This window comes from Tachysurus fulvidraco, chromosome 6 (genome assembly GCF_022655615.1).
Source record: "Tachysurus fulvidraco isolate hzauxx_2018 chromosome 6, HZAU_PFXX_2.0, whole genome shotgun sequence".
NCBI classification, from domain to species: domain Eukaryota; kingdom Metazoa; phylum Chordata; class Actinopteri; order Siluriformes; family Bagridae; genus Tachysurus; species Tachysurus fulvidraco.
The window spans coordinates 5,343,871-5,844,785 of record NC_062523.1 but is presented as its reverse complement, the minus strand read 5'-3'; the positions used below and the strand labels follow the sequence as shown (position 1 = coordinate 5,844,785).

General features: G+C 38.3%; 4 protein-coding genes and 1 long non-coding RNA gene across 34 annotated transcripts; all 5 read left to right on the top strand.

Annotated features, from left to right (window-relative positions):
• Positions 1-30,765: 30,765 nt before the first annotated feature.
• On the top strand, positions 30,766-75,563 carry sestd1 (SEC14 and spectrin domains 1). Its single transcript, XM_027162607.2, has 19 exons — positions 30,766-30,916; positions 34,577-34,638; positions 35,562-35,647; positions 37,596-37,704; positions 40,112-40,202; positions 42,659-42,772; positions 48,998-49,111; positions 50,281-50,375; positions 52,140-52,195; positions 53,079-53,305; positions 57,959-58,081; positions 64,659-64,853; positions 67,596-67,710; positions 67,797-67,956; positions 69,574-69,655; positions 71,004-71,126; positions 71,506-71,697; positions 73,301-73,419; positions 74,521-75,563. The coding sequence occupies exons 3-19, from the start codon at positions 35,593-35,595 to the stop codon at positions 74,675-74,677; spliced, it is 2,127 nt and encodes a 708-aa protein (XP_027018408.1). The 5' UTR covers positions 30,766-30,916; positions 34,577-34,638; positions 35,562-35,592; the 3' UTR covers positions 74,678-75,563.
• Positions 75,564-76,560: 997 nt separating this feature from the next.
• ccdc141 (coiled-coil domain containing 141) lies at positions 76,561-137,945 on the top strand. 5 transcript variants are annotated; one of them, XM_027162629.2, is made up of 28 exons: positions 76,561-77,139; positions 78,307-78,427; positions 81,004-81,098; positions 83,050-83,230; positions 90,801-90,923; positions 97,175-97,366; positions 98,644-98,752; positions 99,698-99,951; positions 101,226-101,345; positions 102,960-103,148; positions 104,916-105,088; positions 105,465-105,606; positions 106,510-106,629; positions 109,248-109,439; positions 109,703-109,882; positions 110,612-110,791; positions 110,889-111,014; positions 113,392-113,580; positions 114,362-114,523; positions 115,124-115,270; positions 120,079-120,219; positions 122,156-122,347; positions 124,130-124,313; positions 125,594-125,706; positions 126,854-126,919; positions 127,003-127,482; positions 129,500-130,281; positions 132,517-133,103. In XM_027162629.2, the coding sequence occupies exons 4-28, from the start codon at positions 83,129-83,131 to the stop codon at positions 132,788-132,790; spliced, it is 4,932 nt and encodes a 1,643-aa protein (XP_027018430.2). In that variant the 5' UTR covers positions 76,561-77,139; positions 78,307-78,427; positions 81,004-81,098; positions 83,050-83,128; the 3' UTR covers positions 132,791-133,103. The 5 variants fall into 5 exon arrangements, with proteins under 5 accessions (XP_027018430.2, XP_047670585.1, XP_047670586.1 ...); XM_047814629.1 differs by lacking the exons at positions 76,561-77,139; positions 78,307-78,427 and having other exon boundaries at positions 80,856-81,098; XM_047814630.1 differs by lacking the exons at positions 76,561-77,139; positions 78,307-78,427; positions 81,004-81,098 and adding an exon at positions 137,432-137,945 and having other exon boundaries at positions 82,860-83,230; positions 132,517-132,689.
• Positions 137,946-142,437: 4,492 nt separating this feature from the next.
• Positions 142,438-313,322, top strand: ttn.2 (titin, tandem duplicate 2). Of its 17 annotated transcripts, XM_047814451.1 has the most exons (237): positions 142,438-142,660; positions 144,292-144,395; positions 144,660-144,863; positions 147,715-148,002; positions 148,245-148,333; positions 148,418-148,626; positions 149,680-149,941; positions 151,707-151,934; positions 152,028-152,141; positions 152,771-153,007; positions 153,367-153,432; positions 154,496-154,754; positions 154,885-154,930; positions 155,017-155,235; positions 155,321-155,463; positions 155,998-156,170; positions 156,254-156,484; positions 157,007-157,245; positions 157,665-157,906; positions 158,002-158,166; positions 158,247-158,415; positions 158,515-160,211; positions 160,324-160,605; positions 160,753-161,019; positions 161,136-161,408; positions 161,776-162,039; positions 162,335-162,595; positions 162,712-162,972; positions 163,077-163,340; positions 163,430-163,690; positions 163,766-164,026; positions 164,173-164,433; positions 164,527-164,668; positions 164,776-164,944; positions 165,055-165,286; positions 165,573-165,857; positions 166,023-166,148; positions 166,261-166,449; positions 171,836-171,883; positions 181,229-184,933; positions 185,674-185,952; positions 186,092-186,655; positions 186,840-187,121; positions 187,209-187,487; positions 187,611-187,892; positions 188,009-188,287; positions 188,371-188,658; positions 188,794-189,072; positions 189,165-189,446; positions 189,539-189,817; positions 189,924-190,202; positions 190,303-190,581; positions 190,679-190,966; positions 191,080-191,358; positions 192,074-192,355; positions 192,479-192,757; positions 192,856-193,134; positions 193,227-193,505; positions 193,601-193,888; positions 194,016-194,294; positions 194,573-194,854; positions 195,061-195,339; positions 195,445-195,726; positions 195,813-196,091; positions 196,808-197,095; positions 197,265-197,543; positions 197,645-197,923; positions 198,031-198,309; positions 198,542-198,829; positions 198,946-199,233; positions 199,486-199,776; positions 199,944-200,231; positions 200,744-200,863; positions 200,998-201,271; positions 201,363-201,549; positions 202,656-202,742; positions 203,386-203,653; positions 203,851-204,111; positions 204,419-204,628; positions 204,738-204,815; positions 204,918-204,944; positions 205,039-205,095; positions 205,189-205,239; positions 206,405-206,455; positions 206,837-206,908; positions 207,813-207,884; positions 208,089-208,169; positions 208,404-208,454; positions 208,866-209,084; positions 209,258-209,374; positions 209,821-210,723; positions 210,920-211,030; positions 211,336-212,114; positions 212,427-213,222; positions 213,610-213,690; positions 214,145-215,677; positions 216,122-217,456; positions 217,821-217,895; positions 218,041-218,091; positions 218,640-218,705; positions 219,694-219,744; positions 220,102-221,700; positions 222,177-222,221; positions 223,464-223,862; positions 224,271-224,540; positions 224,630-224,905; positions 225,031-225,170; positions 225,265-225,391; positions 225,470-225,736; positions 225,836-226,102; positions 226,240-226,503; positions 226,863-227,002; positions 227,105-227,231; positions 227,340-227,606; positions 227,702-227,968; positions 228,052-228,318; positions 228,413-228,552; positions 230,194-230,320; positions 231,151-231,293; positions 232,398-232,521; positions 232,846-233,112; positions 233,199-233,296; positions 233,478-233,646; positions 233,733-233,999; positions 234,138-234,404; positions 234,495-234,773; positions 234,956-235,364; positions 235,460-235,584; positions 235,674-235,940; positions 236,056-236,325; positions 236,524-236,823; positions 236,918-237,220; positions 237,328-237,515; positions 237,599-237,713; positions 237,805-238,089; positions 238,185-238,336; positions 238,426-238,573; positions 238,654-238,831; positions 238,932-239,053; positions 239,156-239,443; positions 239,589-239,885; positions 239,982-240,168; positions 240,260-240,375; positions 240,486-240,785; positions 240,918-241,217; positions 241,321-241,426; positions 241,521-241,717; positions 241,836-242,147; positions 242,262-242,540; positions 242,638-242,937; positions 243,025-243,327; positions 243,413-243,916; positions 244,036-244,338; positions 244,431-244,730; positions 244,835-245,131; positions 245,236-245,520; positions 245,654-245,947; positions 246,047-246,346; positions 246,455-246,763; positions 246,844-247,043; positions 247,173-247,602; positions 247,748-248,056; positions 248,145-248,326; positions 249,070-249,199; positions 249,313-249,612; positions 249,706-250,023; positions 250,101-250,397; positions 250,530-250,829; positions 251,642-251,956; positions 252,042-252,190; positions 252,349-252,499; positions 252,759-253,040; positions 253,132-253,434; positions 253,538-253,843; positions 253,952-254,233; positions 254,319-254,618; positions 254,708-255,010; positions 255,112-255,420; positions 255,508-255,789; positions 256,297-256,596; positions 256,678-256,971; positions 257,053-260,007; positions 260,109-260,444; positions 260,547-260,831; positions 261,041-261,340; positions 261,433-261,735; positions 261,840-262,115; positions 262,235-262,534; positions 262,926-263,228; positions 263,315-263,614; positions 263,816-264,103; positions 264,992-265,294; positions 265,386-265,688; positions 265,769-266,074; positions 266,164-266,451; positions 266,568-266,858; positions 266,976-267,263; positions 267,354-267,941; positions 268,122-268,226; positions 268,319-268,516; positions 268,603-268,899; positions 269,007-269,594; positions 269,678-269,980; positions 270,073-287,175; positions 287,292-287,588; positions 287,691-288,278; positions 288,427-288,729; positions 288,821-289,405; positions 289,498-289,797; positions 289,890-290,192; positions 290,342-290,647; positions 290,751-292,517; positions 292,610-292,903; positions 293,483-293,761; positions 293,855-294,154; positions 294,239-296,305; positions 296,383-296,685; positions 296,776-297,081; positions 297,162-297,452; positions 297,542-297,841; positions 297,935-298,240; positions 298,346-298,648; positions 299,787-300,068; positions 300,219-300,812; positions 300,929-301,219; positions 301,327-301,626; positions 301,720-302,022; positions 302,113-302,415; positions 302,506-303,090; positions 303,190-303,495; positions 303,586-303,885; positions 303,988-304,563; positions 304,671-304,976; positions 305,081-305,674; positions 305,780-311,473; positions 311,587-311,880; positions 312,004-313,322. In XM_047814451.1, the coding sequence occupies exons 2-237, from the start codon at positions 144,305-144,307 to the stop codon at positions 312,300-312,302; spliced, it is 98,208 nt and encodes a 32,735-aa protein (XP_047670407.1). In that variant the 5' UTR covers positions 142,438-142,660; positions 144,292-144,304; the 3' UTR covers positions 312,303-313,322. The 17 variants fall into 17 exon arrangements, with proteins under 17 accessions (XP_047670407.1, XP_047670391.1, XP_047670393.1 ...); XM_047814435.1 differs by lacking the exons at positions 181,229-184,933; positions 209,258-209,374; positions 209,821-210,723; ... (4 more) ...; positions 214,145-215,677; positions 216,122-217,456; XM_047814437.1 differs by lacking the exons at positions 181,229-184,933; positions 208,866-209,084; positions 209,258-209,374; ... (5 more) ...; positions 214,145-215,677; positions 216,122-217,456 and having other exon boundaries at positions 142,445-142,660.
• A 5,760-nt stretch (positions 313,323-319,082) lies between these two features.
• ttn.1 (titin, tandem duplicate 1) lies at positions 319,083-452,347 on the top strand. Of its 10 annotated transcripts, XM_047814452.1 has the most exons (210): positions 319,083-319,287; positions 321,587-321,690; positions 321,922-322,125; positions 322,216-322,503; positions 322,612-322,691; positions 322,981-323,201; positions 323,327-323,585; positions 326,380-326,445; positions 326,547-326,805; positions 326,914-326,989; positions 327,221-327,439; positions 327,549-327,691; positions 327,792-327,976; positions 328,051-328,281; positions 328,374-328,615; positions 328,850-329,046; positions 329,152-329,316; positions 329,434-329,602; positions 329,699-331,395; positions 331,502-331,783; positions 331,934-332,200; positions 332,304-332,576; positions 332,673-332,936; positions 333,053-333,313; positions 333,450-333,710; positions 333,800-334,063; positions 334,140-334,400; positions 334,491-334,751; positions 335,076-335,336; positions 335,422-335,563; positions 335,662-335,830; positions 335,923-336,154; positions 336,468-336,752; positions 336,866-336,991; positions 338,301-338,786; positions 339,012-339,524; positions 339,799-339,840; positions 344,448-344,726; positions 346,001-346,276; positions 348,355-348,639; positions 350,386-350,676; positions 350,847-351,134; positions 351,900-352,010; positions 352,099-352,372; positions 352,507-352,690; positions 352,797-352,877; positions 352,974-353,241; positions 354,125-354,334; positions 354,421-354,498; positions 354,606-354,632; positions 354,739-354,795; positions 354,891-354,938; positions 355,642-355,713; positions 355,799-355,876; positions 356,191-356,571; positions 356,821-356,916; positions 357,228-357,659; positions 357,800-357,886; positions 358,133-358,375; positions 358,763-358,945; positions 359,216-359,458; positions 359,765-360,214; positions 360,519-360,596; positions 360,873-360,956; positions 361,129-361,212; positions 361,380-361,469; positions 361,606-361,689; positions 361,828-361,914; positions 362,149-362,232; positions 362,396-362,479; positions 363,051-363,089; positions 365,061-365,111; positions 365,223-365,621; positions 365,715-365,984; positions 366,070-366,345; positions 366,444-366,583; positions 366,763-366,889; positions 367,005-367,271; positions 367,445-367,711; positions 367,911-368,174; positions 368,257-368,396; positions 368,513-368,639; positions 368,740-369,006; positions 369,096-369,362; positions 369,453-369,719; positions 369,820-369,959; positions 370,106-370,232; positions 371,390-371,532; positions 372,168-372,291; positions 372,419-372,685; positions 372,808-372,905; positions 373,009-373,177; positions 373,263-373,529; positions 373,667-373,933; positions 374,018-374,296; positions 374,411-374,819; positions 374,937-375,061; positions 375,199-375,465; positions 375,557-375,826; positions 375,967-376,266; positions 376,368-376,670; positions 376,792-376,979; positions 377,063-377,177; positions 377,292-377,576; positions 377,685-377,836; positions 377,951-378,098; positions 378,283-378,460; positions 378,543-378,664; positions 378,752-379,039; positions 379,351-379,647; positions 379,771-379,957; positions 380,050-380,165; positions 380,248-380,547; positions 380,641-380,940; positions 381,045-381,150; positions 381,281-381,477; positions 381,584-381,889; positions 381,986-382,264; positions 382,346-382,645; positions 382,756-383,058; positions 383,135-383,518; positions 383,617-383,919; positions 384,040-384,339; positions 384,711-385,007; positions 385,090-385,374; positions 385,457-385,750; positions 385,850-386,149; positions 386,243-386,551; positions 386,836-387,026; positions 387,136-387,565; positions 387,650-387,958; positions 388,118-388,299; positions 388,397-388,526; positions 388,609-388,908; positions 389,276-389,593; positions 389,826-390,122; positions 390,230-390,529; positions 390,622-390,936; positions 391,165-391,313; positions 391,688-391,838; positions 391,971-392,252; positions 392,373-392,675; positions 392,838-393,140; positions 393,249-393,530; positions 393,658-393,957; positions 394,043-394,345; positions 394,558-394,866; positions 394,962-395,243; positions 395,355-395,654; positions 396,128-396,421; positions 396,723-399,692; positions 399,782-400,102; positions 400,196-400,480; positions 400,563-400,862; positions 400,942-401,349; positions 401,442-401,717; positions 401,868-402,167; positions 402,260-402,562; positions 402,662-402,961; positions 403,048-403,335; positions 403,487-403,789; positions 403,938-404,240; positions 404,323-404,628; positions 404,760-405,047; positions 405,142-405,429; positions 405,542-405,829; positions 405,930-406,520; positions 406,604-406,708; positions 406,829-407,026; positions 407,117-407,413; positions 407,503-408,090; positions 408,175-408,477; positions 408,906-426,068; positions 426,158-426,454; positions 426,540-427,127; positions 427,206-427,508; positions 427,591-427,887; positions 427,986-428,273; positions 428,368-428,667; positions 428,829-429,131; positions 429,225-429,530; positions 429,737-431,503; positions 431,608-431,901; positions 431,986-432,270; positions 432,357-432,656; positions 432,753-434,819; positions 434,952-435,254; positions 435,358-435,663; positions 435,742-436,032; positions 436,137-436,433; positions 436,535-436,840; positions 436,942-437,244; positions 437,326-437,607; positions 438,314-438,907; positions 438,994-439,281; positions 439,366-439,665; positions 439,768-440,070; positions 440,165-440,467; positions 440,557-441,141; positions 441,232-441,534; positions 441,621-441,920; positions 442,002-442,571; positions 442,748-443,053; positions 443,141-443,734; positions 443,825-448,992; positions 449,095-449,251; positions 449,353-449,855; positions 449,991-450,144; positions 450,580-450,864; positions 450,980-452,347. In XM_047814452.1, the coding sequence occupies exons 2-210, from the start codon at positions 321,600-321,602 to the stop codon at positions 451,273-451,275; spliced, it is 81,795 nt and encodes a 27,264-aa protein (XP_047670408.1). In that variant the 5' UTR covers positions 319,083-319,287; positions 321,587-321,599; the 3' UTR covers positions 451,276-452,347. The 10 variants fall into 10 exon arrangements, with proteins under 10 accessions (XP_047670408.1, XP_047670409.1, XP_047670413.1 ...); XM_047814453.1 differs by lacking the exon at positions 450,580-450,864; XM_047814457.1 differs by lacking the exons at positions 338,301-338,786; positions 339,012-339,524.
• A 3,221-nt stretch (positions 452,348-455,568) lies between these two features.
• On the top strand, positions 455,569-456,164 carry LOC125141543. Its single transcript, XR_007140965.1, has 3 exons — positions 455,569-455,698; positions 455,857-455,907; positions 456,122-456,164. It is a non-coding gene; the product is annotated as an uncharacterized LOC125141543 (long non-coding RNA).
• Positions 456,165-500,915: the final 44,751 nt, after the last annotated feature.

The following is a 500,915-nucleotide window of genomic DNA, read 5'->3' as shown; positions in this document are numbered from 1 at the left end:
TGTCATAAATAAAAGCGATAACCTTCAAGTTAACATTGTACTCAGGTGTTGTTAAACAAGTATGGTTGTGTCTTATATAACAATGTTAAGTACATACGCTTACACTTACACTTTTTTTTAGATCCTGACAGCTCTCCTACACCAGTCCCATTGCATTATGGGCTTGCGTAATGTCCACTGTCGCCATACTGCAGAATCTCACTAGAAGCAGTAGATCACCAGAGTATTTCTCACCTACTGGTTAATGAACATTGAGAACTGGGATATACTACTCCGTGGCATTCTGCTTTTTGCCTACTGTATAGTAGAGTAGTTGGGATATTCAGACGCAGCTTTGGTAACCACGATCACGCTGCCTCCTAGGCTGTTTGGCCCCGAATTTGATGATTGATTGAATAGCAGAAAGCTAGAAGTGATCCTGATCTGATTGTAATTGTTAATACTTACTGTACTGTTTATTTGAACCAAGTAGCATTACATAAAATAATAACATGATTAAAGCAAATATCTGGTGTGTGCTTGAGGGGGAAAAAAAATTAAACTAAAATAAGCCTCAGAGACCATAAACATAATCTGTCTACATTTGGCATGAGGGGCCAATTGTGTGGCAGATATTTTTTCTTTTTTTTTTCTTTTTTTAATCTAATTGGCAAATACTCACTTTTCAAGTCTCACTCAGAAGAAAGTGTTATCTACAATCGTCTACATAGGTACATACGTACATACATACATACACACACATACATACATACAGTACATACTGTACATAGAGCAGGTGCAGGCGGTACTGTAGGTATGTGTGTGTGTGTATGTATGTACTGTATGTACCTATGTAGACGATTGTAGATATATACATACATACGTACATACATGCATACAGTATGCATACAGTACATACATACTGTACATAGAGCAGGTGCAGTAGGTACTGTAGGTGCATTATCCTAGTCAGGGTCACGGTGGATCATGAACTTTGAATCATTTTGACATGTCAGTGTCGACAAATCAGCATGATGTGGAGAAAATGATGTCCATTAACGTTATATATAGTATCCCTAGCAAAAAAGTCCAAACTGTTTAAAATTCTTCTGCTCATCTCCTCAACATCTGGAATTTGGGACTTGACTTGAAAAATCTGTAATAATGCCGCTCTTTCCTTTTTGTCTGCTCATCTTCCTCTTCTTCTCTAGATTTCTCCCTACTGGATTGTTCAGCTTCAGAGCGATGAGCAACTCCTCGACTCTGCAGCTCTCTCCTCCTTAAACGTACTCGATCTTCCACACTCACTCAGCTCTTCAACACTCCACTCAAAACTACAGCATTTTTAACTTCACCTTCTGACAGTAACCTGTATCTTCTATCAACTTGAACGTCTCATAACGCTTGGTAAAGTAACCGGATCTACTTTTACAGAAAATTATATATAAGTACACCGTGTAATTATTATTATTACTATTATCGTCCTAACCGTAGCGGTGACGCACGTTCGACTTCGGATATGAGTTGAGAAATAAGACATGAAATATAATTCTTTGAAAAAGCCCAAGCAGCAGATTACTTAATGCAATGCAATTACATGTTTCATTGTGTGTTCATTTCCAGATTCCCAGCATGGAGCTTTAGGAGGAAGAAAAAAAAAAAGGCTGTGCCCCTTGATTGTGAAGTAAGCTGTGTCTGTCAGTCTCTTCAGCATTAACTTCATTTCAGTACACACACGACTTTAGTTTAATGGATGCTAGGAGCACGATATTGAGGCCAGTCTTGAACAATAACCGCATTTTCTATGGTGAATCTTGGCCCTTGGTGTAGGTTTGTCCAGAAAACTTCTGTACTTTAATTCCTGCTCAGCTTCTGATTCTGATCGTTTGCTCTGAACGTTAGCAATCAATCTGCCTGAGTTAACGTTCAAATATGTAGCATTTGGCATGTCGCATAAGGGTTTGGTTCTAATTCAAATGTGACGTGCATTCACCATGTGCCAGTTTCCTCAGGCGCAATAATTTCTTATGGACACGCAAGGCCTCTGTTTATCCTCATGTTGGGCCAAATTCCCCAAGGTCCTAAACTCTTTATGTGATCCAAAGCAACAGATGCTGAAAAATATGGCCTGTAGAAGAGAGACAAAGACTTAGGCAGCCGTTGCTATTTAAATTTATTTAAAACGCTGTTTATTTTTACGCAGTCTTCATACAAGTATCTCCTCATGAGTCATGCTAAATGGAAACTAATATTCATTTAGTGCTTGGACAGTTCATCCTCCACACACAGGGAGCTGGAAGCTTTTTTCCTGAATGTTTCACAGTTTTCTGTATCACCGTAATGTTTCCAGAGGGAATCCTTTAGCTGGCCTTGCAGTTCTAAACCAAAATACATCTAGTGTGCTTGCCATTAAAGTGGCTAAACATGACACGTCGAGAGCTGCAATACAAGAAAATTGTAAACCTGGGGGTGATGGGTTTATTGGTTTAATAGAATAATTCCTCAACATATTGCTGTTCTCTGAGGGGTTGAAGTGCTTATGGCTTCATGCTTGAACTGCATTAGCTTTGCAATCCAGGCTTCTAATATTTGTTAGAAAGCCTGGTACATTTCACCCATAAAGAAAGCAGCTAGAAAAACAAGATGCTAGTTTTGCAGAAATAAGCAGCTTGAAAGACGTGATGATCAATCAAAGGCATGCAAAGCTAATAATGGCTCTTTAAACAAAACTCTGGAACAATTTTGAAGTATGGGATTTTTTTTAGCTTGTAACTACATCTTAGTCAAAAATGCTGTTTGCGTGGCAATGTTTGTTTTGTTGTTTTTTTCTATTGGAAACCACTCATCACTCGTTTTGGATTAATCAAGATCCTGCATGGCATCGAGATCCTGAAGCTTGTGGATAGAAAAGATTTACGACGACACTAACACTGGAAAATATCTTAAATAAAGTCACATACATCCAATATTTGTTATTAGTAGATTATTATATAATAAATATACTGTATTGTTGCCCGACACATTTTTAATAGCAGATTGAATCGCTTCTATTAAATCCCAACTTGAAATTAGCAAAATGTCTAGAAATAATTTATATTTTAGAACCCTAAGATATAAAGGAAATGAGGAAGCCATAGGCAAGCTTCGGACAGCTCAAAAGGATTATTTATATTTCCCTTTATCTTTACGTTTTGTTTTTTTTTTTTTTACTTTATCGCGTAATCCCTCCATTCTCAAACCGGCTCTTGGCCACACCCCATCTTTCACAGATTTGTTTTCTCATAAACTTGTAATAATAATTTGCCGATATTTATAATATTTCTCCTTTGTAAGATGTAATGTTTTGCAGTATCATGTTTTTCAGAGCATCATGGTGTACTTGGTTATCAGAAAACTAAGGCAGGGCTGTCAAGTATCACGCATTGAGAGTGACAGTCACGCATTTTGGTCTTTTCTCACGCTCTCCCGCCACACATCGTATTTCTCACGCAGAAAAACTTTTTGACTATTAATCATTTATTTAATAAGCCGCAGCACCCAAAATGTATCTGTCCGCACCGCTGTCTCTATGGAAGCGGGCAGGAATCAAGCGCGTCTCCCCTGGAGCTCTTAGTCGAGCCTGGCACTTATCAGCCAATCAAAAAAAAGAGGCTACACAATAGCCAATCAGAAAATAGCACTATCTGGGTAAGATTTAATGCAACAACCAATGAAAAAAAAAACATTTGTTAGAGAGGGTATTTTTGGATGGTCGGTTTGAACAAAACCTCAACACGAAACAGCTTGTCTCTGGTCGGGACATTGTCCTCAATCATGATGGTGGAGATTGTCACGCTTGCCTGTCTTCAAAACTCGAGAGCTTTGCTAAGATATTAAACTTACCTTCCTTAATTACTGAAGTTGTGGCCCGAATGGTCCTTTTTAGTGAATTAATTTTAAATAAGTTTAATTCTAAAATCACTCAATTATGTATCTTAAAATGCTAAAACTTAATAGGTACATTACATTAAGAGTAGAATCCTATTTTGTCACATATACATTACAGCAAAGTGAAATTCACATGTCCCAAGTTTGGAGGTTGGTGTCAGAGCACAGGGTCAGTCATGATACAGCACCACTAAGGGTTAAGGGGCCTTTCTCAAGGGCCCAACAGAGGCAGCTTGGCAGTGCAGGGGCTTGAACCCTGATCTTCCAATCAACAACCCAGAGCCTCAACCACTTATCCACAACTGCCCTAGCTTATATTTATCCATTCTAAATGTATAAAATTTGTACATTTGACAGTAGCCTGTGTTTCCACCTCGAACACATCGGTACCTACATTTTTTAAAATTTCTAAAAGTGTAACAAGGTAAAAATAAACATATAAAGAGGAAGAGGTGATGTTGGTTTCTTATTTTCTCCATCTCTTATTTTTGCTCCCACCAACTCACACTCCAGCTGACAGGTGGATTCTGTGGGTCTGTTTTTATTTAAAAATAACTATTACAACCATATTGCAAAAAAAAGAATGAAGTGAGTGAATAAATGAATAAATAAATCAATCAATAATCAGAACATATGACCTCCGATGTTTCCATACTAAAATATCAACATGATCATTTTTAGAAAGATGCTCCAGATCTCCAAACTGAGCTAACTCATCTCACAGCCATCACATGAGAATGACCCTTATTGTTTGCTCTAAGATCAAGCAGAAGAACAGAAATCATTGTCAAAGGAGCGCGGGTATTAGTCATCCGATGCTGAACGCCTTCGAAGCATCTTTGCTCGTTTCTGTGCCTCTAGGTACAAGCAACCAGCCTACACATCTTCAAAATACTCAGATCTGTTTCCAGGAGATCTCTCTGACACACAAACGTGTTATCTAACCACTACGTGTATCAGCATGAAGCACTTTTTAAGCACAGCAGGACTGCTACCCAACGTTTCAGTGGAATAATCTGGGTAATAAAGAGGATGGGAATGTATTAAGCATGTAAAGTCATGGGAAGATGCATGCACTTATTCTGAAAGTCTGGTCTTTAATGATTCAATTGAATTTTATTTGCATAGAGTTTTTAACAATGGACATCATCACAGAGCTGCTTTATAGGAATATTAAAATTCTGAATAAAAATGCTAATATTTAACATTTTAATTTAATTTGTGGGAGCACGGTGGCTTAGTGGTTAGCACGTTCGCCTCACACCTCCAGGGTTGGGGGTTCGATTCCTGCCTCCACCTTGTGTGTGTGGAGTTTGCATGTTCTCCCCGTGCCTCGGGGGTTTCCTCCGGGTACGACCGTTTCCTCCCCCCCATCCAAAGACATGCATGGTAGGTTGATTGGCATCTCTGGAAAATTGTCTGTAGTGTGTGAGTGTGTGTGTAAATGAGAGTGTGTGTGTGCCCTGCGATGGGTTGGCACTCCGTCCAGGGTGTATCCTGCCTTGATGCCCAATGACGCCTTAGATAGGCACAGGCTCCCCGTGACCCGAGGTAGTTCGGATAAGCGGTAGAAAATGAATGAATGAATGAATTTAATTTGTATTTATCCCTAATGAGTAAGCCAAAGGTGAAGGCGGTGAGGACGACATGAGGAATAAACTTTGAGAGTAACCAGACTCAAAAGGGATAGTCAAGTGCAATTGTGTATTCAGGAGCTTTAAGGCAACATCTAAGTATGAGCATCAGTGTCATTTACAGTATGAATTCTTTATAGAAATTCTGTCGCTTTCTGCTGAAGTTTTAATGGCTGATCGGACGCGGTTCGCTATAACTTTATTTTTTCTATACTGCACACATCTTGTTGTTGTACACAGTCAATACACTGAACTCTATGTTTAAAAACAGTCTAAAGATGTCTAAAACTTTTAAGTATGATTGCTGCACACAGTAAATGTCACTTTGACTTTTTCAACTTTGATCGAGTTGTTGGAATGCTATAAATAGCTGTCTAAACGTCCACCGTTCTCCAAAATCGGTAGGTAATTTTCTTCCATTTCACTTATGGGGGTCTGCAGACTTTAATTCCAGAACTTTACTTCTGACTGAGATACACACAAAAGACTGACCGCATTAAAAATCATACTCACTGGTTAGCTAAAATTTGAGCAAATATACAGTTTTGAGAAACTGAAACTCAGAACTATACAATAGCTTTCATGTATGCAAGCCAACTGGGGCATCTGTGGGGAATTTTCCCTGTTTTGTTTTTTAAGTAGGAGACTCACAGGCACATACTGATGAAATCAGTTGTCATACCGGGTTAAATCGAATTACAGTTTCTGGGATTAACAAAAGGATCTCGTTCCAAGAACAAATCCTATATAAATAAATCATATTTACCAAACTGAGGCAGTTTCCAGCATGGCTGCAAACACCGGTGTCCTTTTTAATGTCTGTTTCAATGGACTTATTTGTGTGAATGCACGTTTGCCTGTAAGTGCACTAAGAATGAAATCATTGTGCTTGGGATCAGTGGCATGATCTTTCACTAATATAAGAGCTTATTCTAAATATAAAACAAATGTCAGGAATGGGTGGGATGTGGATTTTGAAATCTTTCCATGTTTTTCCGTCGAATACGAGCTGTGATCTATAAGTAAATGATCTCATAGTTTCCACTAGATCCCGCTTCCTGCCTCTTTACTGCACACTTCTATTCATTTTGTGTGATTCACCTGATCATCTAGTGCTGGTTAATATTATGAACAGCAGCTACGCTAATTCCTTTCCACTGCTTCTCTTTTTCTACCCATCCCGAGGCATTGTTCCAGCTCCAGTTGTGTTTCATGTCATGAAGATTTTGGACCTTTACTGACATGAGGGTGATTCTGTGAGGATCCTGAGGCATACAGAGATGTACCAGCTCCACTCAAATTCTGCTTCATGAAGTATTCGGACATTCTATGAGTAGATGCTAACTACATGAGGACAACAACCTCCACAGCATTACACAATTGTCAGACTGTACCTGACTGTAGAAAGGGCATTATACATAATAACACACTCTGGTGTTTATAACAGCTTATAGTGTCACCCAAATGAGGATGAGGTTCACTTTTGAGTCTGGTTCCTCTCAAGGTTTCTTCCTCTTCCATCTAAGGGAGTTTTTCCTCACCACAGTCACCTCAGTCACCTCAGGCTTGTTCATTGGGGATAAATACAAACACATTTAAATATAAATCGAATATTTATTTTTCGTATTATATTAATCTTTGTATAATATTAAACTTGTATTATGTTTCTTATGTTCTGTAAAGCCGCTTTAAAACAATGTCCATTGTTAAAAGCGATATACATATAAAATTGTAAAAATGAATTGAATTGTATTGTATTATATTGGACTGATTCGTAACGACTATGTCTCTAAAACTATAGGTAACTAAAGGTTAACACCAACACAACACCACCGTTTGTCCTTTGACTTAATGCTTCACAGTGTCACAAGATAACCCTTAATCCTCTGTAGCTCCGTCAGTGCCTCTATTTGCAAACGGGAGCCTAAATCATACCGACTTATTTGCGAAACCGTTCTTATTAAATTTAGGAAATTAGATTTGTTGGAGGAATGCGTCTCATGAGACCCTTAACATCTCTCATTTGGAACGTCATACAGCAGCAAACGCATTTACGGATCAATGAGAAGCATTGATTCCTGCTCTCTTTGTGTGTCATTATTAATTCCTTAACCTTACGCTATGAATGACTTCACAGAAATTCTAACCACTTTGTATTTGTTATTCTGACCGTGACAGAAATTTGTTCAATCGTGCATTCACATTTCTGAATCTTTACTCCTGATAGAACATAACCATGACAACAGCCCCTATTCTGGTATATTGCCTTGCCCTTTTGCACTAAATAATGATTCCGAAGAATCTTTAAGATTTGTGGATTAAAAATGCTTTAAAGTCTGTATAGAAAAGAACTGAGCAACACAGTGCCTTATGAGACGTTACCATAGCAACAATGATAGACTGAATTGTCAGATCATTAAGCTGTACCAATCTAGTACCAGTTAATTGGCAATTAAACATAAAAAGGGTAATCAGGTAGCCATATGGGGCCATATGGGGTAGAATGACAAGAAATCCGGACTAAATAAAATGCAATTCATTTAGGAGTAAAAAAGATGTTGACGAAGTAACGGTGACGCTGTCAAGTTGCAGTGTTTTAAGTTACATAACATTGCTAACTCTTTGTTCCTACTGAAAGGCTGCTTTCACATCTGCTGTTTATTCCTGAGTTCTCAGCAGGTGTTTTACATGTATAACAATATAGTATATAATGACTCTACATAATTTCCCTTCAGTGAAACAAAGAGACTCAAACACTGCTCCAGCATGACAATGCTCCTGTGCACAAAGCACAGAGCTCCATTAAGACATTGTGTGGAAGTTAAAGTTGGAGCTAAAGATCTCAAGTGTCCTGTACAGAGCCCTGACTCTGACTCAACCCCACTGAACACCTTTGGGATGAACTGGAACACAGACTGAACCCCAAATGTCAGTGTCTGATCTCGCTAATGCTCTTGTAGCTGAATGATCACAAATCCCCACAGTGACACTCCAACGTCTAGTGGTAAGCCTTCACAGAAGACATAGAAGCAGATTATGATGGTGAAGATGGAATAAATCTGAATAAATATTGACTATCTATCTATCTATCTATCTATCTATCTATCTATCTATCTATCTATCTATCTATCTATCTATCTATCTATCTATCTATCTAGCATCACTCTAACAGGTAGGGGAGTAAGGAAACACATTATGTTTAACTATGAAGCATCGTTCACTTCCCCTTACAGATTAGCAGCTCTCAAGCCCAAGACATCTCAATGTCACTTTCAAAAGTCACCATTTTCGTTAAACTGCCACTCAGCAGTTTCATAACATGTCTATTAGCTCAAGTATACAGATGAGGATGTTTTTTTTTTTTGGTCTCTCTCTCTCTGGCTCTTGAAGTTAATGTGACAGAAAATTACAGCCTGTTACAGAGAAACCACAACTCCATAAAACGAGAGTTCAACAATTGCGCGTGTTCCTCTCATGTCTCCATTTCACCCTTCAGATTTACAAATTCAACAGTATTAAGTAAGATTATTTCATATTAAACAATAAACAGCTTGCTTTCTGCTGTAATCTCGCTGATGGATGAAGATTAGCGCTGTTTCAAAGCATCACAGCTTTTCTATATCTTTGGTTTTGTTCTCTGGAAACCTGAAACATGGCTCTAACTAGTCTGTCAGCGTGGAACATTGCTTTGTCCACATACTACCATGTAATTTTATTGGGAGGGAAGAGAAAAAAAAGACCCCACATGGTTTGTCCTGCTGTTTAGTGCATTGCTGGTTCACTTCCTCAATTCCATTATTTCTTACCTTCTTTCTTGTTTTTTTGTTTCTTGCAATTTTATATGTCCGCAGTCGTTCTAATATGTTATACATCTGATTCATATGAACCTAGCTATCAGTTGGGGGCAGTCGTCGCCTAATGTCTGACTTGTAACACGAATGTTGTGGGTTCGAGTCTCAGGCCGGTCACGACTGAGGTTCACTGCTGTGTGTGTGCACTTTGGATGGGTTAAATGCAGAGAACAAATTCTGAGTATGGGTCACCGTACTTAACCGTATGTCACGTCACGCCACTAAATCATATGAATGACACCACATAATGCACCACATCATCTGAGATTAAAAATAAACTGCTTAAAAATATTATTTATGAAAATGTGCACTTGTTGATGCAACTGGAGATGTTTTCTATAAAGTGATGTTTACTCAAATTTTTTATAGGGAAGATGTTTGGACACTTTTATCTACACGAACACACAAGTGTTTTATTTCTTCAAAATTGTATAGTTTCTCAATGGAGACACTTTACACAGTTTTATGTATACTAGCTTAGACCAAAAAAAAGGGGGGCTTCCAAAAGAATGCTTTGCATAAAATTTAAAATGATCTCTAATGATCTTGGGTCCTTGAAAGAAATTGCTTTTTTTTTTTTCTCGTTTTTTTTTTCTCTCGAAGAAACAAATCAATTGCAGCACTAAATGCCACTTTTTATCTTTTTTAGTTGTAGAAAATGATATCAAATCCTGCTCATATCATTTCAGGACATTTCTAACTTAGATCTTCTTTAGATATTCTTTGTTCTTGTCACAGTGATTGTTTTTTTTTTTTTTCAAATTTGACAAGCAACCACAAAGCCATCTGCAGTGTCATCACAGGTCACGGTGTTTGACGAGAAGGAGCTGGGTAAGAAGGTTGATTGAGCTGCATGAAGATTTCCCAGCAAGTTGTCATGTGTGTTAAATTCTAGTTTCTCTCATCTGCTGCACAGGGGTCAGGCTGACGTGAGCCTCTATTCCTCAGCCTGCGTGACAGCCTGAAGGGTGACAGACTGTAATTACACATCAGCAAGAGTACTGGGCCGAGACACGCTGTATCTGGCATGTGTTCATCTCCACTGATCAATAGCTAAACCAGAATATTAATTCACCATGACTGATACCTGCTCGTGTAGTGTCTTTAACCTGGGATGAAACAAAAACATATAAAATAGTCATATGGAAAAAATACCTAGCATTACACAGATACATTTTAAATACCAATAAAAGCAAGCTGCATTGCTGCCTCACAGGTTCTGGCTTCATCATGAGCTTTAGCTAGTCTGTGTCTGGATTTTCCAGGTTCTCCCCATGTTCTCAGTGAGTTCCTCAGGAGCTACAGTATTGGTTGCTTAATTCTTAAAACTTAAATATAATCTGTTGTAGAAAGGATATTATTTACATTTACATTGTTATCTGTCCAGTGTCACCCAAATGAGGATACGGTTCACTTCTGAGCCTTGTTCCTCTCAAGGTTTCTTCCTCATGTCAAATCAAGTCAAAAAGCATTTATTGTCATTTCAAACATATATAGCTGAAGCAGTACATAGTAAAAATGAGACAACATTCCTTCAGGACTATGGTACTAAATAAACAACAGACAGCTTCATAGAACAACACAGAGCTAACCGTGCAAGATAAAAGACAGTACAGCCAGACAAAACAAAATACTACAGGACAAAACATACTACAGGTGAATTCTGTATGTTGTACAAAACATTGTGCGAGGCTATAGGGTCATAAACATTGCACAAAAGAGTGTTGTAAATACAGGGTTCTTGCAAACATATATACATTTCTGTTAAAGGAATAAATGTGGTCTGCAAATAAACAATAGTAATGAATGTGCAAAATACTGATTGGTAACAGTTCAGTTCTGGGTGTTGAGAAGCCTGATGCCTTGAAAAAAGAAACTGTTGGACAATCTGGTTGTGAGGGCCTGAATGCCATGGTACCTTTTCCCAGATGGCAGAAGGGTGAAGAGTGTGTGTGTGTGAGGGGTGTGTGGGGTCGTCCACAATGCTGTTTGCTTTTGCAGCTTGTGGTGTAAATGTCTGTAACAGAGGGAAGAGAGAATCTGATGACATTCTCAGCTGTCCTCACTATCCGCTGCAGGGTCTTGCGATCCGAGATGGTGCGGTTCCCAGACCAGACAGTAATGCAGCTGCTCAGAATGCTCTCAATGGTCCCTCTGTAAAATGTAGTCAGGGTGGGGGAGGGAGATGTGCTTTCCTTAGCCTTCACAGGAAGTACAGTCGCTGCTGGGCTTTCTCTGTGATGGAGCTGGTTTTGAATGTGAAGTTCTCTGCCAGATAAACACCAAGAAATTTGGTGCTCTTGACGATCTCTACAGAGGATCCACCGATGCTCAGAGGAGTGTGGTCGCTGTGTGCTCTCCTGAAGTCAACAAACATCTCTTTAGTTTTATCAACATTCAGAGACAGGTTGTTGGCTCTACACCAGGCAGTTAGCTATAGCACCTCCTCTCTGTAAGCTGACTCGTCGTTCTTGCTGATGAGACCCACCATGGTCGTGTCATCTGTGAACTTGATGATGTGATTCGAGCTGTGCATTGCTACACTATTGTGAGTCAGCAGAGTGAACAGCAGTGGACTGAGCACACAGCCCAGAGGGACACCAGGGGCACTCATCATCTCAGGGAGTTTTTTCCTTGCCACTGTCCCCTCAGGCTTGCTCATTAGGTATAGATGTTAGAGATAAAGAGTAATTAAATTTTAAACTTTAAACTCTAAAATTCTTACTTTTTCTTTTTTATACTTATATACAGCTGCTATGTGAATTGTTAAAAGCACTAAACGAATAATTTGAATTGAATTGAAATCTCTCTGCTGGTTTAACGCTATAACTTGCCAAAATAACCGTGCTCTATTACCAGAAAACTTTTAGTCACAGAACCTTAGTACCAAGCTAAACTAGGTTGCTAACTTGGCTTATGTTAGTGCTAAAAATATTGTGTTTCTTCATGGTTACACTATACTTAGACAGATTTAACTGCAGTTAAACACATCAGTGAAAATACAGTACACTATTAAAAAAAAAACTCAGATTCTCAGACACAGCTCAGACAAATCTAATTGCAAGCAAGCGGGTATGATAATAATAATAACTAAATGATAGTAATATCATTGTACAAAAACCTGCAAAACTTTATACAAATTCTCTATCTACAAATTCTTCTAATGAACAGTAAGGTCACAAATCTTGGTATTTAATATAATAACGCATATATTTAACCTTGATAATTTTTATAATTTATTTCGGTTTTAAGTAAACAAAAGAACACTCGAGGATATTCTGTTATAAATAATATTTTTTTAAAAATCAACATTTGGTGTTGTGATGAAGTAGAGTTACCACTTTACCATTCTAAAAGAAGGTATTATTTTCCAATAACAGTATGTACAAGTGTATCGCTTCTCATATAGCACAGCAATTTGCTAATGATTACAATTTCTATTTATTAAAAAAATGATACTTTATCAGTTTTAATTTGCATTTTATGTTGTGGACCGGGGTCACGGTGTCTTAGTGGTTAGCACATTTGCCTCACACATCCAAGCTCGGGGTTCAATTCCTGCCTCCACCTTGTGTGTGTGGAGTTTGCATGTTCTCCCCGTGCCTCGGGGGTTTCCTCCGGGTACTCCGGTTTCCTCCATCGGTCCAAAGACATGCATGGTAGGTTGATTGGCATCTCTGGAAAATTGTCCGTAGTGTGTGAGTGAATGAGAGTGTGTGTGTGCCCTATGACGGGTTGGCACTCCAGGGTGTATCCTGCCTTGATGCCCGATGATGCCTGATGCCTGGCTCCCTGTGACCCGGATAAGCGGTAGAAAATGAATGAATGAATGAATGTTGTGGACCCTCCTATTATTACTTGTGTTATAGCATAAGTGCTAAGCAATCTGTCTAAAAGGCGTTCTGTCTGTTATAAGCTGACTGCTGGAACTGGAGACTCCTGCTATAAATGTTAAACAAATGTCGATGAAACTTCACCACATGTATAATATCAAATAAAATTTTTTTATTATTATTCTTATTATTATTATTATTCTTATTATTGTTATTTTGTAGTTATTATTTTAGTTCTCTTTATTTATATAGTTCTCAAAGGTTAGATACTGTGGATTTTTCTCCATAAATGTCCACAGTGAATGAGCTGTTACTATAGAAACAATAATGTATTCTTATATAGCTGCTGTTTTACCCAATTAATTAAACGCTGATTTTTTTTTTAACAGCATGATATTGTGAACTTGAAAAAAAGAGCAAAAACATATTATAATCATTTAATTTATTGTCTGGATTATTTTAGTTATAACCTGTAAAGATTTTATTATCTATATAAGCAATAGTCATGTCATTTCCTTCATCTTCATCTTGTCATTTCATTCATCCCCATGAGTTGAGTTCTGACAATTGGGTCATTGGTTGTCTTTTTTCAAAAGCAATATAAAATGTACTGAACATCCACATAGAGTGCACTGCACCCTAGAGTAGATTTCTATTTATATAAAGGCCCCTTTGAGATTTCTTTGTTTGTCTAGTTTACATCGAATGGACTCTGATCATTTTTGAATGTATTTTTTCCCTTCTCTGTATATAGGAGGCTATTAGAAATCACCCCATACGCTCATATTGGATGAACAGAGACACCAAGTGGACATCATTGTTACTGCAATGAGCAAATATGATTACCATAGCAACTGAATTTATCCCTGCTTTTTCTATTGTCAGTCTCAGTAAGAACAGAACCCTGTTTCTTCACATGTTTTTCTGCTTGGACGAAATTTAAATTCATTGAGCGATGTTTGTATCGATCCACCTGAGGTGCTTATTAATTCTATTTAACTCTACAAAGACTAGCTAAGTGCTAGATTCTTTCATTTCCTTCTAAATCAAGCTTGCTGCATTACAGATTCTTAATTCTAATGACTAATGAGGTCCAAAAATTATTCATGTTTAGTTCTCTATTAACACCTTTGGGTCATGCAGGGTGGCTAATCTACAAACATGGAGCAAAGAACACTTAATGAACCCAAATGAATTTTAGCAAATTGAATCGAATGAAATTATAATTGGAAATGTTTGCGGTTGTAAATGTTTTACATGCTCAACACCTTATTCGCTCTGTGATTCTGAAGAAATCCTTCAACCAAACCGTGCTAACGATGCTAATGTGGGTGCATGAGCTCATTTGCATAATGCTAACAAGCCCCTCGCATTAGCTTTTTTGTTCATTACTTGCAATAGGGGACCGATTAATTAACTTCTAGAAAGTCAGTGCAAATTATTTGCTGAACAAATGATGCTGCCTGATGAACGTGCTTCTGTAAAATTAAATAGCAGCATGCATACTCGCTCTCGGTGATTGAGCGTTATAGAAGAAGGAGGAATCTAGTCTTATATGATAGGAGTTTTACACATCATAATTCCCCATAAGCTTGTGCTCTAGTACATCTGATCAAATGCACTTTATTATCTTGTTAATATTAAGAACATTAGTTTTCCACATAATTTACACTAATTCCTCTCCACTGCTTCTCTTTTTCTACTCATCCCGAGGCTTCTAGAGATCGTACCAGCTCCAGTTGTGTTCCACGTCATGAAGCTTTTGGAGTTTCATTTAGATGAAGCATCTACTGTAAAGATGTATCACCTCCGGTTGGATTTCGCTTCATGAAGTATTTGAACATTTTAAGAGAAGATGCCAACTCCATGTGGTCTTTGAGGACAACAAATTCCTAATCAAAACACAATTGTCAGACTGTATATTTATAATCACACCCTCCAGTGTCACCCAAATGAGGATGAGGTGCACTTTTGAGTCTGGTTCCTCTCAAGGTTTCTTCCTCCTCCATCTAAGGGAGTTTTTCCTCACCACAGTCACCTCAGTCACCTCAGGCTTGTTCATTGGGGATAAATACAAACACATTTAAATAGAAGTCTAATATTAATTTTTGTATTATATCAATCTTTGTTTAATATTACATTTGGTGTATTATGTTACTATGTTCTGTAAAGCTGCTTTTGTAGTACTTAAACACAAAGATTTTGGTGTGAAATTTTTTAAGGGTTTTTCTTTAAATATTCATAGTGTAATAAGTGTATACATTCAAAAGATGCAGATTTTGAGTCACTGGAAGCAGGTAACTGAACGATATTAGTAAAAGGAATACCTTAAGCCAGGGGTCTTCACTCTAAGTACCAGTGTGGCTGCAGGTTTTCACTCCAACCGAACAGGAGACACAGCTGATTCCACTTCTGTTCATTTCACAGTGTTTTCAGACCTATAGATCTCTGCTTTGCTTTAAAACAGCAAATGTGGGGAAGATGTAGCTCAGTGGTAAAGGGGGTTTTTACACCTGGTCACTTCCTGCGTTTTCTGTGATCAGATAGCTATCCGATGGTTTATAAGACCAGGTCTAAATGCCCTCCGAAACGGTTTCGAGACGGATATAAATCCGATGATTCAAACCACTTCAGGAGGAGGTCTGGGATGCATTTCAGATGAAACTGGACAGGTGTAAATGAAGGTTGTTCAAGCCACATACATCAGCGCTATACTCCTCCCAAACGGACGTACAGTATGTCACTCGCAAGTGACTCACGAGTCGTGCATCGCGCCAGAAACAAATAAATGTAAATGCTGTTTTTTTTTGTAGCGTAACGGTCGTAACAAGTTTTTTCGCCTTCTTTTTGATTGCATTCTGAAAACCGCATACACCAAAGCGTGTCCCATTTCAATTACCCCGGAAATGAGGTAAAATATATTTGTATTTTGGGTGGGAGTAGAAAGATCGGATCAATATCCGATTCGCCGAGACGCATTTATGTGGCCTGATGTAAATGGAACAGTTTTAACAAATCAGATAGCTATCAGATCAGAGAAAACACATGAAGTGACCAGGTGTAAAAAGGCCCTGAGTGTTGGTCTACTTATCTGAACATCATGAGTTTGAATCCCAGGGCCACCAAGCTATCGCTCCTGGGGTCCCTAAGCAAGACCCTTAACCTTCAATTGCTCAGCTCTTGAGCTCTCTCATGTTGTGTGTTATTAGCTAACCAAACACGCTATTTAACACACTACATAATCCAGTTCCCATCATGCATTACTATACAGGTTTGTTTGTAGGTTGGATTTCTTTCTAACCTGACAGAAATGCTTCAGAGTTTGTTTGCACAAAGTTCAGGAGGTCTAGAGGAAGTGGTAACTCACTGGTAAGGTGTTGTACTATTGATTAGAAGGTTTTAAGTTCTAATCCCAATACCACCAAGCTGCCACTGCCAGGCCATTGAGCAAGTACCTTAATCCTCAGCTGCTCAGTTGTATAAATGAGATAAATGGAAGTCACTCTAGCTAAGGACACCTGCCAAATATAATGTAAGTGATTGTTTTAGTGTGATTGATGTAGTCATTTATAACTAATGAATCAAACCAAGGGAGAAAATACACCACGCTCCAAATGAACCAGGTGTGACAATGCACTTAGTCTCCAATCATCAATCAAGTGTGCCTCCTATTTATCTGGTATGAAGCCTTCAACCAAAACATCCCTTTGTGAATAAGACTAAAGACCTCTGCATCAAAGCATCAGAGATTATGCAAAAAGATCACATTTCTAAACATGACTTTGGCAAACCTTCCTGTTTGTGATGGATAGTTTACAACTCACACACATTCGGTAACGGCTTTAGCTGGCATAGGATCCAGAGCTTATCCTGGGAGGTAGTAATACACTCTGGCAGGTGGATGTGGTAGCTTACATTTACACATAAGGCATTTGGTCGGCACCCTTATCCAGAAGGACTTTACTTTTTGCACCTTGCTCATGGCCCCAGAGGTGGCAGCTTGGTGGACTACAAACTCACACTTTCCACGTCCCCACCTTAGCATTTAAGGTGTTGGACTACTGATCGGAAGGTTGAGAAACTACCGCTTCTGAGCCCCTGAGCAAGGCCCTCAACCCTCAATTTCTCAATTTTATAAATTACGATAAGGACTTCTACCAAAGGCTGTAAATGTAATGTAAATGGATACGGCACCAGTCCATCGCAGAAACACGTTCACTATGGGCATTTTATCTTATCTAATTCACCAACTGCCATGTTTGTGGAAGGTACTGTAGGAGGAAGCCAGAAAACCTGAAGGAAATCCACATGGACACTGAGAGAACATGTATAACATATCAAAGATAATTACACGAGCTCAGAATCAGACCCAGGACCCTGAAGCTCTGAGATTCTTAATACAGAAACCCCACTGAGGACATTTTTTTAATTTTGTTTATGTAAATTAATTTTCTTGAGGGGGGCACGGTGGCTTAGTGGTTAGCACGTTCGCCTCACACCTCCAGGGTTGGGGGTTCGATTCCCGCCTCCACCTTGTGTGTGTGGAGTTTGCATGTTCTCCCCGTGCCTCAGGGGTTTCCTCAGGGTACTCCAGTTTCCTCCCCCGGTCCAAAGACATGCATGGTAGGTTGATTGGCATCTCTGGAAAAATTGTCCATAGTGTGTGAGTGAATGAGAGTGTGTGTGTGCCCTGTGATGGGTTGGCACTCCGACCAGGGTGTATCCTGCCTTGATGCCCGATGACGCCTGAGATAGGCACAGGCTCCCCGTGACCCGAGAAGTTCGGATAAAGCGGTAGAAAATGAATGACTGAATGAATGAATGAATGAGTAATCCCTAATCTTTGAAACTCACTCACTCACTCATTTTCTACCACTTTATCCGAACTACTCGGGTCACGGGGAGCCTGTGCCTATCCCAGGCGTCATCGGGCATCAAGGCAGGATACACCCTGGACGGAGTGCCAACCCATCGCAGGGCACACACACACTCTCATTCACACACAACGGACAATTTTCCAGAGATGCCAATCAACCTACCATGCATGTCTTTGGACCGGGGGAGGAAACCGGAGTACCCGGAGGAAACCCCCGAGGCACGGGGAGAACATGCAAACTCCACACACACAAGGCGGAGGCGGGAATCGAACCCCGACCCTGGAGGTGTGAGGCGAACGTGCTACCCACTAAGCCACCGTGCCCCCATCTTTGAAACTGTTTCAGTAATTATTAACAGGCAGTAACTGAATTTGTGGCACGAAGTATATTTCACTTCAATTTCAAGAGTTTTGAGAGAGAGGTTTTGTTTTCATGGTTATTCAATGCACGAAGAACAATTGCTGCATAAGCAAGTTTGCTGAATCAAATTTGATCCAGGTTTGCTATTTGGTATTTGCATCTGAGTTAAACAAAATAACCCCTATTGCTGATTAATTATACACCTGAGGGTATTTGCTTCTTCATAACTCCTTTAGGTCTTACAAACCTGCGAACACTAACTAGCCATTCAAATCAAATTAGATTATAATTAGAAACATTTCATCATCATTTGTGCGAATCCCCATAGATGTTTTACATCCTCACATTTCTCACCGTGTTATTCAAAAGGAATGTTTCAATCAAACCCTTCTAACAGTGTTAATTGGAGTGCATGGTCTCATTTACATGACACTGACATGCTTTCTAACAAACCATGTAAATCATCTGTAGAACAAATGATGCTGTATGATGAACACGGTCATGTGAAATTAATAGCAATATAAGATCGCATTAAGAATCCAGTACAGAAGTTAGTCAGTGTTTACACAGGGTTATGTAAATGATGTGTATTAGGAGATAGACTTTAAGATTTTCTGTGCTCCTTATTGAAATTATGGAAATGAGCTGCTTGAACATACAGTACCTAATAATCTGTTTCTAACATGCTCTGTCTGTGTTAATCTACACATGCTATGCCTGCGATACCAGTGTTTCTGAGTTCTTTCGCTTTCTGGACCTGCCTGATCCACATGAACAGCCTAGAGATTGATACATGGGATTGCTGTGGATGGAAACATTTAGAAACCCATGATGGACTGTAATTGATACAAACAGTTTTGCACTCGTCTCCATCCACGAACAGTTGATGGACAGCTTCAACAAGACAGACGTCAATTATTTTCCTGGTTTCACGATTGCTATTTTTGACCATATAGTAGACAGTTATAGAAGGGGAATGATTTCTAATCCCACTCTCTGGTGTCACCCAGATGATGACGATGGCTTCCCTTTTGATTTTCGAGGTTTCTGTCTCAACTCGTCTCAGGGAGATTTCCTCACCAACATCTCTTGCTTCCTTGTTAGGGATACATTTCTCATTTTAATATGTGTTTCCTTTGTATCCCATGTATATATTTCTACACAATGCAGTGGTTTCCAAAATCTTCTTGCCTGGAATTGTCTAGAGGAGCAAATTTAAACACAAGCAGTTGAGTTTAAACCTGAAAAAAAACTGTGTAATAAAACATAAAATATAATATGATGTAACATAACAGCACCGGATAAATGAATAATATGACACTGATATGAATGACAAGATACAGCTCTGCCTATTAGTGACGTCGTTATAGCTAGACCCGCCGGAATACCCACATGCACTCAGATCACCCTTTATCTTTATTTCCTTCATTTTCATTCATAGACGTAAAGCCAACCGAACACATTTTATTTTTTTGCAGTGCTTCTACACCTAGCTCACAATTTGCCTAGTCTCACAATAATTGACAGAGGACAGAGAATGTATTTATGCTGCTCCCACCCATAAAGCACAACCAATTTTCTTCTCTTGGTTCCCCCTCTATAAATGACTGTGACATTGTTGGGATTCCATCTTGCAATCTTGCAACAATACAGCGAACACTTTTTATTGTGCCACTCAGGAGCTCCCTAAAGTGCACCCTTTTAAAGCACTTTAGGATAAGAGCATACATAATAATCTGTTCTCATTCTGTGTCTAGCTCTGTGTCCACTCCGGTCATGACTCTTCTTCTCGTCCTCCAGTCCTGCCTGATCCGTTTTTTTAATTCTTCTACATTTGTGCTTCACCTTCCACCACCGATTCTCATCTGAATTCTCTCGAGACTCTGACCCCCAGAGACCTATATGTTCTTGCGGATGAAGCCTAAATCTAAACCTTCCCATGTTCATTTTAAGCTTCCTTTTCATAACACGCTGGATGAATACCAAACATCCTGTTGTTTGCTTAACTGTACAATGTTCTGTAATGATCAAAACCCTCACCAAATCCCACTATTCAGCATCACCCAGAGGAAGGTGTACTTTCTTTCGAGTCTGGTTTCTCACCACTGTCTCCTTTGACTTGTTCATTAAGGATCAAGGTGAATGTTCGTAAAAACTGATTTCAGTAACGTCTTTTTTGTTTCTATGATTGTACCTTAAAATGAAGTAAAAAGAGCACTCTAATATGAATGTAACCATTATGGCCACGGGTAACAGATAACCTTATCAGGTATACCCCTTAAATTGATTCATGGTTCCCATAGCAACAAGCACTGTGTGTCTTTGTTTAGGTTTGGGTTCCACCTCGGTGTTCAGTAGTAGGCTCAGGTTCCTGCACATTACGCATTTATTCTTTCAGCAGATGTTTTTATCCAAAGTGACTTACGAATGAGGAAATACGAATGAAGCGATATATATCGAGCAGAAAATAATACTAGTTCTATGATACGTTGAAATATTTTAAGTGCTCAATGGAACAGAGTAGTAGAGAGGTGCTAATATAAATACAGGGCTTTTTTTAAATAGGGGCGATGCTAGACATTACTGGTTCATGGATAAGGTAGGTTTTTATTTGTCTTTTGAAGTTAATGAGAGATTCTGTTATTCAGATTCACCACTAAAGGACAGTTAGTTTAAATGTTTTTAAAAGGGACCTTGTGCATTGCAGCGTAGGCAATACAGGGCTCTACTACTATAGGACGGGACATATACATTACAGCACAGTGGAACTTTTCTTCACAACTGAGGAGGTTGGGGTCAGAGTGCAGGGGCAGCTATGACACAGCACCCCTGGAGCAGAGAGGGTTGAGGGCCTTGCTCAAGGGCCCAGCTTGGCTGTGCTGGGCCTTAAACCCCGATCCTCCAATCAACAACCCAGAGCCTTAACAAGTTGAGCCACCACTGCCCCCTATAGCCACCTTACTGGGCATATATGTGTGTACATGGTGTCCTGCAGTGGTCTAGCATCCTGTTCAGGGTGTGTAATCACCTCACACACATTGATTCTAGGATAGGCTCCGGATTGAGGATGACTTTGATTAGGATAAAGTCTTACAGAAGATGTATGAATGATTGAATGAATGAATAAATGAATGACTCAATCAATAGATCAATGAATCAATCATTGAATTAATGAATCAGTCACTGAATCAATGAATCAATGAGTGGTGACACAAGTGCTTAATGTTTTGGATTGTTGAGCGAAGCATCAGGATTAACCCTCTCTGTTCTAAGGGTGCTGTATCATGGCTGACCCTGTGCTCTGAACCCAACCTCCAAAGTTGAGATGCAGGGCTGTCAAGTGTCATGCATTGAGAGTGACAGTCATGCATTTGGGTCTTTTCTCACGCTCTCCCGCCACACATCATATTTCTCACGCAGAAAAACTTTTTGACTATTTATCATATATTTAATATGCCGCAGCGCCCAAAATGTATCAGTCCGCACCGCTGTCTCTATGGAACCAGGCAGGAATCAAGCGTGTCTCAGTTCTTAGACGAGCCTGACACTTATCAGCCAATCAAACAAAGAGGATACACAATAGCCAATCAGAAAATAGCACTATCTGGGTAAGATTTAACGCAACTACCGATAGAAAAAAACATTAGTGAGGGTATTTTCTCTGGTCGGTTTGAACAAAAGCTCCACACAAAACAGCTTGTCTCTGGACGGGACATTGTCCTCAATCATGACCCTAAAAATGGCTGGGCTTGAGCCGAACTGTTTTATATGGGAGCAACATTACACATGATAAAGGAGTCCAAAAAGGCAACAAACACTTACAATAAACACCACCAGTCATAATCTCTCTCTCTCTCTCTCTCTCTCTCTCTCTCTCTCTCTCTCTCTCTCTCTCACACACACACACACACACACACACACACACACACACACACACACACACACACACACACACACACAAATTAATAAATGGAAACTAAACAAATACTTTGTATTTGGTTAAATTGCGGTCGGTTATCCTTACTCCCCATTTTATTATTTATTTATTTATTTATTTATTTATTTATTTTAGGGTGGGTCTTCAAAATGTGAGACTGTGCTGTAATATATATGTGACAAAATAAAGGCTTCTTCTTCAGTCAGTAAATCAGTTAAGCTCAACGAATTATTCTAGACAATACCATTCACTAAACATTTACATCTTCTCCTTGGATTCAGCAACAGAGATTGAGAAATGGAGATGAAACCAGATACAGAAACAGAGAGCATAGAGGTATATTCAGACCTGGCAGCTAACTGTAGTGAAGATTAGCTGTACTGTTCTGCTTTTCAAAGATTTCAGTTTTTCTAATCTTGTTCCTAAAGTGCTAACTTTAAAAGGATGTCTGTCTTTTTACATTTATCTCATGCTTCTTTCTGATCTGTTAGTAAAGCTCATGAAAGTCACTCTTTATTAACACCCTTTAACATTGCTGTGCCTGGACTGGATTCAGTCTCTCGATCACAAAGACACAGGATAAAAGTGGTGAGGAAACAATAATGTAAATGTAAGAGAAGTGATCCTCCAGCAGGACTTGAGGGAACTGAGTGTAGTTGTAGCTTAAATGAAGCATGAAGACCGAGAGAATGTGGTAAGTAGAGCTTGCTGGTCTCACCACACTCATCATAGAGTGTTTGGAGTAAGATAAAAATGTGTGTGAAAGGGGTTTTCGGTGTGCTCAGAGCTATCACACTGATGCTGTGTCATGCTTACGAGAAACTACGAGGAAGAATTCTCTGGATTCAATTCTCTCATTTCTAAGGTTTAGATGATAAGAAGAAATAGGAAAAATGTATAAAAGTGCTCCATTAAAAGAGGGTTAGTAGCAAAGGAAACAAGGTTCATAGCAAAGTAAAGCTCATTTCATTCATTCATTTATTCTATCAATTAATCATCATTCATTCATTCATTCATTCATTCATTCATTCATTCATTCATCCAACCATCCATTATTCACTTTGTTGTGGTCAGTAGTGTCAGTCAAGCCTTTCAGTGTGTGCGGTTCACACCACTCATCATGTAAAATTCCACTTTCTGGCTTTAAACAGTTGAATTAGAATAAGTGACAGGAATGAACATCCCCTAGATTTCCAGAAATTTATTTATTTATTTATTTATTTATTTATTTATTTATGTATTTTTTTATTCTTTTATTTTTATTTGTTAAAAAAGGTTGTAATTATGTGAGTATAAATTTAGGATAATTAAAATAAACTGGAAATAAAACTTTGTTTGCTCCGATTAATTACGACAGTTAAGTGACGGCGTCAATAGCAATTTTTGGACCACTTTCACAAGTATTTCCATGAAGGAGACGCTCCGAGGTCCGGGGTCGCGGGTCGTCATCAGTCTAATATTGGGGGTTACGGTCTGAAAAGTTTGGGAACCCCTGCCCTAGAGGTCCGGACAGCTGAGTCACTGGCTATTTTCAGGCGACGGTTGAAGACCTACTTATTCAGGAAACACTTCAACAAGCACTTCTTTATTTATCTTTTGCATTAACAAAAAAAAAAAAAACACAACCTTTGACACTTTTTCATTGTAACTTTGAACAAAAGTTTTAAACACATGGTATCTTAAGTATGTAACCTAGTGAGCCAGCATTAATGTATTCAATTTTAGAGATTTAAGCACTTATGTACGTCGCTCTGGATAACGGCGTCTGCCAAATGCTGTAAATGTAAATGTAAAATAAGCTTTTGGCTTAAGATTTGAAAGATGGATAGGATGAAGGGCCACCAATTCTATAAGAGGCACCTTTAACACCAATGTACCGATCAGGCTAGCTGTTAGTGACTTAGCTGCTTGTTTAGCAAATTTTTAAAAAAAAAGAAAAAACCTTTGGGCTAATTGTGTCTGAAATGTCATTATGTATTATTACAGTTATTAGGGGAAGTGGTACCGCAGTGATTAAGGTGTTGGACTACTGTTTAGGAGGTCCAACAAGCTGGAAGGGCTACCAAGCTAACACTCCTTGGCCCCCGAACAAGGCCCCTAACTCTGAATTGCTCAGCTGTATAATTGAGAAAATTGTCAAATGCCCTAAATGTCATTGTATATCATTATGTATTCATGTATTGTTAATAGAAAAGCAATATATCTCGATGTGATTCACACCTACGCCGACTCCCAACCGTGCCGATATTCAGCACAAACTCATTCCTGCTCATGCAGTATTACTGAGATGTGTTGATTTGTAGCGCGATAAGTTTTCAGTTAAAGTCTTGTATTATCTGAGTTGAAAAGTCCATTAACTCCATGAGTCCATTAATTCAAAAGGCCATCATTTCATTACTGTATCAGCTCTTATCTGAGACAGGAGTTAAGGGATCAGCAGGAGAGCATCAATTTATGTAAAGAGTATTTCATTTCCATTCAATTCATTAGTATTAGATACATTCAATGTATTTGTGCAAATGGATAACAACACTATTAGTCAAATCCTTTCATTCTCAAGGGATAAGTGTAGACCAGTAACACATAATGGATGTAAATGGGAAGTCGTGTAAACGTTATTTACAGAAAGGGTCATTATTTTTCATGTAGGAAGCATTTTACTGCAGCAGTTAACCACCTGGTCTTGGACAAAGTACAACAAGCCACAATAAGTGCTAAACTGTCTCAGCCATCTGCTACTATGGACTAAACTAGGTAGGAACTTTACATTTTTAGCAAAATTGCCGTCTACTGTAAACTATCGAAGTTAAGCCAAAATGCTTAGTCTCAAACAGCAAGTGGCAAATAATATAACCGAAACAATTCTCACTTACATTACAGCAGCTATAATATATACCCTCCTTTAAATCCTCGCCTTCGAGCCACTCCTACGCATCGCCGCTGCTGCGATCCAATAAGGGGGCACGGTGGCTTAGTGGTTAGCACATTTGCCTCACACCTCCAGAGTTGGGGGTTTGATTCCCCGCCTCCGCCTTGAGTGTGTAGAGTTTGCATGTTCTCCCCGTGCCTCGGGCGTTTAATCCGGGTACTCCGGTTTCCTCCCCCGGTCCAAAGACATGCATGGTAGGTTGATTGGCATCTCTGGCCTCAGCAAACGCTCTCTGCAACATGCTCGCCGCCGCACGCCGCGCTCGCCCTGCCGCCTCCACTACTGTACAGCTGAGTGGATATACAACATGCTCATTGTCATATCGTGCGGCAGGGACGTATGGTTTAGCAACAAGCTTGTTGCGACCATGCTGCAAGCCAGCCCAGGGCGACGCCGCCTCCTCTGCCGTCTCCACTAGCTTAGTGGACATTAACTCCGTTGTCTATCGCTCGGCAGGAGCGCCTAGCTGCGACTCAGCCACGCACATCACATTGCTCGGCCGGGAGATGCCCCAGAACGCGTTTTGCAGTCCTACGGCACCATGCATCAGTTATGTTGGGGGTCCCCTCTGGCATATGGTTTGTTTTGCGGGTCTATTCATTCCCTAGCGCTGCCTCCGCGCCCCGTCTGTGCATGCGTACGGACAGGCGCGTGGAAAAAATTCTCCCAGAACAGAACCATCCCGCCAACACTAACTGTATACTCACAATAACCTTCATTGACGAAGTGGTTCTGACTGAAATAATCTCTGTACTGAAGACTTTTCCCATGTCAGAAAACTTTTCAGCTTTACCTCTGACCTGCTAACAAATTCTGAAGAGTGAAATATTGTAGATTTAGACAGTATCGATGGGTTATTTCAGTGAGTGAGGAAGAAAGATGAGTAATGTACTGTACATGTAGTGTCTGAGCTGCATGTCGATTAAACATGTTTAATGTTATTCAGTATCTCACTTCTGTGAGATACTGAATAATACAAGCGTATATTCTATATGATGTATATGAATAATGTATATGAATAATACATTATACAAGCGTAAATGTGCTGTCCCCTCAAAATAACTCAACACGGCAATTAATGTCTAAACTACTGGCTACGAAACTGCTAGCCAAAAGTGAGTACACCCCTAAATTGGGACCAATGTGTCCATATTTTGTGTGGCCACCATTATATTACAGCACTGCCTTAAACCACTTGGGCATGGAGTTCACCAGAGTGTCACAGGTCGCCACTGGGTTCCTCTTCCACTCCTCCATTATGACATCAAGGGGCATGTGGAGGTCTTGTGCTCCTCCATCTTCTGTATGAGGATGCCCCACAGATTCTCAATAGGGTTTAGGTCTGAAGACATGCTTGGCCAGTACATCACCTTTACCCTCAGCTTCTTCAGCAAGGCAGTGGTGATCTCTGGTGTGTTTAGGGTTGTTATCATGTTGGAATACTGCCCTGTGGCCCAGTCTCATGCAGCCTCAGATCATGTCTCTCCCACCACCATGCTTGACTGTAGGCAAGACACACTTGTCTTTGTACTCCTCATCTGCTTGGCACCATCTGAACCAAATAAGTTTATCTTGGTCTCACAGGACATGATTCAAGTAATACATTTCCTTAGTCTGCTTGTCTTTAGCAAACTGCTCGCAGGCTTTCTTGTGCATCATCTTTAGAAGAGGCTTCATTTTGGGACGACAGCCATGCAGAACAATTTGATGCAGCATGTGGTCTGAGCACTGACAGGCTGAACCCCCACCCCTTTGACCTCTGCAGCAATGCTGGCAGCATTCATACGTCTATTTCCCAAACACAACCGCTGTATATGACGCCGACGATGTGCACTCAACTTCTTCGGTCAACCATGGCAAGGTGTGTTCTGAGTGGAAGCTGTCCTGTTAAACCGCTGTATGGTCTTAGCCACCGTGCTGCAGATCAGTTTCAGGGTCTTGGCAATCTTCATATAGTCTGCACCATCTTTATGTAGAGAAACATTTCTTTTTTCAGATCTTCAGAGAGTTCTTTGTCATGATATGCCATGTTGAACTTCCAGTGACCAGTATGAGAGAGTAAGAGTGATAACACAAAATTTTAAACACCTGAGACCTTGTAACACTAACAAGTCACATGACACCGGGGAGAGAAAATGGCTAATTGGGCCCAATTTGGACATTTTCACATTAGGGGTGTACACACATTGGTGGCCAGCGGTTTAGACATTAATGGCTGTGTGTTGATTTATTTTGAGGAGACAGCACATTTACACTGTAATACACGTTGTATACTCACTACTTTATATTGTAGCATAGTGTCCTTTATTCAGTGTTGTCAAAGAAAAGATATAATAAAATATTTACAAAAACGTGTACTTACTTCTGTGATACTGTATATCTGTTCTCTAATAGCAGGCATTTGTAGTGATTGCAAATTAACCCAAAAGATAAATGCATACAGTCAGCGTGAAGCAAATAAGTTCCAAAAGGAGATGACTTGCTGAGATCTGTACAGAATGAATAGCAGCAAGTGGAGTGAGATACCACGTCTCAGTGAAAAAGTCTAATTACTTGGTCATTGGTATGTGTGTCTCTGAACAGACTGTATTTTTACTTTTTCTGGAACTATTAGGAACTAATGCTAATGCGAACTAATAAAAGCTTTCAAGCTCAAATATCTGTTGTTGTCCCTCTTTCAGATCCTCCAGTTAGGGGTCCATACGCAGATCATCTGATCTGCATATTTGATTTGGCAAAGGTTTTTACACCAAATGATCTTCCCCATGCAACCCTTCTCTTATTTCTTATCAAGTCTTGGGACCGGCACTGAGAGTGCACTGGCCTTTGCAACCCCCAGTGCACGGGTTGGTTCCCTGCCCAGCATTTGAACCGGGAACACGGTGTTGAGAAAACTGGATCTTTAGCCAAATATCTGTGCTCACAACAAACCACTGTTGGGTGTTTCTGTGAAAATATACTCCATAGTTGAATGGATGGATGGAACTTCATAGTGTAAGAGCTATGGTAAGAGCTATTTGTTGTGTGGTTCAGAAGAACATAAAACCAACCAACTGTGCCATCTCAAGATCTCCTGCAAATAAATCCAGATATATACAGTTGGCTTTTTACAACTTTCTTTTTTCTTTCTTTCTCTTGAAATTAATATGTCAAAGAAAATGCAGCTTGTCGTGGGACTGAAGAACAGAGAATTATAATTTCCATGGTCCTGAAGACTTTTCCACGTCAGAAAAAATTTAAGATTTATCTTCGACTTCTATAAAGCACTGACACCGGAGACTCCTTTCATGAAACATAAACATCAACCACACAGGGATTTTTTTTTACCATATTAACAATTACACATAATTTGTTTAAGAAACAATCACTAAACAGGCCCCAAAGTATTTGACTGAACAACTCAAGTCAATGCTAGTAATGTTTCCCTTACCACTTTGGACATAGGCAGTACTGGGGCTTGAACCCCCAACCATTTTATTAGTAATCCTGAGGGTTATCTGTTGAGCCACCAAATTGTGAGTGTTAAATAATTCAATTGTTTATATTTTTATAGAATAATTGAATATGTGATATTAAAAACAAACCTTTGTGTGAATGCTAAAATGAGCAAATACACCACAAAACCATACAATTTATATTTATTTCTGCTAAACAAATCTGGGGCATAAATACATTCATTCATTCATTCATTCATTCATTTTCTGCCGCTTATCCGAACTACCTCGGGTCACGGGGAGCCTGTGCTCTCAGGCGTCATCGGGCATAAAGGTAGTGCCAACCCATCACAGGGCACACACACACACACACACACTCTCATTCACTCACACACTCACACACTACGGACAATTTTCCAGAGATGCCAATCAACCTGCCATGCATGTCTTTGGACCGGGGGAGGAAACCGGAGGAAACAGGATGTTCTCCATGTGCCCCGAGGCACAGGGAGAACATGCAAACTCCACACACACAAGGCGGAGGCGGGAATCGAACCCCCAACCCAGGAGGTGTGAGGCAAAAATGCTAACGACTAAGCCACCATGCCCCCTGGCATGAATACACTGGTTACTGATTACTATATTAAATGTTTGGAATGATGGAATTAAAGTCTTGGCCTTGAAATTACTTGATGGTCTCCATCAAGGGTTTTTTGGCTTAGCATATTTGCTAGCACCTCGAAGGATGGTGGTTTGATTTGTACCCTTTGATCTTTTCATGTTTTCCTTGTGTTTCTGCGGTTTTCTCCCTTAATCTAAAGAATTGGCCTCTTTTACTAAATTGTCTCTAGAGTGTATGTGTGATTGTGCCCTGTGATGGATTGGCACCTGTTCTAAGGTGTCCCCTGCCATGTACTCTGAGTCTTCTGGGATTGACTACAGGCTCTGTGACCCTGTGTTACTCATCAAACAGACACCTGGCCATCACACTCATATGTTCTCGTCGAACATCCCACTCATCAAAGAAGACTTTCCACTAGATATTGGATCGTTATTGTGGGGATTTGTGTTCTTTCAGCTATAAGAGCTTTAGTGAGATCAGACCTAATGTTGGGTGAAGAGTTCTGGGGTTTAGTCTGTGTTCCAGTTGAGGAGTTCAGTGGGGTTAAGTCAGAGTCAGGGCTCTGTGCAGAACATTCTAGCACTCCAACCTTTAACTTTCAAACCATGTCTTAATGGAGCTTGCTTTGAGCACAGGGGCATTGTCATGCTGGAACAGGTTTGTGTCGCTAGGTTTCTGTGAAAGTTCTCATATATTTACAGTACTTTTGGCCATATAGTGCAAAAGTGGTTGTGCCTCTTTCTATGACACTGAAAAATTTAAGGCTAAAAAAGTGAATATTTTAAGTAGATCACAGATCTAAATGACTATTTCTTGTTATAATGGTATTTTATAAATGTTTATTTTTGTTTTTATTACATTTACTTGTATACGCTTTTTACCTATAAAAATACTGTTCTGTTTAAAATATATTATATATAAACACAAGCTGATAATAATAATATATTATAAAATGATGATGATGATAATAATAATAATAATAATAGCAACATAGTGTCATAATTGTTAGATTAGATACTTTTATTTCCAAAGTTTAAAATATTATTAATAGAAATAATATTATTATTCTAATATATAATATATATATACATATATTTCTAATTTTTAATATTTAATATTTACATATATATTTCTAATATATAATAATATATAATATTATTATTCTTTTTCATCTGTATATTATACATCTGTATATATAGAAATAAAACCAACGTGTAATAAGTATGAACACTTTACATCAGTGATATATGGAGAAAAGAAACTTTATAAATTCTTGGATTATTTTTATTTTCTTTAAATGACGAACCATTCTGTAAATATGCCTTGGGTCGAACTAAAGCATAGCTCCGCCCATCACTTCTAATGGATCCTATTGGTCGGCGTGTTTGATAGGCGTGGGTTTGCGTGCTACGCCCCGCCCCTTTTCCACAAAACACAGTGGCTAAGGTTTTTAGCAGCTGTGTGGTCATTTTATAATAAACAGTTCTCTGGTCCTATCTGTGTACGACATCAGCGCCTGAGGCCAAGGAGAAGGTAATGTGTGAGTGAGAACACGGTGTAAAATGCGAATACATTGCGTTATAACAGGTAAGTGTTATAATGCGTCTTTAAAAAAAAAAAAAAAAAAAGCCGTTAGTGCTGGAGTCATTTAACGTTAACGGATGCTAAGCTAACGCAGCTAAGGGCTATTTCATTCAGCTTCTCACGGATGTTAAGGCTACATACAGAATGCTAACAAGCGCAGCCGTTTGTCTGCGTATATACTGTTGTACGCGACTGCGCAGGTTTTGTCCACACGCGCGCGCGCGCACACACATAAACATATATACCGTTAAAGATTTACGTTTTGACCGTTTTTTTTTTAATGTTCAAATCGAGTGCACGCGCCCCAAACACTTTTAACGGTTATTCCAGGCGGCGTTCCCAATCCGAACTGTGTATGGGAGAAAGTACCCGGATGTAGCCGTGGCGTACTTGTTAAAATGTGAGCGCATAGGAGTCGAGGTGTCGGTTTAAAACACCGCACACTAACGCACTAAACAGTATGTAAACATAGTGCGCATTTACTGCACTGTAGTGTTGTATAAAGGCCACGAAGGTGCATGGATTAAAATAAAATCAATCATACATAAAGTCTGTCAAACTAATATAAATATAAAAGGTAAAAATGGCACCACAAAAAACAACCACCTTATGATAAACTAATCTTAATATTATACTAATATAAGAATACTAATATATTACTAATAATAAACTAATATAAAAGGTTAAATGTCACCACAAAAAACAACAACTTTATAATAAACTAATATTAATATTATACTAATATAATACTAATATTACTAATAATAAAGTAATATTAATATAAAAGGTAAAAGTCACCACAAAAAACAACTTTATAAAAAACTAATATTAATATTATACTAATATTACTAATAATAAACTAATATTAATATTATACTAATAATATAAGAATACTAATATATTACTAATAATAAACTAATATAAATATAAAAGGTAAAATGTCACCACAAAAAAAACAACAGCTTTTTATTTTGAGTCCCTGACATAGTTGACTTACTAATGACAATAATTGTATATTTGTCTGTTTGTAATAGTATTTATTGCATGTTTTTATCAGTTGCATAGTCCAAATTGGAGATAAACACATTTCTCTATTCTGTTTACTTTGATTCGGTTGAACATTGTGCAAAATGAAAGGAAACATGTTCAATGTTGTTATTATACAATGTTGTTGAAGTACTAAGTGCACGTTTTGGTGGGTTTTATTACTTTTCTGCCATCTCAAGCCTTTCACTGAAGTCTGTGTCTAGTGTTGTTTTAGATTCTTCTCCTACGTAGTGGTCATGTTATAGTCCCAGGTCCATGGTTTGTGTGTGCAGAAACATTGTTGATGTTCACACACTCCTTCGCGTTTTATATACATTCGGAAGATTTCTAATCGACATCCAGTAGATGGTTACGTCCAAACCTAAACATTACCCTTCTCTGCTGTTGTTGTGATTGTCGTCATGGGCTGTGTCTTAAATAAGCAAACCCGAGGGGGGTTTCAAAATCAAGCACTATCTCTAACAGGAAAAGCTGGTTACTGTTGGTACCAAGTAGGTAATTTCAGACACAGCAGCAGTTATTATTTTTTTTGGACATGGAAAGATTCTTGCTGAACCGTGTTAATGCATCATGTCAGGGATGTAAAAATGACTCGAATAATGTGTATCATGTATCATGTAAATTTAAGAGTGGTTTGTCTGGATATTGACGTCCTGTAACGTTTCATAATTATGGCTCATAGACCGTGTTTGTGTTTTCAATAATTGAAGGAATTGAAGGAAAAAAAAACAAAACCCCAAAGACCCTTAGTTTTGACAATGCTGCTATCAAGTGTCATTCAGATAATGAGCACTTTTTTTTGTGCATGGAAAAAAATGCTCAGATGCCGATATGCGATTCAACATGATGTAAATCTGGCACACGTCATCATACTAATCAACAGGAAAAGACTACATAAACTTGATAGTTACAAATGTTACATGTAATACCTGTCCATTGTTCACTATAGGCCCTTCTAGCGATAGCTTATACCTGATAGTGTGAAGAAGGTTACAAACCAGGAGCTGTAGCATCTTCAGAGAACCTTTTAAACTCAGCATTGCAAGTTCATTCAGACAAAAAAAGACTATAGACGATAGTAGGTCAGTTGAAATGACTCAACTTACCCAACATGTTGTTCTTGACCATTAGCCAGCAGTCAGTGCCAGTGAGGCATTGTGACACAATGAAGAGTTACTAATGTAGTCAGCTAATGAAAACGAAATCTTAAATCAGCTCACTAATGCAATAAAGAATGACCCTGGTAGCAGTTATGTGCTGTTTATTGTCACCGTGGGAAGGTTTTCCTTTAATTGATTTATATTAATTAGGTTATAGTAAATATAGTAAGTGTGCTCTCACCACTGTTGTCAGGGAACCAACCCAATTCCTGAGGGGTTAAATCTCAGTGCCAGTCCCAAATAGATAAAATAGTAGTGTTGCATCAGGAAGGAAATCCTGTGTAAATGCTGTGCCTAATCAAATATGTTGATAATCTGATCTGCGGTGGCGACCCTGAACAGGGAACAGCCGAAGGACAACCACTCATTATAGTAAGTGTCAGTATGTTTACTGATATTGATGAGTGGGGGGAGGCGGTATCGGTATATTTTCCTTATTTCCTTAGCTCTGTGTTGTTCTATGTAGCATCATGGTCCTGGAGAAATGTGGTCTTATTTCACTGTGTACTGCAACAGCTATATATGGTTGAAAAAACAATAAAAGCTTCTTGACTTGACTGTGAGACATTTGTAATGTTTGTATGCTACATTCATGATATTGTTTTTGTTAGTACAGTTACAGCAGAGCTCAAATATATAGTGATTTTGTGTGTGTGTATGTGAGTGTGTGTGTGGGTGTGTGTGTTGGTGCCAGTACAGGTGGGTCATCAGTTAAGAGACTAGACATGAAATTGAAGATGTGCTTTTGGTCTTTATCATTATCATTTTCTGACCTCAGAAGATTTATTATTTTTTGTCAACACCGCAGTGACACTGAAGCATTTAAAATCTCAGTAACGCTGCTGAACCCGATCGCTCATACCTCATTCATGAGAAGAATAATGCTTTCTGCTGGGCGGTTTGCCTATGGAGTCCCCTTTCCAGTGATTCTGTCTCATAAGCGCTGGTTAATGAGCTGTTTGAGACTTCCATCATTAACCAACAGAGTGCATGGAGATGCAAAACCTTTGATCGTTTTCTGTATCCTTACTCTGTTTTCTAAATTAATTATTTACCCCTCTTCAAAGACCTGGCACTTTGCCTTGCATCCATTTGTTCTGTGCTACATTCATTTTTACCAAAGCCATGTATCACTCCAGTTCAGCTGAATCTCTCGACTCTCTCATTACTAATGAAAATGCACTTCTGGCACCTGATCGGATGTTTATTAGGATTTCACTCTCAGCAGTTCATCAAACAGTTAGCCAGCGATTACAGTGCACACCAATGGCAAGAGCACCAAGCTCAGGCGCACAGGAAAGATTGTTTCTCTCTGCCATCTCTCATCCTTATAAAAACGTGATCAGAGATGGCTCAAGTTTGTTATTCTCAACCGTGGCTTGTTTTTCTCTTCTTCCTACAGGACATGAGCCATGAAGGAAACCTGTGAGAGAATGATCTGAACTGTTCCAGGCCATTTTTGAGGTGAGACGTGGCACGTGCAAGCATCGAGAAGAGTCATGTGTTATTAAACAGATTTAAAAAAAAAAACAAAAAACATGGAGGCAGTTTGGTACATAACATCTTTTCAGCTGTGTAAGCAAAGCACCTCATTCCATGACTCTACAGATTTAAAAGCACGTTACTTGCACAGCCGATGAAGGATTTTTAGCTGGGAGGGCAAAATGCTTAAGATGCATGTCATAACGATGACTGTTCACTTCAAATGTGTTCGTTCCTGTATAATAGTGCCATCCTTTGAAGGTGAGTGAGACCTTAAATTCAAGATCACCTTGATCTCTGTGTCTCAGTGTTTTACACTATTATTAGTGCCTCATATCATTGTTCCTAGTTTCTGTGCACAACGGCATCTTCTCGAGCATTTATGAAAGAACCCCATCCAATTTTCCAACCATAAATGATATTTTGTTGAATTTCTGTGTGCCAATAACACATTTAGACACATTTCCACTGCAAAGTGTATCAGATACTTTGACACCAGGAAACACAAAGACCGCTGTTTCCATTGGTTTTCAGTTCAGCCCCTAATGTTCCTGCTGTTATTTTATTTGGGTACTTGATCATGAGCGTCAACATGACCAAGTGGTACGTGAGAATGTGGTCCGAGTGCAGATCGGAACAACTTGCAACACGCCGATTACAAAGATGCCATTTTTTAAATATGTGGTGAAACATCATAAAATGACATGAAATGAGAAGCGGTGAGATCGCTGATACCGACACGATGATGCGGATTTGTTTACTCTTTTAGCTCGCCACCATTTTCACTTGGCTCTCACTGCGGTCAGATATGAAGTATAACTTTAGAAAGAAAAAAATCTATTTAGTTAAGTTGCACTGACGCTTCTGGACATTAATGTGATGACTTTAAATTCTGTCTCCTGCAGCTGTTTGATTTGAGGAGCGAGTCGTTCCAGCATGGAGGCCTCCACCATTTTGACCGTGCTGAAGAAGAAACTGGCGTTTTTGTCAGGTAACTCATGAAGACCGTTCTATCTAATGCATGTATTAATGTGCTTCTTGTAACACGTTATTGTTTCTATAGTAACAACATTCACACAGACCTGACAACGTTAACACCACATAATCTCAGACTAATTTAAATGTTGATATGAGGAGATGTTTGTTCATCATTTATACAAGGAGACTCCAGTGTCAGCGCTTTTGGAACAGAACGAGATAAAGCTTTAGGTTTTCTGAAGCACGAAAGTCTTCAGGACTGAGGAGGTTACGTAGTAATGTTACAAGCTGGACTTTTGTATTGATTTATTATCTTAGATGCTATAACATAAGTGTTAACAGGAACTTGTGTCGTAGATGTTAAATGTAGCTGTAAATGGGTTTGAAAAAGTATGCAGTGGTTTTAAAATAAAAAAAAAAAGTGTTTATGATTTGCTGGGTGGTCAGGAGCGAAAGCTTGACTTTATCAGAGCAAATTTTTCACACCGTGCTGTTGTTTGCTCGTTGTTGTTTACACATGGGCATGATGCTCAGGGGTCTGCACACTTTGGGCTGTATAATAAATAGCTTAGCGGTGTTGGCTGCGGTATTTCAGACAGCCGCTATGATTTACTGTAATTTTTTAGTTCTAATGAGCTTCAGTTTAACCCACTTCCTCTTCATTAACACTTTATTCGGGTCTTTTGTCCTTTGGTACAAGTGTATCTGAGTCAACGCCAAGCTTCTAAAATGTGAACTGCATCCCGTTATCATCTCGCAGGCCACCTGAGTGCAAAGGAAGGGGATAATTGTGTGAATATGATATGGATAAAGTACTTTGTTTAAACTACAGTTACACTACTGGAATCTTTTAACAAAGGAGTGCTAAGTGTGTTCTCTTGTTGGTGATTAACAATCATTAAGTTTCATGTTAGTAGAATAGCTGAGCTGCATCTTTTCAGCACTGCATTTACAATGATCATAGTCTCTACAAATGTTTTTTTGAACTGTGCGTTTTGGTTCGTGCTGTTTTGCAACTCTGGGCATTTCGAACTATCTTTTCTCTTCCACAGTGACATCTGGAAACAACTTTTGTCTTGCTTAGGAATCTATTGGAGTATAAGCTGATTGAATATGTGGAGCTAAGAAGTGAATGACAGTTTAAACCTCTAATGTGATGTGATTGTCAGGTTTACAGTCAAGCCTGTGTGCGTCTGTGATGTCTTAGGATACAGTGATGTTGAAAGACTGGAGATTTCCCTTATATTTATGTATTTTATGTAGCGGTCTTGGTGTTTTTTTCCAGTGAAGCTCTGAGTACAGAGGGGAAAATGAATTCACTGTTTAAGCACTTAGAGTTCGTGAGTGCTTTATTTAATCTAACACCAGATATTGAATCAATTACAGCACTCTTGCTTCTGCCCGCGTGCCTTGCGTCCGCGCGCAGTTTACCAACAAGAATGCATGTTATACTTTTAATCTGTTTAAAGTTACTGTTAATATTGCAGTATGTCAATGAGACCTGTTAGCTCTCACTTTTGATACTCGTTAACAGTCAAACTTTCCTCTCAAATTTTCTCTTTTTTTGAAGCTAATTACACAGAAATGTCCTGTTAATATCCAGTTGTGAGAAGCATAAAGAAGCAGCTTTACCTCTGCCTATTATACAGCTTTGACACTGAAGTCTCTGTGCAGAAATAATAAACACATGAGTTTCATTATACCAATAATTAGGCTTTTTCCTTTGTTAAGTGAAACATTGGATTTGAATGAGTGCATTAATATAAACTTGGTGCCTGTAGTCCAGCCAAGAATCCCTAATTCTTATAGGATTATGCTAAATTCATTATTTTAGGTTTAGAGAAATTGTGATGTCTTGCACATCTGCTTTATGGATCCGATTTGTAAAATGTTTGTATTGAACAACATCCTGGTCCTGATTTGGTTATTGAGCGCTCTTGATTTTTTTCCGTTCTCTTCAGGAGGTAAAGACAGACGTAGCGGCCTAATCCTGACCATCCCGCTGTGCACGGAGCAGACGAGCATGGAGGAGCTCAGCTCCACACTGGACTACCTGCTCAGCATCCCCAGGTCAGCACACGCCAACCTTATATCTACAGCATGCTGGGTTTTATGCTGATGCTGTGTGCTATAAGACAGAGGGTGCATCTCAATCAGCACTCTAGCTTCCTTGGTCATGAATCAGTATATTGTCTACAAGAGTTAGGGCACTGGTAAGGACTCTGGCTCACTGCACGTTGGAACACTGATGACTCAATTTCCAGAGACATGACTACCTACTTGTGTTGTAAACACTGCCCCTGGCATTCATCTTCAGCAGGCTGGGCCAATATCTTTCAGAGTTTTTTTTTTTGTGTGTCTCACATTATGAAATAGTCATAAATACTCTTATATATCCTTACATCATTTATACCTACTGGATTTTTTAACACCATTAAAACTTAGACGTGAACATCAAAATTGGTTAAAATTCTTAACCTAAGTGACCATTTGAGAACTACAACAACGATAACAAACTGTTTACATTTGTAGATGAAGTTGGCTGAGAGTTTTGTAGGGCGTGAACTCACTGGTGTGATGAAGAAAATGGTTAAATGTTCAACTCACTTATCCGTGCACTGGCTGCTGAAGAGAGCGATGTCTGGCAAATTGAACTCTTTCAAATGCTATAACTTTAGAAAAGCCTTTACAGCTTAGTGTCTTGTCCTCGGTTACATGACGGTGGTGGCCTCGCCTGCAAAGACCGAACATGCAGAATCTTATAGAACTTGGGTGTTTAGGATGGACTGAGATTAAAAGCACAGGAGAGGATTATGCTGTAATGCTTTAAACATTTGTTATTTATTATTCTTGGATTATGTTGAACGTCTGCTGTATCAGTCCCTGTGAAATGAGCTGTTACTATAGAAACTGATACCTATGTGATGTGCACACTGCCGGTGTGAACACAAGGTTATTTCCCAGCAAACCTATACGAGAAAACGGGAAAGATTTGAAGCCTAAGCCGCTTAAACATTCTACAATTCATGTAAATGCTTTGCTCTTGGCTTTGTGGAAGTCAAATTTCAATCCTTAATTTGACCCTCTTGAGCTTACTGTTAATTATTAAACGTGTCACATGTAGGGTTCCCACACCCGGCCCTCTCAGATTGCTCTCTGCTGATATTCTATAAGTGATTTAATGAGTCTGGCGCCTGAACACAGCCCTCCAGACTGATCCAGAGTGCCATTTAAATGCCAGCTGAGCCGTGCTGCAGTCTGACGAGCGTCGCCGTTTCAGATTTGGCGTGTATTTTTGGGATATTTGAGTCACTCTGAGGGCACTGTGTGCAGAATATCACCTTCCTGCCAAACAAATGAGTGTCTTTTTAGTGTGTGTAGGACTGAGACATGATGTGGAAGGTTATAGCTGATTCCCACTCTCTCTTAATTGTACATCATTGTGTGGAGCTTTTGAGAGTCGCTTACCTTTCGGTTCATTCATTCGTTTCTTAATTCTTCTGTAATCCTCTATATGTCTGTTTGTGTCTCTGTTCTGTCATTTTGCTTCATATTTCCTATTTCTGTCCGTCTTCTGTTATGGCAGTGAGACACTTCTAGTGACTTCTATTTTATATAAAGTTAAAGAAAAAAAATGAGGCTAAAAAATAAACAACTCATTTCTTTGCTCTTTTTGTTGATGATAAATACCATAATTTTAATGCTCAAGTCTGCACCCAGATTTTTTTGGGGGTGGCACTTATAATCAATTATAAATCTTTATCAGGTTGAAGTATTCCTTTTGATTTGATTTGCACAATTCCAAACTCGATTCTTTAGGTTCTTGACTGTAAAATGGCAAGCTCTAGATTCAGTTTGCTGTTTTTCAGATTATTTTCCTGTGGCACTGACACTCCAAATTCAAAGACACTTTTTAGATGCACTGCATGTCACCTTGTAGGAATGCTTGCATCTCGGAAGCCTTTTAGACCATCACAAGACCTTTTGTCTTTTCCTCACACCTCGAACCATTTCAGAAGTAAAATTACAGAGCACAAGTCCTCCATCAGTCTAGAACTATAATCACTGTTTTTCCAGAATCACAAAAGCAGGAACATAAAGCAGTAACGTAATTAAATCCAACCTATTCCTCGTCTGCAGACTCGAGCACTGTTAGCTTCCACACCTGATGTAGATCGTGCTGTGGTTTGGTCACCAAGAGCCCCAGAGAGCTGTTCTCAAGAGGGCTAGGGATCAGATTTCAGGATCACAACCGGGCTGGAAAATAGCATTCACACTTCTACAGCTCAGCGCTCACATGGCGCAAGCTTTATTTTTAAAGCTGAGGTTACAGTTTGTTGCTTTCCTTTACATCTTTGTACATACTCATGTGCCATAGATGTGTGTTCTATCTGTCTCATCTCTTTATTGTATATCACCCTATATCACTGCGTCCATGTATTGCTCTCAGTCTCTGTCGTGCTGTGCGTGTTTGCAGTGATAAGTGTAAAGCACGCGGTTTCACCGTCATCGTGGACGGCCGGAGGTCTCAGTGGAACGTGGTGAAGACGGTGGTTCTGATGCTGCAGGTAAGAAGAGATGAGCATGTTCACACTTACACACACTGTACAGCTTATACACAGCGACACACTTGTACACTATAGTCACTATATCAGAGGAAGCCTGTTTCCAACGTTATCAGCTAATAGTTTTTGGCAGGAAGTAGCCGATTGTGTTGTAGACCGAATTGTTTCCCGCCTACGTGTGCTAAGATTTCCTTTACTTTTGTCTGCTATATAATCAGCCCTCAATGATGAAAAGGTTTTAATCTGTTACTTGTGTAGAGCCAGATGATGTCTTCCTCTTACACTTGTATTCAATATATAACCGTTAATATAACCATTATCACATTAGCTTTGAAATGGTTCACAGATTATTTGTAACATGAACCACACTTTGGTGTGTGTGTGTGTGTGTGTGTGTGTGTGTGTGAGTGAGACCAACAAGTGTAGAGAAGTATTTTAATAAAACCCCGTGTGATCTGACCTACTTCAGTCAGCCTGTTGGCTCATGCATGTGCCTCTTCTTTAGGAGAATATATTTTCAGAATCTTCCTTGCTGATCCTCTCTGAGAATGTAAAACCCATTTACACCTTTTGGTACCATTCTGTGTGTTGGGGGCCTCTGTCAGGATCTGGAGTGATCCTGATAACAGCTTAATGCTCTCCTGTATCGTATATGAAGAAATCTCCCACTTGAAATGCAAACTGATCTACTTCGTGTGAGAAGTGATGCGTTTTCTGATGCGATCACATACACTTATGTATACAACTATATTTGAGTCAGTGGTAATAAATACATCCCGGTGTCTGAGCCGAATCACTGGAAGATTTGCATGCTTAAGGCTGATTTATACACTGGTCATCTTTCATGTTGCTTGTGTACGTTCTCAGAAATTAGGGTGACTTCATGTGGTTCAGGGTCACTGTATATAGTGTAGAAAGTATAGCACCATGTGTCACTTGTTGAAAACTGTTATGCATCACAGCACATACTTGTATATTGTGTAATATTGTTCCTATTATATTTAGTGTTTGAATAAAAAAAAAAAACTTACTGGAAGGTCTGTTTCGATTACTAGTCTTTTAAATTTTTAGATTTTTAAAATGTCTATTGAGGGTTTTTGTTTAGAGATGCAACTGGAACGCAGGCTGTGCCCCAATTGTGCAAATCTTTTGTTTACTGATGAGTACTTGCTAGTGGCATCGTGTGCTGTCTTCCTTTCTCCTCTTTTTCTTCATTTAAACAGTCAGCCACCATCCACTTAAGACTCCATTGAACATTTTAAATCTGCTTAAAACAAAATAGAATTATAAACCGAACGGGGTCGGAGTGTGATCTGACCGAGAAGCATTCTTGGATAGAAGGAAGCATTAAGCCTTTCCCACAGAGACATATCTGCTCTTCTCCTGCTTTGTGTTGCACTAGGCTGATCTCCTAGCCCTTGACCTGGATTTCTCAGAGACGCTTGAGTATATTCAGCTTGGCAGATCTCTCCCATATTTCCACAGTCAGCACTGAATAATGGTGTCAAAGCATCTTTCTGCCCAAAATTGGCCTTCTCCTTGTGCCTGAGGGGATCTGGCTGAAAACAGACTTCTCCACGTCTGCTTCTCATTTGGTGACACAGTTCGCTTCATGAGGGGAAAGAAAAAAGATCACTTTCATGTAAAAAAAAAAAGAAAGCAAGAAACGACGAACTTTCAGAAATTGACAAATTGACCGGCACAGTTTGAAGCTCTATTAAGCTCAGTCACTCATGAAGGTATGATTGATGAGCTGACGTGCCAGGACGAGTGGAGATCACAGACGTGCCAAAATCTATGCTTTACTCAAAGACTTTACACTCTTTCATCCCAACCTGAAAATCAGCTGTCAAACCAAACGGCGCAAATTTTGTCCTGGAGGAATTCTGCTTGACTGAAGATGCGTGGAACACGAAAGACACGTTCTCTGTCATACAACAGCTTCAAATCAAGGGTTGAACACTAATTAGCGCTTCATCAAAGTCGCCAGCCACTTCTTTTCAAACCAATGTTTTTCACTTTGTTTTCTTTCTGTAAGCGGTAAAGCCCGGACACTTTTGTTTCATTGTGCTCCCAAGTCTCCATAATTAAATAAACAAGCAAACAAATGACTAAATAAATAAATACTGTTTTCATGTACTGATACTTCTTTCAGTCAGCTCACTGCAGTATAGTCAGCATTAACTTTCCTGTGTGCTGTTAAAAAGCAGGTTATAATGCAGCTTCACGTCACTCTACATCCTGTTATGAACCAAATTCCTACATTTATCGCTGAATGAGTTTGGAGCTCATCGTAGAGGTGTTCATGTGCTTATCAGTGTAATAGCTTTAATTAGAAATTTAACGGCTGTTAATCTGTAAGGATTACTGTAAGGGTGTTTGTTTTTTTTTTTTTTAAACTAAATCTGTGTGTGTGTGTGTGTGTGTGTGTGTGTGTGTGTGTGTGTGTGTGTGTGTAGAATGTGATCCCAGCTGAAGTGTCCTTGGTGTGTGTAGTGAAGCCAGATGAATTCTGGGATAAGAAGGTCACCCATTTCTGCTTTTGGAAGGAGAAGGACAGACTTGGCTTTGAGGTGAGTATTGCACTCCTCTCTCTCTCTCTCACTCCCTCTTTCCCTCCCACTCTTTCTCCCTGTGTTTATCGTTCCTCCTTACTCGGTGCTATTGTAGGAAAGGCTTGTCCTCATGGCATAGGATTTTTGTCTTTCATCTAACCTCATCTGTCAAGTCAGTTATCATGTTATCATTCTTTGGCTTTCATCACAAATGACCCAGCAAATGACTAATTTTCACCCACAAACCATTGCGTAATTTGATGTCGGATGTTTCATGATACATGTTGTACAAATGATCGAGGGTTTGATTTTACTTTCACATTTTTATTTAATATTACATTAATGCTTGAACGGTGTAGGTGTCGGAAGACATGCTTTTTTACTTTAAACAGATTGTGAGCTCGAGATCCTTCTTCTTCACTATGCACATAAAAGGATATCAGTTTTTTTCTGAAACCAATTCCACGCTTCAGATTCAGATTTTCAGAAGTCATGTCTGTGTCAGCAAGAGGACAACTTGTTCATGAAGCGCAAGTCTCCTGAGTGCAGCTGATCAGGTTCATCTCTCAAAACAAGCAATATATTTAGTTTATTTATTTATTTATTGTTTAGTTTAGGATCTGCTCTCGGTGAGTTTTTTTTTCCCCACTACGGCACTGAATGTGCTTGTATAAAATCAGATAGTGTTGCAGGTACAGTCAGATGCACCCTGGGGCTTCCTGCTTTTATAACGAGGTCATTTCCTCCTCTGACTTACTGTAAAAAAAAAAACCTAATGAAAAGGGCTGAGACATAATTATTCCCCATTGCTGTTCACAAACAACTCGTGTAATTGCACCCAGTCTAACGGCTGCCTTGAAAAGTTTTCTTTACACTGTTGTGTGTGTGCGTGTGTGTGGCCTGAGACAGACTCGATCACTCCGCTTTCACTCATTAAGAGATATGATTGTGGTCAACACACAGGTTGTGTGGTTTTGTTTTGCAGGATGTTATTTACCTCTCATTAGTTAATTTCCACTCAAATGACCATCTCTTTCATGAATAACTTTAGATTCAGCAACATTGTCCACTTTAAGTTGAATAACTTTGTTTGCAAGCAGTGATTAGGTGGGAATAAAAGTTTTAGGGTTCAGTCACAGACCTTAAAATATGTAGCTATAAATACGTTAGTTGGCTGAAATCTATAGAGGCTTATTTACGGTCATCTTCAATAACGATGTCAGTAAACAACGTGATATTAACTCTGTCTGTAGTGTAAGCTTTGTTTTGAAACTACAGCATACTGTGTAGTAAGAACTCCTTCAATAAAACATTCGTGACAAACGTGCGTTTGTAATTAGCGATGCACTAAAATGGAGGCAGGGGAGAACGATGAAAAACAACCTTTTTTTGACTTTCAGGCAAATGCGAGGATAAAAGTCTTTAATGATGTGTCAGCTCAAACACTTTTCAAACTAATACGACGGTAATGAAAATGTTTCCTTAAAATTCCTCGTGTTTCTCTTTCCCTGCCTTTTTACCCGTCAGCTCAGTTTTCTCCTAATGAAAGCACTGACTTCATTACGAATTATTCTTTTCCCTCCAATATCCTAGAGTAGACGCCAACATCTACAGAATATTATGTGAATATAGATTTCATATAAAGAGAATTGCACAGATAGAAGAAGCTGTGACAGATCAGACTCCACCTCCTGGGATTTTGTTGTTCAATCCTGTTCAGTAGTGCTGGGTGGTTCTTAAAAAATATACTGTCTCTTTTTTTTTTTCAGAATTTTTGATCTCTTTTTCTTCATCATACATCTTTTATAATTTTTAATGCATTCACTGAAGCGAAGTGTCTTCCAGCTTAAAGACTCTTACGCTACCTGGCTATAATCTTTATACCTTTATTAGCTACTTATGCCATTTTTTGTTTTAAAATAAATTTTGTAGTGAATGTAATTCAAAACAGTTCATTGCCCAGTACTATTGCTCAGGTAGGAGGAGCTGGGTCAAGTCAGACTCCGCCCCCTAGACTTTTGGCTCTATTGCAAGGAATTTTAATTTCATACTTTCTTTGCCCTGATCACAAGTTTGGATTAACTTGTGAGTCACACTGAACGGAACTTTAGTATTGACGATGGGAAAAGTTATCATTACACATGTGGCCGTAGGTGATTTTAAAAAGGAAAGTCTCGTTCTAATCTCAGTTTTGGGGAATTAGAAAAGCCTTTTCTCTGATTAAGGTATCAGACCCGTGCTAATGCCTGCAGCAGTCTAGGAGTCTCTGTGCGTAGTGAGTTTCTGTACTTTTTCTACACTAATAAAATGGACTGAGTGTGGATATGTTCATGATGTTAGAACAGAGAACAATTCCAACACATGTACAGTGTATTGGATTCATCAGTGCTGACACAGAGGAAGCACACACGTGTGTAAACGTGACGTTCAGCTACATGGTAGAACGGGGGATGAGCTCCCTGTCAGCCATGCACACGTCCTTTTTGTCGGCTCTGCTTACGCATAAACAAATAATGTCAGTGTTCTTGCAGGAGAGTCATATATGATAACGTGTGTGTGTGTGTGTGTGTGTGTGTGTGTGTGTGTGTGTGTGTGTGTGTGTGTGTGTGTGTGGCGATTTAATTTGAGCTACACCTGTTTCAGGATATAATATGGGCCAGCGCTCCCCTCTGGGCTTTTTTCCTCCCTACCGCCCATTCTGCTGAAGCAGATGGTGCCGTCTGGCTTAGAATGGAGCTCGCAATACTGATTGCAGTCCGCGAGGTGACCTGAAAGGGGTTAGTTGAGGGAACACTTAGCACCATACCCCTGAGTAACATACACGCTGACTAAAGAGGTTTAACACAGCTGATGACAGACAGACAGCACAAGGACCTTCTTGTATTCAACAATCCCCTAAAAAGCTGACAAATCCTCATTTGCCATCAGTGTGGAAGCATATGGAAAATGAGTCTCTCTCTGTCACTCGGGCCCCAGAAGGCCAGTTATTTTAGCTTTGCACATTTTTTCGTTCTAATTGTATGTTCTTTTCTCCCCCACCAGTTTAGGAAATAGCCCAGTGACTTCCACAACAGCTGGCTCGTACTCTGTGCTGTGCTGAGGCCGGCCTGGTAGTTTTATAGCAGGAGGTGAAGTGCTTTAAGTAGCTTATTTTGCTGCCAAAAGTTAAGAGCCTGTGATTTTCTTAGCTTTCAGGCAGATTAACTTTGCTCACGTGTAAATATAGATATTTGAGTTTTTTCTTGCTGTGAGAAAGAATCTCTTAGAATCTCTTAAGAAATAAGATTTATTCTTTAAGTACGCACATGTACATACATCATCCTGCACCATAGCCAAATGCTGGAGGGGAGTGGGGGGTTAATACTACCCTGTTATGTCATGTTTGACTCCCAGATCTATCTAGAATATAGAGCCAAAAGTATGTGGACGTCTGTCCATCACACGTTCTTCCTGACTGTTGCCAAGAACGTGGTTATATAGAATGTGTCTGCTGTAGCATTACAAGCTTTTCTTTACTGGAACAAAGAGACTGCTGAAATCTTTGGGATGAACTGGAACACCAACTCAAAGACAGACTTATGTCAACAGCTACATTTATTAGCGCCGCATCACATACCAATGGGTTTATGTTTCCGCTTAACGGTGCTTTACAGAGAATTCACACACAGCAACAACTCCAAACCTGATGTCGCTGACCGCTCCAAAGGAGATGGGAATTGAACTCCCTGTGTACTGCTTAGATGCCAAACTTAACTTAGCTTGCCAAGTTTTTTTTTTTTTTTTTTGGTATATTGAAAGGCCAGGACTCCTTTTTTTAAAAAACAGTGATTACTAGCATATGTGCAGTGAAAGCTTAATTGGTAGAGGATTCAAGAAATATATCTTATGGTTAAATTGTCAAGGTCGTTTCAAACCTTGGCTGAAAACGAAATGTCACAATTCAGCAATAACTTGATTTAATGAGATTTTTGCAGTGGACCAGGGAAGAATTTGTTTGCATTTAGTTTCTCCCTCTCACTCTCATTTTCCTCTGGAGCCAAACCATCTACAGGCAGAACAAATTTTCCAGTAGAGCAAAATTACTGCCTTTTCAGTCAGTGGATAGTTAGCTGCTGGGCTGCTAAAATAAAACGCATTAGAGCTTTCAGTTGCACTAGTTAATGGGATTATGGTTCGTTTTCCTCTGCTGGGTTTTAATAAAAGTGCATGATTTGGCAGATCACTTTAATAAATAGTGCTAATTAATCTCGAAAGACATGCAGCTTCACAGAGGTAATTTGACTAAAAGGGCATCGTGTCTTCCAGAAATGCTGAATCAATTATGTAAATTAGGATCGATAAACTTCTATGAAAATCGATAAAGCCCGTTTTTTTTTCAGTGTATGTCAAATGTACGCGACTTGTGCATGGACAAATGACTCCCATTGGAAGCTTGCTCTGAGTCTTGGCTCCTGAGCTATGTTCACGGTCAGTGTATTTGTTGGTATTAACAGGGAAAGTAAAATGAATTGGAGAAGTAGGACATCACAAGAAAATTTTATTAATTTAGTTACTTATTGGGGGGGCACGGTGGCTTAGTGGTTAGCACGTTCTCCTCACACCTCCAGGGTCGGGGTTCGATTCCCGCCTCCGCCTTGTGTGTGTGGAGTTTGCATGTTCTCCTCGTGCCTCGGGGGTTTCCTCTGGGTACTCCGCTTTCCTCCCCAAGTCCAAAGACATGCATGGTAGGTTGATTGGCATCTCTGGAAAATTGTCCGTAGTGTGTGAGTGAATGAGAGTGTGTGTGTGTGCCCTGCGATGGGTTGGCACTCCGTCCAGGGTTTTTCCTGCCTCTATGCCCGATGATGCCCGAGATAGGCACAGGCTCCCCGTGACCCGAGAAGTTCAGATAAGCGGTAGAAAATGAATGAATAGTTACTTATTCAAGCCTGAAGTGAAACACGATGCAGTGACCAAGGGAGAGAAGAGAGCTCAAAAAGGACATCGATCTGTGTTTCTGAGCTACACACACACACTCACTCTAAAGGGTTTGCTTGTCTTATGAGATACTAAGCCTCTTTTGCTTGTCCTCTGATGCCTTTGATATAAATCCGTGCAATAAGACATGCTGTGTCGCTCAATGTCAGAACACTGAGTCCCTGCGAAGGTCTTGTGATGTTTCTGCAGTTCATATGGAATCAAACCTTTCAGGGAACAGTAGCACTGTTGAGTTACTGTTACACAAACATGCCGATTTGCATTCAATAAATGCATCTAACCTTATGTAATGTTACAAACCTTTTACAGTTTACACTAAAACCTCCTTCCAACAATCCTAAATAATTGTCTCCTTTATCTCAGAGAAAACGCCACCATATCAACATTTACACACGTTTTTGTCTGCTCATGTTTAAAAAAATACAATAGGTTAGAATACACAACATGAACAATAACGTTGGGTTCTTCTTGTAACTGGAACTAGTGTTTGAGCTGTTATAGAAAAGTAATCAACAATCAGAATAGAAAATTCAGCTGCGCTGTGGTGTGGCTTAAAACAACATCACGTGTGTATGGATTTTGTCATTAATTTTTCAAATGAAGCCCTGCTTTCAGGTCACGATTGTTGACTCAGCTGAGGATATCTGAAAAGCCATCCAAGTTGTCCTCCCCCTTACTCTCTCTGACACAGACAGCTGCCCAAAGATTTTACGGTGTTTAACACGCGTCATTGTTTGCTCCTTTAACAGCTCTGTGTTTAGTTTGGATCACTTGTAAGCATGTTAAATTAAAAAATGTACAACATGTGCATGTAGCACTTGGGGTCAAAACAGAGTCGATTGCACTCCGGTTTTCCTTCAGCACCTTAGTATGCGACTAATGAAAGTCAATGATCTTTACGGCAGTCGTTTTGATGCTTCCAACCCGACAGACGCCTGTCTACACCTGCTGTCTCTGCCTCCTCCGTCTTTAAATACCAGGTCAATTATTCATGCATGATTAACCTTGCCTGACATTTTGTCAATGTCCTTATTATTTTTCTGCATTAGCGGTGTCTGATCACGACACCGTTCACACACAGCAACCAGTTTTATATCTGTGGCATCTTATGAACGCAAGAGTTAATGACAGTTAATGACATTTCAGATATGATTACAGCCGAGTTTTTCCATTTAATATTAATGTTGTTCCTCTCTGAGCAAAGACCTCCACTAAGTCTGCTAAGTGATTTGTCAATTTCTCTGAATGCCATTTTCGTGTTTGTAGGTGATCCTGGTCTCAGCTAATAAGCTCACACGCTACATCGAGCCTTGTCAGCTGACCGATGAGTTTGGAGGGAGTCTGCAGTATGACCACATGGACTGGCTGAACAAGAGGCTGGTCAGTAACTAGCTCAACTATCATTTTTATACCTGTGCACACATTGTGCCTTAGATTGAGTTACAGGGCAGATTCTTTATGGGAACTGGTTTGTCTTAGCACTTTTTTCATTCATCCCCTCATACAACAGAAAACCATGCAGTCTTGAGAATCCTGATTTAAAGCAGAGCTTAAACTGTTTCATTCTCTTTCCACATGTTCACTTTGTGTAGTGTTACAACATATTCCATACTTGGCTGTAATTACAGCTGCAGCTCCTGTGGGACATGTCTCTCATCAGCTTTGTACATCTGGATCCTGACTATTGCTCAGCCTCTATCAGGTTTGATGGAGAATGTTGGTTAACAGGCATTTCAACACATTCGAGTTCTTCTCTCCTTTAGCTCTGGCATTATGCTGAGTAGCGCCGTGCTGTCAGAAGGTGAACTTTAGCAAGCCATGGTCTCAAACCTTTGCATTCACATTTGCATTTGCTTTGTATTTGACTCCAACCTTGACTAGTTTCTCAGACTTGGCTGATAAAACACATGCACACATGAGGCTACCATCACCAGGTTTCACTGTGGGGATGGCGTTGTTGGGATTCATAAGCAGTGTTTGGTTTCCCGCCAAGACCCTGCCGATACCACCCCCACCCCACACTACCGCAAACTCCTCCATGCGGCCCAGCCCTGTGGCGTGCCTAGATCAGGACATGTATGAGCAGCTTATATCATCCATTGTAAAACAGCAGATTTAATGGTGGTTACTGGGTTATTTATTTTTTTTGTTTATTCATTTTTATAACGTACCAAATCCCACAATAGTTTTATTAGTCTTTTGGTTTTTGTAATGCTGCTTGTTTAGGTTTGTCTTCTGTGTTCTTCCACTACGAAGAGCAGTAGATGCATTTTTTTTTTTTAAGTTATTTATTTATTTATTTATTTTAAGTATTACGTTAATTTGCATAAATATGGACCCCCAAACCACAGGGGCAACTAATTCTTGTACAGTCACATCTTTTGCAAAACCTTTTTAGTGATTAATTTGATGAATATTATTGTTTTTCTCCATACTATTATGAGCTATTTTGTTAAGAATCATGATGCAGGTTCCCGAGCTGCAACACAACAGTTTTCTACAATGACTAATTTTGCACGGCACACTTTTCATAATTCTGTGTTTTCCAGGTGTTTGAAAAATTCACCAAGGAGTCAACGTCCCTGTTGGACGAACTCTCGGTCATTAACGAAAACGAAAAGACCAGCCAGTCTGATAAGTCCAGGTAATCGATGACACCGGTTCAGACTCATGCTCTCTCTCTCTCTCTTTCTCTTTCTTTCTCTGTCTCTCTCTCTCTCTCTCTCTCTTTCTCTCTCTCTCTTTCTTTCTCTGTCTCTCTCTCTCTCTCTCTCTCTCTTTCTTTCTCGTTCTCTCTCTCTTTCTTTTTTTCTTGCTCTCTCTCTCTCTAGCTTTTATTAAGGCATATTAATTATTCATGAAGTCTTCTGCTCTCAGATTACTCGAGTGATTCAGTGCTATCAGCTGGTCCCGCAGCAGGAGCTAGTGATAATGAGAACAAGGAAAAGAGGCACTTCATATAAGGAGCCAGGTTCTATTCTGTTCTATATCCTAATGGACTTGGTGATAGTTCTTGCTCATGTGCCTGCTTGAAATGGTGCTATCGGTGGAGTCATAAAAGCTTTCCTTATGACTAAATGCACTGCTTAGTCTCGTGTCAGATTGTGTTACTACTCTAAAGAATAATGATGTAGCTGTTGCTTTAGCTGATCGATTTTACCGTTTTCGTTGACACCAGTGTAACTCTTTTTCGAATGCCAGTTTAAACTGGTTATTAGTCGGCTATTTAATACGGCGCACTCTGGAACAGAGAACATATTTTGCGGTTTAACACGTGCGCTCGTGAGTGCCTTCCACCCTCTTTCATATGCTTGAGCTGAGTAGTTTTGCTGTAATTGACATGGGTGAGAGCATATGGGCCTCCTACCCAGAGAACAGTTTTACTGGCATGGTTTCAGAATTATTATTATTAGTAGTATTATTTTGAATAAAACACTTTTTTATTCTGCTTACTCAGGCCCAAAATGTGAACTAGGATTCTGTACCAAGTTCTTAGAGAAATTAGTACATTTACATTTATTTATTTATATGCCATTTGGCAGATGGCCTTATCTAAAGCCACTTGCATTTATGTCATTCATACAACTGAGCAGTTGAGCGTTAAGGGCTTTGCTCAGGGGCCCAGCAGTGGCAGCTTGGTCGTACTTGGATTTGACCTCCCAACCTTCTGATCTGTTGTATTTTCTACTATATTTTCCTGGATGTTTGTCATGTGATCAGGCTCCGTTTACAACATGGTGTCCAAGTTGTAGAAGAAGCTGGAGAGAAGTTGAAGGGCAGGAACCTTGGCTTTAATTTCACTTTGGAATTTTACAAAAAACCTAGCAAGTAGAAGCATTCAAACAACCTTTTTGCCCAAGGCAACAGCAGACAAACACAGAGCCTCCGAAAATAACAGGAGAAATGATGGCATGTATTCTCCTCAGTTGAGGATGGTGAAAAATACAGATCTGTCAAATCTGGATTGGAATAAATTCACAGATACATTCATAAATTATGAAATTCCCCCAGGACCACATGCAAATTTAACCTTGTCAAAAAAGGGCTTAAGGCATCCAACATTTAGGTGCTGTGTCCTTCAGCACAGACTTGGTGTGTGTTATTGTACGGAAAATGTGACATTAGTAATTATCTTCCCTTAAAAAAACCTTAAAATATCAGTCATTTGTCCTTGTGGTTAGACGCATCACAGTAGAATTATTGCCCCAGCCACAAGAGTCTTGATTCTGTGTTCTTTTTTTATGCATGCAAAACGATCCTTAGGTAAAATGTAAAAGCATTGCATGTTTATCTGCTTTGCCTTGAACCACACCAGGGATATCAAGACTCTGGACAGACATGGAGCCATTCTGTGGCACCAAATGTTTAAAAAAAGTAATAAAGTTGTTTTTTTTTTCCATCACTACAGGCCTTCGGAGTGTAACGTCCTGCCGTCATTCGACCCAGAAACCGTCCTGCAAACCGGTACGTCTAACTTTCTCTTAATTAATGCACCGCCGAATGATTCTACAGAAACATTAAACTGGGAAAAAGTCGGTGAAGTTATGATAATATAATTTGTGTAAATATTGGATTTATAACCTTCGTCCTGGATAGTTTGAGACTTTTCCACGCATTTGGCACTTTGTCACAATCCTGTCAGAATCTGAATAATAACATTTCTGGTAAGCTTTACCATGCCAGGATGTGCCAAACCCAGACTTTTCAGGGTGGAACAGCGTGTGGTTTCCAGACCTGCAGCAAACACCCGAGGCTGTTTTTCCACATATCGCCGTGTAGACGAGTGGATGGATGAGTGGTAACTCTTCTCGTGTGCCTGAGCTCCAGCCACTGAAAGAAGCACTGTGTCCTCGCCATTACACTGCAGCACACAAACACACGGCTGAACAATGTCTTTGTCAGTTCAGACGACTCGCGCCGAGTGCAGAATTCAGATCCTTCATTTGCTTTGTTTAGAGTCTGTGAGCACAAGTGGATTCGTTATGCTTTCAGTTTGAGTGGCCTTTAAGGATTTTTGTGGTCGCTGTGAAGGAAATGGCGATAGATTGTAGTGTTTTCCGTGTGAATAAATGAAAGCAGCCTTACTCATTCAGCTGAAGTGCTTCTTTTCACTGTATTGAGGATCAGAAATGTTTAATCATCCATGACCTTTCTCTTTCTCTCTAAACGCCTTCACATTCCACCTGTTTCGTATCTCTCGTCGTTTGCTTTCTGTGAAATTTCTCAAATCCCTTTCTTTTATTTCATTCTCTTTTGTCCTGAGGTCTTTGTGTGTTAATCACTTTACCGATTCTCTCTCTCTCTCTCTCTCTCTCTCTCTCTCTCTCTCTCTCCCCCTTTCTCTCAGGTCATGAGTTGCTGTCAGAGTTGCAGCAGAGGAGGTTTAATGGCTCAGAGGGCGGAGGCGGTGGAGGAGGAACGGCCTGGTCTCCGATGGACGATGAGCTCCTGGCTCAGCCACAGGTCATGAAGCTTCTCGACTCTCTGCGTGAACAGTACACCAAGTACCAGGAGGTCTGTCGCCAACGCAGCCGCCGCTCGCAGCTGGACCAGATCCACACCAAGGTCATGCAGGTAATGTTCACTGATCTTCACACACAGACACTGTATATCGGCATTGTTTCTGATGACGGTACACCAGCAGTGTGTTAGGGAAAGGCTGGCAGTATATGTGTGGGTGACTTGTAATTGCATATTTACCTATATTCATGAAATTTTCCTTGTCGGGATCCAACCTTCTACTGGCTTCGAACGTCTGTTTATAAAGACAAGGGGACTTGAATAAGAACATCTGTGCACTTGTTCATTCAGGATCAGTTTTGGTCCAAACACTGTTCCAGCCTGACAGCCTGATCCTGTGCACAAAGCAAGCTCCTTTAAGGCATGGTATGTTATCGTTGGAGTGGAAGAGAGTCCTGCACAGAGCTCTGATTTGGTCACAACTCCACTGAACACCACTGGGATGAACTGGAACACCGACTACACTCCAGACAACATCAGAGTCTGATCTCACTAAAGCTCTTGTTGACAAATGAATGTAAATTCCCAGGAAGACTCCACAGAAGAGTGGATCTTATTATAACAGCAAAATCCTGTTCAACAAGCATACAGAAGCATGTATCTTTACCATCCAAACCTTATAGTTTCTACTTTCGTGCCAATTCTTCAGTCCTCGATTAACATTACTGTGCCTTGACATTGTTTTCTGGAACTTTAATTCCAACTTTTGTTATCTCTTCTAGTACTTTTATGGGTTTGCTGTGTATGATCATAAATCATCCTCCCACAGACGATCAGTTTACTTAAGAGAGAATTGTTGGTGGCTGCTTGAGGAAATAGCCGTATTATCATTTCATCTGAGAGCCAACAAGTGTAATGGAGTGTAGACCACAACAGCTCAAGCCCTAAGACGGACCCAGTCCGAGTGTTGCTCTGTTTTCATCATCTGGTCTGCGTTCAGGGGAATTATACATCTTCAGTGATATTAGAGAAGGGAATTGAACTGCAACTCGGCAAATATTAATACGTCAGCACAGGCTTTTATTCAGCTGCTTTTTTTGGCGTTAGCTAAGGTCGCACTAGTATATAGTCGAATCAGAATAGTCAAATCTCAGTAACACTAGGCATGATATCGTATTAAATGTTCATATTGCTTTGAACAATTGCCTAAGGGATATTGTACGGTAAAATAAAGTGAGCACATGGGAGAATGTGTTGCACGCTTGGGTTTTGATTTAAGTGTTCCGATGGAAATCGTATCTTCACGCAGAGCAGAGTGTTCCAGCAAAGCGTTTCAATAGCTGTCATTTTTATACGACTCTGTCAGCCTGGAGTCAGCCTAGAGGAAATGATTTCATTTGGAGTTTGTTCTTTATTGCTGTTTCAGTTGTTGATACTACAGAAATATGAGAACTAGTAGCACTTGAACATCTCCTTTACCAGACATTAAGTTTAATCCTGTGACCCGGCAAACAATGATAAAGATACATTTCCTAGACCATGAAGTTCTGACTTTGTGGTTTCACAAGTCCATATTAATAAATGCACTTGTTTTGTATACGTTATCGTTTCTACTCCTTCACATGCACTTGTTAGGCGGACGTTCCACCTAAGCTCTGTAATTAATTTCACGAGGATGAAAAGTGTTTAATTTTATTGAGATTTTCTCTAATGGGATATCCAGTATTTTAGGAAGGAGTTCTCAGTGTCCGAGTTTCCAGTGGCAATAGCAACTAGCTGCCTTTTGGATTGTTTAAGTCTTAAATTCAAAAGAAAGAAGCCTCCTGGTGATTCTAATTCGATTTCTGTCCAGGGAGCTAACCCAGCCACTAAAGAGCTAAGTCTCAGCGCAGGGTAAAATGGAAGGGTTATGTCAGGAAGGTAAAAACCTTTGCCAAATCAAATATGTGGACCTGATTTTAAAGAAGTGGTAGCCTAGTGTTTCAGGTGTTCGTCTACCAATCGGAAGGTTGTGAGGTCGAATCCACCAAGCTGCCACTGCTGGGCTCCTGAGCAAGGCCTTTAGCTTCAAGTGACGTATAAAATGAGATAAAAATGTAAGTCTGGATAAAGGCATCTGCTAAATGCTAAAAATGTAATGTGGCGACCCCTCAACAGGGAGCAGTCGAAAGAACAACATTAGATTCAAGACGTAGAAATGTTAATAGCTTCTATAATGTCATCACTTAAGCAGACGTTTACGTTAAACATAGCTATAAATGGATCAAAATTCCTTAATAAATGAGAAAATTGTCTGCAAATAGCTCAACTTTTGATTCACCTTGAGAATTCTTCTAGAACAACTCACCCCCATGTGTTTTTTATTTAGTATCTACTGGGTATTATAAGGTGTCAGAATCCTTGTCTCCGACGATCCTACATACGTGATGCTGACAGAGCGAAATGTTCATTTGAGAGACCTTTTCAAAACACTCTTGTTCTAATTGAATGAAACATCTGCTGCCTTCTGATCAGGTTCTATACGTGTGTGAGGCCAGCTTTAAGAAATTAAAGCTGTAAACCCCCTTCCTAATCCTGTGTGCGGAAACGCCACGTGAGCAGAACCGTGCTGCCCCGAACCACTTGTGCACACATCCATTAACGTCTCTTCACTCTGCAGCTTCTCCGCAGCAGTCTGCTTACTCTAGATGCCCTAATTCATTCAACAGCAAGAGGGAATTAAATTTGTCTACTTGACTGTAATTCTCTTATGAAATCACAGATGTGAGTTACCGTACATGGGGAGGATCTCCTGAGAAATTGCTTTTAATTATAACTTGCCCACGTCAGCACCGAAAAACTGTTTATTTAAAGTTGTTCCTGTTTTCATTCTCAGGCTCCCACTACATATTACATACGAATGCTTCAGAGACTGGAGGCGTGTTAGGATCTTGTTTAAGTGGCAGTTGGGTAGCTAATTTAAATCCCAAATCATGTCAGTCAGAGCCAATCACGCATCCCTTCACTTCTCCCTAACCGAATTGGTTCCTTGTGGAGGTCTGTGCAGGAGGCGAGTGCTGGAGTGACATGCCCGCTGCACAAAAAGCGTTTCAGCGCCTTATTATTTAGTCATGGTCGTACTACTGTTCATTCACAGAGGACTATGATGGCTGTAATTATCCGTTCTCATGAGGAACGCACTTTTTTTTTTTTTACATTTAATTTTACTAGCAGGCAGATATCCATTTAAACTCCCAGATCGTGTTAGTCCGAGCCAGTCTGATCTGACTAAGTTGTGTTGGGGTTCCTGCACTGGGATCTGCTGCCTGTTTGTGTAGAAGTGGCTGATTGTTTTACGAATAGTAATGAATACTATTATGTATACACAAGCTATTTTTTCTTTTAAGTACATGTAGCGGTATATTCAGTCACATTTGGTCACATGTATGTAGAACCCGGTGTGTCTGTCTATTTATTTTTAATAGGATAATAGAAATTTTTAAAGATTTTTTTATTTTATTTATTTATTTATTTATTTTTTAAGCTTTGTTGTTCTCGTGCTGTTAATAAATTGCAGTTAACTCACAAATTACATGTCCGATCGGCATCTCGAATGCCAATCTAAGACACTAATACCTATTATTTAACAACTACCACACCCTGAGAAGGGATAAATCTGGAGAAGTGAGAGATAAAGCAAGTTTAACGTGAATCTGTCTGTCCCCAGGAGAAGTTGGACAATGCTTTTTAAATCGGATGAGCATATTGATGCCGTAATTGGCGAAAACCTTAATCTCCGAAACACCAGATGTTCTGGGGAGAGTGACGTGCCCCAAGAGGCATGAAAACGATTGTCATATTCCATATGTGATGCAGAAGGTGAAGCGTTAAACCCATCCACTTTAAGTGTTTTCATCTACAGAACACTATCTACACATACCCAGGTGATCACAGCCATCGAGAACATCACACTGGCAGCACTTCATTTATTTTCATTACATTCATGTCAGCAATTAAACTGAATGAGCTGTATAAAAGTTGATAATATGATCCGTGTGTAATATTAAAGCCTGGCGGTTATGTGATACGAAGCCGATGAATTGAGGTGCACAATTAGCAAGTCGCCTTGTTTGTAAATCGACACAAACTTTGGAGCGCTCAGAGGAGCTCCAAAACTGTGAAACTGTGTTTTCATGTTTGTCGCATTTCCTTGAGTTCATTATCCACTTTGATATTCATATTGTTTGTTCAAGATTGACTTAATGCTCTAAAGCATGTTAAGGATTAGAATCAGATGTTCGGAATGACAGGACAACTCCATTCAAATCTTGCCTGAGGTGTTCATAACTCGTTAAATGCACATTTTAGCAGGTTGCATGAAGAGCTTTTAGGTTTTACTTGACTCCTTAATGGTGCAGGTCAAGTGATCTGGTTTTATTGGCTAGGAAACAACTGTGGGTAATTCTGTTCCAGTGCATCATGCATTATGGAAGGAATAATACAATGACAGCCTGTTCTTTTGTACGAAAATAATCCACGGCAGGATGGTGTGACGCTTTTCCCCCAATGTACATTATTTTCTGGTGCTCTTTGAGCTCTGTGTTTCCGTCACCAGTCCCGAAGCTTACTCACTGAGACATCACTGCTCCTGTCATTGTTATACATTTAGCTGGTAAAGCGTAGAGTTATTGTGTCACCACATGACGTGAGTCACTGCGAGCTTCTCAGCGGTATTGTGACACTCCTTTTTTTTTTTTATTTGTTGTTATTGTGTGTGCTTGTGTGTAGGTGGTGAACTGGCTGGAGGGTCCTGGCACAGAGCAGCTCCGCACTCAGTGGGGAATCGGAGACTCGATCCGGGCGTCACAGGCCCTACAGCTCAAACACGAGGAGATCGAGAGCCAGCACAGCGTAAGCACACAGCCATTTCCACCTCACGCTAACCCTTAGCTCCTATACAACTCTTTAGCTGATTTCTGTCTCTCTCTCTCACACACACACACAAAGCTTGAATGGCTGTGCCTGCTCTCACATGAGCGGGCTAATAGCCTGATTTTAAAACGCTTGTGGGTCTAAAATACGATGGTTTGAATATATGACAGTTAAAGCGATGACTGGCTGTGCCGCTTTCAGCAGCTTACAGTGCGCCCACCAGTGACCATCATCACATTTTTCATTCTGTATTAATGCTGTAGGACTGAATCCAATAGCGGGGTTACACTCAGGCTTATTAAATACCTTCATCCTTCATGTTCTGTTGCTTAGCTACCAAAGCTTACTGCTATGTTACTGTTTGGCAAAATTATTTTATGTGAATATAATTAATAAACATATTAATAAGCTTATTTAATGCTGGAGGTTTTTTCTCTCACTATATTAAAAACACTATATTCACTGTGTTTATTAACTCTCTGTAGGAGACTACTACTTCCTGCTTTAGCATACTATTACTTCCTGCTTTAGCATACTACTACTTCCTGCTTTAGCATACCACTACAGCTGGCTTTAGCATAGTGCTACTACTAATACAAAATTACAATTGAAACCCGAGATCATTCCTAGTTTGTGAAATTTGCCTCTAAATCTTACTGTTTGCAACCAAACTGAGACTCCACTTTAATCGGATGATCTGCTCTTTCATGCAATTATCCATTCATGCAGTTACAAGACAAGGTACAGTGCATAAAAAAATACAAGACGAGCTACAGTTAATGTTCACATCAAACCTCAGAATGAAGAAAAAGCTAAATGATCTGTGACTTGTCAGGGTTGTTAGTGCCAGATGGACTGATTCAAGAGTTTCAGAAACTTCACACACAACAGTTTACACAAAATGGGGAAAAACAAATAAGTGAGCACAGAACAGTGGGTAGAAACACCTTGTTTATGAGACTTAAGTCACGTCAACTTTCTTTTTAAAGCACATTTAAAAGCCACAAGGTGCTGAAAAAGTGCCGTATAATAGGAAAAAAAAACTTACCAGATAGTAATACAGGGAAAAGACTAAATAGAATCATCTAACACAAATAGACAAGCTCGTAAACACGCAAACAAGAGAAGGGACAAATAAAATTACATGCTTTAAAAATTAACCAGAGCAATTGTAGGATAAAATAAGGGAAATAAAATGTAAATTTGACAGCATTACTTCATAGAATGTTCACACCTCAATGTTAAAAGCTTGAAAAAATGTTATAAAGTTGGATTTCTAAATCTCCAGCGATTATGGAGGTTTTAACCAAATTAGAGAAGGCTGTTCCATAGCCGAGAAACTCAGCTTTGTGCCTCAAACAACATTTAAAGGTAGCTGACCAGAGGACCTTAGCATTCATGAGGAGAACTATGGGCAAACAAGGTCCAAGATATAACTCGGGGCCAGTCATGTAGGGCTTTAAATACAAATATAATCTTCTATTAGAGGGCTGGGGAAATTGCTCTCTGCTTTCCTTGTTGGGTCAAGGGCCTGGCACCAGCATTCTGAACCAGCTGCAATGGAGCAAGAGACGACTTGCATTCGAACTCCCACCTAGAGAGAGTTATAACGCTCATGACATGAAGCCTGTATCAGTTCCTTCAGCTGTTTAAAGGAAATGATCCCTTTGAGTTCATCAATCATTCTGAGCTAGCAGTAACTACTCCCTACTCCGAGATAATTTGCTCGATAAATTTGAATACAGAGTCAATTATAACACCAAGGTTCTGAAAATGACGCCCGAACATTTGACGATAAAGACCCAAGAACGTTAGCTAAAAGACGAGAGAGGGATCAGAGGAGAATAGCCAGGCTCTCATTACAACTTGGGTGTGCTGAAAAGCTTCTCATAATGGAGAAAATGTCCAAATTTAATGCGGAAGGGCTTCAAGAGCAGAAGACCATGTCAGTACTGCAGACTCTAGTAGTCACAGGTCACCGAAACTGGACAGCTGACGACTGAACAAACAACACATGGTCTTTATCCAAACTACTGATGTAACATATTGCCAGTGTAGCCTCCTGTTTCTGTTGGGTATTTCCTGGCAGTAATGTCTGAACTCCTAACACATAATGTTAATATTGATTTTAAACCGCAGATAATGACCTCTGATGTGTTCCATCATCCATGCTGCTTTCAGTCAGTACAAGCCCACTGTTTGGTCTTTTGTTGAGACATTTCTGCTTTCGTCCATTTGGACTATTGTAATTTTCTCTAGGAATAAATGGGCTTGAAATGACCGTTTAGACTCCTACCCAGTACAGACTCATGAATAGCACGGCTTAATGGATTTGTTAGATTTAACAGATATAACATTGACAAAAGCTGCTAGATGCGTCTTTTAACACATTTTACGAAGACGTATTTTGCACAATTTTACGCAGATTGATTTTCACCTCCTGCAATTCATTATGAGCCGCTGATTGCGCACTGTGACCGTGACATCAAAACAGTCCTGACAGACGGCCACAAATAATGTCTGATCATGAATTACAGCATGGCGAGGCTGTCTTCAGTCACACAAGGCCCTTGTTGGTTATTAGTTTGAGTTTGTTTAGAAATTCATCAATTCTGTGAGTGCTTTTGTAATGGGTTTATGATGTTGCTTTCCATGGACACTCGAACAGCAAAGATAATCCGGTGAAATAAGTGGACGTGTGGGATATTATGGGTTGATTATTTAAACACTCAGATTTTAAATATTTAAATAGAGACTTTTTTAAATACGTTTAACAGACTAAGAAGTGGTTTCTAGCATAATATAATAAAGTATAGAGTAATAAAATAAGAATATGTTTATGCCCTCAACAGGGCACCATACTTGCATCACAATTAGTGTTAAACAAGAACTCTCTGTGTCTTTCATTTTATGTTGTTGCAAGATAATGCATTGAGCTAGTAGAGTTGTACGGTGGCTTTGCACTAGAGGTCTTCTCGGGTCTAAAGAAATGTACCCGACCCGAAGTGAAACGAATCACTTTTTACCCGAACCTGACGTGCATATTATTTATTTATTTTTTTTAAAGAAAGACCCAACCAGAGGCAAATCCGAAAAAATTAGACCCGAGTCCGACCCGACCCGTTGGCATTTTTTTTAACCCGACTGGACCCGAATGTTGCATAACTCTACACAAAAGTAACCGCTACAGAGTGGAGTCAAAATTGATTGACAGGTCTGTTTCAAGGGGGGCACGGTGGCTTTTTTGGTTAGCATGTTTGCCTCACCTCCAGGGTTTGGGGTTCGATTCCCGCCTCCGCTTTGTGTGTGTGGAGTTTGCATGTTCTCCCCGTGCCTTGGGGGTTTCCTCCGGGTACTCCGGTTTCCTCCCCCGGTCCAAAGACATGCATGGTAGGTTGATTGGCATCTCTGGAAAATTATCCGTAGTGTGTGATTGCGTGAGTGAATGAGAGTGTGTGTGTGCCCTGCGATGGGTTGGCACTCCGTCCAGGGTGTATCCTGCCTTGATGCCCGATGATGCCTGAGATAGGCACAGGCTTCCCGTTACCCGAAGTAGTTCGGATAAGCGGTAGGGAGTGAGGGAGGTCTGTTTCAACGAAAATTAGCTTACCACCAGCCACACGTCGCCGGCCACATGTCGCAAGTGGTCATGGCAAACAGAGGAGAGGTTGGAAAAGGACTTGAGTTGATGCACACACACGAGATACAGTAGTTCGGCTCTTCTTGGGTCCGTTCGGTAAAAACAGATTTTAAATTACCCGAGACCCGATGCCACTATTATTATACCCGACCCGTATCTGAGGCACACGCGAAAATTTTAGACCCGAACCCGCTCGGGTCTCAGGTCGGGCCTCGGGTTTTCAGATCTAAGTGGACCCGTGAAGACCTCTACTTTGCTCTTCATTTCAGTGTTTTCACCTACCTGTGCTGTGCTCATCCATGTGCGATAATTAACCTGATTTAGTAACAGTCATTATGCCGTTAACAGATCATGTTTAAACCAGGAATATAATCCCCAACACAATACGACACCATTTCGCTTCTTAAGACTGTAATTAATTATTTGACCGTACTTCTGAATCCGGTAGACTATAAAACTATACAATATTTAGCATTTGCTAATTGGTATGTGACTGACTTTGTTCATCTTGGACTGCTTTAAGTCTTTAGAGCTAAAACTTTTAAAACTATAACTTTTACATTAGTTATTTATTTACAAGTTTAATAATGTTAATTAGTTTTTACACCCAGATTGCCATTCCTTCTTTGATCATCTATTTGTAATCAATTCTAACTAATAATAATCTAGTTTATTCGGTTACTAAATAATTATTGAAACCGCTACCTTGTTGTGTAAAAAGAAACACATAATAACACACAACAATATCACTGGCTAGTGATTTGTCCGTCCCAGTTTAGAAAAAAAACAATCAGCACACCATGTAACCGGTCAGAATAAGGAGTAATAAAGCTCTACTTGCTTCTCCATCTAATTTTCAGTGTAAAAATAAAAAAGTTGTACTTTGTTTTGTGTCTTTAATTCAGTCCAAATTTATTTGTATACATATTTATTTTAACAATAGACATAGCCACAAAGCAGCTTGGCAGAAAGCTGTATTATAAATCGCTAAATTATTTTATTTATCATCACTGAGCAAGCCAGAGGTAAGGTTTTTTTAAGGGTCACGAGAAAAAAAAAAAAAACCCTGAGATGACATGGAGATCATGAGATGAACCAGATTCAGAAGAAATCTTCTCAAATTGTGCCAGATAGTGAGAATATAAATCATTTCCCTTCTTTATCTATACACTGTATATGATGTCAAGCGGTGCTGAGTTGGATTTTTATTAACGTCTGTCAAAGGTAAGTATCCAAGGAAGAAGCCATCCTTACACTGTTCACATGGTGGCATCCTGAGGAGCTATCATGTAGTTCTGTGCCAGTCTACACCAGCTGGCTTCAGCTAACCGTCTATACCTTCTTAGCAGAAGCATTTTCAAGCCCAATTAGGGCTCTGGTTTTTTTTTTGTTTGTTTGTTTTTTTTGTTTTTTTCTTTCTTCTTTGTTGACCTGCTGTGAAACCTCATTTGCTTAGTGACGACTTTCCTTTGATTGATTTGCTTACAAATTTCAGACAACTGAAAGTGAGAGTCAGTTTTGTTTTGTTCAGTGTTCAGTGAACCGTGGTTCAGTGTTGTTTTTGACGAGAAGGAAATGAATAAGCCTTTCTCGATCGTTTTCACAGCTGTAGGGCGTCACCGCTTTCACTCACAACAACAATCTCATCATCAGAACAGTACCACAGAGAGAAGGAGAATGTTACTTAGGCACACTTTGGTTCTGCCAAATCTAGCCCCCCTTTTTTTTTTCTTCTTCCCCATTTTATCTTCCTCTCAGAGTAATGAAGGTTGCTTATCATAGTTTGGTTTGCGGTCACACACCACTTGACTGGATCCAGCAGTCTTCCTGTGGTTCACGCCAGGTTGTTTACATCCGAGTGTCTTTTGATGTGGTTTGTGGACAGTCTGAGGGTTGATTTATGCCTCTTGGAGTGATTGTCTGTGGTTAACTGAAGGGTATTATGGGAATCATTCGGTCTGTACTGCTCGAGTGGCGGTTACAGTACCGGTACTGTTCCACAGAGCTGAGCCACTTTGTGGTTTTACGACTCTGGGCTTTTACAACATAATAACTCCATTTGTTTGAAGGAACAGTTAGTGCTGTTCTGTGCATGATTCATTGCATGGGATGTGCCTGGCTTTAAGGTTTTGTACTAAATATATAGCTATGATAAAAGCCTTATGTCATTCTGAAGGTCATGAAGCGACAGCGATGTGGAAACAACACTCGGGTAAAGCAGGACACCTGATGTTCCAGCTTATGGAGTTGTTATTAGTTCTAACATTTACATACAATTTAGTTTTGACAAGTAATAGTAATATTGTGACTCTCACAGGCATAATTTGATCGATAAATCAGAAGCTACGATTGTAGCCAAAGCATATATTTTCCCATTACAATATCAGATTTAGATTGTGTATGAAATCTTTTAGATTACATTTTTGTAATTAGTAAACAATATCCATCACACACTGTCATAACCTGAAGGTTTTAAGGTTTTAGTAAGTGGCAAAATTACAGGAGCTGATATTATTATATCAAATCTAATCTTGAACTGAAAATGCATTCAATGTGAAACTTGCTGGTTTATGAAAATTTGTAACGAAGACTGCATCTATATTATTCTATATTAATTAACATTTACGTAAACACTCGAGCATCAGCGATAAACATCAAATCAGTTCAACTTCAGAGACCTCAATCTGCCCAGTGAGGAAGTAAAAGGAGAAGAAAAAAAGTTAGAAAAACAAAAAAATCAATAAATATTTCACTACAGTACATTTCTACTTATTAAGCAGTATAGTGAAACATGATGTTACATGCTTTATTAATCAACCTAATTATTCAAGACCAAAATCTTAAGGTTTGCTCTGTCTTTATAATAACATGATTAAACTCCCCCACAATAAAATGTGTGCCTGTGTGTGTGTGTAGGAATGGTTTGCTGTGTACGTGGAGCTGAATCAGCAGATGGCGGCGCTGTTGACCGCAGGCGACGAGGAGGACCTGCTGGAGCTGAAGAATCTGCAGCAGCAGCTGAGTGACGTGTGCTACAGACAGGCCAGCCAGCTGGAGTTCAGACAGAACGTCCTGCACTCAGCCCACGAGTTCCACAGCACAGCACAGGATGTATGTGTTTCTCATAAAAAAATATATAAAAAAAAAAAAAAACACTACCAGGAATCAGTGCCTTGTTTCCAATTTGGAAATATAACATCACCCCTTACTGCTGCTAGCCAGTATCACCTTCCAGGTTTAATTCCTTTTTCTACATTTAGACAAAGATCTTTCATGTGGAGTGTAGCCTGTTTAGTTTAGAAATTATTCGGTAAATAAAAAAAAATAATAATAAAATCTAAGTTACACATTTTCCCACTTTTCCAACTCACTCTGCTGTTCCTGCTTTAAATCCTCTCTGTCTTACTCAAACGCTTGTCCATAAATAACCATGGAGGATACAACATCTGTGACATGTGAAGCCAACCGACAGCAATCTTTTGCAAACTGCTGTTCGTGCCAGCTCACAGGGAAAGTGGCATCCTCTATCTTCTGCACACATTATCTCAGATGCCCACCATTGGACATAGGGGCTCTGTGATTGTCAGGGAGAGAGTAAGCCCCTCCCTCCATAGCATGACTCCTGTAGCGTCATCAGAATTCTCATATCTTCTGCACACATTATCTCAGATGCCCGACATAGGGGCTCTGTGATTGTCAGGGAGAGAGTAAGCCCCTCCTTCCATAGCATGACTCCTGTAGCGTCATCAGGATTCTCATATCTTCTGCACACATTATCTCAGATGCCCGACATAGGGGCTCTGTGATTGTCAGGGAGAGAGTAAGCCCCTCCTTCCATAGCATGACTCCTGTAGCGTCATCAGGATTCTCAGATCTCAGGCTTCATATCTCTGAAGCTTGACATTAATCAGACATTAGTGCATGACCCTGGGAAAGCCCTTCACATTGTTACATTCAGACATTTTATATGAACTACAATCTTTCCTGGACTGAAATATAAACAAGAGTTTAATGATCATAACCATTTCTGATCACCATCACTGTGATTATTAACTCTACCCAGATCGATCTTTCTAGTCTCCTGATTAATGGGAGCTTCTTCTCTGCCTCTTCGCTTGACGGATCTCTGTTTGCCTTTTATATCAGTGCTGAAATAACCGCTGATTAATTCACTCCGCGTTCTAACTTTGGCTGAAGTTCAGCATTTCCTTGATTTAGCATTCCGACATAACGACCAAGGCCGAGCTACTATCCATCAGCCCCGGAGCAGAGAGGTTTAAGAGTTAATGCCTCGAAGGTCCAGTAGTAATAACTAGCAGCTTGAACTCATAACCTTCTTATTAGCAGCCCAGTGCTGTAGCCTCTGAGCCACTGCATGCAAAATAAGAAAAGACACCACCTTCTCTTAACAAAATGTGGATTATATAAAGATATCTGCAAAAAGAATGTCTGATGAGGGATTCAAGCTGGTTTTAATATTCACAGATGAAATTTGATGTTGGATTGATGGAATCTGCCAAACACGTTAAAAGATATAATGTCTAGGTTTAATCTTTTTAAACCATTTAACTTTTACACGTTAAACCATTAAAGATGTGTGTAATGTGTGTAATGGTTTATTACATACACTGTGCTTCAACCGTTATTCCAATCTTATCTAAAACACAAGGACTTTGTTCCAGGTATGGGAATGAATTTCATGAGCCTACATCAAAATATTGTGAATATTGAAACATTCAAAGAGAATAATAATAATAATATAATCAATCATTTTTTTTTAAGTTTTTGTTTTTTGTCTGGTTTTGTTTAGGTAGTACCGTATTTTCCGCACCATAAGGCGCACCGGATTATAAGGTGCATTCTCAATTACGGGGTCTATTTCTGTACTATAAGGCGCATGCTTAAACATACGGTCTACAAAAAAAGGTAACGGAAGCAAAGCAGTGAGTTTAGTTGAACTTTATTCTACTATTTAACAATACACACACACTATTTTTTAATCAATCTTCTCCCACAAATCCATCAAAGTCCTCATCTTCTGTGTCTGAATTGAACAGCTGAGCAATTTCGCCATCAAACATGCCGTGTTCCCTCTCATCATTGTCGGAGTCAGTCTTGTTGCCAGGTGGCTGTTCAGCAATGATGCCGGCTTTTGCGATAGCTCGGACAACAGCTAAAGCAGATACCTTAGCCCAGGCATCCACAATCCATTTACATATGGTGGCGTAACTCGGCCGACGCTGCCTCCCAGTGTTAGGTGTGTTCGCCGTCTGTGATCCATCGCCCCCACGCCGCTCACAACTTTACTTTGAACGCCCTGTTTACACACACGTCCAGCGGTTGGAGCCTCGTAAGCATGTCTCTTCACTGGTGCCATTTTCGGGGGTCCTTAGACAAACAAATGTTGTTTTGCAACATACCGGTAGTATACCTACCGGAGGCGTGGTGGAGGTAGGTGTACGTACTGCACGTATTACGTAATGTTCTCTAATTGGTTTATCGCTGCCAGCGTACGTAGTGTATGTATTACGTCCCTGTGTCAGTGGGAAATGGTCCGACAGTCAGTCAAGCGGAGCGCTTACCAAAGTCGCACAACAACATTTTTACAGATTTTGGAACTCTGTGCGCACTGGATTATTAGGCGCACGACCGAGTTTTAAGGAAATTTAAGGCTCTTCGGTGCGCCTTATAGTGTGGAAAATACGGTAATTCCTAGAAAGATCTGTAATGTGCAGCTCTGATCACTCGTCTGTAGAACAGGCTGCAGGCTTCTTTTACTGGGAGACGCACGTTGTGGTTTGATGAAGCAGATGAGATTATTAATGCCCTGTCTCATTTTCATCATTGTTCCAGCTCTCTCAACAGCTGGACGGTCTGCTGGGCATGCTTTGTGCAGACGTCGCCCCCGCCGACGGAGCCGCCATCCAGCAAACGCTCAAACATCTGGAGGAGAAACTGAAGAGCGTCGGTGAGGTCACCATCATCCTCCTTAACCGTGTACCTTCATTTGTCTGCCGATACACATCAGTAACTTTGTGTGTGTGTGTGTTTTAGAGGGAGCTCTGCAGGGCCTGAGGGAGAAGGGTCAGGTGCTGCTGGACCAGATTTCAAACCAGACATCCTGGTTCTATGGGAAAGACATGCAGATCGAGAACAAAGAGAACATTGACCACATCCACAGCGTCATGGAGGACATGCAGCTGCGCAAGCAGAGGTTCAGATCTCTCTGAATTATAAATAAACATTTACAATTCCTGTGATGGGTTAACTTCCGACACAGGACATATTTGGCTATTTTAAAGTTCGGTGTTTAGCTACAATCTGTACAAACACTGATGTTTATTCCATGCATTTATACTTCATGCTAGAGCGATTGGGATTATCGAAGCACCTTGTGAGTTTAATGGGCCTACGTCACATAGGAAGGTCATTATAACTCTTGTTTTGTCTTTCCCTTATTCAAGCCTGCTTACTGTTTGACAGCAATATGTTGCTTTGTAAGTGGCCTTATAAGGAAAAGCAGCAAAGCCGAGCAGTTCTATTCTGGCTGGAGGTAGAGCATATTTGTGGGCCTGAAATGACGAAGCCGACCATATCGTCGAAGACAACCATATGTGGGAAATCTGCCATACAAGTCCCTGTGTATGAGCTGTTACTATAGAAACAATCGCATATTAAAGCAATTATCCCCATTACAGCCAGATTTACTGTATGAGTCGCGCTGTTGTATGAAAATAACCTGATCACTCAGATTTGAGTGTTTAGCTGTGCTGTGGTATACTGATCATCAACCTATATTAACATTAGCAAGCAAGCGGCACCGAACCACAAGCAACGCCGGATTGGTCCAAGGAATCGTCTGAGCCAATTATCTGGATTTATTCAATTGGCTCAGTGACATACTGCTAAGTACGGTGACCCATACTCAGAAATCGTTCTTTGCATTTAACCCATACAAAGTGCACACACAGAGCAGTGATCACACACACAGCAGTGAACGCGCACACAAAGTGAACACACACCCGGAGCAGTGGGCAGCCATTTATGCGGCACCTGGGGAGCATTTGGGGGGGGTTCGGTGCCTTGCTCAAGGGAACCTCAGTCGTGGTATTGCCGGCCTGAGACTCGAACCCACAACCTTAGGGTTGGGAGTGAAACTCTCTAACCATTAGGCCACGACTTCCCCTCACATGAGGTTTACATCATCATAGTTATGTGTATAAAATTGTGAAAACTTCAAATGTCAATTGTTGCTTGTCAGTGTTGCAGACATTTTTGCATTGTGTCACACACACAGCCTCTTTCTCAAAAAAAGGCAAAGCTGATTCTTTTGTTTTTTGCTATGTTCTGATGACATTTCAGTTTGAGACCAAAAGTATCGATGAGTTGATCAGAATTTTCGTTTTCATTTCCAAACAAATCGGCACCCTTGTTTTCAGACCACCCAATGTTTTGTGAGTGTTCATGTTCTCTAGACAAATGAAATCTCTTCTCTCATGTTGATCTTCTGATGTCAAACCCAAATGTCTTGTGTACATTTGAACAAATGAACTGTTCTTGCTGTTCCTCTTGTTTCGGACAGGACCGTGCATCGTCGTTCACTAGTTCGGTTTTAGAAACTCTTTCATCTTTAATCCCTCACACTGTTTTCAGTTTCATTAATGAGTCCAGTCCCATTACACGCTTCTTGCATCCATCATTCATCGTGCTGGACTTTTCAAGCCACTGAAGTGTTTACGGTGTTCTCTTTTACTCGAGCACGAAAAAGAATCCTGAAAACCGATGCAGCATCCGTGGTACTTATCGATGTGCTGACCTCTGTGTGTCACAGGTGCGAGGACATGGTGGATGTGAGGAGGCTGAAGATGCTGCAGATGGTCCAGCTTTTCAAATGTGAAGAGGATGCATCACAGGTGAGCGAGTCTCAATGTGTTTGTCTGAAGCAGTCTTCCCAAATGCAGTTTCAAATTGATTTCATTCACGTTTATTTTTTATTCCATATTTATTTTTAACTGAGAGCTATGCATGTGCCAGGAAGTGCGCTGCAATGTCAAACTCCACGTTACTGTCAAGGGCACTTTGTAATATGGGTCATGCTTTTTATTTTCAATGGAAGCAGATAGATGAAAGCACATTGAGGCAGCAGGGCACCATGGAGCTTTCGAAGTTTGAAACCTTTCAGAAAATCGTTCCTTTGCTTCTCCAGTGTCTGAGGGGAAAACCACCAGGAGTAAAATTGGCCTAAAACATGCTGCTCTGAAACATAACAATTTAGTTTGCTAGCTTTGTTTTTCAGCCCAATTTCATGAGCTAACTAATTTTACATGAACAGAGAAACTAGTTTAAATACACAAAGACACATGGTTTAAAATGCTGCTCACTAAGGGGCTTTTTACACCTGGTCACTTCATGCGTTTTCTGTGATCAGATAGCTATCCGATGGTAAAAAGACCAGGTCTAAATGCCCTCCGAAACGGTTTCGAGACGGATATAAATCCGATCATTCAAACCACTTCAGGAGGTGGTCTGGGACGCGTGAAACTGGACAGGTGTAAATGAATGTGGTTGTTCAAGCCACATACATCAGCGCTATACTCCTCCCAAACGGAAGTACGTCACTCGCAGGTGATCTTTCACCCAGGCGTCTCGTTGGGTCTTAAAATGCGCTGCTGCCGCCAGCGAAAATGCAGCAAACAGTAAATGCTGTTTTTTGTAGCATAACCGACATAAGTTTTTTCATCTTCTTTTTGATCGCATTCTGAAAACCTCATACACCAAAGCGTGTTCCATTCCAATTACCCCGGAAATGAGGTAAAATATATTTGCATTTTGGGCGGGAGCAGAAAGATCGGATTGATATCCGATTCGCCAAGACGCATTTATGTGGCCTAATGTAAATGGAACAGTTTTAACAAATCAGATAGCTATCGGATCAGAGAAAACACATGAAGTGCCCGGGTGTAAAAAGGCCCTGAGTAGACAAATTCAGGGAGACATGTTATGATGCTAGTGCAGTGGAAAAATCTCAGGTTAAAAGGTTTCTGTAAAAAAAAAAAAAAATAATAATCAGCATGTGTTAGTATTACAGGATTACTAACTAGACTGACCAGTGTTACATGATCCATTCAGCACGATGGAATTCCTTGATTACTTCTTTGTAACACATCAATGGTGCTTTTTTTCACTGCAAAGGAACAATGTTTTTACTGCAGTATTATGTATGTAATGTCAATTTTGTTGCTCTCTCTCTCTCTCTCTCAGGCTGTAGAGTGGCTCACTGAGCTGCTGGACGCACTGCTGAAGACCCACATCAGGCTGGGAGATGACACACAGGAAACCAAAGTCCTCCTGGAGAAACACAGGAAGTTTGTGGAAGTTGCTCAGGTAACCAGCCAAAATCCACCAGACAAACAAGAGTTTAAACAAGATCCCATGAAATTCTAGAAATTGTTTGCACTTTTAGCATTTTGGCTCTAGGTATTCTGTCCATTTTTCCAAAATTTATTTTCATGTATGTGAAAATATTGTCTTTGGCATGATCACACGATTAGTTCCTGAACCTTGAGTCTGAATTTATTCTTACTGAGGAAAGTTTTTGCATGTAATCTTACCAGTGTTGCTGTTTAGGAGGTCGCTGTTGTGGTTTGTTAACGTTACCCGATATTGAGTGTTTGTCCGTGTATATTTTTAAGCTAAAATAAATGATGCCGCTAATATTTAGTTTAAGGTGACACGTTAAACTCTGTCATCCATCTGCTCACAGAGTACATATGATTACGGAAGGCAGCTCCTGCAGGCCACAGTAGTGCTGTGCCAGTCTCTGCGCTGTGCCACGCGCTCCTCAGGGGACACCCTACCCCGACTGAACCGAGTGTGGAAGCAGTTCACCATCACCGCTGACGAGCGCCAACACCGTCTGGAGACAGCCAGAGACTTCCATGCTGCTGCTGAGAGGGTGGGTTCATGCTTCCTGCCTGTGGGCTAAACCGTCTACTACGTTCACAAGTTTGTAGCCAGAGCCAGACAGGTTTAGTTTAGAGCCTCCTCACACTGTGTGACGAGAGAAATCTTGTCATCTACTTTTACAAGCTAAAAAAAAAACATCAGAATTAAATGCCTGTGATGGTGGTGGTGATAAATTGTCTGAAATTGTCGGTGTGTGCGTGTCCTTTCCTTGCCAACCTAGTATGGGTTTAGGTCACTTGTCACTGTGAATATGTTTGGTACGAACTAGGCCTCTGATATTTATTTTTGATAGTAGAATCCCATTCGATTCATGGTTCTGGTTTCTCGCTCTCTATCTTCAGAACAATTCTAAATTAAGAAAAATAATACCTGAAAATATTCTCTCTTTTTTTGTGTATACATTTTGTCTGTAGAAATCTAAATCAATAAACAATGGCTATGAACAGAGGTTTAATATTATAAGCAAAATGAACACTTAAATAAATATATTTTACAAATTCTCCTCAAAATTGGACTGATTAACAAGGTCTCTGACCTGGGGAAAAACAGTAATAACGAACCGAAGACGTAACCTGAAGCACTGCACATTAAGCTCTCGGCTGCTGTCATTTGAAAGCTACCGTTTATAACCTGGTCGTACAAACGTTACACGTGCTGTTGGTCGTTGTTCGGCTGTCAGTAACTTCACATACGAGTGATTTGCAGTAATGGTGGGGATGAATATTGTCTCCTCAGTTCAGTAATCTTGCTTGCTTTGGTTTGCTGTAGGAAGACTCCATCATTTTAGTGCCAAATTTGCAGTGCAGATTCATTACTGTTAAACCAAAAAAAAAAAAATCTTGTTAAATAACAAATGATCAGAATTTTCAGCATCTAAGTCTTTCTAGCAAAATATTCCAAGTGCATTTTCCACATAAATTCTCTCCAAAGGAAAGCTGCCTACTGCAAATTTGGCAATGAGAAGTCCTTGGAATCTCCCAACAGCCATTAAACACCAGTCCAGATTTTCGGTTTATTGCAAAATTTTGGGTTTCAGTGTGAAACTTGTTAATGCAGACATGGTTTCTCTTTTGTAAGGGTTTGATGTTGTGTTTTTGTGTAGCTTTCATTCTGTAAACCTCCTACATTACATTCTCTGCAAATTCTGAGAGCAGAAAGAATGAATTTTGTCTCATTTTTGTCCTTAATTTTTTTGGAAACTCTGCCACTTTATGTGCATTTCACATTCTAAATGCCAGTTGATGGATATGGATATGGTAGTGGTGTGATGGAGGAAGATGGTTGTGATTTGGTGATCACACCCTTTGTGTGTGTGTGTGTGTGTGTGTGTGTGTGTGTGTGTGTGTGTGTGTGTGTGTGTGTGTGTGTGTGTGTGTGTGTAAAATTAATGCTGCTCTCAGGGATCTGAGTGCACTCTGGCTTCAGGAGTGAAGCTGAAAGTCCCTGGCACAGCTGTCTGGAGCTCTGTAAAGTTTCACACAATAAACATTCTGTCCGGTTTTCTCTCTCTCTCTCTCTCTCTCTCTCTCTCTCTCTCTCTCTCTCTCTCTCTCTCTCTCTCTCTCTCCCCCCCCCCCCCCCTTTCTGAACAGGTTCTAAGAGACAGTCCGGACCAGGCCGGGATGCTTGATGTGGCAGAATTTGAGGAAGTGGAGGCGGTGGGGAAGACTTTGCTGGACCGCCTCACTGTGCCGGTCATCTTTCCTGATGGGTAAGAGTTCAGAGGTCACATGCAGTTGCACCCAGTCTTCTGCTGTGAGATTTACTGTGGGTTTTTTTTTTTTTTTTATCTCCTCAGCGGTTTTTGATGTCACTGTTTGGCAATAAATGTAAGTGTTTTACGACAGGAAAGATATCAGGACGGACGAGTTTGTGCTTTGTGGTTTCTCAGTAACATAAGCTGCTTTTTGTTTCATCAGCTTAGAGAGAAAAGAAGCTGGAGAGAGAATGATACGTTAACAGTGATCACAGGAACTAACCTTTCAACATTTAATAAAGCAAATGTTATCGTTGGCAAATTATTAGCACTATTAGAGGAGTAGAACTGTTGTCTGAATATGTGCTGTTAGAAATATTCAGCTCTGTCATATCAGGCTGCATCACACCACCCCACTGCCTGCTGAAAACACCAGCTCATTCGGATATACAGATGTTTCCAACACTGCGTAAATCTACTGCTTGTCTAGTTCATCTAGTTGAACTTCAAATCCTGTCCAGTTGTTTTCTGTTGGTTTGGAATTACAGGATCGATCGATTCTTTTTTTTTTTTTTTTTGATGCATATAAAAAGCACGTCTCTCTTGTTTTACCCATCTGGCCAGTGAGAGGCTGTCACATGTGGGTAACACCTATTATGTGGACACCTGAATTTTGCTTCTATAATAATCTCCACTCGTCTGGAAAAGGCTTTCTACTAGATATTGGAAAGTGTCTGGGGATTTGTGTTCACTTAGTTACAAGAGCATTGACACTGATGTCGAGATGGTTAGGAGGTCTGGGGTTCAGTCAGTGTTCCAGTTTATCTCTAAAGTGTTCATTTGCAGTTGAGTCAGGGCTTTTGTGCAGGACACGGGGGTTCTCCAGCTTTGCCAAACCATGTGTTCATGGGGCTCACCTTGCACAGGAGCATTGTCATGCAGGAACGGGTTTGGGCCTCCTTGTTGCACTGGTGTGAAAATATAATGTTACAGCATGCAACGATGTTCTAAACAACTCTGTACATTTAGCTTTATGGCAAGAACATGAACCTTGTGTTTATATGAAACTAAAGGCAGAAAGGAATTTTCAGTGTGAAATAACGTCCTATTTTGCAGGAGCGAGCAGTTTTTCGGCAGCCCCAGCGACATGGCTTCCTCAGCTGAGAACATTCGTGACAAGATGAAGATCGTGGAGGACAAGAGGCTGCAGGAAGAATCCGCAACACATCTTAAGGAGGAAACCACTCTCGAGGAAGAACCTGAGGAGAGTTAATGTAATCTCTAATCACCTCGCAGGCCACTATGTCCTAATATGCCTTTCCAAGCCATGTTAACCTCCAGTGGATCATTTAAAGGTAGTAAATATGTAGACTCCTGTCACATTGCTTACATATACATATACAGCAGAAGACTTAAAAACAAAAAAACAAAAATAACACAAAAGAAGCTTTATCTGACATTTCTCCTGGAGGCGACAACTGAGCTTTTATCGGTGCTACTAAAGTCTATAGAATGTACAGAAGCTACCATCTCTCTGCTCCATGCGTGTACATGGTGCTGTAGATGTTTAAGAAGTAAGCAATGTATTTTTGATTCATTTTGTTGCTTTCCGTATCCACAATCTCGTTTTTTTTATTTTACTTTGTATGCCGACATGATAAAGGTCTTCGATTCAGGCATATTCTGCCTAAGGTACACTTTCATTATCTCATGGCTGCGTGAGGGGGGAGATGGCGGCCGTGTGTTTGTGCGACGTACAGTTACGGTAGAGAGAAAAAACGCACGCCTTTAATTACGGACTTGGTGGCGATTGTACAGCATTTTGCTTTCTCTATTAAAAGGAACACAAATATAGGGCTTTGTCAAAATATGTTTTAAACAAAAAAAAAACAGGCGGGTTGGGAAAAAGGTTCCATGAATAAAATGTGAAACCAAAATAATGTTTCATCTCATACTTGTCTAATGTGTATGCTGCTTGTGTATCCAGGCTTATCATAAAATTAAGTCTATATTTATTGTTTTTTATTTGACTTTTTCTTTAACTTGCCGTTTAAAACTGTATAATGCTTTTGGCAGTTTTTTAAAGTTTTTTAAATCATTACTAGGAAATCTATGAAAATCTGGGTCATATGGAAATAAACGAAGCAAAAGAAAAACTACACAGTAGTTGGGATTCTGCGTCTTTTCCCGTCTTTTTATTCTTCCTGGTTTTTTTTTGTTTTTTTTCTCCATTATGCTTCTGGTGGTTGTACAGCAAGGTCCAAGTGACTAAAATATATTTTTTACGCCCAACAAGACTTTTACACTGGAAAATATTAACATATAACCTACTTTTAGAGGATGTCAGATTGTGTGTGCTTTTATTTAGGATGTGGTATCTCAGTGGTTAAGGCGTTCCACTACTGATCAGATAGTCATTGGTTCGAATCCTAGGTCCACCATGTTGCCTCCGCAGGGCCCCTGAGCAAGGCCTTTAACCCTCAATTGCTCAGGTGTATAAACTGAAATAAAATTGTAAGTCATTCTGGATAAGTGTGTCTGCTAAATGCTGTAAATGTAAATATTATTACAGATAATTTCCTATATTACAGATCATACGGTTTCATATAGACGGTTTATAAGCCCTCTAAGTTTTTCCTTCTCAGTTGGCGGTTATTTATTACTACATTTAACGTAAAACTCTGCAACATTCAACATTTTGTCATCCCATAATGCTGATTAAACCATGAAGTTATTAATGTCTCCATCTCACTGCTGTACTTTTTCAGATTTTTTAAAGTAACACGAGAGACATCTTCATTCATATATCTTCACGTTCTGTCGTATATCGTATATCGAGAAGTTCTTGGGTGCAGTTGATGTTCCAGTTCATCCCAAAGGTGTTCAGTGGGGTTGAGTCAAAGTCAGGGCTCAGTGCAGGACTCTAGAGTTCTTCCACTTCAACCTTAACCTTTAAACCATGTGATTATTGAGCTTGCTTTGTGCACAGGAGCATTGTCATGCTGGAACAGGTTTGATCTTAGTTCCGGTGAAGGGGAAATGTAATGCTACAGCATACAAAGACACTAGACAAATTGTGTGCTTCCAATTTTGTAGCAAGAAACACACACATGGGACTGAAGGTCAGTTTTGCCATATAGTATAACTTATTCCTTTCTCCTAACAGGTTCAAACCGGCAAGAGACATGACTAGATCGTCCTACTTGAAGCTTACCAAGCACACTTTATTGTGTGCTTCACAGAGCAGTCTACCACATTCAAGGGAAAGTGTCACCTCTCCTCTCAGACTCCCATGTCTGGCTAACTCTGATTTCCTGTATAGTGCTAAATTTGCTCTCATCCACGGGTGACTGTGAGACTTGTACACATTTCTGTTGCACCAATTAGGAGCCCTGCTGTGTTTGGGTTCTGTTCGTTTTTCTTTTATATTGACCAGTACTTTTTATTTATTTATTTATTTATTTTTTCAGATTCTAAGCAGAAGTCGGTGCATGTGGTATATACTGCCATGGAAAGCTTAAGCTTACAGTAAAAAAAAATAATGCATAAATGACTAATAAACTAAACTAATAAACTAAAAAAAAATCTAGGATATATTATGTATACTACGTAGAATAGTGTATTCCGTTTCAGATGCAATCCTAAGATGGTGCTAGTTTCTCAAAGCAACACCGCTCTGGGATTTTTTCTTAAGCTCCAATTTTCTACAGTTTCCCAATGAGACCGAATGATCAGGTAAGTGAATGTGTGCAGCCTGAATGACTGATGTACATGTCTGAGACTTGTGTAACACATGCTAAAAGATCCTAAAGTTCAAATCTTACCAGTGCCAAGCTGCTACTGCTGGGCTCTTGAGCAAAGCCCTTAACCCTCAACTGCTCCTGAGTATAAATGAGATTAAATGGTGTTGGTGTTTTCGACTCTGAAGTGATTTACATAAGAATGCTGCATTCGTGGCACCTTATTTAAATTGCAAGCATTAATGACATTGTTACCCATCAAAAAAAGAACATGGATGCTTTCTTGAAAACGTGTCGTGTTTTACCGTATCAGAGCACTTAAAGCTCAAAAAGCTTCTGTAACAGAATTCTTACAGTTACAGGCTTGAGCTGCCACTGGTTCTGTTTTAACTATAGAGAACTTAATTCACGAGAGTGCAGTACAACAATAACAAGTCCCTTAACTAATATATGATGGCAGTATTGACACTGATGATGGCGTTCTGGAATCAGTGGTAAGTTGGTCAGGGTTATAGATTTTAAACAAGCACTGTGTCTGTGACTTACCTAAAGCCTGTCCTGTTGTAAACTGCTCTAAAAGTTGAGGGGCGTGTTAGTTGTGTGCTTAACCAACTACACCGTAGATGTGGTAGCCTAGTCTTTACTGATCGGAAGGTCATGATCACAGGTCCACCAAGCTTCTGGATAAGGGTGTCCGCTAAATGCCATAATGGTTAAGGTGTTGGATTACTGATCAGAAGGTCATGAGTCCGAATAACATTTCCACAAGATGGTCAAAGCTGATCTAGATGAGTGCTTTGTTTGCCTCTGTGAATGCAGCTGTTGATACTGACTGCTCGCTGGATAACCCAATAAAAACAGTTTACTTCGGGTTGTCGGTGCGAACACCTTTATTGGCTAGCTGAAGTCGTCGTCCCGTCGAGAAATGAGCCTTAAACAAAACATCATTTACACAAAACTTAATTCAGGCTTAATGAAATGTGATAGTGGGTGAAGAATTGCGCAGTATTTTTATCACTCAGTTTAGGAAAAGCTTAGTCATGGTGAGCAGGACTCTGTATGACTGATGGTTCTCTCGGTGCCTGGAACTTGTGCTAGGAGCCGTGTGTGTGTGTGACTATTAATAGCCTGAGACACTTTTTGATTTTTTTTTTTTTATCAGGAAGCCTTGACAGATGGCCAGGCTATCTGGGGCCGTCGTTCTGAAGTCCTCAAGCCCTGACACTATTTCAGCTGTCTCCCGAACCCCTCAGCTGCTGTCACTGTTGGTGTTCACGAACAAGGTTCCCTGTTGGATTTAATGCTACCTTTAAAACCAGCATATATTTTAGGCATAGAGGAAGGTGACACACAAAAACTTAAGCTTATTAGCAAGAACGTGTCCAAATTTTTGCTCTCTTCTTTTCTTACATCAAAGCTTTCTGTCCTATTTTACTCATATGCAGTCTGCTCGTTCTTTCCACTTTTTCCTTCTTGCAAATTATTGCCTGTATAAAGCTGCTCAAAATAATAGAATGTCTCGTTTTTCAGCCACTCTTTGCCACCCTTCTTGTCGACTTATAAAAATAATAATAACACTATTATATATCATAAGCATGATTTCAGAACACGCCTGCTTTCTGCATCTTGGTTCGCAGTCAAACAAGGTCATTGTAGGTAAATTTGTATTCACGACTTCAAAAGCACAAGTAGATTCAAGCCGAACGGAAGAAATCATACCCTGTAAAATATATAGTGCACTATATTTAAAGTTTTACCTTTTATGTCTAAAATATCATGCATACAATATAAAATATGCAGATGAAATTTTGTAGCCAGAACATAATACCCATATGCACACGATTTTGGATAGGAAACAGGAAACTAGTGAATTAAAAATTGAGAAAGCATGCAATACTTTGAAGCCCCAGACACAAACCCAGGGATGTGCCTCTGATTAACAACATCATAATGAGACTAATGGCAGTAATCAGGTGCTAATTACAAACAGGATGTGGCAGTGAGGGGAAACAGGAAACTATAAAACAGAAGGTATGCATGGAAAATAAATGAGGTGGGATTTAGATAAGTAAGTAGTATTGCACAGTCGTGGCCTAATGGTTAGAGAGTGACTCGTAAACCGAAGGTTGTGGGTTCGAGTCTCGGACCGACCACGCCTGAGATGCCCTTGAGCAAGGCACCGAACCCCCCAACTGCTCCCCGAGTGCCGCAGAATAAATGGCTACCCATTGCTCCGGGTGTGTGTTCACGGTGTTTGTGTGCACTTTGGATGGGTTAAACGCAGAGAACAAATTCTGAGTATGGGTCACCGTACTTAGCCGTATGTCACGTCATGTCACATTTATTACTGGAGTGTTCAGATACATTTGACTAAATTGTCTCTACATTATACTCTTTCAAAGAATTAAACACTTAGTGTTTATAAATTCCTCTCACTGAGATGAGGCCAACCATGTGAGGGTTCTGAGGCATATAGAGATTTACCAGCTCCAGTTGGACTCTGCTTCATGAAATATTTTTCATTGACATTGACTTTGAGGACAACAACCTCCTCATCAATACACAATCATCAGACTGTACAGTATCTGACTGTAGAAAGGACATTATATAGTACATAATTACACTCTCCGGTGTTTATAACAGTTTATAATCACACCCTCCAGTGTCACCCAAATGAGGATGAGGTTTACTTTTGAGTCTCGTTCCTCTCAAGGTTTCTTCCTCTTCCATCTAAGGGAGTTTTTCCTCACCACAGTCACCTCAGTCACCTCAGGCTTGTTCATTGGGGATAAATACAAAACACATTTAAATAGAAGTATAATATTAATCTTTATATTAACCTTTTGTTTCATGTTTATGTTCTGTAAAGCTGCTTTGAGACAATGTCTATTGTTAAAAGCGCTATACAAATAAAATAAAATTAGAATTTGAATTAAAAGTGGTGTGGTGATGCAGCCTGACATGAAACTGTTATTGTTACCACAGTGTTTTATTACTCTTTTACTACAGCAGTTTGCCAATGTAAACAGTTTCATTTATGCCGTTTTTGTCTTTATATTTAATATTCTTGAATGTATGCAAGGGGCACAGAGGCTTAGTGGTTAGCGCGTTTCCCTCACACCTCCAGGGTTGGTGGTTCGATTCCCGCCTCCGCCTGGAGTGTGTGGAGTTTGCATGTTCTCCACGTGCCTTGGGGGTTTCCTCCGAGTACTCCAGTTTCCTCCCCCGGTCCAAAGACATGCACGGTAGGTTGATTGGCATCTCTGGAAACTTGCCCGTAGTGTGTGAGTGTGTGAGTGAATGAGTGTGTGTGTGACCTGCGATGGGTTGGCACTCCGTCCAGGGTGTATCCTGCCTCGTTGCCCGATGACGCCTGAGATAGGCACAGGCTCCCCATGATCCGAGAAGTTCGGATAAGCGGTAGAAAATTAACGAATGTATGCAAGACAAGTCGGTTCCTGTTATCACTTGCATAATGGCAGCTTTAATCACCCTCTGCTCTCTTTTTTTCCTCTCATGCATTTAATAAGACAAAAATAAGTACACCCGGGCATGACTGATTTTAGAAACACCTTCCGTATAATGTTAAAGAAATATCATAGAAAAGATTTAACATGCTCTTTAATTCAGTTACATGGAGAGTCTAGTGCTGAGGTGTAAGAAACATGGTATCCAGTAATAACTAAATTACACAGTTACTATTGTGAATCATTGAAGGTCAAACCATCAGAAGATCCTTTAAGATATGAGGTCATATCATGAGATTTGGACTCGTACATCATCACTTTCACTCAGTGTTAAACAGATAAGCTGTTATCTCAGTTTTCTGTTTTTGTTCTCACTTTATTTTTCCTGTCAGCTCATTGCATCATTTCCTCCACTGGGCACCGATGATAACAATCCCTGGAGACTGACGACATCCTGAAAAGGAGCCAGGCACGTGACTCTGCCCAGGTTTGATTATATTACTGAGTACAAACATTTAACTCACATTTGATTCTGTTTTCCTGTGCACTCTGATTTATCTATCGCACCAGTGAGCAAAAGCAAAGCCGTAAGCTTTTTTTATCTGGATTAATCAAAGCATCAGGGAGCATGTGATGGGTCTGTGTCAGCAAATCAGAGGAAGCTAGAGATTCAGATGTGTTTCCCTGAACCTCTCATTATCAGCAGTTCTCAATGGTCTTATTTTCCTACCATTGTACTCTGGTTAAGGGATTAAAGTAGAGGTTTATTGGGACAGAGACCATCATGAATCAAAATGAGCCCCAAGAAGAGTTTATAAACCACCTGAAATTTTTTTTATTGGATTTTATTTTAATTACCACAACAATAAATAAGGAATAATGAAACTATTCATTTGAGAAAATCATTTCCAATTAAAATAAATAAATAAATAAATCAAAATTATTTCACACCACAGATCGTTACTACTGTCCTTTTAAGAATAAAAATTTTCATAACTTACACTTATGGATTAAAGCAGATGACAGAAATGCTGATAATACAGTTTATATATCGATACGCAAAGGTTAATTAAAAATCATTTTATAAATAAATTGTGTTTTATAAAAAGAAAAATAATTCTACAAAAATTATTACAAACTATCTTCTCATTTTTTATTTTAAACTTGTTCTTTTTAAATAAACAAGAATTAAAAAACATTAAGCTGTGCTGTTATATTAAAAATAAGTAATGATGCAATGTTAAGAACTCCCACAGTTACAGTTGCCCCTCTAAGCACTTTATTTTCCTCAAATAACATGTCCCATAGTGTTAGTCATCTTACTCTACATCATTTCCTTTAACTGATTAAAGAATGACGCATAAAAATCTGTCTTTAGACGACGTCTAGATTTAACAGCGCTGTACAAATAAAACTGAATTAAATTGAAAATACTAATCCATTTATTAATGGTATGGAACAACGTTCTCGCTTCTTGATGTTATTAAATCTTAAAGTCGGACATCTTAAAGACACATCTTTACCTTTGCCTTTTACATAGCGCCCTGAAATTGGAGACTCCCTCCATTAATGTTAAGTAGAATAAATTCCAGGCCGCTTACAGAAAACCTTTACCATATCAAATATATGTATTTCTAATCTGTGCATGTGGATCTTTTACCTTAGACATGTTGTCACTATAGAAAGATAACATATTGGAACATTATTATAGTAAAAATGAATCAATACTTTCTGACCAATCAGAACGGAGGATTAAAAGAGCACTGTGGTGTACCATCAATTAACAATACATTCACCTACATAGTCAGAAATGTGGCTGGTTTCCAAACAAGTGGTGTTTAAATAGAGGAATTACTAAACACACTGTCTGTTGGCCAGAGGTCCATATTTATGTCCTGCAAAAATTCTTAAGTGAAGCCGTTTGGTGTAGACATAAAGAGACACACGATCTCTTCAACAACGCATTAAACCCCAAGCAAAGTGGGATTAAAGAAGAATCCTGGCAACTTTTATTTTATTTAAAACACATTTAAAATATCTAAATCCCACTGGGTTTGTCTTACTCAAATATTGTGTACAAAATGTCTCAGAAAGAATAAAAGAAAATAAAAATAAATAAAAAAAATAGGTCAGTAAATGGAGAGCAACAGGCAGGCAGACAGAGAGGGAGGAAGGGAGCATGGAGGGGCCCAAAGTCACCAAACGTAGGGGTGTGTCAAATTGCTTTCAGTGCAGCGTGATAAAAGCCGGTGGATATTTCTATTTTTACCTCACTGTGCCTCGGCCCCTTCGGCTTTCTCTGCCGAACTAAAAGCAGCTCCATAACTTCATGCTGGATGAGAGCAGGACAGAGTGCGTGGGACATGAGGACGCTGTTGCTTTAATAGTGCTTTTCCTCCTCCCTGTGTTTGGGTTTGGACATCTGTGGAATATTGCAGAGACAAAACCGAGACACGGAGAGAGCAGAGTTGTGGATTACGGCCTGTTTGGATTTCCAGTGGAGAAGGAAGGAGGAAAATGTCCAGCGAAGGTGACCCAGGAGGACGTGTGTCCACCACAGCACTAAGTACAGTGGCAGTCCAGGCAGGAGACACACAGATTATTGTGGCTGTATTAAAGGTATCAAAGTTGATGCTGATGTTTTGAAATCTGTAGTAATCCCCTGATTACAGAATGTAATGATTTTTTAATAGATTAATATTATTTAATGATTCAAATATTATGAGAAAATTGTTTCTAAGCAACAAGTGTTGTCAAACACCACAGACAGCCTGTAATGCCTAAGAGCTACATATGAAATAAATGAAATTAATTAAATAATCATTTTAATCATTGGAACTTTTTTAATGAAAGCAGCATTTTTATACCAATCGACCAAATTACTGATAAATTACTGTATAAAAATGTATAATAACCTCCTCAAACTATCCTTAAAATACTGAATATTTATTTATGCCGTTTTAATAAAAAAAATGTTGAAACTTGTAGCCTGAAGTCTCACATGAAGGCTTTAGAGTCTTTAATAGCAAGTCTTTATGGCAGCAAAACAAAAATACACAGTAATCTACACCAAATAGTCTTTTTATACCTTTTAGAATGACACATCATGATAAAGTGACATCAATTATCAGCACAAGTTATAACGGCTGCCACCTAAGAAGTAAACACGATGCTGGAAATGACTAGCTGGCTCTTAAAATAATCGAGTAATGATCGTGTTGTGACATGTAAGCTTTGAGGGTGGGAGGTCTGTCAGTCTCGTCACTTACATCTCAATGCTTTTATATTGTCCTGTAATAAAACTCTGTATTTATGTAGAAGTTGTCACTCTGACATGTCACTACTCACTACTGTTCTGAGAGCTAAACAGTTTTTAATTATATTCCACAGTAGTGCCCTGAGTACCGGGGAGAGCCAGGTCAGAAATAATAAATTCTTTCTTAAACATACAAAGCCTGAGTGTATCTACACATGCAGCATAGCAGACGTACAGGAAGAAGCTCCGCTATAAGACTACAAAGACCATTTCCACCTAAACAAAACACAATAACAAGCAGCTAAATGAACAGACAGACAGACATACAGAAAAAAAATGCATACCAGATTCTACAGATTCCAACAGTATACTGTAAGGATGAGCACTCTGTGGCCAAAAAAAAAAAAAAATTAACCACCAATTAATTTATTTGGGGGGCACGGTGGCTTAGTGGTTAGCACGTTCGCCTCACACCTCCAGGGTCGGGGTTCGATTCCTGCCTCCGCACTTGTGTGTGTGGAGTTTGCATGTTCTCCCCGTGCCTCGGGGGTTTCATCCGGGTACTCCGGTTTCCTCCCCGGTCCAAAGACATGCATGGTAGGTTGATTGGCATCTCTGGAAAATTGTCCGTAGCGTGTGATTGTGTGAGTGAATGAGAGTGTGTGTGCCCTGTGATGGGTTGGCACTCTGTCCAGGGTGTATCCTGCCTCGATGCCCGATGACGCCTGAGATAGGCACAATCTCCCCGTGACCCGAGAAGTTCGGATAAGCGGTAGAAAATGAGTAAGAGAGAGTACTTTATTTATTTCTTTTTTTCTGTGTTCCATCTTCCCTTATTCTGACCTGGTAATATATATAATTCTCCTATTTACCAGAATTCCTCAACTACACCTTGTAGTTTTTAAGATATACCCATTTTAAATGGTCGTTTAAAAGCAAGACTCTCAGAAATAGACCCGTTGAACAGGTTAATAATATGGTTGTAGAGAACATGTTAATACTCTCAGCTCATCTGTAGAGGCTACATCTCAAATTTGACCTCTTGTGTATTAATACTTGCAAATGTTTCTATATTTATATCCAGTGAAAAGCTTCTCTAGAAAAGTAGCAGGTATCGTCATTGCACACAATGCAAAGAAATTTAGGTTGTCAACTCTCAGACAACAACAAGGGCATTTAAACAAACAACTATGAAGGAGTTTAAATTAAGAAGTTACAAAAGAAGGATTAAGAATAAATAGTGCGCACTGTATATGGCAGCTCTATATGATTATATATATATATATATACACACACACACACACACACACACAAGATTGCAAATAAGTGAAAAGGCCTGATTTTTTCCATAGTATATATTGTACAGTAAGTCTAAAATGTCTAGAGGTTGATAACGTACTTTGACAGAATAAGAGAAATATTTTATTAGTCGTGTATCTGTAGAATAGTCACACTTCTGTCATCCTGCACCAAATAACACTTTTTTTTAAATAGTGGAAAATGTGAACATAACCTCTTCGGCCGAGAAATGACATGTTTACTTCACTCACTAATGCTCAGGGTCAGGGGATTGTTATGGTCATTCCCAAAAGCTTCAACTTGTGTTTCTTGATGTAGTTTATAGTGGAGGTATATTTCCAGCTTTAGTTTCCTGACTGACTGACTCGTTTCTTCCACAATTTGCTGTTATTTACAGAAACCTGTTTTTCCATGTACACGTGCACTTACCAGTGGCTCCTGCACAACCCCAAAACATAATATATCCACCTTCCTGCTTAACGATTGCCATTTTTGTTTGTTGTTGTTCCCCTTCCATTCTCTTTTTTTTGCCTTTTTTGATCAGGCCACGATACTTGTTTCCAAAATGCCTCGAGGTTATCTAGATATGACGAGGTCACACATGATAAGGTTCCTTTCTGATGACTCTTCCATTCAGATCATGTTTTCCTGTGCCAGCAACACTGCAGAGTAGATCTGTCTGTGTGTACACCACATCTCTTAGAGTCAGCTAAACCTTCCTGCTGTTCTATGCTGTATGTTGCTTTGCTTTTCAGCCAGGCATTCAAACGGATATTTCTAAAAGTTTTCTTGTTCTTCCTTTGCTCTTGCCTTGACTCTTCTTTAATTGTCGTTTCTTAATGACATTTCAGAAAGTGTAACTTTCTTTTTATAGACTTTCTCTGATTTGTAGGCATCATTTAGCCTTATTTTTAGCTTCTCACTCAGCTGCATAGAGGAGCCCATGATTGGTGAGATTTAGCACAAGTCAGAGAATATATTATGCTTTTATAATGCATTTTTCTTTAAAAAAAAAAAATGGCTGTTTTCTGCAAAGAACATCATCATCGTTTCATTTGTTTTTAGCATCTCACATAATTCACTGTGGCCTGTACTCTCTAATACACTTGTAAATGACATTCACAAACTTTGAGCTTAAATTATTCTATTTTCAATTTATTCTTCTTTTCCCCTCTTTTCCCAATTTTAGTTTCTAAATCAATCAAATATTTCAATTCTCCAGGGGTGCTCAAACTTCTTCACACAACAAATTATTCTTAAAAATTAAAACTGTCTATAGTTTATCATATGTAAAGTGGTGAAAATGGGCTACAGGGTAGTTCTATTTCTACTGATATACTGTATTATCTGTAGATTGGTAAAATGGTTCTAATTAATGGTTCATAAATATGTCTATTTATTGCTATAAAAGTTCCACAGAATAATGAAATAGTTCTGTAGAAGGGTTTAATAGTTCTGTGGAGTGGTACAGTAAGTAGTTTCCAGAGTTATAAAGAAGTTTTGTAGAGAACTAGAATCAGTGGTAAAATATATCAGTGGGTTGGACAATAGTTCAACGGGATCTTGCAATAGTTATGTAAAGTGGTAAAATATATCTATAGATTTCTAAAAAAGTTCCTTTGAGTGATTTTGTTTTAGAGTTGTAAAATAATGCATCGAGGGTTTCTACGCATATTTTGAAGGAACATTATTTATTCAGTTGGATAACAGGTAGGCAGGATAGATGGATGGGTGGGTAGGTGGATAAATAGGTGGATGGATGGAAAGATGGATGCATGGATGAAAGGGTTGATGGGTGTGTAGGTGCACAAATAGGTGGATGGATGGATGGATGGATGGATGGATGGATGGATGGATGGATGGATGGATGGATGGATGGATGGATGGAAAGATAAATTGGTGGGTGGATGGATGGGTGGGTGGGTGGGTGGGTAGGTGGATGGATAGATCGATGGATGGATGGAAGGGTTGGTGGGTGTGTAGGTGCATAAATATGTGGATGGATGGATGAATAGGTGGATGTACAGACGGATAAGTGGGTAAGTGGATAAGTAGGTGGATGGATGGAAAGATGGATGCATGGATGGATGGATGGATGGAAGGGTTGGTGGGTGTGTAGGTACATAAATATGTGGATGGATGGATGGATGGATGGATGGATGGATGGATGGATGGATGAATAGGTGAATGGACAGACGGGTAAGTGGATGGATGAATGGAGGGAAGGGTGGGTGTGTTGGTGCAAAAATAGGTGGTTGGATGGATGGATGAGTAGAGGGATAGGTAAATTACAAAGAAAATGTGTAGATAAATATGTCAGTATGTGTATGACAAAGTTATGACAAGTCGGATGTGCATAAGATTAGTATGTGCAAAATGGGAATATGTGCCAGGTGTATAGACAAAGAACAATATTTATATATGTTGTGTAAATGTGTGCATTATGTACATTGTATGTACAAGTGTAACTAAGGTAATACATAGTGTATATACAGATTATATACGTATAGGTTATGTATAGTATAAGTGTGTTCTTTTCCGTGATAATACTCTTACACATCCCATGAAGAAGTTTTCATTTGTGTTTCTATTCAAGGTTGGTAATTAATTCATTCAATTTGCGGTAGATCCGGTTTCTTTTGTCTTCCCCGTGGACTTTCATCACTATTCTGAAGTGACCTTGGTACGCCGGAGCATTGATATGAGCGAGTGTAGAAAGCCTTTCAGCCGTTCAGATCCATCAGCTTCGAGAGGTGATGGTTTCTCTGTTACAGCTTTCAGCAAAGACAAATTTCTCTCGCAAGAGTCCTGCATATCCGGCGGTGACCAAGGTTCAGTGTCATCTATAACAACCTGACGTAAATTCTCCTTCTGGAAAAGTTCCTGACATAATGACTTAATGTTGGTGTTTATCGGCTCCTGTGAGAAGCATTAAGTACTCAGCTTGGGCACTGTGAAAAATCCCGTACAATCTCGTACACAAGCTGTGGATTATTGATCAGGTTGTTAGTCGTTCTGTTTCAGGCTTTGGATGCTGTTTGTTGTGTTATCAGGTGGGTTTCTGATGGGAAAAAAAAACACACACACATGAACACATTTTCCAGAGAACCGGTGCCAGTTAAAGGTATGCGCTTAGCATACATGCCGGGATAATCTTCAGTGCCAACAAGCTTAAAATATACGGCGCAGACAATTAAATAGCCATCTGTCTGTACAGTATATCTGAAGCTGCCGTTCCACTATTTGTGTCAGAATTTAGACAAATCACAGCAGCTGCAAAAGGTCACCAATGAGTTAAAATCTGATTATAATATTTGTGTGATAAGATATTTAACAAGCCATGATTGGGTTAAAAGCTAACTAGCATGCTGTTGTTTATTGGGTCATCCTTTTTCTTTGATATGCATAAAAAATGTCCATTTTCTGCTGAGAGCAACATCGTTGTTTGTGTTTTTAGGATCTTACATATATTTACTATGATCTGTGTTCTCTCAAACACTTGCAAAGAACATTCTCTAATACTTGCTCTGGTTACTCAAGTACAAGTAAATACAACTGAATTGGGTTATTTGTTACAGGTTAAACTAGCAAGCAAATGTTAAAGGTAACCGAGCAATGTGCTGAGCACGCATGAACGTCACCACAAGCTTGTAATTACAAGTGGAAAATCTTTGAGTTCAGAGCAGAGGTCACACATGTGCAAGTCAAAGTCAAGTCGAGTCTTTTTTTTTTCATTTTTGTCAAGCAAGTCTCAAGTCTCAAATTTGCGACTTAAATCTGACCCGAGTCAAGTCGAGTCCCCCCGTCTCTGAATCTTTTAACTCAAGTCCGAGTCAAATCTCAAGTCATGAATGTCAAGTCAAAGTCAAGTCGAGTCTTTTTTTTTATATTTGTCAAGCAAGTCTCAAGTCTCAAATTCGCGACTTAAGTCTGACTCGAGTCAAGTCAGATGACTCGAGTCCCCTATCTCTGGTTCAGAGTTTCTGAGTCGGGGGTTAAACATGGAGAATTCAATGAATGCAGTGTCTGAAGTTGACAATAAATTTGTTGAAAATGAATGTTTACTCTTCTCAAAATTTTCGCATTTTGAATATGCATTCAGTCCTCAAGATACAAGCAAATTGGTTAACATTTACATTTACAGCATTTGGCAGATGCCCTTATCCAGAGTGACTTACATAAGTGCTTAAATCTCTAACATTGAATACATTAATGCTGGTTCACTAGGTTATATACTTAAGATACCATGAGTTTAAAACATCTGTTCAAAGTTACAATGAAAAAGTGTCAAAGGTTTTTTTTTTTGTTTTGTTTTCTTTAATGCAAAAGATAAGGAAAGAAGTGCTAGTTGAAGTGTTATCTGAATAAGTAGGTCTTCAATCGCCGCTTGAAAATAGCCAGTGACTCAGCTGTTCGGACCTCTAGGGGAAGTTCATTCCACCACCTTGGTGCCAGAACAGAGAAGAGTCTTGTAGTATACTTTCCTCTTACCCTGAGAGATGGTGGATTTTATAAGTAGTGTTTAAAAACCTGCATTTTTGTAGTTTATGTAGTTTTTGTAGTTTAACCTTAGTGTGCTGGATGAAAATATTTATTCTTATAATAAGCATTTTTGTAACGATATCATAATAAATTGCCACAATTCACTTAAAGATTTTGCAGGTTTTGTGAGAGATTTTGATTTACAAATACAAATGCTCATTCCAAGAGAAGATGCCACCTCCATGTGGTCTTTGAGAACAACAACCTCCTCATCATTACACGATCATCAGACTGTATCTGACTGTAGAAAGGACATTATACATAATAACACTCTCTGGTGTTTATAACAGTTTATAATCACACCCTCCAGTGTCACCCAAATGAGGATGAGGTTTACTTTTGAGTCTGGTTCCTCTCAAGGTTTCTTCCTCTTCCATCTAAGGGAGTTTTTCCTCACCACAGTCACCTCAGGCTTGTTCATTGGGGATAAATACAAACATATTTAACTATAAGTCTAATATTAATCTAGAACTTTTGTATAATATTAATCTTTCTATAATACACTTTTTGTACTTATGCTCTGTAAAGCTACCATTAAAATCTGTACTGAATTTAAACTATTTTTATGTTCTAAAAAAAATTGTATTGGTGAAGATTTTCTATCTAGATGCTCAAAATGGACTAAGCGTGAACGTTGTACTGTGTATAAACACTTTACTCATCTGACTCAGCACATACACTTAGTAAACCAGCATTAAAATGACATATGAAACAAAACGTGACCACAAACACTTATGCCTGAAATGTCTAAACTGGACGCACATCTCAGCCTCGTCTATAACTTGCCATTTTGTTAACACCCATAGACATAGATATCATAAGCTTTCTGATATTTATTTACAGTTTGAAACATAACATCTATAAATCAGATTAAATATAAAAGCTTGGACCTCCAGGCATGTTAGATACATGATACATAATTACCGTAAATAGAGAGTAACTACACAAGGTGCATTGTGTTGATGGCAGGGAAGTGTTTACAATTCATGGCATTCAGAGGAAGTGCACATGCAGGAGTAGTGTTTCACCTCTATGTAAACATGGCCTTGGTTTTTCATCTCTGTGTGTATTTGTGTGTACGTGTTGTTGCAGTGTGGACAGCTGGTGCATCTGCAGCTGACTGAAGCCCATCCGGACCTCCTGGAGATTGGAAACAATCAGGACGAATCCATGAAACTTCTGGCAGAGCACGATCAGCTGCTCGGCAAACTGAAGGTAAAAAAATATCAGAGTAAATGACGAAAATAATCACGTAACACTGTAGCAGCAGCGAGAAAATCACATTCTTTATGCTTTCCCTACTAAATGTAATACATCATTCATGTCACGACATGTTGCACCATTCTTATGCTTCTTAAAATATACACCAATGCTATGTGGCTAACGTAGATAACATGCAATGGAAGTTTATCTTGTGTAGAAAATCTTTCCTGTACCTATCTGCCTCAAACTATTTCCAGGGATGTGCTTAACGGCGTGGTGTGATTTACTGTTGTCTGTAGACTTTCACTGTGTAGCTGAAAGCTGTGACAATATTGAGGTGGCTATCTCCAGAAACCAGAATTATTCACGTTCTTTCTAAAAATTGGGTTTTGTACTACCTAGGCTTCGACTCCCAAAGCTTAAGGGTGGATGATGATGATAAAGATATAGCTCCACTTCTAGTTATAATTAAATGTGTAAATCTGAACTCTACCTGCTATATTACATCTTTGTTATTTATTTAAAGGAAAAGGATGTATAATTGTTATATAGCTGCCATGAGAAGGAGACCGCTTAAAGGTGGGGTCTCTGATTTTTGAGAAATGCTTCGGGCCGAATAATAAACAAAAATCATAACAAAAATCAAAACAAAAGGGGCGACGGAGAGAGAGTGTTCAGTGCGCATGTGTGACATTAGCAGAAAGCTGTTTTAACATTGACATGGAGGATAAAAACAAAGAAAGAAAGAGAAGAAAGGCTTACGATAAGGCAAGAAGTAGGACGTGTTAATATAGGATCAGCTTTCCAGCGCTGGAGAGAACTGAAGGAGCAGGAAGTTGGCCACATATTCACAGATTGGAGTTTCCCGAGTCAATAACTCCTGAGCTAAACACTGTTACTACACAAATAACATCAGTATTTTGAGTTTCTGTGTGAGTTTTCAGCACAGTAACCTCAGCAGTGTTTAAAATGTTAAAATTCAATTAAAATCACCTCAGATGTATAAAAATAGATGTATAAAAGTCGCTCTGTTAATGGTGTCTGCCAAATAGCATAAATAAAATATAACTACTTGACTGAAATATCTGAACTTAAACAAAACACCACAAGCTCTCTCTGGTCAGGATTCAGTCCCACAGCATTTAAGTGGATTATCATTAATTATACATAGTCATGAGAATTAGACGGACATTAGTCTAAGAAGCCGACGTGGTGGTGCTTTCTTTTTCCATAGGTAGGTTTCTCAAAGTTCTTGTTTACTTATCAACACCACCACTTCTTTAATCTAAACTCTTTTAATATATATAAAGATGGGATTCTGTGACCCCATTTTTCAATGACTAGACTGTATCTGGCTCTAAAGCAATCATTATGGTGTGGTGTTTCCCCACTGAACAGAACAGAATATACAATGTGGTGTGGGGGATGTGGTAGCCTAGTGGTTAAGGTGTTGGTCTACCAATCGGAAGGTTGTGAGTTCGATTCCTACGGCTACCAGTTTCCCACTGCTTGGCCACTGAGCAAGTCCCTTAACCCTCAATTGCTCAACTGTATAAAAATTATATAAAAATTTAAGTCGCTCTGGATAAGCGTGTCTGCTAAATGCTGTAAATGTAAATACAAGGGAGCCAAACACAGAGTTTAATATTCTGAATCTCGAAGCCAGAAAAGTGTTTAAAACACATCAGATACTTTGCATCCCATGAGCTGTTTGGTTTACTGTGATCTTATTGTAAGAAATGGAAAAATTTTATTATATTTAATTTAATTGCTAAGATGCTATTTTAGGGATGTGGTAGCTTAGTGGTCAAGGTGTTGGACTACTGATGGGCCAATAAGCAAGGCCCTTAACACTGACTTGTATAAAATGAGATAAAAAAAAAATTAAGTCTTTCTGGAAAAGGGTGTCTGCAAACTGCCATAAATGACCACCTGGCTTCATGCATGTAGATTCTTAACAATTTACATGTTTAAAAAAATAAATGTTAATGTTAGGCTTTAAGGACTGTCACTATAGTGAGAAAAAACATTTATTACCTGTTAGCTTCTTTGCAAAACAAAAGAAGCACACATCAATTGTTTTGACTGATGAAAAAGGAAGGGAAAAAAGATAAACATGATTGTCTATATATATATATATATATATATATATATATATATATATATATATATATATATATATATATATATATATATATATATATATATATATATATATATATAATTATAAAATTCCAAGAGTAAATCTTTTTTTTTTTGGGAGAAATGTTATCACATCTCCAGAAGGTCTCTATTATCCTTTAGTAATTACTTTTTTTAAAAAAAATCTACAAATGCTGTTTGAATTTGGAGAAAAAAAATTTGCACATTCATTCTTAACCCAGGTAGAACTTTAAAGGTCATGATATGCACAGGACTGAGAAAATTCCACATTACACCATTACTATTAGTGAAGTAGGTGTATTTAGTGTCGTATTAAAGTTCTCTTCATAAAATAGAAGTATACAAGTCTTAATATTGTAATATAATCATCACACACTACTCTCGGATTATGTCCCACATACAGTTTTGCCTCCATTCATGATCTTCTCACCTTGTTTCACTTGCTGTTCTCATTTTTATTTCTTTCACCTGCACAGAATGTCTTCTTCCTCTTGCTAGCAAAGGCTGATTTATATTATTTCCACAGAATGCACTATTTCCCCCCTTAGTCCTCATGCCAGCTCCTGCTCTCCAGTGCGTCTCCTGCCAGATGCTTCACTCTCTGCTTTGTCAGATGTCCAAGTCAAGAATCCTCCATGTGTATTGAACTAGAGCTGCTGTTGTATTGCAGATCAGTTGCTGATGTGAAGCTCTGTTTTGCATTTGCATCAGATGGGCAAGTTACACTGTAAATACAATGACATCTTATAGACCCATGTCTAACAGTCTAAACAGTCTAAAAGCCTCACAGCTTTACAGTACATCATTATCTGGCATTTCTTCTATATTTATCGTCATTGTATTGCTTTGGAGATCAGTTAATTTTATCATTCTTTTTGAATTACCAAGACAAAATTGCATCTTGTCACGTTATTGAGCAACCGCAAAACGTAAAAGTGTCTCAGGCTCGACTTCCCTGTAAGTTTACAACTTTACTCCTGAGTGTTACAAAGCAAGGACACTGGAGTTCTCCTTCCATACACGTTCAATAGAATCCCTTTACAAATTAAATATTTTATGCATTTCAAATCCTTATAAATAATCCATTTAATCATGTATATATCTCAGTGTTGTTAATGTAGTCAAAGTTTTATATAAAGCTGTGATATAGAAAATGAATCAATACTTTCTGACCAATCAGAATGGAGGATTAAAGAGCATTGTGGTGTACCATCAATTAACAATACATTCACCTACATAGACAGAAATGTAGCTGGTTTCTGAATAAGTGGTGTTTATATGGAGAGGAATTACTAAACACACTGTCTGTTGGCCAGAGGTCCACATTTATGTCCTGCAAAAATTCTTCAGTGAAGCCATTTGGTACTGTATTTGGAGCAAACATAAAGAAACACATGATCTCTTCAACAACGCATTAAACCCAGCTTCTCTTTACCATCTTACCTTTTTAATTTTGCTATAAATTTAAAAAACAAAATATAAAAAAATGGGTTGGGGGTTGGGGCACGGTGGCTTAGTGGTTAGCACGTTTGCCTCACACCTCCAGGGTTGGGGGTTCAATTCCCGCCTTCGCCTTGTGTGTGTGGAATTTACATGTTCTCCCCGTGTCTAGGGGGTTTCCTCCGGGTACTCCGGTTTCCTCCCCCGGTCTAAAGACATGCATGATAGGTTGATTGGCATCTCTGGAAAATTGTCCATGGTGTGTGTGTGTGTGAGTGAATGAGAGTCTGTGTGTGCCCTGCGATGGGTTGGCACTCCGTCCAGGGTGTATCCTGCCTTGATGCCCGATGACGCCTGAGATAGGCACAGGCTCCCTGTGACCCAAGAAGTTCGGATAAGCGGTAGAAAATGAATGAATGGAAGAATATAAAAAATGTAGCATTATGTAGCTACTCCTTCCATAAATGTTTACGTTTACGCCATTTTGCAGAAGCCCTTATTCGAAGCAACTTACATATTTAATTAAGGGCCTTGCTCAAGGGTCCTGCAGTGGCACCTTGGTGTTTATGGGATTTGAACTCACAAGCTTCCGATCAGTAGTCCAACACTTGAGCTTTTTCTTAAATTAACAGCTCCTCACAGAAAATTTCACTGTATCAGTGTTTATGTAGAACATTTTCTGTACAAATCCCTGTGTATGAGCTTTCACAACACAAAGACATATTTGAACAAATACATTAATAAAAACCTAAATATAACTGCAGCACCATTGTCCAGGGCTGCGGCTATTCACTCACTCACTCACTCATTTTCTATCACTTATCCGAAGTACCTCGGGTCACGAGGAGCCTGTGCCTATCTCAGGTGTCATCGGGCATCAAGGCAGGATACACCCTGGACGGAGTGCCAACCCATCACAGGGCACACACACACTCTCATTCACTCACACACCACGGATAATTTTCCAGAGATGCCAATCAACCTACCATGCATGTCTTTGGACCGGGGGAGGAAACCAGAGTACCCAGAGGAAACCGCCGAGGCACGGGGAGAACATGCAAACTAAACACACACAAGGCATAGGCGGGAATCGAACCCCGACCCTGGAGGTATGAGGCGAAAGTGCTAACCACTAAGCCTCCGTGCCCCCCTGCGGCTATTCAATTGTCTAGCACATTGTCTAGCACATTGTCTAGCACATTGTCTAGCACATTGTCTCAAAATGGCTTTACAAAAGTATAGAAACAGTATAAATGTGTTAAAGTTTAAAATTAATTTATCATTTATTTCTAACATTTATCCCTAATGATCAAGACAGAGGTGACGGTGGTGAGGAAAAAGTCCTTGAGATGATATAAGGAAGAAACCTCGAGAGGAACCAGACTCAGTAGTGAACACTGGATAGGAAATAATGTAAATTTAAATAATGTCCTTTCTACAACGGTTTGTAGTGGAGTTGAATTAAGCAACCAAGAGTTCCTGAGGAACGAACAGGTCAGCACAAATTTCTGAGTTGGGCTCTGAGACCCAACACTAATTCCTTCCAGCGAAGACTTCAAATGATCACTGCTGAAGACTCGTCCATGAAGCTGACTGACGCAACAGCGGTATAAATCTCCGGGTGGCCCAATTATAAAAAAAGTTATCAACACCATGTAATTACTTCTAACGACTAGTAGACTTTAGGATGTGCTGTAATACTTCAGTGTGGTAACAATAACTCTGTGTCATATGGCAACATCATACCACCCTGTTGTTCATTATTTTTCTTTAACAGCACGTCCACAAGGGTTTTTAATTCCACCGTATAAACAAAGAAATAATAATAAACAAAGAAATGTTTTACGCCTTTGTGACTAGGGATTTTATTTGGCACGAACATTCGACTGCCATTTATTATCTCAAAAGAATTGTTTATAAATTCATATTTTATGCCTTTTGCATTTGTTTGCTGTTGTGAAGTCGGATAGTCTGGGCTTTAAAGTAAAAAATAAAAAATAGAAGCAGGGATCTTCAATCCTAAGTCTGTTTTCATTTCTGAAACTTTTCGGCACTGCCGCAGATTCACATTTACATACCAGCAATACAGTTTCAGCTCAGAAGAGTGAGAGATTTCTGCTCATGGGACTGAACAATGGCTTTTCTGGCACTTTTGAGATTTGTCTCCTCAGCTTCTTGGAATGTTTACACGCTGACAGATCTGCACTAGCATGACAATTTGTTTTCCAGGTAGAGAACAAAGCTGTTTTATAACTGTATGTACATGAAAGCTTCTGCCAAATGTCAGAAATGTAAATGTGTTCAGTATAGTGCAGTGCAGTGGGACTTTGGCCATTAAAATTGTCATGTTTTGTTGTGTGCCGTACATAAGTTGTTGTTTTTTTTTGTTGAAAACTGTTTCAGTGTTGATTTGAATGCACTACACTGACTAAAATGCTTTCAGTTGTTCAAATCCAATCCTCCAAATTAAGCCACTCGTTAAAATCAAGCTTTAACAACAGTACACAAAAGATTTAGACCGCACAAATCATCTGTACAGCTGGTAATTTTTCCAATGATTCATCTTTCATCAGTGTTTCTGTGTTTCATCATATCGAGCAGCGTGAAACGGGTAATCAAAGTCAAATTACTTAACAAAGCGATATGAAATTATGTGGCAGAGAAATGAAGGAGGCGTGCGGGCGCTGTTGGAGGAGGCGGATAAGACTGCGGAGGAGAAGGAAGGTGAGGAGGATGTGTACGAGGCCATGGCTATGTCTCTCAGCGAGGCCTGGAAAATGTTAGTAAGCCACCTGGAGAAACGGCGCTCACTCCTTCAGCTGGCCTGCAACTTCTATGACCACGCGCTGGAGGTGAGAGAGAGACGAGCACGTCACAACCATAACCCTTAGGACCAAATGCATTGTTCTTACTTTAATAAGAAATAAATAATGTGGAAAAAAACGATCTTGTTAAGATTAGAGACATTAAAGTCATTACATTCATGTGATTAAGCTAATCACAGCAAACATGTTAGAGACGCATGTTTGGCACAATGCAGTGAGAGAGAGAGAGAGAGAGAGAGAGAGAGAGAGAGAGAGAGAGAGAGAGAGAGAGAGAGAGAGAGAGAGAGAGAGAGAGAGAGAGAGAGAGAGAGAGAGAGAATGGGTGAAAAACTCAGCGGGAGAGAGGGATAGTGAACTCCAAAAAAAGAGAGAATGGACTGAGTGAGGAGCAAGAGGATGGAGAATGTGTGAGAGAGGGAGAGAGAGAATTAAGAGCCTGAGAGGTAATGGGGATGGAGTGGTGGAGAAAAAGAGAGAAAACACAGTGAGTGTGTGTGTGTGAGAGAGGGAGGGAGAGAGTGAGGGAGAGAGAGAATGTCTGATAAGATTCCAGTACAGCCTTTCATCATCATCCATCTCTACACTTTTGTTCTGTGCCGAGTTTGTGTTGCTGCTTCCACATCTGAACTAACTCTGTGTGTGTGTGTGTGTGTGTGTGTGTGTGTGTGTGTGTGTGTGTGTGTGTGTGTGTGTGTGTGTGTGTATGTATGTTTGCATAATTTACTTTCAAAGTAACAGCTGTTTCCTCTGTTTTTTCTCTCTCCCTTTTTTAAACAAGGGCTTTAATATTAGTTTTGGGAATTCACACTGAGCTAAAATTACACATTAAAGAACAGGACAGAAAAGAAAAGATGAGGTCCGTTGCTGATTGGACTGAGAAAGGAAACAAGTGTATTTGAGCTTGTGTGTATTTTTCTCCAGTCAGGACTGGGTGTGCTCTGGGACAGAAGAGTTGAATAAGCCTCTGATTACTGATGACTGTAATCAGTTCTGTCTGTGATTACTCAAGGCGCTGATTCTTTTTCTAGAACTGAAATTTTGGCAGTTTTAAGACTCGCTGTAATTCAACACACAGCTTTATATTAATGATATACACTTGTTCAAAGGAGTTCTTGTTTCTATAGTAACACTGTAAGTGGATTAGGACTGAACAGGCTCTCACACACACTACAGATACACACGAGTGTGTAAAGATGAGAACTTAATCTTAATACATCACCCATCAGACATGTTAATAAGGTGTAAATAGTGCAGAATTTAATCAGTATGTTGTGTGTGTTTGTGTTCTCTTTGTGCGACTGTAGTTTGCCATTAAGATAGATGAAGCGGAGGAGCTGCAGCGTGTGGGCCACAAACTGAACGGTGATGTTTGTTTAAATGAGCTGAAGCACAAATACAGCAGTGTGAAGAGAAGTGAGTGAGCTGACCACACACACACACACACACACACACACACACACACACACACACACACACACACACACACACACACACACACACATATATCTGACTGTCTGTGTATGACATTATCTATCTATCTATCTATCTATCTTTCTATCTTTCTATCTATCTATCTATCTATCTATCTATCTATCTATCTATCTATCTATCTATCTATCTATCTATCTATCTGTCTGTCTGTCTGTCTGTCTGTCTGTCTGTGGCTAGCTGTTGAACATTCATTCATACCGTCTTTCTCTTTCTTAATACGGAGATTATTCCATTTGATGTCCACTATTCTGTGGGTCAGTTTTTCTGTCTGAATATTACATTATCTAGCTATTTAGCTGTCTGTCTGTCTGCCAGTTTGTCTAATATATTATCTGTTGCACTATCTATCTATCTATCTATCTATCTATCTATCTATCTATCTATCTATCTATCTATCTATCTATCTGTCTGTCTGTCTGTCTGTCTGTCTGTCTGTCTGTCTGTCTGTCTGTCTGTCTGCTCTGCCTTCCTTTTGTCTATCTATCCACCTATTTTGTTGTTTTCTCTTGGACCATTATTGTTCTTCCAGTGTGATCATCAGACCAGGTCATAATGAAGAAAAATGACCACAGCACTATTGGAAGCTTTAAGGAAGTGTTAATGGACTAAATCTAAACCTGTCTGTGTGCAGTACACTCATAACAGTGGAAACATAATATTGCTTTTAACCCTTATAGACGACATGCCTGCCATTTGGCATCAAAAACTCTTTTCCCATTAATATATTTATTGATAAATGATTACTGTAAAAATAAAGAATTATTGGTGCTTTTAAAAAAGTTAATTCATTAATTCCATACAGCACACTTTTACAGTACATTTTTAAAATTGCATCAAATGATTTAATGCCATTGTGTGAACTTTTAGGCCTCCTGGAGAAGTCAATGCTGGCGCTAAATAAAAGTTATGAGTTGTTGGATTTCCTGAAGAGCTTTGAGGCTGAGGAGGCTCTGAGGTATGGATGTGGGGCACGCGGTGCCCGCAACAGCTACAGGAAAGTGGATGGACTGATGGAGCTCCTGCAAGACCGACGCAGGGCAGTTGATCAGTGTATGGTTCAACAAATCCGCAATCAGGAAGTGAATAACAGGATCGCTGAGTGGGAGAGACAGGAACAGGAAGTAAGTGACCTGATAGATGAGTATATTGGAACTAACTAAATAAATATGATTTTTGGAAACTTTTAAAAATGTTTATTTTTAACAGATAAAGTTGAATGGCAATATTTTAAACAGATTTTATACTGTAGGTAGCAGTGTTCTGTCATGGAACAAATATCAGCTAATCAGTGGCTAGCGAGTTGATAAAGCCTGATGAATGACACGGGGAAGTTAATCAAAGTTAAAGTAGCTTTTAACTGAAATGTGTTTGAAACCGTTTATAACCCAGATCAATCTATTATTTTGTAACCCACATATAAAGCATTTCACTCTCCTCCTCCAGAAATCTGCCAGACTGGACTGAACCTCTCTGTCAATGAAAAATTACTGTACTAACTTCAAACCTAGACTTCATGCTGATGAAATAGGAATCATCAGCTATGAACCTATATATTAAGAATAAATATCTGTGCTGTAGCTCACTAGCTAACTAGCTTAGGTGTAAACCAAAGAGGATGTAAACAGGAAGCGTTCCTGTTGATTGAATTTGAGAACCACTTAGTTCCTAATATAAGATGCCTGGCTCCTCACTACTGCAGTGTTGGTTCAACAAGATATAGCTATCTTGTCCTGATGAAAAATCGAAATTTTTCTACAATTTAATTTTTTTCTGACATGCTAAATTTTAAACAGGGCAAAGGGTTGTTGCAATGGTTCACTGACTGGCAATCTGAAGCCTTACATTAGACATCTACAATATGGAATAAAAGCATTTGACATAGATTGCTGCTCAGTATTGAATATTGCTTGTTGTAAGTTCCAATCAATGCAAGATGAGAAAAAAGCTACAATGCAGAACAATATGTTACGTCCTGATGAAAACATTCCTATCATTATACAGTAGCAGGAAAACCGACACTGAGAATTTCTACGTAAATGTTTATTTGTAATTTGAAAATGAAATGATGGTGAGCTGTGTACATTTTTATCAGGACATCATTAGCCGGTAAGTCATAAAAGAAACATTAAGGGTTGTTATTTTTATTTAAAAAGATAAATCCAATGTAAAATGTACATCCTCACATTACAAGAACTGTGTTCCAGGATCACGTTCTGCTCGCAGTGTTAAATCTTTTCTCTTTTTTAATGTTTATTCTTCCTGCAATCTCAAGGCGGTTCTTTCTGCTCTTGGCTCCCTATTGATGATATCCACCTCAAAATCTCTAAAGCTGTTTGCAGTCTCTGTTTATAAAAGCCCTGTTACTGTTTGGCCTCTTATTCTCTTTACCACGCAGGTAACACGCTGGTTTAAGGAAAATGCCGACCCATTCTTAGAAAGGAATCAGCTGGGCTCATCCCTGTCTGAAAGTGAGGAGTTGCTGCAGGAGTATAAAGAATTTGAACTCAAAGCCAAGGTATGGCTTTTTTTTATTTTATAAGGACTTTTACAAGTAATGCAGAAATACAGCTATTTACAATACAGTTGAGAGATATAACTGAAACCCTGATATAGACTGAAACTCTTTACATCCTGGGACTGAAATGGGCATGATTAATATTACATATTATAAACCCTTATAAATGTATTGCATTTATTGGTGCAGGGGAAATAGCTATAAAATAATATGCATTTTAGATTTAAAAGTTTAATAAAAGTTCTCTCCATTGCCGTGAAACCCCTAACTTTGTTCTGTTGTGGAACGTTCTAGAAAATAAATATCAAAATCTATATAAAGTTTTCCAAATATTTCACAGAGCTCCATTAAATCCCTTATTTAAAAAAAAAAATAGAAAGAACAACACACAACTGCAATTCTGTCTAAAATAGTCCGTCCACCAAATGTCAGTTAGCGGATAAAGAGGGATTAGTCTCAGAGGCAACCAAGGGATCAAGGGTAACTCTGAAGGAGCTGGAGAAATCCACAGCTCAGATGGGAGAAGCTGTTCATGCTACAACTCTCCACAAAGCTGCACTTTATGAAAGAGTGGAAAGCTAGTGAAATCCATTGGCAAGTTCATAGTGCAGATGTAAAAAAAAAAAAATCATAAAGACGGCTTTAGGCTTCCGAATACTGGTTGCTATAGTTATAACGTTTATCAGTGGGTGGCATGACTAACAATCCGTGCAAAGAAATCTGTTTTCTTGGAGCTTAAAAATTTGGAAACATTCCAACAGACGTTTTGCTGTTTGTTTATAAAATTTACCAGCATGTCTGAGATGAAGTAGAAGCAGTGTGTGTGCTCTGTGCCACAGATCACATACGGTCTACTGTCATAAATCACATTTACACCAAGTCGTTCCACCGAGTTGCTCCGTATTTGCATCAAGTTAAACTTTTCTCAGTTTTGTCACCAACATCTAGTTGCCAAAGGTAGCTGTTGATCTTGTTGCTGGAAGCCACAAAGAATGATCTTTGTTTTTTTGCTGCTGCGAGTAGCTGTATGTGCTAAATTTAGCATAAGAACATCTGCAGTAAAGCATGGCGGTGGTTGACTTAGCCTCTTGGCTGCTGTTGTGTCTTTTTTACTATGTAAAACTGACCAAGTTCCAATTTAAAAATCGATCGGCTGCAGTTTGGAGATTTGGTATCATTGACTGTGCTGAAATATTAAATCCAGTCTGCCCCTGGTGACTCTCCTTACTAATGTATATGACTGCATATGACGTATCTGACTGTAGAAAGGACATTATTCATAACAGTTTATAATCACACCCTCCACTGTCACCCAAATGAGGATGAGGTTCACTTTTGAGTGTGGTTCCTCTCAAGGTTTCTTCCTCTTCCATCTAAGGGAGGTTTTCTTCACCACAGTCACAACAGTCACCTCAGACTTGTTCAGTGGGGATAAATACAAAAACGTTTAAATACAAGTCTAACATTAATCTCAAACTTTTTTGCAATATTAATCTTTGTGTAATATTGAACTCTTTGTATTATGTTTCTTATGTTCTATAAAGCTGCTTTGAGACAATGTCCGTTGTTAAAAGTGGTGTACAAAAAATAGTGAATTCTATCTTATGTGTGCAGAAATGGACCCTTTTGGTTGAGCGACTTCTCCAGCAGGCATCTGAGCTTCTTTCCTTAAGTGAAAAGTTCATCTCCATCTCACAGAAAAGTCAGAATCTTCTCAAGATAAATGACCAGTTCTGGGATCTGATGATGTGTCGACTGGGACAGTTGCACGAGAGCAACAGCTTCTTCAGCAGCGCTAATAAAGTATGTGATCCAGGCAGTAAAATGCCGTCGTAATTATGTCTGATGGCTCTGATGATTCACCTATTTAAGCTTGTAGTGCAGTATGTTTGTATCATCACAGACAGTAAATTAAAAAGGCCGTAAGTCTCACAGTGAATAAAAATATGCTCACGTTATGCTCTCTCAATTAATTAACTGAATATATCCAATTAATAATGAATTCATTTCATTTAGTAAAATATTATTTCAATTTAGAAATTAATTCCTTAAATTTAAGTAGATTTGATGCTTCATGGTGATCATTATCTCTCCTAATTAATTCTTCATTCGATTCCAGCAAGATGTAAGTATGAGATGTTGTAAACAGAACAAATCTCCCAGGTGTATTGTTCTTTCTCTCTTTTCCTTGTAATTCCTTCCTGTTTTGCCGCTAAAAGGTGTTCAAAAAGTGATTATACTTTTCGGACTTTAATGTTTTCATCTTCGACCGTCTTCTTTTGTTCCTTTTCATTTTTCTCTTTCTAGAGGCTTTAATATAATGTGAATTATATTATGTGAATCAAGGCTTATGAATATAATATATAACGTATAAATACATTTATTAAGCTAAGGGTTGAGGTTATTTATTTTAGGGAACGGATCACAGACTGAGTGAATTACCAGTTTATAAGAGCGGAACCTTTATTGTATGAAACGGAATGAAAAATTGAGGTTATTATAAGTAACTGTCTAATAAGTAAACTGCACTTATTGATAGTCTAGTGAATGTCAGTGGATACAGGAATTATTTCAAGTCATTTAAGTTGTGGAGACCTACACGATTTGGTAATGTCCCTGCTCCAACAGATTCAAATCAAAGGTCATGAGAAAACGTTTAGAAGAGAAATCTGTATATCCTGAATTTACTACACTGAATGATTTGATCTGAGTTATATAGCATGCTAGATCACAATTTGGAGGACACAATCTGACTTCATAAGTAAATTTTCATCTTGTCTTATGATAGAGTTCTTTTGATAGAGCATACTGTCACTACGGTGGCCTAGAAGTGCAAAACACATTAACAAATCCAAAAACACGTTAACAAATCCGAAAACACAACGACAAGCCAGACAACCCGGAAACGGTAGGTATAGTTTGCGAATGGAAACTTACCGATCATCGGACAAGACACCTGTCATTCACCTGTATATCTTTAATGACAGGTGTCTTGTACAATGATCGGTAAGTTTCCATTCACAAACTATACCTACCTTTTCCGGGTTGTCTGAATCGTTGCACGAAGCACATTAACAAATCCGAAAACACAACGACAATTCAGACAACCTGGAAGAGGTTAGTGTAGTTTGTGATTGGAACACGTACCGATCATTGGACAAGACATCTGTCACTCAAGGTATACATGAAGTTCAACAGTATGCTCAGGGAAAAGTTGGAATGGATGGATGGATGGAATGGGTTACTGTGGATTAATTCTGTTATTTTCTTATATTTAAACGGAGAACTTTACACATTACACATAAGATTCCATACCTGTATATCTTGAGTGACAGGTGTCTCGTCCGATGATCGGTAAGTTTCCATTCACAAATGATACCTACCGTTTCCGGGTTGTCTGACTTGTCGTTGTGTTTTCAGATTTGTTAATGTGTTTTGCATTTCTCGGCCACCGTATGTCACACTGCTTTGTTCTTTTTTCTTTTTTTTTTTTTTGTCATGCACTATTATAGACAATATTATTCAAGTACTAAGCATGTTCCATATTTTCTCCCCCTTTGTGGTTTTCAGGCTTTTGAAATCCTGGGAAACATTGAGCGCACTATAAAGGGCTTGCAGACTCAAACCGTGCAGTTGACCGAGCTGGCTAAGAAGCACGAAGAACTGCATCGCAATATTAAAGAAGTGGCCGCTGAACCTCTTCAACGAGGACAGCTCATACTTCAGAAGCTCAGTCCACAGAGGTGAGACATTTACGAGCTGATCTTCAACACTTTAAACCACCTACAACGTGGGTACCACAGAAGAACACCGTTGGAGTGAATACTAAGAAGAATACTATGGCTCTGGCTTTGAACTGCTGTTGCAGTGGTCGGTTTTGTGCTCTGTCATTAAACATCTGATGGCTTCGGCAGGAAGGCATTAGTGTTAAATCTATAATGAGTTCAGAAAGGTTGCTCAAAAGCTCCTGGTTACACAACCACTTGTATATATATATATATATACAGTTGGAGAAAGGACATTATTTTCAATCACACTTTCTGGTGTCACCCAGATGAGGATAGGTTCAATCCACCTGTGAACTTATATATACAGTATATATATATATATTTTTGGCAGTGCCCAAGTCGGAGGTGTGCAAAAAATGCTGGGATACATCAGAGAGCGGGTGGATGGGCTGAGCAAGCAGTGTCAAGCCAATAGGGAACTTGCTGGGAAGAAACAGCAGTTGCTGACCTCCTTCGACAACCTGGAGGAAAAGGTACAGAGGGAAACGATTTCATTTGTAACGGCTAAGCTCTTCTAAATCAAATGCTTATTGATTGGGTCCTGTTTTTAACACTCCACTTACTACCCCAAAGGTGCACAGATGCACATTACCTGTCTTATGAGGACCATAATGTTGTTCTAATGATGTTCTTAAATTAATCGTACTTGAAGATTATATCTAAGTAAGGAATCGGCGAGCCAGAAGTGTGTGTGTTTTCATATTCACTACAAATAACACTGCATGATTTCAACTGTTGTGTGACATTAAGTCCTCTGGGCAACATTCTGTCATATGCCCTTTTATTCTACACTGTTAGTGTGGTTCCCTTTACAACTGGGAGAATACAGAGTACTACTCATAAAAATGGATGATTATTGACCACAACTTATTAAGAGAAATAGTCATGTACCGATACTGCTGTTATAATGATCTGGCCTTATAATTTAGATGTAATATTTTTATCTTTCATATATTTTTTATGTTTGGAAAATGAAAAAGCAATCTAGACAGAATAAAACCAACATGTTTGCCTGGATTTGAAAAGGAAGTTTAGTTTTCAGTTGAAATTGGAGCAAGCTTTTTGATTGATTGAGGGCTGCTGGAAGGAACAGATCTTAGCCCTGGGCTGTGCAGCAAACTGCAATTTGTTGCCAGCCATTTTATGCTCATTCAGTCATTTCTGTTTTCTAAATGAAAACAATTTATTTCACTCTGCTTTCTATGCTACAACTCGGTACACAAAAATGATGGTGCCCAAAATATTTTGTTATATTCCAGATGGTAATTCATATGGCTGTAGCTCCTGCCAATGACCACTTTTTTCCGAATATTAGGAAACAAGTTGATTGTAGCAGAGCTGCACATTTGATCACACTGAAATGTTTTTCTTTCCAGATCTCCAGCTGGATTAAAAGCAGTAATGTTGTCTTATCCAGTTATACAGAGCCTGGTTCCTCACTCTTTGAGGCTGAGGAGGTGCTCAACAAACACCTGGAGTTATCCACACATACACAGGTGAGCTTAACTTCACACAAAAACAAGTGAGACCCATTGGCATTCAATTTCAAATGAAGATTTATATAATAAATAATATGTATATAGGGGGCACGGTGGCTTAGTGGTTAGTACGGTCGCCTCACACCTCCAGGGTTGGGGGTTCGATTCTCACCTCCGCCTTGTGTGTGTGGAGTTTGCATGTTCTCCCCGTGCCTCGGGAGTTTCCTCCGGGTACTCCGGTTTCCTCCCCCGGTCCAAAGACATGCATGGTAGGTTGATTGGCATCTCTGGAAAATTGTCCGTAGTGTGTGAGTGAATGAGAGTGTGTGTGTGTGCCCTGTGATGGGTTGGCACTCCGTCCAGGGTGTATCCTGCCTCGATGCCCTATGATGCCTGAGATAGGCACAGGCTCCCCGTGACCCAAGAAGTTCGGATAAGCGGTAGAAAATGAATGAATGAATGAATATGTATATAAACAAACCAATAGTAACAACTAGCAAACAGACTGGGACAAGCACAGACAGACTGGATTAATGCAACAAGAGAATAGAAGTACAGTACGTATTGAGGTATGCCAAGATTTAAAAGCAGAAATGGAAAGAGCACATTTAATTTCAAGTGTTAACTGGTTCCACAGGCTTGGAACAGCGACTGCTAGGCTCTTTAACCTTTTAGTTGAAGACATTAGATTAGATAAGATTCAACTTTATTGTCATTACACATGTACAAGCACAAGGCAATGAAATGCCGTTTGGCATCTAACCAGAAATGCAATAAGCAGCAAGTGCAAGATGTACAGTATTTACAATATGAGTACTGTATGAAAAGGATCATCTACAGAGGAATATGCTTTGGATATACAGGTATGGATATACAAGATATACAGATTGGGTGCTATAGACATGAAATATACACGGTGTTATATATTATATATTATCTCGATAAATATACAGGTGCTTATGTCATAATATACAGGGGTGGGTGGTCACATTAAGAGCCTTAAAAGCAATCAGCAAGATCTTAAACTTGATTCTAAAGTGGACAGGGAGCCACTGAAGGGACACCAGAACTGGGTTAATGTAATCACGCCTTTTATACAACATCTTTTATATTCACAGATGAATTCTTGATCTGCAAGTGTGATAGTAAGAACCGTGGACAATACCTGGACACAAATATCTTGCTGTAATTGGGACATGATAGATTTGCTGTATGGTTCAGCGTGCCAGTGTGTATGCCGGCATTTTACTATCCACTTGTCTTTCCATTCCTAAGTCTGTTTTAAAGCAACCCTTCGACAACAGCTTCTGTCCGATAGGTTTCCTGTAGACAAACTGGAGTAATTTGTAGGACTCTTGGCATGGTAGAGACCATCGATTAACATGGCCCACCTAATGGTGTTGCCTTTAAGCTTTGCATCAATACTTTTGGATGCTTTATAGATTTGTGGTATTCTGTCAGCTCTTCACTAGTCGCTCCCTATGCCAGATCCTTAACCACTGAGACACCTCATCTCACTTCTTCACTTGCTTTAGAAAATCTAGCATATATCCAAGCTTTAGTTACTTTCATCAAGTATTCAGGTGGCATTCGGCGTGGTAGCAGACCGGTGAATTGTCTTAAAAGGTGTCTAGCTGTGCTGGTTAATTAGTAGATTAGCACGGTAGATAGTAAACCACTAATGTGTCAGAGAGTAAGTTCTTGGAAAGGTGTCTGATTGCTGCAGGGTTTTACAGTTAAACATCGGTTGACCCAACCTATATCACTGCTTCATCATTACATTCACTGAGAACAGAGAATCCACAGACCACCTACTGGGTCTTATCCCAGGGGCTTTTAAGTTCCTGCTAAATTTGGATCGCACGCTAAACTCCCAAGTATGGGCTGCATGATTTGCTGGATAACAGTGTTGAAAGCTTTAATGAGATTGATAATGAAATCCTTGTTTTGTTTCCAGTATTTCTCATGAAGTTCAACAATCATGCATAGTATCATGCATAGTTTTCTTCAGTCTTTCTTAAAGGTCCACTTTATCTCTCTTCTGATCTGATGTAATCTACGAGACACCATGACTCATGCTATTACTTCAGAAAAGGGCAGTGATCTGTTATGGCCTGCATGTTGACAAACTCAACACTAGCATACTGTCCCATATATACATACATCATCTAAACACATATACGATGGATTATATACTTTATTCCTGTAGTAGTGTAACCTATATAAAGCACTACTTGTTAGTTTGCCTTATAAATTGTAGACACTTTAGGTAATTATGACATAATTTTACATTTAAAGGAAGGCAAAAGTGTCAGAAACAACCAGCAATCAACACAAAAGGGATATATGAAATACACAAAGTGTGTAATAAGAAAAAATATCAAAATCCAGTTAAAAACATAGATGAGACATAAAAGTATGATCAAAAATGATTTCACAACGAACTGATTAAAAAACAGTGAATTCAAGAGGAAGTAACAAGTGGCCATTTTTTTTTTTGATGATATGCCCTCTGCACCTTCGGTGGCATGGGCTGGAACTGTTAGACAATTTTTTTTTCCACAGTGTTGAGTCCTTTAAAGTAAAACTATTAATAAATTGTCACTGAGAACCTGAGGTGTGTCATTTTCCTTCAGAGTGTTATGGCAGAGTCAGAAACCACTGAGGGAATGGTTAAGGAACTGAAGAAGCTGGAGTCCTCTGAGGCAGTGGAGCTCTCCAACCGAGCCTCTGTGCTGAGAGAGCAGCTGAACACGCTGCAGAGGAACATCTCCGCACGCCTGGAGAGCCTCAGGAGCTACATTAGCTTTTTATCTACTGCCAATGAGGTGCTTATTCACACTGAGTCAATCTGAGCATGACCTTCTTACAAATGGAGTTAAAAAATGTGTCAGTGTATGTATAAGCAAAAGAAACACCGTGATAACGTTCATAATAGAAATGTTATAGTTTTACTGACTATAATAAAGCATTGTCATGGGGTTCAATCAAATTACGTAAAATGGTATTTGCATTTGGTTTTATTTCCCCATGTGATAATGACATTCATTCATTCATTTTATTTTGTTATGGTGTTAATATCCTTTTCCAGGTTGGAGATCAGATTAAGACGTTGTTGGATTTCTACAAGAAAAGACCAGAGACCGAGGAGGAGAATGAGGAAATTGGCGTTGTTGTGAAGGAGGACATGGATGTAAGATGGCAGTTGTTCTTACAGAAGTTCCTCTCCATGCAGGACCAGGGCAACAACTTTATCAACATCTCTACTATGGTCAGTTACACTGAAAACATTTACATTTCTTCATTTGGAAAACATTAGCCACTAATTTCCGGAATGTCAGGAAATCGAATCCCAGGTCCACCAAGCTGCCACTGATGGGCCCCTGAGCAAGGCCCTTAACCCTCGATTTCTAAGTTGTATAAATTGAAATAAATTGTAAGACACTCTAGATAAGGGCATCTGCTAAATGTTATAAATGTAGAAAATTGAAGAGCAAAACAAATAAACAAGGGGGACACGGTGGCTTAGTGGTTAGCACGTTCGCCTCACACCTTCAGGGTTGGGGGTTCGATTCCAGCCTCCGCCTTGTGTGTGTGGAGTTTGCATGTTCTCCCCGTGCCTCGGGGGTTTCCTCCGGGTACTCTGGTTTCCTCCCCCGGTCCAAAGACATGCATGTTAGGTTGATTGGCATCTCTGGAAAATTGTCTGTAGTGTGTGAGTGTGTGTGTGTGAGTGAATGAGAGTGTGTGTGTGCCCTGTGATGGGTTGGCACTCCGTCCAGGGTGTATCCTGCCGTGATGCCCGATGACGCCTGAGATAGGCACAGGCTCCCCGTGACCCGAGAAGTTCGGATAAGCGGTAGAAAATGAATGAATGAATAAATGAAAACAAATAAACATGAGAGCAACAAGTGATTTTAGTCACCTGGTCTACAGGCTCTATTGCTATCTATGCTGTTAAAGAACTGTCTTTTACTCCATTGCTTGCTGCCGGTTACAGGTAAGTGAGACGTTGAGTCTGAACATCAAAGCAGCAGTTCATGTTGTGGAAAAGACTACAGACAGTCTGAGCAGGAAGAAAGCCGAGCTCACCGACCTGTGGACGTCATGGCAGCTCCATTACAGTCAACTGAAGTCTTTGAAGAAGCAGTGGAAAAAATTTAAAGATCAAGTTAAAAAGGTAAAACACTGAACTTGTTTGATGCAAACTATGAGGACAGGCGGAAATGCACATTAGGAGGCACATTAATAATAGGAAGTGTGATTTGCTGTTACAGGTTGTGAATGAACTGAAGTCTCTGGATGGAATTCTTTCTCCAGCGTCCAAACATGACCTGGGAAGTGATCTTCAGAGTGTGTCTAAGCTGCAAGAGAGATTCATCTCCGCCAAGCCACAGTTTCTGGTATGTACGGTATTTGAGGTCACAATAAAATGTGGTAGACTACTGGTCAAGTTGCTGGACTACCAATCGGAAGGTTGTGAGTTCAATTCCCACGTCCACCAAGCGTCCAGTGCTGGGCCCCCGAGCCAAGGCCCTTAACCCTCAATTGCTCAGTTGTGTAAAGTGTAAGTCCCTCTGGATATGGGCATCTGCTAAATGCTGGAAATGTAAATGTAAATCCGTTCAGTGACTTTTAATGCAACAGATCAGAAAATACAAGCAGCAATGCAAAAACAAAATTTCCATCAACATCACATCCTCAATGCTGATTGGCTACTGCATGTGTCAGTCTGAGAGATGGCAGAAAACAGAGAGATGAGCCTTAAATGACTCTACTGATCCTTTTATTCATGCTTATTTTTATCAAGAGCATTAGTGTGATGTTATTTTAGGCACAGCGTCAACATAGCACAGCATTCACACGAATATCTGAAGCGTAAATGATGTCTAAAGGAAGCCTAAGGGTTGTTCAGACAACAGCTTTGTTTTTTTAATAGGATAATAAACTTTGCATTAAATTATTTCACTAGTCTAACTTGATAACAGACTGAAAAAGTCTTTTAATTTATTTACACACACACACACACACACACACACACACACACACACACACTCTTACTGAAGGAGCAAGTCATGGCCTAATGGTTAGAGAGTCTGACTCGTAATCCTAAGGTTGTGGGTTCGAGTCTCGGGCTGGCCATGACTGAGGTGCCCTTGAGCAAGGCACGAACTGCTCCCTGGGCGCCGCAGCATAAATGGCTGCCCACTGCTCCAGGTGTGTGTTCACTGCTGTGTGTGTGTTCACTGCTGTGTGTGTGTGTTCACTGCTGTGTGTGTTCACTGCTGTGTGTGTATGTGTGTTCACTGGTGTGTGTGTGTGTGTGTTCACTGCTGTGTGTGTGTGTGTGTTCACTGCTGTGTGTGTTCACTGCTGTGTGTGTGCACTTTGGATGGGTTAAATGCAAAAAAAATGCAGAGAACGAATTCTGAGTATGGGTCACACACAATTATACTATATTACAGTTTTCTTATACATATATATATATATACTTATTTTAAAGATTTATTCTAGAAAGAAGCAAACTTCCTCTTAAACTTGTGAACATGCCTTTATATCAGCTTTAATTGTCTTTTATTTTTTTTACAATAGAATCTTATAACGAAGAGTCAGATAACATTTTCTCTGTTGCTTTTTTTTCTATCTCGAATGTATCTTAATTAAAAGGAATTAGGTTCTAGCATTTTCAAATAGGATTATCCCTTAAAAGTGATTTCACTTTGTCTGAAGCATCGGACAATCACAGACATTTTGATGATCGGTATTTGATTAGAAACTGATTTGTTCAGGCTTATTATGTCCATTTCAATACAACATGTAAACCCAGCCAGTTGATCAAGTGTGACATTTAATGTGTGAAATCATATAAAAGTCACACTTGGCTAGCGAGGATTTAGACATCTGTAGAAAGATAGCAAAAATATAGCCAATGGCAAAAATTTTAAAAGTCAATAAAAGCTTTTCCACATCACTTTGTGTGAAAATATTATAAACTCCTAAAGCTTCTTAACATCAGTTCAGACACAGGGACACCTGATGGGTTTTTACAGACCAACATATAAATATGGCCTGCTGCGACTTGTTAATATAAGTAAGATAAAAATAGATTAGATTTCATTGTAATATTTTTTAGTATTGTATATTTTTATATACAGTACAGTGCAAACGTTTTAGGCAGGTGAGAAAAAATGTTGTAAACAAAGAATGCTTTCAGAAATATAAATAATGAGTGTTTATTTCTGTCAATTTACAAAATGCAAAGTGAACAAACAAAAGAAAAATCTAAATCAAATCAATATTTGGTGTTACTGCCTTTTGCCTTCAAACCAGCATGATGGCACGACCCCCACAGAGCACTGATCTCGACATCATCGAGTGTGTCTGGGATTACACGTAGAGACAGAAGGATGTGAGAAAGCCGACATCCACAGAAGATCTGTGGTTAGTTCTCCAAGATGTTTGGAACAACCTACCGGCCGAGTTCCTTCAAAATCTGTGTGCGAGTGTACCTAGAAGAATATTGATTTGATTTAGATTTCTCTTTTGTTCATTCATCGCATTTTGTACATTTATGAAAATAAAAGTTTAACACTTCCATTTTTTGAAAGCATTGTTTGTTTATAGCATTTTTTCACACCTGCCTAAAACTTTTGCACAGTACTGTGTGTGTATATATATATATATACTTTTTAGCATCACTACAGATTCAGTGCAGAATGAATTATATTCTCTCCATTCATGCAAGATAGATTACTTTGTCTTGCTTAACTTTCATCCTAGCAACTGAACGCCGAAGTGGAATTCCTGGTTAAGACGTCTGAGTTGTTGACGCTGAAAGGAATCCCAATGAAAGAGAAAAACGAGAAGGTCAGCGAGCTGCTCCTGGTGCACCAGCGTGTGAGGGATAAAATCCGCGAGTCTGAGACCGTCTTGAGCATGGCCGTCAAATTCCATCAAGTTTATCAAGAGGTAATGTCACGGTTCATCGATCCGATCTCCCACAGTTTTCCATTAGTATCAGCTAAAAGCGGCACTAAGCAGAAAATACTTACGTGCCATCAAGACTATTAAAAAAGGCAGAAAAAAATAAAGATTAGTATTACAGTGTCTTTCAGACTCTTTCAGACAGGTTTATTGATTTCAGGAAAAACCTACGGAGAGAGAAAATACTCCATTGTGTCCGACATCACTGAGAGCTGATAAATCAATCCTAAACGGCGTTTGCTTTCTAAAGTCCGCTTCGACTCAATACTAACTGCAGATGCTTTTTATGAAGGCATTCTAAGAGCATTTTAAGCTAAATCTTTCTCTAAATCTAGGTTGAGTCCAAAGTTTCCTGACTGCTAACTATTTCTATTGTGCACAATAAATTAAATGGTTGATTTTATTCTCCAGGCTAAACTTGCTTTCTAATCAAGTACTTAATGTTTACACTCAAACTATTCAAGCCAGAAAATGAATATCAACATTCCATATCTGTTCTTTATGTGTCTGAATCTCTTCAGGTGAAGCTTTTCAATCATCTAAGCATTTTAAAATAGGTGAAATTCTGCCAAGGTTGAATCGATTGTGTAATTGCTTAACTTTTTTTTATTAATCTTAAATAATCTTAAAGATGATGTAAAATGTGCTTTACGAATACACTTTTAATGACCTTTAGATGTGAGAAAGCTCTGGGTAGTTTTGAGTCATTACTAGTGAGAGTTTTGGTGTGACTATGAAAGTAAAAACGTATTTTTCTAATCTTCAGTTGGACAGCCTGTTGAAGGCCGAGCCGATGAAGGGGTCGAGCGACCCGACTCAGGCCAGGATCCAGCTCAGCCAGCACCAGGAGCGGCAGAACCACGTCCGGCACCTTTACAAACTGGCCATGTCTCTGACCACTGATATCACCAGCACTGTCAAACAACCGGTGAGATGTGGACATGAACTTGTTTGAGGACAGAATTTAATTAGACACATTGATTTATTTAATTCTATTACAATCTGCACTCTGGTTGGTGCTCTATTTTATGTATCTGTCCTGTAGTTTATTGTACTGTTTGCACTGTCTCTCTTGCACTATTTGCACTAAATTGCATACTTTTAAGACCTTAGCTCTATGTTGTATTATGTAGCACCATGGACCTAGAGAAAAGTGGCTTCATTTCACTAATGCGTCAATGCGTAATGCATTCTAATACGTCAGCTATATGTGGTACCAATAACAATAAAAGCTTCTTGACTTGACTTGACTTGACTTGGCTCTTTATAGTCAATCCTTATAAGCTTTCCTTGATTGCCAGTGAAATAAGAATTTATTCCAGTTTTATAATTAGGTGCTTTAAACTTTAATGCTGTATGTTGCACCTTTATGATTGAATAGGTAGATCATGTAAAAATCCATCAATACATTTCTATTTTTTGCAAAAACTAAACTTTCTGTTTGGCACATTATTTATTTATTTATTTATTTTTTTATTTTTTGATTAATGTCTAAATGGATGTTTGTGTCTCGTTTTGGTCTCTGTAGCTTCAGAAAACATTGGGGTCTTCAGTTCAGGAGAAGATGGAGCGCCTCCGTCAGGGCAGTGTGATCTGGGCCACTCAGGCCAGCCAGTGTGAGGAGAACCTGATGAGCAACATGCACTACTGTGTGTATAAAGAAGAGATCAGTGAGGTGAGGAAAATCCTATTCATATAAACCTGTCAGTCCTTACACTGCTTCAATGAAGCTCACTTTCTGGATCAACAAATCAATAACGACATAATAACGATCAAAGTCAAGTCATTGTCATTTCAACCATATATAGCTGTTGCAGTACAGTACATAGTGAAATGAGACCACGTTTTGCCAGGACCATGATGCTACATAAAAAAAAGACAGGGCTAAAGGGCTAAAGACAGGGCTAAAGACTTGTAAGTAGTCTTAGGCACATAAAGTGCAACTGTGCAACCTGGTGCAAGGACGAGACAGACAAGACAGTGCAGGAAAAAAGACAGTGTAGACGAAAAGTTACAAGACAATACAAAAAGTACACAAAAGACAATAAACAGTAACAGAAACAGCGCTGACCGACCAACGATTTTTCGTGCAGTAACATTAGAATGAACACAGTTTCTTAGCAGCAGGTCCTTGGGATAATATATAGAATTTTGCAAAAAAACAGCAAATTACTGAAATATTGTATAGTATGTGCAAAATGGCTGAGATATTGTACAATATGTGCAAAAACGGCTGAAATGTTGGACAGTTTGTGCAAAAACAGCAGAAAAGTGTGCAAAACAGCCATGTAAACAGTTTGATGGATTGTAAGCAGCATGTAAACAGTTTGACGTGTCAGTGTGTGTGTTTTGTGTGGGTCTGTGCAGTCCATACAGCTGATGTGTGTATGTTGTGCTCAGTACAGTTCAGTTCAGTTATTGAGATCGGTGATATCGGTGATGACTGGATCAATTATTCACAGCTTTGAATCCCAAGACTGACCTCCTGGTTGGGTTCTAGATATTTCTCACCATTCGTACATAACCCTTAATGTAGAGACTCGATTGTAGTCTAGACTATTTTTCCCCTGCAAACTGACATACTAATCAGAATAGATCTTAACAAATGAAAAAGCCTAACTCTATTAAAATGTGTCTAGTATTTCATTTTATAAGACTACCATAAACCTGATACAGGATTTCTAGACTTTTTTTTATTATTATTATTATTTGTTTCAAGCCGGTCTCGTTCTTTTGGCTGATTATTTCGCTTCTCTCAAGAAACGAATGTTTGAATTCTACCAAAATTATTTTCCAATAAATAATAAAATGTAAAGCTTGAAATGAGAAAAATGTCTAGAAATACCTTTTATTATGTATAATCAATATTATATTTGATTGGTAATTGTATAATCTGGAGTACTAAATAAATTGATTATATTCACGATTTCTCAGATCATTCGAATGAAAAGTTTAGATTTTTCACAGTCCTGCGTCCTTCCACAGGTCAAACAGTAATTCATTCTTATCCAGTCTGATGCTTCTTACTGCCCAGAGCTGAATGCTAGAACTTCAGGGGCTTATTCCAATGTCCCATTGCCCCTGAGCTATTTATAGAGGGTTTCTATTTAGACTATAGGCTGGGGGGCTTTTTCTGTTCCAGCTCTGGTGCTGCGGTTCTGCCTTTTGTCCTTCAACACTTTAGAGAACAACAAGGACTTCTTTCTTATCAGTCACTTCTTATCAGTTCTCTGAAAATAATCCAGCGCTTAAAGTTCTATTGAAATTCTACTGACAAAATAAATCTTCTCCTGCTCTGAAAAACATATTGGAGTAAAATAATAAATCAGAAATTCCTCATAATTCCTCAATCTTAAGATTAGCTTTTTTTTTAAGATTATGATATGCTATAATGGTGTCAAATAATCAAATAGTACATAATTTTGGCTGTTATATGCTTCCTTATAATAATAATAATAATAATAATAATAATAATAATAATAATAATAATAATAATAATAATAATAATAATAATGTATTATTATTATTAAAGTTTTTTTGTTTTGATAGAATTTCTGTTCTTAAAAGATAAAACGGTGAGGAATAAAAACAAATATTTTGTCTATTATTTTAGGGGTTGAGCAGAAAAGAGCATGTAATTTACATTGTAGACAAATAGGCAGATGTATTAATTTATATTTCACTATTTCATCTTCCCATTTACATTTTGTGTCTTTTTTTTCTCACTCACAGTTACCATATTTTTCCATCTTGGCTCCAGATTTTCCTGAATCAGATTAAAAGCTCTACATTTTCTCACTCAGATATATTCAGTCATATCAGAACTGGTGTATATACACATTTGTGCACGTACTCGTACATTTATAAACGTGTGTATTTGTCTCCCTCATGTGGGGAACGTCTACATTTTTGTAACGTCCTTTATCAGAATTTATGGGAAAGTTTGTCTCAGATGCAAAGATTCACATTTTGACAGGAGGTGTTATTTATTTATTTATTTACTTACTTACTTACTTACTTACTTACTTACTTACTTATACACAGAATAACAGTATCATATCTCTTGAGCTGTCTATGAAGGTGAGAAGTTCCACCTGTGTTACTCTGTCCATATATCTCTTAGCTAAAAACCCATTAATGTCATTTAACTAATTTATTAAAATAACACACACACACACACACACACACACACACACACACACACACACACACACACACACACACACACAATGTTGAGGAAGGAGCAAGAATGTCATTTTGTTGACTAATTTAAATTTAATTGATTAATTGTAATTTGAAATTTGCTTTGAATTTAATATTTTTATAGCCCTCTTTTATACTTTTTGTTTAGTATATTTTATTCGACTTCTTATTTCTAATAACTTTGGCAAGGTCAGAACAATATTAGTAAATTATATATATACATGCCTCATATATATCATTTGTATTAAGATAATATTACAGCAACTTTATTTTTCATTGTATGGCAATAAACTAATACTATGAAACTGCTACTTAGAGCCATGTAATTCTCAGTATAACCACTAGAGGGCAGTGATATCACCGTGTGTGCCCAGGACACGTGACATATTTGGGAATTTAAATGAATCATTCTTTGCATTAGTTTGAGGTCTTTGTAATAAATCCATGAGAAAGGAGTGTATCTGTTTGGCCTCCAGGTCTATTTATATATCTGTATCCAATGTACATGTAGAAGAAGTTATATTTAGAGCAAAGGTTGGGCTTCATTGTACCTCCTGGAATTAAATGAATGATATTTAAATTTACTTTGCTAACTTTTTTTGGTCATTTATTTAACCACAGAGATTTCCTTTCCTACATTAACTCATTTCATCTCATTTAATTTACTCCCGGCATGAGATTCAGCAGAAAGTCATTATTTGGTGGCGTGACAACATGGTTTCTTGTTGTGTCTGTCATGCTAATGTAGCTGACACACGCTCATAAATATGCATGAATAAACAAGCTGAAAATTGTAGGTGTACCATTTGCTCCTGTCAGTCAATGCAGATCTCTCTCTCTCTTACACTCTCTCTCTCTCTGTCTCTCTCGCTCGCTCTCTGACACCCAACACACCACAAACATAAACAGACTCCTTTTTTAAACATATTTGCTATGGTTATAACTGAATAGTTCCAGTTTTTGAATGTTGGGTTAATATTAATGAACTCAGGCTAATTCATTGTTGTTTCCATAGTAACAGCTCACACACACAGACCTAACATTATAGACCCCCTATGTACGGTATTCAGACCCCCTTTTGTTACTCTGCAGCCTGTTAGTAGTGTCATTCCAATTTATTTTTCCTCATTAATCTACACTCAGTACCCAATAATGACAAAACAGTCAATACAGAATTCTAGAAATGTGATATTTCAGATTTCTTTCTTTTTAATAAATTTACAGACATTTCTAGAATTCTGTTTTCCTTTTGTCATTATGGGGTACTGAATGTAGATTAATGAGAAAAAAAATTAACAAGGATCAGGATCAAGCATTTGGTCCTAATTTGCATTTATTTTCTATTTCATATTTACAATTAATTTCTAATTTAAAGCATTTAGTAGATACTATGATTCGGTGCAAATCCTGCTTTGTAAACTATAAAAACATTTCAAAAAACATCATTATGCTAGTAAGAGACAAAAAAAAACCCCTCAAGACCAGAGTTTTGATTTAAAACCTTAAATAAAGCTCTTATTGAGTTTGTACAGAAACGAGGTCAATGTAGTAGCTGTGCATTTCTAACGGTTTAGTTCTTTCTAATGAGTGTTTCAAATAGTGAGTCTATAATCTGTGGAAAAGCTGAATGAGTTTCATTTCAAGTTCATTTAACAGTCTCGTGTCACCACTTTGTAAGGTCAGAGATAAAACTGTTTCACCTCAGGAACATGATGATGATGATGTGAACACTTTTGATCACTTTGTGCGGCAGTTTGAGCGTGTAATTGGGCATTAATTATTAAATTAAATGTCATGTTTCTTGTTAAGTTACTGAACACAGAGTTGAGAAATGAAATGAAACGAAATAAAATGAGGTGTCCATCAGAAAGCTATACTCTACCCCTCCCTCTAAGGAGAGACTTGAGGATGGGAAGCTCTACCAAGGCCTTTCTGCTGGGCTGCAGCTGTCCTTGGATGACACATGAGACATGACACCATTGCTAAAGTCTGATGGGATGAACAGAAATGGCTCTGCTCTATAAATTACCCCCAGCACAAGCAGTTAAATAATCTCCTGTGACAGAACATCACCCCCTTCCTTACTGATGCTTCTGTTCTGCCTGAGCGAGTTTCCCCCTTTACCCCATGTACACACACACACACACACACACACACACACACACACACACACACACACCAAAACTCTTTAATCATATTGGCTGTTTTTCATGCCACAGCTGATTCAAGCCAAATGCGTTTGTCATTCATGCCAAGTGTTTTCTGTTTGTTTCCTTGCAGCTCCGAGAGTCTTTTAAAGACATCAAGAAGAAATTTAACAATTTGAAATTTAACTATATGAAGAAAAATGAGAAGCTAAGAAACATGAAAGCTGTAAAGAATCAGCTCCAACAAATTGACATATACTTAGAAAAGCTGCAGGTAAGGACACCGAGTACACTTTCATAAGCTTTTAAATGCTATATTTAAACAAATTCGTCGATTAAAGGAATATTTAAAAAAAACATGAGCTGATCAGTTTCCTGTTTTACATCAAATTATGTTGACCAGCCAAAACGTACTGGTTTCTGAAGTTTGCTATTGTAGCTAACAAGTTAGAAAAGTTTAGAACTACTACAGTAGTGTAGCACTGTGAAACTGCAAGCCTTATGATGGTTTCACCCTGGCAGTCTAGTCTGAAACAGCTCAGTTCAAATGTGAAATTTGTCATGTGGTACAGGAAGTGACTACCTTTAGGAAGCGGTGTGAGTTCGGGTTGCAGTGGACCTTCACCGCAATTCCTGTAAATGTGAACGTGATTCAAAAGTAAATTAACCTGTGCACCTCTGTGCATGTGTTTTACCTGATGAAGACATCATTGGTCACAAGCAGTAAGCTGCCTTTGCCTGGATATTTGATGAATTATGCCATGCGATACACATAGATGTTGCTGAGAATCGCAGAACCACAATAAATAGAATAATAAAAATTTGCGTTGGGAACCACGTGGGAACAATCACGCTCAGATTTAAGTCGTCAATAAGCTTTTACTGTCCTTTCAACCATATATAGCTGATGCAGTACACAGTGAAATGAGACAAGGTTTTTCCAGGACCATGATGCTACATAGAACAAAGACAAAGACATAGAACAACACAGTAGTTAAATAAGGACTTAAGTAAGTTAGTCCTAGCCACATAAAGTGCATCTGTGCAACCTGGTGCAAACAGTGCAAGACAAAAGACAGTGCAAACAAACAATACAAAACACTACAAGACAATACACAAAAGACAAAACACAAAAGCAGCGCCGACCAGAGTACATACTGTATATTCTATAGAACATGTGCAAAAATACAGGAAAGAACACTTAGTATAATAGAAGCAGTTATATAAGGTAATGAGTTGGACCACAGCAAACATGCCTAGTGTGAAAACCACCTAACTACTTGCCTCAAAAGTCATCATTTGGCTGTGTAATAACATCTGTGTCATAAAATAGCCGAACTATGTCTGCAATAAAATTAAATATAAAAGTAAATTTGAGTTCAAACTCAGCCACACAAGTCCTGCAATATCAGAAACTAAACTATATAAGTTATAACTTATGACTTATTAAATAAGATTTAAATAGATATCTACAACATTTAAATGAAAATCGTTTGTTTTCTGAATTAATATCAACCTTGAACACGTAGTTATATAGTCACCACTGTGTAGTTATTAAGTCTTACTACATTACTGTCCTATTTAAATCCTAATAGTGTTAATTCACATCAATTTCACACAAACTTTTGTTGTCGGCCTACGTTCTTTAAATCTGGGTGATAGTGAACTGAAATCCAAGTTAAAATTGAACATAATTGAATTTATAAGTCTAATAATATACAAGAATACACACACACATACACACACACACACACACACACACACACACACACACACACACACACACACAAACACATATATATTCTACATGTTTTCACATATATAATATACATACACATTGATATGCATTGATAGATCAATCAATCAATCAATCAATCAATCAATCAATCAATCAATCAATAAATTGGGGGCACGGTGGCTTAGTGGTTAGCACGTTCGCCTCACACCTCCATGGTAAGGGTTCGATTCCCGCCTGCGCCTTGTGTGTGCGGAGTTTGCATGTTCTCCCCGTGCCATTTCATTTAAAGTTGAACAATTGGCTGTGATGTGCTTTTATTTTTTAGATTAGTTAGCAACTATTTATCAAGATTATTATTATTATTATTATTATTAATATTAGCTAGGTTATTTATCTAGCTTCATAGCTCCCATATATAAAACAAAAGTCTTAGTTGGTGATCTGCATTCAGTGTTTTTTTGCTCTGTCACAGGCTTTGAAGATGAAGCTGCAGGCCTTCACGTTACCGAGCAGCAGTGAAAAGGTTCTAATCGGCAGCAGCCCCAGAGAGCTTGAGGATTCCATCAACGAGCTGCAGAGACAGGTGGGAGATTTTGACAGGACAATCGAGGACTACAAGCAGAACTTGGAACTCAACATGAAGCTACAGCAAGCCATGGAAGAGGTGAGGGAAAACCCCTGAACACTGCAACACTGCTTTCAACACCAGATCATTTCTAATCGTTATCCTGAGATAACTGTTAAGACAGCTGTGGTGATTACGTATATGTAAACTGATTCCGGTCAACTTGTGTTTATTAGTGCAAAGTGAATAACAAGTCTACTGCTGAATCATCCCTCCAATACAGCTCACACTTATATAATCATGATCCAAATATGGCATTGTTATTGCCACTGCTGCTGCTTCTGCCTGTCTGTTTTGAACAACACAACTAGACAAGAATAGTGTTAGGGGCTTTTTCTTTGTCTTGACTAAAGTCTGTTTGAGAATATACATTACATTTGGATGTTATGGTTTGCCACATTAGGCTTCAGCTAATCAGTATTGCCCCAAGAACCTTTGTTAATAAATAATCCTCAGTGATTTCTTACACGGCATACATCAGAACTGCACAAGACACTGATCCTGGGTTTAGAAGGAATTTATCTATATAAAGAAAAAGCTGCAGAAAAAAACTTACATGTAGTATCTTTCACATGCACAAGACTTTAATTTGTACATGCATAAAAACAGGATGAAGATACTGCAAATGGATCCATTTTGCCCTGAGGTGTGATTTAATGCAGCTTACAAGTCACCTCAGGAACAGAGATTTTATGAGGCAAGAGCGGGTATTAAATATGTGCTTAGATGAGCAGGTGTCATCGTGCCTCTTAATTATGTTGTTAAGTCTGAATCAGAACTAAATTGATCAGAAGGTCTTTCTTCAACACTCGAAAAGGAACCTCATCCTCATTTGGGTGACACTGGAGGGTGTGGTTATAAACTGTTACAAACACCAGATAGTTTTATTATGAATAATGTCTTTTCTTCACTAAGATAGAGTCTGACAATTGTGTATTGATGAGGAGGTTGTTGTCCTCAAAGACCACATGGAATTGAAATCTCCTCTTGAATGTCTGAAATCCTAATGAACCGGAATCCAACTGGAGCTGGTGCATCTCTAGATGCCTCAGGATCCACACAGGCCAGATGCCTCTTCTCACTAATGTTCTGAAATCTTCATGACACGGAACACATTATTATGTGTACGTCTGATTACATAGATAGATCTTTAATCTACATTTAAACTGGGAAAGTGTGTCTGAGCCCCGGACACAATCAGGAAGACTATTCCAAAGTTTGGGAGCCAAATACTGTATGAAAACACTCTACCACCTTTAGTAGACTTTGATATTCTGGGAACTACCAGGATTCCTGAATTTTGTGATCTCAGAGAGTGTGAAGGATTGTAAAGTGTTAGAAGATTAGTTAGATAGATGGGAGCTAAACCATTTAGAGCCTTGTACGTAAGTAGCAGCAAATAGCAGGTTTATAGAAATTAGCTCTTTTTATTATATGTTAATGTTCCTATTGTAACAGCTCATTTATAGGATGATTTCAATGATTTTAAAAGATTTACTGATGTGGCTGCAGCAGTAGCTCCATTTAACAAGTGTTTTATTTCATATGTTTATCATCATCTAATTAAATGTTTAATACAATTAAAAATTCAATAAAAATACACTCCTAAAAGGAAAGATCTACTTCACGACATAAAACAACTGAAATTCGTCATATTCGTGGCTCATGGCTCTAATATAAATTGTAACATGTACCTCTGTAGGTTTCCCAGTTACATGGCATAATATTGTAAAGTAATATTTTGCAAAAAAAAAAAGAAAAGAAAAACTATTTACAAATATTTTTTTTTCCTTCATATGTGCTCTTGGGTTTGGTCTGCAGTATGAATTTTGGAGTGAGGAGGCGAGCTCTACCATTGTGAGAGTGGGCAAATACTCCTCTGAGTGCAAAACGAAGGAAGCCATCAGCTCTCTACGTAAGCAGTTTGAGAAATTTGTCTGGCCCACAATCCCACAGCAGGAGGAGAGAATCAAGCAGATCACCGAGCTGGCAGTACATCTGCATGGTGAGATGGATTAAAACAACAACAGAAACATAGACTGGTGTAGATCATGTCACTTTTAAATTGTTATTAATGAAAAATAACTCATGCATCCAAATGTGCAAATATCCTAAACTGCCTCAATACACTGCTGTTCAGTTAGGAAATGTTGCTACATTAGCCATGTAGCCGCCAGTTCAGCATTGTGCAAACTCCATTCTTTCTTTCTTTCTTTCTTTCTTTCTTTCTTTCTTTCTTTCTTTCTTTCTTTCTTTCTTTCTTTTATTACTTTAACAGCGACCGTTCTTATTAATAAACAGAGAGAAAATCCTAAATAAGCCACCATCAGCCCGATAAGCTAATTGTCTTTTTTTTTTTACAGTAGCAACCTAGGGTTAAAATTAAATCAATTAATTAAAATAAAAATTTTTTTGTATATGTAGATTATATGTATATCATAGCCACATACATTACAGTTGTAAACATACACTATTTACACTAATACACTAATTGTTCCAGACACTAACTGACACACTGGGATCACTTTCTCCCTCAGACCATATATAATGTAATGAAACCACTGAACATCTCCACAAGGCTATTTGAAGAGAAATTAGAAACTTTCTCATAAAGTGTGCATTAGTTAGCTATAAGCTATACTTACCTGTTGTCTTCGTTAGCTTTGTAAAGAACATTTATACCGTGCATAGACGTTATGTGAGCGAACACCAAACATGACTGAACTGGTATGATAACTGATCTGATCTGGTGCATTAGGATTAAATCTGCTTTTTTATATATCTATAACCTGTAGGTTCAATCAGTTTGTTGTTTTGAAAATTGTGACGTGACATACGGCTAAGTACGGTGACCCATACTCAGAATTTGTTCTCTGCCATCCAAAATGCACACACACAGCAGTGAACATACACACACACACACACCGTAAACACACACCTGGAGCAGTGGGCAGGCATTTATGCTGCTGTGCCCGGGGAGCAGTTGGGGGGTTCGGTGCCTTGCTCAAGGGCACCTCAGTCGTGGCCGGCCCGAGACTCGAACCCACAACCTTAGGATTACGAGTCAGACTCTTTAACCATTAGGCCACGACTTGCCTATATAACTGTATAATGCTGATCACAAATCCAAAATGTGATTAGTCAATTAGAGAAAGTGGACATAAAAAGAGTTACACATCAGTTACGTGTCAGGTGAAATAGAGGCAATAAAATACCATTCACAAGATACTTCAAGAGCAGGAATGTCCAGCGTGGCTAACAGTGAGACTGTTGTGTTTCAATCAGGTGCGGAGGAAGGGACAAAATACATGGAGAAAACTGTTAACAAACACAGTGAAATAGTGGAATCAATAAAGGAGATGTCAAGTGGACTTATAGACCTGGAGGTCAAATTACAGGTTTGCAGCTGTTTATAATTATAATTGCATTTATCATACACCGTAAAAGCATCATATAACACCTTTTGGATTGCTGATTTTTTTTTTTATTATTTAGATAAAATTTATTACTTAAAGTATTACTGCTAAATCACAAAAAGTGATCCTCAGTACTTCAGTATTAAAATTATTCACCATTCACTGATAAATGATGGTGGTGATGTTGTGTCGTCTCCACAGCATTGGGTCTATCACATCTGATATATTCATTATAAGAAAATGACTCCCCCTGAAATCATTAGGAACTCAACATGTGGATTAAATTAGTTAGTTAACAGTATTGGTGAATTAAATTGTTGTTGCTGTGGTAATATTGTTCTGCATTTTGACATGATAGGCTGCAAAGCAAATTGATACTTAGGTAGCGAGATCTTTACTTCGACCCTGGGCGATTACACTCTAGCAGTCGACCAGTTAATTCATGTAGCAGGGCAACACAAGTACAGTTTTTCTAAACTACATATTTTGCTTTGAGACTATGTCAACAGCGTTTTGTTAAAATCGTTATACCAATAAAGTTGTAACAAATCGAATATTCATACATTCATACGTTGAATACATGTTTATTGATAAATCCTGGTGTCTTTTAAAGAGCTGTACAGCTGTATTCAATTCAATTCAAGTTTATTTGTATAGCACTTTTAACAATAGACATCGTCTCAAAGCAGCTTTACAGAACGTAAACATAGGGAATAATATAAAGAAAACATAAAAATTTAAGATTATTATTAGGTATCTATAGTTCACAATGTGTATGTATGTATTTATCCCCCAATGAGCAAGTCTGAGGTGACTCAGGCAGCAGTGGTGAGGAAAAACTTCCCTTGAATTGGTGAAGGAAGAAACCTTGAGAGGAACCAGACTCAAAGGGGAACCCATCCTCATATGGGTGACACTGGAGGGTGTGATTATAAATATACAGTCAAACAAATGTTGTATTGGTGTAAGGATCACATGGAATTCAGATCTCCTCTTTAGTATCACAGAGTCCAACTGCATCCAGCATATTTCCCAGCATTAAAAACATCTTAAACAAGAAACTTTAGAAACTTTTGGAGCACATTAATATGAAACATATTGTACTAATTGTGTTCTATTTCCCAAATAGCCACAGGGAAAGTCTTTGAAAGCACAATCTGCTGAAGAAAACAAGACTTATGACACCATAGAAACTGTAAGCATGAATAACAGCAAACTACTGGGAATTATACAAAGGTAGATTTTCCATGGTGTAAATCATTCTTGTGATCTCAACAGCCGGAGGCAAAGGAAACGGGTCACACTCCTGAGATAATGGGACCGGGTGGCACCAAAGACGAACAGGTCACAAAGAAAGCAGAAAGCAAGAAACACGAAAGCAAATCTCAAAGCCAAGACACGCATGGACAGCCATGCCTGGTGTTCTTAGAGACACGCTGTTACACACAGGAGGATTATAAGAGCACCGTGCAGACAATCACCAGCAGGTCCACAGTGGAGAAGAAGGAAAAAACGCACACCTCCTTCTCAAAGACACACACGTTCAGTGTGTCAGGTTCTCCTGTGGAGAAAGACAGGAGGACTTGCACTGTTCAGCAGAGCAAGAGGCCATCTCAGGACACACCTCCACCTGCTCAGGGCGAGTGCCACACAGCATCCAGCTGCTCAGAATTTCAGAGGCCTGAGAAACAGACAGTAGGCCTCCGAACTCACCATGAGAAATTCCAGGGTGTTCACACACAACACGCCGAGGCAAAGGTGTGTATGAATTTAATTTCACCGTATGTCCATAGATTATGCACTACAGTATGTGGCCAAAATACCTTAACATAACACCTATATGTGCTTGATGATGAACATCCATTTACAAAGTAGGTCTCCCATTTAATGCTCTAACAGCCTTCACGCTTCTGGGAAGGATTTTTGCTAGATGTTAGAGCGTAGCTGTGAAGATTTGTGTTCATTCAGGCACAAGAACATTAATGAGATCAGACCCTGATGCTGGGTGAAGAGGTTTGGTGTTCAGTCAGTGTTAGAGTTCATCCTTAAGGTGTTCAGAGGGGTTGTTTTGTTCCACTACAGCATACAGGGACATTCTGTACAATTGTATGCTTCCAGTTTTGTGACCAGGTCAGATGTGTTATAGTCAGGTGTCCACAAAACTTTAGCCATTTAGTGTACTTTCTCTCTTAAATGTAATTTTCTCCTTAAATGTGCCCCACTTACTCTATACGTGAACGAGAATGTGCATGTGAAAGTCGAGTAATACACACACATTTGTTTGAATGAAAAGCTGTCTAAGTACTGTAAAAGCACAGCTTTTCAGTTTACCATGCCTGGTATTCAGACGTGATAAGGCATGATTATATACATAAAACTAAACAGTAAACATGAACATGTTGCCTATCTGTCTTTAAATGAGTGAGTTTGTGTGTAAGTGTAAACATTTTGTGATGCAACCCTATGCTGTATAGATAATATTCAGCAATATTAACAATTACGGATGGGTAGTAGCAGTGGTGTAGTGAGTATACTGTGCCCCCCCCCCTCCCAGCCTCATACGCACCCATCCTAGAGCGACACCACATAGGCACCACCACACTCACTAATGCATAAAATATGCATCTACATGTAATTGAGAGCATTATTATATACTGCTTAAGGGTTATCAACATTCCAATTTATGATAAGCAACAGAAGACAGTCAGCTGATAAAACCTGTGCTCCAGGTCCCATATTCATATAACATTTAAGGCTAAATGTAATCAGACAGTTGGCAGCACCCATTGACTTTCACAGTAGGAAAAAATATAGACTATGAAAGTCAGTGGGTGCTGCCAACTGTCCGATTATCAACATATTTCAAAATATCATCTTTTGTGTTAAACAGAAGAAAGAAACTCATACAGTTTTGGAACAAATTGAGGGTGAGGAAATAACACAATTTTCATTTTTGGGTGAACTTTATACCTTTAGGAGCTACATTTAGCCTTAAATGTTATGTGAATATGGGACCTGGAGCACAGGTTTTATCAGCTTTCAATTTTCAGTGTACATTTAAGAGTGAACAATAAACATTTGTTCAGTTTTATCACCAACACTCTTTCATTGCAGAATATTATGAACTGAATGAACTGGTAGTTTACAAAACTTTCCAAATACATTTGTACTCGGGCTGTGGGTGAAATGTCACCCGAAGCTGCTGTAGCTTTATGCGCAGGCTTCCGAAAACACTCAGAGTGTAGTTTGAGTCTGCTTTCGTTTCAGATCTTCTTTTACATTAGTTAGTTAATTTTAAATTCGCACCACAAAACACCACCAAGCAACTAATTTTCCTCCTTGGTAGGTGACGTCAGATCAGGTCACAGGCCACGGAAGCCCCAATGGTCCAAAAACGTTAGTGATTCGCAATCGCAACCACAGTCTGTGTTCGCAACACAGTGCGGAGTGAATTTATGAATGAAAGTTCTGTCACAAAACGATATTGTTACATATCCTCACGCTTTTTAAGTGGGTATACGGAAATCCTTGGCATTTTCTAGTGGGTATACGGAAATCCTTGGCATTTCCTAGTGGGTATACAGCGTATTCCTGCGTATCACGTAGACTACACCACTGGGTAGTAGTGTTTTTTTTTTTAGCCTTTAATGAATTTCATAAAATAAAGAACCATAGTTTTAGACAGGAAGCACGTCTTGGCTGATTCATTTTACTTTCATTTAATTTAGAACTATGAGTGAGATTTTAACAAATTACTTGTTTGTGTTTCTCAAAGAGTGAAGTGCCGCTTCCAGGGGAGGAGGAACTTTTCTCCAGGGGTGCACCAGACTCTGATTTCCATCCTGATCACATGAGTGAAGAGTCACTGTCTAATGATGAGTATGAGTGCACCTCACCAGATGACATCTCTCTCCCTCCTTTATCTGAAACCCCTGAGTCCAACATGGTCCAGTCTGAGAACGACCTAGATGACGGCTATTGTGTGAGCTCACACAGCCTCCACACGAGCCACTACAGCCAGCAATGTCACTCCAGACATGGAGATCCACTCCATTTCCGTCCTGAGGAAAACTTTCCATCCCCTACCACAGGCCCGGCTAGCCGTTACAGAGCCGAATCTTCCTCATTTGTCCATAGCCCATTTACTGTTCCCACCCCCACGCTGGTCTCTAGCACCATCTCCAGCATCTTAAAGAGCAACAAGCCTGAAGGCCTTACTGAGTGCCAGCAAACCATTTACTCCATGCATGAGAGTCGGATCGAGATGCAGGAGTGTGTGCATGATCCTGCCTCGGCCCGACACTCTTCTGTTGCTCGGGCTGGTAACACGCATGCTTCACTTAAACCATTAACCTCAGAAAAGGAGCCAGAGCTGTGCAGACCCACGGCCATCCGTGAGGAAATAAAGCGCCCGAGCAGCGCCAAAGCCATGGGGAACCTAGCAGCAACGCACAGCCCTAACTTCTCCAAACACTTGTCTAATGCCGTAGTAATGGAGGGCTCTCCGGTGACCTTGGAAGTGGAAGTCACTGGATTCCCTGAACCTGCTTTAACTTGGTGGGTAGCTTATAACAAACTCAACCCCTAGATTGTAATTTTCTCTTCCTGTGTTACGCAGAAATTTGTAATTCTTTTGTATTTCCCATTTGATACTATAGCTAAAGAAAATGATTGAGAAAAATGTTTCAGATATTAGTTAAATCTTCAGGTACTTTAAATAGGCACTGTTGGCCTAGTGGCTGCAGGAGTTGATACGGTCACATATTTAAAATAATGTTTTGTTGATTTTTTTGCATTGCATGAGAGTTATTATTGAGAGTATGTAACCTAACTGAACATGTTTGTTGTTATTACTACACATTAAGCTGCGTTCCATTTTCAGCTCCATTCCTAACCTTTTCTAATTTTCCCCTGCTTTGCTAACTTTATAAAATGTGAACTTTAACCTTTCCTTGCTTTGTTTCCTAATTTGTTATTACTTTACAATCCAATACCATTTTAACTCACCCTTGTCAATTTCTACCCCTGACCGGTTACTGCCAATTACAGCAAAAAAGGAGGGTGGTGGTGGGCCTTTAATTATCAAACAATGTTAAAATGTGTGCAGGTCTTAGGCAAGTGTAAAGTTTCTAGTTAGTAAAAACTAAATCAAATGCATTTTTGACCCTTTTCCTTGATAACTGCTGGTAACAACGTAGTAAATGGTCCCAAGTATCTTGGAGAACTTGCAGACATTAGTTCATTCCTGCTTTGGTCTTTTAATGTTTCAAAATATTTCATTTGATAAAAATGAATGTTTGGAAATTTAAGGTGCTCATTTCTACTGACACACTAATGCAGAAGACAAATAGCATAAGGGCACACTTGACATGTGCACACTCGTAGGTAAATTCTAAAATGCATTCTTTTGCATTGTGTTTTTCCACTGGCACTAAAACTGGGGCTTTATTTTTTCAAAAAGTGTAACTTTACAAAAATGTCGATCTGTGATCAATCACGAGAACTCTAAAATTTTATTATGGCACAACCCACTGCAAATTCTGTTTTAGATGTTTTTAATGTCATACACTACATGGTCAAAAGTTTGTGGACCACTGGCCATTACACCCTGACCTTGAACTTCCCATTCCAGGCAGAGTACACAAGGTTCCAGAGTTTCTGTTCATCCCAAAGGTGTTCAGTTGCACCTTTTACACATGGGGCACTGTCATATTTCAACAGGTTTGAGCCACTTATTGTTCAGTGAAGAGAAGCTATAATTTTACAGCATACGAAGACATTTTAGACAATTCTGTGCTTTCAGCTTTGAGGCAACAGATTGAGAAAGGAACCAAATATGGAAGTAATATTCGGTTGTTCATGTGCTCTATGTCCATAGAATGTATTTGACTGCTTTGACTCAATACATCTTTTGAATGGCAAGCTGATGAACATCCAGAGAATTATTATTGCACTAAGAGGACAGAAATGAGACCTACAACAACCTTGTTTGTGTTAGGGGCAGGACTCACACTGCCCCCATGCTGTCCTACATCTTCATTGGAGGAACAGCAGCATTCAGGACAGTTAATGATCACAGGACAGTTAACGGGTTGGCTTAATTTCTTTATTGTTAAAAAAAACAATCTTGGTGTTGATTTTGAGTAAATAACCATAATGAAATCTACAAAATTTCCACAAAATGGCAAAGTGAAAGTACAGACGGTGTGTCTGATCTACAGAATGATTATTAATGTAAGGTGTATTGCATTGAGCAGGGAAAGAGGGATTATGGAGTGAATATCTGCACATAAAAAATATGCGAAATACTTATTTCCCCATGAAAAGACTTTTCTTTCCCAGGGCTCAAATTTATAAGGGCTACGTTAAGCTGTTTCATATGATTTTTGAGATGTAGTAGGGCTAGAAATTTGGTAACCCAAGTTAATGATATTATCGTAAACTTGAACAAATATATATTTAAGGTAATGAAAACAAGCTGTTTGACTGTATGCTAGATCCATACGAGTGTAAAAAAAACTCCCTAACGTAGCATAAGTCACACACAAAAAAGTTGAGAGGCCAGAATTGCTTGTAACAAATCACAACAACCTGTAGATTCCAGCTTGACCCTTCAGAAAGAGTAACTAAACATCCCTTAATATGGCAGCCGGAAGAAAGAAATGCTGAGGTGAAGTCGACGATGGCCCGCTTTCTAGCTTTAACATAACCACTTTTCTAACTTCACCCCTAACTGTGTCTGATTTTGCTGTGCTGTGTGTGAGTGACGTGACAATTCACTCTGTGCTTCAGGTTCAAGAACGGACAGGAACTGCGCAGTGACGAGCGCATGTCACTGTCCCATAAAGAAGGCAAGCATGTGTTGTACATTGAGCGAGCCGCAGAAAGAGACTCGGGCCAGTATTTGGTTCGCGCCTCAAACACAGCCGGCACAGTTTCCTCCAGCTCCGTGCTGCAGGTCAAAGGTAATGGCTGCTCTGACTTTGATACCCTCAAACTGGACTGGCAAACCTGCTTCGGCACCCTGTGTGTCCTCCTATGGCTCCTCTACCTGCTGGTGTTATAATAAGTACACAGACCCCAAAAACATCACTCCCACTGCCTTCTGCTTATCACTTGCACTTGGTTTATGATTTCATGATTTTTAAGCACAAATCTGACTAAAGGAATATGCATGATGGATTTATTCTGTCACTTTAATAGCACATCACATGCTCACAATCGCTAGTAATTAACCTGACAGTTAATTATACACTGAATATATTATTTGTTTAATATTCTGTAAATTCTAATCAGTATCAGTAGATTTGTCATTCTATGGGTAAAGTGTTTTAAGGCTATCTATTTAATGTTTTATTTTAGAATATATTCATTGTTCTGTTGCTCCCAGACTATTTTAGTTAGCTGATTAGTTTCTTGGTCAAAGGGTTAAAATATAATAATTTAATAAATGTTTTGTCTCTGTTATAAACATAGTGCTGGTCATACAGTTTAAATAAAGTGTTCTATAACTTGGATGGTAAACATCTCACTAGTTTCAAGTCAAGTCAAATCACTTTTATTGTCACATCACCACAGCACATGTGGCTTGGTGAGTGAAATTCTTAGGAGCAAACTTCAGAAATTGCAGAACAGTTATACAGATAAAGATATAGATAATGAGTTGACATGTGAAAATGTGCAATTTGTTCATACATATAGTCAGTACAATATGTGTGTACAATATCGTCACTGTCGGGCGGAATCCTCGTATCTCCAAAACCATTATTTTTCAGGAAATTATAAAAAAACGCTGTATCTTATCTGCAATGCACAGGGTTTAGTCCACGTTGCAGTGGATTGTCTTGCGCTAAATTCCTGTCCTCAGACGAGCACCAGAACTAGCAGGGGTCAAGATTTTTTTTTTCTTTGAGCCCAATGTTTTGAAGACATTTACCTCAGAAGACGTGTTGATATGTTGCAACTCTTAAACTTGAGGAGAAATATGCCGCGAAGCTCTCCCGCAGAGTGAAGAAGAGGTGGGCAGTCGAAGTGTCCAATGGAGTTAAGAGATTTGCGCACAAGCTATTTTCAAGACTTTAGATTGGTTAATAACTTGTAAAAATATCAGACCCATGTGGGGACTGACCAATAGCATCGATATGTGAAAAAATATGAAATTGACAAAATTTGGACATACAAGGTTTCTGCCTGACAGCGACGATATGTACAATTAACAACAAGATAATGGAATTGATGGAATAGTTTTTTCCTGTTTCCGCATAGAAATAGCATCAGATTTATCATATCATTTATCATCAAATAAAATAAAATATAATACTATTTTAAAGCAATTTTTTTGACAAAGGAAGGTAAAATGATACTAGCATCTTAACATGATCTCACCTCAACTGCTCATTCCTCATTTACCTGAGAGGTTGTGATTTTATTATCTTTATTTATAAAATGTAGAAAACTCCATCAGAAAATTCCATCAGAAAATACAACATACTACATACTATATATTAAATACACTGTATGTATGAAATGAAATTTGACAAATTTCAGAAACAGTCTCTAGGGTTAACATGGAGTGATGCAAAATAGTGCAGTTCTTCAGGTGGAAATCATTTGTTATTGAGAGAGATCAGACAAGAATGGCGCATTTTACAGCACCACTCTTTACATCACTGGTGAGCAGAGGATCTCTGAATGTCTATCACTCTGAACCTTGAGGTAGGTCGGCTGCAACAACAGAGGATCACATCAAGTTCCACCCCAGTCAGCAAAGAACAGAAATCTGAGGCTTCTTGAACACAGGATCCCATAAACTGGACAAAAATAACACAACAACTTATTTCAAAACCACCAGTGTCCAGTTTGCTTGTGCAATAAATATCACAGACAGCTGAAAAGAACGTCAGATAAGTCCTGCTGTCGTGAAGGCTAAGGAACTGGCCATGAAGCTCTGAAATTCAAGTGCTGGTGGTAAAGTTTATTAAAATATTAGCAAAGCTTTAAACCTTCTCCGGTGCACCGTGAAATCTATGATGATAAATATGGCACAATACAGACACTACCAAGACCAATTCAAACTGAGTGTTCAGCAAAGAAGTGCAATTGCCAGGGAAATATGCAAGAATCCAAGGGGTTACAGACCTCACTTCTACTTGAAAAAGAAAAGCCAAACTAAATAATATTTTCAGCACTTCCAAGATCATATCCAGAAGGAAGCCACCACAGAAAACGACCATGTAAGAAAATCTGAGAGCTTTTTGAAAAAAAGATTTTCTCATTTGATGAGACTAATATTTAGTCTAAAGCCAACTGAATACAGCACATTATACAGGTAAGATCATTCCTGTGATCAGGCTTGGTGGTGGTAGCATCATGTTCTGAGGTTGCTTTTCAGCAAGAGGAAATGGAAATCTTGTTGCTATCACAGGTGACATGAATGGAGACAAATATTAGCAAATTGTTGGGTGAACATGTTCCAGCCAGCCAGACATCTGCTTTTAGGCCAAAAATAGATCTTTTTCTACAGAGCAATGAGCCAAAACACCAGACAGAAACTATAAATAGTGGCAAGTGGCTTAGAGTAAAACAAGGTTTGTGTTTGAAAGTTGCAGAGTAAAACTCCAGCCTTACGATATACCGAAACATGTGAAAACATGTGGCATAACCTAAAAATTAATTCTCACGGTAATTTAGTGAAAGTTGGAGAAATTTCATCCAAGTGAATTCAAACATACAATTTCAACAAAAGAGCAATTCACATGGAGGGGGTTTATACTATTTATTTATTATTAACAATTCAAACTCATTTTATTTTTGTAGAATCTCACTTATAAAGAAGTAAAAAGAAATCTTTAAAATAATATATAATTATATATATATTATATATATAATATATAAAGAAATGTTGTAATGTTGAATGAAGATGGCTATATAGATTCTCAGTCTTAGCACCATGGGGTAACAAAATAAATAAATGAACAGATATTCGTTACTCACAAATAGCATGGTTTTTAAAGCACTTGGTTTATGGAAGCTTCACCACTAATAATCATCACTTTTCATTTTCAACATTGATTTGCATGCTGTTATCACCTGATGATTTACAGACCTCTGGAAAGTCATTAAAATAGCTAAATTAATATAACAATTGCATCGTTTCTAAATATAAAAAAAAATCAGGTGGATTTAATAAACTAGCACTTCAAACAATTCATTACAACTTGAGCACTGGAAATTGATGATTATTATTCATTATGACTTATTAAATAAAATTTAAATAGATATCTAAAACATTTAAATGAAAATTGTTTGTTTTCTGAATTAATATCAACCTTGAACACGTAGTTATCAATTTCAATTTCATCAATTTCACACAAACTTTGGCTGTCGGCCTTCATTCTTTAAATCTGGGTGATGGTGAACTAAAATCCAAGTTAAAATTGAACACAATTGAAATTATAAATCTAACTTATAATATACAAGAATACACACACACACACACACACACACACATTTATTCCACATGTTTTCACATATATATATAATATACATACACACTGATATGCATTGATTGATTGATTGATTGATAGATAGATAGATAGATAGATAGATAGATAGATAGATAGATAGATAGATAGATAGATAGATAGATAGATAGATAGATAGATAGATAGATAGATAGATAGATAGATAGATAGATAGATAGATAGATAGATAGATAGATAGGGGGCACGGTGGCTTAGTGGTTAGCACGTTTGCCTCACACCTCCAGACTTGGGGGTTCGATTCCCACCTCCGCCTTGTGTGTGCGGAGTTTGCATGTTCTCGCCGTGCATCGGGGGTTTCCTCCGGGTACTCCGGTTTCCTCCTCCGGTCCAAAGACATGCATGGTAGGTTGATTGGCATCTCTGGAAAATTGTCCATAGTGTGTGTGTGTGAGTGAATGAGAGTGTGTGTGTGCCCTGCGATGGGTTGGCACTCCGTCCAGGGTGTATCCTGCCTCGATGCCCGATGATGCCTGAGATAGGCACAGGCTCCCCGTGACCCAAGAAGTTCGGATAAGCGGTAGAAAATGAATGAATGAATGAATGTTTAGTCCACTCAGATCCTGATCAGTATAAAGCAGTAAGAATGAGTAAACAAACACATAAACAAAAATCTAAATAAATACTTATCTGTTGGGTGGCACAGAACAGACACCTCACTGTTATCACCCGGCTCCCCACAGGGAGGATGTCTGAACCATCTGATAGTGTCATCGATAAGCATTTGACTGTAACTGGTAGACTTCTTTATTAGAGGAAGCACATTGTTACAATCTATACATTTCATTAAAAGTAGTAAAAGAAAAAGTGGTTGTTGTAATCAATAATAAAAAAGAATAATCTAAAACTTTTTTTAATATATATTTCTCAAGCTCCTTAGAATGAATAAATGACAATAAAGTGCAATCAGTAGCATGTAGTATAATAAACCCCATCATTATTTTTAGGAAATATTCTTTTATTGGCAACATAAATTGAAAAGTAGTTGTATTTAAATGCACCAGGGCACATTTTTATATTTTACCATTTTTAAATCTAGTCTTTATTTATTTGTTAATGGAGAGTATAATGATCTCTCCAGTGAATCTGTTTGCAGCTAATATTATGAACTATACTTTAGAACAATAAACCAAGCTGTCAGTAATAATGTGACCTGATTTCTTCAGTGTATAGAGGATCTGCTTCTCGCTCCCTTCCTGGGCGAGAGAGACGAAGATGTCTTTATACAAACCTTGAGTGAAGATGGACTCCACATGCTGTACTTAAAGAAAACTCTGGAAAAGTTCAAGAGGGCAAACCAGAGACGCTAAAAATAAGAAATGATTAAGACGATGTGAACCAGGATTGCAAAATAATAATAATTATTATTATTTTTATTTATTTTATTTTTTTCTGCCACAGTGTTATTTAACTTGAGTGAAAAAACAAAGTGACATTTATTATTATCGAAACTGATGATGTCTGAAGCTGTGAAAAAGGTTCATTGTTTCTCACATTATCATTTGTCAGTGTGGATGTGTATACATTTTCTTTTGTTAAACTGTATGAAATCGTTTTCAATAATACTCATTTATCTTTTCCCCTATCTAACTGCCAATTATGGATAATAATAATTATAATAAAAAAAATGTGTTCTCAGAAACTTTTGGTTAAAAGTGTATAGTAACACTGTTCATTTGGATCATTTGAAATCAGTTATTGTTCAACTTCTATTTAAAAGAAATAATAAACACTAATTAAATCAGACTGCCTACTGCTTCTTTTGTCAAAGGAAAAAGTGTAAAAGCAGTTTACATGATCAGAGTTTATTTACATCCAGTTGTCTTTACAGATGACTAGTGGAGAAAAAAGGAAATGACTCACACTTAAGCCTTCCAGTCTCACTCCATAATCATTACATTACATTACATTACATTTACAGCATTTAGCAGACGTTTATCTCATTTTTTATACAACTGAGCAATTGAGGGTTAAGGGCCTTGCTCAGGGGCCCAGCATAATCACAGTAGTACTCTACTGTAGTGCGCTAGAGTCCATGATGTAAATTACCAGGCTTCAGCTAGTGACAGCTGGGAAATACCTAAAAGGCAAATCTTAACGCAATGAGCACATGCTTTAAGATGTGTAATGGATTGTGTAAAAAATGTCCACAAATGAGCTGACAATTTGAAAATGATTATTTTAAGGAACGAACATGTTATGTACATTATATAAAAATTTCATATTTACATGTGTATTAACGATAGAGAAAGTTATAATCCATCATCTGAACATTTTCATCTTTCTTTCTTAATGTGATACAATATAAATATTTTTGATAACATACATGTCCATGCTTTGACTTAATAATAATCTCTTTAACTTGCTTACTTTAATTCCTTAGCTCTGTGTTGTTTTATGTAGCTCTATGGTCCTGGAGAAACAGTGTTTAATTTCACTATGTTCTGTGTCACCTATATACGGTTGAATTGACAATAAAAGCGTCTTGACTTGATTTGACTCGTCGGCTGACAAACCACAAATGACTCCAGTGATACATAGCATGTGCAGCTCTTTCTGTTTTTTATGTAATGACTGTACTGTACTGTACTCATTCTCTTCAGATCCGGAGTATTTTTATTGCCTATACATTACAATTAAATGACCGGTTTCCTATTTAATAAAACTGAGTTTCAGGTCCTGTTGTGAGTTAATAATATGTGGAGTGCAAAACCATCTTATTTACCTTATAACTTTAGGGAGCATTCTTTATAATGTCATCACCATTGTAGACCTTCTATAATAAATAACACTGTTAGTAGTTCACACAAAATAGAAGAAGAGCTTCTGCGCTATAGAGGTATGAGTGCCAGAGGTGTAAATTGTTGCCCATTCTGTGTTTTGTTGTTAATGTCGGGGGTTGATGATTGTAAAACCACATGAAAAAGGGAAATGAGGCAAAAGGCCAACTGGCATTCAAACAGGATCGCAATATCCTCAGACTGAAGAGTGCTAGGTTTCAAGTCTCATTTATCCTTTAAATAAATGGTATTCGTCCAAAATAATTTTGCTGAAAGTGAAATCACAATTTGGGAATTCCAATAATACATAATAATAAAAATAATTATTGCATAATGAGTTTACAAAAATATAGTGGAAGGTTTAGACCCCTGTGGAGCAAGCCAAGTGGTCACGGTGGGGGAAAAACCCTTCATACGATTGCAGGAGGAAGAAATCCTGAGACAAACCAGAGTTAAATGGAATTCATCCTCTTCTGATTGAGACTAGATACTGAGATACTGTGTACATGTGTGAATCCTGGAATGAGCACAGAACAATTCAGTTCAATTCTATTTCTATCAAGTTTTCCACAAAGCAGCTTTACAGAAAATGATAAATGATTCTTTTCTTTTTTTTCCCCATTTTTTGAATGATCAAGCCTGAATGAGGAATAACCTTCTGAGATGAGAGGAACCAGACTCTGGATAGTCTAGTGACACTGAATAGTGGGATTGATTATAAATCGTTTCCTTTTTTAAGTGTATACTATATGGTCAAAAAGTATAACCAGGAAATAAATTCTAGTTTGAACCTAAAGTGCCTTGTTGAAGCCATTTTCATTCTTCATGATTACAGCAACATTTTTTATCTGTAAATGTAAAGCATCCAAATGACATTATTTTTAGAGACGAAAGGAGGAGACTTGGACTTAAACCTTTATGTAGATATTTAAGATATCCAACCATAACAGCAGAAGGTTAGTCACCTTCATCAAGTCCAGAAGCCCCAAAATCTATTTCATGAATAATTAGAAGAATCATAGAACACCCAATATGCAATAAAAATTGTTTGTTTACTTTTAAAATTGTACTTACCTTAAAGCTAAACAAGCTAATTTACTGTGTATTACAACCTCTTTACAAAGAAGATACTGTAGGTATTGTGAGGAATGAGAACTCTACATTGTCTTGAGGTGTGAATGAGTGTGTGAATGTGGACTGGTGTCTCTTTATCATTCAGGGTGTTCCTTGTGACGTGACATATGGCTAAGTATGGTGACTCACTCAGAATTTGTTCTCTGCGTTTAACCCATCCAAATGTTTCCAGGTCCAGTATTAACTACGATAGTTGATAAGGAAGAATGAATGAAGTAAATGGGGAAGAAAAACAAAACAAAAACAAACTTTTTTTTGGAATTTTAGAGTTTTTTATTTATTTTTGTCAGTCTATATCTTTCATTGTTTTAGACAGTATCATGAAGCAACTTTATACTTATATAATAACATCTGGCATCTATGAGGTTTTTTTTTGTAATTAATTTTTAAACTTTTCCTTTAGTGGTTACATGTTGCATTTGTCATCATTTGAAATCCACCTTTGTCATTTTAAATAAATATTCAATCAAATTCAATAAAATTTTATTTGTATAGCACTTTTAACAATGGACGTTGTCTCAAAGCAGCTTGACAGAACATAATAAACATACTTGAAGATTAATATTAGATTTATATTTAAATGTGTTTGTATTTATCCCCAACAAACAAGCCTGAGGTGACTGAGGTGACTGTGGTGAGGAAAAACTCCCTTAGATGGAAGAGGAAGAAACCTTGAGAGGAACCAGACTCAAAAGTGAACCTCATCCTCAATTGGATGACACTGGAGGGTGTGATTATAAACTGTTATAAACACCGGCGTGTGTTATTAGGTATAATGTCCTTTCTACAGTCAGATACAGTCCAACAATTGTGTATTGGCATCTCCTTTTTTAACCTCCTCTGGTACATCTCTTGGTGCCTCCGGATCCTCATAGGGTTGATGCCTCTTCTCAGTGAGGGTCCGAAATCTTCATGAAGCAGAACATAACTGGAGCTGGCACAATCTCTGGAAGCCTCGGGATGGCTGCTGTTCATAATATAAACCAGCACTAGATTATAATGTGCATTTGATCAGACCTACTAGAGCACAAGATTATGGGATGTATTATGTGTACGTCTGGTTAAAGAGATATGTCTTTAATGTACATTTAAACTGGGAGAGTGTGTTTGACCCCCAAACACTGTCAGGAAGGCTAATTAGAATTTTATGAGCTAAATACAAGTAGATTAGTATATTTTTATATTCTGTGAACTACCAAAACTTTTTAATGTAAGTATTATGTCTAGAAGTAATCTTATATTTAGTTCACTGGAGTCTTATAATAGGAAATATCAGATACATCAGAATATATGACTATATGTAATCTGTTTATCAAACACAGAGACCAGTCATAAAGCCTAAATGTGAGCCAGGTGGCTCGATCACCAAATCACCACATCAGCTGGAGAGGAGATCAACTGTGGTGAGAGAATATCAGAGCAGTGAGATTGGGAATGAAGCGACAGGGTGTGGATTTCACCTCAGGAGCTCCATGGGGTTCAGATTAATCATGTGTGTGACAGGCAAAATAACACAACAGTAAAATCTTAAATGCTGTATGACTCTGTGTAAGGATTTTTTTAAGATCACTGCATTTCCATTTCTGTCATAGTTTTAATGTTGCAAATATAACGTACATTTAAATAAATTTGTGTCTCACACACATTTATTGTTAAGCATTAGTCACGTGTTAGTCAGAAATTCTTTCTTGGTGGATCATTGGCTATATTTAACCTCCTTCTAGTCTCTATTTTAGCAATCTGAAAACCGGACTATCGCTATACAGCCATATTAAACACGCTTTAACGGTTTGGCAGTTTTTTTGTTAATTGTTTTAAGTTTTTAAAAAGGAGGTGCTTTTGGAAAAATCGAGTAAAGCAGACAAATGGTGTGTGTGCGGAATTTGTCTCCTGCTTTTTTGTCTCCTACTTTTTTGTAATCTTAGTCAATGTACACTCAAATATTCTTTGTGATATTTGTTAACTGGACAAAGATAAAATATGCGTAGAATATTTTGTGTGTGTGTGTGTGTGTGTGTGTGTGTGTGTGTGTGTGTGTGTGTGTGTGTGTGTGTGTGTGTGTGTTCTCAGAGGGGGTTGGCGAACATCCTGTATTTCAGCCTGGCCAGTGTTAAGTGAGTGACAGGTGTGACTTTGCATAAGATGGCTTCCATCTCCCATGATGCCCCGACTATCCAATAGGCTGTGCAGATGAGGTGATGATGCTGTCAGATCTCGAGGTATATAAAGTAAAAGTAGCGTATTAGCACTTCTGAGCAGTTGGAGCATTCCCAGCCTTGCCTCGGGTGTAGGGATTGCTTGGGAAAAAGCAAAACTACACGGATCCAACCTGTGTAGTTTTGTTTTTTTGGGAATATTCTTGAGGCTCAACCGTTCTCACACTGGATTTTGGAAAACATTTCTGGATAAGGAGTTTGTTTCAGAAGACTAATACCTCTTTGGGCTTTGTCCCCACAGTTTAAGGCACTCTTGTGGATACAAGTAAGTAAGCTTATTGCCCTTCTACTTACATTCTGGACACTTTGTACTTTGTTTAAAATGCATCCTTGGCAATTTGCTGTTTTGTGATCTAATGATTTTGCAACAATAATAATAAAATAACAATTTGAAGAAACACTGGCAGAGACATGCTGTATGCACAGCTATGGCCCTGCTGAGGGTTGGGAAAAAGAAGAATAAGGTAGACCTGTTGTTTCACACAATAATTTATTTTAGATTGCAACTTTTCTTCCCCCAAGGTTATTATATGGTGCGATGGTTTGAGAAAAGCCAAGAATAGCCTGTGATAGCATTAGAGTGGTGTCCCAGCTCGGCCGTGATGACTTTTTAAGGGAATCAGCAGCAGGGCTATCAGTTGCACCTCTAGCTATGTGCCACATGGTGACTGTCAATCAAGCAAAGGGGCTGATTATTTTTAGACTCAGCCTTTTGTGACACTCAGGCATCAATATCTAAGGAAGTTTTTAGTTTTTCACAAAACTTTGTCACTAGTGAATTTACCATGTGACAATTGATGATGTGACTTTACATTATTCTTTAAATATTTTGTACAGATGGTTGATCATATATGTTGCATTCAAACAGTCTTTCAAAACTTTGAAATAATTCATTTGTGCTTGGTTTGGTTGCTACATGTAGGACAGATGCAATCAGTTATTGATTTGATGTTTAATTCATTTGCTAAGTTTTATACGTTATTATTTAAAATTAAATAATTAGACTTAAATATACATACACTGTAATTAGTCCTATGTGCTGAATTAGTCCTATAAGTATGAATTATCGTTTTTGGTTTATTTGACTATATTATTTTGAATCCAATATTTATCTACTTACTTATTTAAGGTCCACTTTATTGGCACAGATGCACAAGCTATTTTAGGTAAAGGTCATGTGCAGCTGTCTGGCCATTTTAAAAGTGCTGGTTACAAACCCCCCTATTCCTATAAAAATGGTATTGCTTCATAAAAGAGTGATAATAACTATTACCATTTTTATGACAAGTTTTTTGATTGATTGTGAAAATATTATTTAAAGAAATATTTAATTTCTTCTAGAAAAGTTGAAATAATTCTGTGATCATGCATGCATTTCAGACACTGCAGCCATAAACAGATTTGATGCGTGTGTATACACTTAAAAATCTCACATTAGTCACCGGGAATGAACTATTCAGTGTCATTTATATATAGCATCATTATATGATTATATGATAACAAGCAGTATAAAGAAACTTGCTAGAAGTTGCTAACGATTAAATTAGGATATCTGTTGCATATATAAGTGCTAGAGGAAGGTGACAGAAGTGAAAAGTCATTGTAAATGAGGTGACAGAAAATCCAAAGGCACCAGTTGTTACTGTCATGTCTGTGAGCTGTCAGTCGATGCGAGATGCAAAGGTTTGGCCTAGCACTCAGACCCCATGGAGCCACTGATCTTTCAAGTGACAAGCTACTCTTCAGTCAGCTGCTGGGGTGTCATTACAATGATTATTCAGTTTAACTACAGCTAAAAATACCCAGCCCATCACTTGTAATTTCTTGCTAATTATGACTGGTTGACTCTTCATGATAAATATGCAGTAATCATTGCTTTGCATTTGTTTCTTTCAGGGTGCCCACCATCATGGCAACACAAGCGCCAACATTTACACAGCCGCTTCAGAGCGTTGTGGCACTTGAGGGTAGTGCTGCAACGTTCGAAGCCCAAATTAGTGGTAAGGAGGCCTTCTGATTTCTTGTTTGTGAGGAAAAGTCATGAAATGTCCTAATGTCCCAAATGCCCTCAATAACATCAATTCTAGATTATTCTTAAATTACCTGTATTACAGAGGAGTCATCTAATTTACTGAAACATTTCTGACTGAAATAAATAAAAGTTTCTTTAGTATCATATTAATTAAAAACTTTGCATTATTTAAAAACTGATTTATTTGCAACCAAAATAACTCTTGCTAATAAGAATCTTATCAATGAATCAGGTAATCCAGTTCCTGAGGTGAGCTGGTTTCGTGATGGCCAGGTTCTTTCTACTGCCGCTCTGCCCGGCGCTCAGATCTCGTTCAGCGAAGGCCGCGCTGTTCTGAAGATCCCCGCCGTGACAGCCGCACACAGTGGAAGATTTTCTGTGAGAGCCACCAATGGAGCTGGACAAGCCACTAGCACTGCTGAACTCCTGGTTACAGGTAGGAGAACATCTCCTAGAATGTTGTCCTTTTTTTTTTTATATTTTATTTCATAATAGCAAAATTACTACACAGATACATGGAAGGTGCACCAAAACTGCCTTCAACAAATTACATTTTTAAAATCAAAACATTGTGATTAAACTCTTTGCTTTTAAATTACATACATGGCACAATAAAATTCTCAGTCGACCAACTGCATTTTAGTAAAATTTAAACCATAGCACAGCTTGATGACCCTGCCCCTCTAGCTACTGCTCTAGTCTGCCCCTAGAGCAGACTGCAAAAAGTGCATAAGTGCCCTGTGTATGTTTTTGTTTTTTAATTGATATCGAGATGTACATAACACAGGCCAGCACAAAGAACACTGCATGACATGAATACTGACAAAGCACAAAATGCCCTTGCTTTTTAACTATCAGACCAATAAGTACTCAACCTTCCACACATCAGAGTATTAAAAGTAAACTATATCTCCCTGAATTTCTCAATGTGAAGACACTATTCACATTATGCAGTTTGAAATAAAGCTCATGTGTTTTTTGGGGCATTCAATAATTTGTTGTCATACTTTTTAACATGCTTTTAATATGTCCCTATTAAATAGATTTTACTTAGTCAGTTATCATAAATATATTTCAATTACATCGACATATATGCCTCAACACATTTCACTGCTGTTTTTGTGTAAACATTCGGGAACTACATGCAAAGGTCATGGTTTTGGGAAATAGAGATCTCTGCCAAATCAAAATTGGATATGCTGCTAAAGACTGTTATGGGTATCATGTCCAAGAGAATTAAGCACAAGTATTTATAGTACAGTGTAAATAAGCTCTAAGGTACAACATGTGATGTGAAGATTTATGTCATGGTTGAAAATCAGAGCATATTTATTTTGAGGTTTGAGTATCTATCTATCTATCTATCTATCTATCTATCTATCTATCTATCTATCTATCTATCTATCTATCTATCTATCTATCTATCTATCTATCTTGAAATACAACAGTAAAGTGGTGATTTTTAAAGCTTTAAAACATCATTTTGTGGTTATCTTATAACAGTGAAAATCATTACATGTTATGTTACATTAATGTTACACATATTGTATATTTGTGATCCGGGACTTATGGTTAATTTAGTGTTTGACTTGTTATTTGATTTTGTTTAATTTAAATCTCAATAAAAACAAGCAATCCTATAAATAATATCAAGACCATAGACCTAATCAGATTTGTGTGTGGAAAGCTCAGAAATAGAAAGTTCCATGGCTCCAAAAATGGGAAGAAACATATTATTGAACTGATTTGAACGTATCAGTTAAATATCATACATATCATCTGGATTATGCTGAGATAAATCTGTGCTAAGAGGATGAGCTAAATTTATTTCTGGATTTTGTTGACTGTTTAGAATGCATTTACATTGCATTTACATTTTTGTGTGTATTGTTTTTAGATTGTGTTTAAATTCTGCTTGAATTTTGTTCTAATTTTTAGATTTGTTTAGACTGCATTTAATTAGTTTTTTAGATTGTGTTTGGATTTTTATATTCTGATTGGATTGTGTTTAAATTGTATTTACAATGTTTTTAAATTATGTTTGGATTATTTTTAGATGTGTTCAGTTTGTATTTGATGTGCATTTAGATTATGCTTGGATTTATTTCAATTTTGTTTCAGAATCAGAATTATGTTTGAGTACCATGGGTTAACATGTACAAAGGGTTTGTCTTTGTCCATAAGTTTAGACTGTATTTAAGTTGTGTGTGGACTGTAATTTTGATTCATTTGCATTGTGCTGATTGTGTTTCAATTCTGCTTGGATTGAGTTTAAATTACTTTTCCATGTCATTATATGAAGGCAGATTAGACAGTGTTTTTACATTGTGTTGCATCGCATATTGTGCCAAGGTTGTGTATAGATTGTGTTTGTTTTTAAGTTGTGTTGAGATTGTGTTTGAATTAGGTGTTTGTTGAGTGAATGCTAGGACAGCAGCTGGTATTCATGCCAAGATCTATTCATAAATTACAGCTACTGTATGTAGTTGTATTATTAGCACCTACTGCAAAGTGGTTTTGGTTTTCAAGGAAATTTGATTCTAAAAGCTACCACTTGCTAGAATTTGACAGGTGCTAATGCTTTGTAGCTTTGAAGATTACAGATAATATTACTTAACACTAGATTTGTAATATTAAGAGTTATGTTTTTTTTATAAGTGAATTCTAGGTAAGCGCTATCTAAAAGCAAAATATTAGCTTTAATAAAAGAAATGAAAGAACAGATTTTGGGATGTGTGGGTGAGGGGGCTTAGGATAAACTAACGTGAATTATGCTTTTTGAATAAACAAATAAATCACAGCTAATATACTCAGTGACTTGCATTAAGCAAATAAGCTAGAAGGCCACCAGTAATTCTCAGAAAAACCAACAAATCTAAATGTCAAAAGCAAATAAAACCATGACAGTTTCATAGAAATGTCTTGTTGTAAATGAAGGTTAGAGACTATGCTATGTAATTTAGGCAGTTTTTGCAGTAATAATTTAAAGCCTATTTAAGTATTTGTATGTGTATCTTATGTATAATGGACAAAAATCATTCTTTAATGTGCAGGCAAATTTAGTAAATTACAGCCTAACATATCAAAGTTATCAGAGCATCATCATTAGATAAGCAAAAGTACTAACACGTATTCTGTGCTAGTGTGCTAGCTAAAGAATTCAGAGGAAATACTACCTGAATCTATAATGTTTTACCTCAGGTCAAAAATTTAGTAAAAACACCACATTTTTTTCTTCATTTTGATAGCTTGTTCTCTGGTAACGCTATGTATGGATTGTCTTTCAGCGGAAACTGCACCGCCCAACTTTATTCAGAGACTACAAAGCATGACTGTGAGACAAGGAAGCAAAGTGAGACTGGATGTCCGTATGACAGGAATCCCTACACCTGTGGTGAAGTTTTTCAGAGAGGGTGCTGAGATTCAGAGCTCAGCTGACTTTCAGATTGTTCAGGATGGAGATCTTTACAGTTTGTTGATTGCCGAGGCTTTTCCTGAAGACTCTGGTACATACTCAGTTAGTGCCTCTAACAGCAGTGGACGTGCGACTTCGACTGCAGAACTACTGGTTCAAGGTAAATTCTTACAATATACCTGTGTATTTGTATCCTGAAGGTTTGGAAATATTAATTATTTGTATGTAATACGAATTTCAACTATGAAAGTGAGTGTTAATAGGTTAGTTTTCAGAGGGTCACAGAAATGAAATTTTTATCTCTTTAGTTAATTATAACATTTGTTATGACTTGAATTTTGATGGATATATCTGGGTGCATACCAAACTCTGTAATACTAACTATAATGACCAACTGTGCAGGTGAAGAGGAAGCTGTGCCTGCTAAGAAAATTAAGACAGTTATTTCAAGCTCTCAGATTTCACAGACCCGCCAAACCAGAATGGAAAAGGTAATCAATATTCCTTACTTGAAGCAGAGTTTACTGTCAACACAGAGCTGCCCTGTTAATATCTGGCTTTTGGGCGATCCATAGAAAATGGAAACCCGCTTTGAGGCCGCGTCCATGCAGATGCAAGTGGAAGGAGGTATTCTGACTCAGATGGCCCACAAAACTCCACCACGTGTGCCACCCAAACCAACCTCCAAGTCTCCTCCATCTCTTGTGACTAAAGTTTCAGTTACTCGACAACAGTCACCTTCTCCTGTGAGGCATGTGAAGGCACCTACACCGACTCCTGTCAGGTAACGACTTCCTGAATATTCTACATCATACTTTGACTTTATCAATTTATGATAATGTGGCATAGTGGTGAAGCATAGTGAAAGGATCTCTGGTTCTATGCTTAACTTGGGTTTCTTTTGGTATTGAGTTTCACATGTTCTCCCAGCATCTGTGTGGGCGATATGGAAGCTTAGTAGTTAAGGTGTTGTGCTACTGATTGGAAGGTTGTGAGTTTGAATCCCAGATCCACCAAGCAACCACTGCTGGGCCCCTGAGCAAGGCCCTTAACCCTTAATTGTATAAAATGAGATCAAATGTAGGTTGCTCTGGATAAGGGCATCTGCCAAAATAGTGTTTCTTCTGAAAAGTTAGTAGATTAGGTGTAGAAGTAAATTCTACAGGCAGTAGATCTCAGGGAACAGGGTTACTTACAGTCTAATTGCAAGCCCTTGATGGACGCTATTCCTATGTGCTGAGCATTCCTATGTTCCTATGTCAAGTGGGGAAATTGCTACACCAGTTACAGTATCAGTATAATGGTCTGGTTTTGCTTTAGAGGTTAAAAATGAAAACAAAATAGGCTTACAATTCAAGAATTCAATGCAGTTCAATGCCAGAGTTATATGACAGCTCTGTTCATTAGCAATCTATGAAATGACAAGCATGATGGCCAAATTAACATAAAAGTTGAAGCACTGGAGCCTTATCACTTTGAGAAGAGTGTACAGAGGAGGAGGTGTGAGACATAGACAGTGCTGCTTGCTGTTGCATATCAAGTTGAAGCAAGAGCTAATTCCCAAAGCATTACTATCAGAAGGCAGATATTCTAAGTGAAAATAGACTAAAATGCCAAAGAAAATGAGTGGAAAAGTCCTAATCATATGATTACAAAAAAAAAGACGTCACTGAAGATTAGATGTAAAATACAAATATTAACATGCAAATCATTCAGGGTGGATTTTGTTTCAGGATACAACAAGGATACACTTAAAATTAAAATTAAAGGAAAAAAAAATGGTCTAAATACTTTTTAATCTAGATTGACCAAAATCTTTCTTCTCTTTTATTTTCAGAACTGTATCCCCCTCCACAAGACTGTCCATATCTCCAATCAGGCCTGTCAAGTCCCCAGTGATGACCCGAAAACAGGTTACTCAGATCACAGAGGTCCTGCCTCCATGGAAACAGGCGGGATATGTATCTGAGTCCAGCTACATTGCCAGCATGGCAGCGAGAGCTGCGAAAGTTCAAACCACTACTCAGGTCCGCATGGAGCAGCGCTGGGAAGGCTCAGTTGCCATGCAGCAACAAGTCAGCGGCGTCGCTGTCAAAGAGGTGGGCAGAATACATGATTTGCATGCATGTAAATGAGAGGAAATCTACTTATCCATAAGGTATAAATTGTGAATGAATAAATGAAAGGTGCTGGTGTCTTAAGCATTTGAAATGATGCATTATTATGTATCTACTTGAAATACTGGCAGAAACATGAACAAACATGTATTTTATGTTGCATCCTAATTTTACTTGCATGTATGAAAGGAACAGCAAAGCATGGATGACAAATCTGTTGCTGTTGCCACTGTGGTGGCAGCAGTGGACCAGGCTCGTAGTCGCAAGCCTTTTGCTGGCTCAGCAGAGCCTCAAGGTGTAGAGAGCACCACTGCTACTGTTCTTCCTGCACTTCCAACCGAGCAGGTAGTTTGGTCATTCAGTGACGTGGTCACTCATCCAACCTTTTAATTCACCTCCATCCTGGTGCATCCATTGACTTCCTTAAACATCATTTTGCCTTTCCAAGCTGTCATGTACATTTTGCTCATTACCCTTTTCAAATTCATATCGCTTGTCACACCACTGAGATTTTTATTTTTACAATTTATATTGCTTTTTATTTTTTCCTGCCATCTCTGGAATCACAGAAACCCTGGAAGACTAATTTTAAGTTGTTTTGTCCACTATGGAAAATATTCATCTACACATTATACTAACAGCAAAACATCATTCACATCAGCTATGAAGAAACTAAGACAACTGTTATTTTTCTTGTTGGCAAAACAGATGAAACATATTTCATCCATGACAATTCTTGAGCAGGATATTGAGCGAGAGGCCATTGGTTCTCTCCCAGATCATACAACAACTATGGAAACAACTTCTAGCCATTACTCTTTTGCCTCCCAGGAGCAGGTACCCATAAGTCATCATCCTTGAGTTTGGCACACATTCATGTCGGTGTGCTGAGAGCACTTTGAATGAAACGTTCTAAAAGTTCACCATTTCAACTAACATGACACTGAATAGTTATGTCATCTCTTGAAAACATATGTGTTCAATTCTCAATATGTAAAAAATCACAATGTACTTTAAGAAGAAAATAGGAAACCCAAAAAAGTTACAATACCCTGGTTGCATACGTTTGTGCACCCTTTTTCATTTAGGGGTTTGTGGTTGTGTTCAGAAAAAATGAATCACATTCAATCTCCAGTCTTTTACCAGTAAAATTTTTCTGATTAATATAAAAAAAGATCAGCTTTTTCTGCAGAATTGTCTTTTTATATTCTTGCTTTCATCCTGTCTCTGAAACCATGGCCCTTGATAAGTTTACAAAGAATGCAGGGTAACGCTTTAGATGTATCCTCCAAAATATATGAACAATAAAGCCAAAAACTTATCAAAGGATAACACAAAGGGAAAAAACACTTCTTTTGTTAATTTTATATACTTTATGAGATACATCTCAGATGGTTTTACTTATGAAAAAGCCTTGGCTGTGTGAATGCAGCCCATATACATTATCCGAGTGGGACAACTGCATAGACATTGAAGTAACTTTTGAACTTTAGTTTCTCAGAATGTCCCTAAGTTTATAGAATGCACATTACTATATGATTTCGTTATGTATAACTTGATTCAGTATTGTGCACCCAACTTACTAACATCACTGCACAGCAAACTCTGTAAAAGTACACATTATTGCGTGCTTTTGGAAATGCTGTAATTTGAATTTACCCACAATGTATAGATTTGAGAGCATCTTTGACAAAGAACATAATGTCTGTCTTTGTATTAGATTACAATTAATACTTATTATTGCCAGGGTCATGAGAAAAGGGCTGGAGCTGTGGCTACAGTGCTTGCTGCGGTGGATCAAGCACGTGTACGAAAGCCTGTGCATGTTGAGGGTGCTTTGGCTGAAGAGGAAACGGACATTAAACAACAGGCTGTGCTAAGTTCTATGCAACAGGCTGCAAGTAAAATGGAGGTGTTGCAAATTCCCACTGATATACCGAGCTCGTCCATCGAGCAGAAAGTTCATGTCAGCCAGGTTAGAAGTATTCTATGACGGGCTACTTTTATTCACTGAAAGGTGGTGGGTTATTTCCAATTCATCAACCTGATTTTTGTTGATTTACATTAGATCCAAAGAACTACTGAGGTTAAGGCCCAGGTGGATTCTGGCCTTGCCCCATCCCCAGTTCCTCATTTCACAGTTTCAAAAGTTACTGTTCCTAAACCTGATCATAGCTATGAGGTAAGCAGCAGTTATATCAGGCAAGCAGAGAATACCCTTATAGTCAAATCATTTGTTCGTAAGATATTCAATTTGACAAGGTAAATAAATAGATAATTGATTTTCAGTCAGTTCCATGTGGTAAATGCTTAATTTATCCTGCTTGCCTGACATGCAACTTTAAGAAAGAAATAATACTACAGTCATTCCATCTAAATAAAAGGTAATCCATCACCCCTAAATAACCTCAGATATAATGACAGAATCAGAGTTCTGTTTCTTTCTCTGTTTCTTTCTCTTCTACTTTTGGCTTTTCCCGTTAGCGGGTCGCTACAACGAGTCATCTATTTCCACCTAACTCTATCCATGGCTTCCTCTACTCTCGCACCAATTAACTTTATGTCCTCTTTTAACACATCCATATAGCTTCTTAGGCCTTTCTCTTGACCTCTTACCTGGCAGCTCTCTGTTTATTTCTAACTTCTGTTAAAATTTGACCCTCATAATCCATTCCATCACATAACAAAACCCAACGGACTCCCTCCTTTTATTCATAATTCCCATTTAAAGTGGCTAATCAAAGAAACAATAACCCATATTGTTATGAATTATGCCCTTTTGATTCATGCTGCTTTCCTTGGGTTGGTCAGGTCTCAATAGCTGGCTCTGCTATTGCCACACTGCAGAAAGAGTTGTCTTCTACTCATACTGCCCAAAAGATCATCAAGCCTGTGAAGCCACCAACACATAAGATTGTGGAGACAAGAGTGACTCCAGAACCTACCCCTCCTCCATTTAGAGATGCCACTGAGAAATATCAGTTGCAATTCGACACAGACTTACAGAGACAGATAGGTGCTTCATATACAGGGGAATGGGAGACACAGGTTTGTAATTTTGGTTGATACTTGCTAAATGAGCTAATGTTTGTCATTAATCTCACAAGTTCCTCATCACAATTGTTTTGGTCATATATCACTCATGTGATCGGATATTAGTTCAGAGTTCACTTCCTTAACTGTGGATTACTCTCCTCTCCTCTCCTCTCCATGCCCCATCTGCCTGCCTTATCAACCTGCCTCATCTACCTGCCTTTTCTAATCACAGTTCTCTCAGAATATTTTATGCACCTTTTTTGATTTTCTTTTTTCCATCATTATTTTATCCCATTTCCCAACCGCTAACTCGGACTGTAACACATGATCCTGTTGGCAAATTGTTTAAAATCATGTTCTGTTTTACTCAGGTTCTTGAAACAGCTGCAGTTCCCTCAGTTGTCAGAGAGCCAAGTATTCCTCCGACTGTTGTTGCTGTAAGTATTTTATTGCATTCCTCTGTTTTTTGGTTTAACACTTTAATACAATATACATTAAAAACATATTCTAGCACTAGGTGTTGCAGAACATTAATTTTAGTAGTTAAATAATCATAAAAAAAATTGTAAACGAGTGTTTTCCAAAGTAAAAGCAAAAACCGATTCAGGACAGTATTCTCATTTAGGTTATTTTATTTGTGTCCTTAAATGCTGATAAACAACCTCATATAAGGCATCAATCTCAAATTAATAGCCATATACAGGCTTATGAATTACTCCATTTCCATTTTTAATGTGTTTAGGCTACACAGTTGTGAAGGTCAGTTCAAGAAATGTAAAAGTGTGTACTATATTACATATTTTAATAACATACCAATTCTTAAAATTAACTTGTTTGGTGGCTCAGCTGAAATCATTGGTTCTAGAACTAATAGCGTGTATCAATGAAGTTCATGTATGTCAGCAGATCAGTCCTTATAACTCAAGAAGACCTTATAACGCTCTTAGGATAGAGGATGCTATGCAGTGCTTTAAAGGATGTCTATAGCAGTATCTGGGAAATTTTTCTTGATTCATAACGACTTAGATTTCAACCAAGGAACCCATTCAACCCCATGATTTAAATCCAAAAACTAATCTGGACCTGTCTCTGTCATCTGTGCGTAGCTCTCAATTCTGTCTTTTGCAAGACACATAAAATGAAGTAATTCACAATGCCATAGAGGATTTTATTCAAATTTTATTTATCTTTACAGGACAATAAACATAACTTTAGGAGTAGGTGGGATTATTGAGTATTCCTTTGGAGGTGATCATGGGATAAAAAAAAAAGGTCCTGAGCCACCATTATCCCGGTGCAGTCTTATTGGTAGAATTCTATTTTTAAGCAATCTACTGCTTTAGTTCTTCAAAGAGTCTGAACTCTTACTTTGCATTTCTTTCTATTTGCCTCACTACTCTTTTGTCCAACTCACCTGACTAGTTGACAGCTTCCCGCAGTGGAGAAAATGTTTGTATTAATAAGTGCTAATGCTAATTTTCTTTGCGTTCTGTTCTTTAGGGCTTAAAGAACCTGACTGTTACCGAAGGAGAGTCCGTGACACTGGAGTGCCAGATCTCAGGTCACCCCACACCAGGCATTATGTGGTTCAGAGAGGACTACAGAATTGAAAGCTCTATTGATTTCCAGATCACATATGAGCAAGGATATGCCCGTTTAGTGATCCGTGAGGCTTTTGCTGAGGATAGTGGTCGTTTCACATGTACTGCTACAAACGAGGCTGGAACAATCAGCACCTCCTGCTACCTGCTTGTTAAAGGTTTCCTTATTCATTTTTATTTTATATAAATATACCTTTAGGAAGTTTTATTTTCTTTCTTACTCTATGAGCTTCATTAAATATTTCTATTCGGTCAAAATAAACATCATACTACAACTTCAAATTTCAGTGTCAGAGGAGATTGAGACCCGAGCCGAGATTACTACGGAGAAACAGTGAGTAATGAAATCCTGATATTCTTCATATAATGATTAACACAACACTTTATAAACCTTTAAAACTGGTAATGCAATTATTTCAGAGCAATTATTGAGACTAAAGAAGTGGTTACGTCAGAAGTTGGAGTTGTCTCTGAGACCGTGGATGCTGGAGCAGCTGTAGCGCCATTCTTTGTGAAGAAGCCACTTTCACAGAAACTTGTGGAAGGTGGCAGTGTTGTGTTTGTTTGCCAGATTGGAGGCAACCCCAAACCTCACATTTACTGGAAGAAAAATGGTGTCCCACTCACATCAGGATACAGGTATATCCAAGTCACAACAGTGAAAACAGTTTTCAGTTTATTTAGAGTAGAAATGCAAATTTATCATTATCTTCCTATTCTTTAGATATCGTGTAAGTTACAATAAGGAAACAGGACAATGCAAGCTGGAAATCTCCATGACATTTGCTGATGATGCTGGAGAGTATACTATCTCTGCCAAGAACCAGCATGGAGAGATATCGACTTCTACAAGACTTCTTGAGGAAGGTCAGTAATAGAAAAAAATAATGATGTAAGAAATGAAACACAATGGGGAGTGATGTCATAGGAAAATATCAAGATAAGCTAGTGCGATGTACAGTATTGATTATTTTACAACTGCAAATCCCACAGCGCTCTTATACCACAGCACCCAAGTATTTTTTTAATTGTTATTATTGTGTTAAACAGTTATGTTTCATCTTATTGAATGTTAGTGAGTTCATTACTGTTATCATTTATGTTAAAGCAGGCATAAATAGTATTTCCCATACCAAGCTGTCTTTGTTTGCTCTGTTTTATTATTAACTGTGTGTCAAATTGTATGTGGACTACAGAAATTATAATGTATTAGAATGAACACATTCATATAAATTAAGCTCGAATCCTATCATTTGAGCCATGCTGTTATAGAACTTTTTGACCTATCAGAATTGAGCACTAGTCACTAGTTCTGTGGTATAAATCGTTAATCATTACCTGTTAATATTGATACCACAGAAAACCATAAGTAAATCCTTATATGAATTTGTCATTTTATAGAGGAATATGAAGCTTATATAAAAACCCTGGATGTGACATACAAAACAGAAGTGACCACAACAGTGGGTCAGGAGCCCAAAGTGGCGGATTTGCCCCCTGTGGTCTTTAGTGAATATGACATGCAGAGAAGGATGGCACAACAAGCCCAAATGACAACATTCATATCAGAGAGGGTAAAGATGATTTATTAAACATAATAATAATTCATTCATCATATCAGCACCAACAAAAACTAATTAGACTGTTTTATTATTAGGAATTCCAGATCTCTGCTCTTGAGGTGAGAATCATTCAAGAGATTGAGTTCAGGATCCTCAAGATTACATATCGTGAACTAGTGATTGAGGATGGAGAAGAAATGCTGCTGAGTGCGGCTGAGCATGAGGCAGTAGGATCCTCTTTCAGCACACATGTCAAAAGCTACAGAATCATGGAGGGAATGGGTGTGACATTCCACTGCAAAATGGCAGGAAATCCCTTGCCAAAGGTACTGACTACTACTACTACTACTACTACTACTACTACTACTACTACTACTACTACTTGTACTAGTTAGAACTGGAGAAAGCCATTCATGCTTTTATTAGGTCATTTCTAGGTTATTGTAATACTCTTGTGTAAACTCTAGAATACCCTCCTCTCTGAGTTATATGCTATTACTGACCTGCCTTTGTTTAAAGGCAAACTAAAAACTCACTTATTTAGAATGTCTTATGATTTAATAATAATTTTCTTGGTTTTGCTATTTTATTGGCATTTTATTGTAACTGCTGTTGTTTTTATCTATTTATTTTTAATGCCGAGAGACACTTTAGTTCAACTTAGGTTGCTGTAAGGTGCTAAATAAATAAATAATTGATTGAATGATAATGATTACACAATCAGTCAAGCTAAAATATTCTAGCTTCCTTACATTATATCAGCCATTATAGCTTTATGTGTTTAAGACATTAAACATTGAATTTAACATTGTGTTCTAAACTATGACATCCACAAACCCCTGTAATAGATTGCATGGTACAAAGATGGCAAGCGCATCAAGCATGGAGGCCGTTATCAGATGGAGGTTCTTCAGGATGGAAGAGCCACTCTGCGTCTTCCTGTGGTGTTGCCAGAAGATGAAGGAGTCTACACAGCATTAGCTAGTAACATGAAGGGTAATGCCGTCAGCTCTGGAAAACTCTATGTGGAGTCCACAGCTGCTGCTCAGCCCTTTTATCCTCAGACAGAAGCAATGAAGAGAGTACAGTAAGTTTTTCTTCTTGTAACATTGGGAATTATGACATGTCACAGAGCTGTTGATCACATTTCACAGGTTTATGTAAATATTCTCATTATTATATGCTACGGTTTCCATAGTAGCATCAGTTTAACTAGGATTTATATAGAATAAGCTGCACATAGTTTAATGAACATATTATAGTTGGTGTATTTACACAAATGTGATAACATGGACTTCTTTCATGGACATTCCAAGATATTAAATGTAACTATAAATAAATAAAATGTATAGTAAAAGAAGAACAAAAAATTGGGATATGGTCTTACATGAAAATATTCTGTGTACATTTATATATGCATATAACCTACTTATATGCTGATTATTTTCTTATAACAGAATGCCAGATTGTAAGTAAAAATAAGATGAATTTGTTATTTTTTTTTAGGTCTGAATCCCCAATGTCTGCACGCTCCATTAGCCTCTCCCCCGGACGTTCCCCTGCACGTTCTGTTAGCCGTTCTCCTGCTCGCAGACTGGATGAGACAGATGAGTCCCAGCTGGAAAGGCTTTACAAACCTGTGTTTGTCATGAAACCATCATCCTTCAGGTGTGCCGAAGGACAGACTGCAAGATTTGATTTGAAAGTTGTTGGAAGACCCATGCCCGAAACTTATTGGTTCCACAATGGTAAGTACAGTTATATATGATTGATGCATGTTTATATATAAATAATTAATCATTCTAATTATGTACCCTAATGATTACGTCTTTCTTTAACAAAGGGCAACAAGTAGTGAATGACTACACCCACAAGATTGTGGTGAAGGAGGATGGAACGCAGTCTATGATTGTGGTGCCTGCTATGCCTAATGACTCTGGAGAATGGACAGTTGTTGCTCAGAATAGGGCTGGAAAAACTACTGTTTCTATGACTCTAACTGTAGAAGGTAATTTTTCACCTTTTTTCCCCATGCTAGCCTATACTATGAAATCATTATGCAAACTAAATTCTATCTTTATTTTATAGCTAAGGAAAACTTGATTAGACCACAGTTCATTGAAAAGCTAAGGAATGTCAGTGTCAAGGAAGGTACCTTGGTTGAGTTGGCGGTCAAAGCCATTGGAAACCCACTCCCTGACATTGTCTGGCTGAAAAACAGTGACATAGTCTCTGCTCATAAGTATCCAAACATTAAGTGAGTATTCTAGATTAAAATGTATTGATGAAAATTTTATTTTTATAGTTTTAAAAAAGAATACTTACAAATATGGAGATGCTGAAATGTGTTTTTCAGAATTGAGGGAACCAAGGGGGAAGCACGTTTCAAAATCCCCCAAACCGCTGGTTCTGACAGTGCATGGTACACCGCTACAGCAATTAATAAAGCTGGACGCGATACCACACGCTGCCGTGTCAATGTTGAGGTGGAGTACGTTGAACCTGAACCAGAAAGAAAACTCATTATTCCTAAGGGAACTTACAAAGCTAAGGAAATTGCTTCACCAGAGTTGGAGCCACTGCACCTCCGTTATGGTCAGGAACAATGGGAGGAGGGTGACCTTTATGACAAGGAGAAACAGCAGAAGCCGCACTTCAAAAAGAAACTGACCTCAGTAAGACTCAAGCGTTTTGGTCCTGTACACTTTGAATGCAGACTCACCCCTATTGGTGATCCAACAATGATTGTTGAGTGGCTACATGATGGCAAGCCCCTTGAAGCTGCTAACAGGTTACGCATGATTAATGAATTTGGCTATTGCAGTCTTGACTATGAGGTTGCATATTCCAGAGACAGTGGAGTTATCACATGCAGAGCTACCAACAAATTTGGTGTTGATCAGACCTCAGCCACCCTGATTGTAAAAGATGAGAAAAGTCTTGTTGAGGAAAGTCAGTTGCCTGAGGGTAGGAGGGGACAGAGAATAGATGAATTAGAGCGCATTGCTCATGATGGAGCTCCTGCTGGTGTTACTATAGATGAAATCGCTGAAAAATCTAAGCCTGACATTGTCCTAGTTCCAGAGCCCATTGCAGTATTGGAGGGGGAAACTGCTAAATTTCGTTGTAGAGTAACTGGATACCCAACCCCTAAAGTAAACTGGTACCTGAATGGAAAGCTTATTCGCAAGAGCAAAAGATTTAGACTACAGTATGATGGCATTCACTACCTTGAGATTGTGGACTGTAAGTCTTATGATTCAGGTGAGGTTAAAGTTGTGGCAGAGAACCCAGAAGGAACTGCAAACAACATTGTGAAGCTAGATATTAAACAGAAGGAGGACTTCAGGGCAATCCTGCGACGTGCTCCTGAAGTTAAGGCTCCAGAAGGTCCTGGCCCTGAGCATGGCAGAGTATCTTTTGATGTTATTAAGGTGGATAAACCTACTGAGACCTCACAAGCCAAAGAGGTTGTCAAACTAAAGAGGGCTGAGAGAGTTGTTCACGAGAAGTCTACCGAAGAGACGGAGGAATTAAGAAGCAAATTCAAACGCAGAACTGAAGAAGGCTACTATGAAGCTATTTCCTCAGTGGAGTTTAAATCTCGCAAGAAGGATGAGTCCTATGAAGACATGTTGAAGAAGAGAAAAGAAGAGCTTCTTCACTGGACTAAGGAGATACCTGAATCTGAGAAGAAGAAGATGGAAGAAGAACGTAAACTTACCATTCCTACAATTAAGCCTGAGAAAATAGCTCTTTCCCCCAGCATGGAGGCACCAAAGATCTTAGAACGCATTCAGAGCCAGACAGTCACCCTGGGTGATGAAGTACGCTTCCGTTGCAGAGTTGTTGGTAAACCAGATCCAGAATGCCAATGGTACAAGAATGGAGTTTTGCTGGAAAAATCAGACCGAATTTATTGGTACTGGCCTGAGGACCATATCTGTGAACTGGTTGTTAGAGATGTTCTAGCTGAAGACTCGGCTAGCATTATGGTAAAAGCCATTAACATTGCAGGAGAGACTTCAAGCCATGCCTTCTTGCTGGTGCATGGTATGTATCATGATTAAGATTTCTGCATTATACTCTCCTATATTGAGACTTTATTTGCAAAATAAATATTGTTTTTTTCTGTCAGTTTGAAAATAATCAAATTTTTCCATAGGCAAGCAAGTTGTAACCTTCACACAGGAAATTGAGGATATATATGCCAAAGAAAAGGACAACCTGGTGACCTTTGAATGTGAAACAAACGAGCCCTTTATCAAGGTTAAATGGTTGAAGAACAATACTGATATTTTCTCTGGGGACAAATACAGGATGCACTCTGACAGAAAAGTGCATTTCCTATCTGTCCTGGTTATTGGCATGGATGATGATGCTGAATACACTTGTGCTGTTGTTGAGGATGATCAAATAAGAACATCAGGCAGACTACATGTTGAAGGTTTGCATAATGACTATGTATTTGTTCTACATTTTTGTGACTCTCTCATATCCTTATTAACATTCACAGAGAATGTTTTGACATGTGATATATTCTGTATGTTGAAAAGAAAACAAATTTTTAACTTAAATACGGTGTATTGTGTAGGTGCACCACTTGAAATTGTGAAGAATTTGGAAAGTGTTGAAGTACCAGAGTCATATGCAGGGGAGTTTGAGTGTGAAATATCTCGTGAGGATGCTGAAGGCACCTGGTACTTCGAGAACAAAGAGATCACTCCAAGCCTGAAGTATGTTATGTCTTCTCGCCGTGGAAGACACAGCCTGTGTGTCAAGGATGTGAAGAAAGAGGACCAAGGCAAATACACTTTCAAAGTGGGTGATCTACAGACAAGTGCTAATCTGAAGATGAAACGTAAGTTCATATATATATCGTGTACCTTATCATTTTTTCTGTGCATACTCATCATGCCTGATATTTTGAAGAAATTATATGAGATGGTCTTTTCTCGTTTTCTCCTCTTCCTACAGTGCGCTCAGTTACACTGATGCAAGGACTTTCCGACTTAACTCTCTGTGAAGGTGATATTGCTCAGCTGGAGGTACGATTCTCTCAGGAGAATGTGGAGGGAACTTGGTTGAAGAACGGTCAACCCATCTCTGCTACTGATAGGATTCACATTGTTATTGACAAACTTGTACACAAGCTCCTGATTGAAAACATAACCAAAGATGATGCTGGAATGTACTCCTTTAATGTTCCTGCTCATGACATTTCCACCGCAGGAAAACTGAATGTTCAAAGTAAGGTTCTGATAGTACACCTTTCAGTTATTATTTTGTCAATTTGTTCATTTTATTTTCCTTACTATGTGCTTCTACATTTTTTTATTTCGCCTCATTGTTTTCTTAAAATAAGGAAGCTAGGAGAACAAACGTATTTTCCAAATGAAAAAAAATGTCATCCACTCGTGACTTATGTGTCATCAATAATATTTCACAGCTGTATTAACTGTTTAACATATAGGCCTATACAGATGTGAAAGATGTACTATTTAGGAAGCAAGGGGGTATCAATTCGATTTTGAGAAGCACCTACTGTATCTTGTAGATTTCAAGGTACAGATTAATTTCACATTTCTTAATGTTTAATCTCCTTTATCAATTTCAGCAATTTCTATTATAACACCTCTAAAGGATGTTAGCACAATTGAAGGCACAAAGGCAGTGCTAGAAGCCAAGATTTCAGCTGCTGATGTGAGCTCAGTGAAATGGTACCATAAAGACAAACTAGTGACTGCTAGTGACAGAATCCAGGTCGTGTCTAAGGGCTCCAAACAACGACTAGTACTGAATAGAACTTATGCTTCTGATGAAGGACAATATAAACTGGTTGTTGGCAAAGTTGATTCATCATGCAAGCTAACTGTTGAGAGTAAGTTATTATTATTATTATTATTATTATTATTATTATTATTATTATTATTATTATTATTATTATTATTTCTAATATTATTATTATTATTATTATTATTATTATTATTATTATTATTATTATTATTATTATATGGTATAAGGTATATACTTGTAAATACCCTAGTTAATTGTACAGTCAATCAATCTTTATAAAATATGGTGCTTTTAAGAAGTCTTCAACAAAAAGACTGATTTTCAGGAACAACCGAAGCAAACTGATGTTGTGCATTTAACTCCGCCACTTCTTCTTTCAGAAATTAGTATCGTAAAGCACATGGAGGACTGTGTTTGCACGGAGACCCAGAATGTCACATTTGAAGTTGAGCTGTCTCATACTGGCATTGATGCTCTCTGGACATTTAAGGGTCAACCTCTGAAGGCTGGTCCCAAGTACAAAATTGATTCTAAGGGCACAAAGTATAGTCTCAGTATTCTGAATGCCATGAAAGATGAGGAGGGCCCTTATGTGTTTGCAGCTGGTGAAAAGACTTCAAGTGCTAAACTCATAGTATCAGGTACAATATTGTTATTCTTCAGTTCAAGCTGACCAACATCTATTTACTCAAAAAATATTTAGAGATTTGTTTTAGAGATTTATTCAATAAAAATATGCTTTATTTCTCTCTACTAGGTGGTGCCATAAACAAACCACTGCAGGATGTAACTGTTGCAGAGTCCCAGACAGCTGTGTTAGAGTGTGAAGTTGCCAGTGCCTCCACTGAGGGAAAGTGGATTAAGGATGGACATCCTGTTGAGTTCAATGATAATGTCAGACGTGAAGAGATCGGTCCTGTAAGACGGCTTGTCATTGAAATCTCAAGACCTCAGGATATTGGAGAGTACACATACCAAGTGGCAAACTCTAAGACCTCAGCTAACTTGAGAGTTGAAGGTATATTTTTTATATTTGATTTATATATTCTAATGTACCGTCTTACAACATGATCAAATATTAAAAAACAACAACATACTAATAGCATTTCTATTTTGTAACAGCTGTAAAGGTCAAGAAGACACTAAAGAACCAAACTGTCATTGAGACACAAGAGGCTGTCTTCAGTATTGAACTTACTCATTTGGACGTGAAAGGGGTCCAATGGATCAAGAACGGAATTGATATTCTTCCAAGTGATAAATATGAAATATCAGTAGATGGCATGGTTCACATGTTGAAGATTAAAGATTGTAACACCCAGGATGAATCAGTTTATGGATTCAAACTTGGAAAACTCACAGCTAATGCAAGACTCAATGTTGAGAGTAAGTTTGAAAACAAATTTGACACACATATTATGTGTACTATGATAGGAACCTGACTTTCTGATCACTGTTTAATTATTTTTTTCTAGCAATAAAAATTGTGAAGAAGCCCAAAGATATGACTATACTGCTAAACTCTACTGCATCCTTTGAGTTAAGCGTATCCCATGATAATGTCCCCGTTAAATGGATGTTCAAGAACCAAGAGCTTCAGCCAAGTGCAAATATCCAAATCCTTTCTGAGAGGAAAGCTCACAAGCTTATCATTGCTAATGTTGAAGAAAACATGGCGGGAGAATACACAGCTGTTGTGGGACATGTGCAGTGCAGTGCAGTTTTACATGTTGAGTGTAAGTATACTAGCTGCATTTGCTTTTAATTCATTGAATCTAAATTCATGGCTAATTTACTGCATTTTTTTCCAGCTTTGAGAGTTACAAAGCCCATGAAAAATATTGAGATCCCAGAGACCCAGGTGGCCACATTCGAATGTGAGGTTTCGCATTTTAATGTCCCATCCACATGGCTGAAAAATGGAGTTGAGATTGAAATGAGTGAGAAGTTCAGAATAGTTGTGCAGGGTAAGCTGCACCAACTGAAGATCATGAACACCAGCAGAGATGATACTGCAGAATATACATTTGTCTGTGGAAATGACAAAGTCTCAGCCACCCTGACAGTTAGCCGTAAGTTTTCTCACATCCTTGAGGTGGAGTTTTGAGTGGAGTTTTCTCACCTGTACCCTTGTCAGGATAAATTCTGAAAAATTATGAGAGAAATGCAAAATAAGTAAGGTGAAATATATGATTTTTGTTCTTGTTTCCTTTTAAAGCTATACTCATCACCTCCATGCTCAAAGACCTCAATGCTCAAGAGAAGGATACCATTACATTCGAAGTGACTGTTAATTATGAAGGCATCACCTACAAATGGCTGAAGAATGGTATAGAGATTAGATCCACTGACAGATGCCAGACTCGTTCAAGACAGTTTTCTCACTCTCTGACCATTCGCAATGTGCACTTTGGGGATACTGCAGAGTACAAGTTTGTGGCAGGATCTGCTCAGACTTCAGCAAAACTGTTTGTTGAAGGTAAGTTCTTACATACTCTAATCTAATCTTTACAGTGATTCATATGTAACTCTACATTGGCACCTAACATGGTCATCGTTTTCTATTCGTTAGCTCGTGTCATTGAGTTTAGAAAGCACATCAAAGATATCAAGGTGACTGAGAAGAAAAAGGCTATCTTTGAATGTGAGCTCTCTGAGCCCAATGTTCAAGTCACATGGATGAAAAATGGGCAGGAACTTGAGCTATCTGAAAGGTGCTGTTGTAATTTTGCTAAGCAGAATTTTACATTCTTTCAAGTAATATTACTGTTTATTTTGTTAATTCAAATGTTCTTATTAAATTTTGTATTAATCCGTATAGGTTCAAGGTTTCTACAGACAAGTATATTCAACGCTTAATGATACAGACTGTTCGCATGTCTGATGCTGGTGAATACTCAGTGGTTGCTGGATCCAGCATGTCCAAAGCTCAGCTCACAGTTGAAGGCAAAGATGTCCGCATCACCGAACCGGTTGAGAAAGAAATAACAGTAAATATTCCTATATACTGACAAATATACTGACATCTTTTGACAGGAATTGTGATGCTGCAAAAAAAAAAAAAAAGAATCATAGCTCACTATTAATGTCTTTGTGTCAGGTGCTTGAGAAGCAGAGAGCTACATTGGAATTTGAGGTCAATGAGGATGACATCGATGGACGCTGGCTCAGAAATGGTGTTGAAATTCAATTCACCATTGATAAGCGTTATAACTATGTGACCATTAGGAAAATTCATCGCTTGACAATCACTGAAACATGGAGGAGTGATGCTGGAGAATACACTTTCATTGCTGGGAAGAACAGGAGTGTGGTGACCCTACATGTCAACAGTAAGTCTTGTTTCTGTGTTGCAACATTTTATTCGATGTGAAAATTGAGTCAATTAACTCTATCTATAACCTGAAATAACAAAAATCATGATTGACAAATATTGATATGAATAGGGAGAACCATTTTTTTATGACTACATACATTTTTTGGTTTTGAAACACTCCAATTAAGCATTAGCAGTATACTTATTGTTGCTGTCCTATTGGAAAACGATGTACATTATGGTTATATTTTAGACTATCTGAGTTTGCTTCTTCTCAATGAACATTATTCTCTCCTTCTTAGTTCCTGAACCTCCTAAGATCATCAAGCATATGGAGCCTTTGTCTGTTGAAGCTGGTAAACCTGCACGCTTCTCTGTGGAAGTGACTGGAATCCCTGAACCACAAGTTTCCTGGTATAAGAACTCTCAGGCATTATCTCCTGGATTCAAGTGCAAGTTTCTGAGAGAGGCAAATGAACACACTCTGCTGCTCATTGAAGTCTTCCCAGAGGATGCAGCTCAGTACAATTGTGAGGCAAGAAATGACTATGGGCAGGCGACCAGCTCTGCTTCACTGAACGTCGAAGGTAAATATTGATAATGATGGAAAATTCCTGGAAATATATGGAATATTATATAATTCCAAATATATAATATCTATTAACAACCTTAAAGCTTAACTGATCATCAAAACTTTAAGTGTTTATTTCTTGCTGTTATTAATATTAATGCATTTCCATGTTTTCACATAGTTCCAGAGGTTGTTTCACCTGACACTGGTGCACCTTTATCCCCACCTGTGATTATATCTCCAATACAACACACCTCTGCCACTGAAGGGGGATCTGCTAGATTTCAGTGCCGGGTGTCTGGAGAAGGTTAGTGTAATATACCGGCAAACTGTCTCACTATATGTACCTCGACTCATGTTGCATGTGCACACAACAGATTATGTCAGTAAAGCATGTATTTTGTTCTTGTGTTCTTTAGATCTGACAATTACGTGGTTCAGCAAAGACAAAGAGATCAAACAGTCAACCTTCTTCAGAATGTCTCAATTTGATGACAGCTGCCAGCTAGAGATAGCCAGAGTTTATCCAGAGGATGAGGGAGAGTACACCTGTGTTGCTCGTAATTCTGCTGGAATGGTTTCTTGCTCCGCAGCACTTAAACTGGAGGGTGAGTTGAACATTTTTCATAATAGCATGTTTATTTATTGCTATCATGCAACTGCTACTGAATGTTATGGGTATTCTTTGTAACAACTGTTTATATTACCAATTATTACTGGTGCACTGGTTTACATTATTTAGTTATGGTCATTTAAATATAACAGACATCGGAACTGTACTGGACACACTCCTCAAGTCCTGAGAAATCTTATTTTTGTAAATTGTTTGGTATGTCTAATGGCTGAAGAAAAATCAATGCCTCCTCACAGGGAAAACACAAATTATTGACATAACATCTCAGCAATCTCAATGGCACGCCTTGTCCAGTCTCTCTTCAAGCATTGCAAGTGTAAAGACGGAGCCAGTTGGTCAGAAGCCTACTTTTATTCGACCTCTTGTAAGCTGCACTGTGCCTCATGGGGAAGTGGCCAGATTTTATGCTTGTGTCTCTGGCATCCCAAAACCAGAGATAATTTGGTTTCATGACCAGGAGCTTGTAAAGCCAAACAAAAATATTGTCTATCATTTTGATGAAATGACAAACACTGCCACATTAATCATAGTTGATGCTTTCTCTGAGCATGCTGGACAGTACACTTGCAAAGCAGCCAATTCTGCTGGAGAGGCTGTTTGTACAGCAACCCTTACAGTATTCACAGAAGGTAATACACATAAGATTAGATTGTCTTCTTTAAATAACTCACCGTGATTAACTATAAGTGCACAGTTTTCCACAAATGAAGCTTGTCACCTATTGTCCACAGTGAAACGATTCAGTCACTATTACTAACTGCACAATATTAAAAATTCTTAATAGGGTAAAGCTTGTGGTTGTCATTAGTAAAGGCTATGTAGCAAATTGACATTTGTGCGGTGTGATCCACTCTTCTTATTTACTATTGTTACAAATAGTATAGTAGTTCCAACAGTTAGCATTACTGTAGTGTTACTGTTTGGCTAACATATTCCTTTGTATTGTTCAGATGAAACCATTAAGGATCATGCTAATAAGAGTATATCAAGGTCTGAAACAGCTCTTACAATAACATCCAGTTTTAAAACACAATGGTTTGATGAATTAAAACCCACCCCACAAGAAGGGCCTGTGGATATCCAACAAGATCTTGTTCTACCAGGTGATAGTTCAATTTCTGCCTCAACCATTCCTGAGAGATCTTCAGTGACATCAAAATCTATTAGCAATGTGGACATCCAGCAACTGACCAGTCCATCTGAAAAGCCCCAGGAAAGAATAACTGGTCCATGTAAAATCACTTTGCCTGACTCTACATTAGTTACCAAAACTGGGAACATAGTTTTAACAAGTAATCAAACACCAGATTTGCAAAACCTTGAAGCTCGAAAGGTATTGAGTAATTTCCTTCTCTGTGAAACCCCACCTGAGAAATCTTCTTTGATATGGACAGAAGAAGAAAGTGTTGAGCAACCCTCTTTTGGAAGGTCAAGTAAGAAGACTGATACTAAAGTCCATAAAGAGTTCATGCCAACTACCCCTACTCCTGGTGATATTACAGACATACAGGCTTTCTCAAGAGACCAACATTTATCAGTGGAATCAAAACAAAACCTGTCACAAGTTTACAAAAAACAGAGTGAGACATTATCAAAATCTTTTAGAAAGTCAAATAAAAGCATTGTTATCAGTAGTCATGAAGAAGTCCCTTCATCTGATCCCACTACAGTCACTAAGACAATGGATATATATTTAAATCAGTCACAGATTTTACTCGATGAAGAACAAGCACAGCAATCTCCCAAGGAGACAGTAATCTCCCAAGAGAGGATCAAACCTCAACTAGACAAAGCTAAACCACAATATGAGGGTGAAGACACAACCAAAAGTTTAAATAAATCTTTTATGAAGTCGTTCACCCAAGGTAAGGGTGAGATTTGTATTGAAACCTCAGTTAACCTTTTTAATGCCGATAAACAAACTCCACGTGAAGAATCACGGGAGGGTCAACAAGATCAAGAGCTACCAAGAGACATTTTGCCATTTAAATCTGAAAGCGTGTCGTCAGAAGCAAAAGTAAGAGGAATTGATATTAAGCAAAAATCACTTTCTTTCAGAAATCCAAGTGAGAGAATTACTGACCCACTTCAAATGACTTTACATGACCCTACTGTATATAAGAACATAGACACACTTTTATCAAAAGACCAAGCTCGTGGTCCAGTGGTAGAGCAAGATCAAAAGCTGTTAAGTGATTCTATAATCTTTGAAACAACACTTGAGAAATCTTCCATTGTAAGAGATTTTAACATTCAGAAACCATTAACTCTGTCTCAGAGGTCAAGTAAAAACATTGCTATTAGCACACATGAAGATGTCCATGCACCAGATATCAGTGCTTGTTATACAGGCATTCTTTCAGCAGAAGATCAAACACAATTGGTTGTTGAGGCTAAACAAGAGCAGGGCCTGCCACATTCTTTTATTGGGGAAGTAAGGGGTGACAAACCTCAAAGAATTATTGTTGGTGCTCATGATGAAGTCATTATTTCTGGTCCCAGCACTACAATAATTCCTTCAGAAAGTATTGCAACTAAACCAGGTTTGGAAAAAACTACCACAATTACAAGTTCTAAAGAGTTATCCTTACAAACAACTCCTGATACTCTTGTCCAAAGAGGAAATACCAAATGTCAAATGACAGAAGGTCAAACAGAAGCACAGGATACGGATAGCACCAAATTCTTGTCAAAAACATCTACATTTAAGCCATATTCTCTTAAGAGTCAAGATAATGTCACAAAGCTCAGCCTGCAAACTCAGAGCTTTAGTGACGATAAACATGTTTTACATGAATATCCACTGGAAAGTCAATATGATCAGAACTTGCAACGTCAAGCTTCCCTCTTTGAATATACGCCTGAGAGATCTTCACTGAGGAGTGTTGAACTCCAGCAGCAATCAATTGTTTCTGAAAAGGCAAATGAGAGACTTATTCACTCTGCTGAAAACACATTACCTGACACACATACTAATGTCACAAATATACTCTTAGCAAGAGACCAACCACAAAGTTTGGAGGCTCAGCAAGATAAAAGTTCTCCAAGTGATCTCTTTAGTTTTCAGACCCCACTTGAGAAATCTGTGACATTACCAACAAAAGTCGATGAGTTGGTGAGAGGTGCTGAAAGTAAGCTTCCTCTGACTATTTCTAGCACTTCAAATGAAATTATTTCTATTGAGGCTCATGAAGACATTAGTTTAACAAATCCCACTGTTCTTTCTGATGTTCCAGTTATATCTTCTGAAAGAGAACAAATACATTTGCTTATAGAGGCAGAACAAGATGCGAATAAGAAGCATATTTGTCCTATCTCAGATTTAACTGTCGGTCAGGTTCCAGAACAAATAACACCTTTAGCAAAGTCAAGTAAGTCTATTGTTTCTTCTCATGAAGAATTCTATTCATCAGATCCTAGTATGTTTACTAAGAATAAAGAAGCATTTTTATCGAGAGACCTAAACCTAGAACACACACAGACTCTTGGCTTGAGCTTCTCTACAAGCTCTATAGACAGAGTATCCTTAATAGCAAGAAATGCTGATGTCCCTGTGCAAAGAGAAAGTACCACATCTCCTGTGGAAGAAAATCCAGATGTGGACACTAAATCTTCTTCAAAACAAATCAGACTTGAAAAAGAAGGTATAATTTTGGAAAGCTCAGAATTTACAAAAAAGCCCAGTCTGCAAACTCAAAGATTTGATTATCATAAACACACAGGGCATGACTACTCACTAAACAAGGAACCAGATCAGAAACTGACAAGTAATATTCCAGTTCTTGAACTTACAAATAAGATACCTTCGGGTACTTCAAAATCAGTTGTAGTAAATGTTGATGTTCAGAAAAAATCATGCCCTTCTGGAAAGCCAAGTGAAAAAAATGACAGCTCTTTTGAGGTCACTTCAGCCAATTCTACTGTTCATACTATGGCCCCGGGCATTTTTCTTTCACAAGACCATCAAGTTTTAGAAAATCTACCAAGTGATTCACTTCTCTCTGAAAAAACAATTGTGCAACCTTCTGCTATATGGTCAAAATCAGTAACTGATGCTAAGATTCATCAACCATCCACATCTTCCCACCACCCAAGCGAGAGCATTATTGACCCTCATAATGTCGGATTGCTCTCAGAGTTAACAAGAAATCAAGCACATGTACCTTTGGAACACAAAGTTCAAATGCTGTCAAATGATGCCCTCAGCAAATCAGCCCCCCCATCACTGGACTACCCAGAAAAATCAGATACATCTTCAAAAACTCTACAAACAACAAACACTGTCCAATGCACAGTAGAATCTCCAGCAATGCTTCTTACATCACCAAATGATGAAGGTGAAGAAACTGCTTTTGAGGAATCCTCTGTGAGCCAATGTGAATGTGTGACCCAGAAATTAAATAATTTGAACGTTAAGACAAATGAAGTTGCCAAATTCTTCTGCTGCATTAAACCTGAGACAATTTTCAGTACTGTGTGGTATCATAATAATAAAAAACTCGCCACTACAGAAAGAATCAAATTTGAACAAAGTGGAAGTATTTTATCACTCTTGATATATGATATCCAACCAGAGGACCAAGGGATTTACAGCTGTGTGGTAACGCATAAAGATAACAAGACCCAGACGTCATCTGCACAGCTCAACATTGAAGGTGGATATCTACCATGTAATCACCTCATCCCAAATCATCATTTGAGAAGTATTCATATCATTTCATGCCATGTTTGTACTTATGTCCTTTCCGGATGATCTTTCTTAGTTGGATTCTCACACCTTTGCATATACTGTACATCTTGACTTTTGTTAAAATCATCTATTGTATTTCAGCCTTACTACTTCATTTCAACTTGTATCCATGTCTCTTCATTCTTTTGCTAAACTGTCACAGTCTTTGAATGATCTTCTTACAAGGTCCAATAGTCCAAAAGAAACAAGCCCAACTCATTATACTGTCCTCATGAGTTTCAGTGAAGCTGAACATGCTATAATCCTACTTTGTTGAGACCACCAATGTTGTAAAATTATCACAATGTTTGCTTCATTTTTTATGTCACAAGGTGGTTTTGTGGGCTGGTTAATCGTTGATATTTTTGTGGTTTATAGCTCCAAATTAGCAGGATGAAGCTTTGCAAATGAAACTTACCTCTTTGTGTCAGCTTAGCAGATGCATGCTCTTTGTCTTCTACATTTTATTCTCATTTTTCACCTCTTGGAAGTCATTTGTTCATTTTTACCAAAAAAACATTGACTATATATTTAGGTTGAAAATCTGCAATGGCAGATTACCTTTTCTAGATTCTCATATGTTGATATTCTTAATTTCTAATATTTCTTTTCCCCAAATTATTGTTTACAGTTACCAAACGTGAGGACATTGAAACAAAAATTGAAGAAGTCGTCAAAGGTAAGAGTTTTCTATATAATCATGATGATTTTTTCCTCCTTTTTGGGGGTAAAATATGGTGTTCAATGTAACATTCAACAGTACTATTCGGTGATGACGGTAAACTGCATGAATGTTTTAATGAGAACACTTTCATATTTTATTTTTCTTACCTTTATGTATGACCCCTTGATATTTTTAAATAGCAAGCAGTTTGACTGATAAAATGCTTGCTCTAGAGCATTTTGGGAAATGTAGGGTTTTGCATCTGTTTAAACTCTTAAACAGCATGGAGAAAAAACAAGGATATGCAGGAAATGTACCTTCTAAGTCTTCCAGACCACAGGAAATAATTCTTTAAAAGATATGGAAGCAGCCACATCTTTTAATAGCTTCTTATGTTTCCTGCATCTGGAACTTTCTACTGCAAATATTTCTTAGACTGGCTTGCAGATAGTGGTATGTGATTAATGTTGTTTGCTTCTTAAATAACATGGTTATACCTGTAAACTATATTAGTTCGAATAAACGCCTTCTAATACAAATATAAACCTGCCTTAACAATTTATTATGTTTTTATGAAATAGAGAACAATTTTCTCTAAATGTTTTCAACCGTCAATCTAAGGATTAGAAAGGGCGTTTATTCATCTTTCTGCAAGTCAGGTAAGGAATATTTTAGGATATATACAGGTCCATTTATGACATAAGCTTATTTCAGAAAATCAGTTATATTTGGATATTTTAATGCTCTGAAAAGAAATTTATGCCTTGAAGAAGGACACAGAAGAAGGAACAAAACACCAGGCCATTTTCGAGTCAGAATCTTTAATAAAGAATCGAGTCTTGCGTTTATTCGAACAAATATGGTGAGTGAATTTGATTTTTATGTCCTTGTGTTCTTGATGCATGCGTTTAATATTTCTATTAATATCATATTATATTTCAATTTACATTTCAGTCGTTTTAGCAAGCTGGGCATTTTTGCTGAAATTTGTCTCCCTTCTCTTACAGAATTGTTTTATAATGAAGGAACCGAAAGCTCTGAAAAAGGAAGACAGCCACATGGTGTTGTATCACATCCTGAAGAAGTTTTAGATGTTAGTTTAGTAGCAGAGAATGAGACTGCAAATATAAAGCCATCTATTGTTAAAAAGCTAAAGTATCGATCAGTTTTGGAGGGGGATGTTACTACTTTTAGATGCAAACTAGTTGCTAGACCACCACCCACAATTTTATGGTTTCATAATAACAAACAAATTCAAAAGGAGCACCGTCGTAAAATACAAACAGTGAGTAAAATGCATGTGCATTTAACAATTTTAACCATCAATAATATTAAAGATAAAGATTCAGGGAGCTACAAAGTAATGGCCTTTAACACAGAGGGATCTGCAGAGTCCACAGCATCACTACTTGTATCTTTAAGGGAGGAGCAAGAGGCAAATACTTTCAGTCTTTCAAGACGTTCTGACAGGTCCTGTTCAAGCTTAGATTCTTTTGTTGATCAAACAAAGGAGAGAAAATTTAGAGTAGATCTAAGATGTGTTGGATCACCATTTGATAAAACAACTAAAGGACAATCAAAGGGGCATCACAGACATAAGAGTTCTTTATTTCGCACAATGTATTTTAGGACTTCATCTCCATCACAAGCCCCTGAAAAAGACAGCAAGCTTGAAACTGCTTCAGAACGTGCTCGTTCTCCAACCCCTATGTTTGAAAGACCTGAGCGATTTAGTGATCGGTACAGTGATATTTACTGTGACAGATTTACTGGTCGTGACAGATATAGTGACAGATTTAGTGATAGATTCAGTGATCGATGCAGTGATCGGTACAGTGACAGATTTAGTGACACAGAGAGTCTTCACGGAGAGGTAAGAGCAAAGCTTAGTCTTTTACAAAAAGCTGTAAAAAAGAAAAAGAGGCTTTCTGTATCAACAATGTCCTCAACTGAATTTGACTTAGAATCAGTTACAAGTGAGACTAGTTATACAGAGTTTGCAGAAAGGCATAGGCTAAAGCCGTCTACATCGACAGACGTCCAGCATGCTCATCAAAGTGAGGTTGAGGGTGCATTTAGTAGACGTTCAGCAGATTTTCAAAATAGGTTGGAGAGAATTACTGGACTTGGGACACAGTCAGTAGAGCCCATACAATCAAGGGTAAAACATTCATTTCAACCCCAGTCCAGATCCAGGGCAATACAAATTATGAGAGGTGAACTCCCCCTAGAGGACATCAGAACTAAGGAATCTAACACGACTAACATATCTGAAATGGAAATGCAGGAGACAGCTATTTCAAAAGAAGACACAACAAAGAAGGTAGAATCTAACATTTCGCGTGGAACTGATAGTATTCTTGGACAATGGGATGAGGAAACAAAGGCAAAAGAACCATTTGTGTTGCAATGGCTTGAGGCAGGTGAAGGATCTCAAAGCATTCCTAAAGAGATAAAGACTTTACATAAGGAGTTGACATTTAAAGAACCATCCAGTAGTAAAACCCTGACCTCAGTGAAAGAACCATTTCTTAATGGTAGTGTTTCACAAAATAACAGTAAACTTGTCCCAATCCAGCAGTTACAACCAAGAGCAATGTCTATAGAGAATGTCTTTGAGAAAAACTTAGAAAGTGAGTGTTTAGAAACTGAAGAGCAGTTTTTGGCTGAACGTATTAGAAAATGGCAAGAGGGGGTACAGTCAGATAAAACAGGAGTAAGTGCAACTAAAACATCTGAAGCAAGGTCTATTCATGAAGTCAAAGATAAAATGCTGAATGAACCACTAACAGCAACTCAAAAAATCCTTCCATTCACTATGGCTTCTCCCAAAGATGAAGACCTAATTGAATGTAAACCACACCAGAAACCATCTGAGTGGAGTGAAAGTGAAGCCCTATTAAATGAGGATGTTATCTTGGCATCAAATCAAGACTATGCAGGGGTTGTTACATCTGAGTGGTCTAAAGAGAACACTCATTTGCATAAATCTGATGAGAAAATCATTCAGAAACAGCCTGTATTACAAAGGGATTTGTCATCTACAAAGTCTTCAAAATCACTAGCCAAAGGACAACTCACAGTTGAGCCAAATGAGTTGATTTCAGATGTAAGATGTAACATTGTAAGGCCATCAGTCAAAGAAAAGCTCAGACCTGAGCAAGTAACACAAACTGAAAGGCATTCATCTCAAATGTCTGAGATGAAAAATATGGTCCTGGTGAGTGAGGGAGAGATTTTAACCCAAGTAGCAATGAAAGAGCAACATGGTGAGGCAGAGGGTGATATGCAACAGTTGTCTGAATATGAAGAACCACGTGGTCATGAATCTAAATGTGAAATTCAGAGAACAGAACCATTAATATTGACAGCATCATTTTTAGGGCTTTCAGCCGAAGAAAAGCCCTCAAGAGAGTATGAAACACAAGACCAAATGACAGTAAAAAATAAGTGTGACCTCTTATTGAGTGGAAAGGAGACCATAGTTTCACCGACAAGGAAATGGAAACATGCAGATACAGAAAAAGCATCTCATTTTCACAGATATGAGGGTCAAACTTACAAGAAAGTGCCTGCAGTGGTTCCTCGGAAGGATTCTTCATTCACAAATGTTTCACCACCAGCAAAAGAAAAGCACATGCATGAATATGGATTACATAGAGAGTCACATTTATCTTGTGAGAGGATAAATGAGTTAGAAAGTAAGAGTGACTATTATGTTAGTGAAGAGGAGGCTTTGACTCAAAGGATAATGAAATGGCAAAATGATGTTTTGAGTGAACAACAGCATGCAGTTCCCTTGGATCCTGATTGGGTGTCTTTTGCAGGGAGTAGTGAGGATAGAAACAAAGATGTTGATCCATCCAAAATTAGTCAGTCGTTGCCAAAAATAACAACAAAGGAAATTTTCAGAACTGATGATTCCAATGAAGGCTATGGGCTGGACGAATCTAAAATGCAAATGAAATTTCAGAGTATTTCTCATGGGGATGGTGAAAAGTTACAAACTGAGAGTGACTATTTTGTCAGTGAAGAGGAGGCTCTAGCTAAACGTATTAAAAAATGGCAGCAAGACATTCTATCCGAGCAGGAACAAGAGGAAACGGTTGAGTTAGAATCTAACTGGGCTATTACTGAACATCTGCAACCTTTGGATCAAAAGACTGATGATGGTTTACAGTCCACTAGTGTGCATGCAGTAGATTCTGCTCATTGTGGAATGACATCAAAGGTGTTGTTTGGAGCGGACAAAACCAGCACTCATGGTTATCATAATGATTTGCCACCGGATAACAATAAGAAGTGGACAGAATTCCAGAAAAAGCCTTCTGAGAAAGTCAGAGGTTATCAAGGTACTACAAAAGATATGGAAGACAAATGCATGACAGAGCATCAAAAGTTCCCTTCAATGCAAGAACCTACCATTGGTCTAGATGAAACAGTGAAATCTGGGGCACCAGTCTTTCTTACAACTTTATTGCCAAATATAAAAGTAAGACGAGGAGAAATGACTGATCTACAGTGCCAGTTTTATGGAGATCCTAAGCCAGTGGTTTGTTGGCTCAAAGATGGACAGGCTATAATAAGAGATCCAGATTTTGATGTGCGAACAAGAGAAAAATCATCAACATTGACAATCTACTATCCAACAAAAGACCATCAAGGCACATTTACTTGTAATATTTCAAACAAACATGGAAAGGCCAGTATCTCTTGCATGCTAGAAATAATTGATGAGGAACAAAAGGACTGGACTGATACTAGTCAAGAAGATAATGTGTCAGAAGAGTTAGTTTTACCTGAAGAACAAAAGATAGTTGAAGAACTTGAGTCATTTATAGATGTTGGTTTGGACGGAAAATTCTCTATGCAAGTACCCCAACCAGGAATCCATGTTTCTTGCCATTCTTCTCCAGTAGAAATTAGGATAACTGCCCCAACACCAGTGCAAGATACAAGTGAGGACAGTTCTGAACCCATTGCTAAGAGCATTGAGTCTCCACCAGATGAGGGCTCTTCTCACACTATGAAGCATAAGTTCACATTTTCTTTTGATGATGCTGGTGAGGCACCACAGATTTTTAAAGAGCTAGAGGACATTAGCTGTTCTGAGGGCCAATTGGCCATGCTTGAATGTAAAATATCTGGTGAACCAGCACCTGATGTCACATGGTTGTATGACAACATTCCCCTTGACCCCAGCACAGGCAAATATGAGTTTGATAAGCAGGAAGAAATGTATAGGCTTTACATTCATAATTGTACATATCTTGATACAGGAACATACAGTTGTACTGCCACTAATAAGTTTGGCCAAGTTCAATGTGCAGCTGATGTGTTTTTGGACTCCAAATCATTGGAGTCTCTTTCTAGATCAGGCATGGTGGAGCAGACAAGATCTGTTGGATTCTCAAGTGACATTACTCCTGCAGTTAGGCCGAAAACATTAATAGGAACCTCCATAGTATCCAAAGAATTGCCTGCCAAAGGTTTGGAAGGGGCTTTTGAGGTTTATAAACCTGTGACAACTGACAAAAATGCAGAGTCACCCAGGACTCATTTTATTCCAGTTACGGATACAACTTCTATACGCCAGAAAGGTGCAGCAAAAGTTAGACAAGCTGCTCAAGCAGGTGGACCTGCTATAACTGGTTGTGGTTTGCAGGCATCATTGGCAGAAGTAAGTGTGTTGAATTTAAAACAAGCATTTGAGACACCAAAATCTCTCATAGAAGAGGCAGATGATATAACAGTAGAATCAAATGTAGAGTCATATTATCCTGTGGAGGACATTCCAGAATTTGCACTGCAAATCCAACAACCTGGAGAAGGAATTATATCCTCAAATATGCCTGGAAATATACTTTCTTCTTTAGTTACAGGCAAGGAATCCCCATTACACTGTACTCCAGATCTGACAGAAAATTTTATTTTACAACGTATAGAACCATCCACTGACGAAATACCAGTGGAAGGCAAGCCAGCTTATAGTGATTTGCCTCATTTTGTCTCTCTTGCACATGTAACTGAGGTCCAGCACTCTCCTACATTAATCAGACCACAGGCAATATTACCTGAAAAAATTAAAAACATTACAGATACTCTTGGTAGTCCTGAAATAAAAAGCGATCAAATAGAGAATGTGATTAAAAAGGGAACAGTAGGGGCCTTTACTAGACCAGGAGGTAGTCACCTTGAGAGAGATAGCAGTGTTTTCTCCACTCAAGAAATCTCTTCATCAATTAAGCCAATTGAAGTTAACCTCACTGTTCAATCAAAAACCGACACAGTTAGCGGAAATTACTCAGGGTGTCAGAAAGGTATTGAACTAGAGAAGTCAGTTAGGTTAAAACCGAAATCTGAGGGTTCCAAAAAAGGATCGGTTCAAGCTTTTGCAACAGAATGTCTACAGGAGCAACAGCAAAAATGTGTCAATCCTGGAGCTATGGGTATTAGGCTTGAAGAGGAAGAGGTAACCTTTAGTGCTGTTTATGACTTTTATAACCCACCTTCTGACTGGGGAAGACCCTTGTCACCAGAGTCAGAGATGTCAATTGAAGTGGGGAGCACATTCAGTGAGGAGATCGCAGAAATTGAGCGCTTCTACACACCTGCTTCATCCACTGAAATCTCTCAGTTTCCCAAATCACCTGAATCTTTCCACACCTCTACTGAGACTCCTAGTGGTGTCCTGACACCCCCAGAGTATTCATTTTCTCCAGTAGAACATAAAAGACCAACAAGTAGCTCCAGCGATGGACTCTACTCTCCAGCTAAGTTTCTTAGGTCCCCAGATGATGAGGGCATTGAAACAACTCCTCCAGTATTTACTATCGATGAGAACATGATTCTTCCAGAAGGTCGTGATATGTTAGGATTAGGTAGCCTTCAAGAAAAAGTACAAGGAATTCCTCCAGCATTTCTTAAACCTCTTACCAAAAGAAGAGTCTTTGAAGGTGACACATTACGATTCTGTGCAGAAGTATTTGGACTACCGTCTCCAGAAGTAAAATGGTTTCGAAACAAGACTAGGCTTTTCCCAGATGACAGAAATAGAATTGAAAGGGATGGGGATAACATATCATTGGAAATTCATAACATCGCAAAAAACGATCAAGGAGAATATATCTGTGAGGCAGTTAATTATGTTGGTGAAGCAAAAAGTGTTGCTCTGGTTGTTGTAAGATCTCAAGAGACAAAGCTAATGCTTGCACCTCCTGCTGTTACTCATCAACATGTAATTGAATTTGATGTTGAAGAAGATGATGATCCATCAAGGTCTCCATCTCCCCAAGAGATTTTATTAGAGGTTGAATTGGATGAGAATGAGGTAAAGGAGTTTGAGAAACATGTCAGAATTGTCACTATACCAGAATACACACCCGACAACAAAAGTATGATCATATCTCTTGATGTTTTACCAAGTACATATGATGAGGGTGCCGTGGATTTTATAGCTCAAGAAAATGATGACTACAAAATAGCATTTGAGGTCACAGAGATGCCACCACGTTTTATCAACCCAATATGTGACATAGAGTCACCTGAAAATGCAACTGTAATGTTTGAATGCTCTTTGATGGGAATCCCTTCTCCTATAGTGTCATGGTTCAAAGGACGTATGAAGATCCCTCATGATAAGAAAAAGTACATTCATAGCTCTGATGGGGACAATCACTTTCTCAAGATCATAAAGGTCAACACTCAGGACAGTGGCATTTATACATGCCGAGCAATTAATGTTGTGGGTGAGACACTTTGTAGGGCATCTCTTATGGTCTTGAACCCACAAATCTGTCCCGGAAAGGCTAGGGGAAGAGAACTGACTGCCGTGTCACTAGGCAGTGCCAAAGTTCAGCCCCAGAAATTTGACCTGGTTGTTGGAAATTCATCATTTGATGGTGAACAACCATCAGAGATCGAGCTTGAGTTTGAGTTTCCGCAGGAAGCTGACGAGTCTCAGAAAGCTATAAGACTGGTAGCTATGACAGATAGTGAAGTCAGTGAGCAGGGAGAAAAATATGTTAGCATCAATTTTGATGTCTTTGCTGAACCCTCAAAAGAAGACAAAATAGAATTCAAAGGCAAATCTTCCAACATGTGTAGTTTTCATTTTGAGGTTACAGAAACACCCCCTAAATGTATAATACCACTGCAAAATATCACTGCAGCAGTAGGAACACCTGTAATGCTTCAGTGTTTAGTGAGTGGAAAACCAAACCCTACAGCAGAATGGTTCAAAGACGGTGCTCCAGTGAAAAACCCTAGGTATATCATTCAGGAGAAAGCATCAGGGCACTTCAATTTACTCATAACAAATGCAGTTCAAAGTGATGCAGGTGAATTCAAATGTATTATTCTAAATAAAGCAGGCAGCACTGAAACAAATGCCTTGCTCAAAGTAGTTTAAGCTACTTGCTTCTTTATGTATTAAAAAAATAGCAACAGCTGTCACTTTTTGGAGTAAATGTACATAATAATCAAATAGGTTATTTTTCACAGTATGCCTTTAAGCCTGTTAATTAACTGCAGACTTTGTTGCTTAAATAAATGCAGTTTATTTATTTTAGCTGTACATGCAAAGTTATTTCCTAAATCTTGGCAAATAGTGCAAATGTGTATTGTGTAAGAGAGGTAGATGCAGCCTTATATTGAATCCAAATTTATTTCAAGAGAGTAGACAAAATACATTGTATTGTATGTATACAACTCAAAATTAAAGGAAATAAATGTCCTAATTGTAGATTATACTGCTTAGCATGTTTGCATTATTACTCTTTTTGCATTTTTATGAATGCATTTTTTGTTGATCTATCAGAATGGATAAACATTATATAATTAAGATTAATATATGTCAATAATATTTAAACTCATTTCATATTTATTACTCTATATTTTAGAAATGCAAGGCAAATTTAGATTTAAAAGTGGTAAATCTATCATGCAATAACATATTTAATGTATATTTATTTGTGTTGTATAGGTTGACCTTTTATAATTGTTATAGTCACATTAAAGTAGTTGTAAATAACAAAAAAAATTGCTAGGTGTAGTGTCAGTGGGAAACTACACAAAATACATTTGGGTGCAATTGTACATTACTCAGTAGAATTCAGGAAGAAAGCAAACTGAAGTGTAAATTAATAAAATGTCGTTATTGTTCTGGTGATTGACTTGCGTGCATGTACGGTAGCTGTGTGTTTACATTGAGTTAAATGAAAATAAAATTATGACAACACAAAAGTGTGGCATTTCTCTTCACCTGTAATGGGGATTTATGTCCACTCTTTGTAATGAAATACTTGAATTTTTAATTTGTGGATATTTTGGTGAATCTTTGCCTCCATTATTTTTATACAGAGTATTCTAGTTTGACTTGGAAGACTGAGGAAGAAGAAGAAAAAGAAGAAACCTTCAGCACTTCTCTACAATTACCCAAAACAGCTAAAACACTTGAACTCACGCCAGAACAAAAACGTTATTCCAGTTCTTTGGAAAAGAAAATACCTACTTTTGTAACCAAGTTAACACCATCTGTAGTTACAGTTGGCAGTTCAGCTAGGTTTACTGTCACTGTATCTGGCTTTCCAAAACCTAAAGTTAATTGGTTTCATAATGGTAAATCCATTACTTCTTCATCCATTTACAGGTTTGTGGAGGAAAGAAATGAATACAGTCTAATTATCAGTGAGGTTAAAAAAGAGTTTGAGGGAGAGTATTCTTGCATTGCCAGTAACAGATTTGGCCAAACTACGTGCACAACAACACTGAAAGTAGAAGTTCGTGATCTATCTACAGCAGAGAAGTGGGTTGAGCGAATGTTTAAAATCCCTGGTGAGCCACCCTGCTTTACCACACAAATCCAACCAGTGCAGTGTGCTGAAGGATGTGAAGCTAAATTTCATTACAAAGTGACAGGGGTACCTCATCCAGAGGTTCAGTGGTTTAAGGGTAGTTACCAAATTAAGCCTAGCCCAAACTGTTGCGTAGTCACAGACCCCGATGGCACTGGATTTCTTATAATGATTGATGCACAACAGAAGGATACTGGTCTATACACATGTAAGGCTTCCAATTGCTTTGGAGAGGCAACATGTAGTGCTGAATTGACGGTGTTTTGCAAAAGTTTCTCAGTATCTCATCAACAGCAGTTAGTTCAGGGACAAAAGTCTTATAAAGTGTCCACAACCGAAGAAGCAACTGAATCTCGATTGTATAGTGTGAGTCTTCCCATTCAAGCCAGAACCGAAGTGCAGGAAGGACGCCAGATGATTTATACCATTGGTACTGAAGATAAGCACATTATAGCCAGTGAGCAAGTAGGTACTTTCTGTGAAATAGATGTTTCAGCTGCAACTATGCACAAGGAGCAGGTTACTCACCAAGCAGCAGTTCTGCAGTCTCACAAAATGCAAGAAAGGGTAACTGTAGCTCCCACCAAGCCACAGTCAGCAGTGGCGACACCTCTGAAACAGCTTCACATGGCTGCAATGACCTCTGCTGTTCAAGAAAACCAAGGTTTTACAGAGCAACATTTAGACCGTATTAAAAGTCCTGAAGTTACTGAGGTTGATATTTCTAAGCAGGAGCCTTCAAAGTGTATGTCTGCTATAACAGAGAGTGTGACTCCGTTAACAATAGTTAAAGCAGAGCCTCTATCAAGGCAAGAGGAAAAGCAGCTCAAAGCTACTCCTGAGCCTAAGCACCAAATGTTAAGTCACCAGGTAGAAACAATCCTTGCAACTGTTAAAGAGCAGTCACATATTATACCACAGACGGAGGCGGAAAAGAGCTACCAAGTTAAAGAGGGCATTAAAATATTGTATTCAGCAGTTTCCACAGAAAATACACAGCTTTCTGAAGGGCATACAGCAGATATCTCTATTTTGGATTCAGCAATTCAATCATCAGTAAAGACAGAATACTCAAAACCAGTTATTCTTTCAGTAAATGAGACCAAGCAAATGTTATCAAAAGAAGAGAAGTTATCTATGCACCAGCCAAATGAGGAAGTTGCATCTCAGGCTAAGGATAGGGTATTTAAGTCAGCTGTTATTTCTGAAGAAAGAAATGAACTTAAAGCTGAAAAAACAAGCATAATCCCAGGTTTGGATAGTGCTGTTTCGGTTCAGTCACAGACTGAAAAGGACCAGCTAATTAATTTGCAGATATTCACAGATCAGGCAGTTCTTCCCTCTGAGGGTCGATTCAGTAGTGAAAGGCCAAGTCCTGAACAAGCAGAAGTTAGAAAATCTCCTACCTTTATGCACACCGTGTCAACAGATGAACAGGCAACTGCTACCTGTGAAGAATCAACTCAGTTTTCTGTTGAAGAGACAGCAATTTCCATAGTACCTCATATAGAGGTTCCTGCCCTCTTGCATCTACAGGCAATTCACCCAGACAACATCCTATCAAAAGAGGGTATACTCTCAGCAGAGAAGCCTGACCAGCAGATGGCAGTTCTGAGACAGGAAATGGCCCGTAAACATGCAGTTACTACAGAGGAGAAAAGGGATCTTACAGCAGACTATTCCAGAGCTCTTGATGTTTCTGTGGCAGGATTTCAATCTGAAATCAGCAAAGAACCAAAGCCTCAAAACATTTTGCAAGTATGTGCAGAACAAATGCAATTGCCAAAAGAAAAACCATTTGATAGTGACATTAAGCAACAACGTGCGTTAGTTCAAAAAGAGGATCACTGGAATGTTTTACAGGCCATGTCTGTATCAGATAAACATGAGCTGGAGGAAGGACATACAGAACATTTAGGTATACTTGAGCAATACACATGCTTGACTAAGATGGAGCCTAAAATGTCAACAGAATTTGTTCATGTTGAGGAAAAGGCGGTCTCCACAGAAAATACTACTTCTCTTGAGGCTGCAGAACAAGACTTTGCTGTTCAGATTCAAGAGGGACAGTCCATTAGACAGTCAATATTATTGGAAGAGAAGCATGTTCTAACACGTGAAACGTCTCAAGATCTTATTAAACCAAAAACTACCGTTGCAGTGGTTAGCCAGCAGCAGATGGGTGCTCTACTAGTGTCAGAGTCCAGAGAAAGTGAGGAACTTCCTAAGGAACTTACATTTGTTATCTCAGCACCAAAAGCACATAGCTTAAATATAAAGCAGCAGTTAAAAAATATGCTTGCATCTGCAGTAGCTAGAGATCAACCATTAATCCTAGCAGATGTGGTTGAGCGTTTAGAAGTTGTTGAAGTGCAAGAAGTAAAAGTACAGAAGGAGCCCAAGTATATTATATTCACATATCTTATTACAACTGCTGGTGCACCCATAGAAATTACAATTGCTTTTGAGGGAGAGTACCCTCAGACTGCTGATCTTAAGAGTGAACTTCAGGCTGCATTTTATTCCATTGTATTTCGTGAGCATCAGGTACTTACCTCTGAACAGCCAGGAACAATGCAAATTGACAGGCCTCAGAGATTACAAGTTAGCAAGGCAACTTCCAAAGAAAGGCTTTCACCAGTAGTAGAGACTGTGCAATTAACTGAAAATGCAGAAGCTTTTTTGGCATCTAAAACTCAATCAGCTTCTCTGAAAACTGAATCAACAACTACTTTCCAATCTGTTAGTTTTCACAAAGAATCTTTTGTGGAAGACTCAGGAAGGAGTGAAATTATGCAGATGTCCACAGAGTCAAAAATGGAGATGAAGCAATCTGTTCATATTGATAAACAGGAAATCAGTTTGGTGACAGCAAAAGGCCAAGCAAGAGATGTAACAAGCAAATTGCAAGAAGAAACAGTTAGGGATGATTACTCAGTTTTTGAAAGTACTTTAAAAGATATTACGATTGAAGAACATTCTAAAGCAACCTTTTCTGTAACTATAAGACATGTTTCAAAGGTCAATTGGCTTTTTAATGGAAAACCAATTAAGTCTGGCAAAGAGTTCAAGTGTTCAAAAGACAGGGACACCTATACACTAGTAATAGACAAAGTTATCAAGAATAAACATGAAGGCGAATTCACGTGTGAGGCCGTGAGTGAAGCTGGCACAACACGGACATCTTCAAGGCTCACAGTAGTCTCAAGAGGTTGGATTATGGGGATTCATTTACCCATATCATATCACCCATGACTAACCCTTACCATTCATCTTGAGTTCTTCAGATTACCCTTAAAGATATATTAATAAACTCAACTAATAGTACAGGGCATGGTATTCAAGGTGAAAACAATGCCTTGATATTTCCTCTTGACAAATCCACACGTCACACATCTGATCATATTATTCACAAACGTGCGCATGACTTCACTTTATAGCCTTCATCACTTCTTAACAGTTGGAGCCCTTTCAACATCATCCCATGCTTATCACCTTTTCATGGTGAGGTCATTCTCACCCATGGCTTATTTGGACTTGAACCTGCAACACTCAAGAAATATGCACAGTATCTCCCTCATGGTCCATTCTTCACTGCGCACTTCTCTTTGCATGCTCTCCAGGGCATAAAGTCTTGGTTTTCTTTTTCATTTATCAACTCTTTCCCATAACATGATCACAAATTTCTTTCCACAGTCACTCCTGGATTTTTTATTTTTTGCATCTCATCATTCATGTATTTTTTTTTTTAAATGTCTTTGAAGTGAATTAAGTTCTGTTTCTGTTTTCTGTTACATATGATGAGTCATAAGGAGATAAAAAAATAGTAAATCTGCAGAACTCAGTTCATTTCAAATGCAAAGCTTTTGCTCAAATCTTCATGTCATGATTTTGTATTATTTGTATAAATTGCACTAATTGTCTTTTCATTTCTTCCTGTGCACGATTTAGTGCCACCTGTTTTCAGGCATAAAATCCATGCTCTGGAGACTAATGTTGGCAGTCCTGCCAAATTTGAATGTGAGATTGAAGATGCTCCAAATGTTACCTTCACATGGTTCAAGTCTGGTTCTGAGATCAGACAGAGTGACAAGTACAGGATCATCAGCTATTCTACCACATCATCGCTGGAGCTTCTGAGTCCAACCATAGCTGATAGTGGAGTGTATATGTGCAAAGCTTTAAACCAACATGGTAGCGACAGTTGCTCTGCTAACCTGACTGTGACAGGTAAGAGACCTTTACCTTTGTTTGTGTTCTTTGACATAGATATTATTGAAATTGTGAAATCTTTGTTATTATTATGATTGATTTTATACAAACCAAATATTTTTTTCTTACTTTCTTTTTTTTTACTTTAATTTTATAGAGGTTTTCCCTCCAGAATTTGTGTCAAAGCCTGAACCGATGACATTATTTGTGGGTAAACAAGCTAAATTTCAGTGTGTCATCACTGGTTCTGCACCACTGAATGTTGTATGGTACAAGGACAACATTGCTATTTTGCCCGATGAGAACCATAAAGTGTCTTTTGAGAAGAACAAGCATTGTCTTGAGATAATGAAACTTGAGCAAAGTAATCAGGGAACTTACCTTTGCAAAGCTTCAAACAGTGTCGGCATGGCTACATGCTGCACTGAAATGAGAGTTATTGACAAACCTAGTTTTGTGAAGACCTTCGAATCAACTTCTGTAGCTGTGGGAAACCCACTGCGACTTGAGTGTCAGGTCGATGAAGATACAGGTGTGACTATTACTTGGACAAGGGATGGCAAGAAACTCCATAACACTATGGATAGCAAAATGTCTTTTGATGAGAAAGTCATCAGCCTTGATATCCCAAAGTCCAAGATAAAAGATACTGGCACTTATGTCTGCACTGCTACAAATGATGCTGGAAGCAGCAGCTGCTCTTCTGTGGTTACGGTGAAAGGTAAGAAAACTTGAGCTTAATTTGATAAAGCGGAAAAGGTTAATCTTGTCTTTGTCATCTCTAGATGATGCAAATGTTTCTCCCTTCCATTTCTTTTCTTTATCATCTTTTGCATGTGTTTTCTTGAAATCTGTGAGCTTTCTTGCAGTGAAGAGCTGATTAACTCTCAACCTAATTTTCTCAGAGCCTCCAGTATTTGTTAAGAAACTGGAGCCAAAAATCCTTTGGAAAAAAGGCATTTCTGCACGCTTATTGTGCACTGTGAAAGGATCTCCTGAGCTCCATGTCAGTTGGTTTTTACATGAGAAACAACTAAGCTCCAGTGAAAGACACAAAATCACCTTCAAAGATGGTCAAGCTACACTTGAGATTATTGACCTTACTGTGTCTGACAGTGGAAATTACACCTGTGAAGTAATGAACGAGGCTGGCTGTGAAAGTTGTAGCACCAACTTGACTGTTAAAGGTTTGTAATAATAGGAAATGCATTTGATTCCAAATGCAAGCTATTATTCATTGTTTAAAACATTTTATGACATATTGTTACTCTTAGAACCCCCTGCTTTCAAAAAGGAGTTAGAAATGGTGGAAGTGGTGAAGGGGCATGCTGCAAAACTCCAGTGTGAAGTTACTGGCACCGCTCCATTTGATGTATCTTGGTTAAAGGACAAGAAACCAGTGATCACTGATAAAAGGCATACAATTGTATCAAAGGACACCATTTTATGTTTGGAAATACAATCATTTGACAGTGCAGATGTTGGGGACTACCAATGTGTTGTTTCGAATGATGTTGGTAAAATAACTTCTAAATCAATAGCCAAACTGAAAGGTTTGTAAAATGACCCATTATAATTGTGTTTATATTATAAGTATTTCCTGTAAGTTATCTTTTTACGAGCTTATGCACATTGTGTGTATAAGAATGAGTTGAAATGTTTCTTCTTTCATGCAGACCCTCCATCTTTTGTAAAGAAGATCGAAAACACAACTGCAGTTTTGGACAGTTCTGTGAAACTGCAGGGTACTCTTAAAGGCTCAGCCCCTATTACTGTCACATGGCTAAAGGATTCTGAGCTACTCAGACATGATGATCCTAATTTTACAATTACTTTTGAAAACAACATTGCCAGTTTGGCGATTGCAAAAATAGCCATGAACCAGGATGGAAAGTACACATGCCTCGCAGAAAATGAGGCTGGCCAGCAAAAATGTGAAGCCAAGTTATCAGTACAAGGTTAGGGAAAAACAATCAAACATATTATTAGAATATTAGAATATTAGCAACAAATACTGGAAATAATTTGATTATTTGAAATATTAATTCCATTTAATTTGTTTTAAATATCTCAGAACCAGCTAGAATTGTTGATAAAGCACCATCCATAAGTGTAACAGCAGGAGATTCTGCAACTTTGGAATGCACTGTGTCAGGAAGTCCGGATCTTAAAGTTAAATGGCTTCGTGATGGCAAGGAAGTGATATCAGGACGAAAATACAAAATCTCTTTTAAAGACAATGTAGCGAGCTTAAAAATCCTTTCGGCAGAGAGGGGAGATAGCTGTGAATACACATTGGAAGTTTCTAATCGGGTTGGAAAAGACCATTGCTCTTGCTCAGTCACAGTTCTTGGTTAGTTTGTTTTTTCTCTCTTCTTCTAACTCTTCTTCGTATTATACACTGTGCATGTTTTTAATTGGTCATTTTTGGCACAGATAAAATTATACCACCAACCTTCACAAAAAATCTTAAAAAGGTTGATGGCAACCTTGGAGGAAATATCCAGATGGATTGTAAAATGTCAGGGTCACAGCCCATGACAATATCTTGGTTCAAAAATGGAAAGGAGATCACAACTGGTATAAAGTACCAAATTGAATTTAAAGAAAGCTCTGCTTTATTGAAAATATCCCAGTTAGAGACTTCTGATGCTGGGGTTTTCACTTGTCATGCAACTAATGCTGCGGGGCACAGTGAGACCAGTGGAACAGTATCTATTAAAGGTTAGAAAACATTCCCTAGCAACTTCTTTACTTTATACATTTTTTTAAATAACTAAGGTGCATTATTCTCAATACTGCATCTCTCTATATATGTAGTGATTTAATTGTGATGTTTTCCCTGACAACTGAAAACAGAGCCTCCAGTCTTCACATTGAAACCTGAATCTCAAGATGTTATACCAGGGTCTAATGTTGTTTTGAAAGCTGCTTTTACTGGAACACCAAGTTTTACTACTAAGTGGTTAAAAGATGAGAAAGAGATATTAACTGGAGGTACTTGTTTTATCAAGAAAGATGCCTCTTCAAGTACCTTGGCATTGCACTCTGTAAAGCCATCACATTCTGGCAAATATACTTGCCAGGTTGCCAACGATGCAGGAAAAGTTTCATGCACCGCAGTCTTATTTGTGAAAGGTGCCTTTCTTAACATCTTCTTCTACTCTTATATTGTTTTACTAATTTTACAAATGATTATCATAAATGTAATGTTCTTCTCTTATTTCTAGAGCCTCCAACGTTTGTGACAAAACTTGATTCAACTATATTAGCAGTAAATGGCAGTGTTGTGGTTTTGGAGTGTAAAGTAACTGGCAGTCCAGAAATTTCTATTAAGTGGTATAAAAATAATACAGAAATCAGCCCAGGTGATAAATATCAAATGACCTTCATTGACTCAGTTGCTACACTGCAGATATCCAATTGTAGTCTTGAAGAGAGCGGGGATTATATTTGTGTAGCATCCAGTGATGCTGGCAGTGACAAGTGCAGTTGCTTGGTTACGGTCAAAGGTATGTTAGACCGTCATTTTAAGTATTTCACTAGCTATTTATTAGCTATAGTATTGGCTCATTTTGGCTCATTTTGTATTCTTTTATCCCAGAACCTCCTACATTCATAAAGTTATTTGAATCCAGAGAAGTTGTCAAAGGTTCTGATGTGTTGCTCGAGGGAACAGTTTCAGGAACACCTCCATTTGAGGCTTCGTGTTTCAAAGATTCAAACCAAATCAGAAATGACCGCCGGCATATCATTAACGTAAAGAATGATGTAGTTACTATTGAGATTCTTAAGTTTGAACCTGGAGATGCTGGCAAATATAAATGCTCACTAGCAAATGAAGTGGGACAGACTTCGTGTGATTGTGAAATTATATTGAAAGGTTAGTAAGACTATGTAACCATTTCGGAGAACATCTTCATTAGCAAAAACTGTGAACTTCCTTTTTACGATTCAAATTATGTGCCCTATTTTTTTTTTATTATTAGAGCCACCATCATTCACACAGAAGCTAGATAACATGGATGCCTTACTAGGCACTGAGCTTACAATGATGTGTGTTCTGAAAGGCTCATTGCCTATAAAAGTGTCATGGACAAAAGGTGACCATGAGGTAAAAGATACCGAGGATGTCCAGATTTCTTTTGAGAACAATACAGCGGTGCTGCATTTCTCGAATGTACAGTTAAAACATTCTGGAAAGTACACTTGTCATGCCCAAAATGAGGCTGGAAGTCAGAAGTGTACAGCAGCTTTGGTGGTCAAAGGTTTGATTTGAATCTAATTTGAAGTTAAAACATTCATAGATTTGATTTGATAACACATTTGTTACTTCATTGGCAAAACAATATTTGTCATCCTTTACAGAGCCAGCAAATATTACAGATCAGGCCAAGTCTATCAGTGTTACAGTAGGAGATCCTGCCACTCTGGAGTGCAGGTTCTCAGGCACTAAACCCCTGAAAGCCAAATGGCTGAAGGATGGGAAAGAACTGATATCCGGTAAAAAATACAAAATACAAAGCACTGATAAAAGCTCCATATTAAAGATCCTTTCTGCAGAGAGGAATGACGAAGGCGAATATACATTTGAGGTTTCAAATGATGTTGGCAGCAGCACTTGTGAGGCCTCTGTAACAGTACTAGGTTAGTTTGTTAACAAGGGCATTTTTTTATTTCAAAATATATACTATATGTCTCAGGTCAATGTACTCATTCAAATTCTATTTTGTTATTGCAACAGATCAAATAATTATGCCGTTATTCACGAGAAAATTAAAAGAACTGGAAAGTATTAAAGGATCCTTTGCACAGATGGAATGTCTGGTTGCAGGATCACTGCCTATCACAATCACTTGGTTTAAGGAGAACAAGGAGATAAAGACATCTGAAAAACATAAGAGTGTTTTCTTTGAGAATGCAGCATCTTTGGAAATCAGTCGTCTTGATAGTTTGGACAGTGGAAATTATACCTGTATTGCTACAAACAAAGCAGGCAGTGCACAGTGTTCTGGTGTCTTAAAAGTTAAAGGTTTGCATTTTCCCATCCTTAATGCCTACATCTTGTTTCAGAAAACTGTAACTTTATGCCAACCTTTCACATCTTTTATTCTACTAAGCTTAATGTACTATCTTTATAAACAGAGCCTCCTGTTATCATTGAGAAACCTGAGTCACAACAGGTCATACCTGGAACCAGAGTGAAATTTGGTGTACTTGTGTCCGGAACTCCTCCACTGACCATTAAGTGGTTCAGAAATAGAAAAGAGGTCTTATCAGGGGCTGACTGCTCCATTCAGAAAGATGACTCTTCAAGCTCATTGGAGCTGTTTTTCACTAAGCCATCAGACTCTGGAGACTACATCTGTGAAATAAGCAATGATGTTGGCTCAGATTCCTGCCAAACAACACTCTTTGTCAAAGGTTTTTACCCCATTTACCCCATAGTTTTCCTTTGGGGATGCATCGTTACCATTACCATTTTTGGTTAGAAATAGATAACAAAATTAATGACTTGTTTTTTTAGCAATCAGTGACATCATGGTACATTTTATTTAGCTCTGTCTTTTTCACTAACTGGCATGTGCTGCAGGTAATAAATGTTGCATTTATAGCATTTATACAGTATCTTTAATAGAAAGCATAAGACTGGCTGTCCTTGTTATGCAGAACTTTATCAGAGAAGTGAAAGAAGCACACGTTGTTGTGCATTAGGCATTAAGTATTCAAGCAAAATGATTCCTCTACATGCTTATGAATACCTTTGTGTGCGTACAGTTTATGGCACCTTGCACTCTTTTTTAAAGATTAACATTGATGATACCGCTTTTTAGTTGCTCTGTTCTTTTAACAATATAAGAACCTCATTATGCATCTCCTCTCTACACAGAGCACAGATTGCAGTCTGCTTTACTTTGATTGCTATTACTAATGTAAAGATTAAAACCAAGTTGTCTGTTAATTAGCTTAACTATCTATTACAAATACCAGTAAATAATCATGGTATCGAATTGATACCAGATAATAGTTTTGGTCTCGATGCATCTCCAATGTTAATACATCATCTCATGTTTGTGATTGAGAACTGAAATGAATCAATAAGTACTGTACCTATTTTCCTAATATTTTTTATGTGCAGAACCCCCCAAATTCCTCCGGAAGCCAGACAAAGTTTCAGTAGTGAAACTTGGCCAGTCTGTAATTTTTGAGTGTGAGGTCACAGGCACACCAGAGATAGACACATACTGGTTTAAAGATGGCAACGACTTAAGTCCAGATGACAAGCATAAAATTACTTTTGTCAACTCATTGGCACGACTTGAGATAACAGGTGCTGATCTTAAAGACAGTGGTATATATTACTGTGAGGCCCGCAATGAGGCAGGTAGTGAGAGCTGTAGTATGGATCTGAAAGTGAAAGGTTAGTGAATACTTTGACATTTACAGTTCAGTAGTTTGAGCATTCAACAGTTTGAGCATTCTTAAATACACGCGTGCCATGGACATAGACTTCATTTTGTGTATCTTTTTTCTTATAATACAGAGCCACCAGTTATCGTAAAACCATTCACTCCTGTAGATGTTGTGAAAGGATTGAATGCCTCTTTTGAGTGTCAAATTAGAGGCACAGCTCCTTTTAATATAACCTGGCAACGAGATTCCAAGGAGATAAAGCCAAGCACAAAACATATGTTCTCTCAGAAAAATGGTTCACTAATGTTAGACATACAGAAATGTGATGACTTGGATGTTGGCGAGTACCAGTGCATTATTTCAAATGAAGTTGGAAGTTGTTCATGTACGACAACACTAAACATAAAAGGTTGAGTCACAGCTTTTTTTGTTATCCTTTACAATTTTACTGCCAATATGAACTCACCTGATAACACAACTAACATTTTTTAAACTCCTCATTACCAGAACCACCATCATTTGTTGAAAAGATCCAGAATGTTACAACAGTGTTGGGAAATGTAGCAGAGTTTAAATGTGTTGTGAAGGGGTCACCTCCTCTTACTATACAATGGCAAAAAGATGAAACATGGATCTTGGAAGATGCTGAGATTGAGAGAACATTTGAGAATAATGTTGCTACATTAAGAATTCCCATGTGCCAGTCTAACCATAGTGGAAGATATACCTGCCAGGCAATGAATGAGGCAGGGCAGGAGAAGTGTTTTTCCACTCTTTTGGTACAAGGTTGGTTATTCATGGCATACTTTTAAGATTTCAATAAGTTCTTAAAAGTTTACTGCAGGTAATTACATTTATATATTCTTTCCGAACTTCAGAGCCTCCACAGATTATTGAAAAAACAGAACTTATTAATGTCACTGTTGGAGATCCAGTCAGTTTTGAGTGCAAAGTTACAGGCACTGCCGAACTGAAAGTGAAATGGAGTAAAGATGGCAAAGAGGTGGTTCCATCCAGACAACATAGCATCAGTTTTCTCAATAACATCTGTAACCTTAAGATTCAGGATGCACAATTAGATGATAGAGGAACTTACCTCTTTGAGGTCTCCAACTACATCAGTACCTGCACATGTAAAGTGACTTTAAATGTCCTAGGTTAGTGTTTTCTTAAATATCTTAGATTACTTACATATTTTAAAACCATGATACATATGCATTTATTTTGTAACCACTCTTTGTCTTGCACATAGAACAAATAATTCCACCTGCCTTCACCAAACCCCTGACTGACATGGAAGAGATTCTAGGTTCCCCAGTAAAACTAACATGCAATATATCTGGCTCACTTCCTATATCTGTGGAGTGGTTTAAAGATGGAACTAAACTAACAGGGAAAGCCAAGCATAAACTGGTACAGGACCACAACTGTGTCTCTTTGGAGATTGAGCCACTAGAGAAGGCAGACACTGGAACTTACACTTGTAAACTTACAAACAAAGCAGGCAGTTGTGAATGCAGTGGAACACTGAGGGTGAAAGGTCAGACGAGATAATGCCATTCTAGTTGTATTCAAATTTTAATCAAATGTACTCTAAAGTTGAATTATGGCTGCCATTTACAGTATGTAACACACTATTGTCTATATTTCTGTTCTGAAAAATTTAGAACTTCCGAGCTTTGTGGTGGTGCCCGAGCCGCAGGCTGTCATACCAAACACCACAGTCCGTTTTAAATGTACCTTTAAAGGAACGCCACCCTTCAAAGTAAAATGGTTCAAAGAAGATACTGAGCTGATTACTGGACCATCCTGCTTTATTGGCATTGAGGGCCTTTCAAGCTTCATAGATCTTTATGCTGTGGGACTTTCGAACACTGGGCCATACTCTTGCCATGTTAGCAATGATGCTGGTACAGAGAAATGTACCACAAGCTTATTGGTGAAAGGTCTGACTTTTTTTTTGCTCCAATGTCACAATCTTAATAATTTTCATCATCTTCCATATTTTTATTTAACAATGCTCTTGTTTTGCTTTTTTGTGTTGTATGTATGCTGCTATCTTTATGTCCGCTGTCATCATCTTGCTAATCTTGCATATTTTTTATTCTTCATGCATATTTCTGGCAGCCATCTTGTGCTCTTCATCTTTGAAACCATTGTCTGTCCTTACTTATCATAATTAAGTGTGTGATTGAGCTAAATTGTGACATTTTTGCCTTTGCAGAACCACCTGAATTTGTACAGAAACTTCCAGCAACAAAATTTCTAAAGATGGGCTTGCCACTCCGGCTTGAATGCAAAGTTACTGGCACGCCACCTTTGAAAATTAGCTGGTTCAAAAATGACAACATGGTCACTGAGAGTAAAAACGTGATGATGGCTTTCGATGGCTCAATGGCAGTGCTTGAGATTCTAAGCACCTCCTGTGATGATGATGGAGTGTACACCTGTGAAGTTCAAAATGATGCAGGAATGAAGAGCTGCAGCACCACTCTCACAGTAAAAGGTTAGCCAGTGTGTGATTTTTCTTACCCAATGAGTTGTACATATTTATATATTTATATATATTACATTCACATAAGACCTGCTTAACCTCTTGTAATGTTTATCGTTGATAAAACACTGTTGTTTCAGAATTAATTTTGGTTCAACTCTTATTTCATGCATGTCAGCTTGACTTGTGTCTAAATTAAATCTAAATATATTTCTTAGAACCACCAACTTTCCAGAAAGTGCCCTCACCAGCTGAGGGGCTGAAAGGCAAAGATGTCAGTCTTAACTGTGAGCTAAAAGGACATGCACCATTTGAGATAACCTGGTTTAAAGACAAAACACAACTAAAGGAAAGTAGAAAGTATAAATTTGTGTCTGAAGGACACACTGCTACGCTACACATTCTTGGACTGGAGGCATCAGATGCTGGTGATTATGAATGCAAAGCCTCAAACAATGTAGGAAGTGATACCTGCCAAGGAATGGTAAAACTCAGAGGTTAGTACACTTGAAACAGTGACAACTGTAACACAAACAGAGCATCCTCTATTTAGGTTGTTATTGATTGATCTGTTATTCATACGATCATTTCCTGCCATTTAGAACCACCGGTTTTCGTCAAGAAACTTACCAATACGACAGCCAAATCTGGCGAGGAGGTTACTCTGGTGGCAACAGTCAAAGGCTCTGAGCCAATCAGTGTGTCTTGGGTACAGGACAAGGACCATATTCTTAGAGATGGTGACAACAGAAAAATTACTTTTGAAAATAAGCAGATAACACTGAGGATCTTTAAAGCGGATTCAACCACTGCTGGGAAGTATACCTGTGAGATTAAAAATGATGCTGGCGTGGCACAATGCATGGCAAACATAACTGTTCTAGGTTTGTATAATTCTTTTATTTGTCCCCTTTTACTATTCTTCTTAAAGTGAATTATCTGAGACCACATGGTTGTTTTGAATTTTCAGAACCTGCAGCCATTTTGGATAAGACAGATTCTGTTAGTGTCACTGCCGGTGACACAGCAGTTTTAGAATGCACTATATCTGGAACCCCAGAGCTTAAACCAAAATGGTATAAAGATGGAAAGGAGCTGTCTTCTGGACATAAATACAAAATCACCTTCTCCAAAAAGATATGCAGTCTTAAGCTGTTGTCCACAAATCAAGGTGATACTGGAGAGTATACTTTTGAAGTCTCAAATGAAGTTGGAAGTGATAGTTGCAAGATGCACCTTGGTGTTCTAGGTCAGTATCCTTTTGTTTTATCATTGGCCACATACTGACAGTTCAGAAAAAATTTACCAGTCAGTGAATGTGGTTGTAAAACTTTATTTCTGTCAGGACCACTTTGTCACAAGAGAATTTATTAAATGATATGCATACAGTTAGTGTTGGCGGTATTGTTCTGTTCTGGGCAAGAATCCACGCGCCCGTCCATGCGCATGCATGGACAGAGCGGGGAGAGCAGCGACTAGAAAATAGAATAGACCCCCCGTATAACAGAACCACTAAGCATGCATAGTATTGATAGCTCGCTTGTGCATTTTTGGAAAGTAATAAATGAATGGATACATAGATAATTAAATAATTAGAGAGGGAGAGAGAGAGAAAAATATGTGGAGATTTATGACGTAAACTGGTACAGCGAACACGGGTTCCGGCATGGTGGAGTCGGGGTTGGAGGAGGGAGTTTAGATCGCGACTGCATCGAAGCACTAGAATGGCTCTATGAATGGGAATTTAAATGGTCGGGGAATATGGATGTCGTAACCTGATTGGTGCGGGTCGTGGACAGCTGATTAACAGACCCCTGCCAGAACTAACGCGATGCTTGATTTTCATTATGATTAACAACCCCCAATGTCTTTATTTATTAAATATTTCGTGAGTGAAGTATACCATTAGATATCTGTATCATGGGCATATTTATAATTTATATTTATGACTTCTTTTTAAAACAGATAAAATTATCCCTCCCGCATTCTCAAGAAAATTGAAGGATATGCACAGTATTGTTGAGAAACCTGCTGAACTGGATTGCAAGGTCTCGGGTTCTGCACCTCTTACAATTTCATGGTATCACAATGGCAAGGAGATTGAAAGTGGGCCAAACTATGAAATTAGTTTTGCTGAGAATACCTGCACGCTCAAACTGCCCATTCTAAAGCTGTCCGATGCAGGTTCATACAAATGTAAAGCAATTAACAGTGCTGGAACTGCTGAGACTACTGCCTTTCTTGATGTTAAAGGTTAGTATTTAGAAAGTTTGAAACTCTTACCGAATGAAAATTCCTTCATGAATGACATGGTCATGAGTTAAGACTCTTGTGTAATTATTTATTCGTCCAAGGTAATGGAGTAACTTTCTCAACTCCGCAAACAATGTTCTTTTTTCTCAAATGTTTTTTTTCTTTGCAGAACCTCCTTCTTTTGTGGTGCCTCCTCAGCCGGTTGAGGCACTTCCTGGATCAAATGTCTCATTCACTGCAACTGTTAGAGGAAGTGCCCCATTAAGGGTAAAATGGTTCAGGGGCAGTAAGGAGATTATATCTAGCGGAGCCTGTTTGATTGCTCTCAAAGGAGACATAGCTACACTGGAACTCCTTCGAATTGACAAATCTCATGCAGGAGAATACACCTGTCAAATTATTAATGATGTTGGGAAGGAAAACTTCCCTGTGAATCTTTTTGTCAAAGGTTAGTTGACATATTGCATGTCTTATCTAAACATGTTGTACAGTTGTGCCTGTGTTATAGTTTGCAGCTTTATTAATAATTTGTTTCATTGTTATAATCAGAAGCTGCACGCTTTGTCAAAAAGCTGAAAAACATCTCTGTTGAAGTGGGCAAGTCAATGATACTTGAATGCACATATGCTGGAAGCCCTAAAATTCTGGTGAAGTGGCACAAAGATGGCCAGGAGATCTTTTCCTCTTATAGATACAATATTACTACTACCGAGAACTCCTGCATCTTGGAGTGCCTCAACAGTGATAAAGAGGCAGGAGGAAAATACTTATGTGAAGTTTCCAATGAAGCTGGCTCTGACACCTGTGAAGCAACAGTGTCCATTTTAGGTTTTTAATATTATTGTTATTTAAAAATAAATATTATATTTTATTAGACTAGAATGAACTATATTTTGCACACTTCTTATTGTTTTTATTCCTGTGTGAATTTTTAGAGCCACCATTCTTTATTGAGACTTTGGAACCAATGGAAGTGACTGCTGGTGATGCAGTCTGTCTGAAATGCCAGATTGGGGGCACTCCTGACATCAAGGTCTCCTGGTTCAAAGGGGATGGCAAAGTTCGATCTTCTCCAAACTGTAGAATTGAGTACTCCAAAGGTGTAGCTTGTTTGAAATTAGCCAAAGCCACCAAAGCTGACATTGGAGAATACACTTGTAAGGCAGAAAACAACATTGGCTCTGCCGCTTCTAGCTGCCACTTAACTGTACAAGGTGAATGCAATGTCTGAAACCTATTTCTTCTTTCTTAAAAGTTTATTTAACGTATTTAACATTTATATCAGGTGTCACTTACATTATGAATTAATTAAACAGTAACTTTAATTATATAGTAACTACCTCCTCCTGAAATTAAACTAAAACTTAAACTAGCACTTTTTCTTGTTTGTTGTATGTGTATATTGTTTTTTTAAAATTGTGTTTTGTTTAACCGCTTTCTTTTCAGAGGCCAAGACACCACCATCTTTCCCTAAGAAAATTACTAGCATTCAGCAAACTGTAGGCCGTAGTGTCCAGTTCGAGTGCCGTGTTGCGGGATCATCTCCACTGGAGATTTCTTGGCTTAAAGATGGAGAAGTTCTAAAGAGCAGCCCAGAGTATACTATGACATTTGATGATAATTCTGCTGTACTGAGAATTGCAGAGGGAGAAATGAGACATTCTGGAGAATACACTTGTGTTGCAACAAATATTGTTGGAACTGCCTCTTGTAGAGCCAAACTCACACTTCAAGGTCTGCTCATTAATGTATTAATGATTTATCATTATAATGTGTACTCTTAACCTAAAGTGGTTACCTCTGCATATGTGTCTGGGGCTTCAGGTTAACTGTACTGTTTAACATTTCAGAGCCAAGATACCCACCTGTGTTTGATAGGAAGCTTTCACCCATGGATGTTTTAGTAGGAAATACTGTGCAGTTGGAATGCCACATGACTGGATCATTGCCTATAAAGGTCACCTGGTCAAAGGATCATAAAGATATCCGCACAGGGGGCAATTATAAAATATCATGTGTGGATAACACTGCCCAACTGACTATACTGAAAGCAGATAAGGCTGACTCTGGCCACTATTCTTGCCATGCTAGCAATGATATGGGGAAGGACTCTTGTTCAACAGAGGTCACTGTGAAAGGTATCTGGTGACTGCTTAAAAATACTGGTGTCTGCTCTTCAGTCATGTTTTATGTAAAAAAAAAAAAAAAAATCTTCTTGTAATATCATGCTTCTGTTGGCTTGTTCTTGTCCCTTCAAAATGATCACTGTAAAAGTGATTCAGCAAAAAACTAAATTTATATTTTATGTTTATGCTAATATGTTTATGCTAATACAATGTTTTGTTAAAAATACATTCTATAAATTGTACATGATTGTCTGTTATTTCTAGAACAAAAGATTCCACCAAGTTTCACCAAAAAACCTTCAGAAACCCTTGAGGAAACTCAGGGCAAGTTGGTGAAGATTGAGGCACGTGTTGCTGGATCACAGCCCATAACTGTCAACTGGTATAAGGATGACAAAGAAATCTTCAGCTCTGACAGATATGACATGACCTTCAAAAGCAACTTGGCTGTGATGGTGATAAAGAGTACCTCCATCTCAGATAGTGGTACTTATACATGCAAAGTCACCAACGATGCCGGTTCTGCTTCTTGCCAGGTTTTGGCTCATATAACAGGTGCATTTTTTTCTAGCACTGTATGCATTTTTGGATGACTTGTAAACACTTCACTTTCTCTTAAATGTTGTGAGAGGTCCATTCTGTGAATTATAATGTCCCTGAAATAATATTAACCTAACTTTTTTATTCTGTCATTATGGTTTTTTTTCACTTTCATGATGCAGAGCGGAAGGTACCCCCAAGCTTTGACTTGACCCTTAAACCTGTGACACTAAATGAGGGTGAGACACTTTCTCTTAGATGCCATGTACGTGGCTCTACACCACTGAAAATTGAATGGATGAAGGACAGAAGGGAATTGACGTCCTCTGCCAACACTAAGATCAGTTTTGAAGATGGCTCAGCTACACTAGAAATGCTCAATGTGTCTAAAACAGATGCAGGAGATTACCTCTGTAAGGCAACCAATGAAGTTGGCAGTGAGTTCTGCAAGTCCAGAGTTACCATCAAAGGTATTTTATTTTCCAATCCATGTTTGTTCTGCAAAATGCAGAATATGTTCATTTATTGTCATTACATACACAAGTGTTTGTTGTAATTGTTTCAAGTTTCATTATCAAGTGCATAAAGAGAGCATCCATATACAGTAAAATTTTTATGCTTCATTTGTACACTCCTACCCAGGCAACCACCAGTTCTATCACTGATTATTAATGATCTATGTAATTGTAAGCCATTGGATTCGTCATTTGTCATTGTAAGGTCACTGATGACCAGAATAAACAGACATATCCCTTATTTACTAATATTAAAGATGCCAATTTACAAGTTTCCTATTCCAGTTTTTAAGCTATTATTGATTTATTTACTCAGTAAAAATATGTGAGCAAAGCTACAGCATAAATAAGTAAAGCTAGAAGGCCTTCTCTCTCTCTCTCTCTCTCTCTCTCTCTCTCTCTCTCTCTCTCTCTCTCTCTCTCTCTCTTTCTAAATCATATTTTTGTTATGTAATCCAAATTAACAGAGAAGCCAAAAGCTCAGGCTCCAGCTCCAGCACCTGCAGTACCTGCAGCTCCTGCACCAGCTAAGAAATTGGACAATTTGTTCTTTATTGAGGAACCCAAGGGTGTCCATATCACTGAGAGTAAGTACACCATTTTTAGGCCAATGATTTAATATCTTAAATGTTATATTAAATTGTCTGCTCACTCCTTCTTTATTCACGAAATGTGCTTTTCTCAATGAATTCAACCTGTCTTATCTTTAATTTATTTACAGAGGGCACTGCAACCTTCATCGCCAAGGTTGGTGGTGATCCCATTCCTAGTGTGAAATGGATGAAGGGCAAATGGAGGCAGATGACCCATGGTGGTCGCATTGCCATTGTGCAGAAGGACCAAGATGCCAAATTGGAAATCAGAGATGTGACTAAATCTGATGCTGGACAGTATAGATGTGTAGCTTCAAACAAACATGGAGAAATCGAATCCAGCACTGATCTGGCTGTTGTTGAGAAAAAAGAAATTACACCTGAAATGGTCACATTGAAGAAGTAAGATGGGGTTCAATGATGCTTTTATGATTTTTTTAAATATGCATGCATGTAGTACTTGAATAGATAAACATCCATTTTTGTTTTTTAGGACACCTTCCAAACAAAAAAGCCCCAAAGAGGAGAAGGAAATTGATATTGTTGAGCTGCTCAGAAATGTGGACCCCAAAGAGTATGAGAAGTATGCACGCATGTACGGTATCACGGACTACCGTGGCCTTCTTCAAGCTATTGAAATGCTAAAGAAGGAGAAAGAAGAACAACAAATTGCAAGACCTGTGAGTGGGCTATTGTAAATTTCATTTGCTATTTTTCCGGCAACTGTCTGGGATATTTTGCATCATGGATTGCATTACTGTTGTTTAGAGAATGATTATAACTTATGCTTCTAAGATGGTATTGGAATGTGCTGCCTGTTGACACCTGTTAATTTACTGTGGCCAGGAAGTGAAAAACAAAATAGCAAGTGCAAAGTAATTTATTTAATTATTAAGATCAGACACTGTAATCAAAGCATTTTAATCCATTGTTAAATATGCTTACAACAAAAACAGATTAATTTTACTCTAGTAAAATTACTCCCAGTTTAGAGATGTAGGAAACTCACAAATTCTCACTTGGCACCAACTCAGAATATAATAATTCAGCATGATTTGTTCTGCCTGACAGGTCCATTTTAAATGCAATGCATCATTTGAACCTTTTTTGTTTTCTTCTTGCATGTCTGCAATTATTCTTATTTGGTTTAAAAATAAGCCAGAGGATGTGTCTCTAAAACCGTCAATGCATCCTGATATAGCAAAACCAAATGGCTATTTGCCATATATACAATGTCGAACAAATCCTGAACGTGTCCTCCGTGCTGTCCCTTATGGATTAAGTTCTTGCAGCAACTGAACAATTTCATTATATTTAACATACAACTTGTGTTTCTGCTGAAGTGCAAACAACATTACCTGGTAGGCAAACAACTCTCCTGGTCCACGCAGCTCTGCTTTTATAGCCTTCCTTACATTGTTTAATTTGGGATAGTTTTGTTTTCGAAACATACCTGTTTTTTGCATGACAATGGAAATTGATATTTTCTTAGATTTAAAGTGAACACAGAAATCCACACATTTACAAGAAATAAAATTAGATAAACAAATTCCTACTGCCAGTATATTTTGAGTGACAGATGTATCGTCCAATCTGCAGTAAGATTTCCATTCGCGAACTATACCTACCTTTTGTCTGAATTGTCGTTGTATTTTCTGATTTGTTATTTTGTTTTGCACTTCCCAGTCACCGTAGTTAATACTAGGAGTAACAGAGGCAAAACCACATAAATGGACAGTGCTGTTGCCATGTTCTCCTTTTTGATGATTTACTGTCTTGGTTTTAGGAACTGGAACATACAAGAAGAGAATCAGAAGAAGAGGATCTATCAAAACTTGTGGCTGATTTACAGAAGAGAATGGAACAAACTGAGGTGACTGTTTATTTATTAGTGAATATTTGATAGTATATTTGGCATACTGTTACAGTTTTTAATGACAGGGTGGTATGATTTCCTATAGTAGCATGTCCTGAAGACTCTTATTTCATCTTAAACCTTAGAAATTACAGTAAAATTTTTAAATTAAAACTAAATAAATAAAAAATTAAAACAGTTTTAAATGTAGAAATGTATTTTACAATCTGTTTAAATTTAAATTCAATGTTGTGGAACATCTGTAAAATGTTTCCACTCGCTTTTCTTCTTCAGACTCTCTTTTCTCTCTCTCAAAAATTCATTTGACTTTCTTGTCTAGGAAAACAGTTTTTACCATTATAAAACACTTTTATACTTTTGTACATTTGTAAATATCTATACCTTTTTAAAATCTGTTTATTATTAGATTTAGGTTATGTGAAACCCCATGAATGAATTACTATAAAAAAAAAAAGGTACATTTAAACCAATATCTTAATATAAACCTGTGATTTGTAGCTCCTTTCAAATCTGCTGTAAGATAATAAAAACAATCAGGTTTGAGAATATAACAGTATTGCGGTGTGTAGTGTGTCTGTGTAAGTGGTATATTTATTTTTACGCATGCATACTTATTCCTTTTCTTGACTTTTACATGCAGCCTGTAACACTGATCAAGGACATCACAGACCAGACTACATTTGTAAACAAAGAGGCCGTGTTTGAATGTGAGATAAAAATCAACTACCCAGAGATAACCTTATCTTGGTACAAAGGCACCCAAAAACTTGATTCAAGTGACAAGTATGAGATTACTGTTGTTGGTGACCGATACATCTTAAAGATCAAGAATTGCCAGACCCGGGATGAGGGCAGTTATCGCATTGTATGTGGACCACATATCTCCAGTTCCAAATTGACAGTGTTGGGTATGTACTGTATCTCACCTGTGGTTATTTCTTGTGGAAAGGTTACCATTGTAGAAAGCTTAGCTATGCAAAAAATGCTTATATTTAGACTTGACAAGAGGCATTAGCTCTAATTTTATTCAACATTGAATATTATTATTTAAAAAAAAATTGATGTTAAGAATGAGATTTTATTGTATTATTCTTTTTTGTTACAGAAGGTGAAGTGGAAAAGCACATGGAGGATGTCACTGGTAAGGAAGGCCAAACTAGTACACTCACATGCCAGTTCTCTATACCAAATGCAAAGGCTCAGTGGTTTAAAAATGGAAAGATTTTAGAGCCACATGGCAGGTACACATATTCTGTGGCCAATTACACTCAAAAGCTATCAATTAAAGATGTTAGGCCTGAAGACCAAGGAGAATATACCTGCAAATATAAAAACCTTGAATCAACTGCAAATCTTTGGGTGGAAGGTGTGTATTGTATCATCAAACTCACAATTTTATTATATAAATAATTAGACCATCTACTAACCTCTTACATCTTCATCTGTGAAAGTCCTTTGTCGGACAAAGCCCTCTTCTCTTGATTGTTTTGAACCATCCTCATCTTCTTTTTCATTCTTTTGTATGGATCTCATGGAAAACTGAAAATGAAGAATTGATCTTTTTTCTTTAAAGCTGACTAAAAAACATGTATGAAAAGTCTTCATGTTTGTGTATTGATTAAATCAAACAAAGCAGGCGTCCTAACCATCAAACTTGCATAATCTCTCTTTAGCAGAGCAAATACATTTCACTAAACGCATCCAGAACATTGTGGTTCGGGAACGACAGTCTGCAACTTTTGAATGTGAAGTGTCCTTTGACAATGCAATTGTAACATGGTATAAGGACATATGGGAGCTAAAAGAAAGCCCCAAGTACATGTTCAGGAGCGAAGGTCGACGACACTTTATGATCATCCGCAATGTAACCTCAGAAGATGAAGGTTTGTCCAGATGAAATCCTGCTGGATTCTTTTTTTCACAGATTTTCATCTTAATATTCTTCTAGTTTCTAAACAGACCCAACTAATCTGATAAAAAAAAATTCTTTAGGCGTTTATTCAGTGATTGTCAGATTGGAACCCAGGGGCGAAGCCAAAAGCACAGCAGAACTTTACCTCTCAGGGAAAGGTTTGTAAAAAAAAAACTGTTAGCACCTGCTAGTATTCAGAGAAAGTGCATATTCTCGTTTATTTTTTTCGTAACACTATTTTACTGTACCTCCTTTCACAGACATTGATGTAGGAAGGGTACCTTATGGTAAGTATTTAAGTTCAAAGAGACCATTATACCATTATATAGTAAATTAATTATAAGAATCCAATATATTCCAAATATATTTAAAACTCTCTAGATATTCCTGATTCATCAATACAAGTCCCCGAAGCACCATCTGCATTTGCAGTTGAAGGTAAGACAGGGACATGAATATAAATTTAGCTCTAAATTGATCTTAAAATCTGATAAACACAACCTCACTAATTTGATACTTTATTTCTGAAAGCTGAATCATCTATTGAATATTATCATTATGAAGAAAAGATGGAAATTCAAGGTATACCATCCACTTTAATGGTCTATATTAACAAATGGTCAACATTAACAAAAGTCACCCTCATCTTCTCATGCACTATATTAATATATAATAATATAAATTATTTCTAATACAGTGATACGTCGAGATATGAGTGTTTTGACATACAAATTTTTTGGGATACGAGCTGTGATTCGACTAAATTTTTGCCGTGAGATACGAAAATTTTTTTGAGATACGAGCATCCGAGCCAACGCCGCCGAAACAAAGATCCCCAACGAGCACGTGTGAGATACGAACATTTTCAATTTATTGAAAAGAAACACCAGAAAAAGTTGCAACTGGTCATGCATCAGCGTTGTTTAATGACACTTGCCTTACACATTTCCAAACATTTTAAAAGGGAGGAAGAAACAAACCTCCTTGGACAGGTTTTTATTAAAATGACCGGCAGATGTTAGTGAGGAAAGAGTGACAAAAAAGGCAAAAACAAAAGAAAATTAAGCAAAATTAATGTAAAGAAAAAAAAATTGTTGCAATTAAGTTCAGTTAAGAGAATTTCAGTTAAGTTAGTTAATTTTGGTGAAGTTTAGTTAAGTTCCATTTAAGTGTAAAGTAGCATTAAGGGTGTACAGAAGCGAGTAAGTGAATGAAAGTGAAAGTGTAATTCCTCCTAACTCCTCCGCCTGTTTACTCCTCCCTCAACCTCCGTGCGCATCTTGCGTTAGCTCAAGTCATCTGATCTCCAAGGTAAATAATACACTTTATAGTAAAACCAGATTATTTTTTTACCATTCTCTTGTAGTACTGTATGTTTTTATATTTAATATTTGTCATTTATAAATACAGGTACTGTACATTTTTCATATTCAAAACAGATAAACAAAACAACTGGAGTGGAATTTTGCGAGCTGGATCAGATTAATGGGATTTCAATTAATTTAAATGGGGAAAATTGCTTTGAGATACGAGCAAATTGAGATACGAGCAAGGTCACGGAACGAATTAAACTCGTATCTCGAGGTATTACTGTATTTGAGAATGTATGTGTGCATTATCTTTGGAGAATTGTTGACAAATATTCAATTAACATCACCAGACTTAAAAACTAAAATTCTTTAAAGAAGTTGACGATTAACCTGGTATAAATCATAAACGTTTACAATGAACTGTCATCCTTCACCAGAGTATGAATACAGAACAGAAGAAAGGATAGTAGAGGAAATCTCTCTTACAGGTATTATTGAGAGCTTTCCATTCCCATCCATTCATTTTAAATCAGAAGCACAAACTAACCCGCTAAGATTTTCACCAAAAAGTGTGTATGTTCCATCAAATTTTATTACTTACAGGATTCACACTTTTGTTTGTCTAATTATTCTCGATGTATGTTTGTCCTTGTTATGTTCCTCTTTATCACTGTTCATGTGACGTGTTTCCTCTTATCTGTGTAACATCATAGAGATGGTCCTCTTGATCTTATGTATGCGTCATTTGTGTTTCATCATCATGTACATGTTTGTCTTATTCTATAGTATCCAAGTTCTTATTTTATCTAAATGTCTTGTCTAAGTCATTAGTGATTGCCATTATTCTAAGTACATTTTTGTCCTAACAGCTCCAAGAATTCCCGTGGAAGAGATTGTTGAGAGGAAGGCACTTGGAGTGAGAGAAGTCGTCCCAACCAAAGGTACTCAGTGATTTGAAATAAATGGCTGCTGTGTGTTGCCAAACATTAGAGATGTACATGGATATCAATCATGGATGTCACAGTAAATTTCAGTTAGCTCTGTTTATGTTAGTTTATGCCTTGTAATGTTAGCAATGAAGTCTTTAAGCATAGTTTATGCCTTGTAATGTTAGGAATGAAGTCTTTAAGCAGAGCTCAGTCCTATTGAGTGTGTTGGTGATTAGAAACGAGCACAATTTGCTATGACTTGATCTTCACTATGCTCTCATTTGCTTCAGTTTTCTGCATGCTCGCTTCACAGCTCCACCCTTGTCAATACCTCTGTGTATACAAATCTTGACAAAAACTATATTTAAAATACTGATCTATTAAAATGCATTCTGAAGGCCATTAGAATGGTCTTTTTAATCAGCTTAATCGTCATTCCTCTTCACATTTTCAGTGTTTGTAGTCTGCTTTGCTTTGATCCTTGAAAAACACCCAAGAATGCTTTAATTTCATGTTGTCTGTTCATTACATATCACACAGTATTATGTGTTGGTATAGAGGAATGTTATGAATATGGGTTAATGAACATGGTATCAGACCAACACCTGATATGCCAGTATCAGTCTTCATGCATTCCTTGCAAACACGCTAATGTCATCTTTTCTGTGTCTTATGTCTACTTAACATCACTTGTATTTCTTTTGTTGGCATATACACTATCCCAGTTGATACATTTTTGGCTTACTGACACTCTTGATGCTGCTCTTTCTTTATGTTATTTGTTCTGTCCGTCTGTAAAACATGAAAGATAAACGACATCGTGGCCTTCTTAAAAATGTATTAACAGTGCTCATGCAAGACTGCTTTTTAACCTGAAGTTTTAAAATTGATTAAATGTATGAATTGTTTTTTTAAGTTCCTGAGATGGTTGAGAAACCACAGGAGAAACCGACACAAGTTGAGGAAAAGATAGAAGCACCAAAAAAAGGTATATTAAACTCTCCATTTTATGTTGTATGCCAAAAAGTTGTAAACAAACATATGAAATGTTACAAGTTTGTGGGTCTTTTTGTCCAGTCTCTTGAGTGGATCTTTTTTATTCTTACCTCTTTCTTTGTTTGTCTTTGGCTATATTAAATGCATAATCCTGAATAACTAATAATAAAAAAATATATCGGCAAACATTTTCAAGTACCCGAAGCTAAGAAACCCAAAGAAGAGAAAGTCATACCATATAAAGTGGAAGAACCAAAAGAGCTTCGCCCTACAGAAGGTAATTTGGTTAATGTAATTTATTCATGTTATAGTTTTGTTGCTGTTTTGTCATTTATTTTGTCATATTTGTTCTTTGCAAGATATGTGTGAAGTACATTTTAGCTCTTTATCTCTTTAATTCTAGTGTTTGTCCTAAGATGTTTGTATGTTTGAAATATGTGTTAACAAAGTTGTTCTTTTCTTAAATTCAATTAATTGTTTCTGTGAATTTTTACCGTTGATGTCTTAAAAGAATACGAAGAGGTCCCTACTCCTCAGCCAGCCCAGCCTTCTCCAAAGAAAGGTATTTCTTCACTCTTTTAACTTCTACTAGTCAAATAGTATATGTTTGTCTTGCATTTCTACTTTTGTTGTACAGTATCTTTGTTTCATGTTTGTTCACAGTCTGCTGTGACATACACAGTGTTGTCTTTTTCTGTATATCAGAACAAAGTCCAATTAATTGATGTATTTGATAATGATATTTATTTTGCTTTTCTGTCCGTTTTCTGCTCTGTATAGTTTTAAGTAATATGTTATATAGTCTTTGATGTTGTGTTGTGATCAGTTTTGTCAGATTTCATGTCGAGTCTCTTACCTGACATATGGAAAAAGTATTTTTTCTGTATGGCTGTCAAAAATATTGTCCATCCTTGTTAAATTATTCTTTACAAAAGTCTTACAGCTTCTTAACATTGTGTGTTGTATAATAAAGTGCCAGAAGCTGTAGTACCTGTGGTTCCAGAACCTAAACCCAAAGAACCTACACCAAAACCTCCATCAATACCTGAAACCAAACCAGAACCTAAGCTGAAGACCAAGCCTGAGCCTACACCTAAAAAGAAGCTAGAGCCAAAGCCTGAACCAAAGCCTGAACTTAAGCCGGAACTAAAGCCTGTACCACCAAAGGAAACTGAGCCACTTCCAGCCAAAGGTAGTTTTGTCAATCAAGCTTACTACTCTGTTTTTGTGTGCTTTAAACCTGTATGATGCTGTATGTTGACTTGATATGTTTGTCTTACTTCCACTTTGGAAGTGAATCTTCTTTGTGAAAGAGTGTCAGATTTTATGAATTAAGAATTAAAATTAAAATAATCTGCTTTTAAGTTCCTCTGGAATTAAAGAAACCAAAGCCAACTGAACCAGAACCACCAAGGACAGTACCCACCAAACCAGAGCCAGCACAAATCACCTTGGTTCCTAAGGATGTTGTCTTACAAAAAGGTATTAGTACATGATAATTATAGGTTGATGTCTTGCTGTTGATTGTATCAGCCACGCTCTTATGGGGGAAAATGTTGGGGTTTTTTTTTCAGTGGCTGCTTGTTGACTTGTTCTTATCCTCTTTTCTTCTAATACAATTTATTCTATACAAATAATAAACACATCAGTGAAGTAAATACAATTGTTAAAATGATGGTCAAAATATACACATTGGATGAAATCATTAAATGCATGTGAAGTCACCAGTTAGCACCATTAGTTTTACACTGTGTCATTTAGAATGTATACTGCAATATTACACAAAGAGGCAATGCCACATATGTGAATTTTGTCAAACACTGTGTAAATATCTTCTCTTCTTTATGATTTTACACTTGTGTTATTCTTAAATTCTTAAAACAGTGCTTTCTTAAAGCATTGTGCTAAACTTAAATGTTCTTTCAAAGTACAAGAACCTTCTAAGAAGCCAGAGATTCCCTCATACATACCTGCAGAGAAAGAGGAAGTAAAAGAAGAAATACCATTGCTCAAGAAAGACATCACACCTATCCCTAAAGTAGAAGAAGTCAAAGAAGAGAGGAAAAAGGAAGCACCTGAGGTTAAGGAGCCCAAAAAACCAAAGATTATGCCTGAGGTTAAACCTGAGATCAAGCCTGAACCTAAACCTGAGGTTAAGCCAGAGCCCAAACCCAAGATTAAACCTGAGCCAAAACCTGAGGTCAAATCAGAACCTAAACCTGAGATCAAACCAGAACCTAAACCTGAGGTTAAGCCAGAGCCCAAACCCAAGATTAAACCTGAGCCAAAACCTGAGGTCAAACCAGAACCTAAACCTGAGATCAAACCAGAACCTAAACCTGAGGTTAAGCCAGAGCCCAAACCCAAGATTAAACCTGAGCCAAAACCTGAAGTCAAACCAGAACCTAAACCTGAGATCAAACCAGAACCTAAACCTGAGGTTAAGCCAGAGCCCAAACCCAAGATTAAACCTGAGCCAAAACCTGAGGTCAAACCAGAACCTAAACCTGAGATCAAACCAGAACCTAAACCTGAGGTTAAGCCAGAGCCCAAACCCAAGATTAAACCTGAGCCAAAACCTGAGGTCAAACCAGAACCTAAACCTGAGATCAAACCAGAACCTAAACCTGAGGTTAAGCCAGAGCCCAAACCCAAGGTTAAGCTTGAACCTAAACCTGAGGTTAAGCCTGAAGCCAAACCTGAGGTTAAGCCTAAAGCCAAACCTGAAGTTAAGCCTGAAGCCAAACCTGAAGTTGAGCCCCTGCCTAAACATGAAGTCAAGCTAGAGAAACCTACACCAGAAAAGAAACCCGAGTCACTTCTACCAAAAGGTAGTTTTTATTTCTTAGTATTTGTCTTAGTTTTTTTATGTCTAATTTTGTCTCAAAGACGTTTAGCGTTTTTACCTACTGTTCGATTCTGTGAGTTTGTCTAGCTTCTGATTTTGAAGCATATCTTTTGTCACTCTACCTGTTTTATGTTTAATCTTTAAGTGTAACATCAAACCACAATGTGTGTTATTTTAAGTTCATGTGGAGGAAGAGAAACCAAAACTATCTCATCCAGAAGCACCACAAGCAGTGCCTACTAAACCAGAACCAGCCACTGTGGTTCCAAAGAAAGTATCTCTTCAAAAAGGTATTAATTCATGACTTAAATCAGTAGATATTCTTCTGTGCATGTGTCTGTGTTGTTTTGTCCTCTTATTAGCCACGCTCTTACAGGAAAAATCAAGTGGCACTTTGTTGAACAATTGTGTTTGTCCTGTTTCCTTGTTCTTGCTTTTGTGTTCTCTTTCAAAAAGTGTTCTCTTTCAAATTCAGATTAAAAAGTTGCTTTACTGGCATGACAAACATTAATATTTGCATTGCCAAACTCTTATAGTACTGAAGAGTGTGATGCCCAATAGAAGAATTCTCTTTAATTTCAATGTTTTTTTTAAGTGCAAGAACCTTTCAAGAAGCCAGAGATTCCTTCAAACATACCTGCACAGAAAGACAAGGAAGAAATGTCATGGTTGATGACAGATATTGTGACTGACTCTAAGCCAGAGGACAAGTATGACAAACAGAAAGATACTGTTTTACCTAAAACGGATATTAAGCACAAGATTTCTCAGAAGAAAGCAAAAATGACAGATGAAGTTCCTCCTAGGCCTATACCAGAAGAAGATAAAATAAGTTCCAATAAGCAAGAAGTCATTTCACTTAAAAAAGAACAACCAGAAATTACAATCATGCCTAAGACAGAAGTAAAACAATATATTCTACATGAAAAGAAGGGATTAGCTTTAGCTACTGAAGAAATAACATTTTCTAATAAACTGGAGGTAGCATCTGTGCCAAAATTAGAAGAAAGGATAGGCGCCACATCTTTAGTGAAAGAATTGGTCCTTGAAGAACTTAAGGAAGAGCTTGTGCCAAAAACAGATAAAAGGGAAGTTACATCACTTAAGAAAAAAGAAATTATCTTAATTTCTGAAGATAAATCAATGGCACTGCAATCAGTGAAGGCAACTTCTGTGCTGAAACCAGAGAAAATAGCAGACATTCCCCCTACAAAGAAGGAATGTGTCTTAACATCTGAAGAAGAAATTGTTCTTCAAGAGCCTAGAGTAGTGTCTGTACCACTTATAAAGAAAAAGGAAGATATTCCATTTAAGAAGGAAATTTTCTTAACTTCTGAGGAAGAAATACTCCTCAAAGAGCCTAAGGTAGTGCCTGTATCCATAATAGAGAAAAAGGAAAGTATTCCACTTACGAAGAAGGGAATTTTCTTAATTTCTGAGGAAGAAAAGATTCTTCACAAACCTAAGGTAGAACCTGTACCAAAACCAGAAATAAATATTCGTCAAGATCCTAAGACACTACCTGTACCAATTATTGAGAAAAAGGAAGGCATTCCACTGAAGAAGAAGGACATTCTCTTAACTTCTGAAGAAAAAATTAGCATTCAGAAACATAAGGAAGAACATGCACCAAAAACAGAAACACATATTTCACATATAAAGAAGGACATTGTCTTAATCTCTGAGGAAGAAATGGTTCTTCAAGAGCATAAGGTAGTGCCTGTACCAGTTATAGAAAAAAGGGATGGTATTCCACTTAAGAAGAAAGAAGTTTTCTTAACTGCTGAGGAAGAAAAGGTCCTTCACAAAACTAAGGTAGAACCTGTATCAAAACCAGAAAAAGGTATTCCACTTATAAAGAAGGAGTTTGTCTTAACCACTGAGGAAAAAACTGAGCCTCATGAACTTGTGCCAAAAATAGAGAAAAGGGACATAACACTTAAGAAGGGGCATATATTAACTTCTGAAGACAAATTGACAACTCAAAAGACAACTCAAAAAGAATCTCCTACACCAAAATTAGAACAAAAGGAAGGTAAAAGTTCTAAAGAACAAGATTTTCCTCTTCATCCGTTAACACCTGAACCAAAAATAGAACAGGGTCTAGTTAAAAAACAAACTGATTTAACTTCTAAAGGAGCAGAATTAACACCTCAAAAACATGGCATAACACCTGATACTGGAAAGAAGATCAAATATCTTATAACCCCAAAGAAAGAAGAAACAGTGCCAGAAACAGAAACTGTATCTGAAAAAACAGATTCTATGAAAATGGATGTTGTTACTTCTGAACAAGAACCTCAGCTTAAAAGAATAGTGATAATTCCTGAAGATAAAACTGAAGTGGAGAAAGATGTTCCACTTACACAGAAATCTGCTACTTCTCTGGAGAAAAAGGAATCTGTGCCTCATAAGAAAGAGGATACTCTTATTCCTGCAAAGGATGACCGAGAAGTTTTCCTAAAAGGTGTTGCTGCAAAAGGTACAATGGCAATTAATGCCATATCTTTCTTATCTTTACATGTTTTTCTTAATATGAACTCTTTACATATGTCTTTTTACTGTTCCATGTTACATGTTGTCTTACTTGTACATACTCTTAATCAGGCATACAAAACCGAGCTCTTTACTGGGAATAAGCCTGTCTCAAAATCCTTTTTATTTATTTATTTATTTATTTATTTATTTATTTATTTATTTGTTTGTTTGTTTGTTTGTTTGTTTGTTTGTTATTATTATTTTTTTTTTACAAAATCTTAAACATGTTTCATTCGCTAGAGTGACCTCTTAAATGTTTCCTGTGTATCTGTATTGGTTTCTTATACTTCTTTCTTGATATTGCACCTAATAGCATTTTAAATCTTTTAAGTTCTTTTGGAGCCAAAAGAAGAGCTGCCAAGAAAGTTGGATTCAATTCTTGTCTCTCCAGAGAAAGTCAAACAAGCCCAAGGTAGAGCATGAGCTCAAAACATCTTTATCTTCATTAACCTCTTGATTTTCATTCTCTGTTCTTTTGCTATAAATTGCATTGTGTGTTTGATTGTACTTTGTTTTTAAGTGACCCATGCAAAAGTGAGAATTCCAGAGACAAAAAGAGAATGTGTAAATTATGTAAAAAAATGTTTTTTTATATATTTTAATCTTTTTATGGTATTTCATACTGTAGAACATGGTCTTTATTTATCTATTAATTTACTTAAAAAGAAACATCATTAATAAAATAACATTGTAAAGGTGTGTGTAATGGTACAAATCTTTGCTGATCTTATAAATTATGTAAGTAATTTATCTTATAATATTTGAATGTCCTGAAAGCTACATATGTCAGCTAGATATTTTTGACAAGTCAGTATATAATATATGTCTCTTAAAAACACTTTATTTTCTTCTGGATAACATCTCAGAACTCCCAGCATCTTTGAATCTCCAGAAAAATGTTCAGTCTCCGGTGTTTACAGAGAACATGCCATTCATGTCACTTATGATGGAGAAATCATCTCATGGAGGAGAACCTCAACAGCCAGAAGAAGTGTCTTTTGAGAGAAAAACTGAAGACAAACGCATTGAAGAGGAGTCATATCCTAATAAAAATAAGTCTGTAGAGAGAGGACGGTTGGATACAGTGGAAGACATTTTCCATGGAAATGTCAATGAAGATCATCAAATTCCTTTCCAAAATCTTACTCATTTAAACTCATCCGATATTCAGAGTGATAATAAGAAAGGAAAACTGGCAGAGGAACATATAGATCACAAATCTTCTATAGTAGAGTCTGTTGGTGACAAAATGAAAAGTATAAAAAAAATTGGAAAAGAGATTATCCAAAAAAGCAAAGGTATAAAGAAAGACATGGATGTTTCGGAGGGAAAGAGCAGCACTAATAAAAGTAATCAATTCCTCCAATTAGAAAACCTTTCAGGTATTACTAGAAGTATGGAAATAAAAGGGAAACTAGAAGGTGGGGAACATAGTATGGAGGTGGATATTCTAAAGAATGTTGATGTACCAGTGAAGGACCATGAAAGAGAGGAGAATAAGTCAAAACAGATATTATACACCTTGGTTGATATTGAAAAACCTGAAAATATAGACTGCAAAAGTCAGGCATCATCTGAGGATAAGATTTACTCTGATTTTAATCTAAAATCAGACATTTTGGTATCAAATGAAGATATGCCACTGGCAAAAAATGTAGCCTCAGCAGAACTAACAGATCAGGCTTTAGTAACTCGTAATGTCCAGCCAATCAGCAGTGTCAAATCTATAGACACCAAACCTGAGACAACTGCTCAGTCTGGTGTGACAGCAGATCTTAAAAGTAAACCCAGTTTGGAAGATGAAAGAAAAGATATTACGCAAAAATATAGCTTCTCTCCCATTCTCAAGGCAGACAGTCAGGCAGATATAGGCATCAGAATAACAGATGATGACAAACCTCTGGACACAACAAAAACAGAAATCCTTAAAAAGATTGAATTTCATCTTCCAAAAGAAACTGAACAAACAGTACTACAAGAGTGTGTGTTATGCACAGAGAGTACATCATCTATCTGTGATGACCCTAAAATCATTAAATCAGGCAGTACTCGTCAGCCATATTTACCCATGGAAGAAACTAAAACATATATTAAAATAATTAGTCATCCTGAGGTTTATAATGAAAAATTAGATGCTATGTCACCTGATAGGGTATTTTTGCCAAAACATGTAGAGGATGAACCTATTGAAGACGTACCTGTTAAAAATGAAGAAAACAATTTAGATTGTAGAAAACAAGGCGACAAGTATGATGCATTTACAAAATTGAAAAACATCACTCCTCTGAGAGAGAGTGTTTCATTAAAGGAGGAATCAGTATCTCCCAACAAGGAGATCATTTTTACTAAAGAGCACAAATCTTTCAATCTGGAGGACAATGTCTTTGGTGGACCACATAGTTCTACAGTAAAAAGTCAGCCTGAAACAGGCACCTTTGATGTTGTTTCAGAAACATTAAACATTCCAAAAGAGATGTACCTAGTGAAGCCTACACAAGACCATTCTGTGCAACCTATCAAAAAAGCTTTGAAAGAAATCAAGAAGACATCACATTTTTCAAAAGAACTGAAAGAGAAAGATGTTCGAGGTGAAGAAGAACCAATACTTTCAGAAACAGACAGCAACACCCAAAAAATCTCCAAAATTGTAAAACATCAAGACATTGAATCTTACGTAGGTGGTATATCTTTGAAAGAAGAAACTTCCCCATTAATGGTTCAAGCTTTCTCAAAAGACCATGTGTCAATGAAGGACAAATCAATATCCCCTAATACAGATATAGCGTTATCTAACGTGCTCAGATCTTCCTATATGGAGGAAGGTGTACATGAAGATCTAGAAGGTTCCATAGCAGAATCTTCTTTCGACAGGATTCACTTGAATGAGGCAAAAAGTCAGCCGGAAATAGACACCTTTGGTGATAATGCTGTCATAAAAGAATTATCTCTTAATAAAGTAAGATATCAAATAATGTCTACACAGGACAAGTCTGTGCAACCTATCAAAGAAGCTGAAAAAGAAATCAAGAAGTTAGCTCATTTTGCAGAAGACATGAAAACGAGAGATTTTCAAGTTGAAGAAATACCAATACTTTCAGAAGCTGATAGCAGAAGCCCAAAAATCTTTCAAAGTTTACAACCTGAAGACTATGAATCTCACAAAGAGAGTATACCTTTGGAAAAAATGCCATCGCCATTAATCAGTCAAACTTTCTCAAAAGAACATGGGCCAGTAAAAGCGGAACCAGTATCTTCGAATAAGGATATTATATTTACAAATGTACCCAAATCTTTTCATCTGGAAGAAGATCCCCATGAGGGATCAGAAAGTTCCACAACAGAAATGTCTTTCAAAAAGACTCATTCTAAAGAGGCAAAAAGTCAGCCTGACTTAGACAGCTTCGGAGGAAGCTTCTTTTCAAAAGAATTTAACATTCCTAAAGAGCAAAATCAGATGAAGCCTACAGAGGACCATGCTGTGCAACCAATGAAACAAGATATAAAAGAAATCAAGAAGTCATCTACTGCAGGGTATTTGAACAAGAGAAGTGTTCCAGGAAAACTAGATTCAATGCTTTTGGAAGGAGAGAGTGAAACCCACAAAGACACAGAGCACCTTGGTAAAGAAGAACCTTTACCATTAAGGATTCCAGCTTTGTCAAACAATGATTGGTCATTTAGATTGAGAGTTTCTGATCAGAAGACTGAGCCCTTGTCACATGATGAGAATAATAAAGATATTAGAAACCTGGAACATAATGTTAGCATTAGTGAAAACATTGAAATGACCAAGAAACCATTCGAGTCTAAAGAGCAAACTGAAAGGGAAAATTCTTACTTAAATAAGAGATATATTCAGGAGGAAAAATCACTTCAGTCAGAGGATGAAATATTAACCTCAAAAGACACCAGCGATGTGCCGAATATTCTGAAATGCCGAGATGATCTTGAAGAAGGTGATTCCACTAAAGCGCCAAAAGCCTTTAAGACACAAATGGTTGATACTGAAGCCATATTTCTTAAAACTGCACAGTTTCCATGCAGTGAAAAACTTACTCAAGACTTTGAGGAACCCTCTTTGAAAGATAAAGAAATCACGTTTAAAGAGAAGTCTATCGGAAAGATGGATATTGTACAACAGCATGAATTTACTCTTCCAGTAGCTGCAAGTTTGAGAGGTATTAGAAATCATCTTGCGTGTTTCTTGTATCAAGAACTCTTATAACCACTCTTGCGCACATTTAACCCTGCAAAGAGGTTTTGTGTTATCAAACAGTCTCACTGTGTCTTCTTAGTGTAAGTGAATGAATCATGGTCCATATGCACTTTTGAATGTGATTGTATCACGCTATACTATTATATTAGTTTAAAAACAAGCCATTTTTGTCAAACAAACGTTTCCCTTCACTTTCCCTTATGTTGTCTGTATTTGTCACTGCACTTGTATGAAATTCTCACTGCTGGATCACTCATTGGCTTCAAACATTAATATTTTAAAAGCAATAATGATGACTAACATTATTTTATATTAATGTTCTTAAGTGCCTGAACCAGAGAAGATGGCTCCTTCAGAAAAGCCAGCCATTCCTCTGAAAAAGGAGGAGATTGCTCCTAAAGGTACAAAATGATTTTAATAGGACAATGTATGCTGTGTTATTTAAAGTGTGTTCTGGCCTCTATTAATTGTTTTTTTTTCTTCTTAAAAATCTGACAATCCATTTTCAAATATATGGCTTGATAACCTGGCCATACTCTTTCGCAGTTGAAAAGAAACCGACTCCAGAGCCTGCAAAGAAAGTATCTCCAGTTGAAGGTACTTTTATATTACTCTTGTTTTCTCTTTAATCTCTTGAAAGTATTTTCCATTTATTATTAACATATATTTTGTGTCTGTTTTGTCATCTTATATATGTGTACATTCTCTAAGAGGCATTAACATGTCTGTGTATACATGTGTTTATAACCTAATTAAATTATAGTGGGGGAATTAAGGTGTGGGAAAGTCCTGGCCTAATGGTTAGAGAGTTTGACTCCTAACCTTAAGGTTGTGGTTTCGAGTCTCGGGCCGGCCATGTCTGAGGTGCCCTTGAGCAAGGCACCAAACCCAACCAAATGCTCCCCGGGCGCTGCAGCATAAATGGCTGCCCACTGCTCTGGGTGTGTGTTCACAGTGTGTGTGTGTTCATTGCTGTGTGTGTTCATTGCTGTGTGTGTGCACTTTGTATGGGTTAAATGCAGAGAACAAATTCTGAGTATGGGTCACCGTACTTAGCTGTATGTCACTTCACTTTAAATTATAAGCAAATTAAACTGTGCTAATAGGATCTTTATTTATCTTTCCGTACTTTTAATGAAATGCAGTTAAAAAAGAAGCACCACCCGAGCCTGCAGCTGTGCTGCAACCAAAGAAAGTTCCTCCTGTTAAAGGTAGTTGGATCTTTATTTCCTAATGCTAAATAATCATTTAGTTATCTTAAATTAATATTTGCATTTATCTGGGATAAGCCTCATCTTATGTACTAAATATTCTGTTTGGCTTCTGTGACTGCATTTGTTTTCTTCATATGACTTTTGCACTTCACAATTTACAAAAGTTTTGTAAACTTGAGCATACCGACAACTGAGAAGGCTGCAACTGCAAAACATCTCCCAAGCCATCAGACAACCTTTCCTCATGAAATTCCATCATTAATCCCCAGCTGTAGAGACATTTTTTCTTCAAAATAAGAATCTTCTTAAATCAATTGAGTGGCACTCGATATTTGCATTTATTTTTTTAGTCACTTTATCCATCTCTTAGCCTCATCAGAGGTTTCAAAAAGTCTTATATGAATTTATATTTATATCATTATAGCTATATGTCTGAAGCATTCTTAAACTTAGCGTACACTATATCTTAAGTTCAAGAGAAGAAGAAGAAGAAGAATGAAGATCTTAAGAGCATGGAAAAGAAGATAACAGACACACAAGGTAGCAGAATTAACAGAAGATATATTCTTGGGACATGTCATTGACATTCTTTTAAAATTATTTTGAATACTTTCGATTACCACCAGAACCCACTGCCAAAGAAAAACAGATACATCTTGAGCAACAATTGACAGGTATAGAAAAGTGGATTATCTTGGAAATCAAACACAGATTTACCAATACTTGTCACCTTCTTATGTGTCAAAATTCTTTTTTTCTTTCTTCCTTTTTTGTGAAAGGTATTAAGCGAACAATTAACAGTGTAAAGCGCTATTATTAACATGTAGTGTGAAACCTCTGAAGACTAAATAGTGACTATTTGTGAAGTGGTCATTATTAATAATATAATATCCTCCCTGCATGCAACTGACATGCATTCATCTCTTTTTCATCTTTATTATAATCCCTGGAATCTAAAAAATATGTGTCCATATTTTTAAATCAGATGGTGAAAAAGAACCAGTTGCTGCACCTGCACCCACACCAGTGAAAAAAGGTAAGTCTGAAAGTGCGTCATAGTTATCAGTGATATTTCTGTCATGTTAAAAAAAGTTGCACTTTTTTTTATTATGCATCTAAATCTCTCAAAAATATACTTTTTGATATGTTTCTCATAGGTTTTGGAAATATGTTTTTTGTTTTCTGTTGTATTGTCATCTATTATATATTATGTTATGTATTGTATTGTGTTTTGTTGGTCCTAATCTATGTGTTTTGTCATGTCCTTTATATATCCAGTTTTATATGTCCAAATGATCTGGATTATATGTTACTGTGTTTGTTGTGTTTGGTTTTGAATATATTTGTTTAGCTTAAGTTCTGTATATAATGTGCCAAATTTTCAAATCCGAAGGGAAAATTCTTATTCCTGAGGAAGAAAAGCTAGAAATGCCACATCTAAAGAAAGTTACAAGGATGTCCAAAGAAAAGCATGAGGAACAAGAAACAGTGAAACTGAAGAAGGTATATAAACCTTCACCAGAAGAACACAAGGAAAGCAAAAAAGTCTATGCTGAAGCTACCACTGATGTTTTAATTACTGAGAGTTTTGAGGCTGAAAAGCATTTTGAAAAATATGAATATCTCAAGAGAACTGAAATAACAAGACCTGAAAAAGACAAAATGACACCAGTGGAGCCTGATAAAGAACCAGAAAAGGCAGAAAAGGAGATTGAAATTGTGGAAAAGCCAGAACCGAAGAAAAAAGCAAAGATTCCAAAACAAGATATGCCAGAAGAGCCTGGGCTGGCTGTGAAGAAAGTAAAGAAATTACCAACTGAAACCAAAGAACAAGAAACAGTCAAATTGAAACCTTTTGAAAAACCTGGAAAACCAATACCTGAACCGACGAAAGACGCTAAAAAGGAACCAACAGAAAAAGAACCTATAGCTTTCCAAAAGGGAAGAGAGCCTATTAGTTTTGAGAAAGGTGAAAAACCCAAAAAGGCTGAAGTGCAAAAAGAAGCTGAGGTCACTCAGAAAAAAACAGAGCCTCTGAAGCCTGATGAGAAGAAGCCAGATGAGGCTGGGCATAAACCCTCTGACAGAGCTAAAAAAGAAGAACAGGCAAAAGAGCCTGATGCACCATTGTGGAAAGGCAAGAGGATCCCAAAACAAGACGAGGAACCGGAAAAGGTTCAGCTAAAGCCTTTCAAAAAGAAGCCTTCAGATGGGTCGCCAGAAGTAAAAGATGTCCCTGAACCCAAGGAACGACATCCACTTGAAATATCACCACCTAGTCATGTACAAAAACCAGAACTCTTAAAGGAACCCAAATTGCCGCAAAAAGAAGTTGAAATTCCGGAAAAAGAAGTTGAGAAGAAGCCACCCGGGGTACCTAAAGAAGAAGAAAAGAAGGAATTTCCTAAAAAAGTAACACCTGTTAAAAAGGAAGTAACTCCAAAGAAGGAAGAGGTGAAGAAACCTCTAGTGATCAAAAAGGGCAGTTTGCCAAAAGAGGCTGAGAAAGAAGAGGGTATTGTTAAACCTGTTGAACCTACCAAGAAGGGATTGGAGCCTAAAAAGTCTCCTTCACCCAAGGTGACACAAGCAGAACTAGCTCCACCGGAAAAGAAGCCGAGTGTGGGTGTGGCTAAGAAACCACTCCCTGAAAAGGTCTCCCCTAAAGAATCAATTGAAAGTGTTATCCTGAAAAAAGTGCCTAAGAAAATTTCACCTGAGGAGAAAAAAATGGAAGAAATTCCTGCAGAAAAGGGACTTGAAGAAACTCCCTTAATAAAAGAGCTATCCCCTGGAGTTGTGGAGTTAAGGAAAATCTCAACACAAATGGAAGAAGAAGCATTTGAAGAGGAGATTGCTGAGATTGGAGATGAGGAGGATGATGAGGCATGGGGATGGGAGCTTTCTCCTCAAGATAGTTATGCTTCTGAAGACACAGAGTATTCAGAAGAAGGCGCTCTTGAGACTGCTGGAATACCAGGAGGTAGACGAGGTGAGAGGGTGACTGTGGCTCCTCACCTGTGAATGTCCCTTTTATCCCAGTCTTTTATACCATTCTCCAGAAATCACTCTTTTTATGTACCCCGAATAATCATGCTTCACATCTTCATATCCATAATGAGAAACATTCTAAATGTTGTCTGTCTTCATCCAAGTCATTCTTTTTTATGGAATGTGTCTTTTAACATCCTCTCATCTTATATCATCGTTAAATGTGTGTTTGTCCATATTGTGAGTTAACCATTGGGTATATCCATTGGTGCCATGTTTTGTTTCATGAATGAAACATTATTTCCTTCATTTGTGGCATGATTTTAATCCGTATGAGCCATACCGCATATTTATTTTCATTTCATCAAGATTCACATTTTGTTGTTTGTGTTACAATTATATATAAATATGCAAATCCATCTGCATCTTCATCTACATATCCATGAAATGTAACTAATTTTTGACAATTTTGTTCAGAGGGAAAACCAAAAGAAGAGGCCGGGAGGGGACGGGGCCTGAAACGTACGTATTTTAGAAGCCTTGTTATCTGTATAGTTTGCATCATTTATTTTCTCAATACATTTGACAAGAAGATGTAGAAATGTGTCATAAAATAAAAAAATACAGAATGGCCGATGTGGTATGTGGAATTTTCAACAAGACAATAGAAGCAGGAGCGGTTCTAGACCTTTTTTAGGGTGGCTCCAGCCCCCCTGTCTGTGATCTCAGCCACCCTAAAACTATATGCTATTTTTACTTTCAAAAATAAAAATTCCGTTAAAATGCAGGACATATTTTTGATGGGAAAACAAATTATTTATCAGTTTGATCCAAGAGCGATTTTTTAATACTTTGCTTTTAAGCATGTGCATTGTAGTCTTTCAAAAGTGAGTCATCAGCTGTCTACTTTATCTGAACGGAGAAGCACATCTATAACGTTAATCAGCGGAAAGCCACAAAGATGGCAACCAAAAGCAGTGAAATTTCACTATTCTTATTACGAGTTGATAGAACAAACAAAATATTAATGCAAACAATCCATTCAATACTAAATAAAAATAACATTTATTGATTTGGTCTTTGTCTTGTGAATATTTTTTTTTATTAATGCATTCCTTGGACACACCGTTTGTAGCGAATGCACGCATACATGAACTGATTTGATTCAAGACTGGCATAATTACATCATGCATAAAATTTTGGTGTTCACTTTTGCCATTTTAAATAATACCATAACTTTTGGCTTACTATGTAGTGATATATAATATAAAACTCTTTTAAATTCTCACTGAGAGCTAAAACCCCCTAAAGATGAAATCCTAGAACCGCCCCTGGGTAGACGTCTTGGTAACTAGCTGATTTTAGCTAGTTAGCATTACAGCAATAAAATACCTTGGGTTTATCATATACTTGTCAAAAATGATGCAGAGTAAGTGAACTGTCACCACTTTTCTATCTTATATTCGTTTAATGCATGCTAAAGATTTAAATACATTTGGTGCCAATGTCAAAAACATGTTTACTGTTGAGCACTGACAGCCTCTTCCTGTAAGTACATTTTACTTCTAATATAAAAACAATACCACTGTCACTATGAACTCAATTCTGATCATCAATACCAGAGGTCATGTACATAGTGTCATAAGTCATTCTTATGTCATACTTATACTATTATGATAATAATAGTTTTTCACTGACAAACAGCACCCATAAGAATAGTTTTATCTTTCAAATGTTTAACAATCCCCTCTATTTGCATTATAGCGAAACAAACTCCTTCTCCTGGAGATGGTGGACGAGGAAGAGGACTGAAACCTGGTGCTGGTGGTGACAAACCTCCAGGACAATCCCCATTCGAATACACGCTTAAAGCTGTTCCTCTGAAGTTTGTAAAGGAGCTTAAAGACATTGTGTTGCAGGAGGCTGAGTCTATTGGTTCTTCTGCTGTGTTTGAGTGTCAGGTTTCTCCTTCTACTGCTATAACTTCATGGATGAAAGATGGAAGTAACCTTAGGGAGAGTCCAAAGCACAAGTTTACTTCTGATGGAAAAGACCGCAAACTTGCAATTATTGATGTCCAGCTGTCTGACACAGGAGAATACACATGTGTTGCCAAGCTTGGAAATAAAGAGAAGACCTCCATTGCTAAATTAATTGTTGAAGGTAATATGTACGAATGTGTTTTTACACATCTAGTGTTTAGTCCCTTTGAGTGAAACACTGGTGATTTATTCCCTCAGTATGGTAGTGTTTACACAGCAATCACTTTCGAATGCAAGCTAAAACAGCTTTTATGAGATTATGAATGATAGAAAAAATAAATAATTAAACATTTGATGCACAAAAACCAGAAGCAAACAAACAAACAAACAAAAAACTTTGATTTAAGTATGTGCAATGTGAAAGCAAACTATACAGGAGTGTTAACTTCTTTCTTACTCAGACTCTACAAACAGACCAATAAATGTGTGAAAGCACTATACACAATTCAAGGACACAATGCATTCTATTTGAAGAGTAAAATATTGAATATAGAGAAGGGTGATCTCACTCAGTATTTCCTTTTTGTAGAGTTGCCTGTGAGATTCACAAAGAACCTGGAAGAGGAAATGTCTGTAATTAAAGGGCAGCCCATGTACTTGACCTGTGAGTTAAGCAAAGACAGGGATGTGCTTTGGAAGAAGGATGGAAAGCCACTTTCAGAAATTGCTGGCAAGGTTGCCATCAGTGTCATTGGACTGCAACGTTCTGTAACAATCCAGGATTCAAATGATGACGATGCTGGAGTTTACACATGCGAGTGTGAAAATCTCAAGACTCAGTCCAATGTTAAAATCATTGGTAAGTACAAAGTAAGCCTATTACAATCACATATCCACTCAAGCTTGACTCTTCTGTGTTTAAACTTTGTAATTTTTTTTTTTTGGCAGAGATCATCAGAGACTGGTTGGTGAAACCACTAAGGGACCAGCATGTGAAACCAAAGGCCACTGCTACTTTCAAATGCGAGCTTGTCAAAGACACTCCCAACTGGAAGTGGATCAAAGGGAATGAAGAGATTCCAAATGAACCCACAGATAAGACTGAAGTCAAAAAGGATGGAAAAGACATCACTCTGACTATTAAGAATGCTCAACCAAATGATGCTGATGAGTATGCTATTGAAGTTGAAGGTCGTAGATACCCGGCAAAACTGACACTTGGAGGTTTGTGACATATCATATATATGACATATCATCATATATATATATATATATATATATATATATATATATATATATATATATATATATATATATATATAACATTTTTTCCATAAATAATAATACAGAACGTGAAGCTGAGATCCTAAAACCCCTTGCAAGCGTCGAAGTGGTTGAAAAAGAAGAGGCCAGTTTTGATACTGAAATCTCTGAGGAGGATGTGCCTGGAGAATGGAAACTTAGAGGGCAGATTTTAACAAGATCGCCGGTAAGACATTTGCAAAAGCAGTTTGATAATTTCACAGTGCACATGGATAAACTGTAATATTGGACAAAATCTCTATTTGTGTTTCTTTTTTAAGACATGTGATATCAGAGCAGAGGGAAAGAAGCGTTTCCTTACTTTGAAAAATGTTCAGCTCGATCAAGCGGGAGAAGTAACATATCAAGCTCTGAATGCAATCACAAGCGCAATGCTTACAGTCAAAGGTATGTTGATTAACAAAAGAGAATTCATTCATTAATATATGTATGACAATACTGGAAAATCTTTATTTAAATTCCCAGAAATTGAAATGGACTTTGTAGTACCACTGAAGGATATTACAGTGCCTGAAAAGAAACAAGCGAAGTTTGAGTGTACCATCACTAAAGATGTGTCTAAAGTGATTTGGTATAGAGGATCTGATATTATATCATCAGACCAGAAATATGATATAATTGATGATGGAAAGAAGCACATGTTGGTTATAAACCACTCTGAGTTTGATGATGAGGGAGATTACAGTATTGAGGTCTTAAGCAAAACATCAACAGCCAAACTGACTGTTGAGGGTAAGTCATGGTTCAAACTGTTGCATAATGTGGGTGCAGGATAATCCAGACCAAGTTTCTTTCATGGTATAACTTAACTCAACTAATTGTTTGTTAAAGGTATTAGACTGAAGTTTATCTCACCAATGTCGGATCAAACTGTGAAGGAAGGTAATACAGCTCGGTTTGAGATTGAGCTTTCTCATGAAAATGTGCCAGTGACATGGTACAAAAATGAAACAAAATTGCATCCGAGCAGAACAGTGCTTACCCATGTTGATGGAAAAAGACATATATTAGAAATCAAAGAAGTCACACTAGATGATACTTGCCAAATAAAGGCAGAGGCTAAAGGAATATCAACTACAGCAAAACTGACCGTCTTAGGTAATATTTTTGAGGGGTGTTGTTCTGATATTTTAATATTTGTAATTACTGGCCTCCTGTGAAGTGAAATATATCTTTTTTGCATTGTGTTATTCAGATTATTTAAGTTTTTCACTTTCTGATATTTCTGTTTTCAGAGAGAGACGCATACTTCACAGTTAAACTTCAAGACTACACTGCAGTTGAGAAAGATGATGTCTCTCTTGACTGTGAGCTGAGCAAAGATGTCCCGGTTAAGTGGTTCCATAATGAGATTGAAATTAAGGCCTCAAAGATGGTTTCCATGAAGGTTGAGGGTAACCGAAGAATTCTCCACATTAAGAAAGTGGAGAACAAAGATAGTGGCCATTATGTCTGTGACTGTGGAACAGACAAAACAATGGCCACTATGAACATTGAAGGTAAGTATTATAGGATACAGCAATGATTCTTAAAATTCAATTAAAATATTTTGTTACATTGGTAACTTTTCATTATTAAGATTTATTATTGATAACCCTCATATTCTCAATACCAGTCTGATTGGGGAATTGAGATGGACCATTCTGAGAATAAGGAATGGATAAAACTCATGATTTTAAGTACAAGATTAAATAAAAAATATTCGAAATATCTGTTATTTGAAAACTAAGCGCATCAGTAAAGACTGTAGTGACATTAAGTAATTTAGAATGTAATCACCATTAAAACAGAAATACTTGTGCCACTATATTGTAAGTATTAAATCTAATGCATATCTACTACGACTATCCTTTTCCAGCCCGTGACATTAAGATTGTTCGTCCAATGTATGGTGTTGAGCTCTATGATGGTGAAACTGCACGTTTTGAAGTGGAACTCTCAGAGGATGATGTCCATGGCCAGTGGAAATTGAAAGGAGAGGTTCTGTCTCAGTCAGCGGTATGATCATTTACCACAAAGATAAACAAAAACATTTTGATCACTGTATTAACTAAATACAAATCTTACCTTTATATTATATATTTATGTTTGTTTCTATAGGATGTTGAAATAATTGAGGATGGAGCTAAGCACACTTTAACTTTGTACAACTGCAAAGTTCCCCAGACAGGTGAAGTTTCATTCCAGGGTGCCAATGCTAAGTGTGCTGCAAATCTGAAAGTGAAAGGTCTGCGTTTAATCTTTCTATTTTTTTATTTTATTTTTTGTCATGTTCATGTTCAATGAGTACAATTTAAAAAAAAAAAAAATCTAATTGATTTTATTTCTTTTGTAGAGCTTCCAATTACTTTCCTCACACCGTTAAGTGATGTGCAGGTATATGAGAAAGATGAAGCAAGGTTTGAGTGTGAAATATCACGAGAACCAAAATCCTTCAGGTGGCTGAAGGGAACCCAGGAATTACAGGCAGATGATAAATTTGACATTCTGTCAGAGGGGAAAAGGCACACTCTTGTTGTCAAATCTGCTGCTTTTGAAGATGAGGCTAAATACATGTTTGAGGCTGAGGACAAGAGAACATCTGCCAAACTTATTATTCAAGGTCATTATTCTCTCAGAAAACACATTTAGCAATTTATTATTTTGAGATGTAAGTGCTGTTATTGAAAGGATCACAATTTGCACTCTATTTTACAGGCATTCGTCTTGAGTTTGTCAAGCCTATCAAGGATGTTACAGTAAAGGAGCGTGAGACAGCAGAATTCAGCATTGAACTTTCACATGACAAAGTTCAAGTAATATGGTACAAAAATGATGTGCGCTTGCACCCAAGTAAAGTGGTACACATGTCTGAAGATGGCAAGATCCACACTCTGTCCATCAAGGAGGTGTCAATTGATGATACTTCTTTGATCAAAGCAGAGGCCCTTGGAAAAAGCTGTGAGGCAATGCTCACGGTGCTTGGTAAGTGCTTGATATATTTTGAGATTTTTGTCCACAGTGGTGGTAAAACACAGCAGATCATATGCTTATGTTTTAATCAACAGAGGGAGAAGCTTATTTCACTACCAAGCTACAGGACTACACAGCAGTTGAGAAAGATGAGGTAGTATTGATGTGTGAACTGAGCAAACCCTCTGCTGAGGTGAAATGGTTCAAGGATGGAAAGGAAATTATCCCCTCCAAAAATATCATCATCAAGGCTGATGGCAAGAAACGTACTCTTACAGTTAAGAGGGCTGATAAGGGAAATATTGGTCAATATACCTGTGATTGTGGCACTGACAAAACAACTGCTAAGCTGAATATTGAAGGTATGTGGTTTTCCTATGAATTTCCAAATAAAAAAACAACTACTAAATGGACCCAGCAAAAGTGTTTATGCTTTCTGTCATATAACCTGTGTAGATCGTGATATAAAGGTTGTCCGGCCACTGTACAGTGTGGAAGTTACAGAGACTGAGACTGCTCGCTTTGAGACAGAGATCTCAGAGGAAGATGTCCATGGAAACTGGAAACTCAAAGGAGAGCCTTTGCACCAGTCACCGGTAAATGCTGTGTTCTGTTTTGTTCATTGTACATTTTACCATTTTATTTAAATTGCCTCATTTTACTTTCTATGAAATGTAAATATAATCATTTAAAAATTGATATAATAATAAAGAAATATCTAACAGAATTGAGAAATATTTTAGATACCAGAAAACTATCCAGGATAACCAGGAAAATAGCACTATGTGTCTTATTTAGCCTTAACACATTTATCCTGCAAATATTCCTGCTTAATAGGAAATTTTAGTTCTCTATATAAAATGTTAATTACGTGTCATTATGTTGGCTTTGTAGATTTCCATTATAAGCTTATTATTATTATTATTATTATTATTATTATTATTATTATTATTATTATTATTATTATTATTATACAAAAATTTATAAAAAAAAATGTGGCCTAGGGCTTTTGAGCCACATGCACCAAATTCGGATGGTCTGAAGTTTGTTGCTACTACTTTTCTAAGCGATCAGAATTTCGGCATTCCAAGTACGGAAGCTCAAAGTGGCCTTTTTTCCCATAGACTTCCATTATTATAAACTTTTGAGGTTTATAACTCGGCAAGTTTTCAAGCGATTTACACCGAACTTGGACAGGTTCTTTAGGACCTTATTCCGGACAAAATTTTTATTCCGGAGTTCCGACGGAATTTTCGGTTTTCCCGTAGTCGACGGTCGAACATCCCATAGACTTGAATGGGGAATTCCGAAAAGTCCTCTAAGCTCTCACACACACAATACATCCAACATTAAGAATTGCATGTACTGTTCTATGCAGTATAATAAGTAGAATACCATAATGACTGCAGTATTGACATGAAATGTCCAAACCCTGAGTAGCCACTTTTTGCCAAAAGTATTGGCACCCCACCGGGTATTCTGGTGACGTCACTCGACACCATGTGACGTCACGGGTAGCCCCGCCCCCAAAACAAGTGAAATCAAAAATTTGCACAACATGGACATGTGACATATCAAAACACTCAGCACAATGAGGGGAACTGCCCCACGGGTATTCTGGTCACATCACGTGACGTCACGTGAAAATTAAAAATTTGCACAACATGGACATGTGACATATCAAAACACTCAGCACAATGAGGCGAACTACCCCACGGGTATTATGGTCATGTAACGTGAAGTCACGTGAAAATGTAAAATTTGCACAACATGGACATGTGACATGTCAAAACACTCAGCACAATGAGGGGAACTACCTCAGGGGTATTCGGATCACATCACATGCTTATGTCCGCTCACCTTCAAAGGTATTGGCACCCTAGCAGTCCAGTAGCTTTCACAATCTTTCTGTCCACTTGCCTCCAAAATGCACCGGCCTTTGCGACTACTTGCAAGCCAACATCAAAGTTTGTCGTGACGAACTTTACAAATCTAGTTCTTATTGCAGTCTGTGGGAATCAAATTATACTGATTATACTGAATATGACTTAAAAACTCCAAACTCCACATGTTAAAAATTGTTTGACAGCCATATATATTATTCTATTATTAGTTATGATTTTATTATTACAGATTTAATTGAATTTTGGATGTTATACACTCAGCTGAGACATTGGGACAGCATGTTTTTCACTTCATTGTGAAATTCTAATGCATTTTTTCCCACTTATCCTTAGGACTGTGAGATTAAAGAAGAAGGCACCAAACACATGCTGATTCTCTACAATGTACGGAAGGACATGGCTGGTGGTGTGGACTTCAGTGCTGCCAATGCTAAATCTAGTGCTCAGCTCAGAGTTAAAGGTGAGAATGATACAGAGAAGGTGTGCATACACAGGGGACACTTTAGATACCAGAGAAGACATATGTTCCAGCAAGGATACTTTATCACTATGCCCACCATGATCAGGAAAATCTACTATCAAGTTCCAAATAAAAGGAAAAAGAAGTGTAAATTATTAAAGAAGAAAATCAAACAATTTACATACTACATAATACATACTACATTATCAGGTTAAAAGATGTCCATGCCATACTAAAGATCCTAAAAGACAAATATTTTATTTCAGTGATAAGATCAATCACATATGCATTTTGATTAATGATATATTTGTGGAATAAAAGTATATAATTCATGGAAGTCATAGAAATTGCATTCTAAAAGCAAAAGCGTCCTTATGACACAAGTTGATGTGTTAGCATAGGGTAACATATACCTTGGCATTCCCCTTTTCCTGGAAAATTCCAAGGGGTTGATTGACGGTAACAGACTGGTCAGTGCTCTTGACAGAGGTGGGCAGGTGGCCAATCAGAGGCATGGCTATTTTAAAAGTCACATACCATATGTAGAGAAGGTCCATTGGTGATTGGCAGAGATTCAACAGATCCACCTTCGACCCCCTTCTTGCCATTTTGTTGATGGCTATAAACATCTTAAGGACACCCAATATGCTAATGAGGTAGCTCCCTCACTGACAAGGCCCACACCAAGCTAACTTGTTCTGGAGGCTATAGAGCTCCAGAGCAGTGGCCTGTTGTCAGCTGGAAAACGCAATGTGGATTTGTGGTTAAAGGATTTAAGGTCTCTCTTGGAACTTGGAGGTGACTAACAATGTCTTCTCCTCAATCCAAAGCACGAGTGATAGGCCTCATACGGCCTCTCAGGGATGTTACAGTTACAGCTGGAGAGACTGCAACCTTTGACTGCGAACTGTCATACGAGGGAATATCTGTGGAGTGGTTCCTTGGGGGTACAAAGCTGGAACCAAGCGACAGAGTAAGTGTGAATCTATAACCTGCTTTATGTTATGCTTGTATAATTAATGCCTTAAATATTATTTACAAAACTGCAGTAACCCACAAATGGCTTAATTGTGATTGAGGAGTATCTGTCTGCTACATGGTGGCGTGGTGATTTGATACAACTGCAAGCACACACAAACACATTGTGTCTTGTCAAGCTTACATTGAATTTGCAAATACAGCATTAATTTTCACATTTTGTACAATATGATACAGTATAATGCTACCTACATGCTTTCTGCATATAAGGACCTGTGGGGATCAGGCTACACTTGACTACTTGATCTGGGTTTTGCGATAAGGCTTAGGGCTATTCTGCCCTGCAAGCGTTCCTCTGGTTATTTTTAACTGCTTCAATGTCCATGTTAAGTGGCAGGTGGCAAGAGGAATATTTGACAGTCGGAAATTAAAGTTAAACATTTTTTTATGATATAAACTTGTTTTGTGAAACCATTTTAGTGATTACATGTGCTGCATGTGCTGTAGGTATCTCAAAGATCAATGTACCTTATTTCTGATTTTATTTAGTTTAGTTTTAACTAAAGATATCGTTTTGTTGCTTGTAATATGTTGTAATATGGTACAACTAATTGTATGGTAGAGTACAGTGAAATCAGCCTATTTTCTGGTAATGACTTGCATCGCTTATTGTCATGAGTAATTATATGGATTGGATTATAAAATTCTTTTACATAATTATTTTATAAATAGTAATATATTATAATATAATATATTAATTTAATACATTTGATTAAAATTTTTTTGTGATTTGTAAGTGAGTCTGAAATTGGTTATAATGAAGTCAAATTGATTAATTGCTGTTAGATTGATTGTTATGTTATGTTTAATTGTGATACAGCTCTTAATACGATGTATTACACAAGATCCATGTACTGTAAGTGGAGTATATTGCTTTACAGCCTCTCAGTCTAGTGTTGTCTCTAGTATTAAAAGCAGAGGTGTGAACCTGAGACTAGTTCTTGCTTCTCAGCTGCTGATGTCTATTGCAGGGGAGCAGTAAATAGTGTATGCTAGGGCAAAGGGAGACTTACATTATCAATTTGTTTGATTTACACAGGTGGTAGCCCGAGCTGAAGGCAGAACCCACACGTTGACCCTAAGAGATGTCAAGCTGACTGAAGCAGGAGAGGTAAAACTCACTGCAAAAGATTTCCAAATCCAGGCCAACCTCATTGTAAAAGGTAGGTTTCATTTTATAAATGACACTCTCTTCTGGCCTTAAATGTTAACAATTATTATACTGTTTATGTTGATAGCTGGATCAAATATAAATGCTCTTGATAAATTAGAAAGATGCCAAACATTTTTGTCAGCTTAACTGCCATGTTTCAAATTGTGATTTTAAAAGTGGGTTTCAAAGTTGAACACATTTTGGTAAATGATCATAATGGTGACTGTTTTTATGCTTTAAAATTAAAGATGATTTCGAATGTTGTCAAATTAAGAAAGTTTTAGAAAGACATTTGTACATGCATTCAATGGACACTGTATGATCTGTTCTAAAGAGCCTCCAGTCGAATTCACCAAGCCACTTGAGGACCAGACTGTAGAGGAAGAAGCTACTGCTATACTAGAGTGTGAAGTCTCCAAAGAAAATGCAGAGGTCACGTGGTTTAGAGATGGACAGGAAATCCGTAAAACAAAGAAATATGAGATGGTTGCTGATGGCCGCAAGAGAAAGCTTATCATCCATGACTGTGCACTTGATGACTCAAAGACATATACCTGTGATGCCAAAGTCTTTAAGACCTCTGCTTTTCTAAATGTTGAACGTAAGTGAATTAAAGTAAAAGCTTATAATTAAAATGCAACCTTTGAGATGTATGGTGCCATTTGAGAAATATGTTATTTGCTTTAGCTCCACATGTTGAGTTCAGTAAACCACTCCATGATGTTGAGGTAATGGAGAAAGAAACTGCCAAGTTTGAGTGTGAGGTTTCCAGAGAAAATGCCAAGGTATTTTGACTCTGACCTTTTTTGCTGCATGACTATTAGTTGCTGATCTATAAATCTTTAATTTGTATAGACATTTAAATGGCAGTAAATTGCCTATATAATATATTTTTACAATCAATAACTGTATTTATACAATTTATTTGGATCCTGTGTTTGATATTTTTTTATATTCTTCCAAAAGGTTCGCTGGTTCAAGGATGGTAATGAAATCAGAAAAGGCAAAAAATATGATATAATTTCCAAAGGTGTTCAACGCATTCTCATCATTAGCAAGTCAGTGTTTGATGATGAAGCTGAATATGAATGTGATGCAAGGACCTCCAAGACCTCAGGAATACTTACTGTTGTTGGTCAGTTTTTGTTGATCTTCACTATGTTTAGTATCGTTATTTAACATCCAAAATCATTTACCTTTGCTTGGTCTCTCTTACTGCAGAGGAGGAGGCTAGATTCACAAAGAACCTGGGTAATGTTGAAGGCACTGAAACTGACAGTATTAAACTGATCTGTGAGGTCTCCAAGTCCACTGCAGAGGTTACCTGGTATAAAGGTGACCAGGAATTGCCTGATGGTGGTAGATATGAACATGTTGCAGATGGCAGAAAGAGAATCCTTATTATCCAGGCACTTCATATGGAAGATGCTGGAGAATACCACTGCAAATTACCCAGCTCCCAAACTACAGGAAACTTGAGAATCAATGGTTAGAGAGTTGGAATTTATATATATATATATATATATATATATATATATATATATATATATATATATATATATATATATATATATATATAAACATATTTTTGTGTAAGGAAAAATGACCAAATGTTCCTTCCTTTAGAACTTGCTGCTGAGTTCATCTCCAGACCTCAAAGCCAGGAAGTGGTTGAAGGTGAAAAAGCTGAGTTTGTGTGCTCTGTGTCCAAAGACTCTTATGAAGTCAAATGGCTCAAGGGTGACAAAGAACTCCAGACAGATGACAAGTATGAAATTATTTGTGATGGCAAGAGACGAGTCCTTATAGTGAAGAAATGTGAGATTGGTGATGAAGGCACTTTCGTGGCTCTCATTGGTGCTACAAGAGCTTCTGCCGATTTGATAGTCCTTGGTATGGATTCTGCATTCACTCCACAATAATTTAATTGCTGCAAATACTGTGTAAAGTTACAGCTTACTTTTGTTTTTCAATTTAATGCAGAGAAACTCAGAGTTATCACACCCCTCAAGGACACAACGGCAAGTGAAGCACAAGAGATTGTTCTCAACTGTGAGGTGAACACAGAAGAAGCCAAGGCCAAATGGATGAAGAATGATGAAACAATATTTGATAGCAGCAAATTTATCATGACCCAGAAATACAATGTGTATTCTTTAAGAATTAAAGATGCTGAAAGGTCAGATGCAGCTACTTACACTATAACGCTGACCAATCAACGTAATGAGTGTGTCAAGAGTTCTGCCAAGATTACTGTACAAGGTTTGTTGCATACATAAATAATCTATTCCTGTATTTCAAGCTATTTTCTCATAAATCAATAATATATATATATATATATATATATATATATATATATATATATATATATATATATATATATATATATATATATATATATATATATACACACATTATGTAATTACTAATATTTCTGTTTACAGAGGAGGATCTGAAAATCATTGTTCCTTTGGACGATGTTGAAACCCAAGAGAAGAAGACCATCAGCTTCTCATGTAAAGTAAACAGACTAAATGTGACTGTGCAGTGGATGAAGGCAGGACAGGAGATTACACTCAGTAAGCGTCTTGTGTATCGCGTTGACAAGGATAAGCACACTTTGACCATTAAAGACTGTAGTCTGGCAGATGAAGGGGAGTACTCGGTCATTGCTGGTGCTGATAAGTCAACTGCTGAATTGATTATCAGTGAAGCACCTACAGATTTTATCACCCAACTCGAAGACCAAACAATTACCGAATTTGAAGATGCTGAATTTACCTGCCAACTCTCTAAAGAAAAGGCTGAAATCAAATGGTACAGAGATGGCAGAGAGATCAGAGAGGGTCCACGGTAATGAACTTCCTGTTCTATTGTAAGCATTGTGTTTTTGTTGTGTGTTTTTGATCATGAAATAGCTAATGAATCTTGTGAACTGCTTTTTTCAGATATCATTTTGAGCGTGATGGAAAGACCTGCACACTACGCATTAAGGAGTGCAGACCTGATGATGAATGTGAATATGCTTGTGGTGTAGATGACAAAAAATCAAGGGCTCGTCTCTTTGTTGAAGGTGCACTAAATTTTGCTGAATGTGTGAATGTATTCTATTTCATTTACCTATGAATTAAATATGTCTAATGCTATTCCACTTTTGTTCAGAAACACCTGTCGAGATTATCAGACCACCCATCGATATATTTGAGCCCCCTGGCTCAGATGTGGTGTACGAGGTTGAGCTCAACAAAGACAGAGTAGAAGTCAAATGGCTAAGGAACAATATGACTATTGTCCAGGGTGACAAATACCAAATGATGAGTGAAGGCAAGATTCACAGACTTCAAGTATGTGAAATTAGACCTCGTGATCAGGGAGAGTACAGAGTTATTGCTAAAGACAAGGATGCAAAAGCCAAGCTTGAGCTTGCAGGTAATGTTTTAATATAATTATGAATTGGTGAATTAAAATAAATGAAATGAAATGCATATAATTGTATTCACCATAATGTCTAAAATTAATTAATCTTTGATTAACCCCTGCATAGCTGTGCCAAAGATTAAGACAATGGACCAGGACCTGGTGACAGATGCTGGGAAACCATTTATCTTGTCAGTTCCATATAATGCCTACCCACATGCTGAGGCTGAATGGTTCTTTGAAAACATTAGCCTGCCTACTGAAAATCTTCATACCACACTGGACAAAGCAGAGTACCGTTTGAAAGACCCTAAGAAGTCAGATGAGGGCCGGTATAAGGTCATCATCAAGAACAAGCATGGGCAGGGGGAGGCTTTCATTAATCTAAAAGTTATTGGTGAGTTTGTATATCAAACAATTCTTTTCACTTATTTTCTAATATAAATCTTATTCATTAATTTATTGAAGTGATATAAGCTATTGTTTTTGGACATATGTGATGCCTAAATGTAATAAAAAATGGAGTCAACAATCCTAATTCATCTGTCATCAAGGGATTTGGGTTTGGTAAATAATGTACTCTCTCTCTCTGCAGATGTTCCTGGCCCTGTGAAGAACCTGCATGTGGTTGATACTGCTGATGGAGAGGTCAGCATTGCATGGGATGAGCCTGAAAGTGATGGTGGAAGCAAGATCTTAGCCTATGTTGTGGAGAGACGTGATGTCAAGCGAAAAACCTGGACTCTGGCGACTGACCGTGCTGATACCACAGAGTACACGGTCACTGGGCTACAGAAAGACTCCAAGTACTTTTTCCGTGTTTGTGCATGCAACAGAGTTGGAAGTGGTCCGAATGTTGAAACACATGAAGCGGTTCAAGCTAAGAATAAGTTTGGTAAGCCAACTTCTTTATTTTTTTAGGGTGCTGTTTCAATTGTAAGAGTAAAATTATTTAACTTTTTTTCCCGTTTCAATTACCTGTATTTCAGATGTTCCTGATGCACCTCAAAACGTCACTGTTGGAAATGTAAATAAGTTTGGTGCCACAGTCTCCTGGGAACCACCTCTGTTTGATGGTGGATCTGAAATCACATCCTACATCATTGAACTCCGTGACAGAACATCTGTAAAATGGTCTCCAGTCATGGTGACTAAAGCACAAGATCGTTCAGCTATAATTAATGATGTTATTGAAAACAAGGAATACATCTTCCGTGTAAGAGCAGAGAACAAGGCTGGTCCTGGCAAGCCAAGTGCTGCCACTAACCCAGTTAAAATCATGGACCCTATAGGTTAGAAATATATTCTTCACCTTTCATTCAATCAATTATTTATTTAGATTATATAAACATTATTTTCAAATTTATTCTAAAATTCTGCATGTGATTAACTTTTTCAGAGAGACCAAGCCCACCCCTGAATCTGACACATTCTGAACAGACCAAGGATTCATGTCTGCTGACATGGGAAACCCCTCTTAGAAATGGAGGCAGTATGATCACTGGCTATATTATTGAGAGATGTGAGGAAGATTCAGACAAGTGGCTGAGATGTAATGCCAGGCTTTGCCAGGACCTCTCATACAGGGTAAACTTCTGACTCCCCAACCATTTTTCTTTGGTTGTCTTGTTATATTTATTTTTATTATATCAATTGTATGTGTTTCCCAGATGTCAGGTCTTAAATTTGGAATGAAATATAAGTACAGAGTAATTGCTGAGAACGCTGCTGGTCAGTCTGACCCATCTAATACTGTTGGACCTGTGCTGGCAGATGACCCACACTGTAAGTATAGAACCATTTCCAAGAAATTTTTTATTTTTTTTACATTAGAGTATTTCAAATGTTGCTACTGTATTAATTCTAATTCATTTAGTTGCACCTACACTGGACTTGAGTGCCTTTAAGGATGGCCTGGAGGTCATTGTTCCTCAGCCTCTTACTATCCGTGTCCCCATCACTGGATACCCAACACCTACTGCTAAGTGGACCTTTGGTGAAAAGGAGCTCACTGCTGGTGACCGTGTGTCCATGGTCACAAAGAGCACATTTACAGAGCTAGTCATTTCTCCAAGTGTGCGGCCTGATAAAGGCACATATTCACTGACACTGGAGAACGATGTAAGCAGTGTCTCTGGAGAGATTGATGTCAATGTCATTGGTATGTTCAATTCATTGTCTCAGTTCATTGTCTAGTCATCAGTTTGGTTGTCTTTTGTCAAGAATAAAACTTACTCTTTATCTCTATTGTTTCAGCATGTCCAAGTGCACCCAAGGACTTTAAGGTTGCAGAAGTAACTAGAAAACATGTGCATCTTATGTGGGAAGCACCAGACCATGATGGAGGCAGTCCACTGACTGGCTATCAGGTTGAGAAGCGTGAAGTGACCAGAAAGACCTGGGTTAAGGTATTCAATTCACAAACCTTTAATTTAGCTTCTGCTCGATTATAAATTTAAAATGTACAAAATTATATATTTAAAAATTTATACTTTAGGTTATTAGTGGTGTGCAAGACCAGGAATACACCATCACAGATGTGATTGAGGGCAAGGAGTACTTGTTTAGGGTTATTGCCTGCAACAAGTGTGGCCCAGGAGAGCCTGCATACATTGACGATCCTGTAAATGTGTCCTCACCAGCCAGTAAGTGATCATGAAAAATTCACAATCACCATATAGATTTGTAGAAAGCACAGAAAAAAAAATCATTCGTTTTTACACAGCTGTTCCAGATCCACCAGAGTATCTTAAATGGAGAGACAAATCATCCAGCAAAATATTCCTTTCCTGGGAACCTCCAAAATGGGATGGTGGTGCTCCAATAAAAGGCTACACTGTTGACAAATGCCAGCGTGGCACTGACAAGTGGGAGCCATGTGGAGAACCAATGCCTGATCTCAAGTAAGTGAACAAAAATAAGTAAATATGTGGTTATTTTACATTTTGTTATGATAAACATACACAAAACATAGACTTTACAATCATTTACATTCTACCCTAGGCTTGAGGTAACTGGTCTGATAGAGGGACAGTGGTATGCGTATCGTGTAAGGGCCTTGAACAGACTAGGCTCAGGTAGACCTACTAAGGCAACTGATGAGATCTTGGCTGTTGATCCTAAAGGTATGTAAAGAAAATGTTTTTTCCTTTTTTTTATCATCTCTGTCTATTATATGTATGTGCAAGATCACCAGGGCCTTTAATCTTCTTTACCACTTGTTACAGAACCTCCAGAAATTCACTTGGATGCAAAAATCCTGGCAGGCTTAACTGCAAAGGCTGGTACAAAGATTGAACTTCCTGCAGACATAACAGGCAAACCAGAACCTAAAGTCAAATGGACCAAGGCTGACCTTATCCTTAAGGAAGATGACAGAATATCTATTGATACCAAGCCTGGTCACTCCACTGTGTCAATTGCTAAGACAAAAAGGGATGACTCAGCAACATACATTATTGAGGCAGTTAACAGCAGTGGTCGTGCAACTGCAACTGTTGATGTCAACATTCTAGGTATTGTAATTATTCTATATAACATATCTGCTAATGGAAGGGGATAATAAAACCACCCTTTAAAAAAATACTATTTCTTCTAAAAGAAAGATAATAAGATAGATACTGTATCATGAATATAATGTATGCATTTACCTTTGTATAGATAAGCCTGGCCCTCCAGCTGCCTTTGATATATCTGAAATCACCAATGATTCCTGTTTACTGGCCTGGAATCCACCCAGAGATGATGGAGGCTCAAAGGTGACGAACTACATTGTTGAAAGAAGGGCTACAGACAGTGAAATCTGGTACAAGCTGTCTTCAACTATAAAGCAGACCAACTACAAAGTGACCAAGCTTGTGACTTTCAAAGAATATATCTTTAGAGTTTATGCTGAGAATCAATTTGGCATCGGCCCACCAGCTGAACATGCTCCAATTATTGCTAGATATTCCTTTGGTATGTAAAATTAATCTTTACAAAATTTTTACAAAACATATAATTGACTCCCACATACATATAATAACAAATATATTTTACTAACATTTTATCTAGATCCACCTGGACCTCCATACAAACTTGAGGCATCAGATATTTCTAAGGATGCTGTAACTCTGACCTGGATTGAGCCTGATGAAGATGGAGGAAGTCCCATCACTGGCTACTGGGTTGAGCGGTTTGAGCCAGATGCTGATAAGTGGATAAAATGCAATAAAATACCAGTCACAGATACTAATTTGAGGTGAGAATTTACAGTACACAAATTAGATACAAGAAGAGGTTTATAGCAAAATGCACAGCTTTCATATTTACATATTTTGTGGTGAATACAGAGTAAAAGGATTGCCCACAAGGAGGAAGTGTAAGTTCCGTGTCTTGGCTGAAAATCTTGCTGGACCAGGCAAACCAAGCAAAGAGACTGACCAGATCATGATCAAGGATCCTATCGGTAAAATATAGCATTTGATATGCTTTGTGTAATGGTCAGATGATCAAACTTTTCGCCATGTAGTATATCTGTGGGAAAGGACGTCTGAGACATGTATACTTTTTTTTTAGATCCTCCATGGCCTCCTGGCAAACCTACTGTTAAGGATGTTGCAAAGACATCTGCTTTCCTTCAATGGACAAAGCCTGAGCATGATGGTGGTGCTAAGATTGAGTCCTACGTTATAGAACTTCTCAAGAGTGGAACTGATGAGTGGGTTCGTGTGGCAGATGGTATACCTTCTCTTGAATATTTTCTAAAGGGATTAATGGAGAAGCAGGAATACTCCTTCCGTGTCAGAGCTGTCAATGCAGCAGGCGAGAGTGAACCTAGTGAACCTAGTAATCCTGTTCTTTGCAAGGAGAGACTCAGTAGGTTTTATTTTTAAATAAAGCAATAAATAAATAAATAAATACATACATAATGCATGCTACCTTCATTGTTACTTTCCAGTTGCTACTTTTTAGTACCGGTTGGCAGTAAACCTTTTTCTTTCTTATCAGATCCTCCATCACCACCAAGATGGCTGGAGGTGGTTAGTATTTCCCGTAACAATGCCGAACTAAAGTGGACAGCCCCAGAAAGAGATGGTGGTTCTCCAGTTACAAATTATATTGTAGAAAAGAGAGATGTGAGACGCAAAGGCTGGCAAGCTGTGGATACGACAGTGAAGGAACTGATATATACTGTCACTCCACTGAATGATGGCTCTCTGTATGTATTCCGTGTGGCAGCTGAGAATGCTGTTGGAACTAGTGAATACTGTGAACTTGTTGACTCAGTTCTGGCAAAAGACACATTCAGTAAGCCCAAAATCTTTTTTTTTTTTTTTAATTTAAAAAATTTTCAAGTAAATCTGATGATTTTGGGGTCTACTCACATTATTTAACCATTCAACTCTTATAGCTACTCCTGGACCACCTTATGCTCTGACTGTCACAGATGTCTCAAAGACACATGTTGATCTTAAATGGGAGGCACCTAAGAATGATGGTGGTAGACCTATCTTGAGGTATGCAAATACTAAACAAATGCCTTGAATAGACTTGTGTTGATCATGGTGCCCCAACAGTGCCTCTGAATCTTGTACATATTAAAACCTTTAGGTATGTCATTGAGAAAAAAGAGAAACTTGGAACTCGCTGGGTTAAATCTGGAAAAACATCAGGCCCTGACTGCAAGTACAGGGTCACTGATGTCATCGAAGGCACTGAGGTACAGTTCCAGGTCCTTGCTGAGAATGAGGCTGGGGTTGGTCACCCAAGCGAACCTACAGACATTGTTGTAGTTGAGGAACCAACAGGTATGTTAAACAGTATATTATTATAAATGTCTGTAGAATTTGCAATAAAGGAATTCTATATGCCAATTCAAGATACATGCCTTTTCATATAAAAAAAAAAAATTCTACGTTTTTCCAGGTCCACCATCTCCACCTCAGGATCTCCATATCACTGAGGCAGCCAGGGACCATATCTCTATTGCATGGAAAGCTCCAGAAAGAAATGGAGGAAGTCCGGTCACTGGATACCACATTGAGCTCTGTGAGGCTGGAACAGAAAAGTGGATGAGAGTTAACTCTCGCCCAGTTAAAGAACTGAAATACAGGGCTGGAGAGGAGGAAGGCATTGTTCCTGAGAAGAACTACATTTTCAGAGTCCGTGCTGTCAATTCTGTTGGTGCCAGTGAACCATCTGATATCTCTGAGAGTGTATATGCTAAAGACTCTGACTGTAAGCGGAATCCTTTACATGTTTCATTGACTATCAGTTGTTGTCATTATTAACAATTTAATTTGAGCCTATTGAATGTGGAAACAATTGACTGGTTTCTAACAATCCTTGTAGGCAAACCGACTATTGATTTCCAGACCAAGGACATTGTTGTTGTGGAGGGGGAAAAGATGCAACTTCCAATTCCATTTAAAGCTGTTCCATCACCTAGGATCACATGGCACAAAGATGGCAAAGAGATGAAAGCTGATGAGAGAATCTTAATGACATCAAATTACATTTCCTGCCAATTGGAAATTCCAAGTTGCCTGCATGCTGATGCTGGCCAATACAAAGTTACCCTGGAAAACAGCTTTGGTGCAATTAGTGGGACTATCAATGTTAAAGTTATTGGTATGATTACACAGTCACACATAAGTACTACTTTGAATCTAATAGTGCATACATTTTTCATTATGCACCATTATTATAACATTTATTTCATCACTAGGTCTTCCTGGGCCATGCAAGGAAATTGTTGCTAGTGATATCACCAAGAACTCTTGCAAAGTAACTTGGGAACCTCCAGACTATGATGGAGGCAGTCCTATCCTTCACTATGTCCTGCAGCGCAGAGAAGCAGGCAGGAGAACGTATGCCAATGTCATGTCTGGTGAGAACAAACTGAGCTGGCCTGTCAAGGACCTCATCCAAAATGGAGAGTACTATTTCCGTGTCAGAGCAGTGAATAAAATTGGTGGTGGAGAGTTCATAGAGCTTCGCAATCCTGTAATTGCTGAGGATCAGAAACGTAAGTTATTTCAGAGAAGATTTATCCTAAAATTGTCAATATGGCAACATAATTGCATACCTTCTGTTTTATCCTATATTTACACAGATCCCCCTGATCCTCCTGTTGATGTTGAGACTCACAACCCTACTTCTAAATCTGTGACTCTAACTTGGAAGCCACCCATGTATGATGGGGGATGCAAGATCATGGGTTACATTCTAGAGAAGATGATGAAAGGAGAAGAAAAATTTGAAAGATGCAATGACTTCCTTGTGCCAGTATTGTCCTACACCGTTAAAGGCTTGAGACCAGAAAAGGAGTATCAGTTCCGTGTTCGTGCAGAGAATGCTGCAGGCATTAGTGAGCCTTCTCGTTCCAGTCCTATGGTCAAAGCCACTGATGCAATTGGTATGTCCAAGAAATTTTCTAATTGTTATATATATATATTTTTTCAATATACCAGTTTGTATAATCTAAATATTCTCAATTTCAGATCGTCCTAAAGTGTTCCTTAGTGGCAGTTTGCAATCAGGATTAAGTGTTAAGAGGGGTGAGGAAATCCGATTAACTGCCTACATTTCTGGTTACCCTTACCCGGAAATAACATGGATGAGAAATAATTCAACCATTAGGCCAGAGGCACTGAAGAAGAGACCAGAAAGGCCTATTAGAAGGAAAAAGGAAAAGAAGGCTGAGGAAGAAAAAATAGAAGACACAGAGAAAAAGGAGGAGAAGACAACAGAAGAACATGACAAGAAGGAGGAAGAAAAGAAAGAGGCAGAGGAGAAAGAGAAACTAAAGGAGCCAGAGGAACCAGAAGAGCCAGAGGAGGAATACCACCCAACACTAAATGAGCGTCTTACAATTGATAATTCAAGGAAGGGTGAATCCTTCGTTCTTGTGAAAGATGCTATCAGAGGCGATCATGGTGTTTTCACTATCAAGGTGGAGAATGATCATGGTGTTGCCTCTGCCACCTGTGAAGTTAATGTTCTTGGTAATTTTAATTCATGGGATTTCTATATAGTTTTACTCTCAATTAAATTGGATTCATTTATATCTTATTAACTTACTGGGGTACAGACTCATTTAGAGGTTTTTATTTACATGTTACAGATACTCCTGGACCTCCAGTCAACTTCAGGTTTGAGGAGGTCAGGAAGGATTCTATCCTCTGCAAGTGGGAACCTCCTCTAGATGATGGTGGCAGTGAGGTCCTAAATTATGTATTGGAGAAGAAGGACAACTCCAAGATTGAAACTGGATGGGTTACTGTGACATCAACTCTGAGGGGTTGCAAGTACCCAGTGACAAAACTGATTGAAGGAAAAGAGTATATTTTCAGAGTTACTGCTGAGAATAGATTTGGTCCTGGAAAACCATGTATCTCCAAACCTGTTATTGCAAGAAACCCATTTGGTAGTCTTCCTTTTCAATACTGTATTTTTGTATTTTTTTGTTTTTAAATATCACTTTTGTAGGTTGATATTTAATATTTTCTATGATTTCAGATCCCCCTGAGGCACCTGAGAAACCAGAAATTATTGACATTACAGCTAACAGCATGGTTGTTACTTGGAATGAGCCCAATGATAATGGAAGCCCCATCCAAGGATACTGGGTAGAAAAACGAGAAATTAACAGTACACACTGGGCAAGAGTTAATCGCAATATCAATGATGGACTGGAAATTAAAGTAGAAGGCCTTTTGGAAGGATTGACATACATTTATAGGGTCTGTGCAGAAAATGTAGCTGGATGTGGAAAATTCAGTCCACCATCTGATCCAAAAACAGCCCAGGCTCCTATCTGTAAGTTAATTACATCACATCTTTCTAATGCATATAAAAAGTAACATAGTTACTTTAACTTTTTGTTGTATAAAGCTAAATTCATTGTTTTTGTTTATTTTCAGTGCCACCAGGTCCACCAATTCCTCATGTTGTTGACACCACAGACCATTCAATAACCGTTGAATGGGAACCTCCAGCAGACAATGGAGGTGCAGAGATTTTTGGTTACCATGTTGACAAGGTAATTGCTGGCACTAAGGACTGGTCACGAGCCACAGAGAGACCATGGAAGACTCGCACATTTACTGTGTATGGTGTCCGAGAAGGAGCTAAGTACATTGTCCGTGTGGTAGCAGTCAACTCTGCTGGTGAAGGTGCTCCTGGTATGACAGATGCTGTCATTGTCAGGAATCCAGCAGGTATAAAACTATAAAACAATGTTTAATATGTAATACATAGGAGACACTATAAGCTGAGATTTTAAGGTTGGGTTGATAACTGTGTTGTTAACTTCCTCAAACAGAGAAACCTGTAATTGAACTTGATATATCTGTGAAGAATGGTCTTGTTGTAAGAGCTGGAGAGATGCTGAAGATCCCTGCACATGTAAGCGGTAAACCAAAACCATCACTTTCATGGACAAAGGATGATGCAGCTCCTGACAAAGAGCGTGTGGAAATAGAAGAAGTAGGACAGAACAGCACAGTCATTATCAAAAGCTCAAAAAGAAGTGACAGTGGCAAATACCAGATAACTGCAGCAAACCCAAGTGCTATAAAATCTGCATGGACCAGGGTTGAAGTTGTTGGTGAGAACTGCTATTTTATACTTATATACTTATAAACTCTTAACTACACACCTCCCTACTGTTTTGGTCACTTTATATAGATTTGTAATTAAATCAGAGACAGCAATTCTTACTCTTAAACTTGTTTATTCAGATGTTCCTGGGCCTGTCCTTGACCTCAAGCCTGTAGTAGTAACCAGAAAGTTAATGATTCTGAACTGGTCTGATCCGGATGATGATGGTGGCAGTGATTTGACTGGCTTCATTGTTGAAAGAAGAGAGCCAAAGATGCACACATGGAGACAGCCAATTGAAACACCTGCATCCAAATGTGAAATTGTAGGTATTATTGAAGGACAGGAATACATTTTCCGAGTTGTGGCCAAGAACAAATATGGCTGTGGACCACCAGTTGATCTTGGACCTATCCGTGCAGTTGATCCACAAGGTAATTTGACTTTTAATTTTTTTTTTAATTTTTTTTTTTTTGTAATTATTTTGAAAAGACTACAATAATCAAATGTGTTTTTTTTTAATTTAATATCAGGTCCACCAACCTCTCCTGAGAAGTTCCACTACACAGAAAGAACTAAGTCATCCATTACCCTTGCATGGAAGCCACCTCGCAATGATGGTGGTAGTCCAATTATTGGATACATCATTGAAAAGAAACGTCAAGATCATCCTACTTTCCAGCCTGTGACCACAGACTTGTGCACTGCACTGACACTGACTGTGGAGAATCTAGATGAGCTACACATGTATGAGTTCCGTGCAAAGGCTGTTAATAGCATTGGAGAAAGTGATCCTTCTATACCCTTGACTGCTGTGATTCAGGATGATGAAGGTTTGTACTTTCTTGGGATGTTTGCTATTCCAAAACAAAACAAAACATATCTTACCTACTTTTTAAATGTATTTTACTATATGTTGTCTTAAATATTTTCTTTTACAGTTGCCCCAACTTTGCACATGTTGAAGCACTTCAAAGGTGACTTGATTAGAGTGAGGAAGAATGAGCCAATTGAGATTCCTGTTGAAATCACAGGTCTCCCAATGCCAAAGGTTGAATGGTTGAAAGATGATGTTGTTATTCCAAAGCCCACTGAAAGAGTCCTGTTTGAGACTAAAGAGATTGACAGAGTCACAGAACACACCAAACTTTCTATCCCAGCTACTACAAGGCTGGAAAAGGGTACATACACTGTCACTGCTTCAAATCGCCTTGGGTCACCCAGCCATTCGATCACAGTTGAGGTGCTCGGTAAGTTAAGCTAGAATAATGTCTTTAATATTTTCATTTAAAGTGAGCAATCACATAATGGTTCTTTAATGTTTTATTAGATCGACCGACGCCACCAAGAAATGTTGCAGTTTCAAATATCCGAGCTGGGTTTTGCCAGTTGACTTGGGATGCACCACTAGATAATGGTGGCAGTGCGCTCACCAACTATATTATTGAAAAGAAAGACCTCAATGTTGAGGATGTCGAGAAAGCTGAATGGGTTCAGGTTAATAACACAATCATAGAGAAAAAATATGGGGTAAGCTAATTAGGATTTTTAGATTTAAAGACTTAAATTGTCATTATTTTAAAGATTAATTAATTAAAGATACCTTTATTATTTTTCAGTGTAACTATTACATTAAGTCTATTACTTTATATCTTGTAGGCATGGGACCTTGTAACAGGTGGAAACTATATGTTCAGAGTTAAAGCTGAAAATAAGTATGGAATAAGTGATGGCTGTGAAACAGAGGAAGTTCAAATAAAGGATCCATTCGCCCTACCTGGACCCCCAGAAAAAGTTGCTATTGCAGAATATTCTAAAACCAATATGCTAGTAACATGGGAACCTCCAATGGATTGTGGTGGATCTAAGATTATTGGCTATTGGATGGAGAAGCGTGAGAAAGGCACCACCTACTGGGCTAAAGTAAATAAGGCCTTGGTCTCAAAACGTGGCTTGAAAGGCTGGGAATTTCAGGTCACACGTCTCTTTGAGGGAACGGAGTATGAATTCCGAGTGATGGCTTGCAATGCTGCAGGAGTTGGGCCCCCAAGTGCTGTCTCTGAATCAGCCTCTGCTATTGACCCCCTCAGTAAGCGGAAATATTTTTTTGTGTAACACATATTTCTTGTATACATGGGTTTTATGTACTTTTTGTATACTTTATGTTTATGTTTAGTATAAGTATTTTTATGTTTGTAAAATACGTTGGTTCTTTTTGTCTTTCTGTACCTTAGCACCACCTGGCATGCCAGCAGCTCCTGTAGTTGCTGATAAAACTAAGCGTAGTGTTACTCTGTCATGGACCCCACCAGCCAAAGATGGTGGCAGCCCAATCAAAGGTTACATAATCGAGATCCAGGATGAGGGAACATCTGATTGGGTGAGGGTGAATGATGCAGACAATCTACATCCAACTACTGAATTTACTGTTCCCAATCTTAAGGAACTCAAGAAATACAGATTTAGAATCATTGCAGTAAATGATATTGGCGAGTCTGAGCCAAGTCCTAGCACCGCAGAGGTTCTCATGGAAGACATTCACAGTAAGATTTCCATGTAAACCTGGATTTTAGTCTGAATTCAAATTCTTTAATTTCATTTTCTAACATGATTGCATTTTTAACTCCACAGCTGAGCCAAAATTATCTCTGGACATCACTGCTGAAGAATTACTATGTATCCGTGCTGGATCTCCAATCAAAATCCCTGTAACTATTACTGGGCGCCCTGTTCCCAAGGTTACTTGGGAATTTGATGGCAAAGCAAAGACAGAGAAGAAAGATCGTCTTCATACCCTGCCAGTTGATTCACAGGTATTAACATGTTATTTAAAAAAAGTAAATAGTTTTACACCTTTAGTAGATTGTATTTTGTAACTTGTATTTTGTATCTAGATTTTAAAGGCAAAGGTCTGATTTATTAGATTAGATTCCATTAGATTAGATTAGATTAGATTAGATTAGATTAGATTAGATTAGATTCAACTTTATTGTCATTACACATGTACAAGAACAAGGCAACGAAATGCAGTTTAGGTCTAAACAGAGAGCAAAAGCAGCAAGTGCAGGATATACAGTTTGTACAAGATTTAAATGAGTTAAATAAAGTGTTAAAAATGAGTTAAATAAAGTAATTTACAGATGTGTGTGTACTATGAACATAATATACAGATGGCTATAATTATAACTGAAATTTACAGAAGGATGTAACAAAATATATGGCTATTACTATAAACAGTAATTTACAGATGTGTATGTACTATGAATATAATATACAGATGAATATATATGTACTATGAATATATTATGCAGACTAATTATATACTCTGGTATATAGACTCTGGTATATAGACTCCGACTATACTGTTGGCTGAGAGTACATACAGTAATAAGCACAGATGAGCTATTAAGTCATTAACCTTCTCTTATGCTGAGGCACTGTATTAAAGCTGACCCTGTGATCTGACCCTAGCCCTCTTACTTGCGATGTATACATATGTATTTATATAAGGATAATACATTTTCTTTGTTTTTTCCTATTTCTTTATTTTGATTAGGTTGAATCTACTGACACTACCTCTGTTGTAACACTTCCTGTGAGCTTAAGAGCTCACTCTGGCAGATACACTGTCACAGCAAAGAACAAAACTGGACAGAAACATATTAATATCAGAGTCATTGTGCTTGGTATGTTTATTCTTTTTATCAAATTCTTTAAGTGGCTTATTATTTGTATAAGACATGTACATTACTAAAATGTGTGTTTTTATTTTTGTTTGTTTTTTTTTGTTTTTTTACAGATGTTCCTGGAGCACCAAAGGATCTCAAAGTTACTGACATTACCAGGTCTACAGTGCGGCTTATCTGGAAACTCCCAGATACTGATGGTGGAGAGAGGATTAAGAGTTACTTCATTGAAAAGAAGACTGTCAGTGGAAAGGCCTGGACAACAGTAAATGCAGCCTGTGCCAGTATGGCCTTTGTGGTGCCTGACCTTCTTGAAGGTCAGGACTACCTGTTCCGAGTTCGTGCTGAGAATCGACTTGGACAGGGACCATTTACTGAGACCACAGAGCCAGCAAGAACAAGGGATCCCATTTGTAAGTTAAAAAAAAATATATATCTCTCTGAAAAAAATATACTGGAACATAAACTAAAGTTACATTTGTAAAATATTCTGTTCTTTTTCTTAGATCCTCCTGATCCTCCAACTAAGGTCAAAATAAACCTGGTCACCAAGAACACAGTAACTCTTACATGGATGCCTCCAAAAAATAATGGTGGTGCACCAGTCACACATTATATTATTGAAAGGCTGAGCTGGGACACCAGTGCTCCACAAAAGGAGACCTGGAAACAATGCAATAAAAGGGATGTTGAAGAGACATCATTTATTGTTGAAGACCTTAAGGAGGGTGGTGAATATGAGTTCCGTGTCAAAGCAGTGAATGAAGCTGGTCCAAGCAGACCCTCTGTGACTGTTGGACCTATAATTATCAAGGACCAGACCTGTGAGTATTTGGTGCTGATTATATAAGAGGATATTCAGCTGTGTTGGACACATATCTCATTATTATTATTGTTTCAGGTGCTCCAACCATCGAACTTAGAGAATCTCTGGAGAGTGCAGAAACACTGGATATTAACATACTTGCCAGGATCCAGGGCTGTCCATTCCCATCACTCGTTTGGCAGAGAGCCACATTGGAAAAGCCTGATGAAAAGTTTGATGTACACTATGATCAGCATATCAATAAACTTGTCTCTGATGACAAATGTAGTCTGGTAATTCAGCAATCGAAGAGAGATGACAGTGGAATTTATACACTCACAGCTACTAACAGCCTTGGCAAGGCTTCCAAGGATATCAAACTTACTATTTTGGGTATGTGCATAGTATGAGCATTTTTTATTTTTTTTAATCAATTATAATACATAGATAGAGAAATCGATTTATAGATCACTTTAACATATATGTAAATATTAAATATGTAAATATTATTGTGTTTTTCTGTAGGACGACCTGGACCACCAGTTGGACCAATCAAAATTGAGGAAGTTTTTGCTGAAAGGATTGGACTCTCCTGGAACCCACCCACAGATGACGGTGGTTCTAAAATCACAAACTATGTCATCGAGAAGCGTGAGGACAACAGGAAGACATGGGTGCATGTATCTAGTGAGCCTAAGCAATGTGCATACACAGTTCAGAGGCTAACAGAAGGGCATGAATATGAGTTCCGTGTTATGGCTCAGAACAAATACGGTGTTGGACCACCACTCTATAGTGAGCCTGAGAAAGCAAGAAACCTATTCAGTAAGTACTCCAGTTTTGGCCTTTTACCTTATTTTTGCTTAAATAGTCTTTTATTAAATGATCACACAAAAAAGTGACAAGTCCAATCAAAAGTAAGAAAAAAGTACCAGTTTTTCACAAGTTTTGCACATCATGTTTGTTTCAAATGTATTTATGTTTGATTTGCATACTAGACTGTACTTTTTACTGTTTTATTAATCTGCTTAAATAAATACAAAGGAAGCTAAATTGGGGGCACGGTGGCTAAGTGGTTAGCACGTTCGCCTCAGACCTCCAGGGTTGGGGGTTTGATTCCCACCTCCGCCTTGTGTGTGTTGAGTTTGCATGCTCTCCCTGTGCCTCGGGGTTTCCACCGGGTACACCGGTTTCCTCCCCCCGTCCAAAGACATGCATGGTAGGTTAATTGGCATCTCTGGAAAATTGTCCATAGCGTGTGATTGCGTGAGTGAATGAGTGTGTGTGTGCCCTGTGATGGGTTGGCATTCAGTCCAGGGTGTATCCTGCCTTGATGCCTGATGACACCTGAGATAGGCACAGGCTCCCCGTGACCCGAGAAGTTAGGATAAGTGGTAGAAAAAGAATGAATGAATGAATGAATGAATGAATGAATGAATGAATGAAGCTAAATTGGGAAAATTTCAGTTCACGCGTTGCTTCTTTTAATGTGCTACATGTGCTATTAATTTGACACTGTCTTCCATGCTGTGTTTATGTACACACCTAGAGTACACAATTTCGTTGCTACGGTGAAGGGAACTTTTTAAAGGCACTTTTGTATGTAATTAAATTTTTAATGTTCTCATCTACAACAGCTGTCCCTGGCCAATGTAACAAGCCAACTGTGTCAGAAGTCACTCTTGAATCTATGACTGTTGAATGGGAGGAGCCAGAATATGATGGTGGATCACCAGTTACTGGCTACTGGTTGGAGAAGAAGGAAACTACATCAAAACGCTGGACTAAAGTGAACCGTGACCCCATAAGGATCAGGCCCCTTGGCGTTTCACATATTGTGACTGGTCTTTTGGAAGGAGCTACCTACCAGTTCCGTGTTATTGCCTTTAATGCTGCTGGATGTGGGCTTCCAAGTCTGCCATCGGATCCTGCAATTTCTAGAGATCCAATTAGTATGTTCAAACTTTTATTTTTTGTAATTGGTTCTGATAATTACCTAGAAAGATTTATTCTTAGGAAATATATTTTTTCTTCCAGCTCCTCCAGGACCCCCTCTGCCAAAGGTAACAGACTGCACCAAGTCAACTGTAGATCTTGAATGGATTCCTCCACTGACTGATGGTGGATCTAAGATAACAGGATACTTTGTTGAATACAAAGAAGAAGGAAAGGAAGAATGGGAGAAGGTACCTAAATGCACATTTCATGCAAATAATATGACTATTATGCTACTATATTATTATATACAATATATAATATCACTACAATAACAAAAAAAAAATACAGTATATTAGCATTTATGCTTCCATTTAGTGAAATTCCATTTGTTTGTTCTTTTTTGTAGGCTAAAGACAAGGAAATTAGAGGCACCAAGTTTGTTGTTCCTGGACTCAAAGAGCTTGGACTTTACAGATTCAGAGTAAGAGCAGTAAATGCTGCAGGAGTTGGTGAACCCGGTGAAGTCACTGAAGTGATTGAGGTCAAGGATAGAACAAGTATGAACTAATTTTTAATGTGTATTCCAGCCATAATACCAAAAAAGTGGTCTTCCATGCTAGTACAGTAATGTCATGTGTCAGATTCTCTACTCCTTAACTAAAATAGACCTAATTGATTTTTATATTATTAACAGTGATTTATAGTTATTACAGCTCCACTCAATATTCTAAATGGGATCTCATTTTAGGACTAAATGCGTTACAATAGACTAACAGCAATTTAATTCCATAAAAAAACATATATTGTTTTCTCTAGTTCCTCCTGAAGTGGACCTAGATGCAACTGTAAAGGAGAAGATCACTGTTCATGCTGGTGGTGTAATCCGTATTATTGCATATGTATCTGGCAAACCTGCCCCAGAAATTATCTGGAACAAAGATGATGGTGATATGCCTAAAGAAGCTCTTGTTGAGACTACTGCTATTAGCTCTTCTCTGGTTATCAAAAATTGCAAAAGACACCAACAAGGTATTTACACCCTGACTGCCAAGAATGAAGGAGGAGAAAGGAAGAAGGCAATAATTGTGGAAGTTCTGGGTGAGTATTCTGGTTATGATGAAAATGGCTTGATGAACAGAACAATGTAGTATTTAGCACAAATTTTTTAAGCCCTTTTATTTTTTAATAGATGTTCCTGGACCTGTTGGGCAACCTTTCTCTGGTATAAATCTAACTACTGACTCCTGCAAACTGACATGGCATTCCCCTGAGGATGATGGTGGCTCTGCCATCACCAATTACATAATAGAAAAAAGAGAGTCTGACCGCAGAGGCTGGACTTCAGTAACATACACTGTGACCAGACATAATGCTGTGGTTCAGGGTCTTATTGATGGTAAAGCGTACTTCTTCAGAATTGCTGCTGAAAATATAATTGGAAGGGGCCCATATGTGGAGACTGCATCACAAGTTCTTATTAAGGATCCTATTTGTAAGCCATTTTATGTCAATGAATATAAGTCCATCAATACTTTACAGTATATTCCACAATTACATTTGTCAGTTCATATATTTTTTTCTATCTTTTTCTACAGCTGTCCCTGAGCGTCCAGAGGATCTGGTGGTAACAGCTGTCACAAAAGATTCAATTAGTTTAGAATGGAGGCCACCAAAGTATGATGGTGGAGCAGAAGTGACAAGCTATGTCCTTGAAGTCCGTCAGTTAGGAAAGGATAACTTTATCCGTGTTGCAACTGACAACAAGCTAATAGACCGTAAATTTGTTCATGAGGGTCTCAAAGTGGGTGCTACATATGAATTCCGTGTCAGTGCTGTAAATCAAATTGGCCAAGGCAAGCCTTCATTCAGCACTAAACCTATTACATGCAAGGATGAGCTTGGTAAGTTACAAAGAAGTTATGTCAATGTGAAATACTGTGACATTACAGCAGTAGAGTAATATGAGATTAACATTATTTCAAAAAAATCTTTGAATTATTCAATTTTAGAGCCACCTACCCTTGATCTGGAATTCCATGACACGGTTTTAGTTCGTGTTGGGCAGCCATGCACTCTCCAAGGTCGTTATACAGGCAAACCAACTCCAACAATCAAATGGTTTAAAAACGATGAGGAACTTAATTCAAATGATGAGATTATGCTCACCACCACTAAGAAGACATTGTGCTTGTCTATTGAAAAGGCTAAGCGTGATCAGAGTGGTAAATACTCTGTGGTTGTGGAGAATTCAACTGGCATACAGAAGGGCATCTGCACTGTTACTGTTGTTGGTGAGTTGTGGCTCTTCAAACTTATTAGCTAGTCTTCCCTTTTTTCTGAACTGTAAATAATATACATGTGCATAAATATCTTCAGATCGCCCTCAACCTCCGGAGGGCCCTGTTATCTTTGAAGAGATCTTTAGGGATCACATGGTCATCTCCTGGAAACCACCACTTGATGACGGTGGATGTGAAGTATCTAATTACATTGTTGAAAAGAGGGATGTTAACAGGGATCTCTGGATGCCTGTTACTGAGTCCTGCACTAGAACTACATGTAGAGTACCCAAACTAATTGAAGGCAGAGAGTACATTATTAGAATATGTGCTCAGAATTTTCATGGCATAAGTGACCCGTTGCTGTCTGCTGAGACAAAAGCAAGAGATGTTTTCAGTAAGTACATGTTTTTCAGGATTTTCACTGCCTTAACTTGATAATTTTACTAAAACAAACATCCAACCCACTGTGTCTACCAAAAACAGAGGTGCCTGATGCTCCTAAGCAACCAGTGGTGAAAGAGGTCTACAAAGACACAGCTTTGATTTCCTGGGAACCACCAGCTGATGGTGGAAAACCAATCACAAACTACATTGTTGAGAAGAGAGAAACAATGTCAAACAGATGGGTTCGTGCTGGAACTGAACGCATCTTCCCTACAACAGAATACTGGGTTCCGGATCTTCTCAAAGGATGTGAATATGAGTTCCGTGTCATGGCAGAGAACATTATTGGTGTTGGTGATCCCAGCCCACCCTCAAAGCCTGTCTTTGCTAAAGATCCCATTGGTATGTGCTCACAAAATTTCTTTTAGCTATAGGGGTTAACATCAGTGACATATTAAATTATAACATATTATATCAATATTTTACTTTTCTTTTCCATACAGTGATTCCAAGCCCACCAGAAAAGCCAATGGCAATTGACAAAACAAAGAATTCAATCACTCTATCTTGGGAGCCCCCAAAGGACTGTGGCAGAGGCAAAATCTTAGGCTACCTGCTTGAGTACCAGAAAGCTGGAGATGATGAATGGATACAGGTTAATCAGACTCCTGAGTCCTGCCCAGACACAACATTCAAAATAGTCAACCTTGAAGATGGAATGTTGTACCGGTTTAGAGTAAAAGCAGTGAATGCAGCCGGGGAATCTGATCCTGCAAATGTTCCTGAGCCTATTCGAGCACAAGACAGATTTGGTTAGTCTGGGTATACAGTATATAAATAAACATAATGAATTGTGTGAAATGTTACATATGCAGTGACATTTATTTTTCTTTGAACAGAGCCTCCAGAGCTTTTGCTAGAAATGGGGATGCCCCGTGAGCTTAAAGCCATGGCAGGAACTCATATAAAAATTGTTGCTGGAATCAAAGGTATGCCTTTTCCCAAGGTCACATGGAAGAAAAATGATATTGATGTACCTCCAAGAGCAGAAATCGAGACTTCTGGAGTAAGATCCACACTTGAAATGCGCTACTGTAACCGAGGGGACTGTGGAGATTACACACTCAGTGTAGAAAACCCAGCTGGATCAAAGACAGCAACATGCACTGTGCTTGTTTTAGGTAAGCATGTCATTAATTACACAAAGGTAAAGCAAAATCCCAGAACCTATCCTTTTAATCCTGTTTATCTACAGATATTTATACGTATTTATTCCTTCTCGAGTTGGTATCTGTCATGACTCAGCCCGGATTTTGGCCTTGTGCATCTCTTTACGTTCTTCATCACGTGTCAGCTGTCTACACACCTGTTTCCTATTGTGATCACCGTGTCTATTTAACTGTGCCGCGTTGCCTTGTGCATCACGGAATCTACTGTTGTCCTGTCCTGTCTTCAGTCCTTTGTTATTAAAACCTCTTTGTTTTGATATCCTGCATTTGGGTCTGCTTCCTTACCCAGTGTCATGACAGTATCAGACATTGTAACATGAAATGAATCAGAAAAAAAATGACTCCTCGGGATCTATTTGATTGAATTAATTTTAGATGAAATTATATTTCACCCCACAGTCCTAATTAATAAGAATATGTATTATCTTCATTTGTTGAACTCTTTTTGAATTCTGCTAGACAAACCTGGTCCAATTCAGAATCTGAGGGTATCTGATGTTAGAAGTGACTCAGCTCAACTCTCCTGGAAAGATCCAGAAGATAATGGTGGTGTACGCATCACCAACTTTGTTGTGGAGAAGAAAGATGTGGCTTCTGCACAATGGGTGCCAGTCTGTGCAACATCCAAAAAACGAAGCCTTATGGCAAAGCATTTGATGGAAGGGACATCATACATGTTCCGGGTGGCTGCCGAAAATCAGTTCGGCAGAAGTGAATATGTTGAGACAACTAAACCTGTGAAAGCAATGAACCCACTGTGTAAGTATGAACAGATAATTTGTGTTACCTAATAAGCTAAAGTGAACTGCAATTAAAAGAATAAACTTTTGTGTCCTTTAGTTCCACCTGGTCCACCAAAGGACCTGCATCATGTAGATGTTGACAAAACTGAGGTGTGGCTTGAGTGGAACTGGCCTGATCGCACAGGAGGAAGTGAGATCACCGGCTTCTTGGTTGAGTATCAGGAGGAAGGAGAAAGAGACTGGATAGTCTTCAAGACTGTAAGCATTCCTGAATGCCATGTAACAGGGCTAGAAGAGGGAAAAACTTATAGATTCCGTGTGAAAGCAGAGAATGCCATTGGCCTTGGAAGACCTGATACAACTGTGCCAGTGCTCTGCCAAGAAAAACTTGGTAATTTTTTTCCTCAGTTTCCTTATAACAATATTAATATTCATTTTACACTTCTAAAATAAATGATTTTTCTATTTGCAGTGCCACCAATTCTTGAGGTTGATGCAAAACTGATTGATGGGATAATTGTAAAGGCTGGAAGCACCATAAGGCTTCCCGCAATCATGAGAGGCATTCCAGTTCCAACTGCAAAATGGGCCATTGATGGTGAAGAAATTAAATGTGAAGGAAATACCAAGATTGACACAGACAACTTTTCGACTGTTCTGAGCATTGCTGACTGCACAAGAAATCACACTGGAAACTATATTCTCACAGTATCTAACCCTGCAGGAAGTAAGACTCTTTCTCTGAATGTCACAGTACTTGATGTTCCTGCTGCACCAATAGGACCAGTTAACATCCTTGAAGTAACTCCAGATTCCATGGTCATTGAGTGGCGTCCTCCCAAAGATGATGGTGGAAGCCCTGTCATAAATTATGTTGTTGAAAAAAGGGAATCTAATAAGGAAACCTGGGGAGGTGTTAGCTCTGGCAGTACTGCAACACGACTTAAGATTTCTCGTTTACAGAGTGGTGTTGAATATGTTGTAAGAATTCGTGCAGAAAACAAGATGGGAATTGGTGCAGCTCTTGAAAGTGCACCAACCGTGGCAAAGCACCAGTTTGAGCCACCTGGCCATCCTGGAAAACCTGTTGTTTCAGATATTTCTGAAGATGCGCTTACTCTTGGCTGGACAATGCCATTGTATGATGGAGGCAGTCCTATTTTTGGCTACATTATTGAGCGTAGACATAAAGGAGGCAAATGGATTCGAGTAAATAAGATTCCATGCAACGACCTCAGATTCAGAGTGCTTGGGCTTTTTGAGGGTAATGAATATGAGTTTAGAGTATTTGCTGAAAATATTGCTGGCTTTAGTGGTCCCTCACCTATCTCAGACACAGCCAAGCCCTGCAGGCCAATTACAGTTCCTGGACCTCCAGTCAATCCTAAAGTTAAAGATTATAGTTGCACTTATGCTGATTTAGTTTGGATAAAGCCTACAAGAGATGGGGGTAGCCCAATCTTGGGATATGTTGTTGAATGGCAGAAAGCTGGCGGTGAATGGGATAAAGTTAACAAAGATGATTTGATAAAACAGTGTGCATATAGAGTCAAGGGTCTAAATGAAGGCACAGAATATAGGTTTCGTATTCGAGCTGTCAACATAATTGGAGATGGTGAGACAAGAGAAATCCCAGAATCAGTTATTGCTCAAGACATTCTAATTCCCCCTGAGATTGAGATGGATGTCACATGTCGTACACATGTGATTGTACGTGTAGGTCACAACATAAATATTACGGGATATGTGAAGGCAAGGCCAGACCCTGAGATTACCTGGACCAGAGGGGAGACCATTTTGGAACGAGATAAACGTGTTACTTTCACAAATAACTTCCCTGTAGTTCATATGCGTATCAAAGAAGCAACCAGAGCAGATCATGGAAAGTATATTCTTAAGGCTGTCAATAATGGTGGAGAAGCTTCAGCTACCATTACTGTAACTGTATTGGACAGGCCTGGACAATGCAGGAATCTTATATTGACATATGTGACAAAAAATTCTTGCATGGTGAACTGGGATGCTCCCGAGGACAATGGAGGCACTGAGATTACAAACTACATTGTTGAGTGTCGTGAACCAAGCAGCAGAGCTTGGTCAATGATCTCTTCTGACTGCACCAACCGCAAAGTGAAGGCAAAACTCCTGGAGAATCATGAGTATTTGTTCCGTGTATCTGCAGAGAACAAGTGTGGTCCTGGTCAAGCAACAGAAACCAAAACACCTATCCTTGCAATAGATCCACTTCAGAAACCTAGTGAACCAGAAAATTTCCATGTAGCTGATGTTGGCAAGAACTATGTTTTCCTGAGATGGCGAAAACCAGATTATGATGGTGGCAGTCCAAACTTAGGCTATATTCTGGAAAAGAAAGCAAAGGATGCTGAAAATTGGGAAAGTTTACATGATGGCATAATCAAAGAGACATTCTTTATGGTAGACAAATGTGTTGAGAACCAAATATATCAGTTTAGAATTAAGGCAACAAATGATGGTGGAGAAAGCAACTGGGTGAAGACATCTGATGTTCTAGTCAAAGAAGTCATTCTGAAACCAGTTCTTGACCTCAAATTTGCTGGTACTATCGTGGTTAAAGCTGGTGAATCGGTCAGGCTTGAGGCAGCTCTCAGAGGAAAGCCACAACCTGAGGTAAAATGGGTGAAGGACAAGACTACAGAAGATAACCCAAGAATCACCGTTGACACTGGAGCAGATTATTCAAAATTCCTCATGACTAAAACCAGACGACCTGACACTGGAAAATATGTAATCACTGCCACAAACTCTGCTGGAAGTTTCACTGCATATGCAAATATAACTGTTTTGGACATACCCGGACCTGTCAGGGATGTCAGGGTCACTGGTGTCTCTGCAGACAAATGTAGAGTTGTGTGGGATCCTCCAGAGGATGATGGTGGTTGTGAAGTAGATAGCTATATTTTAGAAAAATGTGAAACCAGGAGAATGGTTTGGTCTACATATTCTGCTAATGTAGTTACTAACTACTGTAATGTAACTCATCTTGTGGAAGGTAATGAGTACGTCTTTAGGGTCAGAGCAGAAAACAAGATGGGAACAGGTCCAGCAATGGAGAGCAAGCCTGTTATTGCCAAAACACAGTACAGCAGACCCGGTCCACCTGATCCACCAGAGGTCACCAAAATTGGCAAAGATGAAATGACTGTGATATGGGCTCCTCCTGAGAATGATGGTGGAAAATCCATTACTGGCTATATCCTGGAAAGAAAGGAGAAGCGTGCTGTACGATGGGTACCAGTTACAAAAAGCCCCATCTCTGAGAGACGCATGAAAGTAACCAACTTGATTCCTAACCATGAATATCAATATCGTGTTAAAGCTGAAAATGAGGTTGGATTGGGAGAGCCAAGCAAGCCTTCAAGACCAGTTGCTGCTAAGGATCCAATTGGTATTTATATTTTTTATTTATATACTTTACTAACATATGCGATTTTTTTCTAGAATACGTATAATAATGGTCTAATATATATGAATTTATAACAATTTCAGAGCCTCCTGGTCCTCCTGGAGGTCTGAAGGTGGTGGACAGCACAAAGACTTCAGTTACACTTGGCTGGTCAAAGCCAGTGTATGACGGTGGTGCTCCAATCATCGGATATTTGGTTGAAATGAGAGAGAAGATTGAAATGGAAGGTGAACAAGAGCGAGATCCAGATGAAGGCTGGTCAAAATGCAATACTAGTGGGCAGCTTGTTCTCACTGAATTTACAATGCTCAATTTGGATGAGAGAAAACAATATGAATTCCGTGTCTCTGCACAAAATCAAGTTGGAATGGGTCGCCCAGCAAAACTTAAAGATGCTGTGACACCAAAAGAGATTCATGGTAACATACATTCTCATCTTACTCATGTTCATGCAAGATGAGACACTTATTTAATGTATATAACATGTAAATTATACCTTACTTATTCTTTTTTCAATACAGAATTGCCAGAGATTGATCTGGATGCTAGTTTGAGAAAGGGATTTAGTGTAAGAGCAGGTTGTCCCATAAGACTATTTGCTACAATCAGAGGAAGGCCAACACCTAAAGTGACCTGGAAACGCATTGGAATTGACAATGTTGTCAGAAAAGGTCATGTGGACCAGATTGATACAATGTCCTTTCTTGTTATACCTGAGAGCACACGTGAAGACTCTGGAAAATACTCTTTGACAGTCTCAAATCCTTCAGGAGAGAAAGCTATATTTGTTCGTGTTAAGGTCTTGGGTATGTAAAATATCACATAGTTTACATACAATTAGACTAATAAACAAAGATTTATAAAAAAAACTAATAAATAATATTACTAATCATACAATTAGGAGAGAAAGAGAGAAAATGCATGATAAATCATGGATTTCGTCTTTTCTTTATTACATTTATATTCTTCTTTCTTCATGACAGACAAAAATACATTAACCTATTACTTTAAACAGATACTCCTGGACCAGTTGATGAATTGGAAGCAACTGATGTTACAAAGACAACCTGCCAACTCTCCTGGTCACCTCCAGAAAATGATGGTGGCTGTCCAATCCTTAACTACATTGTTGAAAAGCGGGAAGTAGATAGGAAGACATGGACAAATTGCACAAATGAGTTGAAAAAGACCAGCTTTAAAATCACAAACCTAACACCAGGAACTGAATACTACTTCAGAGTCATAGCAGTCAACAAGTATGGTATTGGAGTGCCAAAAGACTCTCCAAAATCATATTTGGCTGTAGATCCCATGAGTAAGTGACTATGCACTGCATACTTTACAATGGATATTATTTCTCTTTATATAATAAATTTAATTAATTGTTTTATTAATTTTTACTTAAAGGTGAACCTGATCCACCAAAAAAGATGGATATCTTGGAGATTTCTAAGAACAGTGCAACTCTTGGATGGCTAAAACCACTGAGAGATGGAGGATCAAAGATTAATGGCTATATAGTTGATTATCAAGAGGCTGGTCAACCTGAGGACAAATGGACAACATACTCAGTTGTAAAAGACTTGAGCATTGCTGTTGTTGGTCTTAAAGAAAACACAAAATATAGATTCAGGGTTGCTGCAAGAAATGCTATAGGATGCAGTCTGCCAAGAGAAGCTGAAGGCATTTTTGAAGTCAAAGAGCAGCTGAGTATGTATTTTAAAATATTAGTAGTTAAACTTTGACTATAACATATTTAATTGTTTAAAATTTTTTTTATATATAACTGTATATTTTTAACATTCTTGTTTCAGTGGGACCAAAGATTATCATGCCTGATATGGTCATGGCAAAAGCAGGAACAAAGCTTAAGGTTGAAGCACTTGTATCTGGAAAACCTACTCCAGTCACAACGTGGAAAAGAGGAAGCGATGACGTGGTTTCATCTGATCGTCTTTTTGTGCAAAAAACATTGTCCTCATCCACATTAATGATTAAGGATGTTTCAAGGAAGGACAGTGGCTATTATAGTCTTTCTGCTGAGAATAGCATTTCTAAGGTCAACCAAATCCTCAGAATTATCATCATGGGTAAGTTATGGGTTAGTTAGTAAAAAAGGACAGTGTATTCACAACAATATACAGTACATTATAAATGTCTTTGTTATATTATCTATTTTATTATTAACATATAAACATCATTCCTTTAGATATCCCTGGTCCCCCAGAGGGCCCCTTGGAAATTCTTGAGGTGGATATTGATGCCTGCACCCTTGCATGGAACTCACCAACTGAAGATGGTGGCAGCAACATAACTAATTATGTTGTTGAAAAATGTGACGTGAGCAGAGGTGACTGGGTTCCTGCTGTAGCCTCTTGCACAAAGACCAGTTGCAGAGTTCCAAAACTTACTCCTGGCAAGGAATATGGTTTCAGAGTGCGTGCTGAAAATCGTTTTGGAATTTCAGAGCCAATCTACTCTGTAAAAATTATTGCCAGATATCCATTTGGTAAGTTTAACATAAGATACTAAGAAACTGTTATGAAAGATGTCTTTTAGTAAGCTTTCACCTATGTAATATTCAGTGTTACTATCAAAGTCTGGCGTGTACCATGTTGGGAGGTCCATTTCAAGGAGATGAAATGCATGATTCAACACTGATTCAGAAGGAAGTGAACTGTGTGCAATACATATTATAGGCTGTTGGCAGGCATTTGTTGACAGTTGCTATTACAATGTATGGAATAGACAAAGAACACAAACATTTGTTTAAATAAATAAATAAATAAATAAAAAAAATTTTTTTATTTGAGAAAGAAAATGTACTCAGTATAAGATCCATTAATAAATATCTTTCTGATTTTTATAAATTTTTAACTTTTTTAAATGTGTTATTTCAGATCCACCCAGTGAACCAAGGAACTGCTGTGTTAATAAAATCAACAAAGACTTTGTTGTTTTGTCTTGGGAAAAACCAGTAAATGATGGTGGTAGTCCTATTATAGGATACTCCATAGAACGTAAAGAGAGAAACAGCCTTTTATGGGTCAAGGCAAATGAGACACTTGTTCGTCAAACTGAATACTACTGCTCTGGCCTTATTGAGGGTCTAGAATACACATTCAGAGTATGTGCAGTGAATAAGGCAGGCCAAGGCAAACCAAGCAAAGCTACTGACATAATTACAGCAAGGAACCCAGTTGGTATGTGATGGATAAGATTTTTATTAAAATATCCTACAGTATTAAGATGTTAAATCTAATGTAATTTTATTAACCTCTCTCTCCAGATCCACCTGGTAAACCAGAGGTTCTTGACATAACAAAACATTCAGTTTCACTTGTTTGGAACCGTCCAAAACATGATGGTGGTAGCAAACTCATTGGCTATTATGTTGAGTATTTGAAGCTTCCAGGTGACAAATGGGTACGTGTGAATTCAAGTAGCCAAAATGTGCCAAAAGAGGACTACGTTGTCACTGGACTTGAAGAGGGAGCCCAATACAAGTTCAGAATTATTGCAAAGACAGCAATTAATATCAGCGAGCCTTCAGAAGAGTCTGATGTAATCACTGTCATTGCAGAGCATGGTAACTTTTTAATTACATACCACTGTAAAACTCTTTTGCTTTACCTATAAAATTTACAGTTAATAATTAACAATAATTAATATTTAAGAATAATTATATAATTATTGTTAGTGTGAATTGAGCAAAATTAAATTACATCAGATACACATTATTGAGAATTCTATAATTAAATCATGTATTTCTTTTTGTGCTTCATGTCAGTTCCACCCAGGGTTGAGATCAGTCTTGAAATGAAGAATCTAATCGTTGTCAAAGCAGGAGCAAATGTTTGCCTTTACGCTGAAGTTTATGGAAAACCAATACCAAAAGTTACATGGAAAAGAGATGGTGTGCCATTGTCAGTTGTTGAAGGCATGAAGATGTCTCAGAAGAGACACCTCTTCCTCTTGGAACTGTTCTCTGTAACACGAAAGGAGACTGGAGAGTATACTATTTTTGCTGAGAACCCTAGTGGCACTAAGTCTAGCAACATTAAACTTAAAGTTCTGGGTAAGTTTCATAGTGTCATTAGCTATGTAATAATGGTTCTACCAGTATTGTAGTCTGTTTTCACCTTGCATTAACATGGATTTTGCTGCTTCGCATTACAATTCAAGTAGAACAATGGAACATCGACTCTATTTAACTGAAGTAGAATATTTAAATTTCAAATGAGTTTGCTTTGTAGTTTGAAGTTTACAAATGTCTATGGACACTCATGTATTAATATTCCCCATTTAATGAGCAACACAAACAAAATGAATTTTTAAAAAATCCAAAAACTTGATCTGAAAGATGCTAATCTTATTAATGGATTATGTCTGAATTTATACAAAATTAATTTTTCAGACATTAATTTTAAGTCAGTTATTGACATCCTAGGGATTTTCAAAAGTGAAGAATTTTTTTTTATTATTATTTACTTATGTATTTGATATTATAGTAAACTTTAAGTAAAAAAATATTATAAAATTGTGAAATACATTAGGGGAGTTATGATCAAACACTGTTCTTTTGGGTAAATTGCTCATAATCATGGCACTGGGGATACATACATACATACATACATACAGACATACATACATACATACAGACAGACGACTTATTCATATCAGAGGAATATCGACCTATTAGAAAAGCACAGCGAGTTTGATGCTCAGTGGTTGAGGTGTTGAACTACTGATCGGAAGGATGTGAGCTCAAATCCCAGGTCCACGAAATTGCCACTGCTGGCCCCCTGAGCAAGGCTCTTAACCCTCAATTGCTTGGTTGTATAAAATGAGATCAAAAACACTGTGCAAGAGAATGATGTGGTAGTGCAGTGGGGTGTAAATATTGTACTGTAGATATAAGCAACAGACTTTCAATAAAAACCTCATTTTAATCTGACTTTTACAGATAAACCAGGACCCCCAGCATCAGCAAAGGTCAGCCATGTCTTTGCCGACCGGGTCAAACTGCGATGGGAGCCACCTCTTTCAGATGGTGGGGCTGAAATAACCAACTACATTATTGATAAACATGAAACAAGCAGAGCTAACTGGGCTCAGGTTACTTCCAACATTAATGGCCAAATAACAAATTGCTCAGTGGAGAAACTCATTGAGGGTCATGAATATGAGTTCCGCATCAGTGCTGAAAATAAGTATGGTGTTGGTGACCCAATTTTCACCAACTCTGTGATTGCTAAGAATCCATATGGTAAGCATCATAAAATTTATTTTATTCTAAATGATCGCAGGTCAAATATATAAACTATTCATTCATGTTCACAATGTTATCCCCAAACCAGATGTTCCTGGACCTTGTGACCCACCTATTATTACCAATATTACCAAAGACCACATGACTGTGAGCTGGAAGGCCCCTGCTGATGATGGCAAATCCCCTATCCTTGGATACATGGTGGAAAAACGTGAAACTCAGGAACTCAGCTGGTCTAAAATAAACAGAAAACCTGTCATTGATAGAACCATTAAAGCAGGCGGTCTCACTGAGGGTTCTGAGTATGAATTCAGAGTTATTGCTCTCAATAAGGCTGGTCTTGGCAAACCAAGTGATCCCACTCAAGCTGCTATTGCAGTGGACCCACTATGTAAGTGAGGTTTCCTATTTGTATTCCAGTTTTCATTTACTTACATTTGACACACTTTTATTTATATTCTTTTACTACAGATCCTCCAGGGCCACCTGCATTCCCCAAAATTGTTGATTCTACACGTAGTTCAATCAGTCTATCATGGACTAAGCCTGCCTATGATGGTGGCTGTGAAATTTTGGGCTACCTGGTTGAGGTCAAGAGGTCAGATTCAGAGGACTGGTTAAAGTGCAATATGCCAAAAAAACTTCAGGACACAAAGTTCCTTGTCACTGGGCTCCTTGATAAAACAGAATATCAGTTCCGTGTGCTTGCTGTAAATAAGATTGGATTTAGTGAGCCAAGTGAAGTTCCTGGGAACCATATGGCACAAGACATATTGAGTATGCAAAATTGCTTCTTTTTTATAATACAACTTTATATATTCTATTTTTAAATGCTTGACTTTTTTTCTATTTTTATTTTCCAATAGTTGTCCCTGAGGCAGACCTTGATGCAGATCTTAGGAAAGCACTTGTATTACGTGCTGGAGTCACACTGAGAATCTATGTGCCATTTAGAGGCCGCCCTGCACCAAAGGTGACATGGAGCAAGGTTAATGCCAACCTGAAAGAGAGGCAAGGTCTTATGATCAACACAACTGAATGGGATACATATGTATACTGTGAAAACATCAACAGATATGATGCTGGCAAATATGTGCTGACCCTTGAAAACAGCAGTGGATCCAAGTCCTATACCATTGTTGTCAAAGTCTTAGGTATTATTCTCATTATGATTTTAAGATATTATCCTTAAAATAGCTTTATCACCAATTATTACTTAGCTATATAAATTGTAATATCCACTCCATATTATTTATTCAATCTTACTTAGATACCCCTGGACCACCACTCAACCTGACTGTAAAAGAAACATCAAGAAGTCACGCCTCCATCACTTGGGATCCTCCGTTAATTGATGGGGGAAGTCCAGTGAAGAGTTATGTTGTGGAAAAACGTTTGGCAGAACGGAAAGCATGGACCTGTGTTGCTTCTGAGTGCCCCAAAACATCCTTCAGAATTACTAACCTTGATGCCGGGAATGCCTACTGTTTCAGAGTCTCAGCTGAAAATGTTTATGGTATTGGTGAAGGCTGTGAGACAGCTGGACCAGTTAAAGCCTCAGGTTAGAGTTTCTATACTTTTGTACTCACTTTAGCTTTAATTAATGATATACTGGGGTTACATAATATTATATAAATGTGCTATTATTAAATAAAATCCTAATAATGTTCTATTGCAGAGCAACCTGGACCAGTTATAGACTTCAAGCCTGCACTGGTCACCAAGGATTCTTGCACTCTTTATTGGAAGAAGCCCATCAGTGATGGCGGAAGCCACATTGTTGCATATGCATTGGAAATCAATGAAGGTGAAGACAAATGGAAACAGCTCATGAAGGCCAAACACCTGCAATACACAGTAAAGGACCTACAAGAAGGCAAAGAATACTCTTTCAGAGTTAAGGCTTTTAATGAGTCTGCTGAAGGACCCATCACTGAACTCACAGTGCTGGCTAAGGATCAAATTGGTATGTGTTTGATTAAAATATTGTAACATTTTTTAAAAGAACATTGTTGGAGTTGTATAGTATATTTATATTTCCTGATTTACCCTTCAGTTCTCCCAGACTGTGACCTTAAGGGGTTGCCAGACTCTTGTTATTTGGCAAAGGAGGGAAGCACGGTTCGCCTCACAATCCCAATTTCTGGCATTCCTGCTCCAACAGTCACGTGGAAGAAAGGTGGTGTTATCTTGGGAGATAGTGGAAGAGTCTCTGTTGAATCCACAGTAGCAAACACAACCTTGCTGATACGTGACTGCCAAAGAGGTGATGCAGAGAAGTACTGTCTCATTTTGAAAAACAGTGCAGGAACCAAGGAATCCACCATAGACATCAAGGTAGTTGGGAAACCTGGAATTTGCACAGCACCCATCAAATTTGATGAAATTACAGCTGACGGAATTACATTGGAATGGGGTCCACCCAAAGATGATGGTGGAGCAGAAGTTTCCAACTACATCTTGGAAAAGAGGCAATCCACAAATAACAAGTGGGTCACTGTTGCTTCAGCCATTCAGAAGAACACATTGAGAGTCACCAGACTCCATGAAGGAACAGAGTACTTATTCAGAGTATGTGCTGAAAACAAATATGGTGTTGGAGACTTCATAAGATCCGATCCGGTGGTGGCTAAACATCCATTCAGTGAGTTAATAAAGTAGTTCAAGACTTTACAGAAATATGTTACACATTATATTAATTCAACTTCAAGTGTGTAATTATTAAACTGATGTATTGAAATACTTTAAATGGGTAGGTTGTAGGTAGGTGATCTGGAGTAATGTACAAATTATGTTAAGGTTTTCTTTTGCTTTTTCTCAAAAGATGCACCAGGTGCTCCAGATGCACCACAGGTCTTGGCTATTCACCATGAGTATGCTATAGTGTCATGGGCAGATCCAAAGGATACTGGAGGCTCTGCTATTACAGGTTATTTTTCCTTCCAACAGTTTATTAATTTATTCATTGTGTGTGCTGTGACCATGCAAGAATATTTACCATGTTTTAAATTTTGATTTCAGGATATTATGTGGAATTCAAAGATAAGAACAGTTTATTATGGAAGAGAGCCAGCAAAACACCTCTGAGAGTGAAGGAGTGTAGAGTGACTGGTTTAATTGAGGGTCTCGAGTATGAATGCAGAGTTATGGCTATAAACATGGCGGGACTAGGAAAACCAAGCAAACCAACAGAAGCATTTGTTGCCCTTGATCCAATTGGTACATGTGTAGTTTTTTTTACACTTCCAATGAAATAACACATAATTATTTGATTGTACCTCTAACTTCCTATTGCTGTTCTTTAGATCCTCCTGGCAAGCCTGACGTAATCAACATTACAAGGAACAGTGTAACACTCATTTGGACTGAGCCTAAATATGATGGAGGTCACAGACTGACAGGCTATATTGTTGAAAAACTAGAGCATCCAGGAAAGGTCTGGAAGAAGGCCAATCATGTCAATATCCAGACTTGTGCTTTTACAGTAACTGATTTGCAAGAAGGCTGCATGCATAATTTTAGAATTAGGGCAAAAAATGCAGCTGGTTCCATCAGTGCTCCCTCAGAACAAACTGAAACCCTTGTCTGCAAAGATGAATATGGTATGTTTTACCAACTGAGTTTGATTTATAGAACTTGTATATTATTTATAGAATTTATAGAACATTTTGAAATACAAAATTATAATCAATATCTTACCTTTTTACAGAGCCACCAACTATTACAATTGACCCTGAAATGAAGGACGGTGTCACTGTCAGGGCTGGAGAAACAATTGTGATTTCTGCTTCAAGTATCCTTGGCAAACCTCCACCTACATCTGTATGGTCTAAGGGAGGAAGAGAAATAAAACCATCGGATGTTGTCCAGATTACAAGCACTGCCATATCTTCAACATTGTCAATTAAATATGCCTCAAGAAAGAACACTGGGGAGTATACAATTACTGCTAGCAACCCATTTGGCATTAAGGAAGAAAAAGTGAAAGTAAAAGTCTTGGATGTACCAGGTCCACCTGGTCCTATTGAGGTCAGCAGTGTCTCTGCTGAAAAATGCACACTGACATGGTTACCACCAGAAGAAGATGGAGGCTGTGCTATCAAATCATACATCATTGAAAAGAGAGAAACTAGTCGCCTACTTTGGACAAAGCTTGCTGAAAATGTCATGGATTGCCGTCATGTGGCCTGCAAGTTGATTAAAGGCAATGAATATATTTTCCGTGTATTAGCAGTCAATCAGTATGGTACAGGTGACGCTATTCAGTCTGGTCCAGTCAAAATGGTTGACAGCTTTGGTAAGTCTAACAACATATGTGAATGTATTAATTTCATTTCATGATGTACTGTGATATTATATGGATCACTTTATTTTTGTCAGGACCTCCTGGGCCACCCTCAAAACCAGAAATTGATAATGTCACCAGAACTGCTGTAACTATTTCCTGGAAGAGACCAGTGGTGGATGGGGGATGTGATATTACAGGGTATAGTGTTGAGAGAAAGGAGAGAAGAGGTATGAGATGGGTTAGAGCTTCAAAGAAGACCGTCTCAGATTTACGATACAAAGTAACAGGCCTTGCAGAAGACGTTGAGTATGAGTTCCGTGTCACTGCTGAGAACAAAGCTGGTTTTGGAGAACCCAGTGAGCCATCTCAATCAGTACTGACAAAGGATATTGCATGTAAGTAAACAAAACATTTATAAAGTAATGTCCAGTAGTTACAAATAAATCTCACCTCTTTATTTACCTTTTAAATATTTTATCATATTTAGATCCACCTGGACCTCCATCCAATCCAAGAATAACTGATACCACCAAAACAACAGCAACATTTAACTGGGGAAGACCATTTTATGATGGTGGCCTTGATGTGACAGGATATATTGTTGAGCACAAAAAGGAAGGAGAAGATGATTGGATTCAGGACACAACTTCTCCATTGAGAATCACTGAGTTTGTTGTTCCGAACTTACAAGCAGGGGGCAAATATCATTTCAGAGTCAGCGCCGTTAATTCAGAAGGATGTGGGGAACCTGCTGAAGTTGAAAAAATTGTGGAACTTGTTGAACGTGAAGAGATTCCAGACTTTGAACTTGATGCAGAACTGAGAAGAACACTTGTTGTTCGAGCAGGTGCCTCCATCCGCATTTTTGTACTAATTAAGGGACGTCCAACTCCTGAAGTTACATGGATAAAAGATAATGTTTCTCTCAAAGGAAGAGCTCATATTGACAATACTGAGTCATACACTCTAGTGGTTGTTCCTGAATGTACTCGATATGATGCTGGAAAATACATTTTGACTTTAGAAAATGTTGCTGGAAAGAAGACAGGATTTGTTAATGTCAGAGTCGTGGACACACCTGGGCCTCCAGTCAATTTGAAACCAAGGGAAATCACCAAAAACAGCATCACGCTTCAGTGGGAAATTCCAATTATTGATGGTGGATCAAAGATTAAAAATTACATAATTGAGAAACGTGATGCAACTAGAAAAGCCTTCACTACAATCACTACAAATTGGCAGAAATGTTCATACAAGGTTAACGATTTGGAAGAGGGTGCTGAATATTACTTCAGAGTCTCAGCTGAAAATGAACAAGGTATTGGCGAAGCTGCAGAGACACCCGAACCTATTAGAGCTTCTCAGGCTCCATCTTCACCAGATAGTTTAGTAGTTACAAATGTGACAAAGGATACAGCAACTCTTGCATGGACAAAACCGGCTTATGATGGTGGTAGCAGAATCACTGGCTATGTTATTGAGGCTCAAAAGAAGGAATCTGATCACTGGGTACATGTCACAACAATAAAGGCTTTGGATTATACTGTCACAGACTTAACAGAAAATGCAGAATATATATTCCATATCTTTGCTGTGAATAGCTCAGGTAGGAGTGAACCCCGTGAAAGCCGGCCAGTTGTAATCAATGAGCAGACTACAGCACCAGGTTTTGACCTCAGATCTGTTTATCAGAAGTTGGTAGTAGCCAAAGCAGGTGATAATGTAAAGGTTGAGATCCCTGTTTTTGGTCGTCCAAGACCATCTATTGTCTGGAAGAAAGAAGATCAGGAACTTAAACAAACACAAAGAATAAACATTGACAACACAACAACCTCAACAATTCTTAACATCCGAGAAATCAAGAGAAAAGATGGAGGACAGTATTCAATGACAGGGAAGAATATACTGGGAACAGTGACAGAAACCATTACTGTACAAGTACATGATATCCCAGGACCTCCAACAGGACCAATTAAAGTGGATGAAGTGTCCTGTGACTATGTAGTTATATCCTGGGATGCACCAGAGAATGATGGAGGAGTTCCTATTAGCAACTACATTGTTGAGATGAGAGAGAAAACTGGCACATCTTGGGCAGAGTTAGCAGCTACTGTCATTCGCACAACATTCAAAGCTGCACGTCTTACAACAGGAATTGAATATCAGCTCCGTGTCAAAGCTCAGAACAGATATGGTGTTGGACCCTACATAACATCTGAACCTGTAGTTGCTGCTTATCCATTTGATGTACCAGGCCAGCCAGGTATTCCACAAGCTGTTGCCTTCACAAAAGATTTTATTACAATTACCTGGAATGAACCTTCCACAGATGGGGGAAGCCCAATTTTGGGATATCATATTGAGAGAAAAGAGAAAAACAGCATCCTGTGGCAGCGTATCAGCAAAGCCCTTATAGTTGGGAACATTTTTAAGTCATCTGGTCTGATAGATGCTATTGCATATGAATTCCGAGTTATTGCTGGAAATATGGCTGGTCTGAGCAAGCCAAGCAAGGCATCTGAGATGATATTTGCACTTGATCCAGTGGAGCCTCCCAGTCAACCATTGGCACTTAATATAACTAGGCATGAGGTTACACTTCAATGGATGAAACCACAGAATGATGGTGGTTTCCCACTAACTGGGTACACTATGGAAAAGAGAGAACTACCAAATGGCCGCTGGCTCAAAGCAAACTTTAGCAATATTCATGAGACAACCTTCACTGTAAGTGGACTGACAGAAAACTCTTCATATGAATTCCGTGTCTTTGCAAGAAATTCAGCTGGATCTGTCAGCAAGCCCTCAAAACCCTCTGAAGTTATAATCTGCAAAGATGATATTGAGGAGCCAAAGCTTGATGTTGATTCAAGCTTTAGCCATATTGTTGTAGTTAAGGCAGGTGAAGTCTTCAAATTAGAAGCAAATGTTACTGGCAGACCAATCCCATCCTTGGTATGGACAAAAGATGGAAAAGAGCTTGAAGACACTGCAAAACTAGAGATCAAAACAGCAGATTTCTATACATGCTTAACCAACAAAGATTCATCAAGAAGAGATGGTGGTGCATTTACTCTAACTGCAAGCAACCCTGGAGGATTTGCCAAGTTTGTTTTCAATGTTAAGGTCCTTGATAGGCCTGGGCCTCCTGAAGGGCCCCTTCATGTTACAGACATGACCACAGAGAAATGTATACTGTCTTGGCTACCACCACTTGAAGATGGAGGAGCAAAGATCGACTATTATATAATTCAAAGACGTGAAACAAGTAGACTTGCATGGACAAATGTAGCCACAGATTTACAAGTCAACCGTTATAAAGTTACCAAATTGTTAAAAGGAAATGAATATGTTTTCAGAGTTATGGCTGTTAATAAATATGGAGATGGTGAGCCACTGGAGTCAGAGCCTGCAGTTGCAACTAACCCATATGTACCCTCAGATCCACCACAAGCCCCAGAAGTAACAACAATTACAAAGGACTCTATGGTGGTTTGCTGGGGACATCCTGAAAACAATGGAGGAAGTTCCATAAATACTTACATAATTGAAAGAAGGGATAAAACTGGCCTCCGGTGGGTCAAATGCAATAAGAGGTCAGTAACGGATTTGCGCTTTAAAGTGTCTGGACTTACACCAGGGCATGAATATGAATTCAGGATCCTTGCTGAAAATGCTGCTGGTTTAAGTGCTCCAAGCCCTTCAAGTCCATTTTATAAGGCATGTGACACAATATTCCAGCCTGGGCCCCCAGGGAATCCAAGAATTTTGGATACAACCAAGTCATCCATTACTGTGGCTTGGAACAAACCGGTATATGATGGTGGTTCAGACATTACAGGATACATTGTAGAAACTTGCCTACCAGAAGAAGATGAATGGACAGTTGTCACTCCAAAGAAGGGTCTTACTGGAACATCATTTACCATAATTAATTTAAAAGAAAACCAAGAATATAAGATCAACATTTCTGCCCTGAACTGTGAAGGTGTTGGAGAACCTGCATCAGTACCTGGTTCACCAAAAGCAGAGGACAGATATATTCCACCTGAAATTGAGCTTGATTCAGATCTTCGAAAAGTGGTTAACATTAGAGCTTGTAGCACACTAAGGCTTTTTGTACCAATTAAAGGGAGACCTGCACCAGAAGCTAAATGGTCAAGGGAGAATGGTGAACCTCTTGATAAAGCATCTATTGAGAGCACAACATCATTCACATCACTTGTTATTGAGAATGTTAACAGGTTTGACAGTGGAAAATATCTTCTAACAGTGGAAAACAGCTCTGGTAGTAAAACAGCATTTGTGAATGTCAGGGTGCTTGACACTCCAGGCGCACCACAAAACCTAACAATCAAAGAAATCACAAAAGATTCTGTTTCACTGATCTGGGACCCTCCAATTATTGATGGGGGATCAAGAGTCAGACATTACCTTGTAGAAAAACGTGAATCCACAAGAAAAGCATATTCCATTGTAAATGCTTCTTGCCCCAAAACAAGCTGGAGAATTGGTGATCTAAAGGAGGGAAGCTTGTATTTCTTCAGAATCTTAGCTGAAAATGAATATGGTGTTGGCCTCCCAGTGGAAACTGCTGAACCACTCAAGGTTTCTGAAAAGCCTTTACCACCTGGCAAGGTGACACTTAAAGAAGTAACTAGCAGCAGTGTAACCCTGTCCTGGGAGAAGCCAGATCATGATGGAGGAAGCAGGATCACAGGATATGTTGTGGAAATGCAAGGAAAAGGCAGTGACAAATGGACCCAGGTCATGACTGTTAAGGTAACAGAGGCAGTTGTTACTGGTCTGATTCAAGGTGAAGAGTACTCATTCCGTATATCAGCAACTAATGAAAAAGGGACAAGTGATCCTCGTCTACTCAGTGTGCCTGTTGTGGCAAAGGATCTTGTCATCACACCTGCATTCAAACTTATGTTTAATACATTCAGTGTGATGGCAGGTGATGACCTCAAGATAGATGTACCTTATGTTGCTCAGCCAAAAGCAGCAGTAACCTGGCTTAAAGATGGCACTATTCTCAAAGAGACAACACGGGTAAATTCTGAAGTTACTGATAATCATCTGTACCTTGCAATCAAGGAAGCAACACGTGATGATGTGGGTAAATATACCATCAAGATTACAAACTCAGCTGGAGAGGCTACAGCTGACATCACTGTTGTTGTACTTGATAAGCCTGGTCCTCCAGCTGGACCTATCAAAATAGATGAGGTAACTGCAGACAGTGTGACGCTCTCCTGGCAACCACCAGAGTATGAAGGTGGTTGTGCAATTAACAATTATATTGTGGAAAAGAGAGACACATCCACCACAAACTGGCAGATTGTGTCAGCTACAATTGCTAGAACAACCACCAAAGCTGCAAGGCTTAAAACTGGCTGTGAGTACCAATTCAGAATTGCAGCTGAAAACAGATATGGTAAGAGCTCATTTCTACTGTCTGAGCATGTAATTGCACAGTATCCATTTGAGGTGCCAAGTGCACCCGGGAATCCCGTCATTCAGTCTGCTACCAAAGAAACTATGCTCATTGTTTGGAACAAGCCTAGCAGCGATGGTGGAAGCAAGATCATTGGTTATCATCTTGAGAGTAAGGAAAGAAATAGCCTCTTGTGGGTGAAACAAAATAAAACCGTCATTCCAGACACAAGATTCAAGGTTAGTGGTCTTGTAGAAGGCATTGAATATGAGTTCAGAGTTTATGCTGAGAATATTGTTGGGCTAAGCAAAGCCAGCAAACTGTCAGAAATACAGTTAGCAAGAGATCCCTGTGACCCACCAGGCAAACCAGAAGCAGTAATTGTTACTAGAAGCTCTGTAACATTACGATGGACAGCACCAGAGTTTGATGGTGGTAGCCGAATAACTGGCTATGCAGTTGAGAGGAAAGAATTGCCTAATGGTCGATGGATGAAGGCTAGTTTCACTAATATCATAGAAACTGAATTTGTTGTCAGTGGCTTGGTGGAAGAACAACAATATGAATTCAGAGTCATTGCAAAAAATGCAGCTGGTGTCATTAGTAAACCATCTGTCAGTACTGGTGCAATAACTGCAAAGGATGAAATAGAACCACCCATGATTGACTTGGATACTAAATATTCTCAAACCATTATTGTTAACGCCGGAGAATCATTTAAGATTGATGCTGGAATACTTGGAAAGCCTATACCATCAGTCCACTGGATAAAAAACTGTGAGGAACTTGTTAATACAGCTAGACTTGAGATTAAAAATACAGACTTCACAGCCTCTTTAAGTGTAAAAGAAGCTATTCGTGTTGATGGAGGTCAGTACACACTGCTACTGAAAAATGTTGGTGGTGAGAAATCCATAAACATCAATGTCAAAGTTCTAGACAGGCCTGGGCCACCAGAAGGGCCTATTTCTATATATGGGGTTACAAGTGAGAAATGTTGCATAGCATGGAAAACACCTTTACATGATGGAGGGGCTGAAGTATCTTATTATATTGTTGAAAGAAGGGAGACTAGCCGATTAGTTTGGACTCTTGTGGAATCTAAGGTGCAAACCCTGAGTCTGAAGATTACCAAGCTTCTTCCTGGAAATGAGTACATTTTCAGAGTGATCCCTGTCAACAAATATGGAATTGGTGAGCCTCTGGAATCTGATCCAGTCATTGCCAGAAATCCATTTGTCACACCTGATCCACCAACTGGGGTGGAGATATCCAATATAACAAAGGACTCCATGGTCGTTACTTGGGAAAGACCAATTAATGATGGAGGTAATGCAATAACAGGATATGTAATTGAAAAGAGGGACAAAGAAGGTGTCAGATGGACCAGATGCAATAAGCGTTCAGTTAGTGAACTTCGCTTTAGAGTGACAGGACTTCTTGAAAACCACAGTTATGAATTCCGTGTCTCTGCTGAGAATTCAGCTGGAGTTGGCAAACCAAGTGACACTACTGAATACTTCAAGGCTTTTGATCCAATTTTCAGGCCAGGTCCACCAAACAACCCTAGAGTTATTGATATATCAAGGTCATCTGTTGTACTGCATTGGAGCAAACCTATTTATGATGGTGGATGTGAGATTCAAGGTTATATTGTTGAAGCGTGCGAAGGCATATCTGATGAGTGGACAATGTGCACGCCTCCCACGGGAATCAAAGAAACAAGATTTGAAGTTCAAAAACTGCTGGAAAAACATGAATACAAATTCAGAATTTGTGCAATAAATAAGGTTGGAGTTGGAGAACATGCGGATATAAAAGAATCCATTATTGTGGAGGACAAACTAGAGGCACCAGATATTGATCTTGATGCTGATCTAAGAAAGATGATCACTGTTAGAGCTGGAGGAGCCCTTAGATTATTTGTTCCAATCAGAGGCCGACCAGCTCCTGAGGTCAAATGGGGAAAAGCTGAAGGTGAAATTAATGAGACAGCACAGATTGACATCACAAGTAGTTATACTTCACTTGTAATTGAAAATATTAACAGATTTGACAGTGGAAAATATACGTTGTCTTTGGAAAATGCAAGTGGTACAAAATCTGCATTTATTAGTGTTCGAGTACTTGACACTCCTGATGCACCTGCCAATTTCCATGTGAAAGAAATAACAAAGAATTCAGTTACCCTAACGTGGGAGCCACCTTTGCTGGATGGTGGAGCTAAAATAAAAAATTATATTGTTGAAAAGCGAGAGAGCACAAGGAAGGTATACTCTTCTGTTGCTTCCTGCAACAAAATGACATATAAAATTGAGCAGCTCCAAGAGGGCAGCAACTACTTCTTCAGAGTTCTTGCTGAAAATGAATATGGAATTGGATTACCTGCTGAAACACAAGAACCACTGAAAATCTCAGAAGTCCCACAACCTCCTGGAAAAATCTCTGTAGTAGATGTTACACGCAAGAGCGTCTCTCTGTCTTGGGAAAAACCAGAACATGATGGGGGTAGCAGAATCACTCACTATGAGGTTGAGTTGCAAGCGAAAGACAGTGAAAAGTGGTCTATGTGTGCACAAGTTAAATCACTTGACACCATTATTACCAATTTAATCCAAGGTGCAGAATATAATTTTAGGGTAATTGCAGTTAATGTCAAAGGAAAGAGTGATCCCAGACATCTAGCACATGCTGTTCTTGTAAAAGACCTCGTAATTGAGCCGTCTGTGAAGACAAAACTTAGCACATACAATGTACAAGTTGGCCATGATTTGAAAATTGAAGCACGTATCACTGGCCATCCAAAGCCAACCATTACATGGACTAAAGACGGTGCAGAGCTGAAACAGACAACAAGAGTTAATGTTGCAGACACTGCCAACCATACAACGTTATCGATTAAAGATGCAACCAGAGACGATGCTGGTATGTACAGGATTACAGTAGCCAATGTACTTGGACAAAAGGAGGCCACTGTTGAAATCATTATACTTGACAAACCTGGTCCACCAAATGGACCAGTGAGGATAGATGAAATAAGTGCAGAAAGTATAACACTGTCATGGGATCCTCCAACCTACACAGGAGGATGCCAAATTTCAAATTACATTGTGCAAAAAAGAGATACTACTACAACTAACTGGGCAGTTGTTTCGGCAACAGTAGCAAGAACTACACTAAAAGTTGGAAATTTGAAGACCGGAGCTGAGTACCAATTCAGAATCTTTGCAGAAAATCGATATGGGAAAAGCTATGCTATTGACTCAGAGCCAGTTTTTGCTCAATATCCTTTCAAAGAGCCAGGGCCCCCTGGAACACCATATGTGTCTGCCTTTACAAAAGAATCTATGGTAGTTGAATGGCACAAACCAGTTTCTGATGGTGGCAGTGCTATTCTTGGATATCATCTGGAAAGAAAAGAAAAGAACAGTATACTATGGACAAAAATAAATAAAATGCTTATTCAAGACACCATATTTAAAACATCTGCTTTGGAGGAAGGCATAGAATATGAGTTCAGAGTTTTTGCTGAAAATATTGTTGGAATTGGGAAATGCAGCAAAGTCTCCGAAGGCTGTGTAGCCCGTGATCCATGTGATCCTCCTGGCACACCTGTTCCAGTAATTGTCACAAGGCATTCAGTAATGCTAAGATGGACACCACCAGAATATGATGGTGGCAGTCTGGTCACTGGATACATTGTGGAAAAACGAGACCTCCCTGAGGGCCGATGGATGAAAGCAAGCTTTACGACCATCCTTGAAACTGAATTTATAGTCACAGGTCTGACAGAAGACTCCAAATATGACTTCAGGGTCATTGCTAAAAATGCTGCTGGATCAGTTAGCAAGCCTTCTGCTTGCACAGGGCCAATCACAGCCAAAGATGAGGTTGAGCCACCAACTTATGAGATTGACTCAAAATACACCCAAATAATGATTGTAAATGCTGGAGATACATTTGTATTAGAAGCGTCTGTATCGGGGAAGCCAGTTCCAACAATGCAGTGGTTCAAAGGTGAAGTGGAAGTTGAAAATTCTGCAAGAGCTGAGACTAAGAACACAGACTTCAAAGCAGTCCTTGTTATCAAAGATGCTATTAGAGTTGATGGAGGACAGTATACTTTGCAGCTTACCAATGTTGGGGGGACTAAATCTGTGTCCTTTAATGTAAAAGTGCTTGATAGACCTGGGTCACCAGCAGGACCTTTGACAGTTTCAAACGTAACAAGTGAGAAGTGCTCCTTGTCATGGCTTCCTCCTGTACATGATGGTGGTAGCAGTATTTCTCATTACATAATTGAAAAAAGGGAAACCAGTCGGCTTGCTTGGACTGTAGTGTCTAGTGACTGTGGAGCAACTATGTTCAAGGTGACTAAGCTGCTAAAAGGAAACGAATACATCTTCCGTGTTATGGCTGTTAACAAATATGGTGTTGGCGAACCTTTAGAGTCTGTACCAGTAATAATGAAAAATCCATTTGTTCCTCCTGGACCACCTAGAGAACTAGAAATAACAAATATTTCAAGAGATTCTATGACTGTGTGCTGGACTCGTCCAGAGACAGATGGTGGAAGTGAAATTGTTGGGTACATTGTAGAAAAGAGAGACAGAGCTGGAGTCAGATGGACAAAATGTAACAAACGTAGAATTACAGACCTTCGCTTCCGAGTTACAGGTCTCACAGAGGACCATGAATATGAATTCAGGTTATCTGCAGAAAATGCCGCAGGAGTTGGTCAACCGAGTCCAATAACTCAATATTACAAAGCATGTGACCCAACATTTAAACCTGCTCCACCAACTAATGCACACCTAACTGACACCACAAAGAATTCAGTCACTATTGAATGGAGTAGACCAATCTATGATGGTGGCTTAGACATCCAGGGCTATATTGTAGAAATCTGCAAAGCTGATGAAGAGGAATGGCTAACATGTACTTCACCTACTGGTTGGAATGATACTAAATTTACAATTACCAAACTCATAGAACATCAAGAATACAAGGTTCGAATATGCGCTCTTAACAATCTAGGTGTTGGTGAGCCAGTCACCATCCCTGGTACAGTAAAGCCTGTTGACAAAATGGAACCTCCTGAAATTGAACTTGATTCCGAGTTAAGAAAGGGCATTGTCGTCCGTGCTGGAGGAAGCATGAGAATTAACATTCCCTTCAAAGGTCGTCCCACTCCAGAGATAAACTGGACTAAGGATGATGGAGATATACCAAGTAAAGCTCAAGTTGAAAAGGGCATAGATTATACCCAGCTCTCAATAGACATATGCGACAGAAACGATGCAGGAAAATATACTCTTACTTTAGAAAACAGCAGTGGAACCAAGTCAGCATTTGTTTCAGTGAAAGTACTGGATACACCAGGTGCTCCACTGAATCTAACTGTTAAAGATATCACAAGAAATTATGTAACTCTTGTTTGGGAGCCTCCACTCATTGATGGTGGGGCAAAGATAAAGAATTATATTGTGGACAAACGTGAATCCACTAGACCTGCCTTCTCTAATATTACTACAAAATGCACAAAGACAAGCTTCCGTGTTGGGGATCTTAATGAAGGTGGCATTTATTACTTCAGAATCATGGCTGAGAATGAGTTCGGAGTTGGTCTGCCTGTAGAAACAGAAGAATCCGTGAAGACAGCAGATCCTCCTCTACCTGTAGGAAAGGTCACATTGACTGATGTGACTAAAACTTCTGTATCGCTGTCATGGGAGAAACCAGACCATGATGGTGGCAGTAGGATTCTAGGATATGATATTGAAATGCAGCCAAAAGGATCAGAAGACTGGGTAGTAGCAACTACTACTAAAATCTGTGAGGGAACAGTCACTGGACTTAGTGCTGGTCAAGAGTACCTCTTTAGAGTGTTGGCCTACAATGATAAAGGAAAGAGTGACCCAAGGCCACTAGCAGCTCCAGTTATAGCTAATGATATAACAATTAAACCAAACCTCAAACTGGCTTTCAACACATATAGTGTGCAATGTGGTGGAGAACTGAAAGTAGAAATTCCAGTAACAGGTCGTCCAACACCAAAGGTCACATGGACTAAAGATGGAAACTCATTAAAAGAGACAACTAGACTAAATGTATCAAGCACTGCAACAGCAACAGTTCTTAGCATCAAAAATGCCATTAGAGAGGATTCTGGCAAATATATAATAACAGCTATAAGCAATGTAGGCTCAGTCTCAGAGGAAATTGGTGTAATTATCTTAGACAAGCCTGGTCCGCCTGTTGGCCCTATTAAAATTGATGAAGTAAGTGCCAACTATGTAATAATTTCATGGGAACCACCAGTGTATATTGGTGGTTGTCAGATAAACAATTACATTGTGGAAAAAAGAGACACAACTACTACAGCCTGGCAGACTGTATCAGCAACCATTGCACGCACAACAATCAAAATCTCTAATCTGAAAACTGGTTCAGAATATCAGTTTAGAGTGTTTGCTGAGAACAGATATGGAAAGAGTTCATCTTTAGACTCTGTACCGGTTATCGTTAGATATCCTTTCAGTGAACCTGCAGCACCTGGTACACCATTTGTGTCCTCTGTGACAAAGGATCACATGACAGTTGAATGGAAGCCACCTAATAATAATGGAGGCAGTCCTATTCTTGGATATCATATTGAGCGGAAAGAGAAGAACAGCATTCTCTGGACAAAACTTAACAAGCTTCTTGTCACTGATACTCGATTCAAAACAAATGGTCTTGAGGAGGGCATTGAGTATGAATATAAAGTATTTGCTGAAAATATTGCAGGAATAAGTCCATCTAGCAAAGTTTCTGAAAGCATTGTGGCACGTGATCCATGTGATCCACCTGGAAATCCGGAGGCCATTGTTATCACTAGAAACCTTGTCACACTTCAATGGACGAAGCCTCAATATGATGGAGGCAGTGTAATTACAGGTTATATTGTTGAGAGGAAAAAGCTACCTGATGGTCGTTGGATGAAGGCTAGCTTTACGAATATAATTGACACTCAATATACAATTGCAGAATTGACAGAAGGAGACCGTTATGAATTCAGAGTAATAGCAAGAAATGCTGCAGGTATTTTAAGTGAACCTTCTGAAAGCACTGGACCAATTACTGCACAGGATGAAATTGAAGCCCCTTCAGTTTCCATGGACTCAAAATTCAAGGATATCATTATCGTGAATGCTGGTGAGACATTTACTATTGATGCTGATATTGCAGGCAAACCCCTCCCAGATATAAAGTGGCTAAAGGATGGAAAAGAAATTGACAGTGCTACTCCAAGAATGGAAATTAAATCCACTATTACACATACTGTTTTAATTGTTAAAGATTGCATAAGAGTAGATGGTGGACATTTTGTCCTAAGCCTCAGCAATGTGGGTGGAACAAAACTGGTACCTGTAAATGTCAAGGTTTTAGATAGACCTGGTCCACCAGATGGACCTCTGAAGGTAACAGGCGTCAAAGCAGAGAAATGTTATCTACACTGGAGCCATCCAACACATGATGGTGGAGCAGGTGTTTCACATTACATTATTGAAAAGAGGGAAACAAGCAGACTGTCTTGGACTACGGTAGAACCCAAAATTCAAGCTATCAGTTATAAAGTCACCAAACTCTTGCCAGGTAATGAGTACATCTTTAGAGTCATGGCAGTAAACAAGTATGGAATCGGAGAACCACTTGAATCTGAACCAGTTATTGCACAAAATCCCTTTAAGACTCCAGGCCCACCTTCAACTCCAGAAGCAACTGCAATCACTAGAGATTCAATGGTGCTCACATGGGACCGTCCAGAAGATGATGGCGGTTCAATAATTGAGGGTTATATACTGGAGAAGCGTGATAAAGAAGGTGTCCGATGGACAAAGTGCAACAGGAAAAGACTATCTGATCTGCGTTTCAGAGTCACAGGATTAACAGAAGGACACTCTTATGAATTCAGAGTGTCTGCTGAAAATGCTGCAGGTGTCGGCACACCAAGTGGAGAATCTGAATATTATAAAGCATGTGATGCAACCTATCCTCCTGGCCCTCCAAACAATCCCAAAGTGACAGACCATTCAAGTACAACTGTTTCCCTTACATGGAGTAGGCCTATATATGATGGTGGTGCACCGGTCTCTGGATATATTGTTGAGATGAAAGAAGCCTTGGATGATGAATGGACATCATGTACACCATCCACTGGTGTACAAACAACTCACTTTACAGTGAAAAACCTGAAGGAAAATGCAGAATACAACTTCCGTGTTTGTGCCATTAATATTGAAGGTGCTGGAGATCATGTTGATGTTCCAGGCTCAGTAATTGCTGCAGAGACACTTGAAGCCCCAGAAGTAGAGTTAGAAGCTGATCTGAGGAAAATGGTGACTGTTCGTGCAAGTGCAACACTACGTTTGTTTGTTACCATCAGGGGAAGGCCTGATCCAGAAGTAAAATGGACAAAGGCTGAGGGTCCCTTAACAGAACGTGCCCAAGTTGAAGTCACAAGCTCTTACACCATGCTTGTTATTGACAATGTTGACAGATTTGACAGTGGTAAATATATTTTAACTCTTGAAAACAACAATGGCAACAAATCTGCATTCATAAATGTCAGAGTCCTGGACTCCCCAAGCAGTCCTATGAACTTTGTTGTTAAAGATATCAAAAGAGACTCAGTCCAGCTGCAGTGGGACCCTCCACATATTGATGGTGGTGCCAAGATTACCCATTACATTGTGGAGAAACGTGAATCTAAAAGAATGGCATTTACAACTGTGACTAATAACTGTGTCAGGAATTCTTTCAGGGTTGATGGTCTCCAAGAGGGAGGTGTTTATCACTTCCGTGTACTTGCAGTGAACGAGCTTGGTGTTGGCCTGCCAGCAACCACCACAGAACCAGTCAAAGTGTCCCAAGCACCTCTGCCACCGGGTAAGGTTACACTTGTTGATGTAACTCGGCACAGTGTGAGTCTTTCTTGGGAAAAGCCAGACCATGATGGTGGTAGCAAGATAACAGGTTACACCGTTGAGATGTTGACTAAAGGATCAGATAAATGGACTGTATGCACAACAGTAAGAATGCCTGAAGCTACAATTGAAGGTCTTACAACAGGGGAGGAATATTCATTCAGAATTTCTGCCATAAACGACAAAGGAAAGAGTGATTCTAAACCACTGGGAACACCTGTGGTTGCCAAAGATATAACTATTGAACCTGTTATTGACTTGCTATTTAATACATACAGTGTTAAATCTGGAGAAGATCTCAAAATCGATGTTCCATTTAGAGGTAGACCTCACCCAGAAGTGGCATGGAAGAAGGATGGCCATACCCTGAAGCAAACAACCAGAGTTAATGTTCTTCCATCCAAAGTTTCTTCAAAGATTATCATCAAAGATGCAACAAGGGAAGATGCTGGAAAATACGAAATCACACTAACTAATTCGGTTGGTGTGAAATCAGCTGAAATAACAGTTATCATTCTAGACAAACCAGGTCCACTAACTGCGATTAGAGTAGATGAAGTAAGTGCAGATTACATTTCATTATCGTGGGATCCTCCAGTTTATGATGGTGGGTGTCAAATCAACAATTATGTTGTTGAGAAGAGAGATACAACCACTACAACATGGCAAATTGTTTCAGCTACAGTGGCAAGGACATCGATAAAAATATCCCATTTGTCACAGGGAACTGAATATCAATTCCGTATTGCTGCTGAAAATCGTTATGGCAAAAGTCATGCTATTGACTCTGCACCAATTGTTGCACAATATCCCTTCACACCACCTGGCCCTCCAAGCGACCTTCAAATCGTTCATGCAACAAAGTCAAGCATGTTGGTTACATGGAAAAAACCAGCCAGTGATGGTGGAAGTCCAGTCATTGGATATCATTTGGAATGCAAGGGACAAAGCAGCATCCTCTGGACTAAGGTCACCAGGGGTCTTGTTTCTGACTTACAGTTTAAAGTAACTGGTCTTGAAGAGGGACTTCTCTATCAGTACAGAGTATATGCAGAAAATATTGCAGGAACTGGACCTTGCACAAAAGCCTGTGAACCTGTTGCTGCAAGAGATCCTTGTGATCCCCCAGGTCAGCCAGTTGTTACTAACATAACAAGAACTTCTGTGTCTCTGTCCTGGGCAAAACCTGAAAATGATGGTGGTGCCAAAGTAACTGGTTACATTGTAGAGCGAAGAGAACTACCAGATGGCCGTTGGTTGAAATCCAACTTCACCAATCTTCAAGAAACATTCTTTGATGTTACTGGCCTGATTGAAGATCAGAGATATGATTTCCATGTAATTGCTAAAAATGCAGCTGGTATACTCAGTCAGCCATCAGAGTGTACAGGACCTGTTACAGTGAAAGATGATGTCGATCCTCCACGTATTACAATTGAGGACAAACTCAGACAACTAGTTGTAGTCAAAGCTGGAGATATAATAAGAATTGATGCTGAAATTTCCGGCAGACCAGCTCCTGTGATTTCATGGGCGAAGGATGGAAAAGAAATAGATTCTAAAGCAAGAGTTGAAATTTCTTCAACATTCACAACCACAACACTTATTGTTAGAGAGACCATCAGAAGAGACTCTGGACAGTATGTTCTCACATTGCAGAATGTTGCTGGTACCAGATCTTTAGCAGTGAACTGTAAAGTCCTTGATAGACCTGGTCCATCATCTGGCCCATTGGAAGTAACAGGTTTGACAGCAGAAAAATGCACATTAACTTGGGGACCACCCCAAGAAAATGGTGGTGCTGAAGTTCAACACTACATTGTTGAGAAGCGTGAAACAAGTCGTATTGCATGGACATTAGTCTATGCAGACATGAAGGCCACAACATGCAAAGTTACAAAACTGCTTAAAGGCAATGAATATGTTTTCAGAGTCCAGGGAGTAAATAAATATGGAACAGGAGAATCTCTGGAGAGTGAGCCCATTAAAGCCCTAGATCCATTTACAGTACCTGCTGCACCAACAAATGTTGAAGTCACAAGTGTTACAAGCGAAGCTATGACAATCTGCTGGGAAAGGCCTGTTTCTGATGGTGGCAATAGTATTTGGGGCTATGTAATTGAAAAACGTGAAAAGTCAGGTCTTCGCTGGGTTCGAGTCAACAAAAAGCCTGTTTATGACTTGAGGGTTAAAGCCTCCAATCTCCGTGAAGGATGTGAATATGAATACCGTGTGTATGCAGAAAATTCTGCAGGTTTGAGTGCACCAAGTCTTCCTTGCCCATTGACAAAAGCAGAGGATCCATTATTTTTGCCATCTCCACCACTGAAACCAAAAGTAAATGATTCTACTAAGTCCACAGTAACACTCTCCTGGAACAAGCCATTGTTTGATGGTGGTTCTCCAGTAACAGGATACTCAGTCGAATATAGGAAAACCAATGAAGAGGACTGGATTGTTGGGGTGCAGCACACTAATAACACTGAGTTTACAGTTGTAGGGCTGACATCAGGAGCAGAATATGTCTTTGTGGTTAGGTCAGTTAATAAAATTGGTTCAAGTGAGCCAAGCCCTGAGACTGACCCACAGGTAGCAAAGGACAGAGAAGATGAGCCTGTTTTCCTCATTAGTAATGAAATGCGAAAATCATTGATTGTCAAAGATGGAAGCTCATTTACCCTAAGAGTCCCTTTCAAGGGGAAGCCTGTGCCAAATGTAATGTGGAACAAGCCTGATGTTGATCTTAGAGTTCGGGCAACAATTGATACCACAGATAATTGTACATCTGTAACAATTGAGCAAGCTACAAGAAATGACTCGGGCAAGTACACTGTGACTCTACAAAACGTTGCTGGAACGGCCACACTAACCTTGAATGTGAAAGTTCTCGATTCACCTGGGCCACCTGGCAGTCTCTCAGTTAAGGAAGTGACCAAACATTCTGCAACAGTAACATGGGACATGCCAGAAAATGAAGGTGGTGCTCCTGTTAAGAACTATCTTGTTGATCTGCGTGAGGCAAGCAAAAAAGGATGGACAAGAGTAACACAATGTTGTCCCAGACTTGCCTTTAAAGTAACTGACCTTCAGGAGGGTGGTGTTTATTTTTTCAGAGTCACAGGTGAAAATGAATATGGTATTGGAGTACCAATTGAAAGTACAGAAGGAACTAAGATTACAGGTATGTTGAGATAATTTCCTAATGAATAAACTACTAGTTAAAATAATTGCGATTTATTTTGACTTTGATATATTTAAGTCTGATGTAATTAACTCTTGCATAAACATTAATTTCAGAAAAACCAAGTCCACCAGAAAAGCTTGGAGTAATTGATGTTTCAAAAGATACTGTCTCATTAGCTTGGATTAAACCTGAGCATGATGGAGGTAGTAGAATTACCAATTACCGGGTGGATGCTCTGGAGAAAGGAGAACAGAAGTGGATAAAATGTGGTGACACTAAATCAACTCATTTTGTTGTCTATGGGTTAAGAGAAAATGCTGAATACTTCTTTAGAGTCCGTGCTGAAAATCATGCTGGACTTAGTGACCCTAAAGACTTGGTTCTGCCTGTTCTTGTTAAAGATCAACTAGGTACGTAATTTTACCTGTTTATATTTAGTATTTTAATGAAAAATTTACATGTTGAATGTTGATTCATTGTGATAATTTACCTTTGTTTTCTTCTATTAACAGAGGCTCCTGAAATTAACATGAAGAACTTTCAACACAATACTGTCCATGTAAAAGCAGGTTCAAATCTTAAAGTAGAAATCCCACTTACCGGTAAACCTTTACCAAATGTGTCACTCTCAAAGGATAATCATAGTCTGAAATCAACCATGAGGTTCAATTCTGAAGTAACACCTGACTGCCTCATCATCACCCTCCGTGATAGTGTTGCTCATGATGCAGGCAGATATGACATTACAGCCTCAAACTCAAGTGGAACCACAAAGTCATTTGTTAATATTGTTGTTCTGGACAGACCAAGTCCACCTGTTGGTCCAGTTGAGTTGTGTGATATCACAGATGACAGCGTAAGTCTGAAATGGCTCCCTCCTACTTATGATGGTGGCAGTCCAATCACCAACTATATTGTGCTAAAACGTGAAACAACAACAGCAAACTGGGTTGAAGTTTCATCTGCAGTTGCAAGATGCACAATTAAGATTTTGAAACTAAATACTGGAGTTGAGTATCAGTTCAGAATTAAGGCTGAAAATCGCTTTGGCATCAGTGATCACATCGATTCTCCAACTGTAACAGTCAGTCTTCCATACAGTAAGTTACATACCTAGATTATTATTTGTTTTTTATTTATTTATTTATTTTTGGGAGGGGGGTGTCATTTTAATTGGATTAAATGACTAAGCGGTAGAAAATGTATGGATGGACTAATATTAACAACATTGCTTTCAATCTGTTTCAGCAATTCCCGAGGCACCTTCAACACCATGGGTATCTTATGTCACTAAAGAAAGTATTGCCGTCAATTGGAAAGAACCTTCTTCTGATGGCGGAAGTCATATATTTGGATATCACCTTCAAATGAAAGATAAAAATAGTATTTTGTGGACAAAAGTCAACAAAACTGTTATCCGTGCTACACATTTCAAAGTGACAAACATCAGTCCAGGCCTAATCTATGAGTTCAAGGTTGCAGCAGAAAATGCTGCTGGCATTGGTGCTGTCAGCAAAATTTCAGATGCTGTACTAGCAATTGATGCTTGTGGTAAGAATATTACAAAGTGTGAATTGTTTTGGGGAAAAAGGTAAAGTCTGCTATAGGTTATTCTGATTTTAATTATGGTACTGTTTTCCAGAACCACCAACTGATGTCCGTGTCACAGATATCACAAAGAGTTCAATAAGCCTTGCATGGAGTAAACCGTCTTATGATGGTGGAAGCAAAGTGACAGGGTACATAATTGAGAAGAAAGATGGTCCAAATGGCAAATGGTTCAAAACTAATTTATCAAAGGTTTCTGACACCAGGTTCACTGTATCAGGCCTCATTCAAGATGAATCTTATGAATTTCGGGTCTTGGCCAAGAATGCAGTTGGCTCTGTCAGTAACCCATCTGCTACTGTTGGGCCAGTTACATGTGTGGATACCTTTGGTGCTCCTGAACTTGAACTTTCTCAGGAATACCTGGATGTTGTAAAATACAAAGCAGGAGAAACCATGCAGCTTAGAGTTGGTATGATTGCTAAACCTCAGCCAACAATTGAATGGTACAAAGATGGAAAAGAGCTGGAATCAGGAGCTGAGTACATGATTTCAAACACCGCTGATTCTACATACATTTCAGTAAAGAATGCTACACGCATAAACAGTGGAACATATGAACTCAAGATCAAGAACTCTTTGGGCTCAGCATACGCTGCTATCAGAGTACTTATTCAAGGTATGCTACTAATTATTGATACTGCTAATAAATGGAATTTAATATATTTTGTCTAAATTATCTATTGTAATAATTACTTTTTTATCTGTTAGACAAACCTGGACCCCCTTCGGGAGAGATTCAGTTTAAGAAGATCACAGCAGATAGTATAACTATCATGTGGGATCCTCCAGCTGATGAGGGAGGTGCAATGGTTACCCATTACATTGTGGAGAAACGTGAGAGCAGCAGAATCATGTGGTCTATAATATCTGAGAAACTGGAAGACTGCATAATATCTGTTTCAAGGCTGATCAAAGGAAATGAGTACATCTTCCGTGTTCGTGGGGTGAACAAATATGGAGTTGGAGATCCTTTAGAATCTGAGCCTGTCATTGCACAGAATTCATTTGGTAAAGATTTTTTTCAATCATCATTTAACTGTGTTCATATATTCAGTCTCATAATTAAAGCAAACTAACTGTTGCTATTTTGGCTTATGCAGTACCTCCGAGCCAACCTTCCAAACCTCAGGTAACTTTGATTACTAAATCAACAATGACTGTCATATGGGAAAGACCAAATCTAGATGGTGGCAGTGATATTGATGGATATTATCTGGAAAAGCGAGAAAAGAAGAGTTTACAATGGTTCAAGGTCTCCAAAGATCCAATTCGTGATACAAGGCAAAAAGTCAGCAATCTCACAGAGGGAAATGAGTATCAGTATCGCGTTTGTGCAATCAATAAAGCTGGTGCAGGTCAATACACTGATGGATCCATCTTCTATAAAGCATATGATCCCATTGGTAAGATTATGTTGACTAGCTTTATATTATCTATTATATTCTTGAATCATATATGCAACATGTCCATATTCATGGCATGTTAAATATAATGTCCAGCAAAACGTGTTTTATACATAAATGGTTACGCAATCTATTTAATGCATTTTCAGATCCGCCAAGTGAGCCAACAAAACTTAAAGTTGTTGATTCAACCAAGACTTCAATTATACTTGGATGGGTGAAGCCTGTGTATGATGGTGGCAGTGAAATCACAAGCTATGTAGTTGAGCAAATGACAGCTGAAGAAAAGGAGTGGGTCACTATAAGCTCTAAGGGTGAAGTAAGAACCACAGAGTATGTGGTCTCCCATTTAAAACCTGGAGTGTTCTATTATTTCCGCATTTCTGCTGTTAACTGTGCTGGAGTTGGACGCCCAATTGAATTGATTCAGCCAGTACAAGCTAAGGATATTCTAGGTTTGTCTTTATTTTTCTGTGCCTAAGCTGATTTTCCATAGAATATTTTCATGTTTGCATGTTTATATCTAATCTGTGATGTATTTTACTTTTATCCCAACAGAGGAAGCTGATGTTGATCTTGATATTTCAATGTCAACTCAATATACAGCAAAGGCTGGAAGAGATGTAGAAATCATGATTCCTCTAAAAGGCAGACCTGTACCGAATGTTACATGGCGAAGAGGAGATAGGAATATTGGTGGAGATGCAAAATACACAATTAATAACACAGAGTATTCAACAACACTCATTATTCCAAAGGTCACTCGGGATGATTCAGGCAAATATCTCCTTCAGATAGAGAATGGAGTTGGTGAACCAAAGAATATTACTGTGTCTGTTAAGGTATTAGACTCACCATCTGCTTGCAGTAAGTTGGTAGTGAAAAATGTTACCCGTGGTAAACTCACTCTGAGCTGGGATCCTCCAATTATTGATGGTGGAGCTCCAATAACAAATTACATTGTTGAGAAGAAGGATGCTAAACTCAAGGCTTACTCCATAGTTACAACTGAATGTTCCAATACATCATACAAGATTGAAGGCCTTTCAGAAGAGATTGCCTATTTCTTCCGTGTGTCTGCTGAAAATGAAAATGGCACTGGTGATACTTGTGAGACTTCAGAACCAGTTAGAGCAACAGAGACTCCTGGTCCTGTAAAGAACCTTGTAATGACTGACTCAACCAATACATCTGTAACATTGGCATGGACAAAACCTGATCATGATGGTGGCAGCCATATTTCTGAGTACATCATTGAAATTAAGGAAGACGATGCTGTGAAATGGAGCCTTGGTGGTACATGTAGATGTTGCAAGTATGAGTTAACAAATCTTAAAGAGCTCTCAGAGGTTTTCCTCAGAGTGTATGCCAAGAATGAGAAAGGTTGCAGTGACTTCTCTCAAATTGGACCCATTACTGTGAAGGAATTCTTAATTCCACCAGAAGCTAAACTTACTGACTATCCTAATGGTGAAATAAATGTCAGAATTGGACAAAATGTGAACATTGAATTGCCATACAAGGGCAAGCCCAAACCTGTAATTCAGTGGATGAAAGATGATTTTCCATTGAAGGAAAGTGAACAGGTTCGCTTCAGACAAACAGAAAATAAAGCTAGTCTCATTGTGAGAAATGCAAGAAAGGAGAATGCAGGAAAATACACTCTGGTACTTGATAATAAACTTGTGAAGAATTTCTTTGACATTAAGGTCATCACTCTTGGGCCACCCTCTGCCCCAGTGGGACCCATCCGATTTGATGAAATCAAAGCACAGAGCATTATTATCTCATGGAATGAGCCACAGGATGATGGTGGTGGAGAAATCACCTGCTACAGTGTGGAAAAAAGGGAGACTTCTCAAGCATCTTGGAAAATTGTTTGTTCAAGTGTGGTCAGGACAACATTCAAGATAACCAATCTGGTTAAGGACACTGAATACCAATTCAGAGTACGTGCAGAGAACAAATATGGAGTAAGTGATCCTCTCAACTCAGTGGATGTTGTTGCCAAACATCAGTATAAGCCACCAGGTCCACCAGGAAAACCTGTTGTAAGTAATGTCACAAGTGATGGCATGACTGTTTCATGGGATGCACCCAGCTTCGATGGTGGTTCTCCTATTACTGGCTACCATCTTGAGAAGAAAGACAGAAACAGCCTTCTGTGGATGAAAGTGAATTCCAATGTGATCTCTGGCAGAGAGTATAGGGCCATTGGGCTCATTGAAGGTCTGGAATATTCATTTAGAGTGTATGCTCAGAATAATGCTGGCATGAGTTCAGTAAGTGAGCAAAGCAAGCACAAACTTGCCATTTCTCCTGTTGGTGAGTCTCATTTTTCATGTTCACACCTTCCATAAATACATGAGATTATTTCAATATTAATAAACAATTTCATATCTATTTTATACATTTAGATCCTCCTGGCACACCCAACTGCATTGATGTCACAAGAGATTCTGTCACACTTCAGTGGGAGCCCCCTAAACGTGATGGAGGCAGTAGGATTGTGGGATACAGTGTTGAGAGGCGCCAAGGAAGAGCACGCTGGCTGAGATGCAATTTTATTGATATCAGTGAATGTCAGTTTACAGTGACAGAACTTGCTTGTGGTGACCGGTTTGAATTTAGAGTGATTGCCAGAAATGCCGTTGGAACAGTCAGTCCACCATCACAATCATCTGGCTATATCATGACCAAAGATGAATGTGGTATGTGTATTATTTACAGGGCATTATTGCCACACAGTGATAAGCTCAGAAATATATGCATTAGGAAAGTTCTTTTGTGCATGGCTTCGAAGGAGCTTTGTTCAGTGGTGTTTTTTTTTAAACCTCAAATTCTTTTTTTATTAAGGTTCCATTTAAATGTTTTCAAATTCTTTATATTTATAGTGCAGGTCAACAATAGTTATCCTCTTATGGGGTAAAATCTCTTTTGTTAATCAACAACAAAGGGTTTTTACATCTCTGCAATGTAATATTTTGTCAGGAACAACAATATAATTGGAGAAAAGCAAAAACAGAACAATTAAAATGGATTACTATAAATATTGTTTTATATTTTTTGTAGAAGAACAGTTTTAAAGTTATTATTATTTTTGGTAAAGGAAAGTAGTTCAGCTATTTGTGGAAATAAATGTTTACATTTTGAAATAAGTATAGAAAGTTAATCTTTATTTCTCATTCTAAAGAAAGGAGCCAATATAGATACACATATATACACATATTAATTAGTTTGTTTTGCAATGTACTCAATTTGACTGTGCAATATTCTGTGTTATATTTCAGTTATCCCTCAGATTCAGTTTGCTGCTGAAAAGACTCTGACAATTAAGGCTGGAGAAAACATCAAACTAAGTTGCACTATTAGTGGCCGTCCTGTGCCTCAGATTACATGGTTTAAGGATGGGAAACAGCTTGACAAAATGCTTGTTGATATCACAACCAATATTGGATCCAGCTCCCTGTTCATTAGAGATGCTGATCGTAATGACCGTGGAATCTATACTGTTGAAGCCAAAAACAGCTCTGGAACAACAAAGGAGGATGTTCTTGTCAGAGTACATGGTTTGTTAGAAAATTATACATTTTTTATAAGATTTTACATGAGTAGACTGTGTTCAAAGTACTTTGCATTAAAGCTATCTATGTGTGATTCAGATACTCCTGGACCACCTGAAGGCCCACTTCGCTTCACAAGTATCTCTGCTGAGAAGGCAACGCTGTGGTGGAGTCCCCCAGACAATGATGGCTGTGCAGCAATCACTCATTATGTAATTGAAAAGCGTGAGACCTCTCGTATTTCTTGGGCACTTGTTGCATCTAAATGTGAAGCCTGCTCTTTCAATGCCACCAAGTTGATCAAGGGCAATGAGTATCAGTTCCGTGTTTCTGCTGTCAACGCTTTTGGTGTTGGCAAATCACTGGAATCAGATCCAGTTGTTGCTAAAATGCAATACAGTAAGTAATATTTAACTTTTTATCCAATCATGTCCACAAAATGCAGAACTATAATCTCAGTTGTGTTTTATTTATAACTTATAGCTGTACCAGATGCTCCTGGAACACCTGACTGCAGTCATGTGACAGGAAACAGTCTTACACTCTGCTGGACAAGACCAAGACATGACGGTGGAAATGAGATAAAGAACTATATCCTTGAAAGAAGAGAGAAGAAAAGTTTACAATGGGTAAAGGTTTCAGCAAAAAGACCAATCACAGAGCTCAGACACAGAGTTACAAACTTGACTGAAGGAAATGAATATGAATTCCGTGTTATGGCTGAAAATGGGGCTGGTATAGGACCACCAAGTGAAGTATCAAGACTATTTAAGTGCAGAGAACCTACAAGTGCACCTAGCGCACCAACAGTAGTAAAAGTCATTGACTCAACAAAGACCTCTGTGACCCTGGAATGGACCAAACCAGTCTTTGATGGTGGTATGGAAATTATAGGCTATATTATTGAGATGTGTAAAGCCAGTCTTGAAGAATGGCACAGAGTCAATAACCAGACTTGTATCCATACCACATACACAGTTTCAGATTTAGAACCAGGTGAAGAGTACAAATTCCGTGTGTATGCTGTTAATGGTGCTGGAAAGGGAGAGGCATCTGAGATTGCAAATGCAGTACAGGCAGTTGACCGACTGACATCACCAGAGATTGACATTGATGCAGATTTCAAACAGACACATGTTGTGAAAAGTGGAGGAACAATTATTCTTAAAATCCCTTTTCGTGGTAAACCTACACCCCTGGCTACATGGACAAAAGCAGGTGAAGAACTTGGTGTGATGGTAGATATTAATACTACAGATACATTGAGCACATTAACAATTGAAAACTGTACAAGATATGATGCTGGCAAATACACACTTTCTCTTGAGAACAACAGCGGTCATAAATCCATTACATTAACAGTAAAAGTATTGGACACACCAGGGCCACCAGGTCCAATCTCATTCAAGGATGTAACCAGAGGAGCTATGACTCTCATGTGGGATGCTCCATCAACTGATGGAGGTGCTCGTGTTCATCATTATATTATTGAAAAACGTGAGGCAAGTCGCCTGAGCTGGCAGGAGGTCAATTTCAAGTGTACACGCCAAATTCTCAGAGTAACCAATCTTGAATTTGGTATAGCATATTTCTTCAGGGTCACAGCTGAAAATCAGTATGGTATAGGTGAGCCTTATGAAATGTCGGAACCTATTATTGCCACTGAGGAGCCTGCACCACCCAAGAGGCTGGACATTATTGATACTACATCTACAACAGCCAGCTTAGTATGGATGAAACCTGAGCATGATGGTGGAAGTCGTATCACAGGATACATTGTTGAGACCAGAAAGAAAGGCTCTGATCACTGGGTTGTTGGTGGCCAAACAAAATCTTTGAAGATGGTCTTGGAGGGCTTGGTTGAGAATACAGAATATGAATTCCGTGTCAAAGCAAAAAATGATACTGGTCTCAGTTATCCAAGGGATGCACTTACCTCAGTTATCATCAAAGAACCTCGCATTGAGCCAACTGCAGACCTTAGTGGTATCAGCAATCAGCTTATTACCTGTAAGACTGGCAATTCCTTTGCCATTGATATCCCCATAAGTGGCAGGCCAGCTCCAAAAGTAACCTGGAAGCTTGAGGAAATAAAACTAAAGGAAACAGATAGAGTCTCTATCAAAACATCTAATGTGAAAACCACCCTACTGGTTAAGGATGCCAAGAGAGGGGACAGTGGAAAATATTACCTTACTCTAGAGAATGCAGCTGGAGCAAAGACATTCAGTATCACTGTAAATGTCTTTGGCAGACCAAGCCCAGTAACTGGCCCAATTGAAATTTCAGGAATCACATCAGAATCCTGTGTATTGACATGGGCTGATCCTACAGATGATGGTGGATCAGATATAACTAACTATATAGTTGAGAAACGTGAATCTGGTCAAACTTCATGGCAGGTTGTGAACTCAAGTGTGAAACGACCAACAATTAAAATCACCCATTTGACAAAATACATGGAGTACACATTCCGTGTATGTGCAGAGAACAAGTTTGGTGTTAGCAAACCAATTGAATCTCAAGCTATTGTGGCAGAACATCCATTTGGTAAGTACAATTATTTTTGTTGATTTCTTATGCTTCTTTATTATTCAATAAATAATAATCATTGTTCAATTTTTTAGTGCCACCAAGCCCACCTACACGTCCAGAGGTGGTTTTAATATCTGCTAATGCCATTTCTATTAAATGGGATGTCCCATATCATGATGGTGGAAGCAAGGTGACTGGATACTGGATTGAGAAGAAAGAGCGCAACACCATTTTATGGACACGGGAAAATAAAATCCCATGCATTGATTGCAATTATAAGGTCTCCAATCTTATTGAAGGGCTTGAATATCAGTTCCGTGTATATGCCATGAACATTGCAGGTCTAAGCAAAGCCAGTGAAGCTTCAAGACCAGTGCTAGCTTTAAATCCAGTTGGTGTGTATTAGGTTAACATTTTCAATATAATTTTTCAATATGTTGTTTAATAGTGACATAGTACTTACATGGTGATAATTTTTCTTTCAGATCCACCTGGCAAACCAGAAGTATATGACATTACAAGATCTTCAGTTTCTATAAAATGGTCTGTTCCGTTGAGTGATGGTGGCAGCAAACTTGTTGGATATATAGTTGAACGCAAGGCATCCACTGATGCTGATGAAACTCGTTGGCTTAAATGCAACTACACTACAATCACAGACAATTCATTCACTGTAGCATCACTTGAAGAAGGAGCAGTTTATGAATTCCGTGTCATTGCTAAAAATTGTGCAGGAGTTCACAGTATGCCATCAGAATCAACAGGCCCTGTCACATGCAAGGACGAATACAGTAAGATAATTTCTTGATAAATATTTTGTTGTGTATGTTAAGTTGGTAATAATCTAATATTTGCTATTTATTTTTTTCAGCACCACCAAAGGCTGAGTTGGACAGCAAACTTGTTGGTGAGACAGTAACTATTAGGGCTGGATCAGACCTTGTTCTTGATGCTGCAATAGGTGGCAAACCTGAACCCAGAGTATGCTGGTCTAAGGGTGATATGGAGTTGGAGCTTGGTGATAAGTACTCATTGACATACACTAGTACGAGAGCTATGGCAATCATCAAATCCTGTAACAGGAATGATACAGGAAAATATATATTGTCTGTCAAGAATGCCAGTGGAATCAAAACAGCAGCCGTCAATGTTAAAGTTCTTGGTAAGAAAATGATCAAATTAACACATTTCATACTCACATCAAAATAATAAACAACTAGCTGATGATGTGTAACACCTTTTACATTCCAGATACTCCTGGTCCTCCAGATGGTAAGATAACAATCAGCAGGGTCACAGAAGAAAAATGCACAGTTTCTTGGAAGATACCTCTTGAAGATGGAGGAGATTTTATTTCTCACTACATTGTTGACAGACGTGAGACCAGTAGGCTCAATTGGGTTGTTATGGAGTCTGAATGCAAGACACTTTCTTGTGTCAGTACAAAACTAATCAAGAACAATGAATATATATTCCGTGTCAGAGCTGTTAACAAATATGGAGCTGGAGTACCGCTGGAATCTGAACCAATTATTGCAAGAAATGCATATAGTAAGTCCTTTGTATAATTTGCAGAAATTTACAGATTCAAAGAGCTTCAGAAGCAAACATTATTCTTAAGTATTCTTGTCTTGTGTATTACAGTTGTTCCAACATCTCCTGGAACACCAGAAATTACAGCTGTTGGAAAGCAACATGTCATTATTGAGTGGCTGAAACCAGGGAATGATGGTGGTAGTGAAATAAAAAATTACCTTGTGGATAAACGTGAAAAGAGCAGTGTGAGATGGACCAGAGTAAACAAGACATTCACCATCTATGACACAAGACTCAAGATAACAGGTCTTTATGAGGGAAGTGAATACCAATTCCGTGTTGCAGCTGTTAATTCTGCTGGCACAAGCATACCAAGCGAAGCCTCTGAATATGCTCTTTGCAGAGATCCAACATGTGAGTAACTATAACTTCTGTTGCCTAACCTCATCATAATGCTAAATATATTTCATTATTATCATTCTCATTTGGTTTTTTTTGTTTTTTACATATATATTAAAGATACCCCGGCTCCTCCATCAACTCCCCGCATAATTGATACTACCAAACACAGCATTACAATGACATGGACCAGGCCTATGTATGATGGTGGTTCAGATGTCATTGGCTATATTGTTGAGATTCTAGAAGAGGGAACTGAACAGTGGTATAGAGCCAGCCTGAAGATCCTGACTACTTCTGAATATACTGCAGCTGGTTTAACAAGCAACAAGAAGTACAGTTTCAGAGTGGCAGCAGTGAACTCCATGGGCACTGGAGAGTTCAGTGAAGGCAGTGTGGAGACTGCACCCACAGAAAGAGTTGGTAAGTTTTTCTATATTCTACCATACATGCAATGACAAATGTTAAGGGTGTAATTAGACTCAAGTAGCACAATCAGTATTCAGTATATTGTATACAGACCTAAGCATTATTAGGAAACTACATGGGAGTTATACAAAAACGGTGAAGTATGACCGGAGTATGATAAACAAAGACATGTCTCAGTTGCATGGAGTTCTGACATTGGACTTTAGCCTAATTATCTTGCATGCTATTGGCTCAAACAAATAGAAATACCAAAAACAAAAGATTAACTGAAATAGATCATACTTAAATGTATGTTTTAGCCTGTAAATGCAATAAAATAAAATAAAAAAAAATATGAAGTGATATATAAATACACAAATAAGACAAAATTAATTTTTAGTAAGCATTACTATCATTTTATATTTATATATATATATAATATAATATATATTTATATATATATAATATAATATATATTTATTACTATCATTTTATATTATATTATATTATATATATATATATATATATATATATATATATATATATATATATATATATATATATATATATATATATATATGCAGCTTAATCGCTTAATTAAATGCATAGTTGCTGTTATATTTTGTGAACTGTAAATGTAGCAAATGAAAGCTTGGTCAGCATTAAACTTTAAATAGATTTTTGTTGGAGAACACACTAAATTACCAAAAACAATGATATTAATTATTTTATTAATTCATTTCAGAATAGCATTGATATAATACTGTATGACTACAGTAAGTAGTGCTCACAAGTAGCTAAACTACTATTGAGCAAAGATTTAAGGAGGGGTAGATTTCTAAAAAGAAATTACTTCTTAAGTGTACATTTTCTATTTTTAAACTTTTTCCGGCTTAAAGAAAAGTGCTTACGTTTAAAAGAGGTAATCTATACACTATTGGAAACATTAACAGAGGTGTAAATGACATGCAGCTATAATCTGAATGGTGCACTCAATTTGAAAATCAAATTAAGCATGTGCTTAACCCATCTGAATATGCCTAACTTTCCCCACATAAATAATAATGCAACTTTTAGATTTAAGTCACTGAATTAAGCAATCAACTCTGAATATGGCCTTTAATACAACTTCACTAAAATGTGCTCTTCCTAGAAATTCCTGATATTGAATTACCTGAAGAACTGAGGAAAACAGTTTGTCTGAGAGCTGGTAGCAATTTACGTCTCAGTGCAAATATACTTGGAAGACCACCTCCAGTTGTTACCTGGAAAAAGACTGGCATAGACCTTCAGTCACGGGGCTACATTGACACAACAGAAAGCACTACAACTTTATTAGTGGAGAAGGTTCACCGTTATGATGCTGGAAAATACACAATCGAGGCTGAAAATCCATCTGGCAAGAAAACAATTACTATTCTTGTCAAGATATATGGTAAGAAAAAACAGTACTGTATATATATATATATATGTGCGTGTGTGCGTGTGTGTGTGTGTGTGTGTGTGTGTGTGTGTGTGTGTGTTTACAATACTATTAGTTATTTATTTCTTTATTTAAATGTAAAAATACTTGTCTAAATTTCAGATTCCCCTGGTCCTTGTGGTGCAGTCAAGGTCAAGGATTACACTAAAGAGTCAGTTGTCATTACATGGGATGTCCCTACTATTGATGGAGGGGCTCCTATCAACAACTACATAATTGAACACCGTGAAGCATCAATGAAATCTTATAAAACAGTGACAATGGAATGCAAGAAGACATTGTACAGAATCACTGGGTTAGAGGAAGGAACACGATACTTCTTTAGAGTACTGCCTGAAAACATATATGGTATTGGAGAACCTTGTGAAACCACTGATTCTGTGCTGGTATGTGAAATTCCTTCTGTTCCTCAAGATTTGCAAGTCATTGACATTACAAAATCGACTGTCATTCTTGCTTGGGAGAAACCATTTTATGATGGTGGCAGCAAACTTACAGGTTATGTTATTGAAGCCTGTAAGGAAGGAACTGACCGATGGATGAATGTTGCTAATGTAAAAGCATCAGTTTTTCAGCACACGATAGATTCTCTGAATGAGAATGAGCAATACTTATTTAGAATCAAAGCTGAGAACAGCAGGGGGGTCAGTGAGCCCAGAGACCTGATGACACCTATAACTATTCAAGAACAGAGAGGTATAATTTTATTTACTTGTATATATATACAATTGTTCCATATATATATGAGAATTTATTCAAAATTAATAATTACAAATTCTCAATAATATAAACATTTTGTATTTGTTTTACAGTGATGCCAAAGATTGATCTGGCTGGCATACCTCAAAAGATTGTAAATGTTCATGCCGGCAAGCCAATTGTGCTCAACATTCCCATCACTGGAAGGCCTACACCAACTTGTTCGTGGTTCTTTGGTGGCATTAAGATGAAAGACAAGCTTGACCGTATTAAAATTGAGACAACTGCTAAATACACTAAATTAATGGTTCGTGAAACTACGCTTTATGATACTGGTGACTATACTCTTGAAGTAAAGAATATAACAGGAGTAGCTAAAGAAATTATCCAAGTCATCATTCTTGGTGAGTAAAATATTTTTCCTTATCCTAAATTTTTGTCTGTCATTAAGGATTTTTTTACAACATGTTTCCCATACAACTGAAACTAACCTAATATACCTAATTTTTAGACAAACCTGGCATTCCAGTTGGGCCTATGAGAATTGATGAAGTTGATGCCAATTCTGTAACATGCAGTTGGGAACCACCAGAGAAAGATGGCGGTGCCAATATTAGTGGTTATGTGGTTGAACAACGAGATGCCCATCGCCCTGGTTGGCTTACTATTTCTGAATCTGTCACAAGACCCACATTCAAATACACTAGACTTACTGAGGGAACAGAATATGTGTTCCGTGTGGCTGCAACAACTCGTTTTGGCATTGGTGCATTCCTTCAGTCTGAAGTTGTTGAATGCAAGAGTATCAAGTGTAAGTTCACATTAAAAAAAAAACACATATTTTTATAAGTAATAGAGAACATCAGACAGGATAAAAACGAATCTGTTTTGTTACCCTCTATAGCTGTTCCTGGTGCACCAAGCACACCTGAAATATTCGACGTGACCCATGATGGTATGACACTCACGTGGAAACCACCAGAGGTTGATGGTGGTTCCACACTGGCTGGCTACATCATTGAGCGTAAAGAAACTAGATCTGACAGATGGGTGCGCATCAATAAGAATGCAGTGACTATGACAAGATACAGATCAACCGGACTAGTTGAAGGTTTTGAATATGAGTACAGAGTGACAGCTATGAACTCTAGAGGCATTGGTAAACCTAGTCTCAGCTCAAAACCTGTGATTGCAATGGATCCTATCGGTATGTGCAAAGGAAAACCATACATAGTCTTTGTCAATGACACAAACATTTAAAAAGAAAATGAAACATTTACTATTTCTTCTCACACAGAAACTCCAGGCATTCCTTTGAACCCAAGAGTCACAGATACAACCAGGACATCTGTCTCAATGGCATGGTCTCCCCCAGAGGAACAGGGAGGTGCAAACATCACCGGTTACCTAATAGAGATGCAGAAAGTTGACCAGATTGAATGGACCAAATGTAATACAACTCCAACAAAGATTTGTGAATACACACTCACGCATATGCCCCAAGGTGCTGAGTATAGGTTCCGTGTGATGGCATGTAATGCTGGTGGACCTGGAGAACCAGCTGAGATTCCAGGAGTAGTTAAAGTTACAGAGATGCTTGGTAAGTATTAAAAATGGCATGTGAAACTGCATTTGTTCAACATGACTTTTAGTGCAAAAAATGCTAAAACAATCTGCATTAATTTTACAGAGTATCCTGATTATGAACTGGATACAAAATACCAGGAGGGTTATGTCGTCAGACAAGGTGGAGTTGTCAGGCTCTCTGTGCCAATTAAGGGAAAACCATATCCAACCTGCAAGTGGACAAAGGAAGGCCGTGATATTTCTCACAGAGCTATGGTTGCTACCAGTGAAGAACGCACAGAGCTGGTCATCAAAGAAGCTCACAGGGATGACACTGGTACCTATGATCTGGTGTTGGAGAACAAATGTGGAAAGAAAGCAGCATATATCAAGGTTAAAGTTATTGGCCGCCCAGATCCACCTGAAGGCCCTCTTGAATTTGATGATATTCAAGCTCGTTCTGTAAGAGTGAGCTGGAGACCTCCCTCAGATGATGGTGGCTCTGATGTTCTTGGGTACATTGTGGAAAGACGTGAGGTACCAAAGGCAGCATGGTACACAGTGGACTCTCGAGTGGTTGAAACTTCGTTGGTGGTCAAAGGACTGAAAGAAAATGTTGAGTACCACTTCAGAGTTTCAGCAGAGAACCAGTTTGGAATAAGTAGATCTCTGAAATCTGATGAATCAGTTATACCAAAGACACCGCTATGTAAGTATTTCTGACATTTAAATAACTTAATCACTCTTATTATTGTGCATATATTTATTAACCTGGTAATTCATATTGCTTTTGTGATCTTTAAAAAAGCTCCACCAGAGCCTCCCAGCTTTCCTCCAGAAATTATGGATGTCACAAAAACCACTATTGGATTGTCTTGGTCAAGACCAAAGGATGATGGTGGCTCTCGTGTCACTGGGTACTATATTGAAAGAAGAGAGTTGTCAACTGAAAAATGGGTGCGTCACAACAAGACTCACATCACAACCACAATGTATACTCTCACTGGCCTTATCCCTGATGCAGAGTATCAGTTCCGTGTGATTGCTCAAAATGACATTGGTCAAAGTGAGCCTGGACCTGTATCTGAAGCAGTTGTGTGCAAAGATCCATTTGGTGAGTAACATGCACACCACCTTTGAAAGAAAATATACTACTAAAATCATGTTGGTATCTAAGCTCTAATTACTTAATTCTCTTTAACAGATAAACCAAGCCAGCCAGGTGACATTGACATAATCTCAGTTACCAAGGATTGCATCACTATTCATTGGCTGCGCCCAGAATTTCTTGGTGGCAAAGAAATTCTTGGATATTGGATTGAATTTAGACAAGCAGGTGAAAGTGCCTGGAAAAAATGCAACAAAGTGCGTTCAAAAGACAGGCAGTTTACCATGGGTGGTCTCATGGAGGCAACAGAATATGAATTTAGAGTTTTTGCTGAAAATGAAACCGGATTGAGCAGACCCCGTAGAACTGCCATGGGCATTAAAACCAAACTGAGTGGTATGTTGAAAGGATGAGCATTGTATATTATCTTATTCTAGCTTTGTAGTGCATAAATGTGATTATGCAATTTTTAATTTCTTTTGTTTCATTTTTTAAAAGTTGGAGAAGCACCAAGTCTAAAAGAAGAAATTAAAGATAGTACCACAAATTTGGGAGAATCTGGAACACTGACTTGCCAAATTATTGGAAGACCTCTTCCAGAAATCAAGTGGTATAGATATGGAAAGGAACTGATTCAGAGTCGCAAATACAAAATGAGCTCTGATGGAAGAAGTCATTCTCTCACAGTTGTAACAGATGAACAAGAGGATGAAGGTCAGTACACTTGCCGAGCCATCAATGATGCAGGTGAAATTGAAACCAGTGGCAAGCTTTATTTGCAGGCTGCACCTCAGTTCCATCCTGGATTCCCTTTGAAGGAGAAATACTATGCAGGCTGTGGAACAAGCTTACGTCTCCATGTTGTCTATATTGGACGTCCAATTCCACAAATCATGTGGTTTTATGGCAAGAAACCTCTAAATCCATCAGAGAATGTTATTATTGAAAACACAGAGCATTACACTCACTTGGTCGTCAGAAATGTTCAGCGCAAGACAAATGCTGGCAGGTACAAGGTGCAACTAAGCAACAAATTTGGTGCAATTGATACAGTGCTACGTGTTGAAATCCAAGGTAAGTTAAAAAACCAATTTGGGTTAAGGGGTATATTTTTTATTTAACAAAACTAAAATTGGACAGCTGAGGTATATGTTTGTTCAACACTATTACTCTCATTCCAGATAAGCCTTTGATTCCTGAAGGGCCAATTATTGTTGAATCCCTCTTGAAGAACTCTGTAATCATAAGTTGGAAACCACCTAAGGACGATGGTGGTTCATTGATCACAAACTATATTGTAGAAAAACGTGAAGCAAAGGAGGGAGAGCAATGGAATCTTGTGTCATCATTTGTCTCAGGAACCATATGTCGGGTTCCAAATGTAACTGAGAATGCTGGATATTATTTCCGTGTTTCTGCTCAGAATCAGTATGGTGTTAGTGAGTCATTAGAGATTCCTGCTGTTGTTATCATCAAGAGTCCATATGGTAAGTGAAATCAATTGCTGACAACTTCCACTGTATGTCTATTCAAGAAAACTACAAAACAAATACTAATATGCAATCTAAATACTCACAATTTTGTTTTTCAGAAAAACCTGGAATCCCCCAGCAGCCAACGGTTTCTTCTGTTACAAAAGATTCCTGTGTTGTTACATGGAAACCCCCAACCAGCGATGGTGGTGCCAAAATTAAGAATTACTACCTGGATAAAAGAGAGAAGAAGCAGAACAAATGGATTACAGTTACAACTGAAGAAATTCATGAGACAAGCTATACTGTTACTGGCCTTATTGAAGGCTTTGAGTATGAATTCCGTGTCAAATGTGAGAACATTGGCGGAGAGAGTGACTGGAGTGAGATTTCAGTACCTGTCGTTCCAAAGTCTGACATAGCTCCTCGTGCTCCCTTCTTTAAAGAGGAACTGAGAGATATATGTGTAAAATATAAAGCCAATGCGACATTTGTGACTAAGGTCATTGGATACCCACAGCCAATAGTAAAATGGTACAAGAATGGCAAAGAAATTTTACCAGATGGTGAGAAAATCAAGATCCAAGAATTCAAAGGAGGCTACCACCAACTTGCTATCTGTAATTCAGATGAGAATGATGTAGCTGTTTACCAGATAAGAGCCACAAATCAGGAAGGATCAATCTCTACAACTGTAACACTTGATGTTGAAGGTATGTCTGCTCTGTGTTTTCATGTGCATCTTTATAATACAATTTATAATTCATTTGTACATTTCTAACACTGTCAGTATATTCATATTATATTCTCGTTTCTAGTTCCTGCCAAGGTTCACTTGCCATTACATCTACAAGGTATGGGAGCTGTTCATGCTCTCCGTGGTGAGGTGGTCACCATCAAGATTCCAATCAGTGGTAAACCTGAACCTGCAGTGACATGGCAGAAGGGACAAGAAATACTGAATAACACAGCATATCATCAAGTGATAGTAACAAGATCGTTCACATCCCTTGTGTTCCAAAAGGGAGTACAAAAGAAAGATTCTGGCTACTATATAATTTGTGCCAAGAACAGATTTGGTGTTGATAAACAGACAATTGAACTCGATGTTGCTGATGTACCTGAACCACCGAAGGATGTTAAAGTAAGTGATATTGGAAGAGATACCATCACACTTACATGGACTCCTCCAAATGATGGTGGAAGTGATATTATCAGCTACATAGTAGAGAAGTGCCCAACATCTGGTGATAGGTGGATTCGCGTTGCCCAGACATCTGAACCACATTATACGGTATTGAGCCTATTTGGTAAGACAAAATATCAGTTCCGTGTTATTGCAGAAAACAGATTTGGTCTGAGTAACCCATCTATGCCAACTGAACCTGTAACAGCAAGAGAAGACAAGTTAGCTATTAGAAATTATGATGAAGAAGTAGATGAAGAAAGAGAAGTTACTAAAGTAGAAGCACCTCATTCCAAAGTTAAGAATGTGTCATCTCTTTACAAGATCAGTGAAGAACTGGCACGATGTGGACACTTTGGTATTGTTCATCGTTGTGTTGAAATTAGCTCTAAGAAGACTTTCCTGGCTAAACTCATTAAGGTGAAAGGAGCTGATAGAGAGCTAGTGGCAAGAGAGATCGAAACACTCAATATTGCAAGGCACAAGAACTTACTGTATCTTCATGAGTCCTTTGATAGCTTGGAGGAATACATTCTGATCTATGAATTCATATCAGGAATGGACATCTTTGAACGTCTTGGAACAAATTTTGACCTCACTGAGAGGGAAATTGTTATGTACCTAAGACAAATTTGCCAGGCTCTCAAGTTCCTGCATGGCCTCAATTATGGCCATTTTGACATCAGACCCGAAAACATTGTTTACAGTACAAGAAATAGCAGAACTATCAAGATCATTGAAATGGGCCAAGCCAGGCTGCTGACACCTGGAGAAAACATCAGAATTCAGTTCTCAACGCCTGAATATTATGCACCTGAGGTCCACAATAGTGATTATGTTACAACTGCTACAGACATGTGGTCAGTTGGAGTTCTTGCATATGTTCTCCTTAGTGGCCTCAACCCTTTTGCTGCTGAATCAACTCATAAAATGATTGAGCGGATTTCCAATGCTGAATATATGTTTGATAGTGAGGCCTTCAAATACACCAGTCTTGAAGGCATGGACTTCGTTGACAGACTCCTTACTAAAGAACGCAAACATCGTATGACTGCATCTGAGGCTCTGGAACATCCTTGGCTCAAGATGAAAATAGAAAACATTAGTTCTAAAGTCATTAAGACCTTAAGACACAGACGATACTACCAGTCAATAACCAAGAAGGAGTGGAACACTGTTATTTCAGTAGCTCGTGTTGCATATGGAGGTGGTTACCGAAACCAGAGAAATGTTTGTATTGGCAGAGTGAAAATTGGACATCCAGAACAAGGCATAAGAGCAGGTCCAGTCATGCATGGCTCTGCTGAAATCGGTGGTCATGTTCGTTTTATGTGCTCCATTGAAAGCTATGACAAAACCACAGAGGTGACATGGTACTTTGGCTCTCAGAAACTGACGGCAAGTCATAAGTATGAAATCAGCTATTCCAATGGAGTTGCAAGCATATACGTGAAAGACATCGAAGAATGCGATGATGGACTATACAGATGCAAAGTTGTTAGTGAGGACAGGGAAGACAATGCCTATGCAGAGCTGTTTGTTGAGAGTGTAAGATCCTATCGAGAATACTTCCTGGGACGTTCACTCAAGAAACCCAAGCGTAGAATTGATAAAACCAAACTTCTACAAAGACCACCAGAGTTTACTCTACCATTGTACAATCGAACAGCATATATTGGAGAGGATGTACGCTTTGGTGTAACAATAACTGTTCATCCAGAGCCACAGGTTACTTGGCTGAAGGCTGGACACAGAATCAAACCTGATCCTACAAAATATACATTTACAACTGACAAGGGTCTTTATCAGTTAATTATTCACAATGTTGAGCCTAGTGATGATGGTGAGTATACCGTTGTTGCACATAACAAGTTTGGTGAAGACAGCTGTAAGGCACGCTTAACAGTAACACATCATCCTGTTGTTGAAGACACAATGAGGCCAATGTTCAGACGCCTCTTGGCAAATATTGATTGCGTTGAGGGAGAGAGTGTCCGTTTTGAATTGAGAGTGTCAGGAACACCGCCACCAAGTCTGAAATGGGTAAAAGATGGCAAGCCTCTTGAATTTAGACCACAAGTTGAAGTTGTTCAAGAAGATATTGGTTATTATGTCCTCCATATTAGAGAAACACTAATTGAGGATTCAGGTATCTACAGCGTTACTGCAACAAACTCTGCTGGTTCAGCAAGTTGCCAAGCCACACTCAAGGTTGAACGATTAACTTACATTAGGAGGGAGTTCAAGAGTGAGGAGGACAAGCAGGTATATATACAAAATCAAATAAAAAAGACCCTAAAAATGGCACAGGAGTTCTCAACAGCAGATGTGACTGCACTTAATCCTGCAGCTCAAGAGGCACTGAAAGAAGCTGCTGAACTGTACAAACCTGCAGTGAGTACCAAAAATGTTCAAGGTGAGTTTGATATCTCTGACAAAGAAGATAAGGAAATTAAGAGAATTAAAGAAGAGAGTAGGAAGATCAGAATGCCTTATGAAATTCCAGAAGCTCGTGTACATGATCCAACTGCTCTTGAGGAAGATATGAATATTAAACATTTTGTGCCTTTATCTGACATGAAGTGGTACAAGAAACTTCGCGATCAATATGAAATTTCTGAACGCATGGAGAGAGTTGTACAAAAGAGACAGAAACGCATCCGACTATCCAGGTGGGAACAGTTCTATGTCATGCCACTTCCTAGAATCACTGATCAATACAGGCCAAGATGGCGCATTCCAAAGCTTACGCTAGATGATTTGGAAACTGTAAGACCAGCCAGGCGCTCCCCATCTCCTGACTCAGACATCTTCAGACAGAGAAGGCGTTCCCTGGGTGATCTTTCAGATGAAGACCAACCTGTAGAAGATTATCAGACAAAGAGAAGAATTGAAGAAGAGAAGCAACAGCTTGAGGAGGAACTTGAACTTGGCTTCTCTGCCTCTCCTCCAAGTGGTAGCCCTGTTCATTTTCAACTGCATGCACTACGTTTTGCATCACCCAGGATTATACACAAAGCTGAAGTGAAACACACAGAGGTAACAAAACTTGCACTGTCACCCAAGAAACCTTCTGTGTCTCCACCCCCCATTTCTCATTTCTTGAGAAGGAGGAGATCTCTGTCTCCAACATATATTGAACTGATGCGTCCTGTCTCTGAACTAATAAGACCAACCCGGGCACAAGTGGAATATGAATCTGAGGCAGTTGAAAAGAGATCACCCACTCCTGAGAGAACAAGACCACGCTCCCCTAGTCCTGTGTCTCCTGAAAGAAGATCGTCAAGATCTTCCTCTAGGTTTGAAAGATCTGCAAGGTTTGACATCATGTCTAGATATGAGGCAAGAAAAGCTGCTCTGAAATCTGAGCGCAAGTATCAAGTTGTAACACAACAACCATTTAGCCTTGATCATGCACCACGAATAACAGTTAGAATGCGCTCACACCGCGTACCATGTGGTCAAGACACTAAATTCACATTGAATGTCCAATCAAGGCCAGAAGCTGAAATTCAGTGGTTCCATAATGGACAACAGATTCAAGAGAGCAGCAAATACCAGTTTATAAACATGAGTGGTGTCTTAACCCTCCAGATTACTGATTGCCAGGCAATGGATAGTGGCACATACCGTGCTGTCTGTACCAACTCAAAGGGAGACACATCTGACTATGCAACTCTCGATGTATCAGCAGGGGCATTTACTACATATTCCTCAAGACGCAAAGATGAGGAGGCTCCAACAGCATTTGTACCTGACGTGCTAAAGACAGACCATTACCATACATCATCAATCAGGGCATCTTCTGCCTCCAGGACACACGTAGAGATCAAAGAAACCAAGTCAAAGTTTACTGAACGACAAGAGGTTTCTGGGATTGAAAAATATGAGACTGAAAGACTTGCATCATCCCCTATCAGATATGCATCTACTGAATACCTGTCCTCTGCTTCATATTCATTCTCAGAACGATATGCATCATCTGAATATAAGGCAAAGTCTGTTGAGTCCTCAGCAACAGCAAGCATAACTGCTAAGAAAGTCAAATCCACTCTATCAGCAAAAATACTCACCAAACCACGCTCTCTAACAGTAGCACTGGGGGAGTCTGCAAGATTTACCTGTGATATTGATGGTGAGCCAGCACCAAATGTCACATGGATGCATGGACAAAATGCTGTTGTCATTTCCCATCGTGTACATGTGACAACAACACAATACAAGTCTACATTTGAAATATCTTCTGTAGAGTACTCTGATGAAGGCAGTTACACAGTAGTGGTAGAAAATTCAGAGGGAAGAGAAGAGGCAACGTTTACCTTAAGCATCTACAAGCAACCAACAAAAGAGGAGGCTATTACACCATCCTATCCAGTTAAATCTCTTGAGCCAGCAGCAAAGTCACCTTCAGTGAAAAGTTCTACAGCACCTGTCATATCTCCAGTGCAATTGGTAAAGTCTCCAGAGCCATCTGTAAAGTCTCCAGAGCCATCTGTAAAGTCTCCAGAGCCATCTGTAAAGTCTCCAGAGCCATCAGTTAAGTCTCCAGAGCCTATGGTGAAACCACCAGAACCCACTGGAGTCAAGTCCCCTGAACCACGAATTAAGTCACCTGAGGGTGTCAAATCACCACTAAGAGTCAAGTCTCCAGAGCCTGCCACTGCTGCTCCAAGAGTTAAGTCTCCTGTCCCTGCAAAGCCCTCAGAAGCAACTCCATCACCTCTTAGGATTAAATCTCCCACAGCTGTAAAGTCTCCTGAACCAGTAGCATCTCCTCCAAGAGTGAAATCTCCACCTCCAGTTAAGTCTCCAGAAGCAATAACCTCACCACAAAGAGTCAAATCTCCTACAGGAATTAAGTCGCCAGAGCCAACCAGCTCTACTCAAAGAGTAAAATCTCCACCAACAGCCAAGTCTCCAGAGCCAATAATTTCACCAAAAAGGGTTAAATCACCACTCACTGTGAAATCACCAACTCCATCAAAGGAAGTACCCCCAAAGATTCTCCAGCAACTTAAAGCTGAGGCATTTGAAGACAAGGTGAAGATGACCTGTGTTGCTGAAAGTTCTGTAAGGGATGTTGTGTGGTACAAAGATAGCAGGAGACTCAGTGAGAGTAGCCATTATCAGATCCATACTTCTGCTGATGGCACCTGTTGTCTCTATATATCGGATGTGTCTGAGAAGGATCAGGGGGAATATTCCTGTGAAATATTTGCAGCGAGTGGAGCAGTCTCAAAAACATCATTCTCCTTCTTTGGTCAAGTGTTTCAGTCCATCTTCACAAAAATAACCATGTTTGTGTCTGCACACATGGCTGCTAAAGGTAAATTTAATTTCACAATTCATAATAATTCAGTATTTTCTTAATACTAACACATTCTATATAGCCATGTACCACTAATTAACACATTAATTTAATGTTCGCTTATTTTCTAGAATCTGTGTCCCTTAAGACTCATCAGGGGGTTGAAATGGTTAAGAAAGAGAGTGCTACTCTCAGCAGTCTGCAAGAGAGTTTCTCTTCAAAATCCGTCCACATGGAGAGCACAATGCAAGAGTCATCATACAGCAGTTCTGCAATGGCTGAGATGAAATTGGAAACAATGTCACTGTCCAGCATGTCCTCCATGACTTCTGAATCACTGTATGCTATGAGCTCAAGCAGTATTATGTCAAGTCACTCACATGCTGAGGGATCCTCAATAAGAGCCACTCTACTCAGTGGTCAAGGTGAACACATAAAAGCCACTCTACTCAGTGGTCAAAAGCATTTCTAAATTTTTATACAGCCTACTGATGTACTTATGTCCTTAATACTCAAACTTATGTCCTTAAACCTTTTTTTCCTTAAAGGTTCAGCACCAAAAATAGAAGCCCTTCCAGAAGACATCAGCATTGAGCCTGGGAAGGTTTTGACCATAACATGTGCATTCTCTGGAGAGCCTTCTCCACAAATTGAGTGGTCTCGTGGTGGTAAAACACTTTCAACTGCAGAAGAGAGTAAAAGGTTCCACATTGAGACTACCGAGGACCTAACCACACTCATAATCACTAGTGTAAAATCTAGTGATGCTGGGGTGTACACCCTCAAACTTTCCAATGAGCATGGGTCTGACATGGCAGCTGTCACCATTAATGTTCGTTCACTTTAAAACTAATAATGATACTATCTTCCCCTTTCTCACATTATATGCCTTTTTATTTATTGAATAAGGAAAAAAAAGATATTTACTTGATAAATACCTGGATATCTATTCCTGTAAATATGAAATATTTTTATATCAAACTTGACATTAATTTATGCCGAACTAGACTAAAGTCTAAAATTGTTATAAAAATGTGCCATTTTGGATAATTATGACTAGAATTTTTGGTCAATTTTTTTGTGACGTGTACATAATGTATATAGCCGAATTTACCGGTTATGGAGAATGTATGAATTGTTATTTAAGACAATATAAACTAAAACAAATGGAACTAATTGTTTATCAGGAGAAAGTTTCTCATGGAACGAATACCCTGTTAAACCTGGAACTAAACTTAGTGCCTCAACAAAAAGTTGAAGTCTTAAGATTGCCTCAACAGGTAGAGAGGCTCCCTGTTGAAGTTTAACTAAATTTACGAGACAAAGCTATACACTGTATGTGTACAAGTGATATTATTATTGTCACATGAATTTATAACTTGACCATAAGACCTTGAATGCTGCTTGCAATTACCCTCATGTAAGCAGTATGACTAGGTCTTGTGTTCAAACTGATTATGTCATACCACCATTTTTAAGACATGCTCAAAGTGCAAGCGGCCTGCACTTCCTGAGCTAAAGTTTTTAATGTGCTCTGTTTCTGGTAAGGGATTGCTTGAATGGACTTTAAAAATTAACATCACCTGGCCAAAAATCAAAGTCTATCTTGTACTTCCTTGCAGAAGCAGAGCCTCCTCTTGGAGGATTGCTTTGTTGCATTGTGTGTGTACTAGTTTTAGAACTCATCTTCACAGTTGCTGGGCAAACAAGCATACCACAGGGAAAAAATCTTCTGTGGAAATAAACATCTCAAACCAGGAACTATATGCCCTATATTTTGGATTGATTTTATGTAGAATTGTAGTATTACTAATTAATGCAACCTCCTTGAGCCTTATAATTGATTCAATAAAGCATGTTTTCAGCACAAAAACCCTTCTTGTTGTTTTTTTTTTTCTGTAGATGTTCAGTAATGTAGTGTTATAAAAGACACAACTAATTACATTTCTACATTCTCTAATGTGTGTAAAATTAGTTATATACTTAATATATCATAAGAATTACCAAACAGCCATGGACAAATCATTGGAGCTTTGGGCAAGCAAATATGTTATCCAGGCTATTAGTATTTTATTTTACCTGACAGGCAAGTATGTTTAACAGCCATAAAAAGATAAAAAATCCTACTGCTTACTCACAAAGTAAAATTTTGGTATATAGCTACGAATATAAGTATTTAAATATAGAGCAAGCTACTGTTTCTGAATAAAGAACATTGATACATTACATGCTCTGGCATGAATGCATTAACTCTTCTAAACCAGCAACACAACGACATGTGGAAACATGGACCAGCAAAGCTATATCCATGTCTTCTTTAAAAATAACAAATTTGGGTAATTATGCAATACACCAATCACATAGCAGTAGAACTATGCATAAAATCATGTAGTTCCAGGTCAAGGACCTCAGCTAATGCTCACATAAAATATCATAATTTGGAGAAAGAAACACGATCTCAGTGAATGTAAACGTGTCATGTTTGGTGTCAGACTGACAGACAGACTGAGAACTGTTGATAAAGTTTAAAGAGTAAATTTTAACAGAATGGTTTGTAAAACAAAAACACATCCAAATACCTTGTTGAGGTAACCTTGTGCCAGGCTAGAGTTGACAGGAAGGTACAGTAACTCAAATAAACACAATCTGAGCAGAAATGTATTAAGGAGAGAACAGCACATCAAACCTTGAAGCAGATGAGCAAAAGACCACATCAGGTTCCACGCCTGTCAGAAAAGTACAGGAATCTGAGGCTACAGTCAGCCGAGATGGAACAGGAACCCAAAACAGAATAAAGAAATTGGTTACTTGGTTATTTTACTCTTTCAGTATAAGTCTATAAGTATATGTTTGTTTAAAGAGCTAAACACTGACAAATAGAATAAAATAGGACCTTAAATGGACCTTTATTTTTATTTTAGAAGGCCATAGCAGTGTCAGCTCTGGAATTTGTATTCACAACCTGTCAATCAAAGGTCCAGCATCTTAAACACTGGGCTGTACCAACAGTGTATAAATAAGATGGATAATAATCTTTTGCCAATCTTTTGTATATCTCACATCACCACTGGGGGACAGTATCTATATCTGTAATCTGAAGTAAAAGATGTCCCTACAACCTCTTCCTTATAAGTAATTTTTAAAAATGGGTGTATTATTCATATATGTATATGTATTTTCATATAAATTTGTTAAATTATAATCAGAAGCCTGCAGTTCCCTCTATAGATTTTAATACCACAGGTCTGCTGATTGCTCAAATTTAATTAGCGGGAAAGGTTTTATTATTTTACAATAACAACAGATACAGTAGAAAAAAGAGTAAGTGCTTTGAGAGTAGTTATGGTAACATTTTTTTTCTAAGGAGACACTTATTTGACCTTTATGGCAGGGGAGCAGTACCCATTACTTAGCAAACTCAGAATATGAGTTTATAAATGTATATAGGTTAGTTTTGCTACCTCCGGAGACACCATTCAAATATATGCATGTAAACATGCTGACATCCACTGAGCTGCAGTTGCTGATGCCTGTCAAATGATAAGCAGTGCTGTTCTGATGTAAGAATATTATAAGAGAATGGGTGCATGTGTACAAAAGTACAAAATAATTTTGACATTTGAGTAATTATTTATTTATTAACTTGATTTTCTTTCTCTGTAGCTTGGTCATTGGTCAAAACTTACTTTGTTTTATTGCCCTAAACTGAGCGACTGTTGGTTAACACGTCAAGATGACCAGCTTAAGCCAGCTGGCCAACTCTACAGTAACCTAATTGTGCATAAGGATCTGGCAGCTTTTTCACCTTCATGTTTTTCTTTCTATAAGCTAAACCGGCATTTGTAAGAATGCCCACAAGCTCTTTCTTAGGAGAAAGTTAGTCAGACAGTTATACACTTTCCAAACTTGGAATGAGAAGGCTGCAGCTGTCCTGAAGTGATACATGAGATGTTGTCCTAGAGACTCTACACCAGTGTAGAACGCTGGTGAACTGAACTGAAATGGCTGCTGTGTAAATCACATGTGATCTCCAGGACCAAGCCACCAAAATAACTCTCTCCATGTGCTTGTGCAAGAGAAAAATTAAAGATGGCTGAGACCAGAGATCAGTACTTACTGACTAAAAGCACCACAAAATCAAAATGTTTTATTACATGTTGTTTTCTTTTTATCTGGGTAAATTATGTAGCATTGGTGTAGAACAATGTAAAATCTATAAATATTAACAAGTGTGGACAATGAGTTTATATGTGGATTTATTTATTTACATGTAAACTAAATTGTCAGTCAACCAGAGAAAAGCGTAAATGATAGGTGCCACTGACTTTCTCAAATAAATATTATTTTGAATTTTTATATAACCAAAATCTGTTGTCACCTACATGAATGAAAATGAATTTATAGTAAACAGAAAAACAGCACAATTGTTTAATATACTCATTTCACAAATTTGTTCTCTAATGTTTATATGGATGACATTTTGTTATTATGCTGCTAAAATGTTTGAACTCATCTGCAGTGACCAGCACTGGTTAATCAATCAATATTCATATTATGTGTAAAGTATTAGTTTAAAGTTTAGTGTAAAGTTTCACTGCAGGGGGTATTTTACACAACCCCAGGGTATCATTCTAATCCATGCATTTAACCCAGAGTCACTTTAGAAGCAGGATCAGCACTGCTGGTTACCCAGGTGTTAACAAACCCAGCTCCAAAGCAGGGTTAGAACCGCTTTTACAATGTATATAGTAATTATTTTGCAATGCAAAATATAATTTTGCCAAACATATACAGTGTGAAACAAAGTGGTGTTAGCTAGATGTTTATCAACCCAATCAGAAACTGAAAAGCACATGACTCATACCACTAATATGTCTCATATCCTGGACTTAGGAGCATTTAACAATAACGGCTTGGTGGCATCAGGTGATAGATCATCATTGAATCGGGCACCATAGCGAGGAGAAAATACCAAAGTTCCCCAAATGTTGTAATAATGTGTAGCATGCCATAATTTAAACAGGTTGCATTCTGTATTTATCCAGTCATGGACAGCATTAGAACCTTAACCCAGGGTTTAGGAATTTACACTGTGAAACGTCAGATTATGAATACCCAGACTTAATTGTTAACTCTTAGTAAAGTACAAGCAGTGTGAAAAGTAAAAACTCAGGATTCCAAAGTTAACTGTTTCAGCTGTGAAAAGCCCTACTGTAGACCTATTTAATCTTTTTATAAGAAATAGATGAGAAATTTTCTCTTACAGTTGAAAGTCCTGTTTATGACCATTTTAGAATATACATTTCTAGTGGCATCCCGAAAAAAATCTAGTTAATAGTTTGATAACATTTAACAACTGTATACACACCACTTTGGTAGCAGACTGAGGAAGAGGGTCGGTATCCCAATTAGTGGTATTTATTATCGGAGAGTTCAGAGCACCTGTCAATCATTCCAGATTCGAATGACTATTGGCTCATTAGCAGCTTTATTAGGAAAAGTAAATTACTTAACTATTAATCTATTTACATTGTATACGAACGTTATTTTAACATAGCTAAACAAACAGGTTAAATATTAGCCTTCTGTGTAGTATATTGCTTTGTGTATCTTTGTAAAAATATAATTTTCTGAGGAAAACAAATATTAATAAATTGTATTACTGTTTCAACCTTCTGTTTGTTGTCTGATCCAGAAGTACAGCAGAAATACCAGTTACAGGCTGATTGCAGGGTTGCCAAGTCCCCGAAATCGTAGAATGGTTTAGCTTAAATTCCACTGCTCACCAATATACAGATTTATTTTATATGTTTTATGTCACCCAACTAATTAATTATTAGGCTTATCATTTATCCAATTTAATTGTATCCAGTGAGCTTCTAGTTTTTGAACTTTTTGAACATGTAAGAACCAAGCTGACATTATTGATAATTTCTTATTTAAGAATATATTCTTTAGCTTCTATTTCTTCCTCTTCAGCTTCTTCTTCTTATAATAACAATAATAATAATAATAATAATAATAATAATAATAATTATTATTATTATTATTATTTTTATTATTATTATTATTATTGTTGTTGTTGTTGTTGTTATTAGAAATAGATAAATAAATAAAATAACAATTAAACAACTCAATATTTTTTTATAATGGTGGGTGTGATTTTCCATAATCATAGTTTATATTTATAAACAAATATAGGCAGTAATGGGTCAAGTGTTTAAGGCTCTAGGTTGTTGAACAGAGGCCCTTAACCCCTTAACCACCAGGGGTGATTTATCATAGCTTCCCATGCAATCTGATGCCAATCTCCTCAGTTGGGATAGGAAATGTATTCAAACGTGCTGTAATGTATATGTGGTGATAATAAAGGCTTCCATAATAAAGGCTATTGTAAAATAACGAGAATCGGCAGAAATTATTGTACATCGTTGATAAATATTAATTATTTAGCATTATCATAAAAAATAGACCTCTAATTGTATTAATGTGTTAGTGAGTTGATCTAACTAGTTTCATTTATATTCTTTATATATGCAGTACAATATGTCTTGTTTTTAATACTTAAAATATATCATAGTTATAAAAGATATCAAGTTAAATTTATTATAGCAAATATATTTATTCATATAAATTATTATGACAATATATTTGATAGTATTTGGTAGTTAAAAATTTGGTGTTCAAAATTTGATTTGTTTGATTAGCTATAGGTTTATTGGTTTTGGTGGACCTGGCAACCCTGCAATCTAACAAAGTAAACTCGTAGCTTGTGCTAAATTCTACTTAGTTGTGGAGATTCAGTGCCAGTATGTAATACTATAGAATTCTACATATAAAGGTTAATGCACATAAATATCTAACAATAATGAATAAATCCACATTTAAAACCCAAGAACTTATTATCAGCATTAGGAAACAAGCTGTACTAATTTTTACCCTGGATGATTAGACAGCAGGTAAGCTATCATTTTGATGGCAGCAGAGCATTGTGATGTCACTTCACTTTCCAGACTAGACTAACAATGCAATGTCAGCTAATATTAACTTAGTATTAAACTGTGTGGTGTAACTAGTGTAATATTATTTGTAAGTATTTATACAATTACTAAGTTTGTTAACATCTTTTAAATAATTAACTATTTAAACAAACAAATAAATAAATGGAATCTAAACAAAAAAGTGAGGTTAGTAGGCATTCTGTACTCTTTACAGCAGACCCTTCCTGTGGGGGTTGCCTTTTGTTTGAGTGGCAGGGACAGACACTTGCTCCTTTTGGTCATGGACAGGTTAATGCTTGCCATGAGGGCCTGGCTAAACAGCATTGCCTTTTTTTTTTTTAAAAATGGGTCATAAACATAACAGGTAACAGTAGCAAATCACTAAAATGAATGTTTGGATTATTCTAAGAAGGCATAGGGAGTAACGTGCTCTTATGAACTTCTGTAGACAAAGGGTGGGGGACACTGAGATGCATATGAAGGGCTATATAAAATGCATCAATCTCCCATGACCCCATGGCTGACGAGGATGAATGGGGAGTGGCTGAGAAGTGACAGTGCAGGCTAGGCTAGAGGTATATAAAGTAAATTTAGCGTATTAGCACTTCTGAGCAGTTGGAGCATTCCCAGCCTTGCCTCGGGTGTAGGGATTGCAAGGGAAAAGCAAAACTACACAGTCTTTACCCCTGTGTAGTTTTGTTTTGGGGTCGTTTCGAGGTTCAACTGTTCTCACCTTGGATATTCTGGAAACATACTGGATAAAAGGATTGTTGCTGAGGCAGTAGCCTTCTGGGCACAGTCCCATCAGTTACAGGCACCATTATAATCCAAGTAAGTTGCATTTGCTACATGGACAGATATTTATTTACTGTCTTTTACTTTTGATCATGCATGTTTTCTTCATTCATAATATATTACAGAATTGCCTTTAGTCTTGTTCTGTCTGTAATGTTAGAGAGGCTTAACCAGATGCTGCCATTATTATTAATCTTTTTTTATAAAGTGTTTCAGCAAAGAATTACTTGATTTTAAAAGTTCAAGGTTATTATATGGTGCGATGGTTTGAGAAAAGCCAAGAATAGCCTGTGATAGCATTAGAGTGGTGTCCCAGCTCGGCCGTGATGACTTTTTAAGGGAATCAGCAGCAGGGCTATCAGTTGCACCTCCAGCTATGTGCCACATGGTGACTGTCAATCAAGCAAAGGGGCTGATTATTTTTGGAGATTGCCATTTCTGTCTAATAGGATCACTCATCATATATACCACCTACCTTACAGTTTACTGTGAACGTTATGTTTGTGTTTGTTAAAATTAGTTTGTGTTAGTTTATTCTGTACAATTTCTTATCTTATGTTGGAATATGAGCTTGGACTTCACCTGCTCACCCAAATCAAATCTGGCTTATAAATAGTACATTTCAAGGAAATAACTAAATTCTTTTAAATATTAGGAATGAAATTGTTGCTGTTTATTTTATAATGACATTGATATTTGGTGAGAGTGCATTGTTAGTGGTATTGTGTTAAGGGAAATAAATTACTAAAGATTTAATGATAATTTAATTTAAAACTAAGATGATGGCTTTGAGAATAAATTTGCATCCACCATGTCCGCCAACCTAATTCATTAATTTGGTTATCAATTTAATAATTTCCTTTTATTAACATGGAGGTTTTCAGATATTTATACAAAATAAATGTTGGTGTTCAATTAAGTTTGTTCTGCCCCTGCCATAAGAAATGGTGGACAGAACATGTAGCATGATTGTTGAATGTTCAGTGTAATTGAACACCTTTTACTTTTATTACTTTTATTTGTTTTTACTGGAGTGATATGTTTTACATCAGCTACATAAACAATTATCTGGGCTGAAAAGGTAATACATTGGTTAATTAGTATGTGATTTTATTTGTTGGTTTGTTTGTTTGTTTGTTTTTGCTAACTATATCACTTACTATTTGGAACTCATCTGATCGTATAAGTATTGTGGAAATTGTTCTATAATGCTGAGAAACTGACGAAGGAAACAAGTAAAATGGCAATTCCTTTTAAAATGGACAGATCTATGGAAGTGATCCATTTGAACTGTTTATAAATGTACATGTAAAGATATTGTATTACTCCTAATATAGAACAGGGTATATTTGCAGCCTGGTGACCTTGCTTAAATTTGGTGTTGGTCTTATTTGCTGGGAATTTAAAAGTTGTTGGGGGGTGGTAATGAGCATTAATGCTTCTCTTGTTCTCAATTCACATTTTAAATTTCAAAAACAAAATTTTGTGTTAATTGTATGCTGAGACTTAAATAAATATTTGCAACATGTATGTTTTGGAGTCTTAAATACATATTTTTTGCATTTCCATATTCAGAGAGTGCAAATATATACTGACCAGATTTTAGTTAAGTGAGTTTTGATGTTAACAAAGGTTAACAGGGGTTCACACAACAACTGTCATTTCCAGGATTGTAGCCTGTTTACTTTAACGGTAGCCCCCACTGACATTCTGTCCTTTATTAAGACTGTAACAAAAACAGAGCATTTGAGTATGCCATTGTTGTGTAATCATTAATATATTATATGCATTAATTACATTTGGGAGATTAACTCTTAGGTCACTATCATATTTGCAAAAAGTCGGATGATTCAATTCTATACTGGCTCATTAGTTGGTTGTTTTGTATGTAAGCATGAAAATAAATGCAGTGCTATGTTTATGGCTCGATTATGGAGAATGCCATGTCCTACTGGCCAGTTCCTGCTTGATTACTCTGAGCCCTTATGATTTGAATGTATTTGCATCTGGATAGGTAATTTGTTTCACAGGCTGAAATCACAGCTTGCAGTTGCACACAGTTGTCTATATGCTGTCAGTTAGGTGTTTGAATTGACACATGGACCTTTTGGAGCCTCTCGTCTCTCAGATGACAGGCTGCTCAGAGCCAGGTGCAGCAGGGTGGGATGAATGACACCCAGTGATTAGTCAGTTACATTTCTTAGCAGTGAAACTTAGCCTGTCTATAATTCATGTCATGTAACAAAAATAAATATTAACAATGTGTTTCAGGTTTTTTAGGAAATAAAAAGTTTGCTGTTTAACATAATGAATGCCCCATTCCTGTATTTTCCAGGGTGCCTACTATCATGACAACACAGGCGCCAACATTTACACAACCGCTTCAAAGCGTTGTGGCACTTGAGGGTAGTGCCGCAACCTTTGAAGCTCAAGCTAGTGGTAAGAATAAAAGTCACATTCTGACTCTTTCTTTCTTTCTTTCTTTCTTTCTTTCTTTCTTTCTTTCTTTCTTTCTTTCTTTCTTTCTTTCTTTCTTTCTTTTCTGTCTGTCTATCTGTCTTGATAGACTGTTAATAGACTCAGCCATACAAACATAGTGCATGGTTCCATGTCTCTTAGCATTATTATATGAAGTGAGTGAAGTGAAGTGATATCCTCTGTTCCCTTCAGGTAATCCAGTTCCTGAGGTGAGCTGGTTTCGTGATGGCCAGGTTCTTTCTACTGCCGCTCTGCCCGGCGCTCAGATCTCGTTCAGCGAAGGCCGCGCTGTTCTGAAGATCCCCGCCGTGACAGCCGCACACAGTGGAAGATTTTCTGTGAGAGCCACCAATGGAGCTGGACAAGCCACTAGCACTGCTGAACTCCTGGTTACAGGTGACTAAATTATTCTAGATATTGATAAATAGCATGTTTTAAATATAAATACTTTTAAATATAAATACTAAACCTGTGTTCTCTCTACAGCGGAAACTGCGCCCCCAACCTTTATTCAGAGATTACAAAACATAACTGTGCAACAAGGAAAACAAGTGAGACTGGACGTCCGTGTGACAGGAATCCCTACACCTGTGGTAAAGTTTTACAGAGAGGGAGCTGAGATTCAGAGCTCAGCTGACTTTCAGATTGTTCAAGATGGAGATCTTTACAGTTTGTTGATTGCCGAGGCTTTTCCTGAAGACTCTGGTACATACTCAGTTATTGCCTCCAACAGCAGTGGACGTGCGACTTCGACTGCAGAACTACTGGTTCAAGGTAATTTTATGGACATGTTTTATTTAACTCATTTATCTGCAAAGTTACTTGTTATTATTAATTTTAGTACCTTAGTAAGTTATAGTATAATTTACTGTGTTATTTCAGGCGAAGAAGTTGCAGTGCCTGCTAAGAAGACTAAGACAGTTGTTTCAACTTCTCAGATTTCTCAGAGCAAGGTGGAAAAGGTAATTGGAATCCAAACAGTTGCTTTATTTGAATAATATTAAAAACATTTTTTTAATTGTATTCTTCACATATTATTGAATATGTGCTTGAACCACAATGTACCCAAACCAGTAGACAGAACTAACTCAACTTAAGTGTGCAAAATAATATGATAATACTGTACCTGATTCTCCTTAGGTTTCAATTGGTTTCAATCCAATGAAAACAACATTTTTTAAATTAATTTGTCACTTCTAAATGCTAATGTCCTAAACAAAAGACTCATCCAGCCTTGTGTTTTATTCAAAGAAAGTGGAGGCCCATTTTGAATCATCAGCCATGATAGAAATGCAAATGGAGGGGGGCTTTGAGATCGAACATTTGGCTCACAAGACACCTCCTCGTGTGCCTGGAAAACCAACCTCAATGTCCCCACCACCAGCTTCAGCAGTTTCAAAGGTTGCAGCTGCTCGCCACCAGTCACCTTCCCCTGTAAGACATGTTAAGGCTCCAACCCCCACACCTGTGAGGTAAAGTACTTTTCCTAAAGGACCTTATTCCATGAGGTTGTCCATAAAGTTTCATTACTGTGTATCATTTTCTTAAATAATGATTTAGTTTATATTTTAAAAGTGTTTTGTGTTCTTTCTTTTAGGCCTGGGTCCCCAACTTCAAGAGTGTCTGTGTCCCCTATCAGACCTGTGAAGTCTCCTTTAACCACACGCAAGTATGTCACACAGGCTGCTGATGTTTTGCCTCCGTGGAAGCAGGAAGGCTATGTAGCAGATTCCAGCTATACTACAATGTCTGCTGGATCCACATATGTACAGTCCTCTTCCACACATGTCCAAAAAGAACAGTGGGAAGGCTCTTTTGCCATGCAGCAACAGATCAGTGGAGCAATGATCAAAGAGGTGAGAGTTTTTTCTTATAGTTTAACATTTGCAACCCCTAGTGGTAAAACACCTAAGATGCAGCTAGGTGATTCCTGTGTGGCCTGGGAAAGAGTTATGGAAAATAACAAAATAAAAAAATAAAAAAAACACTACAGTGATTATAATAGAAAACACACATATAATAATGAAATGCAGTATATATGATGTGGCTGTGTAGGCTTTTAGGTTTTGCAGGTTACATAAGAGTGCTTATGTTTGATTCAACTTGACTTTCTACTGTTTACAGCAGCAAACATGGACCAAACTCAGTGTTATCAGCTGTGTTGAAAAATATTTTAGCGTTCATTGTGAAGGCAAACCATTCAACATTTTAGTGATTACCTATTATCTTGTATCATTCCAGAAAAAGATGGGTCACTTTCTGAGTCTGGTTTCTTCTTTCCACTATTACTACTGCATTGCCCATTAAGGATCTAATATAGGTGTCTTAAATAAATAAAAAATGGTTATTGTAAAGTGCATTACAAATAAAACTGAATTGCATTTATTCTTATTCTAATCTTAATCTATATAGGCAATTGATGATTCTGCAGAAAGAAACTTTAGGATCTACAGTCTTGAAAACATCTGTGAATATAATGTTATTGATGCTGATGAAACTAGCAGTGAAAGTGATTTGGCAGAGACTGTTACCAGTACACCTACTACTGAAAACAGTACTGAACAATGGGATGATACTGGAAGCAGTGTTGAAAGTATGACGAATATTTTCAAAGAGTTGGCCATTGCTAACTCTACTCTAACTGAGGATGAAGTGGAGGTACACTGCTCTGTGTATATTATTTAAATCATGTTAGATGCTTACTAACTTAAAATAATACAAATGTTTGGAAAATATAGATGATATCAGTTTGTGAAGACACCTCGACCTTGATGATTCCAGAGGAAGAGCATTTTACTGAAAGTTATGACAGATATTCCAATGGTGCTCTAACAGGACAAACAGCACAGGATACCAGCCCTAACTGTGAAACTTGGGCTTGTATGAAAGAGGTAGTGAGCTAATGTGTGATACAAGCACCTTGCTGTAACTCTCACACAATTCTGATAGTTCACCCGAAGTGCCTCACTGTCATACACTGCTTTCACCTTGTTGGCTCTCTGTATCATTATATATTGTCACTTTGCATTGACATAAGGCATGAATTGATTTTTATGTTTTTTTCACCTTTGTTTGTTATATCAGGGAACATTTCTACTTTAGAGAAAATTGCAGCAATGTAATTCATCAGTAAAATGCTAACGTATTGTAGGTGTCGTATTGTAGCGATAATGAAATCAGTCCAGTTAATGCTGCTTCTGTTGCATGTTTTGCAACTTAACAAGCCTATACAAACCTGACTGTAGAGCAGAAGGTTATTTCTAAGGCAGTAAATACTAGGGATGTACCGATGCCACTTTTTCTCTTCCGATCCGATACCAGAGTTTGACAGTATCAGCCGATACCGGTCCGATATCTGTGTTCTTTTCTACCTTTAAAACTAAAAAATGTATACAACTCGCTTAGTTATTACGTTTTATTTGTTTCTGGAAAATGCCCATTACTGGATGAAAAATGAAAACACAAGAAACCTTAAAAAAGTATTATGCAGTATCAAACAGTACATTTAACAGTTAGTGCTATAACAATCTAAACCATATATACTGCAATTATTAAATTATTTTCTGAAGATAAGGCAATATTTTAAAGTGAATCTTAAATTAGAACTCTTGAAACACAATGCAAAATGTATTAAACAGTAAACCTTGCACCCAAATGAGCAACATGTTTAACACGCTGAGGTAAATGGAAAGGGCGCCTGCTAAACTTGCCTGTCTGTCACAGGCGGTTGTGCAACATATTTCCTAAAAAAATGTATTATATTTATTTTCATTAATGCAATTTAATATATAAGGGTATTTTTCTTATAAGTTTAAGCAATAGTCTATGATGTTTGCTGTTTATTAATCAACCACCACGGGCATGGGCGTCGGAAGTAAATAAAAAAGTGGGCGTGTCCTGTCCCACACACACATAATGGTTCCGACGCCCATGACCATGGGTATCGGATTTGGATCGGTCACGCACCACCGATACCCGATCCACTCAAAATGCTTATAAATATCGGATCGGTACATCCATAGTAAAAACTGAGGCTTTGCTTATGCCCACTGCTACCTAAATAAGATATTTCCACGTGACACTTGGAATATACTGTATCACATTTCTCAATTTCAAAACCTATGCCTAAATACATTGAACATTCTGCTGTAACTGTCAAATTTCAACAGCAAATAGCAGATTATTAGTGTGTTTTAGATCGTTTATGTGTTATCCTTATTATAACTTTAACATCCTCATAACTATTTAAGCTCAAAATTAATTATAAAAATGTTTATAATGGTGGGTTATGATTTCCATGGCTGTCAATCAAACTAAATTGAAACAAAATCACAGACCCCCAAGGGCTCAAATACATAATGTTGGCAACCAATATTAGACAGCTGTATTTACATTCATAAAAATTAAATTGGACATCCTTATTCATGGTGGTAATAGTGCTACAATGGTGTGATCAGGTCGTAATGGCTGGCTCTGCTATTGGGATACTGTTTAAAGCGCATTATTTACATTCATTGTGTTGATGTGGGTGTTATGTCATCACCACCTAACTCACAGCACTGTCATTTAAGCTGTGAAAAAAAAACATTCTTTGTTGCTGCTAATCTGCATCATTTGCTAAAAGTGAGGGTCTGATTGCATATTTTGCAGGTCGTGGAGGCTGCAATGATCCCTTCACACATGCAAATGCAAGTGATGCCACCAACAGTTGTGGCTGTAAGTGTTTAGTTTCACTACATTTTAAACCTTGTTTCAACTAGTTGACTTTCCACATGTTCCACAAGTAAAATAAATACATTCTCATTCATTTTCTTCAGTGCTTGAAGAACCTGACTGTTACTGAAGGAGAGTCTGTGACACTGGAGTGCCAGATCTCAGGCCACCCCACACCAGGCATTATGTGGTTCAGAGAGGACTACAGGATTGAAAACTCTATTGACTTCCAGATCACATATGAGCAAGGATATGCCCGTTTAGTGATCCGTGAGGCTTTTGCTGAGGATAGTGGACGTTTCACATGTACTGCAACAAACGAGGCTGGAACAATCAGCACCTCCTGCTACCTGCTTGTGCAAAGTAAATATTAACATGCTTACAGGGTTACAAGATACTAAATAGATGCAACATGCATCATTTATTTTGTGAACATAGATTTGTTTGTTTACTCTTAATTGATTTTTACAGTCTCTGAAGAAATTGAGAGTCGGGAGGATCTAACTGCTGTTTCTGAACATGTCGAAGTATCAATGCAAGAAAGACAGTGAGTGTGCTATGACCTAAATTCAGACCACATCCTTGCTTCAAGGTTCTTTGCCACAACAGAAAAATATGTAAAACAACTGTGGCATTTTCAGTTTAATCAAAAATATAAAGATGTTTCTTTTGCAAAAGTAGTCTTTCTTTCAATGGTTGTTGAGTTAACAATTTGTTTATGTGAAAAACTATTATAAATTTCAATTCATTATAAAAAATAAAAAATAAACCTTTTCAGGATTGCAGTTGAAGCCAGACAAGAGATCAGGTCAGAAATCAGTGCTGTATCTGAATCTGTGGACACTGGAGCAGCTGTGGCTCCATTCTTTGTGAGTAAGCCCACAGTGCAGAAACTGGTAGAAGGTGATAGCATTGTCTTTGAATGCCAGATCGGAGGTAGTCCTAAACCTCACATCTACTGGAAAAAGAATGGAATTCCACTCACTACTGGATACAGGTATATATATATTTTTTTTTTTACAAGCAATTATCTTGGTATTAAAATGGCATTAACATGCATTATTCAAAGTATGGATGTTAACATCTTTACTTTTTTGCTCTATCAGATATAAAGTTGCTTACAATAAAGAAACTGGTCAATGCAAATTGGAGATTTCTATGACATTTTCTGATGACGCTGGAGAATACGCAGTATTTGCCAGGAACAAGCATGGAGAGGCATCTGCATCGGCTGTGCTGCTTAATGAAGGTCGGTCATACTGACAGTAAAGTTTCTATATTTGGTTCACGTATATATCTTAAATATTATTTTATATTATATATGATCAATTTTACAATGCATATTACAGAGGCATATGAAGCTTACATAAAAGAACATGAAGTGACATATAAGACTGAAGTGACAACAGTAGTGGAGCCCAGAGTTGGAGATGTACCACCAGTATTTACAAATGAACTTGAAAAAGAGCAGTTACTCATGCAGAGGAAAATGGCTAAACAAACACAAATGATGCATTCATTCACCTCTGAACAGGTGTGTAAGGCTTTGTTACAGTTCCAGCTTTCTTGTTTATTATATCCAGAGCTAATTATGTTCTCATTTCACAGGAGTTTCAGATATCTTCTGTTGAGCAGAGGTTCATGTATGAGATTGAGTGCCATCTTCTTAAGATTACCTACCAAAAATTGCTGGCTGATGATGGGGAGCAGATGGACATGACAATTTCAGAGCATGAGTGTGAATTCCCAGTTTTTAACACTCCAGTGAAAAATTACAAGCTCAGGGAAGGAATGAGTGCTACACTGCACTTTAAAATGACAGGAACACCACTTCCTAAGGTAGGCAACTCCACTGCCAATATCTGCAAATATATACATCTCCTAATAATTTATTAATATTTTATACACTAATCATATATTCTAATTTTCAGATTGCGTGGTATAAAGATGGCAAACGCTTAAGACATGGAGAACATTATCAAATGGAGGTTCTTAAAGATGGTAGAGCCAGTCTACGTCTTCCTGTGGTGCTGCCAGAGGATGAGGGAATCTACACTGCTTTGATTAGCAACATTAAGGGTAATGCTGTCAGCTCTGGCAAGCTGCATGTGGAATTATCTGATTCAGTGGTACAGCCACGGTACCGTCAACCAGAAACAGCTCAGAGAATCAGGTATAGTCTTTTTGATGACTAAAATATCATTGGAATGGAAGAATGCATTCAGAATGAATTTATCGATATATTTTCTATTTAAATAATAAAAACACAACAACAGCTTTTAAACTGCATTTGTAATTTTTAAGTTATATAAAGATGTGATCGCAGCTTCCCAAAAATGTAAGTGATATAAACTTATGCATGTTGTGTCACTCTCATTGTGGAATTCTGATTTTTCATACAATTCAGATCCACTTCACCACGCTCTACCAGTCGTTCTCCTGCTCGCAGACTGGATGAGACTGATGAAGCCCAACTTGAAAGGCTTTATAAGCCTGTATTTATCACAAAGCCTTCTTCCTTTAAGTGCTCTGAGGGTCAAACTGCAAGATTTGATCTGAAAGTTGTAGGAAGGCCCATGCCTGAAACATATTGGTTCCATAACGGTATGTTGCAAAACAACTCTAAAGTTGCTAAACTGAATTAGAAACAATTGACATTGTCAATGTTTGTTTTGAATACAGAGCTAAATGTGTTTTTCTTTTATTTAGGACAACAAGTCGTAAATGACTATACTCACAAGATTGTGGTAAAGGAAGATGGAACCCAGTCATTGATTGTGGTTCCGGCTATGCCTCATGACTCTGGAGAATGGACAGTTGTTGCTCAAAACAGAGCTGGAAAAACCTCTGTTTCTATGACTCTCTCTGTTGAAGGTCTGTTTAATGTGCCTACTATTTTGATTTCAGTTTGGAAAACATTTGTAAATATTAAAAATATATATATACATATATACATTTTTTATATATATATTTCATATTTTTTAATTTTAGCTAAGGAAAACTTGGTGAGACCCCAGTTTGTTGAGAAGCTGAAGAACATTAGTGTTAAAACAGGCAGCTTGGTTGAGTTGGCGGTTAAAGCAATCGGCTCACCTCTCCCTGACATTGTTTGGTTGAAGAACAGTGATATCATCACCCCACAGAAGCACCCACACATCAGGTGAGCATTTTCTCTGACAATAAATACTACTCATTTATAATAATACATTTTTTGACATTTAATTGGTCTAAACATTTGAAATTGTGCTTGTTATAGAATTGAGGGTGGTAAAGGGGAGGCTTCTTTCAAGATCCCCCAGACTTCTGGATCTGATAGTGCATGGTACACTGCTACAGCTATTAACAAAGCTGGCCGAGATACTACTCGCTGCAAAATCAATGTTGAAGTGGAGGCAGCTGGACCTCAGCCAGAGAGAAAGCTTATTATTACTAAAGGAACTTACAAAGCTAAGGAAATTGCTGCACCGGAGTTGGAGCCACTGCATCTTCGTTATGGTCAGGAACAATGGGAGGAGGGCGACCTTTATGACAAGGAGAAGCAACAGAAGCCTCAGTTCAAAAAGAAACTGACATCTGTCAGACTAAAGCAGTTTGGTCCTGTACATTTTGAATGCAGACTTACCCCTATTGGTGATCCCACAATGATTGTTGAGTGGCTGCATGATGGCAAGCCCCTGGCAGCTGCTAACAGACTACGTATGGTCAATGAGTTTGGATACTGCAGTCTCGACTATGAAGCTGCTTATGCCAGAGACAGTGGTGTCATCACATGCAGAGCTACCAACAAGTATAGTGTTGACCAGACCTCAGCCACATTGATTGTGAAAGATGAGAAGAGCCTTGTTGAGGAAAGTCAGTTGCCTGAGGGTAGGAGGGGACAGAGAATAGATGAAATTGAGCGTATTGCCCATGAGGGAGGTCCTACTGGAGTTACTGGAGATGAAACAACAGAGAAAACTAAACCTGAGATTGTACTGCTTCCAGAGCCCATTAGAGTACTGGAGGGAGAAACTGCTAAATTCCGTTGTAGAGTAACTGGATACCCAACCCCAAAAGTCAACTGGTACCTGAATGGACAGCTTATTCGCAAGAGCAAAAGATTCAGGCTACAGTATGATGGCATTTACTACCTTGAGATTGTGGACTGTAAGTCTTATGATTCAGGAGATGTGAAGGTTATGGCAGAGAACCCTGAAGGTGTCATTGAGCATGTTGTGAAGTTTGAGATTCAACAAAGGGAGGACTTCCGAGCAGTTCTGCGTCGGGCCCCAGAAATTAAGCCTCCTCCAACTGTTCAAGAGCATGGAAGGGTGTCCTTTGAGGTTATTAAACCAGAGAAGTCCTCAGAAATCTCTGTAGAGTCAAAAGAGGTGGTAAAGTTGAAGAAAGCAGAGAGGGTAATTCATGAGAAATTAACTGAGGAATCCGAAGAGCTGAGAAGCAAATTTAAACGCAGAACCCAGGAAGGCTACTATGAGGCAATTACTGCAGTTGAACTTAAGTCCCGTAAGAGAGATGAGTCCTATGAAGATATGCTTAGGAAGAGAAAAGATAAACTCCTTCATCATACCAAAGAACTAACTGAGGCTGAAAAGAAAAGGGAAGAAGAGGAACATAAACTCACCATTACCAAAATCAAACCAGACAGAATAATACTTTCACCCAGTATGGAGGCTCCAAAAATTCTGGAGCGTATTCAGAGTCAGACAGTTGCCCAAGGAGATGAAGTGCGCTTCCATTGCAGAGTAGTTGGTAAACCAGATCCAGAATGCCAGTGGTTCAAAAATGGAGTTTTGCTGGAAAAAACAGAGCGAATTTATTGGTACTGGCCCGAGGACCATGTCTGTGAACTGGTCATTAGAGATGTGTCCACTGAAGATTCTGCTAGTATCATGGTCAAAGTTATGAACATTGCAGGAGAGACCTCAAGCCATGCATTCTTACTGATTCAAGGTAACTCTTTGTAGTAAAGCTAGAATGATTCTGAATATTCTGAATGTTTCCTCACCTGAATATTTAATTCTCTATTACTATCCCCTACATCCTTTATTTATTTCAGGAAAACAAGTTCTATCATTTACCCAAATTCTAGAAGATCAAAATGCCAAAGAAAAGGATACCATGGTGACCTTTGAATGTGAGACCAATGAGCCCTTTGTCAAGGTTAAATGGCTGAAGAACAATGCAGAGATTTTCTCTGGAGACAAGTACAGGATGCACTCTGACAGAAAGGTGCATTTTATGTCTGTACTGATCATCAACATGAGTGATGAAGCAGAGTATAGTTGTGTAATTGCTGATGATGACAACATAAGAACAACTGCAAGACTCCATGTTGAAGGTAATAGTGTTAAACAGAAATAAACTATCAAAAGTATATGTGTATTATATGTTATAGTATTTAAGCACCCCATTTCCTATATTTTATAGTTTCTAAATTGCTAGTGTTTTATATTCTCTGTATGGTCAATTTATTTCAATTGTCAAATAGGTTCACCACTTGAAATTTTGAAGAATCTTGAGAATACAGAAGTACCAGAGTCATACGCAGGGGAGTTTGAATGTGAAGTGTCCCGAGAAGATGCTGAGGGCACTTGGTACTTTGAGAACAAAGAAATAACTCCTAGTCTAAAATATATTTTGTCCTCACGTCGTGGTCGCCACAGCCTATCTGTTAAAGATGTGAAAAAAGAGGACCAAGGCAAATACACTTTTAAAGTGGGAGATTTTGAGACAAGTGCTTCCCTAAAGATGAAGTGTAAGTATTTTTAAAGAGTAAGAACTGTATTTCTGAGAAAACAACAGGGATTTCTGCATATGTATTTTTCATAACAATGAATATTTCATTTTAATTAATATAGTGCGTCCAGTTACATTGATGCAAGGCCTGTCTGATTTGACAATCTGTGAGGGGGATATTGCCCAACTGGAGGTACGATTCTCTCAGGAAAATGTGGAGGGAACTTGGATGAAGAATGGTCAGACCATCTCTGCCACAGATAGAATACATATTGTCACTGACAAACTAAACTACAAGCTTCTAATTGAAGATACTAATAAAGATGACACTGGAACGTATTCCTTTGTTGTCCCCAACCAAGACATTTCCACAAGTGGAAAGCTAATTGTTCAAGGTACAGTGCATAAACAGTGACTGTGGGTCATATATAATTGTTTCATGTAACATGGGAATATTTGGATGGATAAATATAATCTTTATTTCTTTACAGCTATTGACTTTTTAACACAATTAAAGGACATTTCTTCAGTAGAGGGTACAAAGTCTGTTTTTGAGGCCAAGATTACTGCAGCTGATGTAAGCTCAGTGAAATGGTATCATAACAAAGAACTGGTGATACCCAATGACAGAATACAAATGGTTGCAAAAGGTTCCAAACAACGTCTAGTGTTAAACAGGACCTATGCTTCTGATGAAGGACAATATAAGATGGTTGTAGGTCGTGTTGAATCAACATGTAAACTGACAGTTCAAGGTATGTTTCTGCATAGATAAATAATTAAAACTTAATAAAACTTAATAAAAAAAAATAATAATGTAATCTGTAAATAAAATACATAACAAAATCTAATAATTTTGGGGGGGTTTCAGGAATCAGCATTGTAAAGCACATGGAGGACCGGGTTTGTACTGAGACTCAAAATGTCACATTTGAGGTTGAAGTATCTCATCCTGGAATTGATGCTCTCTGGACATTTAAGAATCAACCTCTAAAGGTTGGTCCTAAATACAAAATTGAGAGCAAAGGTACCCATTATAGCCTCACTGTCCTTAATGCCATGAAGGATGAGGAGGGAGAGTATGTCTGTGCTGCTGGCGAGAAGACATCTAGTGCAAAACTTATTGTTTCAGGTATACACATTTTCTTAAAATATTTGATATTAAAGGCCATTTGTGATTTATGTCTCTGGTTATGTTGTAATTGTTTACAGTTTGTTTACATATCTTAGGGTGAAGATAATGTTATTTCTTGTTTTTGTCCCTTTAGGTGGTGCCATAAGCAGACCACTTTGTGATTTGACAGTAGCAGAGTCCCAGACGGCTGTATTAGAGTGTGAAGTTGCAAGTGACTCTGCTGAGGGAAAGTGGCTTAAGAATGGGCAACCTGTTGACTTCAGTGACAATGTCAGGAGTGAACAGAATGGGACTGTGAGAAGTCTTGTCATTGCTATCACTAGACCACAAGATGTTGGAGAGTACACATACCAAGTTGCAAACTCTAAGACATCTGCCAGTCTGAAGGTTGAAGGTACAATCAAGTGTTACTCTATATTTTATTGTGGTTTAATCAATTTGTGTTTGTCTTCCATTTATTAATAGTTAAACATTATTTTATAGCTGTTAAGATAAAAAAGACCATGAAGAACCAAACTGCGATTGAGACACAAGAGGCTGTGTTCAGCCTTGAACTCACTCATTTGGATGTGAAAGGGTCCCAGTGGATCAAAAATGGAGTTGAAATCCTTCCGAGTGACAAATATGAAATCACAGTAGATGGTACGGTTCACACGCTGAAAATTAAAAATTGTAACACCCAGGATGAATCTGTTTACGGCTTCAAACTCGGAAAGCTCTCTGCTAATTCTAGACTCAATGTTGAGAGTAAGTATTTGCCCATTGATGCTTTAACACAAATGTGTCCACAAACTATTATTTTAAATTTTGATCTCTCTTGTAGCTATCAAAGTTGTGAAGAAGCCTAAGGATGTAACATCATTGATTGGTGGCACTGCCTCATTTGAACTGAGCCTATCACATGATGACATTCCTGTTAAGTGGATGTTTAAGAACCAAGAACTCAAGCCAAGCTTAAATATTAAGATACTCTCAGAAAGAAAAGCCCACAAGCTGGTTATTCAGAGTGTGGAAGAGAGTATGGCAGGAGAATATATTGCTGTCATTGGACATTTGCAGAGTAATGTACACCTACATGTGGAATGTATGTAAACATTTTACATTTTGTATAGTAGATATTCCTAGCTATTGGCATACAGGTTTCATAATAATGTTTATTTAACTATTTATTCAGCTTTGAGGGTCACAAAGCCCATGAAGAATATTGAGATTCCAGAAACTCAAGTGGCCACATTCGAATGTGAAGTTTCACATTTTAATGTCCCATCCATATGGCTGAAAAATGAAGTTGAGATTGAAATGAGTGAGAAGTTCGGAAGTGTGGTGCAGGGCAAGCTCCACCAACTGAAGATCATGAATGCTACCATAGATGATGCTGCGGAATACACATTTGTATGTGGAAATGATGGCGTCTCTGCAGAACTGACCGTTAGCCGTAAGTCAGTTTACAGTTTTCTATATGGCTGTTTTTTGCTTTATAAAAAAAAAACTGATAAACTGCTCCAATAAATATTGTGCCCGACGAAGACCTGATGGTCGAAACGTTGCACCATTAAATTTATTGGAGCAGTTTATCAGTGTGCGGGCTTCTTCTGTTGTTTTTTCTTTGATTATTTGTTGCCCAGCACCTGTACCCTAACGTTTTTTGTGGTTTTTGGATGTGCAGTCCTCCTCGCAAGCTTCTGATCTTGTTTTTTGCTTTATGTCACTAAACATATATAACTATAACATGCATCTGCACCTTTTTTTAATCTTTCAGCCATTCAGATCACCTCCACGCTCAAAGACCTCAGTGCTCAAGAAAAGGATACCATCACATTTGAAGTAACTGTTAATTATGAGGGCATCATCCACAAGTGGCTGAAGAATGGTGTAGAGATTAGATCCACTGACAGATGCCAGACTCGTTCTAAACAGTTCATTCACTCTCTCACCATCCGCAATGTGCACTTTGGGGACAGTGCAGAGTACACGTTTGTGGCAGGATCTGCTAAGACATCAGCAAAGTTGTTTGTTGAAGGTAAGCTATTAAATTCTAATCGATATAGCCAGTTAAGGTTATCATCAATTTTGTTTCATAATGATGAACTTTTTCTGTTTCTTAGCTCGTGTCATTGAGTTTACAAAACACATCAAAGATATCAAGGTCACTGAGAAGAAAAAGGCCATCTTTGAATGTGAACTTTCTGAGCCCAATGTTCAAGTCACATGGATGAAAGATGGGCAGGAACTTGAATTATCTGACAGGTATTGTAACAGAAAATGCAGTGTGTTACCTAAAGGTATTGTGAAAGTACAATGATATACTAAATGTTGTTGACAATGATAAAATTTTAAATATTTAGATATAAAGCTACAACAGACAAATGCATTCAGCGTTTGATGATCCAGAGCATTCGCACGTCTGATGGTGGCGAATACACTGTGGTTGCTGGTTCAAGCATTTCCAAGGCTCACCTTACAGTAGAGGGAAAGGATGTTCACATCTCTGAGCCTGCTGAGAAAGAAATAAGGGTAAATCTTTCATCATTATTGCTTGGACTTGTGATAGCTAATCGATTCAAACTTACATGCCCATTTGTTCTAACTTTTTCTTCACAATATAGGTGGTTGAGAAACAAAGAGCTACTTTTGAGTTTGAAGTCAGTGAGGATGATATTGAAGGACGCTGGCTGAGAAATGGTGTTGAGATCCAGTTCTCTCAAGAGAAGCGTTGCAATTACGTGACTATCAGAAAGGTGCATCGTTTGACAATTGCTGAAACGTACCAGAGTGATGCTGGGGAATACACTTTTATCGCTGGAAAGAACAGGAGCACAGTGAATCTACATATCAGCAGTGAGTGTTTTTACCAACAGCTCATCCAGTTTTGGTTTAGTTATATATTTATTTTATGCATTGCAAAGAATTGCATAATTCTCCACTGACTAAAAAAAGGATATGATATGGCAATAAATAGCTACTGGCAAAACTAAAACAAAGCTTCACATCTCTTTGTTTTCTTTTTGCCAGTAGCTATTTAATTCCATATCACATCCTTCCATCCTTTTGTCAGTTTTGAAATATTCAGCTCATTTATTTATTAGTGACATTTGCTTAGATATCATTATGTCTTTCAAGTTGTTTTAATTACCTTTTAAACACAATTTAGTTCCTGAGCCTCCTCAGATCATCAGGCATATGGAGCCTTTGTCTGTTGAGGCTGGCAAACCTGCACGCTTCTCTGTGGAAGTGACTGGCATCCCTGAGCCCCAGGTCTTCTGGTATAAGAACTCTCAGGCATTGACTTCTGGATTCAAGTGCAAGTTCCAGAGTGAAGGAAATGAACACACTCTGTTGCTCATTGAAGTCTTTCCAGAGGATGCAGCTCAGTACACCTGTGAAGCCAGAAATGACTTTGGTCAGGCCACCAGCTCAGCTGTACTCAATGTAGAAGGTATTACTAAGAGGGAAAAAAGGAAAAAGGTTCAATTAAAATGTGAATTGATAAAGCAATCTTTAGCTCAAACCTATTCAAGTTTGCCAACATCTGTATTTTACTTTAATCAGTCTCCGAAGTGGTTTCTCCAGATGTCGGCATTCCAGTATCCCCAACAGTGATAAGCTCTACTATACATGATGTATCTGTTGAAGAGGGAGAGTCTACCAGTTTCCAGTGCCATGTCTCAGGAGAGGGTAAGGCCTAAACATACACCTCTTTCTGTACTCATATCTTTTTTCGCAATATGGAATATTTAAGCATGTTGCATGCTTAATCAGATAATTATAGTCAGACAAAACTTTAAGATTTGCCAGCCCAAATCTGGAGGACTGAGGTACAACACAGTTTAACTACATTCACGTTACAAGCTTTATTGCTTTTCGCTCAAATCAACTCTTTCTGCTTTAATGGTTCACTTTTATGTTTGTAAGTGAACCCTAATTGTCACCAGTGTGGACTTCTCTCCTATGAAAGTACCTGCATGTGCATATTTTAAAAAACAATAACATTCATAGAAGAGGCATGTTAAGCAAACACGGTCACATTTTGCCTCATTGCTCTTAATTTTAAAGCTCTTTTCTTTGGCCTTCCTGCCAAATATGTTTGTAGGCTCTGCTCTACCATTTGAATGCATTTTTTCCAGTAGGGTTCGTACACTATTACCTGGATTGATTTATTTCACTATTTACTGAAAAAATATTTCACTGTTCCTCTACCGACAACAGTCACCATTGCTCTTATATACTTTTCTTTCTAAAAACACTGGTAACACTGGATGCTGACGTGGTATGCGCATGTGGAGTGAAGTTTGATGTGCACTGTTGAAGACACACGTGTGAATGACAGAAGTTGCAGAATGGTTCATAGCAGTGTCACACGGCAGTTTTTTCATCCTGCACTGAATGTCTTGCTGACACCTGGGGACTGTCTTATGGCAAACTCTTATAACTCTTACTACCATAAATGCACTGCTTTATCATCATCATCATCATCTCCATTAGAGGAAAAGAAACCTGAATAGTCTTGGATACCACCACAATCTTTGTTTAATTAGCAATCAGTGAGTGTTGCAGGACAGTAGATGTGTGTCTCACAATAGTGGCTTAGTGTCAATGACTACCTTTGACAGACTAGCAACAATTTTTGCTTTTACGTCTGCTGCAATGCATTGCATGGCCACATATCAGATATGTATCCTATCTAGGATCACATATGAAAGTGGCTCAAATCTGATTTTGGGAAAGCATCAGATTAGTGCCACTTTAAACATGTAATGGGAATGTAGCATTAGATAATTTTCCTGCTCTTAAGTAATTATTTGAATTGGTGGGCAGGAAAGTCATCACACTGTGCAAGACTTGGCCCTCCAGATGGTATAGAGACAGCAACACATCACCTTTTCAACTCTGCCAACCTCACAATTTTCTAATGAACTCTTCAGAATCAAGAATATAACATTTTAAGACTGACGTAATTGTTTAATCTTATCTTTTTATTGCTCAGATCACAGTATGAAAACCATAACTAGGCAAAGTGTATCAAGCAATGAAGTATCTCTTTCGGAGGAAATCACTTCTCACAACTTGACTGAGACTCATTCTTCTTCCACTGTTCAAACATTTGAAATGGTATCCACTGTAGAAAAATGTACAACCTCTGTGAAAAGCATCAAGGTCCAACAACACATGTCTTCATTGGAAGAATATTCCAGCAAACCTGCTTTAACTTTGAAAATGGATGATCTCATAGTCAGCCTGGGTGACATGGCTCAATTCAACTGCTCTTTTACTGGGGAGCCTCTTACTGAAATTGTATGGGACCATAATGGAAGGACGCTCACAAATACAGAGAGAGTACAATGTATGGATCATGGAGGGCTCTTGTCTCTTATCATACTGAATGTGCAACTCGCAGATGAAGGAAGTTACCGATGTACTGTCAAAAATGAAAATGGAGAGAATCGAACATCTGCACGGCTCATGGTAGAAGGTGCTTACAGATTTTATCTTTGATGTCAATCTCATCCTATTCTGCTTAACACGTGTGTTTAAATTAAACCTGCATTATCGTTGAGATTTTAATATCTTTTATAATCCTGTGAAGCTAAGCTTAACACCATTCTATAATCAAACTAACATTTTTTTAGCAATTCTACAATTTCCTCTTACTGATAAGTAATCCCTAATACTTTTCCGTAACTTTATTCTCACTCAGCTAAAGAAGCAAACCCCAAAGCAGAAACCCCCATCCCTTCTGACTCTGTCAGTAAATCTTCTAAAAGTGAAAATGAGTCCAGTGCAAAGATATCTGACAAAGAAAAACAAGAGTACATCCAGAGCATTGGACCATTAAATACCTCCTCCCTGGGAACAAGCTGGCAGATAAGTAAACAGTACTACCCTGATGTGGTACCCTTGGTGGATCATGTTATATATGACTCGATTCAGCCAGAGTTTCTTACGAAACTACCCCAAGAAATCATTGCAAAGCAGCAAGACAATGTCTCTCTTTATTGTATAATCAAAGGAATCCCCTCTCCATATGTGATCTGGCTACACAACCAGTTGATGGTTGAAGAGTCACGGTCGTACTCACTGAAGCACGATGGACCCTTGTGCTGCTTAAATGTAATGAATATTGGTCAAAGTGAAGGAGGCACTTACACATGCAAAATAATCAATGCTGCAGGGGACAATGAGTGCAGCACCCAACTCAGGGTTAAGACAGGTTGGCACTTGCATGCTTTGCTTCTTATAATTCTTTCTATAGGAAATTTTATTCTTACTCTTGTGCCATATATGTAAAATGTGATGTCTCTCAAAACCACAAAAGAATGTGTAGAGAAACGTCTGTGCTGGACGTCCTATAAGGGTGTCCATCAAAAAGGATCTGGTCAATCATATTTTAAATAGAATCTGTATATACATACTGTATGCAATTTTCACCCTGGAACCACAGAACTATACTTTCCAAACTCTAATTTTTTTATTTTATTTCACAGTTCCAAGGGTGGAGGAATCCTCATATGTGGAAGAAGTCAAAGGTAAAATGTACAAGTTATCAAATATCTTTCTTTTTGTCTTATGATTACTAGTAATGACAACATATTAGTAAAATGCCTATCATATAGAATTGCTCTTGGTGATGTACTTGCACAAATTAACTTTTTAATGGTTTTTTTTATATGTATCTACAAAGCACATTCGTTTTGAAAACGACTAACAATTGCCTATAACCTAATTTCTTCTGTAAAATATTCTTATATACAAAATTTACCTTTTGTGCACAGATCTTTCTAGCATGGCTGTGTATAAAGAAGAGGACATTTATACCACAATCAAAACATTTCAACTTGCACCAGAATCTAAATTATATTCAGAAACATTGGAGAAAAAATTAGAAAAGCCAGTTTTTGTAACCAAAGTTTCCCCAGCAATTGTAACTGAAGGAAACACAGCTAAATTTACTGCAGTTGTAGCTGGATTTCCAAAACCTGTTATTCAGTGGCACCACAATGGCCAAGTAATAACCACTTCCTCTATATATACATTTGTGCAAGAGAACGAAGAATACACTCTAGTCATAAGCAATGTTAAAAAGGAATTAGAAGGAGAGTATACTTGTACTGCAAGCAACAAGTTTGGCAAATCAACATGTGCATCTTATCTTCATGTTAAAGTAAAAGATGGAAAAAAAGTAGAGCAGACCATCTGTCAACCTCCATATTTTACAAAAGAAATTGAGTCTATGCAGTGCACAGTTGGAGGCCAGGCTATTTTTGAATATAAAGTTACAGGTTCTCCATTACCTGAAATTCAGTGGTACAGAGGCCCCCATCGTATTCAACCTAGTAATTATTGCATTATTTTCAGCAATGTAGATGGATCTGGCTGTATGAAAATAATGGAAATTCAGCAAAGTGATGGTGGTCTCTACTCATGTAGGGCATCCAACCCACTGGGAGAAGCGTTTTGCAATGCAGAACTAATTGTCTTCCTTGATACTGTTTCAATATCCCAACCTCAAGAAGAGGTTGCTTCAATGAAGCAAAATACCTACAACGTGTCCACATATGAACATGCCACTGAGTCTTGTTTGTACAGTGTTAGTCTTTCTGGACAAACCAGAGCTAGTCTGCCGGAAGGACACCAGGTGATTTATACTGAAGGTAGACAGGCAGTATCAAGTGAACAAGTAGATACTTTTTGTAAGTTAAATATTTCAGAGCAGACAACTCACCAACTTCCAGTACTCCAGTCTCTTGAAATGCAAGAGAGAATAGCTGTGGCTCCTCAGAAACAGCTCCATATGGCTGCAATGGCCTCTGCTGTTCAAGAAAGACAAGGCTTCACAGAACAGCATTTTGATCGTATCAAAAGTCCTGAGGTTATAGAGCTTAAGCTCACTGAGGAACAGCCTTCACGTGTGATGTCTGCCGTTTCTCAGAGTGTAACCCCTTTAACAATTGTGAAGGCTGACCCTATAACTTGCTTAGAAGGAGAAAGCATACATGCTATTATAGAACCAAAGAATGGCATCAGTAGCCATCAAGTTGAGACGAAACTCGCCATCTTAAATGAGGAATACAAAAATATTCCTTTCCCTACAGAGGAGAAAACTTTTAGAGTTACAGAAGGGGATAGGTTATTGTATTCCGCAACATCTTCAGTGAATCTGCAAGTTACAGAGGCCTTTTCTTCTGTGTTACCGTCCATGGAATTCACTGAATCTTTAATTGCGAAGGAAAAACCTGAACCAATACTGACATCTGTAAGTGAAGTAACGCACACTCTTTCAAAAGAAAGTAATTTAGAAATGGAAAAACCTGTTGAGGAAGTTGCACAGTTAACCAAAGACCAAATGTTGAAATCAGCCTTTATTGCTGAGGAAAAGCATAAACTTCATGCTGACAAAACAGCAGCAATTCCCCCAAATCTAGATACTGCTGTTTCAGTGCAGTCCCAAAATGAAGAGGGCCAGTTTCTTTATTTACAGGTATTCTGTGATCAAGATACTCTTCCATCTCAGGGTGAATTTACTAGTGAGAAACCAAGAACAGAGCAAGCCGATGCCAGGAAAAGCTCAACTCTTTTACAAACAATGTCTGTGAATGAACAGAGAGCAGTTCATTGTGAGCATTTATCAGACTTTACTTCCAAAAGTGCAGCAGATTGTGTAAAACCAAGGACAGAGGCTCCAGCCAAGATATATCTTCCATCCACGCAGACAGAGGTCACTTTATGCAAAGAAGGATTAATTTCAGTAGAAAAAACTGATCAGCAGAAAGCATTGCCGAGACAAGAAAAAAAACAAAAATATGCACTTACTTTTGAGGAGAAGTTAAAGCTGACAGCAGATTCCACCACAGATCTTGATGTTTCTGTAGAAGGGGTGAAACCTAAACACCGAAAAGAACCCAAACCTTTAAATATTCTTCATGTGGTCTCAGAACCTAGGCAGCTCCCAAAGGAAAGTCCTCTGGCTAGTTGTGATAAAGAGTATCATGCACTTGTACAAAAGGAGGATTGCTGGAATATTAGGCATGCGATGTCAGTGTTAGACAAGTATGCGATAGAGGAAGGTCACACAGATAGTGTAAATCCAATGGAGAAGTTTAGTTGCAAGGTAAATTTAGAACCAAAACTAACCATACAGTCTGTGCATATTGAAGAACAGGCCATATCCACTGAAAGTTGTGCCACTCTTAAGGCTGCTGAGCAGGATTATGCAGTTCATATTCAAGAAGGACAATCTGTGAACCGGTCAATATTAATTGAAGAGAAGCAAACTCTGACAGGGGAAATATCTAAGGATATTAACAAATCAGAGGCAATTACAACAAATATTCTCACTGAGCCTTCAGAACCTCTTCTATTGACAAAGTCTCAGGAAAGCAAAGCACTTCCCAAGGAACTCACATTTGTGATTCCTGCACCAAAACCACACAGTTTGGACATCAAATATCAATTAAAAACTGCATTAGAGTGTGCCGTGGCCTGTGATCAGCCATTAATCCTGGCAGATGTTGTAGGTAGTTTACAAGTTGTAGAAGTCAAGGAGGTTAATGTGAAAAAAGAACCAACGTATGCAATGTTCTCATATCTTATTACAACTACATCTACCCCAGTGGAAATATCAATTGCATTTGAGGGTGAATATACTCAAATAGCTAATCTTAGGAGTGAACTTCAGTCTGCCTTAAACTCTATAATTTATCAGGAACATCAGGTCTTCACTTCTGAACAGCCTGAGACGATGCCAGTCCTTAAACCTCAGCAGGTTCAGCTTAGAACAGCTTCCTCAAAAGAGATGCTCTCGCCAGTGGTTGAGTCTGTACAGTTAACGGAAAATGTGGAAAGTTTTGCACCAACAAAGGGTCAGTCTGCTGCTTTGAAGACTGAAGCCAAAGAATCTTTCCATCATATAACTGACCAAGTACAAATATTTGTACAAGAATCCAAACATCAGGTTATTCAGATAGCCATTGAAGAAAAGTCTGATATCATACAATCAGTTCAGTCTAGACCACAAGAAATTAAATCTGTGGCATTTCACAAAGAGAGAGATGTAGACATACCAGTGGAAGCATTTCAAGATGAAAAGTCTTCTGATGTTCTTATAGAGGAACAGAAAAGGGTAGAATTTATGAAAGGGGACGTACCACTGAAAACAACATCAAAACAGGGTTTGGCCAAGACAACTGCTTTTGAATTGTCATTAAAAGACATTGCTATTTTGGAGAATTCTATGGTTACATTTACTGTCCGTATCAAAAATGTGAACCAAGTTAGCTGGTTTTTCAATGGCAAACTGATCAAATTTGGCAAAGAGTTCAAATGCTCTAAACACAATGATGCATATACTTTAGTAATCAACAAAGCTAAAAAGGAAAAACATGAAGGCGAATACACATGTGAGGCAGTGAGTGAAGGTGGCAAGGCCTCAACATCATCAAGACTCACGATTCTTTCAAGAGGTTTGATTATAGAGTTGTATTTGTCACAATGACCCATCTAATCCTTAACAGTCTTAATTTTTGGTGTAGAAACTAAAATGCTAAGCATCAATATCACCCATATATTCTCATTTAATTTGTTTCACCTTCCACCATCAACTTTCCACCATGTCTTATTTATATTTGTTTCCTTAGGGATTTTCATGATGTGTGAATACTGTCATAATTTCACTCTTTTAATTTATGAAATTAACTTTCACATGGATTGTCATTATCTATCTATCTATCTATCTATCTATCTATCTATCTATCTATCTATCTATCTATCTATCTATCTATCTATCTATCTATCTATCTATCTATCTATCTATCTATCTATCTATCTATCTATCTATATGCATTATGCAACATAAAGTATTTAAAATGCTTGAATTCTAATTATATTATTGCCATATCATTCATGCATCTTTAACTAATGACTTCATTCACTAGCCATGAAAAATGGCTTCATCACAATATTTCGTTTCATTTCACTTCCTTAATATTCATGGCATCTCTTTTTCACAGTCACTTGAGGACTTCTTCTCTTACATTCCTATCCATGCTTGAACCAGCTGAATACAATCTCTATATAAAGTAACATTTGTCAGACAATTAACTGATTTTTTTTCTTTTCTTTATTTCACATAATTCAGTGCCACCAGTTTTCAAGAAAAAAATCCATGACCTTGAAATCAAAGTTGGCAGTGCTGCAAGTTTTGAATGCCAAATAGAAGATGCTCCAAATGTGACCTTCAAATGGTTTAAGTCTAATTCTGAACTCAGACAAAGTGAGAAGTACAGGATCATCAACAGCCATACAACATCATGTCTGGAGCTCCTGAACTCAACCAAGGCAGACAGTGGGGAATATACCTGCCATGCTTCCAACAACCACGGCACAGATAGCTGCTCTGCTAAGCTGAACATCGCTGGTAAGTAAATTTTTTTGCTTGCCCTTTGGAATGATTGATGATAATTGGGACTCAATGGCTCAATGGATTGTTAATAGTAATTATACTTAATTGTGTAGGTGTAGTAGAGTTTATACTACATATTTTTCAGCAGCGATTTGGCTGTTCGGTTGTTCTTAATAATACATTTATCTTCTAATGGTGGCCTAGATGATAGACTTTATGAACAACATAAATAATAACTTTTCAGGTGATTCCAGATTTGTCTTGTCTATGAATATAAAACCTGATATGTGCTGTTTATAATCTTGAAAAGACAATATCTTGTTTTATATTATCTTATAATTATTAAGACTCTTTCTACTTATTATCTTATAATTATTAAGACTCTTCCCTTTTTGCACAAGTACTTTCTATGGCAAAAAATCTCAATCTGTCTTTGTGTTCAGGACAAGTAATAAGTGTCTTTTGGGGATTTCTTGAATTACCAGTACTGAACTCTTGGTACCTCTTGTATTAATAAACATAATTCTCTTGTAGATAAAGCAATATTAGTAGCTTGCGTATTTTGTTAAACTGGAATATCCCACAATGTGTAGTGTATAACACAATTAACATTAATATCATTTGGCCAAGAGATGGTAAGAAAATATTCTTGTGGTATATGCTCGTGGATTATAAATAGATAGATGGCAACATTCTTGACAAAAAAAACTTCAAAGCTCTTATGCAAAATGAGTCAAGCCAAGTCAAGAAGATTCTATTGTCATTCCAACCATATATAGCTGACACATATGGGCCAGAATAAATGAAAATACATTAAAAAAATAGTGTTTGTTGTCTTGAATGTTATACAGTATTCTTTGTTCAGCCAGTAGATAAGCAAAAAGCAGTATTATTGTGAGTTGCTGTACTGAGGCTACAGAAAGACTGTGCTTGTTATTAAATAATTAAGAGCAAATATTCACCATATTTAGAGTTGAGTATTGTGCTCAGAATTAAGATTTAATAGCAAAATTGTCTATCTACTGTATATGTAAGATTCAGTTGCCCTTCTGTGATATTAGCTTGATTGATGATCAGCCTCATTGTCTGACAGTTTGATGTATACAAAATATATCATGCTGAAATGCAGCTGTTAATCTGAGCTGTCAATAGCATAATATGAATCAGACTTGAAGAAAAGTGATTGAAGCAGCTGCCGAATTTTATTCACATAAGATTAATACAATGACTCGAAGACCTTTAACATTTACAATTATCATGATGAGATACTTTTTTATTTTGATCCTCAGAACCTCCTTCCCTACAAATGCTGGATATAGAAAAGGGGCCAACTGCTGTGTTTCATTGTGATGTTATTGGTACTACCCCATTTGGAGTTAACTGGTTTAATAACATAAAACCACTTCCTTTGGACAAAAAACATGAGCTTGTTTTTCAAGATTCAGTTACACGTTTGAAGTTACATTCTATGGAAAGATCAGATGTTGAGGAATACCAGTATTGCTTATTAAATACAGTCGGAAAGATGTCTTCACAATCAGTTGCTGATAGAGTTGCTGATAGAGGTTAGTATGTCAGAAGAAGAGCGGCCTATGCTGGATTTCTTTATACTAACCAGTGTCTTGTAACTAACTTGCAGTGCAGGGCATAATTTCAACACATAATCTACTAACAAGCATCTGACAATTTAAGAATTTGTGATGTTGGCATGAGCAACTCAGCATTAATGGTGTGATGAACCTGCAAAATGTCTTTGAGTGCTGATTAGCACCAATCGACTGAAGCACCAGGAAGGTGTTTTCGGGCAATTGAAAGTCTCATTCTTGATGGAGCTCTCCAGAAATGTTGGAAATAAGGAGGAAACTAATACCAGTTATTTTATCATAGATAAAAATTCTTGTGACATGATTCACGCATAACACAGTGGAAACCACTAATCCTATAAACAGACTGATAAATAGTCATGCAAAATATATAAGGGAATGACCAAAAGAAACAAAATCAAGATGTACACCATGAAGCTATGAAGGTGGTTTAAATTTGGCAGCAAAGAACACTACTGGAGTTACCGGAACAGCCAATTGCCCAAGGACTATTACAGACAAATCTCAGGCAATCAACACTTGATAAAGTCAGCTTGAAAGATCTGTCTTGGAAGTCTTTATTTGGTCATACAATTATCCTACATGGATTCTGCCTAGAGTATTTGCAGACCATGTGAATTTGGGTATGAAGCTCTATTTCAGTTGTCTGTCAGTGTGTCACCTTAAAATGTAGATAAACTGAGTGCCTACTTGTTCTGTGTTGTTTAAGTTACTGCTGAAGTAGAGTTCTTGCTAGTGGTTAACCCAAAATCTTTAGACATTGTTCCTCGGCCTTGAAAGGATTGCAATCTGTAATCTGAAAAGAACAATAAAACACACATATGCTCATTGTCTGAGCATTATTTATTTCCCTTAAATTAAGATTTTTTTTCTTTCTTGGTTTGCCTATTCAAAGACACCTGCCAAAACATGTACTTGAGTACATTCGAAGAATATAGAAGAGACAAAATAGACAAAGAAGAACTTGTAATACATCTGAAAGGATGCAAATATGTTTATGATACATTTTGGACGAAATAAATGTTACCTTGATGGATAATTCTGATGCATCTTTAATGCATAGGCCAGTGAAGTGAACTAACAACCAAAATAACTATATTTAGTAAGATCATCATGAATGGACCAAGAAAACCTCTGAAAATTTTGAAACATCACATTTATCATGCACAAGCAGCTTTACTCACAGATTCATATATTATAACCTTTGCACACAATTTGAATTCTTAATTTTTGCGATAAGAAGAAAAATTTGACTCATCTTATGGATTATGATCCTGGATCAATTTCTTTCTAACAATCAGGGAATCCAATCCTTTCTCCCTCAGAACCAACCAGAAGTTGACAGTCCATCTTAATATACCAATGGACTAGTTATTAATACTTGAATGATCCAATAATTTTTGTGACTTTGTAAAAGGATGGCAAGCAGCTCTTGCCTTTTACAGATATAATGTGAAAGTCACACCAAACTCAAGCATCTTGGTGTGCCTGCATAGTTCCAACAAGGAAACCTCTGGAATATTCTCTTGTGAAGTTTCAAAAGCATATGAACTGATATCTGCCATGCTCATGTATAAACAGTTGCAGGTTTGTAGATCGTAATTGACTCTAAAAGATGCTTGCCTGCATAAAAATGGTCATCATGTAACTTACAGAGAGAGCAAGTTGATATTGCAATGTAGGACAGCATGGTGCCTGGAATGTCTGTGCTGCTGTACAACATGTTGTGTTATGGTTTGATGAAAGGTCTTTGTCTTTTTTACCTCGACAGAGAGCATGCTTTAGTATCAGGTTTTTTAGTGCTTGTTTTTGTGGATCTGCTTGGATCAACCTCTTTCAATTTGTCTTTTGGTCTGCACGCTTTCTGAAAAGCTTGAAAGTTGTTATATCTCTTCCACCTGGATTTTTTTTTTTCACATGGAACGCAATGAAGAATGTTTTGATCTTTAGTTACTGGCATGTTGCAGAGGATGGTATGAAACCTTTACATCCGGTGCTTGCTGTTTTGACAAAAATATTGATTCTGCCACCCCTCTTAGAACCTCCATGCTTCCTGAAGAAGTTGACTGACACAGTCTTCCCAATTACATGTAAACTGAGGCTTGAATGCACTTTCACTGGAGCTCCAAAGTTGTTTGTAACATGGTACAAGGATGGAAAGCAGCTGTATGCCTCATACAGATATAACACGAGAGTGACAGAAAATTCATGTATGCTGGAGTGCCTGCATGAGTGTAACGAAGAAACTCCTGGAAAATACTCTTGTGAAGTCTCAAACTCCTTTGGAACTGACATCTGTCATGCCAATGTGACAACAGAGAAAGGTTTGTATAACTTTGGATTCCTTCTATATTCTACATCATATTTTATCAACCAGTTGACACTACCATCATGCTTAGTCATCTACCTTGGATAAGCATAATTTGGTTAAGGTTTCTGGCCTGTAAACATTTGGCTAATAAGGACTTAGTTGGATAATATGGTCAAGATTCAATATATATATACCTTGTTCAGAATATTATGGATGCCAGTTCTTCATATTTATTGAGAATAATAAGAATAGTTTGCACCTTACAGTGTGGCTTACACAGCCTGCCTGTTTTGGGCAGAAGCTTAAGGATATGAACATCACCATGAGCAAGAAACAGAAGCTTGAGTTTAAATTCACTGGTACTGAAAAAATATGTTGTATGTGGTACAAAAAGTACACAAAAAAATAGTACACAAGAATGGTTGGAAACTCCTACACAATGGAAAGTCTACAGAAGTAGAGATACTAAAGATAAAGATACCTAGGAAAATACTCTTTTCTATGGAGCTGACATCTGTCATGCTTATGCAACAGTGATTTCTTAGTAGTATAATATTCCGTATGCTTTATTTTGTGATGATTTGTACGTTTGCTAATGTAAAGTTCATTGTGCTAATGTAAAACTGGGAATTCTACCCAAGAAGACAATTTATCTGTCATTATGAGTCGTGAAAATGTTGAAAAAAATTACCTGGGGAGCTGTCAAGACACCTACAGCAACACTAAAGGAGCTGCATGACAAGTATTGATTACCCTCCGCACATGACAACAATCTCGCCTTTCTTCACGTGTCTGAGTTATGGGATAGGGTGGCTAGACGGAAGCCCTTTCTCACAAGAAAAAATAAAAAACATACAAACTAAACGTGTTATGGTCTGATGAGACCAAATCCAAAAGGCATGTTAGGTACAAAAAAAAGCACATCACCAAAGAATACCATAACCATGGTGCAGCATGGTTGTGACAGCAGTATGCTTTAGGTCTGCTTTTCCTAAAGCCGGGACTGGGGTTTTTATCAAAGCGGAGGAAAGCATGAATACCAGCTGATTTTAGTGCAAATCTTAGTGTCTGTACCTTGTGCCATGCATCACAAAATCCAGTCATTTTTATAGGAGTTTGAACTCTTTTAGAGTTTTTATTTTTTTGTCTTCATGAAAATGTGAGCGAATGACTGTTGCTGCTGTAGAACTTGTTTAACGGACTAAACATTAACTGCAACTGTAGCAAATATCAAATGGTATTCTTTACATTTATTTTTGATATATTTATAAATTCATATTTATATTTTATTTAAATATTTGTTCTTTGATAACTAAACAAATGCTAGGAAATCAATATAGTATAAGAGGAACGGAACGCTTCTTGATGGACAGTTATATTAAATAATAAATTTTGGGGTAGTAACAGTAACTCCACTTTGCCTTGGACTGCATCACATTTCTAATGTTTTTCCTGGATTTTTCATGACATACTGTATATGATGGTTAATATTTGTGAAGAGGATGTTTGTTTACAAATATTACATTAAGATCTTTTGGAATATAGTTGGAAATGTTACCAATAAAATTCACATCCATATACTGTATCTTCAGGAGGGAAAATTGTGTCTGGTGCATAAGGTTACTCTGCTATGTATATTTGCAAGGCTTGTAATGAGATATAAAAATACTCATGTGCCACCAAAATATCTGTGAAAGACATGGACTTCTGTGTGTCCTGATTGTTTAGTAAAGTGTTATATGTACTGTTTTGATTTCAGAATTGAAAATTCCACCAACCTTCACTAAAAAGCCCTCAGAGCATTTTGAGGAGACTGAGGGCACATTGGTGAAACTTGAAAGCCGTGTTTCTGGGACACAGCCCCTGTCTATTAGCTGGTACAAAGATAACAAGCAAATTTCCAGTTCTGACAACTGTGAAATGTCCTTCATTGGCAATGTGGCTGTGTTATGCATTAAGAATTCCCAGACATCAGATAGTGGCACATATACTTGCAGTGCCTCTAATGAAGCTGGTACTGCATCCTTTAATGTGGTGATGAGCATTACAGGTACAGAAAATTTTGTTTATTCATTGTATTGATGATCTAGATCTTTATTAGCATTTTGGCCTCTTTGCATCGTTTGCTGTAGTGAGAAAATTTAACTTTACTCTGTAATATGTTTGGTCTGATTACGTCTCTTCAGAAATGCTAACAAAAGAATTGTCTTTTTTATTAAGGAAAACAAATGCCTCCAACCTTTGATATGACCCTTAAGCCTATTACAGTGAACGAGGGTGAGAGACTTAGTCTTAGTTGCCATGTTTCTGGCTCTCATCCACTGTCAATCCAATGGATGAAGGACAGAAGAGAGGTGATTTCCTCTGCTAACTCAATGATCACATTTGAGGATGGCACTGCCACACTAAGAATTGTCAAGGCATCCAGATCTGATGCAGGAGACTACCTGTGCAAGGCAACCAACAATGCTGGTAGTGATTTCTCTAAGGCAAAGGTCACCATTAAAGGTATGATTTGAATTTTATATTGTGGATAGTGAATATGCATTACACTCATTTTGTTAAATAAAATTATTTTAAATTATCTTTTTTAAATCTTAGACTATGTCTCTGAATGTTCTTGTGACATTTATAATAGTAATAATAATAATAATAATAATAATAATAATAATGGGGGACACAGTGGCTTAGAGGTTAGCACGTTTGCCTCACACCTCCAGGGTTGGGGGTTCGATTCCCGCCTCCACCTTGTGTGTGTGGAGTTTAGATGTTCTCCCCGTGCCTCGGGTTTCCTCCAGGTACTCCGGTTTCCTCCCCCAGTCCAAAGACGTGCATGGTAGTTTGATTGGCATCTCTGGAAAATTGTCCGTGATTGCGTGAGTGAATGAGTGTGTAAGTGTGTGCCCTGCGATGGGTTGGCACTCCGTCCAGGGTGTATCCTGCCTTGATGCCCTATAACACCTGAGATAGGCACAGGCTCCCCATGACCCGAGAAGTTCGGATAAGTGGTAGAAAATGAATGAAGGAATGAATAATAATAATAATAATAATAATAATAATAATAATAATAATAATAATAATAATAATGTATTCTACTTGTAAAAAGCTTTCTTCCTAAATCATTATTTCTACCTTAGCATTTGTTTCCAACATCAGTACGGCCCCTGAAAAATACATACACTAGAACACAGGTTGATTTAATCAGTTGTTTTCAATTTAATTCACTTTTTCCATTTCTTTGCACTGACATTGCTGCTGTTCTTTAACAATCAGCGGGATCAGTTCCTGCAGCAGCTCAAACAGCACCTTCAGCACCTCAGCCTGCTCAGAAACTAGACAACTTGTTCTTCATTGATGAACCTAAGAGTGTCCGTATAACAGAGAGTAAGTGGTTATTTCCACGGAAACATACTGTTTTATTATTTTTAAGTGCATATTTTATTTTAGGGGTATGTTATTTTCTATATTACAGAGGGCACTGCAACCTTCATCGCCAAGGTTGGCGGTGATCCCATTCCTAGTGTGAAATGGATGAAGGGCAAATGGAGGCAGATGACCCATGGTGGTCGCGTTGCCATTGTGCAGAAGGACCAAGATGCCAAATTGGAAATCAGAGATGTGACTAAATCTGATGCTGGACAGTATAGATGTGTAGCTTCAAACAAACATGGAGAAATCGAATCCAGCACTGATCTGACTGTTAATGAGAGGAAAGAGATTGCACCTGAAGCAGTAAAATTGAAGAAGTAAGTTTAAGATTTGATCCCCTCCATATATATATACAGTATACTTGACTATTGCATTTAAAAAATATATGTTGGAACATATAATATATAATAAGTAAATATTATATTTATATGGATTAAACACTTACTTTCAGGACACCATCAAAGCAGAAAAGTCCAAAGGAGGACAAAGACATTGACATTGTTGAGCTGCTAAGAAATGTAGACCCAAAAGAGTATGAGAAATACGCTCGCATGTACGGTATCACAGACTATCGTGGCCTTCTTCAGGCCATTGAGCAACTGAAAAAAGAGACAGGTCAAGAAAGTGGACGACCGGTATGTTTTTCTGTTTCATTACTGTTACGGGATAGATTCTGTTTACTGTATAATAATATTTGGTAATTTTATTTATTTAATTAATTGTTTTTTCTTTTTTTATTAGGAACATGAACATAGCAGAGAATCTGATGAGGATTTGGCTAGGCTTGTTGCTGATTTGCAGAGAAGAATGGAACAAACTGAAGTAAGATTATTTTTCAGCATTCAGTTCTAACTTACTACTGTATACTTATATATTTATTGATACAGATAACCATGTGTATTTATTTCCTTTTTTCAGCCCATTACCCTGCTTAATGACATCAAAGATCAAACTACTAAAGCTAATACAGATGCTGTCTTTGAATGTGAAATTAAGATCAACTACCCAGAAATCACACTGTCTTGGTACAAAGACTCAAAGAAGCTTGAGAACAGCAGTAAATATGACATTAAAGTAGTGGGTGATCGCCACTTGTTAAAGATCAAGAACGTCCAGACAAGTGATCAGGGAAATTACCGTGTTGTCTGTGGCCCACACATTTCCAGTGCCACATTGTCAATCACAGGTAAGTCTTTTTACCATTACCTGGATTTGTTGTTACAACAGTTTTACAACTTTTGACACAGGGAGAAAGCCTTTTTGGTAAGAAGGCAAAGACGCCATTAACATGCTAAGCAATGACCATCTAGATCATCGTTTTCTGGTTTTATATCACCCTTGAATATTTGCAAAGAGGTCTCAACTTCTTTACTTTGTCGACACCACTTAATAATGGGATTGAAGGAAGACCACATGGTTAAACACACCATTTGGCACAAGACTGGAGTCAGTTTCCTTCTTCTGTTATGATTGTATAATGCCCATGACCATAATGGCAGCCTGAAATATGATCAGTTATTGTCCACAACATTCTTGGATTCTTTATTTTTAACAAAGAGATTCTACTTCACTGGGCATATCAGTACCACTGCTTTCATTCTTTCCTATCCTATGACAACTATTCACTGGTTTATTTTAAAACTGTGCATATTTCAGGCCAAGATGGTGATGGTGAAACAGACAGTATAACATTGTTATAACTTAATTTACAGCAGTTACCACTACATTCCTAGTAAATAAAATAACTGAACATTAATATTTAAATAATAAACCTTCATCATATGATTCAGGTAACATTGTGCCCAACCTCCACTCAGCACCTACAATTCTAATGCCAATGAACCAGGCTTTATGGTGTGAACAGTCAGATCACAAAAATGTCTTTTTAGAGCACTAATTTTGACTCCTACACTAATCTCTTACATACACAGATGTTCTCTCTTCTCCATACTAATTCTTGAACTCCATGAACCCTGGTGGCCTAACTAAAACAGAAATGATGGAAGAAAGTTTTTTTGCTCTGTTTTTTCAATAATAAAACAATTATTCAAATCACATCTTATTTACAGCTGATCAAATACAGTTCACTAAGCGCATTCAAAATATTGTCGTGAAGGAACGCCAGACTGCGACTTTTGAGTGTGAGTTGTCATTTGACAATGCAGTTGTCACATGGTATAAAGACTCATGGGAACTTAAAGAGAGTCTAAAATATTCCTTCCAACGTGAGGGACGATGTCATTTTATGATCATCCATAATGTCACATCTGAGGATGAAGGTGTGTGCAATTGAAGATCATTTAGTTTCAATGTATATCTTAATCAATTGAGTTAAACTCAATTATCTTCTTTAATAATGTTTTAGGCGTATACTCAGTGATTGCGAGACTGGAGCCCATTGGTGAAGCTAAAAGTACAGCTGAGCTGTACCTGTCAGGCAAAGGTAGTAATTAAATCTTCCAATAGCGTTAATGTGTTTAGCATACCATTAATAACCTTCAGTGATTTGGGCTCTGATTCCCAGTAACAATATTTTACATCCTTTCACAGACATTGATCTAGGAACAATTTCTTATGGTGAGTATTTTGATATTTAGCAACAGAGTTTCTTAGTTCATAAATAATTCTGCAAACAATAATAATCCAAACAATAAAATAAGACAAAAATTCTCAATATATTTAGATTTGACAGATACATCAATACAAGTGCCCGAGGTGTCATCTATGATTAGTATTAAAGGTAGGACTTTACAAGTCATTTTACAACTGATTTTCAACCAATGCAATTCAGTTTAAAATAATTTAACTTATCTCAAAATTTTTCCTACTCAAAAGATGAGTCAAGAGAATATTATCATTATGAAGAAAAGACTGAAGTGACAGGTACTATTTTTAATGTTACTTAATCTTTAACCTGATTACTCTTTATAATATTCCATTCTCATCCTAATAAGATTTCCATCGCTTATTCTTCAACAAATCATGTCTGTTCAAAGCTTTAAACTAATAATAATAACCAAGAAGGCAATATGTGTTCATGTCATCACAAATTCACTTATATTAGTTATTCATTCAGTCTGTGACTAGCTCAGGCAGAGTTATGTTACAGAACTTATATATAACTTATATAAACTTTAAAATGGCTACACTTATTTCTTTTTTATTCACTCATCCTTGCTTCTCTTCCACCCTTTTGTGTTCTTGGCACACTTCATTTTGGTTTGGTAGAGTATAAGAGTTGGACAGTGCATGAAGAAAGAGTAATTCATGAAGTTGCATCAACTAAAGGTATACCATGGCTACCATATCACTAACTGAGAGCTTAATGGTTAGCTACTTCCTCCATGCCGTGTGTAATCTCTCTTCTGTCCTGTTGAAATTATTTCATTTGTTTGTCCTCATCATCTATATGTATTGTAAGCAGTATGTCAATTATTGCTATGTTACTCTGACTAATTAAATTGTTTTATCATCAGTTATGTAATCCAAAACCCCACATATGATGCACTATATGCTATGCCATTAAAGGACACTGAGCAATGTACTCATATTTTTGTCATATCAATATTTATTTGTTTTCTATCAGAAGAGAAGAAACCAGTTGAAGAAATTGTACCCAAAATGGTTGTACAAACAACTGAAGAAAAACCTCAAAACAGTAAGAAAATGTCCATACCCTCATTATGTCCCGTTATCACTGATGTATTTCTCATTTTAATTGAGATTTTTACTGTATTTTTTAGAACCTGAAGTCATGTCTGTGGAGGAAACAGTCCCAGTAACAATTGTCGCTGAGTCAAAACAGCAACCTACACCCAAAGGTATTCAACTTATTTGGCCTTATCTTTGTTCCCATAATTTGCTATCCAGATTCTTCATTGATGTAGATTCTTCAAATGTGAAATGTTTACATATGGCAAATATAAAAATCTGCTTGTAATCATTGTTTTTACTAAATCTTCTTTGCATATTAATATTGATTGTATGGATTGTATAATGTAATTTGTGTTATAATTTCCTTGTTTACAAATCTTTACTATGTTTAAATTCTTGAAACTAAGTGTTGTCTGTTAGTCCCATCTTAGTAGACGCTAACAATTCTCTGTCTTATATAAATATGTCCTAAATCCTGCAGCAACTGAGCCACCTATGCACAAACTGCCAACTGAACCTAAAGTGGTACCAGTAGCTGTAGCCAAGCCAGAGCCTAAACCCAAACCAAAAGCTACACAGAAGCCAGAAACTAAACCTGAGCCAAAACCCGAACCAAAAGCTACACAGAAGCGAGGGCCTAAACCTGAGCCAAAAGCTCAACTGAAGGCAGAACCTAAACCTGAGCCTAAACCTGAGCCAAAAGCTCCACTGAAGGCAGAACCTAAACCTGAGATGAAAGCTACACTGAAGCCAGAGCTAAGACCAGAACCTATCCCTGAAGCAAACGCTACAGCGAAGCCAGAGCTAAAACCTGAAACTATGATTTTATTTACAAAGAAACCTGAGCCCACACTAATAACAGGTATTGTGTCAGCTGCCTTAGTAGAGTATGTTCTTGTCTGCCTGTTCATCCATCTGTCTGTCCATTTCTGTTTGTCTTCATGTTTTTGTCATACTCATACTTTTTCATCATATGCTTATGAAGTGTATTTGTTAAATCTGTGTAAAAAAACATTTCCTGTTCCTTATTGCTTTTGTCCGTTTATGTGCGGTTTCTTTAGTCATTCAAATGTTTTTTCAGTCTTTTCTTACTTTGAATGTTTGTTAAAAGAACCAGATGCTCCTAAGAAGCCAGAAGCATTACCACAATTAACTACAAAGCACGAGGAGATTTTACCTCAGAAATCAGCCATTACACAATTGAAAGGTAACTGTCAGAAGGAAACAATTGTGAAATTGTAATAGATCTGTGCATTTGGTTTTTGGTACTTTATGTTATGTTATGTTATATTATGTTATGTTATGTTATGTTATGTTATGTTATGTTATGTTATGTCTTTTTTTTGTGTCAGAAACCTTTATTACTATAAAGGGAACATTTGTATTGTCCAAAGTTCCTTGTCCAAATGTTAAATTTCTTAATCTTAATCTTTTACTGGTCTCTGAGGTATTATAGACATGAAAGTGTCATTGTCTCCTTTATCTGTGTAAGTATAACCAATATATCTTCTTTCCAAGCTCATGAGGTGGTGCAGACAACAGAAACGCCAAAGATAGAACCAGATAAAAAATCAGACCTTGTAACATCAGTTGCTCCAGAACTTCCAAGGGTGCCAAAGCCTAAACAGGAATTTTCTGCAGCACTAGAAGCTGAGCCAACTAAAAAACAAGAGTCTGCACTTGCAAAACATGAGACTTCACCTGTTCTGCTTGAAGTGAAAAAGGCAGAACTTACACCCGCCTCTAGAAAGCTGGTTGAAGACTCACTGGCTATAGAGTCTACACCTGTGTCTCCACTCATTCAAAAACCAGACTCTAGAACCGAGACAGTATTTATAGAAGCTCCTAAAGCAGCACAAGAACTAACCCAAAGTCTCCAAGAGCTGCCTCTGGCAAAACCTGAACCCATCCTGACACCTGTTCCTAAACAGAAGTCTCCCCCAAAGAGAGGTATCATTTTCATTAAAAAAAACTTACACATGTTTTATGCCCATTTGTACACCCTCAAACACCCTCATCATGTCTTTTTATCTTTTCTGATCTATTACTGATCTTAAAACTTGTCTTTTTTGTCTGATACTATTACAAAGTGGTTGAACTTAAATATCCAGAAGTTCCAACTGAGGAAGCACCTGTGCCTCAACCTCAAACGGAGATTGAAATAGTTCCTACCACAGGTAATGCAAAGGTTGATCGTTGGGGTTTGTCTTTAATATCTTACCCAAACATACTTCTTGGATTATGTGTTATGTCTGTAACACTGTGTGTTTACTTCAGCATATGTAATGGTACTGATCTTATAAGCAGAACACATCTTATATGTGTAATGTTTAAATGTCTGTTTTTTAAAGCATGCTTCTGACACCATCAGATGGTGGAATCTTATGAATCTTATGAATGAATTTTTTTTCATGTATTTGCAGCTTTAAACAGAGTTGAACAAAATCAATATGGAACAATTGAAATATCTAAGAAATTAGAGGAAATATCTGTAACACAAGAAGTGATTTCAGGACAGGAAATCTCATATGAAAGTGATAGTCTGTCATATCAATCTATGGAGACTTCACTGAAGGGGGTACAAATTAAACAGGAAATTAAAGTGCCGATTGAGAATGAGCTGGTGAGGAAACCTCAAACTGAAATGAAAGTTGCTCCTTCCAAAGGTATGCTTGCAAGGTCTTGAGCGTTAGGTCTAATCAACTTGCACATGTTTAAACAAGTAATGTGCATTTTAACAATATTATAGTAGGATAAATATTTCCACTACAAATGAACCAAATTAAACACATTTTAGTAGAGAAAACTGGTACTCATATGCAAAAAAAAAAATACTATTTACTCAGTAAATGTCCAGTAATTAAACATTACATATAATGTGAAAGGCTAAAAAGAAAAGTAGCCCTATACATTTTAAGATACAGGATATACTAATATAAAATCTACTTATAGAAAAGTAGTACATTATCTTCATTTTTAATCAGTTAATGAATATTAGTCTTTCTATTTCAACATTGTAAAATCCTCAATTTTTTGCATCTTTATACTCTTAGCAGCTCCAAAAGGAGTTCAACAAAGTCAAGATAAGAAAACAGTGGCAAAGGAAATCATGTATGAAACTGAGAACAAATCTTATGAGGCTGAATACAGTATGTTGAAACCATCTGAAGTTAAAACTCAAGAAACACTTCCTGAAGCTAAACCTCAAAAAAGGGCAGAACTGGTCCCAGCCAGAGGTATGCTTGGTTGGTCCTGAGGGTTTTTCATGCTATAATTAGTTTTATTAAAAGTCTGCAACTGAATCTATATCTGTTTAAGAAATATATCCCTATTCAATTTATATATATAAAAAAAAGGACAAAAAATATTCTTGTATCAGAGTTATACCTATTTTGCTTTTCAATTGATAAACCATATTTATACATTACACAGTGAAACATGTTGTTAAATATATTTTCCACAATGCCATATGGTAAAATTACAGTTTCAATGTTGTATCTTTAAAGACATTGCACCTTCCAAGAAAGTTTTAGAAGAGTTATCAAAGACTCGTCTTACAGTGGACATATCTATGAAAACTGAAGAGATCTCATTTGTGGAGGCAGTAATTTCAAAAGAACCATCATATAAAAGTGATAATATTCAGTACTGTCCTGAGGAAACTTGTCTAGAAGTAGCTAAAGTTAATATTACAGAAGTGCCATATGAGAAAGTGGCTAAAACTCAGAAACAGACTGCTCCTACCAAAGGTATGTGTGATCTGGATGGCTTTCTGTTTAGGATTTGTTTAAATATATAGTAAGATAGATCAATAAATAATTGGCAGGGACAAGTTGGTTATATGTATAAATGATGAAAGTAAAATATTATATGGCGTATTAGATTGGCAAGTATTGAAATACTTAATTTAAGTTCATTAATGTCTCAAATATAATGAAAAACTAAGTGCACATATGGGGCTGTATTTTTTCCTTCATAATTTTTTGCATGTGTGTTTAAATCTTTTTCTTCTTTTGCCACGTTGTACAATCTTACAACTTCTTTCATCTTTAAAGTCTACGCTGCTCCAAAGAGAATTGAACAAACTTTACACACAGCGGACATTTCTGCTGAAACTGAGATCACCGAAGTGGAGCAAGTGGATTCAAATGAAGAACTTTCATACAAAAGTGACGGCATTCTATGTCAACCTGAAGAGGCTTATGACGTTTACGTGGAAAAGAAGGCGTCTGTTGATGAACAAGTTTTTATAGCAGAGGATTCATTGAGGAAATTTACTTTGCCATCTCAAGAAACAGTAACAAAGGACAAGATCCCAGAAATTAAGGCTGAACCAATTATACAAAAGATGCATTCGGAAACAAATTCTGAGACGTCTGGTGTTGTAAAAGATGATAAAAAGCTTCCAGACTTGGTGCTGAAGAGTGATGTGTCACAAACGACAAAAGTAATACCCAAAGAAAAGGACATTAAATTGAAGAAAGAGCTTAAAATGTCTGAAATAGGTACTTTTACATGTGCCATCTTTGGAATATTTACACTCTTTACACACTTTATACAAAGTGTTCTTTGTATTGTCTTGCACTGCTTGCCGAGTAGGCAAACCAAATTATCTTATGTTCTTCTTTTGTTTTGTAAAGTTATATTATTCAAATATTTCATCACTCTTGGTTTTGTATATATATAGAAACTACCAAACAAAATTCTTCAATTTTTATTTAATAAAGTATAAGGTCCATTTTTTAAACTGCAGTACCAAAATGCTTGTCTTATTTTTTGATTGTGACAATTACTTGCTTTTATTTAAAGTGCCAGTTGATGAGATGAATCCAGCACCTGAGGCACCAAAAGCAACAGTGACACCACAAAAAGTCTCTGCACCACAAGGTACTAAATGTTTGGGCTTCCATTTCTTTTCTTTTTGTCTTGAGATGGCTAGATGTTAATTTGTAATGTTATGTGCATTTGCAGCACATAATATCAATTCTTGATCCCTTATCATGATCCTTAACATCCGTGAATATTAAGAAACTTAACACAATATTCGATGTATCATTTGTTGTGTTCCTCTTCATGTGTACTATGGAATTTTTGCAATTCAGCACATGTTTCCATGCATAATATCAATTCTTGACTGTGTCATTGGCATGATTTTGTTCAAAGAGCCAACTGTGAAGGAGAAGGCAACAGTCGAGTCACCAAACCCAATGGTGGAGTCATTTAAGAAAAAAGTCTCTCCACCTCAAGGTACTGTGTTGGCATTCATGTCCTGTGTTTTTTTTTTTTCCACTTCATCTCTTCTTCTTTGTTCTTAATACAATAGGATTTTAGGTGTTCTTCTTCTTGTATAGTTTTTGGAAAGCTGTTCGTGTATAATAAAAAAATCTTGTTTGTGACACGGGCATACTTTTATTTAAAGTTCCAACTGTGGTGAAGAAGGCATCTCCTGAGCCAACAAAGTCCACAGTGCTGCCAGTTGAGAAAAAAGACTCTCCATCTCAAGGTACCGTTCTTAGCTTCCGTTTCTGCTGTTTTTTGTCCCAACTCCATTCTTCCGTGTCCTTAATACAATTTGAGATGGCCATTAGGTGCTCTGTGTATTCTGCAAATTCTGTAATGCAGTACATCTGCCCATGCATAAAACCTTTTTCTTCACTGGCATGCTTTTAGTTAAAGAGCCAGCTGTGGTGAAAAAGGCAACACCTGAGGCACCAAAGCCCACAGTAGTGCCAGTTGAACAAAACGTTTCTACTGGCCCAGGTAGAGTCTCTTTACATGTCTTGAATGTTTTCTTGTCTTATGTCTTATGTTGTTTTTTTGTTTTGTTCTGAAAATCAGTGGCCTTTTTTGTACATATTAAGTTTTTATTCTAATAACACTATTCTTTCATTTAAAGAACTGATTGTTGCGAAGAAGCCCACATCTGAGGCACCAAAGCCTCCAGTAACACCACTTGAACCAAAAGTTTCTGCTCCTGAAGGTAGAGTATTATGTCCATGTCTTCCATATTAATGTCGCTTTCGTCTGTCTTCAACATTTTTATTTTAGCACTTCTTTATGGCTCTTTATATGTACATCAGATTTTTTCTTTGTTACAATGTCATGCATTTACTTAAAGAGCCAACTGTGGTAAAGAAGGCAACAACCGAGGCACCAAAGCCAACAGTGGTACCAACTGAGCAGAAAGTCTCACCTCCTTCTCAAGGTAGAGTCTCAGTTTCCATGTCCATGTTTTTTTTCTCAACTCTTCTCTTCTTCTGTAACTTCAGCAGAATGTGAGATAATGTTACAATGGGATGCTTTTATTTAAAAAAAATAAGTAAATTAATTTAATTAAAAATAAAATTATTTTTATTAATTATGTCGATTATATTGTGCCACTATCTCTTCTCTTTTTATCATAATTTCTTATGTTACAATGGGATGCTTTTATTTAAAGAGCCAATTGTGGTAAAGAAGGCAACACCTGAGGCATCAAAACCAACAGTAGAGCCACTTGCACAAAAAGTCTCTCCTCCTCTAGGTAGAGTCTTACTCTCTTCTGTCCATTTCTTCTTCCTTCATTGTCAGTTGCATCTTATTTTGTGTTCTTTTAAATGTGCATTTCATCCAGTATGTAATTCATTATTTATTTCCATACATATGATTACTTCATGGCTGTGACAATGACATGCTTTTATTTAAAGAACCACCTGTGGAGAATAAGCCAACACATGAGGCACCAAAGTCAACACAGACACCAGTTGATAAAACAGATTCCCCTCCTCAAGGTATTGTGTCTGTTTCCTGGTTGTTGTTTTTTTTAGTTTTAATTTTTTGTGTGTGTGTTTATTATATGTCACCACTTTACTGGCGCCTGGCTCTTTTTTTGTACCTTGCATTGTATCATACTTCTGTAGTTCTTGTCTTTCCTTTATATATATATATATATATATATATATATATATATATATATATATATATATATATATATATATATATATATATATATATATATATATCTGTTTGCATATTTGTGGATTTTAATTGTTTGTTCATATTTATACTGCTCATATTGTCCTTTTATGTCTCACTATGTCTTAACACTAATAATTATTTGCGATGTTTGCCTTTTAACATTTTGGCTGTCATATTCAAGCAGATCTCTAAAGAAGTAGGTCTCAAACCCAAAGGTCCATGAAGCCTAGCCATAACACAAATCTGATAAAAATTTAAATAACTGAACTCATGTGACTGAATATACCTCACAGACATGTAGTGTTCATGCTGTGCTGCTCTATTTGTTTTCTTTCACCATTAATTATGACTGTTTTCTCTTTTAATATGGGCTAATCTCTGCAGATCATGGTCCTGTTCAAACTCCTGGTCCAGTCCAGAAAGGTATGTACTTTATTATCTGTATGCCACAGATTTCAATAATGTAAGGTATGCTTGGTTATGCACTGGTTTTGTTTCTTTTTACTGGTGTTCTGTGTTTCATGTTATTTTTCAGCCTTGTTTCTTTAGTTTACAATGAAATGGTCATTGCAATAAAAACTGTTATATGTGTGACCCTGTTCTATTTGTTGGCAATGAGTCAGTTATCATCATAAACAAGATCTATGAAAGTATATTTAAAAAGGTCATCAGTACCCTGAATTGGCTAAACTGCAACTGACATCAGTCATGTTAAGTGTTGTCTATTGTCATAAATATTGTGCTGTTTGTGATGTGACATTCATTGTCTTAGAACAATATATTAAAGCCACCGATGAACAAGAGAAACAGGATATGCCAGTCAAGAAAGACAAGATGCCAAAAGAAGAGAGTCTTAAGACTCCAAGCCAAACTATCAAAAAAATTTCCAAGATATCACCAACCAAACTGAAACATGAAAATGTAGTGCTGAAACCATTTGATACACCTGAAAAATCAAAGGTTGCACCTATAAAGAAAAAAAAAATTACATCAACAGCTAAAAAGTTAGAAGAAGTGGTCACTCTAAAATCTATGGTTGTAGAAGGTGAACATAAAGAGCCTGAAATACATATAAACACCAACAGAATTCCAACAGAGAAGAATGAGGACAAGAAAAGCTCTTATAGACCATCAAAGGATCAGGAGAGCTCTGAAAAAGATGAAAAGCCAGGCAAAGAAGATAAGCTCAAAATTCAAGTAAAGAAGGCAGACAAAATAGAAGAAGCAAAGCCACTGATGATTAAAAAGGAAAGATGTATTCTAAAAGAACGTGAAGACAAAGAGGACATATTACTAAAACCAGTGGAATTCATCAAAAAGGATTATGAGCATGAAAAGTTCTCACCAAAGGTTATAAATTCTAAAGAAGAAAAACGTTCAGTGACCATAGTAACCAAAGAAAAAGAAAGTCCAAAAGAAGAATGTAAAACATCTGTTTGCAAAAAGAGTGGTTCTCTGCCAGGAAAAATGATGGAAGAAGAGAAAATATCTCTTAAACCTGTTGGACCTGTTGAAGCAGAAATGAAAAAGACTCTTTCACCCAAAGCTGAGCCTATTCCATTGCAGAGGAAGTCCAGTGCAACAGTTCCTAAAAAAGACATAACTAAAGATTTGTCTTCCCAACAGAAAAAAGCATCTCATGAACAAACTGGAATAGAAAAAATGCCATTAATAAAAGAGTTATCCCCTGGAGTTGTGCAGCTAGAAAAGATTCCAACTCAGCAAGAAGAAGAAGTATTTGAGGAAGACTTTGGAGACGAGAAAGAAGAAGAAGAAGAAGAAACATGGGGGTGGGAGGTTGTTCCTTCTGAATATTATGAAGCAGAAGAGTTTGATACCACCTTGGATGATGGAGCCATTGAAGCTGCAGGAGGCACTGATGACAAGATAGGTGAGAGGGAGACCAAAACCTCACCATTAGTATATCATTTTTGACCCTGCCCTCAAAAATAATCACAAATAATATGAATCATTTATAACTTCCACCTCCAAAGTTTAGCAATGATTAACAGATTTGTCTTTATCTTCATCATGGTTTCCAGTATGCGCATTTTTCTGTCTTACCATCATCTCTACATTCTTTTCATAAGCCCATCCACCTAAGGGCTTCACCTAATTGTCTGTATGTGGATGTCTGTTATTGTGTTTGTAAATGTCAATTGTTGTTTGTCTTTTGTACATGTCAAATACAGTTTTTCTATTTTTTTCAAGTATGTATTTTCTAAATCATCTAATTGTATGTCATTCATTTACATTAGCTATTTCAGTAACATGCATGTGTGGATAGAAGAAAAAAAATCATTACATCTTCTTGGCTTCCCTTGCCAAGTGTATACTGTAGGCTAAATATAATTTAATCAACAAACTGAAATTTTGTGCTACTATTACAAACAGATGGAAAACCCAAGGAAGAAGGAGCAGTAGGCAGAGGCAGAGGGCTTAGACGTAAGAATGCTGTTCTGATGGTGTTAAAATATATAAAATAAGTAAGCATTAATTACACACCATGTTTTCCGTAATTTTAACAAATTCTTCCTTCTTTTACACCCGTTTTAGCACGCCAAACTCCATCACCTGGTGATGCTGGACGTGGAAGAGGGCTCAGACCTGGTGGTGGAGGAGACAAACCACCTGGAGAGTCACCGTTTGCTTTCCAGCTTAAAGCTGTCCCTCTCAAGTTTGTGAAAGAAGTTCAAGACATTGTGTTGCTAGAGGCTGAATCCATTGGTTCCTCTGCTGTGTTTGAGTGCCAGATTTCTCCTTCTACTGCTATAACTTCATGGATGAAAGATGGAACTAACATCAGGGAGAGTCCAAAGTACAAGTTTACTTCTGATGGAAAAGATCGAAAATTGGCCATTATTGATGTTCAGCTCTCTGACAGAGGGGAATACACATGTGTTGCCAAGCTGGGAAATAAAGAGAAGACCTCCACTGCCAGACTTATTGTTGAAGGTGAGCACACTTTTGAGCACAGTACAGCCTTATTTTATACTGATAAATCTAGGGTAAATTCATAACAAACACTTTACCTTTTATCTTAAATAGAGCTGCCTGTTAAGTTTATCAAGACCCTAGAGGAAGAGGTGTCTGTGCTCAAGGGACAGCCCATGTACTTGACTTGTGAGTTGAATAAAGAGCGAAATGTGGTCTGGAAAAAGGACGGCAAAGAGCTAGAAACAGTTGCTGGCAAGATCGCCATTAATGTTATTGGACTGCAACATGCCTTGACAATCCAGGATGCAAATGATGGTGATGCTGGTATTTACACATGTGAATGTGAAAATCTCAAAACTCAAACAACTGTGAAGATTCTCGGTATGTATAAGACTTTAAAAAAATAGGCGTGTATAATGAAATATAACAATATAAATATTATACACTATGAATTTGCATTTTGCAGAAATCATCAGAGACTGGTTGGTGAAACCACTAAGGGACCAGCATGTGAAGCCAAAGGCCACTGCTACCTTCAAATGTGAGCTCTTTAAAGACACTCCCAACTGGAAGTGGTACAAGGGAGATGAAGAGATTCCAGTTGAACCCACAGATAAGACTGAAGTCAAAAAGGATGGAAAAGACATCACTCTGACTATTAAGAATGCTCAACCCAATGATGTTGGCGAGTATTCCATGGAAGTTGAGGGCAAACGATATGTAGCAAAGCTCACCCTTGGAGGCAAGTAGCATGGGTTTTTCACTTATTTTGGTTTTGATTTGTGTTTTTAAAAATTGCTAATTATCACTTTTCATATTTTATGTATGATACCAATATAGAGCGTGAAGCTGAGATCTTGAAACCCCTTGCTAGTGTGGAAGTAGTTGAAAAAGAGGAGGCCAACTTTGAAACTGAAATCTCTGAGGATGACTTACCCGGAGAATGGAAACTTAAAGGGCAGGTTCTAACAAGATCCCCGGTACGACTAGGTCATATTTTCATAAACAATATATAATTTGTGGCTCAAGGCCATACATTCTTGCTGTATTACAATACTATTCAGATAAGTATTTAAATGACCAATATTGAGAGTATTTTTCTAAATAAAAAAAAATGACTTTTTATTATTTTTTTCTTTTATATTTGTTTATTTTTAAGACATGTGATATCAAAGCAGAGGGAACTAAGCGCTTCCTCACCTTGAAAAATGTCCAGCTTGATCAGTCTGGTGAAGTTACATACCAAGCGCTGAATGCTCAGACAAGTGCTATGCTTACAGTGAAAGGTAATGTGATAATTAAAATGTTATCTTCCCAGATAAAGAAGAATGTTAATAGTTTTCATACATATAATTTAAAATTTGTATTACACTGAGCTCAATGTTATATCGTACCTCCCAGAACTGGAACTTGAATTCACTGACCCACTGAAAGATGTCTCTGTGCCTGAAAAGAAACAGGCTAAATTTGAGTGTGCAATCAATAAGGACGTACCTAAAGTGATGTGGTTTAAGGGTTCTGATATTATTACATCTGGAAATAATTATGAAATCATTGATGATGGAAAAAAACACATTTTGATAATAAATAATTGTGAATTTGATGATGAGGGAGAATACACCATAGAGGTGTTAGGGAAAACATCAACAGCAAAACTAACGGTAGAGGGTAAGTGGTTATTCTTCCCCTTTTTGGTAATCATTTTGAACAAAATAATACTTGAATTGGTGGCTGCGAAAATTGGTGGCTGTGGAATAACCCTATGTAAGGAAATGTGATTTACACTGAAATAATATTATATGATGTATTATATGAAAATTATATAATGTATGACATCATAGGTATGAGGCTGAAGTTCGCCACAGAATTAAAGGATCAAACCGTAAAGGAAACCAAAACAGCTCGGTTTGAGATTGAGCTCTCTCATGACAATGTGCCGGTGACTTGGTACAAAAATGAAATTAGATTGCATCCAAGCAGAACAGTAATAATCCATGTTGAAAAGACAAAACATATATTAGAAATCAAGGAAGTCACACTAGATGATACTTGTCAAATAAGGGCAGAGACTAAAGGGATATCAACCATGGCTAAGCTTCTGGTTATAGGTAACCCTCTTTCTTTCTATCTCTTAATTATTTTTAAGATGAAATTTTTAATTATGAGTGAAACGTGGTAGTCATCTGTGACTTAGGGGTCAGGCTAATTGGTAGTTATTAGGCACATAAAACACATTTTATAATGTAGTACAAACCTTTTTTTTATCATTTTCTGCATGGGGATATTTCTAATTCAACTTTGTTGCAGAGGGTGATGCGCGATTCATTACAAAGTTGCAAGACTACACTGCTGTCGAGAAAGAGGAGGTCACTCTTGACTGCGAGCTGAGCAAAGATGTTCCTGTCAAGTGGTTCCATAATGAGATTGAAATAAAGGCCTCAAAGATAGTTTCCATGAAGGTTGAGAACAAACGAAGAATTCTCCACATTAAGAAGGTGGAGCAGAAAGACAAAGGAGTGTATGTTTGTGACTGTGGAACTGACAAGACATCAGCCAATGTTAACATTGAAGGTGATATTTTGAATTACTCACAAGTGGCCAATTTGGCATACTTTAGCTTCACTACCTCTAAATGCAGACTTCTCAATTTCAGCACGTGATGTGAAGGTAACCCGACCTATGTATGGCGTTGAAGTGTTTGATGGAGAGACTGCTCGTTTTGAAGTTGAAATCTCTGAGGATGACATCCATGGCCAGTGGAAACTGAATGGCGAAGTCCTGTCTCCTTCAGCAGTAAGCATGGAATTCTGTTGTGTTATGTTAAACCCAGCAAGTTATTTTTTATACTAGGTGTAAATAAATATTTCAGTGTGCAAATAGTTATACTAAATTCTTCTTGTTTTAAACAGGATGTTGAGATCATTGAGGAAGGTCCAAAACACACACTGACACTGTACAATTGCAAGGTTGTCCAGACAGGAGAGGTTGTTTTCCAGGGAGCAAATGCCAAGTGTGCTGCAAACCTTAAAGTAAAAGGTAGTGTTCTTTTGCCATGTTCCCTGATCTAAAACAAAGACAATTTATTACCAGCCATATTCTGAAAGTAAACTAAAATTAAATTGTTTTTGTGTTACAGAGCTGCCCATCACATTCCTAACACCTTTGAGTGATGCTCAAGTATATGAAAAAGATGAGGCAAGATTTGAATGTGAACTGTCAAGGGTAGCAAAGACCTTCAGATGGCTGAAAGGCTCTCAAGAGCTGAAGGCAGATGAGAAATTTGAAATTCTGGCAGAGGGAAAAAGGCACATACTTATTATCAAATCAGTTGCATTTGAAGACGAGGCTAAATACATATTTGAAGCTGAGGACAAGAGAATCACTGCCAAACTGGTGATTCAAGGTAAGAAATCACTTTGTAAGGGTTGGGAAATACTTCTTCCACTTCATATATAGCTTTTCACCCGTCCGTATTCCTTATTTGATATTTAGGAATTCGTCTTGAGTTTGTCAGACCCATCAAGGATGTTACTGTAAAGGAGCGCGAGACAGCAGAATTCAGTATTGAACTTTCTCATGAAAAAATTCAAGTAAGCTGGTACAAAAATGATGTCCGTTTGCATCCAAGTAAAGTGGTGCACATGTCTGAACATGGCAAGATCCACACTCTGTCCTTCAAGGAGGTGTCCATTGATGATACCTCACTCATTAAAGTAGAGGCTCTTGGAAAGTCCTCGGAGGCCATGCTTACAGTGCTTGGTAAATTTGTTAAATTTACATATAATTGTTAAGAGAATAATGTTTTAGAAAAATGTTCAGTAAATTTAAATTGATTCTTGTTATTTTTAGAGGGAGAAGCTTACTTCATCACCAAGCTACAGGACTACACAGCAGTCGAAAAGGATGAAGTTGTGCTGAAATGTGAACTGAGCAAACACTCTGCGGAGGTGAAATGGTTTAAAGATGGCACAGAGATTATCCCATCTAAGAATATCGTCATCAAGGCTGATGGAAAGAAACGCATTCTAACTGTAAAAAAAGCAGAGAAATCCAACACCGGTGAATATGTCTGTGACTGTGGTTCTGACAAAACTACAGCTAAGCTGAACATTGAAGGTATAAATAAATATAAATTTACAACATATTAAAAATGAGAAAAATATATTGACTATTTGTAATTACATTTCTTATTAAATTGATTCCATTTTCTCTGCAGAGCGTGATATTAAGGTTACCCGTCCACTGTACAGTGTGGAGGTTACAGAAACTAATACCGCTCGATTCGAGGTAGAGATTTCAGAGGAAGATGTCCATGGGCACTGGAAACTTAAAGGAGAGGCTTTGCACCAGTCTGCTGTAAGGATTTTATCACAAATAATCATCAACAAATTATCACAAACTACCTTTTAAATGAAATATTTTCTATGGAATTATTTAAATAAAATCTATTTTTTTAATTGAAAAGCAAGTTTTAAATGAGGCAAAATATTTACTCTTTTTAGGACTGTGAGATTAAAGAAGAAGGCACCAAACACATGCTGATTCTTTATAATGTACGCATGGACATGGCTGGTGCTGTGGACTTCAGTGCTGCCAATGCTAAATCTAGTGCTCAGCTCAGAGTTAAAGGTGAGTGTCATAGTGTTTTTGTGAGAACCACAGGCCTGTTCATTTATTTTTTGTCAATATTTATTACAAACCATAGATATGGGTTTATATAATACTATGAAATATCTTTGGGCTTGGAATGTAATATTAATGTGTATTAATTATGGATGTTACAGAATGGAAATAGTATATATTACAGTTGAAAATATAACATGAACATATATTAGATTTTCATGTTACCCAACCATTATTTATTCTACTACTCATTATATGGTGTGTCACAGTAGTAGAGGCAAAAGGAAAAAGGAAAAAAAAAAAAAGAACAATAGATTAACAATGACTAAAGTGACAAATACATTTACATATATGGAAAGGACATCAGTAACTAGTCAGAGATCATGGTCTAAATACATTTATGGCCATTCAGGGAGATCTTGGAATTTGAACTCATAACGTTACATTTACATTAATAATGACATTTGGCAGACACCCTTATCCAGGGTGAATTACATTTAATCTCATTTTTATACAACTGAGCAATTGAGGGTTAAGGGCCTTGCTCAGGGGACCAGCTGTGGTGGCTTGGTGGACCTGGGGTTCAAGCTAACAGCCTTTTGATCAGTTGTCCAACACCTTAGCCACTGAAGTACCACATCCCCCATAGCCTTCTGATCAGTAGTCTAACACCTTCTCAACTGAGCTAGCATTTCCCCTAAATATGTTATGTGAATTATTTAGTCAGGCATGTACTGTAAAGGAAAAAGGGAGGACATGTGTTGCTCTGCTAGTAAATGAGAACTTCGGTGCAATGGTGTACAAAGATTTTGAAAAAATCGACATGGTCCGCTTGCACCATATAACTTACTAAGACATTTTTTTAATTTAATTTCTCACTCATCTGTTTCTGTCACTGCAACGCTTTGGTTTTATCACAACACATGGTTATTTTAGGCTCTGCTAGTCTTATCTATAGGGGGTTGTGAATGACTCTCAGCCCTTATCCTTTCTATGGTCAACCACATTGATAAAATAAGAATCTGCATTTGTGCTAGAAGCTTGTAGGCTAGAGAAGCACAGCATGTATGTTGAGTACTTGAGATGAATAGGGATTTGAATCTTTTTACAAGAAAGGAATGATTTCCTATGCTTACTAATAATGACTTCTTCTCAATCCCAAGCTCGGACAATTAGCCTTTTACGGCCTCTTCGGGATACGACAATTACTGCTGGAGAAACCGTAACTTTTGAGTGTGAGCTTTCATATGAGGGCATTGCTGTTGAATGGTTCGTTGGAACAAGGAAAATGGAGCCATGTGATACAGTAAGTTTTTGAAATAAATATTTATATATTTGTATGTATAATATATATATTTATATGTTAAAATCGTACAGATTTATTTCATTTTAAGTTACATAGCAATTTGTCTCTGTAACTGCACATATAAACTCCTTCACACATGTAGGATATATTAAATTATCGTCTTTTTATTAGTTTTGCTTTAAGTCAGATTTTTTTTCCAATGTAATTATGATTATGATTTACCACAAATATGTTGTCTTCTTATACGGACCTAGGGCCAATGACCAAGAGAGGTTTTTAAGATAATAAAATGAGCTGTTCTGCCCTCTAAGTGTTTCTCTTTCTATTTTTACCAGAATCTTGAGTGCTTGTTAATGTGGTGGTCAATGATGTACTGTAGTGTAACTGTAATATTCTATAATTACTTTAAAAATATATTAGCATATTATTCTCGCAAATAATTAAGAAAATATACTGTTCCATATCACACAATAAAACATAGTTACATACAGTATATCTCCTTTTAAATGTTTTTTAAAAAACTTTATGAACATATTCCCTAAGTTTTGTCAAGTAAGGTTTGACAAGAGTTTTGAACCAATAGTCTTCAATAGTCTTCAGCTTTGCTCTGAAGTAGCTCTTATTTTAACATGCAGGTTGTAACCAGATCAGAGGGCAGACTGCACAGCTTGACTCTGAGAAACGTCGAGATGACAGATGCTGGCTTTGTGAAGATAATGGCAAAGGACTTTCAGGCCCAGGCCACACTAATAGTAAATGGTAAAAACTTTGATTTTGTATTTTTCCATGACAGACACGCATTACAATTTCCTGCTGTGACACTGCACTTTAGCATGTAGCATTATACATTGTACATTCACTTTCTATTATGTATTATTTCCCACAGAGCCACCAGTTGAGTTTACTAGGCCCTTGGAGGACCAGACTGTTGAAGAGGAGGCAACTGCTATTCTGGAGTGTGAACTCTCCAGAGATAAAGCTGATGTTATATGGTTCCGAGATGGACAGGAAATTCACAAAACAAAGAAGTATGAAATTTTGTCTGAAGGCCATATTAGGAAGCTGATAATCAAAGACTGCACTCCTGATGACTCCAAAATATACACGTGTGATGCCAAACACTTTAAAACCTCTGCTTTCTTGAGTGTTGAGCGTAAGTGAAAAGACATTAGAATAAACCTTTTGAAGTTTTAATTTGTTTTGTTTCACTAGGTAATAGATATTCATATCATGCCTATTAATTTTTTTTTTTTTTTTTTTTTTTTTTTTAATCAGCTCCACATATTGACTTCACTAAGCCTCTTCATGATGTTGAGGTCAGAGAAAAGGAGTCTGCTAAGTTTGAATGTGAAGTTTCCCGTGAAAGTGCCAAGGTACTACTTTTGCTTGGAGATTAGCTGTAACCCATTGCAATTCTATGATATAAATAAAGAATAAATCAAGTTGAAAATAATTTCTGGACATTTCTTTTAATAGGTCCGCTGGCACAAAGATGGTATTGAAATTAGAAAGGGCAAGAAGTATGAGGTTATTGCCAAGGGAGTGCAGCGTATTCTTATTATTAGCAAGGCAGTCTTTGATGATGAAGCTGAATATGAATGTGATGCAAGAACATCCAAAACTTCTGGCATTCTTACTGTTGTTGGTATGTTTAATTTTAATTTCATTTCCATGCATCAAATGTAATTTTTAATGCCTAAACTAATTTTGGTTTATTATTTTACTTATAGAGGAAGAGGCTAAATTCACAAAGAACCTGGCTAATGTTGAAGGCACTGAAACTGACAGTATAAAATTGATCTGTGAGGTCTCCAAGTCCAGTGCTGAGGTTGCATGGTTTAAAGGTGACCAGGAATTGCCTGAGGGTGGTAGATACGAACAAACTACAGATGGCAGAAAGAGAATCCTCATCATCCAAGCTCTTCATATGGAGGATGCTGGCGAATACAGCTGCAGACTGGCCAATTCACAAACTACAGCAACATTAAAGATCAATGGTAAACAACTAAAAAAATTTTTTAGCTATTTCTTGCGTTCCTACTGGTTGTTCTGCAGGAACAAACACTTAACAGGTTTTCCTTTGACAATATCCCTTTACTTAGTCTTATAAAATTGCTTCTTCATGTTTCATCAGAATTGGCAGCTGAGTTTATTTCCAGGCCCCAGAGCCAAGAGGTGGTTGAAGGGGAAAAGGCACAATTTGTGTGCTCAGTATCCAAAGAGACCTATGAAGTTAAATGGTTCAAAGGTGAAAAGGAGCTCCAAACTGAGGACAAGTATGAGATTGTTAGTGAAGGCAAGAAAAGAGCCCTTATTGTTAAAAACTGTGAGCTGAATGATGAAGGAGCCTTTACTGCCTGCATTGGCTCTGTTAAGGCTTCTGCAGACTTACATGTGATTGGTAAGTGTTTCTAAGTGATGTACTTTTTGTACTTCAAATGTAGATGAAACTAGCAATGTTTACACTTATATTCCATCTTTCTAGAAAAACTGAGAATCATCACCCCGATCAAAGACACCCAAATGAAAGAAGGACAAGAAATTGTTCTTAACTGTGAAGTTAATTCAGAAGGAGCTAAGGCCAAGTGGCTGAAGGAGAATGAGACTATGTTTGAAAGCAGCAAGTTCATCATGGTACAAAGAGACACTATTTTCTCTCTGAGGATCAAAGCTGCAGACAAGTCTGATGAGGCTACATACACAATTACACTGATCAACCATCGTGGTGAACAAGCCAAGTGCTCTGCAAAAGTCACTGTAATAGGTAAGGTCCTTATTTTTCTTAGGCTTTCCATTTTTGAATGCATTGTTTTGTAGTGTTGCCTTTATGTGTCTGTGGGCATACTGTGTGTATTTACGCTTTTTGTCCTTTCTGCAGAGGAAGAACTCCGTATCATAGACCCTCTTGAGGACTGTGAAACTGAAGAGAAGAAAACAATCAGTTTTACTTGTAAAGTGAACAGACCAAACGTGACTGTACAGTGGTTAAAGAATGGACAGGAAATCACCTTCAGCAAACGCATTGCTTACCGAGTAGACAAGAACAAGCATGCTTTGACTATAAAAGACTGCACCATGGCTGATGAGGGTGAATACACCGCAGTTGCTGGAACTGACAAATCTTCAGCTGAACTGATCATCAGTGAAGCACCAACTGAGTTCACCACCCAACTCAGAGACCAGACTGTTACTGAATTTGAGGATGCAGAGTTCATTTGCAAGGTTTCTAAGGAGAGAGCCACTACTAAATGGTACAAAAATGGCCGTGAAATAAGAGAAGGACCAAGGTAATCTATCCTTTTTTGTGCTTTATGGAAAACCATAATATATTGGTTTTGCAATACTATAATATTTTTACCTAATAATAGTTGTTTATAATGATCCTTTTCTATTTTTTCTGTCAGGTATCACATGGAAAAGGATGGAACGACATGCACATTGTACGTTAAGGAATGCAGACCCGACGATGAATGTGAATATGCCTGTGGAGTAGATGACAAAAGATCCAGGGCACATCTGTTTGTTGAAGGTTATTTTCTACCAAAACTATTTTGAGAGATAGGCAAAATTATTGCTGCAGTGTTCTCAAATTCTGTGCAATTATCTTCAATATGCATCCTCTCCTCTCCTCTCCTCTCCTCTCCTCTCCTCTGCCCTGCTCTACAGAAACACCAGTGGAAATTGTCAGACCCCCAAAAGATGTATTTGAGGCTCCTGGCTCAGACATTGTATTTGAGGTTGAGCTTAACAAAGACAGAGTTGAAGTTAAATGGATGAGGAACAACATGGTCATTGTCCAAGGTGACAAATACCAGATGATCAGCGAGGGCAAAGTTCACCGACTTCAGATTTGTGAGATCAGGCCTCGTGATCAGGGCGAGTACAGAGTTGTCGCCAAGGATAAAGATGCAAGAGCCAAGCTTGAGCTTGCAGGTACTTTTTTTTTTCAAACATTGTACTTGGCATTTATAGGCAGTGTGCATCTGCAACTACAATTTTCCCTATGATTCCTTTCTTCTTACAGCTGTACCAAAAATAAAGACCACAGACCAGAATCTTGTAACAGATGCTGGAAAGCCATTCTTGATGACAGTTCCCTATGATGCTTATCCTCGTGCAGAGGCTGAATGGTTCTTCAATGACATCAGTCTTCCAATGCAAAACATTGACACATCCACTGACAAAACAGAGAACAGGTTAAAGGACCCTAAGAAGTCAGACCAGGGCCGTTATAAGATTGTCATCAAGAATAAGCATGGACAGGGAGAGGCTTTCATCAATCTGGATGTAATTGGTGAGTTGAGATGGGTGAACAATTGAGAAAAACTAAAAGTAGAGAATGACTACTTATGTATTTCCTGTTGAATATACAGAATGCTATTAATTATACAAGATGCTATAATTGCTTGATTATGATTAAACTCTGATTTTTAGATGTTCCTGGGCCTGTGAAGAATCTGAGAGTTGTTGACACAGCTGATGGTGAGGTCAGCTTGGCCTGGGATGAGCCTGAGAGTGATGGAGGTAGCAAGATTCTGGCCTATGTGGTTGAGAGACGAGATGTTAAGCGCAAGGCTTGGACTTTGGCCACTGATCGTGCTGATATTCCTGAGTACTGTGTTGGTGGACTGCAGAAAGACAACTTCTATTTCTTCCGTGTGTGTGCTCGCAACAGAGTTGGCAATGGAGAGCCCGTCTGTACAGATGAAGCTGTCCAGGCCAAGAATAAATTTGGTATGCAATGTTTTCTGATATCAATGAATATCTACATAATTAAAATCATATTTTCTAACCTTTTACAGTTTGACAAACTTTTAATCATTTCATCATTACAGATGTTCCTGATGCACCTCAGAATGTCATGGTAGGAATTGTCAACAGGTTTGGTGCCACAGTGACTTGGCAACCACCTCTGTTTGATGGTGGAGCCGAGATCATATCTTATATTATTGAGCTTCGTGATAGGACATCTGTGAAATGGGAGCCTGCAATGGTGGTACGGGCTGAGGATCGCACAGCCATGCTGAATGATGTAGTGGAGAATAAGGAGTATATCTTCCGTGTTAGAGCTGAGAATAAAGCTGGAATTGGCATGCCAAGTGCTGCTACCGATCCTGTCAAGATCATGGATCCCATTGGTGGGTGATTTAATTGTGTGAAAGCAATATTTTTATGTAGGGTGAATTTTACTTTAGGGTATGCTTATATTTGAACCTTATTTTAATGTAAATATACTTCTCATACTTATTCTTGCTACAGAGAGACCAAGCCCACCACTGAATTTCAACTACACACATCCAAAAAGAGATTCTGTTCAACTGGCCTGGGACATTCCACTTAGCAATGGAGGTAGTATGATCACAGGATACATCATAGAGAAATGTGAAGATGGCACAAACAACTGGCTAAGGTGCAATGCCAGGCTCTGCCCAGACCTTTATTATAGGGTAAGAATGAGAAGCAGGTCTGTAGAAACAAATGTTTGGACCTAACTTTGAATTTTTGGTTAATGTGTTTTGTCTCTATTTAGGTATCTGGTTTAAAGTTTGGTCAGAAGTATAACTACAGAGTATCTGCAGAAAATGCAGCTGGAGTTTCTGATCCAGCTGAACAGGTTGGGCCAGTCTTGGCAGATGACCCACATGGTAATCAATCACAAAAGCTCAATTATTAACAGAAAAACAAAAAACACTACAGCATATTAAACCATTTTGGGCAGAATGCTTATGGTTTACTGACATTTTGTTTGGTCTCTTTAGTTGGTCCAACTATGGATCTAAGCGGATTCAGAAATGGTCTAGAAGTTTTTGTCCCCAACTCTCTTACTATTCGCGTGCCCATCATTGGATACCCCACACCCAAGGCAAAGTGGATGTTTAATGATAATGAGATTACTCCTGGTGATCGAATCTCTATGGTCACAAAGCCTACATACACTGAACTAACCATTACCCCAAGTGTCCGACCAGACAAGGGAACATACAATTTACACTTGGAGAATGATGTGACTTCAGTCACTGGAGAGATTGAAGTAAATGTCATTGGTATGTCACACTGTAATTTCCAAATATATATAGATATTGGATATATTTGACTTTTCTGTACACTTTAGGCTGTGTACAATTATAATGGTAAACTATTTTCTAATTTAGCATCTCCAAGTGCACCCAAAGACTTCAAGGTTGCAGAGGTGACCAGGCATCATGTCCACCTTTCGTGGGAAGCACCAGAGCATGATGGAGGGAGTCCCGTTACTGGTTACAATATTGAGAAGAGAGAGGTGTCTCGCAAGACATGGGTCAAGGTTAGCACATCAGTAAAGTTTATGAGAGCATTCATTTTGAGGTTTTCAGTTTGTATATAGTTTCACAAAATCACTGGGAGTATAAATTAATCACAAGAATGATATCTCTTTAAGGTGATATCTGGTGTGCAAGACCTTGAGCACACTGTCACAGATGTGATTGAAGGCAAGGAGTACTTGTTCAGTGTAATAGCTTGCAACAAATGTGGTCCTGGGGAACCAGCATATATTGATGAGGCAGTGAATGTTTCCTCTCCTGCCAGTAAGTTAGTTATGCTATTTTATATATATATATATATATATATATATATATATATATATATATATATATATATATATATATATATATATATATATATATATATAATAAAACATGAATGTACAACATGAATGTACAAGAAAATGCATATAGTGGATGAGAGTGTGGGGTTTTCTTTTAATTATAGCTGTGTCAGATCCACCGGAGAATCTAAAATGGAGAGACAAATCTGCAAAGGGCATCTTCCTATACTGGGAGCCCCCTTCATATGATGGTGGAGCTCCTATCAAGGGCTACATTGTTGATAAATGCCAGCGTGGCACTGACAAGTGGGAAGCATGTGGTGATCCAATACCTGAACTAAAGTAAGTGGCAGATATTTTCTAATATCAATCAAAATAATTCAATTTTGCATACTTTGAATCTATACCTATTTTCCTGATATAGGTTTCAGGTGACGGGTCTTATTGAGGGACAGTGGTATGCCTATCGTGTGAGGGCAGTGAACAGACTTGGAGCTAGCAGACCATGTAAGGCAACAGATGAGATCCTTGCTGTTGATCCTAAAGGTAAGTTTTTATAATATAGTTACTTAGTGGTTGATTTAAAAGTTCACTTTCTTATGCTTACAAAACTGTTTATCCTCATTACCACAGAGCCTCCAGTTATTCAGCTGGATGCCAAACTTCTAGCTGGATTGACTGCCAAGGCAGGCACAAAGATTGACCTTCCAGCAGATGTGCTTGGAAAACCAGACCCAAGGGTCAAATGGACCAAAGCTGATCTTATCCTTAGGCCAGATGACAGAATCACCATTGATACAAAGCCTGGCCATTCTACACTCTCTATTGCTAAGACAACCAGAGCAGACACAGCTACTTACATCATCGAGGCAGTCAACACCTGTGGTCGTGCCACTGCAACAGTTGATGTCAACATTCTTGGTACAGTATTGTACAATACATTGGAAAATGTTATAATGTTATAAATAAATAAAAATATACAATATTTTAAGATCTTAAACCTTAATCTTCTACAACTAATATTAAATTAGTTCTGGTTTATCTGTAGAAAGATCTGTGACATTCAGTCAGACATTTCATTCAACAATCGTTTTGTTAATTGGTTCTTGATTAGCCGGTGACACTGATATATGATGTGTCATCTGCATAACTATGAAAACTGATTTCATGCTTATAAATGAGTCTATCAAGCAATTTCTAGTCGGTCTAATTTTTTTCTGTGATCCCAACAGATAAGCCTGGTCCTCCAGCTGCTTTTGATATTACTGACATCACCAATGAGTCTTGTTGTCTGGCCTGGAATGCCCCCAGAGATGATGGTGGATCTCCTGTAACCAACTACATTGTGGAAATGAGACCTTTGGAAAAAGATGAGTGGCAGAAGCTCTCTGCCACAGTCAAACAGACCAATTTCAAGGCCTGCAAACTGGTGTCTATGAAGGAGTATGTTTTCAGGGTATCAGCTGAAAACCAGTATGGCATTGGTACTCCCATAGAGCATGTTCCAATTATTGCCAAGTATTCATTTGGTAGGTATTTACCCAATACACTTTTATTGTGTCTAACTTTGTCTGGTACTATTGTTATTGCTATTACTACTAATACCTTTGCTTCATTTCCAAATGCTACTTTGTTTATTTCCTATAATATAGAGACTCCTGGTTCCCCAAGCAAGGTGCAACCCTCTGATATCTCAAAAGATGCCGTAACCTTGACATGGTACGAGCCTGATGAAGATGGTGGAAGTCCAATCACTGGCTACTGGGTTGAGAGGTTTGATCCAGAAAGTGACAAATGGATCAAATGCAACAAGGTGCCAATCAAAGACACTACACTCAGGTAAGTACTTATACACAAGCAGAATATGGACAAATGAAACTTGAATGTATATTAAAATGTTCAGATAAGTACAACATGGATATTTCCTGCAGAGTGAAAGGCCTGGCCACCAAGAAAAAGTACAAATTCCGTGTTCTGGCAGAAAATCTTGCAGGACTTGGAAAACCAAGTGCTGAAACAGATCCCACCTTGATTAAGGATCCAATTGGTATGTAGCAATAAAACATATCAAATTGTAAGCTGTCATACAAAAAATTAACAGAAAAATATATAATTTAATTCCTTTATAGATCCTCCATGGGCCCCTGGCAAACCATATATCAAAGATATTGCTAAGACCTCTGCATTCCTGCAGTGGACTAGACCAGAGCATGATGGTGGTGCTAAAATCGAGTCTTATATCATTGAGCTCCTCAAGAGTGGAACTGAAGAATGGGTTCGTGTGGCAGAGGATGTGCCCATGACAGAGCACTTGGTGAAGGGGCTGATGGAGAAGCAGGAATACTCTTTCCGAGTCAAAGCTGTCAATGTTGCTGGAGAGAGTGAACCAAGTGATCCAAGTGATCCAGTAGTATGCAAAGAAAGACTCTGTGAGTACATATCTTTGTATAGCCTGTCCAATCTTTGCATAGATTATCATAGACAGAAGTTAATACAACTAAGTAACTTTTGCATTGAAACAGATCCTCCATCCCCACCACGATGGCTTGAGGTGGTTAACATTTCAAAGATTGACTGTGAACTGAAATGGACTGAACCAGAAAATGATGGTGGCTCTCCTGTTACGAACTATGTTGTTGAGAAAAGAGATGTAAGACGCTGGACCTGGCAGACTGTGGACACTACAGTGAAAGACACAAAATACACTGTCACTCCACTCAATGAAGGAACTCTATACGTGTTCCGGGTGGCAGCTGAGAATGCTGTGGGTGTGAGTGAATTTTATGAGCTAGAGGACTCTGTTCTAGCAAAAGATACTTTTAGTAAGTACAACTGCTCAAAATAGAAGTATAATGATTTCTATAAGAGATTAACAGTAACAGAGCAAAAAGCAGTTAAGGTAACACATTATGGTTTCTTTTCTCAGCGACTCCTGGACCTCCTTATGCTTTGACTGTGGTTGCGGTTTCCAAGAGGGATGTTGACCTGAAATGGGAGCCTCCCAAAAGTGACGGTGGACGACCAATCACAAAGTATATAGGCATTATATATTATACTTGCAGTATACATACAGTGCTTTTGCTATTTGATATATGTATCAATTTTTGTTGGAATAATTCAAAAACAAACACTATATTAATATGGATGTAACTACACTTACAGATACGTTATTGAAAAGAAGGAGAAATTGGGCAGCCGCTGGATAAAGTCTGGAAAGACATCAGGGCCCGAAATCAAGTACAGGGTGACTGATGTTGATGAGGGTACTGAGGTACAGTTCCAGGTTCGTGCTGAAAATGAAGCTGGAGTTGGCGACCCAAGTGAACCCACAGACATTATTACAATTGAGGATCCAATAAGTATGTCAACACATTTTTGCACACATGATATGATGCAAATTAGATTTTTTTTTCCAAGCTCATTCATTTATACAAGATTAATACTATAATCAATGGCTTGTTTTAGGCCCACCATCTCCACCAATTGAGGTTAAGATCGTTGATGCCAGCAGAGAGCACATCAACATCACATGGTTGGCACCAGAGAAGAATGGAGGAAGTCCTCTTACTGGATATCATGTTGAGCTGTCTGAGGCTGGCACAGAAAAGTGGATGAGGATCAATGCTCGTCCCATAAAAGAGCTCAGATTCAAGGCTGAAGATGGCATTATTCCTGAGAAACAATATGTTCTTAGAGTCCGTGCTATCAATGCTGTTGGTGTTAGTGATCCCTCTGAAATCTCAGACAAAGTCTTTGCTAAAGATCCAGACAGTAAGCATACTGTTATTAATTTCAGTGTAGCACCAGAATAGTGTGTCTTTAAATGCCTTTATAATATGTTTATATTAATACTTTTTTTTTTCAAAGGTGCACCAAAAATTGATATAGAGACCCAAGATGTTGTTATTGTTGAGGGTGAGAAGATGTCTCTAAAGATCCCATACAGAGCAATTCCCAAGCCATCAATGGTTTGGAAGAAGGGTGAGACCGAACTAAAGGCAGATGACAGGCTGACTATGAGATGTGAACTCAACAGTATTCACCTTGAGCTTCTAAAATGCAAGCATGAAGATGCTGGTGTCTACACAGTCTCTCTTGAAAACAGTCTGGGTTCAGTTACTGGAACAATCAATGTTAAAGTGATTGGTAAGACAGCTGTGGTTTTTTTTGTATTCATTCATGTGTTTTAAGAAAAACAGCAAGTAATTGAATGTCTTACATTAATAGGTCTGCCTGGACAATGCAAGAGCATCACTCCAAGTGAGGTCACCAAGAACTCTTGTAAAATCTCATGGGAGCCCCCAGAGAGTGATGGTGGTAGTCCCATTTTGCACTATGTACTAGAGCGCAGAGAGTCTCAGAAAAAGACATTTATGCCTGTAATGTCTGGAGTCAATGTACTTAACTTTGTGGTCAAAGACCTTATGTTGAATGGTGAATATTACTTCAGAGTTAAGGCTGTTAACAGAATTGGAAGTGGTGAATATCTTGAGCTTCGCAACCCTGTCATCACAGAGGAACAGAAGCGTAAGTATAAATACAATTTTTTTAAAAACTGCAATATAACAAACTCTCAATTTTTTTATTGTTTGGTTAATTAATTTTGTAATTTGCATATTGTTTTTTAAATATTTCAGAGCGGCCTGACCCACCAGTCGAGGTTGAGGCACACAACCCTACCTCACAGTCCATAACAATCACTTGGAAAGCCCCACCCTATGATGGTGGCTGTCCAATTACTGGCTATATTTTGGAGCAAATCGAGAAAGATGGTGATAGATTTGTGAGATGCGTTCCAAACCTTGTGCCTGGTTTCTCCTACACCATCACTGGCTTAACAGAGGGCAAGGAATATCAATTCCGTGTTCGTGCAGAGAATGTGGCTGGAGAAAGTGAATCCTCTCGCAGCACTCCCCTCATTAAGGCTGCAGATCCTGTTGGTATGTATAATGACACAGCAATAAAGTAAGATCACAAAAAAAATAAAAATTATTAATGAAATGTTATTTTATTTAGATCCACCAAAGGTATCACTACACGTAGGCATTGCATCTGGCCTGACCATCAGGAAGGGTGAGGAGATGAGACTGGATGCCCACATTTCTGGGTCACCATACCCCGCTGTGACATGGTTCAGGAATGATGAGAATGTCCAGAAGATTGTAAAAAAGAAGCCAGAATTTGTTATAAGAAAGAAAAAGAAGACCAAGGCTGTTCATCCTGAACCAGAGGAGGTGTTCCATCCTCCCCTTCCAGATCGTCTGTCATTCGACCAGAGCAAGAGAGGAGAGACTGCCATGATGGTGCGTGATGCCATCAGAGATGATCATGGAATTTTCACCATCAGAGTAGAGAATACCCACGGTTTTGCAACTGCATCTTGTGTTGTCAATGTTCTTGGTAGGCTCTTGTGTTTTATTTTGGTTTGTTACATATTTGTGATTCTGTTGTCTGTGATAAGGGGATTTTTCTAAAATGTGTTTTGCTATAATGTGTAGATAAGCCTGGACCACCTGTGAACTTTGGATTTGATGAGATCAGAAAAGATTCTGTCATTTGCACATGGGATGCACCACTTGATGATGGTGGCAGTGAAATTATCAACTATATCCTGGAGAAAAAAGACAATACCACAGATGAAATTGGTTGGGTTACTGTTACCTCAACCCATAAAGGATACAACTATCCTGTTACCAAACTCATTGAAGGAAAAGAGTATATTTTCAGAGTGACAGCCGAAAACAAATTTGGCTGTGGACCACCATGCTATTCAGAGCCGCTTGTTGCAAAGAATCAGTTTGGTAATGAGCATAATATTCATTTGTAGAATTGAAAACAAATAAATATCACTTGATATAAAAAAAAACTGTTATAAAAATGCCAATTTGGTTACTAGATTATTTTTTTTTGTATAATCCCAGATCCTCCTGATGCACCAAATATGCCAAGAATTGGAGAAGTCACTGCCAGCAGTGTTGCTTTGTCTTGGCATGAACCTAAGGACAATGGTAGTCCCATCTTGGGATACTGGATTGAGAGACGTGAGGTCAACAGCAAGTACTGGACCAGAGTGAACCGCAATCTTCTCAACTCCCTTGCAGTCAAGGTTGAGGGACTTTTAGAAAGCCTGGTGTATGTCTTCAGAGTTTGTGCTGAGAATCTTGCTGGCCCTGGAGAATTCAGTGTCCCAACTGATCCTGTGGTTGCAATGGATCCAATTTGTAAGCTTCAAATTTATTTAACATGTAACTATAACAATACAAGAAAATATATTTGCTATACATAAACTAACTAATTGCAAACTATTAAATAGGTTAAAAATTCTTCAAATATTTAAATAACTAAAATGCCCCTTACCACCATGGAGATTGCTGGCATGACACACACATTTAAACTTTAATACTTTTAATTAATATCTTATTTACAAAGTCACTGCCAGGTGGCCCAAGCGAATGAACTGCTTGTAAAAATGTTTTATCAAACCATGATTAGCTCTGTACATCAATATAGTGGCACTTAGCAGTTTTTCTGTGGTGGCTTTAAGGCCATTCTGGATGAGTAACTACTGTACATTATATATATATTTGTTCAGTGCCTCCGGGTCCCCCTGTGCCAAGAATTGTGGATACTACAAATACAACAGTTGACATTGCCTGGATTCCTCCATTATACAATGGTGGTGGAGATATTCTTGGATATCATGTTGAGCGTTGCCTTGTTGGGGAGAAAGAATGGATTCGCAGCACCGAGTTCAGGTGCAAGGAATGCAAGTACACCTTGACTGGCCTGACTGAGGGGGCAGATTATTACATTCGTGTATATGCTGTAAATGACGCTGGTCATGGAGTCCCAGGAATGACTGAACCAGTTCAAGTAAAAGAGCCTGAACGTAAGCTTATAAACAACACGATTCAAAAAAACATTATTAATGAATAGTGGTAATGTATCTAATGTAATTTATTATATAACAGAGGCCCCAGGAATTGAGTTTGATGTCTCTGTAAGGAATGGAGTAATTATAAAAGCTGGAGAGACTCTGCGTATACCAGCATATGTTGTTGGCAGACCAACACCAGAGGTGAAATGGACAAAAGATGATGTTGAACCTGACAAAGAACGTGTTATCATTGAAAACGTTGGAAATTGCAGCACTGTGTGTATCAAGAATGCTCTGAGAACTGACCATGGCAAATATGAAATAACAGGAACAAACTCCAGTGGAACAAAATCTGCTTTTATCAAGGTTGATGTTATGGGTAAGTCAGAACCTTTAGGGTCATCATATGTTTCTAATTTTGGATTGCCAAATGATTTTAATTAACTTTCTTTGTGTAAAAGATGTTCCCGGACCAGTGGTTGATCTAAAAACAGTGCATGTGAGCAAGAAGATGATTTCCCTTACTTGGTCTGATCCTATTGATAATGGTGGAAGTGATATCATGGGATATGTTGTTGAGAGAAAAGATGCCAAGATGCACATATATAGGCAACCACTGGAAACTGCTTCATGCAAATGTGACATTGTTGGCCTTCTTGATGGTGAAGAATATATGTTCAGAGTGGTTGCCAGAAACAAGTTTGGCCTTGGTGTCCCTGTTGAACTTGGACCTGTCCTAGCTGTGGATCCTAAAGGTAAAACCAGTTCAAATGATCTCTTATTCTTTTTTCTTGCTTAAGTTAAACACGTCTTCAGCAGTAATGGACAATGGCTTGAATGTCTTGAAATTCCAGGTGTACCATCGGCCCCAGAGAAGCTTCACTACACTGAAAGGACCAAGAACACTGTTACACTTGCTTGGCAGCCTCCTCGCAGTGATGGTGGTTCTCCCATCAGAGGCTATTATGTTGAAAAGATGAGACAAGACAGTGATGAATTTGATGTTGCCAATCGTAATATCTGCAAAGATCTTACAATTACACTAGAAAATCTAAATGAGAACATGTTATATGACTTCAGAGTAAAGGCTGTCAATGAGGTTGGCGATGGTGAACCATCAAAATCAATAAATGTCCATATTCAAGACGATGAGTGTATGTATTACTTTTTTATATATATATTTGTTGTTTAACAATTATTTTACAATTTGTGTATTTGATAATGTTTATGTTTTTCACCTGTTTTAGTTGCCCCAACTGTGAATTTGTTGAAGTACATCAAAAGCAATACCATAATTGTCAAGAAAGGAGCAGCCATTGAAATCCCTGCTGAAATTGCTGGTCTGCCATTGCCCACATTTGAGTGGACAAAGAATGGAGTTGTTCTTGAAAATTCAACTGAGACCATGACACTTGAATCTGAGGAGATTGACAGACAAACTATCAAAACCAAGCTTGCCATTTCTGAAACTATAAGACAGGACACAGGCCTGTACAAGCTAGCTGCCAGAAATATTCTTGGGACAGGTCAACAAATTATCAGAGTTGATATTTTAGGTATGATGCTACTTTTTATAATATGTTTTATGACAGTCTGATAGCAATGAATCACATTTTACACCAGAGGAGCACATTACAAATGAATAAGGTCTTGTGATTTATATACATTTATACATTTAACTATTTATGAAAGTATGTGCTAGCAGTAAGAGTTGATCAGAAAAGCCTCAGGATATATAAATATTAAATATTTAATATTAAGGCTACTAATACTTAATTATATTTTATGCAAGAATGTTTGCTTTTTTTTTAGTTCTTAATTGTCTCTTATTTTGCTCTAGATCGTCCATTACCACCACGGAATATTGTGGTCTCTGATATTAAGGCTGAGTCTTGCTACCTCACCTGGGATGCTCCAGAGGACAATGGAGGAAGTGACCTCACCAATTATATTATTGAAAAGAGGGATGCCAGCAAGAAGAAATCAGACTGGGAGCAGCTGACATGTTGTATTATGGACCGACGCTATGGGGTTAGTGAGAAGTGAACATGCTGTTTTAAACAATAATTTTATAAGGAGAATAAACATGTAATTCTGAAACTCTGGTACTATTACTGATTTTTGCAACACTTGTTTATAGGTCTACAAACTTGATACCTATGGAACGTACCAGTTCCAGATTAAAGCAGAGAACAAGTTTGGAGTCAGTGATGGGTGTGAATCAGAGAAAGTTGTCCTTAAGGATCCATATGGTCTTCCTGGTCCACCCCAGAGACCAAGAATCACAGGGCATTCCAAGACATCTATGCTGGTAGCATGGGATCCTCCAAAGGACAATGGTGGATCAACCATTCAGGGGTACTGGCTTGAAAAGAGAGAGAGAGGAGCAGTGTACTGGAGCCGAGTCAATAGGGCTCCTGTAACAAAACCAGCTGTTAAAAGCTTAGAGTACAATGTGCTGCATCTCATCGAAGGCGCTGAGTACCAGTTCCGTGTAATGGCACAAAATGCTGCTGGCATTGGTCCCCCAAGTGAAGCTACAGAATGTGTGTTTGCCTTGGACCCAAGACGTAAGTTATATTGTGTTGCATTAATTTTCAAATAAAGTTGTGTGTTGGTTTTTTTTTTAAACAAACTGTGCATTTATTTTACAGATCGACCGAGCCAACCACCTGCACCTCAAGTGAAAGACAAGACACTAAGCAGTGTATCTCTAGGCTGGTCTCCACCAGATAAGGATGGTGGAAGCCCCATTACAGGCTATATTGTTGAAATTCAGGACGAAGGCTCACAAGAGTGGCGAAGAGTGAATGAACCTGATAAGCTCATTCCTACGCCATATTACACTGTGTCAGGGCTCAAAGAGAACAAGAAATGTCGATTCAGGATAGTTGCTGTTAATGCTGCTGGTGAGTCAGAGCCAAGTCCCAGGACTGCTGACATCGTGGTACAAGATATCCTGGGTAAGATATACCTATATATGTTCCATGGTAACATTTCACTTTTTTATTAACTTTTGTAGTTTGTCCATACATTTTGTCAGTTTAAGCAGTCTGGAAAATTGACCATATTTATGGATTGTCTATTAGACTATTAACAATTTTTATACTTAAATTTTACAGAGGAACCCGTTATTAAATTGGAGGTCTCCACTCAGGAACTGCTTTCTTGTCATGCTGGAACAACAATTAAAATCCCTGCCACCATATCAGGCAGACCTGTTCCTGTGGTCAAATGGGAATACGATGGAACTGCCCCAACAGAGACAAAGAATGAGCAGCACACACTTCCAGTTGCTTCAAAGGTATTATCAAATACCCTAATTTGTTCATATCAAAGACCCTAATACAGGTTTCCCATGAAATGAATAAAACTTGAAAGAAAATTTTTAAAATTAACAGGTCTCATTGACTGACACAACAACAGAAGTAACTATCCCTGAGTGTAAGCTCAACCATTCTGGACAGTACATCATTACTGCATCTAACAAGGCTGGAACCAAAGTAGTTAAAGTCCGTGTAACAGTACTTGGTAAGACAGATAATGCCTGGTAAACAAAACTTTGAAATTGCAGACAAAAATCAATTTATTAAAATTATATATATTTTTTCAGATTTGCCTGGGCCTCCAAAAGATCTCAAAATAACAGATATCACAAGAAGTACATGCAGACTTACATGGAAGCCTCCAGATAATGATGGTGGTGAGAGAATCAAGAGCTACTACATTGAGAAGAAAACAGTTGAAGGAAAAGCCTGGACCAAGGTCAACCCTGCCTGTGCTAGCCAGTCCTTGGTAGTCCCAGACCTTTTTGAAGGTCAAGACTACTTGTTCCGTATTAGAGCTGAGAATCGGTTTGGTATTGGACCGGCTTTGGAAACCTTCCAAAGGACAAGAGCAAAGGATCCCATTCGTAAGTATATTCAGTAACCCATCAAAAACAATGGGTTGCGGGAAGTCATGGCCTAATGGTTAGAGAGTTTGAATCCTAACCCTAAGGTTGTGGGTTCGAGTCTTGGGCCGGCAATACCACCTAACACCCCCCCCCCCACTGCTCCCCGGGGTCCGCAGCAAAAATGGCTGCCCACTGCTCCGGGTGTGTGTTCACGGTGTGTGTGTGTGTGTGTGTGTGTTCACTGCTGTGTGTGTGCACTTTGGATGAGTTAAATGCAGAGAACGAATTCTGGGTCACCATACTTAGCTGTATGTCATGTCACTTCATGTCAAATTTGTCAAGAATTATGTTGGGACTGCTCCCTTAAAAGGCTATATATTTGCAGGTCCTCCTGATGCACCCACAAGAGTTAAAATTGTTGACGTGTCCAAGGGGGCGGTGACTTTAACTTGGAAACCACCAAAAAATGATGGTGGATCCCCTGTAACTCACTACATTGTAGAACGACTTTGGTGGGATTCTAGTGGAGAGCAGAGAGAGTCCTGGAGACAGTGCAATAGACGTGACATTGATACCACAACCTTCAAAGTGGAGGACCTCCATGAGGGTGGAGAGTATGAATTCCGAGTCAAGGCTGTAAATGAGGCCGGTGCAAGTAGACCGTCTTCTACTGCAGGACCAATCACTGTTAAGGACCAGACAAGTATGTAAAATACACTAAGGTTTTTTTAGCACTGTTGTTTATAAATGAAATTTAGTAGTGACTCTTCAGCATTATGCAAATTACTCTCACTCACTCATTTTCTACCGCTTTATCCGAACTTATTGCACATTATGCAAATTAATATTGTAAATTATTAAATGTAATTGTTTAGAATTATTTATCCACAGAAAATGTACTAAGTAACATTTAACAAATGCTTTCTTTTTTGTAGGGGCACCTTCAGTTGAGCTCGAAGAGTTCATGGAAGTTGAGCAGGGTACAGATATTTACATTATCGCTAAGATCAAGGGATGCCCATTCCCAACTCTGACCTGGCAGAAAGCCCCACCCCATAAAAGTGATGCCAAGGTTGATGTTGAATATGATGAACATATCAATAAGCTTGTAACTGATGATAGCTGCACTCTGCTGATCCAGCAGGGCAAGCGCTCAGACACTGGTCTCTATATACTCACTGCCAGCAACAGCCTAGGCAAAGTCTCCAAAGAAATGAGACTTAATGTTCTAGGTAGGTCTTTCAAATAGCAAATTATTTATAATCGATATAACAGCACAAGTACTGTAAACAATTACTTTGACATTTATGAAATTGATCACTACATTTAAATTTTTCAGGACTTCCGGGACCTCCTTCTGCACCAATCAAGTTTGAGGAGATTCATGCTGAAAATATTACTCTGTCATGGCTACCTCCTATAGATGATGGTGGATCTAAAATCACAAACTACACCATAGAGAGACGTGTCTCCAATAGAAAAACATGGATTCCTGTGCCAGGTGCACCCAAAGAGCGCATGTTTACAATTGAGAGTTTAATGCCTGGCCATGAGTATGTGTTCCGCATTAGGGCACAAAATAAATATGGAGTTGGTGAACCTCTTGACAGTGAACCAGAGATTGCTAGAGACATTTTCAGTAAGTAGTCATGCTCAGACAGGAAAGTAATTGTAAATTTATTAGCTCAATTATACCCTATTATGATTTAATATATTGCATCCTTTTTACAGCTATTCCTGGCCAGTGTGAAAAACCAACTCTATCAAGCATTACAATAGATTCCATGACTGTGAACTGGGAAGAGCCAGAAACCGATGGTGGTAGTCCAATTACTGGATACTGGCTTGAACGCAAAGAGACTACATCAAAACGCTGGAACAGAGTCACTCGTGATCCAATCAGGCCTATGCCTTTTGGGATTTCTTACAGAGTCACAGGACTCATTGAAGGCTCTCAGTATCTCTTCCGTGTGACTGCAATCAATGCAGCTGGATGTGGACCTCCAAGTTTGCCGTGTGACCCGACATTTGCCAGAGATCCAATTGGTGAGCAGCTATTTTACATGCACATTTATGCAATGGGTAGGTGAAACTTCAAAAGCAATTACAACTGAACTATACAGGTGAAAATTAAAGGTATTGCACAACAGTGTAACAGTGATAGATTGGCAGTGTCAGAATTTGAACACACAACCTTCTGACCAGTAGGCCTAACCATTTTGTATTTGTGCTTATAGCAGCATCTCAGATTTATACATGTCTGTTTTTGAGTAGCTCCTCCTTCACCACCAACACCCAAAGTTACTGACTGGACAAAGACAACAGCTGACTTGGAATGGATTCCACCTCTAAAAGATGGAGGCTCAAAGATCATGGGTTACTATGTTGAATACAAAGAGGAAGGCACAGAGGCATGGGTTAAGGTATGCTATGAATGCAAATACTTTCTTAGCTTCATGCTATAAAATGCTGTTACTCTGCATTTCAAAAATATATAAATAAAGCATTCCAGGAATCCAGTAAACATTCCTAATTTAAAATGGTTATAGTTCTGAGTGACATGATGAAATCTCATGCTGTCGCCCAATGCATTAATTATACCTTTGTCCAGTGTATTGCAGAGTAAACACGACCTACACATAGGACATTGACATTTATGCAATAATAATAATAATAATAATAATAATAATAATAATAATAATAATAATAATAATAATAATGAGTATATGTTATTACTATTATTATTAGTAGTAGTAGTGCTAATTTTATTCATTGTAATTAATTTGTACTATTATAGGCCAAAGAAAAAGAAGTCAGAGGAACCAAATTTGTAATAACTGGGCTTAAAGAGAATGGATTTTACAAGTTTAGAGTTTTGGCCTTCAATGCTGCTGGGCTAAGTGAACCAGGAGAAGTTGCTGAAGTTCTTGAAATGAAGGACAGAATAAGTAAGTCTTAGCAAATTTAGCAATTTTTTATTGTTATTGTACTTTAGTTCTGATTTAATTTGAACTTTAGTTTGTGACATATTTTGTAAAATTCAAAGTTTTTAATTTTTAACATTTGTTTTCATATTACAGATGCACCAGGACTTGAAATGGATGTCTCGATGAAAGAGAGGATTGTTATTCATGCAGGTGGCGTGATCCGCATCATAGCATATGTGTCAGGCCTGCCTGCACCTGAAATAATATGGAACAGAGATGGTGGAGTTGTCCCACCAGAGGCTGTTGTTGAGACTACATCAATCAGCACGTCATTAGTAATTAAGAATTGCACAAGAAAGCAACATGGTGTTTATAGTTTAACAGCAAAGAATGCTGGAGGAGAAGTGAAGAAGACAGTCATTGTTGAGGTTCTTGGTAAGCAGGACTATTAAAAATATGTAGAAATATATCTTGGAAAACAGGAGCAGTTACATATCTTTAAATAAATAAAAATACATAGTATTTTTATAATATTTCCTTTTATTCCTTCACCAGATGTTCCTGGTCCAGTTGGTATACCGTTTATTGCAGACAATCTTAGTACTGACTCATGCAAATTGACATGGTTCTTCCCAGAGGATGATGGTGGTTCTCCTATATCTAATTTTATAATTGAGAAACGTGAAGCTGAACGCAAAGCTTGGACAGCATGCTCATATAATGCTGCTAGGCAAAATGCTGTAGTTAATAATCTTATTTTAGGAAAAGGATACTTCTTCAGAGTTGCAGCTGAAAATGCAGTTGGAGTTGGTCCATTCCGTGAAACTGCATGTGAAATTATCATCAGGGAACGTCTAAGTAAGTTCTACTTTTTCATATTAGAAGTTAGTTATATTAATACAGTGCAAATAAGTTGTGTGTCTGAAATTCGGAAGAAACAGTTGTTTGGTTGTTGTTCTTGATTTTTTACAAGTATAACAAATTTTAACAAATATGATATCTGTTTTATATTTTAATTAGGTGCACCAGACCGTCCGGAGGAAGTTGAGGTCACTGCTGTCACTAAAGACTATATTAATTTAACATGGAAGCCACCAAAGAATGATGGTGGATGTGAGGTGACTTCATACATTCTAGAAGCACGCATGATTAGCAAGGACAAGTTTATGAGATTGACCAAAGAGAAATTGTTGGACAGAAGATTCACCTATGATGGTCTTCGAGAGGGTGATACATTTGAATTCCGTGTGAGTGCAGTCAACGAGATTGGTCAGGGCAAGCCGTCCTTCTGCACTAAACCAATCACATGCAAAGATGAGCTTGGTACGAGAGACTGGTTCTTACTAAAATATCAATTACATGTGTATATTACCACGGAAATATTCCTTTGTTTGGAAAATTATTAATTCATTTACTTTTCATTTATTTTAGAACCCCCAACAATTGAAGTAGACTTCCGCGACAAAGTTATTGTTCGTGTTGGAGATAGTTTTGCTCTTCAAGGACGCTACACAGGCAAGCCGACCCCTTCTGTTACATGGACAAGAGATGATGAGGATTTGAAGGCAGATCAACATGTTCAGTTAAAGAAAACGACAAACACCATGTGCCTTGGGATAATCAAGGCTCAGCGTATGCACAGCGGCAGATATTGTGTTACAGTTGAAAATTGTACTGGAGCCCGCAAAGGCATTTGCAATGTCACTGTTGTCGGTATGGCTGTATATATATAAATATATAGATTTATTTATATCCAATTCTAACATATATTGATTCTTTTAATTAAATATATACCGCAAACTATATTATTACTGATCTCTTATGTGGATGCACATTTCAGACCGCCCACTGCCACCTGAAGGTCCAGTCATATTTGAGGAAGTTCACAGAGATCATATGGTAATTTCTTGGAAGCCTCCTCTTGATGATGGTGGATGTGAAATTTCCAACTATATAATAGAGAAGAGAGATATTAACAGAGACATGTGGACCACTGTAACATCTGCCAACACAAAAACCACCTGCAAAGTGCCCAAGCTTGTGGAAGGGCGTGTTTATATCATGAGAATCAATGCTGAGAATATGTACGGCATCAGTGACCCACTGGAGTCTGAAGAAATGAAGGCCAAAGATCAATTCAGTATGAAATTTGTTTGTTTGTAGAGAATATTTCAAATACTGTTTTGTTTAGCATTTTAATTAGCTTTTTATGTTTAAATTTTTAGGAGTACCTGAGGCACCTGATGAGCCTACAGTTAAAGAAGTGTACCATGACACAGCTCTGGTGCTTTGGAACCGCCCTCGTGATGGTGGCAAGCCCATTACTAACTACTTCTTAGAAAAGAAAGAACCTTCTGCTAAGAGATGGTCCAGAGCAACTAGAGATCCCATCTACCCTGCTACCCAGTATAGGGTACAAGAGCTCACTGAAGGATGTGAATATGAATTCCGTGTCATAGCAGAGAATGAAATTGGTACTGGAGATCCTAGCCCTCCATCTAAGCCTATACTAGCAAAGGATCCAATTGGTATGTGATTTTTAAACTTTCAAAAATTAACATAAACAGCAAATTTCAGCCAACCACAATTGCCTAGCTTTTTGAATTAGCCAAAATGTTCTAAACTATTAACAATGCAGCTTAGAAAGATCTGGTTACACTGCTGGTCACCATTTATATTTTCAGCACACAAACCATTTTTGTAAAAAATCCCCTTTAAATTGTCACATTTATCTTTGCAGTTCTGCCTAGCCCACCTGTTCTACCTGAGGTCACTGACAAAACAAAAGATTCTGTGAGTGTGTCATGGCGTGTTCCTCGCCATGATGGTAAAGGCAAAATCTTTGGATACCTTGTTGAGTATCAGAAGCCTGGTGCAATTGAATGGATGCAGGCCAATGAGACACCAGAGTCATGCCCTGATACCAATTTTGTTGTGAAAAACCTACCAGATGGTGAAGAATTCCGTTTCAGGATTATGGCTGTGAATGCAGCTGGAAAATCTGAGCCTGCTTATGTAAAGGAACCAGTTAAAGTGCATGACAGACTTGGTAATTGTTTTGTTTTATTAAGCTATTCTTAAAGCTGATAAAAACTAGTCCCAAATTATCGAATATCGATTATTGAATATCCTTTTTTTCTGCAGAAGAGCCAGAGTTGCTGCTGGATGCAAATATGTCACGGGACCATCTTGCTATGCTTGGAACGGATATCACACTAAGTGCTAAGATTAAGGGCATGCCAATTCCCACTGTGTCTTGGAAGAAAAATGGTGGCGACGTTCCTGCTCATTGTGTTATTGAAGTCACAGCAAGTGGAAGTAAACTACATATAAAGAAATGTACACGTGCTGACTGTGGAAACTATACTATAACCATTCAAAATGCAGCAGGCTCAAAGACAGCAACATGCACAGTGCTTGTTCTTGGTATGCATAGCTAATTAGCTAATACATATATGTGTAATATGTATATGTAAATGTATAAAGCTTTTATTTATTTATTTTTTTTATTTTATGTTTACCTTTTGTGCATCATAGATAAACCAGGACCACCAAGAAAGCTCATGGTGTCGGATGTTACAAGTGAGTCAGCTTATCTAACCTGGCAAAAGCCAGAAGATGATGGCGGTGCTGTGATCTCTCACTATATTGTGGAGAAAAAAGATGTTGCAGCTGAGAAGTGGGTACCAGTCTGTGCCTCATCCAAGAAGCTTAGCCTCATGGCTTTATACCTTATGGAGGGTGTTCAGTATTTATTTCGTGTAGCAGCTGAAAACCAGTTTGGAAGAAGTGCATATACTCAAACCACCAAGCCTATCAAGGCAGTTGATCCTCTTTGTGAGTATATATTTAGAACATATAAATTTTAGTGAGATTATTAGATTAGATTAGATTTAACTTTATTGTCATTGTGCAACGCAGTTGAATTACAAATAAATATATAAGCTTTGGGGGTGATGTATATAGAGAAGGGGATGTCTTGTGTACAGGGGGCTTAGTAGATATAAATGGTGGTAAAAATGGTGAGCATAGATAGATAGATAAATTTATGCACAGATCACATTATAATTTATGTGTTTTGCAAAAGTGTAGTAAAAGTAAATGTAATGATGTTTTTTGCTAGCAATATGTAAAATGTTGGATTCAGTTCCCTTCTAGATGGGACTCAATTATATACACTCTGTTGCAAACATATTCATTTAAAACAGCTCCATGAATTGATTGAATTTAGTTAAACACACTTAAAGCACATTAGTTAAAAGCATTAAGTGATGTAATTAACACAAAACTATATCTTATAATGTCTCCAGATCCTCCTGGCCCTCCCAAGAATTTGCACCATGTAGATGCAGAAAAAACTGAAGTATGGCTTAAATGGGATTGGCCTGATCGCACTGGTGGAAGTGAAATCACTGGATTTATTGTTGAGCATCAAGAAGAAGGGGCTACTAATTGGGTAACCTTTAAAACGGCCAGCAACCCGAACTGCCATGTTACTGGACTTGAAGAAGGGAAAACCTACAGATTCCGTGTAAAATCCCAAAATGCAATTGGAATTAGCCGACCAGATACCACTGTACCAATTACTTGCCAGGAGAAGACTTGTAAGATACTTTAAATATATATGTTTGTGTGTATGTGAATATATTCATTCATTCATTCATTCATTCATTCATTCATTCATTCATTCATTTTCTACTGCTTATCCGAACTTCTCGGGTCACGGGGATGTGAATATATATTTAACACAAATTTATATATAATATTTTGGTATCTAGTATTTACAACCAAGTACCTTTAGGCTTCTTTGTTGTGGTCTCTGCCCCAGCATAGCACAAACACACCAACAATAAATAAATGTCTGTAAGATATGGAATTTTTATTTATTTATTTATTTATTTACAGTGGCACCATCTATTAACGTTGATGTGAAACTCATTGAGGGTCTCACAGTAAAGGCTGGAAGCACAATTATACTCCCTGCAATCATGAAAGGAATACCACTTCCAACACCCAAATGGCTAAGTGATGGCACTGAGCTGAAATCAGAGGGCAAATACAAGATTGATACTGAAGGAGCTTCAACAGTTCTAAGCATTGCTGATTGTGCAAGGACGGACAGTGGAGAATATTTACTTACTGTTTCAAATCCTGCAGGAAGCAAGTCAGTTGCTCTTCATGTAACAGTGCTTGATCTTCCCGGTCCTCCAATTGGACCTGTCAACATCCTTGCGGTTACTCCTGATCACATGGTTATCCAGTGGCGTCCACCAAAGGATGATGGTGGCACACCACTGATGAACTATATTGTTGAAAAGAAGGATGTCAAGAAGTCTTGGGAACCATGGTCTGTTGTGAGTTCTGGAAGTATCAGCACCAATGCAAAGGTTCCACGTTTAGAGAAGGGTCGTGAATATATTGTGCGTATTCGTGCTGAGAACAAGATTGGCATTGGTGCTCCTCTTGAAAGCCCTCCGACTATTGCCAAACATATGTTCGATCCACCAGGCCCTCCTGGGCCACCAACATGTTCAGATATTACAGAAAATGCTGTGACATTGTCGTGGACTAAACCAGAAACTGATGGTGGAAGCCCAGTTAGTGGCTACATTGTGGAACGCAGGGAGATGACTGGTAAATGGATTCGTGTCAATAAAACACCAGTCTTGGATCTCCGCTACAGGGTCTCTGGTCTTTTTGAGAACAACATATATGAATTCAGAATTTTTGCTGAAAATGTTGCTGGTGTAAGTGAGCCTTCCTATCCTTCAGACCAGATAAAAGCTACACGCCCAATTGCTCCTCCTGGACCTCCAAGTAACATAAAACTGAAGGACTGGAGCAAGACTTATGCAGATTTGGTTTGGACCAAGCCTAACAGAGATGGTGGCAGCCCTGTTTTAGGATATGTTGTTGAAATCCAGAAATCTGGCTCTGCACAGTGGGACAGGATCAATAAGGACCTTATCAAGCAATGTGCATTCAGAGTCCCAGGACTTATTGAAGGCACAGTGTACAGATTCCGTATTAGAGCATCTAACAAAGTTGGAGATGGGGAGCCACGAGAGTTAACAGAGACAGTACTTGCCAAAGACATCCTTGTTCCCCCAGAGATTACTGTTGATGTTGCATGCCGTGACCTTGTAACTGTTCGGGCAGGACAGATCATCAGCCTGGTCACCCGAGTTAAAGGCAGACCTGACCCTGAAATCACATGGACTAAGGATGCAAGAGCCTTAGGCAGAGATAAACGAACAGAAATGAATAACAACTTCCCAATTGTTGAACTCGTCATTCAGGATGCTGTAAGAGGAGACTATGGAAAATATGCAATTCAAGCTAAAAACAGCAGTGGTCAAGCAAATGCTACAATCATTGTTAATGTGCTTGACATTCCTGGAGCATGCCAGAACTTGAAGGTTGCATATGTGACCAAGGATTACTGCATGGTGTCTTGGGAAAATCCTGAGGACAACGGTGGCACAGAAATTACTAATTACATAATAGAATGCCGGCAACCTAGTCAAAGGGGATGGACAGTTGTTTCATCTGATTGCACCAAACGTATTATAAAGGCTCCACTTGTGGAGAACTGTGAATATTTCTTCCGTGTTAGTGCAGAGAACAAAATTGGTGCAGGACCACCAACAGAAACAAAATCAGCAGTCCTTGCTGTTGACCCAGTTGAGAAACCTGGTGAGCCAGAGAATTTCCATATTACTGAAATTGGAAAAACCTTTGTCTTCCTTAAATGGAAGAAGCCAGAGTATGATGGTGGTAGCCGCAATCTTGCTTATCATATAGAAAAGAAACCAAAAGAAGCAGAAGAATGGGAAAGACTCCACAAAGGTGCTATTAAAGAGACATATTTCATGGCTGACAGATGCATAGAAAACCAATTATATCAATTTAGAGTTCAAACAAAAAATGAAGGAGGAGAGAGCAACTGGGTGACTACAGCCGACATTCTTGTAAAAGAGGAACTCGTAGTTCCTGTGCTACATGTCAAGTTGGAAGGTGTTCTGGTAGTTAAAGCTGGAGAATCGATTCCAATTGAGGCAGAGGTTAAAGGCAAACCACAACCAGATGTCAAATGGGCTAAAGAAGGGGACACCAAAGATATCAACAGAAGTCCCCGACTGCAGGTTGAGACTGGTGTCAACTTTTCTAAGTTCCTGCTAACAAATGCAAAACGAGTAGATGCTGGAAAATATACTGTCACTGCAACAAATGCTGCAGGAACCTGTACAGCTGAGGCTAAAGTTAATGTTCTTGACAGACCTGGACCTGTTAGAAGTCTCAAGGTGTCAGGAATCTCGGTGGATAGATGTAAGTTGGAATGGGATGTACCTGAGGATGATGGTGGATGTGAAATTTATAACTACATCATTGAGAAATGTGAGACAAAGAGAGGTGTCTGGTCAATTCATTCTTCAGCTATTATAAAAAACTTTGCCAGTGTAACTCGTCTAATTGAAGGAAATGAGTACATCTTTAGAGTAAGGGCAGAAAACAAGATGGGGACTGGACCTGCTGTGCAAACAGAGTCTTTTATTGCAAGGAACCAGTTCAGTAGACCTGGTGCACCAGATGCACCTGAGGTGACCAAAGTTTCAAAAGATGAAATGACAGTTGTATGGTGCTCCCCTGATAATGATGGTGGAAAACCTATCACTGGTTATATTCTAGAAAAGAAAGAAGAACATGGCATTAGATGGGCACCAGTTAATAAATCTCCTATTGCCAGTACGTGTTTGACCGTAACAGGTCTGTTGCCTAATCATGAATACCAATTCCGTGTAAAGGCTGAGAATGAGGTTGGAGTTAGTGATGCAAGCAAGCCATCTCGAACATTCACGGCAAAGGATCCTGTTGGTATGTTTTAGTATATTTTAACATTTTCCTTATTGTGAATGTTTTGTTATTTTTTCTTGATTTAATAACTGTTTTTTTTTCTTTTTCAGGGCCTCCTGGTCCTGTTGGAAACTTAAAGGTGACTGATAGTTCAAAAACATCAATCACACTTGGTTGGACAAAACCTACACATGATGGTGGAGCTCCACTCATTGGATATGTAGTTGAGCTCAGAGTCAAGGGTACAGGCAAGAAGGGAGAAGATGGATGGAAGAGGTGCAACATTGCTGCCCAGCTGATTGGAACAGAGTTCACAGTCACAAGTCTGGATGAGAATCTTGAGTATGAATTCCGTGTTTCTGCACAAAACCAGATAGGTCTGAGCAAGCCAACTAATCTTGAGGGAGCTGTTTCTCCACGAGACATTTTTGGTGAGTTACTGAAAAACTGAAAATGTGCTAACAACAATTAACTCGTGCCATGCTGTTCAATTTTGTGTGTTTATATATGTTTATATCAAACAGATGCCCCTGAAGTTGTTTTGGATGCTGAGCTGAAGAAGGGTCTTACTGTTAGAGCTGGCTGCCCAATAAGAATAGTTGCAACTGTCAGGGGACGTCCACCTCCCAAAGTGTTATGGAGAAGAATGGGAATTGATAATGTTGTTAAGAAGGGTCATGTGGATCTCATTGACACAATGACATTTCTTGTTATCCCTGACTCCACCCGTGATGATTCAGGCAAATACTCACTCACCGTAACAAGTCCAGCAGGAGAAAAAGCTGTATTTATCAATGTTAAAGTACTTGGTAAGTTGAACAAATGTCACAACAGTATACAACTTGAAAACAACAGTTTTATTTACACTGTTACATTCGAATGCTTTTATAGATACACCTGGACCAGTTGTTGCTCTAGAAGCCACGGATATTACAACGGTATCTTGCAACCTATCATGGTCCCCACCTGAAAATGATGGTGGTAGTGAAGTCACTCATTATATTGTTGAGAAGCGTGAAATAGACCGCAAGACTTGGGCAACAGTTAAAACTGACTTAGATAAAACAACATTTAATGTCAGCAATCTTGTACCAGGAACAGAATATTACTTCAGAGTTACTGCAGTGAATTTATATGGTCCAGGTGTTCCAAAGGCCACACAGAGATCTTATCTGGCTTCTGATCCTATCAGTAAGTATTACATAAATTTAAACTCTTAAAAAGTTTATAGGATGTCTAGAATTGTTTTGTAATTATTTGTTGGCCTTAGGTAAACCTGATCCACCACAGAAGGTAGACGTTTTGGAGATCACTAAGAACAGTGCCAAGGTGGGCTGGGTGAAACCAATGAGGGATGGAGGAGCCAAGATTGATGGCTACATAGTTGACTACCTTGTGCTTCCTGAGCCCAAAATAATCAAGGAACCATTGGGGGGTGAAAGTGAGGTAGAGCCTGGTGCCGAGCCTGTGTCTCCATCACCACCAGTGGTGAAGAAGGAAGAAATACAGGAGGAAAAGTTAAACTGGACATCATATACCATTGTGAAAGATTTATGTATCTCTGTTGTTGGACTGAAAGAAGGAAGGAAATATCGCTTCAGAGTGGCTGCACGAAATGCCATGGGAGCTAGTCTTCCCACTGAAACCAAAGAAGCATATGAGATTAAAGAACAAATGTGTAAGTTACTGTACTCAACTTTTCTGTAAAATAATTTGGCTGTATAAGATAAAAGTAATTTGAAAATACTTATTCACATGTTTGTTTTATAGTGGAACCCAAGGTTATCATGCCAGAGCTTGTATCTGCAAAAGCAGGAGCAAAAGTTAGAATTGAGGCTCTTGTATCTGGCAAGCCAGCACCTGTGTGTCAGTGGAAACGAGCAGATGCCAATGTGGTCCCCTCAAGCCGCCTTGCAGTACACAAATCCCAGAACTTGTGTGTGCTCATCATCAAAGATGTCTCAAGAACAGATAGTGGTCAGTATAGCCTTGTCGCAGAGAACAGCTCAGGAAAGGTGGAACAAGTTCTTAAGATTGTCATTAAAGGTTAGTATATTTAATGAGATAAATTACAGACACTCATCTGCCAGTTTATTTGGTACATATTCCTTGTAAATTTGCACACACATGAATGAAGATGCAGTGTATGGAGTCTCATGCATTGAATTGAAGGAAAACACTGTATGCTTTTTGCAGATATTCCAGGACCACCTGAACCGCCATTTGCAATAAGTGACATTGACTCTGATGCTTGCACACTGTCTTGGAACCCACCACTTGAGGATGGTGGTAGCAATATCACAAACTATGTGGTTGAGAAATGTGATGTGAGCAGAGGTGACTGGGTTTCTGCTGTTTCCAGCTGTGGCAAGGCTGGCTGCAGACTTGGTAAACTTATTCCTGGAAAGGAGTATATGTTTCGTGTTCGTGCAGAGAACCGATTTGGAATTTCTGACCCCATTACTTCTGAGAGGATGATAGCTAAATTTCCATTTGGTAAGTAGAGCAAGATTATTATGAGTAATTACATAATTGTTATTTAAAATGTTTTTTTAATGACATGATACTTACTGTACATTTTTTCCAAGATGTTCCTGGTGAACCCTTGAATTGTCGAATTACAAAAATAAACAAGGACTGCATGTTTGTGGCTTGGGATAAGCCAGAGTCAGATGGTGGCAGCCCCATTACTGGATATTACATTGAGCGAAAAGAAAGGAACAGTCTCTTATGGGTTAAGGCTAATGATTCAGTTGTGCGAACAACTGAATATCCTTGTGCTGGTATAATTGAAGGTCTAGAATACAATTTCAGAGTATCTGCTATTAACCGTGCAGGACAGGGAAAACCAAGTGCAAAGACTGATTTCGTCACAGCAAGAACACCAGTGGGTAGGTCCATGTACATTGAAATATATACAAAAGTATGAGTTAGTTTAAATTCACTTGTGTTATATTATTCAAAAAATGAATTAATCTCTGTCATTACAGATGCTCCAGGTAAACCAGAGGTACTTGATGTGACCAAAAATACTGTTTCACTGGTTTGGTCCAAGCCAAAGCATGATGGTGGAAGCAAGATCATAGGATACTATGTTGAAGCCTTGAAGATTCCTGGAGACAAATGGCTGCGCTGCAACACAAGCAGTCAGAATGTACCTCGGGAAGAGTATACTGTATCTGGATTGGAAGAGGGTGCCCAGTATCAGTTTAGGGTTATTGCAAAAACAGCCATTAATGTTAGCAGGCCATCTGAAGTCAGTGACCCTATTCTGGTGTCTGCAGAGAATGGTGGGTTTTTTGTATGAACATTTTACTTTTTGCCTTTGAGCACAGTGATATATTGTTTAAATCTTTACACATTTTATCGTTCACAGTTCCTCCCAGAATAGAACTATCAATACAGATGAAGAAGATGGTGCCAAAGAGAGCTGGATCAGATATCTGTCTTGAAGCTGAGGTTTTTGGTAAACCTATGCCAAAGGTTACATGGAGCAAGGATGGAAAAGTGTTGAGCATGGATAAAGACATGAAAATGTCACAAAAGAGACACCTATTTTGTCTAAATCTTACTGCAGTTACAAAACTCCATACCGGTCAGTACAGCATTCTTGCTGAGAATGCAAGTGGGTCGAAGACAGCAGACATACAGCTCACAGTTTTGGGTCTGTATTATGTATTAATACCGTATAGCACATCTTACAAATGGCATGTGATAGAAATATTAAATATTTTCACTGAATGAGTTAATTTATTTTGTTATATAATATTTCATGACATATCATTCCTTAATACCATTTCATGTCACACATGCAGATGTGCCTGGTCCACCTGCCTCTATCAAGTTAGATGAGGTATTTTCTGATCATGTCAAATTAAGCTGGACAGCTCCACATGCAGATGGTGGTTCACCAATTACAAACTACATTGTGGATAAACGTGAGTCGAGCCGAGCTAATTGGGCCCAGGTTTCTGCTAAAATCAGCCGTGATATAACCGAATTTTGTGTGGAAAGGCTGATAATGGGTCATGAATACCAATTCAGAGTACGTGCTGAAAACCGATATGGGGCTGGTGATGCCATCCACTCAGATCCTGCTGTTGCAAAGGACCCTTTCAGTAAGATATCTACATTTATTTCTAATAACAAATGTCCTCTTGCATATTCATATATGCTCAAAGACAGTTTGGTATATGCATTAAGTATTTTACCTGTATTATCTGTTGTCATGCAGCAAAGATTTAAAAGTTATGCTTGCTATTACAGCTGTTCCTGGACAATGTGATCCACCGATTGTCACAAACATCACGAAGGAGAAAATGACTGTAAGCTGGAAGGAACCCTCTGATGATGGCAACTCTACCATTCTTGGATATATTGTTGAGAAGCGTGAGACTAAAGAAATTAACTGGACAAAACTGAATAGGAAGCCATTACTTGAAAGGTCACTTGAAGTTGGAGCTCTCTCAGAAGGGGCTCAATATGAGTTTAGAGTTATTGCGGTTAACAAAGCTGGTCTTGGAAAACCTAGTGAGCCATCAAATTCTGCTGCTGCAGTTGATCCTATTTGTAAGTCAGTTTACAATTTTATTCACATCACATTTGAATTTATTTATTTATCAATTTTAATTTATAATATTGTCATTGACAGATCCTCCTGGACCACCAATTTCCCCAAATGTTACAGACACAAGTAACAGTACTATTAGCTTATCTTGGACTAAACCTGCAAATAATGGTGGAAGTGAAATTTTGGGATATCTAGTTGAATGCAAAAGAACAGATGCAACAGACTGGATCAGATGCAATGTCCCAAAGAATCTACATGACACACACTATGTTGTCACTGGACTCTTGGAGAAATCAGAATATCAACTACGTGTTAGTGCTGTGAACAAAGTTGGCTTTGGTCAGCCATGTGAAGTCCCAGATAAACATGTTGCAAAGGATGTGTTTGGTAAGAATTTAAGATTTGAAATAAATATTTAACATGAAAGCATAATAGTTGTTTATATAACTATTACATAACACATCATACATATAACATACTTAATGCATAATATAAAAAAAAGATTCATTTAATTTCAGTTGCACCTGAGGCAGAACTTGATGCCGAATTGAAGGATATGTTGGTGCTTCAGGCTGGTGCTCGTATGAAACTTCATGCCAAAATCAAAGGCCGACCAATTCCAAAGGTCACATGGGCCAAGATGAATAGCAACATAAAGGACAGACAGGGAATCATCATTAAAGTCACAGACACTGAAACAATTCTTTCTGTTGAAAGAGTTAATAGATATGATGCAGGGAAATACATTCTCAACCTTGATAGTGTCAGTGGCATGAAGATGTACACAGTTGTTGTTAAGGTTCTTGGTAAGTTCATATATCACTAACATATTTAGTATGGCTTTTTGTGAAATAAAATACATTAAAATACTTCACTGCAATTTTGTTTACCACCCAATAGATACCCCTGGCCCACCACTAAACCTGATGGTAAAGGAGACATCAAAGGACAGTGCATCTATCATGTGGGATGAACCACTAATTGATGGTGGAAGTGAAATTAAAGGTTACATAGTAGAAAAACGTGATGCAGAGAGAAAAGCATGGTCCACAGTTTCTAGCTGTAATAAAACATCTTTCAAGATTGAGGACCTGGAGCCTGGTAGATCCTACTACTTTAGAGTAATGGCTCAGAATGAGTATGGTACTGGTGAACCTGGTGAAACAGCAGATGCTGCCAGAGCCTCTGGTAAGTGAACTTTTTAAAATTATTTGTAAATGTTTTAATATGAGTATCTAAATTATACTGTCATTGCTATGTACCAGAAGGACTTTGACAGCTGTTAAATTATTTTTTTCAGAACAACCTGGACCAGTCTTGGACTTTAAGGCCTTGCTAGTAACTAGAGATTCATGCACACTTTCTTGGAAGAAACCAGTTACTGATGGTGGTAGCCGCATAATTGCATATGTGCTTGAAGTTCTTAATGGTGAGGACAAATGGAAGGAGCTTCTAAGATCCAAGAACATGCAATATAGTGCTAAAGATCTTGTTGAAGGAAGGGAATACAAATATAGAGTAATGGCAACCAACGATGCAGGTGATGGTCCAGTGAAGGAGCTTTCCATTGTGGCAAAGGATGTTATTGGTGAGATTTTATAACGTATTGGTGGTATGGTATGCAATAGAATGTTAACTTATTTACCGTATGTCTACTATTTCTAACATTTCCAATTTTGTTTGTAAAGTTTCTCCCAGCTGTGATTTACGGGCTTTGCCAAACTTGAACTACATTGCAAAAGAAGGAAGCACTGTTCGAATCAAAATACCCATCATTGGAAAACCTGTACCAGTAGTCTCATGGAAGAAGGGTGAAGATGAAAATTTGACTGAAACTGGAAGAGTTTGTATGGAATCGACTGCTGTTAATACAACTCTCTTGATTCGGGACTGCCAGAGGAGTGATGCTGGAAAATATACCATTACCCTACGTAATAATGCTGGATCGAAAGAATCCTCTATATTTGTAAGAGTCGTTGGCAAGCCAGGAATTTGTACAGGACCTATCAAGTTTAAGGAAGTAACAGCCGATGGAGCTACTTTAAAATGGGGTGTTCCTAAAGAAGATGGAGGGTCAGAGGTCACCAACTACCTTCTAGAGAAACGTGATTCCATTACCAATATGTGGGTAACTGTTTCCTTAGCAGTGGACACAAACAGTTATAGAGTGGCTGGTCTTTATGAAGGAACAGAATATATCTTCAGAGTTTCTGCAGAAAACAAATATGGAGTTGGAGAAGGTCTTAAATCTGAACCTATGGTTGCCAAGCATCCATTCAGTAAGTTTACATTAGAATTCTACTCAATAATCACAAATGCATATTACAATAAGCTCAGATGAACATTTTTGTATTTCCATCAGACGTCCCTGATGCTCCACCTACACCACAAATCTTGAGCATGCGTCATGACTCAGCAACACTGGCTTGGTCTGATCCACGAAAAACGGGCGGTTCACCAATTACTGGTGATGAAACTTTTATGACTTCAAATTTTCTAAATATTTACCAAATTATAAAATATTTAACATTAAACATGTATGCTGTTTTTGATTATGTATAATTATAGAAGATATATGTGTTTTCAGGATATCATGTGGAATTCAAGGAAAGAAACAGTATGTTATGGAAAAGAGCTAACCCAGCATCTTTAAAAATGAAAGACTTCAAAGTAACAGGTTTAACTGAGGGCTTGGAATATGAGTTTAGAGTAATGGCTATAAACTTGGCTGGTGTTGGCAAGCCAAGTCCTCCGACTGAGCCAATGGTTGCTTTGGATCCTATTGGTATGTAAGGCCTACTATTAATTCGCAATATCTACTCTCTGCAATTTCACAGTATACTATTAATTTTGCAAACTATTTGGCCTATTTTAGATCCTCCTGGTAAACCTGATGTAATCAGCATCACAAGAAGTACTGTAACACTTCAATGGACCGAACCTCAGTATGATGGTGGACACAGACTAACAGGTTACATTGTTGAGAGACGTGATCTTCCCGCGAAGTTCTGGGTGAAAGCCAACCCTGTAAACGTTGTGGAATGTGCATATACTGTGGATAACTTGCAGGAAGGTTGCAAGTTTGAATTCAGGATCAGAGCCAAGAATTCAGCTGGGGCAATAAGTCCACCATCTGAACAAACAGATACTCTTGTATGCACTGATGAATATGGTAATATTTTTGCTATGTTGCTTGACTAATACTTATTTGTATTTAAATCAAGTACACACTTAAAACATTTTTCTTTTATTATTTTACAGCTGCACCATCTATTATTATTGACCCCACAGTAAAGGAAGGGCTTACAGTCAAAGCTGGAGACACAATAGTTATCAACGCAACAAGTATTTTGGGAAAACCTTCACCAAGTTCAGTCTGGTCAAAAGGAGGAAAGTATTTCAAGCCATCAGATATATGTCAGATTGAAACTACTCCTACATCCTCTACTCTGTTTATCAAATATGCAAGCAGAAAAAATTCAGGGGATTATACCATTACAGCCAGCAATCCATTTGGTGTCAAAGAAGAGAATGTCAAAGTAAAGGTGTTGGATGTCCCTGGGCCTCCAGGACCAATTGAAGCAAGTGGCATATCATCTGAAAAGGTTACCTTGACCTGGGCACCACCTAATGAAGATGGTGGATCTGCAATTAAAAATTACATTCTAGAAAAGAGGGAAACAAGCCGTCTCCTTTGGACAATTCTTGCAGAAAATGTTATTGATTGTCATTTTGTTGCAAATAAACTAATCCAAGGGAATGAATATATATTCCGTGTATCAGCTGTCAACCATAGTGGATCTGGTGATTTTTCACATTCAGAGCCTGTAAAGATGGTGGATAACTATGGTAAGCAGCACCATAAGCTGATGATGAACAGTTTACATTCACTTTTTGCATAATCAATCTAAACAGAAATGCTATTCCTTATAGGTCCCCCAGGCCCTCCAGCAAGACCAGAAGTGGAACAGATTGGAGGCAAGACTGTTACAATCACATGGAAGAGACCCGCTGATGATGGAGGCAGTGATATCACAGGCTATACGGTTGAGAAAAAAGAAAGAAAGGGCATAAGGTGGTCAAGAGCATCAAAGAAGACTGTACCTGACCTTCAGTTTGAGGTGCAAGGTCTCACGGAAGGAGAAGAATATCAATTCAGAGTAACTGCCGAAAACAAAGCTGGCTTTGGGGAACCGAGTGAGCCGTCACAACCTGTCAGAACAAAAGTCATGGCAGGTAAGTAAAATTTGTAGAAAGCTGTCATTGTGAACTTACAGTTTCCAAGTTAGGTACGACTCTTTTTCTTATTCTATATGGCCTATCATTAACAAAACACAAACCAAGGTAAGATAGTTATGAAAATATCATTACAAATGCAATTTGTAATGATATTATGAAAATATCATTACAAATGCAATTTGAAAATAGTAAGAGGTCAGGTTTTGTCAGTTTGATCTATTAATAGGAATGGCATTATCAAGACCACCATACAATGCAAAAATGATCTAACCTTTTTTTTTTAAAGTAGACTTGTTACACATTGCCTTGATATAGAATAATATAAAGACTATGGTGTTGCTTTTTCACTGAAAACATAATCTTTCTACATTGAAAGATATATATTTGCAGCAATTTATTATCCTAATACATTTTCTTTTATTTAGATGTACCTGGACCCCCAGTCAACCCAAGAGTAACAGATACAACAAAGAACACAGCTGAACTGCATTGGGGCAAACCTTTTAATGATGGTGGCATGCCTGTTACAGGATATACTGTTGAGCATAAAAAGGATGGAGAAGAGACATGGGTAAAAGATACAACTACACCTTTAATGATCACAGAATTTGTTGTTCCAAACCTGGAGACTGGAGCAAAGTATCATTTTAGAATTAGTGCCATGAATGCAATGGGAGTTGGGGAGCCAGCACAAACAGTAGACCTTACTCAAATAATCGAATGCGAAGTAATCCCAGACCTGGAGCTTGATATTGAATTGAGAAAAACACTAGTTGTCAAAGCTGGATGCTCTATTCGCATATTTGTTCCAATTAAAGGCCGTCCAATTCCATCTGTTACTTGGTCAAAGGAGGAGACTGCACTAAAAACCCTTGCAAACATTGACAATACAGAGTCTTACACTCTTTTAGTCATTCCGGATTGCCACAGACATGATGCTGGAAAATATGACTTAACATTAGAGAATGCTGCTGGAAAGAAGACTGCATATGTGAATGTTAAAGTTTTGGACTCTCCAGGGCCTCCTATCAATCTTAAACCAAAAGCCATTGACAAGGAAAGCATTACACTTCAGTGGGAACCACCTCTAATTGATGGTGGTGCAAAGATTACTAATTACATCATTGAAAAAAGAGAATCTACTCGAAAAGCTTATGCTACTGTTGTAACAAAATGTGCTATGTGTTCTTTAAGAATTCCAAATTTGTCAGAGGGGTCAGAATATTATTTCAGAGTATCTGCAGAAAATGAATTTGGAATTGGTGAATCAGTAGAAACCCTGGATCCCATCAGAGCATCTCAAGCACCAAGTCCCCCAGAAATGGTCACAATTACTGATGTTACCAAAAACTCAGCTAGTCTTGCTTGGACCAAACCAAAACATGATGGTGGAAGCAGAATAACTGGGTATGTTATTGAAGCTCAGAAAAGAGGAACAGACCAGTGGGCTCATGTGACCACTGTAAAAACTTTAGACTTTATTGTAAAAAACTTAAATGAAAATGAAGAGTATGTATTCCATATCATGGCTGTTAACTTGTCAGGCAGAAGCCATCCTCGTGAAAGCAAGCATGTCATTATAAGAGAGCAAAGCACAGAACCAGAATTTGACTTGCGGGGTATCTGCAAGAAGACGGTCATAGTAAAGGCTGGAGATAACATAAAGGTAGAGGTACCTGTAATTGGGCGTCCTAAACCAACAGTAACCTGGCAAAAAGATCATAAAGCTCTCAAGTTAACGCAAAGGACAATGGTTGAAAATACCTCTACTTCTACTATCTTGACTATAAATGAATGTTTGAGAAGTGACACTGGAGTGTATTCAGTTACAGGGAAAAATATAGTTGGCTCAGTTACTGAGAACATCATAATCAAAGTGCATGATGTCCCTGGACCACCTAGGGGACCAATAAAATTAGACAAAATATCTCGTAATTCCATTGAGTTCTCATGGGATCTACCCGAAAATGATGGAGGTGTACCAATTAATAACTATGTCATTGAAATTAGAGAAACTACTACTCAGAATTGGACAGAACTCTCTTCCATGGTCATTCGGTCAACATTTAAAGCAACTCATCTAACAACAGGGGTGGAATACCAATTTCGTGTAAAGGCCAAAAATAGATATGGTGTAGGACCTCCAATCATTTCAGAAGTTGTTGTTGCAGCTTTTCCATTTAAGGTGCCTGGGCCACCAGGCACTCCTAAAGTTGTTGAATTCACAAAGGACACAATGACAGTTGGCTGGAATGAGCCAGTTAATGATGGGGGAAGTGAAGTTATTGGATATCATCTTGAAAGAAAAGCGAGGAACAGCATTGTCTGGCATAAAATTAGCAAAGCTCTTGTAGTGGGAAACCTTTTCAAAACAACTGGTCTGGAGGCTGGCACTGCATACGAGTTCCGTGTTATGGCTGAAAATGTAGCAGGAATTGGAAAACCAAGCAAAGCATCTGAGCCCATGCTTGCTCTTGATCCAGTGGATCCACCCGGTCAGCCTTTACCAATCTCTGTGTCCAAAAATTCAATCACAATTAAGTGGACAAAGCCAGAATATGATGGTGGGTTCAAGATTACAGGTTATATTGTGGAAAAAAGAGATCTACCAGCTGGGCGCTGGATAAGGGCCAATTTCACAAACATTATTGAAACCACCTTTACTGTTAGTGGTTTAAGCAAAGATGCATCCTATGAATTCCGTGTGCTTGCAAGAAATTCAGCTGGTGCTATTAGCAACCCATCAGATGTATCAGATCAAATAATTTGTAAAGATGACTTTGAAGAACCAAAAATTATGGTTGATGCAAAATTTAAGGATGTTTTGCTTGTTAGAGCAGGAGAAGTCTTCAGACTTGATGCTGATGTTACAGGCCAGCCACTGCCATCTATGGTTTGGACCAAAGATGGAAAGGACATTGAAAACACTTCTAAACTACAGATAAAATTTACTGACCTCTCTGCTTTTTTGGTTAACAAGGACTCCCTTAGAAAAGATGGAGGTCAGTTTGTTCTGACAGCTACTAATGTGGGTGGATTTGCTAAACACATATTCACTGTTAAAGTCCTTGATAGACCAGGACCACCTACAGGACCTCTTATGGTTTCAGATATCACAGCAGAAAAATGTGTGCTTAAATGGGCTCCACCTGAAGATGATGGTGGGGCAAACATTGAACACTATGTAATTGAAAAACGTGAGTCAAGCAGACTTGCCTGGACAAATGTGGCAACAGAATTGCAAGTTACACAGTACCAGGTAACAAAACTGCTCAAAGGAAATGAATACATTTTCAGAGTCATGGCTGTTAATAAGTATGGAGTCGGTGAAGCCCTTGAGTCTGACCCAACAATTGCGGACAACCCTTATGTTCCACCTGATCCTCCACAAATGCCTGAGATTACAGCTGTCACAAAGGATTCAATGGTGATTTGCTGGAGAGCTCCTGCAAATAATGGTGGAAGTGAAATCACTAACTATGCAATTGAGAGAAGAGACAGAATTGGTTTACGCTGGGTAAAATGCAACAAGAAGAAGGTAACTGACTTGCATTTCAAGGTAACTGGACTTGTTCCAGGACATGAATATGAATTCAGAGTTTTTGCAGAGAATGTAGCTGGACTCAGTGCACCAAGTCCTTCAAGTCCCTACACAAAGGCCACAGACACACTGTTCAAACCAGGCCCACCTGGTAACCCAAGGGTTTTGGACACAACAAGTTCGTCTATCACACTTGCATGGAATAAACCAGGGTATGATGGTGGTTCTGAAGTGACTGGATATATTGTTGAGACCTGTTTACCTGGAACTGAAGAGGAAGAATGGAAAATTGTCTCTCCTAAAGAAGGACTGAAAGCAACATCATTTAGTATAACAAATCTTAAGGAGAATCAGGAATACAAAATAAATATTTCAGCTGTTAACAGTGAGGGTGTTGGAGAAGCAGCATCTGTTCCCGGTTCCCCTAAAGCTGAAGAAAGACTCTTACCACCAGAAATTGACCTTGACGCTGACCTCCGTAAGGTTGTGAACATTAGAGCATGTAACACCTTAAGGCTATTTGTGCCAATTAGAGGAAGGCCAACTCCAGAGACCAAATGGTCAAGAGAGAATAATGAACCTTTGGATAAAGCTACAATTGAGAGTACATCATCTTTCACATCTTTGGTAGTTGAAAACGTGAATAGATTTGACAGTGGCAAATATATTTTGACTGTGGAGAACAGCTCAGGAAGTAAATCAGTTTCTGTGACTGTTAGAGTTCTAGATTCACCAGGTGCACCGCAAAACCTCCAAATCAGCAAAGTTACAAAAGAATCTGTCTCACTTGTATGGGATCCTCCACTGAATGATGGTGGGACAACGATAAAGAACTATATTGTTGAAAAGCGTGAAGCAACAAGAAAGGCCTATGCTACAGTTAACTCTAATTGTCATAAAACAGCATGGACTGTTGATCAGCTTCAAGAAGGGTGCAATTACTACTTCAGAGTACTGGCAGAGAATGAGTATGGTATTGGTCTCCCTATTGAGACCATTGAATCAGTCAAAGTATCAGAAAAACCACTTCCTCCAGGAAAAATTACACTTCAGGATGTTACAAAGACAAGTGTTACACTGTCATGGGAGAAGCCTGAACATGATGGAGGAAGTAGAGTAGTTGCATATGTTTTGGAGATGCAGAGTAAAGCCAGTGAGAAATGGACACAGGTCATGATTGTCAAGGTACCAGAGGCAATTGTTTCGGGCCTTACACCTGGTGAAGAGTACATGTTCCGTGTTTCAGCCAGAAATGAAAAAGGCACCAGTGATCCTCGACAAATTGGTGTTCCAGTGATTGCCAAAGATCTTGTAATTGCCCCTTCTGCCAAATTGTTATTTTCAACATTTACTGTTCTTGCTGGAGAGGATTTGGCAATAGATATTCCATATATTGCTCGACCCAAAGCTGCAGTCTCTTGGGTGAAGGATGCTACACCTCTAAAGCGAACAAGTAGGGTTAGCTTCACTTCCACAGAAAACCAATTGAATCTTGTAATCAAAGAGTCATGTAGAGATGATGTTGGCCAGTACAGCATCAAACTTTCAAACACAGCTGGTGAGACATCAATGAATATAGGAGTAGTTGTCCTTGACAAACCTGGCCCACCAGTTGGCCCAGTGAATTTTGAAGCAGTAACAGCTGAAAGTGTTACTATTTCATGGAAACCACCAGAGTATGATGGAGGCTGCACCATTAAGAACTATGTGGTGGAGAAAAGAGACACATCCACAACAAACTGGGTAGTTGTAACAGCAAATCTAGCCAGAACCAAGATTAAAGCTGGAAGACTAAAAACAGGCAATGAATATCAATTTAGAATCACTGCTGAGAACAGATACGGCAAAAGCCCTTTACTTGTCTCAGAGTGTGTTATTGCACAGTATCCATATAAGCTTCCAGGACCACCTGGAACACCCTTCATTCATTCCTCAACCAAAGAAAGTATGGTTGTGATGTGGAATGAACCTGTTATTGATGGAGGAAGCACAATTTTGGGTTACCATCTTGAACGTAAAGAAAGAAACAGCATTCTTTGGGTCAAGCTTAATAAGTCTATAATCCAGGACACAACATACAAGACCACAGGCCTTGAGGAAGGCCTTGAATATGAATTTAGGGTGTATGCTGAGAACATTGTTGGTATTGGAAAGGCGAGCAAAATATCAGAGGGACATTTTGCTCGAGATCCTTGTGATCCTCCTGGTACACCCGAAGCAGTTAAAATTACAAAGAACTCCATCACTATTATGTGGACTAAACCTGAGTATGATGGTGGAAGCAAGGTCACAGGGTATATTGTTGAAAAGAAAGAATTACCTGAAGGACGTTGGCTGAAAGCAAACTTTACCAATGTCATCGAAACAGAGTATAGTGCCACAGGTCTCACAGAAGACCAGAAATATGAGTTTCGAGTTATTGCAAGAAATGCCTCAGGAGTTTTTAGTGATCCTTCATATAGCACAGGGCCCATTACTGCGAAGGATGAGATTGAACCCCCTCGCATCAGCCTGGACCCACATTACACCCAGGCAATTGTTGTAAATGCAGGAGAATCATTTAAAATTGATGCAGATGTACATGGAAAACCAACACCAACAATTCACTGGATGAAGGGAGATCAGGAACTTGGAAACACTATACATCGTGAAATCAAGAACACGACCAAATTTGCATGCTTGTCTGTAAAAGAGTCCAAGCTTGCTGATGGTGGCCAGTACACACTACTCCTAAGGAATCCAGGAGGTGAGAAAGCTGTCCATGTCAATGTGAATGTTCTAGATAAACCTGGGGCACCCGAGGGTCCCATATCCATTACAGGGGTAACCACTGAACAATGCTACCTTGCATGGAAACCCCCAAAGCAGGATGGTGGGAGCACAATCACTCATTACATTGTTGAGAGAAGAGAGACAAGCAGACTTATCTGGACTTTGGTTGAATCCAAAGTTCCAGCTGAAATGTTGAAAGTTACAAAACTCCTTGAAGGCAATGAATATATATTTAGGGTTTTTCCAGTAAATAAGTTTGGAGTTGGTGAAGCACTTCAGTCTGATCCAGTCCTTATTAAAGATCCATTTATGCTACCGGATGCTCCAAAGGGAATAGAGGTCTCTGATATAAAGAAAGATTCAATGGTATTAAGTTGGGAAGCACCGTCAAGTGATGATGGCACTCCTGTCACTGGATATATAATTGAAAAACATGACAAGGAGAGTGTTAGATGGATCAGGTGCAATAGGAAAATGGTCACAAACCTAACCTACAAAGTCACTGGGCTTCTTGAGGCCCACCTTTATGAATTTAGAGTTGCAGCTGAAAATTCTGTTGGGGTTGGTGAGCCTAGTTCAGCAACGGTATTCTATAAAGCTCTGGATCCTGTGTTCAAGCCAGGTCCTCCACATAATCCTAAAGTTATAGACACAACCAAATCATCTGTGTCACTTACATGGGGGAAACCTATTTATGATGGTGGATGTGAAATCCATGGATATATTGTTGAATCATGTGAGGTAAAAGCAGCAGCAGAGGTGGTGAAACCTGCTCAGGAAATTGAAGTTTCTGAGGGCGTGGATGAAGAATGGACTATCTGCACCCCAGCAACTGGTGTTAAGTTAACATGTTTTACAGTAGAAAATCTAAAAGAAAAACAGACATACAAGTTCAGAGTATGTGCAGTTAACAAAGTTGGTGTAGGTGAACATGCAGACATTGCTGGCCACATTCAACCGGAAGATAAGACAGAGGAGCCAGACCTTGATATTGATCCTGAGTTTAGAAAGATTGTCAGTATTAAAGCTGGGGGATCTCTACGAGTTTTTGTTCCCATTAAAGGACGCCCTGTACCACAAATTAAATGGGAGAAGGATGATGGCCCCATTAAAGAGACAGCACAAATTGAAGTCACAAGTTGTCACACTTCTCTTGTGATTGATAAAATAAATAGACAGGACAGTGGAAAGTACTCTGTGACTGCAGAAAACTCATCTGGTGTAAAGTCTGCGACCATCATTGTGAAAGTTCTTGATACTCCTAGTGCTCCAGTTAACCTTAAAGTTCAAGAAATTACAAGAGAGTCTGTCACTCTTTCATGGGAACCTCCTACATTGGATGGAGGTGCTAAGATCAAAAACTATATTGTTGAAAAACGTGAAACTACAAGGAAAACCTTCTCTGCTGTTGTAACAAATTGCCATAAATTGACATGGAAAATTGAACCACTTCAAGAAGGCTGCTGCTACTATTTCAGAGTCCTAGCAGAAAATGAGCATGGTATTGGAATACCTGCAGATATTACTGATCCTTTGAAAGTATCAGAAGTGCCACAATGCCCTGGAAAATTAAGTGTTGTAGACAATACAAAAACAAGTGTCTCTCTTGCTTGGGAAAAACCACTGCATGATGGTGGCAGTAGAATTCTTCAATACCTTGTTGAAATGCAAGTGAAAGGAAATGAAAAATGGTCTGGTTGTGCAAACGTAAAAACATTAGAAGCTGTTATTAATAATTTAAACCCAGGTGAGGAGTACACTTTCAGAGTAACTGCTATTAATGAAAAAGGAAAGAGTGACCCAAGAATCCTGGCAGTGCCAGTACAAGCAAAGGATCTAGTTATTGAACCAGATGTTAGGCCTTCATTTAACAATTACAGCGTTCTTGTTGGTAAAGACCTGCAAGTTGAAATTCCAATTTCTGGACGCCCTAAACCAAAGGTGACATGGATAAAGGATGGGGAAGCTCTTAAATTCACAACAAGAGTGAACATTTCAAATACACCACATAGTACAATTCTTAGCATCAAGGAAGCTGCCAGAGAGGATGGTGGCATGTATGGAATCAATGTTTCAAATATTCTTGGGCAAAAAGATGCAACAGTTGAAATAATCACTCTTGACAAACCAGGACCACCAACTGGCCCTGTAAGATTTCTTGAGGTAACAGTATCAAGTGTTACACTGTCATGGGAACCTCCAAAGTACACTGGTGGTTGTCCAATTTCAAACTACATTGTACAAAAGAGAGACACAACTACCAATACTTGGGAGAACGTTGCAGTTTCTGTTGCAAGAACAACACTGAAGGTCTCCAGACTAAAAACTGGGGTGGAGTATCAGTTTAGGATTATTGCTCAAAACAGATATGGCAAAAGCTATGCTTTAGAATGTCCAGCTGTTGTTGCCCAGTACCCATATAGAGAACCAGGCCCACCTGGTACTCCATTTGTGTCATCTTTGTCCAGAGATCACATGGTTGTAGAGTGGCATGAACCTGTTGTAGATGGAGGCAGCAGCGTTATAGGATATCACCTTGAACGAAAAGAAAGGAACAGTAGCCTTTGGACAAAGATAAACAAGAGCTTGATTCAAGAAACAAAATTCAAAACCTATCCTTTGGAAGAGGGAATTGAATATGAGTTCAGGGTCTATGCAGAAAATATTGTTGGCATTGGTCGATGCAGCAAAATCTCAGAGGGGTATGTGGCCCGTGATCCATGCGATCCACCTGGCACCCCAGAAGCTATTCATGTTAGCAAAGATTCAATAATAATACAATGGACAAAACCAGAATATGATGGAGGAAGTGTAATAACTGGTTATACTGTTGAGAAGCGTGATCTGCCAGAAGGACGCTGGGTGAAAGCTAGTTTTACAAATGTCATTGAAACCCAATTTACTATTAGTGGGCTTACAGAGGGCTCTAAATATGACTTTAGAATAATTGCAAAAAATGCCGTTGGCACTATTAGCAAACCATCTTTGAACAGTGGACCTATTGCTGCTCTGGATGAAGTCGAGCCACCAAAGTTTTCAATTGATCCTGAATATACTCAGACCATTACTGTGAATGCTGGGGATACATTTAAACTTGATGCAGATGTCCATGGCAAACCAGTACCTACAATGCAGTGGTTCCTAGGTGATAAGAAACTTGAAAACACAATGAAATGTGAGATCAAAAACTCTGACACCAGGGCTATGATTGTCTTAAAGGATGCACTCAGACATGATAGTGGACACTATAGTCTTCATCTCACCAATGTCGCTGGCTCACAAACTGTTTCATTCCAAGTGAAAGTACTGGACAAACCCAGTCCACCCGAAGGACCTCTTCGTGTCACAGGGGTATCAAGCAATAAGTGCACACTGTCATGGCGCCCCCCACAAGATGATGGGGGAAGCCTTATCACCCATTATATTATTGAAAGACGTGAAACTAGTCGTCTTGCTTGGGCCATTATCTCTAGTGTTTGTAAAGCCACAATATTCAAAGTAACAAACCTTCTTGAAGGCAATGAATATATCTTTCGTGTCATGGCTGTCAACAATTACGGTGTTAGTGAGCCAATTAATTCTCCGTCTGTAATACTGAAGAATCCGTTTACAACCCCAGGATCACCTCAAATTCTGGAGGTGACTAACATTGCCAGAGATTCTATGACTGTGTGCTGGAGTGCACCAGAGAATGATGGAGGAAGTGAAATTGTTGGATATATCATTGAAAAGAAAGATCGTTCTGGAATTAAGTGGACCCGATGCAATAGACAAAAAGTCACTGATGTATGTTTCAGAGTTCAAGGCCTCATGGAGGATCATGAGTATGAGTTCAGAGTGTCAGCTGAAAATGCAGCTGGAATTGGTGAACCTAGCATACCTACATCATACTACAAAGCTTGTGATCCTAAATTTAAACCTGGCCCTCCCACAAATGCACATATAATTGACACCACAAAGAGCTCAATTTCATTGGCATGGGGAAAGCCTCTTAATGATGGTGGAAGTGTCATTCAAGGATACATAGTTGAGATATGCAAAATGGAGGAGGATGAATGGACTATGTGTACGCCACCAACTGGTCTGCGTGTTAATAAATTTGAAATAAGCAAACTAACAGAGCAACAGGAGTATAAGATTCAGGTATGTGCTATCAATAAATTAGGTGTGGGTGAGCCTGCAGTTATTACTGGGCCTGTGAAAACAGAGGACAGACTTGAAGTTCCTGAAATTCATCTTGATTCAGAGTTGAGGAAAGGTATAGTTGTTCGAGCTGGGGGATCATTTAGAATCAATGTGCCTTTCAAGGGAAGACCAACACCAGATATTAAATGGACTAAAGATGAAGGGGATTTGACAGAGAAAGCCATAATTGAGAAAGGTTTTAATTTTACACAGCTTTCACTTGACTCATGTGACAGAAAAGATTCTGGAAAATATATTGTGTCCCTAAGGAACAGCAGTGGAACAGCATGTGAATTTGTATCAGTAAAAGTATTAGATACACCAGCAGCTCCACTTAACCTGGTGGTAAAAGATATTAAGAAAGATTCCATGACACTTGTTTGGGATCCACCACTTATTGATGGAGGTGCAAAAATCAAAAACTATCTTGTAGATAAGCGTGAATCCACAAGAAAAGCATATGCTAATGTCACAACAAAGTGTAGCAAGACAAGCTTCAAGGTGGAAAATCTTGCAGAGGGGGCACTATACTACTTTAGAATTATGGCTGAAAATGAATATGGAATTGGTCTACCAGTTGAAACAAAGACTGCATTAAAGGCTTCTGAAGTACCTCTGTCAGTAGGAAAGATCATGTTGACTGATGTTACCAAAACAAGTGCATCTCTTGCATGGGAGAAACCAGAGCATGATGGTGGCAGCAGGATTGCAGGCTACTTGATTGAAATGCAATTAAAGGGAACAGAAAAATGGAGTGTAGCAACATCTGTCAAAACCTGTGAAGGTACTGTCACTGGGCTAACAGCTGGTCAAGAATATTTGTTCCGGGTTCTTGCTTTTAATGAGACAGGAAAGGGTGAACCTAAGCTTCTTGCTGCTCCTGTCATAGCCAATGATTTAACCATTGAACCCAGCCTAAAATCACAGTTTAATACATACAGTGTGAAATCTGGTAATAATCTTAAATTGGAAATACCTGTATTTGGACGTCCCAAGCCAAAGGTTACTTGGATGAAGGATGGACAAACTCTTAAAGTGACATCTCGAATCAGCACTTCAAACACACCAACATCAGCCATTCTACAGATAACTGAAGCCACTAAAGATGACTTTGGAAAGTATACAATAAGTGCAACAAATAGCACTGGTACTATTACAGAAGATATTAGAATAATTGTCCTTGATAAGCCTGGTCCTCCAAGTGGTCCAATTAAAGTGAATGAAGTGAGCAATAGCTTTGTTACAATCGCATGGGAACCCCCATCTTACACAGGAGGCTGTCAGGTGAAGCACTATATTGTTGAAAAGCGAGAGACAACTACTACAGCATGGGAAGTTGTAGCTGGATCAGTTGCCAGGACATCTCTAAAAATAGCAAAGCTGAAAACCGGTTCTGAGTACCAGTTTAGAGTCATCGCTGAAAACAGATATGGCAAGAGTTCCTCTTTGGAGTCAAAGGCAGTTGTGGTTCAGTATCCATACAAACCTCCTGGGCCACCTGGAACTCCATATGTGAAATCTGCCTCCAAGGATCAAATGATAATTGAGTGGAATGAGCCTGTCAATGATGGTGGAAGCTCAGTAATTGGCTACCACCTGGAAAGCAAAGAACGGACTAGTATCTTGTGGACAAAGTTGAACAAATCTCTCATTACTGACACCATGTTTAAGATATGTAATCTTGAGGAAGGAATTGGTTATGAATTCAGAGTATATGCTGAGAATATTGTTGGTATTGGCAGAGCAAGCAAGGTTTCAGACAGCTTTGTTGCTCGTGATCCATGTGATCCTCCTGGTACTCCAGAAGCTATTTCTATTTCAAAGAACCATGTGGTAATACAATGGACAAAACCTCAATATGATGGTGGCAGCAAAGTGACAGGATACATTGTTGAAAAGAAGGACTTACCTGAAGGCCACTGGATGAGGGTCAACTTTACCAATGTGATTGAGACAGAATTCACAATCACTGGCTTAACAGCAGACCAACAGTATGAATTCAGAGTCATAGCAAGAAATGCTGCTGGCATTTTCAGTGAGCCATCTGACAGCACTGGCCCAATAACCACAACAGATGAAATTGAACCTCCAAGTGTTTCAATGGATCCTAAGTACCAGGATGTCATTGTTGCCATTGCTGGAGAGAATTTAGTACTTGATGCTGATATTCATGGAAAACCTGTTCCTGATGTTCAATGGCTAAAAGAAGGAAAGGAAATGGGTAGAACACTACGCATTGAAACAAAAACAACACAGAAATGTGCCACTATTACTGTCAAAGACTGCACACGATTGGACTCTGGCCATTATGACCTAGTATTAAGAAATAGTGGTGGCACAAAAACAATTCCCATTACTGTGCGGGTTCTGGATAGGCCCGGCCCTCCAACTGGACCACTAAATGTAACTGGTATAATGTCTGATACATGTGATCTGATTTGGGCTGAGCCTTCTCAGGATGGTGGAGCTAATATTTCTCACTACATTCTTGAGAAGAGAGAAACCAGCAGGTTATCATGGACTTTGGTTGATTCAAATATTCACACTACCTGCTACAAGGTGACAAAGCTCCTGGCAGGTGATGAATATATTTTTAGAGTTAAGGCTGTCAATAAATATGGAATTAGTGACCCCCTGGAGTCTGCAGCCATTATTGCCTGCAATCCATACAAGCCACCAAATGCACCATCAACACCAGAAGCAAGTGAAATAACAAAAGATTCTATGATTCTATCATGGAATGCCCCAGACACTGATGGTGGAACTGAAATTATTGGTTATCACCTGGAGAAACGTGACAAAGATGGTGTAAGATGGACCAAGTGCAACAGACAGAAGCTTTCAGACTTGTACTTTAAAGTAACTGGTCTTTCGGAGGGGCATTTCTATGAATTCCGTGTGGCTGCAGAGAATGCTGCTGGTGTGGGAGAGCCAAGTGACTTATCTCTGTTCTATAGAGCAATAAATGCAACAACTCCTCCTGGTCCACCACATCATCCTAAAGTAACAGATCATACATCCTCATCTGTGTCTCTTGCTTGGGGTAAGCCAGTTACAGATGGTGGGGCATATATCAAAGGTTATATTGTTGAGATGAAAGAGGTCTCTGCAGAAGAATGGACCATGTGTACACCCCCAAGTGGTTTACTGGCAACATGTATAACAGTAGAAAACCTTAAAGAAAATGCTGAGTATAACTTCCGGGTGTGTGCCTTTAATTCAGAAGGAGTTGGTGAACCTGCTGATGTCCATGGCTCTGTGAGTGCTACTGAAAGAACTGAGACACCAGAAATTGAACTTGATGCGAATCTTAGAAAAGTTGTCTCTGTTCGTGCAGGAGGAACACTACGTCTATTTATTAAAATCAGAGGTAGACCTGAACCATCTGTCAAATGGGAGAGAGAAGAGGGGGCTTTAACTGAGAGAGCACTGATTGAAACTACTAGTTCATACACAATGCTTGTAATTGACAATGTCAATAGATTTGACAGTGGGAAATATGTTTTATCTCTTAATAATAAAAGTGGCACAAAGTCAGCATTTGTAAATGTCAGGGTGCTTGATTCGCCAAGTGCGCCACAGAATTTTGAGGTCAAAGAAGTTAAGAAAGATTCAGTCACTCTCTACTGGGAACCTCCTCTTACTGATGGTGGAGCCAAAATAACCAATTACATTGTGGAAAAGCGTGAATCTACAAGGAAAGCTTACACAACTGTCACAAGCAACTGCACTCAAAATTTCTTCAAGATAGATGATCTTCAAGAGGGAGGAATATTCTACTTCCGAGTGTGTGCGGTTAATGGGTATGGCTTTGGTCTGATGACTGAAACAAAAAATCCAGTCAAGATTGCACAGGTCCCTATGTCCCCAGGAAAGGTAACTCTTGTGGATGTTACCAAGAACAGTGTGACTCTCACGTGGATGAAACCTTCACATGATGGTGGTAGTAAAGTTATTTGTTACAATGTAGAGATGCAGTCAAAGAGCACAGACAAATGGGTTGCGTGCTGTACAGTAAAAGTTCCAGAGGCTACTGTGTCTAACCTTACACCTGGTGAAATGTACTCGTTCAGGGTAATTGCACTGAATGAGAAAGGCAAGAGTGAACCCCAAGAACTTGGTGTGCCTGTTTGTGCTAAAGACATAGAGATAGAGCCTTCAATTAATCTGCTCTTTAACACTTACAGTGTTAAGGCTGGAGATGACCTTATTATTGAAGTTCCTGTAAGAGGAAGACCTAAGCCAGTGGTTTCTTGGAAAAAGGATGACCTACCTCTTAAGCAAACAACTTCTCTCTCAATAACAAATACCTTGGTATCAAGCAAGATCGTAATCAAAAAAGCTTGTATTGAGCATGTTGGGAAATATGAAATCACCCTAGCTAATACAGCTGCCACCATTTCCAAAGATGTTAATGTTGTGGTTCTTGACAAGCCAGGCCCACCAGCTGCAGTAAAGATCGATGCTGTGACTGCTGACTCCATTACACTATCATGGTCTCCCCCTGAATATGATGGGGGATGCTCCATTAATAACTACATAGTTGAGAAGAGGGATACCAACACAACAGTCTGGCAGATTGTTTCATCAAACATTGCCAGAAATTCAGTCAAGGTATCTCGACTGACTCATGGTTCTGAATACCAGTTCCGTATATATGCAGTGAACCGCTATGGAAAGAGTAAGTCAATTGACTCTCCTGGAATTACAGCAGAATACTTATTCAAGCAACCTGGGCCACCTGCTACTCCCCATGTGGCTCATGCTACCAAGTCTTTCATGTTTGTGACATGGAATGAACCAGTTAATGATGGAGGTAGCACAGTTCTTGGTTATCACTTGGAACGCAAAGAGCGAAGTAGTATTCTATGGACAAAGGTCAATAGGATTCTCATCAAAGATACTGAATTTAAAGTGACTGGCCTTGAAGAGGGTATGTTCTATGAGTTCCGGGTATATGCTGAAAACATTGCTGGCATTGGAAAGGTCAGCAAAGTCAGTGAGTCTATAGCTGCTAGAGATCCATGTGATCCTCCTGGTCAACCAGTGGTTACCAGCATTACTAGATCTTCTGTCTCGCTCTCTTGGACAAAGCCTGAATATGATGGAGGTGCCAAAGTTACAGGTTACACAATTGAACGTAGAGATATTCCAGATGGCCGCTGGATGAGATGCAACTTTACCAATGTTCCTGAAACATTCTTTGATGTTACTGGTCTTACTCAAGATCAGCAATATGATTTCCGTGTGACTGCAAAGAATTCAGCTGGACTGTTTAGTGAGCCATCAGATAACACAGGCCCTATCACAGTTAAAGATGATGTAGAGCCACCACGAATTATGATGGATGTCAAATTTAGAGATGTTGTTGTTGTAAAAGCAGGAGAGGCCCTAAAGATCAGTGCTGACATTGCTGGACGCCCGCTACCAGTGGCATCATGGACAAAGGATGGAAAAGAGATTCAGCTCAAAACAAGAATTCAAATATCTACAACAGATACTAGCACTATGGTAGTAGTAAAAGATTGCATAAGGAGTGACTCTGGAAAGTATGCATTAACATTACAGAATGTCGCTGGTACAGTAACAATGCCCGTGCAATGTGTGATTCTTGACAAGCCTGGACCTGCAGCAGGACCTTTGTCAGTAACTGAGCTCACAGCACAGGACTGCACACTGTCATGGGGACCACCACAAGAAACTGGTGGTGCAGAAATTACACATTATGTTGTAGAGAAACGAGAGACTAGCAGTTTGGCATGGACAATTGTACAAGGAGAGGTGAAAACTAAAACATGCAAGGTCACAAAGCTCCTTAAAGGCAATGAATACATATTCAGAGTTTTGGCTGTAAATAAATTTGGACTTGGTGAACCTCTTGAAAGTGAACTTGTCAAAGTCACTGATCTATTCACCTTTGCAGCACCACCGACAAGTGTTGAAATAACAAATATATCCAGTGAGGAGATGACTGTAACTTGGGCTAAGCCTGCTTCTGATGGAGGCAGTGAAATAATAGGCTATGTGATTGAACGACATGAGAAATCAAGCCTGCGATGGATCAGAGTCAACAGGGAGCTTGTGAAAGAAGAAAGAGCTGTAGTATCAAAACTACGAAAAGGAAGTGAATATGAATTTAGAGTATTTGCAGAGAATGCCGCAGGTTTAAGTCCTCCTAGTGAGGCATCGGCTCCAGCTGTGGCAAAGGATGCTTTACTTGTGCCAACCCCACCATCCAAACCGAAGGTTCTTGATTACACAAAGAGTTCAATTACAATTACCTGGAACAAGCCATTGTCAGATGGAGGAACACCAATCCTTGGATACAGAGTGGAATACAAGAAAACAGAGGATGAGGAATGGTCTGTTTCCACTCAGATGACAAAGAGCACAGAGTTCAGTGTATCTGGTCTTACAGCTGATCTGGAATATATATTTGCCATTAAATGTATAAACAAAGTAGGCCTGAGTGAGCAATCTCCAGTTTCAGAACCACAGGTAGCAACAGACAGAAAGGAGGAACCAGTATTTGATGTTGACATTGAAATGAGGAAAACACTGATTGTTAAGCATGGCAATTCATTCACAATGACAGCACCATTTAAAGGAGTACCAGTGCCTTCAGTCACCTGGAATAAAGAAGATGTTGACCTCAAATCAAGAGGTACAATTGAAACAACTGGAAAATACACATCACTAACTATTGAAAAGGCAACAAGAAATGACTCAGGACAATACACTGTTACATTGGACAATGGTGTTGGAACTGCAACTTTGACAATGGTTGTCAAAGTACTTGATTCCCCAGGACCACCTGTTAATGTAAAGATTAAAGATGTGACAAAAGGTTCTGCCACAGTTACCTGGGAGGTCCCAGAGAATGATGGGGGTGATCCTGTGAAAGCCTATCATATCGAAAAACGTGAAGCTAGCAAAAAGGCCTGGGTGTGTGTAACAAATAACTGCCACGATCTGGTCTATAATGTAGAGGGCTTGCAAGAGGGTGCAATCTACTTCTTCAGAGTCATTGGAGAGAATGAATTTGGTATGGGTGTACCAACGGAAACAAAAGATGCAACTAAAATAACAGGTACATTTTTTGCTTTGATAATAATTAATTATATTCCTTTTTAATAGTTAAATCTTCTTTCACTCAATGCATTCATTTTGTTCCAACAGAAATACCAAGCACACCTGCCAGACTTGGAGCAGCTGAAGTAACAAAAGACAGTGTTAAATTAGTATGGTCAAAACCAGAGTTTGATGGTGGAAGCAGAATTACAGGCTACCTCATTGAAGCTCTTGAAAAGGGACATAAAAAGTGGGTGAAGTGTGCTACTGTAAAAACCAATACTCACATAATCAAAGGTTTGCGAGAAAATGCAGAGTACTTCTTCAGAGTGCGTGCTGAAAATCATGCAGGACTCAGCGATCCGAAGGAAATGATCATTCCTGTGATTGTAAAAGATCAACTCAGTAAGTGTAAATTATTTTCTTATATTTTTTTTAATCCTCTTCTGTTAAGTGACAAATTCTTATTAAATATGTACTTTCTTTATAGATGCCCCTGAATTTGATATGAAGAACTTCCCACACAACACTGTTTATGTGAGGGCAGGATCAAATCTGAAGTTTGAGCTTCCTCTCACTGGCAAGCCCATGCCAAAGGTGGCAATGACAAGAAACAATATTCCAGTGAGGTGTGGAAAGAGATTTAGCTTTGATGTAACACCTGAAAGTCTTAATATCAGCCTCAAAGAAAGTATTGCAAGTGATGCTGGAAGATATGACATTGTTGCCTCAAATACCAGTGGAACAACCAAGATGTTCATTAATATGCTGGTGTTAGATAGACCAGGTCCTCCAGTTGGTCCAGTTGAAATCAGTGATGTTGGAGAAACATCACTGTGCCTAAAATGGTTACCACCTGTATATGATGGAGGTAGCCCAGTGACCAACTATGTTGTGCTCAGACGTGAAACAAGCACACCAGCTTGGGTAGAGGTGTCATCCACACTTGCAAGGAATGCAATTAAAGTCACTAAATTAACAAAGGGAGAAGGATACCAATTCAGAATAAAAGCAGAGAATCGCCTTGGTATTAGCGATCACATTGACTCTCAATCTGTCACTGTGAAACTTCCCTACAGTGAGTATTTATTTACTGTATTGCATATGTTACTGTAGTAATAACATGAATGTAACATTTACTTTTGAAAAATTTTAGCAATTCCTGGACCACCATCAACACCATGGGTGAGCTTTGTTTCAAGAGAAAGCCTTACAGTTTGCTGGAATGAACCAGTAGTAGATGGAGGAAATACAGTATTTGGATACCATGTCCAAATGAAAGAAAGAAGCAGCATTCTATGGCAGAAAGTGAACAAGACAGCAACCCCTGCTAATCAAATTAGGGTGACAAAAATATGCCCGGGTACAATTTATGAATTCAAGGTTGCTGCAGAAAATGCGGCTGGTATTGGTAAATTCAGCAAGACATCAGAAGAAGTACTTGCTATTGATGCTTGTGGTAGGTTGATAAGATCATACAACCATTTTTTTTTTTATCAACAGAAACTCTACTGTATTGTTAATTCATGTTTTATTTTTAGAACCTCCTGCAAATGTGAGAATCTCTGAGATTACGAAGAACTCAGTTAGCCTTGTCTGGCAGAAGCCTCCCTTTGATGGTGGATGTAAGATCACTGGCTACATGGTTGAGAGAAGAGATGCTCCAAATGGCAGATGGACAAAGGCTAACTTTACAAATGTCATTGAGACAAAAATCACTTTGTCAGGCTTGACACAAGATCAGTCATATGAATTTAGGGTCTTTGCCAAAAATGCAGCTGGGTCTGTGAGTAATCCATCTCTTATTGCTGGACCAGCAACTTGTGTGGACATTTCTGGTAGGTAACACTTTTTTACATTAACTGACATTTATACCTACTGAATAAGCATTTAAAAGTAGCAATTTCACATGCTCTTTATTAACCTCCACTTTTAGGTGCCCCAGTAATCGAACTGACACCCGAGTACCTAGATGTTGTGCAATATAAAGCCGGAGCTTCTGTTAAGATAAAACTTGGAATTATGGCTAAGCCATTGCCCAAAATTGAATGGCTCAAGGATGGAAAGGAATTAGTGTCAAGTTCACAGCTATCAATTGAGAGCACCACTGATTCATCTGGCATTCTTATCAAGGATACAACTCGTCTTAACAGTGGGACATATGAAATAAAGGCCAAGAATGTGTTTGGCACAGCTTCTGCCTCCATTAGATTGTCAATTCTAGGTGTGTTAACATTTTGCATTTATGCATTTTGAAAAATATGCTTTTTTCATGAGTTTTGCATGTCTGTAAATATTAAAACTTTTTTAATTATTAGACAAACCAAGCACTCCAGCAGGAAGTATTCAATTCAAATCAGTGACCGCTGACAAAATAGTAATAGCTTGGGAGCCAGTATCAGATGACGGAGGTTCGAGTGTCACCCATTATATTGTGGAAAAACGAGAGACGGGTAGAGGTGTATGGGCTACTGTTTCTGACTGTATGGAGGAACGCACAGTTTCTGTCCAGAAGTTGGTCAGAGGAGGTGAATATGTCTTCCGTGTCAGAGGAGTCAACAAATATGGAGCTGGAGATCCTCTTGAATCTGAACCAATAATTGCCAAGAATGCATTTGGTATGAAACATTTATTTTTTTAGATTGAATTTATTTTATATGCTGAAATATTAGCAATGATATATAGCTTGATATATTATTATTAATATCTAGAAGTTGAGGAAATGTTTAAATTATATTAAATTATATTATATTCAGATTTTTACAACAATGTTTTTCAGTCACTCCTGGACAACCTACAACACCAGAGGCAACAGAAATCACTAGAACATCCATGAAAATTATATGGAATAAACCAGGAGTGGATGGTGGTAGTATGGTTACAGGCTTCTATTTACAGAGACGTGACAAGAAGAATCTGCGCTGGATTAAAATCGGCAAAGACCCAATTTCTGAAACCACAGCAAAAGTCTATCACTTAACTGAAGGAAATGAATATCAGTATCGTGTGTGTGCAATCAACAAAGCTGGAGAAGGTCCATTCTCAGATGCTTCTGACTTTTATAAAGCAGCTGACCCCGTTGGTAGGTGTTTCTGTGTCAGTCGAATTAATTTTTTTATTGCTTTTGGTCTAACATGCAATATTTCCTAACCTTATTTTGTAAATTCCCCTGTAGATACACCTTCTGAGCCTACTAAACTCAAAGTTGTTGATTCGACTAAAACTTCAATTACTCTTGGATGGTCCAGCCCAGAGTATGATGGAGGCAGTGAAATTACTAGCTACATTGTGGAAAAAAGGGTTGGTGAGGAAGGAGAATGGGTAGTTATAAGTAAAAAAGGTGAAGTCAGAACAGTTGAGTATGTTGCTTCAGATCTTGTACCAGAAGTTGACTACTACTTCCGTGTATCTGCTATGAATTGTGCTGGTCGTGGAGACCCAATAGAGATGGAGGAACCAGTCCAGGCTAAAGATATTCTTGGTATATACATGTTTGTTGCATTTTATTTTGGTTTTAACATATTCTTTTAATTCTTGTTTTTACAATGCTCATTTTTTAATTATAATTGTAATAATAATAAAATTATTAATATTAATATTAGTAACAATAATAATAATAATAATAACAATAATAATAATAATAATCATCATAATCATAGTAATTTTATTTTTATTTTTTTTTTGCAGAGGAAGCTGATGTTGACAAAGATGTTGCAATGAGAACTCATTACATTGTCAAAGCTGGCAAAGATGTTGAGATCATGGTTCCGCTAAAAGGCAGACCTGCTCCAATTGTTTCCTGGAAGAAAGAAGACCAGAACATTGATAATGACCCTAAATATGATATACATAACACAGATACTTCATCGTGCCTTGTACTGTCACATGTAACCCGTAATGATAGTGGCAAATACACTATTGAGATAACAAATGGAGTAGGACAACCAAAATCTTTGACATTATCTGTGAAAGTACAGGACAGTCCTTCTGCCTGTAGAAATTTGGTTCTAAAAGATGTCACTCGCGGCAAAGTGATCTTATGCTGGGACTCTCCACTCCTTGATGGTGGTTCAGAAATTACTAACTATGTAGTTGAGAAAAGAGACTCTTCAAAGCGCACATATGCTGCTGTAACGAACAAATGCATGGAAACAACATATGAAATTGACGAACTCTCTGAGAAGATATCATACTTTTTCCGTGTGTCAGCAGAAAATGAGAATGGAGTTGGTGAACCATGTGAGACAGCAGAGCCAGTTAAGGCTACTGAGAAACCTGGACCTGTCAAAGATCTTGCTATGAAAGACTCTACAAAAACGTCTGTGACACTACAGTGGAACAAACCAGATTATGATGGTGGTAGCATTATTACTGATTACATAATTGAGAAAAAACTCCAAGATCAAGAAGAATGGGCTCCTGCTGGAACAAACAAGCATTGTGAACATGTGGTTACAACACTTAAGGAACTCACAAACATATTTTTTAGAGTCTGCTCAAGGAATGAGAAGGGCAACAGTGACTTTACTGAGATCGGGCCAATTAAAGTAAAGGACTATATCATTCCACCAGAGGCAAGCCTAGAGGAGTATTCCGACGGACAGGTCAGTGTTCGCATGGGTCACAATGTACATATTGAGCTTCCATACAAAGGAAAACCAAGACCATCAGTTACTTGGCTAAAGGACAATTTGCCACTGAAAGAGAGTGAAAAAGTTCGCTTCAAGAAGACAGAGAACAAGGCAACCCTTATGATAAAGAATGTGGAAAAAGAGAATGGTGGTAAATATACCCTTACACTTGACAACACCATCTGCAGGAAGTCATTCCATATACAGGTCATTACTCTTGGGGCACCATCCAGACCCATTGGTCCAGTTCGTTTGGATGAAGTTAGAGCAGAAAGTATAAGGATATCCTGGGACAAACCAAATGATGATGGTGGTGGAGAAATCACCTGCTATAGTGTTGAGAAACGTGACACCTCTCAGGCTGATTGGAAGATGGCTTGTTCAAGTGTTATAGGAACTACATTCTGTGTAGCAAATTTAATCAAAGGAACTCAGTATCAATTCAGAGTATGTGCAGAAAACAGGTATGGTGTGAGTGAGCCTCTGATTTCACAAAATGTCATCGCCAAGCATGAGTTTAGACCTCCAGGAGCACCTGGCATGCCATTTGTCTATAATGTCACTAATGATGGCATGACTATTCAGTGGGAAGCACCTATATTTGATGGTGGCTGCCCCGTACTTGGTTACCACATTGAAAAGAAAGAAACAAACAGCATCATGTGGCAAAAGGTCAACCTTGTCTTGGTGACTGCAAAGGAATATAGAATTACTGGTCTTATTGAAGGTCTGCAATACCAGTTCAGGGTTTATGCTCAAAATGATGCTGGATACAGTCGTATGAGTGATGAGAGCAAACCAACTATGGCTGTTTCTCCTGTTGGTGAGTTAATTTATTTAATTCATCTTTGAATTTGAAAAAAGTTTGTAAAACCTTCATTCCTTCCTGACAACCTACATTAATGTCTTAATGATATTTGATTGTAGATCCTCCTGGAACCCCTGACTATGTTGATCTAACAAGTGAATCTGTGAAACTGAAATGGGATGCACCTAAAAGAGATGGTGGAAGCAAAATTGTCTCCTACAATATTGAGAAACGTCAGGGCCAGGGTCGCTGGTTGAAGACAAACTTCACAGATGTAACTGAAACAGAGTTTCTAGTGACTGGTCTAACTTGTGGTGAACGATATGAATTTAGAATTGTAGCAAGGAATGCCATTGGCACCATGAGCCCACCTTCTCAGTCTTCTGGCTATGTTCTCATCAGAGATGAAAGTTGTAAGTTAATGCATTACATATAATTGACTTTAACATTATAGCATCCTTTTTATTTTAACTAATTTCCTCCTCCACCCTTTGTAGCCGCACCAAACATTGAATTTGGACAGGAGTACTTTGAAGGGGTTTCCATCAAAGCAGGAGAAAACATCAAACTTAAAGTCACAATTACAGGAAGACCAACACCCAAGATCAAATGGTTCAGGGATGATGTTGAACTAACTAAGAAGATGGTAGATATCACAACAACTGCAGGCATAAGCACCCTCTTTATTAGAGATGCTGATCGCTCTCACCGTGGGGTCTATGCAGTAGAAGCCAAGAACCACTCTGGAACCAAGAAAGAGCAAATTAAAGTTGAAGTCTTTGGTATGCTTAAAATTATATTTCTCTAGAACAACGTTTACACTTGTGTATATTTTATTTATTATATCTAATTATTGTGATACATTTAGATACACCTGGAGAACCTGTTGGACCCATTGTCTTCACAAATATCTCAGAGGGAAAAGTCACATTTTCATGGAATCCACCAGAAAATGATGGCTGCTCTGAAGTTACTCATTATATTATTGAGAAGCGAGAGACTTCCAAAATTTCCTGGACACTAGTTACAGATCACTGTGAGGAGTGTACCTACAATGCTACCAAACTAATCAAGACCAATGAATACCAGTTCCGTGTGTCTGCTGTTAACATATTTGGGTCCAGTAGACCACTGGACTCTGCTCCTGTCATCGCCCAAATGCAATATAGTAAGTATACCTGCAGATTATAATCTAATTATTATACATTTTGGATGCCCAAAAAAACAGAAAGTTAAAAACATTTTATTGTTGTCTTTCCTGCAGCCGTTCCAGACTCTCCTGGTACTCCTGATGCCACCAGTGTTGATGGAGAGAGTATTACAATCAGCTGGACTGCACCAACAAATGATGGAGGAAATGCAATCAAATATTACATTGTTGAAAGACGCGAGAAGAAAACTGGCCGTTGGGTGAAGGTCTTGACTAGGAAACCAATTACTGAGGTTGCCCATAGAGTAGCTCATCTCACTGAGAATGTGGAATATGAATTCCGTGTTTACGCTGTCAATGATGCTGGAGTTGGAGCACCAAGTAATATTTCCTTGCCAATTAAATGCGCAGAGCCAACTGAAGTACCGGATGGTCCTTCAATTGTAAATGTTACTGATACCACCAACACAACTGTTAGTCTGGAATGGACCAGACCTGGCTATGATGGTGGCATGGAAGTCCAGGGATACATCATTGAGGTTTGCAAGGAAACTGAAAAAGAATGGCATAGAATAAATGAAGATCTTTGTACTCTCACAAAGTACTCTGCCACTGGTTTGGAAACAGGTGCAAAGTACAAGTTCCGCATTAGTGCAATTAATGCAGTTGGAAAGGGTGAACCTAAAGAGATCCTTGAACCAGTACAAGCAGTAGATAGACTGTATGCACCAGAGATTGATATTGATGCAAGCTTCCAACAGACACACATTGTGAAGCGGGGTGGAAGTGTATGTCTCCGTGTAGCTTTTAAAGGAAAGCCAGCACCTACAGCCTCATGGATAAAAGTGGGAGGAGAATTTGGGGTAAATGCTGATGTAGCTTCCACAGAGACCTTCACTCATTTAACACTGGGAAAGTGTACACGAAATGACAATGGAAAATACACTCTCACTCTTGAGAACAGCAGTGGTAGCAAATCCATCACTTTTACAGTTAAAGTGCTGGACACACCTGGAGCACCAGGTCCTCTCATGTTCAAGGATGTTACAAGAGGTGCCCTTACACTTATGTGGGAGCCCCCAGTCAATGATGGTGGTGCACGTGTTCATCACTATGCTGTGGAGAAACGTGAGGCTAGCCGGCGTACATGGACAGAAGCAGCACCAAAGTGCACACAAACAAATTTAAGAATTTCTGAGCTCCTAGAAGGGGTGCCCTACTTCTTTAAGGTAATGGCAGAAAATCAGTATGGCATTGGTGAGGCTTATGAAATGCCTGATCCAATTATTGCCACTGCTGAACCAGCTACACCCAAGAGACTGGACATTATTGATACCACTGATACAACAGTTACTCTTGCCTGGATGAAGCCTGAACATGATGGTGGCAGCCGTATCACAGCTTATTGTGTGGAGGTTAAAACAAAGGGAACAGATAAATGGGTTGTTGGAGGTTCAACCAAAAACCTAAGTCTTGTTATTGAGAGCTTAACTACAGGTACAGAGTATGAATTCAGAGTCAAAGCTAGGAATGATGCAGGTTACAGTGTTCCTAGAGAGGCTCTCACTTCTGTTGTTGTTAAAGAGCCCCGTATTGAGCCAACTGCTGATCTCAGTGGGATTAGCAACCAGCTTATCACCTGCAAGTCTGGCAGTTCATTTGAAATTGATGTTCCATTTAGTGGCAGACCAGCACCAAATGTTATCTGGAAGCTTGAGGAAATGAGACTAAAGGAAACAGATAGAGTCTCAATCAAGACAAGCAAAAATAGGACCATTTTGACAGTTAAAGAAAGTATGCGTGGTGATGGAGGAAGGTACTTCCTTACCCTTGAGAATGTGGCTGGAACTAAGACTTTCACTGTCATTGTCAATGTTATTGGCAGACCCAGTCCTCCAGAGGGGTCTATTGAGATTTCTGCAATTACTGCTGAGTCTTGTGAATTGTCATGGAATGGTCCTGAGGATGATGGTGGAGCTGAAATAACAAACTACATTGTTGAGAAGCGTGAGTCTGGCTCAACAGCCTGGCAGCTTATCAACTCTAGTGTGAAACGAAGATCATTCCATGTTTCACATCTAACAAAGTACATGCAGTACACATTCCGTGTCTCTGCAGAAAATAGATTTGGTGTGAGCAAACCAACTGAGTCTGAAACCATTGTTGCAGAGCATCCATTTGGTGAGCAATTACATATGCTATTAGTAGGACACAGTTATTTGTTCATTTGTAGTTATTTTAAAAGATATTTATCAAAATATATTTAAAAGTTATTTCAAAAATGTATTCTTTTATTATTTTTTTCTTTTACAGTTCCATCAGGACCTCCAACTAGACCAGAAGTGTTTACTGTTACTGCTAACAGCATGAGCATTCGTTGGGAGGAGCCATACCATGATGGTGGTAGTAAGGTCACTGGGTACTGGATTGAGAAAAAGGAACGTAACACTATTCTCTGGGTCAGAGAAAACACCATTCCCTGTTTTGAGTGTTACTACAAGGTAGATGGCCTCATTGAAGGTCTTGAGTACCAATTCAGAGTGTATGCTATGAATAGTGCTGGGCTCAGCAAAGCAAGTGAAGCCTCAAAGAGAGCTGTAGCTCAAAATCCAGTTGGTAAGTTTAACCAAATCAATCCGAGAAATAAACACACATTATATGTACACACATAAAAATAATAAAAATAATACTAAATTAACTTATATATTTACCTATCAAGATCCCCCAGGCAAGCCAGAAGTAACTGGTGTGTCAAGATCATCAGTGTCTATTAAATGGTCTGTGCCTCTGAATGATGGTGGAAGCCCAATTGTTGGTTACATCGTTGAGCGTAAGCCATATACTGTCTCTGGAGAGGGTAGATGGCTAAAGTGTAATTACACTAATGTTACTGACACAAACTTCACCATTACTGCACTGGGAGAAGGAGAAGTATATGAGTTCCGTGTGATTGCAAAGAATGCTAACGGCGTGCTCAGTATGGCATCAGTTTCAACAGGAGCAGTGACATGCAAGGCTGAATACAGTAAGACTCAAATTTCATTTGCATATGCTGTAGTGAAATATGTATTCAAAAATCTAAAACATTGTTTCTACCTTATAGCACCTCCAAAAGCAGAATTGGATAGCAAGCTTCTTGTGGACACAGTTACTGTCAGAGCGGGGTCAGACCTTGTTCTTGATGCTGCTGTTGGTGGAAAACCTGATCCAAAAGTGTGCTGGGCCAAGGGACAGAAGGAGCTAGACTTTTGTGAGAAATATACTTTACAGTATACTAGCTCCCGTGCTCTGGCGATTATCAAGTTCTGTGACAGAGATGATACTGGAAAGTATGTTCTGACAGTGAAGAATGCCAGTGGAACCAAAACAGCTGAAGTCAATGTGAAGGTGCTTGGTAAGTAAAAAAAAATCAGCATATTTAAAAGCATAGATATATTTAAAAGAAGCTTAAATGAGGACCATTCTATTATTCTATTTTGCCTTTGCTCTTTTTTTAAGACACACCGGGCCCATGCCAGGAGATAAAAGTAAGCAATGTAACTGAAGAGAAATGCACATTGTCATGGAAAGAGCCACTAGAGGATGGTGGTGACCCCATTACACATTTTATTGTGGAGAGGAGGGACACTAACAGACTCAACTGGGTCATCTTTGATGCTGAATGCAAGGGCCTTGTATGTAACATAACTAGACTTTTCAAGAATAATCAATATATTTTCCGTGTCAGAGGTGTAAACAAATATGGAGCTGGTGTGCCACTGGTATCATCACCCATCTTTGCAAGAAACTCCTTTAGTAAGTAAAATGTTTTAGCTGTCTTACATTGAATTTGATTTAAAAAAAGTGAAAATATGATGACTTACACTTTGTTTACACTCTTTATTTTTACACTCTAGCTGTTCCATCACCTCCGGGAGCATCAGAAATTATTGCAGTTGGTAAAGACTTTGCAACAATTGAGTGGCTAAAACCTGAAAATAATGGTGGTAGTGAAATCATAAACTACCTGATTGAAAAGAAAGAGAGAAAAAGCATTAGATGGATCAAGGTTAATAAAGACACTATACTCAAGGACACAACCTTCAAAGTTACCGGCCTACAGGAGGGCAGCATTTATCAGTTCCGTGTTACTGCCATTAATGCTGCTGGAGAAAGTGAGCCTAGTGAAGTGTCCATGTACGCAGTGTGCCGAGTACCATCAGGTACGTTAGCCACAAACTGTATTTGTGTATCAAAATGTATATAAGAAGTAAATATATAATGTTTTATATTATGCATAAATATATCACATTTTTGTCTACAGACAAACCAGATGCTCCGTCAATTCCACGCGTAACAGATACTCACAAGGACAGCATTAGTCTTGCCTGGACAAGACCCATAGAAGATGGAGGTGCCGATGTTATTGGTTACATTCTTGAAATGCAGGAATCAGGCAAAGATGAATGGATCAAGTCCCACGAAAAGACTCTTAGAGTCACAGAACATACTGTGATAGGTTTGAAAACTGACAAAAAGTACTGCTTCCGAGTTGCTGCAGTCAATGTGAATGGAGCAGGTGACTATAGTGACCCATGTACTGAAGTAGAGCCAGTTGAAAGAATTGGTAAGACTGAATAGTTAAAACATATTTAGTAATATATCTGTGAAAGATATGAGACTTACGAAAACACGTATTACTTTTCAGAATTACCTGATCTCGAGCTTCCTGATGACTTAAAGAAGACAATATGCCTCAGAGCTGGAAGCTCACTGCGTCTTCATGTAACTGTTATGGGAAGACCAGTTCCAGCTATCACCTGGAGCAAGCCTGGTGTGGATCTCCAAAACCGGGGATTCATTGAAGTGACAGATGCTGCAACAACTCTTATCATTGACAAGGTGCACCGCTATGATGCCGGAAAATACACCCTTGAAGCCTCTAATTCAGCTGGCAAGAAGGATGCTAGCATTCTTGTCAAGATCTATGGTATATATTATCGCTTTATATATTTCATATTATTCTTATAAAACATTATAGTAGACTTTATATTGGTGTTGAAATTTATTTAATCAATGAATATATGCTGGTACAGAAATGTAACAAATTATGTACGTCGCTCTGGATAAGGGCGTCTGCCAAATGCTGTAAATGTAAATGTAAATGTAATGGATAAACCAACGAAAAAATATATTAACTGTACCAGAGAGATAGAACACCATTCATACAAAAGATTTTGTTTCAGTCTGTGTATTTATGGTGGTGGTGGTGGTGATGGAAAGCACTTTATAACACATTTATTTGGTTTTTCAAATTACAAAGATGGTAGAATATAACCGTTTAATCAGTTTTCAGGCCCTATCAAGGGGGGCATTGCCAACCTCTCAGAATACTGTGTACTAATTTGCAATGACCTTTCATTGTTCTTAGGCCCTATGAATGGGGCACTGACATCCTCTTCAAATACCTTGTACTAATTTGCAATGGCCCTTCTTTGTACAGAGCAAATGGACTATAACAAAGCCAACAATTTTACTTTAATTGATCACTTTTCTAGAGCGAGATTGTTAGATTGATAGACACAGATAGACTGACAGACTGACTGACTGACTGACTGACTGATTGATTGATTGATTGATTGATTGATTGATTGATTAGTTGATTGGTTGGTTTATTTTATGCTTTTCAATTTCAGATACTCCTGGTCCACCAGGCCCCATCAAAATAAAGGAGCTCACAACAGAGTCTGCTCACATTACATGGGATGCCCCTGAGGTTGACGGTGGAGCACCTGTTAACAATTATATCATTGAGAGAAGAGAGACATCAATGAGAGCCTACAAAACAGTTACTTCTAAATGCAGCAAAACATCATATAAAATTACAGGACTGTTAGAGGGAATACACTACTACTTCAGAGTACTGCCTGAAAACATCTATGGCATAGGTGAACCTGTTGAGACACAAGATGCTGTTTTAGTGTGTGAAGTGCCACTGCCTCCAGCTAAACTTGACATTGTAGATATCACAAAGTCATCTATTACTCTTGGGTGGGAGAAACCTAAACATGATGGAGGAAGCAGAATCATTGGCTACATTGTTGAAGCTTGCAAGGCTGGTACAGAGAAATGGATGAAGGTTGCTTCTTTAAAATTAACAGACTTTGAATACACCATTGAAAAACTGAATGAAAATGAGCAGTACCTATTCAGGGTGCGTGCACTTAACAGCAGAGGTAGTAGTGAACCCAAAGAAATTGTTACTCCTGTAACAGTACAAGAACAAAGAGGTATGTACCATTAATTATTTTAGAATTAAAATAAATAAAATAGATCAGTGCCAATTTTTTTTTTTACTCACACCTCTCTTTTTCAGTTATGCCAAAGGTTGATCTATCAAGTATTCCACAAAAGATGATCAGTGTTTTGGCAGGCAAACCCCTTGAACTTAATTTGCCAATCATTGGAAGGCCACCTCCAGTTTCCTCCTGGTACTTTAATGATGATAGGCTGAAGATACAGGAACGTGTGAAGATTCAGTCTACTGGGAAATTCTCTAGGTTAACTGTTCTGAACACCACAATTGATGATACTGGAAAATACACCCTTGAACTAAAGAATATTGTCGGAATTACTAAAGAGAAGTTTAAAGTAATCATTCTTGGTAAGTCAGCTGTCTGATGTAACCTGTCAATCTTCCAGTTCCTTAAATTATATTCCTTCTATCATTTCTTTTTTTTCTTTTCAGACAAACCTGATCAGCCTAATGGACCTATTCGTTTTGATGAGATTGATGCAACTTCTGTTACAATAAGCTGGGACCCACCAGAAAGAGATGGAGGTGCTCCTGTATCTAATTATATAGTTGAACAACGTGATGCTCATCGTCCAGGATGGATACCAGTTTCTGAATCAGTCAGCAGGCCAACCTTTAAATTTGACAGGCTAACAGAGGGAGATGAGTACGTCTTCCGTGTCTCAGCCGTCAATCGCTATGGTGCTGGAGACTTCTTGCAGTCTGAAATTGTGGAATGCAGGAGTCTTAAATGTAAGAAGCAAAAACATAGTTAATATTTTATTGATAATATATATATCTATTCCATAATATATAACATGCAACAAGCTAATACAAAAATTTCTCTGGCGATAGCCATTCCTGGACCACCTGGCCGCCCAATAGTTTTTGATGTGTCTCGGGATGGGATGACCATTGCTTGGGAACCACCAGATGAGGATGGTGGCTTGGAGATATCTGGCTACATCATTGAGCGTAAGGAGGTCAGAGCTGACAGATGGGTTCGGGCTAATAAAAACCCTGTGACAATGACAAGATACAGGTCCACTGGTCTTATCGATGGCCTGGAATATGAGCACAGAGTCACTGCCATCAATGCTAGAGGTGTTGGCAAACCCAGTCTTCTCTCGAAACCAGCTGTGGCAACTGATCCAGTTGGTAAGTCTATTTTTTCTTCAACACACATGTATCTTTGTGTGGTAAAATAAATTATTGTTAAGATAGATTTTATAACAATTACTAATCTTTACAGATCCACCTGGCTCACCTCAGAACCCGAGATTAATAGAGACTACTAAGACATCTGTGTCTTTGGCTTGGAATCCACCTGATGAAGAGGGTGGCTCTAAAATTACTGGTTACCTAATAGAGATGCAGAAGGTTGGTTCTGTAGCTTGGATGAAGTGCAATTCTACACCTACAATGATTTGTGAATACACCCTGACAAAAATGCCTCAAAACGAGGAGTTCAGATTCAGAGTCTTGGCTTGTAATGCTGGTGGACCAGGCGAACCTGCTGAAGTGCCAAGAACAGTCACTGTGACAGAGATGCTTGGTATGATATTGTTTAGTGTTTATAACTGTGAATATTATCTGCTGCCTGTTTAATCATGATTAACCAGTCAATTAAATTGTTTATTTCAGAACCTCCGAGTCATGATCTTGAAGCTAAGTACAAAGATATATTTGTTGTCCGACATGGAGCAGTCATCAAACTTTCGGTTCCTATAAAAGGCAAGCCAACACCTGTTTGCAAATGGACAAAGGATGGCTCAGATGTCTCTAACCGAGCAATGATTGTCTCTAATGAGGATGTTTCTGAGCTTGTTATCAAGGATGCTGTACGGTCTGACTCTGGTGTTTACATTCTTCATCTTGAAAACAAGTGTGGCAAAAAGATAGTGCAAATCAAGGTCAAGGTAATTGGTCGTCCAGCAGCTCCTGAGGGTCCTCTTGGATTTGGGGATATCCAAGCACATTCTGTAAGAGTGAGCTGGAAGCCACCAAAAGATGACGGTGGCACAGAAATCCTTGGATATATCGTTGAGCGGCGTGAGGTAACAAAGGCAGCCTGGTATACTGTGGATTCCAGAGTGGTTGACACATCTTTGGTAGTTAAAGGACTACAGGAAAATGTTGAATACCACTTTAAGGTGACAGCAGAGAATAAGTATGGCATCAGTGGCTCCCTTAAATCTGAACAACCGGTTGTACCAAAGACTCCAATATGTAAGTACTTTTTCAACTCACATTACAAAATGCACTTATCAGGCTTAATCGATTATAAAAATACAAATGCTTTTTATATGTGCAAAACAGGTGTGCCAGAGGCTTCAAGTACACCACCAGAGATCATGGATGTTACTAAGTCCTCTGCTGATCTCGCTTGGATTAAACCTAAAGACGATGGTGGATCACAAATCACTGGATACTTTATAGAGTATAAAGAGGTGTCATCTGACAAGTGGGTTCGCCACGAGACAAGGGTTATTTCCACCATGTACACTATTAGTGGACTCACCGCTGATGCAGAATATCAGTTCCGTGTGATTGCTGTAAATGAAATTGGAGAGAGTGAACCTGGACCTGCATCAGATTCAGTCATATGCAAAGACCCATTTGGTAAAGAACTGTCTTTAATTTACATATTAAATACATGTGAGTTTAACAGAGCTTAAAATTATTTTACTTCTCTCTTTCTGCTTTAGATAAACCAAGTCAACCAGGGGAGATAGACACTTCGTCTGTAACTAAAGATTACATAACTATTTGCTGGGAAGCTCCTCAATGTGATGGTGGAAAGCCAGTTCTTGGCTACTGGGTTGAGTGCAGAAAATCAGGGGAGAGCACTTGGAAGAAGTGTAACAGGGACTTATTAAAAGAAAAACAATTTACTCAGAGTGGTTTGCAAGAGGCCACTGAATATGAATTTAGAGTATTTGCTGAAAATGAAACTGGACTCAGCAGGCCTCGTAGGACTGCAGCAGGGATTAAAACCAAACTAGGCGGTAAGTATTTATACAGTTTATATTAACAATATATAATTTAGATGATTGTTTCCTTTCTAACATTCAACATATTTTGAACAGCTGGAACTAAACCAGCCCTCAGAAAAGAGATGGATGAAGTTACTGCCAAGCTTGGAGAGACTGCCACTCTAAAATGTCAAATCATTGGAAGGCCTGTCCCAGAAATTAAATGGTACAAAGGTGGAAAAGAAATCAAAGAGGGCCGTAAATATGCTGCAACCTCTGATGGCCGTTGCCATACTTTAACCATCTCAACAGACCAGCAAGAAGATGAAGGCTTGTATACATGCAAGGCTGTGAATGAAGCTGGAGAATGTGAGACCAGTGGAACCTTGGTTCTAGAAGCAGCACCTCAATTCCCTGTCCCATTAAAAGAGAAAATCTTTGCAGGATGTGGTACAACTGTACGTATTCATGCTGTGTATATAGGTCGTCCTGTTCCAAAAATTATGTGGCTTCATGGAGCCAAACCTGTGGAGCAATCGGAAAATGTCATCATTGAGAACACAGAGCATTACACTCATTTGATTTTAAAGAATGTCCAACGCAGGGTGAATGGGGGAAAGTATAGAATCAGGATCAACAACCACTTTGGCTCTGCAGATACTGTAACACAACTTGAAATCCTAGGTGAGGACTTTATATTGTAACTATATATATATAGTTATATATATATATATATATATATATATATATATATATATATATATATATATATATATATATATATATATATATATTCGTGTATTCATGTATTATGTAATTTAATTATTTTCAAAATTGTAAGTAACATATCTTTCTTTCAGACAAACCTTACATGCCAGAAGGACCTATTGTTCTTGAAGCTTTATTGAAGAATTCTGTGATAATAAGTTGGAAGGCATCAAAAGATGATGGTGGATCAATGATAACAAACTACATTGTGGAGAAGCGTGAAGACAGAGAGGGTGCTGAGTGGCAACTTGTCTCATCATCTATTTCAGGCACTTCATGCCGCATTTCCCATCTTGTGGAAAATGAAGGCTACTTCTTCCGCATTTCAGCACAAAACCGTTATGGCATCAGTGAACCATTGGAGACACCATCTGCTATTCTCATCAAGAGTCAATTAGGTAAGTTAAAAAATACTAAGGTAAATAAAAATTCAAAATGGAGAAACATGTTGGGTAATTTTCTTGTTGATCTCAAATGTTTTACAGATAAGCCAGGTGCACCATTAAAACCAGTTATATCTGGAGTGACCAAGACCTCTTGTGTTGTTTCTTGGAAACCACCTCTTAGTGATGGTGGCTCTAAGATCAAAAGTTATAGTCTTGAAAAGAAGAACAAAAAGGAAGGTGAATGGGTTGCCGTAACCACTGATGAGATTCACCAGACAGTTTATTCTGTAAAAGGGCTTAAAGAAGGTCTGGAGTATATTTTCCGTGTGAAATGTGAAAATCTTGGTGGAGAGAGTGAATACAGTGAAGAGTCAGACCTTGTCATTCCAAGAACCGATATTGACATATGTGCTCCTGCCTTTAAAGAAGACCTTAGAAATATGAGTGTGAAATACAATAGCAATGCAATATTTGTTTGCAAGATATCAGGACAACCCAAACCTGTGATCAAATGGTTCAAGCGTGGCAAAGAAATTCTGGCAGATGGAATAAAAATCAAGATCCAGGAATTTAAGGGAGGTTATCATCAACTTGTCATTGCTAATGCTGATGAGGATGATTCAACAGTTTATCAGATCAGAGCAACAAACCAGGGAGGCTCAATTTCTGCAACTGTTTCTCTTGATGTTGAAAGTAAGTTTAAAGAAATAGTTAATTATGCTTTCAGTTTAGTTGAGTGCTAATATCCTTTAGTAAAACACAATGTTTTTCTTTTTCTTCTAGTACCAGCAACGATTCATTTACCTAAGAACCTACAAGACAAGGAGGCCATCTGTGCTCTACGTGGTGAAATGGTGAACATCAAGATTCCATTCAGTGGAAAACCAGATCCAGTTATCACATGGCAGAAGGGACAAGATCTTCTTGATAACAATGGGCACTATCAAGTCATCGTCACAAGATCATTCACAGCTCTTGTGTTCCCAAATGGAGTGGATCTGAAGGATGCTGGTTTCTATATTGTCTGTGCAAAGAACAGATTTGGGATTGACCAACAAACAGTCGAACTTGATGTTGCAGATGTCCCTGATCCACCTCGTAGCATCAAAGCCAGCGATGTGTCTAGGGATTCTGTTACACTTAATTGGGTGGCACCTGCCAGTGATGGAGGAAGTAGAGTTAGAAACTATATTATTGAGAAGTGTGCCACTACAGCAGAGAGATGGATCCGTGTTGCCCAGTCACGTGACACTCATTACACTGTAACCAACCTGTTTGGAAAAACAAGCTACCAATTCCGTATAATAGCAGAGAACAAATTTGGCCAGAGTGCGCCATCTGAACCAAGTGGACCAGTTGTTACAAAGGAAGATAAATCAAGAGTTCTTAACTATGATGAGGAGGTTGATGACAGCAGACCTGTCTTTAAGGGTAAAGCTCCTCATTCAGAGGTTAAGAATCTACACAACAAATATATGATTGCTGAAGAGCTTGGCCGTGGACAGTTTGGCATTGTTCATCGTTGTGTTGAGATTAGTTCTGAGAAGACATTCTTTGCCAAATTTGTTAAAGTCAAAGGTGCAGATCAAGCAATAATAAAGAAAGAAATTGCCACACTAAATGTGGCACGTCATAAGAACTTCCTGCAGCTGCATGAATCATTTGACAGTCCTGAAGAACTAGTTATGATACATGAGTTTATATCTGGTGTTGACATATTCGAGCGTATTGGCACAGCAAACTTTGAGCTCAATGAACATGTAATTGTTAGTTACATCAGACAAGTATGTGAAGCACTTGAGTTTCTACACAGCAAGAGTTATGGCCATTTTGATATAAGGCCTGAGAATATTGTATACACTACAAGAAGGGGAACTGCTATCAAGATCATTGAATTGGGACAAGTTAGACACCTCACACCTGGAGAACAAATTAAGATTCAGTACACAACAGCTGAATATTCGGCACCTGAAATTCATCAAAATGAGCTTGTCAGCTCTGTCACAGATATGTGGTCTGTTGGTGTCCTTGTATATGTTCTCCTGAGTGGCCTCAATCCTTTTATTGCTGAAACAAATCAACAAATGATTGACAACATCTCCAATGCTGAGTACAGTTTTGATGATGAATCCTTTAAACAGGCAAGTGTTGAGGCATTAGACTTTATAGATCGCCTTCTTACCAAAGACCGTAAACATCGTATGACAGCTGCTGAAGCTTTGAATCATCCTTGGCTGACAATGAACTCAGAGGAACTAAGCATTAGGTCAATCAAGGTCACAAGACACAAGAGATACTACCAAGCTATGGTGAGAAAAGAATGGAATACTGTTGTCTCATCTGCTCGTATTGCTAGTGGTGGTGCTATCAGAAGTCAGAGGGGTGTAACGGTAGCCAAAGCAAAGATTGCAGCATTTGAACATGGTCCAGGTGCTGGGCAAATTAAACACAGTGTTGCTGATGAAGGAGATGATGTAAAATTTATTTGCAACATTGACAACTATGATAACAGTACTGAAGTTACATGGTACTGTGGAGTTCGGCAACTAGAGGAAAGTGCCAAATGTGAAATTACCTATGAAGAGGGTCTTGCTACAATCACTATCAAGAGCATCAATAGATCTGATGATGGAACATACCGATGCAAAGTGGTCAATGAATATGGTGAAGACAGTGCATATGCAGAGCTCTTTGTTAAAGGTGTCAGAGACTATCGTAGCTTCTACACAGCACGTGTGGTGCGGAAAGTCAAACGCAGAATTGACACAGCCCGTCTTCTCCAAAGACCTCCAGAGTTCACCCTTCCACTGTGTAATCGCACTGCTTACTTTGGTGAAACTGTTCGATTTGGTGTTACCATTACAGTACACCCTGAGCCACGTGTTTTGTGGCTGAAATCCGGGCAGAAGATTTCCCCAGGAGATGATGACAAGAAATATACTTTTATAAGTGACAAAGGTCTGTATCAGTTAGTTATTCACAACCTTGACTCTGATGATGATACAGAATACACTGTAGTGGCACGCAACAGGTATGGTGATGACAGCTGTAAGGCTCGTCTCACAGTGATTCCTCGCCCTGCACCTGCTGACAGTACAATAAGACCCATGTTCAAGCGCCTACTGGCAAACATGGAATGCAAAGAGGGCCAGAGTGTACGCTTTGAGATCAGAGTATCAGGATCACCATCACTAAAATGGGAGAAGGATGGTACACCTTTGGCATTTGGTCCCCAGATTGAAGTTGTTCATGAGGGTTTGGACTACTTTGTCTTACACATTAGAGACACTCTTCCAGAAGATTCTGGTATATACAGAGTAACTGCCACTAATTCTGCTGGTTCTGCTAGTTGCCAAGCCACACTTAGGGTTGAACGTGTGATGCATGTCAAGAAGGACTTTGAGTATGTTGGGGATAAGAAAAAGAAGCAAGCTCTAGACCAACAACAGATTGACAAGAAAGTCAGATTAACACAGATACTGGCTGGTACAGATGAAATAGCACTTATTCCTGTAGCAAAACAGGCATTAAAAGAGGCTGCAGCTATGTTCAAACCAGCTGTAACCACTAAAAAGGTAAAGACTGAAGCTGAGGAGGCAAAGGAAAAAGAAGAAAGAAGGAAAAGGGCAGAGGAAAAGAGATTGAGAATGCCATATGATGTCCCTGCACCTCGTATTTATGGTCCTACTACTCTTCAGGAAGACATGGAGATCAAGCACTTTAAACCATTATCTGACATGAAGTGGTACAAGAAATTACGAGATCAATATGAGTTCCCTGAACCAATGGAAAAAATTCCTGAGAAAAGACTTAAGCGTATTCGGCTGTCAAGGTGGGAACAATTTTATGAAGTGCCATTTCCAAGGGTTAAAGATCAATACAAGCCAAAATTCCGCACACCAACTGTTTCACAAGATGACTTGGAAACTGTTAGACCAGCAAGATGGCGAACACCTTCTCCAGACATGCTAGCTTGCTGCAGAATAAGAAGGTATTCACTTGGAGATCTTTCTGATGAGGAATTGCTTCTTCCTGTTAAAGAATACCTGTCAATGAAGAGTACAGAGGAAGAAAGACTTAAACTTGAGGAGGAACTTAGATTAGGCTACTCTGCTTCTCCACCAAGTCTAAGTCCTGTACGCTTTGAACTCTCTGCTTTGCGTCCTACATCACCGAAGAGGACTGTATATGATGTTGAAGCTGAAGAAGAAGGGGAAGTTCCTTCATATGACACTTATCGCATTCCTTCCAAGTATGAAGCTGGCCCAAGCTACATTGATCTACGTCAGAGACATGATAAAGCAACATATAGACCTCCTAAACAGAAGCAAAGAATGTATGAAGAAAAGGAGGACCAAGAACTTCTTAGACCAGTCACTACCACATCAAGGATAACTTCTTACAGGAGTCAGCTGAAACATATGGAGTTTGAGGAAAAAACAAAAATCACAAGAGCAGAGAAAACAAAAATTTCAGTACCTACAGTAATTAAGGGAGACACATTTGACATATCTGATGTAAAGATTAGATCATTTTCACCTAGTTATAGTAAGGTGACACAACCCATGGCTGAGAAGTCTCCTACAGTGGCTGAGGACAAAAAAGCAAGCATATTACTTCCAAGCCCAGAGGGGAAACATTCACACTCTACAAGCCTAGTGTCAACTGAGAAAGCAGTGTCTACCCAAGACCTGTCCATAAAGGTTGACTACATGCAACGTTATGAAGCAATGAAAAAATCTTTGAAAACTGAGACAAAGTTTGAAACAGTTTCTCAGCAGCCATTTAGTCTTGACCATACACCAAGGGTGACTGTAAGAATGCGCTCCCATCGTGTAGCAGTTGGTCAAAATACAAAATTCACATTGAACGTTCAATCTAAACCAGAAGCACAAATCCAGTGGTATCACAATGGCCAGCCTATTCAAGAAGGCAATAAGTATCAGATGTATAACTTGAGTGGGGTTCTTTCTCTCCAGATCATTGACTGCCAAGAACAAGACAGTGGGACTTACCGTGTCACCTGCACAAATGCAAAGGGAGAAGCCTCAGACTATGCCACATTAGATGTTTCTGGAAATGAATTTTTTGCATATTCATCTCAGCGCAAAGAGGAAGAGCCTCCAACTCCTTTTATACCTGAAATGACAAGAACAGATGTTTATCATGTGTCATCATCAAAGGCAACATCTACCACCAAAGCACACATTTCAGAAGAATTAACTGAAATTAAAACATCAGAAATCAAAACAGAGGCAACAGAAATTGTTATTCAAGAAGAGTATGTATCATCTGAGGTAAAGCTTAAAACAACGGAAATGGTAACAGTAGAGGAAGCTCCAGTTGAGACAAGGAAACCAACCCGTTCCGTTACAATTCTAACTAAGCCACAGTCACTCACTGTTTCTGAGGGAGACTCAGCCAAATTTACATGCGATGTGGATGGTGAACCAGTACCCTCTATAACTTGGTTAAGGAAGGGACAAGCTATTGTATCATCCCACCGTCATCATGTAACAACAACAGAATACAAGTCCACATTTGAGATATCACAAGTTGAAATTTCAGATGAAGGAAACTACACATTGGTTGTGGAGAACTCTGAGGGTAAACAAGAAGCAGAATTTACACTGACTGTTCGCAAACCAACACCTGTGAAGAAAGTTCTTGCTTCTCCTCCAAGAGTGAAGTCTCCAGAGTCTCCTCGTCTGAAGTCACCTGCAGGTATCAGATCCCCACCAAGAATCAAGTCACCTGAACCAATTAGGTCACCACAAAGAGTCAAGTCACCACTCACACCAAAGTCACCAGTTCCAAAAGAGAAAACAACCAAGCCTAGCTTTTCAGCAGGACTGAATGATATTATTGCTTTGTCAGATACAATTATCAAGCTGACAGTAAAAGTTGTGGCTGTGCCTAAACCAGTGATTTCCTGGGTAAAAGATGGGAAGGTAATTATATCGCATGCCAACATTTCAATGAATGTTTCATTAATTACAATCCAACCAGGAAAATAATACACAAAGTAATTATGGTAAATGTTCTCATTCCAGAGTGTCACACAGGGTGGAAAATATGAAATATTTGAGGAAAACAGTTCTGCACATCTTGAAATCTATGATGCCGATACTTCTGATAGTGGTGTTTATGAATGCACTGCAAAAAACTGTGATGGATCAGTTACAACAAGATGCACTGTAACTGTTAAAGGTACAGTTATCTCTTTGAACATAATATTGGACACCTAATAATGAGTAGTTTGGTGTTAGAGGCATTTAATTTTATAATAAACAATTGTTTTGTTCTTTCAGAATCAGGAGAATTAACAGCATTCGGTGTACAAACAAAGGCAGAACTAAAAGAAGCTCTTGTAAGACAGGAGATAATTCATGAAGAAGTCCAGAACATTTCAGAAATTAAAGCTTCACAAACACAAATAAAAATGACTGAAGGCCAGTCTGTCACACTGAAAGCAAATATTCCTGGGGCTTCTGATGTAAAATGGATTATGAATGGAATAGAACTAATCAATTCAGAGCAATATAGATATGGTATTTCTGGAAATTACCACACTTTGACCATTAAGAGAGTAAGTTCCCATGATAGAGGAATTGTCACATGTGAGGCAAAAACTGAACAAGGATTGGTCAAGTGCCAGTTTGACACAACAGTGAGTGAAAAATTATGCGGTGCACCAAGCTTCCTAGTGCAACCACATTCCCAGAACATAAATGAAGGACAGGATGCCATATTCTCTTGTGAAGTAATGGGTGATCCTACCCCTGAAATTGAATGGCTAAAGGACAACAAAGTGGTGAGTAGCCTGACTCAATATACAACTAAATCAAATTTAACTTGATATATTTCGAATGTAATATTTTGCACTTGTGTTTAATGAAACTAGATTGAAATCAAAATTAAATTCTTTTGAATTCCTCAAATTTCATAGTTATCCATTGCATCAAATATGAAACTGAGTCGCTCTAAGAATGTGTATAAACTGGAGATTCAGAATACCAATGTTGAGGACAGTGGCAAATACACAGTGACGGCCAAGAATCAATTTGGACAGTGTTCTGCAACAGCATCTCTCAATGTTCTTGGTAATTATTTTTTTCTTCTTGTGACACTTACTCACAGCACCATGCATTGCACTTCTTGTGAAATTTCTGAAAGAACGTGATACGAGTTAAGTCAGGACAAATGCTATTCAAGAAGTTTAAGAAGTTTTGACACTTTTGTAACTGCAATACTTAACTGCATCTATGTTTATATTTAATTTAGCAAATTAAGCCAATATCAGGAATATAGTACAGTATTTACTTTTGCATGCATAATACTGTATGTGTGTATATATATATATATATATATATATATATATATATATATATATATATATATATATATATATATATATATAAGAGAGAGAGAGAGAGAGAGAGAGAGAGAGAGAGAATTAGAAGCATAGGAGGCTTTCACCCACCTAAAATCCACAAGTTGGGTGAATGACCTAGTCATTATTTGCTATACTCTCACAGCTCTGGTTGAAGAACCTGTCAAAATGATTGCAATGATGGAAAGCTCAGATGCTACAGGCATACAAAGTAGCAGTTCTGCCTTGCACGTGGCTTCAACAATACAGGAAGCAACAAGCAGCAGCTCCAGCATGGCTCAGATTAAATTTCAAAGCATGTCAAAAACTAGCATGACTTCAATGACATCTGAATCAGTGGTAGCCATGGGTTCATGCAGCATGATGGAAATGTCTACTCATGCACATGTTGCGGGGTCTTCCCTCAGATCCATTTCGTACAAGTACAAAGGTGAGAAAAAAGTGTTTTGTTTTAATATGTTTATACCACATACAGTGTTGTGGCAGTACTAGAAACATCACAATAACAAACTTAATTTAATTTGTTGTTTTAATTTATTTAACAGGTGTACCACCTAAAATTGAAGCTGCCCCTGGGGATATTAGCATAGAGTCCGGAAAGGTTCTAACTGTGGCCTGTGCTTTCTCTGGAGACCCAATACCAGATGTTCAGTGGTCCCGTTCAGGGAGGATACTGTCCAGTGAAGAGAGTGAAAGGCTCCAGATTGAGAACACTGAGGACACTACTACACTCACTATTTGTGGCATAAAAGAAAATGATGCTGGAGCATACACCCTCAAACTTTCAAATGAGCTTGGCTATGATACTGCTACCGTCAACATCAAAATTCGCTCTATGTGAAAAAATATGTATTAATCCAGTCCATACCCTTTTTCCTTTCTTCAATATATTTTATTTATTGAATGAGTAAGAAAAACAATGTTCTAGATAAAGACCTGGATCTCTGTTCTGTAAATATGAACTATTTTTATACCAAACGTGACATTCATTTATGCCAAACTAGACAAAAGTCTAAAATTGTTATAAAATGTGCCATATTGGGTAATTACGACTTTTTGAACCATTTTTCTGTGACATGTACATAATGTATATAGCCGAATTTAACGGTTATGGAGAATGTATGAATTGTTATTTATGACAATAACTTAAACAAATTGAATGAAATGTTTAACAGGAGAAAGTTTCTCATGGAACGAATACCCTGTGAAACCTGAAACAAAATTATGTGCCTCAACAATACGTTGAAGTATTAAGATTGCCTCAACAGGTAGAGAGGCTCCCTGTTGAAGTTCTACTAAATAAAGGGACAAATGCACTGTACATCTGTGCATATAGTATTGCAGTATTCAAATGAATTTACAACTTGACCATAAGACCTTGAATGCTGTTTGTGTCTCACCCTCACATAAGCAGCATGACTAGGTCTTGTGTTCTGTCTGACTATATCATATCACCATTTTAATGACATGCTGAAAGTGCGAGCGGCCTGCACAATGAGCTGATGATGATATGCGCTTACGTTCTGTCAAAGGACTGTTTGAATTTGATCTAATGAAAGCAACATCACCTGGCCATTAATTTATTTATCAACTCAGATACTCCTTTGCAGAATGTATGCCACCTCTTGGAGGAATGCTAGGTTATATTGTGTGTTTTTGTGTTAGTGTGTGTTAGTGTTAGGATCTCATTTTGCCAGGGTAATCATCAAGCAGTATACCACAGTAAAGACATCTGCTGTGCATAGAGAACTACATTCAAAAATAAATGAATGCAATACCCTGCACTACAATTCAATAGCAATGCATATATGTAGATTTACCTATATATTCTGCCTCCTTGAGTTTTATGAATTTTTGATTTAATAAAGCATGATTTCAGCACCATAAATCTTAAGCATTATATTTCATTATTGTTTTAATTGTTTATTTACTAAAAAAAAACCTATTATAACTTAATAATCATCTGTCATGGAAAATATTTTGTCTTATGGCAACCCCAGACTACTAGTCACTGAACACTGAACCTTAAACAAACACAAGAAGAACACAGTCCACTCCTGTAAGCCGAGAACAAGTATCTGTTCAAGTTAAGTGGGCACAAAATCACCAAACAAGGGTACTTACAATACTTATTAATTGTGTCTAAAAATTATTATTTATTATTTATATTTATTTATTATTAATAGATTCAGATTATTTGCACTGTGAAGATAGATAGATAGATAGAAATCTAAAACTGTATATACCTCTTTCTTGTGTCAATTGGTTAGCCTTACAAGATTGTATTTGTATTTTATCTATTTGACAATATGTAACAAATATATTATGTAACAAATAAGACTAATCAAAGTCCATAAAAAGTCTAATTTTAATTACCCTTTTGTGTAACTTCTCTAGCATTGACAAAAAATACTCACCTACTTTCTCTGGAACATGTACCCAATGTTTCTCTGGAACATGTACACAATGTTTCTCTGAAACATGTACCCAATCAAACTGTAGATGTACAACAAAAGAAAGAGACAATGTGTGCACATGACATAACTATGAGGCCATGGGCAAAAGTGGGAACGAATTTGTTTTCATTCAGCAACAGGGCATATCTAAACACAGTTGACTATTTCCCCAAATTGATCCATACCTGGCTATTCTAGAGCACAGGAACACTCCATCTCATGGATTTGGTGCCAGTCCTGCACAGGGTTTCCCGCCGAAAATTTGTTAGTTAAGGCGGTTCAGGGTGGGGCTTCTTTGTGAGATAGACCAAAGACTCTGTACTACATTTAACAATTATTAAAAAAAGGCATGTGCAACCTGACTAGCAGGTGAAGAACTCACAACAAAATCACCAGCTAACTTACTTTAAATTTGCAAGAACTATAGATACAATAACAAGAACTATAAATACAATAACAGGCTTAAATAAACCCAAAACACAAGTCCACTTACAGTTCTCACGGACACGCGTTTTATCAACTGGCTAGTTATCCCCCAGACAGTGATGGACCACGTCTTTCTTTCATTTCGGCCTTGTGGTTCGCGTGCCCGCTCGAGGTGTGTGAAGCACGTCCACGCTATTCTCCGAGATGCACTTGACGGCCTTTTGTGCAGTGGAATTTTTTTTTTTTGACAACCTAGTTAAGGTGGTATGGTTTCCCAACTTAGGCAGGCCGCACGAACTGCAGAATGCTGCGGGAAACCCTGGTTATGTAGGGTTAAATTCTGCATGTGATGTCATTGAGATGCATGAGCACGTGAAGTAAAGGAAAATACATAGAAACCTGCATTCTGTGAGATTCTTTATCTATAAAAGCAATCAGTAATTTACACCAAGCATACAACATTTATGCTTTATAATTTATAGAGGAAACCAAGCCAACTGCCTCTCGTAAAACATTTATTCCTGCTAGCAAAATCGATCCAGACTGTTCCTAACACAGAACCCCTGTCTCCCTCGATACAGAACCCCTGCCTTTAGATTTGAATGAGATAAGAATACATAATTATGTCTCAAATAATCTATTTATTAGATCGATCTCAATATTAATGATCCTAATGGACATCACTTTCAGTGTTTATGAGCTCAGTACTGGGTGTGTTCATCATGCACAATGTGTATTTCTGACTCAATGTGTGTGTTCAGGTGGATTTCACCTCCTGTACCGGTTTGTTCTGTGTTCTGAGCCTTGTGGTCCTTATCATTGGCATCATTACAGTCATCGTTCTCTCCTTTCACTATGTAAATAACATGCTCACTTAGAGCTGCGCGATTAATTGTTATTTTCGATTAATTCGAATTTGTGGTTTATGTCGATGTTGAAATACGAAAATTTATTTTCCCCAAAACACCCCCCCCACCGCCGGGATTAACACATGGGAAATACGAAATACAACATGGCAGCATGCTCTGACGAAACCAAAGCGCTTGTTTCCAGGCGTGTGTGGCGCTGAGAGCTAAATAAGACAGCGTCGGCCCCAAAAACCCAGCTATAAAGCAGGTAAAAATAGCAGACGCATTTCCCCACTGTATGTCATATGATAAGCAGGGGCCTCAATGGAAAGATATTACTGATGCTGTGGCATCGCTAAAGACATTCTGCCCATATACACAGTTGTAAAGCCTGGATTTATTCATATGCTCAAAATAATCGACCCTCGATACAAGCTTCCAAGCCAAAAGTATTTTTCAGAAGTCGCCCTCCCAAAGTCATACAACGCTACAAGAAGCTTGTATTGTCATTACAACCATATGTAGCCGTTTCAGTACACCGTGAAATGAGACAATGTTTCTCCAGGACCATGATGCTACATAACACAAACACAGAGCTAAGTGTAACCATGGTTACCAGAGTGTAACAACCCTGCTAAAAAAACAGCATTGCACACTTATAATTAAATATATTCCAATATATTTTATTTTAATCTTATATTCATGTGTTACATAGAAACGTACACAAGCAAAAATAAAGGTTGTTCCTATAAAGCTCATTCCAGAAAGATCATACTGGTTAACCAGCTACACCAGCCCCGTTTTGCTTGATAACACCATGACTACAGGTATGCTGGCCACCCAGCTATACCAGCACTATACTAGCATGAACCAGTAAAAACCAGCCTGGACCAGCATGGAATTCATGCTGGTTTATGTTGGATTTTTCAGCAGGGAAGGAAAAGAAAAGACAGGGCTGTCAAGTGTCACGCATTGAGAGTGACAGTCACGCATTTGGGTCTTTTGTCATGCTCTCCCACCACACATCGTATTTCTCATGCAGAAAAACTTTTTGACTATTTATAGGCCTATTTAATATGCCGCAGCGCCCAAAACGTATCAGTCCGCACCGCTGTCTCTATGGAACCGGGCAGGAATCAAGTGCGTCTCCTTCTTAGTCGAGCCTGACACTTATCAGCCAATCAAAAAAACAGGCTACACAATAGCCAATCAGAAAATAGCACTATCTATTTATATGAGAACCTAATAATGTAAAAAGTATTTAAACTTTTCAAAGGAAATAAATGTATAAAAGAAGTTGTTAATTATCTACGAATACATATTATTAATTGGTTATTGGTGTGACCAATAGTGAGCTGTCTTCAATTTAAAAGGGCCAATGAGCGCGCAGAATGCGGCACGGCAGATTAATTAGTTTCCGGGTTTTACACGTGGTTTGCAGGTGTAGTTAACAGCAGCTCGCTTATTCTGCACGGATTCCTGCTGATCGCAGTAACGAAACGACTTCCTAGATGAATTCTGTCAAAGGATTTATGTGAGTGAAATCACCAACTTTATTTTGCATTAAGAATGTAATTGATAGTCAGTTAAGTGGAATTCATCCTATTAATATCGAGAGATCTGGTGATATGTTTATACTCTATTAGCATCGGAGAATTGTTAGTGTTTACAGAGTGTATTTTGTTTAAAAAGGAGAAAGAAAAGGATCCGAAGGAGACATCCATGTCTCTCTGGATCTCCTTGGTAAGTCAGCTTGCTTTAATAGTTACAAATCAAATAATTTTTGTTTAAGAAGAAAAAACAAGTAAAAATAAGAGCTAACTGTGTGATAAATGAGTTGACCAGAAGTGGTCAGTTATATGTAAATGAGTGTGTTGTGTGGAAAAGGAAATAATTTTTAATTTGAATGTACATATATTCAAGTTCTGTTTAAAATGTATGATGTGCATTTCTGTAGGCACCAAACAAGGTGGTCAAACTTAAACATGAAGATGATGATGGGACTCTTCATAACTTGGAGGAAGGTCAGACTTTAACATGGTGATGATGATGGGACTCTTCATAACTCTGAGGAAGGTCAGATTTAACCCTCACTGCACACGTGTTATTCATGATCAATCTTATTCCATGTCATTTCTTGGTTGTTCAACAATAGTGCGAAATCACAGATCATAAGTCAATGAAAGTAAAGAAACAACAAAAAATCCTTAAAATTGGCAATAAATAATTCATAAATAAAGCTTAAAGCACTTATTAAATTATTTAATTTGATCCAGGTGCAGATCAGTATCATGTAATATATTCGTCATGTCATTTACTGCCTGTTCTTCACTCTTTTTGTAAAATCTTAAACAAATCCTTATTCTTCATGCTTTTGTGAAATTTCTTGTTTGAGGAACAAATGTGTAGATTACTTTCTACACATCACTTTGGGTGTTCCTGTACACCCAGGAACTCTTCATCTTCCCTACTTTTCACATATTATTTGCCAATGTGAAGACATTCTGGTTAGGGATGGGAGCTGTAGGCCCCTGCTTTCTTCTCTTCTCTCCATACTGTTCTGTATTTGTGAAGTTCATTTAGCTTCACGAGCATGTGATTTATGAGAGGCAGAAACTTGTACAGCTCATCGTAGTCAGCCAAATCTCTTGTAGGCTGAAAGTATTGTTGCTGAAATTAAGAAATCTTTTGAGTTCCACTGTGAAAGTGGGCTCCATTATTGTACTAAATGTCATGGTCTTGATATTATATTTGATATACAACACACTCTCTCTCTTTCTCTCTCTTTCTCTGTGGTGCACTAGGCTGTGGATTGAGATGTGTCCCTGGTCTTTATTCTGACTAATATAAAGTTCAGATCAGTGTTTTTTTTTTAATTTCTACTGAGGTCATTTCTAGCCATCACACACAGCTAGTACACTAACTAGGGCAGGGGTGGGCAATTAATTTTTACAAGGGGCCACATGAGAAACCTGAATTGTGTCAGAGGGCCACACCAACGATAACTTGAACTTAAATCTGAACTTGAACTTAAATTGTAAAATGGAAGAAATCCTTAAGTAAATTATATATTTTGAATAGCTGGTACTGATAATCGGAAGAATAAAACTATTCTGTAAATATTTATTAGGCAAAGTGAAATTGTGGTGTATGTAAAATAAGAGAACAAAGGCAATTATTGAATCAGTGCAATTTATTTTTAACTTGTTAATCTCCACAAACAATGAAAAACAACTTGTTTATAGAAATACAGCAATGTAACAAATAACTTGTAATGTTTTCCACCTCATTTTAAATCTTCAGTGAGAATAATACAATCTGTTCTGGGCTTGAACAAGGGCATTGAAATCTGGCTGAATGTCGGAGTTGCCAATCCGAAGGACAGCTGAGAGGTGGTTATCAGTGATGGAGGATCTGTGTTTGGATTTGTTGAATTTCATCACTGAGAATGTCTGTTCACATACGTAGGTAGATCCAAAGAGGACTAGAATCCTCTGAGCATGCCTCCTCCGGTGTGGATTATAATCCTTTAACACAGTGACTTTAATTTCTGTAAAAAAAATAAATACTTGGCAGTCCATGTCTCTTTGCAAACACTGCATTCGTCATCAACTTTTCTTAGTGTGAGCTGACATCTTGAGGGTAACCTGGCTAGGGTCACTCGTCGCTGTTTACCTTCACGATCGACGGGTTGGTGACCACTGATCTAAGGCAATGAATTCCATAATTATTTGTTATGCCTTTTGCCTTGGCACCATCACTGGAAAACTTTCTTGCCTTGTCAAAAACGTCCGCTACAGACGCAGTGGGCGTGCTCGGATTGACACATTTTCTGCGCCGCATTTTTCTCATATTTAGAATGGCAATCAGGATGTTTGGATTTCAAGTGATAAACCTGACGTGAAGAAACTCTTTGCAGATACACCCCCACACCCCCTCTTGAAATTTCAGCATTGCATGTTTTGCCAGTCGCTATCCGTGGGTCTTTCTAAGAGAGATTGAAATAAGTCCACACCGCAGACATGTTGGCTCTTATCCAGATAACCATGTGCTGGCTGTGCTTTTTAATTGCATCATTACAATTGTGTTTCGGCTGTGTTTTAGGTATTGTAAGAAATAAAAAACAAAAATGCGTAGTGTGTAAATAAGAGGATGATGTTGAAGATCTTAATGAAGAACAAGAAGTTTATTCCAGCATAGCAGTGACAAAACACATGATGTACTTTGGGTTCATCGGAAGTCAATAAGAACCCAGAGCAAATCCTGCTCAAGCATTATATACAGTTTTCCCTTTTGGTAATTTAAATGAGGTTCTGCTTTGAATGTGTATTGAGTGTAAGTGTCTCCCAAATGGCTTGTTGTCCAGCTGATTGTCTTTAAATGTTAATCATGGTCACGTACACCTTGTCTTGGTATTGTTACAATTGTTATCAACCAAGTGGTCACTTTAAATGGTAATCGCGGTCACGTAAACCCTTTGTTCGTGGTGATCCTTAATGTCCTGGTGCTGTTCCCATGTTGATAAAGTTTAGAGTCCTAAACGTATTACCTTATGATACTTAAATCATTTTAGGAATGAAATCTTTTAGATGTGTACCTTGGCGTGGAATTTCGGTGCAATTTCTGTGATTTCTTACAGTATTTTGGCCGAAGATTTTCGGTGCATCCCTATAATTTATGGTTTTTCCTCACACAGCGACGTAGTTTGCCCAGGTCTGAACTGCTCACTTCACTGTGCTGCCCTAGTGATGAGGAGGAGTTTTAAACACATCATTACTGCAGTTTAATAAATAAATACATGAATTAATGAAAACATTGTGAAGCAGGTTCTCATTCCTCTAACACACACCTGGGACTTTTCATTACTATTTGTTCAAGAAGAAAAAAGCGTCTCCTGTTATGAGTCGTTACTATAGAAACGATAACATTAGACCAGGCAGTTTAATATAATCCTGTATCATCTTGTGACCAATCAGAATCCAAAAATCAACAGCAGTGTGATGTAGTAATAAACGAATCAAAGGAAAGAAGTTCACACCATAGATGAGAGCGAACACGATACACGCACTGATTAAAGAGGCAGAGACGTTTGAACAAAGGCTGAAGAAAGGCGTGCTTTGAGAGCACGTGTACAGTTTTTACCTTCGACTGGAAACCGAAGACTGTTACTGCTATACAGACCAGTGTTATTCCCACAGCCGAGAACAAAAAAAAGAGAACTTTTTCATTTTTATTCTGAATTTTATATTTCTGTAAATCTGTTTTGAGAAAACGTCCATCTTCAAAGAGCTATGAAAATAAAACTGTACTGAATTAAGTGCTATGGTCAGGGATAGGCTCCTGTTTTTTCCGGTTAAGGTGTTGGGCTACCAATTGGAAGGTTGTGAGTTCGATTCCTACATCCACCAAGCTGCCACTGCTGGGCCTCTGAGCAAGGCCCTTAACTATCAATTGCTCAGTTGTATAAAAATGAGAGAAAATGTAAGTCGCTCTGGACAAGGGCTTCTGCTAAATGCTCTAAATGTAAATGATCGCTTCAAATAAATGGGCTTTAATAAATTCAAAACAGGAACGCAGACAAATTAAACAGGACAAAGGATGAGGGTACACTGACGATGATTCCGCGCTGCCATCGGCACGGTTACATAGACATGACCATGAACACATGAGGAACAATAGTGTTGTTAATAGCTTTATATTTTTTGTCACATTAAAATGTTTGTGTGTGTGTGTAACTTTGATATTGTTCCTGCCATGTAGGACTTTAGGAATGTCTGTAGGAAAGAGAAACAGATTTAGCCATGCACATTTCAGCTCCTACACTTGTTTACCAGAGAAGAGAAGAACAATGCTGTCATCCACTGCTAAACCTTTTGGTCTAAAACATTCCTACATGCTCCCGTCCTTCAACCTGAATTTCGGCATCGTTTAAACGCAGAAATATGAACAGAAGGAAAAAAATTCAGAGGATATCGTCTCCTGTGAATGAAAGAGAATAGTCAATACATATTTCTGTGTAGAGTTTAATGCACACTTTAGTAAACTGAACAGAGTAGGACAAAAATAATTCAACCCTTAATTGGAGATGCAGGAAAGTTTTAACACCCCATTAGGTCTAAGTCATATGACATAATAGATAAACCTGCAGCTTTGCCATTAAGCTGGAGGTTTGTGAGGCAAGAAGCCAATGTAACACAGAATACTCTGTGCCAAAACTTTTGCTCCTGCCACATGGGTGTAGCGTGTGGGGTACTCGTGGAGTTAACATTTACATTTACAGCATTTGGCAGACGCCCTTATACAGAGCGACGTACTTAAGTACTTAAATCTCTAACATTGAATACATTAATGCTGGTTCACTAGGTTACATACTTAAGATACCATGAGTTTAAAACATTTGTTCAAAGTTACAATGAAAAAGTGTCAAAGGTTTTTTTTTTTTGAATCAGTGTTTGTCGTGTGGAGAAATGGATGAACTCACCTGGCTTTTTCACAGCACATCAACACAAGATACATTGTGCATTGAGACAATGGATTCATTCTAAGGCTGAACAAAGGTGTGTTTTGAGAGCACGTGTACGGACTTTACCTTGGTCTGGAAACTAAAAACTGATTGCGATACAGAACACAGCCAAGAACATAGCCTTCGTATCGTAATAACTAGAACCACAAAGGAGGGTTATGTTTTAAAAACACTGCACTGCTAATCAACACATTCAACTGTTCGGACTCTCAGCATCAGACTCAGGTGGGGGTGTGGTCTCTTTGAAGGCGGAGCTATACAATAGATTTGATTCAGATGAAAATAGATTCAGTTTATGTTGTTTAATAGATTCGTATTTGTCTCATTACCAGTAATCAGGTGTTTGTGTGTGTCTAACCTTGATATTGTTCCTGCCATGAAGGCCATGGCAAGAGTCTGTAGGAGACAGAAACGGATTTAGCCATGCACATTGCAGCTCCCCCCACATGGAAAGAACCTATATAAACATATATGTTTCAATATAGGTTTTGATATAGGTTTTTGATATGTGACGTATATAAAATTGGCTGTTTTCCTATATTATATGTACATATATGCGTGCATACATATACTGTACCTATATAGGTACATATATGCATGTATATTATGCAGCTATATGTTCACCTATATAATAGTAAAATTAAAATCCATAGCTGCTAGGCAACATAAATAAAAGTCCAAAATATAGAAATGTACATTATTTATTTACTTCAGATCAATCAAATAATACAAAACAAAAATAAGACAAAAAAACTGAACAGAATTTTTTTTTTTTTTTATCTTTTTGCTCTTCTCAGCTCTGTGAGCTTCGAATTAATAGATGTGCCTATCTGCCCTCGGCTGGCTGCCGGCCACTTCTTCAACGTAGCATCTAGAGAAGACAAAATAATAAGACATTATTATTAATAATAATAATATACTATAGGTTTCATCAGGACTTGTGTCTTATAAAAAAAACACTATACAAATAAGATTCCCTTATCCCCCATAAAAATATTACTCATCATGAATGTATTGTAATGTAACACACACAGGATGCAGACTGGTAGTGTACCTTATTCTTTGAAAGTCTGTCATGACCCTCCTTTTGGTGCTTGTATTTGGAAGCCCCTCTTTTTTGTCAACCTTTAGAGAGAGAAACAAACTAACTAGCCCACCTCTTATTAACTTATTTTATACCACCTTGCATATACATCTTGTCAACAAAGCACATAAAATCATCATAGATGACAATTATAAATCTACACACATGCCTACACATTAAGAAACAAGAGAGAGAGAGAGAGAACCAAGTCAGTTACCTTTTTCTTTGAAGCCTTCTCAGTCTGCCCCTGCTGCTCACTGTACTTTGAGTTTGGGATGTGAGGACGTTTTATTTGCCATTGTGTGCCATCTTTCTTCATCTCGATCAGTTTAATTTGGAGAGTTTTTTCAAGTTCTGGTGCAATAAAATTTAAATGTTATCATGAACTGCAAACGTTTATCTAATCATGTTTACCAAATCTAACATTATTGGACTAAAGCAAATTAGCATATGGCTAACATGAAAGCTAAGCTATATTCAGGTACCTAGCAAAATTAATTTTATACTTTAAGTACGAGCAAAACCATTTAATGTGGTATTTAACTACATAACCTCGGGTAAAGTTTGCATGTAACTTACTTGCCAAGTGAATAATTCTGGCTCGGTGCACCGGCCGGTTGGCGGCCTTTTCGCCATTCCAGCTTCTTGGTTTTATCAGTCAATTCAATTCAATTCAAGTTTATTTGTATAGCGCTTTTTACAATAGACATTGTCTCAAAGCAGCTTTACAGAACATAAGAAATAAGAATTAACAGAATAAAAATTCTAGATTATTAGTTGTATATAGTTCAGTGTGTATGTATTTATTCCCCTATGAGCAAGTCTGAGGTGACTCAGGCAGCAGAGGCAAGGAAAAACTCCCTTAAATTGGTAAAGGAAGAAACCTTGAGAGGAACTGGACTCAAGGGGGAACCCATCCTCATATGGGTGACACTGGGGTGAGATTGTAATATACAGTCAGTTAAATGTTGTATTGGTGTAAGGTTCAAGGCCTCGGCTCAGTGGATGTCCAAAGGCTTCGTCCCACAGAGGACGTTGGGAGCTGGTACAGTGTCTGGATGCCTCGGGATAGGTACAAAGAGAGAAGCAGTGGAAAGGGATTAACATATCTGCTGTTCATAAAAATGTGCTGGTCTGATGTACTGGTGCATGATATTATGGGATGTATTATGTGTACGCCTGACTAAAGAGATGAGTTTTTAATCTTTTAAACTTTAAAACTGGGAAAGTGTCTGCGCCCCGAACACTATCAGGAAGACTATTCCAAAGTTTGGGAGCTAAATAAGAAAACGCTCTACCACCTTTAGTAGACTTAGATATTCTGGGAACTAGCAGAAGTCCTGAGTTTTGTGATCTCGGAGAGCGTGAAGGATTGTAACGTGTTAGAAGACTAGTTAGATACATGGGAGCTAAACCATTAAGAGCCTTGTACGTAAGTAGCAGCAGTTTGTAATCAATTCTAAACTTAACAGGTAGCCAGTGTAGAGATGATAAAATTGGGGTTATATGGTCATACTTTCTCGTCCTAGTGAGAACTCTGGCAGCTGCATTTTTGGACTAACTATAACCTATTTATTAAAGATGCAGGACAACCACCTAGTAATGCATTACAATAGTCCAGTCTAGAGGTCATGAACGCATGAACTAGCTTCTCGGCATCAGATACAGACAGGATGTTTCTCAGCTTGGCAATGTTTCTAAGGTGGAAGAATGCTGTTTTGGTAGTATGAGCGATATGATTTTTAAAAGACAAGTTACTGTCTAATATAACACCGAGGTCTTTCACTGTCGAGCTACTAGTAACAGTACATCCCTCTAAATGGGAGTTAAGTTGTGAGAGTTTCTGTGCACTGGTTTTTGGATCTATGAGTAGTATTTCTGTCTTATCGGAGTTTAACAATAGAAAGTTGCAGCTCATCCAGTCTTTTATCTCTCTAAGGCACTGAGTTAATTTGGACACTGTGGCTATTTCATCTGGTTTTGATGAGATATATAACTGTGTGTCATCAGCATAACAATGGAAACTAATCCCATGTCTTCTAATAATGTTCCCTAATGGAAGCATGTATATAGAGAAAAGCAGAGGTCCTAGAACTGATCCTTGAGGGACCCCATAATTACCTGGTAGTAAACTGGAGCATTCACCATTTAATTCTACAAAATGGTATCGGTCAGACAGGTAGGATCTAAACCAGCTTAAAGCCTGACCATGAATACCTGTGTAATATTGTAAGCGATCTAGAAGAATGTTGTGATCTATAGTGTCGAATGCAGCACTAAGGTCAAGTAGAACTAATAGTGACATACAGTCTTGGTCCGAAGCTAAGGCCAAGTCGTTTGTAACTTTAACAAGTGCAGTTTCTGTGCTATGATGGAGCCTGAAACCTGACTGAAACTCTTCAAGGATATTGCTCTCCTGTAAGAAGGAGCTCAGTTGAACAGACACAACCTTTTCAAGTATTTTAGACATAAACGGAAGGTGTGAGAGAGGTCTGTAATTTGATAGTTCATTAGGGTCTAAGTTAGGTTTTTTGATGAGTGGCCTAATAACTGCCAACTTGAAAGACTTCGGGACGTAACCTAAAGATAACGAGGAGTTAATGATATTAAGAAGAGGCTCACCAGCTTTATGTAACACTTCTTTCAGTAGTTTAGTTGGGATGGGGTCTAGTGAACATGTTGATTTAGCTGTAGTAATAAGTTTATCTAACTCTTCCTGTCCTGTACTTGTAAAGCTGTTTAAAGCTTGAGGTGAGATTGTGTCACTGGTTGCTCTCATATGTTGAGTGTCACCTATTTTATTCCTGATACTTTCGATTTGATCAGTGAAGAATCTCATAGTCCTCACTACTGAAATGTGATGGAATAGTGTGTTCAGATTTCTGATTTTTTGTTAAACTAGCCACTGTGCTAAATAAAAACCTGGGATTGTTCTGGTTATTTTCTATGAGTTTGCTCAGGTGCTCAGCCCTAGCAGCTTTTAGAGCCTGTCTGTAGCTGGACATACTGTCCTTATACACAACTCTAAACACCTCTAATTTAGTTTTTCTCCATTTCCGTTCGAGGTTACGGGTCTCCCTCTTGAGGGTGTGAGTATGACTATTATACCACGGTGCAAGTGTTTTATCTCTAACCTTCTGTAATCTGACTGGGGCAACAGTGTCTAATGTGCTAGTGAATATAGCGTCTATGCTGTTAGTCATTGCATCTAGGTCGTTTGAGTTTGAGGGTACAGTAAGAAGTCCAGACAGATCAGGCAGGTTATTTGTGAATCTGTCTTTGGTGGTCGGAATAATGGTTCTACCGAGTCGATAACGTGGTGAGACACAGTTAGTCTGTTCTATAGGTAGTGTGTACATTATGAGGTAATGGTCTGTGATGTCATCACTTTGAGGTATGATATCTATATCAGTGACTTCTATTCTGTGTGATATTATTAAATCTAATGTGTGGTTATGTCGATGAGTTGCACTAGTGATGTTTTGTTTGAGCCCAAGTGAGTTTAGTAAGTCCATAAACGTGAGTCTTAAAGCGTCGTTTGTGTCGTCAACATGAATGTTAAAGTCTCCTACAATTAATGCTTTGTCAAAGTTAACCAATAGGTCTGAGAGAAAATCTGTGAATTCTCTAAGAAAAACTGTGTAGGGCCCTGGGGGTCTGTACACGGTCGCTAGAGCAAGAGACATCAGGGATTTCTTCGTGTGCATGTGTGATCGTGTAACATTAAGGACGAGCACTTCAAAAGAACTAAATCTATGCTGTGTTCTCTGGGTAACAGTGAGGTAATCACTAAGGATAGTGGCGACACCACCTCCACGACCAGTCAGACGAGGCTCGTGCTTATATTTATATTTATATATATATATATATATAATATCCTGATGGTGTAGACTCATTTAGACTGATGTATTCATTTGGTTTAATCCACGTTTTGGTGAGGCAGAGTGCAGTAAGGCTAGTATCTAAGATCATTTCATTTACAATAAGTGCTTTGGGTGCAAGAGATATAATGTTCAGAAGTCCAAACCTTAAGAACTGTTTTTGTTTGTTTCTTTGGCATTTTTCTGGTCTAATTACAGTAAGATTATTTCAAGAACTTCTCGTGTATTTACTTTTTGATGTCACTGCTCGGGGAACAGACACAGTTTCTATAGGGTGAGCTATTTGTGCATTTTCTGTGTCAATGTGCTGAGGTGAAGGATTGCTATTGAGATTTAAATTTAAAGAGTAGTTTACCAGTCAGAAGGTGTTCAGCGCCCTGGAGATGTGGTCCGAGAGGATCTCCGCTCCAACTCTGCTGGGGTGCAGGCCGTCAGCACGGAATAGCCTAGGACGCTCCCAGAAAACATTCCAATTATCGATAAAGAGTAGTTTCTGAGCCTGACACCATGACTGTAACCATTCATTTAAAGCAAAAAGTCTACTGAACCTTTCAATTCCTCGCTGGAAAGTTGGAAGCGGTCCAGACACGATGATCCTCGTCGTGGGCGCTGTGCTGCGAACCATCTCCACCAGGGTGTTGAAGTCCCTCTTCAGGATCTCCGACTGCCTCGGGCTGGTGTCATTCGAGCCGACATGAAGAACCACAGCTCTGGTGTTTCTGCTCACGACTCTAGGTACCTGTGCAGAGACATCAAGAACACGAGCACCAGGTAAGCAGTGAGTGCGAGCCTTACCTTTAGCCACCGTAGCACGGACGTGGAGGACGATGGAGTCTCCGATGATCACGTTGTCGCAGTCCGTCTTGCGAAGGGGGGCAAAGCGGTTCCGGGTGGGGATCTCGAAGACCGGCGGTGGTGGAGGGGGAGAGGTCCTAGGCCGGGGACCGGCACGCGTCCTCCGCTGCTGCACCCAGGGCCTGCGGTGTCCTGGCGCCGGAGTGAACAGCTCCTGGGAAGGCCACTTCATCGGTGTGTTGGGCCTGGACAGAGAAACACGCGGGGTAGAGGTGGAGGGAGTGGTAATTACATCCTGGGAGTTTACCTGAGACAGGTGAGCGACCGACCGGGGAGCTTCCAGCGCGGCTTTCTGCTCCCGCAGCTCGGCCTGCTTCACCTGTAGTTCGCGGATCTGCTTCTCCACAGCCTCCAGCTGGAGTTCTACCGAGTGCAGCTCCAATGCGTCCTCACCTGCACTCAAAGGCAGAGACGTAACCGACATGATGTTACAGAGCAAGTACAACAGATTGTAGTAGCGGTGGCCGAGCTAACAGGCTAGTTGTGCTAGCCGGCTAGAAGCGGACTATTTAACCTGTTTATTTATTTATTTATTTATTTATTTATTGTATATCACTTGCTTCTAAAAGATGAGAGAGGACAAAAAAGTCCTTCCAAAAAAGTCTCTAACTGAGAAATTCCGGACACAGTCGAGGGGCAAAATACTATGGACCTCTCTATCCTCACCCTCAGTCCATTCAAGTAAGACATGGCGGCTCTCCAACGCTTTTAACGCCATTTTACTCCCAGCCACTATCTTTCGGTGCCAAAAATGAAATACAGCATGCGGATGACGTCATCAACTACGCAGCGCGCTGGGCCGCATAACTATGCAACGCTGTAGCGGTCGATCTGAGCTTGCCAGTATAAATAACGTTATGGAAATAAGACGCAAGAAAAGCATTAGTATGGATCCACAGTTGCCAAAATGTTAAAAAAAAAAAAAAAAAGCTATATAGAAGACATATCTTGTATGTATAGGGCTTATATGTGGATATGTGAAGCAATAGGAGGCCTATATGCATATATGCACCTCACTTTTGCCTATATGTGGCATATATACGCATATATGCAGCATATATATTGCCATATATGTGCATATATGCAGCATATATGCCACATATAGGTTTCATATATGCGCATGTATCCACATATAGATTCTTTCCATTTACCAGAGAAGAACAGAACAATGCTGTCATCCACTGCTAAACCTTTAGGTCTAAAACATTGACATGCTCCCGTCCATCAGCTTGAATTTCAGGCATCTTTTAAACACTTACGAATATGAACAGAAGGAACAAATTTAGAGGATATTGTCTCCTGTGCATGAAAGGAAAGAGTCATACACAGATAATGAGTTTAATGCACACTTTACACTGTGCCAAAACTTTTCTAGAATGTTTGCATGTGTAGTACTCATGCTGGTTCAGTGTTTGAACACCTCTGTGGAGAAAAACACTGATGTACAACAAAATACCCAAATACATGATCATCATCCTCAGGTCTGTGTTTATCAGGTCCTCACTTTGTGTTTGTAATTAATATGCATAAATGACCAAAACTCACAGTGACACCCAATAAATCACAGGATTCTTGATGACTAAAAGACGCACTGGATCTCTGTAGGAAATAAACACACGTGTCAGGTGTGTAATCATGAGAAAGTCTGATGATTAATGATACTCGCACAAACATGAACACAGCTACGATGGAGGCTGTGACCAACATCTGACATGCTAATGTTAGATAAACCTGCAACAACACCAATGACACTGTTTCTAAATGAAACATTTATTCAGCTTCTTCAGTACTTGTAGTACAAAACAATGTCTCACCTTTCTGATGAATCAATGTCTGATACTTATATTGTCCCACAATGTTCCTACGTCACAGGCCTCCGTGTTGTCTGAGAAACAAACAGTGCAGACATTACCAGTAATTATTGCCCTTTTGTACCTCATTAAGTAAAAAGCTGCACCATTTGATAAATGTTTCTTTTCAGAATGGTGATGTAAGAATCCAAATCGAATTTATTATTGGTGAACCGTTGACAGGATTTTAACGTGTTGAATTATTTGCTAATAAAGTGGTTCATCGTTACACACAATGTTCTGTGACGTACTGAAACATTTCTGAAAGAATTGATTCATAATGATACGTTTCATGAAGCACAATAATTTCCAAAAAAATGTGATGTAAGATTTTATAATGCACTGATTCGTGTAGTAAAAATGCAGTTTTACATAACACTCGTGTGTGAGAGAGACCTTGGTTGGTGGGAGATGCTCTTGATGTTGGTACTCTAGGTTCATGCCTAACTGGAGTGTTTACGGTGAAAGGTGGGACAATCTCCCACCCATGGCTTAGCTGTCATTCTCCTGCTGATCCTGACTTTGAGGAAAGTCGAGCATTGTGATGATGATGATTAAGCTATGTTATATATAAACACTATTATCTACTGACATTGGACCAAAATTCAACACATCTAGTCACAAATCTAGTCTTTATCACACTGATAAACACTATGTCCAATAGTTTACATTAATATACAAACTCTGTTCAGGTGTACAGTTGTTCTTTATAAAGTGATGCATGATGGCGCCAGTGTGTTTGGCTCGCCGTCTGTTTCTGCTAATGCTGTGTGTTTATGCTGTTGTCACTTATTGTTCAAAATGTCAATGCTCTATTGGCGTATGATTGGCAAACATTACTGGATCTCAGACTCCTTGCAAAAGATTTGGTAAAGTTTGATTATGGTGGACACAAGACATTGCCCCGCTTCTATCCGGGATCCCAGCTTATGTCTTCCGACTCCTGGATTAATACTCCCGGCATAAATGCTATCGTCGCCGTGGTAAACGCAGCAATCGGATGGTGAGGGTGAAGGCCTTCTTGGCACACTTTTCCATGGCCTCCTGTAATGAATACAGAGCGGTGCCTCATCTCAGTATTTCTTGGCGACTGTTGTACCCTGTCGATGCCTGGTTTTTACCTGTTGTCGGCTCAGATGAGGCGCTCCAGCCAGTAAATCTGCGAGACTTGCAGAATCTGTGTCGAATTCCATGGACATTTAGAACCACATACCCGCTGTCTCCTGTCAGGATTGGCCTGGTAAATGCTAGTTCGCTAGCAAACCCAACTTTTGTCCTAATTTTTTTTTTTTTGTCCTGGATTTTTTTTCACGTTCCGGGGATTGGATTTTCTCTGTGTTACTGAGACATGGCTGAGGGTTTGTGAGTTCAGCACTCTTTTTGAACACTTACTGCATGATTGCTGCTATTTTAATTCACCGCGAATGTCGGGACGAGGTGGAGGAATAGCAACTGTTTATAAGAATGTCTATAAATGCAAACAGCCTTCGCTATCCTCCTCCTTTTGCAGTTTTGAACTGAGTTTATTTGAGCTGGGTTGTTCTCACACAGGGTTATGTGCAGTTGTCTATTGGCACCCCTATTACAATAAGGTATTTATAAATGTTTATAATAATATGATAATACAAAGTTTTTATTAAATATAATAAAATTCAGTGCATTCTTAAATGTCAGTTTCTGCTCACCAATGAGACTGGACTGAATAAAACAATGTGACTGCACATGAACATCTGGTTGCCGAACCCAATCCTGTGACTTTTCTTAAACATCTGGTTGCCGAACACAGTGCTGTTACTGAAAGATCTGCTTGCTGAACTGATGAACACAATGCTGTAACATCACCTTTAAGTGGGGCTTTAAGCATCTACAAAGTACAATGAGAAGTCAAGATTAATTGCAACGAAGACAGATAAAACTCAATGTATTCACAGTAATAATATTCTAGGTTGTTGTCATTATGCATAATTTTATTTTAATGCTGTCCTTAAATGGGTTCAAAACTGTATTTTGAATGTAAAATAAAGTTCTAGCTTTATTTCTCAAACACATCTAACAGGTTAGCAACTATGGTTTTGGGAAACACACCCCAGAGTGGTCGTGCTGTGGCATGAAGCTTTACTCATGGCTGGTATGACAATATAAATGCAGTAAATGCAAAATGTTTAAAAATGCATGCATCTCTGCTGCAGCTGACTTTGAAGGCGGTGGCGAAACTTGCTGCCTTGCAGAGCCCAGTCTTTCAAAGTCTCTTCTGAGGACTATAGGCATTGATGCGAATAAAGGACATCGTTTCAAGTCCAGCATCTCATCCAGGGAAGTTAAAGCAGAGATAAAATCAGCTTTCTTTACAGCAGACTGACAATTCCAGAGCCCACCTACCACTGTTTGAGACTTACACAACAGAGGAGATATTTGCATTTGTTGTACATCAGACTGAAGATTTGGTAATTGTGTAATTTGGTAATCACCATCAGTTCATCTGCATTACAATTTGAGAAGTGAATGATGCAAAAAATTACTCTCCAAAATATATAAAATAATATCCAAATCAGACAACACATTAAGCCTACCCAATGCTAAATGGGAATCAGACTTATCTATTGCTCCCAATGCCGCTTTCTGCACACCAATAATGGATGCAACATTTTGCATTTACTGGTCATGTTCACAGATATGACTTCTTGCACATTAGAAGTGTACAGTTAGAGTTTTATTTACATCGTATACTCACTCTCTTGGTGAAGTTATTTCATCACATGGGTTCTCTCACCACTGCTATGCTGATGACTACCCACCCTCACCTGGTTTAAATCACTAGATTCAATCGTCACTAAATTCTACTGGAAAAATAAGACTCCAAGAATTCTAGCCCAACATCCGGCCCATTATTTAACAATTCCATTGAATTGAATGGAATTGTTAAATAATGGGCCGGATGTTTGGCTAGTCAGGAGCTAAAATTGGTGGGTTGCCCACTGTGGCTTTCTGAGGCTGTGGCTGTAACGATCATGATCTGTGTAAAAATTCCAGAGCAAATTACCTACTGTTTTTCAGCAAAATCGGCGCTCCTCTGAGAAATCTAGCAGTATAGTGCTTACAGCAGTCACGTCACTTTCACTTTTCACTTTCATAATATTTATGGAACATAACACGAGTGAATTTATGAAATTATGCCATTTTTCTTGCTACTAAAATGAAACATTCTGGAGGGAGATTTGGTGTTTATGTATAATAATGTATGAATACATATAAATCATATGATCCGCTTTGGAGAGCGTCTTCCAACAGCTATGTTTTCGTTGACTTAAAACGCCGTCTCAGTGTGGACGGGCTAACGTTATTACACATGGCTGGTATGACGATATAATGCCAGTAAAAGAACCATGCAGACTATTTTCTCTTTCTTTTTTTGTTTTTTTTTGTTGAAGCTTTAGAAACATAAGTGAGGATATTTCTAACAAATACAGCTGATGGGACAGTGTGAATTTTGATGAAATTTCACTCTTGGAACGAATGTGTTAAAAACAACAGTGTTGATTCTGTTGTCCCAGAATCCACCCATCTCGGTGTTATTATTGAAACACATTTTGTTACTTTTAACAAAACTTGTCTTATTTTAACACAAAATGACACAAAAATTTTTAAACATCTTTGTGTATTAAGCTTTTAACACAATGTGTAATTTTAACACATCCTTTCTAAGAGTGTTGAGCTCACGGTATTGTCCATTGCTTTCTGTTAAAACTAAAGTAGCATGCAGAGGAAACTGACTAGACACGCAAACTACTATTGCACCAATGTTATGTTGAGGTATACACCATGCTATGGCCAGTCTAAAATGTCCTTTCCCTTAACAAATCTGTGCCTTGAGTTGCTTCTGTGTTTGAGAGAAATAAAGAAAGAGAGCGGTAGGGTAGGGCAGGGTGGGAGGTAATGAGAGAGAATTTACCTTTGAACAAACTCCAGTGTCCTTGCAGCTTCCTCTTGGTATTGCAAGTTGAACACACACAGTAGGTGGCGAAAACTGCAGCCAGCCCTCGGATGAAGCTTTGGTGGATGCCTTCACAGATGTTGTTTTCAATGCTGATCATCCAACCTCCAAGTGTGACTTCATCACCAGCAACTGATGCAGACAACAATTATAGTTAATGTCCCGAAACACTAACAGATATTATACAGCTGCAAATCCATTACTTGGAAAAGCTAATGAGATTAATTTCAGAAAGAGATGAGTTAGACAGACTGACAGTTTTCTATAGTTTTATTGTTCTATACTCCATTCCTTACAGTGACACTTACCCAGCAGTATCAGCCTTGGACTAGCAGGGAGAGTCTGAGTGTAGTGGTTCAGTGGCAGAAATCTGTAGAAAATGAACAGTGATATGGAAATTAAGAATGAAATTGTGTGTACAGTCATAGCAGGCATCAAATAAGCCTTACTTAAGTAATACTTAAACAGACTGAATAATAACAAACACAACTTGCATCAGCACAGAATATCTGTCAAGTGTTTTTTCCAACTGTGCACTTTCCCACACTTGAAGAGGATAGGTCTCATTATTTGAAGGATTAAACTGGATTCCACTCAATGATTAGGCCTTGTGAATTTCTTTCATCCATTTATTTGTCAAAGCATTAATCTATGTAGTTGAAAAACCTTTAAAGACATAGACATACAAACAGTTTAAATGACCAGCAAGCCCAATAAAATGCATAAATTAGCAGGTTTAACATGACTTGATTATAACTACACAAAACATTCAGTACCTTAAATTAATGAATCATTTAAACCATGAATATTTCGCCAGACCTAGGAGTTGGTAAATATCTCACATTTGTATAGCTTAATTTACTGGACTCTAACTACATGCTTTTAATCATATTTATCAATTAGTTACTATTTTAATAAAAAAAAATCCATATTTAATTATATAGTCAGATCACTTAAGTCTTTTATACACTCATTTATATCACATGAATTTTAAGCAATATTTTTTTTATAGTGTTTAAAGTATTTAAACTATCCAAATCATGAATTACCAATTTAAACCAGGCAAACTCAACTCAAATTCAAATAAATCTAATTTATTTAAATAATTAACAAACCCTAATTGTTAAACAAAATATAAACATGTACAAAACATTAACCCACTACACAAACACCTCATGAATTGAAGATATGCTACTCGAACCAAAAGCATGCTCTACAGTACATTGTGTCATTGAATACTACATTCATTCACTCTGGTAGCAATTACTACTATAGCATGCATGAAAATGCACAGTGTTCTTTAGACAGCAAAGCTTCAGCTTACTGGCTGTCACTTCAGAGGTCTTTTTTGAGTACCCGCTCCCACACAGTGTTTGATATCAAGCTCTAATACTCATTTTTCGTTAAGTTAGCGCTGCTCTTTGCCGTGGCGTCAATTCCCAGTGCATAACAATAAAAGCAAAAATGCGCTTCCTTATTCAGCCGAAGCACACGCAACAGATTGCGGATTTGTTTCACCTGGTTCTAATGAGGGAAGGCGGGGCGATGGGTGGTTTGCCGCAACAGTATCAGTCCCTCTATTCTCTCTTCAAAGTAGGCCATCAGCAGCTGGATGAGTCAGCTCCGCATCTTCACCCTCGGAGATGACCGGCTTGTTCTTTGCTTTGGTCATCAAATACTTCACTATTCCTTGCCCACATTCTTTAATGGATAGTTCTAAGGCACTTAACACACTAATGGCTGTCAGTAACTCGAAGTGGCAGAGGATACCCATTTGAGTAAAGAGGTAAGGTCACTGGTTTCTCAGATTTTGAATGGAAGGGGCTGGAGTCTCTTTTATTGCGCTGAAGACAGAATGTTGTTTTCATGAGGTTTATCACTTCAGCCTTCTCACCACAGTGAATACCTTCCTGTCTGTAAATGTTCTCCAGTTGTTGCCACTTCTTTTCCAGTTTTGCTTGCAGTTTCAAATAGAACAGAGCAAGATTCCTTAAAAACAGTGTCTCGTAAACATTTTCAGTACTTACATCTGGTTCCTCACCTTGTGCATCAGACTGAAAATTATCCTCCTGAATCTGCGAGCAGCTGGCTTCAGGTGTCCTGATTGATTGTCTTGTGTCTTCATGTTTTCTGGACATGAGAGGTAAATATTGATATAACAGCAAACGTTTTACCACACTGCATAAAAGGACATGTGACTCTTCGACCCTCTTTAATGTGTTTTTTTAACGTGAGAAATAGTCAGGTAAACTAGTACTTTTGGCACCACACATCAACATGACATTCTAATGAATTTGTTGTGCACATTGTGGTTTCTGACTTGTATTTTTTATGGTGCCTGTACATGTGAGATTTCAAGCCCGTGTGTTTTTGAAACTTTAGAGTATAGTTACATATGCAGCAACGGAATGCACAATTTGAGACATGACCGTGTATTCTCATGTTTCAAGTAAGTCACAGGGGTAGCACGTTTCCCTGTAGAAATGACAGGGAAATATAATGCAAAGGACAGCAGGAACAATATCTAACAAATTACCGATGCATTCGAGTAGCTGTCAAAAGATAAAATGGCTGACTAAAGTGCAAGATGATTTGCCGTTAGATCTTTTTAATGAGCACATTCACAGTAATCGGTCCACGCTGCTTCGCGCCAGATCTTTTGAATTTCAAAAACGTTGTTTTCTGAGTGTAGCCTACACACAATTTTTGGAATCAGTCCTCAGCACACAGTTATGAGGACGGTCTCTTTTTTGATTGATCCGTTACTCACGTACTTTCATGTCTTAAAGACCCTGGACCAGATATGATGAAAGAAGGCCAGGGGACATGAGGTACAATCAAATAAGTAAAAATTTATTGAATAGTTTCATCGGTAGAGCCAGGCGCCAGAGTCTCTGGACTGCGACCCCGTGAGACTTTACCGTACACAATCTCACACCAGTTATAACATTTCCAAGGGCATGAATGACATCGGTACATACATGTTGGCTACGTCATTTGCAAAAGAACAAAGTTATAACAATTCTACACTTATGGATGGATAGGAGGGTAGAAGATTAGTAAAAAACAATTTTAGTTTTTCTTACTAATCTTCTACCCTCCTATCCATCCTTAAGTGTAGAATGGTTATAACTTTATGAATAGTTAGAAAGAAAGAAAAATATTAGAAACAAGGAAAAAAAAAGAAAGTTTAGTTAGATTAACTAGGCTTTTAGATTGGAACTGGTTGATTGAACGGCATTTCACTCCAGTAGCTGGCACCAATCACTGCAAAACCCTGGATGGGTGTTTTCCGAGTAAAAGCCTTGTATTTCTCCTCGTTTTTCTCTTCCAACATAACCTAGAGCAGGGGTCGGCAACATTAAACACTTAAAGAGCCATTTGGACCCGTTTCCCACAGAAAAAATACCACAGGGAGCCACAAAATTCTTTTGACATCTAAATTGAAGATAACACTGCATATATCGTTTTTTACCTTTATGGAAGGTATAGAAAAAACTGTAGTGTGTTGCATTTATGAAATCAATTAACTGCTACCGAGTAAACACAATTTTATTTCTGCAGGCAAACAAAAATATTTTGAACAGTTTGAACTAACCTTAAAAAAAAGATGCTGGATTGAAGGTTACTTTCAAAAAAAATGTTCAATGTCTAATTGAGTCCTTCGTGTTCATGACCAGGGCTCTCAAATTTTGAAGACAGGCAAGCATGACATCTCCAACCCCTCGTTTTTTTTCATTGGATGTTGCGTTAAATCTTTCCCAGATAGTGTTATTTTCTGATTGGCTATTGTGTAGCCTCTTTTTTTGATTGGCTGATAAGTGTGACTAAGAACTGAGACGCGCTTGATTCCTGCCCGGTTCCACAGAGACAACAATGCGAACTGATGCATTTTGGGCGCTGCGGCTTATTAAATATATGATAGTTTTTCTGCGTGAGAATACGATGTACGGCGGGAGAGCGTGAGAAAAGACCGAAATGCGTGACTGTCACTCTCAACGTGTGACACTTGACAGCCATGCATGACATCAGAAATTTAACTTGCCAGCTGCAGCAAACCAAAAATGCGCCTGCTTCTGTGTGTCGGATTTCGCAAGTCGGCAGTTATGGCGCATATTTTAAGTGAAAAAAAAAATTTAACACTGTTTATTTTAATGTTACAAGAGCATCCTGATCTTAGAATTTAGAATTGCATTTTTTTTTAAAAACTAACTAACAAAAATAAAAAATTTAAATTAAATATTCATTTTCCAAATCTACAGGGAGCCGCATCAGAGTGATGAAAGCGCCACTTGCGGCTCCGGAGCCGCGGGTTGCCGACCCCTGACCTAGAGGATTCACAAGAACATTGTGACATTAATATCCAAATTACCTCATTAACAGTACACATGGATACAACCACATGAATGACTTATTGCATTGTGTCATTAAGCAGCTAGCAGTGATCAAGTGTTAAGCTGATAGGCCCAGGACACCTCCAGAGGGTTCAGCAGTGAATCCCAGTGTCCCAGGTTCACTCCTTAGGTGCCATCAACTCACTTGAAAACCCAGGTGGAGTCTTTTCTCTTCATGCACAGCCACTGGCTTCTCTTTTCCGCAGCCTCAGGGTGTACCTTCACATTCCAGCCTTGTTGTTGCGCATCAGTTGCAAGTTCAGCGTACCTCAGTCTTTTCCGTTCATAGGCCTCCTCCACGGCACCCTCCCAGGGCACGGTGAGCTCGATGATGTAGACAAGCTTGAGCGAGGCTGATCACAGAACAAGGTCTTGTTGCAGGTTGGTGGCTGTGATTTCAGCAATGAGATTCTTGAATTGCCGGTGGTTAAGCGCATGTGTGCGGATGTAGTTGCCTATTTCCGTCACAGGCTTTATTATGATGTCTAAATTCAATGATTTAGATATGAGTTGCTCCCTGTGGATGAGGCAGTGGAAATTCCAAAACTCTGGAAATGTTTGGTCAACTTTGCACAGCCCCACAAGCCCGTTCACAGATCCAATATGGCTGGTGCTCCATACGTGGCTATTGCAGTTAGTTTTTGTATGAGCAGATTTGCTTTCGCAAATGCAGCCATCGTTGTTTCTTTCATCTATGCCACGGATTCTGTCTTTTAATGGCTCAATATCAAGGAGTTCTTCTTTGATCAAACAATTGTTTGACACAGACCGTGCAAATATTGCCAACTGAGGCTTGTCTTGTATGTCACAACTCTCATCCAATGCGACACTAAAATACTCACATGCTTGAGGGTCAGAGTGCACCTGTGATTCAATAGCCATGTTAATGTCTGATATTCTGTGTTCAACAGTGTGGCAGGATAGTTGGACGTTTTAGTTTGTTTTCAAGAGACAAGATTTCAACATCACCGAGGCATTTTTAAGGAACTCCCCTTCATTGTATGGCTTTTTGGCCCATGCAGTGTTCCAAGCCAGTTGATACGATGCAAGCGCTAGTCTCTGAGTGCTCGTACATTTTTGGAAAAACTGTTTTTCTGCCCGACTTTTCAAAGTGACCAACTTGTGCTTGTGAAGTTCAGTCCCTTTTGGAAATTCCTGGTCGAGGTTAACATGGAGTGAGCTGAAGTGGCGCTGAAGATTTGAAGCTTTGAAATGCGCTAATGATGCCTGACACATAAGGCCAGAATGGCTTGTAATTACATTCAATATATATATATACTCTCCCACTCTGTTAAACATCCTGCATCCATCTTCATATTTTTGTTTTGCTGTGCATTTTTCTCCTGCCATTTTGAGAGTGAACGTGAGATTGTTTACTCAAATGATCTTGCTCCTACTGGGAAACTTTTCAATATGGTATTTTCATCCCACTCACATGCGCATTTGATGAAAATACTTTATTGATCGCAAGCGAGATGAATGCGCACATTAAAAAAACATGGAAAAAGACAAATGGAATAACCACTTAGGGAAAGGGAAGTAAAATAAATACAAAACATTAAAAATACATACAGGTTAACAATTACATAAATACATTTTAAAACAAAATTATGTAGAGAAGCAACTGCATATATCCGTGAACAAATATGATATATTTGTAAAGGATGAAATTGGAATTAATTTATCCAGTTTGAGAGTATTTTGCTAAGCATCCCAGTCGCGAGCGGCAGCAGAAAAGGTGCAAGACCAAACGCAGAGTTGGTTTTAGTAATACTGTAACACCCGATCCTCACTTCATTTTCAATTAAGCATATGTGACAGGCTTTAGCTGCAGCAAGTGACCTAAGTAAGGAGGTGAGTGGCCGAGAAGGGTCTTTTTATAAATGAAGGTGACCCAGTGAGTTTTATGGCGATTGTGAAGGTAGGGCCAGTTTACAGATGAATATAATGCACAATGGTGTGTATTGAAAGGAGCATTTGTGGCAAACCTGATAGCAGAATGGTAAAGAGCATCAAGTTTTGATAGTGGACTTGCAAGCAACCTTATATATATATAAGGTGTCTCCATAATCTAACGGGTAGAATGGTCATTTGAATAAGAATTCAAATTAAAGAATTCAAAGAAAGTTTGGCAGAAGTGGTGAAAAGCCGAATGAAACTGGGCAAAGAGCCGCATGCGGCTCGGGAGCTTTGGGTTGGGCAGGCCTGAACTAGAACCACAAAGGAGGGTTATGTTTTAAAAACACTGCACTGCTAATAAACCATTTGGGTTCAACAGACCTGAACACAGGAGGCAATAATAAATCAGTCTTTATTAAAAGCATCACCAAAATGTATGTAGTAGTGTCAACATTAAACGTAGACAACTGCCTTTTGCACCAGATTTATTCCTTTAGTCAAGTCTTCTTTTCTCTGATGTTTGCTTCTGTAGTTTAGAGCTGTAAGTAGATATTACAAAAACTGAAAAAATAGCTGAAATTACAAAAACTGCATTATTTTATGAGTCAGGTCTGCCCTTATACAATAGATAGTATATTGTATTGATCATAGATTGTGTTTTGCACTGTAGATTCCATTGAAGCATGCAATTTGTTTCTTTAGCTGCAGAAATTCAAAACAAAAAATGAATGACCATCTCAGAGTACCTTTTTATAAAATATACAGTTTATGTAAAAAAAAAATAAAAATACAGACACAGAATTGCTGAAGTAAAACTTTATTTGCAAAAGGACATTACTGCAAAATATACAAACAGAAAAAGCACCAGAATTATAATAAAAAAAAACCAAAGTAATCATCTAATCAGCCCGGTCTTCTGCATTTGGCCACATGTTCTCATCCACATCACACCTGATATCTTCTCTGGAAAGGCATTGTGGGAAGAATATTTTGGCATGCCTTATCCACCCCTGGCAGTGTTCAACTGTGTTTTGGCATGCAGCATCCATTGCATCCTGGAGGGACATTTGGTCATGTGGACGATGGTCAAAAACCTTCCATTTCCAGGCTGAGAAAAAAATTCCTCCTCAATGGGGTTAAGGAAAGGGGAGTTAAGGGGCAAGGAAATGGGACATCATCCTTGGATGGGCGTCAAACCAGGCTGTGACTGCACGGGAATGGTGGAATGCCACATTGTCCCATTGTCCCAACATATATTGACAAGTGGTCTCCCACCTGGCACCAGTCTTTTGTGCAGGTCTTCTTAAAACAGGAGAATGCGGTCGGTGTTGTAGGGCCCAATCTCAAATTTATGTAGGAGTGCACCATTGCACTCCTTGTTGGAGATTGCGGCGCACATGGTGACGTACTGGTGACGTCAGTTCTCTGATGTGCTCACTGTTTCTTTCAAAAGGAACTTTGTATAGTTGTTGCATTCGGACTCTGTGTTTAGCTAGAGTTTGAGAAATGGATGTTATGCTGATTGCTGCAATGTTCCCAAAGACAAGGTTTTCCTCTACAACTCTGGACTGAATGTCTTTTCAGTTTTATTTCATTGTCAGCAATCATCATGTTGACAAGTTGACAATAGCAAGTTCCTGTTCTTCGTTCAAAAGAGCTTTCCTCTGTCCCATGAGGGAGGTAGACATTGAATCCTTAGAGAGACAAAATACATTTACATATTATAGACCGGAGGCATACAGTCACTCTAATACAGTAAATGGTAAAATGATTTACACTTTGCTGTAGGAGAAGCAATATCCTACCTGTTAGTTTCTCTGAAAATACGGACAATGGATGCCACTGTCCCGGCTGAGATTTTGCTGTACTCGTTCACCAGCCTCTCTGTATGATAACCCGTGGTTTATGACATGGTCAATGATAGTAGCTCTTATTTGATCAGTTACCCTAGCTCTGGTCCTTCTTTGAGCACCACCACGCATTCTAACTCCTCTCCTTTGTCCTTGTTCTTGCCCCACTCCTCTCCCATGTCCTGGTACGTGTCTTCCTCTCCCTTGTGCAGGCATTTCTTTCTTTCTTTGTCTCTTTCTCTCTCTCTTTCTTTCTCTCTTTGTGTTGCTCTATATTGTTCCTTTTCCACACAAGATCAGCTCAAAGAGTCGTCTTTTTAGAACATATGATTATGCTATTGAAGAAAACAACACCTGAGTGTGGTTCCTAGATGGGAATCAGCTGTGATTTTTATATATTTGCATAACTGCAATAAGCTGTTTCTCATTAGCAATGGAATAAAATACAGGGAATATATTTCTCAATTCACAATATGAACAGCTGTTCACTTTTACTTTAGCTTATGTAAGTTATGTTTAGAACATGATGTTATCTGTTCTGACATACAGTGTGAAAGCATTTGTAAATTTGACTGTAAAATTACATTGTTATGGTCTTGGTTGAGCTTGTGTGTAAAAGACGTTCAAGCATTTTAAATTGGTGTTAACTTTATGCATTTTGTATCAAAGCAAAAAGAAATGTGTTAATTGTATAGCCTACAAAGACCGATGTTATGCTAACCGTGTTAAGAGTTTAGGAAACTTGTTAAATGTATTGAAAAACTGTCATAGCAATTGTAAAAATCTGTAATGAAAGGTAGCTTAAGCAAATGAGTGATAATGTACACAAGCACCATCTAGTGGATAATAAACATTATGGACCGGAATCTTTGTGACAGCAAATACATATAGTACTTGAAAATTATAACCAAAAGGTGAAAAAAGAGGGGAAAAAACTCCAGGGATGCAATGATGATTAAAAAAAAGAATAAATAACTTACATTCTACACATTACTGACACATACTTACAGTGATGGTTCTAGTCTGCTCTCTCTTGCATTTGGCCACAAGTTCTCATTGTCACATCTGATGTCGTCTCTGGCAGTTCATCTTGGAAAGTACCTCCTGGAATGTCTAATCCTTCCCTGAATCTTGAACAATTAATTTTACCAGGTACAATTATGCATAAAAATAACTGAAGAAAACCTTGATTTGCTGAATGAAATAAGACAACTAATGTTATTCATACTGTATCTTCTGACATCCATACACAATATTTGTAGAACTGAAAAAAACGGATCCGTTTCGGCAAGTTTAAAAAATAAATGTATCTGCATCCTTATAAATACAGTATTTTCCGCACTATAAAGCGCACCGGATTATAAGGCGCAGTCTCAATTATGGGGTCTACTTCCGTACTTAACCCATACATAAGGCGCATGCTAAAACACACGGTCTACAAAAAAAAGGTAACCGAAGCAAAACAGTGAGTTTAGTTGAACTTTATTCTACTATATAACAATACACACCTTCTCCCACAAATCCATCAAAGTCCTCATCTACTGTGTCTTCTTAACTTGGCGCAGTTCATTTTCTTGCTTCCTCCACTTCCGAACCATAGATACATTGATGAATTCTTTCAGCTGCTCTATTCCCATTTATAACCCTGTAACTGATAGCCTGTAGTTTGAATTGTGCCTCGTAAGCATCTGGTTTTCATTGGCGGATGGAAAACCACCTTAAGGTGCATTTACCGCCACCTACTGGACTGGAGTGTGGAGCGCATAATGGTTAGGAAGAAACAAATGTTGTTTTGGAACATACCGGTAGTATACCTACCGGAGGCATGGCAGAGGTAAGCGTACGTACTGTACATATTATTTAATGTCCTCTGATTGGTTTATCGCTGCCAGCGTACGTAGTGTATGTATTACGTCCCTGTGTTGGCGGGAAATGGTCAGACAGTCAATCAAGCGGAGCGTTACTAAAGTCGCACAACATTATTTTTACAGATTTTTGGAGCTCGGTGCACACACAAGGCGCACCGGATTATTAGCCGCACGGCCGATTTTTGAGAAAATTTAAGGCTTTTAGGTGCGTCTTATAGTGCGGAAAATACTGTAAATGTATGAGGCATCCCTATTTAGGCTAATTTAATTTTTTTTTTTAATAAAGCAATATTGAATACAAAGAGACCACTTGCAAGCCTGCATTAAGAATAACGTGGACCTCCAGTAGTAAGTTCTGTAGTGAATACACTATAACACTGATGCACACTAGATTAAAACTCCTTACATACCCCTTACTTCCTGGACAGGATCTGACTCATCACCACCACTTATTTCTTCCTCATTTAATTCCAGATCAATTTCATCTATAGAGAAACTAATTTGACAAACACCCCCCACACACATGCATTTAGTATACTTACTAAACTTCCATAATTTAACAAAGTAATATACAAGGTTTTACTCTTCTCCTAAATTGAATCTGTGTTTGTCATAGTACCCCAGTCCTTTTGGTCTTTTTGCATTTTCTCAAGTTTTACAATGTCGCCCTTCTAAATTATTTTAATTCATTGTTATTTATGACATAGTTATATATTCTTCACCCAAACTTCATTGCTTGAATGTTGTGTATTCCTGAATTAGGTTTTTCTGATAAGCACTTATTTTTATTATCATCGTCATTATATAAAATCATGCAAATACCTTCCATTTAACATTCATCAAGAGATTTTCTTTGGAAACTTGAGAACTCTTCCTAACATTTTAGATATTTATTTTACACCCGCACTCACTCATGAGCCTAGACTGGTAGTGTTCCCAAGCCCCGGTGAGGTGGGACGAGTGCGAAAGAGCAGTGCCTGCACTCTGAGCACCGATATATGTCAAGAAGGGTGAAGGTTCACTTAAAGTCTAGTGCTGTCCACATGAATCACCCGACACGCATCCTAAATATCCTGATTTGATGAGAGAATCTGGAGAGAGAATAGACGACAAATTGGATGAGTGGAGAGAACAATTGAGACATTGACTTTCCGCCTGATCCAACACACAACTGTCTGTGCTTCAGCATTGACTAATGTAGATGGATAAATTAGCTTTACTTAGATTTATTTTCTTGCATGAAATCGACCGAGGTCTTTCCCTCATTAAAATAGCAACATTTTCATAAGTTGAGTTTTAGTGAAGTGACATATGGCTAAGTACGGTGACCCATACTCAGAATTCGTTCTCTGCATTTGACCCATCCAAAGTGCACACACACACAGCAGTGAACACGCACACCCCGTGAACACACACCCGGAGCAGTGGGCAGACATTTATGCTGCGGCGCCTGGGGAGCAGTTGGGGGGGGTTCGGTGCCTTGCTCAAGGGCACCTCAGTCGTGGCCGGCCCGAGACTCGAACCCACAACCTTAGGATTACGAGTCAGACTCTCTAACCATTATGCCACGACTTCCCCAAGGCCAAACCAGAGGAGCCTATACCTCAAAGAAACGGCAGTCTATCCAATGTCTAAGTTTTAATTAATGAAGATGTCATTGAAAAGCTTGAGGGAAAAGATGTCTGATATTCTGTCTAAAACTGGCTTTTAAATGCCTTAATTAATGTTGTTATTTGTTTATATAGTTTGTCCTAAAGGACAAAAAAAGAAGGAAATGTAGTGGACATTTTAAATATGGTTAGTGTTTATATATAATGTTATGTGCTTTTACAGTATTCTGTGTGTCAGACTAGGGAGAAAGAACAAGACACACTTGTTCCAAATGTTATGGGAACTTTAGGGAAGTGTGTGTGCATTTGTTCGATAAGAACTGAAAATCGTATGTGGGCTTGTTGAGGTGATAACTCAAAGGGATACATCTCCAGTAACCAGGAAGGATGCATGAACACACACACATACCTGGGGTACAACAGGGAGAGCTAAAACACTTTGCCTCTGCACCGTGTAGACTTTGCACTGTATGGAAGATGCCTTCTTTGCTTTTATCACCACCTCTGAGTGTATTTTATACATCTAGATCAAAATTGCCACGACAACACGCACACTAGGCTGTGGATTGAGATGTGTCCCAAGTCTTATTCTGACTAATATAAAGTTCAGATCATTTTTTTTGGACATCAGTTCTAGCCAGCACACACACAACTAGTACATTAACTAGGGCACAGTGAGTGTTCTGATCTGCTCACTTCACTGTGCTGCCCTAGTGATGAGGAGGAGTTTTAAACACATCATTACTGCAGATTAATAAATAAATAAATAAATACATGAATTAATAAAAACATTAATTATGTGGAGCAGGTTCTCATTCCTCTAACACACACCTGGGACTTTTCATTACTATTTGTTCAAGAAGAAAAGCGTCTCCTGTTATGAGCCGTTACTACAGAAACGATATTAGAATTATTAGATATTAGAACCATTAGAATCCAGAAATCAACAGCAATGTGATATAGTAATAAACTAATCAAAGCACAGACGTTCACACCATAGATGAGAGCAAACAGGATACACACACTGATTAAAGAGGCAGAGATGTTTAAACATCTGTTTAGTTTTATATTTTTAAATAGAAACGAATACAACAAACAGCAAACATGAAAACATGACAGAAAAGGATATGATTGCATTGATTATTCAGAACAATTCAACAGAACAGGATATGATTGAATTGATTATTCATCCATATCTTCTGCTAGAGCAGGTGGAATAGGAATGTGCGATTTACAATATATCGAGAGAGCTCCGTATACATGGTCACTTGTTGTCAGGTTACGGTTCCTCAATAGTAGTTTGGTGTTATATGCCAGAAGCTACACACACACACATTCTCATATTTCTCACATTCTGGGGTCCAACCTTTCCAATGGTTCTACAACTCTGTAAAAAAAAATAAAAAAAATAAATAAATAAATAAAAATCAGGCATGACCAAATAAAATTCCTAATCACAAATATCACTTAAATTTAATAAAATTATAAACTTTTTCAAAATAGGATTTTGGCCCCTTGTGGGGCCCAGTTTCTAGCGTGGTATCCTTGTGAGATCCACACACACACACACACACACAATTTAAGTTTTTAGAGTTTAGCAAGGACCAAAAAATTATCTGGAAATATGAAGTTTCTTTGTTTGAACTCTTTTCTTTGTCAGGACTGCATCCCTGATTGTCATCAATAACTAGACATGGTATGAACACGATGATAATGACCCCGGTCCAAATTCATGGTGAATTTCCAAATCAAACTTCTCAAACCCCATACTGTGTTAAAATCCGGCTTTGCTAGGCTAACCAAAAGTAATATTTTACATCAAACGTCCTCAAGAAGCATGTATTTATATTTGAAAAAGGGCGGTTTCAGATAAATTAGAACATAGTGTGCACATAGATTCAGTACAAAAAAAAAAGTCAATAAAATATACAGCTTTCAGATCAAACCTGTGAAAACTATACTGATACGTGTACAAAATACTAGAAAAACACCATTATCACAGTGTGCTTTGACAAAACCTATGAGCTTTCACTGGTGTGATCCTGATCACAGGCCCCGACCAAATAATAAATGTAAGGATCACATAAATTCAGGTCCAGAACATTGTGTGTTCAACAACAACAACAACAATGGGAAATCTACAAAAACACTAATACAAAATAATAAACACCATTAACATTACACACATTAAAGTGTTTAGACAAAACTTGCAATATTTCATTGTAATTTTCTCCTGTGGGAAGAAATTTGGTATTTAACGAAATATTTTACCGCTTTCCAGTCTCTGCTTCCAAGGGCTTCAGGTTCTGCAGCAATGCACTGCTGACAGTCTTTCTTACCTGGTACTTCATTCATCACTAAGAACCTTCTCAAATGCCTTTCTACTGCAGAACATTCTTCTGGTGCCCAGCTTCTTTTTGACCTTCTGCTAAGAAACTGTGTTCATTCTAGTATTACTGCACACAATATTGTCTGAACTTACAGTATTTACATACAGTATTGACACTGGTCGGTCTGCACTGTTTTTTGTTTACTGTCTTTTGTGTACTGTCTTTTTTGTATTTTTTGTGACCTTTTGTCTGCTCTGTCTTTTTTTTTTTTGTCCTCCACTGTCTTGTCTGTCTTGTCTTGCACAGTTGCACTTTGTGGCTAGGACTGCATACTAAGTACTAGCCCTGTCTTTGTTTTATGTAGCACCTTGATCCTGGAGAAACGTCTCATTTCACTATGTACTGTGACAGCTATATATGGTTGAAATGACAATAAAAGCTTCTTGACTTGAAGCATATTAAAAAAAAAAAAAAGCAAGCATATTGCTTACCACAATTTTGGGTTTTTTCCATTCCATTTTTAGTGTCTTGACTGGCATTTCTCCAATAAAATGAGTTCCCCTCTGTACTCCAAGAAAAAGCACCTTGTTTGATTGGCTGGGAAGTGAAAACCCCCCTTCCTATAAGGACATGTAATTCAATTTTTATCCATGCATGAATTGCTCATCTTCAAAAAATCTTTCAGCAGTAATTCCTACATGAAATGAAAACTTGGGGTCTTGGCTTTAAATGTGTGTACTTTTTTTTTACTTTTAGAATGTATTCTAACATGAAGTAATTAACCATCACTCTGACACAATGTGACAACCCAAAGGAAGATATTTTAATTCTGCAATGTGACAACCAACCCGTGAGACAACCAGCCCCGGTCTCCCCTACATTTAATAATGTAATCCATATACATATCTCTAAAAACAATGCAGCTGCATATCTAGTGTTTACCACAATGACACCCTTTTGTGCTACTATATGTTGCCCCTTAAAGAGCCTGACATCCCTGTACCTTTGTTGGCATCAATGAATTTTTCCATTAGCCATGGCTTGTCCCTCGATGACCGTATGATGTTGCATCATCAATGGGCCGTGTTCTGATATTCATTTTCAACATTATGGGTCTATAAAAACATTTTTATATTGTTACACAAGTAGCCGGCATAAAGAAAAATGCCTCTTAAACAAATAGAATTAATATAACAATCAAACCTTGTAAACAAAAGGCAGTAAAGTCAGGTGTGGTGTGATTTTAACTTAAGATAGCGTGGGCAGACAAAAGCACGCAGTTTGATATATATATAAATAAATAAGTTTAACTAACTAAATAATAATGAATAAATGTAAACACTTTTCGTTTTATTAGTAAAAACACTGCTAGCTCTAGCCGCGATGTAGCCAACCTAGCTCTAGCCGCGATGTAGCCAACGCTAGCTCTAGCCGTGATGTAGCTAACGTTAACTCTAGCCGTGTTTGCTACTAGCGCTAGCCGTGTTTGTAACTAACGCTAGCTAGCTAGCTAGCGCAACAGCTAATCTCACAACGGGGCTCGTTGTAGTATGTATCCAATACAAGAGGTATATTGTCGTGTGATGTGTTTAATTTCCCCTTGTATATTACTGCACTATAGCTGCAAGTAAATGGGCACCTAATAATAAAAAATGAACAATATGAAATTTAACTCCCCTCTTCCTCATAACAGCAGGTCCTTTGTCTGTGAAAACTCTTAATGAAGACAATGATTCCTTTTTCTCACAGCAGTAAATCTTGTGATAACCACCTGACATCGTATTATTGAATAAAACTTTATTTATATTACGTGAGTGTGTGTGAGGTTGCACACATTCCAGGACCATCAGAAAGGTCCAAATCTACCCAGGGGGTGCTCAATAACCCAGGTTCCACACACTCGTACCCAGTTTTTGCTACCTTGTGGACCAAGTAAAAAAAAAAAACGCATTAGGCATATCAGGTGAGCATCCTGAGCCTGTTAAAATGCAAAAATGTTGTGTGGTCCGGCATTTTGGGCCCTACAACGTAGACAACGTGAGAACATGCACGCACGCACACACAGTTTTTGCAGTAGCTCAACATTCACATTAACTACTAATTTTTTGTTATTAATCAGCTAAAACAGAATGTTTTATACATCACATGTTTATTAAATTCCTCTTCCTAACATTTTAGATATTTAGACCAGTTGTTGTGGTCAGTACTAACACACAGTGCGAGTGTTGAGGCTGAACTCACCAGTGTGAAGGCGATTGCCCCGAGAGCAGCATACAGCATGTGCAACCACCGAATCTAATCCCCACAGAAAGGAAAATTCTCATAAGTTTATTTTATTACTGCAGGATTCAGGAGTGTTTCATTCAATAAACACACACATACAGGAGGTAATAATAAATCGGTCTTTATTAAAAGTATCACCTAAAATGTATGTAATAGTGTCAACATTAAACCTATACAACTGCCTTTTACACCAGATTTATTCCTTTAGCCAAGTCATCTTTTCTATCTGATGTTTGCTTCTTTAGTTTAGAGCTGTATATAAATTTAATTTAAAACTCTTTTTTATATTTCTGTAAAGCAGCTTTGGAAAAAAAAAAACAACGTCCATTTTCAAAGAGCTATAAAAATAAAACTGTACTGAATTAAGTGCTATGGACAGGGCTAGGCTCCTGTGGTTTGACAGTTCCTTCGGGTTTCCTGTGTTTCTCCCTCTCTTTTTGGGGTGTGTGTACCATGCCTCTTCCTGAATACACCTGCTCCTCATCTGTTCATCAGACAGATGTCCAGTCACTTGAGACCAGATCGTTCCAGCCATTAGTTCTGTATCAACACTCGGCCTACATGACAACTTTAAGCTCTGCTAACACTTAACACTGAGCTTCCACATCCCTAGTTTAGCAACTATTTCTTATATGTACATGTGTGTGTGAGTTGCTGATGTGGCCAGAAATCAACAGCAGTGTGATATAGTAATAAACGAATCAAAGCACAGACGTTCACACCATAGATGAGAGCAAACACGATACACACACTGATTAAAGAGGCAGAGACGTTTAAACATCTGTTTAGTTTTATATTTTAAAATAGAAACGAATACAATACAAACAGCAAACATGAAAACATGACAGAACAGGGTATGATTGAATATTCAGAACAATTCAACAGAACAGGAATTGATCATTCATCCACATAAGCTAGAATAGGAATGTGCGATTTACAGTATATCGAGAGAGCTCCGTAAACATAGTCATTTGTTGTCAGATTACGGTTCCTCAATAGTAGCTTGGTGTTATATGCCAGAAGCTACACACACAGTGCAGTAGCTCAACATTCACATTAACTACTCATTTTTTGTCATTAATCAGCTAAAACAGAATGTTATGCACATCACATGTTCACATTGATTAAGTTTAAAAACTTTTCCTAACATTTTAGATATTTAGACCAGTTGATGTGGTCAGTACTAACACAAGAATGCTACAAAATTTATCATTCAATTATACACTGTAGCTCTAATGTAGTCTAAAATTTGCTAGCCCCTCCAACTATCTGAAAATGTTCATTTTGAATACAGCAATTACAACAGAACAGAACAAAAATGATGTATCCAAATGTCTTGATTCCTGTACGGGTCCAATTTTCCAAACCCACAGCTCTGTACTGGACCTGACCCATTACCCGCATTTATCTGTAAATAAAATCCTCACCCAACACGCCACTCATAGCCGTATTAACATCACCTGATGGTTTTATTGTTGTGGTGGATAGGGGTCAGGATACATACACTGACCTCAAGCAACTCATAAAACTACCATAATTTCCAGACTATTGAGCGTACCTGAATATAAGCCTCACCCACTGAATTTAAAAAAATATATATATTTTGAACATAAATAAGCCACACATGTCTATAAGCCTACAGGTACATTGAAACAAATTAACTTTACACAGGCTTTAACGAAACACGGGAGGGAGCTGCTGGCACAGACTCGTCCGTACCCTGATGGACAGGCCTTTACGTCTCATAAATCTGAGACACCACGATGGTCCACCTCTAAAATCCTCAAACTTAATTGTGGTGGCGATTGTTTTTGCTTTCAGTCGATTCTGCACAGTTGGAACACCTCGGCCGTCTGCTCTGTGTGTTGACCCAGTCTTTGAGCTCATTTTCTAGTTGATTTTCTTTTCTTTCCTCTGAAAGCTTTAGTTGTCTTTTTGCATCGAGTCAATTCCTCGCGCTGCTGTTTCCAACTTCTTATCATCGACTCATTAAGACCAAACTCCTGTGCAGCAGCTCTATTTCCTTTTCCAACAGCCAGATCAATCGCCTTCAACTTGAAAGCTGCATCATATGCATTTCTCCGTGTCTTTGCCATGATGAGGGTGACAAAATGCATGTCCGTAGGAAGCCTGTTGAAAGGGGGGGTTCTTTTTTTAAAAAGTGGACCTTTTTTGCAGTTTTTCTCCTCCTTTCTTATTTAATTATGAGGTTCAAATACTTCATTTTGGTGACCTTTTATGCAGAGTCAATGAAAATAATTATTAATACTTCAGTAATAATTTTCATTGACTGTCAATGCCTCTATTGCTGTAGTTGTCTTGACACTTATGGATTTAGTACACTGGTCAGTTCCATCTTCTTGGGTGCAATTTGGAAAATATGTTCACAGCTTCATCCAGGTTGACTGCCATGTCATAGTGTGTATGGATGAGGGCCAGGGATGACGAGCGGTCCTCTCCCGTGGTGCTACACATGAATGTGTTAAGTCTTCGGAGGGTACTGGCCGACCGTTGAGGTGACTGGCAGAGTACAAGCTATTTTGAGAAGCTTGAAGATGTTTGGGTAGGTCAGCGCATCACATTGTTTGATTGCCTCAGCACGTGAAGTTGGCCTTTTGTCCTGATGGCTTGTTTAGCCACTTCAGTGTCGTTCAGTTGTTTAGCCACGTCATTGTTTAAGCCGCAAGGTTCAAAGCATGGGAAAAAAGTTGCGGCTTATAGTCCAGAAAATACGGTAGCCATATTATACAAGTGACCGGCACAGTACAGTCTGTGCATGTGTGCGAGACAGAGAGTGAGAGAAGATGGGTCAATTAACTGTCAATCAGCTGGATTGCCAAGTGTAGTATGAGAATTGTACCTGAAAAATTAAGCTTATAAAAATAAATAAATAATTATTTAAAGCCTGCATAAATAATTTTTTTTACCCATACCCACACCTGCAATTTTATATGAAGAATTTATTTTACTTGATAGACAATTTTTGTGCATTGCCTGTCAGGTACTTGTGGGTACCCAACCTGGTACAGGACTCTGTTACACAGTGTTCATTTTGTCATATTGCCACTGAAGACATAGTACAGTGGCAATCAACAAGGCTTTAAAAAATGAAAAATCTTGTGAAGAGTGATAATAATCACTGGAAAACTTGCATGCATGAATAAAATAAACTGCAATGTAATATGTACTGTGCTGGACATATGTACACATTTTGTCTCATTTCCAACATTCCCCATAGACCAGAGATATTCAACTAAAATTTAAGGAGGTCCAGTAAGAGAAGTTCTTGAAGCAAAGGTCTTGAAGCAGAAGATCATAATGTCTAACTAGTTAGTGTGATATATAATTTAAGTAGCCTAGTAGTTGTGTCAACATCTGCAAGCAATCAATACCTGACTATCAAATAAATTCAGTACAATTCAAAAACTTTTTGACAGTATTTATTGTCACATAACATAGAACTAAACATATGTTTGATTGAAGATATGTATAAAGTTCTCTCATTAAATTAATGAAAGTAGGGCTACATTTCAAAATAAGAGAAAATAAATAAAATGTGAAAATTGTGTATGTTTAAATGAAGTGCCTAACTTTCCCTTTTATATCTCAATGAGAGAGCAGAGCTCTAGCTTGGCTTGGCAAGATTTTAAACCTGGGCTTGAATATAGTCAGGGCCCTTCTCATACACATGTGGAATGAGATTTAGTTTTGATTATGTTCATTGTAGAGAAAGCTGCCTCGCAGTTGTATGTAGAGCCAAACATGGTCAGGATGTACAGGGCTACTTTCCTCAGACCTGGGAAAGCTGTCTCAGATACACTGTCTTCAGATTTGACTGGATATGTTTGTTCAAAACCTTTTTGTCTCATAGTGGCATTTCACATTGCCACTTTTATTAAGTGCCACAGTTTCTGAACATATGAGACACACTGGTTTAGTGCTCCCAGTGGGAAGTATGAACAGAAATGAGTCTGTCCATTCTGGATTAAATGCTCGATTTTTGCTGTCCACGTTTCTTTTTTTGGAGTGTGCCATTTGTTCTTTATTCTTCCTTTCTCCGTCTCTCATCTGTCTCCTAAAGTGTTTACTTCAGGAATGCACAGACTTCATTGGCTGAGTGGTATCACGTGGGATGGCTTAACTCGCATGCAATTGGTCTGTGTTTTTCCACTACCACTACCGTAAAGATTGCAAATGCTGCACTGGTTAAAATAGAAGCACCCTTTCAAGTTTTAAATCATAACCTTTTGTTTTGGCTGTAGGTCCGGGTCCGTATTGGACAGCTTCTGGGTCCTGACCCGGACCGCGGTCTGCCTGTTAGTGACCAATGCCATAGACCTTTAATAAGGGTTAGATAATGTCTGTGAAACAATTTTTTCAATGTACCGAGCAAGTACAAACCTGATCAAGAACTTTAAGGTTGTCCCTTGTCTTCTCTCTGACAGTCCCTCCTCTCTTTCTGATTATCTCTGTGAGCTTGCTATGGTGTTTGTCCAGTGAAGCCAGGAATCGAGCTTGAAGTGGTACTGTTGTAATTCTCAGAAATTCAGCTTTGATCTTAAAAAAAAAAAAGTTTGTCCACAATATCCTGTAGACATCCAAAGCAACATTCTTTGTACAGGTACCCACTAAACTTTTTTCCTATAACTATTCCTAATACTAAGTTATTAGTTACTTGGTAAAACTTCAGTAAGCCTAAGTGCTCTGAAAGTCTTTTGCCAAATGACAATTGTCCTTTTGTCTTTGACCATTTCATCTTTTCTCATCCACACCAAACAATGCCGGCCATCTCTTCTTTAACTCCTCTACTCTTATTTCCTTTTCGACAATTTCTTGCCTACGAATTTAAAAGGTCTTGGCCCGTCATACAAGTGATGGAAATGAATGAACACAGAGGGGTATATTTTACTCAGTGTGAGTCGTCACAACAACGTCTTTAAGACAGCAGTCCGGGTAAAACAGTCTAGTATGATGCTCAAATCTCCCACATCTAACACTGTCTGGGTCAAGAAGGAAAATATTCTGACTTGCATTCTCTTTCTCTGTTGTGGAATTTTTCACACTGCATTTGCTCAATTCCACCGATGTCTCTTCACATAATTCCTGTAAACGTTAGAAAGAGCTACAACAGTGAGGGAATAATGTTAGCCAAGTAGTCAACACAACTAATTCTATTGCTTAGTGTGATGTGCAAGTTCTAATTAATGAATTAATGAGAAAAACCTTGTTACATGGCTGTTCACAAGAAGGCTAGGGTTAGAGAAAAGCAAGTGACTGAAAAGGACATGGACTATGATTTGTATAGCAATCTGTATGTTTTGGTTCAACGCAGTAAAGTATGAGTATCTTTCTTTGGTGCACGATCTCTCAACACGTCCCATAAGGATCACATGTTGGGTCAATAGGCAGAGAGTAGCTGGTCTTTAGTGGCTGTTTGAACGCTTTTGCCCGCATGAGTGTTTACACTATGAAATACTATCCGATGAAATGCAGATGTCCACCGATGTCTCTTCACATGATTCCTGTAAACGTGAAAGACGTACAACAGTGAGGGATTAATGTTAGCCAAGTAGTCAACACAACTCATTTTAGCATATACAATAATAACAAAAGTGTAAATATCTACTGTCAGGTTAACAGCTATGTAGTGCACACAGCATACATGAAGTTATCTGCATCACCAAAAACTAAACAAATAAATGAAATGCACAACACTACAACATGATTTATTTAAATAAAAATAAAAAAGTTACAGCGCACATACTCACTCTTGAATGCCATAGCCAAGAGGAATCCCCATAGTTGCTTCCTCACCTGGAATGATATCCCTAATACTAAAAAGGCACAATTGTGACTTTCCATTTACAATTATTGTCTTTAACAGTTTGGATTTCTGTTATCATCATTCACCAGTTGTCTAAGTGTTCCATCCTCTTTTGAAGCATCAATGCTTAAGAAAAATTGTACAGCGAACAAAAGATAAAAACAATAATTATATTTTATTTTATATATAAAAAATCAAACAAGAAAAAATCAAAAGAATTCAAACAGCCAACTTACCAATACGATGCCATTAAATTATTATTATTTTTTTTTTTACATTTAACCAACTTATTCTTTGAGTTAAATCCATTAAAAGAATAGATAGTTATGAGGTGCAGTAAATGAGAAGAAAAGGAACTGAAAAATTCAAGCATCAGTTTTCACCACTCTGGTTTTGGTTACACTATTCTCTGTAAACTATACATTATATATGAAATTATTAAGACTTATTTTAACATTTTATTTTATTTGACTCTTCAACATGTAAGCAAAATATGTGGCTCACCCTGAGGTAAGATGTGTGAATGTCAAAGTACTATTTGTGATGCAAAACTTTCTTTTAAAATGTGTCAATTTCTTGTCCCTCAATGAAGGCTTTGTCTTTGCCTGATATGATGGCTTCTTTTGCATCCTGATCAGGTTTCATTCTCTTTTTTTTCTTACTATTTTGACTGAAGAAAAATCCAGATAACATTACGAGTATAAACATGAGCATGTGCCACTCTTCTGTGGTGAAGTTCATTATAATTAATTTCTACACGTCGCATCTGCAGGTGACCTTAAAAGCAGCCAATCGCTGTCAAGGATTCCACACCACGACGTGAACTGATTGGCTGAAATTTTAATGAGGCTGCAATAGCAACATGTTTACGATGGAGGGAGATTATACACTCGGAACATACACTGGACACACTCCGAAACGGGTTCAACAGAGTTATTAGGACTTTTAAAGAAAAAGCGGGAGGAGGTTCAGTACAACCACATAAGTAATTCTACATTGCTCGACTTATGAGGACATCGGCACTTTCCTCATTGTTACGGTGTGTCCTCATATAGGCAGTATGTATTCAGGTCATTTGTCCTCATAATCCGGCTGCACCAACGCGAGCACACACACACACACAGAGTGTTTACAGAAGCTCAACATTCACATTAACTACTCATTTCATTAATCAGCTAATACAGAATGTTATGTACATCACATGTTCATATTGATTAAGTTTAAAAACTCTTCCTAACATTTTAGATATTTATTTTACACCCGCACTCACTCATGAGCCTAGACTGGTAGTGTTCCCAAGCCCCGGTGAGGTGGGACGAGTGCGAAAGGGCAGTGCCTGCACTCTGAGCACCGATATACGTCAAGAAGGGTGAAGGTTCACTTAAAGTCTAGTGCTGTCCACATGAATCACCCGACGCGCATCCTAAATATCCTGTTACGGAGACAGAGTTGAAATTTGAGAGAACAGACGACAAATTGGATGAGTGGAAAGAACAATTTAGAGACATGGACTTTCCGCCTGATCCAACACAAACTGACTATGCTCCGGCATTGACGAATGTAGATGGATAAATTAGCTTTGCTTAGACTGATTAAGTTTAAAAACTCTTCCTAACATTTTAGATATTTAAACCAGTTGTTGTGGTCAGTACTAACACACAGTGTGAGTGTTGAGGCTAAACCCACCAGTGTGAAAGCGATTGCCCCGAGAGCAGCATACAGCATGTGCAGCCACCGAATCTAATCCCCACAGAAAGGAAAATTCTCATAAGTTTATTTTATTACAGTGTGTGTTACAGTGAGGGTTACGGTTTGTATGTGTGTTTCAATGAGCGTGCTACAGTAAGTGTGTTACAGTGAGTGTAACAGTGTGTATGTGTGTTACAGTGAGTGTAGAGCTGGGCAATATGTACTATAAATCGAATCTCCGATTTTTTTTTTTTTTTTTTTTTTTTAGACTTTTTCGATTTTAAAACAATTATTTAAATAAAAATGAATAAAACTAGACTATAGGATAGATTTTTTTTTTTATTTAAGCAAAAACAATGTAATCAAATAATCAATACAATACAATTCCTGATCAGTAGCTTATATTAGTCAGTATAAGACCTGGGACAAGGCTCAATCCACAGCCTGGTGCACACGTGTGTGTGTGTGTGTTGTATCGAATACAATATAATATCAAGATGACATTTAGTACACTAGTACTTAGTATAGAGTGACATTCTGTTACATACACTAGTTTTAAGTCCTGGCTGTGTCCCAAATCACATACTAATTTAGTACACATTAAATCCAAATATATTACTTGATCTGAGCACTAATGTTTCATCATGTGTAAGCCTGTACTGCACAGCATTGCCTTCAGGCAACGGAAAGTTTTCACCCCAATGTCCAGTAAATCTTTCTTTAAATTATGGCAGTCAACCAAAATATTCAAAAAGTATCATTGAACTAGCCAATACAATTTTAGCGTCACTATCCACATCATCTGAAGGCAGGACTAACTTTACTGTCACAGGAGCACATGGTGTGAGACTAAGGCAAGATTTTATGGATTGTTAATCCTATATAAAATGACTGTCAATGAAATATATTTCTGCATATATGAGGTGTAGAGTAGCTTTTTGTAATGGTTTAAAGTTTTTATTTTATTTTTTGCCTGCTAAATTATGTTTTTCTTTTCATTGCCTCAGTGCAACATTGTGCCATAAGGGTTTTGCTGTTCACCCATTGGCTTTGGAAACTTGCTTTTTGCATGTTTTTTTAGACAGAACCAAATATATCAATAAAATATCTCAAAATGAACCAAGAAATGACCTGGAATAAGACGTATCATGAATAATCAATGTGTGCAGTGAGTGTTAAGTCTGACCTTCCTCAGAGTTATTTAGAGTCCCATCATCATCATCATCATCATCAGGGAATTATTCTTGCACACGTTACACCTTACCAACTCCGGTGTGGCATGGAGCTGGCGTACTGACATTGGGAATACCAGCAGTTATTCCCTCCCACACGTCCACAAGAACACCTCCCACCAACCCAGGTCTCTCTCTCTCTCACACACACAAACACACACACACACTTACAGTTCATGATTCATTTCAGTGAAATTATTCTGTGCTTCATGTAACGTATCATAATGAATCGATTTGTTCATAAATGTTCCATTAATGTTTCTTAAATGTTTCTCCACTATTAACTTCACCATTCTGAAAAGAAACATTTATCAAATGGTGCAGCTTTTATTTACTTAACGAGGTACGCACGGGCAATAATTACTGGTAATGTCTGGACTGTTTGTTTCTCAGACAACACTGAGGCCTGTGATGTAGGTGCATTGTGGGGAAAATATAAGTATCAGACATGGATTCATCAGAAAGGTGAGACATCGTTTTGTACTACAAATACTGAAGAAGCTGAACCGCTCTACTGAGGACGCCATTGCTCATCTTCTCCACACCACGATGGACTGCAGAAAAGGGAATTATGCAAAAATGCTGTTTGTGGACTACAGTTCAGCGTTTAACACCATAATTCCCTCCATGCTCACCTCTAATTTGGAGTTCCTGGGGCTCAGCCTGCCACTGTGTCAATGGATCTCAAACTTCCTGACAGACAGACCACAAGCTGCACGGGTGGGCAAACACACACAACCCAGAGGAGCTCCAATGCTGAGGGTAAGGGTGGATGAGGTGTGTGTGTGTGTGTGTGTGAAAACACACGTCTTCACGATTACACACCTGACGTGTGTTTATTTCCTACAGCGATCCAGTGCATTTTTGTCGTCATCAAGAATCCTGTGATTTTATTGGGTGTCAATGTGAGTTTTGGTCATTTGTGCATCTTAATTACAAACACAAAATGTCAACAGACCTGATGATCATCATGTATTTGGGTATTTTGTTGTAAATCTGTGTTTTTCTCCACAGAGCTGTGTCTCGCCCCCCCACCCCCCACCCCCCACCCCCCCCCAATATCTTGTGTTGATATGCTGTGAAAAAGCCAGGTGAGTTCATCCATTTCTCCACACAACAAACACTGATTCAGTACTCCATGAGTACTACACACACACACACACACACACACACGCGCGCGCTACATCCATGTGACAGGTGCAAATGTTTTGGCACAGTGTGTCCTGTGTTACATTGGCATCTTGCCTCACAAACCTCCAGATAAATGACAGAGCTGCAGGTTTATCTACCATGTGTAACACCTAATGGGGTGTTAAAACTTTCCTGCATCTCCATTTAAGGGTTGAATTATTTTTGTCCTACTCTGCCGAAATTCAGGCCAAAGGACAGGAGCATGTCAGAATGTTTTAGACCAAAAGGTTTAGCAGTGGATGACAGCATTGTTCTGCTCTTCTCTGGTAAACGAGTGTAGGAGCTGAAATGTGCATGGCTAAATCTGTTTCTCTCTCCTGCAGACTCTTTCCTACAGACTCTCGCCAAGTCCTACATGGCAGGAACAATATCAAGGTTAGACACACACACGCACACACACCAGAAAGAAAGCGAAACACAGGAAATAAGAGGGAACTGGGAAACAACAGGAGCCTAGCCCTTGTCGGAAATTTTTGGAGAGCCCCCCTCCAAGTGGACATATCCCAGGGGTGCATTACAGCCAAATTAATAGTCAATAATAGTCTTTCACACTTAATACTAAAATAATTATACTTAATACTAATTAATAATACTTAATTATTAATACTTAATACTTATTAATACTTACTACTAATTAATTAATCACACTTTATACTTAATACTATTTGAACTTGAATAATAAGAAAACTTTCCAGACCTGGATGAGAATGAGCAAATCTCTTTATTGGTGCTGATCAGCCACTGCTTCCATTGAGCTCAAGGAGGAAAAAACTTCTAAGTTGAAAGTATCAAAGAACAACCCAAACAGCGCATCCCCATACCACTAAAAAAAGTTCCCCCACAAAAAAGCAAGCAAGCAGGAGCAAGAGCGCCCCCTCCAAAGGAATCTCCTCAATATATACCCTGGCACCTCTAGGTGCGTCTATACCTTTCTTACGTCAATCCACCTGAACTGTCTGGGTTTTTTCCCTGACTCTACAGAATCACCCCGTGGACACCCCCCGTGGACAATGTTGTTTTGCATATATGTGGAGATCTGTTTATGCTGACTCCTTAAGTTTGCTAGACTATGATCTCAGTCTGTCTTGTTTGTCCAGACTGGGCCTGCACATGCATTTTTATTTTTAAGCCTTAGTTCCTCTGTTCTCTCCTAAAGGACAGGTTCCCTTTTTTCTTGTTTTTCTCAAAAAAATAAATATATATATATATATATATATATATATACACACACACACACGCACGTATACATATACATACATACATACACACACACACGTACATATATACACACACACACACACACACACACACACACATATATATATATATATATATATATATATATATATATAAAATAATCATATAACTCATATAGCTCAACACTATTACAATATCTGGCCTACACCCATATGTCCTACAACATCAATTGTAATAGTTCATATAAGAGCACATATCAAGATTTTTTCCAACATACTCCCTCCTGTGAGGCTGTAAAGCCTCATAAACAAAAACAGAAAACAAACACATACTGTATACATACTCCCTCCTCCTTCTTATAAAGGCTCATTCTCAAAGGGTGAACCAGGAGTGAGCGAAAAACCCTCTGAGTCCAATGTGAGGGGAAAATTCTCACTCTGCCCGCATACTGCGCGACAGTGAAAACAGTGTCACCAGGGTCACCAAATCACACATGAAACCATACAACAAACACATAAGAAATAGAGTCCATGTAGAACCAGAGTCCTAGGTTAGTTACAGCCACCACCAATAGTGGTTACGATGCCTTGAGTACATTATTTTTCTTTTGGTCTGCAATGCCCGCCAAACATTCGAGTACGTCTGGGCATAGGACGTCTCTGACCATAGCACTTTTTTTTTTTTTTAATTCTTAAGTAAAAAAAAAGATGGACTTTGTCTCAATGCAGCTTTACAGAAATATAAAATTCAGAATAATTGTTTGAAATTAAATTTATACTTGTATCTACTTAAAGCTCTAAACTAAAGAAGCAAACATCAGATTAGAAAAGATGACTAAAGGAATAAATCTGATGTAAAAGGCAGTTGTCTATGTTTAATGTTGACACTTTATTACAGTACATACATTTTGGTGATAATTTTAATAGACTGATTTTATTATTGAGTTCAGGTCTGTTGAACCCAAACGATTGGACGTGTTAATTAGCAGTGCAGTGTTTTTAAAACATAACCCTCCTTTGTGGTTCTAGTTATGAGATGAAGGCAGTGTTCTTGGCTGTGGGAATAACAACACTGGTCTGTATCGCAGTAACAGTTTCCAGACCAAGGTAAAGACCGTACACATGCTCTCAAAACACACTTTGTTCACCTTATAGAATGAATCCATTGTCTCACCTTACCATGGCCAACTGCCTCTCTTAG

Bases quoted from the DNA above. Each gene is read 5' to 3' on its own strand.
- sestd1 (XM_027162607.2), top strand. From the start codon at position 35,593: ATGGAGGCCTCCACCATTTTGACCGTGCTGAAGAAGAAACTGGCGTTT. The intron at 50,376-52,139 runs GTAATCGATGAC...CCATCACTACAG, and splicing joins AGCCAGTCTGATAAGTCCAG to GCCTTCGGAGTGTAACGTCC. The intron at 53,306-57,958 runs GTAATGTTCACT...GCTTGTGTGTAG, and splicing joins TCCACACCAAGGTCATGCAG to GTGGTGAACTGGCTGGAGGG.
- ccdc141 (XM_027162629.2), top strand. From the start codon at position 83,129: ATGTCCAGCGAAGGTGACCCAGGAGGACGTGTGTCCACCACAGCACTA. The intron at 109,440-109,702 runs GTGCTTATTCAC...ATCCTTTTCCAG, and splicing joins TTTTATCTACTGCCAATGAG to GTTGGAGATCAGATTAAGAC. The intron at 126,920-127,002 runs GTAAGCATGAAT...TGATCTCAACAG, and splicing joins CTTATGACACCATAGAAACT to CCGGAGGCAAAGGAAACGGG.
- ttn.2 (XM_047814451.1), top strand. From the start codon at position 144,305: ATGGCAACACAAGCGCCAACATTTACACAGCCGCTTCAGAGCGTTGTG. The intron at 206,909-207,812 runs GTACTCAGTGAT...TGTTTTTTTAAG, and splicing joins AGAAGTCGTCCCAACCAAAG to TTCCTGAGATGGTTGAGAAA. The intron at 265,689-265,768 runs GTAAGTGAGGTT...CTTTTACTACAG, and splicing joins TATTGCAGTGGACCCACTAT to ATCCTCCAGGGCCACCTGCA.
- ttn.1 (XM_047814452.1), top strand. From the start codon at position 321,600: ATGACAACACAGGCGCCAACATTTACACAACCGCTTCAAAGCGTTGTG. The intron at 374,297-374,410 runs GTAAGGTCCTTA...TCCTTTCTGCAG, and splicing joins TGCAAAAGTCACTGTAATAG to AGGAAGAACTCCGTATCATA. The intron at 389,594-389,825 runs GTATGTAAAATA...TCTTTTTTGTAG, and splicing joins CACTGTTAAGGACCAGACAA to GGGCACCTTCAGTTGAGCTC.